Here is a 534,016-nt window from a genome sequence, read left to right on the forward strand (position 1 = left end):
GGGAGAAATTTCCCAAACTTGCTGAGGACCTGAATTACAAGTGGTGTCAGAAGCTAGGAGAGAATAATGCCAGTCCATCCTGGTGGCCTCCACCTGGCACGGACAGAAAACAGGGATACTGGGATTGTCCTGACAAGGTGGCTTTTAATTTTATTTTAATTTTTTCCCATTTATTTATTTATTTATTTATTTATTTATTTATTTTGAGAGAGAACGCACACGTGCCCGCGCGCGTGCGCGCGCGCGCGCACACACACGTGAATGGGGGAGGGGCAGAGAGAGAGAGGGAGAGAGAGAATTCCAAGCAGGGTCCTCGCTGTCTGCTCAGAGCCTCACGGTGGGAGCAGGGGTGCTCGATCTTTAGAAACCTTGAGATAATGACCTGAGCCAAAATCAAGAGTTTTGGTGCTTAACCAACTGAGCCACCCAGGCGCCCCCAGAGGTGGCTTTTTAAATCAGTTGCAGACCACTATCAGGCTGGGTTAGGGGCTTTATCTTTTTTAATGAACTGATATACTAAGGAAAACTGCACAAACCCTAAGGGCCAGCTCGATGACATTGTACCAGGTTAGCACCCAGATCAAGGAACAGAAGCCCGCTCATGTTTTCTGACCCCCAGTCACTCTCCTTCCCCTCCTCCTGGAACCCCATGGGGTAGTTTTGCTTATTTTTGAACTTGATGTAAACGCAATTCTCTAGAATGTGCAGGATGTATGCTTTCATGTCTGGCTCCTTTCACTCAACATTATGTTCAGGAGATTCACCTATGTTGGGAGTACCGACAGACAGTTCATCTTTATTATTCTATAGAATTCTATTGTGTGAACATGCCAGATTTTACGTACTCATAAATATTTGGTTTGGGTATTTGGTTTGTCTCCACTTGGGGCAACTATCTTCATGAGCCTTCTTGTACATGTCTTTTGTTACACATGTGTCTGCATTTCTGTTGCATGTACACCTAGAAATGAAATCGTCTCTGGACACAGTGTAGCAGGATTCTCACACAGAGTCATGACGCCGAGGCTTTTTTTTTCCCCCAGGAAGCAACTTTATTCTTGTCAGCATGGTTCAGTTGGGTTCGTACCCGAAGAACTGAGCCCCGAATGCCATGTGGCGTAGTTTTTTTTTTATACATTTTCTACTTCTTTGTCTTCTATATGTGGTAACCCACAAGCATGCAGTCTGATTAAGTGGTCTCAGGTTACAAGGTCATGAGGGATGTTGTCATGTACGTGTATAGCCAGGTTGCCTTGAGGTTTTGTGGGTTTTTTTCTTTCCTTAGGGAGGGGATCTTACCATAACAGGATATGTGTGCCTTTCAGCTTTAGTCGATGTTGCCCAGCCATTTTCCAAGGAAGTTACATCAATCACACTCCCGGTTCATGAGAGGGTCAGCTGCTCCAGGTTTTGGGCTGAATCCTATCCTCCTAAAATTCATACGTTGAAGTCCTAACTCCCCTGTTCTTCAGAATGTGACTGTATTTGGAGACAGGGTCTTTAAAGAGGTAATTAAATAGTCATCAGAGTGGCCTGTGATCCAGGACAACTGTCCTTATAAGAAAAGGCAATTAGGACACAGGTACACACTGAAGAAGACCATGTGAAGACACAGGGAGAAGATGGTTCCTAGAAGCCAAGGAGAGAGGTGCTCGTAAGCCAACCAGCTGACACCTTGATCTTGGACTTCTAGACTCCAAAATCGTGAGGAAATAGATTTCTGTTGCTTAAGCCACTCAGTCTGCAGTACTTGGTTACAGCAGCCCTACCCAATGAATACACCCCATTCCACATCTTCACGAACATGTGGTATGGTCATTTTTGTTTTAGTGGGGTATACAGTGATAATTCATTATCCTATTAATTTGCGTTTCCCCGACACCTAACAGAATACAGCAACCTTTTCCATGTTTATTGACCATTTGGAGAGCCTCTGATGAACTGCCAACCCAAATCTTTTTCTACTGGGATGTCTTTTTTTTTTTATTTGTGAGAGGTCTTTATGTGTCCTGCTTGTAAGTCCTTTGTCAGACATAAGTCAGCAAATATCTTCTCCCATTCTGTGGCTTGCCTTACTATTCTTTTACGAGTGTCTTTTGATAAGGGTAAGTTCCTAGTTTTAATATAATCCAATTTATCAACACAACCAACACGATTTTATGTTTTGTGTTCTGTTTGGGAAAGCTTTGCCTGCCTCATGGTAATGTAGATCTTCTCCTGTATTTTCTTCCAGAAGCATTGTTGGTTCTAACTTTCATATTTAGGTCACCAATATGACAAGAAATCATTTTTACATATGACCTGGGGTAATGGTCAAGATTCATTTTTTTTTTCCTATGAAGATATCCAATTGATCTAGCACCATTTATTGCAAAAGCCGTTCTTTCCTTACAGCTCTGCATTTGTCATGTTTATCATGAATTAAGTATCCATGTGTGTGTGGATTTACAGACTGTCTATCCTGTTCGTTGGTCTATCTTTGTGTCAATATCATGCCATCATATCATTGTATCATTATAGTAAGTCTTGTTACCTGGCAGTATAAATCCTCCAAATTCATTCTTTCTCAAGGCTGTCTCTGCTCTTTTTAGCGCTTTGTATCATGTAAATTTAGAATCAGCTTACCAACTTCCCTAAACAACTTTTTTTTTTTAATTTGGATTGCATTGAACTGGAGGAGAATTAACATTTACAAAATTGGGTTTTCCAATTCATGAACATGGTATATCCCTACATTTCTTTAGATCTTGGTCATTACACGTTATCCTTTTGCTATATTGCTGGATTTAGCTTAATAATATTTTGTTCAAGATTTTTACATCTAAACTTATGAAAGAGATTGGCTTATACTTTTCTTATAATATCCGTGTGAGTTTTGGAGTCAAGGTTACTGGTTTGTCTTCCTAACAGTGTGGCTCTTGCTTTGATCAGGTGAATGTGCTCTGGTGCTTACCCTTCTCAGGAGTGGGGAGAGTGAAGCAGGCTGCAATGCAGGCTGTGCTGGGTTTAACAGTGAGACCCTTCTGCAGGCAGCTCATTGAGAAGCTGACAGGAGCTTCTGTGGGAGGAGGGTCAGTGTCCATTGTTGTTACGGCCGTGGACCTCAGTCTGAGGGACGTCTCATAAAACAAGGTGGGAAGTGCTTTCTCCTTAAGTAGTCCCTGGAAAATAACATTTATTCTCCTTGAATGTTTAGTAGAATTCACTAGTAAAGCCATCTGGACCTGGAGTTTTCTTTGTGGGAAGGTTTTTAATCATGAATTTGATTTATTAAATAGATACAAGATTATTCCGATTTTTTCTATTTCCTTCTTTGTCACTCTTGGAAGGTTTTTTTTTTTTTCCCCCCCGAAACTTCATCTAACATTCCAAATTCATTGTCGTGATGGTAATTTGTGATTTTTCTCTCTTCTTGATTAGTCCTGCAAGGAGTTTATAGGTTTTAATATTCTTTTCAAAGAACTAATTTTTATCTTTCTTTAATATACATGTGTTTTTATGTCACTGTTTCTAGTCTAATCTTTATTATTTCTTTCCATGTACTTTCTTTGAGTTTATGTACAGTTCTTTTTCTAGCATTTGAAATGGATACTTCTATCATTAATTTTCAGCCTTCTTTTCTAACATAAACACTTAAGGCTATATATAGAAAGCACAGTTTTATCTTTGTCCAATCATTTTATTACATCATAATTTTATTATCATTCTGTTTAAAGTATTTTCCAATTTTTATTGCAATTTCTTCTTTGACTCATTGATTTTTAAAAATTTTTTAAACTGTTTTTAAAATTTATTTTTGAGAGACAGAGAGAGACAGAGCACGAGCATGGGAGGGGCAGAGAGAGGGAGACACAGAATCTGAAGCAGGCTCCAGGCTCCAAGTTGTCGGCACAGAACCCGATATGAGGTTGGAATTCACAAACCGCAAGGTCATGACCTGAGCCAAAGTCGACTGAGCCACCCTGGTGCCCCGAAGCACTCGATTTTTAAAAGTGTTTCTTCATTTCCAACATTTGGGGGTGGGGGGGTTGGCATTGTTTTACTTATTATTGATTTCTCTCTTAATTCCATTGTGGTAAGAAAACATCTCCTGTCGGGCTAATTTTGGTAAATGTTATAGTGTTCTTGAATAGAATATGTATTTTTCAGGGGCACCTGGGTGGCTCAGTCAGTTAGGTTAATGTCCAACTTCGGCTCAGGTCATGATCTCATGGCTCGTGAGTTCAAGCTCCATGTCAGGCTCTGTGCTGACAGTTCAGAGCCTGGAGTCTGCTTCAGATTCTGTGTCTCCCTCTCTCTCTGTCCCTCTCTTGTTTGCCTTCTGTCTTTCTTTGTCTCTTAAAAATAAATAAACGTTAAAAAAAAAAAAGAATGTGTATGCTTCAGATATCGGAAGCAATATTTTATATGTGCTAATTAGATTAAGTTTGTTTATCTTGTTGTTTACATATTACATGTCCTTGTTGGTTCTGTATTGCCTATCAGTTAATGATAGACATGTGCTAGGGGTGCCTGAGTGGCTCAGTCGGTTGAGCATCCGACTTCAGCTCAGGTCATGGTGTCACAGTTCGTGAGTTCAAGCCCCGCATCAGGCTCTGTGCTAACAAACAGCTCAGAGCCTGGAGCCTGCTTTGGATTCTGTATCTCTCTCTCTCCCCCTCCCCTGCTCATGCTCTGCCTCTCTCTGTCTCTCAAAAATAAATAAATGTTAAACATTTTTTTAAATAAAATAAGAAAATGATAGACATGTGCTAAAACTTGCTCACAATGAACGTGACTCACCTTTTTGTTCGTTCATTTGCTTTAGACATATTGAGGCTTGTGATTCGATGCACACAAATTTAAATTGTCCTATCTCTTTTCTCATTATCCCTCTTTTGCCCTAGTAATAAAAACATCCTGTCTTAGCATCTATTTTGTGGGTTATTAGTAAGATGCACCCAATTTGTTTTGGTTGAGGTTTACAGTGTCTGTATTTCCCATCTTTTTATTTTCAGTTTTTCTGGATTCTGTATTGAAAATGTGTCTCTTGTAAGCAGCATTTAGTTGTATTGTGCCTTATTTTTCAATCTGATCATCTTTGTCTTTTGATTGAAATACTTAATCCTTTCACGTTTTTGCAATTCGTGATGCATCAAGATTAAAATCTACCATTAAGTATGTGCCCTCCATTCATCATTCTTCATTTTTTTTTTTTAAAAGGAGAGAACACAAGTGGATGAGGGGCACAGGGAGAGAGAGAGAGAGAGAGAGAGAGAGAGAGAGAGGATCTTAAGCAGGCTCCACGCTCACTGCGGAGCCTGATTCAGGACTCGGTCCCATGACTCTGGGCTCATGACCTGAGCTGAAATCAAGAGTCCAACACTCAACCAACTGAGCCACCCAGACGCCCCATCATTCCATTCTTCTGTGTTCATCTTTTCAATTTTTAAAATCTTCTTTTTGATTAATCCATTTTATCAACCCATTTTCCCTTCTACTACATTGCAGAATTGTCTATTGCCAAATACATATAATTTTACTCTTTAAAATCTGAAGATTATAATATGCGTCTTCTATATTAGAGTCTAATGTAAATTAGTTTGCTTATGTTTTCCTGGATGGTTAAAAATAAATTTTGAATTTTCGAGCTCTCCTCTTTTCCTGTAGAACTTTCTCTGCCCACCTAAACGTCCATGGTGCTTACCATGCCTACTGGCTCCATGTACAGCCTCCAGCCTCTGTGACTTAACCTGGCTGGAGGGCTTGTTTTGGATGCTGGATGCAGGGCAGACGCCATGTGGCAGGAAAATTCAAAGTGCTTAGAGGTAGCCCTCAACCAATTACTGACCAGAGACAGTGGGCAAATATCATAGCGTCTTTGCCCCTCGGGTGGGATTAACCCTGAGGTGCCTGTTCCCTTCTGGTCCAAGCAGGATGCAGGTCCAATTACTCATAGTGACAAATGGCTGGATTCTGCACACTTCTTGTTCCCTTCCCTTCCCCACCTCCCTTCCCCGGGCCCACAGTGATATTATCTGGGTTAAGTTCCCTGCATGAATTACATAAATTCAGGTCTTTGTTTCCGGTCTGCTCTGATGAATTCCCCTCCCATCTTTCGTGGTATTGTCATATGTTTTTATTCTACATGTATATACAACTCATCAGTCATTGTTATTTTTGTTTTATGCAGCCAGCATTCACTCAGCTACACACACACGTTTTCTCTTTCTGTCACTCCTTAATCTTTCCTGAATTTCTACCTTTGACTCTGGAACTATTTTTCTCATGCCTGCGTGGGTTGTTTTTTTTTTTTTCTGACTTTTATTCTTACTATCAAAAACTGCGCTGTCAATTTTATTGTTCCTTTTGAAGAAAAGGTGTCTTTCTTTCTCCAGACGCTTTTCAGATTTCTCGTTATCGTAAATTTTAGAATCTTCACTATGATGTGCCTAGGTGTGGCTTTCTTTTTATCTAGCCAGCTTGAAATCCACTCTTTCCTCTTGTTCTGGGGCCCCCATTATATGATGTTACACGTTTTCAAAATGTCTTTCACGTTATTTTCTGCATCTTCTATGTTTTCCCTCTCTCCATACTTCTCCATGAAATTAACCACCACAGGTCCTACCCCTTGTCAACTTGGCACTTGACCTATGGCATATCTTATACCATAGTGAATCTCCGAATAAAGACAATAACAAGGTCATAAATCCACTTAACAGGATGCAACTACTCTGCATACAACTGAAAACACATTAACACCTTTCCCACAAGAGGAGGTAAAGTCCTTGAGTGGTGTTTACTCTTCTCTGTGATATCCTGTAACTTAAATACTATGATATAAAATGAACTGCACTTAAGTACTATAGTATAAAGTCAATATACTTTATGTTACATTAAAGAGAATGAGACAGGGAGGAAAACATTTTGGCATTTGAAAGACGTTTGCTACACACACATGCACACATGCATGCACACACACATTCATAACAAAATAAGGAGGAAATACTCAGGACAATGACAGTCCTCATTTCTGTAACCGGCCATATGGTTATAGCTGGTGTTTATAACTACCTTCTCCTACCTTTGCCTTCAGCTTAGCACCTCAGCTGGTCATGGGTCTTTACCTGCTGGGGTGACCCGAACCTTCATTTCTGAAGGGTCGGGGCCATTAATCATCCTGCCTGGATTGGGTTGTACTTTTCCATTGACCTTCATCACAGGGCAGGGTAACTAAGAGATGCCCTAAGGGATCTCCTGTATTCCAGACATATTCTTCCTTACCTCCTGGTGGAGTACAGTCCAACTTCCCCGTGGTGATCGAGATCAATCACCCCAGCCAACACAGTAACTCCTTTCTTTGCCTGTTGATTCAGAGAAACAAGGAGTCCAAAGTGGCCAGGTGGCAGTCTTAACGTCCAGCTCAATGGAATCATTGTGTCTCCTGGTGGAAGCATTCCTCCCTTTGGAACTAAGACCTCTGGGCCAACAGAACGTACATTTGCAAGAGCAGGAAACAAACATTTTGCTAGTGGGTCACCAGGGATAAAGGTAAGTGGTGCCCCTCCCATCACCTCCCCTTGATTCCTAGACCTGTGAATCCCGGCTGCAGAGGAAACAGCACCATGCATAGGATGTTGATTCACACTACGTAAACGCTTCTTGAGAACCTCGCCCCAGCCCTGCAAGATTTGCCACCTAGCTGGTGTTGTAACTGAGCCTTCAACAGGCCATTCCACCATCTACTAAACCAGCTACTTCGAGATGGTGGGAAGCGTGCTAAGACCAGCGACATCCATGAGCGCGGGCCCACCGCTGCCCTTCTGTTGCTGTGAAGTGAGTTCTTAGATCTGAAGAAATTCTGTGTGGGATACCGTGATGGTGAATTCTGTTGGTCCACAGATGGTAGCTTTGGTGGGAGCCTTGTGCACAGGGGAGGAAAAGCCATGTTCCCAGAGACAATGTCTACTACGGTAAGAACAAAATTCCACGTTGGAAGTTCTTCAATGAAAACAACCTATCAGGTATCCGGCTGACCTCCCTGGGGAACAATGCCATAGCAGGGACTCATGTTAGTTTCTGCTGCTGGCAGATTGGGCACTCCGTGGTGGCCATAGCCAGTTTGACCCCGGTGAGTGGGAACCCATGTCACTGAGCCCATGTATGATAAATTAACCCCAAATTTTGCCACTTAAAGCAACAAACATTTATGATTTCACAGTTTCTGTGGGTCAGGAAACCACACGTGGCTTGGCTGGGTAGCTCTGACCCAAGGTCTCTCCTGAATTCACAGTCAGATTGTCAGCCGTGACTGTGGCCTCATCTGGAGGCTCAACGTGGGGAAGATCAAAGTCCAGTGGCAGATTTTTAACAGGATTCAGATCCTTCAGCTGTTGGACTGAGACCCCCCCCCCCCCCGCCTTAGTTCCTTGCCACATGAGCCTCTCCACTGGACAACCCACAATACAGCAACAGCTTTCCTCGCAGTGAGAAAATAAAGAGAGCGCCCAGGATAGAAGCCAAAGTTTTTTGCAACCTCATGTCGAAAGTGACATTTTTATCACTTTTGTCACATTTTATTCAATAGAAGTGAATTACAAGCGCGGCGCCCGTGTGGCTCTGTATGTTAAGTGTCTGACTCTTGGCTTCAGCCCAGGTCATGATCTCACAGTTTCGTGAGTTCAAATCCTGCATTAGGATTCTGTCTCTCTCTCTCTGCCCGTCTCCCACTTGCACTGTCTTTGTCTCTCTTAAAAGAAATAAACTTTAAAAAAAAAAAAAAAAAGCAAGTCACAAGGTCCAGTCCATACTTGGGAAGGGGAGAAGTAGTTAACCAAGGGCATAAATACCAGAAAGAAAAATGACTGAGGGCCACTTTAGCCTCTACCCATCATACATTTCCTCTTTTGTGTCAGGCTTCCTTCTTTTGTGCAATATTATTTTTGTGAAATTTGTCCCTATTGTTTATCTAGATATGGATAATTCATTCTTATCACTATATAGTATTTCACGGATTTATCCATGCAGTGGTCGAGGGGCATTTGGTAGTTTCCAGCTTGGCATTATTACAGATAGTGCTGTTAGGAAATATTTTAGCACGTACCTTGAGGTGAACATTTGCATGCATTTCTGATGGGTGTATAGCTAGAAGGAGAATTGCTGGGCCATAGATATTCGTATGTTCAACCGTAGCAGATGCTGCCAAGCTATTTTCCCAAAGCAGTTGTCATCATTGATACTGGATGAAGTTGGGCATCTTTTCCTATGTTTACTGACCATGATAAAAGATGAGAGGGGAGTAGGAATATATATTTTTCTATATAGATACTTGATTGGTTCAATGTCATATGTTGAAAAGGTAATCCTTTCCTCACTGCACTCTTATACGGCCTTTGTCATAAATCGGTTAATGGTATGTGTGGCTGTTTCTGGATTCTACATAGTGTTCCACCGGCTCATTTGTCCTTGTGCCAATACCGTACTATCTTAATTATAGCTTACATAGCTTTAAATAGGTTTCGATGTTTAATAATGTAAGTTCTTAGCTTTGTTCTTTCTCAGAATTACCTTGACTACGATTTCCATGTAATTTTAGAATAAGTCTACCCATTTTAGTAAACACACACACGAACACATCTGGGATTTTAACTGACATGACATTGAATTTATTGATTACTACAGGATAGAATTAAGTGTTTATTATGTTGAGTCTTCTAATCCATAAACATCTCATCTATTTTCATATATTTAGACCTTTATAAATTTTTCTCAGTAATGTTTTGTAGTTGCTAGGGTAATATTATAGCACTTAGAATCTTTCATTAGATTTATTTCCAGGTAGTTTGATGTTTTGATACTCTTCCGTGTGACATTTTAAATGTGTTTGTTGCTAAGAGACACATACAAAAAAAATTTTATATTGAACTTGATTTAGTAACTTTCTTTAAATTCACATGCGAATTTTAGTAGTTTGTCTCTATACTCTTTTGGACTTCCTACATACACCATCATGTTGTCTATAAATAATGAGAGTCTTATTTTTTTTCTATAATCATACCTTTAATTTCCTTTTCTTCCCTTATTCTAGCTAGTACCTCAATCAGGTATTTTAAAGTCCATTTCTGATCACTGCAGTATATGGATCCCTTCAGGGTCTGCTTATGGTACTTCCCATCTACTATTTTCTTTTATTTTTAAGTTTTATTTATTATTGTCTATTTTTCCATCTGCTCTCTATTTTCTTTCAGTTTTGGCCATTTCGTACTGTCACCTGACATCCTGGCAATATTAGATTGGACACAAGTTATTACGTATGACAGAGTATGCAGATAATTTGGCCCTCTGGTGGATGTTACCATGCTTCGAGAGGACTTAATTTTACCTCCTGGCAGGCAAGTGGAGTGAGAGCTAATGACCTTACTCTAGTTTGGGATTGAAAGATGTCTACGTGTGTGTTCAGTTTTTTGAGAGGGGTGTCTGTCTCCAGTATAGACTTTGTCAAGCGTAGCCCCCTCCTAGACTTCAAGTGAAAGTTTAAATTCTGCCGAAAGTTCCGCTTGGTTTCCCAGATTCCTAGTCATTGACTAGGTGATTTCAGTACGCACTTCCATTTGATTTCGAATCAGGAAATGCTTCAAGGAGAAAAGAACTGCAGACTGTTGGGCTCATCTCAACTTCCTTCCTCTCTGGGAGTCTGACCCACATTACCAGAAATGGAAATGACTGACGTGGTTAATTTTTTAGGTGTATGCTCATACGCTTTACTACAAATAGGGAGAACCGCAAAGAATATAAAGTATTTGTGGCCATATGCCCTCAAATCAGAGTCACCTTTTAAAAATACTTTTATTACGGAAATAATGCATGCCTATTGAATTATTAATATAATACAGTCAGGTATAAAGCAAAGAGTGAAAGTTCGCTGTTCCTTCTGCCCCTTTATCCCAGCTCTCACTCCATGGGGGTAATCGCTGAACTAATTTGGGTTGTGGGGGTGCAAGTTTGCACATGTGTACTTCAATTTTTACGACGAGAATATGCTGTTCTGTAATTTTATTTTCGATTAGCAATATGTCCTGGACAAATCTCGTGTCCTTTTATGCAGATCAACTTCATTTCTTCTAACAACTGTAGAGTGTATTGTGGTAACGGAGACGTCATAACTTATTAGAACGTTTGTTGATGGACATTTACAATATTTCCAATATTTGCTTCTACAAACAATGCTGCAATGGATATCTTTGACCATATATAATTGCTACGTTGTGTGTGCCTGCTTGTGTGTGTGTGTGTGTGTGTGTGTGTATAATTGCATTTTTTTCTGTAGAAAAGATGTCTGAAAGTGGTATGTGTGGGTCAAAGGGTAACATATTTATGTTTGGATAGGAAATGGCAAATGTGCTCTATAAAATTCATGATATCCTTTTAATTACATTTGTTTATTATGATGAGAACATACCAGGTAACTGGGTCACCAGAAAAGACTCTTTTCTGATTCTTTTGTTCTTTTATCCATTTTGGTCTAGACAAGGATTAGCAAACTATGGCCTGTATTGGGTCAAATGTGGCCTACAGCTTGTTTTTGCCAGGTGTGGCTTATAGCCTGTTTTTATTTGGCCCATGAGCTAAGAATAATTTTTACATTTTAAGCGTTTGTAAAAATCAATCAATCAATCAATCAATCAATCAAAGAAGAAGCAAGAGAGATTATCTGTGGTACACAAAGCCCAAATGTATGGCCCATTATGGGAAAATTTTACTGCCCTGGGTCTAGAGTAACCTTTTTAAGCTTTAATGTGCCGTTGAATGCTAGGGAACTAGCTTCTGAGATAGAGTGGGGCTACAGCTCTAACAAGGTCCCAGGTGATGCCACTTCTGCGGGTCCCTGGACCATACTTTGACTAATAAGTATCCCCCAAACCAGCACTTAAGCATGGCTAATTGAGGGGTGCTCAGGACCCCCTCAACTAGGTGGCTCAGCTGGCTAAGCATCCGACTTCAGCTCAGGTCACCTCGCAGTTGGTGAGTTTGAGCCCTGCATGGGGCCTCTGCTGTCAGTGCAGAGCCTGCTTTGGATCCTCTGTCCCCCCCCCCACCCAGCCCCTCCCCTACTCTCAAAACTAAATAAATAAACTTTTTTTAAAAAAAGGGTAGCTCGTTGAAACTAAGGAGCCACATTTTCAATTTTATGTCACTTTCATTAATTTATGTTTAAAATTTAGAACCAATACGTGATTCAGTGATTGGAGGCATTTTAAACATGTCGGTTTGTGAACCTGTTTTCAACTGTCACTTTCACGACATTAAAATACAGATCAGTTATTTCCAATAAAAATTTAGTGTCTAAATTAAGATGCATTCTCGGTGTAAAATGCACACCAGATTTCGAATACTTTGTACAAAAAAACCTGAAATTTCATAACATATATATATCAAATCACCATGTTGTACAGTTTAAACTTATACAATGTTATATGTCAATTATATCTCAGTAAGACTGGTGGGGGGGCACTATAAACTATCTTAGCAATAATTGTTATATTGATTTCATGTTGAAATATTTTTATACAATTGAGTAAATTAAAATTACTTTCAATTGTTTCTTTTTACTTTTTAAACATAGCTATCAGAAAATTTTTAATTACATATGTGGCTCATATTCTGTTTCTATAGGACAGCACTGGTCTAGAGTGGCCCAGACCTGTGCTCCTGAAAGCATTCATCAGCTAAGGAACAGAACTCTATCAGCCAAGGTGTAGGCGGCACAGTGGGAGAAGCTGGCTCATGGAAAATGTGCAGGAAAAAATAATTTGTTGATGGAAATTATCCATTTGTCTAGAGATTCTCAGGTAAAAAAGACTCTCAGGTGAAAAAAAAGATTCTCAGGTAAAAAAGGAAAGAAACCATCTTTCTCTCTAATGGCATGGTATACTTAGCCCTCATGGAGCTCACACTTGAATGCTGTGCATTTCTGTGAACCCCGGGTAGACTCTAGACCATCCTGAAAATGGTGAGCATAGTGTGTTGAATAAAATAATGAAAGATCAGAGTGAGTTTAGGTGCCTTGCCCAAAGCCAGGAAAATATAGCAAGTGTTTTCTAAGAACGTCTATAACCAGAAGATTTGAAGGAAAAAAAAAAAAAAAAACCCTCTCAAAGTAAAAAAAAAAAGGGATAAAAAGGAAACGAAACAAGAGGAAGGGATTCTGAAGAACAGATTCTACCAGCAACCTGGAATCTTCTTTGGGACAATCCCAATTTTAATTGATGGGGTAAACACAGGCTTATCATAACCGAAGGTGTGTATTCAACCCAGTCCACAAGGTTTTGACTTAAAGACCAGCTGAAGGACCTAAGTACAGGATAGTAATGACATAGAAAAGGAAAATGGAAAATTTTTACAGTAATCCTACCGATTCGATTTCTTCTGCCCCCTTTCCTTAAAATTCCTATTCATGTATTCTTTAAAAAATGCATAAAATGTGAATCAATTCTTTTGAAACAAAGAATAAGAAGAATGCTTCACTTTACAGAACTTTTCTCATTAAGTATTCATATTAGGACCTTGCATGTAGTAGTCTTTGAACAGAGCATCACTGAATTCATAGGGGAGTCCCAGTGTCATGACCACCACTTACTAAAGAAGAGTCGAACATAAGGATGACACCTTTGAGATTAGAAAAAAATTAATAGGAAAGCATAATGTAGGGGCGCCTGGGTGGCTCAGTCGGTTGAGCGTCTGACTTCGGCTCAGGTCATGATCGTGAGTTCAAGCCCTGCGTCGGGCTCTGTGCTGACAGCTCAGAGCCTGGAGCCTGCTTCAGATTCTGTGTTCCCCTCTCTCTCCGCCCCACCCCTGCTTGTGCTCTGTCTCTCTCTGTCTTTCGAAAATGAATACACATTTAAAAAATTTTAAATAGGAAAGCATAATGCAATTTGTCAAAAGAAAGCTACTTGTGTGTCGAGTCCAAGCATTTATTGATTACATAAAGTGAAATTAATTGAAATTGAAATAAAAATGGCAGATTTGTACTCTTGTGAACACTAGCTATTCTGCAAAAGGTTGGAGAGGACTGGGAGACAATATCACAGAGGGTGATAGTATCTTAGGGATTAGTTAAAAACTACTTAACATTTTAAAAAGTAAAGCCCTATCTGGAGCCACATAAGACAAATCAAGTTCACAAGACATCAAGCTGGAAGGTTTGGTCAAGGAAAAGTGCTAGTGGGTCTTTGGGTGAACTTTGATCACCCTTGTTATCACTCATGGATTCTTTTGATAACAGTACAAGATTCTTCTTTGGGGAACCAGCCTGGCCTGGCCAAATGAGAATCATGGTGATTGACTGAACGTGTGCTTGGACACATGCCCAGGTTAGAGCAATCGACATTCTCTGCTGGAAATTCAAAAGGGGACGTTGTCTCTTGGGAATTCAAGCGGTGACAGGAGTGACAAGCCGTGAATGGCTTGTGCTAATTCATCTGGACAGTAGCAGCACCCAGGATAGACTGCCAATGGGTTCCTGCTCCCTGGAGCCCTGGAGTTGCCCTGCTGGCTGTCCTTTACAAGGTTATCTTGTTTTTCCCTTGGGTTCTATGAGCTTCTCCAAATGTTTTCAGTAGATTGTTTGGTTTAAGTTAACCAGACTCAGTTTCTGTTGCTTGTAAACAAAGAGCCTATGGCATTCTGGACTTAGAAATGGGAAAATACATTAAGAGGTAATTTAGCCCATCTCCAGATTATCATTAGACAGAATTAGGTATAAATGATCTTAGACAGGTAAAATCTGGCCTACCTATGTAGAAATAGTGTATTCCATAGTGTCACCTATCAAGAAGCTGAATGTACCTACCAAGAAGTTTTTCCAAGAAGCTCTTCCTTGTAATTCAAACTCTCAATTTTTGGACTATAACCATTCAATGCTATTATCTCATGATGTATGTTTATTAAATGTTTGTTAGGTATCGAGAATATAAAAATGTTGGCTCAGTGTGATGAGCACATGAGTATATTCTCTATTTTCTCTACTCTTGTCAAGTTTAAACATCTCTATGTTGTTCTCTTAAAGATGCCTGTTACGTGTGTAAACATGGTGGCAATATTGTGGGAGGTACGAGACAAGATCCTACCTTCAAAGAATGCGTAAGGTAAAAAGAATGAGCAGAATACTCTTGGCCCATGCAGAAAAGCTTTCACGAACACAGGGCTGGTAAGAGTCCCCGGGGCACAGATGATTATCTCGGAAGAAACTTACACAGGCACGAGGAAGCTAAATGAACACACTAATAATAAAGGTCGGTGAATTCTGGGAGGTGGGTCTTGGGGCTGTGTGTCGTCTACTCAATAGGCTTTAATATGTTAGAAGATGCACTGCTTGTGTTATACTGATTGAGGGTGGCCCAGCCGGCTGGCTGCTGGGGCTCTGATCCTGAGAAGGTAAATGGACATACAGAAATGGGTTTACCAGAACGTCTCTGGGCAGGGGTCGTGAAGAAAAAGGGGCTCTGGATGTACATGGGAGGCATCCATCAATAAGCTGCTTGGGTTGGGGAATGACTCCTCCAAGGGCATGCCTTGACAAGAGTGGGTGACAGGTAACCTGCCTCCCGAGGTACATGGGTCCGGTTACCCGTAGGGCTAGCATAGCCTAGTGTTAAGAATAGGCATTGTCATCGCGTGACCTGGATTTGGATCCTAGCTCCACTCTTTCTTTCCTTTTTTTTTTTTTTTTTTTTGTTAATTTTTCAAAAAGTTGTTGATTGTGGTAAAAGACACTTAACATAAAATTTACCATTTTTGCCATTTTGAAGTATGGAATTCAGTAGTATTAAGTTCATCCACATTGTTGTGCAGCCCATCTCCAGAACTCTTTTCATCTTGCAAAACGGAAACTCTATACCCATTAAACAACTCTCCACTCCAGCCTCCCTGTAGCCCCTGACAGCCACCGTTCTATTTTCTGTGTCTCTGATTTCGACGACTCTCTGTACCTCCTAGAGGTGGAATCCCACATCATTTATCTTTTTGTCACCGGCTTATGTCACTTAGCATTACGTCCTCAAGATTCATCCAGGTTACAGCATGTGTCTGAATTACCTTTCTTTTTTAAGGCTGAATAGTAATCCATTGTACGGCTATGCCACAGTCTGCATACGGTTACTTGGATTGCTTCCGCATTTTGGCTATTATGAATAATGTCGCTATGAACACGGGTGTAGAAGTAGCTCTTTGAGACCTGCTTTCAATTCTTTCAATGATATACCCGGAAGTAGAATCGTTGGATCATATGGTAATTCTATTTTTAACGTTTTGAGGAACCGTCACACTGCCTTTCACGCAGCTGCCCCAGTTGGCATTCCCAGCAGTGTGATGTGTGAGCATTCCAATTTCGCTACATCCTCGATGACCCTTGCTCTTTTCCTCTTTTAAATTCCTATAGCCACCCTAGCAGGCAATCTTGGATGCTCACAACTGACTTGGAAGGTGTGAACCTGTGACCCGTGGCAGAGGGTATGGAAAGTAGCCGCAGTTGGTGGGTGGAATTGAAGAGCGCCCTGCAGGAGAAGGTCACAGACCCGTTCATGCCAGAGAACCCGAAAGAGCCGCCAAGAACCATGGCGCCCAGATGAGGGAAGTGCAGAGGAACCACACCCAGAAAACAGTGCTTAGCTAGAGCCACTTTCTACCACAAGTATGTAGGGAATAGGCTGACAGACTGTAAAGAGGAACCAAAGTTATTAAAAGAATGGAGGAATTGGTCCATAGCAAAGACGAAAGCTCCAAGGGGTAGTTTGGGTCATTGGTGTCCACTGTTTACAGCTACTCAGTGGGCACCACCAGCAAGGGAATTCTTTTTTCGAAGAACTGTGTTAAGTAGGGATAATATGCTAGTCATATTACAAAGATCCAAAAAGAAGAATCTGGGTGCAATATTAGACCGAAAAACTAAGATAAAGCTGTACCAGAAAGTGAGGAAGTGCTATTTTTGGAAACCTCTCTGCTGAAAGTAGTTTGTCTCATTGGAGGGAAAGTCCAGTCTTTCTACAGGTCAATCAAATCATTGAACAATGTTCAGTCTCTGGCTCCCCAAATATATATATATATATATATATATATATATATATATATATATATATATATATATGTATATATATATATATATATATATGTATATATATATATGACAAAATATATATATGACAAAGTTTAATATATATATACACAAATATATATGTATGTATAATATGTATATATTTAAATATATATGTATATATTTATTTGTATATATTTATATATATGTATATATTTATTTATATATATTTATATATGTATATATATTTGTGTATATATATATTAAACTTTTATATAAAATATATATGTATATATATTTGTGTATATATATATATATTAAACTTTGTCATTCAAAGTTTATATTCAAAGTATATATATATTAAACTTTGTCATTCAAAGAAAACATTTCCCCGTTCCAAACGGAGTTCAGAAAACTCGTGAATTTCAAATTCAGCCTGTCTGAAATTGAAGTCTTACGTTCCTCCTCCCACCCTACCTCTTTAAAAACTTCCCCTGCCCACGTGAGGCTTCGCTCCTTCTCTCTTTCTCTTCACTTACCTGGTTGGCTGGTTTCTTCTGAATGGCTTTCTGAATCAGCCTCCTGCCTTCCTTCTCTGCTGCCCCAGATCTGATCCTCACCCAGCCAATACAGAGAGAGTGGCAGCGACCCCCCCCCAGCACCTGGACTCCCCTCTAACCTCCACCTTCTCCCCCTCCGCCTCCACACCCACCTCTAGCACTCCCAAGCCCCAACCCTGTCCACCACTCGCGGCTTCCCAAAGAATAACTCGAAAACCTTAAAACAGCCTTCGAGGCGAATTAACCTTTACCCCACGAACAACCATCACTTCCAGGACTCACCATACGTGTTTTGAAAAAGTTACATTATTGGCAAAACAATGGTATAATAGCAACAGACATTTAGGGCAAAGATCCCCCACAATCCCACCGGCTATCTAAATCAATATTTCTACATATTCTTGTCCATATGCTCGGTCCATGCTGGCAGATGTGTAGTAATGTCTACCGAATTTTATATCTTCCTATTTGACTTAACCTGATACCGTGAACAATTTTCCATTTTGTTGCAATCTTTTTTCTAACCTCCCTTTTAATTTTTTGATATTACAAACAGTTGCCAAAATGCCATCTTGGGCTAAATATACTTCCATGGTGGTAATGTTATACCTACACGATAGATTCTGAATAGTGTCATTTCTGGGTCAAGAGGGCCATGCATTTTAATTTTAATAGACATTGCCAGATTATTTCCCCCAGAGCATTGCTGCAGTTCATGTTTCTACCAACAATGTGCAAGAGTGTCTGATTTCACACACTCTCGCCAACCACTCTGTTATTTGTGCCAATCTCATGGGCTTAGAAAACAGACACATACATCAGTTTCTTTGCGTGTTTACTGACTCTTTGAATTCCTCTTCCGTGAGAAGCTTGTTAAGCCCCCTGCCCATTTTTCTATTGGGTTTTTTGTGGTTTTCCTCCCAAGTTGAGGATCCTTAACCTTCCACCTGCCATGTGTATTGCAAGGACTTTTCCGGCATAGATCTCTCAGGCCCCTTTTAGTCCTAAGTCAGAAAACTAAATACCCTTCATCATGTCACGGGAGAATGCATCCAATTTGCCGCATCCCTGGGCACCGTGACCCATCTCCTCCTCAACTGTCAAATTCCCTGCCAAATGGAGTGATGCTTCAGCACCTGCTGTGAAAGGCTGGAGGTAAAAAAAGCCACAGTGAGTGAATGAAGGTGTGGGGACAGGGCTGGGGGATGGCAGAACATGCCATTAGATGGAGCAGGAGCCAGATTACGGAAGAATTTGTAGGATTTATTTTAGGTGCAAAATAACTTTGGTGAGCTGGATTGTGTTTTTGGAAGGAGGTCTGTAGCTGCTGGATGGAAGATGCATTATAAGGAAGCAGGACCGGAAGCAAGGAGCCCAGCGAGGGGAATATTATGGTCCTGGTGAGAGCTGGAGGTTTGGACTAGGGTAATGGCTTCGGGCAGGAGAGCCTGATACATACATGTTGAGTCATAATGAAGGGTAATACCGTCAACAGATGATGCTAAGAGATCAGACACGGAGCAGTCAGAGAAAAGGAGATGTGGGAATTGACTCCTGGGATTTGGGCTTAAGTAAGTTGGAGAGAAGGAGAGAAAACAAGGTCCAGTCTTAGACCTGTCAACTCTGAGATCCTGAGAAACAACCGGAGGCACAGGTGAGATGCTGGAAGACGGAGCTCAGACTTGGCATGGGGCTGGAGATACAGACCTGCAACTCAACAGCACGCAGATGGCACTTAACGCCAGGGGAGAGGGTGACGTCCCCCAGGAAAAGAGTGCAGAGAGAGAAGACGGGGTGGCTGAGGCTGGCACCTCAGAAAGGAGGAGCCCATAAAGAGGACTGAGAAGCAGCAGATTGAAGCTGAAGGAAGAAAGTGTTCCAACAAGAGAAGGTGGAGGTGTTTCTAGGAAGGAAAAGCAGCGAGGACGGAGGGCTGACTGCCCCATGGGGCGGAAGGCACCTCCCCCAGACCAGCTTCAGGAACGCGCCTGGGCTGTGGGAGTGGACTTGACCACATGAGCAAACTGATGAAAGATGAAGAAGAAGAGGGGGCTCATGGAGACAATGCTGTCAAGAAACTTGGTTGAGAAATAGGGAGGTGGCCGGACGTGGAACTGGTGGAGAGGGAGAGAGAGAGAGAGAGAGAGAGAGAGAGAGGCTCTTGGTTTCCTTAGTGGGGGCATGCGCCTGGGCCTGGACGCTCACCGACTGGCCCCTGAGCGGGAGAGGGCAATGGGTCCAGAGCAGGAGGAAAGGCCTTGACCTGGGCGGGAGGAGGCCACCTGCGTCCTCACAAAGGACGGGGAAGACAGGTGCCAATCAGGTGGCAGGCAGGTGACAGGGTTGCATCCCGTGGGACTAGAGTGGGACACTGGCCGAGTGAAGATGCAGGAAGGGGAACAGGAGAGGAATGGAGAGAGAGAGACAGAGATTGGGAGAGAAGCAATCACAGAGCCGAAGAGAGGAAATGGTCCTTGGGTTGCTAAGAACAGTGAAGAAAGAGCTCATCTCGTGAAATTCAGAGTACCGAAAATAATGAGAAAATCCTCCGCGAGACAGGGGGAGAAGGGTTACCAGAGTCCCCACAAAGGAATGACCATGTCTCAGCCTTGTGTCTCCCTGGCAACACGGTGGCATCAGACAGTGAACCACCACATCGGCAGTTCTGGAAAGAGTTCAGCTTTCGAACCCAGAGCTCTCTACCAAGGCTGAGCAGCACTCAAATGGAGAGCACAAAATAAAGACGTATTCAAGTCATCCCAAGATTCGTAAAGTTTACGCTCCCAGACAACCCTGAAAATTTGCCAGAAGGCGAAATCCAGCAAGTGAGAAAATGAACCCATGAGAAAGATACTAAAACCAGTGACGAGCGAAGAATCGGGGGCAGAGGGTGTGCATATAATTAAATGCCAATCATTGCTGGCTGGTTTTTTACAAGACAGTTGAAACTCAGGCACAGATCATGTAAACATGAAAGATGGCGGGAAAGAGAGGGCGGAAGGAAGTGAAAGCCCAGTAAGTTCTTCATCTTGTTCAGGGGAGGATATAGACACTGAGAGAAAACGCGTGTTAAAAAATGTAATCATGGGGCTCCTGGGAGGCTCAGCCGGTTAAGCATCTGACTCTTGGTTTCAGCTCAGGTCATGATCTCACAGTTTTGTGGGTTCCGCTCAGGTCATGATCTCATGGTTTCCTGGGTTCCAGCCCCGCGTGGGGCTCGTCTGCACTGACGGTGCAGAGCCTGCTTGGGATTCCTTGTCTCCGTCTCTCTCTGCCCCTCCCCCACTCACACTGTCTCTGTCTCTCTCAAAATAAACAAACAAACAAACTTTAAAAATGTAATCATAATCCTAGAAGAAGAGATGACATATAAACTCTCCATATTTCTAATTCCCAGAGAGCAAAGAATGGGAGAAGAAAAGTAAAAGCAATATAAAAAGGCTTTTCATCAAAGCCAGTAAAAGGTTTTTAAAAATGAAAAAAAAAGGGGGGGTGTCGCCTGGGTAGCTCAGTCGGTTAAGGGTCCAACTCTTGATTTCGGCTCAGGTCACGATCTCACCATTTGTGAGTTCAAGCCCCACTTGCTTGGAATTCGCTCTCTCCCCTCTCTCTCTGCCCCTACCACGCTCTCTCTCTCTCTCTTTCTCTCTCAAAATAAATAAACTTAAAAAAATAAATAAATAAAAATAAAAATGAAAAAAAGATAAGAAAAAATGTCTTTTTAAAAAAAGGTTTTGTTTATTTAAGTCATCTTTGCACCCAACGTGGGTCTCAAACTCACTACCCTGAGATCAAGAATCACGTGCTCTTCTGACCGAGCCAGCCAGGCATCCCAGGAAAAAAAACAAAAACAAACTTCTATTCAGAAATAGAAAGGGAAAACCCAAAAGAAGATGGTAGAAACAGTTCTAAACGTATCTCATTGAGGAAAGTCGATGAGTGAGTTACTGGAAAAATATAGTAAAATTTCTCAGCAAAGTTGTCTTCTCTTTTCCATCCCAGTTGGAAGGTGTTGAGGAACACCTCTAAAGCTATCTTTGCTGATAAATATACCGGTTACTATGGCTGCATAATAAATGACCCCAAAACTTCGTGGCACAAAACTATTTATTTTGCTCAGAGGTTCTGAGGGGTGGGCACGGGGACAGGATCCAGTGGAAATGGCCTGTCTGCTCTTGATGTTTGGGCCTCGGTTTGAAGACTCGAAACCTGGGCTGGCAGTTGGTGCCAGCTGTTGCCAGGAAGCCCGCTTTCCCCTCGTGTGGGGCTCTCCACGTGGCCTGGGATTCCTCACAACCCGGTGTCTGGGTTCCCAGGGAGGCATCCCAACACACAAAGAGCCAAGGGGAAGCTGGAAGCCACACGGCATCTCTTCCGTCTGTTTGTTAGCCGTGAGTCACTAAGGCCAGCTCACATTCTAAGGGAGGAAAGTTAGATCCCACCTTTCGTGAGAGAAGGGTCAGAGAATTGGGGGAATGTGTTTTTGAAAGTGGAATACCCTATGATAACATTTTAAATGTTCTATATAAACCAACTCTAAAACTTTAACTTTACAGCAAACCTAAGATACCATACAACTGGCTACAAAGACAGACTTTGAAACTTTAGTCTTAGTGATTTGTCATTAACAGATTCTTCATTAAGTTTTGCATTTTCCTTTTCTCCAGCTCTCAGATCGGGCAAATCGATGAGAACTACAGTCAAGAAAAACCCATTTGCTATTTACAAAAGAAAATTCAGGATAAATAAGAAGGCTAAAAAATTTGTTTAAAGGGATGTGAAAAATATATACAAAATATCTTAGAAAAATAACTCAGGGTGAAAACATTAGGGAATTCAAATTCCTTACCCTAACAAGGAATCAGGAAAACAGAAGTGAAAACAACAATGAGATATCAAACAAATAAAATTTGAAAGTACTAACAATAGCCACGTTGTTGGCATAGGTGTAGAGAAGGGCATATATAATCACTATTGGTGGGTGGGTGGAAATTTCACAGGCTTTTTAGAGGACAATTTGCAGTAGCTGCCAAATTTTAAGCCCCATACCCTTCAGCCCAATACTTCCATTATTAAGTATTCAGCCTATATACATCTTTACGGACGCAATACTATGTAAAAACTATGCAGTATTTTTGTAAAAGGAAGATCTATTCATAATGACATGGAAGGATTCCCAAAACACAGCATTAAATGAAAATAGCAAGCAGCAGAACAATACATGAATACAATACAGCATGAAGTCTCTTGTTTGTTTGTTTTTTTTTTTAATTTTTATTTATTTATTTAAGTAGGCTTCATGCCCAGCGCAGAGCCCAGCATGGGGCTTGAACTCACAACCCTTGTATCAAGACCTGAGCTGAAATCAAGAGTCAGAGGCTTAACTGACTGAGCCACCCAGGTGCCCCGATCCTCTTATTTATTTTTTAATTCCAGAATGAAATTGTGGACGATATCTTGTTTATGTTCATACATATGCAAATACAAAGAGAAATGTGAAGAGGGATTTGCATTAAACTGATAACAGTGACTTCCTCTCAACACTGCAGTAGGATTAGAATTGGGGGATAGATGGCAATTTAGTTTTTTGTCCCTTTACATCCTGCTCTATTTTGGAAGTCTTAAGTGGGAAATATACATTTATTAGCTGTATAATTTTAAAAATTCCAGATAAAATGAACGTTTTTCTTGTTCTGTAATTTTACCAATTGCTGCTTTATTGAGACGTAATTCCCATACCGCACAATTCACCCATTCAAAATGTACAGCTTGACGATTCCTAGTATATTCACAGAGTTGTGCAACTACCATCACAATTACAGAACATTTTCTTCAGCCTCAAAAAAACCATGCACCCTTTGCCTACCACCCCTACCCCCATCCTATCTTCCCAGTCCTAGGTAACCATAGATTTGTGTCCCCATAGAGTTCCCCATTCTGCACACTTCATACAAATGGAATCATATAATATGCAGTCTTTTGTAACTGGCTTCTTTCAGTTAGCATAATATTTTCAAAGTTCATCTGTGTAGTAGATGTGTCAATACTTCATTCCTTTGCATGGCCAAATAATATTCCACTGTGTGGATATACCACACTTTGTCTATACCATTCAGCAGGTGGTGGGCATTTGGGTAGGTTACACCTTTGGGCGATTATAAATAATGCTACTGTGAATATTCATGTACAAGTTTTGTGTGGACATGTGTTTTTATTTTTCTTAGGTATGTATCAAAGTGTGGAGTTGCTGGGTCAAATGGGAGATCTGTGTTTATGAAGAACTACCAGACTGTCTTCTAATGTGGCTGCCCCACCAGCAGTGTATGAATTCCAAGTTCTACACATCCTCACCAGCCTTCGTTATCTGACTTTTGATCATAGCCATCCTAATGTTTTTTTGTGAGCTGGTTTCTTGTTGAGGTTTTTATTTGTATTTCTGTGGCCATCAGTAATATTTAACACATTTTCATGTACACATTGACCATTTGTATACCGTCTTTAGAGAAATATTTGTTCCAATCACTAGCCCATTTGTAATGGATTAATTTTGTTGTTGAGTTCTAAGAGTTTTTTCATTCTAGACATAAGTCCCTTATCAGAGATATGATTTGCACCTATTTTCTCCATTGTGTAGGCTGTCTTTGTGCTTTCTTAACAGTGCCATTTGAAGCACACAAGTTTTTAATTGTGATAAAGTGACATTTACCAATGTTTCTTTTGCTGCTTGTGCTTTTAGTGTCCTGAGAAATCACTGCCTAATCCAAGGTCATCAAGCTTTACCCCTGTGTTTTCTTGTTTCCCTTTTATAGTTTTTGCTCTTCCATTTAGGTATTTGATCTGTTTTGAGTTAATATTTGTATATAGTATGAAGTAGGGGTCCGGCTTCATTCTTTTGCATATAGATAGCCACCTGTCCTAGCACCATTTGTTGAAGAGACTATTCTCTCCCCCACTAATAGTCTTGCCACCCTTGTCAAAACATCGACTTACCATAGACACATGGGTTTATTTCTGGGCTCTTAATTTTATTCTATTGATCCGTCTATCCTTATGCCAGTACCCTCACTGTCTCAATTACTTTTGCTTTGTAGTAAATTTTGAAATTAGACAGCGTTAAGTCCTCCAAATATTATTTTTCTTTTCAAGATTGTTTGGGATACTCTGGGTTCCTTGAGTTGCATATAAGTTTTAGGATCAGTGTGTCGATTTCTACGAAGAAGCCAGCAGAGATTCTGATAGGGATTGTGTTGAATAAAATAAACTTTTTAAATGGTGTATTAACTACTATGTTATTATTATTTCATGGGAAAATGGGAATAAAGTAGCATTCACCAAGTGGCTTCATAACACAACTTCAGGAGTTCATAGATGTCAGTGTGTGTCATCATCTGGATCCAGAATTGCCAAATTCTCACTCTATTGCTTCCTACGGAACCTTTCAAAACAATACGTCCTTCTCCATCTATGTGGAACAATTTAGGCCTATAGCATTTCTAATCTGCATTACTGAAGCATCTTCCAGAAGCCACTCTGCCTTTACTCTGATCTCCTTTAACGTATCCTCTAACTTTAAGTCAGAATCAGCCGTCTAAAAATCAAACATGATTCTCTCGCCTCCTTTTGAAAAACACTTCAGTGACTATCCATGACCATGAAGATAAAGCTCAAATTCCTTAATATACTTATAAGGCTCTTCTAAGTCTCGCTTCTACTCATCTGCTGCTTATCTTTTATCCCTCCTCAGTAATACCAACCCAACTCTATATTTCAGGCATGCCAGAAATCTACAGTCCCCAGGTACACCAGCCACCCTGATGCCTGCACTGGCACACGTGTGGCCTTTACTAGAATGCCTTTCCCTTTCATCTATCTGGAAATCTATGATGATGGTGATGATGATGATAGAACAGACATGTATTTGGTATTAAAATTTAAGCCATAAGAAGTATATAAAATTGAAATTAAAAAATCTTCTCCTATTCTCAACCTCCAGTCACATCCTTTTGTTCTATCAATTTTTACTTTATGTATTTTGAGGCTCCATTATCAGGTGCATACACATTTATGATAATCATATCTTTATAATGTATTGACCTTTATATCATTATGAAGCATCCCCTTTTCTGGTAATACTCTTTGCCTTTAATACTATTTTACTGATGTTTTTATAATCACCCTAACCTTCTTATGTTTAAGGTTTACATGATATATCTTTTCCCATCCATTGATTTTTCAACCTGTTTGAGTCTTTATATTTAAAGCGCATTGCTCCTCGACAGCATATAATTGGGCCTTGCACTTTTATTCATTCTGACAACCTCTGCCTTTTAATTAGAATACTAGTCCTTTTTATTTAACATAATTATTTATATAGTTAGATTTAAGCCTATAATTTTACTATTTGCTTTCTGCTCACCCCTTCCATTTCTTTTTCTGTTTCTCTTCCTTCCTTTTGAGTAACTGAATGTTTTAGAATTTCATTTTAACTTGCCTATTGGGTTTTGTACCTATGTCTTTTTGCTTTACTTTTTAGTTATTGCTCTAGGATTACAATATACATCCTCAGTTTTTCATAGTCTGCTAAGAGTTTATATTGCACCACTTCACATAAAATGTAGAAAGCTTGCAATCATATAGGTCCATTTATAGCCCCTAAACTTTATGCTATAATTGTTGTAATTATTACATCTACATACATTATAAACCTCATAATACCATGTTATGGGTTTTTTTTTTTTTGCTTTAAACAATTATTTATATTTTAAAGAAATGAAGGACAAAAACCATCTTTTATATTTATCCACATATTTATCATTCCCAATGACATTCACTTCATCCTGCAGATCTGGGTTTCCATCTGGTTTCACTTTCCTTCAGTGTGACAAACTTTCTTTAGCATTTCTTGCAGTACAGGTTGGCTGCTGACAAATCCTCTTAGCTTTTCTTTAACCTAAAAATATTTTTATTTCGCCTTTATTCTTGAAGGATATATTCACTAGATCTAGATTTCTGGGTAGACCTTTTTTTCTTTCCCACCAGTACTTTAAAGATGTTGTTCCACTGCCTTCCAGTCTCCTTTGTTTCTGATAGAAGTCCAAGGTCATTTGAGTGTTTGTTTCCCTGAATGTAATGTGTCATCTTTTTTTCATTTTTTTTTCAATATATGAAATTTATTGTCAAATTGGTTTCCATACAACACCCAGTGCTCATCGCTAAAGGTGCCCTCCTCAATACCCATCACCCACCCTCCCCTCCCTCCCACCCCCCATCAACCCTCAGTTTGTTCTCAGTTTTTAAGAGTCTCTTATGGTTTGGCTTATCTGACTACTTTCAAGATTTTGTTTTCATCCAGTTTTCAGCAATTGGACTACAACGTCCCTAGGCATGTTGTTGTTTTCAAGATCCTGCTTTGGAGTTTCCTGAGCATTTTGAATCTATAAACGTTTGCCTTTGCCAAATTTAGCCATTTCTTTCAACTATTTCTTCAAGCATTTTCAGTCCCATTTTTTTCTCTCCTCTCCTTCTAGGGCTCCAATTACATGTGTGTTAAATCTTTTGATATTACCCCACAGGTCTTTTAGGAACTGCTCATTTATTTTCAGTCTTTTTAAAAAATATGTATGATCTTCAGGCTGGATAACTTCTATTGAATTATCTTTGATTTTACTGAATCTTTATTTTGTCCTCTTTTCTGCTTTTAGAGGCATCAAGTGAATTTTTAAATTTCTGATATTGCAATTTTCATTTCTAATATTGACTTTTTCATTTCCAGGATTTCTACTTGGTTCTTTTTTATGATTTATATTCTGCTGAGATGTTCTATTATTCTCTTAATGGACAACCATGTTTCCTATATATATCCTTGGGCATAGTGTTAATACTTTAGAATCCTTGTCTGCTGTTCCAGTATCTGAATCATGTTGGGGTCGGTTTCCATTGGTTGTGTTTTTTGTTTTTTGGGGTTTTTTTTTTTTTTTTTTGGAATGAGTGATGTTTTCTTGTTTTTCTGGAAGGTTAGAAAATTATATTTTATATCCCAGACATCGTGAATGATGCTTTGTAGAATCTCTGGGTTCTGTAATGTTCCTCTGGGAAAAAAGCTGATTCAGATTTCGCCATGCAGTAAATTTGACTGAATTCACACTGTAAATTTTGTCTCCTCTGTGGTGGGTGGCCTTGTCTGCTGCTTGGTGTCTGTGCCATGCATGTGCAGATTAGGAGTCAACCAGAGATTTGGGTAGAATTTATGCACAGAATTTGGGCACCACCTCCCCTTTCTTGATACTCTTTCCCTACTTTCCAGTAACTGCGGTTGTCCTAAACTGTGTCCTCTGGTTCTTCATCAAGCTAGTAATACTGATAGATTTCCTATCAGATTTTAGCTGCCCTGCCTGCAGAGACTGGGGCCTGCCTTGAGGATAAATGCTTTTTAAAAAAAATCTTTTTTTAAATGTTTATTTATTTTTGATGGAGAGAGAGAGAGAGAGAGAGGGAGAGAGAATATGAGCAGGGGAGGCGCAGAGAGAGAGGGAGACACAAAATCTGAAGCAGGCTCCAAGCTGTCAGTAAAAAACCCGACACTGGGCTCGAACCCACAAACCAGGAGATCACAACCTGATCCGAAGTTGGATACTTAACCAACTGAACCACCCAGGTGCCCTGAGGCTCAATAAATGCTTTTTAAAGAAATTCACACTGTGATGGTTTTTTCTTCTAAGTGTCGACTTTCCCCCAGCATCTGCCTGCTTTTTTCATTCTCTAGTATCTTCAGGTAGTTGAGTTTTAGATTTTGTCCAGAGCTTCTAGTTGGATATATCATTTTATTTTTGTTGATGCATTCTAAAGAAGTCTTTGGCCAGAAAAAAAAAAAAAATGCTAGGAATCCTGATCTCATTGTTAAGGGATTTTGATTTTTAAGATTTATAATAGGGAATTTTCTAACACCTTATGTTAGTCTTATTTTGTACCCTTATTGGTAAAGTTAATCCTCAACATTTAAGAGCTATTAATGGGTTATTGTATTTAATCCTCACAACTCCTCTGTGGGGCAAAGATGGCTTTATTACTCCCATTTTAGAGATGATAAAACTGAGCAAGAAAGGTGAAGCTGCTTGTCAAAGTCACTGTGCATGAGTGGCATTCAAACCAGCCCCTTACTCCACAGCATGTTTTCGTTCATCTGGCTATGAGACACCGCTTACAAAGAAGGCAAGTTACCAGGACCAAGCCATAGCTGGAGAGAGAAGGTGGAAGGAGTCATCTGTGACTTTGATCTTGGCCCAGGTCTCTTTAGTCATCCAAGTCAGAGACTTATCCCAGCTGGGCAAAACCAACAGAATCCACGCTAACTAGTTAAAGAGAATAAAGTTAAAGAAGAGTTCGAGAAAATGGTAGGAAGTTGGCAACGTCTCTAGGAAGACCAGAGGATCCAGAGTAGAGGCTGTGTGGCCAGCCTGCATACGTGTAGCACCCCAAACACTCTTGGTCATTCTCCCAAAGTGAAGTCCAGCAGCACCTGTTCCTACACACCTCTCAGTCGTGCCAACGGCTCTTGTCAGTGTGTACGTTGTCAGTTCTTCCTCACATGCCTCATCCCAGCTGGAAGAGGGCGTTTCTGGCTTCTGCGTGGGGAGGTGGGACATCCCCGGATGTTGGAAGGATGTTCAAATGGTGCTGGGCAACCAAAGAATTCAATCAATGTGCACATTCCATGTTAGTGAGCCATTGGGCAGATCCTGTGTGACCTGCTTTTCTTATAATAATTTCTCCCAGTAAGAGGCCAGAACAACCCCTTTCTATGCTGCCTGACTTTGAGTTTCCCTCGTTTAGAGAAAAGCCAAACTCTGCTAGCAGACAGTTTTATAGGAGCATGACTCACGCTGGCTTTTGTTTAACTGTTATTGCACCTTGACTATGATAAAATGACTGCATTTGGAATGTAAGCTGGCTTTTTCTAATCAATTATAATAAAAATCAGATTCTAAAGATACACTCGCTGAAACTCTCAATTTGTTCAGGGTCACCTCCAAGTTATTGACCAACAGCAAGGCTTTGTAATAGCGCTCCCCTGGTTCCCAAGACTGAGCTGGGATCTGGGCCGTGGGGGGTTATCTAGCCAAAAGGGAGTGTCTGGACAGCTTAGTGGGTTATGTGCTTTCCAAGTGACCTTTGGAATTTTGACTGAAAATGGCAGAGACGGAACCAATTGGAGGGATGGGAAGGGATAACCCTGCCCCACCCGCAGTCCCTGAACTGCTTAAATCAATATGCTCAGGAAGCTCAATCCCATATTTGGGGTAAATGAGTTCATGTCGCAGGAAAGAATTTTACTGTAACTGATCGGTTTACAGATTTTGTTGGGGACAGCAATGAAAAGTTTGGGCTTTTATGGTCATTTGGTCCTGTTCAGTTATAGAAAAACTAAATTACACTCCCTTCGTATTATCCCAAGACTAGTGTTCTCGGGGAATATTCAGCAATCGTGTTTTGTAATTTTTGGAGTAACCCCAATTCCTTATGAGGTAATTATTGTTTAGTTCATTTATATATCTTAATGTACAATAAAAATGTCTAACCTGCTTGCAAGTCCTTCTCCAGTTTTCCTGCTTAAGTGCCCTTCCTGAGATGTTCTAGGCAGAGATGAGCATACATATAGGCCCTTCCCCTTCTTTTTACACAAATGGAGATATATTATACACGTTTTCTGCACTGTATATATACATGTGTAGACATTTATATACGTGTGTATGTGTATTTTATATTGACATATTATGTATGTATATATATGTATGTATATATGTATTTTTATATGCATACATTATATATATATGTGTGTAAATGAACATATCAGAGCTTTTTCCATGTGTGTTCATATAGATTTTCATCCTTTTTCACAAAGACACAGAGGATAATTAATCAGCTATCCACGATTATTTATCCGGTCTTCTATTAACAGGCAGACATTCAGCCAGCCTTTTGCAATTATAAATAGTGCTTTGGTCAATACCCATGTATGTAACTCTTTTGTACACGTGAGAGTTTATGGGATTACATTTCTGTAAGGGGAATTGTTAAGAGAAGGGCTAACGACACTTTCAACTTAGATAGGTATTTTTAAATTGTTCTCCAGAGAGACTGGATCAATATATAATCCTGCCTGTTTGCTCTATCCATTTATCTGTATAGCAGATTATCAGATGCTTTTATCTTTACCCACCTGACCAGTGTAGTTTTAATTTGTATATCTTTTTTTACTCAGAGAATCGGCATTTTTAAACATGTTTAAAATTCATTTGCATTTGCTGGGTTTTTTTATTTATAAACTCTCTGTAAATGCCCGTTTTCTTTTGAATTGGTATTTTTTTTTCACACTGACTTGTAGAAGTTCTTTATATATACAAATACTTGAGCTTTTCTCATTTAAAATAAAGCTGACTTGTTAAACATAGAACTAAATGTGATTCAGTGGCTATGACTAGGTAAGATTCTCCCTATGAGCAAATTCACAAGTCAGACAACAGTTTATTCTCAGGGCACATTTTCGGATGTTTTAACATGGAAAATAGGGTCATTCAAAAGCATTTTGAAGGTATTTACGAAACTATGCAATCCATTGTGGCATTATATATTTGTAGAGTAAATGAAGGTGACTTTAAAACATTTTATAGTTTATAAAACTATAAAAATTATAAAACTGTAAAATTAAGGTGACTTAAAATATTTTTATAGTTTATAAAACTATAAACGTAATAGATACATACTCATCTGCTTAAAAAGTCCAATATACACAAGTGTATAAATTACAAAGAACAAGTTCTCTCTCGTCCTACAAAGGCAACACCACTGTTAACAGTTTGGTGTGTATTTCTCCCAACTTGTCTCTGTACACTGACTATATGTATATTTTAATAATTTTTTTTTTTTTTTTTTTTCCCAGAGAAGGGAAGCTACATGCCGTTCTCCAACCTGCTTCTTTTCAGGTAGGGGTGAATCCTGGGTGTCAAGAATGGTAACGTTTGCAAACTCTTTTTTTAACTATTTGTCTGTTTCTGTTTGAAGATGCACCCGAAGACATAAATCCTTGGAATCAGCCAGAAGGAATGGGGCCAATATGGTGGGTGCACGGAAGTGCGAGGGAAACGTACCCCATCTCCTGAGTAGTGGGGTTCCGGCAGGTCCACCTGCTGAAGTAACCCCTCCCTTCCATGGGAGCCTGACGGGAGGAAGGCCCGTTTTCTCCAGTGGATCTGATGTCCAGCCATGCCCAAGGACGAAGTCTTGCCCTCCTGCGGCACCTTCCCAACAGTGCCCCACAGGCAGAGGGGCTCTCTGCAGCCAAGGCAGAGGGGCGCTTCAAGGTTGTCTGGACTGAGGGTTTGCACTCCCCGAACGAGCCCAGTTCTGGAGGCCTCCCCGCACCAAGCCTTGTGTCCTAGCTGGGCTACATCTCTCCAGAGAAAGGGGCCATTTTTCCTCCCTGCAGAGGCACTCTCTGCTCAGCCAAGCCCCTGGGGGCCACATCTGCCTGAAGGGGCTTCTTATGAATTAGCCCAGAAGCACTGTGAGGACTCTCCAGGCCCTGGCAGTCCTGCCTGGCATGGCTTCAGGAGGCTCTGGATGGGTCTGCCCTTGGGGAGCCCCAACTTAGGGGGTCGGGTCTTCCCGAGCATCTTTCGGGGCCACCCTTGAGCTTCTCTGCCAGGCTCGGGGACGAACTGAGTTCTGGGAGGGTGGCCGGGTAGCAGTTTTCTTGAATAGAATCCATTCTGTGTTCATTCGACAAATATTTGAGGCTCTACCATATGCCAAGGCCTGTTGTAGCTCTGGAAATAGGCAGAACAGGACAGACAAGGTCCTGTCTTTGTGGAGCTGGCATTCTAGTTGGGGGAAGCCAGACAGGGAACAAGTAGAATAAGTAAACAAGACCATTTTCCAGAGAGAGCTAGGAGGAAAATAGAACGCACAATGGCGTCAGGAGTGATGGGGGAGGGGTGGCTACTGTGCAACTCAGGCCTCAGAGGAAGCTCTTGGAGAATGTGAGAGAATGTGAGAGACTCTGAGAGACTGTGAGACTGAGATGACAGGGAAGGAATTGCTCCAACATCAGGAAGGAGCTTCCAAGGAGCCGGCAGAGCAAAGCGCAATGCCCGGAGGCTGGGAGATGCTAAGCTTGGCACACAGCAGACTTGGGGAGCGGGGAGGAGTGAGGAGTCCGAGGCCCTAAGAGAGGTGAGGGCCGAATCATGTGGGGCCTCACGGCCACGTTGGGACATTCACTGCACATCTTCTCCTGGAAGGAGGGGTGGGGGGGGGGGGTGGTCACAGGGGTTGACAGAGGTGAGGGACATGGACTGAGTGCACGTCTAATGGGAAACTCGGCTGTTTTGTGAGGAGAGTTGGGGGTCAAGGAGGTAGGGAGGGTGGCAGGGAGACCGGTTAGAGGCTGCTGTGGTGGGGGAGGGTGGCCACTGGAACCAGGATGTCTGTGGTGAGGGGGAGAAAAGGGCTGAACTGGAGACACAAGGTTGGAATTATTGCTGACAGACGTGTCTTCCAACAGAAGTAGAGCCAGGGGCCTCCAGACAAGGCCGGGAGCACTGGCGTCACTGCCCTCCTGCTCATGTGGAATGAGTGTGGCCCCCTCCACGATGCCGAGACCCTGCCGGGCAGACCCCCAGGACCATTCTTAGACTCATGAACGAGGCTCCCACTCATGCCCTCCTCTTGCTGCTCCCTTCCCTCAGGGTGAGGAGCCTACTGGACAAGAAACGCCATGCCCAGACAGCCCCGAGCCAGCTGCCTTGGCCTACGTGGGCCCTTTCACCAGGCATTCAGCAGTGGGCACGCTCATCAAGGGGAGACAGGAAGGCAGCAATTTTCAGGGGGGGATGGCAGTGTTGGAGCCCTGTGCTGGGAACCTACTCCCACCTGACTAAGGACCCCACCAGGAAGGAAGAGAAGGAGGCGGTGGCCCTCCCGGCACCATGTTCCAGAGTCAACTTCTAAATTCAAACCTGGCCTTCCAGGACATGACAAAGATATATTTGTCAAGGCAGAAAGGTAGAACATATTTTATCTACCAGTCTGTCCGTTTGACTGATAACTTTTGGTATTTAAACAGATGGTATGTGGACTGCCATTTGTATTCTTGTCCCAGATCCCACAAGAATGTGCAATGGGCCTGCCCACATCCACTGCTTGCTTCCTGCAGTGTTCTCCAAATACTGGATGGGGAGTTCCGGGGTCCATCAGCTACCAACGGAGTTTTCTAACAAAACAGAATATAAGACTTTCCTTGGTTTGCTGAACAAAATTAAGATAATGGGTAGAATTCTCTGAATTTTCATTTTTGACTCAGTTTTCTTTTTCTAAATTTTTTTACTGCCTGCTACTGCTTATCTGCTAGTAAGTTGCAAGCAAATGAGATAAACAAACAAGGGGGAAAAATCCATACATACATGATAGTAAATGAAACTTCAGAGAAAACTGGAAACAGTTGATTCTGATGAATCTGACAGTAGGGGCCTTTTATGGATCTGAGTACTCATGGTTATGGTTTTATATGGTACACATATAATATAGTGACATTTCCTAACAGTTAAAGAATTTCTAGTTCATGGTATTGCGATTAATTATGCCCAGTAATGTTCTGTATGACTTCTAAGTGCCTTTGCCCTAGAACCAGCTGAGAATGCACTATAGTGAATTATTGCCCCCAGTTTACAGAAAAGAAGACAGAGGCTCAGAGAAATTCAACTTGCCCGAGATCACCCAGCTAGTAAATGGTGAGTGAGAGGTTTTAACTGGCCTCCTGGTGAGCTAGGATGTACAATCTACTGAGGAATAAAAATGGTTTCCCCAAGTGTCCAGAGGCTATTGGTAAGAAACACGAGACTCTTGATCGACTGTTCATTGGGTTCATCTGCTGTACCCACCAATATCTAAAACATAAAAATGAATTAGTATAAAACTCATTAGCCAGTGCATTTATCATAAAAAGTAACTTGCATTCTGTTTTGTGTGTCTAAGTTTTAGGAAGGTCTTTAAGAGCATTTTATTAAAACACTGTATTAGACATATTGTATGAGATTCTCATGCCCCCTAGTCAGAGCACAAACCACACCTGGAAAGTGTAGCATTCTTGTCTTTTGTCTTTTCTTAGTCCTTATTTATTATCTTAATGAGTCCTGCTTTGGAGTGACCAATCTCCTATCCGTTAAGCTTTCGATAAAGCTAGAAAACTTAAAGTTGGTTCCCATCTTGCTCTTCAGAATTTGATGAACTCTCAAACTTATATACGAATTCTTTTGTATGCATTGCATTAGGAAGGTTGAATCAAAGTACAACAAAAAAATTTCCCAGGCCTCCGTTTGTCTTCTCAGAATGGTTAACCCTGGGAATGACCCTGGAATCAGGCTCCATCCATCCCAGGGCACCCAACACTCAGCACCACAATGCATGGAGGTGGGGGCTCCCCTCTCCCCACCGGACCAGCCCTCCCCCAGCTCAGAAAAGCCTCCTCTTGTGAGCTGGCTGGAGCACAATTCACACCTATGAAATGCATTTTCACTTCTGTTGCTGATTTTCTTCTTTGTAAAAAGTAGAGCCAGAGCTTCCTCTCCTCTCCCCTGGCCCCTGCAGTGGCAGAAGCCAGGCCCTGGTGAGCCTGCAGCCTGTGGGACTTGGGGTGGGTCCCGGTCCCGAGGCCCCGCCTGCTGAGCACATTGAGGCCAAGGCACTTGGAGAGTTCTCCCTCAGGGCTCTCCTCGGGAACTGCCAAGTGTCATAAATTAAGACAAAAAAGAGGGATAGTAAAGGTGGTCAGAGAGAGGATTTATGCGCTTCTCTTATTACTGGCTCCATGTCAGTTGAGCGGGAGCCACACAGCCATCTCCCTCCCAAGTGAGTCCAGCCAAATGCTGACTGCCCACGCATCCTATCAGGCCACAACCCCCTGCCAGCCGTGGGCACCTCCCATGGAAAGTGGTTCCACAACCCTGGGGTCTCACCCAGGATCTAGAGCCAATTCTTGCATCAGGGCTTGGACAGCTCCGGGACACTCCTGCACCGCAGACCCACAGACCACTACCTGCCCCCGAATCGCTTCCTTCCATCCCCTAGATGTTCTCTTAGACCTCAAAGGGAAAACTAAAATATGGCAGGTAGGTCCTGGCGGCTGTTCCTGGCCGACTGTCCTCTTCTCCAGAGCCACAAAGCAGGCAGGCGGGTGTCCTGCAGCTGACCCCAAGGGGCTTGGAGGAGATCCTCTATTTTCTCTGCGCTACATATGTCGGCGGATGGTACCTCTGACAAAAGCCAGGCATTCAGCCCCCACCCAGACCCCAAGTCCTGACATTCAAATCCATCCCTGTCCTCCACCCCCACCTGGGGCCTCAGGTCTCCATCGCTGTTCATCTGGTCCACCCTCCCCTGCCCAGCCTCTACCACAGTGCCCTTTCAGGAACTCAAATTGGATCACAGTGCTTGCCTGCTAAAAGCCGGACAGCCAAAGCCTTTGAGATGGCTCTCTCCTTCACTGGGAGTGGCCTTGGCCATGAACCCAGCCCTGTCTGTGGATCCAGCCTTATCTAGGCCCCTCCCCAGCAATCCCTGCACTCCAGCCCGCCACACATCTTGTCCTTTGTTATCAGAACATGCCAGGCACTCACTCGCAGCCTCTCCACCTTTGCACCTGCCGTTCCGTCTGCCCATCCTTCCAGCAAATTCCTGCTCATCCTTCAAGGTGCAGCTCAAAGGTCTACTCCTGCATGAACCCCTCTCTCACCACCTGTCTTGGCTCGTAAGACAAGTGCCATAACAAAATACCATAGACTGTGTGGCTTAAACAACAGCCATTCATTTTCTCACAGTTCTGGAGACTGGAAGCTGCAGACAAGGATGCTAGCATGGTTGGACTCTGGTGGGAGCTCTCTTCCGGGCTTGCACACTCTGCCTTCTCCCTGTGTCCTCACATGGCAGAGGGAGGAAGGGAGGCAGGAAGGGACAGAGAGAGAGAGAGAGATTTCCTTCTTTTCTTATAAGGCCTATCAAATTAGAACCCCAACCTTACTTCATTTAATCTTATTACCTCCTAAAAACTGCATCTCAGAACACAGTCATACTGGGGATAGGACTTCGACATATGAATGGGGGGGGGGTCACAATTTAGCCCAGAATACCTCCCCAGACAAAGGTGGCTGCTGCTTCTCTTTGAGCCCCATATTCACCAGGGGAGGGTGTCCCTTTCCCATCCCCTGCTGTTTTGGAGTCACCTGTTCTGTGGGAAGGCCACTGTCTCTGAGCAGACCTTGTGAGCCGACCTATCTCCTGCCCAGAGCTCTGAGAGGGCAGGAGCCGCCTCTCACTCATCCGGGGGCCCTGAGCACCTGGCACAGAGCGGGCCTCCTGGGGAAAATTCTGGTTCCGCTGTGAGGACCCGTGGCACTGGACGTGGGCCCCGCTTGGTGCCCCCGTTACCCCTACACGCCCTTATTGATCAGGCCTTATTCCTCTGCTGTCCAGAAAGCCTCTGTGGTTTCCTCCCATCCTAAGAGGTCACATTCTTGCTGCCTGTGCGGGAAACAGCAACCCTGCGCAGTAGACCAGGTGTCCATGCTAGGAACAGGACACTCTCAGGAGCTTGTGCTTTGCTGCTACCCTGCCACCGGCTGTTATTTTTAGCACTCACTGCAGAAAAAAAAAAAAAAATTGAAAATCTCACTGCATGTGTTCAGGTTTCTTCTAGGTCTCCTCGGGGACCTGGTGCAGAAATGGGTCCTGCCTCTGGCCCAGAGAGCTGCTCCGGGCTCACAGAGGTTATTTATTTAATATATTTACTTTTACTCCCAGGCCAAAAGCTTAAAATATCTTGTGTATGAGCCCTGGACCAAAAAATGAAGCAGTTGGGCCATTAATCATTGGGAATATGTTGAATAGGAACTTGATTAAAGCACAGTATGTGTTCCCCAGACGAAGCTGCTTCTTTACAGTGACCACAGTGGAAGCTTGGCCTCCCGGGGCCGGCTGTGCTTTTGTGGGGCGCCTCCTTGAGGGCTCCGGGGAGGGCTCTGGCGCCTTGCCAGGCTCTGGAAGGCCGCCGTCTGCGAGGGGGTCTTGACCTGCGCAGCCCCGCTTTTCTCAAACAGGGACACCTCCGACCAACACCCAGACGGTGTCGGGCTCCAGCGCACAATCTTAAGGGGCGGTGGGGGGTAGAGGCAGGAGCGAACTGCCGGCCCAGGAGGCTCCCAGTGCAGTCCGGCTGCGCCCCTGGCCCGCCGGCGATCCCGGTATAGAACCAGCGAGGCGCCACGTGGCTGGAAGACGCGCTGCCTTAAACCCCTTCCTTCGGCTGCAGTGAATGCGGAGGAGGCGCCCAAGGGGCACCGGGGCCTGGCCGCCTTGTTCCCCAAGATCCCCGGAACACAGCGCCCTGCGTACCACTCGGCAGGGTTTTCCCGGTAGGTGATGGGACTCTCGGACGCCAAGATTCCCGAGGCCCCGGCTCCTTTGACACCCCCGCTCCGGCCCTGGAGCCCACCCGAATGGGGAGGGGTACGCTGCAGTGGATTCTGATCCCGATTTGGGATCCCGGTCCCGGAGTCAAATTCTCCGCCTCCCTCTATGAGCCCCACCTCGCCCCGGTACCCCAGCCCTGGAATCCAGCTCGGCCCGTCCCGCAGGAAAAAAAAAAAAAAAAAAAAAATTGGCGGCCGAGAGCCGGGTAGCAGCGCCAGCCCCGCGCCTAGCAACCCTAGCGCTCGGGTTAGGAGAAGTAATTAAAAAGAAAAAGTTTTCCAAGCCCAAGCGGATGGACCGGCCGGGTCCTCCGGGCTCCGCGGCCGCAGCCGCCTCCCATTCCCTCCGCTCCCCGCGGGGTCCTAGTGCCCGGCGCTGTAGAGCCCTTGGGACCCCAGAGGGCTTCGAGAGGCGGAGCGGGGGAGAGGTATTTCGGCGTGGAATCGGTGGGGTCATCAGGAGATCAGAGATAAGAGACACAAAATCACCACGCTCCAGGACGCTGCCCTCCGCCTCTCCATACCGCTGTATGCGCTGGGCCAGTACGTCCCAAGCTGTTCCCTACCCCCCACCCCCGGCCCCTTCTCCACGTCGCAGCCTAGCAGAGTTCCGGCCCCGAAAAGGACGATTTCTAGCTTTTGAAGCGAGTCCGCGCCACAGTAACTCAGAGACCAAGAGTGGCCCTCCACCAGCCCACCCCCCTCCTCCGCGCAGCGTCTCGGTGCTCCCGGGCTCCCCGACCGTTGGCTGGAAGTGGGTGCCTCGGGGAAGCTAGAGGAGGGGGCCCCGTCACCGACCACGTGCGTGCGGGGGCGACAACTCGGCCCAGGGTGGGGCATCATGCGCGCGTCCGGGTTCGGCTGGCGGGGCAGGGGGTTAGTGGGCGTTGAGCCGGGGCCTCTCCTGGCCGGCACTGCGCTCTGGCCCCACTCACCGCCCCCTCCGGAAGGCAGGCGCTAAGACCCAGGAGGCGCCGCTCCGCCGTCGGACACTAGAGGGCGAAGGCCGCCCTGGTATAAATGCGGGTCCCGAGCGCGCCTGGCCATTAGCGACCGGGAGCTGCGCGGGCGCGAGGGAGTCGGGGCTCCGGGTGGTCGGCAGCAGCATAGGCGCCCCGCGCAGGCTGGAGGCCGCCGAGGCTCGCCATGCCGGGAGGACTGTAGCTCCCCCATGGAGTCGGCCGACTTCTACGAGGCGGAGCCGCGGCCCCCGATGAGCAGCCACCTCCAGAGTCCCCCGCACGCGCCCAGCAGCGCCGCCTTCGGCTTTCCCCGGGGCGCGGGCTCCGCGCAGCCCCCCGCCCCACCTGCCGCCCCAGAGCCGCTGGGCGGCATCTGCGAACACGAGACGTCCATCGACATCAGCGCCTACATCGACCCGGCCGCCTTCAACGACGAGTTCCTGGCCGACCTGTTCCAGCACAGCCGGCAGCAGGAGAAGGCCAAGGCGGCTGCGGCCCCCGCAGGAGCCGGCGGCGGTGACTTTGACTACACGGGCGCCCCCGGGGGGCCCGGCGGCGCCGCGATGCCGGGAGGGACGCACGGCCCCCCTCCTGGCTACGGCTGCGCCGCGGCCGGCTACCTGGACGGCAGGCTGGAGCCCCTGTACGAGCGCGTCGGGGCGCCGGCGTTGCGGCCGCTGGTGATCAAGCAGGAGCCGCGCGAGGAGGACGAGGCGAAGCAGCTGGCGCTGGCCGGCCTCTTCCCCTACCAGCCGCCGCCACCGCCGCCGCCGCCGCACCCGCACCCACCGCCCGCGCACCTGGCCGCCCCTCACCTGCAGTTCCAGATCGCGCACTGCGGCCAGACCACCATGCACCTGCAGCCCGGCCACCCCACGCCGCCGCCCACGCCCGTGCCCAGCCCTCACCCAGCACCGGCTCTCGGTGCCGCTGGCTTGCCAGGCCCCGGCGGCGCGCTCAAGGGGCTGGCGGCCGCGCACCCCGACCTCCGCGCGGGCGGCGGCGGCGGCGGCGGCGCGGGCAAAGTCAAGAAGTCGGTGGACAAGAACAGCAACGAGTACCGGGTGCGGCGCGAGCGCAACAACATCGCGGTGCGCAAGAGCCGGGACAAGGCCAAGCAGCGCAACGTGGAGACACAGCAGAAGGTGCTGGAGCTGACCAGTGACAATGACCGCCTGCGCAAGCGGGTGGAACAACTGAGCCGCGAACTGGACACGCTGCGGGGCATCTTCCGCCAGCTGCCCGAGAGCTCCCTGGTCAAGGCCATGGGCAACTGCGCGTGAGACGCGGGGCGGCGGGACCGCCCTGGGCCGGCCGCTGGCTGGGACCCAGGGAGTGGTTTCGGGTCTCCGGATCTCAAGACTGCCCCAGCGGCGCAGGCCGGGACTAGGAGATACCGGTGCCGCCAGAAAGCCTGGCCTGCCGCGCGCGCCCCTTGCTTTCCTCTGCGCCAGATTCGGTGCGTCTAAGATGAGGGGTCAGGCAGTGGTTTCTCCCTGCCGGAGAGGAGAAGTGCCATGGGGCTCAGCCGGAAGCCCGGCAGCTCCAGTATTAAGGAATAACCTTGTGCCTTGGAAACGCAAACTCACCGCTCCAATTCCTACCGAGTAGGTGGAGCAAATACGTGCCTTGTCATTTTATTTGGAGGGTTCCTGCCTCATTCCTGAGGCTGCAGGCCTCCATGAGAGAAGGCAATGTGCGGCCTATGGCAGGAGAAAGGTTCAGGGAGCAGGGATCCCAACAAGCCAGCCCTAGCCGCTCGTCAATGCCTCTCCTCGGAGGGGAGGAGATACAGGGACTTGGAACGTTGTTCCCTTAGTCCTACATGAAGGTGGAGGGTCCCTAGTTCCTTGCCTCTAATCTCCCAGCCGGTGACAGGCTGGGCTTCCCTGGGCAGAACCCACTGAGATGGGGGGTCACCAGGTGACCAGTGGGAGCCCCCTGGCCCCAGTCAGATCAGAAAGCTAGGTCATGGGTGAGCTGTAAGGACATGTGTTCATGGGAGTGGTGGCCTGGTGGAAGAGGGAAACCCAGAGATCTGGTCGGGGGTGGGGGTGGGGTGAAGGGACACTGGGACCATCAGCCTTGTACTGTATGTTGCCAGCATTGCATACAAACATGAAGCACAATCTGTCCATCCCAGAGGGACCGAAGTTATGAGAAGCTTTCCAAATATTTTGCTTTATCAGCCGATATCAACACTTGTATCTGGCCTCTCTGTGTCCCAGCGGTGCCTTGAGCAATGTGAATGTGCACGTCTATGCTAAACCACCATTTTATTTGGTTTTTGTTTTGTTTTGGTTTTGCTCAGATACTTGCCAAAATGAGACTCTTTGTCAGCAGCTGCAGGGAGGGTCTGCGGCTCTCTTTCCTTTTGGTTTTTGGGATTGCTTTTGCTCCCAAGGGAACCAAAGAGGTGAGGTGGGCTTCCTCTTTCCCGGGGAGGGGGGGGGTGATGAAGGGGGTGTGGGGCTATGGGCCTCGCTCCCCTCTGGCCTGGGCTGCCCACAGGCTTACCCCCACCAGAGGCCCTGGCTCCTGGTCTGGAGGGAGGCGGCCTCCAGCCAGCACGCACAGATCGGCGGGGCTGGGAGCAGGGAAGGACAGCTTGGTTCTCTTCTTTGGGGAGAACGCAGAGTTTCATGCTAGATGTTTTATGTATTATATCTATAATATAAACATATCAAAGTAAATGTTGGTGTCTTTTTAAAACCAGAAAAGCTACTTCCAAGGTTTTCTGTGGGCCAGGTCACATTTGTAAATAATCACGGCATATTCTCTGGCTGAGATCCTGCCTTTCATTAGCTCTCCCATCCTGAGCCCTTCTTTACATTAAGGGGGTGACTTCTCCCAACCGAGGCAAATAAAGGGCAGAAGGAGGATAGACTCCAAGCCGAGAAAGCCCAAAGCCTGAAGAGAGAGTCCCCTGGGGGCTGGCGGGGAGAGGTTGAGGGGGAGGTCATAGGGCCTTGGTGTGGCCTCTGATCAGCCCCTGGGAGGAGCAGAGGGGCTCAGAGAAGGGTCCTTCTGCCTGAAGTTGCCACAGGCTCTATGGGACTTGAATAGGCCTGGCCCAGTAGCTCCAGGCTCCAGGGGTCCTTTGGCCACATTTGCTTCTCGATCACCTACTGCCCTAGCTCTATAGCAGCCTTGTTCATGCCTGGCCTGCCCTAGCCCACCAGCAGGACCCTGGGAAGGCAGGGAGAGGCCTCGAGGGGTAGGCCCCTCTACCCCTCCCCACTTGCTCTGGGTCACGCGGCTGCAGTCTACCCCGGCAGGGCCCTGAAGGGCAGCCTGAAGGCCGAGCACCCCTCCATCCCTTCTTCCATACCTGCCCTGCCCCAACCCACCCCAGGGAGGGGGCCCACGCCATCCCTGCAGTGGCTGTGTGGTCCTTCACCCACGCCACCTGGCAAAGAGCCAGCCCCAGTGTCCACCCTCCCCCCACCGTGCCCATCCTGGACCCAGTTCCCTACTCAGACGGCTGCCCTGTGAGGACAGGCACCCTGGCACCCCCTTAGCAGCAGTAACAGCCAACAGAAGGAGGGCCCACCCTCACGCCTGGTAGAACAGGGCCTGGCAGGAAGTAGCACAGGAGGCAGCCACAGCTTTCAGAGTTCACTCTCGCTGAGGGTAAAAGGCAAACCCTCTTTACCTTCTGTTTTCACCCCAAGAGGGTTCACTTGAGCAGCTCACCATATACGCCGATGCGGGCTGGGACAGTTTCAAGAAATTACACACTCTCTTTAAATTCTGAAAGCTCCAGCTTTACCTGCCTGCGTGGTTAACAGGGGTGATTTGCCCCCTTCCGGCCCCAGCCTCCGCCCTCTCTGTCCTGTGTCTTGCCGCCTCCTCGCCCATGGCCGCCCTTGGCAGAGAAAAGGCCACGAGCCCAGTGTGGAGGCGGCTGCCTGCCCCACCGCCCTGGGAACCAAGGAGGCAGAGCCCGGCCGCCCGCCTAGAGGCCTAGGGCAGGCCACAGCTTGCTAGGCCCCAGCAAACCCTCTCCGAGTTCAGTGCTAATTCCAGTTTTTCTTGTTTGAGGGGGCCAAACCTCAGCCTCCCCCTTTGCCCCCAGAACAGATCCCAGGATGAGCAGGGGAGGGACACCCCTCCTGCCCTCTCTCCTCCCTCTCCCCTCTCCCTGCCCCATATCCCGGGGTTTCCTCTTTCAAAGCTGTCAGTCTACTAAAAGGCACCCCTCCCACTGTAGATCCTGAGGTCCAGGGCAGACTTTGCTGGGACAGGACGGATCCAACCAAAGCTAACCCGAGGAAAGGAATGGGGCCAGTGGGGCCCCCAGTGGGGCCCCCGGGGAGACAGAGCAGCCAGCCAAGGGGAGGGGGTGGTGTGGGGTAAACTTGCCCAGCATGCACTCTGGGCCTGGCCAGAGAGGCGCCTGGGGAAGAGCTGCTCTTTGCCACCCACTGCTTCCTGCAGGGCCCCCATGGTTCCCCTCCTGACTGCAGCCTTCCTGAAGAGCCACTCCAAGAGCCTGGCACTGAACACACCCCAAGTATTACTGGATGCCCTCTGTGTGCCAGAGCCTGGGCCGAGGATGGGTCACCCAGCTGGGAACAGGAGGACTTGGCTCCTGCTCTCCAGAGCTCACAGTCTTGTGGCGCCAAGATGGGTTTTCAGGGTGACAAGTGCAATAAAGAGAAGCTCAGAGTGTGAACAGAGGCCACCAGGGAAGGCTTCCTGGAGGCAGCAGTTTGATCTAAGACCTGGCCATGGACCCGATCCAATACACCTAGATGCCCCTGCCTTGTACTTTTTCATGAGAGGTAGCAGGGGCCTCACCCCTCGGTGGGCCGTCTGAGCCTGGTGGCCCCTTGAGAGCACTGTTCAGGGGAACCAGCCTCCAGGGAGGAAGCAAAGGTAGAAGGGAGAGAGGGAGGCACACCTTCTTTGCTGCCAGATGCCTCCCAATGGTTTAGCTCTGGCTGTCGTGGATGTCACCCTTATCTCCTGGATCTCCTGGGAATTTGTGAACGTGGGGTTTGGCCCTGACACCTGTGATGAGCCACTGGGACTGGTGAGGAGTGTCTGCCCCTCCCAGGTCTTCCGCCCCCTCCTTCCCAGGCACAAACCTGCCAGGCCTCCTCTAGACGCTGCTGATTTCATGGGAGGAGAGGGGGGCCGGGGGGAGAGAAAGGGGGAGGCCGGTCAAGGGAGAGGAGAAACCCCGACGTCGCTCCTCAGCAGACTTTCTGCACACACGGGGTAGGGTCCCTTGCCTGGACGGTGGCGCTGGCGGTGGAGGTGGCGCTATTGCGTCCGTTCAGTTCCTATGCGGGTGGGTGGGGGAAGGGCTTTCTCTTCTTTTCCTTAAATAGAACTAAACCGCTAGCACCTTTGAAAGATCTTTCTGGTCTCTGTGAGAGATTATGCTATCTCCCTTCTCCTGACGCGCCCCCCCCTCCCCTCCCCCAACCCCTCTCTGTGGATGGAGCATTTGACGTAAGCAGAGACATAGGAAAGATACCAATTCACTATCAAAGCATCCTAGCCCCATCCCAGAGCAATTAAAAAGCCAGATGGAATCTCTGGGAAAACGGCATTAATAACGCGAACAATCTGTGCAGGCCGGCAGGGACCCAGGAGCTGCAGGCGGGGGTAGGAAGGAGGCCGGGGTTCAAGAGCGTGAGCTCGCAGCAATGCTTCAGCCACGTCGTGGCCAGCCCGGGATGGGGCCATCACAAGGGCATGCCTAGATCTGGCCACAGCTGGGCTATCCCCTCCAGCCCCCTGCAAGGCCCACTGTGCATCCTCAATCCTGGTCGCTGCAGACAGAGCCAGACAAATGTGGAACCCATTACTCAGGCAGCCACAGCCTCAGCCAGCCCCATTCTGGCACCCAAGCGCTTTGCTTCCCTTCACTTTTGTTTTTATTTATTATTTTTCTAGCCTTCTGGCCCCACCCACTAGGAGCAGGACTCCCTGCGTGACAGCTTCCAAAGATGCCCTTTCTCTTTACTCACCGCGCCCAAGCCCACTGCCCATGCCTGACAACAGCAGAAGGTTGTGTCGGGAACCCCGTGGGGCCTAAGCCCCGGGAGCTCCCCTTTGATTTCAGAGAGGGTGGGCACTTGGGGCAAGAAGAGTAGCTAAACTCTCAGAAGCAGGCATGACTGATAGGGGAGCAGGGCACAGGGGTTCACACTGCCCGGCTGCCATGAGAAGCCCAGAGGGGCTGGGCAAAGACCACAGGAAAAGAACCTGCTGTTCTGAAGACTTTTCTAGGCAGAACCAAGAAGTAGGACCTTTCCTTATCCCCATTTTCCAGACCATAGTTGGAGGCCCACCTGAGGTGGGCTTAAAGAGGTAGTTTTCTTACACCCATCAAGTTGGGATGGAAATTGGTTTGTTAAAAAAAAAAAAGTCCTTTGTGGTTTTTATATACCCAGAGAGCCATTCTCTGACCTTCATCTTCCCTGTCCCCACCCTCTACCTTCACCATCACCCTCACCCTCCGGGGAAACTGTTCTCTCCAAGGTACCATGAACTCCTGAAACCAAAATTACATGAACTTGCCTGGGATCCTGCCTCTTTTGGCTTCCTGCTGAATTTGGCCCGTGTTTGGCCTGCAGCCCGTCTTTAACACATGCGTCTGAATGCACGGATCTTTCTGCAACTCACCTCTCTCCTTCTTTAACAAACATCCTCACCCCCTCCTTTCCATTCAAGAGTCCACTGGGTGGCTTGAGGAACCAGGATTCACCATTATGAGAGGCAACGAGAGGCCTAAAAAAGGTAAACTATCCGATTCTAGGTAATCCTCAGCACTTCTGTGTGGTTAGTTTAGCCCCAGAAGCAGGGACTAGCCAGCCCCCAAGAGATGGTCAGCTTTCTGGAAGAGAGGAGAGGGTTGGGGAGAGGCAGGGCAATATGTCCCAGGGCTGCCGGAGCTGCTCAGATGCATGGGGAGCAAAGAGGGTTTCTCTGCATCTCCCCTTATGTCCCCACTCCAGGATGACTGGCAAAGTCAATATTGAGGGACTTCGGTCTGAGGATGGGAACACCAGTGGCCAAACATGGTGGTCTAGGGCCAGAGCATGTCACCCAGTGACCCAGACGGCCTGAAGGGAGCCATCACAGCCTGTCCCAAGCCTTCTAGATCTGAAGATATTTCTCCTCCTTGGCAAATAGCCGCCAACCTCTCACCAGAAAGAAAGGCTCTCCTCGAGCGGCCTTTGTCCCTTCCCGGCCCAGCCGTGGAGGCCTCAGGGAGCCCCCCCACCTCCCTCTGGAGCCAGCCCAAGCGCTCTCTGGGTGCCCCCCAGGAACCCATGCTGGTGAGGACATACAGCTGATTTATGGCGGCCCTTCTCTCCAGCACATTGGGCGATGGTCTCGGCTGGACCCAAGGCGCAGCCCCTGCCCGGAGAACAGGGACAAGGTGGTGTCAGAGAGATGTCTGCCTGCCCCAGAGGGAGGTGCTGTGACCTTCAACATCAGGTTAGGACCCGTCTGAAGTAGCCTCCCGGAGTGATTTACAATTTGCAAACACGTTTTATTTGATTCCTCAGTTTTGCTGCAGCAATTACAGTGACTAAGCATGACAAATCACTCCCATCACGGTGTCGACTCGCTGTTAGGAAATGTGTTTGCTTCACTCTTTTGCCTGGTGCGGCAACATTTTAAAAATAGACTCATTCACTGTACTTGAAGGCAATTTGTTCCAAATTTTCCCACTAATTTGATTTTAATCTGATATTTAAAATTCGTGTGACCACATTCCCACTGATTTATAGGGAATGAGACCTACCTGGCAGCTGTTTAATTTGGCCTTACCCCAGAAGTCCACGGGACAAAGGATTTATCGCGGGACAATTTGAAGACACTGGTGTCTGTGATGCTCAAATATACGTCTGACTGAGTATTGCAAGCGCCACCCGCCTGGGACCAAGGACGGCGAGCGCGGGCTGAAAGCCTCTGACGCTCTCCTGCAGAGCTCGGCACGTAGTAGGCTAGCAGTTTTCGCGAAAGCAGATGTATCAGACCCAGATGTCCTGGCCTGCTACATGCCTGAGGGATGCAGAGAGCTGGATTCTGGAAGAAAGCCATTGGTTCACGGGTGATAAATGTTTCCTCTTTCTCCCATCCCCTGATCAGGTTGGGCCCTGGCAGGTGGGCCGTGCGGGCCGGCCCAAACTGAGCCCTGGCTGTGCCTGGTACTGACTGTGTGGCGTCTGTTGCTCCGAGCTTCGGTTTCCTTTTATGCAAAATGTATGCAAAACTAGTACCACGTCAGTCATCCAGTTGTTGTGAAAGGTAAACAGGCAAAGCTTGTGAGACATTTGGCTCAAGGTAACGAGATTACTGTGTGTTAGGGCAGGAGGCAGAGGGGGTGGGGGAAGGCACACCCCGGTCCCTGAAAAGTCCCGCGGAAGGAGATAGTCGTCAGAATAATTAGGCCAGAAGCCTTGCACCCAGAGTAACCAAATTATTGAAACCATTTTAATGTTGCTTCGGTTCCCCTCCCCCACCCCCTTCCCCCCATGCGTTTTCTCTGCTTAGAAAACGCTTAATGAACTTCTCCACTGCGCACAGTCTTCCTGCCAGTGACCTTGAAGGCTGAGTCCAGTGGTCAAATTCTCCTTCACTGAGAGCTCTGGAGCCAACAAAGGTGCCCATGTGCTTGTCCTAGGAAAAGCTTCTTGATACAAGTGCAGAATCCTCGGTGAGGACTTCTGGTCAGTGAAAACATTCTCACTGGGGCATCAGCCTCCCCCAAATCCTGAGAGAACCCTCCCTGCAACCTCACAGGCCTCCCATTAACTCCCTTCTTTTTTTTTTTTTTAATGTTTATTTGTTTATTTTGAGAGAGAGAGAGAGAGAGCATGAGCAGGGAGGGGCAGAGGGAAGGAGAGAGAGAATCCCTAGCAGGCTCCGACCTCGAACTCACAAACCATGAGATCATGACCTGAGCCAAAATCAAGAGTCGACACTCAACCAACTGAGCCACCCAGGCGCCCCCCACCCCCCGCCCCCATTAACTCCCTTGTATTTGTAAATCTGGGACCTCGGCGAGTAAGGTGGCCCTGCCTCCCCCTTGCTGGTGGCAGGAGAGCAGGAGGATGTGTGGTGTGAGTTGGGGAGACACCTCCCGCCCCTCTTCCGCCCTCCCTTCCCCACTCGGTCATCTCAGCACTTGGGCCAAATAGCTGGTTCCCATTTGCCCTGACTAGCTCGAGCCCAGGAAGTGAGGAGAAGGGCTGCCCTCAGCCCTGTGGGGAGACCTGACTGGGATCCTGGAGGGGTGAGGAGGGGCCACAGAGGCAGGTGGGAGGTGGCCTTGACCAAGCTTCCTCAGAGCTGGGGCCACCAACAGGAAAGCTCTCTGGAAACCGGCCTTGCATTTCCCTTCTCTGCCAGGAACGCCAACATGAGAGTAACTCAAGTTAATGAGCAAACTCCTCAGGCAAGGAAGGCAGGCAGCTCTCAGGCACCCCACCTCCGTGCTCAAGCACAAGAAACAGTTGGATGCCACTTGCAGAACCAAGGGAGGGCAGTGGGTATTGAGGGAGGCCAGGAGGCCGTAAGTCGTCAGTCCGCTGGGCTTGGTGCGGCGCAGCAGAAAGGAGAGAGGGCAGTCACGGGCCGCGGGCGTCCCCCGGGGAGAGTGGTGCCGTGTGGGCGCGGGCATGGCTGCAGGAGTGTGCTGTGTGCGTCTGAACTTGGGGCTGATTCTGAACCTTGGGCTGGAGGAGCGTTCGTTGTGCCCAGAAGGGTCCTTCCAAGAGCAATTCCCAAGTTCACCAAAGCTGGACCTCTATTTGAGGAGCGGTCTCACCTGGAAGGGGTGGAGGCATGTGAGTCATGGGCCAGGCCCCTGAGCCGAGGGGAGGTGGGGATGATGGCTCCCAGCCCGAAATGTGTCAGAGGCGCGATGAGCATCTTGAGTGATGTGCAGTTTATGTAATTATGTGGGGCAGTGCTGCCTGGGGGGTGTGAGCCAAACTAGAAAGGGGAGCAGCGCGCTCGGGTCTCCTACCTCACCGGCTGCACCCCGGGCTTGCCAAGGAGCCCTGACTCTCAGGACCAGCGACAAGACCAGGGCAGGGCCGACATCAGCACCTGGGCTCCTACACATCCCGACCCGTGGCATAGTTTGACCCTCTCCACCCACAAATCCACCCAGGGGAGTGAAAGCCTCGTGTTTTCCTAAGACTCTCATCTTTGGCTTTATTCCACGACACCCTCCCCCCTCCCCCGCCTCCACCCAACATTCCTCAACTTAGTTTCCTTTAGTTTTTTAATTTTTAAAATTAAATCAGCTGCATATTGTTTGGAACATTTTGGAGATTTCCAGAAATTGGATTGGCGTGTCAGAGACGTCGCAGAGCCGGGTTTGGGGGCCCACATGACTCCCCTCATCTTCACTCGTCATGGGCTGAGAGATGCAGTTGATGGTCTCTTTCTACTTTCCCCATGAGACAAGGCTTTGCGGCCGGTACCCCCCCCCCCTCCCTGCCCAGCACAGAGGTTTGGAGGCACCTGCTGCTGGGGGTGGGGGAGTGTGGCACATGCCGGAGGGCCAGGGCGGGACGAGGGCGGGACCAGGGCGGGACCAGGGCCTCAGTGAGCCTTCACTGTGGAGCTGCTCACAGAACTCAGGTCCCGATGCTAGTTACACAAGGGCTTGGCCTGCATTCCCACCCACCGGGGGCGTGAGACCGTGTGTGTCCCAGCCTCGCCACACACCTGCTGTGTGACCCGGCGCAGGTTTGGCAGCCTCTCTGTTTGAGCATGTCTGAGAGGTGTGCCGGGATTCCCAGAGGCAAGATGATGAATGGCTGTCCGTCCAGAACAGAGCAACCACAAGAACCTGATCCCAGGACGAGTCACACTGAGGAGGACCTGGACCAGGCCTCCTGGAAGCCAAGAGGGGAGTGTGAGTCAGAAACAAACTACCCGCCTGCCAGCCAGGTCACTCTCCTGTCCAAGAGAGCTCAGGGGTAGAAGCCAGAGGGCTGTAGGACCCAGGCGTGGGTGATTCCTTTCCTGTCTCTGGAGCCCAGCTTCTAGAACCTTGCCATCCAGGTCATCGGTGGTGCTGGTGGGCTGGATAATCAGGAACATTAGTGTTCCTCAGCCCATGTTGGAGGACTAAGGTGGTGCTGGCATCATTGAACCTTCTTCAGCTGCTGCAAAGGGACATTCTAGCATCCCCTCCTCTTTCAGATCCTGGCACCCCAGCCAGGGCCAGACTATATCAGCCAGCTGGTCAATAAGTCTCTCCCAAGTCTCCCCGAGACCTCAGACTGGAGCCCATCCACAGAACGAGGAGACTAGGGACAGAGGAGAGAAGAATCACAGTATCTGGGAGGAGGGTGGCACCATCAGTACTGAATCAGCGTGGGACAGAGGCCTCCATCACCCCACCTAGCCATGCCACTGCACCCCCAATTGACTGTGAAGGGACCCTAGGGAATGGCATTCTGCTCTCTCCCAGTAACTGGGCAGTAAGGCCTGCAGGAGGAAGAAAGAACAGGAAGATGCCGCTGGGGGTGAGCTGCAGAGGCAGAGACAGGCAAGGGCTGAGCTTTCACCCTATTCTTGTGTCCTTTGCTACATTGATCTTGGTATTGTATGACAGACATCATGGCCCTTGGCCAAGAACAGACTGGGTCTAGAATCTCCTATCAGTATCTTTTGAGCTCTGGGTTGTCTGAAACATGGAGTTCTATCACCAAACCATAGCTGATCGTTAAGTGGTTCAATGCATCCCATTCATCGGTTCCAAAACATTCTTACCTGTTAACACTTAAACCACTGCCTCCGTTCCAATTCTTTTCTCTACTCTCTTGGGGATAACATTAAACGTATGTTAGACCTTCTCTTCCTCTTTATCTCATGCCGTCTCTTCCATATTCTCTTTTTGTCTCTATGCACTGTATTTGTGATCATTTCTTCTGACATTTCTCATTCCCCAATTCCCTTCGTAGCTGTGTTTACTCTGCTGTTAAATCCATTCATTGGGTTTTTGATGGTGGTTATTGTAGTTTTCATTTCTAGAGATTCATCTTGATTCTTTTTTCAGACCTGCAATGTCACTTTTTATAAATTCCCATTCTCTGAAGTTATTTTTGTAATGTTTATTTTATTTTTGAGAGGGAGAGGGTGAGCATGAACAGGGAAGGGGCAGAGAGAGGGAGACAGGATCTGAAGCAAGCTCTGCACCACCAGGAGAGAGCCCAATGCGGGGCTCAAACCCACAAACTGCAAGATCATGACCTGAGCTGAAATCAAGAGTCAGATGTTTAACCGACTGAGCCACCCAGATGGACCCCCAGCAATTATTTTTAAGCATGTCTTATTTCTTTAAACATTAGATGCACAGTTTTTTTATAGTCAATAATTTGAAGTCATAAGGGTCTATTTCAGTGTTCTGTTGATTCTTCTAATGTTTACTCTTAGTGTCTTATGTTTCTTGTGTGTCTGATCATCTTTGACTGTGTGCTGGTCATTGTTTTAGAAAAAAAATGATCTGAAAGAAAAATTTGAAATTTAGGACACAAGCACCTTCGTGGAGAGCATTTTTACTTGCTCCTGCCAAATGTTAAAGAATACTGGTTTTTTGATTGAGGACCACCTCAATCAACCTTACAGCTTGAGTTTCCTTAACCCATCCAGATGAGAATTTAGATTGCAAGATCTTGTGAGAGCTGGTCTACTTCTGGTTCACCCTTACCCCGAGGGTGTAACCCTTTAGAGTCCCACATCAATGTGGGATGGTATCTTATTATATGCCCCACCTGTATGTGCCCTGGGGTTTGATTTCTATCTCTCTCGTTCCATGAGGCTGTCAAAATAGAACTCAGTTTCACTGGGATCAGAAAATACCTCAAGAAAAAAAGTGGCTTTTCCTCTTGCTTACCTGTCTGGATTCCTTTTCCCTTCGGTTTTGGCCTGGAAATTCCTTTTATACTGCAACACTTTTGTGCTTTGACCGTATTTTTAAAAAATTTATGCAGCATTTTTAGTTGATTTCAGTGCAAGATAGGTGCAAGTAATCTAGCCTGCCATCACTGGGAGCTGGAAGTTCTCCCTTCAGTCACTCAGCGAGTATTTGTGGAGCACCTACTATGTGCCAGGCACGGTGCTGAAGCAGACAAGGAAACCAGACAGACAAAGTGGACTCTTGGGGCACTCTCGGGCTCTCTGAGGAGACAGACAACAAACAGACAATTACTCAATTGATTAGTTAATTACAGCTGGGACGCATATTGTGAAGCAAGGATGTTCAGGGGTGATGAGAAAGAGCCTTCGCCCACTTTGTGGACTCACAGAAGTTGTCCTTAGGAATATGACTTCTAAGCTGAGCTCTGAAGGACCTGAAGGGATTTGTAAGTAGGGAAGCCAGGCAGAGGGAGCAGCATACACAGACCTCAGAAGTGGGAAGGATCATGACATTCTAGGTGTTGCTAAGTGTCCAGTGTGGCCACAGTGCATGAAGCAAGGCCGGGGATGGAGGACAAGAGGTGATGCTGGAGGTCAGCTGGGCCAGACTGTCAGGCTCTCACGAGCAGGGTTTCAGACTTTGGTCAACATCCCAAGGGCAACAGTAGTCACAGAGAGCATTGCGGTTGGGTTTGCTCATTAGGATCACTATACTGAAGTGTGGCAGGTGGGTTACAGTGGGCAGTGGGGCACTTGTCAGGCCAGTGAGGGGGCTTAGTGGCACAGAGGTGGATGGACTCAAGAGATGTTTACAGGATAAGATTTTGCACCATAGAAGCGTTCCAGAATGCGTTACCCAACCATACTGATTATTTTTTGTTTGCCCCTGGATCCACACCATACCTCTTCTCTGCCCTGGGAGTCTGGCTCGTGTGGGCCACACCGAGGGCCTCCCAGGCCTCTGGCTCCCTGTTGGTTTTGGCCAATGGTAGACACCAGCAGATCAGAGGGAGGAGAAGAGAGAGGTTGGGCGTTTCTTCCCTGCTCTCTGCTTGCTTCAGCGCCCCATCTACATGCCCCCAAGGCTCTGGGCTCTGCTGGGTAGCCTACCCTCTGCCCTCCATGGGCCCAGTTCTCACGGGGTTCTGGTGGCACTAGCTCTCACTTTGCCCTTGAGCCCCTCAGTGGTGACAGCTGCTGCTGTGGCTAGTCTCTAGGGACCCCAACATCTCTTCTCGATTCCCTCAACCCTGCTCATACCCCCACAAACAGTTCCTTTGTTAACATCCCTTCACTGGAGCCATCAGGGGTAAGTTTGGTTTTCTGCCAGGACCCTGATCATCAAACTCAGGGCTTTTTTTTTTTTTTTTTTTTTTTTTTTGGCTTTAAAGAATCCGGAGAAGCAAATCTGTCTGGGAACTCTGGAGGGGGGCCAGTCCCTCGTGGCAGCCAAAGGGGTGGTGTCAGAGCCCACATGAAGGCCCGGCTGCCGTCTGTGTTCCGTAAACAAACACCCGCGTGTGTGCACAGCGAGCCAGAGCCAAATGACAAACACGGCTGTGACAATTTTATAGAACCCCAGTATCAGGGAGGACAGAGGTAATTAGGAACATTATAAACAGAGCTGGTGTCTTCTGTCTGGCCACGCAATCTGGGTATGTGTCTGCTGGGGTCCTGCCCCAGCATCCGCATTCAAACTCCGGTTCCAAACACATCTTAAAAGAAGTGTCTGAGTGACTAAGGTCAGAGAGCATCTGATTTCTGGGATGCCCCGTGCTGTGGGTGGTTCTGGGAAGGACCCCGGCCCGGCTGGTCTGCCAAGCTCCATTCCCTCCCTCTCTTCTGCCTTTTGCTTCCCCACCTCTTGAGAGGAAGTTTGCTTCCCTTCACTTTCGCTTTGGAGACGGGAGCTGCGAGGGAGGAAAATGAACCCAGATCCCCTGGCGAGGTTGCCTGGGTGGGTGGGTGGTCAGGCAAGGCCCCTAAGGAGACAGTGTCCGGTGGAGACCAAGGTGACGAGAAAGATCCAGGCACTCGAAGGGCTTCTCCAGGCAGAGAAACAGAGCAAAGTCCCAGGGGAAGGTCAGAGTGGCTGGATGAGGGGGAGGGGCAGAGACCAGCTCCTGGGGGCCTCGGAGTGGGGTAGCTTTGCTTCTCCGTTTGCTCGAGAAGCTCCGTTTACTCCCACTGTTCCAGAATAATCATTTATAGCATTCCTTTGACTCACAAAAAAGCATCCTTGATGGCTTAATAAATGACACAGTTACCCTACTCATAGGACACAGGAAGAAATCTAGATTTCATACACTCTAACTACAGTGGGAAGGCATTGGAGGATTTCAAGCAGGGGAGTGTGAGAATACCAGACTTTTCCTTCGTTCACCAAATATTTCCGGAGCAGGGGTCTCCTCAGCTCTAGGGCACAGCGCTGAGCCACACTCGGCAAAACTCCCCGCCTTGAGCTTCCATTCCAGCATTAGAAATGCTGACAAACATCTCACAAAATTAACCAATCGATTCTCTACAGCTCAGGGTGCCCATCATACAGATGGTGAGGTGAAGGCAAAAGAATGTGCTGCTGGTTCTTTCTCTTAATTTAGTCACTGGAAAATCATCAGCTCCTTCCCGTGAAGTCTGCTCCCAAATTCACCCTTGAGGGTGGTCTCCTCAGGGGGTTGCAGTCAGTGTGGGTCACCCCCAGACTCCCTTCTCACCCACATATCCAGGCTTCCGTGGTCAGTGAGCCCAGCTGTGTGTTAGGCCTCAGCCCTAGGTAACTGGCTTACCCACACTTGCAGAATCCCAGCCTGAGTGGCCTAAGTAGAAAGAAGCAAAGGTACTGGCGCATCTCACCAAAGCTCCCGCCTCTGTGCCCGGGACTCAGGCATAGATCTGAGTGCCATCAGCAAAACAAACCAAGAGGGGATGTGGCTTCAGGCATGGCTGGATCCATCCGCCAGACACCGTCATGGAGAATTCGCTGTCACTCCAACTCCTTGTTTAGCCATCCTTTGTGCCGGCTCAGTCTCTGAGTCTCCGGTGCCTAGAGGTTCCCAGTAACTCAAGGCCTCCAGACTGACACCCAGCAACCCAGAACAGAGCTTCTGTTTCTGAACGGTTCCGTCTAAAGTCCTGGAATTGGATTCTGTTGGACGATAGGCTCATCACTGAACCAGCCAGTGTGCCTGGGAGGGTGGAAGATGCCAACAGGCCGATCCTGCGTCCCATTTCTCACCACCCTCCTTCCCCAGCATGCAATTTAGAAGAGGGTCAGCTGTACGCACACCACATGGAATGAGAGTGGAGGGGAGGTTCTCCAAGGAAAATCTGGGTGTCGTGGCTGGAATTGGGGAAAACGAGACAGGCCAAACAACTGGTGTCTGATGTACTGGCCATTGGCCTGGGAAGAAATGGAATCTAGACAGAGTGAACCTTCTTTCCCATTGCTTCTGGAGAAAAAGCAGGCTCACACCATCCTGGTGGAGGAAGGTGGTAGGTTTCTGGAATCAGTCAATGTGATTCAGATCCCACATTGTTTTCCCTGACTTTTGCCCTGCCCCAGGCTGCCAGCCGTCTCTCCCCACGGACGACATCTGTCTCCTGGGCCCCAGGCTGTCCATGGGATCTGTGGCTCCAGCCGGTGGAGGCAGGGCTGCAAGGGACAGGTGAGAGACTTCAGAGGGGCTCCAGGGAGAGCCTCTCCTGACTAGTCCCAACCATCACCTGCCTGGGAGGAGATAAGGGGTTGAAAGCTATAACCTGAAGCCAGGGTCCTGTCCCCAGTGGGTCCCCAGAACTCTATGGTCCTAACCTTTCTGAATCCTCCAGCCCCTGGGATGGAGATTCTGCCTCCTGATCCCTGCATGGGACCAGAGCCGGGGTGGGAGGAGTGACTCTGGGTGGGGGGTGGGGCACGCTGGTGACAGGGAAGGACTCCTGTCCTTCTGGCCTTGGGAAAGTCCCCCAAAGGAACAGGTTGTCTCTGGTGCCCCTCATCGCCTGTGCTCAAGGATGCTGCTTGACGGTGGGGAAGGAAAGCCTTTTACTGAGCACCTATGGTATGCAGGTGCTCTCTTAAGTCTCTCTATGTATCCTGTCAGCTGCTCCGAGGGTGATCCCACACCAGCCAGCCACCAGATGAGGGGTGGGAGGCTCTCCGAGGACCTTTGGACTTAGCCAGATTCTCAGACTGTAAATGGTGAAGACAGGACCTACTGTGAGGCCACCACCCTTCACGGCCTCGCTCCTGCCTAAAAGAATGGGGGGTAGGTTAGGGAGGGAGAAGGGAGAGGCTTAGGAGGTGAGAAGCGAGGCCTTCGGAAGCAGCTACAGCATTCACCTCTTCTGGGAGGGTGACAGCCCCCAGCTCACGAGAGGAGGGAGCTGCGGAGGCCCAGGCTGGCAAGCAGGGAAGCCTGCCAGGGACCAGGACGAGGGCTTCCTTTCAGTGTGTTCATGCCACAAGATGTAAAATAATCCCCTCGGCTCAGAAAAACACAATTTTATGGCTGTCTGACTCATTTCCCACAAAGCTAGGTTCACCCCCCTCCCACCCCACGTGTACAGCTTTTGTTTTGAAAAATAAAAAATATGTTGAAAATTTCAAGATGACTTTTAGCCATAAATAGTTCCCTTCCTCACCCTAGTCCCAGGCCCCCCTCACCTAATTTCCCAAACACTGGGAGGGAGCCCTGGGGGAGGACCCAGTCCAAGTGGGTGTGAGGTGACTTTGGGCAACACAGCCCCCAGGGCCAGGCCAGCAGATGCCTGCTGGGCACTGAGATGGACCGAGGGGCCCTCTGGGGAGGGGGGCCTCCCTGGTATCTGCTGCAGTGCTCCTGGTCCTTCAGTTTTGGGGTCCCATGTGGACCCCAATAGCACCACCATCCACTCCAGGCCTTCTAGTCTTTCCAGGCCTGGGTCCCTTCCCACAGCTTCCAGAATGCAGGTAACGTCAGCTGGTTGCCCTCCATCCACCCTGACACTCGAGCCTAAGGGGACCTCCACCGGGTGACCTCGGACACCCAGCTGGGATGTACCCCCAGTCCTTGCTGCTACACTGCTCCTCCCCAGGTTGGTAAGAAGTGGCACCTAGTCTCACTACGCCTGGGACCCTCTGATCCCCCAAATACATCAGGATTGTCAACTGCCTGCCACCTACACCGGGGCTTGGCCTCCTGGCTACTGCCTACTACCATTCCTTTAATTTCCCAGAAACCCTGGGCCAGGGATATCTGTCCCCGCTTCTCAGGCAGGACACAGAGCACCAGACGGCCACCAGACGGCACATGACACGTCAGCTGAGGGAAGGCTGAGTGCAGACAAGTGGGCAGCCTCAAGGTTCCTGCTGACTCCCTGTCGGTCCAGGAAGAGCACCCAGATGGGAAGCCCAGGGCTCAGCTAGAGGGCCATCCCAGGAGGTCCCTGGTTTCTGGCACGAGGAGGACACATCATCCGCAGAGCCGGCCTCCCCTCCCTGCTGCACAACTACCGCAGTTTGGTGCATTCAAGGCCTTCCACGCTGCGCCAAGGTGCCCACCCCCCCCCCCCCACCCCGCCACATCAACCCTCCATCTTCCCAGAGAACAGCCTCTGGAACCTTCCTAGGAGTCTCCAAGGGAGGGGCAACAGCCTGCAGCCAGGCAGGGGCACCAACCAACACCAGCTTCCATTGAACTGGAAATCCTGACTGGGTACCTGTCAGCCCCTGGACTCAGGCTCCTCAGATCCGGGATGAGACCCCATCCCTGGCTGTAGGGAGCCCCACTGAAGCCCAAGACAGTGGGTCCGGGGGCACCCAGAGCGCGGCCCCCTGGGAGCCGCCCAGGCCATGGGTCTGCCCCCTTCTCCCCCACTGTGGCCCACAGTCCTCTCTGGGGTGCCCCCCTGGTTCCTGGTTCTCCAGGGCTCCGGACGCCCACCCAGAAGCAGGAAGTAGCTGCAGGAAGCAGCAGGAGGGCTGGGGTATCTTCCTGCCAGGGGCTCTGCTGGGAGGGCCCTGGGGTTAGCTAGGCACAGACATGGTAGGGGTGTGGATTGGGGTCTTTTAGGCTGGTTGGGCCATGGGCATCAGGGGAAGGGCCAGAGGTGATCTGGACTTCCTTAACCACGAGAAAATGACTCAGCTAAATTGAGGAAGATTTCCGTTTCGGCAGACTACTTTTTCCACTATGGTAAGAGCTTTTTACCCACAGGCTCCAGAGGAGCTGGGTACCCCAGAGAAGGGTTTGGGGAGTTTCAATTTGAATAGTCAATGCTGATTCTTAATCATTATTTTGAAAAGGCAGCTCTTGGTTTTCCAGCAGGTGGTTGGGTCCTGGGGAGGGAAGCCAGTTGTGTGTGTGTGCGCATGTGTGTGTGTATGCATATTTGTGCCTTGAGGATGCTGGGGCCCAGGAAGGCAGATTTAGCCAGGAGTGTTTCCCTTTGCCTGTTGGCAGGTCTTGTCCAAAACGACCTGGATTCCGCCGTCCTCCAGGGCTGTCGGCCTGAACCGCCTATGGGCTACGTTGATCGAGGGCTAAGCGTGTGCCACGCTGGGTGTTATCCACATTACCCCACAATCTGGGGAGGAGAGTTCCACTCCAGACTTTCAGCTGAGACTCAAGAGGGAAAAATACCCATCAGACACCCAGCCAGATGTGAACCCAGGCAGCCTGACACCACGTTAGAGTGATCGCTGCCCCCACCCACCCTTTCTCCAGCTCCTGGCATCTCCTGACACTGCCCAGGGTCGTCTGCTATAGCCACTGGCAGCCCTAGACCCAAGGACTTCTTTCTAGGGGACTTGCTCAAACGCCAGCCCATCAGTGATCACAAGCTGGGCCTTGCCCCAGGTTTTGAGATGTGCGGTCAGGGCATCTCCACCGCAACCCTGACCCCCACTGGGCAGCCCAGCCCGGGGACCCAGGTAGGCTGGGTGACAGAATGGATGGCCCAGTCCTGTCCCTGCAACTTTCAACCTAAGGAGGATGAAGATCGGCTGCTTTGGGCTCTTCTCACTTCTAGTCCAGACCAGGAGAGCTTCCTGGAGGCGGGCCCCAGCAAGCTCTGGCCAGGATGGCAGCAATGAGCACAGTGACTCCCAGGGTGGAAGGTGCTTTTCCCACTGCACCTGACAGAAGCCCCTGTGCCTGCTTTCACTCTGGCAAGGCCCACAGCCATGAAACGGTCCCTTGCTCCCCCTTACAGGGCCGGCTCTTCCTTGAGGCTTCACTGAAAGGATGACAGGGTGTGGGGCACATCTTCCCACTTCACGGCTGGCTGGACCTTGCTTCTCCTGGGGGTTCCTCCACATCCTGCTTCCTCCCGACTCCTGCTCTGAGCCAGGCTCAGTTTCCTAACCTGGAGGTAGGGTGGAGTCCATGGCTGCCTGAGTCTCCAGGGATTTCAGGGGACAGAACTGGGCCTGACCAGTGTGACTTTGTGGCCAGGGCAAGGGTGCCGCGTGGGGCCGGGACACGTGTCCTGGCTCTGCAGCCTCCCCACGGCCCAGCCCCCATGGCCAGCCTCCAGGGGGGCAGAGGGGCTGCAGCAGCTGGGGGAGGAGCCAGGCCTGCAGCCACTGCCCCCCCACCAGAGTGCTGGCAGTTCTAGGGCAAAGGACGAGAGGGCTGTGGCCAGAGTGGGGAAGCAGGGCAGGGAGCAGCTGAAGAGGAGGGCTGGGCAGATGACCGCGGGGCTGGAGCTCTGAGCCTGGCCGCTCTCTCTTGGGGGCCCCTTCCAGGAGACAAAATGAAAGCACTGGAGAGAGGAGGGGCCGGGAGGCAGAAATGGGGAAGGGGCTGAAACAGTCCACGGCCAAGGCAGGGAAAGGAAGAGGAACAGAGAAAGCGCCAGAAGAGCAGCTTGGCGAGAGCCCCGATCCAGCTGGTCCCACCGCTGGTGAAGAAGGCTTTCCCCAGGCCGGAGCCCCAGGGGCCAGGCAAGGCCTTGCAGGTGGGGGTTCCCTGCTTATTGCCCCTACTCCCCATCCACCCAGAGGGCCCCTACCTCCCCACCCCAGGGCTCACAGCCGTAGTGATCCGAGAGTGCATCATCTTTATGCCCTATGTGTTCATGTGTGTGTGTGTCCTCGGGTAAGCATGGTGTGCACGTGCGTCTGAAGCCCTCTGCCTCTGGGACTCACGACTGGCCAGTTGTAGAGACAGGCTGGTCACCAGGATGAGGTCTCTCGCTGAGCCCAGGCCCAGGAGGCCTAGGAGGCCAGCTCTCCTTGAGGGCCCCGAGGAGCTTCAGTGGGGCTGAGCCTCTGCTCCTCCAGAGGCCCAATGGCCCCCTACCCTATGGTGGAGCAAAGGAGACACCCCCTTCTCCGTGGCTTCCCGGAAACCACATCGTCCCAGGTAGATGGAGAGCCCGACTGACCAGAGGCCCCTGACCCACACATGTGCAGAACCAGATCCAGGCCCCTGCAGTAGCAGACCCTCAAAGGGCTCCCACGGTGGACCACAGAATGTTCCTTGCCTGTAAAAGCCAGTGTGTGTGTGTGTGTGTGTGTGTGCATGTGTGTGTGTGTGCACATAAGCACAAACACATCCGTTCCCTTGTTGGTGAGCCACAACCATTTACCCACCATCCCCTCATCCAAAATTCTCAATGGCTCCCCAGGGCCCAAGTCCTCTGCCTCACTACCTGGCCTGGCCCAGCCCTTCTCCGTGCTCACTCATTCTCCCCTCAAGCCCCTCACAGCAGCCAGGCTGTCTTCCCCACCGGCCCTGTTCTTCACTCACACTTTCTGTGCAGACGTGAGCAGTGTGTGTACCTGTGGCTATTGTGTGTTTGTGGCATCTTCCCTGCGTGGTCTGAGCAGGGTGTGAGAATATGTGAATGAAGAAGAAAACACGTATAGTGCTGGTTTGAGCAGAAAAAGACTTAACAGGTCTTGTAAAGGCAAAGCCCAGGGTGGTACCAGCTTCAAGCACAGCAAGAGTCCATCTGTGGAAATCCATGCTCGTGCATCAGCTCTGCCCCCCTTTCTGTCCCTTTGCCTTCCGGCAGGCTCCCAGCGACATAGCCACTGGCTCGCATTCCCCCGTTTTGCCACTTTGGACAAAGGAAACAATTTTTCCCAATGTTTCCAGCAAAAGTCTCAGGGCTGACACCCATTGGCCATGCGCAGGGCACATGACCCACTTCTGGAGCCCCGGGCTATAGCGGCCCTGCCTAAACAAACCATGTGACCTGACAAAGGGCGAGGGCTGGTTCCCCCAAGGAACACCGGGGCTTCCCTAGAGGCAGGAAGTGGATGCTGGGCAGCCAGGAATGCAGGAGCCCACCAGATGACTGTCCATGAGTCCCTGGGGTGGGATGGGACATGCACCGTTCCTGTCCTCAGTCACTCCAAGCCCAAATGGGGTCCAGAATCCTGGAGCTGGCAAGCCCTGGGATACCTGCCCATTTTTTTCTTATACAGATGGAGAAACCGAGGCCCAGAGAGTCAGGGCACTGGCCAAGGGTCACACAGCCAGTTCGGGCAAAACTGGAGCTAGAATGTGAGCCTTTGACAGATGATCCTGACTGTCACCAGGGCTGCTCCATGCAGCTGGAACCACTTACCTGGCCTGCCCACCCCCGCCCCCCCCAAGGTTCTGACACATCACACATAGCCCAGACATCAGAATCCATAAGAGTGACGTCAAGTCCCGCTCCGGCCACAGAGGTTCGGCATTGATGGGCTATGCCGAGACCTTGGCTGAGACACTCTGTTGGCAAATTTCCATCCAAGAAGAGACGCTGGCCTTCAAGGCTGGGGGTGGGAGGTGGGTACAGACAGAAAAGGTGCTGGGGTGGGCACAGGTGGGAGGTTGACCTGGGGCAGGGTCAGAGAGGCCCACGCGTGCAGACTGCTCCAGTTCGGCAACTGAGGAGGGGGAAGGAGGCCTAGACCACAAGGCCCGAAAAGGTCAAGGGGCAGAGAGGCCATGAGGGGCCCAGCAGGCTCCAGCAGGCTGCGGACGCTTGGCCAGAAAGTCCTGTTTACTCAGAGGCCCACGAGGTCAAGGCCCAGGCCCAGGGTTAATTATTAACGGCCTCCCAACTCGTGGCTGCTCAGTGTGGTGTGGGCCAGAGACCGGCACCACCCCCACCCCCATCCCCGCTGCTGCCCAGCGCAGGGAGAGCCCTGGAACCCTCCCCTGGCCTCAGCCTCACAAGGCACTGAGTCTCTGCAGCCCCCAGGGACTCTTGTGCCCTCCTTCCCAGCTCAGGGCAGGCCTGTGCCCGGATCCTGGGGGCACCAAGGCGGGCAAAGGTGGCGGGGGGGCAGGTTCCTGTTCACCTCCCACAGCCCGGCGTCTGGGTTATCACACACAGCTGCGGTGGGAGAGGGCAGAGGAAACCTCTTTCAGAAGGAGAGTGCGAGGGGTCAGGGGGAAGCCTGTTTTGCTGGCAGGGGAGAGATTTGGTGGCAGTGCTGTTGGGGACAGGCACCGCAGGCCTGAGCTCATGGGGGCCCGGACTGCGAGTTCTCTGGGGACCCCCCATGGGGACCATTGCTTGTGCTGACCCTGCTCAGGGACAGCTGAACTCCAAGCCATCGGCCGGTTCTCACCACCTCCCAGAGGAGCAGGGCAGGCGGCTCCCTGTGCCCTGGGGACAGTTTCTTCCCTCTCCAGAGAGCAGGTGCTGACAGAAGAGCTGTAGCTTATTAGCAGCCTTTGGGCTGCAAATCCCCACTTTGTCCTGAAGATTAGGCCTTCTCCCAGGGCTGGCTCACTGGCAGGCTGGCTGCCCACCTTCTCCAGTTCCCTTCCGGGTCTGGAGCCCCACCCCTAATGCTTCCCGGCCCCAGGGCAGCCTTGCCCTCAGCCTGACCCAAGATGGGGGGGAGGGAGGCTGGGGGGTGGGGGGACACTAGGAGTGTTGGGCTCCACAGCTCCTCAGGGGACCGTGTTGAAGCCCAGGTGCTGGCTCAGCCGGTCCACAGAGCCCAGGACTCTGCATTTCTCACAAGCGCCCGGTTGAGCCAAGGCTCCAGGTCCTCCTGGAGGAGCCAGTGTTTCAGACGGCCTCCGCATGACAGAGCCTTCCTTGGACTTTTCACTCTTAGAGTGACACCAGCAGCCTGGAAAGATTTTCATGTTATCTGCCGAGGCTTTGGGGGATGGGGCCCGTGCAGGGCAAGAGGGTCCGAATAACCTGGCCGAGGCTGGTGGGGGAACCAGAGCAGCCAGTGCCTGGGGAGGTAGGAGGTCCTCCTTTGCTTACGCCTTTCTGTCCGCAGGGAGCGCTGGCCTCCCCTTCACAGCTGTAACGGGGGCCTCCGGACCCAGACCCCCTCAAGCTACGAGGCCCGGGTCGGGGACCATTAGCGAAAGGCTTGAAGCGTGTCCCGTGGGCTTGCTCATGGGAAAGCCTTTCTGTAGCCACCTCTGGAAACCCGGCCTAGGTGGGCACACGGCCCGGTGGCCTTGGGCACCGCAGAGCACTGCACGACCCAGACCCTTCAACGTCCACTCAGGACACAATTGTTCCCTTTTCAAGGCACCACTTCTACCCAACCAGGAAATCCTGAAAGAAGGCTGCCTGTCCCTCCCTGAGTCAACACTCACAGAGAAGGAGGGTGAGGGAGCTGGAAAACAGGCCCCGGAACTCTCGGAGCTCTTGGAGCGGAGGGGCCACCCCAGCCCCAGGAGAGCAGGCCACACGCACACACGCTCACAAGCACAGATGTGCACACAGGTGTGCACGCTCATCGCACACCCGTTGTCACACGCGCACACACGGACGTATGCACGCACGCATACTCATTGGCCCCCCACACGCAGGCAGGCACAGAGGTGCGGGCACACACAAGCGCCCACATAGTCACATGTACCCACATGGACACATTCACAGTCACACGTATGCACACAGACACATGCACACACAGGCCTTCCTGCTCCCAGGAACCACTGGGAGGCCCAGAACTGCCTGAGCCATGCCCTCACGCATGCACGCAGACACGGACCCACCTACGCGCATACTTTGCTCTGCCAGGCTGTGGCCTTCACGTTGCTTGGTGCCCTCTGTTGTAGACACCATCCACACAGCACCCCGCAGCCTACTCCTGGCACCCCCAGAAGTCTGAGACCAAGACTGGGTCCTCAAACCTCAAACCCGGTTCTGTCTTTGGGGCCAGATGCTGCCCAGGTTGTCCTGGTGCCCCTAGAAGATAGGGACTGGGAAGAGGAGAGGCAGTCGCTGGCATCCTTCAGCCTGGCCAGGACTGGGCCAGGGTTGGAGGTCCCTGTGGCCCTGCTGTGGGGGTGAGGGGTGCCCATTTCAGACTGGCCCTGGGCCAGATGCGGATACCCACTTTCTGTAGGTCTGTGAGGCTAGATGGGCCCTGTGATGGGGGCGGGGGCTGGTGCATGGTGGGCCCTCAATACGGAGTGGTTGGATGGGAGAGCAAAGGCCTGGTGAGGGTGGAGGGGCTCTCTGTCCTCTGGACTGGCTTCTGGGCCCAGGGAGGCCCCCGCCACCCCGCACCCACCTCACCTCCTCGGTGCTGAGAGCCGGGCCCAAGTGAGCCAGTCCGCCTGTGGCTCCTATCTCTGAGCGGCGGGCAGGCAGCCCCGGGACGTGCCCACACACGGCTCCCCTGCGGCTGCACGCCAAGCCAACGCCAGAGTCAGGCCAAGAGCAGCAGTCTCGGGGCCTGCCCACCGCCCACGGCCTGCCCAGCCTTCTGCGCCTGCTTCAGCAGGAGACCTGGCCCTTGACTCCCCTTCAGGGACCCAGACTCCTGTCCACACACCAGCCTCCTGCTGCGTTTGGGGACAGGAGTCTTGCCCTGGCGTCCCCATCCTCAGCTCCTCATACAACAGTGGCAACATCCAGGAATCTTTGCAAACATCAATCTGATCACATTCCCAGGCTGGCCCAGCCCTTCAAAGGCTCTCTAGGCTTTTAGATCTGCTGCCCTTCCCGCAGCAACCCGGAAGGTCCTATGTGGCCTGACTACCCCCCCACCCCCACCCCCACCCCCGCCACCATGCTCATTGCTCTGCCCCTTTCTTGGGGGCTGTGGCTCAAGCAGCTTGCTCCTGTTCCAGAACTTTGCACCGTGGTTCCCTCTGGATCTTTGTTGGGCTGGCCCTTTGCCTCTTTTGGGTCCAGGCCCTATGGCTACCTCCCCAGGGAGGCTCTCCTGAAGCATCCCCTGTCACTGCCCAGGTACATTGCCCTATGCTACATTACCGGTTCCTTACGCTCTTCAAAATGGCCCTGCTCTTGGCCTTGCTTGCTTGTTCATCACCCATCTTCCCTGTTAGTTCCATGAGGTGAGAACCTTGCCTGTATCACCCACAACCTGAAGGGGCCTGACTGACAGGTTGGTGGTGGTTTTGACCAGTGTTTGTTGCGTGAGTGAATGGAGGGCAATCCTGAACTCAAATGCCTGAATCTGAGATAGGAATGGCCACGTGTCAGATGTGGGGGCAGGCCTGTTCCAGGCGTGCTGGGGCCTCCCGGAGCTTCCTGGTTCACTCACACCAGACAGGCAGGCTCAGCTGAGTGGGTTAGGGCTAAAGTTAGAATCTGGACCCACACTCTTTGCTCCTGGTGGGATTAGGCATGGCACTGACTGTCGTCAGCCTGTGCAGAGAGGACCCCTTGTATCTAGTCTCCTGGATTTACTGTGGTCCCATGCTCTGGCAGCTCCTATGTCTGCACCATTGTCCAGAACATTCTGATGCCTGGAATGTGTCCTGTCTGCCCTGACAATCTTTGCACTCCCCTAAGGTACAAGGCCCACCCTCCCAGCCTCAAAGCCCCCACAGCACACACGACCCCGAGACCACACCCTTAGCCCAGCAGTAATGAGTGCCCATTCCCAGCTTCTAGGCGCTCCCTGGGCTTCTCTTGAGGTTCTCACCACCTTGGACTACTTGAGGGTTGACGAGGGCCTGACCAGAGGTCGGAAAGGTGGGGTTGGGCAAGAGGTCAATGAGATAGGTCAGAGGACAGGGGTCAGTCAGGTCTACAGAAGCCCAGAGATGGGAAGGAGTAACTCTGAGCCCAAGAGATAAAGCCTTAGTTAACTGGTTAGTTGGTTAGATAGCAGGTTAGTTAGCTCACTCATTTGTTTGCTCATCCCATTTGTTGTGCACACACCATGTTTGAGCTGGGGGCCCCAAGTAGGACTGACCAGGCCCGTCTCAGACAGGCTGGGAAAAGCACCCTTGGTCCTCACCCGGGAAACGTGGATTATTAGCCGACCACGGGTCCCAGACCAAATCAGGCTTGCCACCGGGTTTTGCACAGCCTGAGATAAGGTTGACTTTGACATTTTTTAATGGTTAGAAAAAGTCAAAAGAAGAATCGTATCTCATGACACGTAAAAATGATATGAAATTCATAAATAAAGTTTTACTGGAACACAGCCACACCTGGCCACTTAAGTAGTGTCTCGCCGAACCTGCCCTGCAGTGGCAGGTGAACAGCCACAGCAGTGACTGAAAGGCCTGAAGTATTTACCATGTGACCTTTACGGAAAAGGCTCCCTGCTCACTGCCTGGACTCTCACCCACCATCCAACTGGCTGAGGGCAAAGTCGTCTCTGCTCCCAGCGCTTCACTTTGTGAAGTGGGGTGAACAGCGCTGCCCTCAGAGGATTCCAAGGGTGACAGTCCATCACTGGGTGAGGTGGCTGTCCCTTCTCGCCCGTCCTTCCTTTGCTCCAGTAAGTAGGAACTGAGCACTTACTCTGTGCCAGGCGTGGGGCTGCCCCAGGATCTGCCCTCAAAGGACACGAACCCAGGGGCATGAGACTGTTTGGGGGTGAGGGGCAGAGTACAGGGAGCCCAGAGGAGGGACAGGAAACTTGGCCTGGAGTGCATGGAAGCTTCCCTGGGAGGAGTGAAGCCCCAGCTAAGTTTTTTTTTTTTTAATTTTTTAAATGTGTATTTATTTTTGAAGGAGAGAGAGAGAGACAGAGTGTGAATGGGGGAGGGGCAGAGAGAGAGGGAGACACAGAATCCGAAGCAGGTTCCAGGCTCTGAGCTGTCAGCACAGAGCCCGATGCGGGGCTCAAACCCACAAACCGTGAGATCATGACCTGAGCTGAAGTCAGACGCTTAATTGACTGAGATACCCAGGCACGCCCCGCCGCCCACACCACCCCCCCCCCACCTCCCATCCCCAGCGAAGTCTTAAAATTTCCATAGAAATTTGCTAGGAAGCCAGGAGCAGGAAAAAGGATTATAGGTGGAGGAAACAGCTTTAACAAAGGTGAGAATGACAGGCCTAGACCCAGTGGGGGTAGTGGGGAGCCAGGAACTCAGGGGCTTTGGGCAATCAGAGGTCACCCCTCATCACCAGCCTGGCTGTGGCTCCAGGCTGGCAAGGGTGCCTGCCAAGGGAAGGATGTCAGGATCTGGCAGGGTGAGGTAGGGCACTGAGGGCAGAGGATGGGACAAACCCAGGACCCCACTCCTGGCGCCCTGCCCACAGCCAGCGTGGGGACCACTGCAATTGGAGGAGACCGCCGGTGGGTGAGGTCTGGGGGCTCAGCTCAGCAGGGTGGGGGCTGCTGAGGCTGGGGCCACCTGGTCCTGCCCCCAGCCCAGGGGATTCCAGGGACCAGGCAGGCTGCCACAGGAGGGGAGTTGGCAACAAAGGCCTATTCTTCAGGGTTTAAAAAAGTCTGAAAACCCATCCAACTTTCTTTTGTTAGATGCTCCGGGATGTTTCCCCTTTGGAGGCGCTCAAGATACCTGGCTGATAAAGGGCAGATTCGTGGAGACTTAATTATGGCCCCAAGCCCTCCGTGTAAACAATCGGCGAGTGTTTGTTCTACCGCTGCCCCTCAGTGCTAATGGGGAGCGTAAACCAGGTGCTGAGTAGTGGGACTCGGTGACCCCAGATTCTTGGGTTCCCCTCCCTGTGGGAGGAAGGCAGCCAGGCCCAGAGTTTGGTGTGTGGCTGCCCAGCTCTGGGTCCCCACACCGCAGACTCCTGGCAACATGCTGCTCGCCTGTGAGGGACGATGATGGCCATCCGGCATTAAAGGAGGTGTCCGGCGCTTAGAGAATGCTCGGGAAATGCTGGACAGCAGTGCTGGGGAGGCAGCACTGTCCTGACCTTGACCCTGGCCCCCGCCTCTGGGAGGAAGCATACGGATCCTCAGGTTCATCCCGGACCAGCTAGATGAGCAGGGAGGTTGGTGTGAGTGTAGGTTCTCAGCAGCCTTGTTCACATTTGCCCCCATCCGCAGACCCTGGGTGTTCACAAGTACCCAGGCCTGCCTGGGGCTGCTCCTCTGTCCCTGGGGGATCAAAATAGCAGCTTGAGGACTGCCCTGTGGCCCCTCCCTGGCACATCCCTAGCACATCCCACCCATGGCTCACCTCGTGGCTGCCTCCCAAGCCCTGGGCCCTGTGCAGAACTGGGCCCCACACCCACCTTAGACTCAGACTAAGGAGTCCCCAGGGTCAGGAAAGCTCACTCCCTCATCCTGTCCCCCCCCTCCCCAGGGTGGGCTCGGTGACTTGGCAGGACAAAGCTCAGCTTCATTTAGGGGACAAGCTCTGCTCAGGGCACCGGTTGGGAGGAAGGAGACGGTGCCCTCTAGACGTGCACAAAGGCGAACTCACCCAGGGAGACTTGCACACTCACACACACGTGCGTATTCCACAGGACCCCCCACACACTCACCAAGGTAGTCACACACAGGGGCACTCTCAGGCCACGCTCCCACCGCAGCTCGGCTCCTGGTGGGGCCACACGTGCACGTGGGTGTGCAGGTGCACTGTGGACCAGTGTGGTGCTGCCCGTGAGTGCCCAGGTCAAGTTCCGGTACACCCGGGAGGAAGCAGGGAGAAGGGAAGGGCATGAGATCCTCTGGGTCCTCTGTCTGAGGCAAGAAGGGGATACAGCAACTGTTCAAGGTCACTCCAGTGGGATCCAGCCCACCTTGGCCTTGAGCAGCACTCACACCAGAGGCTCCATCCATCCAAGGAGCTGAAGAGGCTTGGTCAGAGACCCAGTTCACACCTCCACGGCCCTGCCTCATACAGGGGTGCAAAGCCCCTCTCTCCCTCCCTCTGCAGCTGTCTGGGGCTGGGGTGACCAGCCCCCCTACTGGGCCTCCAACTGAGACCAGCAAGCCATTTTGAACCATGATGAGAAGAGGAAGTTCCTGTGGCCCCAAAACAGAAACAGGAAGCTGGGAGGGGCTATATGGATAGGGAACGGGAAGGGGACACAGGCACCCAGCAGATGTACCCAGAACACCCCAGCCTTCCTGGGCCCGACACGCGCAGCCGTGGCTACGTATCTCTGCCTGACCCCGGCACTGTGGTCCTTGTCTGTGCATAGCCACAACCCCCCAAGGACAGACTCGCTGAGGGTTTCTCAGATGCTGGCTAATTGTCCTCCTGGGTGTGTTCAATTGTCCCAGCTTATCTGGTTCTGTTGAGAGGGCTCCATGCGTCCGCTGGAAACTTCCCATTCATCCAGGCATTGTGTCTGCCCATGCACCTCTCCCTGGCCCCTGAGGGTTGTCATATAGGAAGGACTCCCTACCGGGCTGGCCTGACTCTTCTCCACCCACCATGTCCGCGTGACCACCCGACCACTCCCCTGATGGAGCACGCGACGGCCTGTCTCCCTGGCCGCAAGTCTGGTGACTCCTAGCCCCGGCTCTGTTTTCCCAGCTTCCCTATCGCCAGCCCCACCCTGACTTGGTCACTACACACAGGACGGTCCCAGCCCCCTCGACAGAGCCAGGATGTCGGGGCTCCGTCGCCTACACACCACTGCCTCCCACTGTGTCCTGGAACAGAAATGTCCCCACCTGGTGCCTTAGTCTCCCCTTCTGCTATGTGGCATGGGAAATGGGGTGTCTGAGAAACATGTAGGGGCCCCGGCCACCGTGCCCCTGAACAGGGGGATGGTGAGTACAGAATCTCACCCCAAATACCAGCAGTGGGGAGCGTCCTGCCCACGCAGGGCCCAGGCTGGGGCGGGGGGTGTGGAAGGCAAGAAAGCCGTGCTCACTCAGGGAGGGCCCAGCATGTTGTTCCTCCCGGGTCCAGAGGCTCCTGCAGGGAGACTCTGGGGTGAGTGGGCGGGGGCTGGAGCCAAGGGGCCAGAGAGGCAGATGTCACCAATTTCAGTTCTGCCCCAGCTGGCCTGAGGGAGCTGGGGACTTCCCAGAGTGGGGAAGGACAATCCGGGGGCCAAGCCGCTTGGAGCCAGGGCCGGGCTTTGAGGACCCCTTCCCTGGCCCAGCTGGGTGCTCTCTGCAGGGGAGGCATCGGAACCCGTGGCGGGTGGGCCTCTCTCCCTGCACCCCCGTGGTAGGTCCCTCCAGTACCACCGCTCGTCAGCTCCAGCCCAAGAGCATGGCAACAGAAGAATTTCTTGGCCTTGTTGTCCCCGCAAATGAAGGCTTTAAGGGTACAGCTGCCCCCGGGGCACCTGAGAAATATTTCCAGGATAAAAGTGGGGGTGCCGAGTGGATACCTCATCCGATGCCAAAGCACGAGGCAGAAACCACAAGAACCCCCCAAAATGGCTCCATCTTCTAGCTGCTTGAGCTCAACCTCCAAAGAAGGAGAGCGGGGAGTGGGTGGGCAGGCGGGCAAAGCCCCTTGCCTCTGCCCCGGCCCTCCCCTCTGGACCCAGCCAGCCGGGCGGTCAGCACCGGAGCCAGCGGGGAAATGGGCCCCCGGGCGGGGAGAGCATCTGACTGGACCGTGTTCTTGGGAGATCAGTTGTGAAACTTGCTTCAAACCCCCAAACCACAAAAACGGCCGATTTTCCCAGCCCTGTTCTCACGTTTCTCAGATCAGCCGAGGACTCTTCAGTATTTCCATCCAAGAGACGCCAGGCCAGCCACCAGCCCCCCGAGGGGGACACGAAAATGGTGCAAGGAGACTTGGGTGCCGTGGAAACCCCTCCCGCGTTCACCCAAAACACGCCGTGCTCACCAATGCGTCTGTAAATGTGGGGTCTGGGAGAAGGGCAAGGCGTGGGCCTGATAAAGAAAACTGGAAATCAGGATAGAGGGACCCAGAAGCTGCTAGGGCTGCCTTGGAAGGAACATTTGAGAGCACCCTTTGCAGGGGAAGACGGTATGTGGCTGGCAGGGGGTGAGAGTCAGTAACTGGGGAAATGCCTTCCAGTTTTAAAAAAAGGTCAAAGAGGGGTCCCCTCGTGCCTCCCCGACTCAGTGGACAGAGCACCTGTCTCTGGTTCGCCTCTTTCAGGGCCTGGTGACAACAGAAATGCAAGCTCTCGTCAAGCGAGGACTGATAAGGGGACCCTCAGAGATGAGCAGAACCCGGAGCAGGGACTCACCACTTTTCTCAGCTGGGTGGTGATGATGGCCAAAGCCATCTTTGAACAAGAGAAGCTGCTCGTAGGTGCTTTGGATGACAAGCTGCCTCGGAGCTTCAAAGCCCCGTTCCTGCTGTAGGAAATGCAGACCCCTTGGTCTGGCTTCTCCCGGCCAGAAGCCCACCCACCTCCGCCCCCAGCTGGAGACAGGTGAGGTCCCTCGGTGCGCCGCCTCTGGGCCGGGCTGCCTTCTATCCTCACCAGCCACTCTGTCTGCGGGCCTGCCCCCTCCATAGCCCGCTGTCCCTCTCCCAGGCCCGGTTCCTCACCCTCACCTGCCACCGTAGCTGCCTGTTTCCAGCTGGAACCTCCCTGAGGCTGGGAGAGACACCCTGACTCACACTAACTTCAGCACTGAATGCAAAAGCAAAACGTTGTGGGAAGAACACCGAGCTTCAACTTCGTGTGCGCTCATCCAATCCTTTTCCTGCGCCATAACTTTTCTTTAAAATGCCATCCAAGAGGTACTTAATGCTGTGCCACTGTATTAACCACAGTGCTAGCTAATGCTGGCCGGGACACCATGCACTGGGCCTGAAAGCCACTTGTCATGAGTAGTTACACTGCTAGACTTCTGCCAAGGCCCAGAGAATCCTGCCCCCAGGGAGCCTGGGACCCCGGGAAGAGTTCCCTGAAGCCAAGGCCAGGGGCAACAGAGTCCAGGAAGTCTGCACTGACAGGGGGTCCTACCCGAGGGGCAGGGGCAGGGGCACACAGGAGCCGTGTCACAGGGATGCCCACCAGCTGGTGAGATGCACTGAGCCCCTGGAGGAGAGCAGGCGTGTGTGTGTGTGCGTCTTTCTGTCTGTGAGTCTGCCTGAGTGTCTGTGTGGGAGTCTCTGTGCATCGTGTGTGGACGGGCTTGTGTGTTTCTGTGTGTAGGCCTGGGCATCATGTCTCTGGGTGGGTGTGTTTACACATCCGTCCACACTACTGCCTAGTGGGGCCAGGTCCAAGCCAGATACTGGACAGGTGACAGAGGACTTGGTCTCTGCCTCGTTGTCCACAGTCAGGAGGGAGGGGGACAGGAAACAAGGAATCCCAGCTGGAAGAGCTGGTCTCAGTGAGGACAGGGAGACCCATGCCATGAGGGCAGAGCATGAGGGGCCAGAGCCCCGGAGATAAGGGACCTGATGGGGACCTACGATGCTCTGAGGAAGCCACACGAAAGCTGAGTGGGCTCGGCTGTGTGCGTGTCAGCTGGTGGAAGGTGGCAGAAAGTTTTCCAGGCAGAGGGAACAGCATGCACTAAAGCCAGGGCGCTGAGGAGTGGTAAGGGGACTGCGGTGGCAGCACATTGGCAGCTGAAGCGCGGAGGGGTGGGGGCAGGGGGAGGACAGAGTGGGGGCAAGAGCTAGACACACACGTCTGGAGGCCACAGTGACAATGGCAGACTGATCCTGAGAACCACCAGAGGGCTGGCTTAGGAAACTGGCCGGTCCCGTGGCTGTTTAATAATAGGGCCATTCCACCTGCTAGGAGGAGAGTGGGTTGGGGTGCAAGGGACAAGGCCTGAGCAGCCACCCAGTGAGCAGTGACAGCGGCCGGGGCCCCGGGATGGGCTTGCAGAGGTGACGGGAGGGTGAGGTGTAAGGCTTGGTGACAGGTGAGGCGTGCGAAGGTCCAAGAGGCTCCCCTGTGCATGCCTGCCTGTGAGTGTGTGTGCACACGTGCACAGGTGTGAGTGTGCACACGCCTGCAGCGGGCTAGAGCCCCAGTCCTTTCCCTCTCCCCTCTCCAACCTCATGTCCCCACAGCCTTGCAGCGGACATGACAGTGACGGTAAGAAGGGCTCGGTGTTGCAACTGCATTTCCTCTCGAACCTGGGGCCGCCAGAGATTAGCTGAGAACCCCGTGTGTACAGGGCGATAACACCCCCACTCCCCCGTTTCCTAATCTCTGATTCATTTCCAACTGATAACAGGATAAGGGCCCATGGGCAGCTAAGAAATGCCCCGGCAGGTCCTGCCAAGCCTGGGGCCAAGCTGCCTGCGGTGGGGGGGGGGCGTCGGGGGCGGGGGGCCCTGGACAACAGAGACTGAGGAAGATCAGGGACAGGGTGAGTGTGGAGGGCAGGGGGAGAGGAGAGACAGGGAGACAGGGAGATAGAGACAGACACAGAAGAGCCAGGGTCAGGGTGGGGTGATGGGAAAGAGAGATAAGGAGGGAGAGAAACACAGAAAGCAACAGGCAGACAGACTGACAGATGTATAAATATATACAGAGTGGGGCTGAGGGTCCCGGGGGCAGGAGGAACTTACTAAAGAGAAAACAGAAGAGACAGTGTGAGAGACAGAGAAAGGGAGAAGAGGTGACCCGAGGTCAAGAGAGATGGGGAGGGTGAAAAGGGGCGGCAAAGGTAGAACAAGGACGTGGGGGCAGGGCTGACCTGGTCCTCCCAGAGCACAGCACATGAGGGAGACTGAGGCAGAGCACAGCAGGGTGGGGCAGGGTGCTGGTCTTGTGGACTCAACCCTGCCAGGACCTGGGAGGCAGGAGTGGCAGCTCCAGCCCCTACACCCCACCACACCCCCACTCTCACCTCCCAGGGAGCCCCGGCTCTCAGACCCTCAGGAGGAGAAGAGGGGCAGCTGGGTCTGTGGGCTGCACGGTGGGGGGGGCTGAGGGAGCCGTGCTCTCTGCCCACGGGGCTCAGTCAGGGCCAAAGGGGCCGGGTAGCTCCCACCCCCTGGGTTTATCTATATCCTGATGGGGTCTGGTGGGGCCAGAGTGAGGCTGGAAAGTCAAGGTGGGGCGGGGTGGGACTCAAGCCAGAGGAAGGTGTCAGGGACCAGTGAGCAGGGGGCCGGCAGCCCTCCCTGCTGGGCCTGGAGGGGAGCCAGTCTCCCCCTGTTCCCTTCCCAGGCCAGGCGCTGCTCCAGGCTCAGCACCTGGGCTCCTGCTCTGTGATGCTCAGGCGAGGGAAGATGGGCTCCGGGAACTCTGGAGGCCTGGCCACCTCCCTTGCAACTAGGCCCCTGCTCTAGCCCCCTCCCATCTGTACAAGGGACAGAAAGTACAGATAGCTGCCCATTTGCGGGGCACCGGAGGCACAGTGCAGGTTCCTGGGCCCGGGCGTCCCTTCTGGGAAGAAGGGGGTTCCCCAGAGCAACCAGGCCAGGCGCTGAGAGCTTCCCAGGAGGGAAGGGGGTCAGGGAACCTTCCCTCAAGTGTCTAGAGATGGGCAGAAAGAATAGGTGCGTGAACAGGACAGGCGGTGTCTAGAGATCAGGAGAGGCGGGGGGCAAATGACCAAGTCCTGGGGGAGCTCCGGGAGGCTCCCAAACAGGGGTCCCGCAGGGCCCATGGTGTTTCAGTAAGTCCCTCCCTCCCCAGGACGCCCAGTCCGGACCAGCGAAGGACAGCAGCAGACTGTGCCCAGCCCGGGGCCTCCTGGCCCAGGCCTGCTGACCAGGCAAGGCTCACCTCGCCTCCTCTTGGGGCAGGGCAGGCACCCCTCTGATTTGCCATGCCCGCCCCGATGCCCTGACTGCCGGCGACCACAGGAAGCGCTGCCCCAGCTCAGCACTTCCCTTTTCTGAAATCTGCCCCCAGCAGCCTGGTGGCCAGGGAAGGCAGACTTCCCGCTGCCCCCACCCCTACGTTCTTCCCACCAGTCACAAGTGGCTTGTTCCTGAGCTTCCCTGGGCAGAGGTGACCTTCTTGCCTCAACCACAGATCAGTTATTTATCAGAACAGGAAAGATGGCACCAGAGATATGTCCTCACCCGCCCCAGGAGGGCCTGGCCTGCTCCAACGACCGCATGCCTGCTCCCCACATCACACAGGGAAGTGTGGCCAGCGCGTGCAGGCTGCACTGGGGAGGGAGCCGAGCAGGAGGCCTCGTGGGCAGGTAGGGCAGACTGTGTGTGACGCACCCTAGCTCCTGGCCCAGAGGGGGCTCTGTGTGCCAGCCAGGAGCGGTCCGCACATCTGCTCCCATAAGACTCACCCTCCCATAGATGCACTCTCAGCCTGCGGCAGGTCCTGAGGCACCTCTGAACCCCGAGGTGGGAATACCCTGGGGCCAGGGTCTCGGGCTGCTCCCCTCCGCCTTCATCCCTTAGTGAACATAGGGCTCCTGCCCTGAGGATTCAGGACCCACTTGCAAGAAAGGGCAGAAGCAGCTTTCAAAGTTCCTCAGCAGCAGCACTATTGACATTCTAGGCTGAGTCTATGTGTTGGGGCTGTTCTGTGCCTTCTAGAATCTTTAGCGGCAACCCCGGCCTCTCTTCACTAGATGCCAGTAACATTTCCCCACCAGCCGCAACAGTCAAGACCGTCTTCAGATATTGCCAGATATTCCCTGGGAGGACAAAATTGTCTCATGTCAAGAACCACTGAGAAAGGGACAATGGAAGGCCCTGGCTGCCATGGCTAGAAAGTTCAAGGGCTCAACTGGCCTGTTTTACAGTTTTGTGCTAGAAGGTCATGGACTGAAGTGACGGTAGCTGGTCAGAGTCTGGGGTTCTTGGAAGTGAGAGGGTGTGTCTGAGGAATCTGTGCTGTAGGGCTCCCTCTGAGGTTCTGGGCATAACTGTGCCACAGAAACCGGGGCCAGAGAGAGGAGCCCCTGGTGAAGCTGGGAGGTTTCACTGAAGAGAAGGTCAAGATGTACTACCGTGGGGTATGAACTGAGTCACCTTAGGACCATGGAGGTACTGAGTTAGTTAGGGTCATAGGACAGAGAGACTGGGAGAGACGTCAGAATCGGGGCAGGAGACAAGGATAGGATATGTGCCTGGGACTCCCTGCGGTGGTGAGCTGGAACTGAGCCCTTCCATGAAGCTCCAGGCCTGGAAAGACTGTCCCATACAAAGGGGACTTGCAAAGCTGACCCAAGACAGTGCAATGAAGCTTTTCATCCTCTGGAGTGGGAAAAAGTAGCCACCTTGGAGAAAGCAAAACCCTAGCCAGAGCCATGAATAAATGTAGGATTCAAATTATGCAATCCAGGGGTTCTAGAACCCCAAACCTAGAAAATAACACAAAAGCAGATACAGGACCATGAAAGAAACTTACTTCCCACTCACCTGGTATGGGTACTTCCACAGCCCAGGATAATTACCAATAATTACCACAGGGGGAAGAAATGATTGCCAATGAAGATGAGCTCACAATAAAAAGAGGTTATGAATGACCCCCAAAAGCAAGCCACTATGTCAGCAGGAGATCTTAGATTTAGAGGCATTAGAACAACTTGAAAAAGACTACATAATATATATATTTTAAGTTATCAAGGAGATAGAAGAGAGAGTAGAAAACATAATCAAAATATTATCTAAACGTAAAAAACAGATTTCTAAGGAAATAAAATAGTCATTGCCACGTAAAATACTCAGTGGATGGATTCATAGCAAATTAGTTGTGGTGGATGAGAGGATTAAAAAACACATCTAAGAAAAGTTCATGAAATACAGCACAGAGATATAAAAATAAAAAAAATATGAGACTGAAAGTTTCTTGGAGGACAAAGTAAAATGGTCCAAGAAGATTTAACATACATATCATAAGAATTCCACAGGGTGAAAACAGGAAAAAATCAAGATGTAATGATTGAGAAATTTCCAGAACTAAAGAATGAGTCCTCACATTGGGTCCTAAGAATGATAAGTAAAAATTAATTCACACCATAGTAAAACTACAAAACGCAAAAGACAAAAGGACAATCTTAAAAGTACAGCATACCTCAGAGATATGGCAGTATACTGCAATAAAGCAAATATTGCAATAAGCCAGTCAAATGAATTTTTTGGTTTCCCAGTGTGTATATAATAGTATGTTTTTACTGTAGCATAGCCTCTTAAGTGTGCAATAGTATTGTGTCTTTAAAAAATGTGCATACCTGGGTGCCTGGTGATTCAGTTGGTTACGTGTCTGACTTTGTGGGAATGCAAGCTGGTGCAGCCACGCTGGAAAACAGTACGGAGGTTCCTCAAAAAACTAAAAATAGAACTACCCTACGATGCAGCAATTGCACTACTAGGCATTTATCCACAGGATACAGGTGTGCTGTTTCGAAGGGACATGTGCACCCCCATGTTTATAGCAGCACGATCAACAATAGCCAAAGTATGTAAGGGGCCACTCATCAATGGATGAATGGATAAAGAAGATGTGGTATATCTATACAATGGAGTATTACCCGGCAATCAAAAAGAATGAAATCTTGCCATTTGCAACTATGTGGATGGAACTAGAGGGTACTATGCCAGGTGAAATTAGGGAAAGACAAAAATCATATGACTTCACTCATATGAGGACTTTAAGAGACAAAACAGAGGAACATAAGGGAAGGGAAACAAAAATATAAAAACAGGGAGGGGGACAAAACAGAAGAGACTCATAAATATGGAGAACAAACAGGGTTGCGGGAGGGGCTGTGGGAGGGGGGATGGGCTAAATGGGTCAGGGGCACTAAGGAATCTCCTCCTGAAATCATTGTTGCACTATATGCTAACTAATTTGGATGTAAATTTTAAAAAATTAAAAATAAAATTTAAAAAAAAGTGCCTGACTTCGGCTTGTAGTCTTGCAGTTTTGTGGGTTCGAGCCCCTCATTGGGCTCTGCACTGGCAGTGCGGAGCCTTCTTGGGATTCTCTCTCTCTCCCCTCTCTCCCTGCCCCTCCTCCACTTGCTGTCTCTCAAAATAAATAAATAAACTTAAAGAAACTTTTAATAAAAAATAATGTACATACCTTAATTAAGAAAAATACCTTATTACTAAAAAAAATGTGTACTATCGTCTGAGCTTTCAGGAAGTCATAATCGTTGATCATCATAACAAATATAATAATAATGAAAACGTTTGAAACATTGCAAAAATTACCAACATGTGACACAAAGGCGCAGAGTAAGCAAGTGCTGTTGGAAAAATGGCGGTTAGACCCACTCAATGAAGGGTTGTCACAAACCTTCAGTTTATAAAAAAAAAACAAAAAACAAAAAACCAGTATCTCCAAAGGGCAATAAAGTGAGGGATAATAAAACGAGGTAAGTTTGTGGATGAGGAAGAAATGAGGGATTATGACAAAGGAGTGATATTTCGACTGACCACAGACTTCTCGTCCGCGGCAATGGATACCAGAGAACTAGAGAACTATGTCTTCCCGGTGCTCAGGGAAATAACTTCCCACCAAGAATCCTGTACTCTACTAAACTAGAGTGGCATAAAGAATTGGGCATGACTCAGGATCTGTGGTGAGAAAGTGGCTTTCCTTAGATCAGAAGTCTTCAAACCAAGTCATGGGTGGTGGTGCAGGCCGGGCCAGACTGGTCTTTTGCAGGGTAGCCTCACTTTGGATCCTTTAGACAGGAAAGTGGCGAAAGCCAAGGTCAGAGACTGAGATACAGTCCAGAGAAGAACTAGGTAAAGTGGCCAAGAGAAGCCCGAGAAGCCTCTCTGTGTCTGGGATCTGATAAGATCATGCTAGTAGGGTCAAAAGCTACAAAATGACCCTTTGATCCCTGGAGACATGCTGGCTTCTGGGGAGAGCCACCCTTTCCCTCAATTCCACCTGACCCATTCTTTAGGCTCCCCTCTCAGATGCTACCTCTTTGGTGTGTTTTCCCCAGCCCCTCACCAGATACAACTTCTCTCCCTGTGAACTCCCCTATAAACTATCTTAGGTCATTTCTGTCTGGACTTCTATGTTCTCTTCCCCTATGAGACACCCACCCTGGGTTAGTGGAAACTCACCCGTGCTTCCCACACCAGCTCTATGGCTCCCTTTCCCTGGTGGGCAGGCAGGAAGCGTGAACTGCTCAGTATCCGAGGCTGTCCATAGGATCAGCCACATTCCAGCTGCACTTGGTCAGAGAAAGGTTCCGATGGCTCCGGAGAACCAGAACACCTACCATTGCTCCAACCGCTCTGAGAAGCTCTCATCTCAGTGCCTGAGACGGGGGGGCCAGAGGGTCCCGTGGGTTGGCCTGGAGCACAGAGGATGACGGGTCAGCCATCTATTGTGGTCTAGTCCCTCTGTCGTCACTTCCTGTTGTCTCCAGCCTGTCCTCTGGGAAGACGTGGGGGGAATGTCCTCATCCTAAGACATACCAATCCTTGGATGCAGGAACTGTCCTCTCACTGTGAGGTCCAGCACATCTTTCCTGACTGCACCTGAAGTGGCAACACAGCCTTGAGGACAGACGCCCACATCACTTCGATCTAGGGACTCAGATGACTCAGGTCATCTGGCAGATGTGGCCTACATCTTAGAACCACTGTTACCTGGCTCCTGTCTATTCCTCAAACACTCCAAACCTGTCCCTGCCACAGGGCCTTTGTCCCAGCTATTCCCTCTGTCTGGTACACACTTCCCCCTTCTATTGACTTGGTGGGCTCCTTCCAGTCATTCAAGTCTTGGCTCAAGAATCACCCCTCAAGGCTGGGCCTCAACCTCCTTACAATTGGATCCTTGGCTGAGATGGTCTTACATTCGAGTCCTGGAACTGCCAGTTATTGGCTCTGGGACCCTGAACCGACCTCTGGGCCTTGGCTTCCTCCCCTGTAACACAGGCCTGCCTGGCAAGGATCCTGGGGAGATGAACTGGAACAGTAGCAGGTGCCTTTGGCACAGTCTGGTTCCTAATGGGTGCCCCAAAGAGGGAAGGTTCAAGAGGTGGCTGCAGACCAACTGGGACCCAAGGCCAGAGCGTGTGGACCTTTGAGTCGGCCTTGGGGGCGTCCGGCTGGAGAACCCGCAATGTTTCTCAGAGGCTGGACACAGGGTTCCCAGCAGCCGTTGGTGGGTGACTCAGGCCCTGTGGGAGCAGGCACCCCCATACCCGGGGAGAATGACAGGCGGCACCCACCTGGCACTGGAGACCACATCCTATTTTCATCCCATCCTGCCTGCGAACATAACTCCCATGCAGACAAGCTGGCCCGCCACCCTCTAGAAGGGCCAGAGTTTGGGGCAGCCGGCCAGGAGGAGGGCTGGGGGCCAATCTGACCCAGGCTTGGGGGCTTCTTAAGAGAAGGGCCCCCTCACCTTCAGCATCCCTTAGGGCTGGACCCTGGACCCGGCAGGGGTCTCCTCTCAGGAACCCTGAAGACCTTTGCTATCTTTGCGTGTCCAGCTCCCTGCTCCAAAGACCTAGTGGCTGTCCCCATTGCCATTGCTGACCCTCTGCTGGCAGTGACTGACACGGGCAGTGGTGACCCTCAATGGGCAGTAACTGCCCTACTCTGCCGGGGGGGTGGGGGCAGGGAGGCCACCCCAGGAAATATCGCATTAGCTGGAGCCCAGCTCCTGCTTCACCTTCTGCAAACCTGTCACTGCCATTCTGGGCCCCAGCCAAGGAGAGGACAGCGGGCTTGAGGCTTCAGAATCCCACTGCCCACCAGGCCTGACTTCTGGGAAGACCCCCAGAGGACTGATGAAAACCAGCGCCTCCTGGGAACCAGCCCACACCAGGCCCCACTGGCCTTCAGCGCCCCCACCCTCTTCAATCCCTTCCCGAATAGCCCTTGAGGCGTTCACATTTTAGTGGAGCCTTGGGTAACAAACAGCAGAAGAATCTGGCTCCAGGGATGGAATGTCAGACAGAGACAGTGGGTCAGAGGTCTCTGGGGCCCTGACTTCCAAGAGGGACCTCTATCTCCACCAATTTAGGGTCGGGACCCAAGGCTGGCCTGGCCACAGAGTCTGGGAAAGGCTTTCTTCATGCCCAGAAGCAGACGGTGGGTCTTTGCCCAGGCCCCTTGTTCCGGGCACGAGATACGGGCCCCTCCATCTGAGCCGGGTTGGTCAGCCAGGTCACCTCAGATCAGCCATGAAAGGGTACGTGTGGAATCAAAGACCGGCCTTTGTGGTGCGCACCCATCCCCCGCGGGGGAGGGAGAGGTATTTGGCCCTGGAGGGGGTGAGAGGCCCCTCAAGGCAGTCCCCAGGAGGTAGCTGTGCCCCTCCTGAAGGCTGTGGGGGGGATACAGACCCAGGCCTCCCCCCACAAAGGGCACCTTAAGCCCCTGACACCCCTCCTCCACACCCTGTGGGACATGGTCCTCCAGCAGCCCCCATTTTCCCTCTGAATTTCTCCCATCAGGCATTCAGCTCAGGACACCCGGTCCTTTCTGACCTCCACGTTCTGCCCAGTGGGGGCTGGGAACTTCTGGGACGGGAACCTGTGTGACCTCAGGGATCCCACAGGGTGACTTGGCTGCTGTGAGCCTGTGTGTGTGTGACAAAGTCAGAGCTTGGTCTGTGTGTGTCTGCGGGTCATGTCAGTGTGACATGTGTATCTATGTGTGGTGTGTGTGGGGGGGGAGGGGGTGTGGGTCTGTGTGGATATGTCAGAGTGTGGGTTTGACCATCTGGGCTGGATGTCATGTGCCAACACTGGGACTCCGCGGGGAGCGGCAAGGGCCCCAGGGGTGATCATTAGAATGAGGAAGAGCCTGGGCTCCCCTGTGCGGTCACCGAGTCCCCAGTCCTTATGTCCCCACGGAGGTGCAGGGCAGGCCGGGCATGCCTCAGAGACCAGGGCTCTGGAACTATCTGCACCCCACTCTTCTTCTGTCTACACATTGTCCAAAGCCGAAAAGGCCCAGCAAGCTGGGGCGCGTGCCCCTTCTCTGCAGGCCAGGCAGGTCCTGGGCCCCCAGCAGGGAGAAGAGTAGCCTGTGACCCTTGACCCTCATCGCTCAGTCTGCACTTCTGGCAGGATTTCTTATTCACAGGCCTGCGACTCCCAGCCTTGGGGTCAAGTCTAGCTCCATCTCCCAGGGGGGCTGTCACTCCTTTCTCTGAGACTTAGTTCCCTGGGCCTGGGTGGGGTCACTGGGCAGCAGGCTTAGCCCAAGGCGGGCAAAGAGGGACCGCTCGGCACAGGTGACCTCCACTGCTGTTTTTCCCGGCCACTAGTCCTGGACCCCATGGCTGTTCCCACCTGCCTGGCCCAGGTCCCAAGTAAAGAAGAAATGAGGCTCCCAGACAGCTCAGAAAACTGCCTGGATGGGGCAGCAGGGTGGCCAAGGGCCTCAGAATGCTGTGCTGGGGCCTTATGGATGCTTCCGTCCCGCCCGCTGACCTCAGGGCTTGCTGACCACACGCCCGCCCCTCGCAGCTCCTGAACATGGCCCAGGGAGGCAGATAGGCAGGGCCTGAGGGGGCCCTGCGGTGGGTCAGGATTCCTCCTCCGGGGAAGCTGCTGGAGATCTCGGGGGAGGCCGGTGGAGTCAGGGGAGAAACGAGGACTCCCTGACCCTGAGCCCGCTTCCTGGCTACTCCCCTTCTGGTCTCTCTGAGCCTCGGTTTCCTCATTGGCAGCATGTCTTCACACCTCCAAGTACTCCTCAGCTGCCTTCCCATCTTGGTGGGGAGCACCAAGTCCATCCTGCCTCACCCACCTTCTTCCTCACCTTGGCGTATGTGGGGGGGGAGGCATGGGGGAGGCGTCTCATCACTGGAGCTTCTGGGCCATTCCCCCTCCCCCTGCTGCAGACACAGATGGACCCAGGACAGAGGGGTGCTGGGCCCCGTGCTCTCAGAACACCTGTGTGGGGGAGAGGTCTCTTCTTAGAAGCAGGAGCCTGCATGGAGGCACCCACGGGTCCAAAGACAGGCACCCAGGTAAGGGTGACATGGTGCGCGACCTGGTGGTCCTGTTGTCCTGGCCAGACCTCCTGAGGCCAGAGTCTCAGGTACCGGTGTCCACGTAGGAGCCCAGGATTCCCCAAATTGCTTTGCAGGGTCGTTCAGGGGATTTCAATGGGGCAACGGGCTGGAGCAGGCTGGACGGGCAGGACAGGGAGGCCAGAGCAGTGACCCTCCTGGCCCAGCTGAAGGGGATGGGGCCAGGGAGCACTTTGGGGGCCTCTGATCAGCCTCTTCCTCATTCTCGGGTCAGGGCTGCTGGGACCCAGATTGGTCCAGGAGACTGGCTGCAGGAAGGGGGACCCCTGTATAGGAGGACAGGGGCCCTCCAATCCCCCAGAGGCTTATGACTGGTGCCCCGGCTGTGGGGGTTATGGGGACTACATGCTATCCCCAGCTGCATTCTCCCTATCCTGGGGGTTCTTCTCAGCCAGACCCATGCTATAAGGATGGGGGTTCCGAGGCTCAGGCCCCTGGCCTGATGCATTGCAATTTGGGGGAGGCGGTAGGGAGGGACACCTTTACCGGCCTCAGATAGGAGATAGGATGCCCGGAGTCCCTCCTCTGACCTCCCAGGGGCCCTGAGCCCCAGAAGGTACCCAGAAGGGACTCCAAATCCTTCATTCACAGCCCTTGGTTGTTTGGCATATTCAGCTCTGAGGCCCAGCCTATTAGCCGGCCAGGGAGGTCCTACCAGGGAGGGCCCCAGGGGCGGCCGCTGACTTGGGCCCTGAGTGTGGAGTGAAGAGAAGAGGCTGGACCTTGGAGGCTGACAGCCACGCACTCCCTTCCCCTCACAGCCGGGGCCGTAGCCGGGAGTCACCTCTCCTCAGCCACCCCAGAGACCAGAGCAAGGATTGGTGGAAAGACCGGTAGGTTCAGGGGTCACACTGTGTGGCCGGGTCAGAGGTCAAAGATTTGCTGACAGCAGGCTCGGAGGTATTGATCTGGTGGGGGAGGTGACAGAACTGTGTCCCCTGCCCAGGGCTGTGGGCATGGGCTGCTGGTCAGCGAGCTGGACTCAAGAGAGCCCACCCCAGAGGGGGCTCCTTGGGATGAGGGGCTGGGGGGCTACAGAGCGCCATCTCATGGCTCTAGGTCCCTCGACGGGCGGGGGAACCAGTTGTCATGCCACAGGTGATTTCAGTTATCACCCTTGGGCTGATGGCCCAGCATGCCTGGGCCTGTGTGGCCGGGAACAGCAAGGACTAGGAGGTCATGTGCTCCAGCCCCCAAAGCCCTCTCAGATTTGAGATGACAGTCAATAAGCCCAACCTCCCCTTGGAGAGGACGGCGGGCTGAGGGCTGGGCTGACTTCCCGAAGGAGGGGGTTGTAACCCAGTGAACCGCAAAGCCTCCCACATCTTACCTGCCCTAGGGAGTGGGTTTGGAATGCTCCAAAATGACAGTGAGCACAGCTCCTCCAGAGTCAGGCAGCGCCCCCCCCCCCACCCCCGCCTCAGGCCCTATGCCCAGCTCACTTCCCCGGGATGCAGGCACAATTCCTGCTCCCTCCCACCCCAGAGAGATGTCCCAGAGGCCGCCAGATACCCCAGCTGCCCCTTACTCCTCCCACACACATCCACCCACGGGTCCAGGCTGGGACAAGGCTGGCCTGGAGAGGAGGCGCTGCCGTGACTTGGAGGGAGAAAGGCCACCTCCCCCAGCTGAACTCACCCCGAACACACTGGACCCAAATGGGTTTCCTCCATCCATGCCCCGGGGGGGGGGGGGAGAGTGAGGGGGAGAGGGCACACCTGTGTCCACGTGCATGTGTATCCGCACGTACGTACATCCACATGCTTGTTAGTCCACGCTCGTGTGTATCCATGTTATGGGTGGGTGTGTTTACATGCACCAGGTACGTGTGTGAACGTGCACTTGCATCCATGTGTGAACCGTGCAACTGTGGGCACATGTGGGCACATTCTGTGTGTGTGTGAGTGTACTCACATGTGTCTGGCCCGAGCCCGAGGCTGGCCTGGCCCCCTTCCAGGTGCTGACTGGAGAGACACTCCAGCTGTCCCTTGGAATGGCTTCGTCCGGCCTTAGCCAGAAACCCTTACCAGTCCCTATGGCCCCAGCCCTGGCGGCTGTCCTACAGCTGAGGGCTCCTGATCAGCCCTGGCCAAGCTGGCTGCAGGGCCAGAGGGCAGCTCTGTCCGCTGGGAAGGCATGCGGTGGCCCCTGGCTCAGAGCATACCTAGGCTAGAGGTCACTGGCACCGAGGCTGAGGCCCGTGGCCCACTGGGGCCTGGAGCTGTCCTCGCTGCCACCAGGCCCGGCTGGGGCCACCTCCGAGCAGTGACCCCTACTGGGAACATCAGGCACGGCAGACTGGCTTTACAAGCCATTGTGGGGAGGAAGGACCCCCTTCACCGCAGTGAGCAGTAGGTGGGTGTATCTGATTTTCAAACCACGTTCCAGGGAACCCCTGGGGTTCCCGCAGGTCCCTGCAAGGGTTCGCAAAAGTTGGTGCTGCCTCCTCTTCCTCCCCAAAAGAGCATTGTTTTTCAGTATTGGGCTTGTGAAGACATTTCTCCAAAAATATATTTAAATCCCTAGGCCAGATGTTGACCCTTCAGCTCTAGGAGTCTGTTTATGAGGGTACCGGAGTCAGATCTTCTTTTAGAACAATTCATTGAGTTTCAACCCATCATTTCCTGCTAGGTGTTCAATATTACTTTGGCGGGGGGGGGGGGGGTGGTTCTGGTTTCAATACCTCTTGGAAACCAAAAGAGGCTCTACACAGGGACGGCATCCACCTCAGAGGTGAGCAGCCTTGGGGTGCCCTGAGGCCTGGCCCTTTGGTGGGGCCCTTTTACTCACAGCCTCCAGTAAGAGGGCATGTGTATGAGGGGCTCCCAGGGGCCTTGCCCCAGAGAGACCCTGATACCAGCGCTTCTCCCCCTGAGAGTCCACCGACTCCTCCCCCAGAGCACGCAGGACAGCTGTGGCCTGTCCCTCCCCGCTGTGAGGTTTCCGCCTCCTCCCACGTGCCCCCGGTGGCTCCATGCAACCTGTCGGGCACATCACGACGCCCACAGTCCACACCAGGCAGGGGGGCCTGAAGCCCTTGAATGGGGTTTGCGGTTCACAGGAGCATAAAGCAGAAACAGATGTGCCATGGTCAGTGGCTCTGCCACTGTGGCCCCCAGTCTGGCCCACCACTTCCAGCTTAGATTGGTCCTTGGAAGCCCCTCATGGGGGCCAGCTCCCTAAAATTCCCTCCAGGGCTGATGGCAGGACATGCCAGCATGACAAAGCCTGGGGACCTCGGGGCTCTGCTGGAGGTGGATGGGGGCTAAGACCCAAGGATGTCCAGTGGCGGCCAGGAGGGATGGGGGTAGGCTTGTCCCACTCATCTCATCCATTCATTCCTTCCTTCATTCACTCCCTCAATAAGTATTTATTGCCGTGTGCTGCCACTGTGCTAGGTGGGCTGGATCCAGTGAAAAAAACAGATCACCGAGCTTACTGTTTAGTGCAGGTAGTGGGGGAGGCGGCAATAAAAGGAAAGAAGTTAAACATACAGACTTTCCGATGGTGGTCAGGGAGAGAGAAGCAAGACATTGTGGGGAGAAAATACAGAGGGGGTTGGGGATGTGCTCTGCAAAGGCATGAACAGAGAAAACTTCCCGAGAAGGTGATATGTGAGCACATCTGAGGGAGGTGAGGAAATGAGCCCTAAGGATATTTGGGAAGAGCATTCCAAGCGGAGAGAACAATAGGGACAGGGGCCCTGAGGCAGGAGTGTGCCTGCTCAAGGAGCAGTGGGTCTGGAGCCAAGCAGGGGACAAGAACAGTTTATGAGGTAAGCCGGATTAGGGGCCCGCATATAAGGCTATTGCCATGGGAAAGTCTTTGGATTTATTCCGAAGGGTACAGAGATGCTACAGGGTGTTGAGCAGTGGAGAGACTCAGGACAGGAACTCTGCACCCATCCCTCTGACTGACCTACCCCCTCCTTTTGTTCTCAGCCAAGAAGAGTGTCCAGGAGCCTGGGAACTGAGACAGACCAGCCCTGCCCTGCCCTGCTCTGGAGAGCCCTCGACCAATGGGGAAAGGCCCTCTTGGGGTTTTACCTGCTTCCCAGCCCACGGAGATATGAGGGCCAGGTCCTCTCAGGTCCCGCACGAGGGCCCTCCTATTCTTCAGTGGCCATCATGAGCTCTGAATAGAACAGGCCCATCAGCCACATTCCAGCAGGAAGGCTCCACCACCCTGCAGAAGGGATAGCCCCTGAGACCTCTCCCCATTGAGTGTCCTTGGGGAGAAGAAGGCAATGTGGTCTGAAGCTCTTTCTGGTCTGTTTCCTCCCACCCTCCAATCTCTATCCTTGCACCCTCCCTACACAAGGCCTCAGTGTTTCACTGATAGGTTTGGCTTTTTCCTGCCTCAGGGCCTTTGCACATGCTGTTCCAGCTGCCTGTCCTGAATGTTCACATGACTGATTCTCCTCTTTACCTGTTCATAACCCCCCCCCCCAAATTAGCCCTCCCAGTTACTTCATGGTTTATTTCCTACGTGACAGCATCTCCATCACACATTCTCTGGTTAATTTATTTGGCGACTTTAATATTCTACAGCTCGCAAGCTCCATAGGGTGGAGTCCAGTTGTCCTGTTTGTGGCTGGATCCCCAGTGCCGGGCACACAGTAGGTCCTTGTTGAACGTTGCATGAATGCATGGGCAAGGGCATCGATGAGTGCATGGCAGGGGGTGGGGGCTGGGTCTGAAGGAGGCTGAATGGGGCCTTGGGAATCCAGTTGCCGAGCTGGGCCTGGGTGGGGACAGAGGTGGGCAGGTTCCAGTGGGACTCTACCCTCCTCCTTCCCCAGGCAGGCAGGCCCAGGGTGCAGGTCAAAGGGCTCCCCTGGAGGTGCCAGCAGAAAGCAGCAAGGCCAGGCGGGGGCCGGGTGGCCAGGAGCTGTTTCCCACCCCCTCAGCTGTGTCCTTAGCCAGGGTCTGTGTGGGCGGGAGGTAGGACGGGCCGCCTCCGTGGAAAATGTCTCCTTCCGGATGGGGCACCGCCTCCCCACCGGCTCAGTGCTGCTGGTGGATGCTCAGACAGACCAGGGAGTGCCCCTGCCGGTGGGAGTGGGCACACCTGGGAAGACAAGGGGCTCAGGCCACTCACCAGGAGCCTTCTTCTGTCCCATGGGCTCCTGGTGACACCTAGTGGCCAGTATTCCTGATGCACTGTGTCCCCAATCCCAAAACTCCTTCCCTGGGCCTGTCCCAAATAGCAAGGGCACCGCTGGCGTTGGTCTCCACCTACTCACATTCTCACGGACCCGTCCCCCCAGCGGGCTCTCTGGGGCTCCCGCCCACACAGTCACTCTCACACCCTCTCTCAAGGCTCATCCCTCCCACACATGGTGACAATGCTACGAGGGGCCCAAGGGGGTGTCCTTGAGACCCTCTGGGCAGAGGGCCTTCTCCAGTGCCCGCCAAGACCAGCTCCTGCCAGCCAGCCCCACCCCATCCCCAGGTGCGTCATGACCAGCTGGTCCACCCTGGGGAGGGAGGCGTGGAGGGCAGGGCTCAATGACACTTTGGATTCTCTGCCCATCTCCTCCCACTGGGCTTCACAAACCTGGACCAGAAGCACAAGACCAAGGTCGAGGACCAGCAAGGACCCAGGAGGTTGGCACCCAGGAGGTTGGCACCCTAGCTAGAAGCCTAGGAAGAGCCAGCTCACAGGCAAGACCCACATGAATGAGGTGGGGAGGGGGGCAGGGGGAGACTCTTGAGGACAGTGGGCAGGGGAAAGGGGTGTGGGAGCCAGGCCAGGCCCAGGAATGGGTACATCCACATCAGCCAAAAGCAACCTCAGCTGAGCCAGGGCCAAGCTGCCTGCGTCACCAAGAGGAGCCTGAGGAACTGGGGGAAAGGCCTGGTAGGCGGCCCAACCAACTGAGGCATGGGGCACTCATGACCCAGAGCACAGGGCATTGCCTGGGGCCTGGGACCCCAGAGCCCCCTGGGCCTGAAAAGACCAACTTCAGGTATGCCCTCCGCCTTCTCCAACAGCAACCAGGACAGGAGGACAAGCGTCACTTTCCCCATTTCGCAGCTGGGGGCACTGAGACCTGGCAAACGCTAACAGAGACAGGAGCTCACTTCCCAGTCTTCTGGGGATCAGGGTCTCTCCCTCCCTCCTCCCAGGACCCAGACGTCCCTCACCACTGTGCACGCAACCCTGACAGCTTGGACGGGGCCTTGTCCACCTGTGCACCCCTCCCTGATCCGCCCCCCCGCCCCAACCTGGCCTCCAGTCCCTGCACGGCACTGAGGAAGCGTGCCAACAGCCAGGACACCCACAGGACAGGATGGAGTCGCCACCCAGGGCTGAGGAGTGGTGCAAACCTGGGTCAGGGGCATGCAGAGTTGTGGGGGGGAGAGACAAATGAGGCAAAGTCCAGCCCAGGTCCCTGTGACCACTGCCCATGCCCATGCTCTGTGCCCCAAGAATACCTCCGGAGCTGGGAGTTCAGGCTCCACAAAGGGTAGGTGCCAGAGGCTGGCCTGGAGGCCAGCCTCTTAAAGGCTCCTCCCTGGTAGGAATCAGGGTGCCCCTCTGCCTCCCTAGTGCTTTCCCTCAGCCCCAGCTCCACTTGGATTGGAGCAGGTCTTTCCCTGGCACTTTTGGCCGGAGAAATTCCAATGTCCACCTACTGCCCCTCCCCCCATTTCTACAGGAGAAGGGGCAGAAGCTCTGGGCAGGGGGACGAGATTCCAGGTCGCTCCCAAGCTGCTCTGCTCCAATGGTGTAGCCCAGGAGAGGTTACCCCTTAGCATGACCCCCTTCAGATTTGTGGTGGTGGTGGGGTACAGGAGTCCTCCGTGAATGAAAATAGAATTGAACTGAACCACAGATTCAGTCGTGCCACCTTTTTGGAGCCGGACTCTGATGAAGGTGGTGGAGAGGGGGCGGGGGACGGAGGAGAAACGTGGCCTGGCCGGATACTCCCATGGGCACTGGGACACCTGGAAGGAAATGCTGGCCCAGCCCGTGCAGGGGAGGGGACAGCTCAGGAAGGGCTTCCCAGGAAGGACACCTCCTTCTGGAAGAGAAAGCTCCTCCAGACTTGAATGGAGCTCCAGGGTAACCCAGAGGGAAAGAGTGAGGAAAAGACGAGAAGGGGGAGGCTGGAATTAGGGAGCAGCAGCAGGGGTGAGGCGGGCGGAGCCTGGAGACAATGGGGGCTGTGGTGGGGATGGGCCAGATGGCCCTGCAGGGGCCAGAGAGGGGGCGGTGACAGGGCCCCAGGGAGAATTCAGAACAGTAGGTATTAAGAGTGTGCCAGGAAGGGGCTTCTGGGCATGGCTGCCCGCCCTGCCTTGGATTCGAGAACCAGGTAGGTGAGAAGCTCTCAGCAGTGGCTTGCTGCTCCCATAGGCATTTCAGAAACGGAGGGGAAATCGCTGGGTGCTGCGGTAATGGGGTGCTGTAGGCATCGGTGGTGGGGACCTGGGATGTGAGCAGTGTTCTGCCCCGTGGCAAGATGACCCGCATCCCACACAACGTGCAAATATTCCACTGGACACTCACATGAGTCAGGGGTTCCTAACGGGGGGTGATTTTGCCACTTGGGGGAACTTTGGCAACGTGTGGGGACGTTTCTGATGGTCACAACCTGGGTGGGGTTGCTACCAGCATGTAGCAGGTGGAGGCCAGGGACGCTGCCCAACATCTTACGGTGCAGCAGCCTGTCCCTAGCGTCGTGGCTGAGGAATCCTGCTGTAGGTGAAAACTCTGTTAGTATTGATCAGAGTCTGGAAGCTACTTCCACTTTCCAACACAGAAGTTCTTAGGGATGCAACACGCATGAAAACCTAGCAGAGATGGAATCTTGTTTCATTTGGAAATTTACCAAGCGTTGCTCCCCGGTTTGTAAAATCACATCCCTAAGACGCAGTGGCCTCCGCGGGCATCCGAGCCTGGGAGGCTGTGCCAATCCCTGTCTGTGTCTGCAGCAGCTCTGGCTGCGAAGCTCCTGCATCACCAGCAGCGTCTGAGTCCTCTGGAGATCATACCCAAGCATTTTTCATAATCGAATACACATTATGAAGTTATTCATTACTTTCCTTTTATTTCTCCCTGGTTTCGAAGTTAGAACACGGTATCGATTTTTTAACTTATGAAGGTAAGTTATATCGGCTGTGAATTTTATTTTCGCAAGAAGACATTATAAGATTGGGGCCACGGATCTGATTGGATTGACCAGATTTAGGTGCTCATGGGAGGCGGGGCATAGGGAGGAGTTGAGGTGAGACCCCCCAGGTTCTTGCCTCAGCGGAAGAGGGAGGGTGTCCTCTGGATAAGGGAAGGGAAGGAGGCCCAGGTGTGAAGGAAGATCCACTTGGAAGCTGCCCATGGGACCCTCAGCCCTGCCACATCTCCCCCAGACAACAGCCCGTTCCTTTCCCACAGCCTGGCCAGGCTTAGCTAGGCTAACTGTGCCTCCACCCAAGGGCAGGCTGGAGCCAACTGAGGCCCTGAGAGTCCTCACTTTATGCTCCTCTCTTCTGTAAGATGAACCCCAAGAAAACACAGCATCTTCATCTTCGGAAAGAGTTCCAACAGATGTAAGGGCCCTTGGCAATGGTGCTGGGTAGACTGGAGGCTCCCAGCACCCCCCCGTCCCCCCATCCCACCCCCCCCCCCCGTGACTCACATCAGGTGTCAGCTCGGGAGCAGCAGGGCAGCAGAGACAGATCTCAGCCCAGCCCACCCAGAGTGGCTGGTGCCTTGTGCCCAGAGGCGGTCTCAGGAGGGCGCCCAGGGGCTGAGGGTGGGCGGACCCCTCTGACATTGAGATTGCTTCTCTTCAGACCCTTTGGGGGGCACCCGGGACCCTGCAGGCCCTATCAGACAGGATCCCTGGAGAAGTGGGACCCCATTTCTCCAGAGCAGCTCACATCCACAACCCCAGGCAGTCAGATCCCCCTGTTCTCCCCACCGGCCCTGGCATCAGTCAGCGCAGGGGGCATCCCCACAGGAGGGGGATCTAGGTGTGTGTGTCCGGTGGGGGGGGGGGGCAGCCAAAGAGCCATCCTGTCCAGGGCGTCACATTCAGATCTGTATGGTCCCCCAGTGATGTTCCACACGTGGCCCCCAAGCCACCCACAGGACGAAAGATAGTCCACACCCATGGAATGACCTCCTGCCATGTCCCAGGAGCTGATGCATTCTCAAATGCAAGCAGTCCCAGGCGATGTGCAGTCACACTTTTACATCAAAAGTATGAGTTTGTTCGAAGGGCACGCCTAGATTGCCCCAATTTTTTGCAACTGGTATTGACATTTCTTGGTGTTTTGAGACACCGGGGCCTCGAGGGGCCTTCCTGGGCACCCGCTCCACTCCAGTGGCACCCACTCCACCGCCCGCGCCTTTCCCAGGCGCACTGCCTCCCTGCCTACTGGGCAGGTGGGGCGCCTGGGCCCGCGGGGCCTGCAGAGCCCCTGCCCACCGGGCCATGGTCGGCCTGTCAGGGCGGCTCCACTGAGCTGTGAGAAAGGCTGGGGCCCATCAGATAAGGCTCTGGGCCCTCCCCACGACACCGCCACCACAGGCGGCTCTCCTGCCTTGCAGTCCCTCCCCAGGCCCGCCCCAGGCAGGTGTGCTGCGCGGAATGAATTTCACTACAAGATCTCTCTGGTTTCACTATGAGTTTCCTGACCCAGGCCAGCACCCACAGGCCCGGGGGCCTCCCCTGTCTCTCTCAGGCCAGGAGGCAAGCTTCTCCACTCAGGCAGCAGCAGGAGGGAGCCTGGGCAGCCCTTGGGAAGGACTCTCTACCTCCCAGATGACTCCAGTAGTCCCAGGAGGTTGGTCCTGGTCTGAGAAAGCCTGTTCTGCCCTCTCCAACCCCGTAGGACGCAGTCCAGCAGAGGCGTAGATCGCTTGACATCAGAAAGAGGCAGGCCACCGGGGTTCAAACCAGGGATAGGGAAGCTGCCCTCTGGTGGCATCTTTTGGAATAGCAGGTGTCCTTGAGTGAAGGCCAGGGCCAGAGGGATGCCCAGCATCCTGGCTGGCCAGCAAGATAGGTCTGGGACCGTCAGGAGGGAGAGGAGAGCCCAGTTCCAGAGCAGAGGCCCAAACCCCAACTTTTCATGTTTCCAAACGTTCCTGGTTCCCACAGAGCCCCCACCACCACCAACAGGAGGTACACAAGGCCATGCTTGTAAAGGGGCCAGGGAAGGACACAGGGTAACTCAGGAAGGCACAAAAGTCCCAGACTCCCCCAAAAGTCACCCCTCGCCTCCATTTCTCTCTTCTGACCAGTGGGCCCAGGAACCCCAGGGTCGGGACAAGCCGCCCCCCAAGACAGCTGTGGGCACTGAGGGCTCATGAGCCACTCCCCTCCCTCAACCTCACGGATGTTAAATGACTCATGACTCATTAAATGGTCTCCCTGCCAGATATCACTGGGAAGGGTTGGCCCTCACCCACCCCCCCCCCACCCTCCCACCCCCCACCGTGGTTGCACTGAGCCGGGACAGTTGAGGATGGGGAAGGGGATTAGATTTGCACTCTAGAGCAATCCTGGGGTAGCAAAGAAGCTGTCGTCAGCCCTAAGGAAAGGGTGGGTGGTGGAAAGCATCAGGTGCTTGGGGTGGTGAAGACATTCCCCCCCCCCCCCTTGTGGGGGCAGTCTGAGCTCTGGGAGTGGAGACAGGAGGGAGTGGGTAAGGACCCTATAAGGCAACACATGCCCCACCAAGCAAATCCTATCCCACCCAGGGACCTGCCCAGGACATGTTTAATGTCCTATTCTTGTTAAAGTGAATGGAACCTACATACAGAAAAAAAAAATCACAGAAATCGTAAGTATTCTGCTTGACAAGTTTTCACTAACTGAACATACTTCTATGATCAGCATCCAAAACCGGGAGAACATGACCAGCACCCCAGGGTCCCCCTCCTACCCCCCTCCAGTCCTTACCTCCAAGGGTAACCTCTCTCTTAACTTTTAGCAGCGTACGTTAATTTTGCCTGTTTTAGAACTTCAGGTAAATGGAATCACCCCAGAACATAATACCACATTCAGCTTCTTTTGCTCAGTGTTATGTTGATGAGATTTCTGTACGTTGTGGCATGGTAGCAATTCGTTTATTTGTTCATTTGTTCAGTGCCCGCTTCCTTTGTTCATTGCCTCCAGGATCTGAATATACTCTGATGTATTCATTCTACAGACAATGGTTATACGGGTTTCCAGTTTGGGGCTACCATGGAGACCACAATATTATAGGCGTCTTTTAGTGCATTTATACATCATTTCTGTTGGGTATATACCCGGGAGTGCATCTCAGCCCAGGCCCTCCAGAAACAGAGTCTGAGGCCAAAGCTTAGGTGGTATTTCTTTTTTTTAAAACATCTTTTTTTTTTTTTAATTTTTTAATGTTTATTTTTGAGAGAGAGAGACAGAGCATGAGCGGGGGTGGGGAGGGCACAGAGAGGGGGGAGACACAGAATCCGAAGCAGGCTCCAGGCTCTGAGCTGTCAGCACCGAGCCCGACGCGGGGCTCGAACTCACGAACTGTGAGATCATGACCTGAGCTGAAGTTGGACGTTCAACCGACCGAGCCACCCAGGCACCCCAGGTGGTACTTCTTAATTAGGGGGTGCAGTCGCAGGGAGTCAAGGGAGAGGGGGGGAAAGGAGAGAGGAAGGCAAGAGGGCCAACATGAGGATGGGTTTCCGGGTTGGCCACCACTCGGCACTAGAAGCATCTGATTGCTGGGCCCGTGGGACCCTCTTACAAGAGGCTTTAGGATATAATTTGTCCATCTGGGATGAGGGATGGGAAGAATTTGTCCACTGGCTCGCATCTGTCATCATCAAAGAGGAAGCCCAAGTGTGTTAACTCCCCGACACTTTGGTTACAAGTCTGTGGGTGCCAGGTTGGTCCTTCATTACCTCACACTTCAGGGGTAGCAGAGAAGCCCCGGGGGGTAATGGGAAGAGCCAGAAGGTTGCACTTGAAGTGGGAAAAAATAGTAAGCAAGGTGAGGCTAGAGGATCTGAGGTGGTTCCCAACAGGCATCTGATACAAAATGAAGATGCTGGGCCATGGGCACTTGGAGATACAGCGGCGGGGGGGGGGGGGGGTCAGATGGAAATTACCAGTGCACATTCCCTCCAGCCCTGCACAGGAACGCCCTGACATTGCTCCCACCCTCGCCAACACTGGTGTTCAATTTTAAACGCTCCGGTGAACGTGCCGTGATACCTCGTTCCAGTTTTAGGTGGCATTTCCCTGATGACTAATAAGGTTGCACACCTGTTCAGGAGTTTACCAACCAATCGGATATCCTCTTGTGAAGCTCCTATTCAAAGTCTTCCTACTGATTTGTAGTAGCTTTCATATTTCTTTTAGATAAAACCTCTTTATCAGATGTGTGTATTGAAATGACTCCTCTCACATGTGGCTTACTTATCCTTTCTCTTAATCATGCCTTTTTGAGAGAGACAGTGCATTTGCACTTGTGTAAGTGGGGATAGTAGGGGGCAGGGGGAGGGGCAGATAGAGAGAGACAGAATCTTTTTTTTTTTTAATGTTTATTTTTGAAAGAGAGAGAAAGAGAGAGAGACAGAGCGTGAGCAGGGGAGGGGCAGAGAGAGGGGGAGACACAGAATTCGAAGCAGGCTCCAGGCTCCGAGCTGTCAGCCCAGAGCCTGACGTGGAGCTCGAACTCACGGGCCACGAGATCATGACCTGAGCTGAAGTCGGATGCTCAACCCACAGAACCACCCAGGAGCCCCGAGAGAGACAGAATCTTAAGCAGGCTCTGTGCCCAGCACAGAGCCCGCTGGATCTCACAACCCTGAGATCATGACCTGAGCCGAAATCGAGAGTCAGTCGCTTAACTGACCTAGGCCCCCCCCTTAATCATGCCTTTTGATTAACAGAAGTTTCTAATTCTAATGGAGTCCAATTTGTCTTTTTTTTTTTTTTTTTTTTTTTTTTTTTTTTATCAATAGTGCTTTCTGTGTCCTGTTTAGGAAAGTGAATCTATTCTCTCCCGAGTCTTCTTCTAGGTGCTTTGTTGTTTTATCTCTCACACATACATTTCACATGCACATCCATGGACTTGGTTTTAGGATATGGTATAACGTAGCGATGAAGAGTATTTTTTTCACTATGGATACTCAATTGACCCAGCACCATTTATTGAAAAGTCTGTGCTTTCTCCACTGCTCTGTGATGTCAACTTCGTGCTGATACACCAGGGGCCCCATAGATGGATGGCTTTATCTCAGCAGTTCCTGTTTTGTTCCACTGGTTGATTTGTTTATCCTTGTTTTCAGCTGTAGCAAATCCTTCCACGTTGTTCTTCTTCATATATATTTTATTTTATCTTATATTTTAGTTTATCTTATTATAAATGTTTATTCAGTTTTGAGAGAGAGAGAATGAATGGGGGAGAGGCAGAAAGAGGGGAACAGAGGATCCTAAGCAGGCTCTGAGCTGACACCAACGAGCCTGATGCGGGGCTCGAACTCACAAACTGTGAGATCATGACCCGAGCTGAAGTCGAACACTCAATTGACTGAGCCACCCAGGTGCCCCTCCTTAGTATATATTTTAGAATCAGCCTGTCAAATTTCACCTCCACCCACGCCCTCAAAAAATCCAAGCAAACAAAAACAAAACAAAAAAACAAACCATTGGGATTAATGTGTTTTGCATCTATATATCAACTCTATAGATCAACATGAAGAAAACCAACATCTTAAATTCTAATCCATGAACAGAGTATACTCCTCAATTAATTTATCTCTTTTACAATTTCTCTCAGGAATGTTTTATAGTTTCTGTATAGAAATTGTACACATGATGCACTAGATTTAGGTACTTGGTCTTTACGCTATTATGAGTTTATTTTCTAATTGTTGCTGGTACATAGAAATACAATTTGTTTTTATATATTGGACTAGTATCCAGTAACTTTACTAAATTAACTAGCTTTACATTTATATATATATATATATATATATATATATATATATATATATACACACACACACATATATATATACAGACACACATACATATATATATATTACCCAACATATCATATATTTTATGTATTCCTTTCCTATCTTCATACCTTTTTATTTCTTTCTGGATTAGCTTCTTTCACTTAGTAACATGCATTTATGTTTTTTTCTGTTTTTTCATAGTTTCATAGCTCATTTCTTCTTAGCTCTGAGTATTATTTTACTGGGTGGATGTACCACAATTTATTGATCCATTCACCTACTGAAGGACATCCTGGTTACTTCCAAGTTTTGCCACTTAGGAAAAAAGCTGTTATAAACATCTATGCACAGGTTTTTGCGGGGATATAAGTTTGTAATTCCTTTGGGTAAATACCAAGGCGTATGATTGCTGGATTCTATGCTAAGAATATGTTTTGTAAGAAACCGCCAAGGCACCTGGGTGTTTCGGTCAGTTGACAGTCCAACTTCGGCTCAGGTCATGATCTTCGGTCTGTGAGTTCGATCCCCATGACAGGCTCTGTGCTGACAGCTCAGAGCCTGGAGGCTGCTTCAGATTCTGTGTCTCCCCCTCTCTCTGCGCCTCCCCTGCTCACACTCTGTCTCTCTCACTCTCAAAAATGAATAAATGTTAATTTAAAAAATCTTTTTTTTTAAAAAAAAACTGCCAGACTGTCTTCCAAAGTGGCTATATCATTTTCCATCCTCACAAGCAGTGAATAAGTGAGTTTTCCTGTTGTTCCACATCCTCACAAGCATTTGGCGTTATCATTGTTCTAAATTGTGGTTAACTAAAAGGTGAGCCTTTTTACTTCTTTTTCTTGCCTTATTGCACTGGCTAGGACCTCTAGTGCAGTGTTCTACAGAACTGATGAGTGCTAACATTCTTCCACATTTCCAGTCTCAGTGGAAAAGCATTCAACATTTAACCATTTAATGTGATGTTAGCTGCCAGGTTGGGGGTTTTGTTTGTTTGTTTGTTCCTTTGAGGGCTTTGGGTTTGGGGTAGAAACATTTATCAGATGAAATACATTCTCTTCTCTTCTCTTTATAATCTGCTAAGAGTTTTTTGTTTGTTTAAATCATGGATGATTGTTTTCCGAATCTATTGAAAGGATCTCATGGTTTTCTTTCTTTTTCTCTGTTAATGTGGCAAAGTACTCACTGACCAATCTTGCCAACTTTTTATTTGCGCTGGGGCTTGCGATTCTAGTTCGATTCCACTAAAATGTCCTCTTGAACTGTGGGTCTGGACAGTAACATGCAAATTCCATCCTACCAGTACCCTAAAGTCACCCCTTCTCTTCAAACACATGCATTCCACGTTTCAGGAGCCTGCTCCAGGCTCCCGGGTGAGGCTCAGGCCAATCCCTAAGTGCACTAGCCCTGGCTGGACCCTCTCTCAGCAGACCCTAGTGTTGCAAAGGCAACTGGGTGGGGAGGGTCAGACCAGCAGGTCGACACCCCGGCTTCCCATCCTACTCCACTACATCCAGGAGTCCTCTGAACCCCTGTCCCGCCCCCTGCGCGAGGCTCCTTTAAGAAAGCCGGCGGCTGAACGCGTCTCTGGGGCGGGAGGCAGAGGGCGCCAAGAATGCGGGACTCCGACGACGGGAGCGCGAAGGCTGAAGCTTCGCCGGTGGCCTCCCCCTCCGCGTCCCCCCAGCACTCCACCCAGGGTCCTCCCGCTCCCTACTCCCAGATCCCCGCCCCCCCTCCCCCCCACTTCGAAGGTCCCTCCTCGGCGGCCAAACTCCCTGCACCGCCACGCTCGCACCTCGTTGCTCCGCCCGCAGCCCAGACCCCGGCCCCAGCCCCCGCCCCACCGCCGGGCCGCCGGGCGGCCGTCGGACTCGGGCGGGGCCCCCGCAAGCCGCGGGCGGGGGGAAGGACGGGGCGCCCGGCGCGACCTCATCCACATGCAGGGGACGGCGCGGCGCGGCGGCCGCCAGGAAAGGACAAAAGCTGTTCCGCCGCCGGCCGCGCAGTGCCAGGCTCGCCCCGCCCGCCGCCCCGGTGGCCCCCGACGCGGCCCCCCTTCCGTCTGCCCCGCGGTCCGGGGCTGCACAGCCCTGACGGCTTCCGGGAGGAGGCAGCCTCTTTGGGACCCTGCACGCCCGACCTCCTCCACGTCCTCAGGAGCCACAGCCCCCTTCTCCGTGTCTCCTGGCCAGTTGAGGTGGCCCCATCTCCTTGAGCGGGCCTGGACTGCGGGGGCCCTTCCTTCGCCAAAGCCCTCAGTTCTAGTCCGCCTAGCCTCCACTCTCACCTGTGACCAGCAATCCGCAGATGGAACTTGCCAGACACAGCCCAGAGCCCAGCCGGGCGGGGCGGGGGCGGGGAGGTGGGGAGGTTAGGGCAGAACCTCTTCCGGGATTCTCTCAAGGCTCTGGATGAGGGTTGGAGGCCAGACTTTTGATGGTGGGTGCTTAGGGTCTCCTGACCCTCCGAGGGCTTCCTGGACGCAGCCCCATCCCCCCTACAGCTGTATCTCATACCCCGCCATCACCACCCGGAGGCCAAGGAAGCATCAGAAAGGCTTTGCGTCTGGGCCCTGCCACTTGCTCTGTGATGCTTCTCACGCATCTCTGGGCCTCAACTTCCACCTGTAGAATGGACCCAACCTCCACCCTTCTCCCTGGAGGCGGGCACTCGGGGTCTGTGCCAGGATTCAAGGAGTATGGAAGCGCTGGCACACAGAGGGTCCCAGTAAACACACAGCTATTATTTTTGCCAACTTCCTCAGTCTCGTTGAGGGCAGGGACAGTCTTGCCTTTGAGCTCTGCTCCCCCACTCTCACCCCACGACTGGATGTAACTCCGGCAGTGGGAGGGCCTCTTCCTTCGTTCAACTGGAAAGTTCTTCCCAGGTCTGCTCCAAGTCCTCTCCTTCCTTCCCAGGCAGGGGGGTGGGGGCAGTTCCCTTTAAGGAAGGTGGGGGAGGGGGCTGCCGACCGGTCCTCCTTCCGCCCCTCCCTGGCCCCCGCAGCCGGGGGCCCAGGGCCCGGGCCCCGCGCCAGCGCATGCGCCCGCCTGTGGGCGCTGTCCGGGCTGCGAAGGCCGCGAGCGCACGGACAGACGGACGGACCGACGGACTGGCGGCGGGTCGGACACACTGGGCAGCGCGGGGAGCGGGGACGCGGCGGGACAGCGACATGGCCGGCCACACGCAGCAGCCGAGCGGGCGCGGGAACCCCGGCCCTGCACCCTCGCCCTCCCCCGGCCCGGGCCCGGGCCCCGGCGCCTCGGAGCGGGTGGCGCTCAAGAAGGAGATCGGGCTGGTGAGCGCCTGCACCATCATCATCGGTGAGCGGGGCCCGGGCGGGCGGGTGCCTGGCGTGGCAGGGCCAAAGGCTTGGGGCGCACTGCCGCCCGAAACAAGGAGCACCCCGCTCCCGGCGCCCCTATGATCTGCGACCGTGGGACGCGTGAGGAGATGCCCAGAGCACCTGTGGTGTCACCCCTCACACGGTGGCAGTAAGACTTCTTGTCCCCACCTCTCCTGGAGCCCCAAATGTTTGCACCTGAGGGAGGTTCAGGTCCCATCCACCCCTGGGAATCCCCCTCCTGCCTTTAATTTGCTGTGGTTTCAGCAAGAGGAATTGCCCTCAGTTTTCTCATCTATGAAATGGAGGTGACTGTAATCCTGCCTTGAGTGCAGGAGCCTTGTAAGTACGGGGACTGGATAGGTTGACCCAGGTTAAGGCCCCAAGTTCTGGGCTGTGGCTCAAGCTGAGCCCCTACTGTGTGTGGGACCCAGGTGCCATACAGTGTGGGTGATTTATTCAAAAGCAGGATGCCCTGTGCGTAGACTGGACAGGTAGAGCCAGCCCAGTGGGGAAATAGGTTCAGAGTATGTAATTATTGCAGAGTTTGGTGGCAGGACCCTGGGGAGAGTCAGTGACTGGGAAGGCCAGTGATGGGGTGGGCATACCAAGCCTGCAGAAAAGCCACCTGCTTCCTGGGCAGGGATCCCAACTGGCACTCACATCCTCTGGGCTCATCTTTCCCACCTGAGAATGTGTCCGTGTGTCTTGCCCCCACATGGGGACTTCTGGATCAGCAGAGGGCTCAGGGGACAAGGCCCAAGTCATGCACACTGACTCCTCAGGAACTAGGTAACCTAGACTGGTGCCCGTGTCCACACCAAGTGCCTCAGAGACCCTCCTGGGAGTAGTCTGTTCCATCCCCTGTGTTCCAGGAGACAGAGTGGGGGGATGAATGACGGGGGTCTTGACTGCCCTTATCCTGCCTGCCAGATCTCCCCCTCACCAGCCAGGGAGGCCTTGTGTACCCCCCTGCCCACCACCCATCCTCAGACCCCTGAAGATGAAGAAAGTTGGAGGCTCAGAAGGGCAGACTGGAGTCTTCACCTCTTCCTCTGCTGCCCCCACACTGGGAGCTCCTGAACTGGGGCTGGGATCTGGTTCGTGGCCATCCCCATGCTCACGCAGAAGGTTGCCCCAGAACGTAACCCCTGTCGAGGTAGCTCCCCCATCTCACCCCCTTTCCCCTGGAATGGAATCTTCCAGGAGCCGCTCCTGCGACCTCGTTGCCCTAGGACGTCCCTGCCTGACTGTCTACTGCTGGGAGGAAGTGTTGGTCCCAAGGATTTGGCTGGGATACTGGTTAGAGTCTTGCCTGGCCCACACATGATGGAGTCAAGAGGCTGGCCGTGTCTGGAGCCAGCTACAGTGCCAGGAAGGTGCAGGGCGCGACACGGCTCTTCCTGGGCTACCTCAGCTAAGCAGGCATCCTTGAGCTGTATTCCTACTCTGCCTCCTCCCGCACCCTATCTGCTTCAGGGCAGGTGGAGGCCGCTGGCTCCTCTCTCCTCGAAAGAGGACCCTGGCGGTGGCGGTGGGACCAGAGGAGGCCTCCTCCACCGTCACATGTCTTCTGCAGGACGGACCCCGTAAGAATAGCCCCATGCATCCCAGCTCTGCCCTTCCCCATGCCCTCCCCTCCGCCCCGTTTCCGTCCATTCCTGCTGTTCCAGGCCCACTGCCCCCTTGGTCTCCAGACCTTGAAGACTGAGCTGGGGTAAGAGGTGACTTGGCCAAGGGTGGCCGACTGGGGAGGAGAACCCAGAAGACCTGACCCCCACCCGCGACACTCATTGGTGGTCCGACGACCCTGCGTGGGGAGTTGTGAAGGGTCCCAGAAGGCAGGAGACGGACGAGGAGATAATGGATGTGAACCAGAAGGGGACGGGACATGAGGGAGGAGGCCTCTGTGGCTGAGTCAGGGTCTGCACTGCTTGGTGCCCTGGAGACCCCACCCTCTCCCCCTCCCCATGCTGTTCTGTGGAGTCTATCTCACACATCTGATCCCACCTTCCTGCCCTGGCCCACCTGGTCAAAGTGAAAAATGTCTCCAGAGTGTCATATTTTAGCTTTAAAAGTCTTGAGGCCTTTATATTCTACTCCACAGTCTTTCTTGTTACCAGATCCCGCACTTGTTATCTCGAAAACTTCAAATAGCCCCTTCCAGAAGGTCCTATAATTCTCGTTCCTTGTACCCTCTGCCCTGTCCTAGGCTGAGGAGTGGGAGCTTTCGGGAATGGAATGATATGGAAGGGCTCTGGGCTGGAGTCAGACTCCGCCCGAAGTGTGTTTAGGACAGCACCTCCTGGCCCCAGCAAGCACACCTGGAGGGGAACAGGCCAGCCTGGGGGAAAGTGAGCCAGTGGAGCCGGGGCTATGTAAGACACCACCATGTCTAATACCCATCCTGAAAAACACCCCTTACTACATCATGAAATCGTGTTCCCCCTTTATCTCACTTGATTCTCATGCCCACCTTGCAAGATGAAAGTGTTTATACCCATTCTACAGATGTAGGAAATGGGGTTGGAAGTTAAATGACACTTCTGCAGGCAGGAGACTTGGGACTTGGAACCAGATTTGGACCCAATCTTCTAATCCGGTGCCCTTCTTCATACTGTTCTGGTGCTGGGCAAAACTGGAGCCAGATTCAGAGCCCTTGATGGAAGAAGGTTGGGATTTACCGAGGATTTACCCGAGTCCCCCACTTTATGATGGATGGATGGATGGACGGATGGATGGATGGATGGGTGGATGGATGAACAAATGGACAAAGGAATCTCCTGGGACTCCCCACTCCCACCCAGGACTGTATGTATAAAATCTCTTGTCCTGACTCAAGAACCTTGGCCAGCTGCCTCTCCCGATCCACACCCAAGGAATGGGCATGCCCAGGTCCAGCAGAGTGGGAATCACTTTGGGTGTGCTCACCAGGCTTTTTTGTCCTCCACTCTGTCCCTTGGACTCAGGTATCCAGCCCATGCTCGTGTTTATGTGTCAGGCTCAGGAGTGTTCAGGGACTCAGAGGCCTGCTTCATGAACCCCATCTCCTGCTCATCCAACCATGACCAGGCCTCTTTCTGTTGTCCCCAGGGCTGGTGGTGGCTGGTATGCTCAGAGGATGGCCCTCTGCAAAGGCCCAGCACCTCCTCATAGGGACCCTGAAGAGACATAAAGCCACACAAGAGCTTGTCTGTGTCTCACACCCCTGATTTACAGATGAGGAAACAGACTGAGGCTGCAACCAGCCCAGATCAGATGCCCTTGGTGCTCGGGACACCACTGGGGGCCAAGGCAGCTCAAGCTACAACGGGGCGTGGGGGGCTGCCAGCACTGGACACACTCATTCATCTAGTCATCACACTCATTCATCTAGGTACAGAACAATGCCAGACACTGTTCTGGGCGCTGGAGATACAACAAGGAATAGGATAGACAAAAGCCCTGTCCTCTTGGAGCTGACATTCCAGCATGGGAGTAAAAGAGCAAATGATAAACAAGCTGAACATTCGGCCAATGGGATAATGATAAGTGCTAACGTGACAAAATTAAGATGGGGGTGGGGAAGATTGTAGGTAGGAGATGAGTCAGGAGTGGGAGGGGCCCAATTTGTGTGGGCCTTCCTGGCTGCAGTGAGAACTTTGCCTTTTTCTCTTTGTGAGACAGGAGAGGGCTTTGAGCAGACGAGGGATGGGATAAGACAGGATGGGGTGGGATGGGATAGGATGGATGGAGTAGGATATGGGATGGGAAAGGATGGGATGGGATGAGATGGATGGGACGGGATGGATGGGGTAAGATATGGGATGAGATGTGATAGGATATGGGATGGGATTGGATGGATGGGAGGGGATGGGGTGGATGGAATGGGATGGATTAGATGGGGTGGGATGGATGGGATGGGATGGGATGTATAGGGTAGGATGTGGGAGAGGATGGGAAGAGATGGGATGGATGGGATAGGATATAGAGTGGGATGGGATGGAATGGGATGGAATGAGATGGGGCTCACTATGGAGAAGCTGTGGGCAGCAGGGGTAGAAGCAGGAAACCTGGTCAGGAGGGTACTGAGTCACTTGGGTAAGAGATAGTGGTGGCTCAGAGCAGGGTGGTGGCAATGAGGTGCTGAGTGGAGGTTCAGTTCTGGATGTGTTTGGAAGGTGGAGCCAAAGGATTTGGGATGAACTAGATATGAGGTGTGGGAGAAAGAGAAGAGTCAAGGGTGACATCAGGTTCGGGCCTGAGCCTTTGGGAGCCAGGTTTGCAATGTACTGATCTGGAAAGACTGTGAGGGAAGTAGGTTCTTGAGGGAAAGGGGTTGGAAGTCCAGAATCTCATTTTGACCATGGGAAATTTGAGATGCCTATTTGTAGAGTAATTAGTTGGATATGCGGGTTTAGTTTAGGGAAGAGGTCCATGGTAGGCATATAAATGTGGGAGTTGCCAACAGAAGCTAGGGGACTGGATGAGGTCTCCAAGGGAGGGAGTGTGGAGGGAAAGGGGCCAAGGCCCCGGGGCTGAGCCACAGGCACTCAAAATCTGGAAGTCAGGAAAGAGAAGGACCAGCAGAGGAGTCCAGAAGGAGCAGCCAGCAAGGTGGGAGGAGGGCCGGGAGGCTGAGGCTGGAGGAAGGGGTTAACTTGCCAGATGCCACTGATGAGGCAGGTAAGATGCGGTTTGCGGGTGGATGACTGGATCCAGCGTTGTGGAGCTCATTGGTGACCTTGACTCAGCCTGGAGATGGGGCACAGGCGAGGCTTCTTAGGTGGGGTTGGGCTGGGCTGAGCCAGGCAGAGAGAGCTCCACACTTCTGCTCATCCCTCTCTGAAAAGGAAAGTGGGTTAGGCCGGAAGTACACGCCAGTCATTTGGCAATTCCAGACATGTCCTGGAGGCATCCCCACTCACCTCCCTGGAGTTCTGCCAAGAACCTCAATGGGCACTTCTGTCTCCTCAGAGGGATGCCTGACACATGCTCATTAAGGACATTCATGTGTTTGGAGTCACGGGCTTCACCCAGGGGGACGGCAGGGTCCCTAAAGCAGAGCTCTGGCTACAGACTCCAGCATACAGAGGTCCCATGGGGATCAGGTCTCCAAAAGCCAGATTGGGTGGCCTGGGGTATCTTCAAGGTTGATGACAGTAGTGAGATCCATAAGCACTTCCTGCGGCCTCTGATGTGCGAAGCAGCGTGGGGGCATGCCTGCATCACTGCCTTTTCTTCCCACTTTGTAGCCAAGAAGGGTTGGAGAGGTGATGTATCTTGTCCACAGCCTCCCACCAAGAGGGATCTGGGATTCGAACCCAGATCTGGGGATTCTCAATTAGTGCCTCTGCCTGTGGCCTCAGGGACCTACTGAAGGGAATTTGGAACTCTTTCCCAGAGGCCTCATGGGTCATATCCTAATGGGGAGGTGCTGAGACTCGTTGCCCAGAGCAAGGGAAGGAGGTCTGGCCTATGGCCAGCCCCTGATCAGGCCCAGGAGCCCCAGAGCTGTTCTCTGTCAGGCCAGCAGGCCAGTGTGACAGGAAGAACCCCCATTGTCAGCCTGCTCGCTAAAAGAGGCACAGATAGGCAAGGCGTATGTAAGATGACCTAGGCCCTGTGGGTTCTTTGTCCTTTTGAGGGGCTGAAGCTTCTCATCACAGACCCTACCCTCTGGGAACTCAGGACCCATGCAGGGTAGCCAATAATCACTTCCTGGCCATCCTCCATGTACCATGGGAGTAGAGCAGGATCCAAGTTATAGGGGCCAAAGTGGAAGGTCAGGGAGGGCTTCCTGCAGCTTCTGGGAAACTAGCGAGCTGAGGAGACACCTGACACAGTGAGGGACATGGGCCCCCGAGCAGACTGTGTTTCCTTAGGCCTTTGCAAATGTGCGGGATGTGTCCACCCTGCCCAGCAACGCCTCTGCCAAAGTCTGGGTTGAGCCAGCCCTCTGCTGCCCCCTAGCTCAGTGGCCTGACCTGGTGAAAGGGGAAACTGAGGCCCAGAAGGGCAGCACTGGCCTGAGGTCACACAGCTGACTGCTGAAAGTGTTTCTAAGGATGAGGGGTGGTGCCAGCAGCCTGGCCTGACGGGACCTCCCTGTCCCCCTCCCCAAATCAGACTCTGCACCTTCCACCCACACGCACCGAGGGCAGTTGGCTCTTTCCACCAACATGACCTCCACCGTCCACCCTTGCGACCTCCACGGTCGGCCACTGCCTCCCAAAAATAGGTCAGCGCGCACCGCAACAGCCAGAAGAACAATGGCCCTTTCTTCGTTCCTCCACGGAGCCGAGTAAGCCCCATCAGGCCAAACATCTTAATGTGATAAAAGCCACCCGGTGTGGGCTGAGGGAAGAGGGGCGGGAGGAGACTGAAGGGGGGCTTCCTGGTGGGGGACTCACATCCTCACCCACCTGTGCTGGCGCTGTGGCCCTGCGAGGACCCACTGGGTGGGTGGGAATGTGGAGACCCTGGAACCTGCATTTCTCCAGCCCACTGTCAGCAGACATCTGACCAGGCACATGGTAATCTCTCCCTGGCCAGCCCATGCTCCCCGCTTCCTGCCCCTCTGCCTCTTTCTCCAGAGCAGGCTTCCCCAAGGTCTGGGCTTGTCCACTACTGTGTCCTGAGGCCGGCAAAGCTGATCCTGCTGGGCCTGAACACAAGGGCTGAGAAGGGAGGCCTGAACCCACCACCACTGGGAGGGCTGGGCAGGCACCCCTGCCATATCCCTCACAGCTCTGTGGTCCCTTCGGCACGCCTCCTGGAGTCATTCAGATGCTGGAGGCCCCACCCCTGCCCCCAGCTTCCTCCTCCTTGCCCTCTACCGCCCACCCAAGCCCACAGCCGCTGTGGATCCTTGCAGAGCCCCACCCAGCCCATGTGGTGCCCAGAGCAGCCAGTGGACTTCAGTGGGTTTTCTGCCACCTTCCAGCACAAACCCGGGGGAAGGTGCTAGAGGTTGTCCAGGCCCACAGGGAGAAGCCCACAAAGACCTCAGAGGCACCAGCTGACACACATGTTCCGTTGAGCCATGTGGGGAGAAGTCCTGCACCGTAGGCTGAGGCCATGTGTCCAAACAAAATGATCCCCTGGCCCATCCCCCAGGGCCAGCATTGGAGTCTCCCACTACTGAGCATAGGCTAGTGATATGTCCCTTTTCAGACCCCAGCCTTGGAGGACAAGATGCCAGGTGTAGCTTCCCAAGGGCTATGCCCATGAGACCCTACTGTGCTGAACTGTATAGAGCGCTGGGGTCCCCATAGGCTGGGTTGCTCGGGTCCCTGGATGTCCCCAGCCTGAATGCACCCAGCTCCTTCCAAGGCCACCCAGCCCCCGCTGGCTTCCAACCTCACTGGCTTTTGGCAAATCCCACTCCACCAGGTCCTGAGAACAGAGGCCCTGCTGCCGGATACAGCGAACTCAAAGACCCTTTAGAAAGCTGACCCAGGCCCCAGGCCCCCCAGGTAGATAAGGGAGGCAGCTCCTCTCCCCCTGGAAGCTGGCTGAGGGCACAGCTTACCTCTGGGGGCTGGGGGACAGGAATTCTTTCGTCCTTATCTGGATGTATTTAGGGCTCCTGGGATGTGACTAGAAAACCAAGTGGGGCACCGTGGCCGTCCAGACTGGAAATCTGTGTCGGCCGGGGGCGGGGTGGGGGGTAGCACCGTGGACAAGGAATGCATGCAGATTGGTGGCCACAGCTGTGTCCTTGGCCAGACCCGCCTGTGGGCCTGGCAGGTGGAACAGGCAGGCTCTGCCCTGATGGGTGTGCACTGTCCCACAGGACCTGGCAGGTGGGGGTGATCCTGTTGAGGGGCTGAGCCCCAGCTCCTAGCAGGGTTGCTTTTTTATTCTTGTGGCCTGCGCATTCTGGGATTATTTCCTCTTGGGCAGGCCCTTGTGCAAATCACCAGTGATGTGACCTAATTTATTTGCACAGATGGTGAGACCCAGGTCACCCAGAACGTTGCCCTTTTTGCCCTAACTGCCAGGGAGCTCACAGCTCAGTGGGTATTCAGAGCCTTGTTCATCCTGAGAACCTGCTCTGCAGACCACAGCTTGGCCCTCTGAGCATTTTGATTGAGCGTTCCCAGACACCATGAATCAACAGAGCACCCCCTGACACCTACCACACTCCGCAAGACTCAGAGTCATCCCCAAGGGCAGGGCAGGCTTCTGTGACCAAGGCAGATTCCACTGGCCTCTGAGCCTCAGAGGCTGGCCACTCCCCTCCTCTTCCAGAAGAGTCGAGTAGAGAAAGCTGCCCCACTTCACAGATGAGAAAATCAGTCTTTCAGGCCAAGGTATTGGTGCCACTTTGGACATCAGGCCTTTCACTCATCCATTAGTTTACTCAACAGCTGTGTATTGAGCACTTACTACATACCGGGAGTTGGAGGTGAACCCAAGCAGGTACGGCTGCAGAGAGTACACAGAACCACGCCAAAAATGCTAGGTACATCTGGAGACAGCTGTAAGTGAGCAGAGGGCTTCCTAGATTCCTTGCCGAATCCTCACGATAGCCTCTTGTACAGACAGATCTTGAAAGGCGACCTGAGCGCCAGCTGGGCTTTCCCCTGGGATTAGAGCAGCGACTCCTCTTTGCAACCAGTAGGCTGTCTCAAGGGAGAGGCGGTCTGTGTCCAGACCCCAGGCTGGCCAGGTCTCTGCCAGCCTGCCCTTGCCCACCCGATTCCTTCAGCGATGGCTGCTGACCAACCCCCGGTCCTGAAAGTGCACCAGTTCTTCCCCCTCACCCCACCGGCCCTTGCCCAGGACCTGACACATTTTAACAGTGCCGGGAAACAAGGTCTCTTCAGAGTCTTTGTCCGCAGTCTGGGTCTTAGGTCAGGGACGAGCCCAGGAAGCAGGTTCCCCTTTAAGGAAAGGGGAGAGAGAAGATAAAGAAAGAAAGTACGGGACAAGGTCTGGGGAAGGACAGGACTGTGACATGGGAGGAGGACCCCAAACTGGCATGGTCAAGGAGGGCTTCGTGGAGGTGGTGCCACACTCCCTGAGCTACTCCATGAGTTTGGACTTTGGCCAATGGGAAAGTAGCAGGACAGTGTCATGGTCAAGGTCTTGCTTTAGGAGGCCAGCTCTAGCCAGCAGGTTGGAAGGAGAGCAGGTGGCTGGAGGCTGACAAGGCTGGAGGCTTCGGCCAGGGCCAAGGGGCTGAGCCTGGGCCCTGTGGGGATGCACAGGAAGGCTGCCAGTCTGCCACCGCTCGGGTGATGGAGCTTCCTCGCCTGTGCTTCCCCGCCTGGTGGGAGTAAATGGGGTGGGGGTGGGGGGTGCAGAGGAACTCAGAACAGGAGTCATCTCCTGAATTGCAAGGACAAGGCCAGGTCCTAGAGAAGGGGGGATAATGAGCCCAGAGTGGGGATTGCAAGGTCTGAGGTGCCCAGTGGCATCCATTTGCCTCCAGGCTCACCTTCCCCCTCCTCCTTCTCCAGGGAGCAGCCAAGGCTCCCTTCCTCACTGTAGCATCTGGAAGCCTGAGGAGAAGGCTGGGCTAAGGGGACCCCAGACCTGATGCCTCCCCATCTCTCCCGACCCCAGGGAACATCATCGGCTCGGGCATTTTCATCTCCCCCAAGGGGGTCCTGGAGCACTCGGGCTCTGTGGGTCTGGCCCTCTTCGTCTGGGTCCTGGGTGGAGGCGTCACTGCCCTGGGTTCCCTCTGTTACGCGGAGCTGGGAGTCGCCATCCCCAAGTCTGGCGGGGACTATGCCTATGTCACCGAGATCTTCGGGGGCCTGGCTGGGTGAGTCTGGGGCACCCGTGGGGTCAGTTGGGGAGGGCATGACAATCAGAATGGATGGCCAGTGGGGCCCTGGACTTTGGTTTCCTCTTTTTCTCACATCTCAGGGAGATCATGGGGTGGATGGAGGGAAGGAGGTGGGGGTGTTGGGGAGCCTTCCAAGGCCAGGGTGGGCAGGACACTCCGGCTGGCCCCCTGACCTCTCTGTGCTTCCTTTCAAATATTTCCTTAAGCCTAATCTGCACCTGGGTGAGGCTAGCAATAAGGCAAGGACAGCCTAGATTTTAGTAAACCCATATGTGTGTGGTGGGGGACAGGGGGCATGATAACTCCTATCAATGCCCTGCAAGAGCTCTCCTTTGAAGAGCTCCCCAGCATTCCTTTATGCACCAGTAAGCATTAGCTGAGCACCTACTATGTGCTGAGGACCAGGGAGAAAAAGATCCATTCCTGCCCTCAAGTTATTCACAGTGCAGAAGGGAAAGAGCCCCTCTACACTTGATGAGGACCTAGATCCTTGCTTTGAGGGTGTGCTTGGGGGGCCCAGCAGCTAAGGGAATGGGTGTCACCACCTCAGAAGGTTTCCAGGGAAAACACATTTGCACCAAAGCTTGGAGGGTGTGCTCGACTATCTGGTGTGGCCAGAGGCAGGTCAGATCCATGGTAGTTGTGGGGGCTTGGAGGCGCTGGGAGAGCCTGGGGGCGGGGTGGGGGGTCAAAGCTATTGTAGTTGTCCAGCTGAACCATGCCAAGGGCCTGAATAAAGGCATAGGAAGATCCCAGAACCTTGTAGGAGCCTAAATGTGGAAGACGCGGTGGCCAGTGTGGCATGAGGGAGAGGTGGGTACGGCAGAGGTGACACCCACTTTCCCACTGGTGGGCTCCATTGACGGCAGTTCCCGGGAGGGGGAGGTTGGGGGTAGGCTGCCATGCTGGTGGGGTCTGCGGCATATCCGGGGAGGTGATATAGTCAGGCCTTGTGGGGCAGTTGTCTGGATCCCAGAGGAAAAGTCTAGGCTAAAGTGTGCAAAATTTGGTCCTGAGGGATGTGGTCCAGAGCCTTTAATGGGGTAGTGGCAGACGGGGCCCTGGCAGGGCATGCACACCCCTGTGGGTGTGCCCATGAGTTCTCTGCTCTGGGGAGAGGGTTCTTGGAGGCAACTGGGACCTGAGAAAACAGAAGAAGGTGGGCGGAAGAGGAGGACCCAAGACCCTGCCCCAGGGGCACCTAGCTTCTAGGGTTGCAGACGCCACAGAGTAAAGGTGAGGACCAAGACGAATCTACAGAGCATGGTGGTCCAGAGGTCAGTGGTGTCCCTGGATGAGGCAGTCCCCACCCTCAAGGTCCAGGAGCATCCCCAGAGACAGGCCCTCCCCTGAGTGCAGGCAGGACCCCCCCTGGAATATGTTGGGCCTCATAGCCTGAGCAGAGTCCCTGCTCCCATGTGGGCACCCTGCGGTGCTGAGATTCAGGCAGAAGGGACATAAATCGTTCCCAACCCCCAGCCACAGCTCCTCGGAAGGTCTGGTCCCTCAGGGGTCACAGCTCAGAGCCAGCTACCTGCAGCCATAGGCTCTGCTGAGAGCTCCAGCTGGAGCCGTAACTAAAGGTTCCAGAACAGCTCCGGCTCAGGAAAACAGCCTGTGACCAGAGGCTAGATGGCCATTAGAAAGGTGGTTGGTTCCCAAGTCCTTTTGGACACCTGCCCAAGGGCAGCCCATAGCTGTTTAACTGTGCTGAATGCTGTCTCTGTTGAAGCGGTCCATTAATAGAGTGGAGACCCCAGCGGGGCCAGCCCTGCCTTCCTGGACCGAAGCCGGCATTGAGTGCCCGTGCCAGCCTTGGGTGCCACGGCCCAGGGTGCAGCCCTGCTCCCACACCTGCACCTGCTCAGCCAAGGTGGCGGGGAGGCGGGGTGGTGCGGGATGCCTGTGCCAGGCAGGCCTCACTCATTCCAGCTTCCTGCTGCTCTGGAGTGCGGTCCTCATCATGTACCCAACCAGCCTGGCTGTCATCTCCATGACCTTCTCTAACTACGTGCTGCAGCCCGTGTTCCCCAACTGCATCCCCCCAGCTGCTGCCTCCCGCGCACTCTCTATGGCCTGCCTGAGTGAGCGCCCACCTTGGGGCCACACCATGCCCCCTGCCCCTGTGTGGGAGGACTGCGGGGGCGTGGGGGGGGGGTGCCTCCAACCTCCAGCCCCCTGTGAGCTCAGCCTCAGGGGGTGGGCTTCTGGCACCCCAGCTGCTACAGGGGATGCCGCCCTCCTACAGCCCGGGCTGGACTCGGCTGAGGCCCACCCACCCACTCTCCTTTCCTCTCAGTGCTCCTGACATGGGTGAACAGCTCCAGCGTGCGCTGGGCCACACGCATCCAGGACATCTTCACCGGTGGGAAGCTGCTGGCCCTGTCCCTCATCATTGGCGTGGGCTTCGTCCAGATCTTCCAAGGTAGGGCCTGGGTGGGGCCGTGCACCAGGGTGGGGAGAGGACACTGACCCTTGACCTGTGGACCCCCCAGGACACTTTGAGGAGCTGACACCCAGCAATGCCTTTGACTTCTGGATGACACCCTCCGTGGGTCACCTGGCCCTGGCCTTCCTCCAGGGCTCCTTTGCCTTCAGTGGCTGGAACTTCCTCAACTACGTCACTGAGGAGCTGGTTGACCCTCGAAAGTGAGTAGGACACCCAGCCGGGCCCTGGGAAGGGGAGGGGTACGGCGATGGGAGAGGCAGCCTCTCTGCACGGACCTGCTGCCACCTGTGGCTCAGTCTGGTCACCTGCCTGACCATGCTGCTGCCCCACGGGGATAGCTCTGGAAAGACAGCCGGCACACTGTTCCAGCCTGGCCCTGCTCTGCATGGCTGTGGGTGAGTCACGGCCCCTTGCCAGGCCTCAGAAACACTGAGTATCACTGTCCCACTGAAAATGGATCCAGCTATTTGCATTTGGCCAAAACTTACACATGTGCACATAACACGGTCCCTACTGATAAAGCCCACGGCTCATCCGATACTCACCCAGGGTCGCAACAGAGAGGAGTTTGCGCTGGGGCGGGGGCTGGGGCTGATAGGGAGTCCCAGGAGACCCCAGGTCTAGGGACTGGGCCCCGGGGGTATTTGGGGATCTTCAAGGCTGATTTTGGCTGTATTCACTTTTCTCTTTATGTCCTGACATTAGACCTGCCCCTCAAGGTTTGATGTGGCCCTTCCCCCATCTGCCCTTCCTCCCACCAGCCCGTGGCCCAGCTGGGGCTGGGGGGTGGCAGGGAGACAGCAGTGCTGCCCCTTATCTGTCCCAAGTCCCCCAGCAGACCCAGGAGATGGAGACTCAAAGCTCCTCCCTCGCTGGGGGTCCCTGGGCCCCATCTTCCAGCCCCCACCCCAGGGCTGATGCTGACACACTTCTCCACTGCCCCCAGGAACCTACCTCGTGCCATTGTCATCTCCATCCCGCTGGTGACCTTTGTGTACACCTTCACCAATGTTGCCTACTTCACCGCCATGTCCCCCCAGGAGCTGCTGGCCTCGAACGCAGTGGCCGTGGTGAGTGGGGTCCCACTGGTACCCGGCTCCTGCCTGTCCCGCCATGCCTCACGCACCACCTCTTTTCTGTGTCCACTCAGACCTTCGGGGAGAAGCTGCTGGGCTACTTTTCTTGGGTCATGCCCGTCTCTGTGGCACTTTCTACTTTTGGAGGGATCAATGGCTACCTGTTCACCTCCTCCAGGTGACTGGACTGGGTGGGGAGGGGTCAAGGTGAGGCAAGGCAGGTCCCCCTGGTGTGTGTGATCAGTACTGGGGGCCAGAGGAAGTCAAATACTGCCAGGTGGGTCCCACCTGAAGCTGGGACAGTGAACCCCCCAGTAACAGATGTGATCCCAACTCAGCTACAGCAAGCAAAAGGGAGGTGGGCTAGACAGGGAAGAACTGGCCAGTGGGGCTGCTGGGACCCAGAGCAGGGGTCAGAGGTGACAGCTCAAGAGGGGCCTCAGGTGTGGAGCTGAGGTCTGGGATCTGGTTGGTAGGGGGCCCAAGGCTGGGCTCATGGCCCCCACCAATCTCTGTCCCAGACTGTGCTTCTCTGGGGCCCGAGAGGGGCACCTGCCCAGCCTGCTGGCCATGATCCATGTCAGACACTGCACACCCATCCCTGCCCTCCTTGTCTGTGTAAGTTGTGGGACCAAGGCTGGCAGGGAGGGGAGCCGGGGCCACCCAGCAGTGTGGTAATGGCAGGGATTCCCACTGGCCCTGGGGGGCAGCCCACGGAGGGAGTGGGGAGGGCCGGGGCTCACCAACCTCCTGGCCTGAGCCGGCAGGCCCAGGACAGCCCACAGGGCTGACGGAGGCAGGTGGGAGGCCACCCTCAGCCCGGTCCTCTCCCAGTGCGGGGCCACAGCGGTCATCATGCTTGTGGGAGACACGTACACGCTCATCAACTACGTGTCCTTCATCAACTACCTCTGCTACGGTGTCACCATCCTGGGCCTTCTCGTTTTGCGCTGGAGGCGGCCAGCGCTCCACAGGCCCATCAAGGTGAGGCCTGGGGGAGGATGGGCTGGCCGGCGCTGTCAGAGCCGCCCCTTCACCCATTGGGCATGGGGGTGAGGGGTGAGGGTCAGGGTGGGGGTGGGAGTGATGACAGCATTAGGTGTTCCGGCTTTGGCCACATGCTGCACCCTGCTCAGGGCTTTAAGTATGCTGATGTATTCAGCCTTCATCACAGCCCCACAAGGTGGGTGCTTTGAATACTCCCAGTTTACAGACAGGAAAATGAGGCTAAGACACAGAATTCCATGAGCACACACAAAGACAGAAGAGCCTTAATCAAGCTAAATGCAAATATTCTGTTTGCATATAAATCCTGGAGCTGGAGAAGTGCTCAGTGCCTAAAAAACATGAAACACTGAGAGAGAGAGAGAGAGAGAGAGAGAGAGAGACACCTTCAGCCAAATGCAAGCAGCCAGCAACGCCAGCAACACATAGTTACTGCATGGAACTCAGAGCCACCGAAACTTTGACAAACCTTCTACCGTTTGGCAAAACGGCCATCCCATGAGTTTGTTTCTAGCATGTTTGGCTGCTGCCAGAGCAGGGGACCCTCAAGCCTCAGCTCCCAGGAAAGGGCGGCACCTCGGGATCCCCCCTCCCCCCACCCCTGCCGGGGTGGTGGGGCAGGAGGGCCCAGGGAAGGTTCTGCGCCTCCGTTGGCAGTCCCGTCGCTCTCCCCCAGGTGAACCTCCTGGTCCCCATCGCATACTTGGTTTTCTGGGCATTCCTGCTGGTCTTCAGCTTCATCTCGGAGCCCATGGTGTGTGGAGTCGGCGTCATCATCATCCTCACGGGGGTGCCTGTTTTCTTCCTGGGAGTGTTCTGGAGAAGCAAACCAAAGTGTGTGCACAGACTCACAGGTGAGCCAGGCAGCCTCCCCAAGGTGGCGGGGCCGGGAAACGTGACCTGTTAGGGACTCGCCCTGGAGCAGGACCTCCCGGCAGTTGCGGTGACAACAGGGGGTCCAACCGCCACCCGACATCTCCCCAAGATGTGGCCCCAGGGTCCAGGATCCACCCAAAGGGAGCGGCTTCCTGAGGACCCCTGCCCCACAGCGTCGGATCCCAAGGTCTATCTGTTTGTTTGTCTCTCTGTCCTCAGAATCCATGACACGCTGGGGCCAGGAGCTGTGCTTTGTGGTCTACCCCCAGGGAGCCCCTGAGGAAGAGGAAAATGGCCCGTGCCAGCCCTCCCCACTGCCCACCAGGGACAAGCCCTTGAAAACGCAATGAGACATTTGTGGAGCCTGAAGCAGCTGTTTCTGTTTACATGTTGTTTATTGAGGAGGTGTTTTTGCAAAATAAGTTGGGTTTTTTTTTTGTTTTTTGTTTTTTTGTTTTGTCCTGAAAAAAGAGAGAGAGAGAGAGAGAGAGAGAGAGAGAGAGAGAGAGAGAGAGAGATCTGACTCCTTTGAGTCCTGTGCTGAGAGAGCCCTGGAGATATTGGCTGGGCTCCCTGTCAGTGCTGCCCTGCTCGCTTTCCTGGAAATGTCTATGAATAAAACAGGGTTGGTGGGCGGTGTGCTTGTCTTAGGCGAGTCCCTGGTGGGCATGACCCGGTGGGGCTTGTGTGGTGCTGGCTGAGGAAGGTGCCCCAGCAGGCTCTGGAGGGGGCCTATGGCTCTGGCACTTGAACCAGGCACTTCCTTTCTCCCTTGTGGGGTCCAGAGCCAGCCTTGACCCAAAGGGACACCGGGGTTGGGAAACACCTTGTGCGCCCCTCCCCGGGACCCGCAACACCAGCTCTAGGCTCAACCACCGAGGTCGGTCCGGGTGTTTCTGCTGGAAATGCCTTTCCCTCAGCCCCATAAATCTCTGTGGAGTGACTGCCAGGACTTCAGAGCCCATGGCCTCACCCTGATTTACAGGGGAAACTGAGAGCCTGCGGCAGGATGGGATGGATTTAGCCACTGTCAGTTGGTGCTCGGCCACTGTCACCTGAGAAAGCATCCAGCAGCATCTCCCGGGGGCCTCAAGGCCTGCAAGAGACCATGGGTTTCCTCTACCCTGTGCCCACATTCCTAGCCCTGCCCTCATGCCCAGGAGATTAACCCCTCAGCCAGAGGGCAAAGGGCATCTGCCTGGCGGGGCCTGTACTGACACCACAGGCATGAGGCTGGGGCCAGCAGCCTCCTAGCCTGCTCCTCTAGGGATGGCTGGGAGGATGGGTTGGGCTGAGCACTGACAGAGGGCCCCGCCATGGACTAGGTCTGTGGCACCCATAACCCTGCTCAGTCCAGCACAGCTCTGGCACCCTAGAGGGTGAATGAAGCAAGAAGCCACAGAGAACACTCCAGAGAGCCCTGCCCTAACTCTCCTGCTTCTTCAGAAATGGAGTCCCAGAATGGAGAAAGAGGTAGAGTGAGACCCCAGGGTGCCTGCAGAGGGGCTCCTCACTCCACCCCGCTCCTCGCTCAAACCCCCACAGCCCTGGCCCGCTGTGTCCACCAGGGCTGGGGGTGCCGATGCAGCAGGCTAGCTGGGCCTCTGGGTGGCTTCTCTGCAACAAAGAAGGACGCGGAGGCAGGCTAGAAACGACTGTGTATTCCCTGGTTACAAAGCGGGGCTGTGGCGGTCACCAGCATGTCCAGCAGGTCAGCAGACCAGCAGGGCCTCATCGTCACTGGCCTCCAACGTTGGGGAGCAGGGTGGTGGGGGACTCCTGCAGACACCCAATGGCTCTGGTGGGTGGGGACCCAGGGTGCTACTGGCAGTGGGAGCCAGGGGGTGAGGGTCCTGGGCCGAGCAGGGCTCCCGAGGCGCTTCGGCAGGGGCCAGGCTGTCCACCAAAGAGTCCCTGCAGGCCTTTCTGTCCTTGTCCCCCAGCCTGCACTCTGGGTCCCGCAGGCCGGAGGGGGGCGGCACAGCAGATCCCGCCTCTGATGCATGGCCTGGGACACTGGGGGGCCCATCCCCAGCCACTACAGGGCTGCCTGTGTCCGTGAGGGGTGCTGGGGGATCTGGGGTGGTCCCCGGTGCAGGCTGGAGGAGCCCGTCCCCCAGCACCGTCTGTGAGGTGCGCGCAGCGGTCAGCAGTGGGATCTGTCCCCGCGGTGCCCGCGGCCGGTGAAAGAGCCGGTTCCAGAGGCGGCCGAGGCGGCGGCGGGAGGGCCCTCGGCGGGAGGCGTGCCTGCGCATCTGTCTCCGCATGGCTGTGCGAAGGTTCTGTAGCACCGAGGCCTGGAGGGTGGGGCGGTGGCTGAGAGGGCAGAGGTCAGCACGACCCCAAGAGACCAACTCGTTCTCCCCAACGTGGCCGTGGTGGCCCCCCACATCACCCTGCCCCGGCCTCACCTTCCGCCTCCCTCGACCCCTGGGCCATGCACTGTCCGACCTGGCCCCTAAGTCTCCCGGTCTGGGCGTTCTCTGAGGTCCAAGCAGGAGCCCCGCCCGGGGCGGGATCTCACCCTCTGGCGCTCACCTGGGACGCACTGTAGACGGGAAAGTCCTCCACGGGCGGAATGAGGCCCTGCGCGATGAGCTGCCCATAGGACGGGGGTGCCTCCCGCCGCACAAACTCAGCCTCCAGGCGCGTCATCTGGGTCTCGAAGGCCCTGAAAGTCGCGGGCAGGAGGGCAGCATGGCGGGGCTGGCCAGGACCACACTCTCCCTCCGACATACACGGGGCCCCCAGCCCTCCACTCTGACCTCCCAGGACGCACAGGAGAAGTCCACCAGCCGGAGGCCCGAGACTGGGGATGCAGCCCTCGCGGCGGCGCGCGGCGCAGGGAGCCCCGCCCCTTCCCACTGCGGCGGCGCGGCCCCGCCCACCTGTACTCCTGCGTGCGCAGCGAGTAGAGCTTGAAGGCGCAGCCCAGGGCGATGACTAGCAGCAGGCCGCACACCAGGCTGCCGATGAGGGCGGCGGTGATGACCTTCCGCGGCACCGCCGCCAGACAGCCGTGCTCGTCGCTGCCGTCCTGGCAGTCCTCCTGGCCGTCGCAGCGCCACGTCTCGAAGATGCACAGGTTGGTGCCGCAGTGGAAGGTGCCGGGCTGGCAGGAGAAGCAGTTCTTCTCGTCGGCGCCGTCGGGGCAGCTCTTCTGGTTGTTGCAGCGGTCGGCGGGCGCGTAGCACAGGCCGCTGCCGCCCTCGCAGGGGTACTGGTCGGGCGGGCAGGCGGGGCAGCCCTGCTCGTCGCGGCCGCTGGCACAGTGCCACCAGCCGTCGCAGCGCTGCGGCTCCGAGAAGCAGCCCTGCTCGCCCGCGTCCCCCGCGGCCCCCTCGCTGCTGCTCCCACACGGCTGCTCCCACGGGAGGCAGTAGCCCTTCACCTGATAGGTGGCGTTGAAGCCGTGGCCGGCGCTGCGGGCGCGGGCGTGGTAGGCCACGGTGAGGCGGCCCTGGGCGGCCTCCAGGCTCACGGGCCGGTGGTTGCTGCGGTAGGACAGCGTCTGCAGCAGGCGGTCCCCGCGCTCGCCCAGGCCCTCGTACACCTGCACGTAGTCGTCGTAGCCCAGCCGCAGCTCCAGCTGCAGCAGCACGCGCCGCGGGTCCTGCGTGTCCACCAGCCACGTGCAGTGAAGGTCCGAGGGCCCACGGGCTGCGCCAAACAGGTCCGGGGAGGCGAAGGAGCCGTAGAAGCTGCCCAGCCGCCGGCCACACGCCAGGTCGGGGCAGCCGGCCTCGTCGGAGCCATCCCCGCAGTCCTGGGTGCCATCGCAGCGCCGCTCGGCGGGCAGGCAGCGCGTGGAGCGCGCCCCGCTGCAGGGGAAGGTGCCCCCCGGGCACAGGCTGCCGGGTGGCTCAGAGGCAGGCGCCGAGCAGTTGCCCTCGTCAGAGCCGTCGCCACACTCGTCCACAGTGTTGCATTGCCACGGCCCGGGCAGGCACTTGCCGTTATCACAGCGGAACTCGTCTGCCTGGCAGGACGCCTGGCCCAGCTTCCCTGTGGGGTGAAGAGCATGGGGGAAGGGGGCAGTCAGGGGAGAGCAGAGCCTCCCTCCAGCGTGGGACCGGGCGCCAGGAGCAGGTAGGGTGGTTCCCCTGTCCCGGGGTGGCAGGGCCTCTCCATGGCCACCCGAGGTGCAGAGACCCCTCAAATGCCAGAGTGGGCTCATCCCTGACTTGACCGAAGGGTGAGGGGTGAGCCACTCACTCTAGCCAAGTCTATGAAGTGGGGTCAGGGAGCTCGAGGGGCTGACCGGTCCCAGTTCCCCGACTGACTGGGCTGCTGGGGAAGACCCTGCAGGGAGTGGGCCAAGAGAGGGTACTGCCTGGGCCCTTGGAGCCCTCGGGCTCTGTGGTGCCCTGCCCCACCATGCCGCCAGCATCACCTCGGATGTACGAGAGACGGAAGCCCTGGGCTTGGCCGGAGCTGGAGGCGTCAGAGTGGAAGAAGATCCAGACGTGGTCCCGGGCAGAGATGAAGGCAGGCGGGATGGCAGAGCCACAGAGCCGGAAGGCCTCCTGGCGGGGCGGGGCTGCTGGGCCCAGCATGAGCCAGTCCAGGGAGCACTGATGGGACTCCTCCACGTCAAAGTTGCGGAAGCTGCCGGGGCAGAGAGGAAGGAGGACCGTGGGTGTGGGCGGGCAGGCAGGGAGCCCACAGACCTGAGCTTACGGCAAGGGTGGCCAGCCACACTGGTCCCTCTACTCCTTCACGCTGGGCCTCTTAGTGGGACCCCAGCCACCATCCAGGGGCCTGAGGGCAACTGCATGAAGAATCAGAACAACCGTGGACATCCCCATTGAGGCTCTGGGAGGGCCTCACCTTTCTGCCCTCCATCAGCACACACAGTGCCCACCCCAAAGCCAAAGTGGAGGGGGAGTCAGTTCCTTCCCCTGACACTGTCTCTTCAAGGGCAAGACCCAAGAGTCCAGATCCCTCCCCCACTGGGTCTGCTGGGACAGACCTAGCACAAACTCATAGGCTTCTCCAGTGAGGGGGCACACACACACACAGGGCTGGCCTAGCCTACATCTGGGTGACAGCTTGTCTCCTGGGGAGAAACACTGGAGCTGGCCTCCCACCCAGGCTGTAGGGCAAGCAGGCCACAGGGCCAGGGAGTACCCTAAAAGTGGCCAGTAAGGGTGGAGTCTTTGAAGAAAGAGTGCCTGAGAGCCACGGCCCTGCGGCCACAGGGAAACTGGCAGGACCACCAGGAGAGACCCCCATCGTGCGCATCACATCCCTGTGCTTTGGAGCTAGGGAGTACCTGGGCCTGCTGGGCTTTGGCGTGTAGGAGAGTGACACCCCAGCCAGACACCCCATGGCCACCCCAGGCCAGGGGTTCCAGCCTCAGTTCCACTGTCTAGCCACCTCATCCCAGCACCCTCTGCACATCCCTGCAGCTACAGCACCGGGCTCCTGCCTGGCTCCCTCTCCTGCCGAGACTGCCCCCAGACCCCGGGGGGAAAAACCCTGCTCTAGGCTCCATGCCATCCTGGCCTCAAGCCACCTGCAGGACACTTCTGCCACCTCAGGGACAGCTGGACCACGCCAACCAGTCCCCAGGGCTTCTCTCCCTGGCCGGGCTGAGGTGATTGACAGCCCCCACTCCTCATGAGAGAGGCTCTCGCAGAAGTCCAGCAGGAGAGGCAGCCAGCTGCAGGGACCCACAGAGCCCGGGGCACGCTCACATGCTCACACGTGCCCACACACATGAACTTACACACATATCTGCTCACAGCTGCCCTCTGTACCTGTTCATACATGTGCTCACTCACATGCACGCATTCACACGTGCTCTCATACATGCCCTCTACACCTGTTCATACACGCACTCACACTCTCACATACACACTCACTCAGCCTGTGTAAGGCCCACGGAGTCTCCCTCTGATGCCCTAGGTCCCCTTACCTGATGGTGATCATATCCCCACGGTCACCCTGGATGTACCAGCTGCAGTTGGTGCCCGGCGGGTAGTTGAGGGGCCAGGCTGGGCTGTAGATGACACCGCGCCGTTCCGTGTGCTGTTCCAGCTTTCCGCTGCAGGCAGCTGTCGGGAGAAGAGGCTGAGAAGTGCTGGCCTCCCGTCTGGGTGGGAAGTGAGTTGGGAGGCCCACTTGATTCCCCCCCACGGCTTGAGCACAGGTCTGCCCCAGGGTGGGATCAAGTCAGATGAGGGTAGCCATGGCCAGGGCAAGGCCAACCTCAAGACTTCATTGGAATTCCGTATGGAGGGCCAAGGACCCACAAGGACTCGGGGCAGCCTCAGCTCCCAACCCTGCCCCGTGCACCAGAGTGTAGGTCTCATTCCCCACTCCTGGCAGGGCTGCGAATGAACCCACCGGCAGCCCCCTTGGCACCTCCGGGATGCAGCCTGCGTGGACAGTCCTGCTGTGGTTCCCTGCCTGCCCTCCCTGGTGTAGGTATAAATACAGGCCTCAGCCCTGGGAAGGGAGGGGCTTTGCTCACCCAGCACATATTTACTGAGTAGCTACTAAGTGCCCGGCACAAGTACTAGGTGTGCTGAGTAAGACAGTCAAAAGCCCTGCCCCATGGAGGCTGCCGGGAGAGCAGACATGCTGATCTCTGGGTGGAGTAAAGATCATAACACAGGCCTGCAGGGAGGCCAGTGTCCAGATGTGGCTGGAAACACAGACTGAGTCTGCTCACACCTTGTGTGGCACTGGGGTTTCATCCTGAGCGTAAGTGGGGAGCCACTGGAGGTAGATGTCATAACCAGACAAGGAGACAGGCTCAGAGAGGATAAGTGACCTTCCCGTGGCCACACAGCAGTAGGTGGCGGAGTCAGACTCGACCCTGGTCCCCTGGTAGGATCGGCCTCTCACTGCCATCCACGAACCCACGCACCAGGGACAAGTGCGGGTTATCATTCCAGCCAGTATGATGAAGCAGTGTCACCACGCCCAGCCCTGCCAGCCTCACTTCACCCTCTTCATTATCCATGCCTCTGCTTCCAGCTGAGCCCGCCTAGCCTGAAGACTGCAGAGCTGACCCCGGTGTCAGGCAAGGTCCCTGCACTTGGCCACACCCACCCCTCCCAGCCCCTGCAGCCCTCCACCACACCACCTCATCTGATCCTCACAAAAACCTGTGGCAAAGGCAGGGCCCATTATACAGATGGAGAGACTGAGGTCAGTAACACCACCTCCTCACTCTCCCACTGCCTGGCACCTTCCACTGTCGCCCTAGAAACCAGGGTCTCTCTGCTGGCTCTTAACAAGACTCTTTGGGACCCCAAACTGCACGGCTGCAGAAAGGAGAGTGGAAGCCTCCAGCCGCCTCCCGTGCTCATAGGACTGTGACCTGGAGGTCCAGGTCATCTGATACTCTGACTAACAGGGAAGTGGAAACCCCCACAGACAGCTCACAAAAGCCTCAAAGGACTAGAAGAGAAACACCACACTTAACCCTAAAACACGGCTGGGCACCCTTGGGCTGCCATCAGAGCCCCAATAGTCCCTGGTCACCAAGGCACCAGCCAGGCCTCTCTGCTTGGCACTCACCTGTGGCCCAGAAGGCCAGCCTTCCTGACCCTCAGATTTCTTACCTATTAAGCAGGAGCATTATTGCACCTGCTTAATAGGTAGATTAATAGGTAGAGCACCCAGGAGGGGAAGGACAAGGGCCCCTTCCCTCTGACAGATGAGCCCCCCCCCCCCAAGACCCTGAGTGTTGACCAGGGGGCCTGGGAGGTGTGAGGCTATGAAACCAGAAGAAGCTTCTCCTCCTGGATGGTGCTGGACAAGAGATTCACAGGCAGGGAGAGCCTAGTATGGCTGGCTGAAATCTCTAAAGCACACGATTAACGAGAAGTCAGGAGACTCCGTCAGCCAGGGCGGGAACCACCCTTTGTTGCCTTGACCCTCAGCCCCTGGGACAGGGCCTGGAGCAAAGCAGGGCCTAGTCTGTACCTACCCTGGCCAGGAGGCCTTCCTCAGGGACAAAACACTCAGGCCAGGGTCCTCACCCACAGTAGTTGCAGAAAGCCAGGCCCGTGCATCTTCTCCAGGCATCACCTGCCTCGGCCAGAATCTTCCTCTAGACCTACGTCTATCCTCCTTTCCAGAGGCAGGCAGCCTGTCTCTGGAACCACCAGGCAAGTCAGGAGCAGATGACTAGACAGCAGCCAGCCCAGCCCTACCTCTCAACAAAGCCCCTGACAGCATGTCCCCCACACAGCCTTACCCCTGAGCACTCCCCAAGGCTGCCCAGAAATTCCCACCTAGGCGGCAGCGAAAGCACTCAGTTTGCTCTTCTCCAAAGTGGGGGCACAGAGCTCATGTCCTCTGCAGCCATCAGCCTGGCCCACTCACAGTGAACGTGGAGCAAGAGAGAGGGAGCTGCGAGCTCTGGTCAGGGCCTCCTGACTGGACGCTGCTTGGCCATGAGCCTGGAGGCTGCCACCAGCTCAGACAACCAACTCCAGGCCTCTGCATGACGGCAGCCTCACTCCCACCCCAACAAGCCACCCCGGGACCCGGGCACAGGTGGGGGAAAGGCCTCACAAATCCAGTTCCAGGGCCCACATTGCCAGGCACTCCATTCCACCCTAGGCCTCACCTTGTCCATCAGTAAAATGGAGCCCATGGGTGCTGCTTGTCTCAGAGGTAGTCGGGAAATTCTAGGAAAGTGGCAGCCTCTAGGCAGATAGTCATGTGACGGGGTGAGTGGGGGTACGCCCTGCGTGGGTGAGGATCCCACAGAGTGTGTGATGATGGGTAGGTAGTGACAGGTGCTAGGAGGACCGTACGTTTGCAGGATAGAGGGTGTGCAGTGTCGGGGCAGAGAAGCCTGTCTGAGCTTTAAATGGAGGTGACCCGTGTTCACTCCGGCAGAAGACCGCTCGGCCCTCAGGCCCGGGTGGCCCTGCTCAGGGGGGCAAGGGATGAATGAGCACTTTCAGACCAGCGAGCGTCCTTCTTTCCCGGTCTAAAGAGTCATGAAATGCTCTTGAGGAAGCATGAGCAAGGCCCGATAGAGCACAATTTGCAGATCTGGTTTCCAGAGGCAATCAATACTCCAGACAACCTGCCTGCTCTAACTGCACAGCAGAGAGCTGGGGGCCCCACCCCGGTGCTCGGGGAAGCTGCCAGGGGAGTGGAAGGCAGCCTGGACACGCTGTCCAGGTCAGGAAGCTGGCGCCACGGCAGCCACACGGCCTAGCCCAGAGTCCGGGGTGCGGGAGGTGACGACCTGCGGCAGGACAGGGTCTGAGAGGCCAACACCCGTGAGGTTTCCAGGCAGTCCAGCTGGGCCCTCAGGGGTGTCTGGGTGGTCACCTCAGGCAGCCAGAAGCCGCTCTCCAATGCTCTTAGCAATGCTAGCAGGACACAGCTAGACTCCAGGAGAGCTAGGGCCCCAGACTGCCACCTGCGGCCACCTAGGCCACCACGCAGTCAGGCTCCCAGGGCGCCACGCAGAGGCGCCCTGATGCGAACCGCGGCCCCTGAAACTGGGGAATGAGGGCCTGCTGAGAACAATGTGGACCCTGGCTAAAAACAACCAAATGTACAGACCTGGATGGCTGTCTTTGTCTCCCTGGCACTACAAGGGAACCTTGTCCCTATAGCAACACTGTTCTAAACCTGGGGCACGGGCATGTGGCAGATGTGTTTGAGGTCACATGCCCACCCACCATAGTAGCAGAAGGCCTCACCTGGGGCTCACAATCTGTAAGACCCAGCCCCCCTACCCCCCTCCCTCCCACTCTCTACCGTGGTCCTAGACCCCTGACCCCGGCAGGGCCAGTCAGCCTCCTCTAGAAAATTGGGATGAGGAGACTGGGCAGTTAGCGGTGAGGGCCAGGACACCAGGCAGCACTGGGGCTGGCTCGGTGCTGAGTAAGGCAGGGCCCCGGGCCAGCTGTGTCAGCAGAGGAGGCCAGACAGCAGGGAGCAGGAGATGATGTGCAGGGGGAACCAGGAGGGAGCCTGAGGAGCCACATCTGAGAGATGGGCCTCTGAAAGCAGCCTCTGTGGGCCCTGGGCCTCCCCATCCCAGTGACCCTGGCCAGCAGAGATCCCTCTCCCTGAGCCAGCCTCAGTGGCTTTCTGCTACGAGGCACTGAGCAGAATGAGAAGTCCCAGGTGCCTCCAAACCACTATGCAGCCCTGCAGACAGCAAATGAGTCACCGACCCCCCACGTTGGAGACCACACATTATCCCCAGCTCCCTAAGGCCCTCCTCAGATGCCCCCTGGTGGCCCCAGGGCCCTGAGGGCCTGGGCTTCCCCGCAGCAGCCCCCTCAGCAAAGAGCAAACACCCTGATGGCCTCAGTCTCCCCTCCTGCTCCTGAGTCTTTGCTGGCCCTGGCATTGGGCCAGAGCACAAAGATGGCCTGTGGATGGCTGGACCCACTCGGACAGGAGGAGGCAGAGAGGAGCAGTTCTGACCGTGTGTCTTAGGTTCGGTAGGTCTACTTGGCAACCACCGATCCCAGGGCCAAAACATCAGCCAAAGTGTTCATCTCTCTCCTGCACACCAGCTGGCCTGAAGCTGGTCTTGCCCAGACAGACCAGCTGAACCCAGGCTGAGCCACCTACTTTTCTAACTCACAACCAAGTCAGTATTTTCCCTGCTCTGGGTGATCCTGGCACCAGGTACCCGGCAACTGGACCCCACCCCTGTAGCCTCAAGCCTGCCAGAGTCATTCAAACTAGCCCATTCTGAGCTGTTTGCCCTTCCCTGCCTTGACTTCCCCCCTCTCAAGACACATAGGTAACAAATTTGTCAATGGCATTGGCCTCTCTGTGCCATCACCCATTCATACCTTTATAAATTCAATCCCAGGTATAATTTTAAAACAGGCAAGCATCTCATGGTGCCTTGTGGCCTCAGGGAACCCCACAGTCTACAGGAAGCACAATCTGTCGATTCTACTGGACCTGTGACAGTTTGCTAGTGGCATTAAGCCACCATGTGTCATTGCCATGCTGAGCACCTTGCCTCATTTGCCCATTGACCCTAATAAGCAGGCTCTGAGGTAGATCCTGTTATCGCATCCATTTTAAAAAGAGAAACTGAGACTCAAGGAGGTGTAAGCTTGCCCAGGGCCAAACAGCTCCTTTGTGATGCAGAAAAAATGCACAAGGACTGAAGCTGAAAGAGGCCAGCTGACCTCAGGGGTGGACAGGCCCTGAAGGCCTGTCCTCAGAGGTCACTAAACCAGAAGGACAGGGAGGAAGGGAAGAAAGAGAGAAGCATCTTACTCACCTAAGGCAGGGACTGCGCTGCTGAGCCGCCCAGTGAGGACGATGTTCACTGTGGGAAATACAGGGAGGAGTCAGTAGGGGGCAGTGGCTCTTGGGGACCCAGACACCTGCACTGAGCCAACAGCAGCCCTTGATGGGCACAGGACAACACGGCCAAACCCCTGGCTGGTTCTCTTCATCTCGCAGGGCAAGGCCCAGAGTGCTGCTGCCACAGAGACTTCCACTCCCACCCAGTCCTGCCAGATGGGCAGAGGGGAGGACCACAGAGGGTCTCAGGACCCACCCCCCACTCCCACAGCCAAAGAGAGTGGGGTGCAAGGTTGGCTGCACTCTGGCTGCTCCCCAGGCCTGGGAATTCTAACTCCTGTAGGATGGGGTGTATTTCTGTCTCCCCTGTCCAGCTTGGGAATTCATGCCTGGACCACCCTGGTTCAGCCTGGATAAGGGCTCTGCCTGCAAAGGGGCCCCTACCACTTGGAAGGGCTTTCTCCCTCTGAGGGGCCTTGCCAGCCACGGGGTCTACCAGCAGTCAGGGCAGGAAGAAGCAGTTCTGATTACCACATTTTATAGGGATGCACAGTTAGCAGGATTCACGGGCCACTCACTGTGCCATGCTGACCTTGAGAAGAGAGGCAAAGAAATCTGCCACCTACCCCCTCAAGTATCCACCTGCATGGCCTTTGTCCTTTGCTTTCACCTACTGCTTTCCTGCAAGGGGGTTATAGGACCAAGAGGGGAATATGGGCAAACTCAGCTTCCCGGGGTTCAGGATGCCCCCTTCCCCCAACATCAAGGATGCCAAGGGAGGCAGAGAGCATCTCTGCCCAGGTCAGCCCCCAACTGGTGAGGAAGCAGGGGCAGATAGATGCCCCCTCTGAAAACACCCAGGCTCTGCTAGGCAGAGCCCATGCCACATCTGGGCAGGGAGGGCCCCCTGGGGGAAGCCCAGCACCCAGCAGCTCAGAGTCCAGAGAGCACATGGTACTAACAGACTGGGGAGTGGGCGCTTTGGAGGGGTGGGGTCCCAGCCCTTAGCCATTCACACAGCTGAGGCAAGGGGCCTTCCAGAAGACTCAGAGCTCCCTGATTATTGAAGGGCAGAGGAGGGTGCAGCTGAACGCTGACAGGTTTCTTTTTTACTATGTCATTTCAGTAGCTTCAGCAAACCTACGGGGCTTACAGAATCTTCACTAGTGACACCATAGGGTGTCCCCTGATGACCCCAAGCTCAGATAATGGCCTCCCTCCTCCTCATGGTAAATAAAGGAGCCATGTGGGTTGAGGATTTAACTCCTTTCTTTCCCTCTCCCCCACACAGGGCGGTGGAAAGGTGGACAGAAAAACTCCCGGACAGGGCAGGAGGCCCTCCCCGCCCCCCTCAGGTGCCAGGCCTGGACAGGTCTCCGGGCCCTCCCCAGACACACCACTCGGGGCTGAACAGGCCTGCCCCGCTGGGTCTAAGAGACACAAAGGGAAGACAGGAGTCACTCTCCCAGCTGCCTCCCGCCGGCATCCTCAACGCGGCTCCCGCTAGCACCCGCCCCCGCCCCAAGTCCCGGCAGGAAACAGTTCCTTCTTCTGGGGACTACCGGCCGCAGACCCGCCCGCCTCGCCTTTGTCCGCAGCTCCGGAGGCCCCAGCCCCGGCAGGCCGGGCGGAAAGCCGCTGCCTGCCAACCCCGACCGCCCGCACCACCCCGGCGCCCCGCGCCCCGGGATCCGCGCGCTGTTCCGAGCCGGGCGGGAGCCGGGGTTCGGCTGCCAGAGTCGCCCCCCACCCAGGCCTGACACCCTAGCAGGCCGGGGATCCAGGGGGCCGTCTGCTCGCGCAGGGCGCGTCCGGGAAGCCCTGGCCGGAGCCCGGGGGAGCGGCGCGGGCCGGGGTCGCCCAGGGCGCGGCGCGGAGCTGCGAGGCGGGGGCGCGGACCCACCCGGCCTGCGCGGCCCACTCACCCAGGCAGACGACGGCGAGCTGTGCCCGGGCGCCCGGCGCCCCCTCCGGCCCCGCGGTCGCCCGCTTCTCCATGCCGGGGCCGGCCGCCCGCGGGCGCCGCCTCCTGCCCCCCCGGCTGCGGCTCCGGCTCCGGCTGCGGCTGCGGCTCCGGCTCCGGCTCGGGCTCCCGCGGCGGCTGCCGGCCGGGTGCGGGCGGCGGCTCCGGCTCCGGCAGCGTCTTTGTGAGGCGGCGGTGCAGGCCCGCAGCGCGCGCGGGGCCACATCGGCCGCGGCGTCACGGGCCCCGCGGGGGCTCAGCGGCGGCCGCCAGGGAGGACCCCCGCCCGCCGCTGCCCCCGCGCCCCCGGCGCCGCGCCGCCGCCGGCCTGTGCCCGGGGGCCCCCGGCGCGCCCATGCCCCGCGGCGCGCAGCCCACCCGGCCCCGGCGCCCCCGGCCCACGCGGCCGGGTGCCGTCGCTGGTGCGTCCGTGGGTCTGTGGGTCCTCGCGGCCGGCCCCTCGCCCGCTCCGAGCCCGGAGGCCGCGCCGCGCCAGCCACGTGACGCGCCCGCCGAGCCGCAGTGGCGCTGGCCGGGCGGGGGAGGCGGCGGGGCGGGCCGGGGGCGCGCGCCCCGCCTCGGTGCTGGACAGCTCCGCGCGGCCGCCCCGGCCAGGCGGCGCCCCCCGCCCTCGAGCCAGGGCCCCGTCGGCTCTGGCCTGGCCCGCTCTTGGGGCCCACGAACTGGTCCCTCCCGGGGCCCGCGGGGCCGCTTGCAGGGGAGGGGAGGGCACCTGAGGGCAGGACCGCGCGAGGTGGCGCAGGGCTAAGGCCCGTCTGCCGGGTGAGGTATCCCTGTTCCTGCCCCTCTGACCTGCCACCTCGTTTGCTATAGCCCACCTGGCCCTGGCATGTCCCTACAATGAATCCTTCCGTGCAGAGCAAGGCGTGGGAAGAGATACTGGGGAACATCTAGCAAGCAGGCCTCTGGAAAACCACCCCTTCCTTCCGGGGACCCTGAGACCACCTAATCAGCCGGTCAAGGCCCTGGGGAATGGAAAGGAGGCTTGCTTCTCAGGCTTGGGGCTGGGAGTGGTGTCAACCAACGGGCTGGTCCCGAAGAGGCAGAACCCCGGGAGAGAAAGGGAGAAGAGTGGAGGAGGCCATTTACGGTCAAGCAGGGTCAGCCACCCTTTCTTGAGACTAATGTGAAATCGGAGGTCCTGACATGGAGGTTTGGTATGGGGCTCCATGCCTGCCCTGAGCTGAGGTTCAGGACCCCTCTTCAATTACCACCACTCCTCCTGATATTCTCCTTTTTTTGAAGAGAAGGTAAAGAGAAACTGATACTGTATTAGTGAAAGTTGTAGACCCACTTTCACTGTGCAGGTCAACTCTGTGTGTGTGTGTGTGTGTGTGTGTGTGTGTGTGTGTGTGTGTGTTTTCTCTCTTCTAATTCCTTTGGTGATTTTTCCAAAGCAGACTTCTTGAGAGACAGAGTAAACGATTTAAGAATCAAGTAACAAGATAAATGACTCATTTATGGTAAAGAGCACTAGCCTACCATAATTTGGTTTCACGATTTCCCCAGACTGCTGACTTCTCATGTAATGGGCATTTATGCATGGCACAAATATTCAACAGAATTGGAGAACTGACAAGAAGGGTCCAAAGTTTTGTTTCCACTTGAGGATTGCTTTCTAGATGCATGTTTTCCAAGCTGTGAAAAGAATCCAGGGTTGAGACCAAGGCCATGGGGAGTCCTATTGGAGCCTGAGGCAAAAGGAAAAATGTGAGTCCTTGTATACATTTATCAAAATGTATACATGTATCAAAATATGCTCCCATATTTTAAACTGAGTGGAAAGGTTACTAAAAGCTCTACAATCACAAAACATGACCATATAGAAAGTCCCAAGTTACCCAAATCTGTCCACACCCCATTATCAACCCTCATAAAGCCACATAGCAGGGGACAGCACAGCTACCTGGGAACTTTGGGCTGGTTGGAAACGGCTTCCATTGCACAAGAGTGCAGGATCACAAAAAACCACCACCTTTCTGCATTTAAACTGTTGATGTTTTGTTCATCATAGATTTTTTTGCATTAAAAAAATTTTTTTTTATTTTAAAGAGAGAGTGGTGGTGGGCGGGGAGAAAGGGGCAGAGGGAGAGAGAGAATCCCAAGTAGGCTCCACCCTCAGCACAGAGCCCAACCGGGCGTTTGATCCCATGACCCTGGGGTCATGACCTGAGCCCGAATCAAGAGTCAGTTGTTCAGCCGACTGAGCCACCCAGGCGCCCCTGCGTTTATTTTTTTTGAAAAAAAAAAAAAACTTTTAAAGACATGGTTTATCTTGATTAATGAATTTTTTGGCACAAAGCTACTCCTTACCCATATTGAGATCTTAGCCACCTGACACCCCATTTCCAGTTTAGTGCCCTCCAGAGGCTGCCACCCAGGGCAGAGGCCTCGCTAGGGTTCCCCAATGTAGCCCTGGCCCAGTCCTCTCCGGGAACCCATCTAAGCACTTCTGAAATGGCTCCTGGCAGACCAGTCTCTGTTGCAGGACTCAACACCCTGGCTCAAAGATCCTGTAACTTGTTGACAGATATCCTGCATCAGCCCCAGCATCAGTTAGTTGTAACCAGGGGCTTTGTGTCTATCACAACCCCAAATCTTCCAACTAATTGAGAATTTAGTGTTGGAAAGATGGTGATGGCAGCAATAGACCCCCCCAAGAACTTGCACCCCGGCTGGGGCAGATGAGGGAGGCCCCGGATGGAGGGGCGCAGGCGGGGGCTCAGGGTCCTTCTGGCGGGAAGCTGGCCTTCCTAGTCAGGAGGAAGCAAAGCTGCTGTCACTCACATGTGTTTCATGAGATGTGGACTGTGGGCCACTGAGGCCTTCAGCCATCTGCTCCCGGAGTGAGGAGGGGGAAGGGGCACGGAGTTGTCTCACATAAACCCCTGCCCAGAACAAAGGGGTCACCGCCGATGCTCATTCGCCAGCCACATGCCCCAGGGCCTCTGCAGGACGAGGAGGCAGCCACCGCTGCCGGAGAGTCCCATGTCGTCCTCCATCACTTACCAGCAGATGCAAATTCAAGCCCGCTCTTATCCAACTGGTTGCCAAGTCGGATGGTCATTGTCTTTCTTGACTTCAGACAGTTAGAATTTACTTGGGGATCAAAGGCCAAATGTGACTTTGGCGAGTAAAACTAAAACAGTCTTATGACCACCTAGTCCAGTCTTCCTGCAGGTGCCTTCGAGAAGGGAAAACCCTTCTTTGTCCACACTGCACTCTCGACCAGACACTTCTCACTCTACAGTCAGCACCTTCCCCTTGGGCCCTGCTCAGCTCATGGTCACATCATTTACAGAGTCAATGATCCCTACCCCAGTCCCTCCACACCAATCCATCAATGAGTCTGGATAGCTAGTCCCTACCTCGTGTCTCACGTCTGCCACTTCTCTCCATCACCACGGCTCCTTCCTGGTCCCAGCCACCATCTCCTCTCTCTAAGATCTCTGCAGAAGCCTCCTACGTGGTCCCCTGACTCCCAATCAACAGCTCACATTTTTATCATGCAAAGTGGATCATGCCCCCTGCAGAAAACGCTCCAGCACAGGCCTCAGACTTTTTAACCTGAGGTTCATGATCCTGTGAATCAGCCTCTCCAAGCACCCCTACCTCCACCCGACTTGTCCTGGCCTCGGAGCATGTCCACTTTGCCCCAGAGCTAGTTTCTACTCTTCCTTCAACCTGCCAGGAGGACAGCCAAGACGCAGCGCCAGAGAGCATTTGGAGAGAGGTTCTTGCCCTGTGCGCAGCCCCTCCACCATGTGGACCTGCTGACTGGCCGCCAGGCTTCCGGTCTCCCCTGGAGAAAAGCACTCAAGCTCCCCAGGCCAGCTCCTCACTCAGGTGATAAGACGGTTGTGTCTACATTTGAGTCAGTCTCTTCTTGAACAGAAACTGTCCTTGGGCGATTTCTAAGACCCCTTCTGGGACCCCAGAGGCGCCTCACAGGACAGTGTCTCCTAAATGGGTATTTTGCTCCCATACACATTAAAATCCAAGTTGCTCAAATGACATTTGATTTTATTTTTTTAAGTTTATTTTGAGAGAGAGAGAGAGAATGGGGGAGGAGCAGAGAGAGAGAGAGAGAGAGAGAGTATCCCAAGGAGACTCCACGCTCAGAGCAGAGCCCAACACGGGACTCGATCCCACGACCGTGAGACCATGACCTGAGCCTAAATCAAGAGTCAGATGCTCAACCAAATGAGCCACCCAGGCACCTCTCAAATGACATGATAGCCATTTACAATCTACAGTGTCATGTAGAAAGTAGCATGAAACCTGTGTCTGAGGGACTTCCAAATGGCAGCTAATGTACAACTTTTGGAATAGGGTGACGGGAGGACAAGAAAGGAGGTAAGAGGGAAAAAATAGCTTTAGAGAAAGAGAGTTATGGTTTGTTTGATTTTAAAATACTAAAAATATCAAAAACCACAATGAGATACCACTTTGCATCCATTAGGATGGCTATTATGAGGAAGAAAGAAAGAAGGAAAGAAAAAGAGAGAGAGAAAGAAAGCCAGGAAGGAAGGGAGAGAGAGAGAGAAAAGGAAGGGAGGAACGAAGGAAGGAAGGAAGGAGGGAAGAAAGGAAGGAAGGAAAATAACTAGACATTAGAACCCATGCACGCTGCTCATGGGAATGTAAGGACCCAGCAATTCCGCGCTTGAGTCTACACCCGGAAGAACTGAAAGCAGGAGTTCCAGGAGATACTCGCACGCTCACGTTTACAGCAGCGTTATGCGCAGTGACCCAAGGGTGGAGGCAACGCAAGCGTCCGTTGACAGAGGACCGGAGACGCAAAACCCGGTGTATCCTCACAATGGAATATCAGTCAGCCTTAAAAAGGAAGGACAGGGGCGCCTGGGTGGCGCAGTCGGTTAAGCGTCCGACTTCAGCCAGGTCACGATCTCGCGGTCCGTGAGTTCGAGCCCCGCGTCGGGCTCTGGGCTGATGGCTCAGAGCCTGGAGCCTGTTTCCGATTCTGTGTCTCCCTCTCTCTCTGCCCCTCCCCCGTTCATGCTCTGTCTCTCTCTGTCCCAAAAATAAATAAAACGTTGAAAAAAAAAATTAAAAAAAAAAAAAAAAAAGGAAGGACATTCGCACACGTGCCACAGCAGGGATGAACCGTGAGGACATTGTGTTAAGCGAAGTAACCAGTCGTAAAAGGACAGACACAGCATGATCCCACTTACAGGAGGTGCCTAGAATAGTCAGATTCGTAGAGACAGGAGGTCGAATGGTGGCTGCCAGGGGCTGGGGGGGGGGGAGTGGGGGGGAATATGGGGGGTTACTGTTTAACGGGTACGAGAATTTCCTTTTCAGGCGATGGGTAGTCGTGAAGGCTGCACAACAGTGCGACTGTCCTGAATGCCACTGAAACCACACGCTGCAAGTGGTTCCAATGGTGAGTTTTGTGGGGCGCCTGGGTGGCTCGGTTGGTTAAGCGTCCAACTGTGGCTCAGGTTATGATCTCACGGTTCGTGAGTTCGAGCGCCTTATCGGGCTGTCAGCGCAGAGCCCGCTTCAGACCCTCTGTCCCCTTCCTCCCCCACTCATGCTCTTGCAAAAATAAAGGAACATTAAAAAAACTGTGTTTAATGGTAAGTGTTGTGTTATGCATATTCTACCAGAGTGAAAAAAAAATACTAAAGAGAAACTGGCAAAATTCAGGGTTGTGACATTTCCACCTAAACTCGGGGGAGGGGCAGGGGTGAGGCAGCCAGTCTGGGTTGCTGCTTTGGACCTGGAGTGGCTTCCTGGTGACGCTGCCCCTCCTGGAGCCATGGTCAGCCAGGGGCTGCTGGGGCAGGAGCTGAGTGCCTGCTCCTGAGATGCCCAGGCACCCCCAGCCCTCGCCCGCTGACCCGGCCCCACCACATCTACAGGCACACCCATGGTGACGGGCTTGGTGCGGCCACGCACATCCAGCCACAGACACTCTCCGAGTCCTTGCTGATTCTTACAACTTTAATAGACCAGCGGCAGTAAAATCATTTCGCCTTCAGTACTGAGCAGTAATTTTAAAATTAAAGGTCTGGAACAGTGATGGTAAGTATGTCATAAAAGCACCACTCAAAAAAAAAAAAAAAAAAAGACTTTTATTGCAATAAAAATGTTAGCACCAGGTCACCCCTTGGTTTACATGACCCTCTCCACAGTAATTTTGAATGATGAGCGCCGCTCCAATTTTCAATCAAAAAGCTCCCCTCGGCCTTGCTGAAGCACTCAGAATTGCCCTGAAACAATAATCATTTGTGTATTGATTTGGAGGAGAATCAATTCAATTCAGTCCACCTCACTAAATTATTAATGGCGCAAAGCACCGCAGAGCCCCGAGGTGGGTTAACAGATAAGGTTTGTTCTTTAACCTTGTTGCTGGCCCAGGGATAAGAGTGACAGGCTGGAAGAGTGTGAGACCAGAAGCACACGCGCAGACCCGGGAAAGCCAAGGCTGGACGGATGAGGAAAGCCATCGGGACAAGCCCTCCCACCCGCAGGAGTGGGTCAAAGTGGGTTAGAGGGGAAGGGAGTCCAAGCTCGCTTCCAACATACGTGGACAGCAGCCCACTGAGGGGCTCCAGGTGGCTCCTAGTGAGGCCACTTGTCTCTGTTAGAGCTCCTAGGACCCCCCCCCCACACACAGGGGACACTAGGACAGGGGACACTAGGACACCCCCCCCCAGGGGACACAGGACAACCAGTGCAGTGCTATGAGCAGCAAACGTTTATTATGGACTTAATGGCCACATTTAAATCAGTTCATTTTATTCTATTTCAATATTTCTACTTCAAAAAGAAATTTTGTAAATCCAGATTCTAGCTGTAAATGGATCATCATAAATACAAGCAACATTGTATATTTTGTTGCCTCTCTCTCTCTTTTCTTTTTTTTTTTTTAAGTTTTATTTACTTATTTTGAGAGAGAGAGAGAGACTCAAGGAGGGGAGGGGCAGAGAGAGAGGGGGAGAATCCCAAGCAGGCTCCTCGCTCACTGAGCCCAACACGAGGCTTGGTCCCACAACCGGTGAGATCACGACCTGAACTGAGATCAGGAGATAGATGCTTAATGGACTGCACCACCCAGGCACCCCTCTGTTTTTTCTGTCTGTCTTTCTGTCGGTCCATTTGTCTGTGTGTGTGTGCTAATCTCTACCAGGGAGATTTAGGAAGCAGCCCAGAGGATTCAAGGCACACTAGCATCAGAACTGAGACTTTCAGATGCCTGGGTGGCTCAGGTGGTTAATCATCCGACCTCGGCTCAGGTCACGATCTCATGCTTCGTGGGTTTGAGCCCCGCGTCAGGCTCCGTACTGACAACTCAGAGGCTGGAGCCTGCTTTCGATTCTACTGTCTCCCTCTCTCTCTCTCTGTCCCTCCCCGGCTCACGGTCTGTCTCTCTCTGAAAAACAATAAATACATGTTTTAAAAAAACTTGAGAATTTCTTTTTTGGGGATTCTCTCTCTCTCTCTCTCTCTCTCTGCCCCTCCCCCGCTCTCTCTGTCTCTCTCAAAATAAATAAGTAAACTTAAAAAAAAGAAAAAAACCCTGAGGCTTTCTCTTCAATCAAATGAGAAAAACTGGAGGAGAATAATGAGAAAGAAAAAATAATGCCCTTGTATTGTGGTTTAGTGGCGTTTACTGCAAAACGGAATAGTCCTGACCCAGATCATTCTGGTCCCAGCGAAAGTCACCCAAACCATCCCACGAGCAGGAAAAGTGGCATGGTTAGGCACAGAGACTCTGAAACTGACACGTAGAGGATTCAATCTGGCTTCCCAACTCACTCCCCATGTAAGAAGCTTCTTCATTTTTCTGAGCCTTGGCTTCCTTACCTATAAATAGGGGCACGACAGCACCTACGTCACGAGGTCACAGTAAGAACTAAAAGTGTTAAAACCTGCAAATCACTTACAACAGTGCCTGACACAAAGAGAAACACTAGCCGTTATCTGAATGACCCCGCTCTGGGAAAACTCCTATTCAATCCTCAGAACCCAAGCCAGCCTTAACTCTGCCCTCCCAGAGAGAGACAAGACCCCCCCCACCACCACCTAACAGCTTCTTCTGTACTTTTCTTTTTAAGTTTATTTCTTTATTTTGAGAGAGAGAGAGAGAGTGCCAGCAGGGGAGGAACAGAGAGAGAGAGGGAGAGAGAGAGACTCTCAAACAGGCTCTGCACTGTCAGGGTGGAGCCTCATGCGGGGCTCGAACTCACGAACCATGAGACCATGACCTCAGCATGAGTCAGACGCTTAACCGACTGAGCCACTGAGGCGCCTCTCCTTCTGTACTTTGAACAGGCTTCTGGGGCTGCACACGTCATCCTCTTGTAATTTACAGGCTAATTTTCATGGCTGTCCATGACCTTGAGCTGCCAGCTCCTTCCTAGAGGTGCCCTCTCCGTGCCCGCCATCCGAGGCAGCTCTGCTCACACCTAGTGGGAGATGGTCAGCAGGTGTTGACCTACTTGAGTTGAAGCAAACAAGAGCGTGGCATCCGGAAATCTTGTTCTTTCATCCCGTCTCCCGTGGGAAAGGAGTCTCCCCAACATCCCCTAGGATCAGGTATCACCACCAGGGAACCCCGCCCCATCCCATTCTCCCTCCCTGACCCAGCCTGAGTTCTGCGCACATTCTTCCTCTTCTTCCTTTTTATACTTTCGTGACGTACTATGTACCCGTGACCAATGCATCATATCGCTTTGTGTGTTTGAAACTTTTACATAAGTGGCGACATACAGCTTGTGTCCTCTGACAACTGGCTTTTTTTTTTTCCCCCGCCCAGCACTATGTCGTCAAGATTTATCCACACTGATATGTGCAGATCTAGTCTATTCATCCAGGGGCCACGAAAATGCATGGCTCGCAATCTCACTTCCCACACGCTGTTCCCAGCATGCAGCTGAGCACGGCAGGGCTACTGAAGCCAGTCCAGTGCTGTGAGATGTGGGACCCCTCCCCTGGCAGGGGGTCATGTCCACATCAGGCCTGAAGGCTCTTCCACCTTTCCTGGGCTCCCTCCTCTTTATTGTCCAGGAAATCTCTTATAGATCTAACCCCATTTTAGTGTCTGCTTCTCAACGAACCCAAACACCCAATTCCTTTTAACTTTTTCATTACTATTCTACTCTACACAGATTGCCACCACTTTTGTATGCTTTATTACATCCTGAGGACATTCACACTGTTTTAGTGTTTTGCTATTGCCAGTAATTCTGGCTCATGGGATGGCTTCTGAGTCATGGGGACACATAACTGGGCTTTTCCCCTTAGCGTGACATCAGGGGATTTGTGGTCTACAGTGGCCCCCGCTGATCTCAGACTCCTGGAAGTCGTGCTCTTGTGGACCCTCCTCGCCTTGAGCATGTGCTGTGCCTAGAGATTCTCTTCTATGAATAGCAAAAGTGATGGATGTCACTTTCAAGATTAGGTTACGAAAAATCATGGCCGCCATCTTGGGTTGCCCTCTCCTGTCATCTCTCACCCAGGCATTTGCTCACTCTGAGGGAAGCCATGCTGTGAGCTGTTCTGTGGACAGGTCCACATGGCAAGGACGAGGGAGGTCTCCAGCCAAAGTCATCAAGAACTGAATCCCACCGACAGCCAGTGCATGAGCTGAGAAGAAAATCCTCCCCCCGTGGAGCCTTCAGATGAAACTGCAGCCCCTTGACTGCAACCTTGTGAGAGATTTTGAGTCAGAGACACCTGGCCCAGCAGATTCTTGACCCACAGAAGCTATGAAACTTAAAAACATATCGGTTTTTAAGCCACTAAGCTTTGCAGTAATTTGTCTTGCAGCAGTATTGTAACTAATACCATATCTGAATGTATCCATAAACATCTGTCCAATCTCCCCACCCCAACTCCAGAGCTAGCGATCGGTCCTGAGCTCTTGCCAATGATGAGGCATGGACACCATCTCTTATAATTACAAGCTCATTTCATCCTCACTCAGCCTCAGAGATTTCTGGGGACAGCACCATCACCAGGCTGGACACACCCGTCAGACCTTGACTCCACAGTGCCCCTCCCTCCCCCACTTCCTCCCTTCCTCCCTCCTTTCCTCCCTCCCTCAATTCCTTCCTTCCTTCCTTCCTCTTTCCTTCTTTCCTCCCTTCCTTCTTCCCTTCTTTCCTTCCTTCCTTCCCTTTCTTTCTTGCTCTTATTCTCCTAATATATTTGAATCCTCATCATGCACCAGACAATATTTTAGGCAAGTCCTCTCTTCCACAGTAATGGATGAAGAAGACCAGAACCCTACTTGAGGACTGCTATGGGATGAATTGCATCCTCCCAAAATTTGTACATTGAAGCCCTAACTCCCAGTACCTCAGGATGTGACTATATTTGGAGATGGGGTCTTTAAAGAGGTAATTAGATTAGAGTGAGACCATTGGGATGGGCTCTAATCCAATCTGACTTGTGTCCTTATACAAAGAGGAAATTTGGACAAAGAAGTGTGAGCACATAGAGAAAGCGAAGACACGTGAAGACACAGTGAGAAGATGGCCATCCGCAGGCCAAAGAGAGAGGCCTCAGGAGAAGCCAAGCCTGCTGACATCTTGACCTTGGACTTGTAGCCTCCAGACCTGTAAGAGAATACATTTCCATGTTTCCAAACACGCAGGTGAGTAAGTGAGCACAACACCCTCAGGTGAAGGTAAGTGTACTAGAGAAAATAAAACTGAGGATCAGGATGGGGGGATCTCAAGTGGCCTGGCAGAGAGATGCACCATGGGGACCACAGCCTGCAGAGGTGGCCTTCAAGCTGAGAGGTGAATAACAAGGAGCTAGTCGGGCAAAGGTTTGGAGACAGAGTGCTGCAGGCAGAGGGAAGAGCTTATGGAGAAGTCCTGGGCTCTGGAACGTAATTGCTGAGTGGACAGGTTCACTGGCTAGGTGGTTCTCCCTTCCTGGTCCCATGCCTCAGTTTCCTTTTGAGGATGCTCTGCCCCTTGCCATTTTGAGAAGTCCAGAGGCCTACTGATCGACACAGTCTCTCCTGCCCCCCTGAAAGCATTGACATACATGTGACCAAGGTCAGCTAGGAGCTGTCTGTCTCTCAGGCACTGGTTCTGGAGCAGAGAGAGCAGAGGCGTGAGGTGGGGACAGAAAGTGGGGGCGGGGGAGGGTGACAAAGAGTTTGGCGCTGGTCCTTGGGACTGCCCCTTGGATCTGCCAGTGCCCAGCTGGCACCAGCTGCTGTGACTTATGTGAACTGACCCCAAATGTCCTCCTCTCCCTCCCCAACAAATTCCCCTGGTGGCTACAACAGGTGCTGGTGCCCATGTGGGTAAAAGCAGGCTGCAGGGGCTGAGACCGAATTTCCACTGGGCCATGTGTCTGGACCTATGGCCAAGTCTGTCCCCTCAGCCCCTCTTGTGTGGAAGTTTAGGGAGGGGGTCGAAGTGGTAAGGGGGGAGGCAAGAATGAGATATTTGCTTTTTAGGGAAATTGTGGCAAACAGAAAGAGGGAAGGTGTGAGAGCAGGTTCCAAGTCCACATGACCACATTTACAAAAAATATAAACAAAAATAGAGGTATTCAATGAATCCAGAGCTCACTAATCATCCAGGATGGGCTCACAGAATATCTGCTTATTGTAAAGAAAACAAAAACTAATCACACAGAAAATAACAATGGTATTCTGGCAGATATCCTTTCAGCTACTTAAAAAATCTGGAGGGGGGGGGGGTCGGTGCCTGGGTGGGGCCATCGGTTAAGACTCTTGATTTCGCCTTGGGTCATGATCTCACGGTTCATGAGATCCAGCCCTGCATTGGGCTCAAGCCTGATTAGGCTTCTCTCTCTCCCTCTGTCTCTACCCTTCCCCCACACCTGAATGCTCGAGCACACGCACACTCTCGCATGCTCTCTCTCTCTCTCAGGTAAATAAATAAACATTTTTTAAAAATGTTTTGGGGCACCTGGGTGGCTCAGTCAGTTAAGCGGCCGACTTCGGCTCAGGTCATGATTTCATGGTCCGTGAGTTCAAGCCCCGTGTCGGGCTCTGTGCTGACAGCTCAGAGCCTGGAGCCTGTTTCAGATTCTGTGTCTCCCTCTCTCCCTGCCCCTCCCCTGTTCATGCTCTGTGTCTCTCTCTATCTCAAAAATAAATAAACATTAAAAAATTAAAAAAAAATGTTTTGTTGTGGGAAAATATATGTAATGTAAAATTTACCCCTTTAACCATTTTCACGTGTACAGTTCAGTGGCGGGAAGTCCATTCACGCTGCGGTACAGCCATCCCCACCATCCCTCTCCGGTGCTTTTTTCATCTTCCCAAACTGAAACCCTGTACCCGTCAAACAAAAACGCTCATTCCCTCCTCCCCCAGCCCCCGGCAACCACCATTCTACATTCTGTCTCTATGAATTTGACTATAGCGATGCTAAGTGGAATTATGCAGTATTTGTCCTTCTGTGCCTGGCCAGACTACTTTCTGGTTTTGTTTTTTTTTTAATGTTTATTTACTTTTGAGAGAGAGAACACAAATGGGAGAGAGGCAGAGAGAGAGAGAGACACACACACACACACACACACACAGAATCCAAAGCAGGCTCCAGGCTCTGAGCGGTCAGCACAGAGCCCGACGCGGGGCTCGAACCCGCGAACTGTGAGATCATGACCCGAGCCGAAGTCGGGCGCTCAACCGACTGAGCCACCCAGGCGCCCCTACTTTTCCACGCAGACTTCATTACACAAGTGGAATCACAAGTGAGCACTGTTTCGTAATGGTTTCTGCTTGGCAATACATCAGTGACGTGTGTCCACATTCGCGCACAGAGCTCAGCACCTTGGTTGGTGTCTGCTGTACATTCTGCAGAGAGCTGTGCATGTCATTTGCCTAACGCGTCCCCGCTGGTGGACATTAGGTTGTTTCTAGTCTCTTTCCTAAGCCATCTTCAGTAAATGACTTCAGTCTTCATCCCCACAAAGGCGAGGGGGGTCTTTAAAACGAACGCCCACAGGTGCAGTTTCCAAGCCAAAGGGAGCAGTTTACAAAATGATGCACATTGTCAGATTGTACCTAGAAGGTAGGATATAAAAATGCTCATTTTCTCAGCAACTCTGGGAGTTATCATCAGCCTTTATGTAATATTTTCTAATGTGGCTGGAGGACAAAAAAACATCTCACTGCTTCGATTTGCTTCTATTCGATTGAACATCTTTTCATATGTTTTCTGGCCATTTGCCTTTCTTCCTTGGTGAATTGCCTGTTTCTACTTTTTACAACTTTCAAGGAAAAAAAAAATATTCAGAAATAAAGAGGTATGTGTGCTACCCTCAGGAACAAGACCAAATAAAATTGTGCCTCCTTAAGCCTCTCAGAAGGGCACCTTTGTCAACAGAATGAATGTGTTTTGAAATTCCTCCTTTAGCAGGTTTCCAGGGTATTTTATTTGTTCAATATGTGAATCATTAGCATCACAGCGGCTGAAATAATCAGCGCCAAGAAGCTTCAAGGTTTCCTTCCAGCTCCTAAATCTCAGATAACAAAGAAAAAAAGTAAGTTATCTGGCCCCAGAAATACAAATTTACATTTCCTCAGGTAGCTGAGGCCAAGTGCAACTTAACATCAAGCCTGGCACCTGGTGAGCTGTGTGCAGAGAGGAAGTCACTGAAATCTGAAATCCTTGAGGTGTGCTTTCTTCCACTGGAGTCCCTGTACCGTCAACAAAAGAAGTTGCACAAAAAACAGGGGAGTCCTTTTCTTCCGCCACAGAATGAGCATCAGAAATGTCCCTCCCAAAAGTTCATGCCAATATTCATTTAGATAACATTCTGCCACTTAGGAAACCAAGAGGTGATTTTCTTTACATTTTTCTTTGTTTTTTTTTTTATTTTTATAAATAAAGAGGAGAAAAATAAGCCCAGTTTTCCTAGTTTTGTGAGCAAGAGCCAAAGTCTCATGGGATTCAATCAAAAGTGTGGCCACAGGGAGCCAAGTGGGAAGGAGTGAGGTTTTGGAGGCAGGGAGAACGCGGGCACACCCAGAACCACGGTGAACCCAGAGTGCTCCCTCCAGTCTGGTTGCGACAACAGTGACAATGACAGCCAGCAATAATAATAACTGCTCAAGAGAACTGTAACACCTTCACGGCAACACGTGCATTTCCTGCTCCTAGGTAGACAAAAGTCCCAAATCATTATCCCCATTGTCACTGTCACTCTTTGATATATCTCAGCCCCAAATTCAGATGAACTCAAGGCACATCTTCGTGTCCTTCCTGACAGCATCCTTTTCCTGGACATCATTTGAGCACCCTCTCCAAGCAAGACCCCTATATAGTCGGCCAGAAAGGATTTTCTTCACTTTATGGAAAGGAAAAGTAAGGAGCGACATGGTGTTGCTTGGCCACAGGGCTCTACCACTTAGATCAAAGGGGGAAAGTGACAGGTGATATGTGACAGGTGAAAGTGACAGGAGAGAGAAAAACTCTCTCTCCAGAAGAAAACATGAAGGGTCTAAGGAAAGATATTTGAGCATTAGAATACTTTTAATTGCAAGTAACAGAAACCCAACTCAACTTGTCCTACGGGACTATGGCCTGGGGTGCGCCTCAAAGCTCAACACAGCAAGGCCAGAGCCATGTGGGAACAAACTGTGTGGTTTCGGTCTCTCATCCCAGCCCCTCTCCCCCAGCATGTTCGGTTCCCTGAAACCACGTGGCAGAAAACGTGGTACCCCAGGGCCACCAACACCATCACCCACAGCACCTGGGTCTGCGCATTACAGGACAGCCACTCGAGTTCTTAATTCTATGGGAGGGCTCTGACTGGCCCAGCCTGACCTGGCTAGCTGCTTTCCTATGTAGGCCATCCTGGATCAGGTGTTCATCTATGATCAAAGGCTAGGGTTGTCTGACCTTGAAGCCCTGGGAATTCGCAACAAGCAGAAGCCATTCCTAGATATTCCAGTAGTGGGTCTTACAAATTGCCATGAACTTTTTTTTTTTTTTTTTTTTTTTTGAGAGGGAAAGAGAGCATATGACAGAGAGAGGGGCAGAGGGAGAAAGAGAGAGAATCTTAAGCAGGTTCCACACTCCACACGGACCCCGAGGCGGGGCTCAATCCCACAACCCAGGATCATAACCTGAGCCCAAATCAAGAATTGGATGCTTAACCAACTGAGCCACCCAGGCAATCCTTGCCATGAACTTCTGAATTGAAAGTTTCTTTATTTTCTCTCCCTCTGCCCCCTCCTCCTCTCATGCTCTCTCTAAATAATAATAATAATAATAAAATTAAAAAGCAAAAAAAGGGAGAGGATGACTGGGTGGCTCAGTTGGTTGAGTGTCTGACTCTTGATTTTGGTTCAGGTCATGATCCCAGGGTCGTTGAATTGAACCCTGAGTCAGGCTTCTCACTGAGTGTAGAGCCTGCTTAAGATTCTCTCTCTCTCTCTCTCTCTCTCTCTCTCTCTCTCTGTCTCTCTCCTTTTGCCTCCTCTCCCCCACTCATGTGCACTCTCTCTCAAAAAAAAAAAAAAAAGAAAAGAAAACTAAAATTAAAAAAAAAGAACAAGAAAGTTCCTGGCATGCACACCAGATTTCAATTCACCTAGGTAAATACCAAAGAGTGGGATTGCTGGATTGCATGGTAAATATATGTCTAACCTTATAAGCTCACTGAAAGAAATAGATAAAGCTATTTCAGTGCTATATATATTAAAGAAACTGAATTTTTAATGAAAACTTTCCAACAAAGAAAGCTTTACACCCAGATGGTTTTGTTGGTGGACTCCACTAAACAATTAAAGAAGAAATCATATCAATCCTACACAACCCTTTCAGGAAAATAAAACAGGAGGCAAACTCCTCAGCTCACTATATGAGACCAGATTTACCCTGATACCGAAACCAGAGAAAGACTTTACAAGGCTACAGACCAATACGCCATACACAGATGCAAAATCCTCAACCAAACAGTAGCAAATTTAATCCAGCAATATATGAAAAGGATAGTATATCACAACTAAATGGAGTTTATCTCAGGAATGCAAGGCAGTTTCAACACAGGAAAATCAGTGTCATTTGTCAAAAAACCATAGATCCAGGAGCGCCTGGGTGGCTCAATTGGTTAAGCATCCGACTCGGGCTCAGTTCATGATCTCGCAGTTCGTGGGTTGGAGCCCCACGTCGGGCTCTGTGCCGACAGCTCAGAGCCTGGAGCCTGCTTCAGATTCTGTGTCTCCCTCTCTCTGCCCCTCCCTGGCTCATGCTCTTTCTCTGTCTCTCAGAAATAAATAAACATTTTTTAAAAATCCATAGATCTGTATACCACAAAGAGTCAATTTTACTGTGTGAAAATTTTTAGAAGTCATGCAGAACATCAGAGGCATCCAAGATGGAATGCACACAGTGACAAATGAATCTGTCTACAGACGGATGGCTTAAGCACACTCAACCTGGTGAGGAAGGAAGGAGCTAAGACACTGTTTTGATAGATTCTGTAAGAATAAAGAAAAAAAGAACTACATAGAAACTGTGCTCTGGTTGGTAAATTTGTTTCTCCATCAGATACCGGTTACGAATTCCAAAGGTATGTTACACGTACAGTAGAGTTGAGCAAATAAGTAGATATTTGGAGACAATATTGGAGATTATGAAAGTCTTTTTATTTACTCAGAAAGAAGTTACAAAAGAACCAAGGGGGGGTGTGTGCCAGAAGGGAACACCATGGTGCTGGATTGGAGTCAGAAATATCAGCATGGGGGCGCCTGGGTGGCTCAGTCGATTAAGCGATCAAATCTTGATTTTGGCTCAGGTCGTAATTTCATAGTCATGAGAACGAGCCCCGCATTGGGCTCCGCACTTGGCATGGAACCTATTTGCGATTATATCTCTCTCCCTCTCCCTCTGCCCCTCCCATGATTGCTCTCCTGCTCTCTCTCTCTCTCTAAAATAAAATTTAAAAAAAAAATCAGTATAAACTCGTTTGTTAAAGTAGAGATATGTGTATATGCATGTGTAGAAAACATACATAGGAATCCTTACCTCTGTCTGCTGAGACAGCCTAGAACCAGCAACACTCCAATATCAATAAGGACACCCAGCATCCAGATCTTGATTTCTTTCTTTCTTTCTTTCTTTCTTTCTTTCTTTCTTTCTTTATTATTAAAATGTTTTTTAACATATATCCAAATTGGTTAGCATATAGTGCAACAGTGATTTCAGGAGTAGATTCCTTAGTGCCCCTCACCCATTTAGCCCATCTCCCCTCCCCCAACCCCTCCAGTAACTCTCAGTTTGTTGTCCATATTTATGAGTCTCTTCTGTTTTGTCCCCCTCCCTGTTTTTATATTATTTTTGTTTCCCTTTCCTTCTGTTCATCTGTTTTGTCTCTTAGAGTCCTCATATGAGTGAAGTCATATGATGTTTGTCTTTCTCTGACTAATTTCACTTAGCATAATATCCTCCAGTTCCATCCATGTAGTTGCAAATGGCAAGATTTCCTTCTTTTTGATTGCCGACTAATACCCCATTGTATATATATATACCACATCTTCTTTATCCATTCATCCATCGATGGACATTTGGGCTCTTTCCATACTTGGGCTATTGTCGACAGTGCTCCTATAAACATGGGGTTGCACATGTCCCTTCGAAACAGCGCACCTGTATCCCATGGATAAATGCCTAGTAGTGCAATTGCTGGGTCGTAGGGTAGTTCTATTTTTAGTTTTTTAAGGAACCTCCATACTGTTTTCCAGAGTGGCTGCACGAGCTTGCATTCCCACCAACAATGCAAATGAGATCCTCTTTCTCCGCATCCTCGCCAACATCTGTTGTTGCCTGAGTTGTTAATGTTAGCCATTCTGACAGGTGTAAGGTGGTAGCCAGATCTTGATTTCTAAATGCTGTTCTTTCATATAAGGAACCAGGAATTTTGGAAGAAGAGGTTGATTCTAGGGGGACAGAGAATATACAAATGAGCTGGCAAACCCAGAAAATAATAGTGTTTTTAAAAAACCCAAATAAATACAGAGAACAAACTGAGGGTTGATGGGGGGTGGCTGGGGTGATGGGGACTGAAGAGGGCACTTGTTGGGATGAGCACTGGGTGTTGTATGTAAGCAATGAATCATGGGAATCTACTCCCAAAACCAAGAGCACACTGTATACACTGTATGTTAGCCAACTTGACAATAAATTATATTGAAAAATAAATAAATAAATAAACCTGTGTGACATACTTCCCCCAATCATAATATCAGCCTAATTATGAGAAAACATCAGACAAGTATAACTGAGGGACATTCCACAAAATACCTGACCAGTACTCTTGAAAAGTGTGAAAATCATGAAACACAAAGTCACGAAGACTGGGGAACAAGGAGACGCAAAGACTACATACAATATGGGCTCCTGGATTGGATGCCAGAACCAAAAGTGCACATTAGTGAAAAACTAAGGAAATCCGAATAAAGTCTGTAGGTTAGTTACTAGTATTGCACCAATATTAATGTCATTTTGATAAACATACTGTCAATTAGGTACTATGTTAGTAGCAGGGGCACTGAGTAAAGAGAACACGGGAGCTCTCTGCACTATTTTTGCAACTCTTCTGTAAGTCTAAGATTATTTCAAGATAAAAAGTTTCTTTGAAACCACAGATAGAAACTAGTACACAGTTATTAGAATGGCTAAAATAAAAACATTGGCAATACCAAATGCCGGTAAAGTTGCAGGGCCGCTCGAATTCTCAAAATTGCTGATGTGGTGTTATGGAAAACAGTGTGCAGTTTCTCATAAAGGTAAACCTACGCTTACCCTGTGATTCAGCCACCCCACTTGTAGGTATTTACCCTGGAGACATGAAAACCCATGTACACGCATACCTGTATTGGAATTTTTATAGCATTTCACTCATAATGGCTGAAAAATAACCCAAATCTCCTTCAACAAGATAAACTGTGGGGGCTCCTGGGTGGCTCAGTCGGTTAAGCATCCGACTTTGGCTCAGGTCATGATCTCGTGGATTGTGGGTTCAAGCCTTGCATCAGGCTCTGTGCTGACAGCTCAGAGCCGGGAGCCTGCTTCAGATTCTGTGTCTCCCTCTCTCTCTCAGCCCCTCCCCCACTCATGCTCTGTTTCATTCTCTCTCAAAAACAAATAAACATTTAAAATGAAATTTAAAATAAAAAATTTTAAATGAATAAATGTTAAAAAAAATCAAGATAAAAAAAAGATAAACTGTGGTATACCCAAAAAATGGAATACTACCCAGCAGAAAACAAGAAACAAACTACTGATACATGAGACAACATGGATGAATCTGAACATGGGTGAAAGAAACCAGACTCAAAAGGGTACATACCACATGAGTCCGTTTATATGACACTCTCTGACAGACAAAACCCCTGGAATGGAGAGTGGGCCAATGGTTTCCAGAGTCTGGGATTCGTGGAGGGGTTAACCACTAAGGGGTTAACTGCAAGGGATTTTGGGGGGTGATGAAACTGTTCTTTGTCATGATTGTGGAGGTGGCTGCCTGACTTTATGCATTTGTCAAAACTCATAACTATACACCCCCAAAAGTAAATGTTACTATATGTAAACTATTTCTAATTAAATTTTAAAATGTGTCCAGTAAATACAAAGCCAAAGCCCTCTTGACACCTCATCCCAGGCTCCTCCCTACCTTTCCAGAAGTAACTACTGAAATGAATTTAGTATCTACGCCTCTGACTCTAAAAAAAAAAAAAAAAGGTTTTTTTACATACTTATACGTGTGCCCATAGAAAATAACACCATTTGTGGGTTTTTAAGCATAATAAACACTCACATATCACATTGCATGTATCTTTCTTCCTCTAGCAGTCAAGGGAATTTCCAAGGGTCCCTTGAGATTTTCAAAGGTCCTTTTCAAAGGTCTCTCAAGTCATTCAGGAGTAGATGCTGATGTGTCACCAGGACCATGAGAGGACAATGAGGGCTCTGCCTAGCCTCTCCCCCTCCTAGAAAGGCATCTCTAGTTTATCTCTGGGCGCTCACTGCCCCGGGCTCAGCTCAGTGGGTAAAAATGAGCTGACCAGCTCCCCCCTGCCACATCTCAGCGAACTGCCCGTGACCCAGGCCTGACCCAATTACCGCACATCATATATGCTTTCCCCTGGTCTCAGAGATCACATCCAGAGAAGACCTGAGGCCCAACTCTGCTGACAAGACTCAGTCCAAGACTTGGGAGCAGCAGGAAACTCTCCCCTTTGAGCTGGTGGGGAAACAGGATGTCATTCTGGAGCCACCAGCAGCCAAGTGCCCCCTGACGTGGAGGCAACCCCAAAGGAAGCAGAGCCAAGGGCTGGAGAAGGAGCTAATAGCATTGCTGGGGACCCCAGAGCCACCCCAGCCAGAAGCCAGTGCGCGCCCTTGGACTTCCTAGTGTCAGGAGCAAGTGACAGTCTCTTTTCCTTCAGTTGAAGGAATCCCGAGGAGCGCACATCTCCATGCACAACCGCAGAGCCTGAAACCAGGCGTTTGCCACAGGTCACCTCCCGTCCCACAGGGCTTCGGTCCTGCAAGCTGCCACAGAGGCTGTCCCCATGCCCTTCACGTGCCTGACACTCTCCCCTTCGACTGGACCCGCCTCCAGAAGGCGCTGATAGAAATGCCAGGCAACACAACTCAGCAACACAACTCAGCCAGTAGCACACGCTTTGTTTACACCTACCTCTTCGCCAAGCACTGCTTCCTGCATTTGCATTTGCGTTTGCATGTTCTGTTCCCTCCTGTTGGATGTTCAGCATTTTGGTGGTGGAAGTCGTTTTTGGTTTTTTAATTTTTTTTTAACATGTATTTAGAGGGACAGAGAGAGACAGAGCATGAGCAGGGGAGGGGCAGAGGGAGAGAGGGAGACCCAGAATCCAAAGCGGGCTCCAGGCTCCAATCTGTCAGCACAGAGCCCGACGCCGCCGGGCTCGAACCCACAAACTGCAAGATCATGACCTGAGCTGAAGTTGGATGCTTTTTTTTTTTTTATTTTTTTTTTTAACGTTTATTTATTTTTGAGACAGAGAGAGACAGAGCATATACGGGGGAGGGTCAGAGAGAGAGGGAGACACAGAATCTGAAACAGGCTCCAGGCTCTGAGCTGTCAGCACAGAGCCCGACGCGGGGCTCGAACTCACGGACCGCGAGATCATGACCTGAGCCGAAGTAGGACGCCCAACCAACTGAGCCACCCAGGCGCCCCTGAAGTTGGATGCTTAACCGGCTGAGCCACCCAAGCGCCCCATGGTGGTGGAAGGTAGTTTTAAAGAATTATAGTGTTGTTTTAAAATTGTTATAAAAATTATAGATTGAAAGATACAACAATAAAAGTAGATGTGCCATATTGTTGGGGTTGGTTGCAAATGCAAAATCCAGCATTATCTCAAAATTACTGGGAGTCATCGTACATGTTTATGTAGCTAATAGGTTACCACTGGCTAGCTACAAATTTGTTGGTTTTAGAATATAAGGGAAAAGGACTATAATAAGCATAATGGCCGGTCTCTTTGTTAGCTTCCAAGCTCATTTTGAAATGCTGTTGATCTAGAATCAACTCTTAGCTCAGTAATGAGGTTTTATAAACACGGTCTCGAAACATTTGTTTGATGAAATGGGTTCCTACAACTCTATTTCTATATGTTATCCCGATTCAAACAAAATCCTTTCACTATGGTACATTGAAAAGAGTTTTGGGATTCACTGAAAGAGGGAAGTCGGGGGTATGTATGTACCCCACCAGCAATCTGGTCAAGCCTGGCCATCTCCAGGCATGATTCTCACGGGTGTGGATTCACAGCCATCCCACGTGCCCACTCCCACCCTCAAGGCCACCCTAGCTGTGTGTCCTTGGGGCTGACCCACGCAAGCTCTGCCTAGACTTTCTCTCCCTGGAGCAGAAACCAGCCTCCAGAAGCCTCCTTAAAGCCAGGTTCACAAGCTCCTTTATGCAACGCCATCCGCGATACACGTGGGTACACTAGGTAATAGGTCACACACAGAGTAAACTGAGCGCTGGTGGCCAACTTTATTGGCCACTTTATTTTTTTTTAATAACTGATTACAACAGCCTTCTAAGGAGCCACCCTGCATTCAAAGGGAAGTGAGACTATCTCAGGAGCACAGACCACTGAGGAACCAAAACATGGAAGGCTGGAAACCAGTCCACGCTAATCCCCACACCTGCCCTTTGCTCCCCATCTTAGAGCCCAGCCAGGCAGAATTTGCCCCCTCAGACCCTTCTAAGCTCATGTTTACAGCCTCAGAGCATGTGGTACATCGTCCTGTCCCTAATAGACACGCTCACTCCATGTTTGCTGAATTTAAATTAAATTTTGATGTGTTTTTTTATTAAAGTATAATCTAATTGATTGTAAGTAATAAAACGTGGTGTGAAATGTATCGTTTGTACAAATACATTCAATGTTAGGGTTTGATCTATAAAAATAACTACATGACTGAGGTGGGGTAAGGAAAATCAATGATTGATTTTGTCTCTGCCCGCCCCCCACCAACCCTTCTTCGCCAACACCTCCGCCCCACCCCACCTCCGCCAAGATCCCGCTTCCCACCCCTCCCCCGACCCTGCTCTGGAGACTCTACTGTGGACCCCTCCCTGGCCTCAGGGCGGCGCTCTTCTCCAAGGCTGAGGCCACTCTCCAGACGTTGTACGTGAAGCCCTTCCCAGGAAGCTGCTAACAGGGTGTGCACATCCATGCCCTCCTTGCCCAAATGCACCTGTGTCTGGAACCCCCTAGGCTGGAATGGCACCGAACGTAGAAATAGGAGGTAATGCGGCAGCCCTGTTGTGAAGGCACAGGCAACAGGCAAGAGGAGTTGAATCCGCATGGAGCTGGGCGGTGAGGATGGGGGGCTGGGCAGGAGAGGGGGACAGACCGGGATGAAGATCCTGATTGCTATCAGTGTGACTTTGATTGTTTTAATATTTTCATTGAGATTAATTTTCATACAGTGAACTGCATAAATCTCAAGTGTACAATTAAATGAGTTTCGATAAATACGTACCCACACCCCTACCAAGATGAAGATTGTTTCCATCACCCCAATAAAAAGGGTTAGTTTTATGTGTCAACTTGACTGGGCCACTGGGGTGCCCCAGCAGTTGATCAAATCTTATTCTGGGTGTGTCGGTGGGGGTGTTTCTGGAGGAAATTAACATTTGAATTGGCAGACCAAGGGGAGCATACTGCCCTCCCTAATGGTCAAAGACCTAAACAGAACAGTAAGCCCCCAAGTAGCACTCACTCTAGGTGATGTAAGGGTGAACATAACACACGTAGTCCTTAGGACGACCAAACTGAGACAGGGAAACCGGAGGGATCCCATGAAAGAAAAAGCTGGGTTTTTTCCTGTGCTTCTTTTCCTGCTTCTTTCAAGGACCCACATCCCCACCTTACACGTGCCTTTATGTATGTCCTCCTTGTAAAAGTCAAGGAGTTAATGATTTCTTTGGAGTCCCCCAGCACAACAGATATCAAAGGAGTGACCGGGCCAGGTCATCATGAATGTTCTCCAAGACCACTGATTTCAAACCCCTTGACGCTAAGATCCCTGGCTGTCACAGATTTTGAGTCTGGAGTTCTCTCTTGTCCAGCAAGAGAGTGGACACAGAATTGAATACGAGAGGGGCTAATGTCTGGAAGGAGACAAGAGCCCTGAGTGAGGGTCCTTTCTCCATATTTATTAGGATCAGAAGGCTTACATATGTGATGGACGTGCAGAAAGAGACAATAAAACAGTGATTTCCAAGGTATGCAGTGTTAGGGGGTTGGGTCAAGACAAATTAAAGTCCTGGCACCGAGCAGATGGCCGTTTACTGCAGGCACCAGGCACCATGTCTGGTTTTTTTTTTTTTTTTTTCCAACGTTTATTTATTTTTTTTGGGACAGAGAGAGACAGAGCATGAACGGGGGAGGGGCAGAGAGAGAGGGAGACACAGAATCGGAAACAGGCTCCAGGCTCTTGAGCCATCAGCCCAGAGCCCGACGCGGGGCTCGAACTCACGGACCGCGAGATCGTGACCTGGCTGAAGTCGGACGCTTAACCGACTGCGCCACCCAGACGCCCCTCACCGTGTCTGTTTATCTTAACTTTTATAGGGGCTAAGACAGATAGAGCATGCTACCTCAGGGTTAACCAGGTATTTTTCTCGCTGATTAGCTGTGGGCGCTTTCACCCTGTATCGGCTTTTTTGCTCTATGCTTTGTTTTACTTAATGATAAATTCTGGGTGCTTTCACCCTGCTGTGGTGGCTTTCCACCTCCACCTGTTCGCAGATGCTTTCATCCTGTGGAAGCGGCTTTCTGCTCTATGCTTTGTTCTACGCTGGGTGCTTTCACCCTGTGGTGGCTTTCCTCCCTAAGCCTTGTTCACCCATTGGTGTGAGCTCCGAGAATTCTTTAACTTATTCCCCACACCTGGCTGTAGGGCATATGTAACTCATGGAGGACACTTGAGCACTCACCCTTGTTCGACCAGTTTCTGGATGCCTGAGAGGACACATACACCAGACCACTGTCCTCGGTAAAAACTCCTGACCCCCAAGCAAAGACGTAGCTCATGTTCCCTTTCCTTTCTGAGTCTCCCAGATGCTCGGTCTGTATCTGCTGTCTCTATATCTTCAATAAACTCTGCTCTCACTGCTTGCTTGCCTTTGATTTTCATCCTGCACAAAGCCAAGGACCCTCTTGGCTGGTCCTGCGGGACCCCTCCTGGGCCTTAGGACCCAGCCAGCCTGCATCAAAATGAGGTATTTATGATTATTATCCTCATTTTACATGTGCAGAAACTGAGTCACAGAGGGGTTGAGAAACGTGCCCAGTGTTGATCGCTGACAACAAATAAACACAGCCAGTATGTGGCAAAGCAGCCTTGCTCCAGATTCTGTGTTCTTACCCGGTACACTGCCTTGCTTCTCATATATTTCAGTCTATATATTTCTTATTTGAATTTTCATCCTAGGGATTTACTGGTATGATTAAACTTTTCTTAAATCATAATTATGTGATCGAGTCAAGATGATGCACTCAACGTTATCAAAAGAGTCACCAATCAATGAAAATGGAGATGTCACCACAATTCAGAGAAACTGTCCCATTGAGGGGAATCCACGCAATTCCCACACCCCCCAATACTCTCATTTATCCTGCCTCTGTTAAAACCCTTCAAGGCCCCCAAAGCTTTTGCATTAAAACAGTGGTTCTAGGGGCGCCTGGGTGGCGCAGTCGGTTAAGCGTCCGACTTCAGCCAGGTCACGATCTCGCGGTCTGTGAGTTTGAGCCCTGCGTCAGGCTCTGGGCTGATGGCTCAGAGCCTGGAGCCTGTTTCCGATTCTGTGTCTCCCTCTCTCTCTGCCCCTCCCCCGTTCATGCTCTGTCTCTCTCTGTCCCAAAAATAAATAAATAAAACGTTGAAAAAAAAAAAAAGTGGTTCTAAATCTTTTTGATCTCGAGATCTCTTTGCACTCTTAAAAATATTGAGGATCCCCAAGAAGCTTTTGTTTATCTGGAATATATGTGTAAACACTTGAGATATTAGAATTAAAACTGGGACACCTGGGTGGCTTCGTCAGTTAAGCGTCTGACTCTTGATATCATCTCAGTTCATGATCTCATGGTTTGTGAAACTGAGCCCCGTGTCAGGCTCTGTGCTGACAGTGTGGAGCCTGCTTGGGATTCTCTCACCCCCTCTCTCTCTGCCCCTCCCCTGCTTGTGCTTGTGTTCTCTCTCTCTCTCAAAATAAATACGTAAACTTAGAAAAAACCCATAAGTTTAAAAAACTAAGATAATACACAAACATTTCATTTATTTAATTGATTTTAAAACAACAATAATAAATCTATTCCGTGTTAACATAAATAACATTTTTATGAAACCATTTACAAAAGAAAACTAAATTTAGCCAGAAGGATGGCCCTGTTTTACAGCTTTGCAAATCTCATTTATGTCAAGTTTAATAGAAGGCAGCCGGATTGTCATATCTACTCTTGCATTCAGTCTGTTGCGATGTTATTTTGATTGAAGTAGAACATGGGAATCTGTCCTCAAACAGATAAGTAGTTGGAAAAGGGAAGAGCATTTGAGTGGACTTTTCCAAAACTTGGTGGATATTCTTCTTTCCTAACACACCAAAACTGAATAAATGGTGGTGTGGAATCTGAAAGCACACTGATGAACATTTCCTAGTCTGTTACATTAAAATATCCTGGTAAACTCTGCTCTTTATAGATCATCCATTGGTCCTTTGGAAAATACCAGTTCACCAAATTATGCATATTTTCCAAAACATTGACACGGTTTGTTGCACAATGTCGAAAAAATATATTTGTTAATACAACCACCAATCTCATCAGAAAGTTCTTTTAAATATTGGAAAATTGCCAAGCTCGTGGTGGTAGATACTTTTTCCAGAGTTACAGTTTTCACTCAGGAATTCACGTTCATCCTTGGCAAGAAATACCGTCGAGTTGTTTTCCTTGAGGTGACAAGCTCATTTTGTTCGTTTTCAAGAAAATACCTGTTAGATACTCTGAACGAGCACAGTTTGCCTGTCAGTTATCTCCTCAAACAAAAAGTCTTTTGCGAAAAACACGGCCAAGTCCACTAACCCCTCAATCACAAGTACTGTTCTCCGAACGACCTCAAGACTTCCCGTTCCCCCACACAAAAGATTAAAAAGCTGCGTACTCAAGTGTCTAGATTTTATAAAATTCGTAATGTTTACTGCTTCATAAAGACATTCTTAAGTGAAACTGGCTTTGTCTGTTTCCTGCCAAAGTGGTTGGTAAGGAATAAATACAGTGACAACGAGAGGCCTTGATTCCTGCTAAGGCGCCAGCAATTTTCACTCACCACTTGCTTTCGCACATCAGTGCAAATGTCAACACGGTACGAAAACAACGTAACGTCTGAGTATCGTCGTGAAAACCCATTTGACCACCTGAAAGAGTCTTAGGGATGCTGAGGGGTCTGTGAACTAACATTTTGAGAGTACTGCTGCCTTACATTATTTGAAAAGATGGACTAGTTGTCCACAAACCTCAGATTTACATAATCCAATCAGCACGATCTGATCCATTTTAAAAAGTCACTGTCGGGGCACCTGGGTGGCACAGTCGGTTAAGCGTCCGACTTCAGCCAGGTCACGATCTCGCGGTCCGTGAGTTCCAGCCCCGCGTCGGGCTCTGGGCTGATGGCTCAGAGCCTGGAGCCTGTTTCTGATTCTGTGTCTCCCTCTCTCTCTGCCCCTCCCCCGTTCATGCTCTGTCTCTCTCTGTCCCAAAAACAAATAAACGTTGAAAAAAAAAATTAAAAAAAAAAAAAAAAGTCACTGTCACCAATGCCTATGTTCCAAGCTGGGGGCACAGAGGTAGGCATATGTGGCTCCCCATGCCTTGGGGCTTAATTTTATTTGAGGAGACAGACAATGGACAAATAAAACAACTTCAGACTATTTCAAGGCCCTGAAGGCTGGCCTGGGGAAGGCAAGGGTTCCTTCCTATACAGAGAATGGCTGAGGAGGGGCCTCCCAAAGAAGTGATACACTTAACGAAGGCCACAAAATAAGGAAGGGCCCAGGAAACAGCATTTCAAGCACAGGACAAAGAAACTGCAAAGATCCTGTGGCAGAAATAGCATGGCATTTTTAAGGAACAGGAGGGGTGGACTTAACGTGGGCCTGTTTCTCCTTTCTGGCTTTGCTTATTGCCTAAGGGTGCTCACCCAATCTAGTGGTTTCAATGTCATCTGCTGTGTGCATGGCCGATGGCCACAAATGCTTTTCTCCCGCTGACCCTCCCTAAAACCCAGACTTACACCCCCAACCAACATCTCCCCTTGGCCACGAATAAGCAAATGCTCAAAACTGACCCGCTATAGAGACGGGCAGTAAAGATGCGCAAGAGAAACAGCAAAGACTCAAGTCCTGTTACCAATAAAGTCGTCGCTGATTGGATTGGTGACAAGGCGCCTATGAGACCCACAAAGCTTCAACGCACCTGTATAGGTTTTCCTTTGCAGTGCCAACTGCAAAGGTTGCAAAGGACAAAAAATGATCCCCCCAAAACAAGAGAAGAAACAAGACAGTAATTACCCAAATGCATGGGAGAGGTAGAGAGAGATGCTGCTTCTGGAGTAGGTGAATTTGACTCTTAGGAACACAGGCTGATGCCCTACCTGCCATCTCTGCAGCTCTTTGGGACTGTCCTGTTGCGTCGGACATCAATTTTGTTGAGTTTGACAAGAGTGTTCCTGGGTGACTGTTCCAAATCCCCATGCTTCGCGGCACCCCCAGGGACTCCGGTGCAATTGCTTTGGGTCAGGCCCTCCAGCTGCGTATTTGTGCAGCAGCCAGAGCCGCGGGCCTCAGGGGTCAGCCTCCCACCTGGCGCCCGGAAGATACAGCCTCTGACTCATCCTTCCCGCAGCCCCGGGGGCACACTGACCGGGTTCAGCGTGGACCTCGCCAGACGCGCCTGTGAGATGTGTGGCACCGGTCGCAAGGCTGGAGGGGGTGACCCGTCAACAGCCGGGGTGGGGCGCTCGGAGGAGGAATGGGCAGAGGGGGCCCAGCTCCGCAAGGGGAAAGCTAGCTCGCGGCCGCAGCACCGAGCCCGCTAAACCGGCTTCTCAGGTTCACCTTCATACATCTAAAGCGAGGGGCGCTGGGTAGGGCAGCAGAGCAAAAATGCGCACAGGTAAAAAGAGAGCCGGGACGCTCGGTTGAGGCACCGCTGGGATTCGAACCCAGGATCTCCTGTTTACTAGACAGGCGCTTTAACCAACTAAGCCACGGCGCCGCCCGCACGAATACCGCGAGAATCTGGTCCCCATCACCATTTAGTCCCTCTGCGGTGCGCATGCGCACAAGTTTCGTCCGCAAAAGGCGCATGCGTGGTGTATAGTCCTGCCCACACCAGCGGCTGAGGCGAGGGGGTTGGACACGGAAGCCGGAAACTTGGGAAGCGAGTGTCGCCCCAGGCCCGGGAGCGCTGGTCTTCCTGGTTGCTGTGGTGTCTGCGCCACGGCGTGGAGCCAGATGGCCCTGTCTATGGGGGGGGGGGTGCCCGCGCAAGGTTGGGCTTTCTGCCCTCCGACCTGGCGCACGAAGCCCCCCGCCGCTGTCCGGCGAGGCCCAGGCCCCCGGCGTCCGGTCTGGGCGCACAGCTCGCCGTGGCCCCGCTCACCGCGCTGGAGCCCTGGGCCCGGGAGCCTGCGGCGCGCCCCGGACGCACTGGGGGTGGGCGGCCCTGCCCGCTCCGGGGGCGGCATCTGCCCGCCTGCCGCGACCAGACCTTCGGTGGGGCCGCCTCTCCCGCGGGAGGGCACCGCGGGCGCCTGAGCCACCGGCCCTGAGGGATCCGGAGCTTCGAGGAACCCAGGCCGCTGGCCTCGGAGCACCGACACCGCACGTGCTGCCAGAGCTGGCAGGGTGCTCGCCTGCACTTCTTGGGTCTCCTCGCCCGGACAGCGCAGCCACCTCTTCCCAACGCTTTTCAGAGGGCCTTCGAGCCAATCCATTCATTCACCTACCCGTGGGAGAGCCTCGGCCGCAGAAATGTTAGACTCCGCAAGTGCATATGCTCAGGAAGATTTACTCCAGTATTATCTGTAATAGCAAAAATCGAGAAACAAAGCTATGTGCCCATGGGTGCGACACTGTTGGTACCTGCAGCCGGGCCGTCCTCCAACGCAGAAGGGGAAGCACTCCTTTGTGCGTGCCGTGTGCGGCAGGAGGGAGACCACTTAGCAAAAGGAATTCTCTTTGAAAGAGAGCGTGAAGTGGAGCTTTGACATGTTCATACATCATTCACGTGGATAAGTGGATACATACTGAATAGCCAGCCCCAGGGTGACGAGAGTCACCAGGGTTATGACTGAGGAGGGCAGCGCCCAAGCACGGAACCTGCCCAAATAGTGACTACCAGCTTATGGTGCTCATGGGCAGAATCATTGGATGCCAGTCAAATACGCTAAATAAATCAGACCTACAATTAAGTTTTTTAAACAAAGCAAGGGCAGTGCTAACGACTGACAGGAATCATGCGAGCCATAGCAAATGGGAAAGGGAGCCCTTCCTGTTTGTCCATGAAACCTTCTGAAGGAATTGATTTATGTAGTACGGTATGCTGTGGGAGCAGGAGGAGGGCTCTACATCTGCCTGGGCATTCTGGAAAAGTCTGGGGCAGAGAGGATGACCCACCCTGTGATGGAAATGCCCTCCGCCCACCTGCCTAACCAGACCTTCCTCTGCTCTGGGTGGATGGCCGTCTAGGAGCATTAACCAGGGACGACCCAGAGTGCCTTGCCACACAACAGTCTCCTCCCCGGAGGGGTCCCCACACATCTTCCTGTCGTTTGACAGAGCCATCCACAGGAGCTGCAGTTGCTAGCCTGGCTGCCTTACAGGGCAACACCAGAGTCCAGAATGTGTTCCAAAAATGACACCAGGAACACCAGGTCATAAAGCTTAGAAGGAGCAAAAATGCCTCTAGAATTCACACACATGCTTGTTTTCTAAAGGAATCTAGATTTATTCGTCATGAAAACTAAAAAAGTGTATGATCTCCACTACCAAGAGTGCTGTGGAGCTGAGGCCATGCCCCTGCCCCTGTCTGATAACGCCTTCCCGGCCAGGAAGGGGCCATAGAGAAAGGTCCCTGCAGAACCCCAAAACCCATATGTCAGGTGACCTGCGCTCAAGTCAGTCAACAGGCCCAATGGCCATCAGTCATCTGTGGCCGGGCTGCACTCCCTTGCCAGTGAGTCTTCCCCTCCGGATGATGATGAGGCCTCTGCTGACAAGTCTTTTGCATCCATCCGGCAGAACACACATTTGGTGACGGTTTCAGAAAAGATGTCACTTTCGTAGATGGAGAAAGGCCTGTCACACACTTCACACTGGCATGGAGCATTTAAAAAGAACAAAAGGAAGAAGTGCTGGTCAGAGGGGACCAAGGCATCCAGTTAGAATTCTCCCACCAGACCCAGCCACCTGTGGCTGGGCCAAGGCAAGGGCTCCCTCTCCTCTCTGCAGTCTCTGCAAACCCCACAAGGGTGGAAATTGCAGGCCACTGAGAGAGAATGAACACAGGCTTCTCCCTCTCTCCCCCCCACCCGCCAAGGAAGCTGTGCAGGCACCGACAACCAGGCTCATCCCGGGCTAGGGGAATCCTGGGGACAGGAGCCACAAGCCACTCGACGGTGGAGAGGACAGGGGGTGCGTGTCTAACCCCGTCCTGCGCCCTTTGCAGAGCACAACTGTGGGGCGGAGGAGCTATTCTAACGCCCTGACACCCTGGGGACCTAACTTACGAAACCATGAGAAACAAGTAGGCAAGATTTCCAAACAAAGCAGCCATTTTTCCGGGTGAAGGTACTAAGCATCCTCCTCCATGTCTGAGCCAGTTTCCGGCCAAGGCACGGAGAGCAGTGGCACGGTGGCACAGCTCACCCGCCGTATCTCCTGCCCGCAAACAAGTGAGCACCACCATGGGGCGGGCTCTCAGACCACGGGCAGGGGTCTCTCAGAGGTCCCCACCGCAGCACCAGCCTCCTGCAGGATGGCACCCCACCCGGGGCAGGCCCTCTGGGAAATCCGACTCCTGAGGTTTCTTATATTGATTTAGAGCAAGGTAAATGCAGAAGGCTCATCTCTGGAACAGCTTCAAGTATGTCTCTTTCTTTTCTCTGTTTTGCAAGAAAGAAATTTGATCCTTTACCTACCTTAGTCTACAGCATACTTTCCCATGGCCCCACCCCAAAAACGACAGGGCTCAGAGGAGGCAGTTCCTGGAGCCCTGTCCCTGGTGGCAGGTGAAGGACATGGAAAAGTACTGCTCTTCAGTTAGCTTCTAGGGCCTAAGGGCCAACATGGCCACACGGGCCATGATGACCAGCTGGCCACAAAGACAAGGTCCATGTTGGTCCCCTCCCCCCACCTCCTTGCCCCGTAGTGCTGTTCCCAAATTAGCCATTTCCAGAAGCGGTGGCTCCCAGCTGGGCCTTCTAAGAGGAGACAAGCCTAGGTGGCTCCAGGATTCTGAGGGAAGGAGGACTCCGGGCACGCAGCATAGACTCCCCAAGCCTCTCATAGTGGCAACCAAGTGTCTATACTGCAAGGCCCCCACAGGGACTGGCCTCCAGTCCCCGGAGATAGACTCTGTGGCCAGTCCTGGCTGCACCTGGTGAAGCAGGTGTGTCCCCCCTACCATCACGATCCTGCCCCAGAGAAAAACAGGCACCTGGGCCTCTATCACACGAGGGCACTGGGGGGGGCCTGGCCAGCGGGTCTGCCACTGACGTGTAGGAGGCCAACGCCATGTCCTGCTGTGTGCCCAGCCATTTCTCCTCTGACTCATTCCTCTCCTCAAACACCCGGGGCTCATTCCTGCCTTGCAGTCTCCACACTGGCTCTTCCGCTGCTGGGACGTTCTTCCCCTAAACATCTGCACAGCTCACTCCCTCACCACCTTCAGGTCTTTGAACAAATGTCACCTCCTCAGTGACGTGTCTCCTGACCACCCCGTGAAGCGGCCAGCACCTCTCATTCCCTTTCCTGACACTACCCCTCTCCAACTTACTTACCGCCATGAGACCTACTGCAGTATTTTTCTTGCTTCTTTATTCATTGTCTCCTCTTTTAGAACATAACTTCCCTCAGGGCAAGAATCTCCATCTGTTTGCTCATGGTTTTATCCCCAGTTGCCCAATTAATGTTTATTCGAAGAACAAATTGATTTGTGGAGGAGACTAACGAACACCTTCATTATTGAGCTTAACATTACCCAATACCAACCTGTTTCACCTTTGAGCCCAGGGCCTTTTTGTACTTTATGACCAAAGGAATTTGGTCAATTTCTTCAATATTCCATAGTCTCATGGTCCTATCCTAAAACAAGTCAAACAGCAAAGCAGCAGTCACAAGATGGGCTCCTTCAGCTGGGAGGCCCCAGGAAGGCGCATCACATCCATATAAAAATCCCACCCTGCAGAGAAGCAGAAGTAGGGTGACCAACTTTCCTGGTTTCTCTGGGACCATCCCACCTCTATGACCACAAGTCCCCAATCCCAGCAAACCCATTCCAGGGGGCAAAAAGTCTCACTTTTCAGCAATGGATGTGGAAGTTTGAGGGAAAAGGACAAAACCCATACTGTTGTCCCCAAAATAGGAGCTGAAGGCAAAACTATTTTTAATGCCAAATGGATACACATCCATAGGTAATCCATCTTCCATAGTTGCTGTCAGTTTTCCATGACGTGCAATTCACGTTAAGTTCCCAGTAATGGGTCATCCATTACTGTGATTCACTCCATGCAACGTGATTTAAGTATCCAACTTAACTGCATGCATCGTAATTGTGTTAACAGTCTGGCTTTGGTTTTACCTACGCAACTGTCGTGCTCTGTTTCAAGATATCGCTAGTAAAAATTTTTCACATTGTGAGTATTACGATCAGGTTTTCTAAGAGTTCAGATCATGAGAATGAGAATAATTACAAGGCCAGTGCCAACGTGACTCAGACCTCGCCAGAAGAGGAGGCTAAACGACTCTGTTTAATGATGGCTGGACAGACACATAAAACTAGATTGGGGGCAGAGGCGAAATACCCAGAACAAAGCACACTGCAGGACGTGAGGGAAAGACTTTGCTATTGGGTATGGGGAAGCAAATGCAGAAGTACATGTGGACACAAAGTCTCACAAGCCTGGGATGAGGTGGGCAGGTTCTAAATCACCAGTTTTTTCATATCCCAAAAAAAGACACCAATGCAAAAGAAAATGAAATGTCAGGCAACCAGATTGGAAAAGAAGTAAAACTATCTCCATTTGAAGGTTACATAACCTTGTGCATAGAAAACCTTCAAGAATCAACCAAAAAACTATTAGAACTAATAAATAAGTTCAGTAGGGCTGCCGAATACAAAATCAATATGCAAAAACCTATTGTATTTTTATATACTTGCAATGAACACTCTGAAAATGCAACTAAATAAACAATTCCATTTAGAATCGGATCAAAAAGAAGGAAATGTTTACTAATAATTTTAACAAAGCGAGTGCAAAACTTATAGACCAGAAACTAAAAAATACTGTTGAAAGAAACTAAAGAAGGTGTAAATAAATAGAAAAATATCTCAGGTTCAATGGGTCAGAAAAAGGTAGTGTGGCAGGGGCATAAAGATAGACACACTAAGTATAAAACCTCACATTTATGATCAATGGCCTTTTGGCTAGGGTGCCAAGAGCTAAAACGATGAAACTCTTAGAAGAAAACATAGGGGTAAATATTAGTGACAGAAGATAAGACAATGGTTTCTTAGATCTGATACCAAAAGCAGAGGCAACAAAATAAAAAAAAAAAACTGGACTTGATCAAAATGAAAAATTTGTGCTTTGACAAACACACATCAAAAAAGTGAAGACCTATAAATGGCCAATAGGCACATGAAAAGACGCTCAACATCATTAGCTCTCAGGGAAATGCAAGTTGAAACTACAAGTTACCACTGCACAACCATTAGGATGACCACAATCTAAAAAAGATAACAAAAAAAACCCTGCCCACTGGGGAGGCTGTGGACAAATTGGAACCCTCCTGCACTGCTGGTGGGAAAATAAGAGGATTCAGCACTTTGGAAAGCGGTCTGGCAGTTCCTGAAGTGAAAGTGATCAAACATACAGAGTTACCATTGTGACCCAGCAGCTCCACTCTGGGGTATAGGCCCAAAAGAATCAAACACGAGTGTTCCAACAAAAACTTGATCACGGACACTCATAGCAGTATTATTTACAATAGCCAAAAGGCAAAAAGAACCATTCCCATCAACTGATGAAATAAAATGTGATATATCCATATAATGGAATATGATTCAACAGTAAAAAGAAATTAAGTACGTACTTCTATATGTTACAACATGGATAAATCTTGAAAACATTATGCTAAGTGAAACAAACCAGTTACAAAAGGCCATGTATTGTACGATTATATTTAAATGAAAGGTCCATAATAGCAACATTAGAAACAATAATAGAATAAATAAACAGTAAAAGAAAAGTAGTTTAGTGGTCCGAGCTAACACAATGAGACCATAAAAGGAAATAAAAGGTATACAGATTGGGAAAGAAGAAATAAAACTGTGTTTGTTGGGGCGCCTGGGTGGCTCAGTTGGTTAGGCATCTGACTTCGGCTCAGGTCATGATCTCACGGTCCGTGGGTTCGAGCCCCATGTCGGGCTCTGTGTTGACAGCTCGGAGCCTGGAGCTCGCTTTGGAGTCTGTGTTTCCCTCTCTCTCTGACCCTTCCCAGCTCTGTCTCTCTCAGAAAACAAAACAAAACAAAAAAACCTGTGTTTGTTCACAGATGACATAATGGTCTATATAGAAAATCCAAAAGAATCAACGAAAGAATTCTTGGAATTAATAAGTGATCAAAACAGAGTTGCAGGATACAATGTTAATATACAAAAGTCAACCACTTTCCTATATACCAGCAATGAACAGCTGGAACCTTGAATTAAAAGCACACTACCATTATTAGCCACGCCCCCCCCACCAAATGAAATACTTATGTATATTTCTAACAAAATATGTATAAGATCTATGTGAGAAAAACTATGAAACCCTTCATGAATATGAAAATTCAATATTGCCAAAATGTCAGTTCTTCCCAATTTGATGCATATATTCAACGCAATCCCAATAAAAATCCCAGCAAGTTATTTTGTGGATATTGACACACTGATTTCCAAAGTTTTTATGAAGAGGCAAAAGATCCTCTTGGATTGTATTGTAGCCAATACAATAACAAAGAGAGGGACAAAGTGGGAGGACAGACACTACCCAACTTCAAGTCTTACTGTAAAGCCACAGTTATCAAGACACCGCGGTATTGGTGAGAGAATAGACAGACCATTGGAACCGAATGGAGACTGCAGAAATAGACCCACGTAAATGTAACCAACTGCTTAACAAAAAAGGAGAGGCAATGCAATGGAAAAAATGATAGTCTTTTCAACAAATTTGCTAGAACAACTGAGTATCCACGTGCAAAACAACAACAACAACAACAAAAAAAAAACAAAAAACATCTAGGCACAGACCTAACATTCTACTCAAAATGGATCACAGGCCTAAATGCAAATTGCTAAAACTCCTAGAGAATAACATAGGAAAAAAATCTAGATGACCTTGGGTTTAGCAATGACTTTTAGATATAACACCAAAGACATATCCATGAAAGAAATAATTGATAAGTTAAACTTCATTAAAATTACATTCTTCTGCTCTGCAAAAGACACTGTCAAGAGAATATAAAGAGAAGCTATAGACTGAGAGATAATATTTGCAAAAGATATATCTGATAAAGGACTATTATTAAAAGTCTACAAAGAACTCTTAAAACTTAACAATAAGAAAACAAAGAACCCAATTAAAAATGGACCAGAAAGGGGAGCCTGGGGTGGCTGAGTCAGTTTTAAGCGTCCAACTTCGGCTCAGGTCATGAACTTGCAGTTTGTGAGTTCGACCTGTGCATCAGGCTCTGTGCTGACAGCTCAGAGCCCGGAGCCTGCTTCGGATTCTGTGTCTCCCTCTCTCTCTGCCCCTCCCCCGCTCACGCTCTATCTCTCAGAAATAAATAAACATTAAAATAGATAAATAATAAAAAAATTTTTTTAAAGACACCAGTATTCCTCGGAAAATAGTTGATGAATTAATTTGGGGACACTGTTCAAATGAACATCCATTATCATATCATTCCTTTGATTGTTTTTATGAAACTGAGTGTGGTCAGCAGACCAATGCCCTCCCCACATCCTAAGCCCCAGAACCTATGAATGTGTTAGGTTATATACCAAAGAGGAATTAAGGTTGCAGATGGAATTAAGTGTGCTAATCAGCTGATCTTACAATAAACAGGGAGATTGTTGTGGGTTTCTCCAGGCGGGGTGGACATAGTCACAAAGGTCCTTAAAAGTGTACAAAACAGTGAGAGGGATATGTGACTATGGAAGAAAGGAACAGAGAGATACAACCTTGTTGGCTTTCAAGATGGAAGAAGATGAACAAGCCAAGGAATGCTGGTGGCTTCTAGAAGGTGCAAAGGGTAAGGCAATGGATTGTTCCCTAGAGCCTCCAGAAAGGAAAACAGCCCTGTGAACACCTTGGTTTTCGTCCAGAGAGACCTTGTCATACTTCTGTCTCACAGAACTGTAAGGTATTAAATTTTTGTTGTGTAAGGGGTAAAGTGTATAGTGATTTATTATAGCAGCAATAAAAAACCAACACACTGAGTGATGTTACATGTCCTGATTCAGCGGTCGCAACTAAATGTCCTATAGGAGATCAAAAGGGGAAAGCGTGGTCACGTCTGTGTTGGCCCCCTGCTGTGCGGAACTGTCACATTCCAACAACTTCGTACTTTCTACAGTATATCAAGCGATTTGTCAAATTCTGGAAACCTAGCTCTTAAATACTTTGATTCAAAAGTTGGAGTTTCAAATCACCTTCTTGATTTCTGTGAAGATTTTAATGAAAATCCAAAAAACAGGGGCACCTGGGTGGCTCAGTCAGTTAAGTGTCCAACTTCAGCTCAGGTCATGATCTTGCAGTTTGTGAGTTTGAGCCCCACGTCGGGCTCTGTGCTGACAGCTCAGAGCCTGGAGCCTGCTTCGGATTCTGTGTCTCCCTCTCTCTCTACCCTACCCCACTCACACTCTGTCTCTCTCTCTCAACAATAAATAAACATTAAAAAAATTTTTTTAAGAAATAAACATTGAAAAAAGTTGTCTTACATTTATGTATTTTAAGCATACACAATATAGCCTATAAAATTGAGGGACACCCGGGTGGCTCAGTTCATTAAACATCCAACTTCAGCTCAGGTCATGATCTCACCACAGTTCATGAGTTCGAGCCCCGCGTCAGGCTCTGCGCTGACAGCTCAGAGCCGGGAGCCTGCTTCAGGTTCTGTGTCTCCCTCTTGTTCTGTCCCTCCCCCGCTTGTGCTCTGTCTGTCTCCCTCTCTCAAAAATAAACAAACATTAAACAGAAATTTAAATATGCATTGAAGACTTCTTTTAAAGTCTAAATAAACTGTTGCATGATAAGACAGAAAGAAACAGCATAAAATATTTTTATATTTTTCTTCAACAGATTTGTTTGATTAGTCCCACTATTAATTACTACTAATTGCTGCTGTTAAGTAGTCCAATGATTATTGTTTCAATAATAGCATTTACGTAACAGAGAAGGAAAAACACAGAATGAGACATAATTTCAAATAAGCATTCACTTTTCATACTTTGGTTTGCACTTTTACTTTTCTCCAGCTTTACTGAGATATAGTTGCCATAATCATTTCTCATATTTTCAGGTTAAAATAGGAACATGTAGGCACAGGTCTGGCAGCATGTGGGCTGGCTGGCTCTCTAACAAGGGAGCCTACTCACGGTTCGCAGAGTCTTGCCCACAGTCCCATAGACCTAGAAACCCCCAGACTAGAGAATGACATGGCTCTAATAAAGATCGGTGGGGGGCAAGTTGGGACGCCCACTTCTCCTGTACTCACACCTGAAGGACAGCCCTTGGGACACCCTGGGCTAGCTCTTGTGTGCCATTGGCATGGGAACTCCAGGACATAGTGATGCAGAAAGGGAAGACCCACCCGGGACCTCAGGGTGGTCTCTGGGGCTCACCAACACAATGAGCTGAGGCTTTCCCCTCCTAGGCCCCCTGCTGGCTCTGTCACTCACGGGTCTGGGCAGGCCCTTCCTCCAACAAAGCTCAGAGGTGAGTGGTTGCAGACACGGCAATACCTGGCGACTCCCCACAGGAGGACAAGAGGACCTGCTTTCCCTGTTCCCAGCAGCTCCCTGGATGAGGGTGGCCTGGCTAGGTGCGGCCCTCACAGAGAGCCGGCCCAGGAATTTTGCTGGGCAATAACACTTCTGTTAACACAAATTCTCACAAGTGTGAGAGAAATTTTAAGTTACTCAAAGGCTGCCCATTTTTACCTTTGAAGAAGACAGGACCCGTTTCTTGTCATTGCTAATGGCAACATCTGTCACCCAGTCACTATGGCCCTGAAGAAAAAAAAAAAAATAGAATCTTAACAAGGAACTGGAGGAAAAACCTTGGGAAACACAACAAAAACAGAAAACACAAAGTTGGGACCCCAGAGATGCATACATTTAAGAGCAACTAACTGTGTTTCCCTGATGTCACCAATGCCATTTAAGGTGGAACAGAAAGTGTAAAGGTTGACGATGCATGCGTACATTACAGCACTGTGTGCGTTGTTCAAATAGTACTCTGGAGTTTAGCAGGATGGAAAGAAAACGACTATATTCCCGGCTGGTCCCAGAGCACCTCTTGCAGGTTTTTGTTGGCATTCTTTGTTCCAGGAAATACCATTCCTATTGGAGGTCCTGTTGGTGAGGGGGCTTTTGCTTCAAGTGAGGTTTGCTTCAAACCTATCCACTGTGGCTCAGGCAATTAGGGGGTTATTTTCCTCAGGTAAAATGGAGCTCAGAGGAGATAAGTTCCATTGCCAGCTCAGACCCCGAATGATGTCAGGGCTCTGCATCAACATCTTTATCATTCTTTGGCCTTCCTCGTACAGAAAGAGTGGAAGGGGAGGCAATATGGTATATGATGTATATGGTATATGGTAGAAGGAAAGAAAGCAAGAGAGAAATTAAATTCCTGTGCAGAACAAAAGGACAGGAGCTTAAGGGTGGGAAACATAGAGAAGAAGAAGAGAGCAACCAGAAAGGGGACAAAGGGACTTTTGAACGCAGGATGTTCAACATTTGGTTCTAAGGTATTTATTTGCTGTGATGTAAACTCCCTTTGCCTCCCCCAAAACCCTTGGAGAAGAGGACTGAAGACAGACCAGCTCTGGGAGCCTGAATGTTGTGGTGATCCAGGGGACACATTTGAGCCACAGGGCACAGAGGGACCAAAAATCATGGATGCAAGCATTCACAGCCAAACCATGAGACCACAAGACCAGGGAGGATGTAGATATCTTGGGGTAGGAGGCACTGGGCACAGAGGCACTGCTGTAGCCAATCCTGGAACTACCTGACTCTGGATTCTTGCCATGTGGGACAATCCATCCCCTTACTATAGAGCCACTTTGAGTTGAGTCTCCTCTAACTTATAGGCAAAAGCACTCAGCCGATGCCACCATTTTGGAGTCCATTACTGTTTGTGTATGCTTCGTTATGGGACTCATCTTTCTGTAGAGTAATGTCCGTGGTCCTTAGACACTTTTCCACCTCTGAGTTTTTGCATTTGCTCTCACATTTGCCTGGAATGCCCTTCCCCAAGATCCTCATCCACCTAGTCTTTCTTTGTCATCAAGTTCTCAGCTCATATGCCACCTTCTCCAAGAAGCCCTCCCACCGTGGATTACTCCTTGGGGTCTATTTCTATCACATCACCCTGTTGTGGTTTCTGTCTTTCACTCATCACTGTCAGTGATTTGTTTGTTGGTTTCTGGTCTGTTCTCCACAGAGGTGTCACCTCCGGTTGGGACAGCTTGGTCTGTCTCACCCACGGCTGTATTCCCAGCACCCAGCACCCGGCATGATCCTCTATCTGATGCTGACATTGGTACCTTCAAGGAGAGCTTCCGGTAGCCTTCTCCTACATCCCAGATAGCCACAGTCCTGTCGAGCCCTCCAGACACGAGAAAAGAGGCTACAACAAAAAGTGACAAAGTTTCAGGGGGTGGGTGGGGTCATCTTCCCCTGCCATCTGCTTCTTCCTTCAGGAGGCCAAAATGGGAGGAAGCATTTGTGACGTGCCACCATGGTTCACTCCAAGGACGCTCAAACCCCTTATTGGTGTGGCTCAATGTCTCCCAACCAGTTAACAGTCAATTCTCATTATTCATGGCAATTATATTCTGTAGTCATCACAAACACTGAATTAGTTAACAGTGAACAATTTCTCCCAGGGAATATGCAGGGTTAGGTCCCTGTGAGCCTCTGGTCACAACATTTCATTAACTGATCAATATATAACCTTGTTTTATGTCTGTTTCTGTTTGAACACACTTTATTTGATACATATTGTTTATTCATTAAGGTTGAGTTCATGGCCATCGGTGCTACAGCTCATGCCTGAACCAAGCTTCCCTGATACATGTGTTTTCCCTGTAAGGCACATTACTGCCTTCTTGCATTAGGAACACCAGACAGCAAGCACATCAGTATTGTGCTTGGGGGCTTTTTAAACAGCAAAGTCACACCAGAAAAAAAAAAAAAAAAAAAGAAAAAAAAAAAACCGCCACAAAATGCAAAATACCTGGGCACTAAATGGATTACTTTACAATAAGAGAGCTGAACTAAGAAGGCAGAGGGTCACCTTGTTCAACCTCAGCTGGGAATGTGTGCATAGGCTAACTCACACTTGTCACTGTTCTGTGCATGTCCATAGTCCACGTGGCATAGTCCATAGTCACAGAAGTGCCACAAGTATTGATTTTAGAGTTACAAAGAAATTTTACCCAATATGCTAATTCACAAACACGGAATGTGTGAATAGCGATGATGTAAGTCTGAAACCCCGAAACAAGGACGGAAGCTAGTAGGACACCTCTTAATGGGGTCTGACTCACACAGACACTGCTTGTGAAGAGGAAGAGTTGTTCAAAGGCACTCTAGCATCTCTCAAGCCAGGCCCTGATTGCTTCTGTACTGGCAAGGTGCCCCTGAAACACAGAATGAGCGCCACTCCCAAGAATGGAGGGGTCAAACATTTGGCTCCTGTGTGTCAAGAGTGGTCATTTCCCTTGGGGCGCCTGGGTGGCGCAGTCGGTTAAGCGTCCGACTTCAGCCAGGTCACGATCTCGCGGTCCGTGAGTTCGAGCCCCGCGTCGGGCTCTGGGCTGATGGCTCGGAGCCTGGAGCCTGTTTCCGATTCTGTGTCTCCCTCTCTCTCTGCCCCTCCCCCATTCATGCTCTGTCTCTCTCTGTCCCAAAAATAAATAAACGTTAAAAAAAAAAAAAAAAAAAAAAAGAGTGGTCATTTCCCTCACTAAGGCTAGTGGCCTAAGGCTGCTTCCTGTCCTCACCCCTGTTTGCATCTATGCCCCTTCATTTGGCAACAACTCCCCAATTTCCCATGGGGAACACCCCTCACATACTCTTAGTCCCTCTGGTCAGGGGGTACTGACTTGAACCTGTAGCTGAAGGGGGTGGGGGTGGGCAAGTTACTCACACCTAGCCAATCAGAGCTTCTCAGCCCCTGCTGAAATGATTGGTTCAGAGATGAGTGTGTGTCCCAAGCTGAGCCAATGAGAGACTTTCCTGGGACTTGTGCTGGTACCATCTAAAAGAAGGATCTCTCTCTGGGGCACCTGGATGGCTCAGTCAGGTAAGCCTCCAGCTCTTGGTTTCAGCTTAGGTCTGGATCTCACGGGTTTGTGGGATCATGCCCTGCATCAGCCTCTGTGCTGACAGTGTGGAGCTTGCTTGAGATTTCAGTCTCTTCTCTCTCTCTGCCCCTCCCCAAACTCGTTCTCTCTCTCTCTCTCTCTCTCTCTCTCTCTCTCTTTCTCTCTCTCTCAATAAAGAAATAAACTTTAAAGAAGAAGAGGAGGAGAGGGAGAAGGAGAAGGAGGAAGAAGAAGAGGAGGAAGAATAAGGAGGAGAAGGGTCTCTCTTTCTCCAGGGTTGGCTCCCTGACAGCCTTGTCTGAGTGTCTGGACCCAGCCATGCCTACTCTTGGACTCTTGGGGGTTAATAAATATCTTTGGCAGCTAAGCCACATTAAGCTGAGTCTCTGTTACTTGCAAACTTGTATCTATGAATGTGCCTCTTGGTTTTTTTGTTCCCGGTGAAGATAAAACCACTTTCACCACTGGCATCGTGGGAAATTGCCTCTCTATACTAAGGAAAGTCCATGTGCACGGAACAGGAGGACATCTGCCCTAGCGCTCTGACAGGTGTGAAGTCCTTCTATGTGTTAATTACTCACTGTCTCTGGCAAAGTGGCAGGAGCTCACAGAACCTTCATGGCCCTGCATCAGAGTCACACAGGCTCCGCAGTTTCGAAACTCCCCTGTATGGACATTCCAGATTTTTAAGGTTTTATCCCAAGAGCTTGTACACAGGAAATGGCCACTGAAGGTGAAACAGCAGTTAGAGATCGCACTGGAATGTGCCCTGAAACACAGATGGAAGCGTGCACACATCAGCACTACACGCCTGGAGGATCTGAGGACGCACCTGAGGGGAGGGGCATTGGAGCTGCTCCCCGGTGACCTAACGGACCTCATTCCTTTGATCACTGCCTACCGTGGCCCAGATCTTAATTGCTCTAGGTCACGCTATTCCAGGACTTCTCAATCATGGCGATACTGACATTTTGTGCTGGGTAGTTCTCTGTGACAGGGGGTTGTCCTGCACATTGTAGGATACCTAGCACCATCCCTGGACTCTACCCACTAGATGCCCTACACCCAACCCGTGACAACTAAAAATGTCTCCAGACGTCGGCAAATTGTCCACCGGGGGAGAAAATTGCGCCTGGTTGAGAACCACTGCAACACTTAGAGCTATCTGAGACTTGAGGAGAAGAGCATCTGAAAATCTGTTAGTGGTGGTTAATAGAAGAACAGCCCTTCAGGTTTGGGTCACACTTATCAGGTGGGTTTCTCCAGCCCACCCTCCACTTCCTTTTCTCCAAGACACGGAGGCTTGGCTCCTCTCCCTGGTCCTCCTCCCCCACCCCTCTCCTACTACTTCCTCCTTCCCTTCCCAACTACTCTATCTTTTTTCTCTCCCTCTCTCCTCATTTGTCTTCAGTATCATTAGAGCATATTTTAACATTGTGCGTTTAATTAATAAAGTTTTGAGTTATCCATTCTCAATTTTTATATGTCCTTTTTTAAAAGGGGGGGGGATCTGTCAGACTTTTGCTGTTTTTGTTGTCTTTGTGATCTTTTGTGTTGTATTTTCCCCATGAATCTCACCTTCTGTTACAAACAGTTTTCAAGAGAACCTGTAAACATAAACAAGCATCTCTGAGCAGCCTGGATTATAAAATCCAGGAAAGCTTGGACAAAACTGTTTTCTAGAGCTCAGGTCAGAGTTTTGGACTGTATTTCAGTTCTTTGTAATGCACAGACTGAGTAAGATCAAAGGAGAAGAAATATCAACTCCTTAGAGGTGTCCAGGGTAAAACGTTCCAAATCCCTGTGGCTGTCAGGCTAAGAATCATCCCAGCATATACTGGAGATGGATTAAAAAAGCCTTCCCCACAATCCAGACACTGTTGTTGGGATTTAAACCAAGGCTACCTCTATTTTCCAGGATGGGGCTCTCATTTCCAATAAATTCCACTTCTCATAAAAGATCGTTGCACTTTGGGGCCCCTGGATGGCTCAGTCATTGAGCTCCCTCGTTGAGCGTCCGACTTCAGCTCAGGTCATGAACTTAGGGTTCGTGAGTTCGAGCCCCGCATCGGGCTCTGTACTGACAGCTCGGAGCCTGGAGCCTGCTTCGGATTCTGTGTCTCCCTCTCCCTCTGTTCCTCCCCTGCTCGCACTCTGTCTCTCTGTCTCTCAAAAATAAATAAAGATTAAAAAATTTAAAAAAAGAAAAGATCGTTGCACTTAGTACAAAAGTTTGGGGAAAGTGCTTGTATCGCACTTGTTTCTGGACAAGATGGAATCAATGCACTTCTTCCTATTCCTTCTGCTAAGTACACCTAACAATCTGGGCATTTGTAAAGCAAACGGAAGACTAGGAAAGATGGAGACAAGTAGGCAGACCAGCATGACATCTTGGGACCCAAGAATGACATATATATCCTATATATGAATGACATATTCATATATCCTGGACTGAATACTGGAAAAGCTTGTAACCCAAAAAACAATGGGGACCATTAAAAGGACCTCGAGAAAAGTCTGTTCTCCATAGCCAAAGGGATAGCCTAGCTAGACAGAAAACTTTTAGGCACTACCCACCTTCCTCTAGCCAAACATTCAGGATTTTATGAGCCAGACTACCCAGAGATGTGCATTTATGTTTATGCATCTCATCCCCACCCCTCTCAGCAAGGGCCCAAAAGGACCTTGACTGCAACACTTTCCAGACTGTACTGAGGTGGCCTGCTAGAACAAGATTCTAAGACTGAGAGTTTCCTAATATAATTAATACACAATAAAATGTGGTGTACACAAAATGTACACAACACAACAGAAATCACTCATCATACTAAGAGCCAGAAAAATCTCCCTGTGAATGAGAAGATTAATCAACGGATTCTCAACACTGAGATGACACAGATATTACAATTATCTGACAAGTATTTTTAAGCAGCCACCATAACAATGCTGTGATGGACAATTATGATCATGCTCAAAACAAATGAAAAGATGGAAAGCCTCAGCAAAGAAATAGAAGATGTGACAAAGAACCAAATGAAAATTTTAGAACTGAAAAATATGATAACCAAAATTAAATCAGTGAAAAAGACAGAGAAAAGAATAAGTGAATATGAAAACAGACAATATAAATTAACCAGTTCAAAAAATAATTGACAGAAAAAAAAAAAAAACAGCCTGAGGGACCTGTGGGACTATAACAAAAGATCTAAAATTTGTGTCCTTGGAGTCCCAGAGGGAAAGGAGAAAACAGTAGCGCTGAAAAAGTAATCAGAGACTATGTCTGGGGGTACTTGGGTGGCTCAGTCAGTTAAGTATCCAACTCTTGATTTTGGCTCAGGTCATCATTTCAAGGTTTGTAGGTTCAAACCCTGTATTGGGCTCTGTGCTGACAGTGTGGAGCCTGCTTAGGACTCTCTCTCTCTCTCTCTCTCTCTCTGTCTCTTCCCCTCCCTTGTGCTCTTTCTCTCAAACATACATACATACGTACATACATACATACATACATAAAAGTAAATAAATAAGTAAATAAATAAAAACATTTTAAAAAAGAGATTATGTCTGAAATTTTACCAATTTGGCAAAAGACATAAATCTTCAGATTCAAAAAGCTAAGTGAAACTCAAGTGGGATGAACCCCAAAAAATCTACACCCTGACACATCATAATTAAACTTCTAGTGCAAACCTTGATCTAGGGGTCCTGAGTTCGAGCCCCACACTGGGAGTAGGGATTACTTTAAAAATATTGAATTAAAAGGGCACCTGGGTGTCTCAGTCAGTTAAGTGTCCAACTCTTGATTTCAGTTCAAGTCATGATTTCACCTTGCAGAGCCTTCTTGAAATACTCTCTCTCTCTCTCTCTTCCCCTTCTCCGTTTCAAAATAATAAACTTTAAAAATTAAACTAAATAAACACATCATTAAACTTCTGAAAACTTAAGACAAAGAAAAAAATCTTGAAAGCAGCAAGAGAGAAATGGCATCTTATCTATAGGAGAAAAACAATTTGAATGGCAGTGGATTCTTCATCAGAAACCATGAAGATCAGAAGAAAGTGACATGACAGATTTCAAATAAATGGAAAAAAAAATGTCAGCCCTGATTTTTATATCCAGCAAAAATATCCTTTAAGAATGAAAGGGGAATGAAGACATTTTCGGATTAAGGAGAACTAAGATAATTTGTTGCCCTCAGAAGTATTCTAAAAGAATAGCTGAAAGGATTTTTTTTTTTAAACAGAAAGGAAATGGGGAAAGAAGGAAACTTGGACCATCAGAAAGGAGGACAGAACATGGTAGGCAAAAGTATGGGTAAATACAATAGACTGTTCTTCTCTCTGGAGTTTTCTTAATTATGTTTGACATTTGAAGCCAAAAAAATATCACTTATTTATACTTACGCCCTGTAAGTTTCCAAATAGGTTGAGACTGAATTTTTAAAATCCTTTAGCAAGACCAGCTAAGATAATTTGCAGGACCCAGTGCATGATTAAAATGCAAGGTCCCAGTTCCTCCAAAAGCTATAGATAGTATTACCATATGATCCAGAAAGTCCACTCCTAGGCATATAGCCAAAAGAACTGAAAGCAGGGACCTGAACAGATATCCATCTGCTAATGTTCATGACAGCACTATTCACAATAGCCAAAAGATAGAAGCAACTCAAGTGTCCCTGGACAGAGGAACAGATAAGCAAAATGTGGATAAACAAATAATGAAATATCGTTCTGTCGTGAAAAAGGAATGAAGTTCTAATACATGCTACATGGGTGAATTTTACAAACAGGATGCTACATGAAAGAAGCCAGACACAAAAGGTCAAGTAATGTATGATTGCATTTGTATGGAACATCCAGTACAGACAGATTCACAGAGCAGAAATACAGAATACAGGTTGCCAGGGGCTGGGGTTGGAGGGAGTGGGGAATTATGGTTTAACGGACACGGGGTTCTTGTTTGGGTAATGAAAGGTAATGCAAGACAGTGGGGATGATTGCACAATATTGTAAATGTAATGAATGCCAGTGATTAACTTTAAATGGTTAAAATGAAAATTTTACTTTATGTGTAGTTTACCACAACTTAAAAGATAACAATGTGATAGCCTCCAAACCACTGTTCACTTGAAATGGGTGAATTCTCTGCTGTGTGAATTCTATCTCAGTGAAGCTGTCAAGAGAGAAAGACAGGCAGGAAGGAAGGAAAGGGAAAAGTGATGGCTTCTGGGGAAACTGAATGGTTACAAGACAGGTAGGAGAGATTTTTCACTATATATCCTTTTGTTCCTTTTAAATTTTGTACTGTGTTGCATATTTTACATCTTCAAAAAGTAAATTACATATTTTTGAAATAAAAACATGCAAGGTCCCTTGTTCAAAAACTAAGAATTTAAGGACATTGACAGCAGAGCATTAAATCAAGTGTGGGGCCCTCTGTGGGGCCATGTGTAACTTCAGAGGCTGAAGCCCTGTCACCTGTCACCAAGAATCTTTGCCTTTATATTTTCTTGCTAAAAACTATTTCCAAAAAAAAAAAAAATCATACATTTGGGTTGATCAAAAATACCAATAGGGTGCCTGGGTGGCTCAGTCAGCTAAGCGTCCAACTTCAGCTCAGGTCATGATCTCACAGTACGTGTGTTTGAGCCCCACGTTGGGCTCTGTGCTGACAGCTCAGAGCCAGGAGCCTGCTTCGGATTCTGTCTCTGTCTCTGTCTCTGTCTCTCTCTCCCCCCCTCCCCCACTCACACTCTGTCTCTCACTCTCAAAATGAATAAATATTTTTTTTAATTAAAAAAAAATTTTTAATACCAATAGAGGGGTGCCTGGGTGGTTCATCAGGGTAAGCATCTGACTCTTGGTTTTAGTTCAAATCATGATCTCACAGTTCGCAGGTTCGAGCCCCGCATCAGGCTCTGGGGTAACAGCATGGAGCCTGCTTGGGACTCTCTCTCTCCCTCTCTCTCTACTCCTTCCCTGCTCTGTCTCTCTCTCGCTCGCTCGCTCTCTCTCTCCCTTTCTCTCGAAATAAATAAACCTAAAAAAATACCAATAAACATTTTGCTTGTTTCCCTTTCCACCTCCATGGGGAAAACAGAACGGCGTGGACTATGACACTTGCCCATAGCTGGAACTGCGGCCACCTCTGCTGTCTGCACCCCATCCCCCACTGGGCTAAGGAGGCGTTCCACAGCACCCCCACCCAGGTTTCCACGAGAGTCACTCTCAGTAACAGCACGTGTTGAGCACCCATCGTGTGGCCTGCGCTAAGGATCTCACTCAGATGTCACCTCTGCTCGGTTTGCAGGTGAGGAAACTAAGGTCCAAGGTCACACAGGATATGAACCTACACACTCTTTTTTTTTTTTTTAATTTTTAATGTTTTTATTCATTTTTGAGAGACAGAGACAGCACTAGCACGGGAGGGGCAGAGAGAGACAAGAATCTGAAGCAGGCTCCAGGCTCTGAGCTGTCAGCACAAAGCCCAACGTGGGGCTTGAACCCATGAACCATGAGATCATGACCTGAGCCAAAGCTGGACGCTTAACTGACTGAGCCATCCAGACATCCCCGAACCTGCACACTCTTGACCCCTGGCCAGACACCCATGGGACAGCCTGGCCCAGTCCAGCAAGGCTCCTGATTGAGCAGAGCAGGCAGGGTGACGGGGCACATACACATTCTGGGATCCTGACTCCAGGGCCTGGTGGAGAGGACTGGCCCCCGCCTGGTGGTGGCCACCTGACAGGTAACCCTTGCAGCCCTGGATTATCAGATCTTCCCATTTCACAGGAGACCCTGGAAATTCACATTTAGGAGGGAGGTGGGGAGGCTCTGCACAATGTTTTCCAGTGTTGGCTCACATGGAAACAAACGCACCTGAGGCCTGTCCCTGCCCAGAAGCCACAGCTAGTGGTGTCCCCCCGCCCACCTCCCTCCTTCACTTTCTCCATCTCCAGCCTCCTCCGAGCACCTGTGACCAAGCTGGGGATGCCCCATGTGGATGCCAGCTCACAGCTGAAAGTGTGCGGGCCAAATCCAGGAGGGTCTGAACGGGGACTCCAGCCCACCTCTCTGCTGCAGGATGGGGCCCCCCCTCACTTGGTGATGGTGAGCAGCGTGGCTTGGGATGTAATATCCCAGATCTTGATGCTTTTGTCCAATGAGACGGAAGCCACCTTCTGGCTGTCGGGGTCAAAGCAGCATGCCGTGAGAGACCGGCTGTGATGATCTGAGGCACAGGGAAAGGGACTCATCACCTGACATTCCACATTCCAGGCCACAAGCTCCACGTGGCCCAGAAGCTCACACTACTCCCCCAGACTGAGACAGTACTACAGAAACATGATTCCCAGTTTCACGAGGGACTCCTCACTTGCACAGACATTTCCCAGGTGCCTACTGTGTGCCAGGCTGAGAAGAAGAAGCATGAACAGAGCTCCCGGTCTGATGGAGAGACGCCTTGTGGAAGCTACAACCCACAGGTGTCAGGAGCCATGAGTGGTCATGGTTCCTGGCCAACAGATGGCTGGCCCAGCCCTGACAGGTCGAGGAGGGGCGCTAAAAGTTAGCAGGGGAAACAGAATAGGAAGAGGGCTCCCAGCAGAAGGAACACGTGCACAGGCCTGGAGGTTGGACAGAGCGTGGAAAAGTGTGGGGTGCAATTAGAACCTGGAGGGGGAGGATGGGTAGAGTATGAGGGGACACAGGAGAGGGGAGGGGCAAGCCGTGGGGCCGTGCACATGCCACAGATCTGTGCTGATAAACATGAACACAAGGTGCACATGGGAAGTAGGATTGGGATGTGCACACACACATGCCCACACACACTCACAGAGGTCGGGAAGGCCACCCAGTAACATGTTGTTCATAATAGACACCCCCACGGAGGAGACAGGACACACAGAGCAGCCTTGTGCTTTTTACTTTACATAGTTACCAAATGTTTTACAACGATTGCATATTTTTTAATGTTTTATTTTGAGATAACTGTCACCTTGCATGCCCTTGTGAGGAATAACACTGAGAGAGCCTATGTGCCTGTCACCCAGTTTCCCCCAATAGAAACACCTTGCATAACTATCATACAGTATCACAACCAGAAAATTGACATCTGATGATTATTATCTTTATTTATATATATGTATTTTTTTAAGTTTATTTTGAGAGAGAGAACACAGGGGAGAGGGGGGGAGAGAGAGAGAGAGAGAGAGAGAGAGAACCCCAAGCAGGCTCCGTGCTGTCAGCCCCATGCCAGTCTCAGGGCTTGATCCCACAAAGTGTGAGATCACGACCTGAGCCGAAATCAATCGACTGAGCCTTCCAGGTGCCCCTTTCATCTTTATATTTTAAAAATACCTATAAAAATACTATAAAGGCTGAGCCTCCGCTCAGTAAAAGATTGGGCTTTAAACGTCTGCATGACATTGAACAGAACACTTTTTCATTTATTACAAACGGGGTTAATCATAAAAGCCTTAACCGATGATGGTTTTAGCTGCTGGTGTTCTATCAATGAGTGTCTATCTGTAATGATGCCGCTCATTACAGCTTCACCAAATAAGGCAATCAAAAGTCACTGTCAGTTAAGTGACAAGCAGCTGTTACCATCGCAGACAGAACAGAGCAGGGAGCCCATGCAAACTCACTTTTGATGTGTGACACAGTGGTGGCGTTTTCCGCATCTGTTATACAGATTCCGCGATCCACGTCCAAGGCTGAGACCACGTATTTGCCATCAGGAGAAAGCTTACAGGAGGCTATGAAGGTTTCATGGTTGATCTTCCACTGAATAGGGCAACAATCAAAAGGCTGTTCTCTCTCTAGCCCAGCTGTCCAGTAGAACTTTCTGTGATGACAGAAATGTTCCATCTAGGCACTATCCAACATACTAGCCTCTGGCCACATGTGGCCGTTGAGTACTTGTAATGGGCTAGTGCCGGTAAGGAACTGAATTTTTAAGTTCGTGTAGTTTTACCTAATTAAATTAATAAATGCAATTCATTAAGCTGTCTCCAGGACAGATGGACAAGGACAGGTAGAGCGGCTAGTGGAACTGGCAGCAAGGTTCTAGTAATGACCAACTTCACTCCTGTTCAGTTTGGTAAACAAGTGTTTATTAAGTATCTGCCATGTGCCCAGCACTGTGGACAAGACACTGCAGCCCAGTCCCTTGGGCATCTCACAATCCCTTGGGACAGGCTGGCACCAAACCCCAAGAAGGGGACACTGAGCTGCTCCGCATTCTAGGAAAGCAGGATCTCTCTGTAGGTTATAAATTATGGTATTGCCATTGTGACAGCTTTAAAATATGCCCGCAAATCCTTTGACAGTCCTCCCTCCAAAAGGTGCAGCCTAATTCCCTACCCCTTGTGTATGGGCTGGACTTGGTGACTCACTTCTAATGAATAGAATATGGCAGAGTGACAGCATGTGACCAGGTCATAAAAGAAACCATAGCTTCCTCCTTGCTCTCTCTTGGATCACTTACTCTGAGGGAGTAAACTCAAGCAGCCCTAGGGAGACACCCAAGTGGAGAGCAACTGAGGGTTCCTGCCAAAAGCCATGTGGGTGCACCATCTTGGAAGATGAGCCCCAGTTGAGCCTTCAGATGACCTTAACCCCAGATGACATCTTAACTGTGACCTCATAAGAAACTTGAACCAGGGGTCCCTGGGTGGCTCAGTCAGTTAAGCTTCCAACTCTTGGTTTTGGCTCAGGTCATGATCTCATGGTTCATGAGTTGGAGCCCCACATTGGGCTCTGTGCTGACAGCATGGAGCCTGCCTGGGATTCTCTCTCTCCCTCCCTCTCTGCCCCTCCTCTGCCCCTCCTCTGTCTCTCAAAATAAATAAACTTAAAAGAATTTTTTTTTAAATAAGAAACTTGAACCAGAACCACCCAGCTAAGTGGCTCCTAGATTTCTGACTGTCAGAAACCACGAGATAATAAGTGTTTGTTGTTTCAAGCTGTTAAGTTTTGGCCTAATTTGTCAAGCGGTGGTGGATAACTAATTCAGCTCTGTAGTTGGCAAGTGGCATGGATCATTGTGCAACAAAAATAAATAAAAGTACTGTAAAGAAGTTTAAAGAAGAAAAAGAAAAGCATCTCAAATAGAAAAACTGGCTAGAGACAAGAGCAGGAAATTTACAAGAGAAGAAATAAACATTTGGAAAAATGCTCAAAGTCAGGAGTAATCAATGTTCGTCTCATTTTTCATCTACCCAAACTGGCTAAAAAAAATTTTTTTTAAATCATGATATCTGGCATGAAGAGGGTGAGCTCCCTTCCAGTGCCTTGGATATGAGTTGGCACAGATGTCTAGATGACAATTTTTAAAACGCCATGTTTCTATATCAAATTAGCAGTCAAATCCAGCTCTATTTCCTTAAAAATATTGGATCCTAGGGGCGCCTGGGTGGCGCAGTCGGTTAAGCGTCCGACTTCAGCCAGGTCACGATCTCGCGGTCCATGAGTTCGAGCCCCGCGTCGGGCTCTGGGCTGATGGCTCAGAGCCTGGAGCCTGTTTCCGATTCTGTGTCTCCCTCTCTCTCTGCCCCTCCCCCATTCATGCTCTGTCTCTCTCTGTCCCAAAAATAAAAATAAAACATTGAAAAAAATAAAAATAAAAATAAATATTGGATCCTAGGTATCAAAAGTTATATGCAAAGTTTCCTCATTGTAGCATTGTTCATGATAGGGAAACGTGAAAACAGCCCCAGTGTCCCATAACGGGATGGTGAAACACAGTCTGACTTATCCATACCACGGAATCCATGCATCCATTACGAAGGATGACATTGGTATATACTTACTTACCCGTTTGTTTTTAAGTGGTGAAAAAAAAAAAGTCAAGATCCAGAAGTATGCACAGGATCATGCCATGTTGTTAACAGAACATACTTGCCTGTGTTCATATGGAAATGTACGCAGACACAGGAAAAGAGACGCCAAGTTATTAACTATCACCTCTGGGGTTTTTACAGTGAAATAAACTGATCTTTGCACTAAGAAGAAAAGAGGAGCAAAGGGGAGCATTCAGGAGCTCCCTGGGGAGCCCCTTGGGCAGGGCCAGGGCTGCCTGGGCACCAGACAGAGAGAGAGGGAGTCTCAGGCTGGTTTGGATGGATGGATGGATGGTGGCCCCTCCAAGATGGGGAGAAGACCCTCCCCTGGACACTCGTGCTTTGACCACGTGGCCTTTGTCCCATGGCCTCAGCTCTGCTTCCCGCCCCATCAAATCCCAACACCCCACAGAGGAGGGTCTCTTTCCCTGTGCAGTTCCCTCAGCCTTGAATTCGATGGTCCTTCCTTCCTGACCGCGAGCGACCCTTGCTTCTTTTGGGTATCCAAACTCTTCCCATCCTTCCAGCAAAAGCACCAAGAAGCTTTCCTTCCCCAACACCCACCCGCCATCATCTGGTGTCCCTGAGACAACCCTCCTTTTCTGAAAGACTGCTTTCCCTTCCCACCCCAGGCCCAGCCCAAGGCCCCCAAAGCCCAGTCAAGACCCCGTGCTGCCGCGCTGGGCGGGGCACACTCACCAGCAGCTTGCCTGTCTCAAGGTCCCAAGCCCTCACTGCTTTGTCATAGGACGCTGCAATAATTCTGCCAAGAAAATGACCCAGACAGTTATGGCTACAGGTTCTATGGAAAAAAAAAAAAAAAAACCTGGAAATTTCTTCATAGAAAATTTCTATAACTTAGGACCAAGGTTGCAAGTAATACCTGAATCTTTCTCGAAACGCTCCCGGCCCCCTCCATGAGCCTCACTGAAAACAGACAGATCCTAACACCGAGGCATTACCGCATGCCCTTCCTGAATCCCTCAGCCACCCAGATGTGTTCTTTCATATTTAGGGCATTAAAGGGACCGTGTCTTCTCTTCTGGGAATGACTGTCTTCTTCTGAGGGGATACCTACGGCTCACACGGACCCACTGTTTCCTTCTCTGCTCACGTCTTGTTACAGGAAAACACTTTGACAGCTCACTTTGTTCTGAAATATTCTTTTTTACACCTAGTAAAAATAACATAGCTGTACCTTTGTACATAATAATATACATGTATCTTTCTTCCGTTGCGTGCTTCCGTGGTAATCCGTGTCCCCCATATCACGTAATGTTCCAATACTAGTTTTTACTAGTTTTGTAACTGCTGGATAAAAGTAAATCTAGGGGCGGCCTGGACGGCTCAGTTGGGTCAGTGTCTGACTTCAGCTCAGGTCATGATCTCACAGCTCGTGAGGTCGGGCCCTGTATCGGGCTCTCTGCTACCTGCATGGAGCCTGCTTTGGTTCCTGCCTCCCTCCCACTCTGCCCCTCCCGAGCTGTGATTTCTCTCTGTCTCAAAAATAAATAAAAATATCAAAAAAAAAATTTTAAGTAAATCTATTTTAAAGCAAACCCCTTGTTTTAAAGGCCCATTTCACCTGCTCATGAGGGGCTTAAGCAAATGTCTCCCAGAGGCTCTTGTGTGCACACGGCTGCCTCCGAGCTGGGGCGTGCCTGCCTCTGTTTCCCCTGTGAGATGCTGCCTGGGCCTCAATGGCCAGTGACCCCTCGCAGGGTCCACAGCCCACGGGTGTAACTACGGGAAGAGAATGCAGACTGGCTTTGTCTTAGCCACAATACTTGTTGTCTTTTTAGCGCTTTGAATTTGCAGAGTTGTCACATCCCCTTGACTCTTACAGCGAAACATGGAAACCGTGGGGATATATATGGGAGAACGGGAGTGTATTTGCCCATAAAACAGAAAGTCGTCCCTGGCCTGCCTCCTCACTCCTCCTGACCCGTGCAAGACGAAGGAAAGGTCACCTTTTGCTGTCAGCCGTCACGCTGCACTCTAAAACAGGAGCATTGGGCCTGTGCTCAAAATCCCGAATGACTGAGCCATCCACAGCATCCTCAAATCAACAGGAGAGAGGGAGAGAGAGGTCACTGAGCCGTTGGTGCAAGTCGTGAACTGAGCTCAAGGGCAGCCCCGAGCTCGTCTAAACGGCAAAGTATGAGAACCTGTGGTCTTATGTCCCTCACCTTGCTCAAGAGGGCAAAAGGACTTCCCAGCCTCTTCCCCAGAGCAGCAAGGACACCCTGCCACCCACAGTATCCCTGGGAAACTCCCCCTCAACTGCACAGGCACCAGACGGCAACGGGCCACTCTGGGGACAGAGCTGCAGACAATTTTCTCCAACGCTACTGGCCGAAGAGGCTTTGCAGAATCCGCAAGACCTTTCAAGAACTTTTTAGAAGTTCGCACCCTTTGACCCGGCAATTCTTCTAGTCAAAACTGTGGTCACAAAGACTTAAGCGTGGAAGGGTTCGCCACGTGGGTGAGAGGGGAGGCTAAACACACGGGGTACCGGTCACCGTCACCTCCGGGGAGTGGCTAAGACCAATCCCAGCATGCCAGCAGTGGGGCGTCAGCAACTGTTAGTATGTCGACGGTTAATAACTAGTGAATAGGGGCGCCGGGGTGGCTCAGTTGGCTGAACGTCCAACTTCAGTTCAGGTCATGATCTCGTGGCTCGTGAGTTCGAGCCCTGCATCGGGGCTCTCTAATGTCAGGGTAGAGCCTGTTTCAGATCCTCTGTCCCCCTCTCTTTGCCCTCCCCCACTGTGCTCTCTTTCTCTCCCTCAAAAAGAAATAAACATTAAAAAAAATAATAACTACAGGGGCACCTGGGTGGCTCAGTCAGTTAAGCATCCGACTTCAGCTCAGGTCATGATCTTGCTGCTCGTGGGTTCGAGCCCCGCATCCGACTCTGTGCTGACAGCTCAGAGCCTGGAGTCTACTTTGGATTCTGTGTCTCCGTCTCTCTCTGCCCCTCCCCCGCTCATGCTCTGTCTCTCTCTCTCTCTCTCTCAAAAATAAATAAACATTTAAAATTTTTTTAAAAAATAACTAGAGAATATGATGAGAACAAAGCCAGGTAAAAACTAGATAACACGAGGGGAATAAAACAGGGTGCCGAAGTGAAAAGTGCCCATTATGGCAGAGATGAAATATTTTCAGTAAGAAATGTGCCAACATGGGAATGCAAGCTGTTGCAGCCACTCTGGAAAACAGTATGGAGGTTCCTCAAAAAACTAAAAATAGAACTACCCTACGACCCAGCAATTGCACTACTAGGCACTTATCCAAGGGATACAGATGTGCCGTTTCGAAGGGACACATGCACCCCCATGTTTATAGCAGCACTATCAACAATAGCCAAAGTATGGAAAGAGCCCAAATGTCCATCGATGGATGAATGGACAAAGATGTGGTATATATATACGATGGAGTATTACTCGGCAATCAAAATGAATGTAATCTTGCCATTTGCAACTACGTGGATGGAACTAGAGGGTATTATGCTAAGTGAAGTTAGTCAGAGAAAGACAAAAAGCATATGACTTCACTCATATGAGGACTTTAAGAGACAAAACAGATGAACATAAGGGAAAGGAAACAAAAACAATATAAAAACAGAGAGGGGGACAAAACATAAGAGACTCTTAAATATGGAGAACAAACAGAGGGTTACTGGAGGGGTTGTGGGAGGGGGGATGGGCTAAATGGATAAGGGGCATTAAGGAATCTACTCCTGAAATCATTGTTGCACTATATGCTAACTAATTTGGACGTAAATTTTAAAAACTAAAAAATAAAATTAAAAAAAAAAAAAAAGAAAGATGCCAACAGCTTTTCGGGATAAGCAGGGGTGGAAAGTCCCCTTGAAAAACAGGTTACTGGTAAGATAATGAATTCCTAGAAAGGTCTTGAGTTGCTAGGTGAAAATATGATGCACAGTTCAGGAGCTTCAGGCCAACCAGGGCAGGCCTGTGACAATACTTCCTGATATGCAGAAACCACTTTGCATGAAGAGCCCAAGTCATGCTGGGGCAAGGCGGGGGGGGCAAAGGACCCTGTGTCAGGGGTCCCCAAGACCACCCCCAGGCTCAGTGATCCTCCAGGATTCACAGGGCTCCACAAATAGTCATATCCACAGCTAAGGTTACAGCAAAGGACACAAAGCAAAATCAGCAAAGGGACAGGGGCATGGGGTGAAGTCCAGAGAGAACCAGACACAAGCTTCCAAGAGTCTCTCCCAGTGGATCACACAGGACATGCTTAATTCCTCCAGCAACCAGTTGTAACAGCACGTGTGACGTGTTGTCTATCGGGGAGGTGTGCCTGAGTCTTGGGGCCCAGGGTTTTGGGGGGATTCTCTGGCATACACCAAATCCAGACTCCAGAAGCAAAGCAAGTGCTCAGCATAAGCCACATGGCTTGCACCAACAAGGGTTTATGGGTACAGTGAGCCCTCTTTGACACTTGGGGGAAGTTTCACGATTGTAGGATACCATTTACCAGTCTAGCTCCCAGATGCCGGCCAAGCCAGCCTCACCAGCAGTCTCAGACCTGCTATGTGAACTCTTTTCTGCACAGACCCAGACCCTCAACCCCCGTTCCAAACAGTGGGCTTGTGTTTGGGTAACCCAGCAGGCCCTAATCAGAGGCAGGAAGAGACACCAGGAATCCAAAGGGGAACACACCAGGACAGGACACACCCAGGCTGCAGCCCCCCTGGCAGGTGCATTGCTCTGGCACGAACACAGAACTAAGCAAATGATCACAGTGGGGCCTGGGACTGCAGTTTGCGCAGCGCCCCCGGTCAGCTAAGGGCAGCACCGGAACGAACCAGTGTCCATGGGGTCCATGTGCAACTTCAGCATTCAGTAGTGACACCTTACGGCCAAGAGGAGGAATGACTACAGGCCGATAACCCTCTTGGAAAATGTGCACCTCTTAGAAAATGTGAAGGGAATCCTTTGGCAAGAGATCTATAGCAAACAAGCCAGATTTTGTTAGTGAATTCCAAAGACGGTGGGAAAGTCTCTGTCTTGTACTGAATGTTTCTTGAAATGAATGGGCCATTGGTCAGGGCCATGGGAAGGAAATAATTGAAAGCTCCCTCTTCACCTAGCATTTGGAAGCAGGAACCCCTCTGTGGACTCAGATAATTCAAGGCAGGGATACTGGTCAGATTTCAAATGGATGGGAAAGAACGGGCACCAAGAAATAGTTGTAAAAATAAGGCAAATGTGATAATATCCGTAGCCCAAGTTTATTGTGGTTATGTAAATAGCATTTCTTTATGGTCTCAGTTTCATAAACATGCATATATGTGTGTGAACAAGAAAAAAAAATAGACATATACTCCTCCAACATTTTCACAGCAATTAACTCCAGAGTCGTGAAATGATGGCTCTCGCTTCTTCTTTGTACCGTGAAAAAAACCACCAAAGCTGTTATCTCTTAATGACTAGAAAGAGGTGTGCCCATACACTAGAGGGATGTCGCGTGCAGGATAGTGATTTCGTCCCCACTTACAGGTATGGACTTTCCTAATTATTCACAATGGTCCACAGTGAGGGTGAAGGGAGCTTTCAAAAGATTAAATCAGATGTTTGGGTTCCGGGCGGAGCCGAGAGGAGGGATGGGAGATGGGAGGTGACAGGAGTGGGAAGAGAAAGGAGAAGCAAGGGGACATTTTGGCCAAGATACTGCGACGGGAGAAGGCAGTGTGCGGGGCAATGGCTGAGTCATCTACCCCAGGGAGGGTTCGAGAACGTCAGCTGTGCAGGGGCAGGGACAGCCACAGGAGGAGGCAGCCAAAGGGCAAAGATGGGGAAAAGAGAACCAGGAGGAGGAAAGAGGGCTTCTTGGAGGAGGTGTCAATGGCGCAGCCAAGACAGACAACTGGCGACTGAGGGGGAAGAAAGGAGGGAGGGCAGCGACCTGGAGAAAGTGGCAGAAACCAGCAAGGCCGTGAGCGAGGCTGGTATCAGGACACTCGGACAGGCCGACGTGACCGCATCCTAGATACAGCAGCATGGATTAGGCAGCCAGGCCACTGTGGGGAACCAGAGACATCTCAGTGGGTGGTCTTTAATCTTGGGGCAAGAGAAACAGGCATATTTCCCCTTTCAGAGACAAGAGATTTTTGGCCCAAATAGACAGAAACTCCTGTGACTCCCTCCACTGGTGCCAAAGGCGAGAAGAAAGTGGCAAAGATGTGCAGCTGGCCAAGCAGGAGGCACACCTGGAAAGCTGCCCTCTTGCTCCCCTGGGTGATGACAACGAGCAGAGCTCCCTCGCCATCTCACCTCAGATGGTTGAGAAGCGGTTTGAGGCTCTCAGAGGAACCAGTTTTCCGAGAAAGAGATTTGGGGCTGGGAGAGTGGATTTTCTAAGGGCCAGAGTAGAGGTGAGGAGTGGATGTCTGCTGGGGCCAGGAATTGGCAGAGCAGGCCCCAGGGTAGCCCCCGCATGCAGCTGGACCTGGAAAGTTTCAAGGAGGCCCCGGAGGTCATGTAACCACCCAGGGTCACAGAGCTGAACCACTTGGACAATCCCCAAACCCTCCTGCCTAATCTGCCTGGCCTTGGTGCCCACTGATGACACAGAAGGTGACCTCTGTGGTCATCTGGAGGGTGAGGGGCTATCTTCCACCTGATTACCCAGGCCAGAACCCAGGAACCAGCCCAGACTTACTTCTGTCCCCTCCCACCCCTGAAGCCAGAGGAGACGGCAAAACTCAGAATGGACTGTCCTCCCCCATGGGCCAAGCCCCAGCCACACAGTCATCTGTGGCCTGGCTCCAATGGCCATTGTCATCTCCCATTCCTGCTCCCTCATCAACCCCCCGTGATGGGCCAGCAGTGCCCCCAGACAGCCCTCCCAGGGTCACTGGCTATGCACAGAGGCTTTGGAAGAGTTCTCAGTGCCACGTCTCCGCAACCTCACATGACCGTCACGCCCCTGCTTCCTGAACCTTGGGGCACTGATCCGTGCTCCAGCCTGCCCCTTCCAACCACCGCTCATGGACAGGTCCCAGGCCTGGCCACTTTTCTGTCTTCTGTGACCACCTAAGCCTGGCCATACCATCTCTATGGATGAAAGTGAATTTTCCAAATGAGAAGGAGACCCAAAGAGATGTCACAGCTCAGAGATCTCAGGCGAGCCCTAGGCACCGCTGGGACCATCCCACAATAGGTGGGGAGTTCCAGCGCAGTGGTCCCTGCCCCCTGCTCCTCCTGCTTCCAAATCAACAGGCTGACTACAATAAACTCATCTCTCTCCACTGGCTTGACACTAGGGCGGAACCCTCACTTTGCTTCTTTTTCTTGAATTTTGCGCAGAAAGTTCTTTCCAAATCTTTGGGATCCTTGAGTGTCTGGGAACTCAGTATTGGCGATCTCTCCACAAGATATGGGAAAGCTTATGGGATATTTTCATCCCACCTAATGCCGGGCCACCTACCCACAGCTTCACAGTGCAGTCATAGGAGCCACTGAGGAGCTTTGTGTCATCCACACAGAAGTTACAGGAACTCACAATGTGACTGTGTCCCTTCATAATTTTAAATGGGATCTGAAAAAAGGATAGATTGAATGAGTTCAGCAAGTTACAAAATACAAGATCAACATCAAAGAGTCAATTGTTTTTCTATACACTCACAGTGAACAATCTGGGGGGAAAAAACCCTAAGAAAAGAAATTCTTTTTTTAAAAAAATTTATGTTCAAGTTAGTTAACATACAGTGTAGTCTTGGCTTCAGAAGTAGAACCCCATGATTCGTCTCTTACATACCCAGTGTTCACCTCAAAAAGTGCCCTCCTTAATTCCCATCACCCATTTAACCCACCCCACTCCAGGAATCCTGTTTGTTCTCTGTATTAACGAGTCTCTTATGGTTTGCCTCCATCTCTGTTTTTTCTTCCCTTCCCCTATGTTCATCTGTTGAGTTTCTCAAATTCCACATGAGTGAAACCATAGCATAGCTGTCTTTCTCTGACCGACCTATTTCGCTTAGCATAACACCCTCCAGTTCCATCCACATTGTTGCAAATGACAAGATTTCATTCTTTCTCATCACCGAGTAGTATTCCATTGTATATATGTACCACATCTTCTTTATCCATTCATCATTCAGTGGACATTTGGGCTCTTTCCATAATTTGGCTATTGTTGATAGCACTGCTATAAACATTGGGGTACATGTGCCCCTTCAAATAAGCATTTTTATATTCTTTGGATAAGTTCCTAGTAGTGTAATTGCTAGGTCATAGGGTAGTTCTATTTTTAATTTTTTGAGGAACCGCCATACTGTAGAAAAAAATCCATTTATAAAGGCATCAAAACAGGAATAAATTTAACAAAAACGTATAAAACTTATACTTTGAAAATCACAAAGCATTATTGAAAGAAGTCCTAGCAGACCCAAATACATGGAAAAGCATCCCATATTCATGGATTAGCTATTAGCTTACTATTGTTATAAAACTTATACTTTGAAAATCACAAAGAATTGTTGAAAGAAATCAGAGCAGACCCAAATACATGAAAAATCATTCTACACTCATGGATTAGCTGTTAGCTGTCTATTGTTAAGATGAAAATACCTTCCAAAATGATCTACAGATTCAGCACTATGCTGTAAAAATTCCAGCTGAATTTTTTTTCCAAAATTCACAAGCTGATCCTCAAACTTATATGGAAACTCAAGCAAAGCAAAACAGCCTAAATAATCTTGAAAAAGAACAAAGCTTGAGTATTCACAATTCCCACTTTAAAAACTCAGTACCTACAAAAAGTGACCGTTATCAAGACACTGTAGAACTGACATAACAACAGACAAATAGGTCGATAGAACTGAACTGAGAACCCAGAAATAATCCCTCATATTTTAGGTCAATTGCTTCCTCAACAAGAGTGCTAAATAATTAAAAATGGAAAGATTAGTCTTTTCAACAGATCATGCAGACACAAATAAAATCCACCTGCAAAAGAACAAAGTTGGACCATTGCCTCACGCCATATATAAAAATGAACTCAAAATAGATCAGAGTTCTAAATGTGAGAACTAAAGCCACAGGCTCTTAGAAAAAAACATAGTTGCACATCTTCCGAACTTGCATTAGGCAGTGGTTCTTTAGCTACAATACCACAAACACAGGCAGCAGCAACAATGACAAGGTAAAGTGGACATTATCAAAATTAAAAATTCTTGCGCTTCAAAGGACACCATCAGGAAGGCGAAAAAACCAATCCACGCGATGGAAATCATACAAATCATATATCAGATAAGGGACTTATCTGATACATAATACATAAAGAACCCTTAAAACTCAACAATAAAAACACAAACAACCCAATTTAAAAATAGGCAGAAGATCTGAATAGGCATTTCTCCAAAGAAGATATGTCAATGAGCTCCAGTACATGGGAATGTGCTCAAAAATCAGGTAATAACAAGTGTTGGCAAGAAAGTGGAGAACTCTGAACTCTCACACATGGCTGGCGGGATGTATAATGGTGCGCTCCTTTGGAATATAGTTCAGTAACTCTTTAAAAAGTTAAAACATATGCGTTGGGGCACCCAACAGGCTCAGTCAGCTAGGCGTCTGACTCTTGATTTCGGCTCAGGTCATGATCTCATGGTCCATGAGTTCGAGCCCTGCCTCGGGTTCTGTGCTGACAGCTCAGAGGCTGGAGCTTGCTTCTGATTCTGTGTCTCCCTCTCTCTCTGCCCCTCCCCCACTTGCGCTCGGTCTCTCGTAAAAATAAACATTTAAAAAAAAGAAAGAAAACGTATGCCCACACAAATAGTTGAACACGAGTACTCACAGCAGTATCATTCATAATGATAAAAAAATGGACATAATTCGAATATCCATCCACTGATGAACAGATAAAATGAGGCATATTCACATAATGAAATATTACTAGGCAATACAAAAGGAATGAAGACTTCTCATTTCTGGTCTGCCATGTAATAAGCTGGGAAGCCACCATGTCATCCTCACAACAAATTAAAACCCAAGCAAACTGAAAAATCAACAACCCTTCCTACATTCCTCAGACAAGTGAGGTCACAGAGCAGACTGCTGCTCCCAAAACTGGAGAGACAGAGGCCAATACAAAGAATCCCAAGTTACAGAGCAGAAATCCAAGGGCAGCAACCTCCATGGAAACGAGTCCCAGGACAGGGAAACCTGACTTATAACTGACAAATTGCTGGAGACTCCGTGTGGACAACTTAGAGAGTTGAAAACTCCAGGGGGACCCAGTGGTGAGGGACCCTCACATCTATGTTAGTAAATGTCTCCCCTAGCACCTGGTCCTCGCAATGACTATAAAGAGAAAAATCCCCTCATGCTTCTGGCTGGGGGAGGAGGGGAGGAGGGGAAAGGAATCATATTGAAATATTCCACAGCATTTTGTTCTTCTCAACAAGCTCTGCTTGTCAGGAGAAACTACTTAACCAGAGCTTGACCTGCTGGGATTTTATCAGAGCCGCACAGACCTGGGGGAAGGGAAGTCCCCAACCCCGACCAGCTCTAGTCTTCCACATGGGAGAAGGCAAACACCCAGCGGGACCCTCTAGCCATCCAACCCCACCTCACTAAGGGTGGAGGGCGGGGAGGGGTGCAGACTGAAAAACACGTGTGAAGTTTACGTGTGAAGTTCAAAGTGGGCACAGGCCCACTACAAGACTGAGACCTAGTCATAGGACTGTAGACTTCTCCCCCTCTCCCGACACCTTAGCATCACACCACTATAGACTTCTTTTCATCTGTTCCTTTTACCCAGTACATCATGTCTGGTTATCAAGAAAAAAAAAAAGTATAATCCTACAAGGCAGCAAACAAAGCTTGAAGAGACAGCACAAGCATAACAACACAACCAGACCCAGATATGAGGAGGATGTTGGAATTATCAGACTGGGAATTTAAAACACCTGTGGCTAATATGCTGAGGGCTCTAATGAACGTAGTGGATGGTACACAGTGTAAGCAGAGAGACGGAAATTCAAAGAAAGAACCAAAAAGAAATGCTACAGATCAAAAACACTGTAACAGATGAAGAATATCTTTGATGTGTTCATTATCAGACTAGACATGGCTGAGGAAAGAATCTCTGAGCTTGAGGATATATCAATAGAAACCTCCAAATCTGAAAAGCAAACAGAAAACAAACAAACAAAAAAAGACTTAAAGAAACAGAACAGAATATCAAGGAACCATGGGACAACTACGAAGCTGTAATATACGCATAACGAAAATACCAGAAAGAGAAGAGAGAAAGCAAGAGAAATGTTTGAAAAAACAATGATTGTGGGGCGCCTGGGTGGCGCAGTCGGTTAAGCATCCGACTTCAGCCAGGTCACGATCTTGCGTTCCGTGAGTTCGAGCCCCGCGTCGGGCTCTGGGCTGATAGCTTGGAGCCTGGAGCCTGTTTCCGATTCTGTGTCTTCCTCTCTCTCTGCCCCTCCCCCGTTCATGCTCTGTCTCTCTCTGTCCCAAAAATAAATAAACGTTGAAAAAAAAATTTTTTTTTAAAAAAAGAAAAAACAATGATTGAGAATTTCCCCAAAATTAATTTCAAATGCCAGACCACAGATCCAGGAAACTCCAAGAACACCAAACAGGATAAATGCAAAATAATAATAATAATAATAATAATAATAATAATAAATCTATACCTAGGTGTATCATTTTAAAGCTATAGAAAATCAAAGATAAAAGGAAAATCCCAAAAGAAGCTAGAGAAAAACAATGCCTTGCCTGTAAAGGAGCAAAGATAAGAATTACATCCAACTTCTTAGAAACCATGTGAACAAGAAGAGACTAAAGTGAAATATTTAAGGTATTAGGAGGGGAAAAAAAAACACCAACCTAGAAATTTGTATCCTGCAAAATTATCCTTCCAAAGTGAAGGACAAATACTTTCTCAGACAAACAAAAATTGAGGAAACTTTTTACCAGTAGACCTGCCTTGAAAGATGTGTTAAAAGTTCTTTTTTTTTTTTAATTTTTTTAATGTTTATTTATATTTGAGAGAGAGAGAAAGACAGTGTGCGAGCAGGGGAGGAGCAAAGAGAAAGACGGAGACAGAATCTGAAGCAGACTCCAGGCTCCAAGCTGTCAGCACAGAGCCCAACACTGGGCTCAGACTCACGAGCCGTGAGATCATGACCTGAGCCGAAGTCAGACACTCAACCAGCTGAGCCACCCAGGCACCCCAAAATGTTAAAACTTCTTTAGAGAGAAGAAAATGATATAGGTCAGAAACTCGGATCTACATAAAGCAAGGAGAGCACCGAAGAAGGAATAAATGAAGGTAAAATAAAAACCTTGTTCTTATTCTTAATTGATCTAACAGATAACAGCTTGTTCAAAATAATAATAGTAAGAACGTATTATATAGAATACCTTATATATATTATATATTATAATAGCAACAATATATTATATATTATATAATTAACATATAACTATAATTATGCAATATTATATATTATATACAATGAATGACAGCAATGATACAATGGACATGAGGGAGGGATTAGAAATATTTTGTTATTTTAAATTACTGATGCTACCCATGAAGTGGTATAGTGTTATTTGAAATTGAACTTGGATTAACTGTAAATGTATATCACAAATTCTTGGGCAACCACTAAAAAAAGCAACAACAACAAAAAAGAGATACATCTGGCATGCTAAGGAGAGAAAATGGAATCACATAGAATGCTCAACTAAAACCACAAAAGGTGGGGTACCTGGCTGGCTCAGTCAGTAGAGCATGTGACTCTTGAGCTTGGGGTTGTGAGTTTGAGCTCCACATTGGGTGTAGAGATTAATTAAAAAATAAAATCTTTAAACAACACACACACACACACACACACACACACACACACACACACAAAGGTAGAAGAGTGGAAGACAAAAATAGGAACAAAAACCAGGGGCAGTAAATAGAAAACAATAACAAATAGTGTAGGTATTAATCCAAGTATATCAATAATCACTTGGATTATCACTATCAATACACCAATTAAAAGACAGAGATTATCAGAGTGAATGAAAAAACAGGACCCAACAATATGCTGTCTGCAAGAAACCTACTTCAGTGCTTGCTTCAGCAACACATATACTAAAATTGGAACAATACAGAGAAGATTAGCATGGCCCCTGCGCAAGGATGACATGCAAATTCGTGAAGCATTCCATATTTTTACACCATTCACAAAAATAAACTCAAAATGGATAGGACCTGAATGTGAGACAGGAAACCATCAAAACCCTAGAGGAGAAAGCAGGAAAAAAACTTCTCTGACCTCAGCCGCAGCAATTTTTTACTTGACACATCCCCAAAGGCAAGGGAATTAAAAGCAAAAATGAACTATTGGGACCTCATAGGTCCCAAAGCTTCTGCACTGCAAAGGAAACAATCAACAAAACTAAAAGGCAACCAATGGAATGGGAAAAGATATTTGCAAATGACACATCAGACAAAGGGCTAGTATCCAAAATCTATAAAGAACTCACCAAACTCCACACCCGAAAAACAAATAATCCAGTGAAGAAATGGGCAGAAAACATGAATGGACACTTCTCCAAAGAAGACATCCAGATGGCCAACAGGCACATGAAAAGATGCTCAACGTCACTCATCAGGGAAATACAAATCAAAACCACACTCAGATACCATCTCATGCCAGTTAGAGTGGCTAAAATGAACAAATCAGGAGACTATAGATGCTGGCGAGGATGTGGAGAAACGGGAACCCTCTTGCACTGTTGGTGGGAATGCAAACTCGTGCAGCCACTCTGGAAAACAGTGTGGAGGTTCCTCAAAAAATTAAAAATAGATCTACCCTATGACCCAGCAAGAGCACTGCTAGGAATTTACCCAAGGGATACAGGAGTGCTGATGCATAGAGGCACTTGTACCCCAATGTTTATAGCAGCAGTTTCAAGAACAGCCAAATAATGGAAAGAGCCTAAATGTCCATCAGCTGATGAATGGATAAAGAAGATGTGGTTTATATATACAATGGAATACTACTTGACAATGAGAAAGAATGAAATCTGGCCTTTTGTAGCAACGTGGATGGAACTGGAGAGTGTTATGCTAAGTGAAATAAGTCAGGCAGAGAAAGACAGATACCATATGTTTTCACTCCTATGTGGATCCTGAGAAACTTAACAGAAGACCATGGGGGAGGGGAAGGAAAAAAAATGGTTAGAGAGGGAGGGAGCCAAAACATAAGAGACTCTTAAAAACTGAGAACAAACTGAGGGTGGATGGGGGGTGGGAGGGAGGGAAGGGTGGGTGAGGGGTATTGAGGAGGGCACCAGTTGGGATGAGTACTGGGTGTTGCATGTAAACCAATTTGACAATAAATTTCATATTAAAAAAAAGAAAGAAACCTACTTCAGATATAAAGACAAATACAGATTAAAAGTAAATGGATGGAGGAAAATAGACCATACTAACACTAATCAAAAGAAAGCAAAAGTAACTACATTACTTTCAGACAGAGCAGACTTCATTCACAGTGAGGAAAAGTTATCAGGGATAAAAAGAGGCATTGCATAATAAAGGGGTCAATTCTCCAAGAAGATACAGTAATCCTTAGCATGTATGTGCCTAACACCAGAGCATCAAACTACGTGAGGCAAAAGCTATAAAATTGCAAAGAGAAACAGATGAGTCCACTATCATACTTGGAGACTTCAACACTGACTCAGAAAGGAACAGATCCAGCAGGCAGAAAATGAACAAGGACATAATGGAACTCAACGCAACCACCAGTCAACTGGATATAATGGAGATCTACAAATGACTTCATCCAACAACAGCAGGATAGACATTCCTCTCAGCTTCATAAGAAACATTTACCAAGGTAGACCACATTCTAGGCCATAAAACACACTTTAACAAATTAAAAAAAAAAAAAAACAGAAATCACACAATGTCTGCTCTCAGAACACAATAGAATTAAATTGGAAATAAATAACAGAAAGATGATTGAAAATACCAAAATACGTGGAGACTAAACAACACACTTCTAAATAACACATGGGCCAAAGAAGAAACCTCAAGAGAGGTTTTTAAATATTTTAAGCCAAACAAAATTAAAACATGACTTGTCAAAATTTGTGGGATGCAGTGAAAGAAGAACTTAGAGGGATATTTATAACGTTGAATGCATATATTAAAAAAGAAGAAAGATCTAAAATCAATCATCTAAACCTGCACCTTAGGAAAATAGAAAAAGAAGAGCAAATTAAATCCAAAGTAAGCAGAAGAAAAGAAACAATAAGAATTAGAGCATAAATCAATGAAATCAAAAGCAGCAAACTGATAAAAATCAATGAACCCAAAAACTGTTCTTTAAAAAAGATAAGCCTCTAGCCAGGCTGACCAAGAAAAAAAAAAAAAAAAAGAGATAACACAATACGAATATCAGAAATGAAAGCTAGATCCTATGCATGTTAAAAAGATAATCAAGGAATACTATGAAAAACTATTTCTACAAATTTAATCACCGGAAATGAAACGGACTAAATTCAAGTTTGAAATGAAATGGACTAATTCCTTAAAAGACACGATTTGCCAAAAGTCACACAAGAAAAAAATAGACAGTTTGAATAGCTTTTTATCTAATAAAGAAATTGAAATAGTGACTACCTTCCAAAACAGAAAGTTGCAGGCCCAGATGGGTTCACTGGTGAATTCTACCAAACCTTTAAGGAAAAATTATACCAATTCTCTATAATCTCTTTCAGAGGATAGAAGCAGAAGGAATACCTCCTAATTCATTCTGTGAGGCTAGTATTACCCTAATACCACAACCAGGTAATGACATAAGAAAATTAATGACCAATATCTTTCATGGACATAGATGCAAAAATCCTCAACAAATATTAGCAAATGAAATCCAACAGTGTATAGAAAGAATTATGCATCATAACCAAGTGGGATTCATCCCAGGTATGCAAGACTACTTCAATATTCAAAAATCAATTAATGTAACTCATCACATCAATAAGATAAAAAAGAAAAATCACATGATTATATCAATAGGTGCAGAAAAAGTATTTGCCAAAACCCAATAGCCATTTATGATTTTAAAAACTCTCAGCAAATTAGAAATAGAGGGGAACTTCTCAACTTGCCAAACACTATCTACAAAAACTTGTAGTTGGGGCACCTGAGTGGCTCAGTCAGCTGAGCTTCTGACTTTGACTCAGGTCATGATCTCACAGTTCATGAGTTCAATCCCCACATCAGGCTCACTGCTGTCAGCACAGAGCCCACTTCAGATCCTCTGTCTCCCCTCTCTCTCTACCCTCCCCTGCTTGTGCTTTCTCTCTCAAAAAATAAATAAAACAAAACAAAAAAACATACAGCTGACATCATACTTAATGGCAAGAAACTCAGCGTATCCACTAAGATCAGGTATGAGGCAAAGACTCCTCTCAACACTTCTTTTCAACATTGTACCGGAAGTTCTAGCTCATGCGATAAGTCAAGAAAAGGAAATAAGAGGTATAAGATTGGGAAGGAAGAAACAAAACTGTCTTAATGCACAAATGACATTATCGCTTATGTAGAAAATCCAAAGGAATCAACAAAAACTCCTAGAATTAATAGCAGTTTTAGCAGATCATTCAATCACTTTTTGCCGTAACAGAAATGAACAAGTGGAATTTTAAATTAAATACATGGTATTTATTTACATTAGCACCCCCAAAATTAAATAGTTAGGTATATATCTAACAAAATATGTACAAGAGCTCTACGAGGAAAACTACAAAACTCTGATGAGCAAAATCAAAGAACTAAATAAATGGAGATATATTCCATGTTCATGGATAGGAAGAATCAATCGTGTCAAGAGGTCAGTTCTTCCCAACTTGGTCTATGGATTCAATGCAGTCCCAATCAAAATCCCAGCAAGTTATTTTGTGGATACAGACAAAATGATTATATAGTTTATATGGAGAGGCAAAGATTTGGGAAAACAAAGGTTAGAGTACTGACACTACCCAGCTTCAAGACTTACATCTAAAGATACGATAATCAAGACAGTGTAGTATTGGTGAAAGAACAGAGAAATAGATCGAAGCCTAGAGAGCCCAGAAATAGATCCACATAAATAAAACCAACTGCTCTTTGATAAAGGAGCAAATTTAATACAATGGAGAAATGACAGGATTTCCACAAACGGTGTTGGAAAAACTGGATATCCACATGCAAAAAAAATAAAATAAAATAAATCTAAACATCCACCTTACATCCTTCACAAAAACTCAAAATGTATCACAGACCTAAATGTAAAATGCAAATTTATAAACCTCTTAGAGAATAACATAGGAGAAGATCTAGGTGGTCTTGAGTATGGCAATGACTCTTTAGGAACAATGCCAAAGGTACAATCCATGAAAGTAATAATGGACGAGCTGGACTTCATAAAAATTTGAAACTTCTGCTCTATGAAAGACAATGTCAAGAGAAGGAGAAGACAAAACGCAGAGTGGGAGAAAACGTTTGCAAAAGACACATCCAATAAAGGAATATCATCCAAAATTGTCAAAGCTTAATAAGAAAATAAAGAACCCAATTAAAAAATGAGCCAAAAACCTTAACAGACACCTCACTAAAAAAGATATACACACAGGTGGCAAATAAGCATGTGAAAAGATGTTCCACATCATATGTGATCAGGGGGTTGCAAATTAAAACAACAATAAGTTACCACTGCACACATAATGGCCAAAATCTGTAACACTGACAATACCAAATGTTGGCAAAGATGTGGAGAAACAGGATCTCTCATTCATTGCTGGTGGGAATGCAAAATGGTACAGCCACTTTTGAAGACAGTTTGACAGTGTCTTCTAAAACTAAACATACTCTTAACATACAATCCAGCAATCATACTCCTTGGTATTTATCCAAAGAAGTTTAAAAACTCATGTCCACACAAAAACCTGCACATAGATGTTTCAACAGCTTTATCCATGACTGCCAAGACTTGGAAGTAACCTTGAAAAACCTAAAGATGTCCTTGGTTGGTGAATGGACAAATAAACTATGGTACATCCAAATAATGGAGTATTATTCAGCGCTAAAAAAGAAACAAGCTACCAAGCCATGAAAAGACATGCAAGCCATGGAAAAAAAAAAAAAAAAAAGAAAGAAAAGAAAATCAGGAAAGTTAAGTTCACATTACTAAGTGAAAGAAGCCAGTCTGAAAAGACTGTCTGCATCCACATATATGACATTCTGGAAAAGTGCTTGCCAGGGTGGGGAGGTTTGGAGGGATAACAGGCAGAGCACAGAGGATTTGTAAGGCAGTGCGACTACTCTGTACGTACATAATGTACATAATGACTACATATGTCATTATACATTTGTCCAAACCCATACAGCGTACAACTCCCAGAGTGAACTGTAATGTAAACTGTGGACTTTGGGTATCATTGAGGATCATTAATGGTTTTAAATATTTCATTTAGTGGGGCATGTTGATAATGAGAAGGGATATACAAGAAATCTTTGTTATCTTCTCAGTTTTGCTTTGAACCTAAAACTGCTCTAAAGAATAAAGTGTGTGATATATATAACATGTATTTATTATATTCATATAGATTTACTTGTATTTATTTTTTATTTTAGAGAGAGATAGTGAGTGGGGGAGAGGGGCAGAGGAAGAGAGAGAGAGAGAGAGAGAGAGAGAGAGAGAGAGAATCCCAAGCAGGCTCCACACTCAGCTCGGAGTTAGATGCCTGGCTGGATCCCACAACCCTGGGATCATGACCTGAGCCTAAATCAAGAGTCAGACTCTCAGTGGACTGAGCCACCCAGACTCCCCTGTGTACGTGCTTTTAAATAAATGAGTACTGACACCTGCTGCACATGGATGAACCTCAAAAACATTATACTAAGGGGAAAAAGCCAGTCACAAAAGACCACATGTTGTTTGCTTCCCTTTCTATGAAAGGTCTAGAACAAGCAATTTTATAGTGACAGAGATTAAATTGGTAATTGCCTAGAGTTGAGAGGCTGGCTTCAGGTGAAATGGGGATTTACTGCTAATGAGTATGGGGCTTCAGTCAATGAGATGTTCTACAGTGATTGTGGCTCTGGTTACAGAACTCTGCGAATACCCTAAAACCCCACACTTTGTATAGGTTACTTGTAAGATATGTGAATTACACCTCAATAAAGCAATGCTTTTAAAAAGGAGGGGGGATAGAAGGAGCAAGCCTGAAAAGGTCCCCTGCCGCCACCACCACCCGCCTCCATGGCGCCGTATTACCCGGGGCCGGGGTGCATGTCCGGGATGTGGGGGTGTCGAACTGTGGTAGTGTGAAGGGACGCGAGGGAATGCGGGACACGGAAATCAGGGGTTTGGGGCTCTGCAGCCAGGCAGTGCGGAGATGCAGGGACTCTGTACGGGGTACCTCGCTAGCGAGGCGGGTTCAGCAGGAGGTGCAGGGGTGAGGGGAGGCGTGGCTACAGGGGTTGCAGAGAGCGCGGCGATGTGAGGATGCAGGGAAGGAGGCATTCTTCGCCTCCAGGAAGCGCAGAGAGGTGGGACAGGGACTCGGCAGCCAGGGGTCGAGGCGTGCGGGCGCGGACACTCGCTTGGCCACCAGGGGGCGTAGGCAAGCCGGGCGGGCGGCGGGTCCTGGCGTCCGGCAGCCGTTGGGAACCAGCCGTGTCCCGGGGACGCGACCCCTCCTGTCGTCGTTGCGCGGGTCCCTGGCCCCGGGGCGGCCACCCCCAGCTCCCTACTCTGCAGTTGCCTCCGTCTCCAAACTCCCCGTCTTCGTTCTCTCATGGCAAAAACAGAGTTTTCATTATGGGCAAACAGACCAGCAAGTGACAGCGGCTGGCATCCCTCTAACCCCAACGTCCTTTCCGGGGACCTTGGTTCCGCGTTTCTTCTGGGCATAGTACTTTCGGGGTTCATTAGGGATAGAGACCCCGAGGCGCTGCGGAGACGTTCCAAACACACAGGTACATATCCGGAGGCACGAACAAAACTGGCACATAGAGGACGGTCCAATTTTTGTAAAAACAACAACAAGAAGTCAGTTCTTTATGTGTGTAGCTTTCCTTCACTTGATCAACAAGTATGTTGTAGCCTCGTCGGGCCTTATCTAGGCGCTGTGGGGCCGGCGGGAACCGAGCGGGGAGAGCGAGCATCCGTGGGCACCGCAGGGACTGAACAGGCTCCTGCGCCCGCGCGCCACGGAAAAGGGGGCGGCCGTCCAACAGCCGGTACGCGGGGCAGCTCCCGGCCAGAGGCACTGCGCTTGCACCCTGGACGGCGGGGAGAGCCTCCCGGGAAGGAGGGACCCGAGGCCGTCCCTGCCTGGAGGTTCACAGGTCACAGGCGAGCAGGAGAATAGGGAGACGAGCCAGATGCAAAAAGGCCTGGAAGGTCATGGTCAGATCTCTGGACTTCATCTTAAATGCGCCAGGAAGCCATGGGTGGGGGTGTTGAGCTGATTCTTTTCTAAAATACCGAGAGCTGTTCGTGTGTTGAGTGTGCATTAAATAAAAACCAAGAATGAAGCACTATCTATTGAGAATGTGCTTTAGCAAATCATCTCAGAGATTTCGATGAAATCATCTGGAACGTTATTAACTTAACATTAAGTTTTGCATTGTGCACTTTCCTTTTAAGGGGTCATTTGGTAACATTTTCATTGAGCTACACCACCACGTTAATCTCACTGTATAATCACCTCCAGATTGTATTGTTTTGAGTCATTGCTCTCCACTGTTTATTCTAAACCGATCTTTCCCTTACCGGAGTTTTTCTTTTTCTTTTTTTCCCCCTGTTTGCTGGAGTGCTCCCCCGAGTAACTTTGTCCTCAAAAAGAAGCATCATTCTGAGTCTTTGCAGGTCTAAAGAAAATATCTTTCTGTTGCCTTTATTGGGAATCAGCAGTTTGGTCAGGTAGAGAATTCTTAGGTCAGAAACATCCTCTGGGAAAACTTGGAATTTCTCAACTTCTGTCATCTTAATGGGTCATAAAAACCTTAGGCCCAAAAAATCATAAGCCGTCTGAATGTGCATCCACAGGAGACTGGTCAAAGTCCTCAGGAAATGGCTAGCCAGTGGGATACTTCCATAAAAAAGAGCAAGGAAGATGTTTCTTTACTGATATGGAAAGATCTCTAAAATACCTTAGGTAAAAAAATTGAAATTAGGTGCATAAGGGGTCTAAGGTATGTTTCCATTTATGTTAAAAAAAAAAAAAAAAGAAGAAGAAGAAGATATACATATATGTGCTGGGAAATGCATAAAATAAAATATCTCTGTAAGGTTACAGAAGAAGCTAGAAACATTTCTTGCCTCAGTACAGAGATATGGGTTAATGGGGGCAAGACTCCTAGGGAGACTTGTTTAAAAACAAATGATATCTATTGAATTGGAGTCTTGGGGATGTTCTAGTGAGAAAAAATATAATGTCTGTGCTCTCCTTTAATTTCACTTAAAAAGCAGAACAAGTATCATGACTAAAAGCGTTGGCACTTTTAGTGCCATCAGCAATCCCCGTTGTGGGCTCTGCTCCCAGGTGTTCTGAGGGCGGGCCAGGAAGCCTGGCACCTCAACCTGATCCCAGGCTGTTCCGTCTGTGGTCTGTGGGCGCCACAGCCTCGCTCCTACCCTCCCCAGGCAGGCGATTTTTGCCTCCCATCTCGCATTGAACTGGACCATTTCTTTCCATGGGAACAATTCAGTCTTCCTCAACCCAGGGAGAGTCTCTTCACTGTTTTCCTTCGGTATTTCTCCTCCCCCTGCTCCCTCTCCCTCTCCAACACCTCCTGTGTGTATATTGGCTCTTCTGGATCTCTCCGGCATGCATGACCTTTTCTCTCACAGTTCTAGTTCCTTTATTTGTTCTTTGAGTCTCAGAGTATCCCAGGAGCTTGTTTTCTAATTTTGTTTCAGTGCTCTGCTCTGATTTTAAAGCCTCCGTGGGGGGTTTCGGTGTGGAAATCCTTTTCTCATCCCCAAGAATTCTGTTGACAGGCCACCAGCCTTTGTTGCAATGCGGTGGTGTCTCTCCAGCTATTGCCGAGAAGACAAAGTAGTGTTGGTAGGTTTTTATTTTTTTTATTCTTCTAAGTTTTCTGTTGCTGCTGGAGCTAACTCTGTTTCATGGGCGTGGAGGGCTCCTTCACCGACCCTGGGGTATGCACTTGTCACCATGGGGACATTTGGGAGGCTCAGCCAGAAACCACACTCTGGGTTGGGTCAGGATCCCCTGCTTTGGAACACTGTCCTTCTCCCCCAGGGCAGCCTTGTTTTCCCAAGGACAGCAGCCCAAGGGCTTCACTCAGGGGCCCCCGGCAATGCCAAGTTGGTCCCCACAGGTCCCTTACCCGGCTCACTGCGCCCTCCCCACGTGTGGGGGTCAAGCCTGTGCTCCTCGCCCCCGCCCCCGGTGGTCTGACCTTGGAGAGGGACTCCTGGTCGCCCCAGAACTTCTCCTCAGGCATCGGGTGCTTCTCGGATGGCAGTGAGCGCTTGCCCACCTCCAGGGGGTCCAAGTGGGACAGCAGCTGGCCCTGGCGTGCTTCCACAATCGACAGATGGAAGCGGCCATAGCCCCTGACCAGGGCCGCACGGGGCAGCTTCTGGGGCGGATGCTCAATGTCGCCGGAGTGGACCAAAGGCGGCTGTACTTCACACTGCTGTGACACTGTCTTCTTGCCCTTGTCCGGGGCTTCCGGGGAGCCGGGGGCGCAGGGTGGCTCCGAGGCCATCTCAGAGCCCCACCCGCTGGTTTGCCGACACCCAGCACCCCGGCCAGGCCACGAACGAACGGTGGCGCCACGCGCCTGCGCCCCGCGCCCGCTTCCTGGGAACGCCACGCCCTCCCCCTAGCGCTGCTATCTCGTTGCTTCACCTCCACGCGGAACACACTTATTCCCAGAAAAACGGGGTTCCGGCCCTGGGCACAAAAGGAATGAGGCCAAGCATGTGAAATGAGTAGCCCCGCCCCCAGAGCTTTCCTTTGGTTCTCCCTGGCTCCCTGTCCCAGGACGATTTCTGTGTGCCCTCGGCCTGCGCAGGGGCTCGTGGCGGACCCACCTCACGTGAACAAGAGAGAAATGATCACTAGATCTAGAATGGGCCATGCATGAATTAAGATGCAGCTGTTGGAGGCGGGGACGCATATGAGAGTACAAGGAGAGATGTGTCCCAATGTCAATGACAATAGGAGAGAACGAATGTCACCTCCAGTCGGGTAGCAGCCCCACAGATAGAAAAAGACTGGGTGGATATTCCACAACATTAAGGGTTGTCATCTCTGGGTGGCTGAAGTGGTCTTCTTTCTTGCTATTTTTAAACTTGTTCAATTGTTCTGATCTTTCTATGAGGTCACTTTGAATGCCAGCACTTTTCTCAAAAGTCTGGTTAGTGCAGATAAGGCAGCCTGGGAGCGGGGCCCCAGGGCTGCAGAGCAAGGACCTGATGCCTGTGTGACCCGGGCTGTGGGCGCACACTCCCCACTTCTTGGTATGGGAGACTATGTGGGACACTTGGGGGACATCCACCTGGAGAGGCTGAGGCCACCTGCCAGGACCCTGATGCTGGGCCCCCTGCTGGACTCCCAGCCACCACTCTCAACTAGGAGAGGCAAGAGCCACGTGCGGACCACCTCCCTCTCACACGAGTCCTTATGTAAGGCCAAATGTCTTTATCTGGCCTCGGCTTTCCCCATTAACAAAACTAGAGAAAACCCTTCACTTTTCATTTCTTTTTTAAAGTTTCAGGAAATAAAAAAAAAAATCAAAAAGAAAATAGAAAAATTCCATTTTAATTAAACTGTACAGTCTGAATTATTTCCTCTGACACCAACTGAGGTTAAAAATAGAAATCAATTGGGGCGCCTGGGTGGCGCAGTCGGTTAAGCGTCCGACTTCAGCCAGGTCACGATCTCGCGGTCTGTGAGTTCGAGCCCCGCGTCGGGCTCTGGGCTGATGGCTCAGAGCCTGGAGCCTGTTTCCGATTCTGTGTCTCCCTCTCTCTCTGCCCCTCCCCCGTTCATGCTCTGTCTCTCTCTGTCCCAAAAATAAATAAACGTTGAAAAAAAAAAAAATAAAAAAAAAATAAAAAAATAGAAATCAATTTCTGCAACCTTCCAAGGCAGCCTTTGAAATGTCAAGGTTTTAAAAATTATTTTACAGCATGAATTTACATATAAATACAATCTATACAATGTATTAACTTAGCAATCAACGAGCTTCCATCATGGAGGAGATCTGGTACTGGGACAGACCAAGGCAGAATTCAATTACTGCCGCCTTAGTGGAAGACTTTTCAGCCTAGAAAAGGAAATAAAAGAGAGAGGACAATTAGATAAGAACCGAAAGCCAGATAGCTCCTTGGGGGCCGAGCACACCAGACCTCCCCAACTCACAGTGGTACATCTGGACTCATAGAATACAGAGGACGACCACAGACCATGAAACCATCATTTGTTTTTATTTTTTTTAATTTGAGAAAGAGAGCACAAGCAGGAGAGAGGGAGGGAGAGAGAGAGCGAGCGAGAGAGGGAGAATCTTAAGCAGGTTCCACACTCAGCTCGGAACCTGATGCAGGGCTCGATCCCATGACCCTGGGATCATAACCTGAGCTGAAATCAAGAATCGGATGCTCAACCGACTGAACCACCCAGGCGCCCCTAGAAGCATCAGTTTAATCTGCATTCTTAAAAATGCTTCTCTGTCACCCCCAAATACACAGGGAGACTCAGTCTCCACATCTCATATTAGGACCTGTTTATAAAAGCAAGTTCTGGGGCGCCTGGGTGGCGCAGTCGGTTAAGCGTCCGACTTCAGCCAGGTCACGATCTCGCGGTCCGTGAGTTCGAGCCTGGCGTCAGGCTCTGGGCTGATGGCTCGGAGCCTGGAGCCTGTTTCCGATTCTGTGTCTCCCTCTTTCTCTGCCCCTCCCCCGTTCATGCTCTGTCTCTCTCTGTCCCAAAAATAAATAAAAACGTTGAAAAAAAAAATTTTAAAAAAAAAATAAAAAAATAAATAAAAAAAAAAAAAGCAAGTTCTAATCCTACTCACCTAGCTCCTGTAGGACCTTTGGGAAGGAGATGAAAAAAAAACCATGTTTGCTCTAGGGCCAAGGGCTCCTGAGCTGGCAGTCTTAAATCTCAGCTTCATGCACACAAGGGTGTTCATTGACTAGAGCTGGGTCACACTGGCTCTAGATCCTTGCTCAACAGCCCCAAAGTGAAAAACCACATGTCCGCAACAACAGAAGAGATGAACGCTCTGGTGTGGTCACATAAAGGGATACTCCCTGGCAATGAGGACGAACCAGCTGCTGCAGCTGATAACATGGGGGACTCTCACAAACCAATTCAAGAGTCATACATGGTTCCTTTAAGTAAAGTCCAAGCAGTAGAGTAACCAACGGTGACAGAAGAGGGGCTACCTCTGGGAATGCGGGTAGGCACGCCAAGTGGGAGGAGACACGAGCAGCTGTGGGGTGCTGGTGTATCCCTTGATCAGGTGGTGAGAATGCATGGAGCTGGAAGGTGATGGTCTGTGCACATATATGTATGTGGGTGCACTAAGGTGTTTGCTTAGCTGTATGATTCTACGTCTGTGAAATTCTAGAACGGGCAAGACAATCTGATAGAGACAGGAAGGAGAGGGGTGTCTCAGGGGAAAGGGGTAGAGACGGCAGACCACGGTTCCACCCAGAACCAAGTGGCACTGTCACAGCAGAAAAGCATCAGGGCCCTTACCAAGAGTGACACTCCATGCCAGGTGCTGGGGACGCAAATGAGACCCCTGTGGTCATAAGCCTCCCACTGTCCTTTGCAGAAGACAGGGGTGAGGCACAAAGGGTGGAGGGCCCTCAGGGCTCCAAGGGGAGAACCCAGGAGGCTCGGTGGGAAGGAGCGGGGGGACTAAACCTTTAACAACCACAAGAGTGAAGATTTAAGTGCACTCCACACCTCTGACCCTCCCTTCCTTGGAGAGAGATGCTCTCAGGTGTGGGAAGAACCCCTCCAGCCCTCTTCCTGTGCAAGGATGTACATAAATGTACACACAGGGAAATCCAAAGGCCAGAGGACATTTTAACATTAACAGCACTGCCTGGATACACCGTTCTGCAGCTTTTGATCTCCTGATGGTAAGTTTTAGATGCCAATCAGCACACAGCTCTCTGCCCACGTTTTCTGATTGCTGCACAGTGTCCCACAGCAAGCCCTGCTCCCGCCCTCCCACCACGCCCTCCAGATGGGCACTGAGGGGTGTCCCCGCAGGAATGACTCATCAGATGGCCCCAAATCCTCAAGAGTGAGGTTCTGTGGCCATGTGACCTAACCTCCCTGGGCCTGGCCGTCCCACCTGGGAGATGAGGGGACCCACGTGTCTGCCTCGCTGGAGTGCATGAGGACGAAATGAGCAATGCCCGTGGTGTGGGCACCTTACCATCACGCCGGCATGCAGGAGGAGAGGGAAATGTAAGTTGGCACAGCCACTTCAGGAGGCTCGGGATTAAACTGAAATGCTTATCTTTGTATTTTTGAATCATGAGAATGTGCTGTCCGTTCTGAAGAAGTAAATGGAAACGAACAAGGGGGTGGCACTTGTATTTCCAGACAGCAAGATATACCTACAAGGCCACAGTAATTAATGCAGGTGGGTAGAACAACATCAAATGGCTAAGAAACCAGAGTAGAGAATGGAGGAGGAGGCCCTCGGAGGCATGGGGACTAAGAACAGGACCAAGCTACTCTTCCTTTAACGAGCTGGTTCAGCAGGTAGGGCTGACATGGCCAGGGCTCACCTGTGCCTCCCCTTTCATCCTGGGCCCGCAGATGGACTTCCCCTTCCTGGCTCCCTGGGGGCCAGGCTGTGCAGCAGTGAAGACTGTGACATCCAGATAGGACTGCAACAACCCCCAGCGCCACCCTCCACCCGTCCCCTCCTAGGAGGGGCATGCACCAAAGTGGAACACACTGGGGTCCTGAGTACCTTTCTTGGTTTTCTTTCTTTCTTTTTTCTTTCTTTTTCGATATACATATCGATCATTTCTGACGTTTGCCTCTCAGCAAATACACGGAGATTCCAACAAGCCTTGGAAGGTTTCTGAAAACCAGTGCCCCTCACTGCCTACCTTCTCAGCAGTTCCTGGGGTGACAGGTCTACAGTCCCTTCTTCACCACTCGGGCTGTCGCTGCTGTCTGTGCTCTCAGAACTACTGCTCTTCTCTGGTTTTTTATTCTTTTGCTTGCCTTTGTGTTTGTGCTTCCGGTGTTTCTTTTTCTGAAAAAGAAAAGGGCGGTGGGGGAGGGGGGACAACTGGGTGTTTCCCTCCCTGACTGGGCACAATGACAGGCTAAGGAGGCATTTGGTTGCCGGCGTCATTCAAAAACAAAGACAAAACATCTCATTTGGAGCGAGCTTCAGTCTACGAGGGGACAGACCAGAACACACAGCTGCGCGTGCACACTCTGAACTGACCCTCTGGCAAGACACGACAGAACCGGGCAGATGTGGTCAGGATGCCATCTTGACACTTAGCCCCCATCTGTCTCCTCCAAGGTTGATGAGGGAGACAAAGGCAAGAGAAATGTAGCTTCAATGAAATCTCCTTACAGCTTGCAGCCCACTGATACACACCACCGATAGAAACGTGCAGAGTGTGACCTTCCTCGAGGAACTCGTGGCTGCCTTAGTGCCTTCACGTTGATGTTCGATTAAAGACTAAAAGTAACCTTATCTTAACAGCAGCTAGCCCCTCAAGGTCCTGAAAGCCTTGCTTCCAAATTCCTTAGAAACTTACTTAAAAGTATATAATCAGTCACTCTCACAACCCGGTGCAGCTCTTTCTGCCTTGGGTCCTGTCCCCGTGCTTTAATAAAATCACCTTTTTGCACCAAAAGCATTTCAAGAATTCTTTCTCAGCCGTTTGCACATGAACTGTGCTTCACCATGTCATCAAGGTGACCCCTGCCACCTCGCATGAACCTGACTGGGGCCATGTTGTTAGGCACATGTGATAAACTACGTATCAGGATGGCACAATGAGAAGCACAATGAAGAAAACAGTAGAAGGTCAGAGAACAGCACATAGGCTGGTAAGAAACGAATGAATTTGGTTTTCAAACCTGGCAGCACCAGTTTTTCCCTGTCACACAAGAGGATGTTCATCATTTTCCCTGCTCAGGAATCCTTTCTTTCTGGTAGCCAATCACGGAGCTGTTTGTTCTCAATTCCACCACTGTCCTGACCACTCTGGGGCCCAACACTAACATCAACTGAATTAAAAGCCTGTGCCATCGCTGAAAACACACGGATGGTGGGACAGGGGTGTCAAAGTGAAAGCACGCGCTACTCTTCCAAAGTTCCTTGACCTCCAACAGCAAGCTTTGAACCCAACTCTCTATCCATAATGATGACAGAGCAGTTAAGGAAAAAGGTTCAGAAGAATATCTTCATCTGATATTGAACGAGTAACCAATTAACACTACTTTATTAAGATTCAACCACTACTCCCAAGTATTTAAATGTCCTTTCCTCTTACTTTTTCATGTTCACAAATAAAATGTTTTTAAAGTAGAACAGAATAATTAAAATATTCTGCCTGAAAGAAAAGCAAAGTTCCTGCAAATTGAAGGCGTACATGAGTGTCCACATTCCTGCCAAGGTATGGAGAGGCCTGTGTGCCCCCACCTCGGCCACCAGATATTCCCCCTGCCTGGCTTCCCCTGTCACCCCTCGGGGCTTGTCTGCATGACAGAAGCAGGGACATCAGAGCCTGCACGCTGTCCAAGACACCCGGAAGTTACTTACCTTCTCTTTCCTCCGTCTGTGCTCTTTCTTGGTCTTATGTTTTTCTTTGTTTTTTTTATGTTTCTCTTTCTGAGGTGCCTCAAGTTTCTGACGAACATCTGAAACACAAACGTAACACATGAACTATTGGGGAAAATAAAGCCTAAATTGTTGAACAAGGAATGTGACGTAGGTGGAATGTTTAACATTAAGGTGGGACTCCTGCCCTGCCTCGCTGACAAACGGGTTACCTGTCACCTGGTAGCTCTATATTTAGAAACTGCCAGAAGCCTCAACGCAAGACTTGTGTGAGCCAAACCGTATCTTGCCACAGCCTTATCTGCCAGATGAGTCAGATGGAGATAGAGTCGGGAGAGAAAAAGCACAAGCCTGTTTTAATTTAATATCCTCAGGCAGCTCAGGAGACAGACCAGAGTCTGAACCTCAGCTTGGCTGCCAGCTTCTCCCTGACCTTCCGCACGTTGCTCAACCTCTCCAAGCCTCAGTTTCCCCATCCATGAATAGTGACAGGAAGAATCCTTGCTCTCTCTGGGACACAGAGGATTGGACAGAACCGTGCACATGAATCCCGTAGCCTAGAATCTGGCACATAAACGTCAGCTCCCCTCACATCATCCTCCCTTTACTAAAGCATATTACATATGCGTTTTATCTTCTAAGTTGAAAAAAACCCTAGAAAATTAGCATTAAAACAACATAATATACATAATCATTAAAAAGGACGAAGCAAGTAGCATACACTTAAATTCTCCACCTCCAAACTCTGACAACAATGTTTTCATAGGTCATCAACCTCCAGGTAACCAAACCAACAAAAATCAATTTTTTCCACCTAAAGAAAAGTTTCAAGGGAATTCAGAAGAATGGATATTTTCCAAATCTAGGTAACAGGTGCCTGTAACTCTCTGGTCCTATTGTTTGGTCAGATGTTTTAAAATCTGACTCGTCCAAACTTTTGTTTTTTAAGTGCTTGTTTTTGAAAAACCATTCCCCCTCAAAAACCCACAGACAAAACTAAGTAATTAACTATTACAAGGATATCAAGGACGGTCTGGGAAATGGGAATAAATAACTTTGCTCTTAAATTCCAATACACTTACTTTAAGCTGGAGATCTGAACTAAAGCAAATAAGAAATACATTCATTTCAATTTTTCAAAACATCACACTTTTTATCACCTCTTTGAAGGCTGGCTTAATTAATCAAACCAATATTTATACGTGGGTGCTATAGGAAACTATGAAGCAGATAACAGAATTATGTCATTTATATACCTGGGCCAGGTTATCAGATGTTTGTTAACCTGGCCTTCAAGGAGATGATAATCCAGTCTAAACATTTTAACAAAACTGTCCATTTAAGACACTGAATGGAAGTTGTTGACCGATACTGGGGACAGAGGATGGACTGTGTTTACTTCTGAAAGAATTACTTTTGCTTTATTTGCTACATCAGCCAACACAGAAAAAAGTCTCAGACTACCCTTCTCCCTACAATTCCTCACCCATCTCTGTGTCCTAGATTTTTACTTTTTTATTTCTGTAAGTGACACCATTTGAGATACTCGGAACTCTATTATATATAACGGAAAGTTGAAGGAAAAAAAAGTTTAAAGGTCTCAGGCTGTAAAGCAACAATTCTCATTTAGGCACTAGGTGGAAGTAATGAGATGCAAAATGTAGCTAAGAACAAAAAAGCCAGAAACAAACGTATGTACAGTTGATCTCAAACAACACAAGTTTGAGCCGTGCAGTTCCACCATGGTGGGTTTTTTTTTTTTTTTAAAGTAAATCCAGTACAGTAAGGTAAACATGTTTTCTCTTATGATTTTCTTTTTTTTTTTTTTTTTTAATTTTTTTTTCAATGTTTATTTATTTTTGGGACAGAGAGAGACAGAGCATGAATGGGGGAGGGGCAGAGAGAGAGGGAGACACAGAATCGGAAACAGGCTCCAGGCTCTGAGCCATCAGCCCAGAGCCCGACGCGGGTCTCGAACTCCCGGACCGCGAGATCGTGACCTGGCTGAAGTCGGACGCTTAACCGACTGCGCCACCCAGGCGCCCCTCTTATGATTTTCTTAATAACAGTTGCTTTTCTCTAGCTTACTTTACTGTAAGAACACAAGATATAATACATATAACATATATAATAAATGTTAATCAACTGTTCATGTCATCGGTAAGGCTTCCGGGCCACAGTTGGGTATTAACAGTTAAGTTTTGGGGGGAGTCCAAAGCTATATGCAGATTTTCAACTGTGCATGGTGTTGGTGCCCCTAAACCCCGCCTTGCTCACAGGTCAACTGTAGGTATTTGGTCAGCCTCGTGTTGGCCTAGATGGGCGGAGGTAATAACACAGTTAGAGCTGTCACAGCTCAGGGGAGACGCTGGTGCCGATGCAAACAGGTGAACCAAGGAGCTCTCAACTCACTGGGGCAGAAGACGGGAGGCAGCCGTGGGCCAAACGCTTCTCTTTCATCTATCTGCATCTTTTGTATCGGAAAGGAAGGTGCGGGCTCCTGGGCTACCGGCTCGCTAGCTGAAAAACACCAGGGTATTAATTTTGTCTATTTATGTTAGTATTAATTAATATTTTACTAATATTAACCTGTTTGAATCTTTAATTAATACCTGCTGCCACCAGATAATGTAAGCTTTTCTTTACCACTTTGCTGAGGATACAGCAGGCGAACCTGACCTCCAACCTCGGGGACATTTGAGCTGGGAATTCAGTCGCACGAGGCACCTGCAAGCAAGTGCGCCAGTGGCCACAACACAGGGGCATATACAGCACACGCTCCAGGTCACTTCACTGAGACCTCAAGGGTTGCAAGATGTCCTCGAGGAAAGATATCCTCAGAGAAGAAGAAGAACTTACAAACAGGGATCTAAGACAGTCCCAGCTCAGAAAGCTTAATTTCATTCAAAATAAACGATCAAAGAGGGGGAAAACTGGATATAAACACACTACCATGTTCACATTGGTAATGCCATTTTTTAAACAGATGACTATGTTTTCATACAGAGGAAAGAAAAATGCAAAAAACCTGGAAAAGCATGCATCAAAGTATTGACAACGTTTATCTCGGGGAAGCGGGATTCCAAGGATCCTGGGCTTTCTACAGTTCTATATTGGTAAACTTTTACAGTTCAAGTATACATCGCTTTGTAATAACAAACAAGCTCGTTACTTTTTTTCCACAGAAATAGGAAACAGGCATTTGCAAACTGCCTAAGAAGAAGCGATGTTTTAGATCTCTATGTAACTTCTTGGTTCAAGGCCCTCAAAACTTATACCCAAGTCTACCACACACTGTCGGGGCTAGAAACCCCTCTCCCCCACCCCAAAAAGGCTGAGATGGAAAATTCTGTCCACCCACCCAAGCATCTGAAAAACCTCCCACCCTGACAAGCGCCCAATGACTTCCTTTCCCGTCCAAACTCCTGGCTGGCGGAAGTGCCCTGTACACTTCAGGACCAAAAGTTGCCAATAATCCTAGCACCTCATCATCAACCAATTAAAAAAAAAAAAAAAAACACGCTATTTTTTAAACAAAAATTCTACTATTTTTTAATTCTTCTCAACTAAGATAAGTGGGAAAATCGGTATTATCAAACATAACTATCATAAAAATGCACCAGAAATTTACATCCAAATCCACAACTGAAAATATACAAGATTAAAACATCACTGCCCGCTAATTCTCTTGGTTTAAAACTGCACACTAAACAAAAAAGCAGCTTCTCTAGACACATCCTCATTTTCTTCTTTAGATCCTCAAATCTAAAGTAGCGACATACCACGTGCCACGGATGATGTTTCCGCCGAGTCAGTTTCTTGGGAGCTTTTGAAGTCAGCTTCCCCAGTAGCTGCCTGATCATCCTCACTGTCGCCTTGCTCATCCTCAGAGGATGAGGACTTCTCATCGGAGGAGCTGGCAAAGATGGCCTTAAATAAGTCCATGGATGGGCGGCTCCCTTCTCCTTCAGTCTGTGAATCCACACCTTTGCTTACACTCTGTATTAACAATGAAATGAGTCAGGAATGAAGAAGCAGAGGTGAGGGGAGTCAGACGTTCTAGAAACACACACACACACACACACACACACACACACACTTATGTTTATGCTCAGGTACATGGGTCTCCATACTACACACGGTCTAACTAAACAATGGCCACTCACATGGCATTTATTCTTGTGATGTTTCTGATTCAACAACTGCACAACGAGCTGACTGGTAGAAGTAGCTGAAGGTTCTCATGGAGACAGGTCATTAATCAGAATTGCAAAGGACTCACAAAAATGCAGTTGGAACCAGCACAGTGCTTCTGTCCTGTTTTCAAGAGTCTATCAGCCTTCAGAGGTCCAAAATTAGAGGTTAATGAAGGCAGGGGCCTGAACCTAATTAGGTCAATTGTCTGCTAAAACAAACCTTCACCATTCTCCCTCAAATTTAAACAAGACCTAAGGTGGGAATGCAAACTGGTGTAGCTACTCTGGAAAACAGTGTGGAGGTTCCTCAAAAAATTAAAAATAGACCTACCCTATGACCCAGCAAGAGCACTGCTACGAATTGACCCAAGGGATACAGGAGTGCTGATGCATAGGGGCACTTGTACGCCAATGTTTATAGCAGCACTCTCAACAACAGCCAAATAATGGAAAGAGCCTAAATGTCCATCAACTGATGAATGGATAAAGATGTGGTTTATTTATACAATGGAATACTACTTGGCAATGAGAAAGAATGAAATCTGGCCTTTTGTAGCAATGTGGATGGAACTGGAGAGTGCTATGCTAAGTGAAATAAGTCAGGCAGAGAAAGACAGATACCACATGTTTTCACTCCTATGTGGATCCTGAGAAACTTAACAGAAGACCATGGAGGAGGGGAAGAAAAAAAAAATGGTTAGGGAGGGAGCCAAAACATAAGAGACTCCTAAAAACTGAGAACTGAGGGTGGATGGGGGGGTGGGAGGGAGGGGTGGGTGGGTGATGGGTACTGAGGGCACCTGTTGGGATGAGCACTGGGTGTTGTATGGAAACCAATTTGACAATAAATTTCATAAAAAAAAAAAATACTGAGAACAAACTGAGGGTTGATGGGGGGTGGGGGAGAGAGAAAAGGGGGTGATGGGCACTGAGGAGGGCACCTCTTGGGATGAGTACTGGGTGTTGTATGGAAACCAATTTGACAATAAATTATATATATTTAAAAATAAATAAACAAACAAGACCTAAGGTCCTATAACATAATGTCCAAAATGTCAAAATGTCCAGGATGCAATCCAAAATTACTTGGTATACAACCAATCAGGAAAACCTCAACTGGCAAAAGACAATTGATAGACGCTAACCCCAAAATGATAAAAATGTTGGAATTATGTGGCAGACTTTAAAGCAGCTATTATAAGCATGCTCCAAGAATATGGCCAAACAGATGAAAAGATGAAAAGGTCTCAGCGAATAAAGAAAAGATATAAAGGAGAACCAAATGAGGATTTTAGAAATGAAAAATACAATAACCAAAGTAAGAAATTCACTAGATGGGCTCAAAATAACAGCAGAACAGACATGACAGAAGAAAGAGTCAATGAACTTGATGACAGATCAATAGAAATGATCTGATTTAAACAGAGCGAGAAAAAAAGACCAAAAAGAGGCCTGTGGGCCAATATCAAAAAGTCTAACATTTATGTCATCAGAGTCACAGGAGGGGAGTGAGAGTGTGGAGCAGAGAAAATAATGGCTGAAAACGTCCCAAATCTGGTAAAAAACAAGATTCAGGAAGCTCAGCAAAACCCCAAACAAAAGACTCTTGAGGAAACCCACACTCAGATACATCATAACCAAATAGCAAAAACCAAGGACAAAGTACAAATCTTGAGCAGCCAGAGGAAAAATCACATCATTCTAAGGAGGGGAACATGTTGAATAACTAAATTTCTCATCGGCAAGCAGGAAGGCCAGAGGGAAGTGGTACAACATTCGTAAAGGGTTAAAAGGCAAGTCCTGTTGACCCAGAATTCTGTATCTGGCAAAAACACCCTTTAGGAATGAAGATAAAACACACATTCTCAGATGAAGGAAAATTAAGAGAACTGTCCTCTCGAGTTGGAACTTCTCTAAAAGAACTGCTAAGTAAGGGGAGTCCCTCAGACAGAGGGAATGATAGGAGGGAGAGCTGGTACTTCAGGAAGGAAGACAGAGCAACAGCAATGGTAAATATCCAAGTAAATAAAATGGACTGTCATCTCACCAGTTCTTTAAACATGTCCAACAAGTGGAAGCAAAAATTAAAACACTGTCTCATGAGGTTTTCAGCATGTGTGCACATAATACATAAGGCAACATCATAAAGCTGGAGAGTGAAGGGACCTACAGAGTGGTAGAGATTCTATATTCCACTTGACGTGGTAAAATATCAATTCCAATTAAACTGTGAGAAAATAAGCATGTATATGATAGAGCAATCATTGACAAAATAGAGTTAATGGGGCGCCTGGGTGGCTCAGTCGGTTAAGCGTCCAATTTTGGCCAAGTCATGATCTCACAGTTTGTGAGTTCAAGTCCGGCATCGGGTTCCGGGCTGACGGTGAGGAGCCTACATGGACTTCTCTCTCTCTCTGTCCCTCCCCCACTCACACTCTCTAAATAAACAAACTTAAAAAAAAATGGGGGGCGCCTGGGTGGCTCAGTCGGTTGAGTCTCTGACTCTTTACTTTGGCTCAGGTCATGATCCCAGGGTCGTGGGGTCCCAGGGTCGTGGGGAGCCCTTGTTGGGCTCTGTGCTGAGTGTGGAACCTGCTTAAGATTCTCTCTCTCTCTCTCTCTCTCTCTCTCTCTGCCCTTCTTCCCACTCGCGCTCTCTCTCTAAAATAAAAAAATAGTAAAACACTAATAATAAAATTATGAAATAAAAAGATAATATGATACTGATGAATCTCAAAGGTATGAGCCTCAAAAGGTTATATACGTATATTGTCTGATTCCATTTACGTAATATTTTGAAAAGAACAAAACTATAGAGACAGAGAAGAGATCAATGGTTGATGGGGGTTTTGCAGGGAGGGGAGGGTATGACTAGAAAGGGACAGCATGAGGGAGTTTTTTGGGGTGACGGTACCATTTTGCATCCTGATTGTGGTGTGGTTCCACAAATCTGTATCTGTATAAAAACTCACCGAACTGCACATTTTAATGCATGTTCCTTTAAAAGATAATTTTAAATGAGGCTATCAGAAATAAAACCAACTTTTTGATAATTCCAGAGAAAGAAAAAAAAAGGCAACACAAAACACTCAAATTCTCTAAAGATCTGCAGTGCTATTTCCTAGCTTATAGATTAATGTTCTAAGAAAGTAAGTTCCTTTACAGTTTCTGTAAAGTAAGTTTTTATTAAGCGAGATGTCCATACTTGACCAATTTCTTTTTTTAAAAAAAAAGAAGTAAAACTAACTTTTTATTAAATTCAACTTTCAACTATTAGACCAGCAATTTTTTACAAAGCCAATGGATATTTTGTTTATACTCCCCACAAAAGAAAACACCGTGAATTTTATTTCAATGGCTGATGCTAAGTGAGAGCCATCCCTGGCAAAGAAGTTTATACCTTTCCTCATATGATCAAAGACATGATTTAAACTACTGCAATGTAGAGCAGGTGCTGGCAACTCTGGGCCAAATCCAACCCACTGTCTGCCTTGTAAATAAAGTTTTATTGGAACACAGATGAACCCAATTTTTTTCCATATTGCCTGTGATTTCTTTCCCATTTGACAGCAGAGTTGAGTGGCTGCAATAGAGACTATATGGCCCACAAAGACTAAAATATTTACTATCTGGCCCTTCTCAGAAAGCTGGCAGACCCCTCCTATCAAGTGATGACAAAGCACCATCACAGAGAAAGGCAAACGCCCCAGTCAGCCTGGCAAAGAGAACCTGGAAGCCACAGATACCTTATCTGAGAGTGACTCCGTCACATGTTCTTCCTCTTTGATGACTAAAGGGCTGGACTCTTGTGTAGGTGGGCCAACTTTTGATCTAGCCAAACTTAAAAATTCACTAATGGAATCTTCTTTCTTTTCTTGTTTAGATGTATCCCATCGTGATGGTTTTCGTGATTCTGAAAGGTGGGAGGACATAGACATAGTATCAGAATGTGGCAAGTAAAAGGCAAGCTCTCCATTCCAGCTCTTTCATTCATTCAAGAACACCAGCAGACCTACTGTGGGCCAGGCATGGTGCAACGTGTCGGGAACATGGCAGGTGCTGAGGCAGAGCCCCAACCCCAAACAGTATACGTCTGGACTCTTACAACACGAGCTAATGTGTTCATATGAGCGATTCCCTTAATGGAGGGAGAGCTCACACCATGTGTACCCAGAAGACTTTCCAACAGGATCGGGGTTGAAACCATGGTCAGCCATGGGCCTGAGGAAGCCCCACTCACTGTCAGGACCTTGGTGTTGCGGCCCTTTTTCACTCGCTGCTTGAGATGCAGGTGAGGAAGCAGTCTCTGGGAGTGTCAGAAAGTTGAAGACTGAGTATTTGTCACGTTTCACTCTTGGTAAGCCAACCAAAGTTGAACTGCGGGGTGAAAAGAAAACACATATATGTAATTTCAAATAACAACTGTGAGGATAACATCTAGTTCGTGTGAAGTTTTCTGTCTTGTGTTTTTCACCACTAGCTCTTCTCTTTGCTAAGAGGTCCCTGAAGGTGATTGCGCTTCTCCAAGCAGTTTAAGAATTTGGAATGGCTGATGTTAGGGCCCATGAGGTTTCCCTTATTATAGTAAGAGCTAGAATTTAACTTTGAAAATGTATTCCCATGAAGGAAAAGCTCCACCGCTAAAAATATACCTAAATTTTCTGACAAAACCTCAGATTCAATTTAAGTGTCGAACACTTATAAAGAATTAGTGTAAGTAATATTCTAAACGTAAACTATATGTGATTATTAAAAAGGTGGCAAATCAGACCAGCATTAAGTTTTTGTAACTTGACATATCTGAGTTTCACATCTTTGGTAGAGAATAAAGTCTGCTTTCTGGATGTTTGCTTATTATTATTATTTTTTTTTTAGTAACAAATTAATAGAAGTTAAATCTGCAAAATTTGCAACTCCAAGCATTTACAAGTAAATTCATCTAGAAAAGGGGAATTTATATGAATAGGTTAGGGGGAGAGTTAACTTTAATATGGGGGAAGGAGTACTGATGTGAGGACAGGTTTATCCAACTTACTCTGGATAAGGGTCAGGGACATTAAACCTCTTACACAGCAGCTTGTCAGGATGCCACTCAAACGTGTCTCGGGTAAGCTTCCCGAACATCTTCATCCTCACAGCCGACTGCTTGTCATTGACATCATTCTGGGAAAAGACATTTATTCTGTTTCATCAAGTGGTCACACCACCGCCCTGAGTGCTCTTTCACTGAAAAGCTTTCAAGCAACCTTCCAAAACTTCCAAACACTGCTTATGCTGCGCCACTGTGCTAAAGGCATAAATCATTCTTATTCTATAATGCCACGTATATTCTGATCATTCCACTGAGGGATCTAAAATATTTGTTTGAATTTTACACTTCATCAGGTAGGGATGTGATGGGGACAGACCTCTTGGTCTCGAGGGACTTCCACTTGTTCTGAATCGTCCTCCTCCTTGGCATGTGTGAACCTGGAGGACAAGGTCGAATGGGAAGACACATACAGCAGGGCTGCCCGAGCAAACTCATCCCGCTCGCGGCCTCGCTCCCATTCTGTCATACTGGGGTCCAGACAACGTTCCAGGGCATCTATGGTACAAGGAAGGAGAACCTGCTTCACTCTTAGGAAAAACATAGGGCTTAGAGAAGAACACCCGGTGGGTCCCACTGTGTCTCTGTAGATTTTACCAGAGAGGCCACAAATCTGTACCCTGGTTTGTAAGAACCTGGCGGGGAGTACCTGTCAGGTTATATCGCTCTCCCCCTCAACATGATGCTTTCATTGAATTCTGTCTACCACACAGAACAGAGAAAAACATTTGGGGACTCATGCTCAGTTAAATCTTCGAAGCCAGGGGCACCTTGGTGGCTCAGTCGGTCAAGCATCTGACTTTGATTCAGGTCACATTCTCAAGTTTCGTGAGTTTCAGTCCCGCATCAGGTGAGCTCAGGCTCCACTTCGGGTGAACATGAGCCCCGCTTCGGGTGAACCCAGCTATATCCTCTCTCTCTACCTCCCTGCCCTCTCTGCCCCTCGCTCACTTGTGCCCTCTCTCTTTCTCTCTCAAAACAAAACAAAACAAATCTTTGAAGCCAGGAACTTGCTACCACTCCGGACAGTGGTAAGTTCATCCTAACTATATTCCTAAGTCTTGGCAGAAAAACACTCCTTTTTCTAACTTTTGGGTTTTTTTAATTTAATAAATAAACACGGGGGGTGGGTTCTTAGGTCCGCTTTCGAAAACCGACCCCTCTGATTTGCTGACGACGCTCATGAGAACTGCTATGAATAACCGTAATCCCTCTCCTCAGTCTGGCTGTATTTACTCCGTAGATCACAGAGTGATTTTTCCCCCCTTGTAATGGTTCAACAGCCAACTACCTTTTTAAATCAAATTTTAGGCCATGAATTAGGGCTGGATGATTAGGATTTTAAGACAAAGTGGGATATGACCTTGTTCTCTTGGTGTGAAATGCAACACTTACAGAAGGCAGGCATCTGCACACAGTAAATGGTCTGTAGTTTAGCAGTAGCCACTGCCAAGCCATGTTCTCTACGTCAACAGCTATCTTTGGGACCTGAGATATGGAGAAACACAAGCTGCTTGCTCCTACTTTCTGAGGTCAAGAGCCAGGCACTAAAATCTTTGCACTGTTTGCAGCAGGACAAAGCAAAACACCGGCGGAGTGGGGTACTTCAACTTTCAATCTGGGACAAGGGCCAGAACGGCAAGACTGCTTCCGCTGGCTGAGAGGTGGGAGACCCAGGCCCAGCACCCACCTTTCTGACCCCGTTTCATATGTACTAAAAACTCTTCGTATCGTTTTTGTTTTTCTGGATCTTTCGCGAAAGGTTTGAAGTTGCTGGCTCTCGTGGCAGCTGTCCCACCACTCAATGCCATGTGCCACGAGCAGGTCCCCATGTCCGGAGAGGAAGGCTGGGGTCTGCTGCTTGAGGCCTTCTGGGCCAGACTCCTGGCCTTGAGTTGAGCTGCTTTAAGGTCAGTTGCCTGCTTCATTTCTTTGATTCTCTCTTTATCTTTTTGGGACAGAAACTCTAACACTGAAGTAGATGAACCTAAAAGAAAAAAAAAAAACAGTAATATGGAAGAAATGAAAAGTACCGTAAGACAACCATAGTGACATTTCTGTGGTACATACATGCACAATATCACAAATGTACGTAATTAGAGTGTCTTAGTTTTTCATCTGTACTCGTATTATCCCTGGGAACTAGACAGTGAAAATAACATGACTCCTATTTTACAGTTGGCAAAAATGGAGGTCAGTACTTGGATGTTTATCAGGTGAGTGAGTGGTCCTAGAACAAGGAAGCTGACATCCCAGGCTCCGGACCTCCAGCCTGAGGCGGCCGCCACCTCCACAGTCCCACTGGGCACAAGCACCGGTTCAGAGCCAGCTGCCCCTGCGGCATTCACTCCTGTCATAGCACCCACTGAGCACTGTCCTGGGCCGGGAGGACACCGGAGACAAAGTCCTGCTCCCCTACATGGGGGCATGGGAATTAGAGAAACCCAAAATCATCAACACCAGAGGAAGACCATGAAGGAAACAGGCTGACATGACTGAGGGGGCCTAGAGGTGAGGGCTGGGAGGGGGAGCAGGGAATCACTAGCATATGTGAGGGGGCAGGGGAAGCCCAGAAGGTGCCTCCAAAGAGATAATATTTGTGGTGAGTTAAGTAAAAGAAGCCGAAGTAGAAGGGAAGAGCAGAGGCAGAGGAGATGGCGAACATCAAGGCCCCGATGTGGTACATCGTGGTGGGCAGAGTCAGAGGGCGGGAGGCAGGATCACAAGGCTAGACCTCAGGGGGTTAAGGGAGAGTAGATATGGCTTGAAAAGAAGGCATGACTGGATCCCGTAGCCTGGTGGGGAGTCTGCATTTGTCTTCATTGTGAGAAGTGCTGGACTGTTTAAAGAAGGGCAGTGATATCATTCGGTTCGTCTGGCTGCTGTTGAGGGGAAGGGACTGCAGACGGGAAGGCGGGAAAAGGAGGCTGATAATGAGGCTCTGCAATAGTCCGGGCGAAAGAGGGTGGGCGCTCACTCCAGGCTGGAAGCAGCCGAAAGGCAGAGACATGATGGCGTCCCCAGCGTGTTGGGGACAGCGCTGAAAGGACCTGCTGATGGACGTGGGTGGGCAGGAATCAGGATTCCTACGTTCTGGTCTAAGCAGCGGATCACTGGTGGCATCATTCACTGACAAGGGGAAGACCGGAGGAAGAGCGGGCCTGGAAAAGGAAGTGGGGAACCGAGACTTCCGCTCTGGTCTATTGTATTTGAGGTATCTACTGGGCTCCCGAATGGCAAGTCCCAGTTCACCTCTCACAGTGGGTCTTTCTGTGCCAGCCTAGAGGGGATTCTCCACACTTGTCCACGCTTTCAGATGCACTTGTCCCTTTTAGGCTTTCGGGAAAGAGCTACAGTCCCCTTTCCCCTGAGGAAAAAAATCACACGTTCTCAGGCTGTGCAGGGACAGCGAGGGCACCGGCGTCCCTGATCTTCACCACATTCCTGGACAATTATTACAAGTCTGAAAACCACGGAGCTTAAGACAAGAGCTGCGATTTCAACGGCACAACCCAAACTTGTGTTAGAAAACAAGTCTTAAGAAATAAAGGATACGCACACTGCTATGTGTGCTGCTCACAAGGAACAATTTTGTTCTCACAGTGTGGGAATACTCAGTCATGTACCAAGTGTCACTGAGAAAACAACTTTCCGTTTTGATTTTGATAACCCCAATTACTATCAATGTAATGTTCTTAATCTCTGTGGCGCATACCTTGAATGGGTGTTTCTCCCAGCAACTCCGCCCGCTTGGAGGCATTCAGCTGGTGCCTACTGTGTGTCCCTGGGTCAGGCATTGGCTTCCCAGCTGACTCTGACAATACCTGGACTAAGTGGGTGTTCTCTGAGGTTGCAGCTACCACAGGTCTGAAATAATGTACCGGTCGATAGTCTCTCGGCAATTCAGGTGGTGGGTAAGTCTTAAAAAAAAACAAAAACAAAAAAAACCCCACAAAACTCAGAAAAGACAGGCTGTAAGATGACCATGTTTGACTTACCCAAGAGAACCCATAACCCATGAGTGTTGTGAACCCTGCCCTTGCCAGGCCAACATCCAGCAGGAGGGTCGCACTGGGAACAGCCTCTCCAGATGTCTAGCCAACATCCATTCTGGATCTGGAGGGTCACCGGGACTCTACTGTTCCAATAGCCACACATCCTGAATGTTACCCCTACCCACTTCTGCAGACAGATGCCAATATGCATGCGTTATGTGACAAGAAAGATGACAGTAGGTAACGCAACGTATCAGCCCACATGCAGAACTGGCCTACTATAAATTAAAAAACTTAGAAAAGTATGATTCAAGGCTTAGAAAAGACATAATTACTTAAAATAAGTTATTTTTCCATTCAGAATTATTTTTCTGGTTACATTTCAGTTCCAAATTAGAGTTTCAGGACTTACTTTTTTGATCTGAGGTATTTTTAATTCAAAAGCTGACTGAATTGAAATTGAAATATATCTGAGAAATTCAGGCACTGATGATGATAGAACAGATACATTAAAACAAAGTATACCACACTTTTAAATTACTGCACAGAAAGGTCTCCCTTGCTCTGAGTCTAACAAGCATGTATTTATGGACAGTCTCATTTAAGCCATTTTCTAGATTCTTCCGCTACTTGAAACCCTGAGCTCCGTAACCAGTGAAGCACCAAATGCTCTCCGGCTGTGGCTCCGGGGCTCACGGAGGGTTTGACAACAGTGACGTCTGCATCCCACCCCACAAAGCTGGCGCCAGGCGGGGTCTCCCAAGCAGCCCAGGTGGCTGAACCACGCAGCCTAGGGAAGCACCCAGCACAGTGACAGTCTGCAGCAGAATGCTAGTGTCACTGCCAGGACATCTCACTGTTTATCGCCTTAGCCCAACCACCTCCTCTGAACATACGGACTCCCAGATCAGTCGGCAAACACTCTTATGAGGCCGCGACACCCGAATCCAGAGGAGCGTGGCAGAAAGGGGAGGGGGTGCGTGGCCACAACTCTTATTAATATCCTCCACTGGATTCAAAGCATCCCACTCCCTCCGCTAAATCACGTTCTGTTTGGCCTCTGGATAAAGAGGCTGGGTTTTGAGCCCATATGTAGAATACTTGCCTGTGAAAGGCTAGGTGAACATAGCCCTTCTCTGAACTGTTCCCACGCGGAGCGCTATTCCAGCAAGCTGCACCTCAGGAACCCCCGATGTCTGTCTCCCCACATACAGCCCTCTGCCTCACTGCAGTGAATCTGTGCATCTGGCACCCCCACGGGAATAGGCTGTCCCTGGGGGCCAGGACTTAGTCCTGGAGGAAGTGAGTCCTCAAGCCCTGAGTCAAGCGAGTACTTCTCAGCCTTTTTTATGCTCTCATACATGTAAAAAACTAGCATCGTCCTTTGACATTACTTGACATTTCTGGTAAAAGCATCAGTTTACCATGCGCCCAAAGCTGTTCTGAATATATTCTGCTCGCTGTTACAACATTTTCACGACTAAACAAATCAAAGCTGCTGTAACACCAAATGTGGTGTTTCAGGCGGCACTGCCCCTGGCCTCCCCTCTTCTGAAGAACCACGGGCCAAGCCACAGAGGTACTTAACAGACGTTTGCTGAATACAAAAACAGAGCAAATTAAAGGATGGAACAATCTAAAAAAGGGATGCCAACAAGGCGAATGGCCAGGAGCCTCACCTGAGCTGCTAGCACCATCACCCAGTGATGCCTGCCTGTGGGCACGTGGCTCTGATGGGGGTCAGAGACAAATTACCACTTGGCCCAAGCTGCACAATGACCTCACGAAAAAACAGGACTATCTGGAAAGGCATGTGGAGTTCTCCATGGGACCTGACCTGCACGCACGCAGCCTCTCTTCCTTCTGCTTGCCCCGACAAGGAGTTCGAGGAACCCTGTCCACACCAGCCAACACTCTTCCCTGCACTCAGGAGGAGGCAGCAATGGGGGCTTTTCTGACTTCTCAAAATTTTCTACTTTTCCTTAAGTTACATTGCCCTTGGAATTATACCAATTCCGTTTTCCCACGAGTTTCTAATGTAATTCTTTTTTTAATGGAAATAACCATTTACTTAAAACTTGAATTTAAAAAGTTAGCAATTTAGGGGCACCTGGGTGGCTCAGTCGGTTGAACATCAGACTTCAGCTCAGGTCACGATCTTGCGGTTTGTGAGTTCGAGCTCCGCGTCAGGCTCTGTGCTGATAGCTCAGAGTCTGGAGCCTGCTTTGGATTCTGTGTCTCCCTCCCTCTCTGCCCCTCCCCCACTCACACTCTGTCTCTTTCCCTCAAAAATAAATAAACATTAAAAAATTTTTTTTAAAGATTAGCAATTTAGGGGTACCTGGATGGCTCAGACAGTTAAGCATCCGACCTTGACTCAGGTCATGATTTCACAGTTCACGGGTTCAAGCCCCACAGAGGGCTCTGTGCTGACAGCTCAGAACCTGGACCCTGGTTCAAATTCCTGTCTCCCTCTCTCTCTGCCCCTCCCTTGCTTGTGCTCTGTCTCTGTCTCTCTCTCTCTCTCTTTCTCTCTCTCTCTCAGAAATAAACATTAAAAAAAATTAAAAAGGGATGTCTGGGTGGCTCCGTTGGTTAAGTATCCAACAACTTCCACTCAGGTACATGATCTCGCGATTCGTGGGTTTAAGCCCGGCATTGGGCTCTGTACTGACAGCTCAGAGCCTTGAGCCTGCTTCAGATTCTGTGTCTCCCTCTCTTTGTGCCCCTCTCCCACTCAACACTCTATCTCTCTCTCAAAAAATAAATGTTAAAAAATATTTTAAAAAAAGATTAGCAGTTAGATATTTTGGATACAATGTGGTTACTGACATTTCTAATGCAGAACATACTTTCCTGGACAGTCACTAATAATTATGCTGTTGCTTTCTGAAAACAGAATTCACTTACTTTTCAGTTGTTAACATAATAACTCAGGTTACCTAGCAGCGAATATTTTAAGTACTAAAGCATAAAATAAATAAATAAACAAAATTTTTTTTCCTTACTTTTTTAGACGATAAGGGTTTAGAAGCCAAGGAAAATCCATCCAAAATTTTGCCAATGTATCGAAGATCTTTCTCTGATTCTGCAAAATGATGTCATCGATTAATTCCGGAAGCAGAGAAGATTAGAATGGGACAAAAGACGTCAGTTGTTTTTTTTTTTATCTCCAAGAACGTAAATACCACAAGTTATACATGGTATCTTGCAGAGATAGCAGTAAAGGGGAGGGAAGAATGGCACGTAAAGCCATCACACCTCTGTTGACTCAGCCACTGGCAGCCGGGCCCGCGGCACCCTCCGTTGATTAGGCTGCCCCAGATGTGAGGCCACGGCTCTCCAAGACAAGTACCTTAATATTGCTTTTAGACAAAAAGCCTAGCTTAGGAGGACCTAAGGTGAGGTGTACCAAAGAGTATACTCTATGGAGTAAAAGATCTCAAGCAAAAACATTAAGAGCATAAGTATGGATAAAAGCAAAATCCTGACGATAAGAGAGTCATTTCTAAAACCAGGTGAAGAACCAGGGGAAGACTACTCCCCAGTTTCCTTAGCAACTATCCAAATAAGGCACAGAAGACAATGCAAACAGGCCAGCCTGTAATCTAATCTCAGTCCAAATTAAAAGGTACTTCTGTCTTTTTCTCAAACGAAATTCTAAGAAGAGATAAAGATCACTAAAGATCATTCAGAAAACAGAATGACCGATGCCCTCGGACTGGGAGCCAGGGATTGGCCACTGGTTGTGGAGACAACCTCACAGACAGGGGCTCTGTGATTCTCAAGGATTTCCTGAGCATAGTAGTTATGGCAAAAATCCGTATACACAAAATGCATTTTCTGTAGCCGAAAGCTCCTTGTGCATGACCACCATGAGCACTTACACAAGGGCTGTGTGGTCCTGAAGTAGACATAGCCGCCCTGGGGCAGGTGGGACCTAAGTCTTCAGCCACTTACAAGGCAGCACAGCCCTATAACTATCCTCCCCACCAAAATCATTCCTTGCACTTCAACTCATGTTGAACTTTTGTACCAGCTTCTGAAGTTCCTAAAATTCTATGGCGTAATTTGAGATTAACTTTGACACTCTTGGCACCCCTATGTTTATAGCAGCATTATTCACAATAGCCAAATTATGGAAGCAGCCCAAGTGTCCACGGGTAGATGAGTGGATAAAGAAGATGTGCTACATACATACAATGGAATATTACTCAACCATAAAAAAGAATGAAATCTTGCCATTTGCAACAACACAGATGGAGCTAGTGAGTATTACGCTAAGTGAAATATGTCAGAGAAAGACAAATACCAGGATTTCACTCATATGTGGAATTTAAGAAACAAAACAAATGAGCAAAGGAGAAAGAGAGAGAGAGAGAGAGAGAGAGAGGGACAAATAAAGAAACAGATTCTTAATTACAGAGAAGAAACTGATTGTTACCAGAGGGGAGGTGGGTGAGGGATGGGTGAAATAGGTGATGAGGATTAAGGAGTGCACCTGTCATGATGAGCACTGGGTGATGAATGGAAGTGCTGAGTCACTGTATTGTACACCTGAAACTAATATTACACTGTCTGTTAACTACACTGGAATTAAAATTAAATTAAAATAAACAAAAAACATCTTTCACACTCTTGGCATTTTGTATTCATTTAAAGCCCACCAATTTTACTTCTGTGAATTTATTCTGAAGAAATAAAACGCAAATGTGCATCAAGACAGAGCTATAGAATATTTATTATAGCTGTATGGATCATGGAAACAAATAAGAATAATTAAAAAATCAACCATGAAGACTGGCTAAGTTTAGATTCACTCAGTGAAAAACCTTAAGGTCAAAAGTATAGAAAGTTGTGTCTAGGGGTGGGAGAGATGAGGAAGCCACAGCAGAGAGGGGATAAGGGGAGTCTGGGGGGATCGGGGAAAGTCAGCAGCTCAGGCTTGATGTGGAGAAGGGTAGGATTCAATTAGCACAAAGGTGTTGTATAAAGGAAAAGCCAAAGATCTGACCCAGGAGACAGATCTAAATATGTATTATAAATTAGCAATTATTCTCTATATTATATATATATATATATATATATATATATATATCAGAATTAATATATTCTGATAATGTTAGTCATATAGTATTGTGTCAATATATTGCCATAATCAATATGATCAATAATTAACATGTTAATGTAGTCTGTAATATTAATATAACACACTAACATACATCTTTTTAAGTTATAAAAATAATACATAGTCTTAGTAGAAGATTCTGAAAACCTAGGTAACCAAAAGGAAGAAGTGACATCAACAAACATTTGGGCATACCCTCTTCCAGCATTTGTGTAAAACCCTAGATTCTTTTTTTGGCGATAATGACAGAGGCCACTGACACTTAGAGTGCATGCTGTGTTCCAGGCAGGTCTCAAGCCCTTCATGTACGTTAAAATCTCCTTGGGTATGCCACAGTCATGCCCACTGTCCAGGCAAGGATGCCCGAGGCCACAGCTACTAAGTGGGGAGAGCCGGGGCTGGGATCCAGGCAGCCTGTCTCAGAATTTGTGTTCACAGTCGTTAAGCTAACCACCTCTAAAAACTGTTTTGCGCCTGCTTTTTTTCCTTCCACAAATGCAAAATAGGCATCCTTTAGGGCAGTTATACTCGGATTATTCAGATTTCAACATGTATGTTTCAGCTGTGTTGCACAGGAATTAGATCAAATTTCACCTAAAAATGTCTCTGTAGACTGTTTTATCTCAGCAATCACCTCCTTACTTCATTTAGGTGCTTGTTATTATTATAACCAGAGAAGAGTAGGTACCATTTATTCAGTCTTTGGGCAGGTACCATGCCAAACACCGAGTTATGCCACTTAATCCTCACAATGACCCTCAGGGCGGATCTGATCCTCACTTTACAAATGATGCCCAGAGGGTTACTAGTCTTGCCCCATGTCCCACTGCTGGGCAGTAGACAGCTGTGATCCAAATCCAGTCAGATGACTCCAAATCACATGCTACTAACATCTGCTCCAAACTGTCTCCTCCCTACACTACACCTTTTCTGGAAAGAAAAACTGAAGTATTACTTAGAACCACAGGATCTAAAGGTGCCTGGGTGGCTCAGTTGTTAAGCATCTGACTTCAGCTCAGGTCATGATCTCACAGATCTCACAGTTCATGAGTTCGAGTCCCACGTCAGGTGAGCTCAAACCCCACTTCAAGTAAAACATGAGCCCTGGGTGAGCCCCACTTTTCTCTCTCTCTCTCTCTCTCTCTCTTTCTCTCTCTCTGTGCCTCACTCACTTGCACCCTCTCTCAAAAAATAAAACAAAAAAGAACCACAGGATCTGAGTCACTACAGACCCTGACTTGAAATTTAAGTTCTGTTAAGACATGTCCATCTCCTAGCCCAACAAGAGCGCCCCAGGAACCAGGGACTCAAGTGAGGAGACTGGCTGGGTGCCAGTACCAAGCTCCCTCTTGCTGAAGGTCCCACACCGACGATCCCGCACCTGACTTCTGACCTGCTGGGCCTATGTTGGCCAGTTGCCCAGTTTCTTGGGCTTCCCTCTGACCCAGTGCCACCTCTGACCTGCAGCACGAGCACCTGTCCACATACTCGCTCCTTCCCTGATTCCAGACCTCTTCCTCCTCCCCACCTTGGCCTTGTCTCGACAGCTGGTTTTGGCTCCGACCCGGTCTACCTTCTGTCTTACCCCCCACACGGGGCCTCTCTTCTCTCCACTTTGTTTCTCACCCTCCATCTCTGGCCACCACCCCCCAACTCCACCGAGGCTGACACTGCAGTTATCAATTCTGCAATCCCTTCGTCCTGATACCCTGACATTTGGTCCTACCATTGGTTGAGGGTCTATGGAATTACCTTTCTGACTTTTATACTGCCTGGGTGCTGTCCAGCCGTAGAGTCCATCTCCAGGCTCCTCATCCTTCAAAATGGTGTCATATTTGGATAAAGTTTCTGTGGCATAGATGTCATCATCTTCCTCTTCCAGGGCACCAACACCAAAAGCCTTCAAAAACAAGGTTTCAAACAGCAATGACAGGTTTTAGAGCATGTCTCCACTGAAGAATAAAGCTACTTTAAGGATGTGGTTGAACAGACCACATTAGCATTGCAAGATCACCAAAAGAGAGGGGAAGCAGGAGACCAGATTAACACATACACTCAAGTCCTCTTGGAAACAGTGACCGGAAGTGAATGCCGTCCTCCAGTGCTGGGACTGTCCTCCAGGCCTAGCAGCAGCTACAGGTCTGGGGCCTAGCGAAGGAAGGCGTGGAGAACACACCCAGCATCAGTGCAGGAGGAGAACAGGGCCTCCAAAAGCAGAAAGGCAGAATATTCATCTTCCGGTCATTGTGGCCTGGGGCCAGCGCTGGTGACCAGGATCTCAAGGCACCACTATTGAAATAGCTATTGTAAGAACCTCTAACCTTTGTGGACATGGCCTCCAACAAGGATTACTTTTTGTTTGAAAAAAATTTGGAGGGATGCCTGGGTGGCTATTGGTTGAGTGTCAGACTCGTAATTTCAGCTCAGGTCATGATCTCGGGGTTTGTGGGATCGAGCCCAGCTTTGGGCTCGGTGCTGACAGCTCAGAGCCTGAAGCCTGCTTCAGATTCTGTGTGTGTGTCTCTCTCTGCCCCTCCCCTGCTCACGCTCTGTCTCTCTCTCTCTCTCTCTCTCAAAAATAAATAAACATAAAAAAAATGTTTTTTTAAAGAACATTAGGTCACAGGATCTCAGCAGTACCTATTAAAATCAGGAAGGTGTGCTTGAAGCGTGTTCAGAAAAGGCTGTAAGGAAAATATAACCACCTCAAAGTCTTCGCATAGTCAATGAATAATGACTGCTATAGATATAGTATAATATGGAAAGCGTTCTCATTTGTCAATGGTTCCATGTTCATGAAACAGAAACTTTTACCTGGCCTGAAATTCCCAATTTTCTTCCTTTATTCACCCCAATCTCTCCAAGGAGATTGCTGGCTCCCTCAGGTCCCCCACTGAAAAGATTAAAATGTTCTCCCGCAGTTCCAAACAATGCTCGGTGGGGATCCAGGCCCTTGTAAGCCAGTCCATGCACGTTATCTTTAGGTGTGAAATCCACAGGTGTGATGTCTTTGGGTGCAAAGGTCACATTTTCAGGCACATAGTCATCATCTTCATCCTATTTAACCACAAGGAAAAAGGAGAACGGAGGTGAGTCACTGACTGGTGCAAAGGAAGCCTATAAAATACTATTTTCAAATGACTACTTCCAAACAGAACAATGACCAAACTTTCATTTCTACTATTACAAATCGCTAAATTGAGTCCCTGATACTCAAGAATCTGAACAGACCTTGGACATGTATGGTGAGGGCATGTTGCTGAATACATTCTCTGACACGAAGACAGTTTCAGGGTAGGGGTATTTCACCGTAATGGGATCTGACTGATTTCTAAAATTCTTCTGACCCTAAAATTGCACGTTCATAAACTAACAGGTGTCACTATACCAAATTCAAGGTCAGCCTTTGCATATAGTACCTCGGATCCTTCAGAGGCTCCAGGGGGTAACGCACAGCCATAGATTTTTACTCCAGGATCTATAAAAGAGATGTCAAATACATTAGTCATGAGCAGCTAAAAATATGGAAATCTAACTTGCTGACATTCTTTAGAAGTCCATGACAGCACTTATGAAAGGTACTACGGCTTTAGGGTCAGAGACTGATCACTCAGGAATTGTTTTCCACCAGCCCCTGCCCCACCCACACTCTGTCAATAATGTGCTCAGTGACTAACCACTACTGTCCCAGGGCCACAGAGAACCCAAAGGAAATTATTACTGCCTCCAAGAGTTCGTACTCTGGCTGGGGAGACCAAGGGTAAGACATAAATAGAAAAGAATCCTATTGGGGCGCCTGGGTGGCGCAGTCGGTTAAGCGTCCGACTTCAGCCAGGTCACGATCTCGCGGTCCGTGAGTTTGAGCCCCACGTCAGGCTCTGGGCTGATGGCTCAGAGCCTGGAGCCTGTTTCCGATTCTGTGTCCCCCTCTCTCTCTGCCCCTCCCCCGTTCATGCTCTGTCTCTCTCTGTCCCAAAAATAAAATAAAATGTTGAAAAAAAAAAAAAAGAAAAGAATCCTATTAAACTGTGACACAGTTTTGATAAGAGTAGGAAACAGTTTCACATGGTGCTAGCAGAAATATAAACTAGTACAATTCTAGTACAATGCTATTATGCATGACACACAAAAAGCCTTAAAATACAGGTGACCTTTTGGGAATGGAAATTGGTAGAGCCACTGTGGAAAACAATACAGAGGTTTCTCAAAAAATTAAAAATAGGGGTGCCTGGATGGCTCAGTCGGTTAAACGTCCAACCTCTGCTCAGGTCATGATCTCCCAATCCGTGAATTCAAGCCCCGCATTGGACTCCGTGCTGGCGATGCAGAGCCTGCTTGGGATCCTCGCTCTCCCCTCTCTCTCTCTGCCCCTCCTTCACCAGCACTTTCTCTCTCTCTCAAAATAAATGAACTTAAAAAAATTTAAAAATAAAAATACCATATGATCTAAAAATTCTACTAGCCGGTATTTATCCAAAGGAAAAAACAAAAACACTAATTTGAAAAGATACACACACCCCTATGTTTGTTACAGCATTATTTATAATAGCCGAGATATAGAAGCAACCTCAGCATCCATCAATAGACGAGTGGATAAGAAAGATGGGGTATAGTTAAATATCCCATGGAATATTACACAGCCATAAGAAGGATGGGGTCATGTCATTTGTGACATGGATGAACCTAGAGGATGTTGTGCTAAGTATTGGCTGAGAAAGACAAATTTCACTCATATGTGGAATCTAGAAAAAATAAATAAATGAATAAACAAATAGCAGAATCAGACCTATAAATGCAGAGAACAAACTGATGGCTGCCAGATGGAAGGGGACTTAGAGATGGGCAAAATGGGTGAAGGGAAGTGGGCGATATAGGCTTCCAGTTCTGGAATGCATAAGTCACAGGGATAAAAGGCACAGCACAAGGAATACAGTCAATGGTACTGTAACAGCGCTGTATGGTGACAGATGGCCACTACTCTTGTGGTGAGCACAGCAGAACCTATGGACTTGTCCAATCACTGCGCTGCTCACCTGAAACTAATGCAACATTGTGTGTCAACTGTACTCAAATTAAAAAAAAAAATACAGTTGACTCTTAAACAGCACAGGTTTGAACTGCAAAGGTCCAATTACACACAGACTTTTTATAGTAGAGCTAATGTGAATATATTTACCTTAGGATTTCCTCAATAATAATTTCTCTTCTCTAGCTTACTTTATTGTAAGAATACAGTATTTAATACCTATAACATATAAAATATGTGTTAATGGACTGTTTATGTTATCAGTGAGGCTCTTGGTCAACAGTAGGCTATTAAGCAGGTAAGTTTTTAGGAAGTCAATAGTAACATGTGGAAATACAACACTGTATGTTATATAAGTATATATATATATATAATTTGTACTTGAAAATAAACAAGTAAATGTTATACATGGATTTTCAACTGCATGCAGGGTTAGCATTGTTCAAGAGTCAACTGTATCTGCATATTACTTTGCCCGGCAGCTTCATTTCCCGAAACGTGTAGCCATTAAAAAGTGTGCTACAGAACTGATGACAATCAATATACATACCAGGTTTTTGTCGGCGAGGTCTTCTCTTTACTCGAGGGCCAATTCCTTGCCCTTCCTTCCAGCCCATTTTTCTTAGCAATTCAAAACCAATAGATAATCTAGGATATCAAGGCATTGAACGTGAACTTCCTTTTATAATACTGGAGGATAGTAAGAAATCAGCAGTCTTTGAGTCCCTGTCCAGCTCACACACTTGTGCCTGAGCCCTGAAACACAGCCCACCCCCATGCACATCAGAACCACATGGCCCTGCCGTTCTGGCCACAGCTCACTGGACGTGGGTGCACACCGAACCTGGGGAAGTCCATCCGTGTCCTCTCTGCTGGGCCTTTGGAATGGACACCTGGGGGCTCTAAATGGTCCTTGTCAAGCCTGGGGCCTAAGAAACCATGAGTCTGAGGCTGCCACATCAGGCCACACACCCAGGAACAGAACAAGGAGATATGCAGAAAGAGAGGGAAGAATGAGGCAGACCGGAGAGAGCCCTTGAGGCTTCTGAGGGAGGGTGGGAGGGAAGGCACCCGAGTTCCTAACAGCTCACCAGCCTCCACCAGCCCCAGCAGCAGAGCTGGTCACTGGAGCTCTAGAATACACCATGCAATAAAAGCGCAAGATCCTTTTGGCAAAACCCCCTTTTGCACTCAAGCTAGGCTTCTCCTACTTGCAACCAAACTATCTGTAATTAAGATCATTATGTATATGCAAAGCAGATGCCAAGATCACAAAAGTTAGAACAAAATTCTTCTCACTTTGCTGGTGTTATGAGGTCATCAAGCAGAGTAGCTCCAGGAATGGGGGCAGTAGCAGCTGCTAACTGCCTGGCCTTTTCTCGTATTCTATCTTTGGTTTTGGAAGCAAAATCATCCGTGGTGACAATTGCTTTAGGTGCTATCCCAAATTCACTAAGATCCTTTAAAAGAAAATTCAAACAGAATTACTTACATTATTTGGTAAGTGATTAACCATAATACATCACATAGCTTTATTTCTTTAAAAAAAAAAAAAAAAAAAAGTTAAAACCACACAACTGATGGGATGCCTGCCTTGCTCAGTCAGAAAAGCATGCAACCCTGATCTCGGGGTTGTGAGTTTGAGCCCCATGTGGGGTACAGAGATTACTTAAATAAATGAATACGTAAAAACTTTAAAAAACAAACAAAAAAACTACACAACCAAATTAGGCATCAGTGGAGTAGCTGACTTATGTGTGTGCGTGTGTGTGTTTGCGTGTGTGTGTGGAGCAGCTGACTTTATATCTGCCTTTAGGATCCTCACAAAAGCTAAGGCCGGTAGCCGAGGACAGGGCATGACGACGGCCACTTAGTGAGGCCACAAGAGGCACAGCCAAGCTAGGAAGATAAGAAGTAATTAAAATCCAATAATTACTTCTACGGAAAGTAACTGTTGCCTCAGACAATATTTCAAAGGTCAGAGTGCAGGGGGCAAATCTCAGAGTCACAGTCAGCAAGCATTCCTGAGCATGTACGTGCTACCTTAAGTGTTTCTGCATTTCCTGTTGGCTGCCCTTCCGATAGCCTATGCCCTCCCTCTTTCCTCACAGAGCCCTGAAGCTGTGCAGACACCGGCCCCCCTCGGTGCCACCATGCACTCCTGCAGTGGTGTCCTGGTGCGTATGCTGGGGCCCGGGGAGAGTTAGGCAATAGGGGTTCGTATCTTATCTAAGCCAGTCCTTTGATCCCACTTCCACTGCCAAGGATGGCTTTAAGAATGAGCACGTAAAACAATCTGCCCCAGCAGACGTGAGGTAAAATCCCCGGTAGGACTTATGGGAATGGTTTCCTTGCTCTCAAGAAAAGATACCAAAGAAAAGCCCTCCTTCCACTAGGTGATGTGATCCTGGATGTGCCATCTGGAGCTACTGTAGCCACCTTGGGACCACAAGGAGAGTTGATGTAAGGACAAGCTGACATGCAGAAGATGGCTGAGAAGAGAGGACGCAGGGCCTCGCTGACATCTAGGCTTCTTGTTCCATGAGTCATGTTTCCATATAGATTATGCTAGTCAAATAGGAAGGGGACCTCCCCTTGCCTCTTACCTGCAACCTAAAGGATGTTAATATAGTGTTCTATTTCTTCTTTATCACAAATGAATCCATGACTAGGTTTTAAGGAAACAGAGGTTTAATTTTAAAGCAAAATGGAGCATGGGGTTCCTGGGTGACTCAGTTGGTTAAGCTTCCGACTCTTGCTGTTGGCTCAGGTCATGATCTCGCGGCCGCGGAGTTCGAGCCCCACATCAGGTTCTGCGCGGACAATGCAGAGCCTGTATGGGATTCTCTGCCTCCCCCTCTCTCTGTCCCTCCCTTGCTCATGCTGTATCTCTCTCTCAAAATAAATAAATAAACGTTTTTTTAAAAATATGAAGCACACCCTGTAGGCCCTAGGACAACCCCCCTCCCCCGCCCCCGCTCCCATTTACCCCTAAGAAGTGCACAGTCATCGTTGTGTTAATGAGGTACCCAGGTGCCTGCACAGGGCTCCCTTTGACTCCTAACTGGTCTAGTCGCTCACCGTTCCTTAAACGGTAGTGTGCACAAAGTTACTGTCGGAGGCTGTGGACTCAGCTCCGTGGATACTGCACTTTTGGGGCAACTGGGGCTTCTTCAAGGAAATTTGCCTATGAACGACTTTCCTCTCCACCCTTAACTTTAGAAACTGGCCCCAGCATAAGATGCTACTCCAGTGAACAAGAATGCATTGAGGTACAGAGCACTCTAGTCCAAACTCCTAAAAGATAAAGCCTCACAAACAAAGAAGCCTTCGTACACTGAACCCTCTGGGGAGACTAAGGCGCTGCACGCATCCCACTGGCTAACAGGCAATTCCGGTTCTGCACACCCACCTCTTCATCCATGAAGTCTTCGGGACCAAGAACAGATTTGTCTGCTCTGTTCTGTCGTGAAGACACGAAGGAAGAGGGTGTCCATCCTTGAAGGAAAAGCGTTTAGAATGTTATGATAATAGATGGTATGTTGGTTTATTACTAAATAATTAAATAATGCAATTATGTACTTGAAACCCCCAGTACCTACAAACCCTTAGCTACTTCCTATCTCACTGCTCATGTAGAGATAATTATGCAACATAACTTTATTAATGCTCACAACTCTTGGCAGAACTCAGTGGATAGGTTTCCTCCTAAGAATCTAGGACCAAGAGAAATCAAATTATACAGTAAAAGTGGAGACGGGGTGCGTAGGTGGCTCAGTTGGCTAAGCATCTGACTCTTGATTTCAGCTCAAATTATGATCTCATGATCGTGAAATCAAGCCCAGAGTTGGGCTCTGCGCTGGGCATGCAGCCTGCTTAAGATTCTCTCTCCCTCTCTCTCTGCCCCTCTCCCACTCCCTCATTCTCTCTCTAAAAAAAAAAAAGAGAGAGAGGGGCGCCTGGGTGACTCAGTCGGTTAGGCATCCGACTTCGGCTCCAGTCATGTTCTCACGGTTCGTGGTTCGAGCCCTGCATCGGGCTCTGTGCTGACAGCTCAGAGCCTGGAGCTCGCTTCCGATTCTGTGTCTCCCTCTCTCTCTCTGCTCCTCCCCCGCTCACTCGCTCTCTCTCAAAAATAAATAAACATTAAAAAAAAGTTTTTTTCAAATAAAAAAGAGAGAGAGAAGAAAGTGACATTCTTTTTCCAAGTAGATGTGAACCAAAAGATGCAAGGTCACCTTAAAAGGCAGGACCACTCTGAGACCAAGGGGACAGCAACAGACACCAACTTGTTAACATATGAAGACATAACATCAAGGGGCATGAGTCAGCTGTGAAAGGGTGGCTGGCACCGAGTCACAGAAGCAGTGCAGGCAAATTCAGGGCTCCCTGGCCCAAGGACTCAACCTGGCCAGTCTAAAGACAGGTAATGCCCATACCACCCCCAATTCCATCAAACCCCTGGGTCCTATAACTACCACGCCGGTTCCCTGTCCATAGTCACCAAGCATGTACCATGCCTATACGGTGAGAATGGCCTGGAGGTCAAAGGTATCTGTAACCCTCTGCGATACACTTTTGTAGTTTTCTCTGAGAGGGACACACCTCCTTTCTGATTTCCTACAAGAGTCCTGTGGACCTAAGGAGTATGGGGCAGATCTACTCTTGGTCAGTGGGTGGAGCAGGTTTCTGGGCAGGCCTGGGAGATACCCCCAGGTATCCGGGAGTGAGGGTCAGCTCTCCTAGGCCACTGCCTTCCTCCACTTTGGATTTCTATAGTCTTTGCCCGATTTCTGTATAGTCCTTCTAATGGTAAAGAGATACTCCAGGGTATGAACGTATCACAGTCTTCCTGACAATCGTTTGAGCTGGTCTTATTACAGTACACGGCACAGCTATAATCACAACAATCAGCAACGTATTAGTGTACTTCTTTCTTCACCAACCCTACTGCCACTTTTAACATTTTAATAAAGTGTGCTAATTTCATAGTGCCTTGGTTACCTTACTTTGCCTTTCTTAGTAATAAGGCTGAATATTAAATACAGCGTTTCTATCTCCTCTGGAGTAAACTGTTCAGATACTTTGGTCATTTGCTCATTGAACTGCTCTTTACACATTCTGGATATTGAACTTTAAACCATCTTATTTACCCCAACTATTTTTCTTACATGGCTTTTCTCACCTTTATTTTACTATTGTTCTATACAAGTTATTGTGTATATATAAAAACATGTCCCATTTTGTTCTCAACAATTGCTACATGAGTTACTCAGTTCTTCTTCCCTTCCTATCTGGCACATAAAAGTCATTCCAGTTTCTGTGTGAAAACATTTAAAAAACATACATGACTTTAAACAATGCAGAATCCATTATATTGCATAACATGAAATTTTTAACTGATTTTTCTTCAGGTTGAGAGCATAGACTGACAAGCAAGCTGTGGTCCCCAGTGCCAGGAGAGAGCGGCTCTGACCCTCAGTGGCCTCACCTACAAAGCAACTATGACACCTGCCTTCCTCAGTCACTGAGACGCGGGAGACAATGGTTACCTGAGGGAATGTGTATGACAGCATTTTGTGTGTGGCAAGATGCAATGGTATAAAACGGAAGTCATTATCATCACTTAATCATCTGGTGAGAATATATCTTTTTTTTTTTTTTTAAGTGAAAGAAAACTTTCACTCTCAGGTTGTAACCAATGAACAACATACTAGTGGACTCTGAAAACATGCCAAATCTTGAAAGAACACAAAAGTCTACAGTGTGTGTATTAAAGTGTTTAAAGAAGTTTTTTTAAAAAGGGAGAGGTGGAAGAGGAGGAGAATCTTAGGATAGTTCAGCGATATGATATGAAATGATAGCTACACGTAGGAAAATCATACCTTCTTTCGAGCCAACAGTGTTGAAGTACCCAGCAGAGAAACCTCCGCTAAAGGCCCCATGAAACCGTTTATACCTTCCTTTTTCGTCTCTGACAGTCTGATCCTGAAGAGGAATTGGTTTTTTTGGTCTTTCACCTGAAAAAAGTATTTTGATGAGAGAGAAGCGGGTGGCAGATTAGAAAAAAATTTAGGGAAAGTGTCATTTCTTAAACACGCTGAATTGTTTACTTCTTGTAATTTCAAGTGTAACAAGTTTAATTAAGTTTTTTTTTCTTCCTAGACTTTACTAGCTTATATAGTTTGTAAAGTAATACACTGTATCAAGCTTCTTTATAGTTCTAAGGCAATTATAGATATTTCTTATTTCTGTTAGACACATGTTTTGGCACCAATGGCCTGATTCCCACTAAAGTCCATCACATAAACTGAATTACATGGGGTGGGGGCGGTTCCAATAGTTGGAGATAAACTCTACTGGCAATGCCAGAGGCAGGTCGCGGGGCTGGCACAGGGCATGGGAAGGTTCGCGACACAAGGAACACTTCTGTATCTCTTCTAGAACTTCACAGCATCCCAAGCCCAGAGTTTGTCCTTTGGTGTTGCCCATTCTCCCCAAATCCTAAATGTGTCCTTATTTCCGGCAATCTCCTGATTCCATAGTTATTGTTCTTTCAAATCATTTTCCTGCTCTGCTGAAAAGGGCTGGCTTGCTACATCACATAGTGGAAAGGAGCTTAATAAAGTCTAAAAATTCCTTAGGTTTACACTTTCAGGTACTGTGTCACAAATTACTGGTTAATTTTATCCACTGTGATTCAGAATTCTGAATCTATTTAAAATAAAAGTAACCATCAAGTTACTTTCAAACATTCAACACAGAAAGCAAGTTATATGGTAGTTAAAGGCACAGAGTTGAGGGTCACAACGCTTTCACCCCATCTTTACCAGGACCAGGACCTCAGTCATCTTGACTTCTCTATGCCTTGATTTCCTCATCCGTAAAATGGCAGTGACACGTATAGTAATATCTATTTCATAGAGTTGTTATGCAAAGTGAATAAGATAATGCCTATAAAGTGCTTAGCAAGAAGAGAGGTACACAGTAAGCACTTAAAATACTGGCTGCCATTATTATTATTATTATTATTATTATTATTATTATTATGTACAGTAGATAAGCCCATGTGTCCCTGTTATTTCAATAATTAAGCCAGTGACTACTTCTGGAAGGTTGAACAAAAAGCAGAGGAACTTCTAGCCTCATAGTCCTACATTCTTACTAGTAGCTTGTGATGCCTTTACATCATTTCTGGAGTATAACCCATGGCAGGGCAGTCAAGAGTTGAGGTTTGGAAGATGAAGACATCCAGGTTCAAATCCCCCTACCCTTGCTACTTTGTGAACTTGGGCAAGTTACTTGATCTCTCCACACCTCAGCCTCCACGACTGTAAAGGTAGGGCAATAAACAGAACCTATCTGGTAGGCACCACCACAGGCAGAGAGGTGAGCACAGTGTTTGGTCACAGCGAAGCTTGGTTAGTTAATATCAGCTACAATTTCATTTCACTCTAAGGAACTGAATTACAACTCGGGTCCCATGATCCAAGATTTCCAGTGTTTGGAAATGCGTCACACACAACCCACTACTACATGGGCACCTGGCACGATTCTTGGCTAAGGTGGGGTTTCTCAACTTCGGCACTATTGGTAGTTTGTACAGGATAGATCTGTGCCGTGGGACGGTCCTGTGCACTGTAGGATTTAGCAGCATCCCTGGCCCGTAACAGCAGATGCCAGTAAGCATTGCTCTCCCACCCAGCACGGCCAACATCCGCTGAGGGGCAACATCATCCCCGATCGAGAACTACTGGGCTAAGGTGAGAGAGGGTACACCCTGCCAACTCGAGGTGCCATTCTTGCTCTGTTCCCAAGGTGCTCTTAATCTGGAAGGGGAGATAAGATCAGCAGACAGCTAAGTGGAACCTGTGGCGGCAGATAATGAGGGCCGACCAGCATGGCCAGCTGGGTCCCACAGGGCTCCTGAGGGGGAGGCGCCACCTCTAATCACATCAGGAGAAAACTCCGGGGAGGAGGTGGCGTTGTGGCCAGGCCCTCTTGTAATTAGTGCTACTAATAACAACGCAGCCCTTCTTTTCACACATATTATCTCATTCTTCATAACTGATAAGCATGCTCTGATTAAGTAACAACCCTAAAGTCCACGGCTCATAAACACAAAGCTGAAATCAGATTTCAACTCTGCCTCCAAGCCAGGGATACCAGCCATACTATCCCTCACCATGGAAGCAACCCTGTACTAGACCCTGGGTGTGGAAAACTAGACACAACTCTGTCCCTGTTTCCAGGGCACTCAGGGCCACGCAGAGGAGAGCTGAATATATAAGAACTCTTCTGACAATGTCCAAGGACCACAACATCACAGTCACCCTCAGCATGAGCACAATCTGATAGCTGCTGACAGAGACATAATTCCCAACAGAGGCATTACCTCAATCAATAAATCGTAAGTCTGAAAAAGCAGTCTAGACTGACTAGAGGTAAGAAGATGGAACTAGAAGGGCAGATAGTGCAAAGGGCCTTGCACTCAGTGCTTCAGGGTCTGTGGTATGCCCTATGGGTGATGGGAGCCACAGAGAGTCTTAAGTGGGAAAGTCATAGCATCAAGGAGGAAAATCGCCCTAAACTTAATCTGGGTACAGGATGAGCCAGAGATGATCCAGAACCAAGTAGAAGTATCTAATGAGGGTAAGTAAGTTCTGGTGCCCCCTTCCTTCCAGGCCAGAGGGCCTATGTGCCTGTGGGTCTGTGTGTGACAGTTTGGCCACTATCTCTTAACCAGAAAACCTTTCCATCAGGGCCAGCAACTTTAATTAAGTACTGGAGTCCTTCCTCTACCAATGTTTGTCTAACCTGTCACTAAAACTTCAAAGCAGGAAGTAAAAGTGATTATTGGTCTAGTATGCTATACTGTAAAATGTACTGAGTGCATTTAAACTTCAAAGTGCTTGGGAAACAATGACTCAATCTTCAAAAACTTCTCATAGTGAGAAGTTAAAGAGTGACTTTTAGACCCGGGTGGGGGCGGGGGGAGATCTACAAATCAAATGTCCCTTCCTCTCATTTCAAAAGCATGTTAGGCCATTGGGCTTCATTTCAGATTCTGTGCATCATCAAAGAGGAAGAACTGGAAAAATGTAGGTCAAATAGTTGATGCTTACAATATGTCACTCACAAGGAAACAAGTGTGAGATGAGAAATACAGAAATGCATAAACAGCTGCCCAACATGGCTGTAATAACCTCCACCCATGCAGGTTGAACCCCTGTCCTCTTTCTGCATAGCTAACCCGAACCAGTTTTAAAAGGAATCCTATCTGGCCCTCTCAGGTTCCCTGCTAGCTTGTGGAGGTTGCTTCCTGTCTATATCATATAATTTAGCACTTGCAAACCTTGTACTTTTGTGTTCAACTAGATCTGAACTCCTCCAATACAGGATCTCTGTCAACAAATTCTTTGAGATCATGGGGTGATACGTCTGCCAATAAAGCTACCGTGACCTTAGGTTGTATTAAAAAACTACAGTCTAGAATGAAGGACACACTAATGGTAGCCCTGTGCTACCCACACTCTGGTCCCATACTTCGAGAAAGGCTCTGACAAATTGGGGTTTCAGGGACTTTAAACTGAACATATCAGAGAACTGAGGATGTTGAGTGAAGTATGGAGATGACTTAGAGGAAATGCAAGGGCTGTCTTAAGCACATAAGAAGCTTTCAGGAGACTAGTGTTCCTCTGTCTTTTGTAAGCAGAGGGTAAAAGTAGGGCCAGTGTCTGGCAAAAGTTTCTGATGATTAGAACTGCTGGTAGGGAGGGGCGCCTGGGTGGCTCAGTCAGTTGGGCATCCAACTTCACCTCAGGTCATGATCTCGAGGTCCTTGAGTTCGAGCCCTGTGTCAGGCTCTATGCTGACAGCTCAGAGCCTGGAGTCTGCTTTGGATTCTGTGTCCCCCCACCCCTCTGGGCCCCTCCCCCACTTGTGCTCTGTATCACTCTGTCTCTCAAAAATAAATGTTAAAAAAAATTTTTTTTAAATAACTGCTGGTAGGGAAGGGTCTTCAGTAGAAATGCCCCAGAAGTACAACCAACCTGGCAGGATGCGGTCAGGGTGGCAAATAAGATCCCACCAACAGGGGCACCTGGGTGGCTCAGGTCATGATCTCCGGATGGCTGAGTTTGAGCCCCACATTGGGCTTGCTGCTGTCAGTCTGTCAGTGCAGAGCCTGCTTCAGATCCCCTGTCTCCCCTCTCTCTACCCCTCCCCCGCTTGAACTCTCTCAAAAATACATATATTAAGAAAAAAAAAAAAAGATCCCACCAACAGGAGGTCTGCAAGTAACTCCTACCCACCATGCTCCCCATACTCCCCTTGTCCTTCCCACAGGGCTAGCACTGCCATCAGTCCTTCCTGGGTACTCAATACATTGCTGAACAAATCAAGTCATTAAGGAATCAGACCAGAAACAGGGGTAAGAACCTTGCCTCATCTTGCCCTCACCCCCACATCTCAGCAGCAAGTCCAGTCTGCTCTGCTTTCAATGTGTACCTCTACCCAGACCATTTCTTACCACCACCACTGCTAACACCCCAGTCCAAGCCATCATCATCATCTCCAGACCTCTTTTTGCTAATATTTCTCCTTCGCTCTTGCCCACACCACCCCCGCCAACCCGTCTATTCTCAAAATCGAGAGAATAATCTTAAAAATATACATCTCTCCCTTGTGTAAAACCCCACAATGACTGTCCTACACTCAGTATAAAATCCAAACACCCTTACATACCAAGTAAGGTGCAGCCCCTGCCTCCCCCTCTGACATCCTCTTCTGCCAGTCTCCCATTGCTGCCGTCGTCGGCTCCACCCACAGCAGTCCTGCCTGACCCTCAATTTGCCAAACTGGCTCTGACTTCAGAGCTTTTGAGCTTGCTGTTCTCTCTGCCTGAAATGCTCTCCTACCCAGATCTTCGTATGGTTGGTTCCTCCCTCTGTTTCAAGTCTGAGCTCAAACGTCCTCTCCTAGGGAAGACATTGCCTGACCATCACCACCACCACCACCCAGTTCTCCAACGAGCCTGTTTCGTCATCTGTTTCCCACCCCTCAGGGTCTCTCATCCGTCGCTCCAGAGCGTGGGCACTCCAAAAGCACCGAGCACGCTTCTTCCACCGCTGTTCCTGACACCAGTAGCGAGCGACCCTTAACCCCGGGACCACAGGAGGCCCGGCACGGGGTTGGGCGTTTTTGCCCCGGATCCTGGACCTGTTTGCCACAGACCCCGGCGACCAATCTGGCCCGCACCTTCGTCCAGCGGCTCCAGGCCCGTCCCATAGCTGACCAAGTCCTCTTCGCTGTCACTGTCCAGCGCCGCCATCCTGCTCCCTTCCGGACCCCGCCCCCTCGCTACGGAAGCGTCAGAGGGCCAAAAGGCTTCCACCCTTTCTCCTCCGCGAACCAAGGCGTTGCTACAAGTGCAGGTGCCCGAAGGTGTTGCCTGGCTAGCGTCTCGCCACTGGTCTGTGACTGGGAGATCTCAAATCTGTCTAGTGAGAGCCAGACCCGGTAGGAGTTACCTCGGAGGCTCTGGCAGCCACGACATCCTAGCTCCGCGACTAGCGGGTCAGGCGGAGGCGCCTGGGAGAAGCTGAGAGGCATCCACCTGTCCCGCCGCGGGGCTGGTGCTCCGTGACGTCTGCCCACCCCCACCTGTTGGTCCCTGTCCCCCTCTCCCTTTCAGCTCCCTCCCATCCCACCTTCACTCCCACCCCCACCCCGCCACCTGTTGGGAAAGTGCCTGTGCTTCCAGCTACACACACTCACAAGCGTTTTGTATATATCACCCTTAGGTTTGCATAGGTGGAGTCCCCTTCCAAACCTCTGGAAGGATTCACAGACACAGGAACTCCGATGTCCATGGTTAAGGCAGCTCGGGACAAGAAAGAAGAGAAGAGAAATAAGAAAAAAGAAAAGGAGGGCAGGGGAGAGGAGAGGAGAGGAGAGGAAAGAAGGGAAAGGAAAGGAAGGGAAAGGGGGAGGGGAAGGGGGGGGAGGGAAGGGGAAGAAAACTGAAAAGAGAAAGAACAGGAGAAAGGGGAAACAAAAAGCCAGCAGACCAGCAAAAGGCTCCTGTGAGGTAGGGTGGGGACTCTCAGGACATTCTCACTGAATCTAAAGAAAGAGCCATCTCTCAAGTGGGGTGCTGTTATCTCACCCCCAAACTCCTTTTTTGCGAAAGGAAAAGATGAAGCTCAGCTAGGAAGGGGTGAGGTTGAGATGAAAACCAGATCTGGAAGTCCAGGTTTTCCAAATGAGGATCAGAAGTTGGCATGAGTCAGAATCACTAGGATGTTGCTAAAATTCCCTTTACCCATCCCCCAGGGCTTCCAAATCAGAATCTCTGGGAGTGGGGCCATGGCTTAAGCATTCTAAGCATCCTCTGATCTCAAGGACTTGCATTCACTATTCCCTTGGCTTGGAATGTCCTTCTTCCAGATACCACATGACTTGTTCCCTCACCTTCTTCAGTTACCTGCTCAAAGGTTACTTTCTCCATGAAGACTTCTCTGCTTAAAAACACGTTCTAGTTTGCTATACTCTCTATCCCCCCTTACCCTACTTTACATTTTTCCACAATAATTATCACCTTTAACATATCACATAATTTTATATGCTTACTTATTTTATCTATTATGTTTTTCTACACATTGAAACTATACGCTCCACAAGGACATAGATTTGAGCCAGATCTTCTTATTCTCTTTACTGTATCCTCAGAGCTTACAACAGTACTTGGCATATAGTAAACACTGAATGAATCATTTGGGGGAATAAAAGGGATGAATAACTAGTTAAGTAAATCATGGTACGTGACTTTAAAAACAAGATTTTTTAAGCAAGTTTTAAAAATAGCCACAGAATTGTTTGACACTTCCCATTGACAATAAGAGTCTACGTCCCCCCCCCCCCCGCCCCTTGAATCTAGACTCTCTGACTGCTTGACCGAAAGATTACAGTGATAATATTACATTCCCCACACCCAAGCTTTAAAAAAACTTGCAGATTCCGGGGATACTGACCCCATAAATCCAACCTCCCTGCTGTGAGGAATCCCAGGCCACAGGGAGAGGCTTTTCTGTAGATATATGACCTCACCTGGCCCCAGTTAACAATCAGCATCAGTGGCCAGATATTTGAGTGGGGAAGATCCAAAATGACTCCAGTTCCAGCAACCATCTGAGCGGCTACATGTGAGACCCAGAGCAAGACCTCTTGGCTGAGGTTAGTCACCTCCAGGACCCATGAGAGATAGCAATAAAATGATTGTTCTTATTTTAAACCATTATATTTGTGGTAGTTTGTTAGCAGCAATAGGTGACTGGAACAATCTATATAATGGAATAGTATAAAGCATTAAAAAATGTTGGTGAGGAATGATCTCCAACATATGTTGTTAAATGAGCAAAACAAGGGGTGAGACAAAGCACATAGAGTGCTGCCAGTAATATTAAAAGAAAACATAAATATCTGGATTTATTATGGCTCTTATATGCACAGCCTGGACATATTCACATATAACATGTTTCTAGTAAACTCCCCTAAGAAACGAGTAACAATGGTGGCCACTGATCAAAGGAAATCAGGATAGAAAGGGTAGAGGTAAACAATATTGTGCCATTTGAATTTTTGTTTTTAGCAGCATCCCTGGGTTGTTTTTTTTTTCCAAAACATTTTTATGTCAGTGGCTTGGTTTTGATTTTAAAGGTTTTTGTATGTATTAGTATGTACTAATGTACTAAAGGAAAGGCATCTTTTTGTATCCTGAAGCCCTGAAGGGCCCCAGGGTCATCATTTGCCCATCAACTGTCCTTGTGCATATAAATGTAGACACTGACAGCAAAGAAGATTGGGGGCTAATCCATACACCCAGACAAATCACGAAGGTCCATGATTTTATTTCTAAACTACCAACTTATTTTCTTACTGTTTATAATTTCCAACAAGACAAGGAAAACCCAATAAACTTATTATTGAGAGTTGTACTTAATTGGATTCCTGACAATCATTAGCATTTGGTAACAACCACTTTCTGATTCCTGATCACTGAGGTTCAGGGGAACAAGGGCCCTTCAAACTTCCTGCAGCTTCCCCAAAGAGTGGTTCTCAGCTGTCTCCTGGGTATTTTCAGGATGACTGGGTACTCCATCTGTGACCCTGGTCACTTACAACCTCATACTCCTGATTCTTTGCAGCAGGAACCTGGAGACCGCATGTGTTTTACGTAAGCTGTAGCAGCCTAATCACCACAGACTCTTCCTTTCTTACTTAGACATGCAAAAGGGCACAAATCTCAGCATCTTATCGGGAAACTGCAGATAGGAAGATGAGCTGAATCACCTGGGTATGGAGTAATTTCTTCCTCGTGGTGGTCACTCATGGCAGTAGGATGGTCACTCATGATATACAAAGAAACCTGCTCTATGTGCTTTGGAATCAATGTCATTCATCTTCTCTCATTGTGTTTTCTTTTTGAAATATCACATTGGGGTGCTAAGTTGGTTAAGCCTCTGATTCTTGATTTCAGCTCAGGTCATGATCTTGAGGTTTGTGAGTTCAAGCCCAGCATTGGGCTCTGCACTGACAGCATGGAGCCTGCTTGGGATTCTGTATCCCCCTGTCTCTGCTCCTCCTCTGCTCCCTTTCTCTCTGCCTCTCTCTCTCTCGAAATAAATAAACTTAAAAAAAAAAAGAAATATCACATATATATGAAAAGTGCACAAATCGTAAGCACACAGTTCTATTTATTTTCACAAAGTAAACACATCCATATAACAATAAGCCGATCAAGAAATAGAAATTTTCCAGAATCCCAGAAGCAATAGTCCCAGAATGGACTGATTTTGTTTTATACTTTGCATAAAATGGAATTACAGTATTTTATGGCTTCTTTTGCTCAGTGATATTTTGGGGGGCAAAATATGTTGCTCACAATGTATTTGTTGCTTGTAATAGTACTATGTTCATTTTCATTGTGTAAAGTTTTTCATTGTGTGAGTATGCCACAATTATTCATTCTACTGTTGATGGGCATGTGGGTGGTTTCTAGTTAAGGACTATATTGAAAAGTGCAGCTGTGAACATTCCTGTACATGATTTATGGTGAACACAACATATGCATGCATTTCTTTGAGTTATCTACCTAGTGTTGGAATTGCTGGACCGTAAGCTAGACCTATATCTGCTTTAGATAGATATATTTAGAAAATGCCAGTTTTCCAAAGCTATACTCCCACATTGTATGAGATGCTGGTCGCTCCCCGTTATCATGAATATTTGCTTGTTTGTTGTGCCATTCTGTCACTTATTTGTTTTCATCTATAATCACATCTTCTCAGTATGCCAAAATATCTTTCCTTTTAAATCACAGGAACAGGACAGTGTAGCATTGGATGTGATATAACACCAGACAGTCTAATTTACCGGGCTGGGGACCTCTGAACCTCAGTCTCTTCCTCTGTAAAACGGGAATGGTAAAGTACTCACTTGATAGGCTCGTCGGAGGACCAACTGAGATCATGCACATGGAGTGCATTGCACAGTGCCTGGCCTAGAGTGAGTGTGCAATAAACAACTGCTATGTGTAAGATCCTAATTTATAGCTGGGGAAACTGAAGTCATGAGGGGTTAAAGGATCTGGCCGAGATGACTCAGTAGGAGAGCCTGCCAAGACTGATGTGGCCTTTATAGTTGGTGCACCTCTACGGCACCATATGGCTTCTAAGAATTTTTCTTTATTTTTATTTTTTTAATGTTTATTTATGTTTGAGAGTGAGAGAGGGGGAGGGGAAAGGAGGGGCAGAGAGAGGAGGTTCAGAGGATCCAAGCCGGGCTCCATGCTGACAGCAGAGAGCCCAATGTAGGGCTCGAACCCACAGACCATGGGATCATGACCTGAGCCGAAGTCAGATGCTTAATGGCTTGAGTCACCCAGATGCACCTCTAAGATTTTTTAAATAAAAATTGCAAAATCTGGTCTATAAGTTACAATGAACTTTCATCATTTAAGGATGACCTTGTATTTTCTGCTTTTAATTGGGCAAATATCCTAGGATTCTCCTGGGGAAGATGCATGTCAGAGAGGCCAATGCACCTTTTGTCAACAAGCAGGTAGGTGTTAGGAATTAGGATTTGCATTTTACTTGGAGGAACTGGGTCCCTGGACAGTCAACCACTGGCCTCAGCCAGATGGTAAGATGAGGACTTGACAAAATGGCTGTCTGCAGTTCAGATTTTAATCTTTTGCCTACCTGGGAAATTCCCACCCCAGCTTTTTTGTTAGGAGCACAGGGGCTCCTCCGTGGTTCTTGTGACACACACCACCAGTAGGGTTGACAAATAGAAGAAGGTTAGATGTTACTCTCCTGCTGGGTCAGCAACAGCAGTTCTCCTTTCCTGATCAGAGTGGGATCAAAGATATGGCATCAGGCTGGTGGGCCTCCTGCAATAAGCCACAAGAGTGCTAGAGATGTCTGGTCGTGCACAGCCCCAAGCAGTGACACTCAGATGGCTCATGTGGTCTGCTGGGACTCACAGGAAAGTGCTCCTTTTCCTCTGAGGATCCCCAGGAGACAGCCTGAGGGTGGGCTGGTGTGTTTTTAACATGTTTCTTACTCTTGTTCTCCCTTTTTAATGAAAGAAGCAGTTGGGGTATCTGGGTGGCTCAGTCGGTTAAGCATCTGACTTCAGCTCAGGTCATGATCTCACGGTTCGCGGGTTCAAGCTCCGTGTCAGCCCCTGTGCAGACAGCTCGGAGCCTGTTCTGATTCTGTCTCTTTCTCTCTCTGCCCCTGCCCTGTGCATGCTCTGTCTCTCTCTCTAAAAAGTAAATAAACATTATAAATTAAAAAAAAAAAAAGCAGGGGCGCCTGGGTGGCGCAGTCGGTTAAGCGTCCGACTTCAGCCAGGTCACGATCTCGCGGTCCGTGAGTTCGAGCCCCGCATAAGGCTTTGGGCTGATGGCTCAGAGCCTGGAGCCTGTTTCCGATTCTGTGTCTCCCTCTCTCTCTGCCCCTCCCCCGTTCATGCTCTGTCTCTCTCTGTCCCAAAAATAAATAAACGTTGAAAAAAAAAAATTAAAAAAAAAAAAAGCAGTTCAAGAAGGCAATGGTGGCGGGCTATGTTAAATAACAGATTTGGTTTTCACTGTGTTCGCTTTTGTCTCTCTCCATAGGGTGAGGTACTGTTGGTTTCCCACTTATGGTTATGACATAATTCTCTTTTAAAATAAAGTTTGTTTAAACGAAGTGAGGAATTTTAAGGAAGACTATGAGGTCAGTAATAGTGCAGGTGACCCACATATGCGACAAATTGTAAAGTTGATTGGAGCTTCAAGGTGGTGGAAAATGACAAAAATCTGAAGGTGTTAGGGAAGGACGGAAGTCAATAGGCCTGAAGTAAAACCGATCTCAGCCACTAACAGGGGTGTGCCCTTGCCCACTTCACTCCTCTGAACCTTGGTCTTCTCCTGGGGCAAATGGAGATTATTTAATCCCTTTATTTGCAGAAGGGTCATGAGAATGAAACACAGTATCTATAAACTTTCTGGCTGGAGCAGAGGTTCTCTTATTGATAACTTCATTACTGGTAGTAGTAACCTGCCACCCTAGGATCCTTGAAACAGGAGGGACTGTTTTCAACTCCCAGAGTGGGCGTGGCAGGTTTCCAGGGCGATGGATTTATTGCAGGATGACCGACATATGCTGATGTTAGCTTCATAACTCGTTTCTGACCTTAAGAGAGCCAGGAAGTTTTTGCATCACCCACAGATTTTCCCAAACACCTGTCCCAGCACTGAGCTGGTTAGGACTCTTCGGGTTCTTTCTTACAATTAAAACAATCCTCTGGAAACGCTTTTTCTTGTGCCTCGTCTCAGAATCTGCAGGCAGCACTGATGAGGAAGGTTTTTTTTGTTTTTTTGTTGGTGGGTCTTTTGGGGGGCTTGTTTTTTGTTTGTTTGTTTTTACATTTACTTGGTTGTTAGTCCTTCATTGTTGTCACTATTTATTTTAAAACTCTTGAACAACCCCTTATATGCACACATTTTGCCCGCCCCCCCCCCCACCCCCTACGTTTTTTTGAAGAGAAGGAAATGTGTAGCTTGTTTTGAATGCAGACGGTGTTCGGTTCTACCGGAGGCATTTACGGCGACAGCCAAACGCAGCAGCAACAGCGCAAAATTGTCCCTCGGTTGGGGGGAGGGGGTTAGGGACTGCAGGACTGCAGCCGGGAGGGGCGTGGCCCCGCGGGCCGGGGGAGGGGGACTTCCGGCTCGGGCCTCAGGATCCGCCCCCGCTGTCTATTGGTCAAAGGGGGTTTGTGGTGAGAGGGTGGTGTGAACCCCGTCCCAATAGTCCCCCCATTTGCTCCTAAGCTAGGCGCGTCCCTACACCCCGGCTAAGGGCTTTAACATGCATTTTCGTCGTAGTTCTGGCAGCTTGAGAGAGCATGATGTGGCCCCATTTTGCAGCTGAGAAAACTGAGGTTTTAACTGGTAGAGGTGCTCAAGGACATCCACCTCTATGGCACAAACCTCTTTCTGGGGATCCCCCAGCACCATCCGCGACCCTCAGCGGATCCGCCTAGTCTCTGCAGCGAGGGTGGGGGGAATAATGAGGTTGGCCGCCACGCCACCAGGTCTGAGTCACCCACCTAAGGCTCGCAGGGGCGCAGCCAGCTCTCTCTCAGGGTCCCCGACTCGGGCCTGGGTCTCCCCGGGCCGGAAGCTGTTCCCGACCGCTCGGCTTAGGGTCCAGGACTCTCGCCGAGCCCTCTACGTGGCGTCGGGTTTGGTCACTGTCCCGCGGCACCCGTGCTCCTTCAGGGAGGGGCCACGACTTCCCCCGCGCTCGCTGCGTTTACCCCCAGGGCTCCAGCAAAGGGGCCGGGTCCCCAGCCCCGGCCTTGCTGCGGCCTCGGAGACCCCCGGCCCGCCTCTGAGCCACAGGACTGAGACAGCAAACAGCGAAGTCCAGATTAGGACCGAGAGGCTCGGAGAAAGCGAGCGACGCGCCCCGGGGCCCCGGAGGCTAGCCTCGGGGGCCTGGGGCGCGGCTCCCCAGGCCAATCTTGAGCCGGGGCGGGGCCTGGGGGCGTGGTGTCGGCGGGCGGGGCCCGGTCTCCAGGGCTCCGGGCCTGGCCTGGGGCGGGGCTGGAGGGGCCGCAGCGCAGGCGGGCGGGGCGGGGGCGTGTCCGGGCGCTCCCCCAGACCGACGAGCTGCAGAGCCTCACTCAGTCTTAGCTCCGCGCCCGCGTCGCCAGCATGACCGACGCGCTGCTGCCCGCGGCCCCCCAGCCGCTGGAAAAGGAGGGCGACTGCTACTTTCGGAAGGTGGGCGGCTTCGGGTGGGCGGGGAGCCTACGGACTCCAGACCTTCTGCCCCCAGGCTGCGGAAGGGGCTTCGGGAGCTCGGGGCCGGGGTCGACCAGGCCAGGAGGGGGAGGGGGCGCACCGGCCTGGGGTGGGCGGGGCAGAGGCTCTGGGCGAGGGCTCCGGGCGGTGGTGTACAGGGCGGCCAAGTGCAGGTGGCTTCCGGGGCTGGGGGCGGGGAGGGGCTCCTGGGGGTGCCCCGCACAGGTGGAGGAGGAGGCTGGGGGCCAGGAGGGGTGCCCCGGGTCATCTCGGCCGACTATCCCGCGCCCCTGGGGAAGGGATCAATTCCTAGTTGTGGAGGTGTCCGCGGCCTTGCTGCACGTTGGGACCCGAGCCCACCTTAGACCCGAGCGCTTGGCGGGGTGGAGATAGATCACCCCAGGTGGCTTGGCGTTCTCCTTTTGCCTCCAGAACGCTTCCAGTGTCCGCTTCTCCGACTTTTAGAAGGAAGGGGAGAGCTGCCGGTTGGGAGGTGACCTCTGCGTTGCCCCCTTTCTGCCCGAAGTCGCCTGGGAGGGAGTGCGCGCGGCAGACATGAGGGCGCGGCCTCGCCCCTGCTCACTTTATGCTAAAGAGTATTTATCTGATTGTTGGAAAGACCCGCTACGAGTGCTGGCTTGGAGGGAGATTGTTATTTCCGTGCGACCCTCCGTACGCCCCGCTGGCCCTGGGATAACAGCCCTGCAGCCCAGTCCATCAAAAGCGACCCCAGCTCGCAGAGCTAGGGCGCTGAGATGCCCGCAGGTTGGCATGAAAATGCTTTCGAACCCGGAGACACGGTGAGACTTTCCACCCTGCCTCCTTGTAGGTTCCAAAGAATCTAAAAATAGCCTTTGGAGGTTGGCCAGGTTTGACCCGGTGGGTTGAGAGATTGTTGTTTCTTTATAACCCATAAGACCGAAGGCAAAGTGTGTAATTATAAATAGGGAAGTGAAACTTTCTCAGTCAATTCTTAATTGTTCAAAGCCTAACGATCCAGTCGGTAAATGATCTTGGCATCTTCCTTCTTCCACATGACACAGACTTTGGGCTTTTCTCTTCGGTGAGGAGCAGTGGCCCCAGGGGGTGGGCAGGGGAGGGGAATTGGAAACAGGTGACAATAGAGTGGGAAAAATTCTTTTTGGTTAAATTGCTTTTAACATTAAAAAAAAAAAAAAAGAGTAGTTTTAAGGTATATTTAAGTTCAAAGATGTCATCATGGAATTACAGGATTATAACTTCTAATTATGTGTGGCATTTGGGGCAGAGGATCACAGGCCATGGAATTGCAGAAGGAGGTGGAGCCTGGGAATCCCTAGATCTTGGTCCTCAGGCCCCAGAACCTGGCTGCCACCCTGGCAAAATTCCTGTGTAGCCTTCAGCAAGTTGCTGCCTCTTCCTGGGATTTCATTTCTTTCCTGAATTGTTTGTTCTCTGAACAGGTGGGAGTCTGGACCCACAGCAGCATTTGGGGGAGATGACAGAGGGAGGGGTAGAAGAGATGTGGAACGCCTGTGAGGGTTCCATTCCCAAGTCTTCCAGAACAGGTGTTCCAGGGAAGGATGTGCACAAGAAAGAGAGGGGATGGCTGGTGGGGGAACTAGGAAAGGATGCAATGTTGGGTGTATTTTATTTTATTTTTTAAAGATTCTATTTTTAAGTAATCTCTACACCCAATACGGGGCTCGAACTTACAACCCCTGAGATCAAGCGTGGCATGCTCTACTGACTGAGCCAGCCAGGTGTCCTGGTTGGGTGTTTTTTTAGATGCAGTGTCTCTGGTGGTAAATGGGAGAATCATGGGTATAAAATAAGGTGAATGACTGGTTTACAATTAGAACCATCTCTACAAGAAAAGGAGATCTTGTAATGATCGTAGTGCTACATCATACCAGCCCGAAGAATGTTCTTTGTACCAGAATAATAAAAGGTGTTGATGGTGAACCTTTCTCAATTTGTGATCTGAGCCAGTTTGACCTAAAACGAATGCTCCCTGAATGAAAGAGGTAGATGTTCCACAGGTGAGAAAGGGAGGAAGAGCACTTTAGGTAGCCAGAAAAGCAAGGGCAAAGGCATGGAATTGTGAGCACTTGTGAGGGAGCCCTCTAGGGTGTGGAGGTATAAGTGGGAACCAGGCTGTTCAGGGTCACGCATCCTGCTAAGGAACCTGGGAACCTCAGGGACCCGTCAGAGTGTTTCAAGAAGGACCAGACATGAGAGATTCGTGCCCCAGAAAGCTGAGCGATCTCTGAGTGGGGGATGGGGGAGAGGCAATGGTGGGGAGGTAGGGAGGAGTTGGGGGTTTAGTCTCCTGCAGTTTTCAACATCTCTGCCCTTTCTGCTCTGATACCATTGATGGACCACTGCTGGCTTTTCAGTTATAAAGTGCTGTGTAAACACAGCCTCACCACCCATCCTAATGACCAGCTTGCACCACTAACTTAAACCAGGGGTCCAGGCTGGAGGCAGGGATCCCAGTGAGGAGGTGAGAATGATAGGCAGCAGCAGTGTCCGTGGGATGGGGAGAGCTAACGGATAGGATATGGCGAGGAAGGTGCTGCTGACGAGTGCAGGCTCTCTGCCCTAGGTGTCTGGGTGGATGGCCAGGCACCTCACTGAGGTGGGGGGAACTTGGAGGCTGGTGTAGGGGCAGGTGGATTTGAGGCCTCCATGACATATCCAAGTGGTGGTCCCAGTGAGGAGGGACCCGGAAGCCATGAAAACACCCTGTCTGGAGATGGGGCTCTGGGGGCACCAGTATAGGAGGCAGTTGGGGTGTTGTGAGAAGGGCCCAAGACAGAAAGGAGTAATACTTCCACTTAGGGGCAGGCAGAGGGATGGGAGGCAAGCCAGAAGGGCTGCAGTATTAAGGAAGCCGAGAGAAGTGATTCTTTTTCATGGAGAGGTGGGGTTGACAAATCAGAAGAGCACTGGAAAATACTGGATTTAGATATTCAGGGGCTTGTTAGTCAATGGGTGGGTAGAGAGTCAGGGGCAAAAGCCAATGAGGTGGGGTGCAGAGGGGAGAAGGGCAGAGAAGGTGATGGGTACAGTGAGATGGGGGTGGAGGAGACACAAGAAAGCAGGTTCATTTCAGAATGAGGAAGTCTTTCAGCTTTTTAAAGCTGAAGGTAAGGAAGTTCGGGGTGGAAGGCAGGTTGACGATTCAGGGGAGAAAGAACAAGCTATGGAGGGGTCCCAGGAGGTGAGGGGCAGGGCAGGGCTGGGACGCAGCTGTCGGACAAACTGGGTGGATGAGCCAACCAGGGGTAGTAAGCGAGGACCCCTGAGACTGGAGATGCTACCAGAGTGGGCTCCCCCAGCCCGTTCTTGGACTTTGGAGATTTTGTGCACACTTAGAGGATCAAATTAATTTCTGCTAAAATCAGCCTTTTCTTTCATCCTGTTCCTTATCCTATCGTCTTTCCCCTCCCTTTTTTCTCGAAAATGCCATTCTGCTCCATTCATTCAAAAAGCATTTATTGAGTGACAGCTCTAAGCCTGACCTCTGTCAGATTCTGGGGCAGACTCAACTCCGTGGCCCTTCACAGGGGGCCTCATGTCCTGGGGTGCGGGCAGTGCTGGGAGTCGGTGCTTTGTCCGGATAGCTCAGGCCATGCTTGAATAGGAATCCGCTTCTTTGCTTTAGAACAGAGTGCAAAAAGTTGGGGGGGAGTCTGCGTCCATATTCAGAGCTTCAACTCTGTTTTGTGTGACTCACACACAAAATGGAAATGAATTGTCCAAAAAGCTCACTCTGCCGGCAAGACCTGGCACAAGACCTGCACAAGACCATCATTGGCAGAGAGGGAGGTTCCCCAGTAAATCACCATCTTCTTGGGGTCGTGTAGGACTTGGCTCTACAGAAAGCCCGAGGACACGGACACAGCTTGGCCTCAGGTCAGGCCTCCTGGGCTGGCAGCTCCCGGGGGGGCTCCCAGTTAAAAACAAACAAACACAGAATACTTTCTGGCCCGTTGCATTGTGTTTCTCTCATCTCTGGCTTCTCACTGATTTTTTTTTTAATGTCTTTAATGTTTATTTTTGAGAGAGAGTGAGCGGGGGGAGGGGCAGAGAGAGAGGGAGATACAGAATCCAAAGCAGGCTCCAGGCTCTGAGCTGTCAGCACAGGGCCCGACACGGGGCTCAAACTCACGAACTGTGAGATCATGACCTGAGCCGAAGTCCGACGCCCAGCCGACTGAGCCACCCAGGTGGCCCATCACTGGTTTTTCCTTTTGTTTTTCCTTTACGTTAATATGTTTAAATAGAGGCACAAGCTCAGTGGCTATAAATTGCTTTCGTAAAAGAATGACCAGTGGAAATGGAGCTTCTTTTTCCCAGATTTTCATGCTCATCTTAATGAACGTGTGCGGGAGAATGGAACAGTGTGTGTTCCGACCTATAGTTAATGCAGAGGAGTGTACGTTTGTTTCCAGGACACTTGTCCCTGGAGCTCTCTGGATGCCTTCGTCCTAAAACCCACAGGAAATCCTCATCGTGGCCAGGAGAGAAAACCAGCTGGAGACAAACTAGAGAAAGCTGTTCTCTAGGGCTGTTGAAAGGGCCCCGCATAAAAGGTCTTAGCACCTTGTGGAAGGAGAAAATCAGGACAAAATGCTGTATTGTCTGTCCTTATCTCTGCCTCTTCATCCTTTGGGAACACCAATGACCCGAAATGAATTTAGCTCCATTGTTTCTACCCCAGAGCTGGAGGAGAAGTTGTTTCTTGTCCACAGAGGCCTCCAGGCTGGACAGGTTCCCAAGGTTCACTGTGTCCTGATTTATGGTCCCTGTTTACTCTGGGCTTCCTTGAGGCTCCAGCAGAGAAGGAAGAATTCTTTTCCTTTCTTTTCTTTTCTTTTTTTTTAACCTAGACACTCCTCCTGGTTCCTCCTCTGCACCATTCATCTTCGTGAAGTGTAATTCTGCGTTAGACACATGTGTGCAGGGGAGCTTTCTGTGAGGCCCGGTCCGCCATGCACATGTCGGTCATGGAGGCTCATCAGCGCCAGCTTTCTGGGGTGTCTGGACCCCCTCCCCTTGGATGGGAAGAGGGGTGTGAAGGTTGCTGATGCTGCCCTCTGCCCCACCCCATGCACCACCATGGTCTGAGGCAGGTCCTAAAGGCCAGACTGGCTCCAAGTTGATCATGGCCTTGGTGAGCGTCTGCCTGGCTACACTGATACACGCTAGCAGCCCAGAGGCTGTGTATGACAAGCACCTCTTCACGTTGCTGGATCCTGGCCAGGAGGGGTCCCCTGGCAGAAACAGAATTTTCAGGGTGACTCAGAGGAGAGTCAGCATGATGAGCTAGCTGTAACAATATAAACGTCTCCTGCTTCCTGGGGCTATTTGGATGGTTCCCAAGACACCACCTGTTGATACCGAGCATTGGTTTTAGCCCAGTCACCACTTCCTTCTTTGGCTCAGGTACTAGAGTCTCGTGACAGGCTGCATTGGAGGTGGCCACAGAGGACGGTGGGATTGCAGGTGCAGCCCAGCCCCAGGACGGGGTGTCTGGCCGAGTGGGCGGCGAGGGGTGCCGGCTGGGAGCGAGGTCTCCCACCTGCAGCACCAGGGACGGGGAGAGATGTGAGTCTTTCCAGCCAGACCCACGCAATTCGGTGTGGCCATATGCCGTTAGAAAGTCCCAGGTTTTGATTGGGTTGTAAGAAGAGGAAAGGGCAGGTGATGGAGAACTTGAGGAGTAGTTCCTTTTTTGGGGCACCTGGGTGGCTCCGTCAGTTAAGCGTCTGACTCTTGATCTCAGCTCAGGTCTCGATCTCAGGATCATGAGTTCAAGCCCTGAGTTGAGCTCCATGCCAGCCATGGAGCCTACTTTAAAAAAAAAAAAAGTTCTTTTTCTTGTTTATGTGTCTTGTAAAAGTAACATGAATTATTGTAATTGCAGAAAAATGGAATTACAAAAATGTACAAATTCACACACACACATACCAGCCCCTCTCCCACACAGACACGCTTTGCAGACAGGAACTGTTAGCTGTGGGCGAGTGCATCCGACCGGGTGAAATAAGCAGGTCATCAGGTGGGACTGGGAATATATTTGATCCATGGAGATTTGGGTGATGGTAAAAGCTTTGTTACTCATTCAACAGGTTGCACAGTAACTGTGAGTGGTGCACAGGAGGTGTTGATAAAGACTAGTAGAAGTGACCGCAGGGAACCTTTAGTGAAGGATCATGGCTAAGTGCTGATTTCATATTGTGGCCTCCCCACCCCCCATGTGAATGGTTGGGGATGCTGGAGAAAAGCAGGTGCTCTGTGATTTGCCGCCCCGGCTCCTGGCAGGGATCCTGGAAGGGCAGGAGGGCTCTTGAAAAACGCTAGACTTTCGTTTTAATTTTAATGGATGTGGAAAAGCTAGATTCTGTTTCATCCAACGTGCCCTGAATCTCCAGCATGGCGAGAAGTTAAATTAGATGTATGTGTGTATTGCAGGGTACTGCATGCTATTTTGGTGCTTTCTGGTTGACAGCTTCTGGCTAACTCATAAACAAACAATTCTGTTTTCCAAAGTTTGGTGGTTGAGTGGGGGATTGCGTCATCAGGAAGGAGTGAGAAAGGCTGAGAAAATAGAAAACATCTTTGCGCTATAGGAGCAACAAAAAGTACCCTCTTTCCCACGCCCTTTTGTACAGAGGATCCAAAGTTGGCTCTGTGCCGACAGCAGCAAGCCCCATACGGGTCTTGAACTCACGAACTGTGTGAGGGGCTCTAGCTAGGAGACCCTGCCCTGTCACCCTCTGCTCAGTCTTATACCTGACCTGGAGACCCCAGGTTCACACTGTGCCTTCATTTTGCTGGAAAACCATCTACATGCATAAGCTTTACCTTTGACTGTGGAAGAAGAGCCCATACAGGTTTTCTGGGTAGAGGGGAGTCAGGTGCCAGGCACTGACCTGAGTGGGACCCTGGCCGGGGGAGGAAAGACTGCTCCAGTCCCTCTCTCTGCATCTGCCTTCCCGGTGACCTGGCCTTTCTCCCTTTCCTAGTGTCCGTCTCTGTAGGTAAAGGTTGAGTACTCTTGTCCTTTCTTCCAAATGAAGTGCCTCCAAATTGTGCCTGGGTATCGCTTTTAAACACGTATTTCCCAGCTGAGCGATGTGACTGTTCACAAAGGGCATGCCAGGGGGATGTTGGCAAATGGAGTTCTCGCTCTAGGTGAACTGATTCTAATTAGGACTAATTGAAAAATGAGTTGCAGGTGCCAGAAAAATCCAATCCAAAATGGCACATAAACACACTGTGGCACATCCCTACAATGGAATTCTCAGCAATAAAAAGGAGCAAACCACCCAGAAGTGCAACAGTGTGGATGGATCTCAAAGCATAATATTGAACACAACGTGCCAGACACGGAAGAGTATGTACTGTACGATTCCATTTCTATGAAGTTCTAGAACAAGCAAAAGTCTATGGTGATGGAAACCAGAGTATTGGTGGCCTGGGGATGATGAAGATATTCTAATTTTTTTTTAATGTTTATTTATTTTTGAGAGAGTGAGTGTGAGAGGGGGAGGGGCAGAGAGAGAGGGGGACAGAGGATCCAAAGTGGGGTCTGGGCTGACATCAGCGAGCCCGATGTGGGGCTTGAACTCACGAACTGCAGGATCATGACCCGAGCCGAAGTCGGGCGCTCAACCGACTGAGCCACTCAGGTGCCCTGAAAAAGTTTGATTGAGGTAATGATTCCAGAGGCTTATCCATTCGTCCAAACTCATTGAACGGTGTATTTAGAATCTATGTGTTCTATTATACATAAATTATACCTCAATTTAAAAAATGGTTTAGGCAAGAAAGGGAATGCATTGGCTTCTCTAACTGAGCAGTCCAGAAGAATGGCTTCAGGCCTGGCTTGATCTAGGGCTCAGATGCTGCTACTAGCAGTTTCTCAGTCCCCCTGGACTGGTATTCATTTTGGGGGAGACATTCCCCTGCTGGTGGCAAAGGCCAGTGGGGGAAAAATGAAGGTGTCTTCCTCATGAGTTCTGATTATCCTCTGTCAGGTGCCCGCTCTGAGTCCCTCTGAGGGCCAGGGGCCTTCAGTTTCCAACTGACCAGGCATGAGGTCAGTGTTCTTCTTCTTGGAAAGGAGGTAGGGGAGCACTGAGTGTCCAGGACTATGAGGTGGGAGAGGGGGACCCGGTCACTGTGCCCAAAGTATGCACAGTGATGTTGGGCAGCCCTCAGCCGGGAAGCACATGAGAGGTGTCTGGGGGGTTGCAGACAAGCTGTCCCAGCCAACATCGCCCCGCATTCCTGCTGCTGACTGCCTCACAGCTCATCTTAGAGTGGCAGCAGGGACGTGGGCTCGAGTCCGGCTCCCACCCTCCCTGCCTTGAGTAGCTCACTTAACCTGCAAACCTTAGGACTGTGGGATCTCAAATGCTGTAGCACGGTCCACAACTGGCCATCTGACTCATGACACGTGCCCTGTGATGAAGTTGAGGCCTCACTCAGTATTTGCTTTTCTGGGTGTTGGCTGTTGGACCGTCTTCCGGCGTTTTAACATTGATGCAAATGTCCACACACAGACTCTGTGTGGCAGAAAGACTCACTTCACTGTAGGACTTGTAGACTATGACCTTCGAGGCCAGGACAGTTCAGCTCTCTGCCCCCACCGCCTCCCTATTCCCGGTTTCCAGGATAAGCAGGTGTGACAGGTGCTGCCTTGGGCCCTGGCACAAACCTTCGTTTCAGTTGGCAGAAGCTCTCCATCCCGTTAGGAACCCACCAAGAACTGAGGCATGGTCGAGGACTGTGGGTCCCCAGAGAACCGCTGAAGGGGCCAGTGGACAGCTGGCAGCTTCTGGAGATGCCAGGGGGTCTTTATGGCAGTCTTGCCCAGATTTGCTTCTTGGGGCTCCGAGAAGCTTCCACAGTCCTGTGGGTGTTCCTAGTGTTTCCAGCTGGCCCAGCATTCCTACCTGTCAGTAAGAAGTAATGTCATTTTGGTTCTAATTACTCAGTCATATCTAATCCTAAGCATTCCTCTCTCTTATCTAGGAACTTGACTCCGCATCTGTGGGCTAGCCAGAAGTTGGATAGAGTATAGGAGTAGGAAAAAGTTCTTATCCATGAACTGGAATGGCAGCTTATCTTAGCTCTGGGAGTGTCCATAAAGGAATTCGTTATTAAAGCTTCTCTGTAAAATGGAACACAGCTTGGGTGAACCATGTGATTTTTGAGTCAGATCAAGCCATCCAGATAAAGCTACCCCTTCATAGTAATTTTAGAAAGTATAAAGGAAAGAGGAGGGCCATTAGTTTAGGCCTTGAATATTCCATTAGCTTAACAGTAAAGACCTTTTAATCTTATATCTGGAAAAAGATAGTTTTCTGACTTTTATTTTGAATCAGAGATCGTTGGGTGGTTTTAAAGATGTTAACTTTTAAGACCAGTCCAAATCAGATTCTGAATATCTGTGTAATTTGAATCCTGGTGAATAAGAATGAGAAATCTTTTTTTTTTTTTTTTTTTTTTTAATTTTTTTTTTTTTTCAACGTTTATTTATTTTTGGGACAGAGAGAGACAGAGCATGAACGGGGGAGGGGCAGAGAGAGAGGGAGACACAGAATCGGAAACAGGCTCCAGGCTCTGAGCCATCAGCCCAGAGCCTGACGCGGGGCTCGAACTCACGGATCGCGAGATCGTGACCTGGCTGAAGTCGGACGCTTAACCGACTGCGCCACCCAGGCGCCCTAAGAATGAGAAATCTTGTGGAAGGAGAAGCATTGTAAATTAACCCGGGTCTGATCCACTAGTCCAAAGGCCACTGATATGGGGAATCCTTGAGATTAGGGCTCTGAATAACTCCTCCCTCCTTGGGGTGGAGGCCACAGACCTGGCTGGGGCAGAGGTGGGGCCAAGCGGAAAGGCAGTGACACAACTGGAGAGAAAGGGCCTCTTTTCACGGAGTGCTGCCCACCAGCCATTCCTGGGCTGCAACCACGGCACCCTCTGTGGGCAGGACCTAAAGATAAGCCTCTAAAAGGAACAGAGCCCTCACTCAGATTGCAGGGAATTAACCAGCTGGGGTGGGAAGAACACTGTTAGGTTAAAATTCTTAAACTTTTCAGAATGAAACATTGCAATCCTTGGGGCACCGGGGTGGCTCAGTCGGTTTGAGCTTCCGACTCTTGATTTTGGCTCAGGTCATGATCTTAAGGTCATGGAATCAAGCCCCGCATCAGGCTCCAGGCTCAGCATGGAGCCTGCTTGGAATTCTCCCTCTCTCCCTCTCTTTGCCCCTCCCACACACACACACACACACTCTCTCTCTCTCTCTCTCTGTCTCTCTCAAAATAAATTTTAAAAAATTTCAGGTGATCAATAATATATAAAAAAATAAGTTTGCCTTTACCAATAATGAATGCAAATTGTTAGAATAGGATACCTGTTTCAAGTTGCATAGCAACTTGGCAAAGATTAATGCTTTTCAGGGCACCTGGGTGACTTAGTCGGTTAAGCGTCCAACTTCAGCTCAGGTCATGATCTTGCGGTTTGTGGGTTCGAGCCCCGCGTCAGACTCTGTGCTGACAGCTCAGAGCCTGGAGCCTGCTTCAGATTCCGTATCTCTCTCTCTCTCTACCCCTCCCCTGCTCATGCTCTGTTTCTCTCTGGCTCTCAAAAATAAATAAATGTTAAAACAAATTTTTTTTAAATAATACTTTTCAGCTCAACAACAGAAAGACAGCTCCATTTAAAATGGGCCAGTATCTGAATTGATATTTCTCCAAGGAAGATTCACAAATGGTCAATAAGCACACGAAAAGACATTAAACATTATGAACGATCAGGGAAATGCAAATCCAAACCATAAGGAGATATCACACAGATTGTCTGTTAGAAGAAAAATAGTATTATTGATGGTATGGAGAAATTGGAACCCTCATACACTGTTGGTGGGAATGTACAATGGTGTAGCCACTTTGGAAAATAGTTTGACTGTTCCTCAAATGGGTAGGCCCCAAATTAACCACTGACACAACAGTTCCCCTCCTAGGTCTATAGCCAAGAGAAAGAAAAACATAAAAACAGCCACGTAAAAATGTATACACAAATAAGCAGCCCTATTCATAACAACCAAAAAGTGAAAACATCCCCAAATGTCCATCAAGTGATGAATGGATAAATTAATGTGGTATATTCATATAATGGGGGATTAGTTAGGGGCAAAAAGGAATACGGTACTGATACAAGCTCCAACATGGATGAACCTTGAAAAATCATGCTAAGTGAAGGACGCCCATTCCAAAAGACCATATTTTTGTAAAATTTCATTTGTAGGAAATGTCCAGAATAAGCAAATGTGTACAGACAGAAAATAGATTTGTGGTTGCCTAAGGCTGGTGGGGAGAAGGGGCAGGGAACAGAGAGTGGCTTTCTTTCTTGGAGGATAATTGGGCTGGGATGCACTGGAGGTCTTTAAGAGGTTTCTAGGGCCATACCTGCCCTAGAAATATACCTTAAAAAGAAAAGTAGAGGTTCATCAAGATTCATGTTTACAAATATGCACCACATAATAGCAGATACTTGGATGCAATGTAAATGTCTAACTATAAGGAAATGGTAAATTCTTAAAAAAAGATGGTATTATGCAATTGTTAAATCATGGTTTCGGGGCGCCTGGGTGGCTCAGTCGGTTAAGCCTCCGACTTCAGCTCAGGTCACGATCTCACGATCCGTGAGTTCGAGCCCTGCGTCGGGCTCTGGGCTGATGGCTCAGAGCCTGGAGCCTGCTTCCAATTCTGTGTCTCCCTCTCTCTGCCCCTCCCCCGTTCATGCTCTGTCTCTCTCTGTCTCAAAAATAAATAAACGTTAAAAAAAAATTTTTTTTTTTAAATCATGGTTTCAAGAAACATTCCATGGCAAAGGGAAGTTTCATAATAGAGTGTTAAGTGAGGAATTAGGATAAGCTGTTATGTGCCAGTCTGCAGAAGAGAGTTAATGTAGCAGGTCTGAGGCTGCTATCAGGGAGGTTTGCTTGCAAGGCTGTCCCCTGCCTGGTATCTGAGAACCTGGCTCTTGGGAGCGTTCCCTCCATCCCCTAACTGACAAGGTTGGCTCACTTCCCCTAGACTGATGGCACCAACCATGTGGTTTATGATGAACACCTGCTGGGAGTGTTCCTGCCCGGAGTCTGGAATTTTGGCACGTGCCAGCACGGGGTGCCTTTGTGATCAGTTCCCGGTAAAATCCCTGGGCATCGATTTTCTAACCTGGACAGTGACATCTCATTCATGTTGCTGAATTTTTGTTGCTGGGGGAAGAAGGTGCTCTGCATGACCCCCCCCAGGGGAGGGAGAAGCATAAGGAAGCCTGCACATGGGTTGTTCCACACTCTACCCATGTCTTTTCCTCTGTGATCCAGCTCTGGGTCCTTACTAAGCTGCTGTCGTATAGCTGCGAGTGCAACTATGTGCTGAGTCCTGTGAGCCTTAGTGAATCTCTGAACGTGGGGCTGGTCTTGGGAACTCCCAGCATTGCACTAATATGAAAAATAATGACATGCACATAACATACATGAGCAGGAAAGAAACCAATTCGCAGTGGCTGTTTTGGAGTTGCATCATTATGAGTGACTTTTATTTTCTTTTATACTTTTCAATATTTTATGTATTTTCCATTTTGATGTTACTTTTATTTTCAGAAAAGGCTCGTTTTTATTAAACATTTTTTTTTCAACGTTTATTTATTTTTTTGGGACAGAGAGAGAGACAGTGCATGAATGGGAGGAGGGGCAGAGAGAGAGGGAGACACAGAATCGGAAACAGGCTCCAGGCTCTGAGCCATCAGCCCAGAGCCTGACGCGGGGCTCGAACTCACGGACCGCGAGATCGTGACCTGGCTGAAGTCGGACGCTTAACCGACTGCACCACCCAGGCGCCCCAAAGGCTCGTTTTTAAAACATTTCTGTTACATTAAATGTTGTCATTTTTATTTTTAAAGTTTATTTATTTTGAGAGAGAACATGTGCATGCAAGAGAGAGTGCATGAGAGCAGGGGAGGGGCAGAGAGAGAGGGAGAGAGAGAATCCCAAGTAGGCTCCGAGCTGTCAGTGCAGAACCCAGGGTAGGGCTCCATCCCATGAACCACTAGATCATGACCTGAGCTGAAATCAAGAGTTGGACACTCAACCGACTGAGACACCCAGGTGCCTCTAAATGTTGTCATTTTTTTTTTATTTTTATTTTTTTTAATGTTCTATTTATTTTTGAGAGAGGAAGAGACAGAGTGTGAGTGGGGCAGGGGCAGAGAGAGAGAGGGAAACACAGAATCTGAAGCTGTCAGCACAGAGCCTGATGCGGGGCTCAAACTCACGAACCACGAAATCGTGACCCGAGCCGAAGTCGGACGCTTAACCAACTGAGCCACCCAGGTGCCCCATAAACACTGTCATTTTTAGAGTGGCTGACCTCTGAAGTGTCATCTCTCATTTTCCTTTAGGGTTGCAATCCCCTTGCACAAACTGGCCGAAGCAAACTGCAGAATCAAAGGGCTGCCTTGAACCAGCAGATCCTGAAAGCCGTGAGGATGAGAACAGGAGCAGAAAACCTTCTGAAGTAAGTGTCTGCTGCCTCAGCGGGGAGCCGGCCTCTCCCGGAGCCTATCCATCCCTAAACTCCTCGGCCTGCTTGGCTTCCTCTCTAGCTCTCGGTTTTAACTTTGGGTTCCCTCCTTGTTTCTGGCACCTCCAGCAGGCCTGGAGCTTGATTATGTTACAGACAAGTATTTTACCCTGCCTGTTTGTGTGTTTGGGGATGGGGGAAGCCAATGATCACATTCCTGTTTGTTTTCTCTGCTTTCTCTGGGGCTTGTCCGTCTGTTTTCTCTGTTGTCTAGTGGAGAAACCATACCTGGTCTAGAATCACTGCTTGGTAAGTGTTGGATGTAGAAAGGAAGGCAGGAGGGAGGGAAAGGGACATTTCTGTTGCCAGTGTCCAGCCCTCCAATGAGAGGCCCCAGTACAATCCCATGGCCTTGGGGCCCTTATTATTATGCTCTGGTGGTGAAATAGTTACTTACGAAGCGTAGAACTCAGTGAAGCTTTACCTGTGTCATAGGCAGCTGGAAGCCCTCCCTACACCCCTCAGTGCAACACAAGGCAGTGTGTCAGCCTCCCCTTGTGTATAAAGGGTGCAGACTTTCTTCTTCCTTCAGAGTTCTGGGGGTCACTCTTGTCAGCCCCATGCCACCTTCTGCACGGGGAGCCAGGGTAGGCGCCGTGCCTGCTGCCTGGCCAAGTGAGACAGGTGCCCCCTGGAGACTCAGAGAGAGATGCAGGGCGCTTGTAGGGACCTGGAGCTTGGAAACCTGGCAGGGAACCCGGAAACCTGGCAGGATGTGGATAATGGGTGTTCCCAATGGGTCACCTGCACCGTTGGAGGCCTTTGGGAGCCCAGAGGCTAGTGGGAAAGACAAATACACCAAACCAGGTGTTCACAACAGAGCTGCAGTAGTCTGATGGTCACAGATATGTACAAGCGGCATGATCATCTCCTCCACATGGGCTGCTCACCTGAGCACCCAGGAAAGACAGGAGGAGGGTTTCTCATCATGAACTTAGGGTAAACTTTCAGAATCCATCTGTATTTGCTCCCTAGGAAAGCTGTCTGAGCTACTAGGTGAGGGAAAAGGAAGGTGCCCTATATGTGCCCTATATGTGTATTGTATGTTCGCTTTTGTGCACGCATAGGCTTTTTCCAGAAAGTATGAAGAAAGAAGCCGTTAGAGTTGCCTCTTGGGATCAAGCCCAGGGATGGGGTGGAGGTGACTCTTACCCGTAATGTTACCGCCTCCAGTGTTTGGGTGTTCTTTTATGAAGGACATGAATTACTTTTATTCATTTTTCATGTGAAATCCTGCAAAGGCCCATAAGATAGTATCACCAACCACCTGAACCTGCCACTGACTCGGGAGCAATAGTGTTGTGCCTCGTGTAGGCATTGATACTCGTGGACTAGCAGAGAACGCAAGTCCTGGGGTGGCCAGGCTTCCGGGAACCTCTCCTCCAGCTACTTCTGTAGCAGGGTGGAAGCTAAATTGTTATCGGAGGAGACTAGGAAACTTACAACATTTCACCTTTTTTTCTTTTTTTAAGTTTATTTACTTATTTTTTTCTCTCTTTTTTTTTAAATTTTTATTTATTTTTGAGAGAGAGAGAGAGACAGAGAGACAGAGCATAAGCAGGGAAGGGGCACAGAGCAAGAGAGAGAGAGAGAGAGAGACACAGAATCCGAAGCAGGCTCCAGCCTCTGAGCTGTCAGCACAGAGCCCAACGCGGGGCTCGAACTCACCAACTGTGAGCTCATGACCTGAGCCAAGGTCAGACGCCTAACCGACTGAGCCACCCAAGTGCCCCAGTTTATTTACTTATTTTTAAGTACTCTTTACACCCAGCGTGGGACTCGAATTCATGACCCTGAGATCAAGAGTCGCATGCTCTGCTGACTGAGCCAGCCAGGCGCCCCACAACATTTCACCTTGTATTTTATTTTATTATTTTTAAACTTTTTAAAATTTATTACCTATTTTTGAGAAAGAGTGCAAGTGGGGGAGGGGCAGAGAGAGAAAGACAGAGAGAGAGAATCTCAAGCAGACTCTGTGCTCAAACTCATGAAACTATGAGATCGTGACCTGAGCCAAAATCAAGAGCCAGACATTTAACCAACTGAGCCACCCAGGTGCCCCAACATTTCATCTTTTTTTTTTTTTTTTTTTAATTTTTTTTTTTTTTCAACGTTTTATTTTATTTTTGGGACAGAGAGAGACAGAGCATGAATGGGGGAGGGGCAGAGAGAGAGGGAGACACAGAATCGGAAACAGGCTCCAGGCTCTGAGCCATCAGCCCAGAGCCCGACGCGGGGCTCGAACTCCCGGACCGCGAGATCGTGACCTGGCTGAAGTCGGACGCTTAACCGACTGCGCCACCCAGGCGCCCCAACATTTCATCTTTTAAAATGTCTGGCAATGTCCCTGTCCCCAGAGAAATCTGGACCTGGGGACCATCAGGTCTGCAGTGTAGTGGCCGGCACAGCTTAGGAGGGGCTCTGATTCAGGAGTGTAGGCCATGGGCTGGGCTTGCTGTGCCGGGAAGGGTGTAGGCGCCTTCCCCCTGGTGTGATTTGTGGCTACGGGTTTTGGTTGACACTTCTGAGAGGCCAGCCCTGTGGCTCTGGGGGGCAGGCAGGCAGCCTTGAGTCTGTGGCTCCCCAGGAGCAGACTACAGTTGATTGGCCTGTCATTCACCCAGGAAGTGAATTTCTTGAGTGCCTAGGTAGTAGCAGGCACTGTTTGAGGTGCAAGAGGAGAAGGCTGCTGGCAGTGCAAAGGAATCCCTGCTTTCAAGATGCTTAATCTCTTGTAGGGGGGACCTTCCTAACAGCAAACAAGTCCAGTCATGTCAGAGGTGATGCTTCCTAGGGTGTCGATGAAAAGGAAATGGGCTAGAGGTTGACAGTGTGGTGCAGCCTTAGAAACAGGCCAGTCAGGGAGGCCCTCTCTGAACAGGGGCCTTGGCGTTTCTAAGGCACAAACCAGGGTAGTTTTTGTTGTTGTTGTTGTTGTTGTTTTTGGTCTGTCTTGCTCTTTTAATGACACCAGCAAACAGCCTCTGAGACCCAGTGGTTCAAGCTCATTGTCAAGTTAGCATTTGTTGAGCTGGCAGGGTGGGGTTGTTAATGATTTTCAAAGTGACCTGACCTAAAAGTTCAGAGTGGCCCTTTCTGGAGACTGTTGGGAGAGGGAACCCTAAAGGTATTTATTAATCTGACTTCGTTGGCACCAACGGTTTCCCAAAAACAAATAAGGCGTTCAGCCAAGTCCAGCTCTGGCCCCGTGGCTGTCCCTGGGTGTCTGATTAGGTGGCCTGGGTGTCTGATTAGGTGGCTGTCCCTGCCAACAAGGGGTAGTTTAAGTCATAAATTGAGCCCCACTATCCTGTGCACCTGTTTTCAGGTTCCCGGATGTCCCTCCGTAGACCTCAGATAAAGATCGAGCAGTTGGAACTGGGTGGGGTGGCCTTTGGGAAAGCGTCCCCCAAAATGCAGGAAGGCAAGGGTCCCAGTGGTTTACCCGCATTGGTAGGGGGCTGCGACGCTGGGCAGGCCCTGCAGGAGCCAGGCTTTCTACCCCTTCAAGGTCTCCCTCCTCCTCCTCTGAGCCGTATCGGCCTAGAGTCCATGAACTTCCTGAGGTTTGATTAGGAAGATAGCAGATATTTTAAATGTACTTTTCCAGGCTAAGCAAGGACAATATTCTCTCTCTTTTCTTAGAACCCTGCCCTCCCTGGAGAAAAGCTGGGGTAGAAATGTGATGTTGTTTCTCTGAAACAGAGATGGTCTTTGTAACATTAAAAGCAACTTGCCACATGGTTTAGCTTTAACTAACTGGGCCTTTGAACGAGGGCGGGTCATTTAACATCTCTGGGGTTTAGATTCCCCTCTTGTACTGGGAGCTTTGGACTGGAGCAGGATTGGCCCACTGTGAGGCTTACAGAGGCCAGGCCGGCTCAGGAAAGAGTGGAGGGGGCCAGACCTGGTGCTGGGGGACAGTAGGGAGTGGTGGGGACAGTGGGGAAGTACAGAGTGCATACTCTCTCCAGAGGGACCACATGCAGTTTGCCTCATCGTGGGGGCGCAGCCAGGATTGCCGGACCTTCGTGTTTTTTGGGTTTTTTTTCCAGAAGATAGAGATCTGATCTTTTTCTCTCCTTTTTATTTTTCTTTTTTTTTAATCTTCTGATATTTGAGTTTTTAAATATTGGCACATAGTTCAAAAGGGGAAAAAATCACACCCTGAGAACCAAATGAACTAGTCCCTGGACCTCCAGTTTGCAACCCCTGGACCGGAGGGTCATGACGTGCTGGGCAGAGGTGACCAGGGGCAGCCTCAGCGGTAATGAGCATAACTTGAGGTTAGTGACTTCTCACACGGTTGGTTCTGATAGAGGCTGGTGTATGTGCAGTGGGGTGTGTGAACCCCCCATGACCTTTGGGGCTCGCAGCAATCCTGAGGCCTGCCTTCCTATGCTGGGAGCAGATGTCCTGCCAGACCGGCTGATCTGCCGCCTTAGCTGGGTGGCCACATGGGGCCGCCAGGTGGTACTTGCAGGATTTGGGGACAGATGGATTAAGGTCAGACCGTTTCAATAAGGTCTCCAAAGCTGGTGCAAGTCTTGGTGCTTGTCAACATGCCTGTTCCTGAGGGGACCATTTTACTGAAAGATAGGACAGAAAAAAGTTCCACTAAAGTAAATGGAGTTCCATGGGGTCAACATTCAAAATTCACACGCAGCTTTAAGACAAAACACGGGACGTTGAAGAAATTTTGGATTTGGAGCAGAGACACAAGCCATCATCATGTGGGGGCTTCTTAGGGTGGAAAAGGTCTCGGCAGCTCCAAATTCAGACAGAGGAGAATGTATGGATGTAGTCAGTAGCCTCAGGAAATAATTTGAATATGGCCTTCCTTCCCTGTTCACACTTGTTGGGTTCATCACTCAGAGAGAGGCAGTGAGACACCTTCTCGTTCTTGACTTTTGGAACATGTGCATGCTCTTGATGAAACATCCAAGGGAAGGGGCCTTTCCCTGGTGGTCCGGGCCTGAGGGAGGCCGTGGGGGACCTGGGCCAAAGCACACTTTTGCTTCATCCTGGTTGGCCTCAAGTGCTCTTTTGGTTTGTTTGTTTGTTTGTTTGTTTGTTTATGAGAGAGAGAGAGTGGGTGAAAGGGGCAGGGAGAGAGAGAGAGAGAGAGACAGAATCTTTTTTTTTTTTTTTTTTTTTTTTTTCAACGTTTATTTTATTTTTGGGACAGAGAGAGACAGAGCATGAACGGGGGAGGGGCAGAGAGAGAGGGAGACACAGAATCGGAAACAGGCTCCAGGCTCTGAGCCATCAGCCCAGAGCCTGACGCGGGGCTCGAACTCACGGACCGCGAGATCGTGACCTGGCTGAAGTCGGACGCTTAACCGACTGCGCCACCCAGGCGCCCCAAAGAGAGAGACAGAATCTTAAGCAGGCTCCACACTCCGTGCAGAGCCTGACGCAGGGCATGATCCCATGACCCTGGGGTCATGACCTGAGCCAAAATCAAGAGTCGCTCAACTGATTGAGCCACCAAGGCCCCCCCAAGGCCTCTTTCAGTTGTAACATCAGTTACCAGACCACAAGGTTCTCGGAGGAAGTTTGCACCCAAGGGAAAGGTGCGAAAAAAGCCATGTTCTTCCATAGAAGTGGAAGGTAGCCCAGGTGCAGAGCATCAGTGTTGAGGAGATGGTTTTAATTCCTAATTTGAGCCAGCTGGTTCCATTTTTGTATGTTAACCCAGACTATTCCCCCAGCCTGGGCACAGGGGACCTGGGCACATACATCATGTTCAGTGGATTTACCTTATTTGAGAAACCCCCTTCCACCAGTGAAAAATCATTATCTGCACTAGAAGCCCCTCACACTCTAGGGTTGGTTTCCTATTCATCGTTGTACCCAAAGGTAGCATTGTGGAAACTGACTCTGAGGCCCTACTTGGCCAACAACTTTTTTCAGAGTGACCCACACAGAGGTCCACATCTAAAGAGCAGCTTGCCGATTTGTTGCATCCTACATCTCAAATTGCCAAATCAAGAGGGAAGAGAAGGGGCAAATCAATATATAGAGGAGGAAAAATCCAGAGTTGGCCTGTTTGGGGGTCCTGCAGGTATGTGGGCAAGGACCTTAGGGTGAAAATTGTTATATTTAAGTTGGATCCACTCTGTTGCAGAGGACCAGCCCCACCCCCCATTTCTTCTCGAGAGTGGTCTTTATTCTGCCATTTTTTTTCAGAAGAGACAATGCCAGTTTCCAGGTGAAACGGAAAGAACTAGAAGGCCGGGGTCTTGTTTTCCGTTATAACTCCTATATCCTTTGGTAGACATGGGCCACAGTTTGTCTGTGAGCTTCCTGCAGGCAGCATGGAGAGGGGAATGTGACTTGGAAGGCTTCTCATACCCGTTGGTTCAGCCAGAGGCAAACCAGTTGCTACAAAGAAGCCGTTCCCAATACCAAGGGTTGGGAGGATTTCTTTCCTCGTGTCCTTGTGGACATTATCAGCTCGTGAATCAGTCACATTCTCAGAAACATCTTTGTAGTACAGGTTTTACAAGCGGCAGATTGTGACCCATGGTGTGTAATGAAATCCAGTCATTGGGTTGCTGTAGTGTTATAAAAAATAGGTATTTGTTGGGGGAGGTGTCTAGCTGGCTCAGTTTGTAGAGCATGACTGATTCTTGATCTCAGGGTTATGAGTTCAAGCCCCATATTGGGCATACAGCCTACTTAAAAAAAAAATACGTATACATATACATATATATATATGTATACATATGTATATATATTTGGTCTCTGTGCCTCATTCCTGGCACAGAGCTCCTAAAACTCTTGTAATCTCCTGTCTTCTGTATGTTAATGAGGTGACTCCTGATGGGGGAAGGGAGCCCTCAAGATACAGTCTGTTTACCAGAAAGACCAAATCCGATTAGAGCGTTAGTCCCTATCCCTGAACTTCTGGGGAGGGGAAAGGTGTTGAAAATTGGGTTCAGTTACCGATGGCCAATGATTTAATCAACTGTGCCCACATAATGAAGTGATGAAACCCCGCACAGTGAGGTTTGTGAGCCTCCAGATTGGCGAACACATCAAGGTGCCAGGAGGGTGGCGTGCCTGGAGAGGGTGTGGAAGCTGCTCGTGCCTCCTTGGCCTATGGGTCTGTTCCATCTGACTGCTCTTACGCTGTGTCTTTTAAAATAAACCACAGTAAATGTAAGTAAAGTGTTTTCCTGAGTTTTCTGAGTCATTCTGGTGAATTATCATAGAAGGGTGTTGTGGGAACCCTTGATTTGTAGCTGGTTGGTCACAAGTACGGGTGCCCCTCCCCCTACAAACCTTGTGGCTGGCACCTGACATGGTGGCAGTCTTGTGGCATTGAGCCTTTAACCTGGAGGAACTGAATTGAAGTGTTGGGTACCCAGTTGCAGTCAGAGATTCAGAATTGGAGAGTTGCAAATATTACTGTTTTTTTAAAAAAGTAAGCTATTAGAATAGAATAATTGGTGTGCATCACACGAATGGTTTGGTTTGTGCGACTTTTGTTTTAGAGAGTATGTTTGTGTATGGATCTACTGTGTTGTGTACAAAATGTGTTTCTTACTGGTAATCATGCTTCACCCCCGCCAACCCCCTCAGAATTCCCACACCAATGCTCTTCACCAAACTGAGCTTCCAATATCTCATTGCCCAGCTAGGGAGCTCAGACGTGTACGTGTGAAGGCTTACCAAGCAGGAGCAGTAAAAGCACCAGTGTCATCATATCTACTGCCAGGGTCAAGCATGGCTTTTTCCGAGGAGGTGTGACATAAGCGGGTGGGTTCAAGAAGCAGGAGTTTGGTGGGGCGCCTGGGTGGCTCAGTCGGTTAAGCGTCTGACTTTGGCTCAGGTCATGATCTCACAGTTCGTGAGTTCGAGCCCACATCGGGCTCTGTGCTGACAGCTTAGAGCCTGGAGCCTGCTTCAAATTCTATGTCTTCCCCTCTCTCTGCTTCTCCCCTGCTCGTGCTCTGTCTCTCTCTCCTGCAAAAATAAATAAAAACATTAAAAAAAAAAAAAAGCAGGAGTTTGGTGAAGGAAGGGAGAGAAAACATATAAATACATCATGGAGAGAAACTGATGGGCTCAAATATGTGACAAGGCAGGAAGAACCCCAGTGGAGAGGGCAGACTGTAGGGGAAATGGTTTAGCATTTTATTTTCTGGAGGAAAGACAGCAGGTGAGCAAAGCAAGCACAAGACAGGTGGCTGGATTTTCATCAGCTGGGGAGGGGAAGGTGACCCGGTACTGTCTCGCTGGCTGGCTGGAGCGCTTGGCTGATGGACCTCGGGTGTCCCCATGTGTGAAATGAGGAAGTTCTAGTAGCTGGTCTGAGGAATGACCAAGGACTTGCCAGGATGGCTCGTGGGAACGTACTCAGCAAGGCCTGGCTCAGTACTTGGTTGTTAACTGTTAGTTTTGCAGTGATTCCTCATCTGTAAAATGCACTTGTAAAGTCTTCCAGAAAGTGTCCAAACTTCTGCTTTGAAGACTTGGGTAAAGTTCATTCCTTCGTATCACTTAAACCATTCCATTCTATGGATGTGTCACATTTTGCTTATCCGCTTGCCAGTTAATGGATGGATACCTGGATTTTTCTCTCTTTTTGGCTATCTGGCTTTTTGTTGGGACATAAATTCTCATTTCTCTCATAGACTCCTAGCAGTGGAATATGCAGTTGTATGGTAAGTTTATGTTCGTCGTTGTTAGAAACTCCCCAGCTGTTTGTTCCAAGGTGGCTGTGTCATTTACATTCAGCAGTGTATGAGGGTTCCTGTTTCTCTGCATCCTCACCAATGCTTCTTATTGTTTCTTTTTCATCAGAGCCAGTCAAGTCGTGTATTGGTATCTCATCCTGGTTTTAATGTGTATTTCCCTATGTTGTCTGATGACGTTCAGCATCTTTTTGTGTGTTTGTTAGCCATCGTATATATTCTTTAATAAAATGTGTATTCAGATCTTCTGTACATTTTATGAATTCAGAAAGTTGCAGGCTACAAAATCAATATACAGAAATCTGTTGTATTTCTATACATTAATAACAAATTACCAGAAAGAGAAAATAAAACAATTCCACTCACAATTGCATCCAAATAACACAATACCTAGGAATAAGTTTAACAAAAGAAGTGAACCTGTTCACTAGAAACTATGGCCCCGGTGACAGAAATTGAAGGTACAAATAAATGGAAAGACATTCCAGGCTCATGGATTGGAATAATTAGTATTGTTAAAATGTCCATACAGCCAAAGCAATCTACAAATTTGCTACCGTCCCTATGAAAATTCCAATGGCACTCTTCAGAAATAGATGAAACAATTCTAAAACTTTGGAACCACAAAAGAGCCAGAATAGGTAAAGCAGTCTTGAGAAAGAAGAACAAAGCTCGAGGCATCACGCTTCCTGATTTCAAACTATATCACAAAGCTGTAGTAATCAAAACAGTATGGTACCGGTGTAAAAACAGACACATAGATGAATGAAACAGAATAGAGTGAAGAAATAAACCCACGCATATATGGTCAATTAACTTATGACAAAGGAGGCAAGAATATACAATAGGGAAAGGATAGTCTCTTAGCGATGGGGAAACTGGACAGCCACATGCAAAAGATAAAACTGGACCGCTGTCTTACACCGTGCACAAGGACTAACTCAGAATGGAAACACTTGCATATAAGACCTGAAACCATAACATTCCTAGGAGAAAACATAGGAAGTAAGCCTTGACATTGATCATGGCGGTGATTTTTTGCGTTTGACACCAGGAGCAGAGGCGGCAAAAGCAAAAAACAAGTGGGGCTACATCAAACTACAGAGCTTTTGCACAGCAAGGAAGCCATCAACAGAATGAAAAGGCAACCTACGAAATAGGAGAAAGTATTTGTAATTCGTACATCTGATAAGGGGTTAATGTCCAAAATATAGAAAGAACTCGTAAATTCAACAGCACAAAAACAAACAGTCTGGTTATAAAATGGGCAGAGGACCTGAATAGACATTTTTGTAAAGAAGATATACAAGTGGCCAACAGACACATGAAAAGATGCTCCACATCACTAATTATCAGGGAAAGGCAAATCAACACCACGATGAGATCTCACACCTGTTAGAACGGCTATTATCAAAAAGAGAAGATATAACAAGTGTTGGTGAGGACATGGAGAAAAGGGAACCCTCATTCACTGTTGGTGGGAATATAAATTGGTGCGGCCATTATGGAAAAGAGTATGGAGTTCCCTTAAAGAAATTAAAAATAGAACTACCATGCGATCCGGCCATTCTACTTCTGAGTATTTATGTGAGGAGAGCAAAATCACTAACTCAAAAAGATATCTGCACCCCCATGTTCATTGCGGTCTTATTTGTAATAGCCAAGATCCGGAAACAACCTCAGTGTCCACCAATGGATGAATGGATGAAGAAGACGTGGTATATATACACACACCGTGTAATACTATTTGACCATCAAGAAGCACAAAATCTTAACCTTTGTGACAATATGGACGGACCTCGAGGGCATTGTGCTAAGTGAAATAAGTCATACAGGGAGATACCGTATGAGCTCACGTACATGTGGAATCTCTATCGAAAAAAAAAGAAGGCTCATGGAGACAGAGAACAGATGGAATGTTGCTAGAGTTGGGGATTGGGAGATAGGTGAAATTGGGAAAGGGTGTCAAGAGGCACAAACTTTCAGTGATAAAATAAATAAGTCATGGGGATGTAATGTACAGCATGGCGACTATAGTTAATAATACTGTATTGCAGGGGCACCTGGGTGGCTCAGTTGGTTGAGCACCTGACTCTTGATTTCAGCTTGGGTCACGATCTCAGGGTTTATGGGTTCGAGCTCCCTGTTGGGCTCTGCACTGATGGTGCAGAGCCTGCTTGGGATCCTCTCTCTCCACCCCTCCCCCCACTTCTGCCTCTCCCCCACTCATGCTCTGTCTGCCTCTCAAAAAAGAATAACGCATTGCATATTTTAAAGTTGCTAAGAGAGTAAATATTAAAAGGTCTTATCACACAGAAAAAAAACCTGTAACTATGCTGACAAATATTGTTTGTGGTGATCATTTTGCAATATATATAAATATTGAATTATTATGTTTTATACCTGAAATTAAGATAATGTTTGTCAATTGTTCCTTCATTAAAAAAAATCTTTGCCCATTAAAAAAATTGTATTGTCTTTTTATTACTTGAGAAACTCTTAATGTATCTGATACGAATTTTTATTAGATATATAATTTGCAAATATTTTCTTCTAGGCTACGGCTTGCGTTTTTTTTGTGGTTTTTTTTTTTTTTTTTTTTTTGGTTTCTGAAGCACAGAAGTTTTTAAATTTGAGAGAGTCCAATTCGATTTCTTTCTTTTATGGTTTATGCTTTTGGTGTATAGCTAAGTACACATTGCCCGGCCCAAGGTCATAAAGATTTCCTTCTATATGTATATATATTTTTAAATTTTTTTAATGTGTATTTATTTTTGAGACAGAGAGACAGAGCGCGAGCGGGGAAGGGGCAGAGAGAGAGGGAGACACAGAATCTGAAGCAGGCTCCAGCCTCCGAGCTGTCAGCATAGAACCTGGTGCCTGGCTCAAACTCACGAACTGTGAGATCATGACCTGAGCCAAGGTCGGATGCCCAACCGACTGAGCCACCCAGGTGCCCCTATATTTTCTTCTAGAGGTAGTAGAATTTTGGCTCTTATATTGAAATCTCTGATCCATTTTGACTTAATATTTATGTACGGTATAAGATTTAGATTGAGGTTTATTTTTTGCTGATTGTGCCGAAAAGAGTTATCAGAGCAGGCCTGAGACAACTATCCTTAGAAAGCCTGTTTGCAAGGTTGTCCCTTGGCCGATGTCTGCAAACTTAATTTCAGGATAGTTCCCACCGTTTCCAGAACTGATAAGAATGGTTCACTGTGCCTGAGCTGTTTGCACCAACAGTGTTGTTTCTGCTGGATACCTGCTTTCCTTCTGGGAGTCTGGAATTTTGGAACATGCTAGACAGAAGTGCCTACCTGACCAGTCCCTAGTAAAAACCTGGGGCACTATGTCTCAAATGAGCTTCCTTAGTAGACAGCATTTCACACGTGTTGTCAAAACTCTGCCGGAGGAATTAAGTGTGTCCTTTGTGAGAATCCTGGGAGAGAGGACTCTTAGCAGCCTGTGCCTCCAGACCTTACCCCATGCACCTTTCCCTTTTGCTGTAATAAATCACAGCCTTGAGTACAACTCTATTGAGTCCTGTGAGTCCTTCTAGTGAATCCCTGAATGTGGGGGTGGTCTCGGGGACACGGACATACCTAAGGATGTCCAAATGCTTCAGCACTATTTTGTTGAAAAGACTGTCTTTTCTCCTCTGAAATGTCTTGTCATCTTTGTCAAAATCAAATGACCATAAATGTAAGGATTTATTTCTGGATTCTATTCTGTTCCATTGCCTAGCTTTATGCCACTGCTACATTATCTTGATTGCTGTGGATTTATAGTAAGTTTTAAAATCCTATAGCATAAATCCTCCAACTTTGTTCTTCTTTGGCTCTTAGGTCCTTTGCATTTCCATATACATTTTAGGATCAGCTTGTCAATGTCTACTATAAAGCTTATGGGTTTTGTTTTTGTTTTTGTTTTTTAAGAGAGAGAGAGAGAGAGAGAGAGAGAGAGCGCACTTGCAGGGGAGGGGCAGAGGGAGAGGGAGAGAGAATTCTACACGCACTCCAGGTTCAGCACAGAGCCTGATACGGAACTGAGTCTCATGAACTGTGAGATCATGATGTGAGCTGAAATCAAGAGTCGGATGCTTAACCAGCTGAGCCAGCCAGGCGCCTCAGCTCTTGGGGTTTTGATTGGAACTGCATTGAATTGATAGATCAATTAGGGAGAGTTGACATCTTGACGATAGTGAATCTTCCAATCCATAAACACGGCGTCTCTCCAATTAATATGCACTGCTTTGTGGTTTTCAGGGCACAGATCTTACGCTTCTTTTGTGAAATTTATTCCAAAGTATTTTTACTTTTTGATGCTAATGTGAATGAAATTGTTTTCTGAACTTCGTTGTAAGAGTGCTCACTGCTGGTATGTAGCGATAGAATTGATTTTTGCATATTGAATTGTATGCTGTGACCTTGCCGAATGTATTAGTTCTAGTATTTTGTGAATGCCTTGGGATTTTCTATATACAAGATTATGTCATCTGTGAGTAAAGACACTTTTCCTTCTTCCCTTCCAATCCAGAGGCCTTTAATTTCTTTATTTACCTATTGCCGCTGGCTTGTGATTAGAAGTGGCAAAAGCGAACACTGTTGCCTTGTTCCTGATCTAATTGAGAAAGCATATCTTTCACCACTATTGGTGAGAATTTTTATCATAAATCTGTGTTAGACTTTATCACATGCTTTTTTTTTTTTTTTTTTTTTTTTTTTTTTTTTTTTTGCATCTGTTGAGATGACCATGTGTTTTTTATCCTATAGCCTATTATTATAGTATGTTACATTAATTGATTTTCAGATAGTAAACCAACCTTGCAGGGGCGCCTGGGTGGCTCAGTCGGTTAAGCGTCCGACTTCGGCTCAGGTCATGATCTCACGGTTTGTGAGTTTGAGCCCCACGTCAGGCTCTGTGCTGACAGCTCTGAGCCTGGAGCCTGCTTTGGATTCTGTGTCTCCTTTTCTCTCTGCCCCTCCCCAACTTGTGCTCTCTCTATGTCTCTCAAAAAATAAATAAATGTAAAAAAAAATTTTTTTTTAAACCAACCTTGCAATCCTGGGATAAATCCCACTTGGTTATGGTATATAATTGTTGTTATATGTTGCTAGGTTCGGTTTGCTAATATTTTGTTGAGGATTTTTGCATATATATTCATGTAGGATATCAGTCTGTTGTTTTGTTTTCTTGTGTTGTCTTTCTCTGGTTTTGGGTCAGGGTAAAACAAGACCTCATAGAATGAGCTGGGAAATGTTATCTTAGCCATTTCCTTTCAAGGGGGTAGTTTATGGTCTTTCATGAGTGGCTGGGAGCAGTTCTCTTTTCTCTTCTCAAAGCTTATTCTTTGCAGGGATGTCTTAAGATTCATGTCTGGCAGCTCAGTTTATCATCGATGTCCCAGATCCATTTACTGGCAGGTGTGGCTCAGGATGGGCCAGGTGCTGAGCATCTCTGAGACCTCTTATCTGATCACATCTGGTGCTCACATCTGCAAGTGAACCCTCAGGACGTCCCTATGGGGTTTGGGAGGTCTGCTCATTCGGCAGCGGGGCACTTGGGCTGAAGGCACTTTCCTCCCTCTTCTCTTCTAACAGAGCAGCTACGAACCACAAGGTGCGGGAGCAGGTGCGCCTGGAACTGAGCTTCGTGAACTCAGATCTACAGATGCTCAAGGAAGAGCTGGAGGGGCTCAACATCTCAGTGGGAGTCTATCAGAGCACAGAGTAAGTGGGGACACTGATTCTTCCAGATACTTTCTGAGCCTTAGAACGTGCTGCAACAGGGATGGTGCCCAGATAGACCCAAGGGTGTGGCAGACCCCACTTTGGGAAGAGAGGGATTGATCAGTTCGAGGTTTGAGTGTGATGCAGGAGTCAAAGGGACGAGCCTATGGAGTTTGTTGGAAATACCTGGAGAGTGGGACAGAAAGGCATTCAATTGTCCTAGGACCCTTGGGACATAGTTTTATGGGAGAGCTGTGACTGGGTCCAGATGAAGAGACAGCATCTCTCACATGGCTCTGCCATAAAGATGGCCTGGAGGCACTTCTGTGGTTGGCCTGGAGAGCCAGCCCACCAGGTGGGGCCACCCTGCCCTCTTCCCTCTCAGCCTCTTCACCCCACACAGGGCCTGCCTGGGTCGTTCCATTGGTAGGATGCAAAAACAGACAAACTGCTTGACAGGGATCACTTACATCAAAGATTAGGGGACCCAGGTGAGTTGGCATGGCAACTGAGAGACTTCAGAAATGTACCCCGTTAAATACTTGAGAGATGAACAGCCTAATTCAGGAGCCTCCCCCTAGGGAGTGTTTGTGGGAGGTGCAGTATTGAGGGGCAGACCTCAGAAAAAGCTCAGAACGTCTCCCCAAGGTGAGCTGCCTTTGAAAGACATGTCCATCTTGGAGGAAAAATAACCTTGAGGAGCTGTGCGGGGACATGAGGCTTCTCAAAAGGCAGGCAAGCGCCAGGGGAATCTCAGTCAGAAAATAGTATGTGGATTAACAAAAGGATGGCATTTGGGAACCTTGAGTCACCTTTGGAATGTGCTTTTCCCGACTGTCCCCAGTCCTCTGTGTGGTATGTGGGTGTTTTTCAGAGCCAGAGGGAAGGCATTAGTGTGTGAACCCTCTGTTCTTCCTTCTGTGACGTCCGGAGCCCTGGCTCGGTCACCTGTGGGCCCCCGTGTGGGTTTGAGCACCTAACCACAGCAGCAGATGAGAGGCTTCTCCCAGCCTATGCTGTGGTATTAAATTCCAGTGTTTTGCCCAAAGGTCGACGTTCCCTGAGTAAGGAGGGCAGGGCCAAACTGGGCTGATAAACGTAGGGATGTTTCATATTCCTGCCTGCGGTACCAGACCGCAGGGATGTATCCCACAGAGACAGGCACTTAAGGCCCCTGTGTGATTACAGTGTGGCTCTACAGCGGCCAGTTGTTTCCCTGTGCCATCAGGGAGTGGGGAGAGAGATGTGCAGGTGTCATAACGACGCCTTGCATTTGCACCCGCCCCCTTCCTGTTTTCAAAGCAGATTGTTTCTTTCTTAGCGCCATTGATCTCTAAACATTTCTGCCAGGCAGAACAGGAAGAAACAGTTTCACTGGGCAGAGGAGAAAACACAAGGAGGCTGGAGGTCATGGAGAAAGTTACGTTAGCACAAGGTTGGGACTGGGGTGCCCTGGCTGCTCCGGGGAGGTCATGGGGAGCACAGCCCTCGCCTCCAGGCCTAGTGGGGTGAGGGTAGGAGGGCGTTGGGGCCCAGAGGACAGAGGCATGGCCCATCCACAACCCCCGTCCAGCAGGGTCTGGCTTTCCCAGTGGGCTTTGAGGAAGCCAGGCACCCCCACGGTGGGATCCCACCTGCTTTTAGCACAGCCGGTGGTTTCCCCTCAGCCACAGAGGCAGTTTCAGCTTACAGCTGCATTGTCCACTTACCCTACCGTGCATTCCTGGCCTTTTCCCCAGCTGGGCTGAGCGGCCCCAGGAGGTCTCTGGTTACAGGTCAGGGAGCTAAATCTCTGTTTGCAAAACACAGCCCGAGCCCCCTACACTCCCTTTTGGCTCTGTCCCTATCCCTCAGAATGTAGGTTCAGGGCACACTCCCAGGGCGACCTATGGGGAAACTGAGTGGTCAGTTGTGGGGGAGTTCTGTGGGGGGCAGGCAGCCGACCAGGATGTGACCCTGGGCCTGGAGCTGGGTGTACTTCGGTGTCAGAAAGGGCCCTTGCCCTCAAGACTTTCCCCATGCAGGTGATGGGACCCTAGAGGGATTCTCCCCATCAGAGGAGGCTCCTAAGAGTCCAGGTGGGACCTGCCCTGGTGAGGAAAGGAGGAGGAGAAGGGAGGGGTTGGGAGCTGATGGAGGAGGTGCATTGATTGGCAGGGTGGTGCGCCCAGGTCGGGAGCAGTGCCCGCATCAGGCACAGACCTGCCACACAGGAGGTCCCCAGCATAGTCACTGAAGGAACAGGTCAAAATGGTAGGCCCCCGTGTGTTAGGCTGGGTAGTGCAGAAGTCACAGGCCATTGGGATTGGGTTTAGACCAGAGACAGGTATGTGATCAGAGTCATCTTTATGGAGTATGAACCAGCATGGGGACGTGGTGGGGCCCTGAGCTGGACCAGCATGGGGACCCACGTGGTGGGCCCTGAGCTGGGCTGCTGGGTGCATAGCACCCGGGACCGGGATGTTCATATACCTTGCTGTGTTCCTTCTAGGGAGGCATTTACCATCCCCCTGATTCCGCTTGGTCTGAAGGAAACCAAGGATGTTGACTTCTCAGTCGTTCTCAAGGTAAATCTCAAAGCCATGGGCACTTGACTCAATGTTTACAAAGAAAAACTAGAAGTTGTGTATCCCTTGCAAGTGGCCGTAGGCTCAGTGGGCCAAGTGTTAGTTGATTTCTGCAGGATGCCTCCAGACCCCTTCAGCAAGCCAGAGAATGCTGTGCTGTTCTCCTGTTTCCTCCGGCTGTCTCTGGTTCCCTCCGAGGCTCGGGGCCCCGGGAAGGCAAGTCAGAAACCTGGACCTACCCTCCCCAGGAGGCCAAGCCACAGAGGGTCCGTGGAGGATGTGCTTTGGAATTTAAAAATTGTATCCTGTATTTTTTCTTAAACATGGCCTAAATTGGTTATGAAATTTATGGAGAACAGCCAAATTTCCCCCCAACATTTTATTCCGAAAATTTCTAAACTTCTAGAAAAACTGAAAGAATTTGGCAGTGAATCCGTGTATACTCACTACCTAGATGAACATTTTGCTTTTATGACATGTTTGTCCATCTATGCATCCCTGTATCTACATACCAATCCACCTTGAATAGCTAGAATTTATGGGGTTTTTTCCCTCTATCGAATTACTGGGGATCCAGCTGCATCTTCTCTTTCTTTCTTCCTTCCAATCTCTCTCCCTTTAAAAAAATTTCTTCCCCTTCTTTTTAAAAAGTAACAGCTTAACCCCCCCCCCCCCACACACACACACAGTATCTGGCCTCCTCTTAATTGTGGGGGTCCCTGGTAAGCAGCTGTTACCTGTAGGCCCATCTGCGCCTATCACTGTGCTGGATGCTGGTGATGTCACAGGTCTTGAGTTCCAGGTCTGTGGCTCAGTGGAGATTTCAGGTGGGAAGCGGAACAGGTGCTTTGACAGAGGCCCCCAGAGCTGCCTTACCCCTGTCCAGGGCCAAGAGAGGCCTCCCCATGTCTGGAACGCCCTCCTCTTCCTCCCCTCCCTGGCTCCATCACTCTGAGTTTTAATGAATCACCCCCAACGTCCATTTAGGAGGAGAAAGGGGAAATGGGGTGGAAGGTAGGGCCTGTCTCTGAGCTCTCCAACACAGGCATGGTGGAGGGCAGTTAACCCCAGCATTGTGAAAAATACTGCTGAGTGTTGCATTTCTTTTCATAATAACTCTGTTAGTTAATTCATCTTGGACTACTTTCAGTTTAGGAAAGAAAAAATGATCATATGCATTTTGGGCACTATGAAATGTGTCCTTTTAAAAGCAATTGGTTAATGCTTCAAGAGCTTCTGCACTTGACCTCCATTCTGGAGCAGAGACTGTAAGTCTCTTGACGTAAGCTCTTTCACTTAGGGCCTTGTTGACTGCTCCCTTGTTTATACCCAGGTCCTGGTCCCTGTCAATTTGGGGTTTATTTTCGCGTTTGAGAAGGGACATTGGTAGCCGTACAAGACTCAGGATCACCCAAGGTTTGATTTTCTGGCTAGAAAACAACCCAGGAGCTGCAGCTTTATGTCAGCTATGTAGAGGCCACCTGAACTTCTAGATGGGACACTTGTCACACGTCTGTGAGACTCAAGACAATCTTTACGTCTGTGGAAATGTGTTTGGGTGCCTTTGTGGAATAGTTTCTTTAAGATTTAGTTTGTTGCTTGGATCCAGGGTGGCAAGGGCACAGGCATTTTAGAAGGAGACTCTTGGAGACACTTGGGGATTTTATGGAATCTGTCAGGACCCAACCATGTCACGTGCTGAATCCCACATTAAACTCAGTGGGGGAAAAAAAAATCACATGTGGCCATGGCCAACTGCTATTCAGCTGAGGCTTCCAACCATGTCATTTTAGCCTCAAAGGGACTCTTCAAATGTCAGGCATACAAGAATGAGAACATCTGGGGACGTCCTGTTTTCTCCTTTCCACATTTGTCCCTGAGACTCACACAGACAGGTGCTGCAGAAGCACTTGGGCCGACTTAATGAGGGCAGTTCAAAGTGCGGGCCGCCTTGCACCTCCCTGTGTATCCGTGGGGCGTTTAATGGCCAGTAAAACTTCACGGTGTGATTTCGTTCTATTTTTAAATACATGGGCTTTCAAACGGCCTCATTTGAAGACACCATCAAAATAAATTCCCTTTCCAGAGAATTCAAGTTGTTTGTTTTGGGTGGTTTTTTTTTGGCCTCTAAATACAGCTTTATTTATTTATTTATTTATGTTTATTAAAAACAGTACTGCAGAACATTCAGAAAAATACCAAGGCATGGAAAGATCCCTCCCAGCCCTACCCCGCCGTGTCCCCACTGAGCTTGGTAACCTGCTCAGCACTTAATCTTTGGACACTGGGGCTGTTCCTCCGGGTCAGGGGCCTGACTCATGAAGGTGTGTGACTCCCCTCTGTCATGACTTCACGTGGTGTCTGCTTATAGAAGGCAAGGTGGCTATTAATCTCATTCTTCAGGCAGCTTCCAAATGCTCGCTGTTGTCAGCGGCTCTCCACTGAGCATTTGCACACTTCACCGGATGTTCTCTTTAGACAGATTTTTAGACACGGGTTTGGTCGGTGGGAGATCCGTATTACCCACTTACCCACCAGAAGCGGTCCTGCCTTACACTCCTACCGACTGTGCGTGACTTCCTGCACTTTAGGTCACCCTGGGCAGCGTTCACCATTTTGATTTTTTTATGCTATCTTTGTGATCTTTGTGAAATCGGGCAAAATAAGAACTTATTACAGTTTACATTTCTCAGGTCGGTACTTGAGTTGAATGCGTGTATGGTTTGGGGTTGGGTTTTTTGTTTTTTGGTTTGTTTTGTTTTGAGTTTATTTATTTTGAGAGAGAGAGAGCACGCACAGGCGGGGGAGGGGCAGAGAGAAGAAGAGACAGAGTCCCAAGCAGTTCTGCACTTATTAGCACAGAGCCCAATGCCGGGCTCAAACTCATGAACTGCGAGATCATGACTGGAGCTGACATCAAGGGTTGGACGTTTAACCGTTTGAACCACCCAGGCGCCTCTCCTGTATGTTTATTTTCCCTTTACACTTTCCCTTTCAAATCAACTGTTGCTGCCCTTTGTCTGCTTTTCCAGTGTGCTTTTATTTCTTACAAGAGATCTTTTACATATGAAAGATATTAACCCTTGGTTTTATATATATTGCAAATGTTTCTCTCAGTACATTCTCTCCTTAATTTAACTTTTGTTACCCAAGCAATAACCAGCTTAAAAAATATAACATATATATTTCTGCCTGTAGGATTTTATGTCGATGAACTTACCAGCCCCTCCCTTTACAGTTCCGCCTTGATAGCGTGTTCGGAAAGCACCCTCCACGCCAAGATGGCCTAAATATTTTGCCTTTGTTTCCTCCAGTGTCTTGTTTAAATGTTTTCACATCACATCTTTAATCTATTTGGAATTACTTTGGGAGTAAAAAATGAGGTATAGGGCTGTAGCTTTTTATTTTAACCAAATGGGTAGTCAGTTTCCCCTGAACTCTGTGAAGAAGCCATCTGTGGTGCTGGATGGTGTCTGTTTCTCCCCATGTCACCCCCCCACCCCCCCACCCCCCCATCCACCCTTCTCAGTCCTGCTCTGTGCCTGGGAGGCCACAACAGGCTCCTGCTCGGTGGCTTCCTGTTGCCTGTGGCTGGGGGGGAGGAGCACCGGAGAGGATAGGAGGAGCACCGAGAAGTTCGGGCATTTATTCTCCAGGCTCCTTCAGCCGGCCTCCTTTTTTTCATTCCCAGAGGGAAGGTCCTGGTGGCTTTGGGTGCCTACCTCAGGTAGCCAGCCACCTCTCTGGGTTTCCAGAGCTCCTTCCCTACCCTCACCCTTGAGCTCTGCGGTTCCAATGGCCCTGGAGGTTCCACACCATCCCTGCGGTTTCCCTTAACCCTGCCCACACCCCTGTATTAGCCCTTTGCTTCAATTCACATCGGCCTGCAGTCTGTGTGTGCCATGCCACTTCCTTCCCGTCTGGACCTGCTGGCTGCTCCAGCCTTTCCCACTCCTGTGGAACGCTGGCTTCTGTTATACACCTGATTCTCGAATCTCCTTCCCTCTGTTTCTGATCCATGCCTGGTTTCATTGTCTGTCCATTGCTCACAGTTTAATCCCTGTGTGTTTTAACAGCACTTAGAACAAGCCTCTTTTATTAACGATGCTCTTCCAAATGTTCTTGGCTTTTCTTCCACATTTTTACTCCCATGTTTTGTCAAGTTTCCTCAAAATAGCACTTTTGGGTTTTGATGGAAACTTCATTTAGATTCATAGCTTAATTAGGACAAAATTGTATCTTTACAATATTGCACATTTTCATCTATGAACCAAATATTTCTAATTGTTGATGTCAACAAATAGCGAGTTTTACAGGGGCAGAGACCATGTCTGTCTGATTTTAAAAAATGATTTAATGCTTACCATTTGCAACAACATGGGTGCATTTGGAGAATAGAATGCTATGTGAAATAAGTCAGAGAAACACAAATACCATATGATTTCATTCATATGTGGAATTTAAGAAACAAATGAAAAAAGACAAACAAAAAACCCAGACTCTTAATAGAGAACAAACACGTGGTTCCCAGAGGGGAGGTGGGTAAGGGGGTGGGCAAAATTTTATCCCTGGGAATATTGTACTTTTCTTGATCTGGTACAGTTGGGAAGGTATGGTTTCCCTGTTACATTTTTTCTAACAGGTTATGGCTTGTATTAGAAAGGATTTATACATAGTATCTTTTTGTCCCTTTCACTGGATGCCTGCTAGTTTAGTAGTTTTTCAGTTGAAGCTCTAGGTTTTGTAAATAAGGCATTATTTTGGAAAAAAAAATTTGTTTTTTCCTTTCTAATATTTGTCTTTATTTGTTAACTTTCAGAATTATGTTATATAAATAGAATGATGTTATATAATGCTGTCTTATCCCTGATGTTTACAGTGGGTTCCAGCCAGATTTTTAAAACATTTTTTGTTAAAATGTTTATTTATTTATTTTTTTTTTTAAATTTTTTTTTCAACGTTTATTTATTTTTGGGACAGAGAGAGACAGAGCATGAACGGGGGAGGGGCAGAGAGAGAGGGAGACACAGAATCAGAAACAGGCTCCAGGCTCCGAGCCATCAGCCCAGAGCCCGACGCGGGGCTCGAACTCACGGACCGCGAGATGGTGACCTGGCTGAAGTCGGACGCTTAACCGACTGCGCCACCCAGGCGCCCCAAAATGTTTATTTATTTTTAAGAGAGAGACGGAGTGCGAGTGGAGAAGGGGCAGAGGGAACGGGAGACAGAATGTGAAGCAGGGTCCAGCTGTGCTGACAGCTCAGAGCCTGATGTGGGGCTCGAACCCACCAGGCATGAGATCATGACCTGAGCCCAAGTCAGAGGCTTAACCGACTGAGCCACCCAGGCACCCCCCCCCACCTTTTTTTAGAGAGCGTGTGGGGGAGAGGGACAGAAGGGGGAAGGGGAAGAGACAGAGAGAGGGAGAGAGAACCTTAAGCAGGCTCTACACTTAGTGCAGAGCCTGACACGGGGCTCCATCCCATGACTCTGGGATCATGACCTGAGCCGAAATCAACTGAATGAGACCCACAGGTGCCCCTAGATATTTTTTCTTCTACTTAGTAAATTTAATCTCACCTAGGAATGCATTTAGAATTTACCAAAATTCTCTTTGACTTCTGTGAGGCTAACATAAAGTTTGTAATTTCTCTCCTAATTTAAGAACATTTTTGCCATGGGACACCTGGGTGGCTCTGTCAGTTGAACTTCTGGCTCTTAGTTTCAGCTCAGGTCGTGATCTCACAGTTTGTGGGATCGAGCCCTGCTTGGGATTCTCTCTCTCTCTCCCTCTCTCTCTCTCTCTCTCAAAAATAAATAAACATTTAAAAAAGAAAAAGGAAAATTTTTGCCAGCATCCATAGCAGAAGTTGGGGCACCTGGGTGGCTCAGTTGGTTAAGCGTCTGATTCTTGGTTTCGGCTCAGGTCATGATCTCACGGTTTGTGAATTTGAGCCCCACATTGGGCTCTGTGCTAACAGCGCAGAGCCTGTCTGGGATTCTCTCTCTCCCTGTCTCTCTGCCCCTCCCCTGCTTGCTCGTTCTCTCTTTCTTTCAAAATAAATAAATTAATTAAAAAAGAAGAAGTTGACAGAACAGTGTGCTGTCCTGAAAAGGATGCAGTTTTTCTCAGCCCTGAGCATCTCGAGTGGTGACCCGAACAGTGTTTTCAGAGATGTCATCAGAGACATCCAGATCATTTTCGCCATACTGAACATCACTAATAACATAATTATGGTGGAGAATCCTTTCAGATTTTACAAACAGTCATTACATTAGGAGAGGAGCCGATTCCAAATATCAGCACTTTAAGTTGTAAAAAAAAAAATCTGTGACAGCATCATACATTGAAAGGAAAACTTAGGTAAGAAAGACCAAATTGAAAAACAGAAGGAGCAGGTGCCTGGGTGGCTCAGTCGGTTGTGCATCCAACTTCGGCTCAGGTCATGACCTTACAGTCATGAGTTCGAGCCCCGCGTCGGGCTCTGTGCTGACGGCTCAGAGCCTGGAGCCCGTTTCACATTCTGTGTCTCCCTCTCTCTCTGCCCCTCTCCTGTTCATGCTCTGTCTCTCTCTGTCTCAAAAATAAATAAACGTTAAAAAAAAAAAAAAGAAGTCATGTTGCAGAGTATCTTGTGGTATATGAAGACGTTTGGCACATTGCCAATTCAAAGAGAAAAGCACAGCAAATTTGTATATTCACTCAACAGAATCCCACGTTTGTAAGACGGTGTGTGGGTGTGTGTGCGTGTGGATATGCACTGAGCGTACAAAAAGGGGGTGCTTTAATGTAGAAATTGTGTAAATTGACTGTACTCACAGACACTTGAGAAGACATAACTGACCAGTGTCTCTCAACTTTTTTTTATAGCTAGGGAGAGCCAACGCTTATGGCAGATGTTATGCAAGAAGCCACTCTCCTTGCCCCTTACCCCGTTTTTATCTTTTCCCTGTAATGCTTGCCATCTTCTAATATATGATGTCATTTACTTGTTTGTGGTGCCTGTTACTTATTGCCTGTGCCCCCTTGTGAGAACATAAGCTCCACGGGGAAAGGTCTTTGTTTTGTTTGCTGATGTGGCCCAGACACTATGGATGGTGCCTGGCACGTAGCGGGTACGCATCAGTGTGAGTTGTATGACTGAATGAACCCACGGGGCGGTCATCAAACGCTGGACTGTGGACCGGGTTAGGGGGTCTCCTTCGGGTGCTTCATTTGTGGAAGTGCCCAAAACTGCTCTCCCAAAGGCTCCCATCGTAGACCCCAAGGGTAGCATCCTCATAACAGTGCCTCGCCAGGAGTTTCCTTCGCCAGGAAGCCCCTGTGCTCCGAACATCTGAGCCCTGCAGTATCTGTGACGTTTGCCAGAATTGTTCAACGTGTAGTCCTCATGTGGTCACTTAACTGTCCTGCGAAGACATTTTAGTTGTTTGTTTGTTTGTGTTCAGTAGGCACCATGCCCGACGTGGGGCTCGAACTCACGACCCCAGGATCAAGAGTCGGATGCCCTACCGACTGAGTCAACCAGGCACGCCTGCAAAGACATTTTAAAATAAAAATAATTTCAACTTTCTTTTTTACTGAAGCGACAAAAGGAACTTTAATTATACACGTTGTTGTGAATTCTACATGGATTTTTAAAGGGGGGGAGAGCACATTAGACATTCCTGTATACCTATTTATGGTTTCGAATGTCACCTTACAGTGGTTCATCTCCTTTCTCTTGCAGGATTTTATCCTGGAGCATTACAGTGAGGACAGCTACCTCTATGAAGACGAAATAGCAGATCTGATGGACCTGAGACAGGTACAGTTTTGCGTGCAGCAGGGAGGGGAGGATGGCCGCTGGAGTCTTCAGAATGTCCTTAAAGTCTTAGAGAATCGCTCCTGGTTGGAGGTGATAGGGAGGTGCTCCGGGAGCCATCTGTTCAACCCGGCACATGAGAAGACCACCGGAGGGGACAGACACACCCACTGGCACGTCTGGGTCTGGATTCCGGGACTCCTGAGTTCATGCCAGCCCTTTGCCACCACTCCTAGCGCTCATGATAGCAGCAGCGGGTCCCGGGCTCCATAGATGTGGTTATGTGCGACATCTTCCAGAAAGTGGGGGGGCGAGGGGAGGCAGGCATCGGCTGTGTCCTCACCTGCCCCCCCGCCATCCATGGCTCCTCTCCTTTCAGGCCTGTCGGACGCCCAGCCGGGATGAGGCCGGTGTGGAACTGCTGATGAGTTACTTCATCCAGCTGGGATTTGTGGAGAGCCGATTCTTCCCGCCCACCCGACAGATGGGGCTCTTGTTTACGTGGTAGGTGCCCGGGGTCCCTGCTGCTGTCTTCCCCATCAGCACCCCAGGGGCTCCTCTGCAACCACAGCCCCCTCTTTCAAGCGGTCCCATTTATACAGGAGAGCCTGGAGACGTGTAGATAAACCGGTGTTTATTTATGAAGGGGACCCAAGGGGAGGAGGCTCCAACAGACCGTGGCTTCTTGCTTCTCAGAACAAGTGAGCCGAGCAGAAGAGGCATTTTTTCGTGCTCATTTTATTGTTGGGGGAACACCGGGGCTCTGAGGTGGAACTAACAAGAAGCAAGATTCTTGTTCCAGATGGGGCAGGGGGGTGGGGATCAGGTTTTGTCCCAACGACAAAGGCAGCAAACAGAAATAGATCGGCTCTTAAAACCCTGAGCAGAACATTTGATTCTTCTTGAGAGTTGGTATTTTCGAAGGGTAGTGTCGTTTAACTACTTTGGAGATGCTGTGTACCTCTTCTCTGAGCGTACTTAGCATGGGCGAAAGGGGAGGAAATGCCAAGAGCTACGGGGCCTGTTCAGAGCCGCATTTCACCACAGCTGGTGATTAGTGATTCTGTCCTTTTGAACGATCAGGCGGATGACTTTTGCTAAAGATGCCTTAGCTGCCTACTCACAGCGAAAAGGCTGAAAGTGTTTCTCCTCCGTGTTGAATTAGGAGGAAGCTCCACATCTATCTCCTGGTTGACATGTGAACTTTAAAACAAATCCCCAGTCTTTTAGACTTGAGGAAGAATTATGAGGGGTTAGTAATGGCTGTGTTACATTTAGGAGAAGACCTGTATTTTTTTAATACACCTTATTTTTTAGAACAGTTTTAGGTTCACAGCAAAAGTGAGAGATTTCGGGGCGCCTGGGTGGCTCAGTCCGTTAAGCGTCCGACTTCGGCTCAGGTCATGATCTCGCAGTTTGTGAGTTCGAGCCCCGTGCCGGGCTCTGTGCTGACAGCTCAGAGCCTGGAGCCTGCTTCAGATTCTGTGTCTCCTCTCTCTGCCCCTCCCCTGCTCATGCTCTGTCTCCCTCTGTCTCTCAAAAATAAATAAATGTTAAATTTTTTTTTTAAAAAGAGAATTTCCCATATACCCTCTGCCCCCCAACACATGCCCGGGCTCTCCCATTACCACCCAAAGTCCATAGTTTACATTGGGGCTCACTCTTGGTGGGAGGCATTTCATGGGTTTTGATACATGTATAAGGACACGTATCCACGTTGTACTATGGTGCAGAGTAGTTTCACCCCCTTACAATTCTCTGTTCCATCTTTTATCCCTCCCCTTCCCCCACAACCCTGCTGATTCTGTCTCCATTGTTTGCCTTTTCCAGATTGTCAGATAGTTGGACTCGTACAGTATGTAGCCCTTTTTCAGATTGGCTTCCTTTCACTTAGAAATACGCATTCAAGTTTCCTGCATGCCTTCTCACGGCTCGATAACTCATTTCTTTTTATGGCTAAGTGATATCCCACTGTATTGTTGTGCCACAGTTTATCCATTCACTTATGGAAGGACATCTTGGTGGAGAAGCCTTTTTCTTGTGTGAGATTGTGGGCACCTGATCTTGTGTGAGATCAGACCCGTTGTCTTGCTTGGAAACGAATGCTTCATTGCATGTGTGTTTTTGAGTTTCATTCAAGAAATACACTTTGTCCGTTTTCATCCAGAACGGCATTCACTAGCCAAATGATCCGTATTCTCAAAACCGTTTCTTTTAAATAGGTATGACTCCCTCACCGGGGTGCCAGTTAGCCAGCAGAACCTGCTACTGGAGAAAGCCAGCATTCTGTTTAACATCGGAGCCCTCTACACACAGATCGGGACCCGGTGCGATCGACAGACGCAGGCTGGGCTGGAGAGTGCGGTGGACGCCTTTCAGAGAGCAGCAGGTGTGTCTCCGCAAGGGCTGCTGGGATACAGTCCTGGCCCCACCAGCTGGCACTGGGCACTGCAGCGGAAGAGGGTCAGTGAGTGGGTCTAAGCCGGGCCCACGAGGAGCCTCACAGGCCTGCAAGGGCCAGGCGGGTTTCTCGCGCTGGTGTTATCTTCCCACTGAGAGAACTGCTTAATGGCTCAAACCCTGTCGCCTCAGTCTGGGTTTGGCTCATGCACACAGCGAACGAGTCCCGTGGTTAACAGTTAATCTTTTCCAAACAGCTGGCCCCGAGGATGGCAGTGAATGAGTTGCTCTTTTGAACACTGTATTTATTGAAGAAGGGAATACGTTCTCTCAAAATAGTGCAAGTGTAGGCTCTTTTCGGTTTTCTTTTATCAGGCGTGGTTCATCACGGCATTTTACTGTCCGTGCCTTTATCGTGTGCCCATTCTGCAAAGCTTGCCTCCCTGAGATTGCTCCTCTCAGCCCTCTGTCAAGTGACACTTAGCGCCAGCCTTTAGCGGGGTGGGGGTCACCAGGCTGGGCGCAGCGGGTGGGCCTGGCTCCTGGGTGTCTGAGGGCCCCTCATTGCTCTCCTTCAGCACGGCCTGTGTCTGGCAGACTCGCCCTGAGAAATGGTGGGTGGGACGGCGACACGGCACAGACCACAGCACGACCCCCTCCACTGGCTTCATGTCAGGGTTCATTCCAAGCTGGCCCTTATCACTGCTTTGGGGCATTACTCCCAGCGGAGAACTTTCCGGGTATCTCACTCTGCAAGCCTTTGCCATTTTGGCTGATTGTGAAACTGCTTCTGTTAAAATGACAGATCCCTTGGGATAAAACGACGCGCTAAGATCCCGTGTGGGAGCGGATTTCTTTCACTGTCAGTCCTTTTCTGGGCTCATTTTCTTTCTGAGGAACCTAAAGCAGGTGTGCTTGGTGACCCATCTCTAAGATTACAGCAGTATAGGCGACTTTAAGCACAAGAACAGAGTGGGAGCAGACCCAGAAAGGAGCAAATAGCCTGCAGCCATTGCCATCGTCCACAGGGCAGCTTATGCTTTGCAACAAAACCAGAGGAACCAGTCAGATGGGATTCATGTCAGGGGTTTTATTTCAGCCTGGGGTTGATTGTCAGTGAAGGCTGTGACAGTTAATTTTCCAACCTATAAAAACGTCAGCTAAGGGCTACAGCGGGAACATTCCCATTGGAGTGGGGGAGTCGATCTTTCCTGAGGTCCTGGGGAAAAGCCCTGAGTTTTGTAATGACCCAGGTGTTCCGTGTGAGCGTGTCCGTCCGAGAGCCCTCCCGTCATCCTGCCTGCTTTCTGCTTTCACCTCCATTAAATGCCTGGTCATGTATGGAATTTCTCACAATTGTCCCAGGTGAGACAGGAACAAACAGGGAGTAGGCTGGTTTCCTTGCTTGATGCAGAGGTAAATGTTTTGGAAAAGGATCCGATTTTTTAAATTGTGGTCAAACATACAAGAGAAAAATGACCGTTGGCAGCCAATTTTAAGTGTTCAGTTCACTGGCATTAAGTACATTCACACTGTTGTGCAACGGTCTGTCGCCAGGACTTTGTCATCTGCCCAAACTGAAACTCTGTCCTCATTAAATACTAACTGTCTATTCCCTTCTGCCCCCAGCCCCTGGCGACCAGCATGCTACTGTCTGTCTCTCTGAATTTGACTCTTCCAGATTCCTCATCTCACGGAATCATACAGTGTTTGTCCTTGTGACGGGTTTATTTCACGTAGCGTAACGTCTTCGTCCATGTTTTAGCATGTGTCAGAATTTCCTTCCTTTTTAAGGCTGAAAACTATTCCATCGTATGTATACAGCACATTTGGTTTGACCATATGTCGATGGACATTTGGGTTAGTTTCTACCTTTTGGCTGTTATGACTAATGCTTCCATGAATGTGGGTGTCTAAGTATCGGTTTCCATTCCTGCTTTTCACTTCTTCAGGGTATGTACCTAGGAATACAATTGCTGGATCTTACCATGATTGAGACTCAGATTTTTTTTTTTTAATGTTTTGTTTTCATTTTTGAGAGAGACAGAGACAGAGTGTGAATAGGGGAGGGGCAGAGAGAGGGAGACACAGAATCCGACACAGGCTCCAGGCTCTGAGCTGTCAGCCCAGAGCCCGACGCGGGGCTCGAACTCACAAGCCATGAGATCATGACCTGGGCCGAAGTCCGACACTTAACTGACTGAGCCACCCAGGCGCCCTGAGAATCAGATTTTTTAAGATGCTCCCAGATACCAGGGAGAGTAGTATCCCCAACTAATGTGAAAAAAAATTTCCAATTCGCAGGGGTTTTAAATCATCTGAAAGAGACGTTCACTCATACGCCGAGTTATGACATGAGTCCTGCCATGCTCAGTGTGCTGGTCAAAATGATGCTTGCACAAGCCCAGGAAAACGTGTTTGAGAAAATCTGCCTTCCTGGGATCCGGAACGAGTTCTTCATGCTGGTGAAGGTGGCTCAGGAGGCTGCCAAGGTAAGGCGTCCTGGTTCCCGTGACTTCTGGGGGTGGGCAGGATGTGCTGGTGTGGGCCCCCTGGAAGCAGCGGGGGAACAAGCCCGAGGCAGCTTGCCCGTGACCTGGGCAGCGTGCCCGCCCTGGCCAGAGCGCTAGCTTGCATTTTCTTGGCAAGTGTGGCGTTTTAGATACGGATCACTGATTCCATCTGCAGCTTAGCCTAAAAACCAGCCTAATGACAGTTGCCTGATCTCCCTGTTAACTATGACACCGAAAGAACGAGGCACCCTTGGAGCTGCTCCCAGATTCTGGAGCGGCCTCCAGCAGGGCCGCTCCGCAGAAGAAAGGGCTCTTTTTCTGCGCCCTGGGTGCGTGAGCACCCCTGTGCCAGGCTCCCCGTTCCCAGCGTTCCTTCTGTTTCAGGTCGGGGAAGTCTATCGGCAGCTGCATGCGGCCATGAGCCAGGCACCGGTGAAGGAGAACATCCCCTACTCCTGGGCCAGCCTGGCCTGTGTGAAGGCCCACCACTACGGAGCCCTGGCCCACTACTTTGTAGCCACGCTTCTCATTGATCACCAGTGTAAGGCTTGTGGGCTTGGAGGCTCTGGGCTTTGGTCTGGGTTGTGCTTCTGGGACATTGTGAGCTGAGCGAGAGCTGCCTGCCTCTCTGGAGATGCTCACAGCCTGGGGGCCCCGTGTGGGATTAGGGGCTGTATGTTCCCGTTGTGGAGGAAGAGGGGTCGTGCGGTTCTGCCTGGGATGGAGCAGACAGCTCCTAGGAGAGGACTTTTCCCCTGGAGGTGAGCCCAGGGTTAACATCAGCGAAACACTCCCGTGGGCACCGCATCCAACGGGATGTCCCCAAGCTCAGTATTCAAGATGACCTTTGGATGGGATATTTTATTTTATTTTATTTTTCAGTGCATATCAGAAATGCATTTTTATTTTTACTTGAAAACAACTTAAATTTTTAGACAAATGATTTTAGTCTATAAATTGGATTTTGTTTTTGTACAGAATATAAAGATTTCCCTCACTGATCTTCCATGTGAAGGGTATTACAAGCCTGAAGGGAGATACTTTCCGCACACAAGTGTGGATCTCACACGTAGGGGACTGGAAACCAATGGGGTAGTGCTTCTAACCATAAATTAGGACAAGTGACACCACATATTAAAAAGGGGTAAGAGAAATATTCTAGTTAATCAGATTCAAGAAGCAAACAGGACACAAAAACTGCGCAGATAAGACGAAGTCAGCAACTTTAGTTAGGATTCTGCAGATTATGCTGGAGTAACAGGTTTGTGGGGTTATAGTGTATACCACATGAAAACAGCAAGAAAGAGCCAGAAAGGCTGGAACAAGGGATTTTCACTAAAGCAAATTAACTTCTTGTCAACTGCCAAAACGAAACAAAACAAAACTGAGCATATGCATGTTAGTATACTTAAGGCATGTTATACCCGTTTCCGTGCAGCGTGCTAAAAGTTAGATAGAACCTCTTCACTGGTGCACACGAATCATGAATAGTCACGGAAAGTTGTTTTGTTTGTGTTTTTTTGCCCCTTCTCCCCAAATTTCAGGCATGTCTTGTTTTAGATGGAGTATAGCCTTTATCTATAATTTCGTCCTGTAAAAACATGTGAAGACAACGTTCATTCTGTGCCAGAGGATGACCAGCGAGCTTGTTTATAAACTGCCCAGCCCTCGCTTCCTTTCTTCAATAAAATTATCATCAAATATTCCATCATCTCCTCTGAAAGGAAGCTGACGCAAAAATGCTTTTCCAGGCAGCAGGGGAACTACAACCTTGCTCTCTCTTTCTAATTCACTTTGCAGCCACTCAAAGTCACTGTATCTTCTAATATTAGATTCCTTCAGCTTGAAAATAGGCAGATTTGTCTTGACCCTGATTTCGTCGGTGGTGAAGCGGCCCTGGCCGACCCCCACCGTCTGCAGGTTGCTCACATCGATCTCGAGAAGTTGCTGGGCGGCCCATAGGCATCATTCGGGTTCTGGGGCTTGGTGATCAGCCGCCCAGTGTCCACCACGGTCTCCGCCATTTCGCTGCTGCAGCTGCCGCCCTGGATGTGATATTTTGAATGAATCAAAACCAGAGCACCTGAGTGGCTCAGTTGGTTAAGTGTCCGACTCTTGATTTTGGCTCAGATCGTGATCTCACGGTTTGTGAGATCGAGCCCCATGTCGGGCTCTGCGCTGACAGCAGGGAGCCTGCTTGGGATCCTCTCCCTCTCTCTCTGCCCCTCCCTTGCTCACAAGGGGGATTCTCTCTCTCTCTCCCGCAAAATAAATAAACATTTAAATGAATCAAAACTAATGCAAAAAACATATAATCCGTGGCGATCCAAATTTTCTTTATTTTTTTTAATGTTTATTTTTGAGAGAGAGAGAGAGAGAGACACAGAGTTTGAGTGGGGGAGGGACAGAGAGAGAGAGGGAGACACAGAATCTGAAGCAGGGCTCCAGGCTCTGAGCCGTCAGCACTGAGCCCGATGTGGGGCTCGAACTCACAGACCGTGAGATCATGACCTGAGCTGAAGTCAGACACTTAACTGACTGAGCCACCCAAGTGCCCCAATGGTGATCCATATTTTAAATAGAGACTACGGATCAATAACAATGCTGTGCTGAGCTACACTGGAAACTGAGGCAAAGAGGAATTTTGATGTTTCTTCATCATGCATTTTTTAGCATTAATTTTGATATTTAAAAAATTGCATTAAACTATCATGTCTTCTGATTGGTGAGTTTTGGATGCCCTCTTACATTTTTAGCCCAAGCAAGGTGTCTTGCTCTCCTCACCCTAGTCTTGGCTCTGATCTGAGGTCAGATGGGACTTCTGTTGTCATTACTTCCAATCAAAGTAGCCCTCCAAAGTAATGAAAAGGACCACCTCTGGAGCCACATTGCCTGGGTTCCTATCACAACCTGCCATTTACTAGCTGTGTGGTCTTAATTAATTTCCTTAATTTTCTGTGCCTCAGTTTTCTCACCTATAAAATGGGGATATGAAGAAAACCTATCTCATAGGGCACTTGTGAAAATCAGGTGCCTGTGTGCAAAGCTAAATAGTCCCTCATATCTAGTGGACGCTCAGGAAATGGTAGCTGCTACTGCCAGTGTTAATATAAAGTCTATTAGACGGGATAAGTCACGTAAACCAATAGAAAGAACGACACTTTGGTAATTGCGATAGAAACACAAATGAGGCAGCAGTTGGACTCCTTGGTGAGGTCACGGAAGGCTTCTCAGAGGTGGTGACGTTTGAGTTGCCCTTTGAACTCTGAGGAAGACTTTTGCGGCTGAGCCAGGAGGAAAAGGACAGCCAGAGCAAGAACACTAGCTGAGCTGTGGAAGGGAGGCTGGAAGTGTTGAGGTGGTGAGGCTAGAGAGGGGACATGTGCCAGGGAGGGTGCAGGCGTGGAGGCCACCAGAGGTCTGAGGTGGGGCTACGTTAGAAGTTTCCGTGAGGTGGGGGAGTTGGAGGAGTTGGGGGCCCAGAGCCAAACCATGAGCCCCAAGAGTGTGCCTGGCCCCGGGTACTCAAAGTAGCCAAGGGTGTGTCCAGGGGCAGAAAGACCTATCGTCCCAAGGGCCTTGTAAAACTGGAGAAGGAAGACTGGAGATGTGGTTGAGAGAGATCTCCCTAAGGGGTCTTCGGCACCGTCTCCAGAGTCTGTGGCCGCGTCTGTGTCAAGAAGGGATTTACCAGGGGTGCCTGGGTGGCGCAGTCGGTTAAGCGTCCGACTTCAGCCAGGTCACGATCTCGCGGTCCGGGAGTTCGAGCCCCGCGTCGGGCTCTGGGCTGATGGCTCAGAGCCTGGAGCCTGTTTCTGATTCTGTGTCTCCCTCTCTCTCTGCCCCTCCCCCGTTCATGCTCTGTCTCTCTCTGTCCCAAAAATAAATAAACGTTGAAAAAAAAAAAAAAAGAACTGTAACAAAACGTAACATTTAAAAAAAAAAAAAACAAAAAAAAAGAAGGGATTTACCCTGTGGCTTTCATTGCAGTGAAGCCTGGCGCAGACGAGGACCATCAGGAGAAGTGCCTGTCCCAGCTCTATGACCACATGCCGGAGGGACTGACGCCCTTGGCCACGCTGAAGAACGGTCACCAGCGCCGACTGCTGGGTACGTGTCGCCTGTCCTGCTCACAGGGCCCCGGACAGGTCCCCGGGGCAGGGCTCAGAGAGCAGGGCATCCTGAGTCGTCATGGCCACTGTGGATCAGTTATCATGAGGCACATTCTGAAGACTCAACAGGCTTCTGGAACCGTGTTCTCGCAGGTTCTATGAGGGCCCAGGCCAGAGCTTTGACCATCTTCCAGAGCCCTAGAGGTCCAGGGCTGGCCCTGGGTCATCCAAATGTAGAGGGACATGTCTGTTAACTTTCTTCTGTCACACCTAAGAACTGGTGATGAATCGTCCTAGTTTGGTCCCTGCCGAGTCTCAGAGTGAAGATCTCTTTTCACGTGTGAAGCTGAATTCCTCTCCTACCCCAGACCTGCCCTCGTCTCATCTCCTCGATGGCAACTCCAGCCTTCTAAGTGCACAGGCCAGAAACCTGGGGCTCACCTTCTGCCTCCAGTTTTCTTTCTCATCCCACATTTGATTGGCAGATCCTGTTGACTCTCCCTAGAAAACACGTCCCAGATCTGACCACTTCTTAGCTACCACCCTGGTCCAAGCCACACGTATGATGTGCTTACTTAACAGACATCGACTCCCTTCAGCCTCACACAACCCTGTGACGTAGGTATGGTCCACTTTACAGTTGAGGAAATAGAGACCCAAAGGGCTCATAACTGGTCCCCCTGCTTTCCCTTTGCTCCTTCATAGTCAGTTCACATGAGGCCTCTGTTTATACCCTAATCGGCTCCCATCTCACCCAGAGTAGGGGCAGAAGCCTTCACCCTGCACTGGTAAGGCTGGACGTGGTCTGACCCCTGCTGTCTCTGGCCTCATAGTTGCTCCCTTTTGCTCTGGCCCTCTGCCTCCAGCCATACCCTCAAGCTCCTTGTTACCCTTGAACACATAATAGGCTTAGTCTTCCCCAGGGCCTTTGCACTTGCTGTTCCTGCTTTCAGGAGTGCTTTCCTGTGATATCCTATGGCTGCTCCCTTGCCTCCAGGGTTCTACTCAGAAGTCACCTTCGGGGCGCCTGGGTGGCTCAGTCGGTTAAGCGACTGACTTCAGCTCAGGTCATGATCTCACGGTTCGTGGGTTCGAGCCCCACGTCGGGCTCTGTGCTGACAGCTCAGAGCCTGGAGCCTGCTTCAGATTCTGTGTCTCCCTCTCTCTCTGCCTCTCCCCCACTCGCACTCTGTTTCTGTCTCTCAAAAATAAATAAACATCAAAAGTAAAACTAAAACAGCTACCTTCAAAAAGGCCTTCCCAGATCACCCATCAGAGAAGAGCAACTCTTTGTTCCCGGTCTTCTTTTGCTGTATCTGCTACCTGCCCTGCTTCATTTTTCTCCATAACCTCATTGCCACACGGTCCCCTGCCTGTTTCTTTGCTCCTTAGTGATCTCTCTTCAACCACTAGCACATAAACTCCATGACGACAGAGGCTAGTTTTTGTCTGCTGCTTTATCTCTACCGCCTAGAACACGTGGTAACTATTTGCTCAATGGATGTTTTATAGACCTGAGTGAGCCGTCCAGGCAGATCCTTCAGAAAAGAGAAGGCCCACCTTTCTGGGCTGGTCCTGGGGCACTTTGGCTCTCCCTGACACATTCACACTGCACTTTGGGACGCTGATGTCACGGGGGGTGCTTTTCTGTCGGCAGGCAAGTCCCACCTGCGCAGAGCCATTGCCCACCACGAAGAGTCTGTGAGGGAGGCCAGCTTGTGCAAGAAACTACGCCACATTGACGTGCTCCAGGAGGTGCTGTCCGCAGCGCACCAGCGCTCCCGGCTCAAGTACGCTCAGCACCAAGAGGACGATGAGCTGCTGAACTTGATGGATGCCCCTGACATTATCTGTGAGTGGCCCGGGAGCCCGTTTCTCCGGGGGCATGGCCTGTGTCTGCTCATCCTGGAAGGCTGGGGCAGACCCTGCTGTGTGCTGGGTACTGCTCTCACCCTGGAGTTATCTGCTGCTCACGCAGCACGGGGCCTTCTCTATGGTCGTTGTAGCCTGTGACTCCTTTCTGCCCCTCAGCGTGCCCCCTTGGTGTCCGGGCGCCCTGCTGCCTGGCTTGTCTTCATCTCCTTCACGACCCCCTTGGCTGACCGTTCTTGCCCAATCCCACCCACCCCTCAGGCATTCTTGAGAGTCTGCTCTCCCTGCTTTGCCTCATCCAGATGCCTTTCCTTAAAGTCGCACAAGCTCCCCGGGGTTCCAGCCGTCCCCTGTGGTCAGGAGACCTCGGAAACTACCTTCGCCTTGGTGTTTTTGCTACACCCCACGCCCCACAGGCCCTCTGCCTTCTGGGAGTGCCCTTTGCTGTGTCTTCTGCCTCCGGCTCCATGGTTTTAAAGCCAAAAGCTTCCGTATTCCCTTTCCTAGGCTTGCTCTTTCCTGGTCTGTACATCCTTTAGCCACGCCAACATTTTCTCTCATTCTTTTTGTAGGACAACAAATCATTCTCATTATGAAATGAGAAGTAAATATAGTGGAATCAGGGGATGTGGGGAAAATTTTTACCTTGACAGTGAAAATGCTTCAAAACCTAGTTTATCGTGTGCGTGGGTGTGTGTGGTAAGAACACTGAAGATCTGTCCTCCCAGAAAATTTCGAGTATACAATATAGTGTTAGCTCTAGTCCCCGCGCTGTGTGTTAGATCTCTCAAACCTCCTCATCTCGTGGGACGGGACGTTTGTACACTCGGACCAACGTTACCTCACTCCCCACCTCGCCCCCACTGTCACCCACCGTTCTCTCTCTGCTTCTGTGAGTTCGAGTGAGATCACACACCGCCAACACTTTCTGAGCATTTCCAAGGGATTCATTACCATCCTGGGCTCAGGAGGATGGAGGTGTTTTGGACAGTCGTTGCTGCCCTTGGGCGGGGGAGGAGAGGGGGTGGTTGTCGGTTCTGCCCTAGGAGGCAGGGGTTGGGAGGCCCCTCTGAGAGGTGACTTGACGGCGAAGGGATGACAGGGTCTTTCGAGGAGCTGGGGGGAGGTGGCCCAATCGAGAGAACCTCCTTTGTCCATACTTCCTTCCACCCCACTTCCTACACCTCTGTTCCTAGTCTGTTAAAGTTCCACCCCAATTTCCGGGGACCAGTTCCTGAGAGACGGAGCCCTGCGCAAGCTGGAGCCCGGGCTTGTCTGTGGTAACGCTGGCTGGTACCTACTGAGCACTTGAGGTCTGCCAGGCACAACAGTGAGCACCCTATATATACGGAATCTCATTCAACTCTTCCTCCAACTCTTTAGGGAGGCACTGGTATTGCCCTCATCTTAAAGATGAGGCAGTAAAGGCTTAGGGAAATCAGAGTCTTTGCCCCGGGTGACCAGGCTGGCAGGTGGAAGCAGGCATGGTGCCCTGTGATTTTCCTTCTTGGACACTGGCTCCCTCCTTGGCCCCCGTGTCCACACGGTGTACTGCGTGGCCAGGAAGTAGAGACGTCACCTCCACGGAGGGAGTGGGGGAGCGCGGCTCCTGGGGAGGCCGCCCAAGGCTGGTGGTGCCACTCTGGGAGTAGATGAGCACCCCGTCCGAGCCCGACACTGAGTCAGGCACTTTGTTTTTTTATTATTTTTTTTTTTTTTAATTTTTTTTTTCAACGTTTATTTATTTTTGGGACAGAGAGAGACAGAGCATGAACGGGGGAGAGGCAGAGAGAGAGGGAGACACAGAATCGGAAACAGGCTCCAGGCTCTGAGCCATCAGCCCAGAGCCTGACGCGGGGCTCGAACTCCCGGACCGCGAGATCGTGACCTGGCTGAAGTCGGACGCTTAACCGACTGCGCCACCCAGGCGCCCCTGAGTCAGGCACTTTGTAAGAAGCCACAGGGCGATCTTGTGAATAGAGGGGTGTGTTCTGTCTCGGCAGGGCCAGGCTTCTTCCCCAGGTTTCCTTTGTATACTGCTTTTCACGTATTCTTGGCCTGCTCTGGGATCCTTTGTCAGGAACTGCCTAGCCTCATGGTAAGAGTTGGCGTGAGCGTCCCATGAATGTGACGGTGGAGATTTAAGCTATCAGTGGATGCAACCGGGCAAACCGACGTCCCCCTGACATCCTCATATCCCACATTAATGATGAAAGGAGGAAGCTCATCTCACCCGGGACTCTGTGCTGGGTCCTTCCTTCTGTAACAGCCACCCCTGAAATGTAGACTACTTCTCGGTCGGGTTTCCCGAGTGCCAAAGGAAGTCCGCTAGAATATAAACACACTCCTCGAAGGCAGGGGATGTGTCTTGATTGTCACTGGTCTGTCCCAGCCCCAGAGTGAGGTATGGCTCACAGTAGGTGCCCGGATGGAAGGTGCAGCTGACACTGGGCCAGGGGGTTGACAGACAGTCAGTCCCTCTTCTGTACCACTTGTCTAGACCAAGAGAAAGGCCAGGTGACTAGGAGAAAGGTTTGCTTCCACTTCCCTTCAGAGAGAAGGCTTAGACCTGAGTTTTCAAGGATAACTTTCAATTATAGAAACATTTACGCTTTCACTTCTAATGTTCTTTTCCAGCTAAGACTGAGCAAGAGGTTGAAATTATATTGCCACAGTTCTCCAAGGTGACAGCAACAGACTTCTTCCAAAAGCTGGTATGTTGAATGCTTATTCCGTGATGACTCAAGGGGACAGCTCATATAGGCTGCAAGTATATAAAAGGCTATTTTTAGGTAACCATACTTTTTTTAATTGGAGACTTTATATAGTTTTTGTTAAGATGACTTTAAAAAAAAATTTTTTTTTAAATGTTTATTTTTGAGAGAGAGAGAGAGACAGAGACAGAGTGCCAGCAGGGGAGGGACAGAGAGAGAGGGAGACACAGAATCCAAAGCAGGCACAGAGCCTGATGCAGGGCTCAAACTCATAAGCCTCAAGATCATGACCTGAGCCTAAGTCAAACAGTTAACCAACCAAACCACCCAGGTGCCCATAAGATGACTTTTTTTTTTCAACGTTTATTTTTTTATTTTTGGGACAGAGAGAGACAGAGCATGAACGGGGGAGGGGCAGAGAGAGAGGGAGACACAGAATTGGAAACAGGCTCCAGGCTCTGAGCCATCAGCCCAGAGCCTGACGCGGGGCTCGAACTCCCGGACCGCGAGATCGTGACCTGGCTGAAGTCGGACGCTTAACTGACTGCGCCACCCAGGCGCCCCATATAAGATGACTTTTTAAAGAACATTTTCTTTAGGGGTGCCTGGGTGGCTCAGTTGGTTAAGCATCCGACTTCGGCTCAGGTCATGATCTCGTGGTCCATGAGTTCAAGCCCTGAGTCAGGCTCTGTGCTGACAGCTCAGAGCCTGGAACCTGTTTCAGATTCTGTGTCTCCCTCTCTCTCTGACCCTCCCCCGTTCATGCTGTGTCTCTCTCTGTCTCAAAAATAAATAAATTTTAAAAAAAATTTTAAAGAACATTTTCTTTAAAATATATTGGATATTTTAGAGAAAATGGCAGTTGGATGTTCCTGTGTGACTGCTGTAGCATGTATTATCCCAGACGCTGTCATTAGTCTCTGAGCAAGGCCAGGTGACATCTGCAAGGACAACAAGGTGACATTTCCTGTAGCTTTCATTTTTTTAAATGAAAGAGAGAGAGAGAGTGTGAGCAAACGGGGAGGGACAGAGAGAGGGAGAGAGAGAATCCCAAGCAGGCTCCGTGCGCTCAGCCCAGAGCCTGACATGGGGCTCGAACTCACAAACCGCGAGATCACGACCTGAGCGGAAATCGAGAGTCGGACGCTTAACCAACTGAGCCAGCCAGGAGCCCCTCAGCTTTCAAGTGCTTGATTCAGCCTTCGGATCCTGCACCTAACGATGCTGTTCCGCAGGGCCCCCTGTCGGTGTTTTCAGCGAACAAGAAATGGACACCTCCTCGCAGCATTCACTTCACTGCAGAAGAAGGGGATTTGGGGTTCACCTTGAGAGGAAACTCCCCGGTTCAAGTCCACTTCTTGGACCCTTACTGCTCTGCTGCGGTAAGTGTGTGCCACCGTAGATGGGGAGCAAAACTTACTGGTATCTTTGCAAGCAGCCAAACAGGTCAAACAGAAAGAAAGCTGCCCAAACAAATATATCTGGGTGTATGAATGAATTTAGGGTTCCTCTCTGTAAAAAGACGGACCGTGTGAAAGGCCTCTGATGGGTCTTACTTGCCCAGAGAGCAACGGATTCATGCATGCTGTCTTGAAGCAGACTTATGCAAATACCTGTTTTGTTAATGCACTTGGGAACCGATCCAGGGGTTGGAATGAACAGAACACTGACCTTCATTTAAATCCTGCTGTGTGTAGCTGGCAGGAGCCAAGGAAGGGGATTATATTGTGTCCATTCGCGACGTGGATTGCAAGTGGCTGACGGTGAGCGAGGTCATGAAACTGTTGAAGGGCAAGGGCAAGGACGTCGTGGAGATGAAGGTCGTGAGCCTCCTGGACTTCACCTCGTCCATGGTGAGTGCTCACACCCCGACAGGAAACAGCAGCGCAGAGTGGGGTTGGTGTGAGTCCAGCCCCAGCTGTGTCAGCAGACCCTCCACCGCATGCCTGCATCGGTGACCTGCCCCAGACACCCTGGGCCAGAGATCGCTGGAAAACTAAAAAATGCTGTACATAAAAGAACCACTTATTTTTCTGATTAAGTTATTTGTTACAAAAGTCATGTGTACTTATGGTAAAAAAAAAAAAATACTCAAATGCTACAGAAGAGCACGAGACGACGTGTGGAAGTCCCTCCCCACACGTCAGAGGCAGTGCTGGCTGTTCCCCGTGAGATCTTGGGAAGTGTTTCATGCCTGTGCAGCCTTCATGCTCCCTCAGCAGGAGGAACCGTGTACATTCTCTTCCACACTTGGTCACATTTAATTATGGGCCTTTGACTCTTCCCTCTATGACAGGGTTCGTTCTTCAGGTGTTGGCAGGGCATCCTGTGTGTAGGCCCTTCCTAGGTGTTGGAGCTCCAGCTAAACCAGGCTGATGAGGTCCCCGCCCCCAGAATGCTGGCCCTAAATAAGCAAATAAGTGGTTGTGATTTGACAAGTGTGGTACAGAAAATAAACTGTGTATCGCGACAGAACGATTGGAGGCGGGGAGAGGCTCCTCTAGGCAGGGCTTGCACAGAGACGTGAGTGACAGGGATGAGCCAGCCATGTGAGGAGGCGCGAGAGGAGCATTCTGGGCAGGGGGATCGACAGGTGCAGAGTCCCTGTAGCAGGAAGAGGCTTCTGCTAGAGGAACAGAAAGAAGGCCTCTCAGCTGGAACGTGGTAACAAGGGAGGGAGTGGCAGGAAATGAGATGGGAGGGAGGCAGGGCCCCACTGGCAGTGGTGGGAGTTTGGAAGCCAGTGAGCCTCTCAAGAAAGGGAGTGATGTGTATTTGAGAAGGACATCTGGTTGCCTGGAGGGTGGCCGCAGCAGAAGCTGGCTGTAGCACGTGTGCGGGCCAGCGACGTGAGCACCTTACACTAGGGTGGGTGACGACAGAGGTGGAGGGAGGTGCGTGCCCCTGAGATGTATCTTTGCAGGTAGAGCTGACAGGGATTTGTAGATGATCTGTGTAGAAAGCGTCGTGGAAAGGAAAATGACCGCTCAGTTTGGGGCTTGAACAAAGGCACCCATTTTTTCGTAGTGATGGGGAACGGGGGCCAGGGGCGAGGGAGGTAGAGAAGAGAGAAAACAAAGAGATGTACCTTGAATGTTTCACATGTCAAATGTAGATGCGAAGTAGGCGGCTGGATGTTCAAATCTTCAGTGCAAGGGAGAAAAGTCAGACCTAGAAATATCTGAGAATCACCAACATAGAGATGATATTTAAAGCCGTTCAGAGACTAAATGGAATTGCCCACGAGGGTCTGAGGGTCAAGGACTAATCCACGAGACACCGCAGGCATCTGGAGGTCAGTTAGAAGAGAAGCGGGAGCAAAGGAAGTTGCGAGGGAGCATTCGGAGAGATAGGATAAAGAAGTTTCTGGAATCAAGGAGAGAACGGTTGGTTGTGTAGGATACAGTTAAGAGGTGGAGAGGGAGGGAGGCGGAGCCGTGTCTATTATTATTTGGCAGCCGGACAAAAGGACACTTTTCATGGAGAGATGGCAACAGAACTCTGATTATCGAGGGCTGGAGAGTGAATGGATCCTGTGATTCCTTTGATAAGAAACGTCCAGAACAGGCTAATCCACAGAAACACAATGTAGACTAGCGGTTGCCAGGGGTTGGGTGTCAGGGAATGGGGAATAACTACTGATGGGTACAGGGTTGCTTTCTGGAGGGCAAGGACACGTTCTGAAATCCCACGGTGGTTCTACAACCTTGAATATGCTCAAAACCACAGAATGGTGTTAAAGTGGTGAATTTTATGGTACGTGAATTATGTCTCCATTTAAAAATGATGGGGCGCCTGGGTGGCTCAGTCGGTTAAGCGTCCGACTTCGGCTCAGGTCACGATCTCGCGATACGTGAGTTCGAGCCCCGCGTGGGGCTCTGTGCTGACTGCTCAGAGCCTGGAGCGTGTTTCGGATTCTGTGTCTCCCTCTCTCTCTCTGACCCTCCCCCGTTCATGCTCTGTCTCTCTCTGTCTCAAAAATAAATAAACGTTAAAAAAAAAATTAAAAAAAAATAAAATAAAAATGAAAGAAGATGAAGTCGAGGGACTCAGTGAGCATCTTGGAGAAGGGATCATGAGAAATGGAGTTTTTAGGGGCAGATCCATAGAATTGCAGGACAAGGGATCAGGGTCCCAACAAACTTCTTTTGTTTTGTCCAAAAGAAGGATAAATAGAAGAGCTGGGCTCAGGACCAGAGATGTCATGATGGTGGTGGGGAGTTGCACAGCCCAAGACGTAACAGTACAAGGAGAAGGGCTTATCTTTCCATCCTATAACTTTGAACCAGGCCCATGAAAGTGCTGAGGTCGGAGTAGAAAAGCAAGGATTCGAGACTCAGACGTGCTGGAATGGACTTCTGGCTTTACTGCCAGTGGAATGACTGACCTTAGGCCTCAGGGAATGGTTCTGAGCTGCAGGAAAATGGGGTAGGGGTGGGGGGCAGTGCCAGCATGGGATGCATTTCCATTCACAATAGGTGTTTAATAACCGTGATAGAGTTATTCTTTTCACCCGCAAGGCCTTAGACAATAGCAACTGAGCCCTGTTTTTATTTGCTTTTGCTTCAAACACAACCAGATAATGAGAACAATAAAGCCCATGCCCTGGTTGGACTGGTGACCTGCTTCCCCACTCTCTGAATTGTGGGGACCCCCAGCACTCCTCCGTGGAGCGTTATTTGGAATACTACTGATGTAGCAGACCCCAGCCCTGGAATCAGGCTCTGTCTGCTACTAACCAGCTGTGTGGCCTTCGGCAGGTTACTACCCTCCTTAGGACTGTTTCCTCATTGGTATAAAGTGGGACGGGTGCAGTGGTTTCAGACTGGGCTCCGTTAATGCTGTGAGTCAGGGGGGTTCCCCAGGAATATTTGGGATGGGCAGTGGGGAGCATGCTGCTGGAGGCCAAGACAAAAAGGGAATGGCAGAAAGGGGGCAGACATTGGGGTGCAATCTGGGAGGGGGACATAGGAAAAAGGGAAGCTTTTCAAAGGCGGTGGTGGTGTAGGTGTATATAGATAACACAGCAAGCCTGTGTGCCAGGAGGCAGGAGTGCAGGAAGGAAGGCACACCCAGAGGGCAGGGGAGATCCAGGCGCACAGAACTGGTCTTCAGGGGCAGATGCTATTAAGGTAACGCAGTATCAGGAGGACGTGTGTGGGGCGTCAGGAGACCTCCAGAAGGAATGAAATTGCTAGGATAATGTAGGAGTGCCAGGGATTGAGGTGCCCAGTAGGGGTTTGGGGACAGGGTTAGAACGCCAAGGGAAGCCAGCTGGCTTGGTGCCTGTTCCCCAGTAACGTGCAGCCATTTGAGTGCAGGCCTGGGGGGAGGCAGAGGGTAGAGTTTCACTAGACTTGGCATTTGTTGGTTGAACTATGGCAGAGGATAGAGGGAAATCTGTAAGGCCGTGGTTGTAAAGATGGAAAATGGACTCTAAGCAGGTTAAAGTTGAAAAATGTTTGCAGGCATCACATCTACATCCAGGATGGTTTGTTATTGGTTTTCATTAAAAACAGTGTATAGTGTGTATGTCTTGTAGACTATGGAGGGATTAAATGGCAGTTTTATAGATAAGAGGCATCTTCACCCAAAGGAGCCAGACTCCAGAGTGAATACCCTTCTTTATCGTCCCATCTCTCAAATCCCGATTTCTATTATGAACAGCGTACCCCACCACTTGAGATACGTTGTATGTATATTTAAAGGCCTGATCCCAGTGCCTGGAACACAGTAGATGTTCAGTAAACACTTGAACTTAGCAACCTCAATGTCAGGCAGACCTTCGAAGCGGGTGATAACCCGCACGGAAGGTTACAGAAAGCAAGGATCTTCAGATGTCTTAAGTGAGCCCTGCGCAATCTTTTAAAAGTTAATAGTAGTGCTTCTGGGTACAGAGTTTCAACTGGGGAAGATGAAAGGGTTCTGGAGACGGTTGGTGGGGATGGCTGAACAACCGTGTGAATGTGCTCCGTGCCACCAAACTGTACCCTTTAATGTGGTTAAAATGGTCAGTTTTCTGTTATGTATATTTATTTCATCAGTTTAAAAGATAGGGGGAAAAGCTAATTAGCATCTTCACCATGGATTCTAGATGGTCAAGAGAACGGAGTTGATTTACACTGACTAGCATGGACTGACGTCCAGTGTTCATTAGGTGAAGAAAGCAAGAGGCAGACCGGTGGGTCATGTATTCCTTTTAAGGAAGGACAATGGTCACTAGTATGTGCACACAATACCTGTATATGAACATTATCTCTAAAAGAATAACAGAAATAGTGGTTACTTCAGGGGAAAGGCCTGGAAGCCAAGGTAGGAGGGATACCTTCTGTTCGGTATATACATTTTCATATTGTTGGCCATGAGCATGTATTACTTTTACAAGTAGAGTAAGAACCTTAAAAAGTGAGTAGTGGTCCCTTGCCTAAATTACTACTAGTGAGTCTATTCCTTAAAAATTGTCCTTGTTTTGGGGTACCTGGGTGGCTCAGTCGGTTGAGCGTCCGACTTCAGCTCAGGTCATGATCGCACAGTTTGTGTATTCAAGCCCCGCGTCAGGCTCGGTGCTGACAGCTCAGAACCTGGAGCCTGCTTCGGATTCTGTGCCTCCTCTCTCTTTGCCCCTGCCCCACTCATGCTCTGTCTCTCTCCATCTCTCAAAAATGAATAAATGTTAAAAAACTAAAAAGAGAAAAAAAATTGTTCTTGTTTTTAAGAACCTAATCCTATGTAAGTGTTAGTCACCTGGGTTTCAGAATTACATCAGCTTAATTGTTGAGAAGATGCCATAAGAGCAGAATTTTGCCATCAATTGTTTAGCAGCTATCTGGAGGATTTCTAACACCATTTTTCTTCTTTCCTATGCGCAGCATAATAAGTGTGCGACATACTCTGTGGGCATGCAGAAAACCTACTCTATGATCTGCTTAGCCATAGACGATGATGACAAAACTGATAAAACCAAGAAAATCTCGAAGAAGCTTTCTTTTTTGAGTTGGGGCACCAACAAGAACAGACAGAAGTCAGCCAGCACCTTGTGCCTCCCGTCGGTTGGGGTTGCGAGGCCTCAGGTCAAGAAGAAGCTCCCCTCGCCCTTCAGCCTTCTCAACTCGGATAGTTCTCTGTACTAACGTGAGCAAACAGAAACGTTCAGGCTCCAAACGCCAACGTCTCTGGTGCTGACCACGCCTTCCTATTTGTGCCACAATAGAAAGTGTCTCAATATTCGCAAATCTCCTTTTCTCACTGGGTAAACTTACAACTGTTAGGTCTTCGTGAATGCAAGTCACAAGAAACCTAGAAATTTCGGGGGGGGGGTGGTGTCACCGTATTGCTGCAAGTTATTTATTATATAAAGTATTGTAAATAGAACAGCGCTGAAAATACGGCTATTTTTAATGGCTACAGTTACAGCTTGTTGTTACTATCTGAATTAAAGGGGGTTACCTCTATTGCTGTCCTACTTGTCATCGTGTCCAGGCTTAGGTAATAGATCATTCCTTAACTCAGAATTCAGATGACCCCCCCAATTAAGGCAGGTCAAGGGATTATAATGATTGACTAAGGTAATATAACTCAGAAGTGTTCCAAACAACTGCTTCCTAAGGGGAATTTGTGAATCTGAAACGACAAGATTTTATGATTATTTCTACGTAATATGAATGCTATTTCCAGATAAAGTCTAGTGCCAAATTTGTCACAACTTACTAGACAAAAACAAACCACACAATCTGGGAGCATTGTTGCTTCTAGTTTGATGTCATTAACCAGCTGCTAACACGGTAGCAGTGTTAGACGGGGATGCTATCTACAAGGTAGACGATATACTGTTTGATACTCAAAACATTTTTCTGTTTGTTTAAAGTAGGAAGTACATAACTGTATATTTTAAGAGTCTAAGATGGGTTGGAAACATTTTATCAGGTAAAGGTGTAAATGATTCTAGTTTAAATCTCTGTTTGACTTGTTTTTACCCGTCTATCTCTCTTGCTCACAAGTTGGATGACACCGTGATTCTAGTAAGATTCATGGTTGACATAGTTAAATTCTATAGCTAAAAAAAAAAAAAAAAAAAAAAGCATTGAAATCTATTTTTGAGAATTAATAAGAACTTAAATATTTTCTAGTGTGCAATATCAAAAGGGAAGGAACCACATTTGGGAAAGTGTATCTGTCCACTGCTGTTAGGGCCATTTTTGTATAAATATTTAAATAAACATATTCATTTGCCTGAATTAATGTTTTTTAAATTTTTTCCCACGTATATTTCACTCCTCTTTCAAACGGTTTCTACCCTAATGCACAAAACTTTCCTGTTGTTTGTCTTTTTTTTTTTTAAATAATGACTGACACCACAAAACAGGATTTAGGGAGCTTTCAGGTTATCTCAGCATCTTTGAAAACATATGTGCATCTTTAATTGCATTTATTTTTTGAGTGGCTGACTGTACCTTTTGATCCCCACCACTAGCTCTCCTCTCTGGATGCATCTGCCCCTGCCATTTTCCTTTATATCTTCCCACTGTTGGGCTATACATTTGCAAACACATTCTTTACCTCTCTCATACACACTGGCTTTTTATCTTTAAAAGGGACTTCCAAACTCCAGGCTGTGTTCAGAAGGCATGCTCCGTGGCTTTAATAAACAAACTGTAGCTACCAGGAAGGGGGAAAGAGGGTGGGAGGGAGGGGAAAGGAAGGAAAAAAAAAGGCAGTACAACTGTTTATTTACACTGGCAGCACCCTCAAAACATAGTGATATTAAGACTAGACTGGAAGAACACTGGGCCTGTCACCAGGAACAAGAGGCTTATGGTACACAGCATAGTGCTTCATTGTAGGTTTGTTTCCTTTAGAAGGTCACTTCTACCTTCTGAAACTTGATTAGACTTTTCCATGCTAGACAAGATCAAGGTCATATGTTAAAATCTGCCCAGGTTGGCTTTTTGCTGAATTTGAGAGTCCCAATTTAAACTCTTTTAGGAAGATCCCCATGGGCTCTCTCACTCTCTCTCTCTTTTTTAAAGACTTTATTTTTAAGTTCTCTCTACATCCAACGTGGGACTCGAACTCACAACCCTGAAATCAGGATTGGCATGCTCTACCCGTAAGCCAGCCAGGTGCCCCCCAATGGGCCCTCTTTCACTAGCAGGATGAGAGCCGTGCTACCTAGAGCCCACTAACTCCACTATCTTAAACGCCTGAACCCAGAGAACAGGGCAGGGCAACTGGCAGCTTCCATTCAGGCCTCACCTCATCTTTCATTAGTTGCAGTGAAAGGAGATTTCTTTGTTCTCAATTTTTAAATATGCAAAGAAAACAAGATGCTGTAGCTCCTGGCTGCCGGGAAGAGCCGTCACCTGGGCTGTGTGAAGAAGGCATGAATGTGCTGTGCCACTGCCTGTCCAACCACTGGCTCTAGTTCTCTGATGGAAGCATTACTGAGTTGCTGGATACTTGGGAACTTCTGAAGCAGAAGAGGGGCTTTAACTTTTCCAACTCCTGGGATCTGCTGCACAGTTCGAAGGAGGGATAGCTCAGGCATCAGAGTCCGTTTCTTACTGAGGAAAGGGTTCTTACTGGGCTCTTTAGTTTGTTCTTGAACCTAATCAGAAAGTAAAGGAAAAGCATGTGAGCACCCTCTAGAGGACTGGCAGTTCTCTTAAAGGTTGACAGAAATTTAGTTTTACTTTTTTTCCATTTGGTTCAGTTTGACTTACCACTACAAATGTTTTCATATACCACAAATCTAATTTTTCAGACATAAAAAATTATTATTTTTGCAAATTTTTTTTTTGAGAGAGAAAGAACACAAGCAGGGGAGGGGACAACAAGAGAAGGAGAGAGAGAACCCCAAGCAGGGTCTACACTGCCAGCACAAAGCTTGACACGGGGCTTGAACTCATGAACCATGAGATCATGACCTGAGCTGAAATTGAGTCTGATACTTAACCGACTGAGCGACCCAGGCGCCCCAGAAAAATTACTGAAAAATAAACCATATTGAGTACACAAAGGAGTAAGAGATAAAAATTTATTAAAATTTAAACTTTCAGGGGGAGGAGCCAAGATGGCAGAACAGCATGGGGAGTTTTTTGTATGTCTCGCGTCCATGAAATACAGCCAGACCAACACTAAACCATCCTGCACACCTAGAAAACTGGTCTGAGGATTAACAGAACAATCTGCACAACCTGAACCACAGAATTCAGCAGTACTCACTCTAAACATCAATGGACTCAATGCTCCAATCAAAAGACACAGGGTAACAGAATGCATAAGAAAACAAGATCCATCTCTGCTGTTTACAAGAGACCCACTTTAGACCTAAAGACACCTTCAGATTAAAAGTAAGGGGATGGAGAACTATCTATCATGCTAATGGTCAACAAAAGAAAGCCAGAGTAGCCATACTTCTATCAAGACAATCTAGACTTTCAAATAAAGACTGTATCAAGTGATGAAGAAGGGCATTATATCATAATTAAGGGGTCTATCCACCAAGAAAACCTAACAATTGTAAACACTTATGCACCAAATGTGGAAGCACCCAAATATATAAATCAATTAATCACAAACATAACGAAACTCATCGATAGTAATATCATAATGGTAGGAGACTTCAACACCCGACTCACAGCAATGGATAGATCATCTAATCAAAAAAATCAACAAGGAACCAATGGCTTTGAGTGACACACTGGACCAGATGGACTTAACAGATATATTCAGAACATTTCATCCTAAAGCAGCAGAATATATATTCTTCTCCAGTGCACATGGAACGTTCTCCAGAATAGACCACATATACTGGGACACAAATCAGCCCTCAGCAAGTACAAAAAGATCGAGATTATACCGTGTATATTTTCAGACCACAACGCTATGAAACTTGAAATCAACCACAAGAAAAAATTTGGAAAGGTAACAAATACTGGAGACTAAAGAACATCCTACTAAAGAATGAATGGGCCAACCAAGAAGTTAAAGAGGAAATTAAAAAGTTCATGGAAGCCAGTGAAAATGATAACACCACAACCCAAAACCTCTGGGACGCAGGAAAGGCGGTCATATGAGAAATAGCAATCCAGGCCTTTCTAAAGAAGGAAGAAAGATCTCAGATATACAACCTAACCTTATGCCTTAAAGAACTGGAAAAGGAACAGCAAATAAAACCCAAAACCAGCAGAAAACAGGAAATAATAAAGGTTAGAGCAGAAATTAATGCTATCAAAACCAAAAAAACAGTAAAACAGATCAATGAAACCAGAAGCTGGTTCTCTGAAAGAATTAACAAAATTGATAAACCACTAGCCAGTTTGATCAAAAAGAAAAAGGAAAGGACCCAAATAAAATCAAGAATGAAAGAGGAGAGATCACAACCAACACAGCAGAAATAAAAACAATAATAAGAGAATATTATGAGCAATTATATGCCAATAAAATGGGCAATCTGGAAGAAATGGACAAATTCCTAGAGACATATACACTACCAAAACTGAAACAGGAAGAAATAGAAAATTTGAACAGACCCATAACCAGGAAAGAAATTGAATTAGTAATCAAAAATCTCCCAAAAAACAAGAGTCTAGGGCCAGATGGCTTCCCAGGGGAATTCTACCAAACATTTAAGAAAGAGTTAACACTTATTCTCTTGAAGCTGTTCCAAAAAATAGAAATGGAAGGAAAACTTCCAAACTCTTTCTATGAGGCCAGCATTACCTTGATTTCAAAACCAGACTGGGACCCCACTAAAAAGGAGAACTACAGACCAATTTCCCTGATGAACATGGATGCAAAAATCCTCAACAAGATATTAGCCAACTGGATTCAACAATACATTAAAAAAATTATTCACCACGACCAACTGGGATTTATACCTGGGATGCAGGGCTGGTTCAGTATCTGCAAAACGATTCACATGATTCATCACATCAGTAAAAGAAAGGACAAAAACCATATGATCCTCTCAATAGATGCAGAGAAAGCATTTGACAAAATACAGCTTCCTTTGTTGATAAAAACCCTCAAGAAAGCAGGGATAGAAAGATCATACCTTGAGTTCGTATATGAATGACCCAATGCTAATATCATCCTCAATGGGGAAAAACTGAGAACTTTCCCCCTGAGGTCAGGAACAAGACAGGGATGTCCACTCTAGCCACTGTTATTCAACATAGTATTGGAAGTGTTAGCCTCTGCAGACAACACAAAGAAATAAAAGGCATCCAAATCAGCCAGGACAAGGTCAAACTTTCACTCTTTGCAGATGACATGATACTCTATATGGAAAACCCAAAATTTTCCACCAAAAAACTGCTAGAACTGATTCATGAATTCAGCAAAGTTGCAGGATATATAAAATCAATGCACAGAAATCAATTGCATTCCTATTCACCAACAATGAAGCAACAGAAAGAGAGATCAAGGAATCGATCCCATTTACCATTGCACCAAAAGCATAAAATACCTAGGAATAAATGTAACCAAAGAGGTGAAAAATCTATACACTGAAAACTATAGAAAGCTTATGAAAGAAACTGAACAAGACACAAAAAAATGGAAAAAGATTCCATGCTCCTGGATAGGAAGAATAAATATTGTTAAAATGTCAATACTACCCAAAGCAATCTACATATTCGATGCAATCCCTATCAAAATAACACCAGCATTCTTCACAGAGCTAGAACAAATAATCCTAAAATTTGTATGGAACCAGAAAAGGCCCCGAATAGCCAAAGCAATCTTGAAAAAGAAAACCAAAGTAGGAGGCATCACAATCCTGGACTTCAAGCTATACTACAAAGCTGTAATCATCAAGACAGTATGGTACTGGCACAAGAACAGACATTTGGATCAATGGAACAGAATAGTGAACCCTGATATGGACCCACAAACATATGGCCACCTAATCTTTGACAAAGCAGAATATCCAATGGAATATCCAATGGAATAAAGCTGTCTTTATTCCATTTTGTCTCTTCAGCAAGTGGTGCTGGGAAAACTGGACAGCGACATGCAGAAGAATGAACCTGGACCACTTTCTTACACCATACACAAAAATAAACTCAAAATGGATGAAAGACCTCAATGTAAGACAGGAAGCCATCAAAATCCTTGAGGAGAAAGCAGGCAAAAACCTCTTTGATCTTGGCCGCAGCAACTTCTTACTCAACACGTCTCCAGAGGCAAGGGAAACAAAAGCAAAAATGAACTACTGGGACCTCATCAAAATAAAAAGTTTCCACACAGCAAAGGAAACAATCAGCAAAACTAAAAGGCAACCGAAAGAATGGGAGAAGATACTTGCAAATGACATATCAGATAAAGGGTTAGTATCCAAAATCTATAAAGAACTTATCAAACTCAACACCCAAAAAACAAATAACCCAGTGAAGAAATGGGCAAAAGACATGAATAGACACTTCTCCAAAGAAGACATCCAGATGGCCAACCGACACATGAAAAAATGTTCCACATCACACATTATCAGGGAAAAACAAATCAGAACCACAATGAGATACCACCTCACAGCAGTCAGAATGGCTAACATTAACAACTGGGCAACAAGAGATGTTGTTGGTGCAGCCACTCTGGAAAACAGTATGGAGGTTCCTCAAAAAACTAAAAATAGAACTACCCTATGACCCAGCAATTGCACTACTAGGCATTTATCCACAGGATACAGGTGTGCTGTTTCGAAGGGACACGTGCACCCCCATGTTTATAGCAGCACTATCAACAATAGCCAAAGTGTGGAAAGAGCCCAAATGTCCATCAATGGATGAACACACACACTGGAGTATTACTTGGCAATCAAAAAGAATGAAATCTTGCCATTTGCAACTACGTGGATGGAACTGGAGGGTATTATGCTAAGTGAAATTAGTCAGAGAAAGACAAATATGTGACTTCACTCATATGAGGACTTCACTCATATGAGGACTTTAAGAGACCAAACAGATGAACATAAGGGAAGGGAAACAAAAGTAATATAAAAACAGGGAGGGGGACAAAACAGAAGAGACTGAAACATGGAGAACAAACAGAGGGTTCCTGGAGGGGTTGTGGGAGGGGGGATGAACTAAATGGGTAAGGCGCATTAAGGAATCTACTCCTGAAATCATTGTTGCACTATATGCTAATTTGGATGTAAATTTAAAAAAAAAAAAATTAAATTAAAAAAACTTAAACTTTCAGAATGCTTAGGATAAAGCAAAGAAAACATACTCTTGAGGAGCTCAAACATCTTCCTATCGTTCACTAATAAATGATTCAGTTGTATGGGATTAAATTAAACCTAAACTGGACCTGCTTGATACAGGACCGGGAGAAATCTTGTCTGTCAAAGAAGAAACCCAGTCTTCAGTTAGCAATGGATACAGGAAGGCAGACAATAGCATCCCATCAAGGGAAGAACAATGAAGGAGGGCATGTGACACAGATGGAAGAGGGCTCTGTGAACTACACGGGGCTGCCTACATTATTTCAATTCGGTTCTCAACCCTGGCTACACATCAAAAGGGAAATTTAAAATCAATGACACAACAAAAATTGATGCTCAGGACCCGCCCTGACATTCTGATTTTTAATTGGTCTGAAGTAAGGCTCATGTATCACTGTTTTTAAAAACTTTCCCAGGAGGAGTGCCTGGGTGGCTCAGTTGGTTAAATGTCTGACTTTGACTCAGGTCATGATCTCACGTTCATGGGTTGAGCACACCCATCATGCTGTCTGCCAAAAGCTGGGAGCCTGCAGTGTCTCCCTCTCTCTCTGCGTGCACTATCAAAAATAAATAAATGTTAAAAAAAATTTTTTTTTTAAGTTTCCCAGGAAATTCTTGGGCGCCTGGGTGGCTCGGTTACGCGTGGGACTTCGGCTCAGGTCATGATCTCACAGTTTATGAGTTCAAGCCCTGCATAGGGCTCTCTGCAGTCAGCACAGAGTCTGCTTTGGATTCTGTCTCTCAAAAAATAAATAAACATTAAAAGCTTCCCAGGAAATTCTAAAGTACAGCCAAGTCGAAATAGTACAGCCAAACTGAATAATCAGGGAGGACAATGGAGAACCAGGCTTAAAAAAAAAAAAAAAAAAAAAGGATCATGTGCTTCTGGCTGCAGTTGACCAAGGGTGAATAAGGATTCCTTTAGACTGGATTGATGGATGGCAACCATAACAAGTGCAGCACCTAGAGTAAAAGATCCAGGAAGGTCAGGTGATAGTCTGTAAGGCAGCGTTCCTGCAGAGGAGTGGGAATCAGTACTTACTAACTGGATAATAAGGCAGGACGCTTCCATCTGGCTGGTCACTGGAAGCAACACCATCCCAAGGTCCAGCACAGTAAACTTCTGTATGGCCGAGAAGTACTGTTCACTCATCTGCGTTTTCTCAACTATCACGATCCCTTGAAGATTACTGGACTTCAGAGGAAGAAAAAAACAGTAAACCACTGTGTAACAAAACTACCTTGGGAGTTTAAGAAAACTACCAGTCCAAGAGTGCTTGGAATGGCCAATGGTTTTATATAAATTATTCCAAAGGAGGGGGGTGGGGGAGGCAGGTGGAAGTCAATTTTCAATTTCAGCTTCTTCCATTCAGTACTTACATTTCTAACCTGAACAAGCCTCTTTCTGTAGCCATTTCCTGCCACCAAATCAGCTTCGGTGACATAAAGAATGCAAGATCTGCTTGACACGTAAAAATCTACCGGTGTCAGGCCATCCTCAAAAACGATTTTAATTTTCCCTTAGAACATAGACAAGAAAAATGACTTCCGTGAGCGCTGGGCGAAAGGCGACAGTAGGTAGGACGTTTTTAAAAAGTTTAGAAGAGGGCTTTTGCACAGGGCAGCCCACCGACCTTGCATCCCCTGCAGGAGCTTCGATCCGCGCCATTTCGTGTTGGCCACAATATGCCCAAAAGGCACGTGCATGGGACCTGTGCCCTCAGGCGCGTTCCTAGCCATCGGCTGTCTCGATCTGATAAAAAAACAAACAAACAAACAAAAAAACAAAAAAAAAACAGAAGACGGAATTTGAGCTGGCTTTCCTGCACACGGCCCCACGTTCCACTGAAAGCCGGGACCTCTTTGGCAGGAGCCCATCTGCACTGTTCTTTAAAAGACTGGATTATTTCCCAAAATCTAAAACCCAGGAGATTCCTGTCTTGGTAGCCGCCTCCCTCAATCCCGTCACCTGCTGGGTCCTGATACCCCCGCTCCGTCTGGGTGGTGGCTCCTCAGTCCGGTCCTGGGCGGGGGCCGAGCCCAGCTAGACCCCACCTCAACCACAGCCAGAGGATCCGGCACCTTTACTTGCTGCGCCCCACTTCCGGGTTCCCTTCGGTGAGCGGACCAGTTTTTCATCTTGCCCGCCCTCCGCCTCCCACGGCGTCGGATAAGCTATGGCGTCAAAGATCGACATCTGATCCGACCAATAAGAGAACGGACTACGCACTGTTCCCACCCCGGAGAGCATTTGAACGGGGACGACTGGTTGCCAAGAGCGACTGGTGCGGAGTAACCTTGGCTATGATTGGTCGAAGAGAAAGCAAAGCCAATGGAGGATGACGTTGTTGCAAAGTGCATTGCGTAGAAATAGCGTCGGAGGCTAGGTCCACGGGAGGGGCACAAGCTCTAGGGAGCGGCCCTCGCTTGTGAGGATATCGGCACGTCCATCCAGCCCCTCGCCGCAGCAAGGATGCTCCTGGGGTTTCGCAGAGGCCGCAAGAGCCAGTTTGTAAGTAGACCCCGGGAGCTTGGAGTTAAGAGGGAACGGCTTGGGATTGGCCTGAGGTTGAAGCCAGGTAGCAGCACTAAAGGAAATGGTTTTCCTTTCGAGAAGCCCTGATTTTTTTGTGTTCGAAAGCATCCTCTATCCCAGGGTCGGCCTCAGTCAGACCGGAGTCGCCTTGTCTCCCATGCAACTTTTGCTCCGGTGTCTGGGAGCACTCCTGCCGGCACAGACCTACTCTACTACTGAAAATCCCCCAATGGGAAGTCGTTCTTAAGATTCCTCCCTCCACTCCCCACCGCGCACACCCATCAGCCAAGTTCCATAGATTCCACCCACCAAACATATCTTCTGGCCGCTGTTTCCGCCTCCACCCCGGTTTCCAGCATTTGTCTGGACCGCTGCAGCAGCTCCTCGCTATTTCTCTGTTTCCAGTCTTGCTCTTCATCTAGGTCTGTTCTCCACCAGGCAGCCAGAGGCGTTCTTTTAAAACGGACATCTGATCGTGCTAACTGCCCTCCTTAAAACCCATTGCTCCTCATCCTCCCCGCCGCTCTCCCCCCCCCGCCCCCTCGTCCTCCCGTCCCCCCTCGTTCCCCCCCCCCCCCCCCCCCGCACGCTCCAACCATTTCTTCTGTTCCTTCAGGCCTTTGCCTTTGCTGTTCCTTCTGCCTGGAATGCTTCCCTCCAAAACTTATCACTCTGTCAGTGTAGGCTCATACTCCCAATTTCATGCCTACCAATGCCTGATTAGTCTTTCAAGGGACCAATTTCAGTGGGTGCTCCTCGCTAGGGCGCAGGTTCTCCTTAGTCACATATAAAAACTCTTAAGTGGGAACAATCCCCACTCTTACTACCAGCCCATTCTTCTAGCCTCCCCTTCTCAGAGGCTTCTGCATTTGCTGTATTCCAGCAAACTGGATTATTTGTTATTTCTAGAACACAGCCACTAATGTCTTGCTTCTTTCCATTGTTCATGCTGTTCCCTATTCCTAGAATACTTTTCCATCTCATTTCCCACATGTGAGAGCAATGGCCATCTTTGATGACCCAATCTAAATGCCTCTGTGATTTTCTCCAATGGGAAGAGGTCTCCTTGCTGACCTCCAGACCTGAAGGAGCCCTTCCCTCCCTGTGCCGCCGCAGCACCAAATTTGTCTTTACCTTTCCCTTGGCACTTCGCATAATTCTCTGTTACATAATAAGTACTTGGGTGCCTTCCCTCTATACTCTATTACCTTGAGGATGAAGACAAGTTTTCTTCATTGCAGTCCTGGTGTTTCACCTCTAGTAGGTGTGAATGAATGACTAGTGCCTAGAAAGTGAAGACTGGGTTATACTCAGAAACTTCTGGGGGTGCCTTGGTGGCTCAGTTGGTTAAGTGTCCCAACTCTGATTTCGGCTCAGGTCATGATCTCATGGTTCCTGAGTTCAAGCCCCACATCGGGCTCTGCAATGCCAGTGCTTGGGATTGTCTCTCTCTCCTGTCTCTCTGCCCCTACCCCACTGACACTGTCTCTCTCTCTCAAAATAAATAAATAGGGGCGCCTGGGTGGCGCAGTCGGTTAAGCGTCCGACTTCAGCCAGGTCACGATCTCGCGGTCCGGGAGTTCGAGCCCCGCGTCAGGCTCTGGGCTGATGGCTCGGGGCCTGGAGCCTGTTTCCGATTCTGTCTCCCTCTCTCTCTGCCCCTCCCCCGTTCATGCTCTGTCTCTCTCTGTCCCAAAAAAATAAATAAACGTTGAAAAAAAAAAATTAAAAAAAAAAAAAAATAAAATAAATAAATAAATAAATAAACCTAAAAAAAAAAAAACCTTCTGAATAATTGCCAGTTGTCTAAAGCCAGATTCTCTGATTTTCATTGTGCATAGGAACTAGTTTTCATTATTCTGCATCTTTAAAAATTTTTTTTTTATTTGATGTTTATTTTTGAGAGAGAGAGAGAGAGACAGAGCATGAGCAGGGGAGGGGCAGAGAGAGAGGGAGACACAGAATCTGAAGCAGGCTCCAGGCTCTGAGCTGTCAGCACAGAGCCTGACGTGGGGCTCGAACCCATGAATGGTGAGATTGTGACCTGAGTCAAAGTCGGATGCTTAACCGACTGAGCCACCCAGGTGCCCCCAATTATTCTGCATCTTTGAGATAAACTAAAATCTTTCTTAAGCTTCTACCCGATGTTGAGTAAGGAGGGAAGTGCTTGAGTTCCAGGGTTGATAAAGACAAGAAGATTGCCTGCTCTCAAGAAGCTTCCATTCTGCGGGGGGCAGTAAGTGAGGGACTAGAGTCATCGGGGGTCATGCTGTGAGACAAGTGGAGTTCTAGAGAGTGATTCTGAGGGATTGTCAGGGAGGCCCCTCTGAGAAAGGAAAGACAAGAGGACCCCCACAATGGGCAGCTGCAGTATTTTCTCTGGGTAGGCATGCTTACCTGGCCAGGTGGGTTCCTGGTGGGATTTGATCCCTGGGTGGCCAGTGCAGGTGTCTTCTCTTAGGCCCAACGAGGGGTGGTGACGGGACCCGGGAGATCCCATACACCAGTGACCCAGCCAGGTTTCATTTGTGCAGAAACACATCATTCATGGCCTCCTACCTGCAGCCAGCATCGCACCGAAGCCAGCTGTGCCCCGCACACCTCCTCCCCGCAGTCCCAACCCTTCTCCAGAGAGACCAAGGTGAGTCTCAGGTGAGCAGGCATTGAGGTCACTCTTGTGCTCAGCTGCCAAGTGGTAGGTCCTGGAACTGTTGAAACTGGTAAGAAAATCACAAGTAGGGCCATTAGATTCATGTCCTTCAAAGTGTTTATCATGGTTCCATAATGAAGCACTTAATATGGTTTCTGTGGGATGTTGGTCTATCCTTTTCAAGTGCGTGGAGTTCGGACATTTCATAATTGAATGCAATTAGTATTTTTCCAAATATAAAGCTTTAAAGCCCAAGCTCATAGGATGCTGAAAGGAATTTGAATTATGCACGTAATTATTCTTTTGAAACACAAGTTTGCCTTTTAAAAGAACTGATTTTGGGGGCGCCTGGGTGGCTCAGTCTGTTAAGCATCCGGCTCTTGGTTTTGGCTCAGGTTGTGATCTCACAGTTCATGAGTTCGAGCCCTCATTGGGCTCTGCACTGATAACATGGAGCCTGCTTGGGATATTCTCTTTCTCTCTCTGTCCCTCCTCCGCTTGTGTACTCTCTCTGTCTCAAAATAAATAAATAAACACTAAAAAAAATAAATAAAAGAGCTGATTTGGGGGAAAGAAGGAGAAATGTGTTCACTCTCCAGGGCCTAGGATTCCCCCATTTCCAGTGCTTCTAACACCAGAGAACTGATTTTCTTTTATACCTAAGACCCCTGCCTGTGCCTTCTAAGGGTTTAGAGACAGGAGAATTTTAGACTGTTTTTTGTCCCTAAAAAACGTGAATACGTGGCTTGGCTTTCCAGTGAATCGGCAGTGAGAACCTTTGTTTGAGTGTTCCTTGAAACTAGAATATTGTATGCCTGGTGAGAAAAAACACTTTGAAATATTTTTAGTGTTTGTTTCTTCCTTAAGTACCATGTTGTTAACACGAGCAGCCATTTATTAGTGTTTACTCTTGCCGAGGACTGTTGCAAGTGCTCCAAAAGCATTATTTCATTCCATCCTCAACGAGGCTTTGGCACATTTGGCATATGTCTACGTTTTTTAAAAATTAAAGAATGGCGTTCAGATTAAACTTAGGTGTTACTGTGCTTCACGTGTAGTGTTACAGTGAAGTAAGCAGTTGTTACTGTTGTCATACATTTTAATTTTTTTTTAAGTTTATTTATTTTGGGGGGGGTTGCAGGAGAGGGAGAGAGAGAATCCCAAGCGCCGTCAGCACGGAGCCCAGTGCGGGGCTCAGACTCACCAAACTGCAAGATCATGACCTGAGCCGAAATCAAGCGTTGGACACTTAACCTACTGAGCCACCACCCAGGCACCCCAGTGATGCATTTTAAATCTATGTGTTATAAGCCCCGCAATATATTATTACTATTTTTGCCTTAAACAGTCTTTTATCGTTATTAAATCGGTTTTATTGAGGTGTAATGAACATTTAATAAACAGAACACATATGACATGTTTACACGCACAAAACCATCATTGCGGGAGGCAGCCATCTTGCTCTTGCCGCGTGCTGTTGTTGGAGGACCCTCCCAGCTTCAGATTTACCAACAGCCTGAATCAAGAAAAGTTAGCCAGACTTCAGGCTCGGGTCCGGATAGGGGGCAAGGGTACAGCTCGCAGAAAGAAGAAGGTGGTACATAGAACAGCTACAGCTGATGACAAAAAACTTCAGAGTTCTCTAAAAAAACTGGCTGTGAATAATATAGCTGGTATTGAAGAGGTGAACATGATTAAAGACGATGGGACAGTTATTCATTTCAACAATCCCAAAGTCCAAGCTTCCCTTTCTGCTAACACCTTTGCCATTACTGGTCATGCAGAAGCCAAACCAATCACAGAAATGCTTCCTGGAATATTAAGTCAGCTTGGTGCTGACAGCTTAAAAAGTCTTAGGAAGTTAGCTGAACAGTTCCCTCGGCAAGTGTTGGATAGCAAAGCACCAAAACCAGAAGACATTGATGAGGAGGAGGATGATGTTCCAGATCTCGTAGAAAATTTTGATGAGGCATCAAAGAATGAAGCTAACTAAAAAAATTTTCCTGGTGTTTGGAAGCTGGCATGGACTAGATTTAACAAATCAGCTATGTGGTTCCAAAGTTTTACAGACGTGGAGAACATCAATTGTTACTAGTTCAGTAATATAAATATTTTGTATATTAATAATGCTGTTTGTTCAGCATTTTTCGGTCATTTGATTTTGCATTTTGCACTTCCAGGATCTATTCTTTTGGTCAAAATACGAAGTATTGGTGCAGTTTGAGGGTGTTTTGGTGTTTGATTCTCAGTTTTTTGTTTTGTTTTTTGTTGGAGTATTTTTGGTGTGTGTATGTGTATGTATGCGTGTGGGTATGTGTGTATACAGTGGAGAGCAAATTGGAAAACAGTTCTATTTGTCCTCCTTCTTCCCCCAGTAGAAATAAAACAAACCTTTACATTTGAAAAAGAAAAAAACCATCATTGCAATCAAGATAATAAATATATCCATGGTCCCCTAAGGTTCCCTCATGCCCCTTTGTGATTCCTCCCTCCTTGTCCTCCTCTCTCACATCCCCTGCCTCTGCCCAATCTACCCTCACCCCGAGCCCAGGCAGCCACTGCTCTGCTTTCTGTCACATGAGGTTAGTCTGCATTTTCTAGAATTCTATGTACATAGAATTACACAAGATAATCATGCCAGCTTCTTTGATTCAGCATGATTATTTTGAGATTCACCCATATTGTCGTGAAAATCAGTAATCCGTGCTTTTCATTGCTGAGTAGTGTTCCATGACATGAATGATAAATGTGTCACAGTTTGTTTCTCCATTCACCTGTGGATGGATATTTGAGTTGTTTTAGGATTTTATTATTGTAGAAATAAAGGTGCTGTGAACATTGGTGCGCAATTCTTTGGTTTCCCACATATGCTTTCATTTTTCTCAGATAAATACCCAGGAGGAGAAGAGGTGGGTCATGTACTAGGTATATATTTATTAAGTAACTGTCACTGTATCTTCCAAAGTTTTTATATTTGTGTTCTGACCAGTATTATATGAGTTCCAGTTTCACATCCTCACCAGCACTTACTTTGGTCAGTCGTGTGTGTGTGTGTGTGTGTGTGTGTGTGTGTGTGTGTGTGTGGTTTTATACATTCACTTGACATTGGTTCTAACTCGTATTGCCTGTTTACAGGATTTTGAAAGTGGCGAAAAGTGCATAGATAACAATGTATAGAGCTTGTTTGTTTGGTGAATCTGCATCCTCCTTATGCTTTCCGGATGGCCATATACTGATCTGGAATGGGCCATTTCTTCTTATTCCTTGGCCCGGGCAGCTCTGTTGTGCCTGGAGTCCATGCGCACATCTGAAGTTCCCAACGCCCTCTTGGCAATTGTCTGGATCTTTCTGTCCAAGGGGGCATATCTCTTGAAGCTCACTCCACAGATGCACTGGTGAATGTTGGTGGGGTGATCTCCAGTCGCTGCCTCCTGGATGCAGAGTGGCCCTTCTCACCAGCCCCCTTTGTGGGACCCATTCTGCCAGGCGTGGTTGGAAAGGAAGAACATGAGGGATTGTCTTGGCCAATCTTTTAAATTTTGGACATTCTAATGGGTGTGTAGTAGTATCCAATTGTGGTGGGGTTTTTTGTTTTTTTGTTTTTTGGGTTTTTTTTTTTTGTATTTCTTTGATAATCAAGGCTGTTGAGCATCTTTTCATGTGCATTTGTCATTTGTATATCTTCTTTGGTGGAGCTTCTGTTCACCTCTTGTGCCCACTATTAAAAACTGGGTTGTTTGTGTTCCTCTTACTGTGTTTCAAGAGTTCTTTAAAACTTTTTTTATTAGTTTTCTTCATTTTTGAGAGGCAGAGAGAGACAGAGCACGTGTAGGGGAGGGGCAGAGAGAGAGGGAGACACAGAATCGGAAGTAGGCTCCAGGCTCTGAGCTGTCAGCAGAGCCTGACGCGGGGCTCGAACTCCCAAGCTGTGAGATCATGACCTGAGCCGAAGTCAGACGCTCAACCAACTGAGCCACCCAGGCGCCCCTCAAGAGTTCTTTATGTCTTTCGGATGCAAGTTCTTTACCAAATAAGAGGTTTGCAGGTATTTTCTTCCCATACATGGCTTGTCTTTTCATTCTCTTAACAATGTCTTTCAAAGAGCACAGGCTGGGGTGCCAGTTGGTTAAGTGTCTGACTCTTGATTTTGGCTCAGGTCAGGATCTCATGGTTTGTGAGATCGAGTCCCACGTCGGGCTCTGCACCGACATCGGGGAGCCTGCTTGGGATTCTCTCTCTCCCTCTGCCTCTTCCCTGCTCTCTCACACTCCCTCTCCCTCTCTCTTTCTCTCTCTCAAAATAAATAAATAAACATTAAAAAAATAAAGAAAAGTTTCTAAGTTTCTATGAAGTTTGTCATATCAATTTTTTTCTGTTACAAATCATAATTTCAGTGTCATATCTAAGAAATCTTTGCCTACCTGAAGGCCACAAAGATTTTCTGCTATATTTTGTTCTAGAAGTTTTATAGTTTGGGCCTTTACCTTTAAGCCTATAATTCAATTTGAGTTTAGTTTTGAATATGGTGTAGAAGATACAGATTCAAGTTCATTTTTTTGCATGTGGATATCCAGTCGTTCCAGCATCATTTGATGAAAAGGCATTATTGTATTCGTTATCTACTATTGTGTAACAAATTACGCCAAAACTCAGTGGCTTAAAGCATAAAACAATAGCGTTTTTAATTCCACGTCTCATGATGCTCTTTTCTTTTTTAAATTAATTTCTCTTTTCTGTGTTTCATTTTGGATATTTTCTCTTGTTTTGCTTTCAACTTTACTAATCTTCTCTTCTGCAGTGGGTAATCTGCTGTCCATCTCACCCAGTGTAATTTTCAGCTTATGAAATTCAAGTCTTTTTTAATAATCTCCCGTGTTTCAGGGCACCTGGGTGGCTCAGTCGGTTAAGCGTCCCAACTTCAGCTGAGGTCATGATCTCACAGTTCGTGAGTTTGAGCCCTGCATCTGGCTCTCTGCTGTCAGCACAGAGCCCACTTCAGGTTCCTCTGTTCCCCTCTCTCTGCCTCTCCCCTACTGGTTCTCTCTCTCTCAACGAAAATAAGCTTAATACAAGTAATCTCCCATGTTTCTACTTAGGTTTTTGAACACATGGAATCTAGTTCTAACAACTGTCTTTGTGTCCTTCTCTGCTAATTCTAACATATGTGTTCAGTTCTGAATGGGTTCTATTCTTCTCATCATTTAGGGTCATGTTTTTCTGTCTCTTTGCATGCCTCGTTATCCTGGATTAGACACTGTTCTGAGTTTCGCTTTGTTGTGTGCTGGACATTTTTGTATTCTGACAAGTCTTCTGGAATTTTGTTCTGGGATACAGTAAAGTTACTTGGAGACTGATTTGATCTTCTAGGTCTTGTTTTTATGATTCATTAGGTACAGCCTGAAGCAGTGCTCAATCTAGGGCTAATTATTCCCTGAAGCAAGACCTTTCCAGGTACTGTACCCAGCGTCCTGTAGATTAATAATTCTTTCCCATCTGTCTGGTGGGAACAGGCACTGTCCCCAGCCATGTGTAAGCACCTGGCACTGATCCTCTAATCGTTGTGGATGGTTCTTCCCCCAGGCTTGGATAGTTTCCTCATATTCCCACACTGAGGAATATTTTGTGAACACTCGGGGGGCTGTCTGCAGATTTCCGGAGCTCTCTGTTTAGCTCTCTCCTTTCCAATACTCTGTCCTGAGAATTCTGTCTGCTGTGCTGTTCCCGGATGCTCACCTCCGTCTCCACAACTCAAGAGGTCTGCCTGGCTCCAATTCAGTTCTACCTCCCTGTGCCGTGACCTGGAAATTCTCTCAGGAATTAAGCTGACATAACTGTAAATCTGGTGTTTTGTTTTGCTTTCTCAAGTGGGAGGGTAAATCCATTACTCTGTCTTTCCAGCATTGCAGTTTTGAATAATTTGCAAGTATTTTTAAAATGCCTTTTGAAATATTTTTTATCTTATTCTATCTCCCTGTTTTGTTTTTTTTTTTCCATTCTGATCTTCCATTTTAATAGGAAACTGCCTGAGTATAGATTCTCTGGATTAGAGACCTGGACCCATCTCCTGTGAGCTAGGAAATCTTGGACAAGTCATTTATATTTTATGAGAAAATGGAGATGACAGTAATATCTGTTGGCGTGATAATGGAATGAGGTTGTCTGATGGCACATAACAGACGACAGGCGCATGGTCCGTAAATATGCACTAAACGTAGAATAGGTCAACCTTCTTTCATTCTTACGTCCTGTCGTCAGCCTTCAGCTTGCAGGTTTGGGTGTCACCTTCTCACTGGGATGTTTTTGTCCCTAGGTCTGCCCTGGCTGCAGTCATCCTCACAACAAGCCTGACAGGCCGGACCGTTGCCATTCCTCAGCCTCGTCAGAGATCCCTGTCTGAGAGTGACGCGACCTCTGTGGACAAGGACAGTTTCATCGAGCCCTATGCCACCACCTCAGAGCTGAGGCTTCAGTAAGGACTATATTGCTGGCTCTCACTTTTCTCTGGGCGGAGGAGAAATAGCTCGCGTGTGCGTGTGGTTATGACTGGAGCTTAGTACTCGGGTTTTCGTCACCAGTGTCAGAGGGACACTGTCCTGGGACATTGATTGCTTTCGAATCATATCAGAATTTTCTCTAGAGTGGCTCTTGTTCAGTTATGGCTTGTGAAAGCCCTGGTTGTTTTCATGGACGCACAGAGCCAGTGAATTCAGTGCTGCCTTTCGCCCTTCACGGGACTCTCTCTGTGCCACAACCTAGATGGCGAGAGTTGTCACCCACCGCTTCTCATGTGTCTTCTCTCTGAGCGTTCACACTGATTTTACCTTCATTGGCACCTATGGACCTTCAAGCATCATTTTCTCTGGTGCTTGTACTGGATGAGAGCCAGCATAGGGCTGGGGGGTTTCCTCCTGAGGCAGAGAGCATTGAGGACAGAGCTGAGGAAGGTACAAGGAGCGCCTGGGGATGGCTCAAGGGTTTGCGGGGGATGGTCAGTGTGGGGCTGGAATGAGCTTTCAAGACAGAGAAGAGGGAGCATAACACCTGTGAACAGCTGAAGGAAGATGTTTGTGGCTGAGGGCACTTGGGTAAAGTGGGGAGTCATTCAAGATGGCCTGGAGGGGTGGGCAGGGGCCAACCTGGTGACACATTAGGGGTCCTGTTCTGAGGTTTGGTGTCCCCCTCCCGCCACCGACCCAGGAGCCACAGGAAGAAAGACACTGAGGGCTTTAAGGGCTTATGAGGTGGGGTTGGGGATACATGACCAGATTTGCCTTTTATCTGTCGTGTTTCTTCAATTTTGTTTTTGGAAGTTTTTCTGCGTACCAAATATCGTATATTTTTGATGTAGTAAGATCTATCAGTCTTTGTAGTTTCTGGCGGTATTGTGAAATCTAGAAAGATCTTTCCTATTATATAAATGCTCCCTTCCTTCCTTCCTTCCTTCCTTCTAGGACATGTTCATGTTTTTGGTTTTTACATTTTAATCTTGACTTCATTTTGAGATGTTTGAATGTAGCCTGTATTTCTCCTGGTAAGATTTAGCCAAATAAGAACTAAAGATGAGGAAATGATCCTAAGCTTCACTAGAAAGAATAAGCAGATAAGACCATCAGAGGGAATCCAGAAAGGAAGAATATGACTGTGGGGAAGGGCTAGATTAGCCACATCATGCTTGATTTTTTTCTAAGTTTATTTTTATTTATTTTGAGAGGGAGATAGAGAGTGAGTGGGGGAGGGGCAGAGAGCGAGGGAGATCGAATCCCAAGCAGGCTCTGCCCTGTCAGCACAGAGGCCTGCTTGGGGCTCAAATGCGCAAACCATGAGATCATGACCTGAGCCGAAGTCCAGAGTCGGATGCTTAACCGACCGAGCCACCCAGGTGCCCAACCACATCACATGCGTACTTGAATTAGTGAAAACAGGACTGGTTCCACGATGGAGAAGTGCACGTGGATGCCCTAGGGGGCCCTGGTGTTTGCCTGTGACTGTGTCATAAAGGCAGCCCCACAGAGCAAGGGGAAGGAAAGGATTCGACGGTATAGTGATTAGCAATGGTAGAAAAAAAAAAAATCAGCCTCGAGCCTTGCCTAGTTCACAGCCCAAACAAATTCCTGTTAAATGAAAGGATTAATCTGCGCACACACATAAATAAGACCACGAAATCCTATGCCAATCTTGCCAAACCTTTCAGAAGGAGATGCCTGCCTACTATGCACTTCTAAACTAATAATTTCGAAGGTAAAAAAAAATGTTGTTTAATCATCTGTACGTTAAAAAAATTTACATAGCCACAATGGAATTAATAGAAAAAATATTTGCAGTAAATAAAAAGGATTTTATATTTATAGATAAAAAAATAATTTCAAATCGTAATGGACATACTAGAAGCAAAGTATATGAATATATATATAATATATGTATAATTAAATAATTAATATAATTAAATGTATATTGATTAAATATACATTTAATTATATATTTAATCAATATACAATATACAAATTATATATTTAATCAATATACATTTAATTATGTATAATATAATTAAATATATTAATATACATTTAATTATGTATAATATAATTAATATAACTTATATATAATATAATTTAATTATATTGATTATATATATATTTAAACTAGAAGCAAAGTATATAAAACCATTATATGGAAATGTTTTGTTTCAGTTAGAAATGCAGATTTATACAGTGAGGTTTAACTTCTTTTGGCCAGTTTTGGAAAATTGTTACTAATGTAGTCCCAGGTTGGGGAGTTGATTGGTGAAATTATTTTGTGCAGTAAGCTTGTAGACCCACCAAATAATCCTACCATTTGACTCAACAGTCTACCGTATGGTTATTTGATTCATAAGACTAATGCTAAATACGAAAGAGATTATCTGCACATAGATGATCATTCCAGAATTATTTATAACAGTGAAAATTGGTGGGTGGAGGGGTGGTGGTGGTGGTGCCTGACTGGATCAGTCAGTAGAGCATGCTGACTCTAGATCTTGGGGTCGTGAGTTCGAGCCCCACATTGGGTGTAGAGCTCACTAAAAAAACCAACCAACCAACCAACCAACAGTGAAAATTGGGGGAAAAAAACCCTAAGTACAGGGAGTGGCTGACTAACCTGGTGTACCTACGTGAGTCTTACCTTTTAACATTTTGACTTTAAAAACATGTTGCCAGTGAGGCAAATCATATATGTATGCAGTGATAGGAACTATAAAAACCTAGGTAGGAAACTAGAAATGCTAAGAGTGTACAAAGAGATGGACTAGTGGATGACTTCCTCCTTTAGCTTCTGTATATTTTGTAATGTAGTTGTAATAATTTTTTTTTAATTTTTTTTTTTTAACGTTTATTTATTTTTGAGACAGAGAGAGACAGAGCATGAACAGGGTAGGGTCAGAGAGAGAGGGAGATACAGAATTGAAACAGGCTCCACCCAGGCTCTGAGCTGTCAGCTCAGAGCCCGACGCGGGGCTCGAACTCGCGGACCGCGAGATCGTGACCTGAGCTGAAGTCGGACGCTTAACCGACTGAGCCACCCAGGCACCCCCGTAGTTGTAATAATTTTATGGCAGGGACTTGGAGGTAGGGCATCTAACACGTGTCTATATACCAGTGTGAAACGTTAAGTGGCTTGCTTGCTTGTTTGTTTATTTCGCTCTCAACATTGTAATACAGACCAAATTGGCAGAATGAGACAAGAAGAACTTCTTTGCCGTCCTTTGAAATGCTGGGCTACGGGGAGGAGGATTCCGACACACACCTGTCGTCCAGCTGCATGGACTCGGCTGATGTCGGCACCCGCAGGGAAGAGGGAGGTCTCGGGGAGGCTGTGTATGCCGTGCCCCACAGAAATCAGGTATTTGTCACATTTCAGAATTTCTTCTGCACCTTGACGTTAACTTACCGTAAATTGTGTAGATTAGGAAGGATTTGCTTTTCTTTCTTTTGTATTGGCTTTTGTTTGGGGGCTATTTCTCTTAACGTGGGCAGTCTCATTTTTGATCTGGTTAGGCTACAATCTCCAACTCTTTCCTTTATCGTCCAAAGACAGGTCCTCCAGAGGCAAAAATAATCATCTTCACATTCTTAATGTAGATTTCCATCCAGTGCTAGAAAGCAAAGCCTGCTCTTTTCCTTGCCCGCCCCCCTGCCCAAGCTACTTTTCCGATCACTTCTCCAGTGTCGCCACGCATGTTGCAGCCTTTCTTTAAATTCATGCGTGACAAGAGGAACATCGCCATTTGTCTCTGTAGTAGCTGGCATTCTCTGAGCGCTTACCATGTCTGAGTCTCTGTTCCAAGCTCTTGTGTGCACATATCCCCACTGCCTCAGTGAAGTAGATTGCATTTATGGCACCATCACACAGTGGGAGCTGAGGCACAGAGGTTGAAGGGCCCCGTTCCTCCACCACTGCCCGAGCTGCTCTGGTTTCAACTCCAGAGTTTGGGGAACTGGATGGTGCCATTTCCTTCGTGGCAAAAGATAGCACTGTAATTTCTTTTTCTTTTCTGTTTTTCACTGTCACTATGACATGTGTTCAGAGTGACTGTATATACAGATTTGTAGCATCAGATTATATTCATATTGATTATATTTCTATGGATTGTGCCCCACTGTACTGAATCACATGTTCAGTGGCCCTAGGGAGCTCATTTGGAGGAATCCTTATGTGGGCATTTCATGAACTATCACTTGCTAACATAGGCAGACTGTAACATGCGGAGGGAGGTTTCTCTACAGCAAGGAGTCCCGGAGCAGGCAGCTGGCTGAGCCCAGAGGAGATTCTGCTGCGGGGTTCCACAAGGCCCGGGGGAGGTCCCACTGCCCCTCAGTCTGCATGCTCTCAGGCCAGCATTTTGCACTGAGGTTACAGCTAGAGTTGTATCACTCAACTATTTGGGGAAGTGAAGCTTGCTACCCCATTTCCCATAGAAAAGAGATTATAGTGACCCAGGCAACCTTCTGTGTCCTTAGCAAGACAGATGTTTTATTTTGTAGGCACATCTGTCATGGCTGCTTCAGGACCCATGGGCGATAGGGAAATAATTGTTTTAATTTAAAATTTGAAGACTAGAGCAAGTCAGCTAGCAATAATCAAGAGTTGGTGAGGATGTAGAGGAACCATCTAGTTCTGGCAGGTGTGTGAATTGGTACCATGACTTCAGAAAGCTGTTTGACATTTCAGTTTATATTAAAGCTGAACAATGTGCATTTTCTATAGCTACCAGCAAGGAAAAAAATTGAAAAGTAGAAAGTAATATAACACATTAGTGTTCTCATTCTCCAGAATGATCAAGTAATGCCATCTTATCTTTTCTTGTTTCAAATTTTTTAAAAAGAAATGAAATTACAGTTAGGGTTGAAATCTTCTTTGTCTCCCTCCCTGGAAGGCCATCTGCTCTTGGATTTGGAATACATTCTCAAAGTCTGTGCTTTTATTCTTTATTTTATTTTCCAAATAAGCGTCAGCACACAAATACAGTACAATTCTTTTCTTATAGCTAATAGGTCACCATACTAAACCAGTCATTCCGTCTCCAACTTTTTTCACTCAGCGTTACAGTTTTTGAGATAAATCCACCTTAATTTTTTTTATCTACATACCTACTGATGAACACTTGGGTTATTTCCTCGCACATTTGGTACATGCACCTATGTGTGCTGGGTCACACTAGATATTGTCAGATTGTTCTCCAAAGCAGTTTTTTTTTTTTTGCTTTTGCCTTCCCACCAGCAGCATATGCATGCCAGTCACCATGTTTCTGTACGTCCCAGCCAACAGGAAAGCCTTTCCTATACAGCCCAGGAACCAGAGATAGAGTGTTAGGAACTGATCGCAATTGGAAAGGGTCATCATAGTCTGTACATTGTCCTGTTCGGTTGCAGATGGCAGCAATGAAAGGGCCCTTTAAGCTGGAAAGGGATCTCAGTTTCCCACAGACTTACAATTAGGTAGGTGGGGGAGGGTTGCAGGGGCTAGACAATAGGTGGAGACAGACACGTTGACATTTTCTGAGCATTTAATGTATGCTAGGCAGCTTATATGTACCATCTCATTTACTTCACACCCTTGGTGTTAATTAAGTATGTGAAGAAACAGGGTAAGTGACTTGCCCAGAGTTACCCAACCAACCATCCAGTAACAGAGGCAGGATTCAGACCAGGGCAGCCAATTTTCTCTTTTAGAATTAAACTTTGTGTTTATTGTCCTGTGCCTGTTGAGAATATTTCTTAGACATAAAGCTTTCTTTGAAACTGGCCAACTATTCTTAATTTTATATGATTGAAGTTAGGATTGGGGAAAAAAATGGGTGCGTGGAGCATGTAAGACTGCTATGTAACCACTAGATGGCACCAGCTATGAAGGAGATACTGCCTGTGGGGTACATTTAATATTTTAAAAAAAAGTAAAATTGCCTTCTCTGTATTTACATTCTGTAATCTGATGTAAAAATTTAGGATTTTATCCTTTTTTATGAATCATTCTTACTTCCTTTAAAGTAAACAGTTTTCAAAACTAGAAAGATAAGGAAACAGCAACCCAAATCAGGCAATTTGGATTTAAATCTGTACCTCACGCCTCTCTCTGTGTTCCAGGGTAGTTTGGGCAAACATCTTCATGGGAAGTGTGCACCTGCCCAGAAATGGCCTAACATGGAAAGCAAGTCTTGTTTTCAGCAGTTTTCTTACTGGTGCCACCCAAAAGTAAGGCTGCAGGGGAAGTGGGGTGCGTGAATTTGTGGTCAGTTCATGCGATGCTAGCATCCAGTGGACAGAACAGTGCCATGGGCATTCAGAGACCTGAGTTCAAGTCCCCGCTTCTCTACTTCCCAGTTGTATGGCTTGGGTAAGTCAGATAACCTCTCTGCACCTCCATTTCTTCATCCTATAAAGGACTGTGTTAGGGAGGACGCTGTCTTCGGGCAGGCCAGTAATTCAACATACAGTTACCAGGTGTGCAGTGAGTACCGGGCATTGTGCTAGGTGCTGGAGAAGCAGTGTAAGGCAGAGTCCACGGTCACACCATCACTAGTAATCAATCAGAGTTACGATAAGTGTTACAAAGGAAGGGTACAGGGGTATAAGACCGTGTCGGGGGACCGCCAAGGGAAACAGCCAAGGGACAGGAAGGAGCTCCCCCCTGCTTGCTTCTCCCTTTGAGGTCACTTGATTCTTCTGCCTGACACCTTGGTAGGGTCGTTCTTTGTCTCCGCAGTTCAGTAACTTCACCAGAATTAATTGTGGTGTGTATTATTTTCTGTCCTTCTCTCGTAAACTTTAGTTTGTTATTTAATTCTTCAGACAGAGATTTTCCTCCCCCTTTTTTGTTTTCAGGGAACATTTCCTTCCCTATGTTAATGTTATCATCTATCATCTATTTGTTTCATTCTCCTTTGGGAACACCAGTTATACATTTGCCGGCCATCTTTTGTTTGTCTTCCACGTCTGTTATGTTTTCTGTAGTCACTTGTCACTTTCTGTGATTTCCTCTGCATACTCTCCTCATCTCTCTGTCAGCTCTTTGTTGTTGTGTGTTATTGCTTGTAGAAGTACAGCTTTTACCTCCTCTGTTTTGAATTTATTTTTCCTTTTGGTTTTTAGTTCTCCAAATTTACTTTTCACATCTTTTGTTACCTTATCACTTTTCTTGATCTCATATATCTCTTTGGGTTCTTGATATCAATGCGTGCTGTCCTTCATCTCTTGGAGAGAATAGAGGCTGGATTCTGGACAGTGAAGGCAGGCTCTCCACTGGTGTCTCCCCTCACCTCTGCCCAATGGGAATGACTACTTCTCGTGGGCCCATCTGCACCCTTGCTCTCTTTGTAGCCATCAGAGCATCACTGTGGACCTTTGTGACTGTGATGCTTTGTGGTTTTACAAGGGTCTTCATACCTGAAGCCTGAGGAGGTTCAGCAGCTTTTGGCATTTTCCTTCTGTTTCAGATTTCCTAGATTTGGTAGCTGTTTTCTGCCATTGACTAAGCTTTTTTTTTCTTTTCTTTTTTGTCCCCCCACCCCCCCCCCCATTCTTCTGATTGCTTTCAGTAGGTTTTAAGGGAGGAGAGTGTAGTCTAAATGCCTTGTTACCATTTCTGAGTAGAAATCATGGATAGGATGTTATTGAAGCTCTTCTGTCAGCATTCTTGCTATAGTTGTGTTTGTGGATTTGCAGAGCATCTTGTCATAAAGTGCCATATATTCACTCACTTGTTCATTTATTCATCCAACCACCCACCAACAAACTGATATTTGAGTGTCTGCCATGTGCTTGGATGGAAGCCCAGAGAGGAACCATTCATGCAGGGGTAAACCAGTTCTCTCTAGAAACTTGTGGAGGCCAGGGACTAGTGGACATTTTACTGCTGCTGCTGCTGTCAATGATGAGGAATGTCCCCCTTCTCTCTCCATAGTTTTCAATTTCTTCACATTTTTCTTTTTGTTACATAGGTAATGCATGAATACATGTTTCTTACAAAAGCTGTGGATAGTGCACTAAAGTGGCAGCCTGCCCTGAGACCCTCCTCTCCTCTCCAGCAGCAGCCCCTGTGGCCACTTTGAAATCTGTGTCATTCTTTCAGCTGCAAAAATGGAATAGACAAACATAAGGTTTAAATAATAGACATTTAACTCTCTGACCTAACAAAGGCAAAGGACAGGAGATTCTAATATTGCTTTACACACCTATAGAAAGCTGGTGCCTGAGATACCCTTGGCCTCCTTTTTGTGGTCACCAGTGGGTGTAGTGGGTCCTGGTCCCAAACCAGAAAGGAAGAAGTGGGGTAAGGGCCTTCTCATTATGTTGCTCTGTATTTTTCAGGGAAGACATTTTTTTTCCAGAAATTTCCCAGCAGGAGTCTCATTGGTCACATGCCCATCCCTTGACCAGTTACTGGCTCAGGGGAAGAGGAACCCATGCATCGTACCCTAGAGCTGAGTCCATTTTTGCCAAACCAAATCAGGAATCTCTTAGCAAGGGAGAAAGGAGGGCGCTGATTACTGAGAGACCAGTGCAGCAGTGCCTGCCTGCTGTGGCGAGACTCCTGCGGCCTCTGCATTTACCCACACATGCCCACGTGCAGACGGGGATAGATACCCCCATTAGTTTATGTGCATGTGGATTAATGACTCTGCTCTACCAGTACAAGCTCCTCTGCACGAGCCTCATCCCCATCGGTAGCAGGAGAAGGCCGGATAGCAAGTAAGGCACAAGTCTTCACTCCAGCCAACGTGCAGAAGCCAGCAAGAGAGTGAGCCCTGCTGTCTTCCATTGTAGGGTCTCCTCCATGCAGCAGGTGAGGAGGCATGGATTCCCAAGCCCTTCGTCCAGCATGTTGTTGGATCTCCAGAGGTCCTTCCACCTTGCAAAGCAGAATTGCCCCTTCCAGAGTTAGTTCTTGGTTCCCCGCATGTTCTTAGCACACCCTTGCCTTGACTTTCCTCCGAGGCGGGGCTTGCTGGACCCTCATGTTGCTCTACTTCTGATGAGCATATAATGCATCTCGGGTGGGCTTCTTCCCTTAGCATCACTGATGTGAGGAGAGGCATCTGGGAAGGGGGCCATGCCCCATGGGCTGGGCCCTGTGTCATCCAGGTTATCTCTGCTGGAGGCCAAGGAATGGTGGGGACCCCAACCCACTAGTAAGGTGTCACAGCCATCTCACTCTCGAAGCCACGGGAATCCACACTGCAGTTTCCTTGCTGTGTTGGCAGGTTTCCTCCTTTGAGTAACAGAAGGCTTCTGACATCACAATCGGTTGTGCATGTTTTTGAACCTTATCTGCATGAAATTCCGGAACATGTATTCTTTTGCATCCAACCACGTTGTTACTTTTGTATAAGTTTAAAGCTGTATCGTCCTGATAAATTGAAAATTTGGTGACTATAAAGCGAACATTTTTATCTCTCAAAATGTGTTTTGCTTTAACATCTATTCTGACATTCTCCACGGTTTTTTTGATGTTTGCACGGTCCATTTTTTTCCATCCTTTCATTTCAACCTTTCCCTATCCTGAGATTTATCTGTGTCTTGTAAACAGCATATAGTTTTGTTTTTTTAATGTTTATTTATTTTTGAGAGAGGGAGAGAGACAGAGAGTAAGTGGGGGAGGGGCAAGAGAGAGAGGGAGACACAGAATCTAAAGCAGGCTTCAGACTCTGAGCTGTCAGCACAGAGCCCGATGTGGGGCTCAAACTCATGAACCATGAGATTATGACCTGAACCAAAGTCGGACACTTAACCAACCAAACCACCCAGGCGCCCCTTAAACAGCATATAGTTTTTAAAAAAATTTTTTTTTTCAACGTTTATTTATTTTTGGGACAGAGAGAGACAGAGCATGAACGGGGGAGGGGCAGAGAGAGAGGGAGACACAGAATCGGAAACAGGCTCCAGGCTCTGAGCCATCAGCCCAGAGCCTGATGCGGGGCTTGAACTCACGGATCGCGAGATCGTGACCTGGCTGAAGTCGGACGTTTAACCGACTGCGCCACCCAGGCGCCCCAGCATATAGTTTTTTAAAACAAGTTTACTGAGATATAATTCACATACCACCCTATTCCTCCATTTATACACTGCAGCATATACAGTTTTTGTTAAGCAGGTTTGCCCGATTTTTTCTTTGCCTTTTTACCGAAGCATTTAGTCCTTTTATATTTAAGGTATATATAGATATATTTGAATTTAACTTTGCCATCTTTATTTTTTCCATTTGTCCCTTTCTTTTTTTTTTTTTTGTCTTCTCTTCTTTGAATTGATGATTTTTTTCAGTTCAGTTTCCTTCCCTCTACTAGCTTGCAAATTATACTTTCCCCCCCTAATGATTACCCCAGTAATTATAGCTTTTGTACACTTTCCTCTCTAAAATCTGGGGTGCCGGGCCACCCAGGAAGAGAACGAAGGAGGCTGGTATGTGTGCTGCAGGCAAATGAGGAAAGGCTGTTCCAGTATCACTGAGGTCTGTGCTCCCACTGGGCTGGCCTGCCTCTTCCTTCCCTTTCTTCAATACCCAAACAAGTTTTGTTTTAATTACCAAGAAATTTAAGAAATTATTCAGGGGCACCTTAGTGGCTCAGGTGGTTAAGTGTCCGACTTCGGCTCAGGTCACAATCTCACGGTTCGTGGGTTCGAGCCCCGCATCAGGCTCTGTGCTGACAGCTCAGAGCCTGGAGCCTGTGTCAGATTCTGTGTCTCCCTCTCTCTCTCTGCCCCTCCCCACTCACACTCTGTCTCCCTCTGTCTCAAAAATAACCAAACATTAAAAAAAACTAAAAAGAAATTATTTAAATTCATACTTTTAAATTAGAGTGGCTTTTAGGATATGGTCACAAATTCTTTAGGCCTATTTATCAATGTATGAAATACTCACAGAGGTACATAGGCCATAAACGTATAGCCCGGTGAATTTTTACACAGCAGCTACCGCCCAGATTAAAAAGAAAAGAACGACATTGCTAGGACCCCAGGAGTTGCCCTTCGTGACCGAGAAGAGGCCGCCACTGCTTCACCACTGCCTTGACTCCAAGAGCTGATCAGCTCCTAGAAAATCACCTTCGATTATTTTTGCCTACTCTGAAAATGATGGATTTCGTCATTGCCCTATGTATCGTTTAGAACATTTGAGAGTCTTCTGTTGTGCATGGCGGTAGCTGGTTCACTCTCATCGCTTTGTGATGCCCCGTCGTGCACCGCTAACATTCAGTGACTCGCTTGTTTTGCTGTGGCTCTTAGGAGCAGCACTGCGGTAAACAGTCATACATATACGTACGTATTTCCAGTGGGCCTGTGCTGCTCACAGATGCTCATGTTCTGCATGGGTATAATCTAGGGCACACGTGGGGCAGCCTTAGCACTCGGAGACTAGTAGAGAGGCCGACATATGAGGCCCCTTAGCACTTTCCCATCTCCCTGATAATAGCTAATAAATCTTTTTTTTTAATTGTTTTAAAATGTTTTATTTATTTTTGAAAGAGAGAGAGAGAGACAGAACATGAATGGGCGAGGGACAGAGAGAGAGGGAGACACAGAATCCAAAGTAGGCTCCAGGCTCTGGGCTGTCAGCACAGAGCCCGACCTGGGGCCCGAACTCACGGACCGTGAGATCATGACCTGAGCCGAAGCCGGACGCTCAACCGACTGAGCCACCCAGGCGCCCCACCTAACAAATCTTTGACAGGGTAAACAACGCCGTAGGTTCCCAAGAGATAAAACCCAAGAAGTCATTTCTCTTTTCTTTCTTCGAAAGCTAAGTAGAGTGGGATACCTGTCTGCATCCTGAGCTGGGTCACCTTAGAGCCCTGCTCCCAGAGCCTGGTGGGCCGAACGGCCTTAGCTCCTGGCTCTGAAATGCCCCTTCTCGTGGACATCTCGCCCGTCAATGCTACTACTTCTCTGTCAGCCTTGGGGACGGCCCTCCTGTGGTCTGCAGCACAGCAAAGCCCAGCTGACCACATGAGCACGATTCCACCGAAGAATCAGGATAGCAGAAGGGACCCCAGCCCAGAGGGCGCCCATCGTAGTTTGCTGTAGAAGACCTGGTCACCGCCCTTCCCCCTGAGCAGCCTCTGCTGCCAGTGGACTGTCTCATGCTCATCACGAGGTGATCCCGGTGGGACTGTCTCACACTCATCACGAGGTGGTCCCCCTCCTGTCCCACGCGTCTGTGAGGGTCAGCTCCGCAGCCCTGCCACCACTTATGACACCTACATAGGACGCCCTCACGGACAGTGGGGGGGAGGCTTCCATTCTCTCAGGAAGCAGCATTTACAGTGGACTCAGAGCCAGCAGGTGTAGCGGACCTCTATCCGAAACGGTGGCCTGGATGAGGATTCTCCTCATCAGGGTTGGCAGCGCTCGGCCCACGTAGAGATGAATAACACACCATCAGCACCCGGGTAGGGTGGTACTGGGTGCTGTGCCGGGCAAGCCGGGTGCAACCCCCCTTCCTGGGTTGGCCCCTGGCAGGAGTGAGGAAGATGGGCACCCGGGCAGCGTGAGTGGGATATGATGCTCCGGCCCTGGAGAGCTTCGCATGCTCTCCGTGGCCGGAGCATCATTTGGGTGGCATTGCCTTCGCTACCAGGCTGTTCCCGGGGGACCTGACATTCCATCCAGTCCTGCCCGGTGTCGTCCTTTTGTCTCAGAGTGGGAAGTAGCAGCGGACGAGGTGTGGAATAAGACGCTTGCGTTTGTTCGGAGGAAGTTTGGTACAGATGGCACTCACCACACGTTCTTTTTGTCTTTTGTACCAAAAAGGTTCCGTTGTCACATACGGTGGACAGTGAAGATGAGGAAAATATTTCTGAGCAAGATGAGTTTCCAGGCTCACCTCTTACACCACGGCGTACACAAGAAATAGGTAAAAAAAAAAAAAAAGAAAAAAGCATTTTGTGGCAATAAATATTGGTTAATGTTTCGAACCTAGAGCCATTGCACCCCTATACCATGCTTCTGTGATTCTAAGTAGGAACGTTCAGAGTTTTGTTTTCCCTGGAGATGCGTTATTCCGTGGCCGGTGGCCTGGGTGTTAGGTTGTCTTGAACGTACAAGGTGCTCGCTTTGGAGTCCGTTCTGTCCCGTCAGTTCTGTTCGCCGTGAGCGGACAGACGCGGGGGAGGATTAAGGCTCAGGCTGTAAGCTCTATGCCCTCCTTCCTCCCGTGCCCCCCGGTGCCTGCTGTTGCACGGGGTGGGCACCCGGTGGTCTCCAGGGGATGAACGAGCGAGGGTGTCTTGTTCACCCAGCCGTCTCGGGTCCCGGAGCAGGGCCCGGCCCACAGCGGGCCGTCACTAAGGGTTTGTTGGATGAATAAGTGTGCAGGCACGTTTGTGATACAACTCTGTGTGTCACCAGCCGTCTGTGTCTGGCTCATTTCGCACACCGCGGGAACGCAGTGCACGGTGGCCACAGCAGGGAGCGGCCGTCAGCTTCCTAAGACGTGGTTTACATGCGAGTGAGAATTGTGCCTGGCGCACAGCGGGCTCCAGTAGGTGCTTTGTCAAGACCTCCAGAGTCGATTGGGCTCAAGGTGACTGATTGGAAAACAGAATGCCAGCCTCGTCATACCTGGACCAGAAAACACCAGTTGGTCAGGTGGCGTGTTTTATCCCTGTGGGAAAATCTATATGAATATTAAATTTACATAGAAATTGTATCTTTTTTAATTATATAAATAGTACTTTCTCACTGTAAAAAAAAAAAAAGACTTGAAATGCAGACATACATAAAGTTAAACACACGTGATTGTACTGCCATAGATAATTTTAACCATTTAGAATGTATATGTACGTTAACATGCACATTATTTTGTTACCTGCCTCTTATCGTACACACCTCCTGAATAGCTTGCTGTGTTTATACGTGTCCATCCGTTTTCTAAGGTCTGTGTTGCCTGTGGGCTGACATGTTATTGTGGTTCAGAATCCAACCAGGAGACAGAAAGCACGTGGTGATTTGAACAGGGAAAGTTAAATATGAAGAATTATTAAGTATAACAGGATTGCTTACAAAGCCGTAGAGAGAAGTCTAGAGAATACAGCAGGAGCAGAGGGAAGAGCCGCTCCCTCTACAGTTAACGTAGAGCACGCACGGGAAGAAGCACATTTGGAGAGTCTCCCAAGGCCCAGGTGCCACACTGGGGGTGGGGCAGCTGCTGCCCACCGGCTGGTGGAGAAGTTAGCTGTGTTGTGGTAACAGAACTCACTGGAAGGAAAGCTGCCCTCTCCAGGGAAGTGCCAGATGCCACCCGTGGGGAAGTTGCTGGCTGGCCACTCAGAAAAAAGGGAAGGAGGGAGGAGAAGAGGAAGAGCAGAAAGGACACAGAGAAGGAGGGAGACAGCCCTGCAATGAGGCACCCAAGCCCCTTCCTCCCCCGGGACTCTCCAGCGCCCTCTGCTGATGAGGCTTATCGTTGCGCCACCCGGCAAGGTCTGGGTACTGCAGTTACATAAGGCGGGCAGTGGGGGTGGATTTGGAGCGGAAGGGGCAGTGATAAGCGGCACACTTGGTAACGTGAACTTGGAGCACAGGTGATGGCCGGGAAGGAGTGCAGCTCCTGCAGTAGGTTTTGGTTTGTGGCGGACACTTACGAAAAAGGCTCCACATTTGCCCCAAATTCTAATTCGGTGGCTCTAGTCTGGGGCCCAACATCTGTTGTTGTTTTTTTAATGTTTGTAAATTTTTTGACAGAGAGAGGGTGCGAGCAGCGGAGGGGCAGAGAAAGAGGGAGAGAGAGAGAATGTGTCAGAGCCTGCTGTCGGGCTCGAGCTCATGAAGCGTGAGATCACGACCTGAGCCGAAACCAAGAGTCGGATGCTTAACCGACTGAACCACCCAGGTGGCCCAGTGTCTGTATTTTTAAAAGCACTTTGGAAAGTGTGATGTGGCCGATGCTTGGCAACACGTGAGAATCTCTGGCTTTTAGTGGTTTGGGTGTTGATTCTGTCGTTTCCTGGTAATGAGAGGTAACGAGAGGCTTGACTAAGTTACTTAACCCCGCTTCTGCTCAGTCTGAGTGCACCTCTAATCAGATGCTTACAAGGATTAAATTCAGTCACAGCGGGAAGCACAGCCCCCTCCAGAAACGCCAGCTGATAATTATTGTCTACAGGCTGAAGCCATCAAGCTCACCGAGCCATGCGTGCCATTCCGCACCCTAGACCCACCAAGACCGGGCACTGAGGTCATGTGGTTGAGACACCAGTCCCTTGGCCAGAGCTGCCAGGTTCATGGGCATCATCCCCTGCCTTTCTCTGATCCCCGTTGTGCCTTCCACCCCACTGTGCTTTCTCTTTCTGCTCCAGAGCCAGATGTGGCAAAAGACAGCTCTCTCCTTTCCCTCACTTGACTGTGTCTCTTCGGTGCTGGTTGTGTCTCCATTACTCCCCCAGATCACTGACCTTCATCCTGACGGACACAGTGGATGGTGTTGTGGCTTCATCTTACGTGACTTCTCGGGAGCGTTCCACACAGGCGATCGCTCCCGCCGCCTTAAACTACGTCTCTCCCCTGGCTTCCTGACCTCTCCCTCTCCTTGTCTCCTCTTGCCTCTTCTGGGTGCCCCTTCTTCATCTCCTGTGTAGGCTCATCTTCCTCTGCCTGCCCAGGAAAGTTGGGGTCTCCAAGGCCAGTCCGGGCCCTTTGCTCTGCTAAGCAACCACCCTGCCCCCTGCTCCCAGTACATACCATTTGTTGTGTTACACCCGGCAGATCCATGTGTACATGCGGAGTGCCTGCTATGTTTTGGGACCATGGTAATAGCAGCCAGGGCAATCTTTTCCAACACGACTCTAATAGTGTCCCTGTTGCCCCCCGTGAGCCCCCACACCCTTTTTATTCAGATCTCTTCATTGGTTTCCCTGCCCCTGCTGGCCATTCTCCAGCCACTCCAGGGTTCTTTTATTTCTTTTGATGTCCCCCTTCCTACCACCTAATGTCTGTCATATATAAAGGAAGTGGAAGGAGGGGTTGTGTGTTTGACTTTTTATGTTTTACATGTTCAAATATATCCGAAAGGAAGAATACCCGGCTGATAGCCACTGGGAGGGGAAAGGTTCAGGGGATTACGATCATGGGGGAGTTTTGGGTTTTCTGCATTATTAGAATTGTTGACAGCAAGGCCATGTTCATGTGGCATGACTATGAAGATGGGATAGTACCTAGCATGGCATCTTGTATACAGCAGGATGCCCGGTATTGGAGGCTTTTGCTATGATTTGAATAGTTGATACCACTTGCCTGGCAGATTGTAGAAATGAGAAGGGCAAGGAGTCTGGTCGTGGTTTTGAGAAATGATCAATGAGGAAACAGGAAACAAACTATATACACAGGGCCCAATGTGCTGTATATACATTACCGAAGTGAACTTGGGTGATGCCAATTCTGGTTCTTTTTCTGAAAAATTGGTGACTAAGATACAACAGAGATGATTAGTTTCCTTAGGAAAATAGATGAATTGTCCTTTAAAACTTTTTATCGTGAGAACTTTCTTTTTTTTTTTTTAATTTTTCTTAACGTTTATTTATTATTGAGGGACAGAGAGACACAGAGCGTGAGCAGGGGAGGGGTAGAGAGAGGGGGAGACACAGAATCCGAAGCAGGCTCCAGGTTCTGAGCTGTCAGCACAGAGCCCGATGTGGGACTCGAATCCACAGACCTCGAGATTGTGACCTGAGCCGAAGTCGGTCGCTCAACCAGCTGAGCCACCCAGGCGCCCCTGTCATGAGAATTTTCAAATGTACAGAAGTAGAGAAAATAGTAAGCTGAATTCTCATGTACCCACCATCTACCCTCTACAGCTGCCATTCTTCATGAATCCCCTGCCCTTCCCCAACTTTGCTTCCTGAAGAATTTAAGAGGGGCGGGGAGCATCCAAGATTCCATTAAATATGAGGGCAGTAGGTCTGATGCAGTATCGTGTGATACCAAATGAAAACCATCACAAAGGTTATTTAGAATGCAAACTTTTTTTGTATCAGTTTACACATTTGCTCATCAGATGCTCACTTACTATGTGCCAGAGATGACAGAGCAACAGGCCCCTCCTCTCATATTGCAGCTTTGGGGGAAGGACGCGCAGATGGGGAGCCATAGTCTGGGGCGCTGAGGGGGACTGTAGAGGCAGCACAGTGCTGGAGAGCAGTTACCGCTGCAGCTCCAGAGGGTGGCAGGCACAATAGGGTTCGTTAGGCCGGACTCCAAAGGACAAGGCGGGATTTTGTCCCATGCCCCAGTCTAGGCTGCCCCAGGACATCTGATGGAAAGTTTAGTTACAAATAGTGGGTCAGTATTGTTCAAGTGCTGGTAATTGTAATGAACCAGGAAATAGATTTACAGTCCTTTGTGTATCTTTAAGCACTTTTGTCTGTCTTTCTGAATTCTATTAGTTCTAATTTATTTTCATCCAGTTATTTCTGCTCTGTAAATTGACTGTAGAAAGCTAAGAACAACCGACTTTGCACTACACAACAAAGGGTGCGGGCACCCTAGGGCATAAGATTACCTTCCTCAGGAAGTACCTTAATCACAAATGTGTATTTGTAAATTAAAAGCGATCACTGGGCAAGATTTGCTTTCCTCTGTATCACCGAGGCAGTTTGCTTCAAAGAACAACTATTTGACCGGTCAGATGCTACTTGAAGGCAGAAAGGAGTCAAGCCTCAGCACCTTTGGGTGGCACATGTAGAGAGAAGAGGGGATGGGGTGGTGTTGGAAAGGTAGGGGCGGCTCAGAGTCACTCCGAGGAGTTTAGCCTCGGTTCTGCAACCATGTGAGCCAAGGGGGTGCTCCAGAATTAACAGGCTAAGGAGAGAAGCAGGTGGGTCAGGCCCCCTGCCTTGCCGGGGGGGGGGGGGGGGGGCCCTTGTTCATCTCGTCGGTAGAAGCCAGGCTCCTGTGATCATGCTCTGGTGAGTTGTCAGATGTCTTCATCTGCTTTTAAAACGTTTTCCTCTCCCTCTCTCTTCTTTTAATCAGATGGCAAACCTTCGGTTCTGAATTTAACGGTAAGATTCATTTCTTTTTTTTTTTTTTTTTTTTTTTTAATTCTTAATGTTTGTTTGTTATTGAGAGACAGAGAGAGAGACAGAGCATGAGCATGGGAGGGGCAGAGAGACAGGAGAAGACACAGAAGGATTCATTTTTTAAAAACCAATTTTCTCAATAAATAGAATTTCCATCATAATTTTAAACAACTTTTGTGATTTGTAGGGGGGATAACTTCCCTTACAAGTCCTTTCCCATTAAATGTTTTTTTTAAATACTTTTGAAACCTGAAGAAACTCCTATTTTCCATAGTTTAAAAATGAATGTAACATTTTGAGAGGTTAGGAATGAATAGATGATAACAAATTTGCAAGCATGGAAATAGGGTTTTGTTTTTTCTTTTTTACAAACATGGAAATAGTTTTAACTTAGGTTTAAATCCTCCGATGCCATAGGAATGTAAAAACTAAAGATTTCTCAGTAGAGTTCATTTCATAACCTTATCTACTTTATCGGCAGAAATTAGAAACTTAATATCAGATCAATGTGTATTGGAAAAATGAGCAAAAGGTCAAAGCCTTCCCTTTCCTCTAAATTTTGGTCAAAAAGGAAGATCCTACACTTTTCTCAGCACTTTGGAAATGCACTTCTCTGCAGCCAGTGGGGTCTTTTTGCTTTTCCCAAGGAAGAAGAACCCAGTTAGAGTTCCCTCTAACTGGTCGGCACCCGCAGCCCCATCTCATGTTTCCAAACTTGAACTGACGGCCTGTCCCTTGTGAGACCTACATGTGAAAACATGGTGGCTGAACTCACGGGGGAGAGTCAGGAAGAAAGCCCAAACAGGACCTCCTTTACTGCCTCCTAGGAGGCACCAGGAGGGGAAGACCCTTAAGGTTTAAGATTCGGCTAAAAGAAACAATGGATATTAGAGTTTCTAAAGCTGCAGCAGGCTACAAACTCCAGGAGCCAAAGTGCAGGGAAAGAAGCGTATTTAATTATGTGATAGACAAAAACCCAGCTGCTCGTGCCAGTCTGTTTTTAGGAGATGCTAAGTACTCTTAATTCAGTACTGTGTTTCCTTCCCTAGGATGAAAAACCACCATTATGTGAAAAGCCTCCACCGTCCCCAGGTATTTGCCTTTTAAATTTAATTATGGTGAACACCTTATTATTGTAGAGGTTACCCAGAATTATCTTGTCTAAAATAAAAGTCACTTCTTTCCCCCATACAAGCTGTTGCTTCTGTCCCATTACTGTGTTTGGGAAGAGGAGGCACCTGTTGACCTTCCACCTGTGCCCTAAAAGAGAGGGTCCAAGTGTTCAGACGTTGAATGGTGGGTGGATGTCGCCTGGGGATGTGCTCAGGCACTGGGAGGCCAGTGTTTGCAAATCGGGGCCACTTTGTGTCCCCGCCGCCTGCCAGGGCAAGGCACAGGCCGGGAAGCCGCCACCTTTTCTAGCTGACCTCTCCTGGCATGTTTTCAGCTGTAGTCTCCATCTGCCATCCAGTCTCCAATGTTTTATTTCTGAGATGCCTCCGAGTTGCCCTCTTGTTTTCAGTGCACCTGCAGAGTTACTCATTTCTTAGACTTCCCTTTCATGTTCTAGCGACTGGATATGCATGTATCAGGGGTCAGGGAGGCTATCTGGAGCCACCAGTCCTTCCGCTAGCCCTTGCCTGCCCCCTGAGGTGTGTGCCAAGCCACAGTCTGGAGCCACCGGCCCTCCCACTCTTGTCGCCCCACCTCCAACTCCGCTTCTGCCTCTAGCCTCTCTCCATTCAGAGGCATGCCCTGGGCCAGGGAGCACATTGCAGTCCTTAACCTCCTGTGACCTCGGTGAGCATCTCTCTGCACGGAACGTCGCTCTGTGTTCTCCCCCAATCTCTCTTTCTACTCCTTCTTAAAATCCTTCGTGACCTCTGGCTTCTCCTCTCCCTGGTGCCCACAGGCTGGTGGCTCCTCCGTCTCTCCAGCTGAGTCCGCCTTCAGAGTGGGGCTGTGTCCTAAACTGAGCTTGACTTACCCGATGCATCTGTGTCCCTTGTCGGGCTGAATGTCTTTCAAGCCACAGGTCTTGGTAGCCCTCCTTGATTTGCCCTCACTGCCCACACCTGGTCAGCTCTGGGCCTGTCCCTCTCTCGTATGCCCCTTCCTCTCTGCCCTCACTCTGGGGCCCTCTGGCCTCCCTGCCTCTGGACTGGACCTCATTCCTGTTCACTTTCTTCACTGCTGGCCCCAGAGGCTCATGTGAGAATAGAGCCTCTTCCTTTTCACACCTCTGCCTAAAAACCTTTTCTGGTTCCTGGCAGCCTGCAGGACAGAACCCCTACTTTACACATTATGATATGCAAGGGCCCCCCTCGGCTCCTGCCTCTCTCCCAGTGGCTTACTGTGGCCTCAACAGACCACCCACTCTTTCATGTGTAGGCCGTTCTCTTTGCAGGGACTGAAGAACACAGCGTGAGGCTGGACGTGAAGAAGTGACTCACATGGTTTTGGAGATAAAGTCTCCTATAATTTTGATGTAAAATTGTAAAAATCAATATTTAAAAAAACTTTCTCCCTGTACCTTTCCAGATATAACCGGTAGAGCACGGCAGAGATGTTTAGAAATAACCAAAGAGAAGTTCCAGGAAATAAAAGAAGAAAACTTGCATCTAAGCAATGCAAATCAAACTCTTACTCTTGAACTTAACATAGTAAAACAAGCATTGAAAGAACTACAGTTAAAACTGAAAAGAACAGAAAAAGAAAATCGAAAGTTGAAAGAGGCTAAGAAAGCATCCTCTCAGGAAGGTGGGGGTAACTACACTGTTCTTTTATTAAAGGAACAAACAAGAATTCACTTATTTTCTCATTTATTTGAAAGTTACTATTTTCTGTTGTAATATTTGCTGATGTTAATGTTTTTATTGTATTATAATATTTAAGGTTCTGTTTTTTTAGGTTTATTTATTTTGAAAGAGAGAAGAGAGAAACAGCACGTGAGCTGGGGAGGGGCAGACAGAGAGAATCCCAAGCAGGCTCTGCAACTGTCATCACAGAGCCCAATGCAGGGCTCGAACTCACAACTGTGAGATCATGATCTGAGCCAAGATCAAGAGTTGGACTGAGCCAGGGGCACCTGGGTGGCTCAGTTGGTTAAGCATCCAATTTTGGCTCAAGTCATGATCTCACACTTCAAGAGTTCGAGCCCCGCATCAGGCTCTGTGCTGACAGCTCAGATTCTGTCACAGATCCTGTGTCTCCCTCTCTCTTTGCCCCTCCCCTGCTTGTGCTCTGTCTCTCTCTCTTTCTCTCAAAAATAAATAAATGTTAAAAAAAAACAGATTTGGGGGGCGCCTGGGTGGCGCAGTCGGTTGGGCGCCCGACTTCAGCCAGGTCACGATCTCGCGGTCCGTGAGTTCGAGCCCCGCGTCGGGCTCTGGGCTGATGGCTCGGAGCCTGGAGCCTGTTTCCGATTCTGTGTCTCCCTCTCTCTCTGCCCCTCCCCCGTTCATGCTCTGTCTCTCTCTGTCCCAAAAATAAATAAACGTTGAAAAAAAAAATTTAAAAAAAAAAAAAAAAAAAAACAGATTTGGACTGAGCCACCCAGGCATTCCCTGAGGCATATATTTATTTCTACAGTTTTATATTATCTGTGCTGTTACTTTGTGGAATCTATTTTCTTTTCTTTTCTTTTCTTTTTTTCTTTTTGTTTTGTTTTTTGAGAGAGAGAGAGAGCAAGAGAGCGTGAGCAGGAGAGAGGGGCAAAGAGAGGGAGAGAATCTTCAGGGCTTGATCTCATGACTGTTATATCATGTCCCGAGTGAAAATTAAAAGTTGAATGCTCAACCAGCTAAGCCACCCAAGCACCCCTGGAATCTCTTTTCTGTTATGCTTTCTAAAAGGATATTGCTATTCTATGGGAAGGTTATTAGTTCTAATAAATTTTACATTTATTTTATGTATATCATTTGAAACAATGACTTTTGCTTTCTACAGTTTTCATTTTACTTTAATTGTATATGCATAAACTTCCAAAACACCGTTGACTCTTCAGTGTTAAAAAAACTTTGTAACTTTTATTCATTAATACCTATATATCTGTCCTCCACTGCCTCTTGTGAGCCTAAAGAGAAAAAAGAGCAGATGATTGTAATTTATATAAAATCTTGATCAATTTGATGTAAGTTCTTCTAATATTAAATTCTTTTTTTTTTTCCCTATAGTCGCTGCACCTGAACTACTTTGTCTAAGGAAACAGGCTCAAGAATTAGTGGATGAAAATGATGGGTTGAAAATGACTGTCCATCGTTTGAATGTGGAACTGAGTAGATATCAGACAAAATTCAGGCATTTATCCAAGGAAGAGGTAATGTTTTCAATTTTAAAATATCAGTTTTCTGATTTTTTATTTTTTAGCCTTTGCTGTTGAATTGCTTTCCATTCTTGAAGGGTTCATTTTTTTTTTTTTTTTAATGTTTATTCTTGAGACAGAGACAGAGCGTGAACAGGGGAGGGGCAGAGAAAGAGAGAGACACACAGAATCTGAAACAGGCTTCAGGCTCTGAGCTGTCAGCACAGAGCCTGATGCAGGGCTCGAACCCATGAACTATAAGATCACGACCTGAGCCAAAGTCGGACGCTTAACCGACTAAGCCACCCAGGTGCCCCGAAGGGTTCATATTTATTATTATTTGGTATAAAATGGCACATCCAAAGCACAGTCTTTCGGGGGACCTTTCTATGTCCTCCCTTCTGCCCTTCCTTCCCCTCCCCCTTTCTCAAAACAAAAAGCCATAAAGGTTCTTTGTAAAGAAAATTTGGGGACAATACAAAAGTAAATAAAGGAGTAAAAGTCCTTGTCTTCGGCTCCATTCTCAGTCCTGTTCCTCCAGGGTATAGCTGTTGTCTCTTGGTGTACAAACTTTGGAAAGAAAGCAGACTAGTTTTCACAAGTCCCCCAAATCACCTGGCTCTCATAGCCAATGGGACTTGGGCTCATGATTCCCACAGGACTAGCAAGCAAAGCAGCAGTTCTGAAATAGGGATGGTACACACAGGTGTGGCTACTCACTGGGCTCAGCACAGGGGAAGCAGGCAAAACACCCACCTCCCACTTTTCCCTGGAAGGGGTTTGATCTCATACTTTCCCAGCTGCTGCCTGAGGTCTGGCTTCCAATCAGCCTGCATCTGGGTGCTAAATACAGCCTTCCCTTTTGGGAAATTAATGAGTCTTGGTATGCCCTCAACTACTGGGAGCCACTAAGAACAAAGACAGTGGCTTGGACAATCACAGAGTTTTGAGAGGCAACCAGGAGCTCAGGCCAGGCTGATTGATGAGGCTCGTCTCTTATACCGGACCGGTCTGTCAAAACTGGGAGAGGTAGGCTGTTTTTCCTAATGTACAGAAACCAACACAGAGAGTCCAGGAAGATGCAGGAAAAAGGGAGTATGTTCCAAACAAAAAGATCAGATACTGATTTTAATGAAGTACAGGTAAGTGATTTACTCAATAGAGAGTTCAAAATAACAGTGATAAAGATGCTCACTGAGGTCCAGAGAGCATGAACAAAGTGAGCATTTCAACGAAGAAATAGAAAAAAACGTAAAAGTACCAGACAGAAAGCATAGAGCTTAAGACTACAATAACTGAACCAAAAAATTCAATAGAGGGGTTCAGCAACAAACTAGAGCAAGTGGAAGAAAGAATCAGTGAAGCTGAAGACATGGCAGTATAATTCATCCTATCAGAGAAGCAAAAAGAAAATGAAAAAGAATGATGGGATGCTATCAAGTGGATTACAGGCGTCCCAGAAGGAGGAGAGAGAGAAAGGGACAGAAAGCTTATTTAAATAATGGCTGAAAACTTCCCTAACCTGGGGAGAGAAACAGACCTCCAGATCTAGGAAGTTCAAAGAGTTCCAAATAAGAAGAACCCAAAGACACCCACTCAAAACACATTATAATTAATCTGTCAAAAGTTAAAGACAAGGAAAGAATATTAAAAACAGCAGAGAGAAAAATAACTTAGGACACACAAGGGAACTCCCATAAGAATATCAGCAGATTTTTCAGCAGAAACTTTGCAGGCCGGGAGGGTGTAGCACAGTGTATTCAAAAACAAAACAAAACAAAAACTGCCAACCAAGAATACTCTACCTGACAAAGCTGGACAAAGAGTTTTCCAGACAAGCATAAGCTTAAGGAGTTCGTCACCACTAAACTGGCCTTAAACATAGTTTTCTAAGCTGAAGTAAAGAGGCAACTTAGTAATAAGAAAACACATAAAAGAACTAATAATTGAATTCAGTAAATTTGCAAAATCAATACAAAAATATACAAAAATCAGTTGTGTTTCTAGACACTAACCACAAAGTATTGGGAAGAGGAATTAAGGGGAAAAAATCCCATTTATAATAGCATCAAAAAGAACAAAATGCTTTGGAATAAATTTACAAAGGAGGTGAAAGATAAAACCCAAAGCCATAAAACATACAGATGAAAGAAATTAAAGGCACAAATAAATGGAAAGATTTTCTGTGCTTATAGATTGGAAGAATTAATAGTTAAAATGTCCATACTAGCCAAAGTGATCTACAGATTCAGTGCAGTACCTTTCAAAATTCTGATGGCATTTTTCACAGAAATAGATGGCATTATTTCACAGAAATAAAATTTGTGTGGAATCACAAAAGACCCTCAATAGCCAAAGCAGCCTTGAGAAACAAGAACAAAATCTGGAGGCATCACACCTCCTGATTTTAAGCTACTACAAAGCCATAGTAATCAAAACAGTATGGTATTGGCATAGAAACAAACACACAGACTAATGGAACAGAACTGAGGGCCTAGAAATAAACCCATGTATATATGCTCAGTTTATTTTTGACAAAGGAGCCAAGAATATACTATGAGGAAAGGACATTCTCTTCGATAAATGATTGGAAAAACCAGATGTCCACATCCAAAAGAATGAAACCGGGCCCCTAGCTTACACCACACCCCAAAATCAACTCAAAATAAATTAAGGACTTGAGCATAAGACCTGAAATCATAAAACTCCTTCTTGACATCAGTCTTGGTGATGGTTTTCTGGATTTGACGCCCAAAACAAAAATAAACCAGTGAGGCTACATCAAACTTGTCAGCAAAGGAAACCATCAACAAAATGAAAAGGCAACCTATGGAACGAGAAAATATTTGCAAACCACATATCCAATAAAGGATTAATGCCCCCCAAATACAAGGAATTCCTACAGCTCAACAGCACAAAAGTAAATAATTTAAAAACGAGCAAAGGACCTCAATAGCCATTTTTCCAAAGAAGAGCTGCAAGTGACCCACAGTGCTCAGCATCACTCACCAGCAGTGAAATGCAAAGTAAAGTCCTAATGAGCTGTCATCTCACCTGTTAGCAGGTCTATTATTAAAAAGACGAGACAGGGGCGCCTGGGTGGCGCAGTCGGTTAAGCGTCCGACTTCAGCCAGGTCACGATCTCGCGGTCCGGGAGTTCGAGCCCCGCGTCAGGCTCTGGGCTGATGGCTCAGAGCCTGGAGCCTGTTTTGGATTCTGTGTCTCCCTCTCTCTCTGCCCCTCCCCCGTTCATGCTCTGTCTCTCTCTGTCCCCAAAATAAATAAACGTTGAAAAAAAAAAAAATTAAAAAAAAAAAAAAAAAAAAAAAAGACGAGACAGCAAGTGTGAGGTGTGGAGAAAAGGGAACCCTCATGCACTGTCACAAGTTAATTTGTGCAGCCACTATGGAGGGCAGTATGGAAGTTCCTCAAGAAACTAAAAATAGAGTCCCTATATGATTCAGCAATTCCACTTCTGGGTATATGTCCAAAGGCAACAAGGTCACTGTCTTGAAGAGATGTCTGTGCTTTGATGTTCGTTGAAGCATTGTTCACAACAGCCAAGATATGGACACAGCCTACGGATGAATGGATAAAGAAAATGTAATGTATATGCAAAAATGTGTGTGTATGTGAGAGAGAGAGAAAGAGAGAGATCTATATATCTCACTCTTGATTTGGGCTCAGGTCATGATTCCTGGGTCATGGGATGGAACCCTGTGTTAGCTCCACCCTGTGCATGAGGCCTGCTTGGGATTCTCTCTCCCCCCCTCTCTCTCCCTCTGCCCCCTCCCTCACTCATGCTCGCTCGCTCTCTCTCTCTCTCAAAATACAATACAATATCATGGTGGAATATTAGTCAGCGTTACAAGAGAAAGTAGTGCTGCTCTTTGCAACAACATAGATGAACATGGAGAGCATTCTGCTAAGTGAATTAAGACAGACAAATACCGCATAGTATGGCTTCTGTGTGGAATCTTAAAAAAAAAAAAAAAAAAAGCAGGTCAAACTTACAGAAACAGTAGAGTGGTGGTTGCCATGGGCTGGGGGCTGGAGGAAATGGGAGAGGCTGGGGTATAATCTTTCAGTTATAAGACGAGTAAGATCTAAGGATTAATGGATAACATGATGACTATAGTTGATAACGCTGTGTTGTATAATTGAAATTTGTTAAGAGAATAGAACTAGTGTTTTCCTTTAAAAAAAAAAAAGTAAATACGTGAGGTGATGGGTGTGTAATTAGCTTGGTGATGGGAATGCTTTCACAATGGAGGCATACGGAAAGAAGAAAGCAGACTCGGTTTTTCTTTAAAAGAGGGATTACAGAATTCGATAAACTCACTGAGCAGAGCACTGTGTCAGGTGCCGTGAGGAGCAAAAAGGAGCCAGAAGGTCAGGTCCTTGCCCTTAGAGAATAGTGCACGTGAGGGGTGTGCGGGGGCGGGTTGGGGGTTCTGACATGTCAGGATGTGCAGCTGACTGTCCCCTGCTGGGATCAGGATAGGAAGCCAGAGAGGACACCTGTTCTCATGTGGTTCCTGAGAATTCAGGGCAGCTTCACAAGCTTCTGATTTTGTTTGTTAATTTTTTTTTAATGTTTATGTATTTTTGAGAGAGAGAGAGAGAGAGCACAGGGGAAGGGCAGGGAGGGAAGAGATGGAGAATCCCAAGCAGGCTCTGCACTGACAGCCCAGAGCCCGATGCAGGGCTTGAACCCACAAACTGTGAGATCATGACCTGAGCCGAGGTCGGACACTTAACCCAGGTGCCCTGGTTTTCTTTTTAAAGTAAGACTTAAGTTTACGTTTTGCAATAACAGCTTTGAGATTCACATACTCACCAGTTCACCCATATAAAGTGTGCAATTCAGGGGTACCTGGCTGGCTCAGTCTTGAGCGTGCAGCTCTTGATCTTAGGATTGTGAGTTCAAGCCCCATGTGGGGTATAGAGATTACTTAAACATGAAATCTTTTTTAAAAATGAAGTGTACAAGTCAGTGATTATTGTAGTGTCTTTGCAGGATCATGCAACAATCACTACAGTCAATTTTAGGGCACGTTCGTCACAACAAGAAATTTCATACCTGGTAGCAGTCACTCCCCATTTCCCCCACCACCTGCACTGGCCCCTGCAACTACTAACGTACTTTCTGTGTCTATGGATTTGCCTGTTGTGAGCATTTCATATAAACGAAATCATACAACATGTGATCTTTCTTGACTGACTTCTTTCACATAGCATAATGTTAACTCACGCATGCACTCGAACGTGAGTGGGGGAGGGGCAGAGAGAAAGGGAGAGAGAGAGAGAGAGAGAGAGAGAGAGAGAGGATCCCAAGCAGGCTCCACCCTGTCAGCTCAGAGCCCAAGACAGGGCTTGAACTCACGAACTGTGAGACCATGACCTGAGCCGAAATCAAGAGTTGGATGCTTAATTGACTGAGCCACCCAGGCACTCCCCCCGCTGATTTCCTGACTTTTATGATGTTACTGCGGTTGATTAAACGAATGTTTGCTGGCAGGAAATATACACTGAAGTATTTAGAGGAAAAGGGGCATTGTATCTGCAAATGTCTCTCAAACATTTCAGAAAAAAAGTGCTCATATATACATACATGCACATATGTATGCATGTGCATGCATAGATGCTGATGCCCGGTCTAGAATAAGAATATCTAAGGCTTATTTGCAATAACATGGATGAAGCTAAGGAGTATAATGCTAAGCGAAATAAGTCAGTCAGAGAAAGACAAATACTATATGATCTCATGTGGAATTTAAGAGACAAAACAAATGAGCAAAGGAAAAAAAAGAGAGAGAGAGAGAGAGAGAGAGAGGCAAACCAAGAAACAGATACTTAACTACAGAGAAGAAACTGATGGTTACCAGAGGGAAGGGGGTGGGGTGGGGGCAGGGGGAGATGGGTGATGGGGACTAAGGAGGGCACTTGTGATGAGCACCGGGTGTTGGTATGGAAGTGCTGAATCACTATGTTGTACACCTGAAACTACTGTAAAATTGTATGTTATCTATACTAGAATTGAAATTCAAAACATAATTTAAAAAAAAAAAAGCATATCTAAGGCTTGAAATATCAGAGGAAGTGTAGTTTAATTTGCCTTCACCATGTGCTTTGCTCTTAGACTTTAAATATCGACGGCCTCCCATCAAAGGGTCCAACACCACCCTGGTTGGTAAGTGAGAGTTATTTCATTTCAGGCCCACGCCTTCTGGGTTATAATTGAATAGATGTTAAAAACCATTCCAAATTAAGTAGATTTTCTTACCTTTTTAAAAACGTGCTGATTGTGTTCAGATGTAAGACCTATGATAACCTTCTTTTTTCCATTGTGTTCAGTTGGATACAAAGTACCTGTCACCCTTGTTACTGGCATATGAAGACAGGATGAAGGAGAAGGATGAGCTCAATGCCACCCTTCAGGTAGGCTGGCCTCAGGACAAGGTTTATAAAAAATAAGACCACTTCAAACTTTGAAGAAACATTTTGAAGATAGGTATGCCCAACATCTCCTGGGTACTCAGATGTTGGAAGGAGGAAGAAAAGGGAGGAAGGAGTGTAGTGGTGCAGGTGGGGGGGAGGGGAGGAAGGAAGAGAAAGAAAGAGGGAGGGAGGGATCAGTGGGGCCGGAGGGGTGCGCGGGGATAGGTGAGCGGGGTGTGGAGGGATGGGACGGTGCCGCATCCATCGGAAGCCCGGATTCCCAGGCCGGCAGCCCCGGGTGGGCCGGGCTCTGGGTGTGCAGAGAAGACAGCAGCAGGGGCCGCTCCTTTCCTGGCGCTCTGCGGCTACACGCTCCACTGCGGAGGGACATTGGGCAGACATGGGAAGAGTAGGCCAGAGATATTTTAGGCCGACTCAGATGCTTCTTAGCTCTCTGAAGAGCTGACCCCAGAGAAATCCAGTGGCGGCGGTGGTGGTGGTGGTGAGGAAGCCAGGTGTTTGCTCATTTCTGCCTTGTTCAACTCTGTGTGGTGGGAAGGGCCTCCGACAGCAGACCCCGTTCTCATTACACAGGCGGCCAAGGCTACGTGGCTGTTATAGGTATAGGTCCCATTCTCTCTGTGTGCTCATTTAAGTGACCAAAGACATCTCTGGAATTGGAAGGATCCAGAGAGAAAAGTTTGGGTTTTCTGGACTCTCTGGCTGGGAGGGTCTGTTAAGTCACCCAGCCTTCCTTGTTATACTGTCCCATGTACAATGGTCCACATAATACGGTTTTGAACCTTTTCTTCTAGACTTCCTGTTGGACACTTAATTTTGTAAGAGGATGAATTAATCTTTTTTTTTTTTTTTTTTTTTTTTTGAGAGAGAGAGAGAGAGCATGCACACACACTCACGAGCGGGGTGGGCAGAGAAAGAGGGAGAAAGAGAATCCCCAGCAGGCTCTGTCCTCCCAGAGCAGAGCCCTGTGTGGGGGCTCAGTCTCACAAACCCTGAGACCTTGACCTGAGCCAAAATGAAGAGAAGCTTAACCAACAGAGCCACTCAGTGCCCCAGGGGTGAATTAATCTTATACTAATTAACTATCAAGCCAAACAATTAACAAAATTAATTTGGTGCTCCTTCTAAAACAGGGGTATGGAAATAGTCTTTGTAAATAGACATTTAGTAAATACTCTAGGCTTTGCAGGCCCTGTGGCCTCTGTCAGCAACTCTTCAGCTCTGCTGTGGAAGGATGAAAACAGCTATAGACGAAGTGCAAATGAATGAGTGTGGCTGTGTTCCAGTAAAACTTTATTTTCAAAACAAGCACCTGGCTTGGGGGCTTTAGTTTGCCTGAGCCCTGTTCTACAAAAGAGCTGTCAGCCATTGGGGAGTGTGTTTGGGCAGAAAGGTAAAAAAAAGAAGCTACATGGCATGGTTAAGTTAAATGGGTATAAGCATAAATGTCTAATAGCTGAGAGAAGAATACACACTGGCATCTGAGGTTGTCTCGTGCTGAAGGACGCCACAAGACACTGAAGCTGACTGAGGGCTGGCTGAGAAAAGCAGCGACGGAGGAGGCCCAGCAAGAGTGCCAAGAACACAGGAGGCAAAAGCGGGCCCCACAGCAGTCCTTAGTTGGGCTAATGACGGTTGGAGCTGTCCTCACTGATGGCTTCCTGTAGGAGAGGCTTTCTTGTGATCATGAAGGGCCAAAATTAGGAGAATCCAGGGGCACCTGGGTGGCTCAGTCGGTTGAGCATCCGACTTGGTCTCAGGTCATGATCTCACGGCTTGTGAGTTCGAGCCCCGCATCAGACTCTGTGCTGACAGCTCAGAACCTGCTTCGGATCCTCTGTCTCCCTCTCCCTCTACCCCTTCTCTACTTGCACGTGCGCTCTCTCTCTCTCTCTCTAAAAAAAATAAACATTAAAAAAAAATTAGACTCCAACCCCTACCCTTTAATTCAGATGAAAAGTTCTTTTATCTAAAAATTTCCAGTTTATCCTCCAAAGTCTTTAAACAAAAGAAAAATTACAGTGTTCTTAGGTCTCTGCTTTTTTTCTTTCTTTTTTCTTTTTTATTTTTTTGACCTGCCTTTATCATTTCAGCTTGTGGCACTCATAGGAAAATGTTATCAAATCAGGAACTGAGTGTTTAAAACCTGATGTTCTCTGTCCCTTGTACTCAGCATCGCGGTTGTGTCCTGCTTCCCACCAGACTGGGGAGCTCCCTGAGGGCAGGCACCTGGTGCTGCTACGAAGCTTAAGGCAGCTGTTGATGTGAGACTTTGCTAGAAAGCCGCTGACCTTTGACTTGAGCCACAGCGACAGCACTAAGGCTGAGAAATAGCGCCATGTGTCTGTGTGTGTGTGTGTTACAGTGTATATACATTTGTATTTCAGGAGGAAATGAGGATGTTTAGGATGAGGGTCCAGGAAGTGGTGAAAGAAAACGAAGAATTGCATCAGGAGCTAAATAGAAGCAGTCCTGTTACCAGCAAGGAATGGCAAGTGTGTTTCTGGTATATTCTGCTAGCTCAAAAGAAAACAAGATGATAGGAATAAACTTTATTAAACCATCAGATACCTTTTCCTTTTTTTCACTAAAACATTTTCAGGGAGAGTTTCTAAGAAATTAATAAGGCACAGTGAAAATGTGATCTATTCTAAACTTGAATTTTAAAGATTACGTTTAAAATTCTAAATAGGCTTTTATGGGGCGCCTAGGTGGCTCGATCGGTTGAGGCCGGGCTCTTGATTTCGGTTCGGGTCATGATCTCACGGTTCCGTGAGATCGAGCCGTGAGTCAGGTTCTGTGCAGAGAGCACAGAGACTGCTTGGGGTTCTCTCCCTCTGTGTCTGCCACTCCCCTCTTCACATGCGTGCACGTGCGTGCACACGCTCTCTCGCTCTCTCAAAATAAATAAACTTTAAAAACTAAAATAAAATTGAAAAAGGTTTTTAAACCTGAAATCCATCTACTCTCCCTCCCTTTTTATGTTCCGATGTTATATTTCTCTAGGACAGTTTTCCCATTCCAAACCTGTTGAGCCACATCCTTTTTGCCCTGGTGACTGTTCCAGAGCTTTAGCACAGAAAGCTCAGGATGGGGCTCCGCACCACTAGCTCCCGTCTGGCCTGCCCTTTCCGTGGCCTTCCATTCCCTGACAACTGAGCGTTGCCTCACTCCATCCTGCTACAGATGCTGCTGCCTCTCCCCAGAATGCCCCTCCTGCCTCTTACTTCATCCGTTAGGGCCCTGCTCAAATGGCCCTGATCAAATGATGCTGGTCAGCGCCTCTCCCTGGAGGCAGAATTCCTCAGTTGCTCCCTTGTCTCAGTTTCTGACATGGCCCTAAACATACACCCTGTCCTGGTACCTGCCATGCTGTGCCTACCTGTGTGTCTCCGTGTCGGGCTTACTGTGCTCGGTGAGCTCTTCAAGGGCAAGGCGATGTCCTGTTCATTAGCACAGTGGCAACAGAGGCCTAGTCAATGAATACATGAAAGTAGAGGTCTTAAAAAGTCTAAGGGCAACATCCAGGCAAGACTAAGAAAGCAAAAGCTATTCACGTTGATCTTTTTCTATGTTATACTTAGTAATTTTTAAATGTTTTAACATCACTGAAAAAAATTAAAGTACTTTCCATATGTGATGTCCCGGAATTCGGAATAAGAGGCAACAGCATTGCTACCATCAGGTGGGTTCTCCCTGATGTGATGGTCACCGATGTGTCAGTCGGGTTTGGCCTGGGCAGCTACTGGATCTTGGTGCACTGTGGTTTCCACTGTTGAACTTGGATTTTCTTCTGTCAGGGCTCCTAATGTGCCTCCCCTCAACCCTCCTTGAATAGCACCCTAGAAAGCAGGTCAGTTAGACTGCTTGCAAGAGCCCTCGAGAGAACTGGGATGTCAGGTTCTTCCTCTGACCTCGTACATAAATGCAAGTCAAACCTGGTTACTTCTCCTTAAAATCAAATAAATAAACAGAAGAAAGACCCCACTTTCAAATCCACACGTGCACTTGGCCCTTGGCACCCTGCTCTGGAGTGGTGGTCTATGCCATGGTTGGGGAGATGTTAGGTCTGTGCGGTGCCTGTTGAGACCCCCGCCCCCCCCCCCCCGCCATCTGGCCTCTCCCTTATTCTGAATTCATTGCCATCCACCCTGGGGAGGGGTCCTGTGGGCAGATCTCCTGGCACTCCTGGGCACCCCTGGCACTCGTGCCCCCCCCCCCCACCTCCCTGGCCGGGAGGATCCCTGTCCCTACACAGGTGCCAGGTACGGGACGTCCCCACCAGAGACTCGGACACACCAACTTCACACGTCAGTAGAAACTGTCTCCTTATTTTCACGTAATTTCTCCATGAACTTCTGGGCCATAACTAAATTCTGCATTTCTTTTCCTGATGTCCTCTGACCAACTGGGATAGCTCATGTTTCACGGGCCTCAGTTTGCCTCTAAAATAAGAGGGGGTACTAAACTAAATCTGAGGTCTTAAATTTTTTTTTTTTTTTTTTAAGAAATAGGAGAATCCCTAATATTTAAAAAAGAAAGAAAAGAAGGAATGGTGGAAGGGAAAGAAAGGAAGGAGGGAAGCAGGTAGGGAAAGAAGAAGAACGAAGGGAAGGAGGGAGGGAGGAAGAAAGAAGTCCCGAGAAAGTCCACAGTGGGGCTGGTCTGTCAGAGGCAGGACAGTTGTGGGGCCACAGCTGGGAGCTGGCGGGGAGGGGGGCTGGGACTCTGTCCCTCCCAGACAGCAGGGCAGCTCCCTCCCATCATGGGTGCCAAGGAGCCAATGTGCAGCCACTACTGGAGTTAGATCATTGCTATAGCTTGACTCTTTTCATCTTTTTTCTCTCCTTCCTCTTTTTGAGCTTAAAGTGAAAACTTGAGATAATTTACTGGTTTACCATTTGCTTTGAATGGTAAGCATTTAACCAGATTTCCGAGGCCCCCTTAGCTCATTCCGATTGAAATTTTCAATCATGAAGGTTGAGCTGGGCTGGGATTTACTTGGCACCCTCTGTAAGGGAAGGGTTTGCTCATGTGAGATTAAGGTTGGGGACTTTTAGTACTTAGTATGGTTTAAGAAACTAGCCAGAGGATTTTAACAAAGTCATCGTTTTGGGACAAATATGCTATTGATTACAAGTGTGTACTTCTCAATTAAAATGAGAACTTCTAGGGAGCCTGAGTGGCTCAGTCAGTTAAACGTCCTACTCTTGATTTCTGCTCAGGTCATGATCCCAGCATTGTGACATCGAGCCCCATGTTGGGCTCTATGCTGAGAGTGGATTCTGCTTGGGATTCTTTCTCTCTCTCCCTCTGCCCCTCTCCCCTGCTTGTGGGCTCTCTCTCGCTCTCTCTCTCTGTCTCAAATTAAAAAAAAAAAAAAAATGGAAACTTCCTAAATTCTTCCTCAGTTCTAATTACCTACTGGTTTCAAAATAATCCAGTGGGTTTTGGGATTGGAGGTTTATATAGATGAAACAAGATTGGCCATTTGATAATTGTTCATAGTGGGTGTTGTGTACATGAGAGTTTATTATCTGTTTCTTTTCTACTTCTGTATATGTTTGAAATGTTACATTTTTTTTTTTCAACGTTTATTTATTTTTGGGACAGAGAGAGACAGAGCATGAACGGGGGAGGGGCAGAGAGAGAGGGAGACACAGAATCGGAAACAGGCTCCAGGCTCTGAGCCATCAGCCCAGAGCCTGACGTGGGGCTCGAACTCAAGGACCGCGAGATCGTGACCTGGCTGAAGTCGGACGCTTAACCGACTGCGCCACCCAGGCGCCCCTGAAATGTTACATTTTAAAAAGTTACTGAAGCAGTTCATAATCGAGACTTTATTACTGTACTTTCCCAGTTTAATGTGAGTGGGAGGATTAACTATGTTTGAAAGATGTTTAGTATTGAAACTTGTCCAGATAGTCATTACCTACAACACATTAGTGGCTTTCTTTTATTTATTTTTTTTTTTAATTTTTTTTTATGTTTTTATTTTTGAGAGAGAGAGTGTGAGCCGGGGAGGGGCCAAGAAGGACACAAAAAATCTGAAGCAGTCTCCAGGCTCTGAACTGTCAGCACAGAGCCCAACGTGGGGCTCAAACTCATGAACCACGAGATCATGACCTGAGCCAAAGTCGAATGCTTAACTGACTGAGCCACCCAGATACCCCTTACTTTCTTTCTTTTAGACTCTGGAGTGTCTCTGTAATCATTCAGTACCTGAATAGCAGTATTTAATTTTGTAAATCAATTGTAGGCGTCAGCTTCAGACTCACGCAGAACTGGTTTTAGAGGAAAACAAGTTGTTGATAGAGCAGTTGGAGATTCAGCAAAGAAAAGTCAAGGACACCCACCAGGAGCGTCTCCAGGAAGGTGAGCCATCTTTCCATCAAGTAATGATGATGCTGTGATATCACTGTTGTCTCATACTTGCACCGCCTCCCCTTCTGGTAGAGATCCCCTTCAAATTAAAAATGGGGGAAATCATGTTTTCTAGAATGTGTTGTTCTTTACTGAAATGCAGCTGTTTATGTTACAACATATCCAACCATCACCGCAGTGATTGCTTTCTCTTAGGCTCCGCAGTGTCCTTCCAGTTATACTGTAAATCTTGTAAAGCAAATGTACGTGACCCATTTAGAATCTGCAGAACTGGGTTTGGGGGTGCTAATGCCATTTGTAAGAGGGGAAAATCATGGGAGGTGAATATTTGAAACAATGCAAGGGTCTGTTCCTGAATATTTGTGACATGAGTAATAAGAACTCACTCACTCTCTGAATAGTTTCTGTGTGACCTTGCCCTTCGTCAGAGCTGTGGGTGCTGTGATAGACTGTATTTCCCTTCGATACCTTCTGTGAGCACCCCCTCTCTCCATGTGTCCCTCCCTGCTCCTAGGAGCCCCAGAGCATATGGCCTTGGACTTTGAAGTGGACCAGATTGAGTAATTTCTTCTACTTTGGTTAAACCTCAAATTTATGAGCACAAAAGGTAGTGGCGTTTTTCCCCCTGTGCTTTACTGATTTTTCTTTTCCAGGGAAGAATAACACAGGACAGGAGGGCAAAATACAAGCTGTCTTGCATGAGCCAATGTAACCCCTCCCTTCTGTTTTCCCTAATGTTCCTGATTATTTTTAAAAAAAAATTTTTAAGTTTATTTATTTATTTATTTATTTAGAGAGAGAGAGAGAGTGGGGGGGGGAGGGGCAGAGAGAGAGGGAGAGAGAATCCCAAGCAGGCTCCACACTGCCAGTGTAGAGCCCAATGTGGGGCTCGAACTCACAAACTGAGATCATACCCAAACTGAAATCAAGAGCCGGATGCTTAACCGACTGAAAATGCTCCTGATTATTTAATGACTGCCCTTTCCACCCTGGGCACTAAGGCCCCCACTGCTTCGGAAGCCGCTAGGTTGGCACACCATTTGTTTCCACGAGCCGGGTCATGTTTAAAAGCGACAGTGTCTGTCAGCACGTCCGATAGGCATTTCTTCCACAGGACTTCCCCTTCAACGCCACGTGGCACGGACATATGTGCCTCTCCTCTGGCATGATTTGGGGCGGAGGAAAGAGAAAGTCGTTGAGCCTCCTGTCTTTGTTTTCAAGACCAGAGATGGCAAGGAAAATTAATTTTGTGTGCCCTGAGCTTAACTTCTTTAAATGTAGTGGATCTGAGCAGGTGTGGTGATTATTCTGGTCACGGAGAATAGGGCCAACCTTTAGGCCTGTCTGGTTTAGTCAGCTGCCTATCTTATCTTCCCATTTCCCAGAGGGAGCTATTCATTTTGACCAACTAAACTAACTTTTCACAGAGTACAAGGATTTAAAGTTTTATACTCTAAGACTTCTAAGTGCCGGTTCCAACAGCTGTCTGGGAAGTATCTTATCATTATGTACTGCGGTGTTGCTCAGGCTGAAAATATTTACGATTTCCTTTAGATACAGGACAGAAAACATAACTTAATGAGGAAAGGGAAGAAAAGCAATACATTCAGTCTGTACTTGGGCCATATTTGATGTCTCTAAATACTTGAAAACCTTGCACTTTCAGGGACAATATCGATGTTGTGTGTCTGTGCTTGCGTATCTGTGTGTGACTTAAGGCTTCTGTCTTTGGAAAGTCAGTTCCTTGAAGGCTAAAATCATGTTTTGTTTAACATCATATATTATCAACTATGATATCAACAAATTGAACCTGCTAAAAAATAATAATAAATAAATTGAGCCCCAGTAGGAAAATGTATGTTTAGGGAACATTTAATATAGGGACAGTAATTTCTAAGTACAAGGCCTTTGGTATTAATTTCTAAATCCCCAAAAGATTTTTTCAAGATCATTTTTTATGAGCTGGCTCTCCTTGGTATTACCTAGTAATCAAGAATCCTGTTTTCCTAAGTCTTCTGTACCAAGTCTTTATCCATCTCATTTTTCAGTTTCTAAGCTGACAAAACAACTCATGCTTCTGGAGACTAAAACCCAGAGCCAAGAAAAGGAGCTAACTCAAAACAAGGAGCAAATGGAAATTTTACGTACTGAATGCCAGGAACTAAAAACACGCGTGGATGGCAAAATTGCAATGAACGTCCATGCTTCGATTGTAAACGAATTAAAAAGGTAAGGACACAGGGTCTTTTCATTTTCACAAGTGTGAGCGTGTCACCGTGCGTGTGGTTTTAGGCAGAGTGGAGAGGGGTCACGCTGTCTTCTTCTGAGTCTATGAGCTGCACCAACACAGGTGTCCGGGACTGAGAATGGTAAATCTTTGATTATTAAAGTATGCTATGCCTGTCCTTGAGGGCTGCCATCTGCAGTGTGTGTGTGTGTGTGTGTGTGTGTGCGCGCGCGTGTGTGCGTGTGCGCACGTCCGTGATTTCTTTTCCCCCTACTGTTCCAGCCTTTATTGGTTCTGGACCCAAAGATAATTTAAAGTAGTAGAACAGAAAACCTGGATATCCAGTAATAGGGAACTGGTTCAATTAGAGGATACAAGCATAAAATGCTATTTGTTTGTTTGTTTGTTTGTTTGTTTGTTTGTTTTGAGAGGGAGAGAAAGAGCACGAGCAAGGGAGGGGCAGAGAGGGAGAGAAAGAATCCCAAGCGGGCTCTGCACTGGCAGTGCAGAGCCCGACGTGGGGCTCAAACTCATGAATCACGAGGTCATGACCTGAGCCAAAACCAAGAGACGCTCAACCGACTGAGCCACCCAAGCACTTCAAGGAAAAAAATATATTTTTAGATGAAGAGATTAGATTATAAAACAGTATGTATAGAATGATCACAATTTTATTTAAAAGGAAAATTTTATTTAAAAAGAAAGCACATATATGTATGTGTATTAAGGTGACCAACCATCCCGGTTTACCTGGGACTGAGAGGTTTTCCCAGAATGTGAGAATTAACAATGCTAAAACTGGAAAAGTCTGAGGCAAACTGGAATGAGTTGACTGTTCTAATATGTGGGTCTTTATATGTATTTCTTATGTGTATAAATACATACACACACATATTTGTATATGGTCACACTCACATATGCCATAAGTACATAGAAAAAAAGACTGGAAGAATGGAAAAATATTAACAGAAATTCTCTTTGGCAGGTGAAATGGGTGTATTAGTAGCTGAGGTGTTCCAGAAAAACGATGGATATATGTAGGATGTGTATATAGATATTTCTAGAGAGAGGTTTATTTTAAGGAACTGGCTCACACGATTATAGAGGCTGGCAAATCCAGAATCCACAGGGCAGCCAGCTGGCTGGAAACTCAGGCAGGATTTCTGTGGTACACTCTTGAGGCAGAATTCCTTCTGTAGGAACTCTCAGTTTGGGCTCATAAAGCCTTCAACTGATTGGATGGGACCCACCCACTTATCAAGGGTAATCTGTTTTACGTCAAGTCAGTTGCCGATAGATGTTTATCACATCTGCAGAATTCCTCCACAGCGGCATCCGTCTAACATGTGACCGAACAACCGGGCACCATAGCCTAGCCGAGTTGACACATAAAATTAACCATCAAAACGGGTAATTTAAATTTTCTTTGTGTTTTGTTTTAAAATATTTTACCTGTGTTCTATTATGAATATACATTATTTTCATAATGGAGGAAATAATTTTTTAAATGGTTAGGCATTCAGCTAAGACGGTTGACGTGGGGGAATAAATGAGTTAGGGCATGTAAAGTGCTTAGTTTGGTGCGTCAGTAAATGCTGGAACCCAGTGTTTTCTCTGTACTATTACATGTTGTCTGGGCCATACCTGTACTTTACTTTTCTATTCCAGTAGAGGAAGGAAAGTTTTTTGAGATTATGTCCCTCTTTGTGATTTTATTTCCCTCAAACACCCACTCCTGTGGCTGATGTTTTTTTGTGGATGTGTCATAGGCACATATCCTAGATGTGAGTGTAGAAGATATGAAAACCTTCAGAAGGAAGCCACTAATGGCAAAGGCAATGGAAGACAAGGCAAACATGTTGAAAAGGCAAACATGTCACCACATCTCTTGTAAGTGGAAATCAGGAGAGGAGCATTGTGGTAGAGAGTAAACTAGTCCCTACTAGAAGGTGACAGAAGGCCTTTGTGCCAGCCTTTTTCCAGGAGGCTTTGTGCTCAGAGTTGACTGGTGGGGTAGAGGGTGGAGCAGTGAGGGTGAACACGGAGAGTGTTGACTCCGATGGTTCCCTATTGGAGGGCACAGTGTTTGATTGGAGAGAGCATTTGTAACATGGGAAGAGGGGCATGGCTTCATCAGGGATGGAATGTGTGAATTCGGGGAAGTCCGTAGAGGCTGTACCAAGATTGGGTAGAAAAACAGACAAAGCAAGGTGAATACTACAGACATGAGGTAAGCCAAGGACACCTTGGAGTTGGGCTGAAGGGAGACAAAGTGCGCCCACCCTCTGGTTGCCTCAGGTAGGGGGCTCCCTTCCCACACTGATCCGGTAGTAAGAGATCCGCCACATGTACCAGAGCAGTTAGTTACTAGTCATCAGCAAAGCAGCTGTTGACCCAGCTCCTACAATGAGGGGAGTCTCAGGAGGAATTTGGGAAAGGGCTGTGTCTCGGGCAAAGATGAGGTCCTGAGAGAAAGGTGTTTATAGAATAAAAGGGTTAAACTGAATGCTCGGTGAGTGTCCAGGGACGGTGCCTGTGTGTCATTTGTCCTCTCCTGGTTCAGGGAAGTGCGGATCATAAATACGGAGTGGCTTCTCCATTTTGTCTTGTTTGTTCTATCTGTTGGCAGCTTGCCTGGGAGGAACTGTGGCCCAAGAGAGGGCAGGAGGTTATTCTCATGGGGAGCTGTCCCGCTGACTTAGAGCTGTGCGGTGGCCACGCCTGGAGGCTTACATTGTTCTTGGCTTTTATCGTCACTTACAACTGTTGAGTCTACCCACGATGTGAGCCAGGGTGTCACCCCACCTCTAAAGAAAGTTAGCAAACTTGTTTAGAGAGAGCTAAAGGTTTGGGGTGACTAGTGGTGTCTACACAAGGAAAGCCTTCCTTATTCTGGCTTTTGGGGCAGGGGGGTTCTAGCCTAAAGGGTAGCTGACTAGTCACAGAATTCATCTGTGTAGGCAGAGTCCTGCTCAGCAGTCAGTGATACGCCTGCTCAGGGAGATGCCAGGGCGGAAAAGCCATCTCCTTATATAATACCTACCAAATACCCAGTTCTTCATCCTAAAATAAGAGCAGACTCCTAGATGTGAACAAATGACAAGCATCATTGGATATAAAGGAGGTAAAAATACAGTGAAAGAGGGAGACCTACGTAAGCAGAGAAACTCACTTCAAAGGAAAGTCAGATGGGGCGCCTGGGTGGCTCAGGCAGGTGAGCATCTGACTCGTGATCTCAGCTCAGGTCTTAATCTCAGCGTTGTGAGTTTAAGTCCCACATTTGGCTCCGTGCTAAGCGTGAGGCCTACTTAAAAAAACAAATAAAAGGAAACAGATAATATAGAGAATGCAGGAGATCTAAAACAATAAAATGCCATAAAAGAAGTGCAATTATTAAGAGCAAGATTAGAAATGATTACCAGAGGGGCGTCTGGGTGCCTCAGTTGGTTAAGCGTCCAACTTCAGCTCAGGTCATGATCTCACAGTTTGTGAGTTCGAGTCCCGCGTCAGACTCTGTGCTGACAGCTCAGAGCCTGGGGCCTACTTCAGATTCTGTGTCTCCCTCTCTCTGCCCCTCCTCTGCTCATGCTCTGACTCTCTTCTGTGTTTCAATAGTAAATAAACGTTAAAAAAAAATTTTTTTTTAATAAACGATTACCAGAATCTAAAGAAAATTAGAAAGGCCAAAAGACAAATTGGTCAATTCTGCCAGAGCATAAGGAGACAGACAATTGGGAATGGAGAGGAAGGTAATAGATGGAGGACCCATCCAGGAAGTCCAACCTTAGATCGTCAGGAACCTCAGAAAGAAAGATTGAAGAAAATGGGCAGACCGACATTAATAGTTGAAGGGCATAGTTGAAGTCTCTGAAGACTAACGCTAGGACCCGCAGAGTACCCGGTACGATGAATGAAAAAGACCCACACCCAGATATACCTGAATGAAATATCAGTGGATCCAGAAGGACAGGACAGTCCCAGTACCCACAAATGAATAGTGAGCTGGGACTCCAAAGGGTTTCATCCTCAGGGTAAGGTGAACCGGAAACAAACCAGCCCTCAGTCCTCTCTGGAGGAAGGTTCCTTACTCCTAAAAATTTTCCAAGGAAAGTGTCCAGGACACAAAGACAGACAGACAGACAGTGACTGGGAACCAATAGAAGTAGCACATAATAATAAAGAGTCCAGATATAGAATTATCAGACAAAGACTATAAAGCAACTGGTGGCTGTTAGGCTTAAAGAAATAAAAGCCTCCAAAATATCTTCTGAGAACTAAAAAGCCTCACAATACTGGGTTTGAAAAAGAAACAGAATTTTTAGAACTGGAAAATATAATAACCTAAATTGAGAATTCACTGGATGGGCTTAACTCTAGATGAGACATATCAGGATGGTGAAATTAGTGAACTGAAAAATAGATCAGAAGCAGGTAACCATAGGATGACATGGAGTGCTCCAAGGTTGTGGTATCAGTAGATCACAGGCAGGAAGCGACATAGGGATATATTTAATCCAGAGAGTTAGAGTTATGACAGCTGGGCGTCTTCCGCAACTGAAGACAATATGACAACACGTGGATTATACTTGCCCAAGGAGCACAAGCACAGTCGGGTAAATGAAGAGCTGTCTTAGCCAAAGAGCAGAGGACAGGTTTCCTTCAGAGCAGTTCGGCCACAGCAGGGTGTTTAACAGGTAACAGGGGACATGTCAATTGGGAAACAAACAGAACCCCTAAGGAGCTAGAATTTTATCACTGGAGAAAATGCCTTTCAGGAATGAAGCCAAAATAAGGATATTTTCAAATCCAAACTGAGTGTTGCCACCCGGAACCCTACATTAAAGGCAATTCTAAAAGAGAGTATGCATCAGGAGGGGGAAAATAATTCGGACGTGGATGTATCAGAAACAAGGTAGAAATAAGAGTAAAAAAAAGACATAGTGAATATGTTAGTAAATGTAAGTGAACATCAATTCCATAGAACAATATCTTTTGGGATTTAAAAATACATAGAATTCTGGGGCGCCTGGGTGGCTCATTCGGCTAAGTGTCTGACTTTGGTTCAAGTCATATCTCGCAGTTCATGGGTTCGAGCCCCGCGTCAGGCTCTGTGCTGACGGCTCAGAACCTGGAGCCTGCTTTGGATTCTGTGTCTCCCTCTTTCTCTGTCTCTCCCCCATTTGTGTTCTGTCTCTCTCTCTCTCTCCCAAAAATAAACCTAAAAAAAAATTTTTTTTTAATTTTAAATACATAGAATTCATATGCACAACAGTAACAGCATATAATCAGGAAGGGAGTCAATGGAGTTTGTCTTCTAAAGTGTTTATGTCATTCTGGAGAGGGGAAAGGTGTTGATTCATTCTATAGCGTGAAAATATGCATGATGAAATTTCTGCAAACAGTGTGTATAACTTCCAAACTAGTATGGGGAAAGAATGATTTTTTTTTTTTAATCAGTCTAAATGAAGGCAAGAAAAAATAGGACAAGTGATAAAATAGAAAACACAAAATACAAAGTTAGATTTAAAGGCAAATGTATCAGGAGTGAGTAGGTACACACTAAATAGACTAAATATTAAATTAACATTTGTTAAGTAGAGCCCTGGGAGGTTGGATGGTGAGCCATAGTGAGACCACAAAGAAAAGTGAAATAGAGAAGTTTATAACTCACAGGTACCTAGAGGGGCCACACGGAAGGTCAAGGCAAGGTGCCTGGGTACATGAGCGTCTGTGAGTGGCATGCTAAGGTTCTTGGATGGAGACCAGATTGGTCAGTTCAAACTAAAAAGAGCAGGGTTTTGGTAAGCTTCGGGCCGTCTTACCTATGAGGCAGTGAGGGGAAGGCCCTAGGAGGTGGAGAGAATGCTTATCACGTGGAGGAATACCACCAGGAATTTACATTTACCCATGACTCTGCAGGATGTGACCAAAGTCCTGTGCATGGGGGAGGCTAGCGTCCACTCAAGGCCTCACACAGGCCGTACACAATGGGTTGCGAGGAAGAAATACTATGGAGTGGTATAGCTAAATTCTCAGTGGCAACCCTGTGTTGCCATTAAGCTATACATCTCAGTCAGAAAGGTGCAGAAAGGTCAAAAATGAAAGGGCAGAAAAACCCATACTACTCAAATATAAACCAAAAGAGAAATCATTAGAAGTAATAAGAGATTTTAGCAAAGTTAATAGAAACAACATCAGTTTATAACAATGAATTGTATTTCATTGGAGGAACAAATATCTAAAAAGTAGAGTACTTCTGTTGGGGAAATGATAAAACTATACTGATAATTTCAGTGGGTAAAAAACTTACAAGTTGATAGGTTTTTGATTTGGAGAATTTTGTTCCCCATTCAGTGTGAAGATGCTCTCCATAGCCTTCCGGCTTGCATTGTGCCCGATGAAAATCTGCTGTTGTTATCATCTTTGTTCCTCTGAACATGATGTGTCTTTTTTCTCAGGCTTCTTTTAATAATTTTTCTTTGTTACTGGTTTTTAGCAATTTAATTAGGATGTCCCTTAGTGTAGTTTCTTTATGTTTATTCTGCTTGAGGTTGACTGAGCTTGGAAATAATTTAGCTGTTGTTTCTTCAATATTCTTTTCTATTCTTCTTTCTCTCACCTCACCTGGGACCACTTGATATTGTCCCATGGGTCTCTGATGGCTCTGTTCATTTATTCCCTCAGTCTTCTTTCTCTCTGCTTCAGTTGGATAGTTTCTATTGCTGTCTTCCAGTTCTCTAATCTTTTTTTCTGCAGTGTCTAATCTGTATTTTTATAACCATACAGTGTATGGTTTCCCTCATATATTGCATTTTTCCATCTCTAGAAGGTCCATTTGAGTCATTTATATTTTCCATTTCTCTTCTCATCTCTCCTCATCCATTTCTCTACTGTCTTGAACATACAGAGCATATTTATAATAGCTGTTTAAGAATCTCTGTTGGTCAATGCCATCATCTCTCTCACTTCTGGAATTGTTCTATTGATTTTTTTTCCCTCTGATCACAGACCATATTTTATTACTTACTATTCCCATGCTTGATTGGATGCTGGATATTGTAGATTTTGTGTTGTTGGATGCTAGATGTAGTGCATTGCTTTTAAATAGCATTAGATTTTGTTCTGGTGCACACTTACGTTACTTGACCGTAGTTGGGTTCTTTCAAAGTTTGCTTTTCTTGGGGTAGGCCCAAGGCACCTTTTAGTCGAGGGCTACCTTAGCTTCATTACAAAGGCAGTGATACCCTTCTGAGGGTTATCTCCAGTGCCCCTTCTATTATAAGGTCTTTCCACTCTGGTTACTGGGCGTGTGTACTACTCCTAGTTTTGGTGAATGTCAAGAATGGTTCTGCCTCCTCATTTCTAATGGTTCTTTCTCAGCCTCAGGTAGTTTCCTCTCACACATGTGCAGATCAGTAGTCCTCAGCCAGAGATTTGTAGTGACTACCCACCCCCCTAAAGATCTCCGGAGCCCTTTCTCTGCCTGCCCCACAGTCTTTAGCTACTTTGGCCTCTTTGATCTCTGACTCCTCAACCCGGCAGGTCCACTAGGTTCTATTTGGAGTTTTCCTGTCCTGTCCTGCAGCCTGCCAGTAAGCAATCGTAGTACTCACTTTGTTATTTCCTTCCTCAGGGATCACAGCCCTGCATTGTGTATCGTCTAAAGGCAGAAAACTTGTTTCTTACGTTTTGCCTCGTTTTCCAGCTGAAGGGGTAAATCTATCTCTACAACTCTGTCTTGGCTGGAAGCAGAAGTCTTTGCATTTTCAACATTCTTCTTTAACCATTTATCATTAACCCAGTTGAATGTGTCCAATAAAATAATAGTTAAGTTAGTTTTCAGTGAAAGAAATGAGTTCTGGATCTTGTATGTTTTTGAGTTACAGTTGACAAGCTAACCTTAAAATGTCTACATGTCTACAATGTCATCTACATTGTCGTGTATTCCTGCTGCACATAACAAGCACGCAGCTACTGCCACATGCCACTCTCTCCGCACATTTGACGACACCCAAACTGCTGTTCAACAAATCAGGTTCACTCACATCACACTACACAGATGTCACAGCAGCGTTAGATTGCTGTAAAAGTTTTGAAGCCGTCCTCTTTAGTTTCTGTATTGATCTTGTGGACAAGTAACAAATAGCTGGAGACCGACACCCATCCGAGGGTCACACTTGGAGTAGCATTCCTGCAGAGAATCCCGCAAGTCTGTATACAGAATACAGGCCGAATGACTATCGGCAAGAAAATGGGTACGTAGAATTTGGTATAATGATACAGTTAAGTATTCTACAGCCACACAAAACAGATGGGTGAGTCTTGGAGACATAAGACACTAAAATACATACAGCCCTTTGTGCACCTATTGTGCATCTTGATTCTCTTCATGTGTGGTTCCAACACTGGCACACCAGACTGAGTCGTAGCAACGCGTGGATAGGTGGTAACACTATAAAGGTACTCAAGGCAGCTCTATGATTGGGGCGGGACACGTGGGAATATCTGGGGTACTTGAAACGTTCTGTGTTTTTTATCTTACTATTGAATTATAGTTGACGTACAATGTTAATATCAGTTTCAGGTGTACAGCTAGTGATTGTACAACTCTATACATTAGGCAGTGTTCACCACCATAACACAGTTACCACCTGTCACCATACATTAATACAGTATTATCGACTATATTCCCTACGCTGTACTTTTCATGTCCATGATTTTTATTTTATTTCATTTATTTTATACCTGGAAGTGTTAACCTCTTAACACTTTAAATAGTGTAAAATAGTTAAACCTATTTTGCCCATCCCCCTACCGTCTCCCTTCTGGCAACCACCATTTTGTTCTGTTTGTTCGTTTTGTCCCTTAGATCACACATATAAGTGAAATCATATGGTATTTGTCTTTCTCTGTCTGACTTATTTCATTTAACTTAATATGCTCTAGGTCCATCCATGTCATAAAATGGCAAGATCTCATTCGTTTTTATGGCTGAGGAATATTCCATTGTATATCTATCTATACCACATCTTCTATATCCATTCACCTACTGATGGACATTTCGATTGCTTCCATATCTTGACTATTGTATATGCTGCAGTAAACATAGCAGTATGTATATCTTTTTTTTTTTAAGTTTGTTTATTTATTTTGAGAGAGAGCACGCATGAGGCAGAGAGGGAGAGAATCTCAAGCAGACTCTACACGGTCAGCCCCAGAGACCAGGGCTTGAACTCACGAACCGTGAGATCGTGACCTGAGCTGAAATCAAAGGTAGGATGCTTAACTGACTGAGCCACCCAGGTACCTCAGAGGTATGTATATCTTTTTCAATTGGTGTTTTGTTTTCTTTGAGTAAATACCCAGAGGTGAAATTACTGGATCATTATGGTATTTCTATTTTTAATTTTTTGAGGACTCTCCATGCTGTTTTCCACAGAGGTTGTCCCAGTTTACCTTCCCACCAACAGTACACAAGGGTTCCCTTTTCTCCCCCAACACTTGTTAATTTCTTGTCTTTTCAATACTAGCTATTCTGACTGGTGTGAGGTGATATCTCATCATGGTTTTGATTTGCATTTCCCTAATGATTAGTCACGTTAAGCATCTTTTCTTGTGCCTGTTGGCCGTCTGTAGGTCTTTGGAAAAAATGTCTATTCAGGCCCTCTACGCATTTTCTAATCAGATGGTTTTTTGGTGTGGAGTTGTAGAAGTTCTTTATATATCTTGGATGTTAATCCCTTATCAGATATTTTATTTGCAGGTATCTTCTCCCTATCAGTTTCCTTTGCTGTGCAGAAGCTTTTCATTTTGGTGTAGTCCCAATAGTTTATTTCTGCTTTTGTTTCCCTCTCCTGAAACAGATCCATAAATGTGTTGCCAAGGCCAGTATCGAAGAGATTACTGTCTATGCTCTCTTTTAGGAGTTCTCTGGTTTCAGGTCTCACATTTAGGTCTTTAGTTCATTTTGAGTTTATTTTTGTGGATGGTGTAATAAAGTGATCCGGTTTCATTCTCTTGCATGTTGCTGTCCAGTTCTCCCAGCACCATTTATTGAAGAGACTGTCTTTTCCCCTCTGTGTATTCTCGCCTCCTTTGTCATAGGTTAATTGGCCATATAAGCATGTACAGTTTGTAGTATATCTTGAAATCTGGGATTATGATACCTCCAGCTTTGTCCTTTCTCAAGATTGCTTTGCCTATCCAGGGTCTTTTGTGTTTCCATACAGATTTTAGGATTATTTGTTCTAGTTCTGTGAAAAATGCTAGTGGTATTTTGCTAGGGATTGCATTAAGTCTGTGGATTGCTTTGGGCAGTACGGACATCTTAGGAGTATTCTTCCAATCCATGAGCATGGAATGTTTTCCCATTTTTTTGTGTCGTCTTCAGTTTCTTTCATCAGTGTCTTATAGTTTTCAGAATATAGAGTTGCATTCCTTGATTAAATTTATTCTTAGGTATTTTATTCTTGTGGTGCAATTATAAATGGGATTTCTTTTTAATGTCCTGTTTCTTCACCTATATGGTAATTATATGATGGTTCATTATAATTATTTGTTAAAATATGCATTTATCTTTTTTTTTTTAACTTTTTTTTTTAATTTTTTTTTTTAACGTTTATTTTTGAGACAGAGAGAGACCGAGCACGAGCAGGGGAGCGGCAGAGAGAGAAGGAGACACAGAATCTGAAACAGGCTCCAGGCTCTGAGCTGTCAGCACAGAGCCCAACATGGGGCTCGAACTCACGGACCGTGAGATCATGACCTGAGCCGAAGTCGGACGCTTAACTGACCAAGCCACCCAGGCGCCCCTGCATTTATCTTTTATATGTTTTTCTATATGTATATTTTACAATTTAAAAAACTTTAAATCATAGCATTTCACCAGAAGAAGTAAAATCAGAAATGATCAGTACAAGTTTCCTCTGGGATGCCCAGGGGGTGGAAAAGGAAACATTTGTTTTATTAAAAAACATTTTTTTAGGGGCACCTGGGTGGCTCAGTCGGTTAAGCGTCCGACCTCGGCTCAGGTCATGATCTCACGGTTCGTGGGTTCAAGCCCCACATCAGGCTCTGTGCTGTCAGCTCAGAGCCTGGAGCCTGCTTCAGATTCTATGTCTCCCTCTCTCTCTGCCCCTCCTCTGCTTGCTGTCTGTCTCTCAAAAATAAATAATAAACATTAAAAAAATATTTTTAATTTTTTTTTTTTAAATCAACTATTTCAGGGCACTTGGCTGGCTCAGTCAGTGGAGCTTGTGACTCTTGATCTCAGGGTTGTAAGCTCAAGCCCCATGTTGGGTGTAGAGATTACTTAAAAATAAAAATCTTCAATAAAAGTAATAAAGTATTTCTCCCACTATTAACTGTTTGTGGTTTTTGTTTTTTTACAAATTATTTCTACCTTTTTTATTTGTTTGTTTTGTTTTAAATTTAAATTTGCCAGCCTGCAAGGCTGGGAGTAAGGCCCACATGGTACCGAGAGAGACCTACCCCATCCCAGAATTGGGCAGCCTCTGTGTGTGGCTCTACCTGTTTAGGGCTGGTCATGGCATGAAAACTGACCAAGAGAACCATTGAAGAAATAACTCTTTTCTCAAGCGTCATTTTGCCAGAATTTTATATTGAAATTGTATGCCCTCTTTAGTCTTTTATTTCTCTTATCATTAAACCATTGAATTTAGTATGACATAAAATTTGTTTTAGCATTAGGATTTGGGAAGGCAATTATAACTATGTAAAAAATTAAACTATCTTAATTTTTCTTCTGGAAGGAATATAGGGTATAAATATCTATACAGGGGCACCTGAGTGGCTCAGTTGGTTAAACATCCAACTCTAGATTTTGCCTCAGGTCATGCTCACACAGTTCGTGAGTTCGAGTCCCACATGGGGCTGTCAGTGCAGAGCCTGTTTAGGATTCTCACTGTCTGCTCTCTGCCCCCCACCCTCTGTCTCAAAATAAATAAATAAACTTTAAAAGAAAAGTATATCCATGTAGAGGCATATGCAACAGTTACGGGCAGGGGTTAGATCATTACCATCAAAGAAGTGTGTGCCCAGTCATGCCCAGCCTCTAGAAGCTCCATCCCAGGCCCTCCGGGAGGGTACAAACAGTATTTCCGGGGTGGGGAGGGGGGTGCCTCCCAAGGAGCCCCATGGGCCCTGGGGGCTGGGCTGCCCATCACTTGCCTGGCAGTGGCCACCTCAAGTTAACTTCAGAGTGCAGATACAAGCCTGTGATGTTTTTGTCTGCCAGCCAGTTGCAGAAGGAAGAGGAGAAAGGAGGTGCTGAGCTAGAAGAACTGATGGAAAAGCTGGCCGTCCTGCAAATGCAGAAAAAGAGCCTGCTGTTAGAGAAGAACCGCCTGACAGCTGAAAACAAAGCACTGGGAGCTGAACTCGAAAGGGCACAGAAAATAAATAGGTTTTTATCTATCTTTTCTTCAGCCGGGTTTTTTATTTTTATTTTTTTTTTTGTATTAAGAAGACACAAATATTCCATTTTATTTTCTTTGTCTAATACTGGCTAGAAAATGGAAAAGGATCATTGAGATTACTGGATATCAAAACAAAAGCCCAGTAAAGGCTTTGCTGTTGACCAACATTAGCCAACATTTCTCAAGTCTATGGTTCAATTATAGTTGATAGTCATAATGATGACCCTAAGACTGAAAGTTCTGGAAGTTATTTCCTATGCATTTTGGGGTAACTGGATTCCTTTTTCAAAAGCATCTTTTAGAACATGGGCCAAAAAATTAAGAGAATAATACATAAGTAACCTATTAATTGTGCGAAGCATTTTTTGATTCTTGCTGACTTGGCCGGGAATCAGTAATTATGCTTCATTCAAAATTAAACTCGGTTACCTATTCTCACCCTGAAACTCAAAGGAAGATTTGGGTTGCCGAAGAATACATTTAAATGCTAACATACTTGCTGTTTTTACAATTCAGATAGTCTCTATGCCCTAGCCATTCAGGCTAATGAGTTTTTTATTCCACCATTTGGGGGGACTCTGTAGGAGGTCTCAAAAGAAAATTGACGTCCTCAAAAAGCAGGTGGAAAAAGCCATGGAGAACGAAATGTCTGCTCACCAGTACCTGGCAAATCTTGTTGGCCTGGCAGAGAATATGACCCAGGAACGCGACAGTCTTATGTATTTGGTAAGCTCCCCCAGTTAACTTTGAGTCCACTGCAAGTTAATATGCAAACATAGTTTTAAGTGTGTTGTCTTTATAAAATTACCTGTAAAAACCTTCATCTTTTTACATTTTAACTGCACATTTTCAGATTCTCCAAAATTTTTGCTTTCAACCATGGGGGAAACACATTTTTGAAAGGCGGATAACCCACCCTTTTAAATAATGGTAAATGATACTCTAGAAGATAAACTCATAGAATTAGTTGATCCAGCCAAATAGAACAGGGTCGCCAGGCATTTATCACACATGCAGACGCGTCTTCATATTCTCCCTATAAAGCTGACTTAATGTGTTCCCTGTTTGAAGATGAAATATGAGCACCATGGACAGGGTAAATAGAGTCCATCCCTCGCTGCTCCTGGCGACCCTAGTCCCAAGGAAAGGACCGCGTGGGTTATCGGTGGTCCTAGATGGTGGAGCACTGCCCCGCCAGCCCGCGTGATGCCAAGGGCATGGTTCTTGGCATTTCCACATTAGTGTTAAAAGGTGTCAGCGGCAGACTGTGCAGTGAAAGGAGGCACGCTCTTTGCCAAGCTCCACGCAGTGAAAAAACCCCAATAGAATTTACCACAAAATGGGACTTACGTAGTGGTGTCTCCAAGTGGTGAAATTACAGGCAATTAAGAAAAAAATCTAGGCCTGTTTGCATTTTATGATTTTTCAACTTTGAACACATGTTGCTTACATTCATTTAAACATGTTTGGGGCGCCTGGGTGGCTTGGTCAGTTAAGCGGCCGACTTCGGCTCAGGTCATGATCTCACGGTCTGTGAGTTCTAGCCCTGTGTCGGGCTCTGTGCTGACAGCTGGGAGCCTGGAGCCTGTTTCAGATTCTGTGTCTCCCTCTCTCTCTGAACCTCCCCCGTTCATGCTCTGTCTCTCTCTGTCTCAAAAATAAATAAACGTTAAGAAAAAAAATTTTTTTTAAATAAACATGTTTGTTTAAGCAGCGTTGCAAATCTCTGGTAGCATATGATTAGAAATAATTTAGTGCATGTCATGACAGAGGAAACTAGCAGATTTTCTGAGACATTTGGAAATTGGCAAACTTGGAATCACTCAACCCCTCTCCCAAGTGAATGGGGTGTGGAGAGTCTGTCAGGATGTGCCACAGGCTTATTCCCATTTGTTAGGAAGGTATCAAGTTCCTCCTTTGAGGGGGCGCCTGGGTGGCTCAGTCAGTTGAGCGTCCCTGGGATTGAGCCCCGCATCAGGCTCTGGACAGAGCATGGAGCCTGCTTAAGATTCTCACTCTCTCCCTCTGCCCCTTTCCCCTCGTTCAGGATCTCTCTCTCTCTCTCTCTGTCTCTCTCTCTGTGTGTGTCTCTCTCTGTCTCTCCACAACAACAACAACAACAACAAAAGTTCTGGGTGCCTGGGTGGCTCAATCAATTAAGCTTCCAACTTCGGCTTAGGTCATGATCTCCCAGTTTGTGAGTTCAAGCCCCATGTCAGGCTCTGTGTTGACAGCTCAGAGCCTGGAGCCTGCTTCGGATTCTGTGTCTTCTCTCTCTGCCCCTCCCCCACTCACTCTGTCTGTCTGTCTCTCTCTGTGTCTCAAAAATAAATAAACATTAAAAAAATTTTAAAGAAAAAAGTCTCCATAGGATAATGAACATTAGGCTTTTAGCCATTGTTTATATAAGAGGAAATAGAAATATAAATAGCACACAGCTCTTGGGGGAAATGTGATCCTTATTTGTAATAAAAGAGATGCTAATTAAGCCAGTCTTGAGATCTCATTCTGCACTTATATTAAGGTTACCAAAAAAGTTGCTTTCTTAATTACAATAGTTGCTGCTAGGAGTGGTAAGATTGATTACACATTAATGGTGATTTCTAAGCCCTTCCCAGGTCTTTTGGAAGCAATGTGACTCAGACACAGCATGGTAGGCCCCTAAGCCTGTATGCCCCCGTCCCATCCGCCTCCTGAGAGGTCACCATCCTAACCCAAGTGCTGGGCTCGGGCATTTTCTGTAGTGGTGCTGAGCGCCCATTTCCCCCTTTGCCTTGCCTCCTGTGCTTCCCCACTGGAATAGCCAGAGCGCAAAGCAGAAGCTTGCTGAAAAACGGGGACCCCGCTGCCACGTGTCAGTACCACCCTAAAGGCGAAGTCATCTTGTTTGCAGCTCAGGGCACGCAAGGCTTCCCCGGAAGGCAGGCCCTGCACCTCCCGTGTGGGCCAGCGATCACCCCAGGTTTCTGTGATGAAGTTTAGATCCTCCCCGATCCTCACACGGTCCCTCTTAGGTCCTCCCTTCGTATTTGTGGGCCCAGGATGGGAATCGAAACGGAAGCCATACGCTATTTGTCCAAATACTTGGAAGTTACAAGTTAAGCCAACAATCTGTAAATGAAATGTGTTCTCTCCCCCTGCCTTGAACTTTGTTATTATGGCCTGAACGCCAGGCTCAGGTTTAGAATCCTTAGACCCCTCGGACGTGGGGGAGCTGCTTTCAGCCCTCCCCAGCTGTGCCCACCGCAAGAGACATCTGTGCCCACCGCAAGAGACATCTGTGTACCTACAGACACTGTTGTCCCCCTGGCCCTGTGAGCGCCTTGCGCCTGGGAGCCCCGAGACCAGCTGGGGTTCGGGGTGCTGCTTGCTGCCTCTGCCCTGTCCTGGGACTGTTGCCGAGTATCCCAACCTTACCCTGTCCTGGTCTCCTAGGCCTTAATTTATTGAGAATGGCACCTTAATTTCTTCTTTTAGTTTTTATTTTTATTTTTTATTTTTGAGAGAGACACAGAGTATGTGCGTGCAGGTCCGCTCATGCGGGGGGCAGGGGGGTGGGGGCAGAGGGAGAGAGGGAATCTTAAGCAGGCTCCATGCCCAGCTTGGGGCTCAACTCCACGACTGTGAGATCGCGACCTGAGCCAAAATCGAGAGTCAGATGCTTAACCGACTGAACCACCAAGGGGCCCCAAAAGGGGCACCTTAATTTGCAATCCCACATTTAGGATGAGTTTTCCACGTAACTTATGGCAAAGTTATTTAATGTTCTGTGTCTTATTTTTCATTTCTGAAGGAAATCAAATGAAATCAAATTGTGCTCATCTTTGCTTTTTTATTTTAGCATTTGAAATAATTTATAGTGTGTAGCAATGCATGTCCCATATGGATATTAATCTAAAGCACTCTGCTGCAAATGACATCCCTCTAAGATATAAAGCTGTCACATTTGGTTTGGTGAGTGGCATTGTGCATTCATGTTTATCCTTAATTTTGTAATTATTCAAATAGTCAAGGTAAAAGTATATTTGCATCTCGGCACTTATTCCTTGGGTCTGATTGAAGGAGTGATAAATATCCCGCAAGAATAGAGATGTGTGCTGAAAACCCTTCCAACCTCTCACGTTCCCCTGGTTTGAGGGGCTCGATCTTCCGTTGGTGTCCAGGAGGGGCGCCCAGCCTGCTGTTCTGGGTTCTTGCCCCTCCTCAGCTGTTGGCCCACGTTCTGCCCACGGCCTTCAAACGGGGTGGAGGTTGGGGGCCAGACAGGTGCTGGGCCAGGACAAGTGGCAGAACGGAGATTACTTGTAAGTAGCAAGATTCTTCGCAGAAGAATTATTAATTTATTTATTATTTTTTTTAATTTTTTTTTTTCAACGTTTATTTTTTTTGGGACAGAGAGAGACAGAGCATGAACGGGGGAGGGGCAGAGAGAGAGGGAGACACAGAATCGGAAACAGGCTCCAGGCTCTGAGCCATCAGCCCAGAGCCCGACGCGGGGCTCGAACTCGCGGACCGCGAGATCGTGACCTGGCTGAAGTCGGACGCTTAACTGACTGCGCCACCCAGGCGCCCCGAAGAATTATTAATTTAATTTTTCTGTTCAACTAAGAGCCCATTATTTTTCTTTTTACTTCGCTCTTTAGGCTAAATGTTTAGAAAGTGAAAAGGATGGAGTTCTCAACAAAATCATAGAAGGCAACATTCGCTTGGGAAAGTTAGAGGAAAAAATCAAGGTAAGTGGCCATTTAACCTCAGAAGTTCCATTTGAAATGGAAACAGTGGCTTACTGGGGTCAGATTTCTGTGTTTAAAAAAATGGTTCATTTTGCATATATGTATCTCCATCTACAGAATAAAGCAGTACTGGGTTTCAGGAGCAGAAACCACTCATTAATCCACTCATCAATCCACTCATTAAATAAACCGGTTTATCTGCACAATAAGAGGCCATGCAGCTATTGTTTTGTTTTTTGTTTTGTTTTGTTTTGTTTTGTTTTGTTTTGTTTTGTTTTGAAGATATGGAAAAATCTCCAGGCGCTATCCTGAGCTTAATGTGCAGGCTTTATTCTCAAGGCCAGCATTTATTGGTTCAGTTAGAGATCAGGGTTGACCTATTCCTCTCTTGCTTAATCCTAATTGTACCCTCTGGTTTGTCTGCCCAAGAAAGTCATTGTCATCGCACCAACTCTCCCCTGCCAGGCCACCTCCCTCACCTGACCTCTGTTCTCCCTGCCATCTGTGTTCTTACTGCCGGCCTCTGCACCTGCATCCACAGCGTTACCAGCCAAACCGTTTTCTCTGGAGTGGGAGCAGGGGTGTGGGCAAGGGCAGGGAGAGGATAGGCAGGCTAGAGGCCTTGGTGCAAGGCAGGGAACCTGTGGGTTTTGAAGGAGAGTGTAGCTCCACGTGTGGGTAATTAGATCTAGGACTTCTGTAGGATGACGATTTAAGGGCCTGATACGAGGGGAAATAGACTGATAACATTTACTATGTGGGGAAATTCACAAACTAAGACAAATGAAACATTGGCTAGCTCTGTGTAAATAAGTGTAGTGCTGGGTGAACAGCATGTGTACCTATATGTATGTGTATACACATATATATGTATATATACACAAAATTTATAGATAAATAAATAAAATTTAACTTATAATTACTCAGGCCCAAATATATGTCCTAATGCAAAAAATAGACTATTTTTCCCTATATTTCATGAATATTGCTTAAATAACAAATATTAAGTTTTTGGAAGCCGCATGGCCTGGCCATCTTGATTTTCAAGTGGTACAGACAGAGATGCTGCCTGAGGGCCTTTCTGGCTTCCAATAGGGTCTGCCACATGAAGTGTCTCTGAGCTACCCTGATCTGGGTTCTGGGCCTTCCCCAGGCGAGATCACCTCCATGTAACTAAGTTCAGAGAAGACTAGCCTACCCGCCAGCACGTCGCTGTTCTCTTTTATAACAGGCAGTGGCCTTTGTGGTGAGGGACGCTCCCGCTGCGGGTCGGGGGCTCATCCCCTCTGTGGGCCACAGCAGCTCTGCTCCTGTTCCCAAATGTGCACTTTCGGGCATGGTGCTACTTGAAGAAAGGGTTCCTTCGCTGAAAGCAAAATTGAAAATGCCTGTCATGAGTCCTCTACCCAGAACTCAGGGGAGCTTATCCTGTGGCGTCCAGTGATTGGAGTGATTTAATTTAACCAGATAGCTTTTGGAGTTGTGTGGACTTCTAAAATGTCATCAGAGATTCTGAACAGATAACTTAGTTTTCTAGGAATTTTATTCCTGACACGGTTTTAAAGTAAATGAGGATATGGTAAGTTTAATCTTCAAGTACACATATTTGTCATAACCTAACTACGAGGCAGGATAAAGAAAAAGAAACGCATATCTAGATACACTATAGTGAGACTGCAGAACACCAAAGACAAAGATAAAATCTTAAAAGTGGGGCACCTGGGTGGCTCAGTCAGTAAGTGTCCGACGCTTGATTTCAGCTGAGGTCATGATCCCAGGGTCATAAGATCAAGCCCCAGATCGGGCTCCCCATGGACAGCATGGAGCCTATTTTGGATTCTCTCTCTCCCTCTCTCTGTGCCCCTTTCCCACTCATGCACATGTGCTCTCTCTCTCTCTCTCTCTCTCTCTCTCTCTCTCTCTCAAAATAAATAAATAAACATTGTTTTTAGTTATTAAAAAAAATCTTAAAAGTGGCCAACGAGAATGTGTTTTTACCGATTTGGTACCTACAAGGTCAAAAATTAAGAAATTTGACGATACAGTGGTGCCTGGGTGGCTCAGTCAATTAAGTGTCCGACTTGGGCTCAGGTCATGATCTCACGGTTCATGAGTTCAAGCCCCACATTGGGCTGTGTGCTGACAGCTAGGAGCCTGGAGCTGCTACAGATTCTGTGTCTCCCTCTCTCTGCCCCTCCCCCGCTCATGCTCTCTGTCTCTCTCTCCTTCAAAAATAAATAAGCAGTAAAAAAATTTAAAAAAAAAAAAAAAGATATTTTTCAATACAGAACATTTGGCAATGACATGAAGCAGTGGGAACTTTTCTACATTGTTGCTGGGGCTGGAAATTGGTTCAGACCATGAGTAAAGCTCACCACCCAGTCGTCCCTCCCTTCTCCTTTCCAGATAGGGGGACTCTCACATGTGTGCACCAGAAATCACGTAAGGCGACGGTCTCAACAGCATTATTCATATTGTCCCAAACAAAACAACCTCATACTCATCAGCAGAACAGATAAATAAATTGTGATGTATTCACAAAGGAATACCTAATACCAATGAGAATGAATAAATTATATTTACGGTATTGTGGGTGAATCTCGCAAGCACAATATTGAGTGAAAGGAACACAACAGAAATGAGAACCTGCAATATGTTTGCATTTATATAAAGTTTAAAGTAGGCAAAATTAAAGGGTTTGGGGCATACTTAGATTATAAAACTAAAAATGAAAGGTAAGAAAAAGATTTTAGCAAAAATGAAATTAATGATTACAGTCGACCCTTGAATAATGCAAGAGGGTTGGGGCACCAACTCCCACGCAGTCAAAAATCCATGTGTAATTTCTGATTCCCCCAAAATGTGACTACTAATGGCCTACTCTTGACCACAGGCCTTACAAAGAGCATAAACAGTCAACTAACACATATTTTCTATGTTGTATGTGTTATATACTGCATTTTTACAATAAAGTAAGCTACAGAAAAAAAAATGTTATTAGGAAAAATGTAAGAGAAAATACGCTTATAGTACCGTACCGTATTTATCCAAAAAATCTGCATATAAATGGACCCATGCAGTCCACGCTCCTGTTGCTCAGGGGTCAACTGTATGCCTGAAGGGTTGGGATTCTTGGGGACTTGCAGGCTACTGCTAATATTCTATCTATTAACTTAGATGATAGTTCCATGGTGTTTGCTTTGTTATTAAATTACTCATATATGCTTCCTAAGCTTCCCTGCAAATGTATACGTGTCACCATGTCAATGAGGCACACCTTGACCATTACAGTTGCTGTCCAACCATTCTTCCACACCCTTCATTCTCACTACCTTGCTTTAATGTTTCTTCCATAGACAGCATCACCTTCCGACAGGTACATAACCTATTTATTATGTTTACTGGCAATTATCTGTCCCTCTGACCAGACTATAAATTCCACAGGGGCAGGGATTTTTTTCTGTTTTTGTTCACTGGTATATCCCAGGCCCCTGAAATAGCACCTGACACGCAGTATTCAATAAATTCAATAACCTTTTGGAGAATTAATTAAATAATATATTTTACAATTTTAAAAATTCAACAAAGTCAAACGCAATATACACAACAGTATTTCAACTCCCAGAAAGGCTAGAAGGACTACACCATACCATTAATGATAGGAATCTAAATAGAAATATTTTGAATAATAATGAGCAATCGTGGGTTTTTGTGGGGTTTTCTGGCTTTCCTGTTGGCTTTTGTTTCCAAAAGAGAAGGTCTGATTGTCAGTGTGGTTGGCCTTGCGTTGGAATGTATCTCAGTACTGTTCATCTAAATAAGATAGTAAAAAGGGTCTACTCAGCCACCCAGAGAGGCACCTGAGAGCTGGATCCAGGTTAGACAGGGCAGATCTCTGGGGAAGTGGAGAGAAGAAACCTAGAAAAGGTCGAGAAAATTCGAGGATGACATCTCAGGAAACCCCAGCAAAATAGGACTCCCAGAAGTGAGGACGGCACCCTGGAGGTCAGGGCTGTGTTGAGATCTGGGAAGCCAGAGCCACGGGCAGAAGCCCTTCCGAGCCAAGCTAGATTCAGAGGACCCGAGAGGGGGGCCACAAGAGAGACAGCATGAAAAGCCTGGAAGTTGACCCAACCAGTCATGCTCCTAGGAACCTCAGCTCAGAGGAATTCAGGGACCTCCAGAGGCAAAATAAGAAAAAGGAAGAAAAACAGAAGTATAATTGTCCTGCACATGATGAAAATGCATCAGAAATAATGTTGCCACACTCAGGTCATGATCTCACTGTTCATGGGTTCGAGCCCCACATCTGGCTCTGTGCCGACAGCTCAGAGCCTGGAGCCTGCTTTGGATTCTGTGTCTCCCTCTCTCTCTGTCCCTCACTTGCTCGCACTCTGTCTCTCTCTCTCTCTCTCTCTCTCTCTCTCAAAAATAAATAAACATTAAAAAAATTTTTTTTTCAAGAAATAATGTTGCCACAAAGATCAAAATTATCAACTATATTCGACAGGGAATTGATACGCAGGTAGGTAGATAAGTAAGGAGGTAGCTAGGTGGCTAGAAAGCTAAAACTTAATAAAGCCATCAGAGCTAGGAGGAAATCCTACAAAGCAGAAACAGACAACCAGATGGAGGAGGATGGGAACTGAAACTGACACAACTCTGAGAAGACATCGAAGGAAGGCAGCATCCGTTTCAGAAACGTAGACTGAATTACAGGGAGCATGAGGAGAAACCTGCCCTAAAAGCACAACAGGGACATAAAGAATAGAAATGAGAAAGGTAAAGACAGAAAGGCAGAAATAAAGATGTGAAAAGAATCCAGTAGAGGAAAAAAAAAAAAAAAAAACCAGTAGAGAGGGATAAGAGAGCCAATGTGCCTATTGTTAACAGCCCCCAAAGAAGAAATCAAAACAACTCAGAACCATAATTCATAAAAGCTTTTCTGAAATAAATGAAGACATGAATCTATATATTGAAAGGACTTTACGATAGAGAAAGAATACCTTGGACATGCAGGCAAAAAAACCGAGAAATAAGAAAAAGAAAACCATGTTGGCATCACACTTCTCAGCAGCAGCACTGAATGCCAGAGAGCGGTGCAATGCCTTCTATAAATATTCGAGGAAACAGTATGAGCCAAGGATGTTTCCATCCAATCACGCTACTCATCAGACAGTTTTGACAGTGTGAGAACTCTGGGCACATCTTCCCATAAATCTTCCTCAAAGATCAATCAGCTTGAGTTCAGCCAGTCAAGAAACGGTTGGTCAGGGGCACCTGGGTGGCTCATTCAGTTAAGCGTCCGACTCTCGATTCAGTTCAGGTTACAGTCTCATGCTTCATGAGATCGAGCCCCTCATCGGGCTCTGCGCTGACATCTTGGAGCCTGCTTGGGATTCTCTCTCTTCCTCTCTCTCTGCCCCTCCCCTGCTCACACTTTCTATCTCTAGCCCCTGCCCTGCTTGTGCTCTCTCTCTCAAAAATAAATAAAACATTTAAAAAAAAAAGAAAAGAAAAGAAACAATTGGGCAAATTTCAGAAAAGTACTGGCAATGAGCAAAAGATACAATTAACTGTGGACTAAGACTTCGGCAAAGCGGGGATAAGGCTGATGGAATAAAATGTAAACGTTTTTTGACAATATGGAAATAATACAATCAAGGGAAAACTGATAGGTTCAGGAGGTAGGAAAGTAGAAAGTAGGACAAGCTAGCTGATTGTTCATATTTCATAACTAAGAGTTCAAAGGATATCATTTCAAGCTGAAAAATCAAGTGGGAAGAGCTTGAGCATATGTAAGTAGGGGAAGAAAAGGTTGTGAGCTAACTTTTGCTAAATGAGAGAAGTAAGGACATATAATATAAAGGCATGAGAATAAAAGTCACCACAAGAATCCCAAGAGATTCATTCCTAAATAGTAGTATTACAACAGTAAAAAGAACAGAGAAAACAGGACTACATTAAAGTCTTTAAAGATGTATGTAGATAAAACAAGCAAAATAACAAGAGTGGGACCAAACAAATGCCAATAAGTGTAAGTGAGTTTATTTCACCCATTAAAAGAAAACAGTTGTGTAGATTGGATTATGAAGCAAACAGTATCCCACGATAGAGCCAAGAGACCGTCTGAAACAAAGTGTATCAGAAGGGTTATGAATAAAAGGATGAGTAAAGATAATCCAGATTTCTGCAAACAAAAAGAAAGAGAAGGTACAATCTTTAAATGTGCCAAGATAGAGTTCAGGCTAAAAGCACTAAGTGAGACAAAAAAAAGGGGGGTGTTTATAATGTTAAAAGACTACAGTTAATAATACATCGTAGCCACAAATATCTATGTGCTAAGTAACACAGCAGCAAATCTATAAAGGATAAACCACAGGACATACAAAGGGAAATGGAAACTTAGAAATAATAGGAGCTTTAATCTTCTCTTGGTCCAAGACAGATCAAGATATTAAACAAAAGTAACTAAGGGTATAGAAGATTTAACAACATAATCTATAAAGTTTATTTATATACTGATACACACAGAATAATTGATTGATTGTAGATTGGCTACAAAACGAATCAACCCCTAGAGTAGAAATAGGCACGCTTGTTGAACAAAAAGATGAAAACCAGAGATTAATAAACAATCAGAAAGCAGAAAATCTTTCACCTGGAAATTTGAAAACTTGTGAGGTAAACCAATTCTTAGGTCAGAGGGCATATATAAACTGTCCATGTCTAAACAGCACTGAATCTGTGTGAACTACAAATTGGAATCTATGCGACAACAGTCTTAGAAATGCTCAGAGGGAAGTCGTAACCTTAAATACTATACAATAAAAAGGTAAAAGGAAAACAAATGAGTCAGGCTTTTTTCTCTGTCATCTGTTTACCGATAGAGTGCACAGACCTTGCCAGGTTGGTCTGTTTTTATTTGTAGCATATAAAAACTAGGCATGATGCAAACTAGAAATTTGGTATTATTATACTTGACATTCTTTTTTTTTTTTCCCCTATATGACTTTTATGATCCTTGCCCTCCCAGATCGGGCTTACAGAAGGTTTACTCATTATCTCAGTGGAATCTGATGGCCCAAATGGGTAGGGTATACATCTGGGAAGCCACCCCGTGGGCCACAGGCAGCGTCCCTTCGCTCACAGAGTGCTTCCTCCTCCCTCAGGGGTACAAAAAGCAGGCAGCACTGAAAGTGGGTGACATCAGTCACCGTCTGACAGAGCAACAGGAAGACTTTGCTAGCAAAACCGCTCAGTACCAGCAAGAGATGAGACACCTCCATCAGATGCTGCGGGACAAGCAGGGTATCCTGGACCAGGCACTGCAGCAGAAAAGGTAGGGCCGCTCCAGCCCCGTCTACTATGGTTGGTTTTGAATGTTTGCTAGGATTTTCTAGTAAAACCCTCTGGACGTGTTCTGTTTATTTTTTACAGTTTAGTTTTTTCCGAATGTAATATTGGTCTTGATTTTTGTTTGCTGGTTAGCTAACACATCCCTCGCCTCACCTAGTTCCCATTTTGCTGTGGTGCTGGTGGCGGTGGTGGTTATGGTGGGAACACTGAAGATCCAGTCCCGCGGCAGCCTCTCAAGTCTGCGACACGGTGTCGTTAACTTCAGTCACCGTGCTGTGTGCCACATCCCAGCTCTTCATTTTCTCTAATCCCCCCCACCCCGCTTCAGAACTCCCCATTGTTTGAATATTGGACTTCTTAAATCAACCCAGGCCTCTAATTGTCCTCCCCTCTTGTCCCCCTCTTTGATACTTTTGTTATATTTCATTTTCTTGGGAGATTTTACTTTTGATTAAATGTCTTATTTCTGCTTTTTCTTTCTTTCATCTCTGAGGATTTTTTTTTAAGTTATTTTTTTAAGTAATCTCAACGTAGGACTGGAACGCATGACCCTGAGATGAAGAGTCTCATGCTCCTCCAACTGAGCCCACCAGGTGCCTGCCCCTCATTTCTGAGAATTTTAAAATCTCTAATCATTCCCGTTTTGTAAGAGCATAATCATAAGAATATGGGTATATTATGTTCTCTGCGTTCTCTGTTACACTTCCTCCTTTAAACATATGATAGAGGAAGTGTTGCCAGTATATTAAAAACACTGGGGAACGTTGCATACTCTGTGAAGTTCATGTGCTTAGAATTGCATTAATAGAGGCACCTGGGTGGCTCAGTTGGTTGAACACCCACTTCGGCTTAGGTCATGATCTCACGGTTCGTGAGTTCAAACCCGGCACCGGGCTTTGTGCTGACAGCTCAGAGCCTGGAGCCTGCTTCTGATCCTGTGTCTTCCTCTTTCTCTGCCCCTCCCCCATTCATGCTCTGTCTCTCTCAAAAATCAAATAATTTTAAAAAAAGAATCACATTAATAAAATGGAATTTTGTTTTTTGCTCTCTCCCTTATTCCATTATCTGCCCTTAAATGGTTTGAAAGGTATGCATTCTGTACTTTCAGTGGTTACCCTTAAAATTGGACCATGGTTATTTAACATTAAAAAAATCTAAATTTAACTGGGGCACCTGGGTGGCTCAGTCAGTGGAGCGTCCAGTCCAGCTCTTGGTTTCGGCTCAGGTCTTGGTCTCACAGTTCATGAGTTTCAGCCCTGCATCAGGCTCCACACTGACAGGGCAGAGAATCCCTGCTTGGGATTCTCTCTCTCTCTTCACCTTCCTGTGCTTTCTCTCTCTCTCTGCCTCTCTCTTAAAATAAATAAACTTTAAGAAAAGAAATCGAAATTTAATCAATATCCCTGTATTTCCTCCCCCAGAGCAAGACCTAATGCTCTTATCTAATTATTTTCCCCCCTCAGTTTATATGCTGATGTTGTCCAGTGTCATTTGGGAGAGGAAAGTGAAAAACAAAGATCTGTCTTCTATGGTTATCTTTAGGTCCCCAGTTAAATGTTGCTAGTTTCTTTATAGTTCTTTATTTTGATTTACCCAGAAGTACCATTGCTTTACTTACTGATTATTATAAATAAGGTGACAGGCCCAAAATGGGCCTCACTTATGCTAGTCCCACATCACCAGACCAAGACTTGACCTAATCAGTTTTGGCTCTACCAGAAAGGGAATCTTAAACGAATCAATACGGAATTGCCTGGTCAGCACTAGTTAGGTCATATGCCTGGGAGACCCTGCCATCCCCTAAAGAAAAGTTAGTTTGCAATAACCAACTCACTTTTGCCTAGTAGAACTTCCTTGTTCCTGCTCCCTTCTGCCTGTAAAAAGTCTTTCATTTTGTATAGCTCTGCAGAGCTCCTTTCTCTCTGCCAGGTGTGATGCTGCCCAATTTAATTTTTGCTCAGATAAACTCAAAATTTTCATACTTCCTCAGTTTATCTTTTAACATATTGTCTCTTGCATCACCGACCTTATTTCTCAGATTAGTTTCCTTCTTTGTAAAATGCATCATTTGGAAGTTTCTTTAGGGGCGCCTGGGTGGCTCAGTCAGTTGAGCGTCTGACTTCGGCTCAGGTCATGATCTCACAGTTTGTGAGTTCGAGCCCCGCGTCCGGCTCTGTGCTGACAGCTTGGAGCCTGGAACCTGCTTCGGATTCTGTGTCTCCCTCTCTCTCTGCTCCTCCCCCGCTCATGCTCTCTCTCTCTCTCTCTCTCTCTCTCCTTCAAAAATAAATTTAAATAAATAAATAAGAAGTTTCTTTAGTAAGAGTCTGTTGGGAGTAAGTTTTCTTAGTTTCTGTTTCCCTGCAAATGTCTGCATTTTTGTAAGGTAATTTTTGCTAACTACAGGATTTTACTTTGACAGTCTTTTTATCTCAGCATATTCCATTATCTTCTCTGTTTGAGAAGTCTGTTTTGACGAGTCAAAAGACAAGTCTCTGGTAAGCCTCTGTCATTTTTAAAAATAATTGATCACCTTTTCTCTTAATTCTTAAGATCTCCTCTGTCTCTTGTATTCTGCAGTTTCATTGTTATGTGTTTAACTGTAAGGTTCTTTTTTACTTATCTGCTTGATAAAAATTATTCTCCATATCTGTGATTTTGTGTCTTTCTTTAGTCTAGAAAATTATCATCTCTTAAAATAAGCCATTATCTTAAAATAAATCGTTTCCTCTTATTCTTTCTAAGTGTCGTTCTGGAACTCAGATTAAATAAATGTATGTTAGATCTTCTTATTCAGTCCTCCACTTGCCTTATGTTTTAAATTTTCCATCTCCTTGTTTTCCTGGTCTACATTCTGGGTAATTTCTTCTGCTCAATATTTCTGGTTACTAATTCTCTCTACAGCTGTGTACTGTCTCACACGACCAATGAGGTTTGGTTTTTTTGTTTTGTTTGTTTTTTTATCTCAACAACAGTATATTTTGTCTTCAATTCTATTTGGTTTTTTTTGAAAATCTGCCTAGTCATTTTTAAAATAAATTCTTAGTCTTTGCTTATTTCAAATACATCTCTTATTTCTTTTTTAGCATTTCATTCATAGTTATTTTTTCAGTATCTGAAATTTGGTGGAATTTAAATTTGTGTTTGGGGTACTTGGGTGGCTCAGTTGAGCAATCGACTTCAGCTCAGGTCATGATCTCACGGTTTGTGGGTTCGAGCCCCACATTGGGCTTGCTGCTGTCAGCACGGAGTCCACTTCGGATCCTCTCTCTTGCTCTCTCTGCCCCTCCCCCACTCACGCACGTTCTCTCTCTCAATAAATAAAAACATTAAAAAAAATTGTTTTAATCTTGCCCTATGTGGCTTCTTTCTTTTTAGAATAACTTTTTAACTATGAACTCATATATAGTTGAATTTAATCTGTAGAATCCTGAGGTTCAGGATTAAGGATGTTTCTCGTCAGAGAAGACTTGTATTTGCTTCTCTTTGGTGCTAGAAAATATTTCCAAACCTGGAGCCACTTTAATTTTATGATTAATTTTTAAAATAGGCTATAGTATAGTAATGCTTTTAAAAACATACAAAAAGACTTTTTAAAGTATCCACAATGCTATTATTACATTTATAAGGTATAACTTCTTAATATCATATTTTTCTGAACTGCATTTGGGGTGATTTCCTCTGCTTAATATTACAGTTTACTAATTCTCTCTTCAGCTATGTCCAGTGTACTGTTTAACCCATCCACTGAGCTTTTTTTCTAATTGTCCCAAAAATGGCTTTTCATTCTTGGTTCCCTCCACACAGGTCCCGGGGATGCCCAATCACGGGGAACAATGTAGATTCAAGCTCCCGATCCACCTGAGAACAAGCCAGCGGCTCCAGCCCTGTAGGAGACAGTTAGTCTCTCAGAGCAGGTTTCTCTGGAAGATGGGCAGATTTTCTGCCCAGCCATGCTTGCTTTGAGGGTCCTTCATGTGCCTCCACTTACCTGCCCAATTGTGGAACACTTAGTTCAGAGTGTTTCTAGGAAGAAGAAGAGAACTGTGGATATGAGCACGCCCTGGGGTTTTCTGTCATACCTGGTTTGCATGGGCCCAGCACCTAGTCTCTATTCTACAAAAATATGGGTTTCTGGCGTGGGCTTTTGTCCTCAGAGCAATACCAACATTCTATTGCCTGCCCCTGTGCCTTCAGTTTAGTCTTTATTTTTTCCTGCCCTTAGAGAGTTCCTATTTATTCATTCATTCATTCATTCATTCATTTATCCATTTATTTATTCATTCATTCATTTATTCATTTATTCATTCATTATTCATTCATTATTCATTATTTCTTTCTTTTTTTTCTTTTTCTTTTTTTTTTTTTTTTTTTAGCGAGCCAGGCCTTGATCCCAAGCCCTCACCTTCCCGTGAGATCATGACCTGAACTGAAGTTGGTTGCTCAACTGACTGAGCCACCCAGGAGCCCCCAGAAAACAGAAATAATTAAATAGTGTTCAACATTCAGTGAGCATTAGGGGCCTTGGAAGGAAGCAACAGTTAACAAGAGAAGTGACACTGGACAAGTGGGCATGTCACTGGCCTCCCTCAATCTCACTGGCCTCCTTCTTAAACAGCAGTGCTCAGCCCACTTGGTAGTCCAGTTTCTAGCATCTTCCATAACCACCTGGCTATGTCTGTGAAGGAGCTGGCTTCCACACCCTGCCCTCCTGCATGAGGCCTGCTCCTTCTTCCAGGCTGAGGCCAGTCTTTCTATCTCCCTGAATTCCCCATGGCGTCCACCATCCTGTGAGGCAGTAACTGGTACCCTGTCCTCCAGTGGACGTTGGCCCTGTGAGGACATATATACCTTGCAGGCCCTGTTTCCTCAGCACTCCACATGGTTCCTGTCACAGAGTCCCTTGTACCCTTTCCTTTCCTCACACGTCTTGGTTCCCTCTGGGTGCTCACTCCCAGCACGTGGTCTATTGAGGCCATTCTTCTCTGTATCCTCGGTTATAAGCCCCACTCCCTGCGGTCCCCTCCTCACCCCCAGACTAACTTTTTATGTCCGGGCCCATCGTTGGCTCTGCGGACGGTGCTATGAGAGGTTCCTGAGTGTTGGCCAGGTCACAGTGGGGACAGGTAGAGGGTGCACAGGAGAGGCGTGCAGGGTTCATGTTGTGTGGGTGCCCACAGCCAGGCCACTGTGCCATAGGTCAGCCACTGCAGTCACTGTATTTTATTCTTATACCTGTTAATTCTATAGAGAACAAAGGTCCAAAATAAAGGAAAAGGCAGAACGTAGAGAGGAAAGGTAAGAAGTCACGTTTAGCCTGTGGCTTGTATTTTTTCTATTTCCAGGGGGTCTCAGTGCTTCGTTCAACTCCGGGAGTCTTTGCCTGGGAACCCAAGCACAATGGGACCTGTTCTCTGACATTAAGCATTGTTCCCTTTGAGTTCTTACTACTTTAGGAGTCATAGGGCTCTGTAGATAATTTTCTCCTTGTGCTATTCTGTGTGTATTTCTCACAGAGAAATGGAAGGCAAGCTTGAGGTTGTCTGGGAGTCTACCTCTAAGGAGAACCGAAGAATCCGAGAGCTTCTGCAGGCCACGCTGGAGAGGACCGGCACGTGGGATGGCACTGGGGAGGCATGGTGGACGGCTGAGGCTCCAGCTACCGTGACATGAAGCCACCTCCCACCACCTGCCACAGCCTGGGCCGTGACCAGGACCGCTCGGCCCTGGAGCGCTGCCTTTCCCCGGACCAGAGACACAGGACAAGGGCAGGCACCTGCCTTCAACCACAGCGTTTCTCCTCCTCGGGGCGAGGTAGACACAAACTGTCTCAGACATTTACTCCATTTTGTACACGTTGCTTTATGTAAACAATACAATGCTAAACTTGATTTTTGCCAGTACGTGTCCCCTGGCTGCGTCTGTGAGACCCGCCGCTCAGGATGACAGCTGACCTGATGCTCTGGCCTGGCCCTGGGCTCCTAGGCCTGCAGTCGGGGGGAGTACTCGGGCTGCGTGCTCCACGGGAGGTGAGTGGCATGAGCCCAGTGATGGTCCCGTGCCCTGTGTTAGCATTTTGTAAATGAGCGCTCGCACTCCAGCTGCAGGAAGTTCCACAGAGTCTGTTCTGCCCCTTCCCCTACCTTTCCTTATCCTCTTGGGAAGGCAGTTTGCTGAGGCCGCCTGGCACCAGGGTAGGGCCCCTGCCCCACGCCACCACCGAGAAGGATGCTGGGGGCCCGGGTTCACTTCTCTGTGCCACCCCCAGTCATCCCAGCCCCTCAGGACCATCCCCTGGCACTTCCTGGTGGCAGTGCCAGCCACCTCGGGCTGCTTGTCCCTGGCACGCCAGGAAAATGAGGGACAGTGGGCTGCACAGGACCCTGAAGAGCAGTATGGAGGGTAGAATCCTAGAACCCTCGCGGCTCTGGCATGCACACCGGCCAGCGCCGGCCCTCTGTCAGGTGGAAAGTTGATTGCTGCTTGGGAAGCTGAGACAGAAGGTCACAGTTGCCTTACATTCTGTTCAGTTTGTTCAACAGTTAAACAGTGCCAGTTTATTTTCATTTTACCAGGGGTAGGGAGACTCCCCAGGGTTTAAAACTATGCATCATTGCCCTCCTCGATGTTATTTCAAAAGAATCCACCAGCTCTCTGGAGATCCATAGACAGGCTGAGAGGCGGCAGTCTCTTGCCTTTCGGACCTGGGCTTGCAGGGTGGCTCGTCGTGGGAACACTGCAGTTTGTCACACACATAGAGAACCACTTTTGTCATTCCTGTCCTTTTCCCGCCTTCTGTGAGAGCATTTTGTTCCCTGGGGAAGTAGACGTTTGTACATCTCAGCTTTAAGTTTGTTACACTTAACATACTTTGTTTGTTACAGAACATACTTTGCAACTTTGGTGGCCCCTGGACCTCGTCGTGGCCAGGCAGGGGTGGGGTCGTGCAGCTCTTGGGCCTCCCGCCAGGGGCTGTCCAGGGTGCAAAGGAGGGCAGGACAGGCGGAGCAGTGACAGAGAAGCCCAGAGACTGAACCCAGGCCTGTGTGGAGGAGCTGGAATGCCCTGGGCCTTGCCGGATGGCCAGGGCTCCAGAAGCTGGAGAAGTCCCGGGAGGGGTGTTTGGGCAGAGGCGAAGACCCGGGGACAGCAGGAGGTCAGGGTGGGCAGGGAGGCCAGACTGCTGGGAGGGATGACTGCTTCATCCTGCGGTTTCCTGTCAGAGCAGGAGCCAGTGCTGTTCTTCCTGGTCCTGGGGAGTCCGCATATGGCTCTAGAATGATCCTGAGCAGGCAAACAGTTATAAAACATGCCCCAGGAGCTCAGTGAGCCCTGCTGCCTTTGGTTTTGGCAAAAAGCAGGGGAATTCAGCGTCGGATGGAGAGGGCCCAGGGCACAGCCGGGACGTGGGTGTGAGTTTGGGGTGAGAACAGGTGACGAGCTGCCCTCAGCTTTCCGGTCGATCTGCGCAGAGGGCACGGGGGTCGGAAGTGGCTCCAAGAAGAGTGGGAGAGCCCGTCCTTTCCCGGCAGCTTCTCTGTGGAGATCAGTGTGTCCTCCAACTCTGGGGAGGGCAGAAAATCCTGAATTGTCTTTCTTTCAATGCACTTTATTTATTCAGCAAATACACATGGAGTGCTTATCTCTGTGCCCCGTGTCGAGAACAAAGGCAAACCATTCCAGACCATGCTAGGTGCTTGGGCGAAAACAGGACAGAAACGATGAGCCCATAACCTTAATGGCTGCTGTGGGAGCTGCTGGCTGAACGCTGTGCAGGACATTCCGAAACCTCATCGTACAGAGGCATGGTCATGATCCTACCCTCCAAAACAAAAAATAACACTTTCAAGGAACAGCCCAGAAGGTTCTCTTCTCCTCCCATCTCCCAACGCCCTGCCCCCTATCTCGCAGGAAAGCTCACCTGGTTTGTCTCTATGTGCCCTGATAGCTCCTTTGTCCCTGAATTCCCAAGTGACGGTTTGTGCTGGCCTGTGAGACCCTAAGCCACCACACGAGGGGGTGGCCCTGGACTCGGTGCGGGGTACACGGAGCAGGTGGCCAACCTTGGCTGGCAGGAAGGCCAGCCAGGGAGAATGAGCTACATGAGAAATGTAATTTCTTGGGGGAGCATGAGGCAGGGGGGGCAGGCAGGAAGTTCCAGAAAGGCTTTGGGCAGGACGGGATGTAGCATTTCAGTGGGTGTCAGATGCTGAGTTGGATTTCCCCAGAAGAAAATTCTGTAAAGAAAGACAAAGACTCAGTAGGTATAGGAGTGGAATTGTGTCCCCTTTAAAAAAGATGCGTTAGGGATGCCTGGGTGGCTAAGTTGGTTAAGCATCCGACTTCAACTCAGGGCTTGTGGGTTCGAGCCCCACGTCGGACTCTGTGCTGACCTCTCAGAGCCTGGAGCTGCTTCAGATTCTGTGTCTCCCTCTCTCTCTGCCCCTCCCCTGCTCATCCTCTCTCTCTCTCTCTCTCAAAAAAAATAAATAAATAAACACTTAAAAATTTTTTTAAATAAATAAGATATGTTGAAGCCCTAACCCCCGGAACCTTAGAATGGGACTGTATTTGGAAATAGGGTTGTTGCAGATGCAATTAGATGAGGCCAGACTGGAGCAGGGATGGTCCTTATGCCAGATGACTGGTATCCTTAAATGAAGATCATGTGAGGACAGAGACACCCAGGGAGGACACCAGGTGACAGCCGTCAGGTTTGGAGAGATGTAGCTCCAGGCCATGGAACACCAGCGACAGCCCCCTAAGCTAGGAAGAGGCCGCGAAGGACACCCCGTCTTGGGTGTCAAAGGGAGCATGGCCTGCCCACACGTTGACTTTGGACTTCTAGACTCCAGACCAGAGACAGTAAAACTGCTTGTTTTAGAGCCAAAAGAGAAGGAAACAGAACAGGACCCCAGAGCCGTGAGTTTCCGGAGCGAGCAGGGTCTCCGAGCAATTACAGGAAAACTTCCGTGTGTGTTGGAGCACATGGCCATTCCAACCATAAATTTCCTGAAGTAGTCTAAACGTGACTCAAGTATTTCTGATGAAAATCTAGCCCCCAGAGTGAGGTGTGCTGTGAATGTCAAACATGCACCAGACTCCAAAGACTTACTATGAAAAGAATATAAACTATCTCACCAATAATTTCTCTACCGGTTACATGTTGAGGTGACATTTTGTATGTATTGAGTGAAACAAAACCTATCGTGAAAGTCGATGCTCTCACCTATTTTGTCATTTCTACTTTTTAAGAAATGTGGCCACTTAGAAAAACTTCCAAGCGCGTATGTGGCTCACGGTGTGTTTCTCTTGGGCAGTTCTGTAGGGAGCTAAATGTGAAAGGCAAAACTAAGCTTCTAGAAGACAATTCATGACTGCAGGTCAGGCAAGGATCTCTTGAACAAAACCCAGAAGGCACTAACCACAGAGGATGACATGACAATTTGACGACAATACAATTAATGAAGAGCTCTTCGCCCGCGTGGCGGGACAAGCCACGTAGTGGGGAGCGTGTGCCACGGCTGACAGACGCCCTTCGTCCAGAGAGAGTGAAGGAGGCCGGGAAGCAGAAGACAGCCCAAGAGAAAACAGCGGGAGAGGCAGGGACAGGCGTTTCGAGGGAGTAACCTAAATGAGTACGTGCGGAGGAGACAGGGAAGCCAAGTGGCACACGTCTAGCCCATCTTTTGATGGGTTTTTACGCCAAGTGTGTGACAAAGCCAACCTAACACGTTTGAGAGGCAGTAGGAACGGGGCCAGAGTCTCCCGTCCATTCAGCCCCCGGATGGAAACCCCTGCTCTGTCCCCAAGGCCGGGGGCCGGCGAGCACGTGGAGGAACGAAACCCACACATCCACGAGCGCCTTCCCCGTGTTGTCGTACCAACACCGCGAGTCCGCGCAGAACGCGGTGTGGATCCAGCCGTGCGGTGTTCTGAACCGCACAAAACGGAGTGTTCTCCGGGGACGCGGGTGTGTGGCAAAGCTCCAGAGAAAAGCTCGCCTGTCACAAACTGAAAATGCTGTTCCCGCGGACTCTGGAGTCATGGGAACGGCCGCTCCTCAGCTCAGGGGTCTGTGCACGGGCCGTTGGTTGTTTTGAAAACATATGGGAGGCATCAGATGACCATTTTTGTATGGGCACTTAGAGAGTGAGTCGAAGTTTGCTTAATCACAGAATTCCAGTAAAGTTTTGAGAAAGTCAATGGGACATAAGACTATAGACGGAAGGTACGTTTTGGACCAGTGTGGCCGTGCGGCACTGGGAGAAGCGGGTGGCACTGAGGACTCTCAGGACTCGGGGGCGGGGAGCCTTGGAGGCTGGGGGCTGTCTTTGGGGAAACGGAAGAGCAAAGTGGACGCTGGGACGGCTGTGGTCCCAGGAGGGAGGCTGGAGGGGTCCAGACTCTGGAAGTAGAAGCAGAACACGTGCAGAAGAGGGAGGCTTCGAGAGGCTTGGGGACCCACAGGGCCGCCCGCCCCACTCAGCCTGCTGTGGGCTTCTCTCCCGTGACCGTGCCCAGAAGGCGACTGACCACTCAGGTGGGGCAAGGAGGGCGGAGGGCAGGGGCGTAACAGAGGCCACGGAGGGAAGCAGACAGCCAGTGCGATGCCTGCCCCCAGGACTCCCCTGCTCAGAGGCACCCGCCGCCTCCTAACTATTCTGTCATTCTTAACAAAAAGCGTGTCCATTTGGTCCCCTCATCAAGCCCTGGACTGCACCATAGCCCCAGCTGCCCAAATTCTGGGGGCAAGGCCAGGAAGGGGGCTCCGCGTCTAGTCTGGCCTCCAGGGTTTGCATGGAGCCTTGCAGCCCCGGGAAGAAGGAGGCCAGGCTGGGTGCCCGCCCCGTGCTGTGGGGCAGACTGTGACCCAGCCCCGTTTCCACCTGCCCCTCTCTGGCCTAGGGGTGGAGCGCCCACAGAGCGGGGCCCTCCGGAGGTTCTGCAGGGGCCCTGCTTGCTCCTGGAGGGGGATGTTTCTCACTGCGCGTGGGACCATTACCTGGTGCGGCTCCCAGGGGCACAAGTCTCTTGTGGAAGTTGAGGACAGGGTACACTTAGGTCAAGCACTGAGGGGGGGAGGGGGGGATGAGCTGTAGTGAGGAGTGAGCGAATTCCTGTGAGGGAAGGGCAAAAAACCACAGAAAGTGGTTCTGTGAAGAAGGGCCATCTTATTGGAGCAAGAATGTTCCAGGTGAAGGCACTTGTGCCCCAGTGGAAGGGGAGGAGGAGTCAGAGGAAATAGGAGGGAAGGGAGGTTAGGGCCTGCCTTGCAGGGCCTGCCTTGGAGCCACGCTCTGGCTTGTCCCTCGCCTCGGTCGGCCACCTGTGACTGCTCGGCACTGGTGTCCGGGGTGGGGGTGCGTGCAGGGTTTGCAAAGTGGAACCAGCAGAATCGGCAGAAGAGGGCAGAAGCTGGAGCAGGGAGAGAAATGCGTGGATTCCAGAGACGTAAGACTGGACCTTGATGAGCCAGAGCTGGGGCCCAGCGGCCAAGCCTACAAGCCTCCACCCAGTGCACGTGAGTGAATTGTGGGGGGCAGGAGGAGGGGGAGCAGAGGAGAGCCTTGGGTAGCTCTCCGGGCCTCACAGACCCCCAACACTGTTTCCAGAAGCCAGAGCTTGTGAACTCTCTGGCTTGGACCCACTTCCTCTCAGAACTGAGCTGACTGGGTAACGGTCACCCCTCAGTTCCTCAAGCAGCTGGGTTCAATGGGTGGGGTTACCTCCCTCCAGGAGGACACTCACACGCCTAGATATTCCTAGAGCTGAAGTGTGGGTCACTCTGGGCAACCTCTCTGTCTCTACACAGGCTTCCCATCAGCAGTAAAGACACTCAGGTGTCTCTCCTCTAAACGAGAACCTTCTCCTAGACCCCACATTCTCCCCACCTCCGTGGGGAACCTGAGCCCTGGCCCTCTGCTCACTACACAGCCTGGCTGCTGTGAATATTTGTATACAAATTTTTGTGTAGATGAGATTTTATTCTTTTTTTTTTTTAGAATTTAAATTTTGATTTTGATTTTAATTTTAATTTTTTATTTCTTTTAAATGTGCAATTTATTATCAAACTGGTTTCCATACAGGACCCAGTGCTCATCCCAACAGTTGCCCTCCTCAATGCCCATCACCCACTTTCCCTCCCTCCCACCCCCCCATCAATCCTCAGTTTATTCTCAGGGTTTTTTTTTTTTTTTTTTATTTTTTATTTTTTAAAATTTACATCCAAATTTGTTAGCATATAGTGCAACAATGATTTCAGGAGGAGATTCGTTAGTGCCCCTTATCCACTTAGCATATCCCCCCCCCACAACCCCTCCAGTAACCCTCAGTTTGTTCTCCGTATTTATGAGTCTCTTCTGTTTTGTCCCCCTCCCTGTTTTTATATTATTTTTGTTTCCCTTCCCTTATGTTCATCTGTTTTGGCTCTTAAAGTCCTGATATGAGTGAAGTCATATGATTTTTGTCTTTCTCTGACTAATTTCACTTAGCATAATACCCTACAGTTCCATCCACGTAGTTGCAAATGGCAAGATTTCATTCTTTTTGATTGCCAAGTAATACTCCGTTGTATATATATATACCACATCTTCTTTATCCATTCATCCATCGATGGACATTTGGGCTCTTTCCATAATTTGGCTATTGTTGATCGTGCTGCTATAAACATGGTGGTGCATGTGTCCCTTTGAAACAGCACACCTGTATCCCTTGGATAAATGCCTAGTAGTGCAATTGCTGGGCCTGTTAGCATAGTTCTATTTTTAGTTTTTTGAGGAACCTCCATACTGTTTTCCAGAGTGGCTACACCAGCTTGCATCCCCATGGACGCGGCTTTATTCTTTTTGAGTAAACAGCTAAGGCTGGATTTGCTGCATCGTGGGAATGCATATATGTTCAACTGTTTAAGACCTCTCCAGCACATAAGGACAGCTATGGCATGGCTCCACTTGATCTGTACTTGGTCAAAGTCAGAGGGACAGAAAGTAGAATGGTAGCTACCAGGATCTGAGGCAAAGGAGCAAATGGGGAGTTAGTGTTTAAAGGGTACACAGTTTAGGGGCACCTGGGTGGCTCAGTTGGTTAAGCATCCGACTCTTGATTTCGGCTCAGGTCATGATCTCACAGTTTGTAAGTCTGAGCCCCACATTGGGCTCTGTGCTAACAGCACAGAGTCTGCTTGGGATTCTCTCTCTCTCTCTCTCTCTCTCTCTCTCTCTCTCTGCCCCTCCCCCACTCATGCTCCTTCTCTCTCAAAATGAATAAAATTTTAAAAACTTTAAAGGGTACACAGTTTCAGTTTGGGAAGATGACGACAAAGTTCAGGAGATGGATGGTTGCACAACACTGTGAACACACTTAATGTCACTGAACTGAGCACTTAAAAATGGTGACAAGGGGGCGCCTGGGTGGCGCAGTCGGTTAAGCGTCCGACTTCGGCTCAGGTCACGATCTCGCGGTCTGTGAGTTCGAGCCCCGCGTCGGGCTCTGGGCTGATGGCTCGGAGCCTGGAGCCTGTTTCCGATTCTGTGTCTCCCTCTCTCTCTGACCCTCCCCCGTTCATGCTCTGTCTCTCTCTGTCCCCCCAAAAATAAATAAACGTTAAAAAAAAAATTAAAAATGGTGACAAGGAGAAATTTATTGTTCTGTATATTTTGCCTCAATTACGAAAGAAATCTCCAGATTTGCTTCTTTGAGAGCTGCTAAGAGAGTAGGCCTTAAAAGTTCTCATCACAAGAGGTGTGCCCGGGTGGCTCAGTCAGTTAAGTGTCTGAATTCTGCTCAGATCATGATCTTGTGGTTTGTGGGTTCAACCCCCACATCAGGCTCAATGCTGTCAGCCTGTCAGGGCAGAGCCTGGAGCCTGCTTCAGATTCTGTGTCTCCCTCTCTCTCTGCCCCTCCCCAACTTGCACTCTGTCTCTCAAAAATAAATAAAAATGATTAAAAATTTAAATGTTAGAAAAATGTTTAATTAAAAAATAAAATACTATTAAAAAATTTTTAATAAAAAATGGACAAAGTCCTAAGGTAGAATTATACTATCCCAATGGCTCTTGGATATACATCGTTTCCCAGATAAGAATTTATAAATTGTGCTTCCCTTGCTAATTGTTTTATGGTTAGACTGTAAGTCCTTGGCATTTAAAGACGTTGCACATTCCACTGACTCTTTACAAGTTCCTCTGCTTAGAATCCAGGTAGTAGGTGAACACCTGCCATGAGGTCTTGGCGGTTGCCCAGAGGCTCTGAACCATCAGCAGCAGCGGTGGGAAGGGACAGAAGACCGTGTGAACTCAGGAACAGAAGAAAGTTTAAAAACTCGAAGGCACGCCTGGAACCAGCTGAGGCGGTAAAGGCAGATCCAGCGTCTGTGTGAGGGTTTGACCCTCTGAGGAGGAAGGTGAATCAGAGCACAAGACACCAGGAGGCTGTGGAGAAAGGGAGTCCCACGGCCGGGCCAAGCATGTCCGTAAAAACCGTTACAGGACAAGGGAAACCAAATATGAGACCATATGTACCAAATATGAGACCGTAACATAACATAAAATGCAGACGGTGATAATATCATCATCTTTGCAATGGAAAAAGCACCGTTTGAAAGTGAGGGTCAAGAGCCTCAGCAGAAACTTAAGAAATAACAGAGTTGTATGAAGGAAACCTGAAACTTCCCAGGACGCGCGCCGTAAGAGGGAACCGCTGCAGGGAGCAAAGCCCCAGCCGTGGGGTGGGAGGGCTGGACACACAAGAAGCCAAAGGTCACGACGAATGACAGGAGTGGGGCCGGGGGGGGGGGGTGGGTGAAAACAAATCCAGATGATTTTCCCTGAGGGGGAAAAAAACTTCTGCTAATTGGTTGAACGCGGACACTGCCAAGAAAAAAGCGAAAAAGAAGAAATAACAGCTTTACACAAGGAAATGCTCACCACGGACCCCAATTTAACCCAGGTAGATTTCTGACCCTTGAAGGAGCCGCATGCCCAGATGTTCCAAACTCAGCACTTGGCAGAGGCCCCAGAAGACCAAGGGATCCACCGCAGTTGAATGCTAACTTTCTGCAGTCCCTATGGTTCCAAGAGAGGGCGGGGTGCCTGGGGAGAGGCTGAGTTACTGTGGTCACATGGCCGGCTCCGGGCGGGGCCCTCCTACCCCCTACCCCACCCTGCCCTCCTCAGGTGATTTCTGTTAGAACATCAGCCCTTTGGAGGCAACCTTGACCCAGGGAGTATTCTGCAGTGTTTTGCAGATCTAGACGCCCCAGCAACTACACTCTGAGTGCTGCTGTGTTAGCAGAGACTTCAGGAATGACACAAAGAAACCTGTGGGAAGGTCCTGTGTGGGGCAGCACATCCTGCCCCGGCCTGTGGCGTCCGTGCTCAAGGTGGATGGGCCCACAGGTGAGCCCTGTGCTCAGAGGTCAGGGGAGCGGTTGCTCTGATGAGTTGCCTGGGACCCTGACTCTGAGACAGCGAGGGTCCCCACATTCTCCAGATGCCTTCAAGTGACAACTCTGAGAAATCTGCCTGCCCGGAAGTGTGGCCACCCGTGGCTTGCCCTGCTGTTTCTTGTTGACCCTTGGTCTCTTCTGGATATCGGGGATGCTGTCGTGTTTACTCCAAGGCAAAACAACCGGAAGGATGTGGTCATGATAACAGCACAATGCTCCAGGCTGGGCTCCTCCATCCAAAGAAAAAACTTATCTGAGACAAGGGATTAGAGCTACCACCTGAGTCAGCCTTCGTGGGGAGGGTGGGTCTGTCCCCAGCCCCCTGAGCACATCTGAGACACCTCTGTTCCTTCTCTGAGTGAGCCAGACCTCTGTGGCCTTCACGCACTCCATTATCTCTGGGGCCTCAGTTTCCCCATCGGGTAAGGGCCACACAGTGGATTCCCTTACTGCTCCACGGGCAGGGGCACACAGACTGGGCCACCTGAGCAGCAGTACCACCAAGTGGAACAGTCCCGGTGTTGGAGCTGCACATGCAGACCGCAGGTGCCTGCGGGAGGCCTCAGGGCTGGGTCCACATTCTGGCAAACTCTTCTGCAGCTGGAGGGGTGCCGGAACCCGGTCACTGCCAAAGGTGAGTGGGAAAGACTTGCCCCCTCCTCCTCCTCCGGGCTTGGCCAGAAGCAGGTGGGAGGAAAGCACCCGCCCTGCCCAGCCCAGCAAGTGACACGCACGGCGGTTCCTCTTTGTGCCGCCTGACCTGGGTTGTAAATACAGCCCACTAAGGCAATAAAAGAGCTAGTTCCAAAGTTTATCCCCTCGGATGCCAGTCTTCGCAGGGAGTTGTCCTTACAGGATGTTGCTGATTTGGGGGAATCTGGTTAAGGACAAAAACAATGTTCTAGACATAAATGAACAACACAAAAACATTTGTGCACAGAAACTGGCTTGCGTGACCCTCCCCTTTTTGTGTGCTGTGTCCAAGCTTCATTGCTTTAAAAAAAAAAAAAAAAAGTGTTTAATAATTACCTTCGTTGACCTCTGTACCTTCTGGCTTCCTCCACTCCTGGGCACAAGACATGGCCATTCCTAGGGCGCGACAGTGCAGACGCAGCCGCCAGCCTCGCTGGGCGGCTCCTGGACTCCGCGAGGTCAGGAAGGTAAGGCCCGAAGGGCGATGGGAAGGTTCCCTACTCTCCTGGCCAGAGGCTGAGAGGGACTTTATTTGGAGAAAGGGGACAGGAAATGACTGCCAGCTAGTGAGCCTCGAGCCGAATCTCCTCAGCATTCCATGCCCGGTCTCACTCAATGAAAAGCATCCCCTTGGCCTGCCCCAGGCGCCTCTACTCTTGGGCAACAACTATGAGGAAAGCGGTCATTCCTCACCATTGATGCCACTGAGTATATATTCCAGTATGTTCTAAAATACTTCTTTTTACTTTTGGAAAAAAGAAGGTGGAGGTAGAATGACTTTCGAGTGCATCGTTGCTGACGAGCAGGAGCTGACTGGTGGGGGCGGGGGGCCTTGGAAAAGAGCCCGGGACCCCCCTCCCCCGCAGTGTCAACAGCGGTCTGGATGGGGTGTTAACCCTGGGACTGTGCAAGTCTACCCTAAAACAGTAGCTACTCATCTGCTTTTGGAGTCAGGCCCCACGGGCCTGGAGGGCTGCGAAGGAGAGCCCTCGCTGAGCCCGTGTCTGCATCCTGTCCACTACAGCATCTGCTGAGTCGAGGCCCATGCCCTCCTTGCAGCTGTCCTAGAACTGGCAGGAGGGGAACATGGAGGAGACAAGCCTGAGGAATCGGAGAGAAGATGAGAAGTCCATCCGGAGTATCCAGAGTAAGGAACCCAAGACCACGAGTCTCCAGAAGGAGGTAAGGTTGGTCCCTGGGCACCGGCCCTTCCCAGGTCAAGGGCAGCAAGGAGGGGCCCCGGTGAAGTCCCCGCTGATCTGCGTTATAAAGCACATCTCTAAAGTGAGCAGTTCTTTGGACGTACCTCTTTCCCTCTGGCCAGTGAACTTAGCATTTTTTTGCGAGGTTAACGCATGGGCTTCTGTGTGCCTGGCGAGTACCTGGAGGGGCTGGTGTTTGCCCAGACCGATGGCCTCGGGGCGGGGGGGTGGTCAGACAGGACCTTCTGATGTTGGGATCCCCTCTATAGTGTCTTTACCAAGAATCTGCCCCTTGTGTGTCCCTCGTATTCCTTCAGTGATGGGAAACTCATTCCGCTTTAGTGAGTCTAGCAGGGATGGTGTGACGTGGGTCTGACATGGATGAGCCCTCTGAGACGGAATGTATGTAGTAATGGCTGGAATTGGAGGTGCCTGTGCCCTAGAGGGGGTCAGTGTCACATGGGGCTGGCAATTGAGCTGCAGGGAAAGGGAGTTTTGTGGGGAGGGGGGGAGTGGAGACAGAACGGAGCTCGATGCAGGTGGATGGGTGTGGAAGGACAGCTTCAAACTCACAGGATGAGGAAGGAGAGTTCCAGAACAAGATCAGAATGGCTTTGAGGGCCCAACTAGTGGCCTGAGCTCTGGGCGGAGCCTCCGAGAGCTCCCATGCCTGATGGCAGAGGGGATGGAGGAGGGATTTGGGGGACAGCACCACTTGACTGTGGGTTGGCCTGGGAGCTGGGGTCCCTAGGAGTGGCTAATGCATGTTCCTGCCCACCGAACAGCACAGAACTAACTCCAGGTGGTCCTCAAGTCATTCCTAAACTCAGGCGGCTTCGGGGTGAACACGGAGGGCCTCTGGGCTGGTCAACCACAAGGGCCATTAGTGGAGAAAAGCCGAGACCAACCCGCTAGTGCACCCCGGCCCCGAGGCCAGCACAGGAGCTGACCCTGCTCCCGGGCCCCTCCCCGATTGCGTGTGACCCTTGCTGGCAAACCGCGGCTGGGGGCTTCCTTGTTCACTGGACTCAACCCGTGTAACTCCGTACGTGACGTGCAGATCTTCAGTGTTCAGTCTGATGGGTATTGACAAACTCCTCACCCTAGAAAGTTCCCTCTTGCCCCTTTCCAGGTGGACTCCCCACCCCAGCGTTTCTATTCCCATAGGTTAGTTTTGTCTGTTCTTAAATTTCATAGGAATGGGATTCCACGGGACGTGTCCGAGGCGGGGCTTGTCGCTAGGAAGCTCATACCCTGCAAAACGGCATCAGAGAAAGTTCACAGCCCCCAGATGTTTCTGTGCCTAGAGGCCTGGGTTTCTCCCGCCTGTCCCCACCTCTGCTCCCGAGAGGCCAGGGCCCCTGGTCAGGACCCCCAGCCCTGATTTCACTGTTTGCTAAATCAGCCTTCACCGTCTGGACCCCTTTGTCAATAAGAGTAGAGGTTGGGAGACTGGAACCTGAGCCGGGTCTACCCACTCTGGCTGTATATCCCTGGACAGTCATGTGACCTTTCTGTGCCTCTATTTTCTCCTCTGTCAAATGGGGTCATGAGGCCGTGGTGAGGATGCATGGACCTGATGTAAGTGAAGCCTGGTGTTTTGCTGCAACAGCACAGGCCAGAAGCGCCTTCACCTGGGCTGCGCCGGCTGCACTGAGGGAGGGGAGGGGGGAGAGGGCTGAGGGCTGCTGTCTCGGGCCGCGTGGCGTCCTGGGTGGTGGCACTAATGCCCCCCCTCCCCCACATCCAAGGTGGGCCTGCTCAGCGGCATCTGCATCATCGTGGGCACCATCATCGGCTCTGGGATCTTCATCTCCCCCAAGTCTGTGCTCAGCAACACGGAAACCGTGGGGCCCTGTCTCATCATATGGGCGGCCTGTGGGGTCCTCGCAACACTGGGTAACAAAGACGCCCCTCCCTGGCGAGCTCTCCCTGTGGAAGGTGGGCGCGGGCTGTGTGAGCACAATCTGTGTCCTGGCCTTGCTGTTGCCGGGGGTTCCTTTCGACGCCCGCGGGCAACCAGGTGTAAATTGGGCTGCTCTGGAATGAGCAATGGCCAGAACTCAGGGCGGTCTGCGGACAGAGCCATGGTGGTCCGCGTGGGCGTGGCCCAGAGGAAGGGGGTGACCAGGGCCACTCCTCACCAGGGGCCTGAAGGGACCCCCTCTCTGTATTCCAGGTGCCCTGTGCTTTGCAGAGCTTGGCACGATGATCACCAAGTCGGGGGGCGAGTACCCTTACCTGATGGAGGCCTTCGGGCCCATCCCTGCCTACCTCTTCTCCTGGACCAGCCTGTTCGTCATAAAGCCCACATCCTTTGCCATCATCTGCCTCAGCTTTTCGGAGTATGTCTGTGCGCCCTTCTATTCGGGCTGCAATCCCCCTCCGGTTGTCGTGAAATGCCTGGCTGCCGCTGCCATTTGTGAGTACCCGAGTGTGACGCTCTGGGCTGGGGTCAGGAAAGACCCGGCACAGGGGACGTGGGGAGGCAGGCCTTGGCTCCACCATGCCCAGAAGAAGGCCGGTGGGCCTGGAGGCACTGGCGAGAAGCAGGACAGGGTCTGGTGGGGGCCCAAAGCCCTGGCGGTGGGCGATCGTCCCTCAAGGCAGCACTCACCTGGGGACTGGCTGCTTCTCCATGTCGTGGGACTCAGGGGTCCTCGCCGGGCACACCTGATGAATGAGGCAGTGGAGAGGACAGGATCGGGGACAGGAGACCCTCTCAGGCCCCCGGGAAAGGAGGGAGGTGTTGAGCCCAGGGACACACGACATCGCCCCCACTCTGGCCCCTTCCAGTGCTCATCACCACGGTGAACTCGCTGAGCGTGCGGCTGGGGAGCTACGTCCAGAACGTGTTCACGGGGGCCAAGCTGGTGATCGTGGCCATCATCATCATCAGCGGGCTGGTCCTCCTGGCCCAAGGTGACCGGCGGCTGGAGGGGAGGGTGGGTGCCACTCGGAGGTTGTGCTCTGAGGCCTGTGTCTCAGAAAGCCTGGCAGGAGTTCAGCAGGAAACATCTGTGGTTTCTCTGCTTTTCAGAGTCTGTCTGATAGCCTGAGGCCACAATTCCTGTCCTTCTGTCCCACGGAGATGATGCAGGATCCCAGTGTGGTCCTCTGACACCCACAATCCACTGTCTGACTTAATTACAGGGAACACAAGGAATTTTGAGAATTCTTTTGAGGGCACAAAACTGTCTGTGGGAGCCATCAGTCTGGCATTTTATAATGGACTCTGGGCGTACGATGGATGGTAAGGTGCCCCCCATCTGGTTGGGATTTCTCAGGTATGATGCTGAAACCAAGGAAGGCAAGGACCTCCCCTTCCTCGGGCTTGCGGGGGGGGACCCTAAAGTTCACCTCCACATCTCCATTTGGTTCAGCACCCACCCCACCCCCGCTTCTGTTCTCCTCGGACCCCACAGACGCTGAAACCCCGAACCCTTTCCCAGCCCCGCAGCAGGCCTGAGCTAGAAGCTTCACTGGACACAGACAGGCTCAGCCAAATTGGAGGCCGTCAGAGCTGCCCAGGCACTCGATGAGGCACCAGTTCTCAGAGGCACTTCCATTGCACCCTGGGAAATACTAGGTGTAGTCGACGAGATTCCGTTTATGTTCTGTGAGGAAGAAAGCGTGGCCCCCCAGGACGCTGCTCCTTCCCTCGTGCAAAGCAGATTTCATTCTCCTTCCAGACAGTGACACTAACAGTTTTTCAAAGCAGCCTGGGGACTCGTGCCTCCCCAATAATTCTTGAAAACTTCCATGATTCCCACAGAGGGCAAAGACTTATCACTGACAGACGTGCAGACGTTGGGAGCCCCCACCATCGTGGGGCTTTCTCCAAATGACATTACCCTGGATTCCTGCAGGAGAATTTTCTCTGTGGTGGAGGGTCTTCAATGAGGCCAACCTTTACTTTGTGTTTCACAACCTTAACAAAGAAAGTTGAAGTTATGTTACTTGTGTGCCTTTTCTTTCTCTAGGAATCAACTCAATTACATCACGGAAGAACTTAGAAACCCTTTCAGGTAGGAGAACTGAGTCAGGCGGGAGACGGTGGGCCAGCAAGCACATTTCCCTTCCCCAAGCACCAAGTGGACCCCCTTCCATACTGCGAGTTGTTCCTCATAAGCTCATGTATATCCGCTCGTCAGAGCTCGGTTTTGCTGTGGGAAAGTGGAATTGTAGCAGAGAGGATGAATGAACCCCAACTTTATCCTGGGCTTATTTTGCTTTATGAACAGTTCGACCTCCCCACCCTGGAGTCTGAGAGTGGGAGGGTTCTTTCTCATTTGAAAATGTCACATCCCACAGCCCCTGCTTGTGGGTGGGCCTCCGGAGGCAGCAGTGACCCCCGCCCACCGCAGGGAGAAGTGGACGGCCAGCTGGGTGGGTGGGAAGAAAGGACTGGACAGAGACAACAGTCTTGTGAGGCTGTCACGGGATGCTCCGTCTGACCCTGGGTCCGTGCCCCTCGCCCCGCCCCCCCAGAAACCTGCCCTTGGCCATCATCATCGGGATCCCACTGGTGACAGGCTGCTACATCCTCATGAACGTTTCCTACTTCACCGTGATGACGCCTACCGAGCTCCTGCAGTCCCAGGCGGTGGCCGTGGTGAGGACCCGGAATCTGTGGGGAGGGTGCTGGGGTCTGTGGGAAGCTGAGATACCCGCTCAAGATGAGGGAAATAATCGTCTAGGACATGGGCGGAGGGAGGGATAGCTGTTAGGGACAGCAGCAAAGACCCAGTGCCATGGAAGGCCGCCGGCAGGTGGAAGCTTCTGTCTGTGACCTGGGCACACGCACTGCGGGCGGGTGGAGCAGGGCCGGATTTCCCCGGGGTTGGGGTTTTGACAGACACACATGTGCGTGAGAAAGCGCAAGGGAGGGACGGAAGGAGGGAATCAGAACAACAGACTGCAAGTTAAGCTGGTCAAGGAGGGTCTCGATGACCAGGGGGATGGGTGTGAAGGTCCGCAGAAAAGGTGGGGAGGGCCCCACATGCTTGAGGCCTTGTGGAGCTGGGGTGGGACAGGAAATGAACTGGAAACAGGAGACAGGGAGCAGACGCCATCTTGGTTATGATGAGGTCACTGACCACCAGGACAGGTGGCTGAGGTGCAGGGAGAACAGGCTCGTGCTGAGCAAGGCGGTCAATTCCTTGACCCCTTGACTTCGGTGAGGGGCCACGGTGTTGGAAGGAAACTGGGACGAAGAATTAGGACAGGGAGGAGTGGAGAGGAGACTTCTGTTACTCAGTGTTAGACGGTGGGGGACAGTAAAGCATCCCAGAACAAAGAGCTGACTCCATACAGTTTACACAGCATTCTATTCAGCATAACTTCCTGACAGGGGAATCCGGCAGAGGTTGACCAAGGCTCTGCGCAGTTATTCTCTGCAAAGTCTGGGCCTTGGTCCACAGATTTGATAGAGCGAGGGGATGCGCAGAAGGGCGCTGGAGTGAGATCAAAGGGCTAGCATGCACCCAGTTGCCAGCCAACCTTTCATGACAACCTTGTGGCACCACCTGTGCACCAGGAAGGGGAAAGACCAGAGTCCTGGGAGGGCAAAACAAGTCTCCTCCCATCCCAACCTTGGCAGGCATTTCTTTTTTTCTTTTTTCTTTTTTTTAATTTTTTTTAACGTTTATTTATTTTTGAGACAGAGAGAGATAGAGCATGAACGGGGGAGGGGCAGAGAGAGAGAGGGAGACACAGAATCGGAAACAGGCTCCAGGCTCTGAGCCATCAGCCCAGAGCCCGACACGGGGCTCGAACTCACGGACCGCGAGATCGTGAGCTGAGCTGAAGTCGGACGCTTAACCGACTGAGCCACCCAGGCGCCCCCTTGGCAGGCATTTCTAAGGGATGTAGGTTACCGGGAACGCGTAGCCCCGGAGATCACCCAGAAAACATGAACACGACGGACGGAGGGCCAAGGATGGAGTATCATCAGCTCCGCTACAGTTCAGGAGGTGGGGGTGGGGAAGAATAAGTCGTTTTCTTCTGGAGAGGTTCTCTACTTTCTCCTCTCCCGGAGGGATTCAGAGCCAGTGCCCACCCAGGGGTGGGGGCCTGCCCCCCCCTGCCCCCCCCCCCCCGGGGAGAGCCCAGCAGCTTCCTTGGGACCCATGGCTCCTGGGGGCTGTGCGAGACCTCAGGACTCCTCTGCTTCTCTCTGCAGACGTTCGGCGACCGCGTTCTCTACCCGGCCTCTTGGGTGGTTCCGCTGTTCGTGGCCTTTTCCACCATCGGTGCCGCCAACGGGACTTGCTTTACGGCAGGCAGGTAGGGGACCTCAGCACTCACCCTGGGGCGGTGTGTGTGTGGGGGGGGGGGTGGCGGTGGAAGCAGGGCCCATTCCACACTTGAGGAAAACAAGACCCAGGGTGAAAGTCCTTAGGGCTCTGCCAGGCTAACACATCATGGCATAACAGAAAACACAAAGTCTAACTGGAATTTGAGTAGAAGCTTAAAAAAAAAAAAAAAAGAGAGAGAGAAAAGAAAACCCAAAGTCCTAGAAAGGGAGCAAAAAGCTTGGCCGAGCTTGCACACTGGCGCTGGACCCGGTGGCCCCACTGAAGCGAGGCCCTGGCTTCCTTGTCAGCGGGGAGCAATGTTGCCAACTTCACCAGGCAGTTTGGGGACACAGGGTGACAGGCACGCTGGGGCTACTTTTCACCTCGCCCCGTCTTTCACCTAAAACTATTTCTTGAACATCTTCCCATGTGAACATACACATAACCTAGATCAGGTAGTCCCAGCTTAGGCTTTCAGGCCACCTTTGTCACTACTCAACTCTGCCAGTGTAGCTCGAAGGCTAAGAGCTGGGGTTCCGTTCTGCCCAAACTGTATCCACACAAGCAGGCATAGCTCACCAGCCCCTGCCAATCCCCTGGACCCTCCTGGTCTAGAGAGAGTTAACAGCGGTGTTGTATTCCATTTTGCGATGTGGCACAACTTAACCTCGGCTCACGGGCTGAGCGGGGGTGGTGGTCACAAACACTGATGCAGGGAACATTCTGGAACACGTCTCTGCCCCAGTGTCCAGTGTTCTGAATGGATAGATTTCCTGAGAGTGGAATCGCCAAAGTTTCTGTGCTTACACACTCTATGCCACAAAACCTTTCTTCTGAAGCCGCTGTCAAAGCACGGGTTGTGCTGGTCCAGCAACATTCGTTCTTCAAAAGCGTTCGGCTCTTCTGGATTCTTTGCATTTCTATAGGAATTTTAGAATCTACTTGTCAATTTCTACAAAAAGGCCCTCAAGGACTTTGATCAGGGCTGCGTGGAACCTGCAGATCAGTTTGGAGAGGGCTGCCATTTTAATGGTATTGATTTTTCTTAATCTAGGGGCAAGGACCCACTCCCTTTATTTAGGTCTCAATTTTTTTCAAATACAGTTGTTTGAGTAGTTTTTGAGTAGTTTTGAGAGTCTACGGCTTTTGCATATAATCTTTCAGATTCACCTGAAAGTATTTCATTTTTTTTGTGCTCTTGTAAATGGTATTTAAAATTTTTTTTCAGTTTCTGAGAGTTTGCTGCTAATATTGAGAAACATAATTTCAGTAGCTCTACTGAGGTTTAAATACCATAAACTAGTTTGCTGCTAATATTTAGAAACATAATTTCAGTAGCTCCACTGAGGTTTAAATCCCATAAACTCACTTTGTAATTACACAATTGAATGATTTTAGTACATTTATTAAGCTGTGCAAATGTCCTCACAGTTCAATTCTAGAACATTTCCATCACACCAAAAGTTCACTCCAGCCTAATTACCGTTAATCCCTGCTCCCACCTCCAGCCCTAGGCTACCACTGACCCGCCCCTGTGTCTATAACTTTGCATTTTCTAGACAGTTCACTTAAATGGAGTGATACAATATGCCATTTGCATCTGGCTTTCTTTCACTCAGCATATTAGTTTTGAGGTTCATCCATGGCATAGCATGCACCTGCTCGTTCCTTTCACCTGCTGAATCCTATGCCACTGTCTGGATATACCACGTTTTGTTTATCCATTCACGGGTAGATGGAGGTTTGCATTGCTTCGAGTCTGGGCTATCATGAACAGTGATGCTATGAATTCACACATGGGTTTGTGCGGACATATGTTTTCATTTCTCTTAGATTCCCAGGACTAGAACTGCGGGCTCATATAGTAGATCTGCGATCAACTTTTACAGAAATGGCTTGTTTTCCAAGTTGGTTGTTTCATTTTAATTTCTATTAGCAATACGTGAGCATTCCAGTTTCTCTACATCCTCACTAACACTTGGTGTTGTCTTTTTAATTACAGTCTTTTTAGTGGATATTATGTCATTGTGGTTTTAACTGCATTTCCTTAATTACTAATGATACTGAGCATCTTTTTATGTGATTAGCCATTCATGTATCTTCTGATGAAATATCTATTCAAATCTTTTGTCCAATTTTTATTTTTTATAATGTTTTCAATGTTTGTTTATTTTTGAGAGAGACAGTGACAGATTGTGAGTGGGGAAGGGGCAGAGAGAGAGGGAGACACAGAATCTGAAGCAGGCTCCAGGCTCTGAGCTATCAGCACAGAGCCCGACATGGGGCTCAAACCCACAAACCGTGAGATCATGACCTGAGCTGATGTCGGACGCTTAACTAACCGAGCCACTCAGGTGCCCCTTTTGTACACTTTTCAAATTGGGCCATTTGTCATCTTATTGAGTTGTAAGAATTCTTTATATATTATGGATACAAGTCCTTTATCAGGTATCTGACTTACACATATTTTCTCCCAGTCTGTGGCTTGTCATTTTTTTTTTTAATGTTTATTTTGAGAGAGAGAGAGAGAGAGCACACCCATGCACATGAGCTGGGGAGAGGCAGGGGCAGAGGGAGAGAGAGGGAGAACCCCAAGCAGGCTCCGCACTGTCAGCACAGAGCCCTATGGAAGGTTTGATCTCACAAACTGTGGGATCATAACCTGAGCTGAAATCAAAAGTCCAACGTTTAACCCACTGAGCCACCCAGGCTCCCCAACTTCTCTTTCTTAATGGTGTTTTTGAAATGCACGTTTTTAACTTTGACAAAGCCCAGTTTGTCACTGTTCATGTGTCACGCTTTTGTTGCCATATCTAAGAGCCTTTGCGCAAGCCAAAGTCACAAAGTTTTTTTTCTTTTGTTTTACCCTAGAAGTTCTATATTCTATAGGCGTAGCCCTCACATTTAGGTTTATGATACATTTTGAGTTAATTCTGTATCATTCATGTGCCTGTGCAGCTTGGGAGTGGCCTGGGACTTGTGCTGTATTGAATTCTGTTGGAGAGAATTTATTGTGGGGTCAAATCTAAGATTTTTGCTTCCTGGTTTCTGAGTTTCCTATCTCACATAGACAAACTTTCGCCTTTCAACACCTACCCGTGTTTTCTTCCAGCATTTTACTTTAGCTCTTTGATCAATCTGGAATGTATTTTGATATGAGGCATAAATCTCACTCCTCCCCCTGCCCCCAACCTCTACCTGTTGTCCCAGATCCTGTTGATAGTCCGTCCTTTCCCCTACTGATTTGAATGATACCGCTATGCCCAGCATGCCGGGTTCACTCCATATCGCCCATGGGCCCTGTCCTGGGCTATCACCGCGTGCAGACGCTTCCCAGCTCTGGCCACACAACACTGGGGAGAACCAGTGCTCCCATGTCAGTGTTCCACTCCTCCTTGCCTGCTCAGCCTTCCAGCCACACTTGCAATGATGGTCTCCAGTTCCAAAAGTCCTGCTTGCTTTCTGAGCACTTGGAATTTACGGAGGGCTGTAAGCACTGAGGGGTTTACAGCGTGAGGTCACAGCGCCACCTGTCTGTCTCCTTCCATCTGGCGACTCCTTTAATCCCAGTTTCACTGGCTTGTTCTGGGAACTAATCCGACGCCCTGTTTGTGTCGTTTTCAAAGTTCAAATACGTACTTTTAATAGACAGGGCCCTTTGGCCTTTGTATTCCTGACTTGCGATGTTATCGTATTGTAGTCAGAGTGTGGGATCTTTATGACCTCACTTCTTCGGAAGCTTTAAGCGGCTTACTGCAGTTTTTATAAATGCTTCCCAGGGTCTGCAAAATAAGGTGTATTGTGTTCCCACCGTCTCGATTTTTATATCATCATCAAGCTTGTGCCTTGACTGTTCGAATCTTCTGCTCTCGGGGGATTTGTCAAGTTTGGCCTTCTCTCTCAAGGGCTCCTGTTTTTTGTAGTTTCTGGGTAGACGGCTTCCGTTTTCAGAGAAAACTCTTTTTACCTTACGTTCTGTATTGTCCGATACTGATACTGCGGTCGCTGCAAGCTTTAGGATGCTGCTTTTGGTAACACATCCCCCAACCCTTGTATCTTCCACACTCACGGGGGCGACGGCGGGCTCTGGCTTGTCTCTTTCAACAAGCCCCCCCGGGGCATCTCGGGCCAGGCCAGTGGCCTCTGGTTACAGTTGATGTGATTACTATTGCAGTGGGACTAATCTCCAAATATTGTGGGGTTTTCTGGCTTAAAAAAAAATCATATCCTGATTATCAAATGTCGTTTTTTTCTTCTGCTGAGGTGGAAGTTGTATTTCTATTCTTTTAGCAATTACCCAGCAAATTGAACTCGAATACCTAAGAGTCTACTAGCCTCTCTGTTCTCTCCCCTCTCCCCCAAGGGGTCTCCCTTTCACATCGTCCAGTAGGTGAGCTACACCTCGTCAACCTGCCATGTGCAGGACAAAAATTAAAAATCCAATACTTATGATGGGGTTCGTGAGCAAATGGCTGAGAAAGAATTCTTGAAACGCGTTTGGTGCAAAAAGGTGATTTTATTAAAGCACAGGGACAGGACCCAAGGCAGAAAGAGCTGCACCGGGGTTGTGAGAGTGACTGATTATATACTTTTAAGTAAGTTTCTAAGGAATTTGGAAGCAAGGCTTTCAGGACCTTGAGGGGCTAGCTGCTGTTAAGATAAGGTTACTTTTAGTCTTTAATCGAACATCAACGTGAAGGCACTAAGGCAGCCACAAGTTCCTCGAGGAAGGTCACACTCTGCACATTTCCATCGGTGGTGTGTATCAGTGGGTTGCAAGCTGTAAGGAGATTTCACTGAAGCTACGTTTCTCTTGCCTTTGTCTCCCTCGTCACTCACATACATACCAACGTGTTTTACTGCTGTTTCCTTAACGTTGCTTCTTCAATCAACTCCTTCTGAGTTCAGTCCCTGTTTGTTGGAGTAGACTCCTTAACAGTTTCCAATGAGGAACGGAGATCAGAAAATGTGCCGTAGTTATTGTTTACCTACACATGTACTTACTAAGTCAGTCGTCTTGAATGGTAGTTTAGCTGCACAGCACAGGAATCTGAAAACCAATTTCCCTCATCGCCGAAAAGATTCTCATTCCACGTCTGTTATGATTTTGCGTGTCCTAATTTTGTAGCTAATCTTTTAAATTCGGAAGCTTAAAAAAATTGTTTTTCCCTTCCACTATAATATTTGTATCTGGGTATGTTTTTTTTTTTTTTTTGTCTACAGCTGGATTTAATTTGAAAGTTGTTTTTCAATTCCATGAAAGCTCTCTGCCCTTCTTTGAGTTTGCCTTACCCCGTTTAATATATATGGGCTTCTTCCTGTTTCTTAATTTCCTGTCTGCATTTTCCATTTCTCTACACTTCGTAACTCAGTTCTAGTTTCTAATTTATTTTTTTCACTGGCACCTCGTATATCAGTTGTTGATTCTTAAATTATGGTAATTTTGTATTTTTTAGAAATTTTTGGCATTTCCCCTTTTTTCAACATTTTAAACCTCGTCTTTCAGATTACTGAATCACCAGGAGTTCTTGGGGGCGGGGAGTCTAAGCTACTTGTTTGCAGTCTGCTGACCCACCCTTAACGTGTTTTGGTTCAGGTTTTGAAATATGGAAATTCTGTACAGCTTGGATTTAGGGAGAGCCAGGCTCCCCTGTGTTTGCTTCTGTCGGGTGCTCTGAGCACCGGGGTCCACTGTCCCTAGACTGGCTTTTCCATTTGCTTCTTGCCTAACTTTTGAGGACACAGAGCAGGTCGAGTCTCCCCCCAGGGCAGCCCCCTGCTCTTCCCCATTCATGTGACCCGTGCATTGCTCTCAGGAGCATTTAACCGCTTCACCTACTTCCCCCAAACTCACTCACCCCCAGAGACCAACTCCCACTGACAGCACCAGGTTCCGATTCAGTCCCTTTCTCCGTGGCCTTGGTAGTGAAGCCCAGTGATGGCACGACAGTCTGCACGCCCATCCACGGGTGCCGTATTATCACTTTTCCAGACTTGTGTACGTGGCGGGCCGGGAAGGCCACATGCTTAAAGTGCTCTCCTACATCAGCGTCAGGCGCCTGACTCCAGCCCCTGCCATCATCTTTTATGTAAGTATGAATTCCGCCATGAAAACACCCCCTTAAAGACAGAGGGGCCCTGAAGTAAATCCGTATTGCTAAGCCCAGTGGTTTTCCGAAGGCCCAGGTTCTGTTAGTTCTCAGCATGAAACAGGTACATGAAACGAGTTACCCAATGCCTGCTCCTCCTTCTGAATTGATCCAGGAGACACTGTTGGACTCTTCCAACCTTGTACCCTCTGTGCGTCTTACAGGTACATTTGTATGTCTGGATCCCTGCCGGCAAACTATACCAAAGCCCACTAGCTTACAGGGAAGGAGAATAAGGCATTTAATGAGGTGCCTGGTAACTGCTTCTTGTTATGACCCAGGAATTTAGACGGCATGGCATCGTTGAGCAGTAGAGGAAGCCCTCTGACATCTTCTGATTGGAGTTTCTCAGTAGGGGACAGTCCCTGGTCCTGTGCAACTGTCTCTAGTACCTATGGTCTCTATGGACCATCCAAGCCCAGCCTCGGGGCCAGACTCCTTCCACCTCTTATGGAGAACATTGCTCTCCATAAGCCTACACGCTTTGAAGATGAGGAGAGGCCCCAAATCACAAAGCCTAGGCCACACAGCCGAAGGCAGGGCAGGGTCAGACTAAGGCTGTGTTGCAGCCCCCGGCCCTTTCCCCTGGCAAAGACTTTCCAGTGGGAAAACGTATCAGGACACTGGAGAGGTGCCTGGCTGGCTCAGCTGGTAGAGCCTGTGGCTCTTGATCTGGGAATTGTGAGTTCAAGCTCCACAGTGGGAATAGAGATCACTCAGAAAAGTAAAATCTTATCAAGAAAAAAAATTTTTAAAGAAATCTGGTGTAATAAACATGTGTGTTTTGTTCTCCCCCTGCTTGAAACTGCAACTTCACCGAGTTCTTTCCATCAGGCCTCGGGGAGAACACCCATCACAGCCAAAGACTAGTTTAACCCCACCTATATGGGATATGTAGGTTTCTGTCATGCAGACCTTTCCATCCACAGGAAGCACGGCTTCCTTAGCCTCCTCTGAAGTGACAGGGACCATGTTTTTATGTACAAGTGACCGAAGAATTCACTCTTCTTTCCACTAGGGCATCATAGCAACTATTTATATCATCCCTGGTGACATAAACTCATTGGTCAATTACTTCAGTTTTGCTGCATGGCTGTTTTATGGCCTGACGATTCTGGGATTGGTTGTCATGAGGTTTACAAAGAAAGACCTGGAAAGGCCTATCAAGGTAAGTTTCGTTGCCTCAAATGTCACAAGTGGCTTTGATTTCTTGAAACGGATTAGAGGTAACTACACTTTAAAATCTAGGGGCATGCTTTCTATTTCCAACTGGAGTGGAGTTTGCTCCTGATTTCTGGCCCCAGACCCATTCCTGTGCAGGCAGCCACTAATAGTCCACATCTGCAAACTGTCTGGGGTTCCCTCCCTGCACAGCTCCCCGAGGTGGGTCTAAGAAGAATTTATTTTGTTTTGCTTATGTTAGGGGCTTTTTGTTTTGCTTTGGAAACAACAATACGATTGAATTCTTATAATAGCAAATGCAGATATAAGAAAAAGGTGGGGGGGGGGGCGCGGCGCCTGGGTGGCTCGGTCGGTGAAGTGTCCAACTTCGGCTCAGGTCATGATCTCACAGTTCGTGGGTTCGAGCCCCACATCGGGCCCTGTGCTGACAGCTCAGAGCCTGGAGCCTGCTTCAGATTCTCTGTCTGCACCCCCCCTCCCCCCAACTTGTGCTCTCTTTCAAAAAAAAAAAAGTTAAAAAAAAAGTAAACTTCTTAAAAAAAAAAAAAACAAGGTAGGAAAGCTGAGGACTTAAGTAACTAGGACAAGAACAGGATCATGTCTTTAGCTTTAGGATGTTGTTTCAGAAATGTGCCTGGTGGTCTTTCTGGCACTAAAGCTTGCCTGTGGCCAAGTCTCTGAAGTCAGCGGAGACATGGAATTTGGCACTTCCATCAGGTCATCTGGCAAGCAAAATCATGATGGTAGAACAGATTTTTTTTTTTTTTTTTTAAAGGAGGTTGAAGTTTATTGACTATAGCACAAGAGAGCAATGGGCAGGTCAGCAAAGCAGAGGCTATCTGCTGGTGGAACAGATTTTTCATCTGTACAAAATCCCTCAAACAAAAGGTATTTGGCAGAAAATAACAAAGGAGGTAGGGGAAAAAGGATCTAACACACGTACAGTTGGAGTCCCTGATGAATGAAATAAAAGCAACAGAATTCTTTTTTACAATTTGTTTTAGATTTTTGAGAGAGGGCACGCAATAGAGTGGGGGAGGGGCAGAGAGAGGGGGAGACAGAGAATCTGAAGCGGACTCTGTGCTGACAGCAGGGAGCCTGATGGGGGCTCAGACTCACAAACTGTGGGATCATGACCTGAGCCAAAGGCGGATGCTTAACCGACTGAGCCACCCAGGTGCCCCAAGCAACAGGATTCTTAAGAACTGTAATTCAAGGAACGTGTATTAGGGTCGGAAAAACAGAAGGGGGACCGAGAGAGGAAGGGATTAGAATCAGCATACCAGAAGTCGTATGACATCACTTACCGACTCAGAACTAGAAGGGGCAACCGGGAAATGTATTCTGATCGAACTCTGCAGCTCTAGAAGATCATGCTGTGGGTGTCCACTCCCCCTCCTCTTTCCTCCCCCCACCCCAGTCCACTTACAAAGGAAAGAAATTAATACGGGCACCAAAATTCTCATCAGCAACACTTCATATCCCGAGACAGTGGAGCAACCAATTTATGGCGTTCAAAGAGAGAAAATATTAGCCAAAGATTTTATATCCAAACTGACCTTGAAGAATAAAGTTACCAAAATGAAACACCTCAAGGCATGGACTGTTGCATGAGACCTTTGGGAGGAACCACCTAGAGAACGAGCTTCAGAAACCAAAAAGTTTGTGGCCCAGAACTGGACTCAGTGATGGCAGACAGGGAGACAAAAGAGGGATGCTAATATCAAGCCCTGACAATTTGATGTAAGATGGAAGAGAAAGCCTATGAAAGTGTGCCAGGTAAGGAAATCATGCCAACAAGACTGCCCCGGGGTGCCATCTGGAATTAGACATGGGGAGGAAAGAGAAGAATCCCTAGCTAATTCCATTACTGCTTATTATAGACAATATGGAACAAAGAGATTGTAAGGAGGGTACGGTGTGATATCTTCTATTTATAATGGTAACTCTCGGAACAAAAACAGCATTTATAGATCCCAAAAGTTATATCCAAAATAAACACACACACACACACAGACCATATTGTAAAAGACCCTCTCTAGAAAGACTTGAAACAAATCAGAATATCTTCCTGGTTAACATTTTCTTGGTAGGAGGCGTATTAGGGTTGTTTGCTGTTACTCGTTTTTTTTTGCTTATTACAAGTTTTTAACACCCCAAAACTTTCTAGAATCTATAAATCTCTTAATAGTCCCATTTCCAGCTGCTAGTTATGTGGGAAAATTAATATTTAAGTCCCAAAATGTAATACGATGTTTTCAAGACGTGTGAGCAAAGTTTCAAATTGCGCTCCAAATCCAACACAAGTCAGAATCGTGTGTTCGCACAGTGAAAAGTGAGAGTCACGTGCCCTCAGGTGCTGGGAGACCGTGTTACTGGGTGAACGGTAACCACTTGTTAACAACCAGATTCACTGGTTGGTCACCAGGAAATCACTTTTAAAGCAGTTTACTTCCTGGTGTTAATGCATGTGTTTATATGCATTTGCTGTGTTTTAGTTACATTTGAGGACACTGGTTGGGAATCTGGCGTTTCCTGTGATACGTGGTATTTTTTCCCCTGTTTAAAATAAGAGAAACGGGCCTCAGGTGAGAGTTTTCCCACCGAATGTCACTCTTCAAGGGCGGAAAACTGACAGTAAGTAGCAGTCTACATAAAGGAATATAAAACAATGTGGAGCCCAAACCTGTCGGTTATATGAATAAGCTAATCTATTCAGTTTACATGAGTTTAAATCAACCATTAAAAGAAAAAGACTTTTCAGAGAGCGCCTGTGTGGCTTAGTCAGGGGCCGGCTCTTGATTCTGGCTCAGGACCTGATCTCACGGTTCCCGAGATCAAGATCCGAGTCGGGCTCTGTGCTGACAGTGTGGAGCCTGCTTGGGATGTTCTCTCCCCCCCCCCCCGCCCCGCCCTCTCTCCCCCTCCCCTGCTCGCCTTTTCTCTCTAAAAATACATAAACATTAAAAAAAAAAGATTTCTCAGGCAGGTTTACAAAGCTGTGAAAAAATTAAAAGGATATCAGCAAAGGCATACCAAGCAAATGAAAACACACAGACAACAGGATTTGTGATCTCAGCAAACAGGCACCAAGGCCCAAAGCACACTTCAGTGTCCTTCGTAATGCTAAGTGCTTCAGTGATGCTGAAGGCTAAAATCCACAATGAAGAGATCACAGGTATGAAAACCTAGTCACCAGATCACACGGTAGTCATTTTCATGAAGCAGCAACCTCAGAAAGTACAGCTAGACACAGACACACACCCTAACAGGGGACTTTAAAGTGGCTCCCTTCAGGGACGCCTGGGTGGCTCAGTCAGTTAAGCGTCTGACTTCAGCCAAGTGTGATCTCACAGCTTGGGGGTTTGAGCTCTGGGCTGACCTCTCGGAGCCTGGAGCCTGCTTCAGAGTCTCTGTCTCCCTATCTCTCCGCCCCTCCCCTGCTCATGCTCTCTCCTAAAAATAAACAAACATTAAAACACATTTTTCACGTGTCTCCCTTAAGTCCCAGACAGACCCAGACATCGCACCTGTACATGTGACAAGCCCTAAACAGCAGAACAAGGCAGATGTCAGAGACCGTATCAGACTGTGAGGCCCCAAAATAGCAAACACACCTTTTCAAGTGCATATGGGACAGGGCTGAAAACTGACAGTCTTTGATGCCACAAAGAAAACCTTGAAAAAATTAGAAGTAAGGGCAAACCACATTCTCTATAATGCAATGACACTGGAAAGTAATCTTTAAAAATTAAACTTTTCAACCCAACAGGAAATAGGAAATGAAAGTACACAATTTCCTAAAAATGAAAATAAAAATAAGACATAATCTTAGGATCAGTGCTCTGAGAAAGTTTCGTTGCATTAAATACAACAATAAACACGAAAACAGGCAACTCAAAAAGCAAGAGAAGGAACAACAAAGAAAACCGAGAATGTAGAAGGAATGAATAAACATGAAAGGCTTTAAGATTTTTAACTGGATTATCTGGTTTTTGGAATTTCCCTGAGAATTCTGATTCTGATGGGGGTAGTTTTAGTAACTTTACGTTTTCCTAGAAAATTATCCATTTCGTTGAATTTATTTACACTGAGTTGTACAAATTAGTTTTATGATTTAAAAAAAATCCCATGTTCTGGAGATTATTTCCCCATTTTTGTTTCTTATTTGTGTGTTTGTGCCCTCATTTTTTAAAAGGTTACCCACAGGGGCACCTGGCTGGCTCTGTCAGTACAGCCTGAACTCTTGATCTTGGGATTGTAAGTTCAAGCCCCATGTTGGGTATAGAGATTACTTAAAATCTTAAAAAAAATTTTTTTTAACATCAATTCATTTCTGAGAGACAGAGACAGAGTGTGAGCGGCAGAAGGGCAGAGAGAGAGGGAGACACAGAATCCAAAGCAGGCTCCGGGCTCTGAGCTGTCAGCGCAGAGCCCGATGCGGGGCTCGAACCCACGAACCACGAGGGTCAGATCGTGACCTGAGCTGAAGGCGGGCCCTTAACCAACTGAGCCACCCAGGTGCCCTGAGATTACTTAAAATCTTTAAAAATAAAAATAAAAGGTTAGCTACAGATTGTTTTATTGATTTTTCAAATTATTTCTATCAACTATAATACTCATACCAAAGCTAGCACAAAAAAAGGGAAAAAGAAAATCATAGACTAATCTCACTTTTCAATAACAGCTATAAAATTTTTAATTTTTTTTAACGTTTATTTATTATTGAGAGACAGAGAGAGACAGAGTGTGAGCAGGGGAGGGGCAGGGAGAGAGGGAGACACAGAATCTGAAGCAGGTTCCAGGCTCCGAGCCGGCAGCACAGAGCCAATGCAGGGCTCGGACTTACAAACTGCCAGATCATGACCTGAGCCAAAGTCAGACACTTAACTGACTGAGCCACACAGGTGTCCCTAAAATTCTTAAATAAAACTGTTCAACAAATAGAACATAATTACGTTAAAAAGGTAATATATCATGAGGCGCCTGGGTGGCTTAGTCGGTTAAGCATCTGACTTCGGCTCAGGCCATCATCTCGCGGTTTGAGTTCGAGCCCCGCGTCGGGCACTGTGCTGACAGCTCAGAACCTGGAGCCCACTTCAGATTCTGTGTCTCCTCCTCTCTGCCCCTCCCCTGCTCATGCTCTGTCTCTCAATAATAAACGTTAAAAAAAATTTTTTTTTAAAGATAACATGTCATGACTAAGTCATGTCTGTGCAAGAACAGCTAAAGATCAGAAAATCTACTCTCTCCCAAAATACATAAACATCAAAAGGGGGGAGGGTGGCTCAGTCGGTTGAGTGTCCAACTCTTGATTTCATCTCAGGTCATGGTCTCACGGCTCGTGAGACTGAGCCCCGTGTCTGGCTTTGCACTGGCAGCACAGAGCCTGCTTGGGAGTCTCTCTCTCTCTTCCTCTGCCCCTCCACTGCTGGTGCTCACGCTCTCTCTCGCTCTCTCAAAATAAACAAATCTTAGATTAAAAAAAAAATCAAATATGGATTTAGTTCATGGGTAGATAGAATTCATCATATTAACATACCTACGGAGGAAAACCCTACAATCACCTCTCACAGATTTCACCAGATATGATTCAATATGCATTACTGATAAAAAACAGGAATTTATTACTGTTTCCTTAGCATGAACACACACACACACACACACCCCTTCGGCAAAATGCTAACAGCTGTTTTAATTGAGAAGGTGACAGACACTACAGAGGTCCCTGCTGAAGCGAGGCACAGGCGCCTTCCATGTCTGCTGTCATTTAGCTCGGTTTGAAGACAGTAACAAGGCAATGAGACGAGAAGGCAACTCGGAGTGGCAGAGCTAGGAAAGCCTTTCTAAAGTCTCGGACTTCCTCCTTCCCAAGACACCACATCGTGCCTCTGGAAAATCCAAAAGGATTAAAGAAAAAACTACACGGAAATATGGTCAAGTAGTGAGACGTAAAATAAACACACTGAAATCAATAGGCTTTTTATAAAAATGGCATCCACTTAAAAGATCATGAGTGCACTTCATTCCCCCAAACACATTAATTCGCGAGTGCCTAGTCGTAACCTCAGAGGGGAGGCCTCTTCTGAAAGATGGAAAAGGTCACCTTAACAAAGGAAAATTCACACGTGTTCTGAGTTAGGAAAAATCAGTATCCTAAAGATGTCACTGTTTTTTAATGTAGACATTAAAAAAAAAATTTTTTTTTTAACATTTTGAGAGAGAGACAGAGTGCTAGCAGGGGAGGGGCAGAGAGAGAGGGAGACACAGAATCTGAAGCAGGCTCCAGGCTCCGAGCTGTCAGCGCAAGAGCCCCATGTGGGGCTCGAGCCCGTGGACGCAAGCAAGATCATGACCTGAGCCAAAGTCAGACACTCAACCGAATGAGCCACCCAGGCGCCCCTAACTTAGACATTTAATGAGGTCATGATCCATCAGATCTTTTTTCTAGAGTTAGAGGAGTTGATTACAAAGGTCACACTGAAGAAGCAAGATGAACAGCCAGCAAAACAGAGAAGAGGATATTGAAATATAAAGATTCTAAAATTTAAACATGATGGTGCCTATGAAGAAAATCTAAATTATGTAAATTGCTTTGTCATCCAAGAATGGGCGAAATCTTTCCTAGGACTCGAAATCCAGAAATGAAAAGGAAAAAATGGAAAAACAAAACCCGAACAAAATCAAAATGTATGCATTGAAAAAAAGAGAGGGAATTTTAAAACACGTATACATAGCAGATGGGGAAAATAACTGCACTGATATCACAAAAAGAAAGGGGGCTAATACCCTTAATTTAAAGAGTTCCTACGATTGGGACGGGAATCACCCACATCTGAAATGGACAAAACATATCAACAAACAACAGATACGAAAAGACAGTTCAGAGAGCACTTACAATGATACTTAAAGATGAAGCAAACGAACCCCAACCAGCTCCACCTCCCGCCAGTAAGAGAACGCAGACCACAGCTCTGGTTGCCCATCAGTCGGGCAGACACCCCACGCTCTGGCCACACTCCTCGGGGAGCAGCCCGCTCGCACATGGCTGCCGGCATACAAGTGGTGTAGCACATTTGCACTTACCTTTTCACCCGGACACCCCATTTTGAAGTAATCTACCCCAAGGTGAAATGGGCAAAAATATGAAATATACACAAGATTACTTACTGCGGCAAAAGGTTCAGCACAACCCAGGAGTCAATCAATGGGAGACCGGTTGAATAGATTGTGACACCTCCACGAACCAGAGTGGTATGCAGCAGTTAAAAATGGGTATTTTTTACTAGGTATTACTATGGTATTACTATGGCCCTATCTCTGCAACATATTAATAGAAAAAAAGCCAAGTGCTGGGGCGCCTGGGTGGCTCAGTCGTTTATTTTTATTTATTTTTGAGAGAGAGACACACACACCCAGCACAAGCAGGGGAGGGGCAGAGAGAAAGGGAGATACACAACCTGAAGCAGGCTCCAGGCTCTGAGCTGTCAGTGCAGGGCCCCACGTGGGGCTCGTACTCAACGAACCTCGAGATCGCGACTTGAGCTGAAGTTGGATGCTCAACCGACTGAGCCACCCAGGCGCCCCGTGGGTGAGTCTCAGGTCACGATCTCACAGTTCGTGATTTCGAGCTACGTGTCAGGCTCTGTGTTGGCATCGGGGAGGCTGCTTGGGATTCTCGCTCTCCCCCTCTTTGCCCCTCCTCCACTCACACTCTCTCAAAATAAATAAGTAAACTTCAAAAAAAAAGAAAAGAAAAAAGCAAAGTGCAAAACTATCGTTTATATGTTTGGTATCTTTTATCTGGGGGCAGTGGAAGATGAACATGTGCATGTATGGTTGCACTTCTATGTGTGTGTATTTCAAAAAGAAATAGGTCAGGGGCACCTGGCTGACTCAGTCAGTGGAGCACGCCACTCCCGATCTTGGGGTCATGAGTTCAAGCCTCACATTGGGTGTAGAGCTTACTTAAAATCTTAAAAAAAAAAAAGAAAGAAAGAAAGAAAGAAAGAATAAAGCAAAACTGATAAGAAATTTTAAGTTATATTTTTTTTATGAAATTGTCAAAGTGGTTCCATACAACACCCAGTGCTCATCCCAAAAAATGCCCTCTTCAATACCCATCACCAACCCTCCCACCCCCCATCAACCCTCAGTTTGTTCTCAGTTTGTTTTTGTTTTTTTTTTTTTCAACGTTTATTTATTTTTGGGACAGAGAGAGACAGAGCATGAACGGGGGAGGGGCAGAGAGAGAGAGGGAGACACAGAATCGGAAACAGGCTCCAGGTTCTGAGCCATCAGCCCAGAGCCTGATGCGGGGCTCGAACTCACGGACCGCGAGATCGTGACCTGGCTGAAGTCGGACGCTTAACCGACTGCGCCACCCAGGCGCCCCTGTTCTCAGTTTTTAAGAGTCTCTTATGCTTTGGCTCTCTCCCACTCTAACCTCTTTTTTTTTTTTTTTCCTTCCCCTGCCCCATGGGTTTCTGTTAAGTTTCTCAGGATCCACATAAAAGTGAAAACATATGGTGTCTGTCTTTCTCTGTATGGCTTATTTCATTAAGTTATAATATTTTAAAATTTAGAAGGGAAAAAAAAATCCCTCAAAACTGAAAACAAATCAAGAAACCTTACTCTGTGACAAGTAAACGACAAAAGCACCCGGAGAAAAACTAAGTGCGGTATTTTGAATGAATCTCCCTGTGGGTTATACTCTGAGGTTAAAAAGAACTACAGGACATCTTACACTTCATAGCACCACTTACAGTAGTGGTCTGAATATAGGACTGGTACAGTTACTTCGCATATTTGTTACAGGCACGTTGTAGGACAAAGCAAGCAACTATGCTAAAGCCATTGAAGGAACAAGATTTTCAGAAGCGTTAAGAAAAGCAAGTCTAAAGGAAAAAATGAAATCTTACCTTTGAATTGGAAATAGCAGTGTGAACTTGTGAATTTTTCCGTCTTGAAAAAAAAAAATGTTCTGTTCTCTGTAAAAGAACAAGGAGTACTCCAACCCTCAGATTATGGTTTCTAAACGCCATTTCCTACTAAAAGAAAACCGTTCCCTGGAGAAATGGAGGAATCCAGACCCAGTGGCACTGGCTTCCTCTCCTGCCCCTGAAGCCACTGACTGACCCTGGCAATTCAGAAGTGGGACAATGAGACATTAAGGGCCTCATGATGGGTTTAGGAAAGGAAGCGCTGCCGTTCCAACGACCAAGGATTCTTGCCTCCAGACCCAACTACCAGCGTGCAGAGAACTTTCAGGGAGAGGCGGAGCGGGGGGAGGGGGCGGGGGAGGGGGGAATTAAAATTACTGAAATTGGAGGAGGGGCACACAGAGTTCATTACATTCTTTCCCACTAAGTGTTTTGTTTTGAATGAAAACTTTCGGGAAGGACAGGAGTGCACGTGGTCAAGTCATGACTCCATGTTGTCTCGCCTGCAGGTGCCCATTTTCATCCCCATCTTGGTGACTCTCGTCTCCGTGTTTTTGGTTTTGGCCCCAATCATCAGCGAACCCGCGTGGGAATATCTCTACTGTGTGTTATTTATACTGAGCGGCCTTATATTTTACTTCCTTTTTGTCCACTATAAGTTTGGATGGGCTCAGAAAATCTTAAGTAAGTACCAACACGGGGACTGTCGTGCTGTTGGCGAGGCGCAGACAGGCACAGCGTCCCACACCTCACCTGTCCTGGTCCTACCGACTTTCTTATCGCAGGATCTCAGGCAGCTAGCAAATTTCATCCTCTCAGTGTGACACCTCTGGGGTCCACCCGTGGCCTCGTCCCTTGTCCCCATCAATTACTGTAACAAGTAGGAAGGGACATCACCATCTGCTTTTCTTATTCTCCACCGTAAAGTACACATAACACTGACCATCCTAATGGTTTTTAAGTGTAGGCTTCAGTACGGATAAGTGTATTCACATCGTTGTGCATCCAACCTCCAGAGCCCCACTTTCTTTCGCCTGAAACACAGACACCATCTGAGGCTCAGCAGCACCCCCGAGACACCCAGAACGTGACAGAGTCGGGACGAGGGCCTGAGCCTTCCAATGCCGGAGCCACAGCTCTCACTCACCACTCAGCCATCCTGGCCCCTCAGCTGCTTTAGGGCAATTGTTAGGAAGCATAGCTACGTTAACCACTTTCACTTTGGAAAAACAAAGTCGTGGTACCAAGTACATCAAGGGGCCTCTGCGTGCAGTGCACCTGGGGGGGCGGGGGGACACTCACAGCGTCACATCCTGTGCTGCAGATTCAACCACAGGGAGCCAGCCCCCAGCACCCTCGCCTGTCAAGGGTCCTCTACCTCTGACAGCCCTTTCTCGGTCCCCCGCTCCCTGTACTGTTTCTAGAAGGCGGGAATTGGGCTGTGCAGTTTCACTCCAGGTCTATGCAACAGCCACCTAGTATCCATAGAGTAGATGTGACGAAAACAGGCCCCTTCTCCCTCAGCTTGTCCGAGCAGGAAAGCAGGGAAGGACAGCCGTCCCTGCAGGCACTCCTATCTGGTTTTACTTCCTTTCGTGCGACTCAGGGAGACGTACGAGGTAAGAAAGCAAAACCCAACTGCGAGGCGGTGAGGTTGACCCTGGACTTTCCAGGGGCCGCTCCCCAGCCCGGGCACTGCCTCACCTGGGAAACCTGACATAGGTGTTACAGCAAGAGCGAATCTGTTTCATGTTGATTAGCAAAGTGAAACCAAACCCAAAATTCGGCTTTATTGTTTCTACCGGGGACATTTTCCTTTCCGGAGGCAGCTCTCCCCACCGCACAACCTCTTTCCTCTGATCGAAGCCCGAAGCTGAAAGGGCTGCAGGCACGCGACTAGAGACAGGAAAGTCCGGTGGTTACTGTGAGGACAGCCGTTTTCCCCAGGCCTCCGAGCATGAATTCAGATCTGATCGTCCCGACAGAGAATCTAGCCAGGACGACTTACAACCTACAGGGACAGAGCAGGGCTTACCTCTCAGCTTTAGAAAACTTACTCCACCCGCTCCCTGCAAAAACTGGTAGGAAGCTGGGCTTGAGGAGGTGGAAAGAAGAAACTATCTGGATTTTAGGCAAGATGCAGGCCCGGTGCCTTCCAGCCACATATTCAACTCTCGGTCAGTGGTAGTTAAATATGTACACACGAGTCCTGCAGATCTTCCCTGTAGAGGACGGTGTTTGGTGGCAATAAAATAGCAGGTTCCCAATGCTTTTCCGGGAAGTAACTTACCTCCAAAGAGCCACTGTGGCTCCCAGGATGGTTCTGAGCCCCTCGGGCCCCTGAACCCTGAGCGCAGCTCGAACGGAGGACACGGCCCCAGGGGGCGGGAGCCAGATTTCTGCGCCCCTCTGACCGCACTTGTTGACTGGCTTTTGCTCCAGAGCCCGTCACCATGCACCTTCAGATGCTGATGGAGGTCGTGCCGCCAGAGGAAGCTCCAGAGTAGCAAGCCCGGCCTCCCGGAGCCAAGTCCAAGCTGCGACGGATTTGTGTAAGCGGTATTTGTGGTTATTTCTACCAGGTGTCTTCCTCAAGGAAAAAAAAAAAAAAACAAAAACAAAAAACACGTATTCAGGTGTTCATAACGCTGTTATGTTTCCATAGCCTCAGTTCTCTGGGTGGGGGTTCTAGAGAGAACGGACAGGGATTTGCCGAAGTTAGCAGTGAAGATGCAACCTAACTGAAGGCTGGCGGCCAGCCGAGGGCTCAGTGAAAACTACCACCTTACGACTGTGACGCTTCAGCGGGGGGAGGCACGTCACATCTACTTAAATAAAGGGCACTCTTTAAACCAGGGACCACTAAGGTGTGTAAAAATACACACACGTTTTGCTCTGATCGAAACAGATTTTTAACACACTGAAGTACAGATGTTTTACTGCCCACCCTCGCCGCTCCCAGAAGTACCGCACCCCCGTGTCCGAGGCAGGTCTATCCCAGGCTGAATGTCGAGGCCCCCACTGCAAGACGGACCATCCAGAACCATCCGCAGCCTGGTGCCCAGGACAGGCCCCACCTCAGCCCTCACAGACACTCTGGTCAAACCAGAAAGGGTGATGAATACAATTCTAGTTTGCATTCGGCACTCAGGGAAAACACTGTCTAAAAAAACGTAAAATGGCATTTCTGTGAAAACGCTGAAATTTTATTGATATACTACAAAAAATATTCACACCACGACTAAGTATGAGAGCAATTTTAGAAGCATAGAGACAAAAGCACTTTCACTTTGCATTTCGGAAATCTTCCCCAAACGTGAAATCCATATGTATTAATAGAACAAAAAAAAACGGTCATTGTTTACATTTCACAAGTCGGTGCCTACATCCTACAGAATGTTATCCAGGACTTCAGGTAGTACATTTCAATGTCTGAAAAAAGAAGGCAAGATTGAAACCTACAGCCCTGCTCCCCCGCCATTTCCCTTTGGCTGTTTGTGAACGACTCGAGAGAACCAGAACCCACCCCCCTCCATTTATGCAGTTCTATTACTTGCTCTTATTATGGGCTACGTTTTACAAAAGAGAGTGATTACAAGCGAGCATCAACGGCGGGTGGCCAACAATCACAAGAAAAGCCAGTGCAGCTCAGGAGGCCCGGCCACCAGTCCAAAGGCTCCCCCAGTGGGAGCAAAATTTCTATTTACAGAAACCGACACCTGCTGAGGACATTACAAAACCTTTGCCAGCAAAGACCAGGACTTCCTACTTCCTGAAGAGCCTGCACAATTTAGTGAAGAAAAAGGACAATCACCACTGTACCGCATGTGTCCACGTGACACCTGCCGGTCAACCCACGGGAGTCACGGCAGCAGCAAGGGTGCGCTCCCCGCAGCGGGCAGGGGTCTGACCTCCATCACCGAGGTGCTGCGCGGAACAGAGGCCCCTGCCCGGCAGCGTGCTGGGGCAATGCCCGAAGCAAGGGCAGGCCACACCATGAGCAGAATGTCTTATTCTACAGATGAGGAAACTGAGAGCCAGAGCGTGATCCAAACCTACTCACGGGACAGCCTGATGACAGAGTTTACCTATCGTTCCAGAGGTGGCTTATGTACCTGGGACAAACACAAACGTGGACACCTGTGCTTTCTGACGTACACTAAGAATAAAAATCTTGGGGACAGTCACGACAGTCATGTTCTATCCCTGTTCTTTCCTGCTTCGAGGCACAGCAAAGCCGTGCGTGGGGCTCACATTCTGTTCCTTTCTAACTCTCCCAGTTGGCGCGGGCATCAGGCTCAGGGCGCCCCCACAGTCAGGTGGTGACAGGACACCTTCCTCCGGGAACCTCGCGACCCTGCAGGCTGCAACCCCACCCCAGGATGGCATCGTGAATGTCCTGGCTCCTCACACCCAGCTGTCCTGAGGGTCACCTCTAAGGCCCCACAGGTCCTTTCCAGATTCCACTAAAGACAAACCTCTGGCCCATTCGCCCAGGACTCTGCAGCCCAGGTGGTTCTTCAGAAGCCGTAGCTTTTCCTCTAGAAAGCCCTAGGTCCGGCTGGGAGTTGCCGAGGCCACCCCGCTTTTACCCTTGGTCTATCCTAGAGTTTCACTCCGAGTTTTGCTGAATCCCAACTAGCTCATGGCTGAAAGCTCTGTTAGGCAGTGCTGAGCATGACTTTGTAAGCTGGAAACCTCAATTTCTATGCAGGACACCAGGTTTTTAGCAATGTACAAAACAGGTCTACACGAAAACGCAAACAGACTAGCTCCAGAAAGTACAATTCATCCCTCAAATGCACACCATGCTCCCCATCATTCAAGGCGAGTGTTAGGACGGGCTGCGTGTGACCAGTGTGGGTTGGATGGCTCAGGAGGAGGCTGGGCCCGAGTGACAGCAGTGCCCGCCCCCCCTCCCCCAGAGCCCATGCAGCCCATCTCTCACCAACACCCAATCCCAATGCACAGGATGACACTAGGTCCTAATTTATCCTTGAGTCAAGGACAGGTTGGCCGTGACGGCTTGTTTTCTGAAATCCCAGCCACACGGTGTGTCCATCTCTGTGCGGTTCCGGCCACCCTTCTGGGTCTGACTCTGCTCATTCACTCTCACTTCCGTCATCCTCCGATGTCCCGTCACTGCTCTCAGCCACCTCTGCCACCTTCGAGGGCAGGTTTTTACAATTCACAACTATAAGAGATATTATTGAAAACCTTTTAACTACAGGCTGATTAGCAAATCTCCCTTCCCCAGCCCCACCATTATTTTGGCCAATGTAGAAAAAAAAAAGTCCCTTAGGTTCTAGAGCGCTATTTTGCAACTTATTTTAATTTTTAAATTTTATTGAAATCCAAGTGTAATAATGGTTTAGAAGTAGAATCTAGTGGGGCTCCTGGGTGGCTCAGTGGGTTCAGAGTCTGACTGTGGCTCAGGTCATGATCTCGCAGCTTGTGAGTTCAAGCCCCGCATTGCTGTCAGCCCCGTGCTGACAGCTCAGAGCCTGGAGCCTGCTTCACATTCTGTGTCTCCCTCTCTCTCTGCCCCTCCCCTGCTCACACTCTCTCTCTCTCTCCCTCTCTCAAAAATAAACATAAAAAAAAAAAAGTAGAATCTAGTGATTCATCACGTACATATAACACCCAGTGCTCATCCCAACAAGTGCCCTCCTTAATGCCCATCCCCCATTTAACCCATCCCCCCGCCCACCTCCTTCCATCAACCCTCAGTTTGTTCTCTGTATTTGTTTTATGGTTTGCCTCCCTCTCTCTTTTTATCTTATTTTCCCTTCCCTTCCCCTATGTTCATCTGTTTTGTTTCTTAAATTCCATGAGTGAAATCATATATTTGTCTTTCTCTAATTATTTTGCTTAGCATAATACACTCTAGTCCCATCTATGTTATTGCAAATGGCAACATTTCATTCTTCTTGATTGCCAAATAATACTCCATTGTATATATATATATATATATATATATATACCACTCATCGGTCAGTGGACATTTGAGCTCTTTCCATAATTTGGCTGTTGTTAATAATGCCGCCATAAATGCTGGGGTGCCTGTGAGCCTTTGAATCGGTATTTTTGTATCCTTTGGGTAAATACCTAGTAGTGCAATTGCTGGGTTGTAGGGTAGTTCTATTTTTAATAACTTATTTCAGATTTTCACTAAACAGTGAAGAAATAGGCAAGAAATGAACAGGTAAAACTGGCCTGCTTATAAATAAATTACTCTCCTGGGAAGATGTGCACAAGTGTTATAAGAAGGTATGCTTATAATTAAGAGCTGATGCTTCCTCAAACCAGAACATTTAGCACCAAGATCGACCACAAGGGGGAAACGAATTCCTAAGGGCTTCCTGTTAACGACTGATTCCCACCAAGGCCTCAGTCCTCAAGCCAGCGGCGTGATCAGGTGCGCCCCGTGGCGTTCAGCACCTGCCCCTCCCCAGGAAGGGGTGCACCCCATCTTACCCTTGGGGAAGGGGCTCTCCTCTTCTTCACGTTCGTCCCAGTGATCGAAATCGAAAGCCACATTAGGATTCTGTTCAACAGAAGAGGTGACGGTAAGTGAGAGGACAGGTGACGCTCGGGGTGCTGAGAGCAGCCGGGGCCAATGTGCACTCACCCTCTGTTTGAGTAAGCTGCCCCAAGGCTCCTTTCTCTCCTTCGCGAGAGTGATGACAGGTTCCTCGTCTGTAATCGTGCATTTGCAGCCGTCTCTTACTATGTTGGCCTGCAGCTCCATATCGGCCACGTAAAATTTCTCTCCCGCCCAGGCACTAGGTTTGCAGAAGGAGAGGTCGGTCTTCTCACGTGTTAGAAGTGATTTCTAGTGTCCTTTATAAGACACACATGAACCTACCTGAACACGACTCTATCTCTGAAATATTTACAGTTGTAATCCTTTACGTTCCTTATTCTTATCTTCAGTATGACCACGTCGTCTTTTTGGAACCATCTGATTTGTGGGTGGAAGCTAAGAGAGAAGAAAAAGACTTACACACGCATCACTATTTACTCACAAGGCAGGGAGGGAAGACAACTCCAACGGTGGATGGACATACCTTTGCAGAGGTTCTGTGGTTTTGTTAAGAGAAGAGTCTCTCGTGTTTTCAGGTAGAGTTTCTGGGCAGAAGGTCAAATGTTCCAATAAGTTATTTATACGCAACTGTATAATCTACATACCCATATGTACTTTTCCCACTTCCTGCAACTTTTAGCTGAGAACTGAAGAGCACAAATTCCACAGTAACTCAAGTATCCGCTTGCAAAGAATAATTAGAAAAAATTAAAATGCACAACACTTAGTAGAACTAATAAAAATGGGCTCTGACAAATACTATACAAAAAACAATCAGGGGGGGCCTGGATGGCTCAGTCGGTTAAGGGTCCGACTTCAGCTCAGATCATGATCTCACAGTTTGTGGGTTCGAGCCCCACACTGGGCTCTGCGGTGACAGAGCTCCAGAGCCTGTAGCCTGCTTCAGATTCTGTGTCACCCTATCTCTCTGCCCCTCCCCACTTGTGCTCTCAAAAATAAGTAAATGTTAAAAAAAATTAAAAAAAAAAAACCAATCAGGAAAGGAAAGTTACTCTGAAAAGGAGTGGCATTATTGCTGCAGCCATAGGCTTCTCTGGGGCTACCGTGCCCTGCTGGGACCAAAGATGCCCGCCACATGGGAAGTCATCTGTAGCCAGTATACACGAGGAACCAGTGCTAAACACAACACCTTCTGAAACAATGCCATTTGAACTTCTAAGTCTAAAACACTTGAATCTTCCATCCGAAGACTTGAGCAAGAATGTTCACAGCAGCTTTAATAACAGCCAAAAACTGAAAACAGCCTCAGTGTCTATCAATAGGTAAACAATTAAGTTGTGGTATATTCATATCATAGAATACAACTCAGCAGCAAGAAAGTATCACCACTCCTCGTGATAATCTAGATGAATCCCACAGATAGGATGCTGAGTGAGAAAGCCACAGGAGTATACACTCTGTGCTTCTAACTCAGCGAAACTGGTGGTGACAGAAGTCAGGACAATGGTTTCCGGGAAGGGTTTCAGGTGGGGAAGAGGCATGAGGGAGATTCCTGGGCTTCTGGAAATGTTCGACAGCTTCATCTGGGTGCGGTCAATGGACGTATACACACGTTAAGTAATTCTGATGAGCTGTGTACTTTACTGGATGAACGTTATTATACCTCAATTAACAAAAAGGAAAAAGTTATTAAAAAAACGTTGGGGGGGGGCTCCTGGGTGGCTCTTTTGGTTGAGTGTCAGACTGTTGATTTCAGCTTAGGTCATGACGCCAGGCTCATGGGATGGAGCCCGGCACTGGGCTTTGCGCTGAGCGTGAAGCCTGCTTAAGATTCTCTCTCTCCCCCTGCCCCTGTCCTCAGCTCACGCTCTCTCTTTAAAAAAAAAAAAAAAAAAAAAAAAAGTCCCATTTGAAAAATAAAACCATTGGAGGTTGAACTGTCAAAAATAGGAATTTAGATAACAGCAGTTTATGTCACCTTCTATATAATTCATCTAAAAGTGGATAGCCTCAACGTTGTGAAATTTCCAAGCTTTCATGATTTTAAGTCAGCCATGTTTTAAATCACCAACCGTGCTTTTGGCTTTCTGGCTTTGTCTCGGAGTCAGCACCTCCTCCCGAGCCCCTGTCCTCTTGCCGCGCGCTCTGCAGACAAGCAGCATCTTCTGCTGAAGAAGGCGCCCTGGACGGAGGAGGTGAAGGTCAGCTCCGGGATGGAAAGAGAGCAGACTCTAGCCCTCTCCAGGATCCCCCCAGCAAGAGGAGGAAGGCAGGCGGCAAATGACTGTGAGGTGCCTACTGCCACAAGTCAGACCTGCACACAGCTTAGGGCCCCTTTCCGGATGGAGGGCGGAGCTGCCAGGTCTGCTCCCTGCCGCCCACCTTGCAGCGAGCACAGAGCAGGCGATCCACAGAGACTGTCAGATAAATGCAGTAACTCATTCAGCAAAGGAGTTAAAAGGGCAGGAAGTAAAAGCCATCTCTGCTCCCTGCCCTAGTCCCTCAGCCCCTTCTCCTCCCTGAGACATCCCCTTACCAGTGTTGGTCTCTGTCTAGAAACATTCTTTGCATAAATAAGCAAATATTGCCATCTGTATCTAAAACACACACACACACACACACACACACACACACACCATTTAATGATATGGGATCCTATTAAATTCACTCTTCTGCCCGTTATCCAATTAACTAGAGATAGATTACTCCATATCGGTACAATTTAAAATTAAAACGTTTTTAAGTTGTTTACATTTTTTGAGCAGGTAACCACATTCATGCAGTTCAATATTTTGAAATAAATAAAAAGGTCTACAGTGAAAAATCTCTTTCATCCCTGTTCCCCAGCCATCCCGCTGCCTTCCTCATGGGTGACAACGTAATTCATTTTTTATGCATTGTTTTAGAGAGAATCCCAGCCTAAAGGAGCAAACCATACTAAACTATACAAACACGTGTGCACACACACACATCCATGGTGTGGGGAGTGTGCATGTGTCTCTCCAAGGGGACTTCTTGTTGACGCACATGAAGCCTGTGAACGGCACCCCCCAAATGGTGAACGCACATCTGTGTTCCAACCAGCCAGGCAGGGACCCCTCCTCAGGCCTCGTCCCCCGCACCGTGCAGCACCGGGCCCTCCATCACCCACCCTAATGCCACCGGGGCTCTCCTCTCCTTCACCAGACCCTCACCTGCTGGGGCTCCGTCCCTCCTCATCACACACTTTCCCAGTTGTGACTCTCCTCTAATACCAGCAGACTAGTCTTCCCAGCTGCTTTCCTGAGCTCCAGGCTTTTGCTGTTGATAACCCTTAAACTTAACATGTCCCAAACCAACTCAGTATCTCCCCCTCCAGAGCTAGATGCTCTCTGGGAAGCACCCTGGAACTGTCCGCCATGCCAATACCCTCCCACCCCCAGGGCTCAGAACTACAGAACCACACTCCCTATGTCTGTCAAGCCCTATGGCTTGCAGATCTTTTACATCCCCAAGATCTGTCCTCTTTCCCAACCTGCTGTAAGAATGGCACCATTCGGCTCCTGAAATGGAGTCTCTCCTGGGCAGGTCCATCTGTAGAACCTAGTTCGCGGTCCTCTGCACTTCCGCCTTATGTGTGTGGTCACAGGTGGGCAAGACTCCTGCACAACCACACAATCAGAGTACAGAGGGCCAAGCGGAGAACAGAGCTGGGGCTCAGGAGTTGCTGTGTTTCACAGAAGTGATCAAGCCTTGTTTTCATTAAATCTGCTAAACTCTAATGCAGTGTCTGTTTTTAGAAGAATATCTTATAAGCAAGCATGGAGCATTTTTTGCTTCCTGAAAGTGTATAGAAACTGACATGTATCCTGATCTCAGGGCACCCAATTCGTTAAGATAAAAACTACCAACCTCAGACGGTGAAGTATTTTAACCTTTGCCATGTTCTTTCAAATTCTCCTGCATTCATCAGTCAGCAGGAGTCCTCCCAGGTCACCGGCAGCCGCACGGCCACCCCCATGGCCAGCTTCCTGTGCTCACTCCTCGGGCCTCCTGGCAGCATCTGGCAGGCTCACGGCTCCTGCTCTGAGACACCTCCCTCACATGCCGTCTGGGTGTTCGCTCTCCCAGGCCTCCTCCTACCCTGCTGCTGCTCCTTCTCAGGCTCCATTCTGGTGTCCCCATAGGCCCCCACCTCTCAACACTGGGCCCCAGGGCTCAGCGCTCGCTCCTTCGGGCTCTCAGTACCCAGGACCTGTCAACAAGGCTCCGTGAGGCCACACACTCACTACAAATATACCCAGAAAGCAGCCACTTCTCACCACCTCCACACAGCCACCCTCGCCCAAGCCAGTGTCACCCTGTCCTGAACTCCCAGCACAGCCTTCGTCCCTCACCCCAGCCTATCCTCAACACCGGTGCCAGGGATCTTTTGATTAAATCATCCCTCTGCTCAAAACCTTCTCATGGCTCTGCCTCCTTAGAGCGGGAGCCCAGTCCTTGACACTGGCCACAAGATCACGTCCCAGGGCCGCTCAGCACCTACGGTCCCCCACCCTGCCGCATTTCTGCTCTAGTCGCTGCACCTTCCTCCCTGTTCCCAGAATCACGAGATGATGGAGCCCTCTCTATGCCCTCAGGAGGACTGTCCTGGCCAGTGGCTGGGCCACTGCTCACCCTCCTCAGCCCACAGCCACCCTAACTTCCTTTCAGTGCTCATTTGCTGCCTCTCACCTGTCACCATCGATGTATCTCTGGAACCTGCTTATGGTCTGTTTTGCTCTATTAAAACACAAGATGGCCCTTCATCTGTTCGCTGTATCCCCAGTAGACAATAAAAATTTACGGAATGAATTTTAAAGCTTCAAGTGGCCCAATGGTAATTCAGTTAAGAGTAATTATCTGTTAATTAGGCGAACTGGAAACAAAATCAGATTGAAGAAATATTCCCGCGCCTTGCCACCAGAAGACATGCAGAACAAAATGGTGGGCAAGGAAGCGCCAGCCTCCCATCTCCCCACAGAAGCCCTGAAAGCACCACCAGGTGCTGTTGGAACCAACTTTCCAGGAGCTAACACCCAAAGGTTGACAGCAACAAAGCAAATGCCCGATGAAGAAAAAGCCAGCTTCAAAACCGGAGGAAGGGCCTTTGGCATTTCAACCAGCCCTTGGCCCACCCGCCACAGTGTGGTGGTCTTGCTTTGGGCAAGCAGCAGCCCGATTCCCATCCCCACCTTAAACCAGAGGTAACAGGGCAGACTTGACTCACAGATTACTGTGTGGTCCACTCTGACCTGTCCGGTGGGGGACCTGAAGGACCAAACTTGGAACACAGACGGAACATGGCCGGCACTGCTCAGAAAAGGAGACCACAAGCCCACAGACGCTGAGGGGAAGGGATCAGGGACCCAGCAGACCACAGACCACCTAAGGCCCAGAGGAGAAGCTGGGTGACACTAGGAAATCAGGACATTCACAACCAGTGCACTCAGGGGCAGAAAGCCACACGCATACCGAAGCAAGATGCGTGTTCAGAAACGTCCTGAGGAGACCTCAAGCCTTCACCTTGGGCTAATTTCTAGGCAAGGATTTGGAGAAAACGGGAACCTTCGTGCATCGCTGCTGGGAACGTCAAGTGGAGCAGCTGTGTGGGAAACAGTTCGGCAGTTGAAGAAAATGAACCACGGAATTACAGTATGATCCAGCAATGCCACTTCTGGGTGTATCCCAGGAAGAAGTGAAAGCAGGGACTTCAACAGAGGTTTGTACGGCCATGTTCACAGCAGCACTACTCACAACAGCCAAACGTCCACTGACAGATGAAAGGACAAACAAAATGGGGTCTATCCACACAGTGGAATATTCGTCAGCCTTAGAAAGGACAGAAATCCGGATACGTGCTGCAATGTGGGTGAGCCCTGGAAACTTCACACGGGGTGAGCTGAACCAGACACGAAAGGCCCCACGTTGCATCGTCCCATTGATACGGGGTGCCCAGAATAGGCCGAGTAACAGAAAGCAGAATGAAGGTCTCCAGGGGCCGTGGGGGCAGGGATGGGAGTTAGAGTTGCGTGGGGACAGGGTTTCCGTTCGGGGAGATGAAAACGTTCTGGAGGCGGACGGTGGTGGTGGTTATGAGCAGGGAACATTAACATCAGGCAGGGGTTGATCAGCGACCCTCGACCCTCGACCCTCGGAGGCAGGCTGCAGCTGCAAGCGAGAGGTTGAAGAGGCGGTGGGATTTGGGGGGCGGGGGGAAGGGAAAAAGGTATTCCAGACCTGCCTGGACTAGGTGCCAGGAGAGGAGTCTCACAGACTTTCTGATAAGGTCCCAATAAAAAGTCAGGGACAAAAATCCTCGGTGGCTCCCCAGTCGGGACCCCTCACTTTTGACAGCTTTGTACTTTCCCTCAATAAACTCTATCCCTCTGCTGTCTGTTGTTTGCGAGATCCTTTCTTCCACTGGGAAGCCAGGACCGGAGTCTCTCCCGCCCTCCTGTAACATTCCTGTGAATGTACTTCTGGACGCTTAGAAGAGCACGACAGGTTTTATGTGTATTTCACAACTTAAAAAAAAAAAAACCGAGAAATTCTGTTATGCATATTTTAACACAATAAGAAACACATGCAATTTTGGAAATGACTGTTAATTTTTTAGATGTAATAACAACATTCTAGTCAAGTTTCTAAAAGCCTTTGGTTACTTCACAGCCTAACCAACACCTGGTACTTTCTTTCCCTCACTTGGGGGGGTGGGGTATGAAGTGCTATTATCACACCGTGGTTTTAATCTGCATTTCTGTGAAGACTAGGGAGTTTGGGCACCCTTTCACATATTCATTACTGAGCAATTCATTAGTTAGACGTTGTGAAGTGTCTGCTCAGGTGCTCAGTCTTCTGCCCACTTTTCCACCAGGTGGCTGCAACGTTCTTCCTGATGAGTCCATCCTTCCCCATGGGGGTGCCAGGTACTTCCCCAGTGACTTCCACAGTCTCTCATCCTCTGCCTGTGGAAGTGTAAACTGGGCCTCCCAGTCTGGAACACTACTGGGCAGCAGCTTTAACTCTGCCTCAACAATTCCAGTTTTTCCTTTCTTTGTGTGTGTGTATGTGTGTGTGTGTGTGTGTGTGTGTGTGTGAGAGAGAGAGAGAGAGAGAGAGAGAGAGAGAGAGACAGAGAGAGAGATTGAGCCCTATGATAGGCCCTGTGCTGACAATGTGGCAGAGCCTGCTTGGGATTCTTTTTCCCTCCCTCCCTGTCCCTCCCCCACTCATGCACCTGTTCTCCCTCTCAAACATTAAAAAAAAAAAAAAAAAGCCCTGGGGCAACCTGGGTGGCTCAGTCAGTTAAGCATCCGACTTCAGCTCAGGTCACGATCTCCTGGTTCGTGGGTTTGAGCCCCACGTTGAGCTCTGTGCTGATAATGCAGAGCCTGGATCCTGCTTCAGATTCTGTGTCTCCCTCCCTCTCTCTCTTTCTCTGCCCCTCCCCCAATCACACTCTGTTTCTCTCTCTCAAAAAGTAAATAAACATTAAAAAAAAATTTTTTTAAAGCCCATCTGAAAAAAAAAATCAGATTATGTCTCTAATCTTGGTTATAATAAAGACTACACCCTACAATGTCAAGCTTATCTATTTCTTCTGAAAAAAACAGGGAAAGAAAGCCCTACACTAGGAAAAGATGGAAAGAAATTACTGGTCCTTTTATTCATGAAGGAGAGGATGAATAGAAATGAAGGTGGCAACTGCCCTTAAAAAAATGGATTTTTAAAAGGCGTACAGGCACAAAAATTAAACTGAAAGAGTACAAAGTAACTCTGTCCTAACGTTAAGAAAGCCAAACAAATGTGAGGGTGAAGTTGTGGGACGTTGATGTTTACCAGACACACAGACTGTCCCGTTTACGTGGCGGGGTGTGTGGGCTGTGATGGAGTCTCAGAGGCAGGAAGTCAAGGAATTTTGGGTAGAGGAAAGCAACAGTCCCACAAAGTGTCGAAGAATCCAAGTTTGTTTTTTTTTTTTCAGGTATATTTGCATAAAAGGAAGAGAAGTGAAAACGATGCAACCCGGGCTCATTCACACAACACACACAGATTGCAAAATACCAGCCTCAAGGAGTAACACCTATACATGCACCAAAACACACGCAGGAGAATGTGTCTTAACCACCACCAGAAGCGGCTCAGAGCGGGGAGATTCCTCCCACCAACAGCAGGCGGGGTGAACAAACTACAGTACATTCACACGATGGAATGTCATGTGGCAGTAAGCTTTTACGACCTACAGCCACATGCACAACACGGATGGATTTCACAAGCTGTGCCCAGCCCAAGAAGCCAGACCAGAGACATACTGCTTGACTCCCTTCGAACAAAGTACAAATCAGGGTAGAGCGATCCATGCTCTTCCAGGTCAGGGTGGCAGCTGCCCTCGGGGAGGGGGCAGGGGGTGGCACAGACTCACGCCCTCTTTCTGATTCAGGCTTGGCTTCTGGGTTCAGAAAGCCCACCAAACTACACTTACGGTGTATATACTGTTCTGTGTGTGTGCAGTCAGGAGAAAAGATAACAAAAGCTGATTTGGCAAGAGATACAGGTAAAACAATATGTCTGGCATCTGTTTTATAATATTCCACCAAAAGCAAAAAAATGGGCATTGGGGTGTGGATAAAATAAGATTCCCAAGTCTGAGAAATTATCGAAGCTGAGCGATGGAAACATGGAGACTCAGTAACCTAGTCAACTTTCAAAAAAAAAAGAGAGAAAGAAAGAAAGAAAAAATCTCGAACACTTGTGAGTTATAGTCCCCAAAAACAGCTCTTCCAAAAGGGAGACAAAAATCCACTTACAAGGGTGCCTGGTGCCTCAATCAACTGAGCATCTGACTCTTGATTTTGGCTCATTGTGATCCCAGGGTTGTGAGATTTGAGCCCTGCGTCGGGCTCCACGCTGAGCTCAGAGCCTGCTTGGGATTGATTCTCTCTCTCTCTCTCTCTCTCTCTCTCTCTCTCCCTCTCCCTCTCCCTCTCCCTCTCCCTCCCTCCCTGTCCCCTGCTCACACACACTCTGTCTCTCAAGTTAAAAAAAAAAAAAAAAAAAGTCCACTTACGGGGCTTGGCTTAAGCTTTCTTCACCGGGTGGTGTTTTAGCTCCTTCCTGTAACGTCTTCAGGCATTCCGTATGCTCTGAGTTGTCAATGCCCATTCCCATTGACAGAATTTCAGCACGAACGTTATAATCAATGACAGAAGTTTTCAGATTTGACAGTTTTGTAACGTGCACCTTGAATCAAAGAAAAAGCACATTTGCAGGAATCACACCGTGAACTTTTAAATTTTTTTTTTTTCCAACGTTTATTTATTTTTGGGACAGAGAGAGACAGAGCATGAACGGGGGAGGGGCAGAGAGAGAGGGAGACACAGAATCGGAAGCAGGCTCCAGGCTCTGAGCCATCAGCCCAGAGCCCGACGCGGGGCTCGAACTCACGGACCGCGAGATCGTGACCTGGCTGAAGTCGGACGCTTAACCGACTGCGCCACCCAGGCGCCCCGACCGTGAACTTTTAAATCAAACATGCTCTCGGTGACCCCGCGATTCACCGTGCAATGTTTGGTGCACATGGGCCTCCCTCTGCCGCATCAGAAGTCACACGTGAGATGCTTCCAGAACCTGCCCCCACACTGCAGAAGTATGGTGAGGTCTGGGGTTGGGAGGCCCAAAACTGAATCCTGGAGTAAAACCCCCAGATGAGACCAATCTATAATGCAAGGACCACACATACAACTCTTACTTTCTAACTTTCTAACTTAATTACTTGAGTATTTTCACCTCTCCTAACAAGGAGGACCCCAAGGCTCGGAGACTTTGGCGCCCAGAGAGGGACTACGCCAAGGCCCTAAGTCCCATGTTCTGGACCGTTTCCTCCACTGGGTTTTTTCCTGCGACCAAAATACTCTCATCCATTTTAATGTGGATAGAATATGAAGTTCTGCAACATCCTGATTCCTGCTGACGGGAGGTGCAGACCCAGGACCGTGCAGTCCTTTCACGGCAGGGGAAGCAGCGGGAGCACTTTCCGAAGTGAACACCGAGAACACATTCCCACCTGGGAATGGCACAGGCGCCTCTTTCCACTCGACTGGGGGCCGAGCTGGGCCGGGTGGAGAAGGAAGCAGGTGTGGGGGTCTGTCTCCCCTCCACCGAGCCACGGACAGCGCTACACTTCGGAGCTGCGGGAGCAGACGCCAGGTGGGTTTTCTGTTTTAGCTTCTTCATTTTCTCGGCTATAGTTTTCAAAATCAGTTAATCAAGTTTCCATATTTTTTCTTCTCCATTAAACAACCAGAATATTGACTATTACGGAAACTGAAGACCCCAAATCTTCATTTACCTAAACTGGCAACCTCTACCTTCTCTAGTGAAAATCATTTTCTCTTCTGAACCCCTAAATCTTACACCCAAGCTTCTTGTTGTAAGTGTTAAGGCTTTTCCAGTCTCATAAAAATAACTTCCAGTGGAACAGTTCTTAAGAACTGGATTCCTTTAAATCTTATCATCATACTAATTTAAGTCCAATGGAGCAAAACTTCAAATTGAAAAGCAGGGTTCTCAGGGTAGGAGTTCTTGTACGTGGACAGAAGCCAAGTGCTCCCACACAGGACCTAACATGTAAATATTAGTGCTCAATAAATATTTGCTGAAGGAATGAGGCAGAAACTGTAACCATAATTCAACCTACCTTTCAAAAAAACATTTTTTTTTACATGTTTATTTATTTTTGAGAGAGACAGTGAATGGGGAAAGGGGTGGGGGGGACACAGAACCTGAAGCAGGCTCCAGGCTCTGAACGGTCAGCACAGAGCCCGACGCGGGGCTCAAACTCACGAACTGTGAGATCATGACCTGAGCCCAAGTCGGACACTCAACCGAATGAGCCACCCGGGCGCCCCGAAACCTACTTTTGAAAGCCCAAGAATCCTCGACATGACCGATCCCACGTGGGGGCCACCACCACCAGTGGAGACAGAGGACTGTGAAACTGACTTAATAGTGTACAACCAAACCTCGAAAAAGTGGAATAGAATTATAAATATCAGAGACTGTCACATGGAGCAAGCATAGTTTCAAAACGCCTGTCTCCATCGTGAGTGCTGGGTTATAGTGTAAAGGATTCTCTTACACAAGAAATCTACAACCAAATTCATGACCCAAATAATATGTAAAAAACCAACTCTCCCTAACACAGAGATCCCCCAAAACCTCCATTTATTCGAGGCAAACAATTATTCAAGCCACAAATTAGAATAATATGAATAATTTCAGGGGCCCATTCAAACACAGATTTCTTTAAAGAAAAACACACACTCACCATTGGGTCGACCCACACTGTGTTTCCTAAAGCCAGTATCACTTTCGCATCATGCAATTTCCCAATGATTTTATGATGAATGTACCTAGTGATCTGAAAAAGTAAAAGAGGTAACTTATCTGAAGCTTTAAGAAAATCTCTTATCCCGTTTATGCTGCGTACTTTTGCAAAAACCTGTTCCGTGTATTTCCTTGTGCCTTCCCACCCCCCGGTGAGGGGGGGTCACAGAGGCCATGGTGCCCCTCTGTGGACAAGGGTACTGAGCCGTGGGGCTCGGTAAGGACAGTGCACACGGCACTTCTGGACTCCCAAGCTGCATGTTTCCCACTGTGGCCAAGTATCCTCTCTCCTCTGTGAACAAGTCTTCAAAGTATGGATGCCCATTTCTTTGGAAGCTCAATGAGAACGAAGCACCCTGGAATTGAGGGGCCCGGGCTTCCGTGTACCCTTTCCCAGGCACGTGGCTGTTTTTCCCTCACGCGAGCCCACGGCAGACCAGACGTGCCTGAGTACTCTCTCAGGCACATTTTACCTCCGAGAAAGCCCACCCGCCTTGGACAGCCAGGTGAGCCCACGTGGGATCAGTCTTCCGTGCACCTTCACCTTCAGTGCCTCATCCGGTCTGCGAGGTGACATGCTAGCTATTCCTCCTGAGGAGCCCAGAGGAAATGTCCCTTCCAGACTCTCTCTCCTTGACCGTCGTCCCAACCGCAGGGGAGCTACCCCGCCTGGCCAGAGAGTATCCATCACCCGGGCCCCCGGGGGCCCCACCCCCATCTGCCAGGGGGATTCCCCTGGTGCTTACACTGTTTCTTCTCGAGCTGACAGCCAATTTATTGCATAGCAATGCATATTTTATACCAATTCCAAGACCGTGAGCGCTAATGATGACGACGGTGCCAGGCAGTTCTCTGGGGCTTGGGAGCTGGCTCTGGGACAGCGGCTGTCAGCACATTCCCGCACCAGCAGGGACCCAAGCAACTGCTGCGTTAACTGGCCAGGACCAGGACGCATTCTGCCTACACTCAAATAAACCTCCATTCTGTGTATATTCTCAAAGTCAACAGGACATAAAGAGCCAAAATAGCTTACCTTTGGGTTCCATTCAACTTCGTTGTCAGCGGGTTTCACTCTGCAAACAATGAACTCCACCGCCTGCGGGGGCAGAGCGTGGAAATTTTCTGGGAGAGGCAGCAATTGGTGTCTCGTGACGAGTCCAGTCCGGCCTTCGTCTATAAACTTGACGAGGACGCTGTCCGGGCCCCAGCTGTCTGCTTTTTGGCTCATCTCCAACACCTCAACCCTGGAGAACAACAGTGGCTTCAGTTTGACACAGAGATCCCAAAGGAACACAATCTTTGCCTCAACCTAGTCATTACATCCAAAATGTATAAGAAGACCCTAACTGCACAGTTTTATTCCAAACTAGAAATAAAAATTAACTGGAGCTGTCACGAGCACTCAGAATGGCTTAATTCAAGTACGTAGAAGAATAAAAACTGGGTAGTACCGTTGAATAGAGTAAATCCCCTTATCTGACAACACCACGAAAATCAACACAGTAAGGTGAACTTTCAAAGGTTCTCATTCTAGGCTCCACCGAGCCAGCGGAGTCTGGACTGCCAACCACGGGCGTGAGCAGGTCCCTGAGGCAGACTGCCGGTGTCGGAACACCGACTGTGCCATTTACTGAGCTGAGGTCACATAATCTAGGTGACCTCGCCGGGGCTCAACTTGCTCATCTGTAACATGGGACCCACTTTACAGCTTTACAGGAATGATGTGAGTGTGCCTGTAGGGGGCACAGAGCGACGGCTCAGGAACCGGTGTGTGAGCGATACGCTGTCCTCCACGCTCTGTGCTCAGGAGCCCAGGGCTGGATAAGTCACAGGCACGGCGCCGTGCCAGGCAGCTGCGGGGGGACGCGATGCTGCCACCACCCTCCCGGCCGGCAGCCAGGCTGCGTACGTGCACACTGGGTCACATGGACACGGGTCAAAACAGGGATTCGAAACCACTGGGACAAATGCTTCCCAACTTTTAGAGACAAAATAAATAGACCTTTACCTGTGAAAAAGTGTTTTTTCTGCTAATCCATATAATCCAAATTTTTCCACCTTTTCAACAGCTGTGTTATTGCTGTTACCCTTAAAATACTCGTTCATTTCAGCATTAAGGGTTGCATAAAGATCCACGTGCTTATCAACTATACGGCCAAAGTAATGCGTTGCATTCAAAATATAAAAGGGTATTATCTGGGGGAACAAAAAGAAACAGCAAACATATCTAGAAAAAAACTCAATCTAAGCCCAAAAGGCACCTGCCGAAATCAGCACGTGACTGAAGGGCCCAAAGCAGGCCAGCAGGGAGGGAAATGCAAACGAGGAAACAGGCCAACAAACAACAGGAAACCTTAGCGGACTCACAAATAAGTGTGGTTTCACTTTAAACCCTATGGGAAGACTTTGTTAGCCTCATTACTTTAAAGCTTCATTATAAATTGTAAGTGTTCCTTTGTTTACTTAACTGCACTTTGTAAAAGTTGTTCTTAAATAGCATCCCTGGGTCTGGAGCTCTTTCTGATCTGTGTTCCGGTAACAGGCAGTATCGAGGGCCTACGGTGTATGAGGCGCTAGGGATACGAGACGAGCCATGTCCTAGAGGGACCCTCAGCAACCCACGGGCTGACAGATGTGCTGCAGCCGGCACATGAGCGGAAAGACAGCTCTGCACAGGCAAGTGTATGCAGGGTGGGCAGTGCACGAGGAGCAACGCCGGGGAGCACGTATGTTAGCAAAAGTATGGAGAAGGCGGTCTAGACACGGAGCAAAACGTCCACGTGAAGATGGGGAGTCACGAGCTACCGGCAGCAGGCACCAGGACAGAACAGTTACCGGCGGAGAAGGTGCTGCTCACTGGGAGGCAGGGGCAGGCAAGGAGGGGCAGGGTTGCCCCTCACGATCAATGTCATGGGGTTGGCAGCCCACGGCCCTCCTCTGTGGCGCCCCCGGGCTCCACTGCTGGCCATTCTCCCCCTCTCGTTGCCAACAAGCCCTGTCCTGTGCCACAAACACTTCCATGTTAACTCTGCTGCGGGGATTCGCTGGTTCCTCTCCCCGGAACAATCCTCCCCAGATCTTCTCGTGGCCGGATCCTTCTTTTCATTCGGCTCTCAGTGTAGCTGACCCCTCGGAGTCCCTCCCTGCCCACAGTTTCCACAGGCCCCTTGTCCTCCAGCATGTGTACCCAGCATACCCCCTGGGACTCTGCTGCATTTCACCTTCTCCACAGCACGTGTCACCATCTTTCTGACTCACCTGTCCACTGCAGACCCTCCCAACAGGAGGACAGGTAGCATGTCTGTCACGGGTCCCGAGCCAGCCATTCTGCAGCACCGTGGAGGAAGCTGCCTGAATAAACGCTCAGTGCTTACTCAGGCCTGCCGCCATCCCAGGCAGGGAGCCCGGCATCCCTTCCTGCATGACAGATGGCCTCTGCCAGGGAAGCCTTCTCCCCCACCATTCAGAGGCCCACTGCATGATGGCAGACAGTGACCACACGGTGGTACAGACAATATGCCCGCTATGACGTTCCGAGAGCTAAGCAGGACATAATATATACACCAACGACAGATCTTTTAAAATATGCACAACGAGGGGCACAAAGAGCGGCTCATTTGGTTAAGTGTCCAACTTCGGCTCAGGCCATGATCTCACGGTTCACGAGTTTGAGCCCCGTATTCAGGCTCTGTGCTGACAGCTCGGAGCCTGGAGCCTGCTTCAGATTCTGTGTCTCCCTCTCTCTCTGCTCCTCCCCTGCTCGTACTCTCTCTCCAAAATAAATATTTTAAAAAATTAAGAAGAAATAAAGGATGCACAAAGAAAAATGACAAACTAAATGTACTAAGATGCTAATGATGATTATTTTAAGGTGACAGGAGTAAAGAGGAGAGTTTCTTTTCCCCCATATTTCCCAATTTAGGAGCCTCTGTGTTAAGCCTCACAGATCTCAGCACACACAGTGAACAAAATCCAGGCCCCAGATGTGGCAGTCTGTGGTTATCACCTTTGCATGGCATTAGCACATCCGAAGACACATAAAGTTGGCAGAATAGAGGGGGCAAAAAGAAGCTTGTGGACCAAAGGAGGCCTCCAGAAAGGGTGACCAGCTCATCCTGGTTTGTCTGGGGCTTTCCTGCTTTCAGCACTAAACATCCCATGTGCCCAGAAAATCCCTGGTCCTGGGCACACCAGAAGGGTCCCTTCTAGTAACACCCCTGCCTGTTTTGACTCCACTCTCACCAACAGTCCTGCACAGAACTAATTCACTTTGCTACAGTCGCAGGATACAAGGTAAGGACACACAAATCAACTGCATTTCTAAATAATCAGAAAATGAAGTTTAAAGAAAAATAACATTAATGTCCAAAAACATGACCTATGAGGGATAAAGTTAACAGAGTAAGTACAAGATCAGCCTACTGAAAATTATAACACGTTGCTTAGAGAAATTAAAGATGACCTAGATAAATGGAGTGATAGCTATACCATGTAAATGGACAAGATGACTCAGTATTGTTAAGATACTTATTGTCAATTCTTCCCATATTAATCTATAGACTCAATGCAATGCCCTTTGAAATCCCATCAGGCTTCTAAGTAGAAACTAGCAAGCTGCTTTAAAAATTTTCAATGTCAGAAGGATATTAAAGATGACAGGCAAGTTGGGAAGACCTCCCTACCAGTCTCCAGGATTATTTATAAAGCTACAGTAGTCAAACCAATGTGGCACCTTACAAGGGTACACAAACAGACCAAAGAATAGAAGAAAAAATTCATAATTCACAAATATGGTCTCCTAATTTATGTCAAAGGTACTAGTGTAATTTAAGGGGAAACGAAGGTCTTTATGATAAATGATGCTAGTGCAACCATTTATCTATAAGGGAAAAATTTGCCCCTTATCCATACACCCCCCCACACACACACATTAATTTGAGATGGATCACAGACCTAAATGTAATACCATAAAACTTCTAGAATAAAAAAATAGGGAAAAATCTTTGCAATCGTAGGATAGGCAAAGATTTCTTATGGCATGAAAACCACAAAATGTAAAATAAAAAAGTGAGAAAGAAGACTTCATCAAAATTAAAAACTGCTTTTCAAGCTAGGGAAAATATTAGCAATTTATCTGACAAAGGATACCCGTAATACATGAAGAACTCTTAAACTCAACAACTCAAATTTAAAAATAGGCAAAAACATGGGCAAAAAGTGTGAAAAGAGAGTTCATAAAAGAGATACAAAGGGCCAAATGAGCAGTGAAAAGAGGTCCAAGATTATCACCAGAGAAACGCAAATAAGATTATCTGTGCAAATGCAATGGTGTGGCAAAAATTAAAGACTGAGAACACCATGTATTGAGAATATGCACCTACTGGAACTCTTGTATGCAATGCTGGTGAGAATGTAAAATGGTACCACCACTATAGAAAACTGTTTGGCGAGTTCTTACACACACACACACACACACACACACACACACACACACACAATCATATGAGCCAGCAATCCCACTGTCTCACTCAAAAAACATGAAGATACAGATCTAAAAAGATTTGTAACACAGAAATTCACAGCAGCCAGAAACTGCAAACAACTCAAATGGCATAAACCTGTGAACAGACAGGCAATCCACGGGAATCCTACTCGATAAGGAAAAAGGTGAATCTCAAAAGCATTACGCTGAATAACAGAGATAAGACTCAAAAGACTACGTATTGTATGATTCCATTACAAGAAATTCTAGTAAACACAAAGGTCTAGTGACAGAAAGCAAGTCCAGTGGCTGCCAGGAGTTGGGGTTGGGGATGAGGGGCCAGGAGAGACCTTTCTGAGGCAATAATAATGTTCATATCTTGACTGTGGCAGTGGTTACATGATTGTACATATTTCTCAAAACTCAACAAACTATACATTTAAAATAATGATTTTTACTGTATGCACACTGAACCTCAAGAGAGCAGATTAAAAGGGAGGATCTGGTTAGAGGGGTTCTGGGAAGGTGACAGTGGTGAAGTGTCATGTGTTTTGACTCTGAATCCCCATGTAAAGACAGAGCAATGAGATGGCAAAACCAAATACCGGGGGCATACTTTACAACAAAGCTAATCGACAAAATATCCCCACAGACCCCAAAATAAAAGCAGATGAGGAAGATAACAAAGGAGAAAATCTAAGTGACCTTGGGTTTCATGATGACTCTGTGGATATGCCAAAAGCATGATTCCATGAGAAAAACAAGTGGAAAGTTGGGACTTCATTACAATTAAAAACCTCTGCTCTGCAAAAGGCACTCTAAGGAGAACGAAAAGACAAGCCACAAGACTAGGAGAAAATTTTTGCAAACCACGTATCTGATAAAGGACTGGTATCCGAAATCTACAAAGAACTCTTAAAACTCAACAATTAGAAAACAGACAACCCAATTAAAAAATGGGCGAAACACCCTGAACAGAGAGCTCACCAAAGAAGACATACGGGTGACAAGTAAGCACATGAAAAGATGCCCAACATCAAACATCATCAGGGAACTGCAAATTGAAACAATTAGGTACCACTACACACCTACTGGCATGGCCAGAATCCGAAACACTGACAACATCAGCTACTGGAGAGGAGTGAAGCAACAGGACCTCTCATTCTTTGCTGGTAGGAATACAAATGGTGCACTTCAGATAACAGTGGGGCAGTTTCTTACAGAGAAAAACAGCCTTACTATACAAGCCAACAATCACATTCCTTGTCATTATCCAAATGAGTTGAAGGCTTACGTCTGCACAAAAACCTGCCCACAAATATTTACCATAGCTTTATTCATAATTGCCAAAACATGGAAGTGAGATGTCCTTCAAAAGGTGAATGGATACACTATGGTATACTGAGCAATAAAAAGAAATGACCTATTAAGGGATAAAAAGAAGCCAGTTTGAAAAGTCAAAAAAGCCAGAAAAGCCTACATAAGGTACAGTTCCAACTGTATGACATTCTAGAAAAGGCAAAAATATGAGACAGTAAAGTATCAGCGACTGCTGAGAGTTTCAAGGAAGAGAGGAAGGGTGGAGCAGGGGGGTCCTGAGCCGTTGAAGAGTTCTGTGGCACCAATGTAGAGTCATGTGTCACTCTCTGCATTTGATAACATCCACCAAATGTTCGCTACAGGGAATGAATCCTAATGTAAACTACAGACTTCAGTTAACAACTAAATGTATCAACGCTGACTCATCTATTGTCACACATGTGCCACACTAATGCAAGATGTTACTAATAGGGGAAGCTGTTGGGGTGGTATCGGGAACTCTGTATTTTCTGTTCAGTGTTTCTGTAAACTTAAACTGCTCTAAAAAATAAATATCTAGAGGTGCCTGGATGGCTCAGTCGGCTAAGCGTCCAACTTTGGCTCAGGTCACGATGTCACTGTGAGTTCAAGCCCCACATCGGCCTCTCAGCTGTCAGCACAGAGCCTGCTTCAGATCCTCTGTCTCCCTCTCTATTCCTCCCTGATTCGTGAGCGTGCACATACACGTGCTTTCTCTCTTAAAAATAATCATTTAAAAATACATAAGTAAAGTATCTATTAATTTAAACAACAACAACAAAAGAAGCAGATGAGCCAAACCCAGCCGCATCACGAAGCCTGCGTGTATCACTGTCTGTGCAGGAAGAAGCACATGCAAGAGCCTAAACACAGATGGGCCTAAACACAGGAGTCCGCAAGCGGCTACAGGTACTCAGTGAAAACACCGTGGGTGGGGGCGGGGTGGGGGGAGGGCCAGTGAGACGGGAGCAACTGAGCCTGGCAGGTTTTCTTCCATTCCAACAGTGGGTGAAGGCTGGAGCTCCAGGAAGTCTCCAAACTATCCATCCAAAGACAACAGAGATGAAGGGCCAGATGCATGTGGGAGACAGAAATGGAGCCAGGAAATCTGCACAATCTCAGAAACTATGTCCCCACCTATTTTAATTACAAGAAACAGCAGAAAAGGAAACTTGAAAATTATCAATGTTACCCTGACTCAGACATTCTAAAATTCAAGGGAAATATATTTTACCTGAAAAGGAGCTGTAGCAAAGAATTAAGACCAAATTCCATATTAAGTTATAACAAAAAAGAGAATAAGGAGAGTAACAGTCCCTACAGATAATGGGTGAGTCACTGGGAAAGATGTATCCACAACCTAGATCAAAACTGTACCCTTCAACTTGAAAACAAGCTACCTTTCCTCTTGTTAATTAAGAAAATAATGGGGAGCCGGGCTGGCTCAGTCAGTGGAGCATGCAACTCTTGATCTTGAGATTGTGAGTTCAAGCCCCACACGTGTGTGTGTATATATGTGTGTGTGTATATATGTGTGTGTGTGTGTATATATACGTATATATATATAATCCTCTCGAGAGGGAGAGAGAATATATATATATATATATATATACATACGCACATATACATACACACACACACACATACACACACGCATATATATATATATATATATATATATATATATATATATATATGTAGAGAGAGAGACATACATGATAAACAACATGTATAAAGGAACATAGACCAGAAAAACTTGGAAATGAGGTAACAGGACTAGGGAGACAGAACGGCACAAATGAGCAGAACATAGTTGCTTTAGGGAAAAGGGAAGGTAAAAAGAAGTCCTGAACTCAAGAAGAAAGGAAGAGGGGCGCCTGGGTGGCTTAGTCGGTTAAGTGTCCGACTTCGGCTCAGGTCATGATCTCGCGGTTTGTGGGTTCAAGCCCCACATTGGACTCTGTGCTGACAGCTCGGAGCCTGGAGCCTGCTTTGGATTCTGTGTCTCCCTCTCTCTCTGCCCCTCCCCTGCTTGTGCTCTCAAAAATGAATAAACATCAAAAAAAATTTAAAAACAAAAAGAAGAAAAGAAGAAGTATTAAAAAGGATTCAAAAGAAAGTGACAAACTCTTAAGTCAGCAACTTTATCTACATTTCAGAATTTCCTCAAAGGACCATGGATATCGTGAAGAGACATGTGTTATCACTGCACTATTTTTAATAGTCCCCAATGGAAACAACTTTCTTTCTGAAAGTACAACTAAAAAAAAATCCTTTGATTGTTGAGGTTGGTTTATCTATTTTCTCCATTTGACGTTGGTTTTCTAAATAAACTGGGGTCTCGAAATAAGGCATCTCATAAGGACACATGGCTACTGTCACATTAATGGTGGTACATTAATAGCGTCATAATGATTCTGCTCCTATGAATGGAATATGTTCATTAAAATGGTCATTAATTACTGGACAAAAGGATCTTCAGCAAAACTTACTTTGATGTATCCAAATGTTGGTAGAGTTTGGTTGGATAATTTCCTTGGCATGTCTATTTCTGGATTAATATGGTGTCGATCAGGACAGATCCTTTTGTCTCTGAAAAAAAAAGTAACTGGGTTACAAACAAAAAAACAGTAATTTTAATGTATTTTAAAGTATTCTGCAGGAAAATTAATCTATAATTGAAATCAGAGAACTTTTATCCCAAATACTTTAAAGTTAAGTAACCATTTTAAATACTTTAGACACTAACAACATGCACATTACTGAAAAAGGGTCCTAAAATTTAATTAACACTAAATAAACTTCAAGAGTTACTTCATTATTTCTCTAGACAGTCTGTAAATGAACAAAATGTACTTCCAAAACAAAGACCCTGAAATCAGAAATTCATCCCCACAACCCACAACAAAGGCTACTAATAACCTCTAAACCAGAAGTCACTCTGTAACCCAAACTGAGAAAACAGAGCTTCTGTTTCAAAAGTCAATATTCTGTTTAAAGGCATAATAGAAACTGCCACTAATAGCCTGTTTAATGTACCATAATTCAAAAAAGTTAATGTCAATAGCTATCTGATAGATACTAGACTCCTCCTACCCAGTCCCAGTGATCACAGATCAAGCACTGGTATCATGTCCGGATCAGGGAGAAGGCTCCCGTGACTGTTAAGATAACCATCCTCTCCGAGTTGATTTATAGTATCAACACACATGCTATCAAAATTCAGACAATGTTTCTGAAGAAACTGACAAGCGTATTCCAAAATGTATGTGGAGATGGAGCGGACTTAAAAGTCAAAACAACCTTGACGAAGAGCAAAGTTGGAGAATTTGCATACCAGGTTCCAAGGCTTGCTAAAGTATAAGCTACAGTACTTAAGAAAGTGTGGTACCGGTGTAAGAACAAAGAGACCAATGTAACACAGTCCACAAACGGACCACGTATGCTATCATCTGGTTTACGTCAAAGGCACCAACTGAGTGACAACACATTGATGTTTTAAATAAAGGCCACTGGAGCAAATGATTACCCACGTGGAAAAAAGTAACCCTTGCCCCGTACCTCACACTTTTAAACAAAAATTCTCACTCTAGATTATATACCTAAGTGTGAAACCATCCATAAAGCTTCTAGAAGAAAATATAGAAGAATGTCTTCATGACCTAGAGATAGGCAAATATTTCTTACATAAGGACACTAAACAATAGTAACCATGAAATAGTTCATCAAAATTAAAAAGGTCTGCTCACTAAAAGACTTACAATGAAAAGGCGGGCACCTGAGTGGCTCAGTCGGTTAAATATCTGACTCTTGATTTTGGCTGAGGTCATCATCTCATGGTTAGGGAGTTCAAGCCCCACCTCTGGCTCTTGGGATTCTCTCTGTCCCTTGTTCTCTCTGCCCGTCCCTTGCTCTCATAATTAATTAATTAGTTAATTAATTAAAAGTAGTAAATAAAAATTTAAAAGCACAGTGAAAAGGCAAGCCATGAACCGGGGGAAGATCTCAAGGCATATATCTGACAAAGTAGTTATATGTCGAATAAATAAACTACTCCTACAAAGCAATAAGAAAAAGAACAACACCCAATTTAAAAAATTGGCAAAAGAGGGGCGCTTGGGTGGCTCTAGCTGGCTAAGCCTCGGACTCTTGATTTCGGCTCAGGTCATGATCTCGTGATTTGAGGGATCAAGCCATGGGCTGGGCTCTGCACTGAGTGTGGAGCCTGCTTGGGATTCTCTCTTTCTCCCTCACTCTCTCTGCCCATCTCACCCACCAAATAAATAAACATTTCTTTTAATGGGCAAAAGAACTGAACAGACACTTCACAAGAAAAGGACGGTCAAATGTCCCAGAAGCATATGAAAAGACACTCCACATCATAAATTACTAGGGAAATACAAATGGAAACCACCACCCCCGCCAACACCGTGTTGTCGGTGAGGGTATGGAGAAACTCTGCTCTCCCACACACTGCTGACGGGGTCATGAACCCGTCACACACCTTGGGAAGGTTAGACAGGCGCTCACCCCATGACCCAGCAATCCCAAAGTCTACACCCAAGAGAAATGGGTGCGTGTTTCCACAAAGGGACATGTGCAAGAGTGTTCAGGGGAGTTTCATACATAATGGCCAAAAGCTGGAAACAACTGCTCTCCCATCAACAGGAAAATGGATGTATACATTGTGATATATTCATCCAATAGAGTATCGAGCCATTAAATCCACAGATAAATAAATCCACCCAATACACACAGGAACAGAGATGAATGTTGCAGATAGTAAGCTGAACGTACAATTCCATTTACATAAAGTTGGGAAACGAGCAAAATTAATCAATGTTGACATATATTTAGGGGCAGTTGCCTCCAGGGGATGGCAGATTGGGAAGGAGCATGGGGAGAACCTCTAGGACTGGGTGGTGGTGTATACTGTGCATACATATGTAAAGGTCTTCCAGCAGTAAAAGTATATCACTGTGCACTTTACTGTACATTTCAAGGTTTGAAACAAATGAGTGGCTTACTTGCAAAAACCAAAAGACTTAAGATACGGACAAAGAGGCCTTCGGGCTTTCTTATCTTCTTTGGCTTCCAGAACCCCCGCAGTAAACTCATACAGCTCCACGGGAATCTTGGCATCGGCTCGCTCCAGGTAGCGCAGGACCCCGACCGCGTGGCACGCATTTCTCTCCGTCAGCAGCAAGACAGATTTGGTTTTCTTATCTCTCTGTTCTGCAGGAGAACCCTTAAAATCGGGGGCGAATAAAGGAAGCAGGTCGTCCATCCCAGTCTAACTGATAAAACCCCGCGGACTCTGCATTTCTCATTGCACAGAAAATGCCAGGGGAATATTTAGAGATAACGAAAATTAATCAAACCTGCTCGGTTGGACTCTGAAAATGGTCAGACATGCAATACAGACGCCCACCAAAAATCTTTGGTGAGGAAGGGAAGCTGAAGTGAATCACACACGTGGCATCAGTGATGGTCAAGAGCGGTATGCAGTCGTCAGTTAAGGCTGGAGACAAGGATCCGACAACCACAGATGAGGCACAGCTCCCTGCACTGATGCTACACAGCAATTCCGTAATCGTACCTCAACACATGTCTCTACCGCACTTCACTGTGTAGGTGCCAACAAACTCCTTCCCCGACTCCCCCCCCCCAAAATGTCACAGCCCTGCGATCACATTCCAGAGAAAAGTCGTCTCCCTAAGTTTAGCTTGGCAAACGCCCCTATTACAAATCTAGGCTGCCCATCTATTTTTCACTTATCTTACAGTTTGACTTTCAGATCTCTAACATCATTGTTCACAACCATCTGTGATAGATTTCATCAGAGGCGTGCATACACACACACAAATGAGATGGTGGCCCTCAACCTGCAGCCCCAGGGACAAGGTCTGCGCTAAGGGCTGCTGCCTTCTGCCACGCGTGCTCCGGGGGCCCCCGCATTCACCTCAACACCAAAATCTTAATGGAGTTTAACTTTCATTTTGGGATTGACGTTACTAATAAATTCTCAGGAGATCTGCGAAGTGATGAGAAATTTGGAGACGAGATATTCAAATAAGCTGAAGACATGATTCCCATTGGCTCAGCAGCCTTCCCTAAACATAAGTAGAAATTAAAACACTTACCTAATACAACGTGAGAGCCAGAACTTAACTTCTTCTTCCACTGTTCTAAAACACTTTTTAAATTAAAAACCGTTTCTTTATGCATTTTCAAGCAAAATATTGAACTGCTTTCTACTACCTAAAGATGAAACCAAATAAGCCAGTTCACAGTCAAGAACATAAGCTTAAAGTTAACTGTTCCATCAATAATTACCAGTATAAAACAATTAAAATTATCTGTGAGGGTATTATCTCATCGATCCACTAATTGTAAGAACAAGATGATTGTAAGTTTAAATAAATGTATTTCTAAAATTCTACAGTTTGTATCTAAAAGCTTGCTCAACTGAAACAAACGTTATTTTACTAAAACCATTTTCCTTCCTCTTAAGTAATGCGCGCATATATAGATGTGTGTATTTATACACGTGGATATACACACACACACAGACACCAAATTTATGTGCCAACACACATCACATCTTTTCACAAGACCTCCAGTTCATCATTGCTGAAAGGTGGATATACTGATTCTTGTATTTTAATTTGTATTTGGCTTCATTTACACATTTTAGTATTAACTTATGTAGAATTAGATTAATTAAATAAATCTGTAGACAATTTATTTGCTTTTTCTAGCCATATGATGCTATCTCTTGGTGTTATTGTCTCTGGTTTTTTAAACAGAGGCTACAGAAGACGCTGGCATTTCTTCGTGAAGGGGATCCTTTTAAGGACAAAGCACAAAGCACCCTCCTTGGGGAATGTCTGCTTCCATGGAAAGGATGGTCCCACCTACTTAGCTCCTCCCTCCAGGCCCCCCCAGCACCCCCCCCCGCCGCTGTCCTTTCTCACTGCTGTCTATTCTCTGCAGCACCAGCCACCTCCTCCTCTGATAAACTTGTTCAGTTTTATTCCCCTGGCAAATATTTAGCTACCTGGTAATTCTCTGATGATTTTGAGATTCAATCATGGTTTAAACAAAAAATGCAGACATTTTATGTGTGGAAGGCTCACCTTACACACGATTTCTGTTTCAGCTACAGAACCGGTGAAGATCAAGGTCTTTTGTGCTTGACTTGGAATGAAATCTAGAGTCTGGAGTAAAGTAGAGGTTTTTTCACATTCCAGGCAAAGGTGCACTACCTGGTAACAAAAGACAGAAACAGTGTGGTTTTAAACACATTCCAGGTGCCCCAGCTTCACTTTTCATCGCTAAGTTAGGATTTTAACAGAAAACAACGTATAGAACGACAATATAAACCTAAATACACGATTATAGACTTGTGTAGATGAAAGCTGCAAAATTTTACTTTATTAAGCCATGAAATGGAGGCTACCTGCTTGTGTTCCTCGGCCCTTGACCGCCCCCACCCCACGCCCACGAGCCCGCACCTGCTGGACGCTGCCATAGAGAGCAGCCTCTTCCATGGCCGTGACCACAACGTAGGGGTCATTCATGAACTCTTTCATCAACTGTTCTATATGTCTGCTCCAATGAACTCCAACGGCAACAATCTGATGTGGTGCAGATTCCCTTTCTTCAACGTCAATGTTTTTTTTAAAGTTATCTAATATAGCGAACATCTAAAAAAGTGAGTATAATTAATTTCATTTTTATTTCAAAAGGGAATAATAGTTGGTTGACAGGAACATAAGTGGTAAAGAATTGCACACTTTCTGTTCTCAGAGTAGAGAAGGCCTTTCCAAAGAAAAGAAGCAAACTACAAAGGAGAGAATGTTAAGTATGAACAAAATCAAAACACAAACGGTATCTGGGCAAAATGCGTGTGACATATGCAACCAAGAATTAATATCCTTACATAAAAAGTTCTACGAATGGACTAGAAAAAGGTGATCCTGCCGACAGAAAATAAGCAGAGAAAACGAACAAGCAGTTCACAGAAGAACAGTAGGAGTGGCCGGTATACAAGTCAGCCAGGAAGTACAGATTACGCTCACGAGACACCATATGTAACGAGGAGACTGGAAATGAAAGCCGTACCAGGCCAGACCACTGCCGGGGGCCCCAGGGCATGTGGTGTGGTGGCGCATTGTCCATGGGAGCGTAAATCGGTCTCTGCTTTCAGAAAGGCAACTATATGACGCAGTATTCTGGATACTAGTTTTGCAAATAAGAACTGAGGCTTTAGAGGCATTCAGAAACCCTGCACAGGCCATACAGTCAGCAAGTAACAAAGCCCAGACTTGAACCTGGGGGTGTCCTTGCTCCCAAATGAAATGCCTGTGGTCATCGTGTTATGCTGTGCCCAAGAAATGCCTTCTTATAAGAATTCAGAGTCTTTGATCCATTAATCCCCTTCCTAGGAATTTATCCTAAGGGAAACACGCAAGAAAGATGTATGTTCTTTAGACACACACACACACACACACACACACACTGCTAAATGTCCAAAAATAAGACCATGTAAAAAATTATGTTACACCCACAGGACTCCCTATGTCCAGTGAACAATCGTGCGGTAGAATAATTACTAATAATACTCATGATGCTGCTTACTGGAAAATGCAAGTTATAAACTAGCCATAAAATAAGGCCTGATGTTGTTAGTTGTAGGTACTGACACAGGAATTACTCCAAAACAGTAAGAGTGATTGCTCTGAGTGTCTGACTACGGACGCTGGGGTTTTTCAAGTACTCTTCTCTGTATCCCAAATTTTCTAAAATAAAACGTATTGCTTCCATAATCGCAAAAATATCGGTATTTTAGAAAACCCCTCTGGAAAATAATTTTTGCTCTTCAAAGAGAACTTTAAAATTTCGGAAGACCATTTCAGACAAATTTTCTTTCTTCACAATGATCAAAGCTCTAAAGGGAAAACTTTTTTAGATGAACTGGCTTCCTCCCCAACTAGACGCTTTTCCAGATTCCTAAAAGCAGGTGAGACTTTCATCATATATATATCTATTTCCAAGTGATAATGGCGTCTCGATGGACACCATACTTACTTCTTCATTAGCTTCAAAGAATAATACTTCCACCTCATCCAAAATGAGGTGACAGAGTCTGAGAAATAACAAGCTCTGATACTGGAGAAGTCTCAGGAGGCTGTGCGGTGTCGTCACAATTATATCACCTACGTTTAAGAAAAATTAACACTTCAGATTTTTCACAGGTTTTTCCAACATTTCCTTTGCTAAGATGCCACACGCTTTGTAGAACTGCCGTCTAAGGACACAAAACCTTGGGTTTTCTTGCTCACGTGGGTGCGGCCCGCCCGTCCAGGCTAACACCTGTCTGTATCTGGTTAAATACCTGGGCACCCACCAGGTTTCGTGCTCCTCGAGGGCAGGGGGTGGGAGTTTAGTCAACATCTAACAGGAGATAGTCGATAAACAGTTGATAAGTGAATGAAATCATGTCGTTTTTCAGTGAAACGGCTGTAAGCCAAGAGCGCCTTCGCCCACCAGGCCCACCCGTAACCCACAGTGCGGTCTGGACCGGTGATGACTGTGGCTGCATCATCACACACGCCTGCCTGGCAGGGCTCCGCTGTGCTCTGCAGGGAAAACCAAACAGCTTGAAGAGGATGCTTACAAGCCCTTGGAAGCTTCATGTTTTTGGCTTCATCTTTGTGGAGTCCGATTGTTAACAGCACTGGGTGAAGAGGCCTGGGGGACATGCCATAGTCCCCCAGTAATTCAAAAATAAACTGGGCCTTTTTCCACCCAGGGCACACGATGACTGCCAGAGGCTGCGAAGACAAACAAATTCACATTATCTTGGACAAAAGTTAGGAATTGAACAGAGTATATGCACAGCATGCAGAACATCTCTTTCTACAGAGTAAGCAATACGTAAATTTTCTTGCTCTCTCCATTGTCATGTAGGCCAGAAAAGATATGATTAAAACAGATTTAGACACACTGACTCAGATTTTCCTAGGGCTTACACTAAGCATGTCACAAGTATTTCGTTTTTTCTTTAAAACACTCTTACAGGGTAGGACCTACTATTACCTCACTTCTCAGATGAGGAGTCTGAGGCACAGAGAGGTAAAGTTAGTTGTCCAAGGCTGCACAGCTAATACGTGGTAGCAATAGGATCTGAACCCAGGCGGTCTGGCCCCAGAGCTCCTGCTCCTAAGTACCAGGGGAACTAACTGCCCCCTGAAGGGGGCCTTGAAAAGGTTAACATCTCTTCCTTAGGGGATTAAGTTTGCTACAGCAGCGTGTGACCCCTGACCTCCACCATCCCATAGTTCTCTCCTGAAGGTGCACCACCTGCCCAACACCCTCCTGGACATACGGCGTCAATTTGCCAAAGACAAGAACAATTCTCCCCTTTCCTTTATGTAGATCCAGTGGGGGCCAGCTTCCGGGCGGCAGGTGTGAAAGGAGGCTGGCCATGGAGACATGGAGAAAGCAGAAGGAATGAGAGGCAAGACCCGGACATAATTTCTGACCAGCCAGGGTTCTATTCGAGAACAATCAACATCTCGTCCATAGGGGTCAACCACTAGCTGAGGGATGTAGATGTTTAAACCAACACATAATAACTTAGTACAGAAAAGGAAATCATTAAAACGACACGACGTGGCAGAATCAGAAAAATGAGCATCTCTTCTAAGCACGACTGGTCCTTTCTTACTGCCAGTTTTCACCATTCTGCTGAGTAACGGAACCATCCATAGCACAGCCTCTGAGACAGGTCTGAGACAGAGGTGCTCCGTGCCAGAGTCCCCTGACCGCCCAGACCCCGAGAGCAGGTGTCACTACCCCATCATCCCCTATGCCCACACCCCATTTCTCTCCTTTCCACCACCTGCAGATTCCTGCATACAGGAAAACAAAAGATTACACAACAGTGGGGGGTGTTCGGAAATAATTAAAAGAATATGGGATGAGATGACAGGAAAACCTAAACTCTAATCCCATTTCTTGTCAACTTCTCAGCTGTTCAGCATCTGTACCAGTAACTTTTCATGAGGCTAATTTTCTCATCCATGAAGTGGTGAAAACCATACATGGCCCATCTCACACAGTTACCATGACAGTTAGAGGAATTTAATCAGTGAAGTAAGTTTATAAGCTATACATCCATCCCTAAAAGCCAGAAATCTCTTGGCAGCCAATGGCCATCATGGGACTTCAAGGTGAGACTTACTGTCAGAGTCAATGACTGGTAAGTTCCTGTCCTCTCATGGAAATCAAATGAGTAATGTAATGCGCACTTCACCAAAGGTTAGGTTAAACTTAAAACCTTAAAAATAAATTTTTAAGCCATTTTACCATGAAACAAAATCGTCTCCAACTTACTCCGTTTCTGCTCGGCAAAGACTTGTAGCAGCCCCCCGTTTGCAGAATCGTAAGGAGTGGCGGGAGGTACAGCAGAGGGTCATTTCCGCAGTGAGAAATGACCACCACGTCACAGCCCCTCGCTATGGGAGGCCAAGAGTAGGATTCAGTGTGGCTAGGTCCCGGAAACTTGTTTCTTTGGAGAGCCTACAAAACACCAACAACCAAAACCCCACAAATAAAGCACAGACCACAAAAACTCCCATCTCTTTGCTCACTTCACCCCCAACAGCCACTATACGTTTGCTCAATCTGGTATTTTCTAACGCCTAACTTGACAAGTCCCCCTGAATCTTTTCTCAGCACCAAACTCCTGCCATGAGGCACTTGCTTTCCTGGGCTCCAAATCAAAAGGTTCGAACAGGCATTCCATGGACTGATCAGGTGCTTGGAGCTTGTCAGAGCAAGGACATGGCTTCTCCTCCTCCTCCTAATAATCTTGAGTATACCACCTTCACTTAGAAAGTTTGTTTTAAATTTTTTAATGTTTCTGTATTTTTTAGAGAGAGACAGAGCGCAAGCGAGGGAGGGGCAGAGAGAGATAGGGAGACACAGAATCGGAAACAGGCTCCAAGCTCTGAGCTGTCAGCACAGAGCCCGACATGGGGCTCGAACTCACAGACGACGAGATCATGACCTGAGCCGAAGTCGGACACTTAACAGACTAAACCACCCAGGCACCCCGTAACATTTTCTTGACTGCCTACAGTTTGTTTCCTTCAGAGTTCCTTTTGGTGTTTTCAAAAAAAGCATTTTGTTTTTAGGCGGGAGCTTTCTTCAAATGCCCACGGATCCCGGATGTGTGTTTGCACGGAGTAGGAGCACTAAAAGCTGACTGAAGACACATGGGCCGGGCAGAGCTCGCTCCCAGGAGTATCACAGCCCTGCAGGAAGCCAGGGCAGTAAGAAGGCAGTTTTACTGGAAGAATTCCAAACAGCATCATCTGAAGGGCGCTTCTAGATCATCCAAGCTCCCTGCTGAGTGGCTGCCTGGGGATTCTCAGGAAGCGGAAGAGGGAAGTTCAGTACCCCCCACTTTGCTCCTTCCTCTGCTAGTCAGCCACACTCCGCTTCCCGTTCTCCATCTTCTGGAAGCCTGTGGAAATCCCTAGGCCACTAAAGGCTTCACTCCTATTTAATTCCTCCTCCTGGTTTTAGCTTTCTTTTTTTCCTTCTTTTTTTTTGAATCCAGAAGAAAATAGATAAACACATACGATCGATGGCAGGTCTCTACAATAATTCTGAAAAGAACACTTGGAAGTAATCTTGTAACTGCCCTGGCAACTTGCCCTTCTAAGCACCTTTGCAGAGACACATTTGAAAACTTATTTCAGAAAAGCAGTAAGACTTATACAGTGGTTTCTCCACAAAAGAATTCTTCACTTATAAGAAGATAACCTGAACTTCAGAATAACTGAGGGGTGCCTGGGTGGCTCAGTCGGTTGAGCGTCCGACTTCGGCTCAGGTCATGATCTCACAGTTCGTGAGTTTGAGCCCCGTGTCGGGCTCTGTGCTGACAGCTCAGAGCCTGAAGGCTGCTTCAGATTCTGTGTCTCCTTCTCTCTCTGCCCCACCCCTGCTCGTGCTCTGGCTCTGGCTCTCAAAAATAAATAAATGTAAAAAAAAAAAAAAAAAAAAAAGAATAAATGAGACATCAGTAATAAAAAAGAAAAGCTGAAGAGAGAATTTCAAAAGCAAAGAAATTATACAAGTGCAGCCTTGGAACTGTTTATTAAAAATCCTCCTGGGGGCGCCTGGGTGGCGCAGTCAGTTGAGCGTCCGACTTCAGCCAGGTCACGATCACGCGGTCCGTGAGTTCGAGCCCCGCGTCGGGCTCTGGGCTGATGGCTCAGAGCCTGGAGCCTGTTTCCGATTCTGTGTCTCCCTCTCTCTCTGCCCCTCCCCCGTTCATGCTCTGTCTCTCTCTGTCCCAAAAATAAATAAACATTGAAAAAAAAAAAAGTTATCATTTAAAAAAAATAATAAAAATAAAAAAAAATAAAAATCCTCCTGTGTTAGAACAGGTCAGTATTCCTTTGTGAGTGCAGATTCAGGAGCATTTTTACCTTTTTCAGGTCAGCCGAAAGTGGCGACGTGTCAACCGACAAGCAAGGCTCGATCTTGTTCCGGAGCACAGCAAACGGCTGCGGGGACCCCGACCGAAGCTTCTGCAGCTAAGACAGCGGCCCGTTAGATGCCCCACCCCCGGCACACGAGGTCAACCACTTTACGGGAAGGAGGGAGATGCCAGGGTCTGACTGCAATGTCAAAGCCTAGGTACATGTGCTTATCAAAACCCAAGATTAAAATTAAATTAAAATGAAAAAAGGAACAATTTGTCTAAAACAGTAACTCACTGGAGAATTTCTAAAGGGATGTTCTCAGGTAGAGTCCCCCACCTAAAGGGGTTTCTCTTCTAGTCTCAAATCCAGATGAGGAAGGAGAGGGATTTAAAGAGTAAACAGTTGGTTTTGATTTTTAATTTGGTTTAATTAATTGTTAACAGTTAAACAATTAAGTAAACAGTTAAGTAAACAGTTGGTTTAATTTTTTTTTAGGGTTGTAATACCTTCTGAAGATCAGAGATTCCATCAGTTCTCAAAGGATCAGGATTTAAAAACTGCAGTAATCTATAAAATAGTTAAAAGGACAATTTGAAGAAAAAAAGTTTTATTTATATTTATATTTCCTCAACTGACTTATTTATATTTGTTTATATTTATTATTTCCTCGACTGACTTATAATTTTAAATCTTCCTTGACGGAAGTAAAATGAAATATATAGTTGGCCCCAAGCAACCTGGGTTTGAACTGTGCACATCGTCTTCTACATGGACTATTTACAGTACATTAATGAGAATACATTTTCTCTGATGATTTTAACATTTTCTTTTCTCTAGCTTTACATTACTGTAAGAATACAGTATACCTACAAATAAATACGTGTTAACTGGCTATGTTATCAGTAAGGCTTCTGGTCAACAGTAGGCTATGTGCAGTTGAGTTCGGGGGAGTCAAAAGTTATACACAGACTTTGAACCGTGTGGCTGGTTGACACTCCTAACCCCGTGTCTGTTCAAGGGTCACTTGTATATCCCAAGGCGTAGCTGTGAAATTACTGCTTTATCCTGTTTTTCCCTGTTATTGTGATACGACGGCCAGAGAGGTCATGCCGGGACCGTGCTTGCCCCCGAACTCCGACCCCCAGACTACAGACAGTGTCGCCAATCCCAGGGGCACTTGTTCTGAACAAGGAGAAAGACTGCATGATCACTAGGTCACCTCCTGTTGCTGCTGCCTCCTCCCTTCTTTGCTGTGATCTTAAACCACTTTAAGTTTCCCTGGAACACGGAGGAACTGTGGGAATAACTGACAGGTCTAATCAATGAGTTCTAAGTAAAGGGCATTTAGCCCAAGAGAAGATACAACCCTCCAATACAAAAATAAAAGGCAACAGAGTATCTCAGGGTTAATTTATTAACTATAATTTAATGTAATCAAAGGAATGAGCAGCACGGATAATTCAAGGTCTCCTGTTCCAGGGAAAACCACCACGTGCGACCCACGGCTTGCAGGTATCAGGGTGGAGGGATGCCCATGGCTTTCGGGACATCAACACAGGGGCACCAACAGCCACCCCCACATCTGTGGGCCCCAGGGCAGCCTTTGGAGCCCCCGGGCCCGGAGCTGTGTGGGGCGCTCCTGCTGGGTGAGAGGGTGTTACGGGGCCCAAGGGTGGGCTCTGGGAGGCGGGCACAGTCAACACCCTCTCCCCAGGCATCCCAGGCCAATCAGTGGATACAGTGCGCCTGACCCACTTCTGAACGGTCATAAATTCCTTGTCACTCTGGTGGCTTCAGAGCAGCCAGTTACTTGGAGTATAAGGGTGTTTTCAGGCTGGGGTGGTGAGAAATCGTAAAAATGGGTAGGAAAACGTTTTGTGGAGTAAGTAAGTATAAAATGAAGTCACAACTCTATTATTAACTTGTTGGTGAATACTCTGTGAATCTGGCAAGACAAAAAACCCCACAAAAACTCAGTTCCATGCTGCAAAAGAGGGCAGGTGGAAGCCCTCTTTACCGCAGAGAAGTGGGAAGAAAGCAAACATTAATCCCTATAAAATCGACGGCCCCAAAGATCAACCGTATCTGATTTGTTTCTTAAAACAGTTTACTTCATCAAGAGGGCGAGGAAGGGGAGGCAAAAAAAAAAAAAAAAAAAAAAACCCTTCAAAGTTAGTTACACATGCAGACAGTGCATGTATATTTTCTAAGTGGGATCATAGGTTTGAATAATAAAATTATACGTAAATTCCTCCTGCTTATAATTGCATTACAATTACTTCGAAAAAAGTGCAGACCAAGGAAAAAACTCATACTTCACACAGCCATTCTTCTCATTGTGTTCTTTCTTCTCGGCCAACCTGAGTGGCTTCTTACTTGGCTTCTGACATAAAGTGCTAGAAACCAAAAAACATTCATTAGAATCTCTGAGCCCATTAACCCCAATCCTGAAAATGCCTTTCTTTTCGGGGAGAAAACTCACCAAGGAGCACTGAGGAGTGAGTTGCTCCACATACATAGATTTATTTCTGTGCGAACTGCTGCTTAGCCCTAAGCATCGTCTAAGGATGAAGGCCCCACTGGTGCACAGCCTGTGTCTCCACAGGCCAGGAACTCCACAGGAAGTACAGAATCACAGGGGAGAGAAGTCAAAACGTGCAAACCACCAAAATCATGGAGAGCTCTCTAGGCTTTTACCTTCCCATCTCCTGGCGCTGGCCCAAGGCTGGCCTGAGATGCGGGATTGCACAGTGGATGTCAACACCAAACACTGAGAGAAACCTTCTATTTCAAGCCAGAGAAGGAGCCATTCGCTAGACAGGGTAATCACGACTGATTTTTCTCTTGTCCCTTTTTCTCTCCCAGCCCTGTCCCAAGGCCGGTTCCAATCAGGCAGCTGCAGTGGCAGAGGCAGCACCCATACCCCAAACCCCGGGGGGGGGAAACCCCCTCCCACTTCCTCTAGAGGACCTGGGAAACAGGACCTGTAGTCCAAAGATGCAGGGGAAAACTTCATCTTTTTCCTCTCCTGTTTCTGCTGCTGTTTTGCCCCATAAGTGGCCTTAAACACACAGAACTGCATGGCCATTTCTCCACGAAAAGCAATCTACCTGGACAGAGGCCCGGGGACAGGGCCTCTAGAGCATCTAGAAAATGGTGAATGTGAGGAAAATCCCGGAAAAAAGAGAGAGTGTACCAGAGGGAGGGCATTCCCCATTTCTATTTATGACCCAAGACGAGCTGGGCTTGCCCCAAGTTGAGCATATTCAGAACAGATGGAAAACAGAGTAGCAGTCACCACCCACAGAAACTGAGACAGAATCTGTGGCCTGAACAAAGGGAGTTGCTGACTTCCTGCTAAAATAAACAACAAAAACAACAAGGTCAACATTCTCCAGAGAATTTAAAAAGAAATCAGTCTCACACTATAATATTCAAAATATCCAGAACAGAGTACACAATACACAAAGAATCAGGAAAACCAGATCAATTGTCAAGGGAAAAGATTATCAGTAGGTATGACCCCCAAGATGGCTCAGAAATGGGAATTGTCATATACTATTATAACCATGGTCCATGAGAAGGAGGGGTGACACTCCTAAGTGGAACGATAAAAGTTATCAGCAAAGACTTTAAAAAATATATTTAAAAAAGGCAGCGGGGGGGGGGTGCCTGGGTGGCTCAGTCAGTTAACCATCTGACTTTGGCTCAGGTCATGATCTCACTGTCTATGAGTTCGAGCCCCGTGTCGGACTCTGTGCTGACAGCTCCGAGCCTGGAGCCTGCTTCGGATTCTGTGTCTCCCTCTCTCTCTGCCCCTCCCCTGCTCGCATTCTGTCTCTGTCTCTCTCAAAAATAAATAAGCATTATTAAAATCTTTTTAAGTTCTCAGCAAAGAAATATAAACTATAAAAAAAATTTCAAATGAAAATTTTAGAACTGAAAAATATATCAAATTTAAAAGTTCACCAGATGGTGAAATTCAGCAGGATGGAGATAAAACAAGACTGAATTAAGTTAAAGATAGATCAGAAGAATTATTAATCTGAAGAACAGCAAGAAAAAAAGGTTGAAAAAAAATGAGCAGAGTCTCAGGGACCTTTTGGACAGTATCAAAAAGTGTGACATTTGTCTCATCAGGGTCTCAAAAGGAGAGGAGAAAGAGACGGGTGGATGCAGAAAAACTATCTGTGGAATAGCAGCCGCACACGCTCCAAATCTGATGAAAGACAGAAACTTACAAATGAAAAACCGTAATGAGCCCCGAACATGAGAAACAGGAGGGAAACTACACCCATGCACATCATAATTAAATTGCTCAAACCAGAAACAGAGAAAATCTCAAAAGCAGTCAAAGGAAAAAGACGTGTTGCAAACAGAGGAACAACGAAAAAGGTGACAGGAGGATTTGCAACGGGAACGATGCGGCAGAGAGTACAGCAGTATCTTTAAAATACGGGGGGGGGGGGGGGGGGGGGATTTGTCAGCCTAGAATCTATACCTAGCAAAAATATTTTTTCAAAACCAAAGCTGAAATAATTTTTCCAGACATACAAATGCTGAGAACAATTCATTATCAGCAGACTCACAATACAAGATAATAGTGAAGGAAGTCCTTCAGGGAAAAGGCAAATGATGCCAGATGGAAATCTGGATCCACACAAAGAGTGAAAAGCACTGATAGTAACTACAAAGGTAAATCAAAACTTCCAGGGCCAGTCTTTATTGAAATTGGCTCCTTTCCTATCATCAATCTTACAGAACACTGTGTAAGACAGTATTACACTTATGTATCTACCCAATTACACTGAATTTTCAAATCATACCTTGCTGCCGGTGTATCTGGCTCAGCGTATATGGTTATTCCCCTCTTCGTTGGCCAGTACGCTGAAGATTCAGCACACTGTAAAAAAAAGAATATGTATGCAAGCAAGATATATATTCTTTTTTTTTAAAACAATTTTTTAATTTTTTTTTTAACGTTTATTTATTTTTGAGACAGAGAGAGACAGAGCATGAACGGGGGAGGGTCAGAGAGAGAGGGACACACAGCATCCGAAACAGGCTCCAGGCTCTGAGCTGTCAGCACGGAGCCCGATGCAGGGCTCGAACTCACAGACTGTGAGATCATGACCTGAGCCGAAGTCGGACGCTCAACCGACTGAGCCACCCAGGCGCCCCAAGATATATATTCTTAAGGAACCAAAATTCCATGGGAACTACTCTCATAACAACCATCCCAGATAATTTTCAGGCAACACAGACAGAGAGACAAAGAACTGGAAAACTGGGGGGATTATGCCATTGCTATAACCACTAGATTAAAGTGTCCAAGTAGCAAGCAGCTGGCACTTCAGATACTCAGTATTTCAAATGTCCTGTAATTATTTCATTTGTCTTCTCAAAGGAACTGGAAGGACGGGTTAGACTTACTTAACTATTAGAATGTCCTGTAATCTCAGGTTTTCACACCCTTGCTAAATGAGCATAAACACCCAATTCTGTACAGAAGCCACGAGGCCAGGAACAAGAAGGAAGCTGAAGTTATCTTGTTCTTTAGAAACAGAGCAAATTCACAAACCGTATTTTTTCCTGAAAAAAATCACTATCATAGCCAAGGATTTCTTACTAGAAAATATATTTTTGGTTCCTAGATTTCAAAGGAGACTATTCTAAAATTAACATTATATGAACTTTGTATCTAATGAATATTTAAAAACACAACCTTATTTATATCTTTCAAAGAGATGCGCTGTTGTTTCATTTCAGATTTTTTTTTAGGTGAACCTCTCAATGAATCCATATTACATTTTACACTTTTATCTGCAAAATAAAAAGTGATAAAAGAGCTTAGAAAATACTATTAATAGAAAATAGGACACAAAGGAGAATTTTTACCATACTATTACAAAATCTTAATACATGAAATTATTATAGAATAGGGTTTTACACTGAACCTTGAGGATATTAAATTTTTAAAATCTTGTTTCAACCCTTATCACATAAAAAAAAAGTTTAAATAATTCTTCTACTGGCTTACTAACAATTGAACATAATTTACTTTCCCCACTTGGTGGACTATATTTTTCGAAGAGGGCCACAACATGTCCCCCAACACATGTGCTCTTCTTAAGAGTGTGACACTAATACCTGTCCCACTGACAGATGGGCTCTGTATTCCCTTCTCATGAGCCTGGGGGGTGGGGAGCTGTAAACGACACAGAAGTGGTGTTATGAGACTTCTAAAGCTAGACGGCGAAAATGCCACATACTAATGACCAGTTCTCCTAGATGCTCACTTTTTTTTTTTAATATGAAATTTATTGTCAAGTTGGTTTCCATATAACACCCAGTGCTCATCCTAACAGGTGCCCTCCTCAAAACCCATCACCCACCCTCCCCTCCCTCCCACCCCCATCAACCCTCAGTTTGTTCTCAGTTTTTAAGAGTCTCTTATATTTCGGCTCCCTCCCTCTCTAGCCTTTTTTTTTCCTTCCCCTCCCCCACGGTCTTCTGTTAAGTTTCTCAGGATCCACATAATAATGAAAACATATACTATCTGTCTTTCTCTGTATGACTTATTTCACTTAGCGTAACACTCTCCAGTTCTATCCACGTTGCTACAAAAGGGCATATTTCATTCTTTCTCATTGCCACGTAGTACTCCATTGTGTAATATAAACCACAATTTCTTTATCCATTCATCACTTGATGGACCTTTAGGCTCTTTCCATAATTTGGCTACTGTTGAAAGTGCTGCTATAAACATTGGGGTACAAGTGCCCCTATGCATCAGCACTCCTGTATCCCTTGGGTAAATTCCGAACAGTGCTATTGCTGGGTTATAGGGTAGGTCTATTTTTAATTTTTTGAGGAAGCTCCACACTGTTTTCCAGAGCAGCTGCACCAGTTTGCATTCCCACCAACAGTGCAAGAGGGTTCCCGTTTCTCCACATCCTCGCCAGCATCTATAGTCTCCTGATTTGTTCATTTTAGCCACTCTGACTGGCGTGAGGCGGTATGTGAGTGTGGTTTTGATTTGTATTTCCCTGATGAGGAGCGACATTGAGCATCTTTTCACGTGCTTGTTGGCCATCTGGATGTCTTCTTTAGAGAAGTGTCTATTCACGTTTCCTGCCCATTTCTTCACTGGATTGTTTTTTGGGTGTGGAGTTTGGTGAGCTCTTTATAGATTTTGGATACTAGCCTTTTGTCTGATATGTCATTTGCAAATATCTTTTCCCATTCCATTGGTTGCCTTTTAGTTTTGTTGATTGTTTCCTTTGCAGTGCAGAAGCTTTTTATCTTCATGAGGTCCCAATAGTTCATTTTTGCTTTTAATTCCCTTGCCTTTGGGGATGTGTCAAGTAAAAAATTGCTGCAGCTGAAGTCAGAGAAGTTTTTTCCTGCTTTCTCCCCTAGGGCTTTGATGGTTTCCTGTCTCACATTCAAGTCCTTTATCCATTTTGAGTTTGTTTTTGTGAATGGTGTAAGAAAGTGGTCTAGTTTCATCCTTCTACATGTTGCTGTCCAGTTCTCCCAGCACCATTTGTTAAAGAGACTGTCTTTTTTCCGTTGGATATTCTTTCCTGCTTTGTCAAAGATTAGTTGGCCATACTTTTGTGGTCTAGTTCTGGGGTTTCTATTCTATTCCATTGGTCTATGTGTCTGTTTTTGTGCCAATACCATGCTGTCTTGATGATTACAGCTTTGTAGTAGAGGCTAAAGTCTGGGATTGTGATGCCTCCCGCTTTGGTCTTCTTCTTCAAAATTACTTTGGCTATTCAGGGTCTTTTGTGGTTCCATACAAATTTTAGGATTGCTTGTTCTAGCTTCGAGAAGAATGCTGGTTCAATTTTTATTGGGATTGCACTGAATGTGTAGATAGCTTTGGGTAGTATTGACATTTTAACATTTATTCTTCCAATCCATGAGCACGGCATGTTTTTCCATTTCTTTATATCTTCTTCAATTTCCTTCATAAGCTTTCTATAGTTTTCAGCATACAGATCTTTTACATCTTTGGTGAGGCTTACTCCTAGGTATCTTATGCTTCTTGGTGCAACTGTGAATGGGATCAGTTTCTTGATTTGTCTCTCACTTCATTATTAGTGTATAAGAATGCAACTGATTTCTGTACATTGATTTTGTATGCTGAGATTTTGCTGAATTCATGTATGAGTTCTAGCAGACTTTTGGTGGAGTCTATCGGATTTTCCATGTATATCATGTCATCTGCAAAAAGTGAAAGCTTAACTTCATCTTTGCCAATTTTGATGCCTTTGATTTCCTTTTGTTGTCTGATCGCTGATGCTAGAACTTCCAACACTATGTTAAACAACAGTGGTGAGAGTGGGCATCCCTGTCGTGTTCCTGATCTCAGGGAAAAAGCTCTCAGTTTTTCCCCATTGAGGATGATGTTAGCTGTGGGCTTTTCATAAATGGCTTTTATGATGTTTAAGTACGTTCCTTCTATCCCGACTTTCTCGAGGGTTTTTATTAAGAAAGGATGTGAATTTTGTCAAATGCTTTTTCTGCACCGACTGACAGGATCATATGGTTCTTATCTTTTCTTTTATTAATGTGATGTATCACGTTGATTGATTTGCAAATGTTGAACCAGCCCTGCAGCCCAGGAATGAATCCCACTTGATCATGGTGAATAATTCTTTTTATATGCTGTTGAATTCGATTTGCTAGTATCTTACTGAGAATTTTTGCATCCATATTCATCAGGGATATATATTGGCCTGTAGTTCTCTTTTTTTGCTGGGTCTCTGTCTGGTTTAGGAATCAAAGTAATGCTGGTTTCACAGAATGAATCTGGAAGTTTTCCTTCCCTTTCTATTTTTTGGAACAGCTTGAGAAGGATAGGTATTATCTCTGCTTTAAATGTCTGGTAGAATTCCCCTTGGAAGCCTTCTGGTCCTGGACTCTTATTTGTGGGAGATTTTTGGTAACTGATTCAATTTCTTCGCTGGTTATGGGTCTGTTCAAGTTTTCTATTTCTTCCTGTTTGAGTTTTGGAAGTGTGTGGGTGCTCAGGAATTTGTCCATTTCTTCCAGGTCGTCCAGTTTGTTGGCATATAGTTTTTCATAGTATTCCCTGATAATTGCTGGTTATTTCTGAGGGATTGATTGTAATAATTCCATTTTCATTCATGATTTTATCTATTTGGGTCATCTCCCTTTTCGTTTTGAGAAACCTGGCTAGAGGTTTAACCACTTTGTTTATTTTTTCAAAAAACCAACTCTTGGTTTCGTTGATCTGCTCTACAGTTTTTTTAGATTCTATATTGTTTATTTCTGCTCTGATCTTTATTATTTCTCTTCTTCTGCTGGGTTTGGGGTGTCTTTGGTATTCTGCTTCTATTTCTTTTAGGTGTGCTGTTAGATTTTGTATTTGGGATTTTTCTTGTTTCTTGAGATAGGCCTGGATTGCAAGGTAATTTCCTCTCAGGACTGCCTTCGCTGCATCCCAAAGTGTTTGGATTCTTGTATTTTCATTTTCATTTGTTTCCACATATTTTTTCATTTCTTCTCTAATTGCCTGGTTGCCCTGTTCATTCTTTAGTAGGGTGTTCTTTAACCTCCATGCTTTTGGAGGTTTTCCAGACTTTTTCCTGTGGTTCATTTCAAGCTTCATAGCATTGTGGTTTAAAAGTGTGCACGGTATGATCTCAATTCTTTTATACTTACGAAGGGCTGTTTTGTGACCCAGTATGTGATCTATCTGGGAGAATGTTCCACGTGCACTCGAGAAAAAAGTATATTCTGTTGCTTAAATATATCTGTCAAGTCCATCTGATCCAATGTATCATTCAGGGCCCGTCTAGATGATCTATCCATTACTCTAAGTGGAGTATTAAAATTCCCTGCAATTACCACATTCTTATCAGTAAGATTGCTTATGTTTGTGATTGTTTTATATATTTGGGGGCTCCTGTATTCGGCACATAGACATTTATAATTGTTAGCTCTTCCTGATGGATAGACCCTGTGATTATTATATAATGCCCTTCTTCCTCTCTTGTTACAGCCTTTAATTTAAAATCTAGTTTGTCTGATATAAGTATGGCTACTCCAGCTTTCTTCTGACTTCCAGTAGCATGATGATAGTTCTCCATCCCCTCACTTTCAATCTGAAGGTGTCCTCAGGTCTAAAATGAGTCTCTTGTAGACAGCAAATAAATAGGTCTTGTTTTTTTATCCATTCTGATACCCTATGTCTTTTGGTTGGAGCATTTAGTCCATTTACATTCAGTGTTATTACAGAAAGATACGGGTTTAGAGTCATTGTGATGTCTGTAGGTTTCATGCTTGTAGTGATGTCTCTGGTACTTTGTGGTCTTTGCAACATCTCACTCACAGAATCCCCCTTAGGATCTCTTGTAGGGCTAGTTTAGTGGTGATGTATTTGTTTGTTTGGGAAGACCTTTATCTCTCCTTCTATTCTGAATGACAGACTTGCTGGATAAAGGATTCTCGGTTGCATATTTTTTCTGCTCATCACATTGAAGATTTCCTGCCATTCCTTTCTGGCCTGCCAAGTTTCAGTAGATAGGTCTGTCACTAGTCTTATCGGTCTCCCTTTATATGTTTATCCTTAGCTGCTTTCAGAATTTTCTCTTTATCCTTGTATTTTGCCAGTTTCACTACGGTATGTCATGCAGAAGATCGATTCAAATTATGTCTGAAGGGAGTTCTCTGTGCCTCTTGGATTTCAATGCCTTTTTCCTTCCCCAGATCAGGGAAGTTCTCAGCTATGATTTGTTCAAGTACACCTTCAGCCCCATTCTCTCTCTCTTCCTCTTCTGGAATTCCTATTATACGGATATTGTTGAGTTTGATTGCATCACTTAGTTCTCTAATTTTCCCCTCATACTCCTGGATTTTTTTATCTCTCTTTTTCTCAGTTTCCTCTTTTTCCATAATTTTATCTTCTAATTCACCTAGTCTCTCCTCTGCCTCTTCAATCCCAGCTGTGGTCACCTCCATTTTACCTTGCACCTCATTTATAGCATTTTTTAGCTCCTCATGACTATTTCTTAGTCCCTTGATCTCTGTAGCAATAGATTCTCTGCTGTCCTGTATACTTTTTTCAAGCCCAGCGATTAATTTTATGACTGTTATTCTAAATTCTGGTTCTGTTATATTGCTTAAATCGTTTTTGATCAATTCGTTAGCTGTCGCTACTTCCTGGAGTTCCTTTTGAGGAGAATTCTTCCGTTTCATCACTTTCGATAGTCCCTGGGGTGGCGCGGAACTGCAGGGCACATATATAAAATACACATATAAAATACAGACGTAAACATACGTAGGCACATGTACACATATTCCTCAGCTCTGTCCATGGAAGGGCCTGGGCACAGTAGTACCCCAACAGAAAAGAACACCCCTAGCTCCCAGATCTTGGTTTCAAAATGCCACTCTCCATGAAAAAAAGCCAGGGCAACTTGGAGAAATGGTGGATTCCACGGTTTCGAATAGGAATCGACACTACTATGAATTAATGAATAAAAAGGAATGATATACTTATGCTTCATGATAGCTGCCTACAAAGTATTTACAACGTGAAGAGTAGCTTTCAGTGGAGGAGCCTGGCAGACGCTACCTTAATTAAGCAATCAAAGGATACAATTCATCAGTCATGGGACAAATCAAAGTTTTGTGTCACCTGGTAAGATGGGATAAGCTGAACACAGCATCCTCTTTTGAGGTATCCCTGCCACAGGTGCATCAGCTGAATCTTATGACAAAAACACCCACTACAATTGAGAGACAGTCTACAAAACGACTGGTCTATAGTCTTCAAAGGTGTCAAGGTCATGAAAGTCAAGCGAAGACTTGAGAAACTATTCCAGGCTAAACGAGAAGGAGACGTAATCGACCAAGCACAATAAGGAATGGCGAGCCACACCCTCTGCCATAAAGAAATGGCGGGACGAGGGGCGCCTGGGTGGCGCAGTCGGTTAAGCGTCCGACTTCAGCCAGGTCACGATCTCGCGGTCCGTGAGTTCGAGCCCCGCGTCGGGCTCTGGGCTGATGGCTCAGAGCCTGGAGCCTGTTTCCGATTCTGTGTCTCCCTCTCTCTCTGCCCCTTCCCCGTTCATGCTCTGTCTCTCTCTGTCCCAAAAATAAATAAATGTTGAAAAAAAAAAATTAAAAAAAAAAAAAAAAAAGAAATGGCGGGACGAGTGGCCAAACCTGAATGGTGCCTGAGGCTTACATGATCACGATGTGTCAATGTTAATTTTCTGATTTTTCTGGCTGTATTGTGAATATCTTTGAGAATACCTTTGTTTCTAGGAAAAACACACTCAAGTACTGGGGAGCGATCCAGTCAGCAACTTAATTCTCATGTGCTTTTGAAAGAGACTTCTCTGTCAAGCTCTCTAACTTTTCTGTAAGTCTGTGATTATCCTAAAATAAAAATCTCACTGAGAAAATGGATGTAAGCCCCATGAAAACAGAGACCTGTTTCCTTCCCTGAGTCCCTAGAATAGTCCTGACACCTAAGTGGTAATGACCATCTGATGAATAAATACACATGGATCAGGGGTGTGAGCTAGTCTGTCACCGAAGTCAAGACAGTCTGTCTAGAACTGATAAGCCTAGAAATAGTAAATTAATCATAACTGTTTCAAAATTTGGAGATAACTGCCAAAATAAATAGCTAAGGGGTAAGATAAAGGCTTGCCTCTAATGAATGGCCTAGGGTGAGGAGAGGTTGGAAAGAGAAAATTACTTTCCACTACTCCTGTACTATTTGACTGTTTAAGCAAGTATTAACAAAGTATTGTACTTTCATTTAAAAAATGTAAGGCAACTTCAAGGAGAAGTACCAAAAATTAATTAAAATACAATTGAGGGACGTCTGGGTGGTTCAGTTGGTTAAACTTCTGACTTTGGCTCAGGTCATGATCTCATGGTTCATGAGTTCGAGCCCTGTGTTATGCTCTGCGCTGAGAGCTCAGAGCCTCAAGCCTGCTTCAGATTCTGTCTCCCTCTCTCTCTGCCTCTCCCCTGCTCATACTCTCTCTCAAATAAACAAACAAACAAACAAACTTAAAAAAAAATACAGTTGAAATACCACCTCACTATGATCACAGGGAAAAGGAAATCTTTGCTTGGACAAGTAATATCTAATAATTTTATTTTTCACAGGACAACCAGTGACATCTCACATTAGCATTTCTTTAGTTTACCATCAATCTTTTCCTTTTCAAAGACATGCATAGTCCATTACAACACTGACTACAATAAGGAAAAAATGGGAAACTGTTATTGTCCGGCAATCCGGGGCTACTTAAAACAACAATGATCTATCCATATGACGGAAAGCTGTGCAGTGATTAAGCATAATGTCAAATGCCTGGTATTTTCCTACTCTGGTAGAAATGGGCACATATTTTTACTTCCATTTGTATTTCTTCCATCAGTAAAAGGGGCTCCTTTCAGCAGGAATTCTCATCTGGGACCCCAGCAGGAAGCACATCACAACACGAGGTTGGGGGCCACGTGTGCCCGAGTCTGCCACAGGCCAGGCCCTGGGCCACATACGCTCTGTATGGGAGTAATGGATGGGAACCGTGCCTCTCCATGACACATAGTGGGGAGGGACACTGATAACCCTCTCACGTCACAGCTCATACCTTTAACCCACATGATCCTGGACACATCTGACCTAGAAAGAAGTTCACCCATATGTTAACCAAAACAGTACACAGAAGTTATGTGTAGTAGAATCCCATTTCTGTAAGATAAAAATGGTATACACAATCTCACAACTGGACACTCTGGAAAGAAAGACTCTGGAAACTCCTTAGTAAGTGGCTATTAAAGATGGCATGTTTTTAAAACTCTGCATATCTGTATTTCTCTATGATAAGCAGCATTACTGAAGTAATTAAAAATAACGCTAAATGTAGGGAATCACTTCATTGGCCACAGCTTTAACTTAGTTGAGGTTTACAATGTACGTGCATGAAACAACACTCCCATAGGTATACATGTGCCTGACGTAAGAGGGAGTAAGTGGTGGAGGCGTTGCCACAGGGGGTGAGCCAAGAACCAAAGAAGCTGGCAGATTCCGCTCTTGTCCAACATTTCCAACCCATTATGTACCTTGGAGACAGGGAATTAAAGACCGGGTATTTTCACCCTCACAAATGCCACTCATTTTTAGGTGAGCTGCTGCTTAAAAATTGCTCATAAACCCATATGTATACTCAGAGAACAAATAATAATCACTGGTGTGGGGCTGGGCTTGAAAAAATCAGTTTCACGCATAATGCCTCTTATACATGCTCTTTACATTACAATAAAATCCTCTAAGTAGGGACTGCACGGCAAATGATCTCTGCCAGCTTCTACATCACACACGGGTTCCAAGAAATTAAGAGAAAGAGAGAAAATTACCATAGCCCTTCTACACAACCCTTAATACTCTTTAGATAGCTGAGTGTTCTTTTACGCTGCCTATGAAATGCCACAAGCAAGTAAACTTACCCAGGATCACAGCAGTTGGCCCAAGGTCACCAACAACACCCTTGGGCCATGGATGCTGAAGAGACTGAGCCAGAAAAGTTAAACCATGTGAATCTGATGGAAAGAACACAATTCAGGATTAAAGCATGAAATAAACCCAAACTACAAATGCAAATTCACTGGCCTACTATTTCAGCTCTCGCTACTGCTGGAAGGTCAGGGGGGACCTAACTAGGGGCAGGAAAGCAGAGTGAAGGAGCTAAGGAAAACGGAATTGAGAGAGAAACATTTAAAATTATTTCCACTGTCCATCACAGACTCTTCTCAGATTTCCCTGCTAATAAATAGCTCTTTTAAAATGTGTCTAAAATGGGGCGCCTGGGTGGCTCAGTACGTTAAGCATCCGACTTCGGCTCAGGTCATGATCTCACAGCTCGTGGGTTTGAGCCCTGCATCAGGCTCTGTGCTGACAGCTCAGAGCCTGGAACCTGTTTCAGATTCTGTGTCTCCTTCTCTCTCTGCCCCTCCCCTGCTCGCGCTTTGTCTAAGATAAACATAAAAAAAAAATTAAAAGTGTCTAAAATGGCAGGCATATGACCTTGTTTTAATAATATCTTTAAATTATCAATTTATGGACTTCTGAAAATGTACTTCCATGTTAATAAGAAATGGAGAACAGTTTTCTCCTGGTCTCATAAAAACAAACATCCTGTTGATAGGACCTCAAAACGTGCCACAAAATCACTAGGATTAAAGTTAAAATATTAAATTCAGAGTCCGAGTCTCTGCCTCCGTATAGGGAAAGTATGCACAGCTTACATCAGTTCAGTAAGATTCATACAAATAAGACAATTAAAAAAAAAAAAAAAAACCCGTATCGATGAGGATGCACTCACTTTCCATTCCCTGAGAATCTTTTCCTTGCAAAAACATTGGCCAAAGAGTAAGTGCTGGATTGAGTTTACTGGAAAAGGATGCAGACTTTCTATTCAATCGTGGTTTCTCTACAGAATGAAGGTTTTTATTCTCCTTGGGTGATATGTAACGAGCAAAGTTCTTCGCAACCAGATCATCATTAACACAGACCTGCACAATTTTGGATGTTTCATGAATGAGACAAATAGAGTCAAGTAAGTGACTGTTCAGAAAATATCCCCAACTTGACCCCAAATTTCAACCTCCAGAAAAAATTATTTTATAGGACATAATTTGATAGAAACCAATTTCTTGACTTTTGCCCTGGTGATGATGAACTAGGTATTTCTGACCAGCCCACCTGATAAGGAAAACAGTAAGAATCTGCACAAAATATAAGAAGTATCTTCTTGAAAGCACTGGAGAGCTAACATGACTTTGCCAAGCAGAGATCTGGGGGGCTGGCAAGACAAAGCACAAATCATCAAAGGAAAAACTGACAGGGGCGCCTGGGTGGCTCAGTTAGTCATGATCTCACGGTCCGTGGGAGCCCGGCTCTGTGCTGACAGTGTGGAGCCTGCTCGGGATTCTGTCTCTGCCCATCCCATGCTTGTGCACACAGATACGCACACGTTCTCTCTGTCTAAAAATAAAGAAACTTTAAAATAAACTTTAAGAAGGAGAAACTGATAAGTAAGACTTTATCAAAATTTAAATTTTCTGCTTCTCAAAAGATACTGTTAACAGCTAAAGAGCAGGGGCGCCTGGGCGGCTCAGTCGGTTAAGTGTCCGACTCTTAATTGCGGCTCAGGTCATGATCTCATGGTTCCTGGGATCAGGCCCCCTGCATCGGGCTCTGTGCTGACAGCCTGGAGCCTGCTTGAGATTCTCTCTCTCCCTCTTTCTCTGCCCCTTCCCCACTCATGCTCTCGTAAATAAATAAACAAACAAACAAACAAAATTTTTAAAAAAGAGAGATGAGCAATCTACAGATAGGGAGAAAATTTTTTTTTTAACGTTTACTTACTATTGAGAGAAAAAGAGCACAAGCAAGGGAGGGACAGAGAGAGGGAGACACCGAGTCTGAAGCAGGTTCCAGGCTCTAAGCTGTCAGCCCAGAGCCCAACGTGGGGCTTGAACTCATGAACTGTGAGATCATGACCTGAACCGAAGTTGGAAGCTCAACTGACTGAGCCACCCAGGCACCCCAAGGAAATATTTTTAAAATTTTCTATCTGGATGGACATGTATCCAGAATATATAAAGAACTCTCAAAACTTAGTAAAAAGATGACAAATAACCCATTTTAAAAATGGGTAAAACACAATGGAATATTACTCAGCCATAAAAAAAGGATGAGATTTTTTGCTATTCGCAACACCACAGATGGACCTAGAGGGTATTATGCTAAGTGAAATAAGCCAGAAGACGAACACTGTATGATTTCACTTATGTGTCGAATGTAAAAAGCAACAATAAACAAACAGCAGAAACAGAACCATAAATACAGAGACCTGACGGTTGCCAGAGGAGATGGGGGAAGGGGAAGGTACAACATGGGTGAAGGGGAGTAGGAGATACAGGCTTCCCGTTATGGAATGAAACAGTCACAAGGAAAAAGGTTCACAGGGAATATAGTCAATGGTATTGTAATAGTGTTGCATGTGACAAATGGGAGCCACACTTGCGGTGAGCATAGCATGGTACAGGCTCATTAAATCACTATGTTGTACATCTCAGACTGACGTAATGTTATGTATCAAATATATTTCCATTTAAAAAGTCGTCAAAAATGGGCAAAATACCCAAATACTTCATCAAAGAAGATACACATGGATTGCAACAGCATATGAAAAGATATGTAACATCATGAGTCGTTAGGGAAAATGCACAGTTAAACCACAATGAGATACCACCACACGCCCATCAAAGTGGCCAGACAAGTGTTGGAGAGGAAGTGGAGGAACCAGCGTCACATGTTGTTCACGGAATTGTAAAATAGTTGATCCCTTTGGAAAACAACAGGCCATCTCTTAATACCTACACTACCACCCAGAAATTTGACTCCCACGTATTTATTTTCCCAAGAGAAATGAATGCATGGGTTCACAGGAAGAACTGTACGTGAATAGTCATAGCAGTTTTTTTTTTTTTTAACAGTCCCCAACGGTTCCCAAATTCAAATGTCCACCAAGAAGTGAACAGATAAACACACTGTAATATATCCAGACAACGGCAGAGTATTTGACAATAAAAGGGATAAGGTGGACATACGCTAAAATCATTCTGCTGAGTAAAAGAAGCCAGGTAAAAAAGAAAACACCCTGTGCTTCCTTAGAGAGCCGGAAAAGGGATGGTGGGTCCTGTTTTTCTTTTCCTGACAATTACGACCTCATGTACCCACTGTGAGCTCTCTCTGCTAGTAAGCGTGCCTTCTGCACTCCCCGCCCTTGAAGTAAGAACAACTTATCGTCTGCACACAACCACACAGAAGAAAAGAGACCTACTGGAAAAGCAAAAAGAAAGAAGTCGGTAAAGAACTTGTTCAAAGATGTTTTACAAGACTCGTCCAAGAGCCAACATTTTGTTACTTTTACCAAAGTGAAAAATAAGCAGTGAAATGTAAAAATAAGCAATGTGAAATTGACAAGGATGTGGGGGAAACTCAAAATGCACCACCAAGAGTAATAAGGGAACCTTACTGCAATGAATAACATCATCACCAGGAAGAGGGCTGGGCAAGAAAACAGCCCACCTAAGTAACTTTGGAATAGCCGAAACAGTGTTTCGGCTGCACCTGTAAGGCTAAAAACAAACTTCTTTTTCATAGGAATGTGGGTGAGCAATTCCAGAATTACTCCATGCGAATACTAGCATTAATCAAACAAGTATGTGGTAGCTAACAAGAGGCTTCCCCGCTGTTGGGAACAGGTGTCACGATAAGGAATGGGGAGGGCCAGAAAGAAACCTGCGATGCCGGACTGGAATGAGAGACGCGGAGTTGTGTGTGCATGGACGAGCGAGCGCACGTGCACATACTTCCTAACTGTCTGCAGAGACGGCCTACAATCACCGGCCCCCGGGAGCCACAGAGCACACCTTGTGCCCTGGTCTTGCTATCTGAATACCATTCTTGTGCAAGAAGCAGCTGATTCCAGAGCTGGGCTGGAAGGTGACAAAATTGGCCTAGAGCACCTCATGGTACCAAAATGTAGAAAGTTTTCAACAATGACGGGGTACACTGAAAGGACATGTAAGCCACTTTGAAGAAGCTAATGGCCAAATCGGTGACAATCTGAGCAAGAAAATAAGGACAGCAATAGATTATATCCACTAGAGTAAAACAAACAGCCAAGAGTCCATACTAAGATAAATTACTGAATCAATTTAATAGGTGGGGGGAGAAGGGCCAGTTCTTCTTTACGCAATTCCAATTAAAGAATGTAGAAGGCCTGGGGTGCCCGTGTGGCTCAGTCGGTTAAGTGTCCCGCTTCAGCTCAGGCCACGATCTTGAGGTCCGGGAGTTTGAGCCCCGCATTGGGCTCCGTGCTGAAAGCTCAGAGCCTGGAGCCTGCTTCGGATTCTGTGCTGCCCTCTCTCTCTCTGCCCCTGCCCCAATCGTGCTCTGTCTCTGTCTCTCAAAAATGAATAAATGTTAAATTTTTTTCAAAATGTAGAAGGCCTGACGCAAAAGGGGCAAGCGCCACGGGAATAAGCACTGCAGGGAAGAATCATTGAGGCGTATCTGCACAGCCCCAGGATATCTCCCCGTAAGATACTTCACAATCTGAAAAGGAAAAAGCAGTAACTGCACAGGGCACACCCGGCGGACACCACCTTAACCAGGTGATGGAGGTGAGCCCGACCGTCAACATCAGAAACCCCCTGCGAGGATGCAGACAAGGGCACGAAGGTCACTTCTGTAACATTCTTGCCCCAAATGTACCACCTCAGTCTAATCACATCAGGCAAACCCAACTTGAGCAACATTCTACAAAATAACTGGACAACACTCCAGAAGTGTCAAGGTCTTAGAAGATGAGGAAAGACCGAGGAACTACCACCGACAGGAGGAGACTAAGGAGACAGCATGAGATCCCGGATCAGGTCCTAGAGCACAGAAAGCAATTTCGTGGGAAAATGGGAAAAACTCAAACTAGGTCCATGGACTTGCCGAAACAGCATTTTAGGGGCAGCTGGGTGGCTCCAGTCAGTTAAGCATTTGACCCTCGATTTGAGCTTACGTCACGATCTCACGGTTCGTGGGTTTCAAGCCCTGTGTCAGCCTCTGGGCTTCTAGTGCCAAGTATCCTTACAATTCTCTCTCCTCTCTCTCTGCCCCTCGCCCCCACTCGGCACGTGCATTTGCACTCTGTCTCAAAATAAAAATGTTTTAAATGTTTATTTATTTTTGAGAAAGACCGAACACGAGCGGGAGAGGGGCAGAGAGAAAGGAAGACACAGAATCGGAAGCAGGCTCCAGCCTCTGAGCTGTCAGCACAGAGCCCAACACGGGGCTTGAACTCACCAACTGTGAGATCATGACCTGAGCTGAAGTTGGACACCTAACCGACTGAGACACCCAGGCGCCCCGAAAATAAAATAAATCCACAGTTAAGATGCCTCCTGTTGCTCCATCTTTTTGCCCTGTGCCACCCTCCATAAGGGGGGCAGCCACCCTAATGGTAATGGCTGATAACGGGGGTAGGGAGTTCACGTTATGCCCACCTCCTCCCTACTTAGATTATCTCAATTTTCTAGGATGAGCACATATTACACATAGTGAGAAAATTATGGGTAGAAAAAAAGCAACGAACTCAAAGCCATACAAATTTGTGTATTTATAAAAACTACGTCCTGGGGGGCACATGGGTGGCTCAGTCAGTTAAGCATCCGATTCTTGATTTTGGCTCAGATCTCACGGTTCGTGAAATGGAGCCCCAAGCTGGTCTCTGTGCTGAGAGCGGGGAGCCTGATGCAGGGCTTGCGCTCATGAGCCACGTGATCATAACCTGAGCCGAAGTCAGACGCTCAACAGACTGAGCCACCCAGGCACCCCAACTTTTTTATTTTCTTGAAGTTTATTTATTTATTTTGAGAGAGAGCAAGAGCGTGCATGCGTGTGGGGGGAGGGGCAGAGGCAGAAGAAGAGAGAGACTTCCAAGCAGGCTCCACGCTGGGCACGGTGCCTGATGTGGGGCCCCATCCCATGACCTGAGATCATGACCTGAGCCGAGATCAAGTTGGACACTTAACCAACTGGACCACCCCGGGGCCCCTAGGTGTGAATGACATTCTTTTCCTTAGTGTTTACTCTTTATTAAAATAAAACGTTTAGGTAACGACAAAACATTCTTCAAATGCAATTCTTTCACTTACTTTCTCATTTTTTATGGTTACGTAAAGGTAGACCTCAAAAGTATCTTCTTCCACGGCGCACAATTTGGCTTCCACCTGGGTAGTTGCTAAACAGCATGAATGAACAAACGTAAAAGAGCTGATATTAAAAGTGTACTTGGAACAATCGCATTCCACCTATCAATCTGTGCTCACCACTTAGCATCACCCAGAGCCACCAGGGCTGCCGGCTTCCCCCCCAGGGGCGGTGGGTGGGCGGAGACCAAGGCTCTCCCCGCGTGGAATCAGCCATGCTTCCCCTGCCTGCGAACACCCTGAGCAGCTCTCGGCCCTCTTCCCTTCCGGTGCCTCCCAAATCCACTTCCCGCTCAGTCTCCCGCCTGAGTCACTCCCCACTGCCGACGCCCCGGCAAACAGAGCTCCCGGCGCCTCTCTGAGACCCAAGAAGCCACGCTGCAGTTCCAGGCTTGGGCACCTTCAGGCCCCACGCGAAGTCCGTCACAAACGCGTTTCATTTCACAACTGTCACCGTCATTTCCGGGTGAGGAGACCGGGCTCAGAGAAGGCTGCAGGGCAGGATGCAATCCCAGGAGCTCTGCTCCCTCCACACCTGTATCTCCTAGTGTCCACCCCCCCCCCCATGGGCTCGCAAGGGCCCAAACTCCACAGCCGGAGACCTTCCCAACCTCTCCTGTCTCCCAGGCCCCAGCACCTGGCTCTCCCTTTGCCCAGACAGTGGGGCGGCACAGGGGAGGGGCCGGGACCCCAGCAGGCACCAGGCAGCAGCCCAGGCATTTCACCCCCACTTTTCCTCAGAAGAGCTCTGGGAGGCAGGCATAGGCATTTGGCTCTTGACTGCCAGGAGTCAGGACAGACGTCACACGAGACTGTACTTTACGGTCAACAATATAAAGAGAGCACGCTGTATAGCTTCTCTGAGACTGCCTATGCATCTTAAATAGGCAACAATGATCATTACACATCACTGAACAAAGAGAGGCTTTCCATCAACTGCAGGTTTAGTGAAATGCACGGACATTTATTTTGTAGTGCACAGCTTCCACGCAAACCAAGGGGCAGGACTATTGTTGGGGAAGGGTCCCTCACCCGAACAGCCCTTTTCTCATTCTCCATGACTGACATCCACACCCACTCCCAAAATTTCAGGGGTGCAGAGTCACTGTGACACAGGGTGGACGGAGTTCCAGGTAACAGATGAACACACACATCTCAAACCCCCTCACCAACGGAAAGATAAACCCCCTGAGTGTCAGTTCAAAGCAGGCTGCGGTGATGATGCACCTGCCTTACCTTTCAGGATGTTCTGAAAGTACTGAATAGCTGCACTGTCCCACTTCTTGGCAGGTCTGGAACAGGAAACAGATGCCACCTTATCAAACACAAATCTGAGGCTAGGACACCAACATCATTTTGTAAGCCACAAGCTGGACGTTTCTGACACTGCGTGGTGAACATATGACACGGATGCTGGGGAGCTCGGCCCGGGCTCTGGCTTTGGGGGTGACCATCCCAGCCACGCCTTGCAGGGGGCCCTCCTGCCACTGCCACCTGCACCCAGTGCAGAACCTCACAGAGAACAGACCCATCTTGGGCTTCCAGAGTGGCCGGTGCATCGCCTTCCCAACACCAGTGTCCCCAGTGACCTGGGACATATCTGTCTCCCCAGCCAGAACGCGAGCTCCCTGGGGCAGGGACGCCGCGTGTGCAGCACTCCACATGTGACTGGTTAGACCAATATGGTAAGAGCGGCTGGGGGAAAGCTGGCCATCGGTGCCTCACAGCCTCTGTCTCCCGCTTTCTACCTATCACCTTGCCCTTTCCTGTGCTTGCTTTGGAAAGAAAACCTAAGAAGAGCTGTAGGTGGTGGAAGACAAGGAGAAACCAGTATTTGGAAGCAAGGAACAAAAATAATGGAAGTAAAGGTAGAGTGACCAGTTTTCTGTCTCCGCTGGTTTGATTCCCCAGAGATGCCACCACCACGCTCCAGGGGCTGTTTTAAGGATCAAATGAGGTAACACACAAAGCACCCAGCCCCATGCCCGGGCTAAGATGTTGTTTTTACTAAAATAGATATTAAGCACATTACTTCAAGAAAATCACAAAGGGTTTCTAAAAGGAGGCAAAAAAAAAAATTTAAGACAGTGGTTCTAAAACCTTGCTACACACAAAAAATTACCTAGTAAGTTTTTAAGAATGAAAGAAAATGGCCCAAAAGAAAAATCGATCTAGGCTTTCACAGGTAAGCCAATCATACAGTCTGTCTCTTTCTCTCACGCAAAAAATAACCACATGAAGAAATACCCAACTTTATAAGTTGGAAAAATACAAATTAAAAACAAAATACCATTTTCACCCAGGAAACAAGCAAAAATTTAAAAAGCCTGGTGATAATTAACGTTGTACAGGAAAAGAGCACTCTATACCCCAGTGACGCGAGTATAAATTGCTAGGCCTCCTGGAGGTCCATGTGACAAAATCTACAGAAACCGTAAAACACATATCGTCACAGACGTTCTAGGTGAAGTGCAAACACAAAAGTACCACGTGTGCCTGCATGGAGGGTGTGTCCAAGGCTGGGAAAGCTCCCTGAGCACCGCAGTGCTGGGAAGGTGGTGACCAGACGGGGAAGAACGAGATACAGTCTGCCTCTGAGGGACAGCTGGGAGTGGACAGACCCGCACCAAAGTCAGCCCTGGAGGGGAAGGAGCTCGCTGCTCTGGAAGTGGGACCGGGAGGAGGCAGGGGCTGCTGCTGCCTGTGGGACCCACTCTCCCACAGTCTCTGAGGCCAGAGCAGTGTGGGCTGGCCGCAGGGAGTCTGGCGGGGCATCGGCAGGGACAAGATGGCTCAGCATCTATAGTGCAGCTTCTGAGGCCAGCCACAGGGCGATGCACTCACCCTCTCAAGGAAACTGTAGGTGCTGGGGATGCAGGGAGTGGGAATGGAGGGTCTCCACAGATCCCATGAAAGCATCCACAAGAAGAGTGGCTTCCAAGTTCAGAGAACATGATGCAACATCACCAGGACGTGTAAGTTAAGCTGGAACTGTGCTGTGCTGGGCCTTACACTTTTTCTTCCCACAATGCCACAGTCCAGGGTGGGGGGGTACCAGGTGGAAGGGCAGGGCTGCCTCAGGACCTCAGGTAGCACTTGGTCCAGACAGCAGAGACCGCAGCCATATCCCTGCCACAGAACTGCCCAGTGCAGGGACCCATCCTGCACAAATATTGGCAATGCGGCCCAACACTAGGAAAACGAGGCAGAGGCGGGGGGTGGGGTGGGGTGGGGTGGGTGATATGTGCACACGTACTGCCTGCGTGTACACATCTCCATACCCCTATGTTGCATACGCACGTATCCGCATTCTCACAGCAATGTTCAGCGCACAGTGCTCCAGGAACACTCTAGCTGGCTCTCAAGACGGGAGTGGATACGTACAGCAAACAGCCAGTTATGTTCACCACAGAAAGGCCAACAGTAGAAGGTAGTATGTTGTATTAGCAAAGAGCTTCAGCACACATTCTTAGGTTAAATTTGCAAATAAGGCAGTATGTTCTATTTTCATGAAAGGCTCCGCGCAAATGAACACATAGGAAGTGCTGAATGAGCTCTGCAAATTCAGAGCCTAGACAGGTTGCAGCGGCCTGGGTGGAGAGAGGGGCTGGAGAAAAATACAATGGGCAGTTTTTTTTTTTTAAATACTCCATGAGCCTATACTTGGCAGTGTTTCTCTTCACACTTAATTTCCTACTTTTTGTAACTTAAAAAAAAAATCACAGAGCCCAGAGCTCAGGCTCGCCTATAAGCCCCTCAACTGCAGCCTCTGGAGACGCCCAGGGAATTTGGCCGCACGGCCAGGTGCCAGGTTCCACACATACCAACTCAGAAGATGCCTCCTGAGGAACAAGAAGCCTCTAGAATCACTGAGCGCTACTCAAGGGGAAGAGACGCATTGTAACATCATCCACTTGATTTCGTGACTTTTACCCACGATTCAGCATCTGTTACAGGAGGTACTTACACAATTTCAGCGCTATCTTCGCAGAAGTCAATGTGTAACGTAACAGGTTTCGTGCAGTACAGTCTGAATTTTTTCGCTCGGTAGGGAAGCTGCATAAAAGTTTCTACTGCAACTCGGATGCTTAAGAGCAAAACAGAAACAGTTCCATTACAAAGAAAACTTACATATAAAGGATTTCTTTAAAGTACACCAATGCAATTAACATACCTAAAATACACAAAAACCAATTCTTTGTTTCTAATAGAGCCCCCAACAGCAGGAAGTGACTGGCAGACATCTGCTCAAGTCAGGGGGAGGGAACTGGTTCTCAAGGTGGGGGTAAAGCACAGATACGTGACTAGCGTGTAGGTGGATATTCAGTGTATCTGTCGTTAAAACTTCATGGTGTGGGGGCGGGAGGTACCAGAAAAATTATGTCTAACATGCCTCCTCACACTAGGAAATAATGCACAACCTGTGAAATCAATTCAACTTAAGATTTTTAAACATTAATTTCAACAGACAACCAGGATTATCTTAAAGTTTCTGTAAATGAGCAGAAACTCATTGGGTTTTCTGAGGTGTTTTTATAATTAATGTTCATCAATGCTGCACAAAAGAGGGACTCAGATTTGATGAACACGTTGTTCAGCAGTTTCATTTCCATTCTTCAGGCAAACGACAGGCCACGTGCATCACCATTTCGACAGAAGCAGGTTCTCAATGCCCTGTATGGGCAGCCTCACCACGTCTTGTCTCAACTGTTCACAAAAAGGTGGCTGTCCTAACTGCCCCTCCAGGTCTCCCTGTGCTCTGTTTAATCACAGGGCTCTCTTGCCCGAAAAAAGCAAAACTGAAAACTCCAAACACTAAAAATATTTCCAAAGAATTCAACACAACACTTAATTTTGATTACTTATAAAGGTGCGGAATCACAAGCTAGAAAGGCATCTTTTTCTTAAATGTCTGCCAATTCCCAATGTCCGGCAAGTCCTTTAGCCATGAAACTCTTCTGCTCAAGATAAACGTCTCACTGCAACTAAAGTCTTTTGGAAGAAGGGTCCTCAAGTTAATTATCAAACCAATATCCTCTTACTCGGAGGCAGGAAACTATAAAAAAAAAAAATTGCCACAAAGCCTCCTTGTTGATAGTGTTTTCTAACGAACTTAGTGGGTGGTCCTAGAGTCAATAAGGGCTCCTTCTCAACTGTTTCCCCACCTAATGTGACCGATGGTCACGCCCCCGCTCTGCTAAGTAAAATGACCAGGAATACTCAGACAGGTGCTCTAATCCCCTGCAACCAGAGGCCGCACCACCACAGGCCCCCTCTGTGGGGACAAGATGACTCTCCGCCTCCCTGAGGACCCACCCCATCACCTGACCACACTGAGAGGGGAGGCCAGGAAGGAAGGTGGAACAAGGGCCCAGCTACCTGATGAATCCTCACTCTGCCCACTTGCTCTTACAGTGACTGCATGTAGGACTGGAACCTGCAAGCCTTCCCTAGGGAAGCTAAAAAAAAATCCCAGTTTTGTGACCGGTATCCCCTTACTTTGACACTCTCCTTTAAAACTAATAGTGGTCTCCTTAAAAAGCGTTAAGGCAAAATAAATACGTAGGTACTTTTTTGAGAGAGAGAGGGCGCAAGTGAGCAAGGAGCAGAGAGAGACAGAGAGAAGCGGGACTCGAACACATGAACCACAAGATCATGACCCGAGCTGAAGCCAGATGCTTAAAGACTGAACCACCCAGGGGCCCATACGTACTTTTTAGATTTCACTGGGATGTACTTGGCAAAGTCCACCAGGAAGCACTCCGCCAGGTGATGGTCCGCCAAAGACACCAGTGACTTAATGACAGCCCTGCACCAGCACTTCAGTTCCTGGCAGTAAACCACACACACCTGCGAAGTAACCACTGCAGTGTGAAGACCTCGAGCGACGGAAGGGTACTCCCGCACTATCGCCACCTACACCTTCCCTCACAGGAGGAAGGCATGTGCGGAGGCGGGGGATGCCCACGCTAACGGCTGCTGGGCGGGGAACAAGAACACAGGACACCCGAGTCCTTTTTCCTTGCTTCTCTTAACTACGTTTTGATGCCTTCACCGAGGACAATTTTTTGAAAGGAAAGTGCATCGCTTTGCCTCCTCAAATCGGAAACAAAGCTTACAAATAATTGTCAATGACACGGCTACGCCCCTGTGACACAGCGCCCCAGGCTCATCTTCCCCATCCTGCTTCCTGGGGCTTTTCCTGCTCTCCAACTTTGGTTCACTCTGTCACAACTGAACGTTGGCTCCAGGACGATGCGGACGTCTGTTTTCTGTACTGTCAGGTTTCCAGCACCCAGAACGGTGCCTGCCATGCGTTAAGTCTTCAAAAACCACTTAAACGCCTGCAGCCTGTTTTTAGGGAAACCGCCCTGCAGGAGTGATAGCCCCCTGGCACCCCGAACGTCCCACAGGACTGCCGGGCCAGAGCAGACTTGACTGCAACCCAGACAGGCAAACCAGATGCTGAGCACAGGCTCACAAAGGGCGCAACAGGGAAGACGTGATTGCTGCCCTCGGGACCTGAAGCTGGACACTAGGTGCAGCCATGTTGCAAGGGCTGGGTTCCCGGGAGCCTCACAGAATTCCAAAGTCAAAAGACTCCAGAGAAATCTTGCAAAAGGACGGAGAATATTTCTGTTTAACGCTGAGTTCAAAGCAACTTGTAGGAATGGTGGGAACACTTAACAGTTCACACAGCCGGTCGGCTTTGAACTGGTGACTTACAGGGCTTCCGCTAGCCCAAAGTGGGGTAACTTAAGCATCAAGAACAGAGATTACTACTGATGAATACGTTAAAAGCCAAGAGTTCAATACAGTACTTAAAAAATGAAAAGAAGGAGGGAAAAACAACATAAACCTCCGGACACCGCTGTAGACAACTGGGCACATCACGAGGTGGAACACTGGTAAGGGAAAGAATCAAGCAACTTTTCTACCTATCCAGTGCGATTGGTACTATTTCCGGGTAGCCAAACCATCTTAATAGGGGAGGGAAAGTTCTCTGCAGATGAATTCGGACTCATGAATACAGAAGGAATGTGAAAATGACCTTTTTGCAAGCTTAACTAGAAGGATGGATTCGGGCCGTGCTGGTCACTGCACGGTGCTGCCACTCAAGGAAGAGCTGAGGGCAGCCCCCCACCCCGAGGTGGGGGCTCAGGCTGTCACCATCTGAATCTGCTGGTCTTCACCCAAAGTGATATTCGTTCCAAATTTAACACAGGATGAAGCTCTCAGCCCCAATCATTCTGAGGGGGGTCATAGGGAGTGACCCTAAATCCAATCAAAGCTTTATCTTTAACTAACAGTCCACATGAAACAGAGGGGATAGAGGGAAAGTTCACCACCACCACAAACAAGGAGGCACTTGGGCAATCCAAAATGTGGAATATTTTAAAAGGGCAATTGACTGGGTTTTGTTCCTTCAACAAGTCGATGGTATGGAGAAAAATAATAAATGTTATTACTGATTTCTTTGGAAGTGGGAAGGAATTCACATTATTTCTAATAATCTTCTCTTGTCATACTATTAGAAAAATTCAAACTCTCCTGAAACATGACTGACGTGTAGAGAGAATCAGACAATGGGCCTGGGAGCCAAAGTGGCAAGAAAGGAAGGAGGGGCCATGACATCAAGTAAGGAAAATAAACAGGCGTGAGTTGGTCAAAGTCATGAGCAACAAAAGGGAGTCATAGGCCCTAGACTGGAAACCCCATGCCCTCTTGCCTGAGGCCCCCACACCTGTGATGGAACTGGAATAACCCTCCAGTTCCCCGCCCCAGGAGGACCACCCAAAGCCTCAATTTTCGATGACATTTCATCTCCTGATGCCTCACATGAACCTTCTACAGCGTCTGCTTTCCAGGACCAGCCTGAATCCTGTGCAGCCAGAAGAACCTAACACAAGGCAACCATAATAAGCAATTAAAGTACTCTGAAAGCTTTTTATCGCCAAAACAGCAGACATTTCAAGTAGTATTTCAAGACTCAGTGCTTAAAGCAAATTGAGATACATACCTGCCCCTCTTCCAACATTAACGGCTTTATTTCTATATCTTGACACATGCTATTATAGAAGTCATTCATGGCACTATTTAGTTTTTGATAATCAACTTCATGATCTAAAAAGGGACTACATCCTTTTATAATAACCCAGAAGCATCCCGGATCTTCAATCTGTAAAAATTTTAAAAAACAAAACAATGCATGATTTAAAAGTAGAACCATAAAATAATAAACCTTAGAGGCATGATAACTGTTATGAACTTAACTGATCTACCAAATTCTTGATGAGTACCTCTGTCTTAAATAGTCACAGCAAAGGTAAAAGATAAAAGACAAAAAAGATATAGATCAACTCATCACACTGTATACCTCAAACTTACACAATGTTATACGTCAATTATATTTCAATAAAGCTGGAAAAAAAGGTAGAAGATGCAAAGATATAATTCTAAAACACATAAAAAAGAAAAATAAAAAAACACATAACCAATAATATGTAATTTTTAATTATGTGCGTCAAAAAGTAAACTGAGATCAAAGCCCTCGAACTCCTATATTTAAGTATTTGTAATAAAATACAAAAGCAAGGTCCCAAATAATGTTCTCAATATTGCCTTTTGTAAGAAAGAGAAGGAAATATGAATACACGTATATTCTGCTCATATTAAAAGGAAGACAACAGATAAACCAGAACGAACACAAGTTATTACCTACAGGAAGCCAGCTTGTTATGTATCAGTGTTCTTGAAAACTAGGATTTTCATTGTTAGAGAGAAGACACAAATGTAAATGAAAAGTTAACTTTGAATTGAAAGTATCAATAGGAACCCATGACTTTTTAAATGCACTTATTTCCTAAGTCTGCCTACTGAAAGGGCCTAAAAGCAATGCCATCCCAAGACTTTGGATCCTAGGTAGCAGGTGGCAGAAGTACCGGTGTTCACTTTAAGTATTCTCTTTTTCTAAATGTTTGACTATTTTAATAGGAAATAGTTGGGAAAAAGAACAGCGGGCCATTCTGGCTCCCGTTCACGGCAGACTAATTTCCATGGACTTACCCCCATGTAAGCAACAATGATAAGCCCTGGGAAAAGAAACACAAAATAACAATTTGAAGGCCCTGAACAGACTAGAAACAGAGGGACCGGATGCTTGCAAAGCGGGGAGCCTTGGGTGGGTCTGGGTACAGCTTTCCAGCCCAGACTGAGGGGCTGCCAACACGGGCAGAAAGACACAGTGTGTGGCTTGAGGAACCAGAGAAGGGAGTTTGCCGCTACGGGAGTAGCTGTTAAGTTTAGGGAGAAATTCTGAAAGAGCCACGCTGGGCAGAGCCAAGTCCTTGGCAAGCCTGCATCGCCCAGCTAAGACCCCTGCAGTCCAGAGAAAAGCTATCATTACAGGGTGGACAGAAGCACTACACAGTTTTAGCTGCCGCCCGTGAGAACTGCAAACTCTCGCATGCGCATGCGACAGCCCCGGACCTCTGCACCTGGAGGCCGCGTCCCGAAGATGACCCCAGCCCCTCTACTACGCCTGGCCTGGGGAAGGAAGCTCAAGGCTGCCAGGAGAACTCACTGTCTGTTCCGGCCAGCTTCTCAGAGCCCCTCGGCCTCCCTTTCTGTGAGCATTCCCTAAAAGAGGGCTTTCAGGTGCCAGCGCTTCCTGTCCCCTTGAGATGTGCGTGCGTCTCCCACTACTCAGGAGTCTCTCTCGAGGACCCGAAAGCCATTCCTGCGACATGGTATCACCCGGGAGGCAGGGACAGAAGCCTCCTTTCTTGGCTAGCAGCCACGCTGGCCTACTCACAGGACGCTGACCAGCCCTGTTGGTTTTCACCAGAGCCCCTCCCCTCCTCTTCCTCTGCCTTCCTTTACCATGCTCGGCCACCTCTGCCCTTCCGAACTCCTTCGCTGCCAGCAGCCAAGGCTTTAACTACTGTCGGCCTTTGTTTGTCCCTGGCACCCATCACAGGAAAACAGTCTGCGGCACCAGTCCTGCCAAATTAAAGAGGCTTAGGATGCACCGCAGGCCCTCCACAGAAACCCCAGGTGCCAGGCCTGAGAATACAAGACCACGCTACCGGGCAAAGGAAATGGGCCCTACCAGCTTGCCCCGGGCCAACAGGTGCTTGAAAAGCGTAAACCAAGCCTCCCAGAGGCCAGATGTAGCAAGTGACTAAGGCACAGGTCAGCACTCTTTGCCATAACCACAATATCCAGGGTAGCAATTACTAGACATGTAAAGACATGAACAGGTGGTTATGTGGCCAAGGAAAATAACAGTAAGAAGAAAGTGAACCCAAGGTTGCCCAGGTGTTGACATGAACTGGCAAGGACTTAAAAGCAGCTGTTATAAATATGCAGAACAACTTAAGGATAAGCGGTTATACTGAGTTTGTTTTCCCAAGAGGAGAATCTCGTGTAAAAAAATGGAAACTTTAAAGTTTTACCCTTTGGAAAAGGTGAATTCCAGAACTAAAAAGTAAAACCTACAAAAAAAAAAAAAAAGTACTAGTGGTATATGGTCTCAACAACTATTCAACATCGTATAAGATAAAAAGGTTTCAGGAAGATTGGAAATGAAAAAAGAAAACGGTCTCTATTCACAAACGAGAACATCTACATAGAAAATCCTAAGGAATCTACCAAAAATAATGTCAGAACTAGTTAAGTGGCTATACCAAGGTTCCAGGGTACAAGGTCAAACATTGAATTCAACTGTATGTACATCATACTCCAGCAATGAAAACTGGAAATTTAACTTAAAGAAAAATAGTGCTATTTTCAACAGCACCAAGAGACAGGAATTACTTAGAAATGAATCTAACAAAATAACTACAAAACGTGTGTGGTGAAAGTTATACAAACTAATGAACTAGATCAAGGAAGACCTCTAATGCAGATATGCGGTGTTCACGGATTGTTAAAATGTCGATTTTCCCCTCGATGATCTATAAATACAACTCCATTCCATCAGGAATTGAGAAATTGATGAACTTACTATGAAATTCTTATTGGAAAGGCAAAGGAACTAGAATGGCCCAAATAATTCTGGAAAATACCAACAGTGTTGGAAAACTCGTAACATCCGATTTCCAGACTTACCATAAAGCTACAGTCATCAGAAAAGTGTGACACTGGAGAAAGCACAGACACAGCAACAGAACAAATACACTCACACATATATGATCAAATAATTTTCAATAATGGCACGAAAGCAATTTGCTGGAGAAAGGATAGTTTTCTAACAAATGATACTGGAACAATTAGTTATCCATATGCACAAAAACGAACTTTGATCCATTCTTCATATCAGATACAAAAATGAGCTCAGATGGATCATATATCTACATGTAAAATATAAAACTATAAAGTTTCTCAAAGAACACATGGGGGAGGGGCACCTGGGTGGTTCAATCGGTTAAGCGTCCAACTCTTGGTTTCAGCTCAGGTCATGATCTCGAGTTTCGTAGGCTTCAGCCCTGCACCAGGCTCCGCGCTGACAATATGGAGCCTGCTTGGGATTCTCTGTCTCCCTCTCTCTCTGCCCCTCCCGTGCCCTCTGTCTCTCTCAAAATGAATAAACTTAAAAAAAACTTGGGGGGGGGGGTGGTGCCTGGGTGGCTCAGTCGGTTAAGTGTCCAACTTCAGCTCAGGTCATGATCTCATGGTCTTGAGTTTGAGCCCCACACTGGGCTCTGGGCTGACAGCTCAGAGCCTGGAGCCTGCTTCAGATTCTGTGTCTCCCTCTCTCTGCTCCTCCCCGGCTCACGTTCTGCCTCTCTCTCTTCCAAAAATAAACATTAAAAAAAATTTTTTTTTTATTTAAAAGAATACATGGGGGAAATTTTGTGAATCTTTGTTAGACAAAGATTTCTTAGATGTAACACCAAAAGTATAATTTGTATGAACCAAAATTGATAAATTGGACTTAATCCAAATTAAAAACTAATGTTTTAGAATTTTTTTTTAACATTTATTCATTTTTTGAGAGACAGAGAAAGACTGAGCATAAGCAGGGAGGGGCAGAGAGACACACAGAATCTGAAGCAGGCTAGCTCTGAGCTGTCAGCACAAAGCCCGACGTGGGGCTCAAACTCATGAGCAGTGAGATCGCGATCTGAGCTGAAGTCGGACACTCAACCGACTAAGCCACCCAGGCGCCCCACTAATGCTTTTTTTAAGCTTTTTATTTATTTATTTTGAGAGAAAGAGAGGGTACACAAGCAAGGAAGGGGCAGAGAGAGACAGACAGACAGACAGAGACCCAAGCCAGCTCCTCCCTGTCAGCACAGAGCCCAACACAAGGCTCAATCTCACGAACTGTGAGATCACGTCCTGAGCCAAAATCAAGAGTTGGAAACTGAACCAAGCCCCCCAGGGGCCCCCATAACTTCTGTTCTTTGAAAGATATTGTTTAAGACAAAGAAAAGCCATAAAATGGGAGAAAATATTTGCAAATCACATCCAAAAAAGAACTTCATCCACCATATATAAACTCTAAAACTCAGTAAGAAAACAACGTTAGAAAAATGGACAGATATGAACAGACACTTGACCCAAATAGATGGAAGGATGGCAAACAAGCACCTGAAAAGACGATTAACATACCATTTGTCATTAGAAAATGCACGTTAAAACCACAAAAAGATATCACTACACACTAAACATTACCAGAATGGCTGAAATTTATAAATAAAACTGACCATCTCACATGCTAGTGAGGATGCAGAGCAACTAGAACTCTTTTTTTTTTTTTTCCAAGATTTTATTAAGTAATTTCTACATCCAACGTGGGGCTCGAACTCACAAACCCAAGATCAAGAGTCCCATGATCCACCAACTGAGCCAGCCAGATGCCACACAACTAGAAATCTTGTATGTTGCTCATGGGAATGTAAGATGGTCCAGTTACTGTAGAAAATTTTCTCATGAAGTTAAACAGACAAGTAATCCCAGCCTATTTGCCCATGAAATGAAACCTGTGTTCACACAAAAAGTTACATGTAAAGGTTACACCAGCTTTATTTATAATCTCCCCAAACTGGAAACAACTCAAGCAGCACCTTCAACTGGTGATGATACAAATTGTTGCATATCCATACAATGGACAACTAACTCAGCAGTAAAAAGGTTAGACATTATGATTCATGCAACAACCCAGGGCAGGTCTCAAAGGCATTAGACTAAGTCAGAGAAGCCAGTCTCAGAGGCTACATCCTACTGCATGATTCCATGTGCACGTTTCCATTTTTACAACATTCTGGAAAAGGTGAAACAGGGAAGAAAAAGATCAGTGGCTGCAAAGGATTAGGAGTTCGGCAAAGAAATGACTACAAAGGAACATAAGGTAATGGGGGGTCGGGGGACTGCTGTCCATTGTGATTGTAGCAATTACAGGACTGTCTGCATTTTTCAAAATGCCACCGAATTCTAACTAGACTTCAAAATAAAACTTGAAAAAAAAATGTCACGACTTCTACAGGAAAAATAATGTATTTTACTACATCTAAAATCATACCTCAATTTCAAATAGTTTATGGGTGGGGCGCCTGGGTGGCTCAGTCGGTTGAGTGTCCGACTTCAGCTCAGGACATGATCTCGAGGTCTGTGGGTTCAAGCCCTGCGTCGGGCTCGTGTGGGGCTCTGTGCTGACAGCTCAAAGCTTGGAGCCTGCTTTCCATTCTGTCTCCCTCTCTCTCTGCCCCTCCCCCGCTCATGCTCTGTCTCTGTGTCAAAAATGAATAAACGTTTAAAAAAAATTTTTTTAAATAGTTTATGGGTTTAAAAAAGATGTGAAGCAAGTATGGCAAAATGTTAAAAGATTTGAGAAAGCTCAGTGGTGGATGTCCAGGTGTTTGTGACTTTTTTTTAATACTTCTTTGTATGTCCGGAATATTCCCTAATAAAAAGTTAGACTTTTATTTATTTTTTTTTAATTTTTTTTTTCCAACGTTTATTTATTTTTGGGACAGAGAGAGACAGAGCATGAACGGGGGAGGGGCAGAGAGAGAGGGAGACACAGAATCGGAAACAGGCTCCAGGCTCTGAGCCATCAGCCCAGAGCCTGACGCAGGGCTCGAACTCACAGACCGTGAGATCGTGACCTGGCTGAAGTCGGACGCCTAACCGACTGCGCCACCCAGGCACCCCAAAAGTTAGACTTTTAAACTACTTTTCACCACAAGTAATGATTTTAAGTTTCTTGTCCTCTGATGTAAGATCAGCTCTACAGTATTTTTTACTAAAAATGCCCAAACAGAATCCTGAGGAAACAGACAAATCCGAATTGAAAGATATTTTACAAAGAAACTGCCCTTATTCTTCCTAAGTTTCAAGGACATCAAAGACACGAAAAAGCCAGGGAACTGACCTCAATGAGGCTAAGTTAAGACCATGACAATTAAACGCAATGAAGAATTTTTGATTGGATCCTAAAACAGAGAAAACAAATTCTAGAAGACATTATTGGGACAACTGGAGAAATCTGAACATTGACTGTATTTTATAGTATCATATCAATATTACACTTCTCCAGTGAAATAATAAAATCATGATTACGTAAGAGAAGCTCTTTGTTCATAGAAAACATACGTGTAAGTATTCAGAGTTCTCAACTAATTCTCAAATGGTTCAGCAAAAAAGAAAAGTTTTATATATACATATTTATTTTTTTAGTATTTATTTTTGAGAAAGAGAGAGAGTGGGAGAGGGGCAGAGTGAGGAGGAGACACAGAATCCAAAGCAGGCTCCAGACTCTGAACTGTCAGCACAGAGCCCAACTCGGGGCTTGAACCCACGAACTGCGAGATCATGACCTGAGCCAAAGCCAGACACTTAACCGACTGAGCCACCCAGGCGCCCCTATACAAACATATTTACAAAGAAATATACAAATGCAATAAAATGTTATTAGTTATTGAGTCCAGGTGTAGGGCATATGGTTATTCTCAACATAGTTTTTGTAACTTATTTTTATACTTGAAAATCTTCAAAAGATCACCTTCAGGAAATGTGCTTGGAAAAAAATTAAGGCAGGGCACCTAGATGGCTCAATCTGTTAAGCGTCCAACTTCGGCTCAGGTCATCATCTCACGGTTCATGGGTTCGAGCCCATGTCCGGCTCTGGGCTGACAGCTCAGAGCCTGGAGCCCGTTTCAGATTCTGTGTCTCCCTCTGTCTGCCCCTCCGCTGCTTGCACTCTGTCTCTCGCATTGTCTCAAAAATAAATAAACATTAAAAAAAAAAAAATTATAAACTCCTCCCTCCAAGTAACCTTGTGAACACGCCATGACTTCACAGTCTCCTGTATCTCCAGCCAGCAGTCACCTGAAATAGGAAATTGCAGCTGTCTGCAGGCCCGACCTCCCTTCAGCCCCTGCTCGGAAAACTGAGGATCGGAGCCCCGGGACGCACGCGTGGGGAAGGGGCCGCCAGAGTCCCGCGGCGCGAGCGGAACGGGTTTCCGCGTGGAGGGGTGGTTGCCACGAGGGGGCCCCAAGGTGGGGATCCGGCGGAAAGGACCCGTGTGGGTCGAGGGAACCGGCTGAGGGTCCACGTGGGAGAAGGGGTTACGGTCCGTCCCTCCCCCTAAGGTTCCAGATTTGGCAAATACAGGACGCCCAGTAAAATCCGAATTCCGGACAAACAACTTTTTGCTCGGTGTCCCTAACAACGCAAGGGCACACTTGAACCGAAATCCCGTGCTGTGTATCTGCAATCAGGGGTCCGGGATGCCATCCGGCAAGCCCACCCGAGGGTCCAAAGCCCCTGGCGGCCAGCCGAGCGGCCCCTCCGCGTGGAGAGAAAGGAAGGCCGGCCGGCAGGGGCTGGGCGCTCGCTCACCTTCAGCACCAGCACCTCGAGCATCTTCCCCGCGCCGCTGGCCGCCGGGGGACCGGCCCTGGGGAGACAAGCACCGTCGCGGCCGCGCCCTTTCCCGGATCTTCCCGTCACCACTCACAAGGAGGGCACGTTGGGGGCAAAACCCGAGGTAGGGCCAGCCTCCGCCCTCCGTGGGGAACACGGCCCGGCAGGCCCGTGCGCAGCGCACCACCTGAGACGCTCCGCGCCCTCCCAGCCCACGCCGCCACGGGCGCGCTCCGTCCTCCGACACCGCGCCCCGGATCCCCGGCCGCGCAAGCCTCGAGGCTTCCAGAAAGCCGCGCTGCGCCAACGGCCGGGACAACGGACGGCCGCCAGGCGCACGGCCCACAGAGCGGCGGGGCGGGGCGGGGCTGGGCCGCAGGGAAGAGTCGCGCAGGGGGCGCTCCGCGGGCCGGGCCCCTGGTCACGTGGTTCACCCCTCCCCACCCCGGCGTCCCACCCATCCCGAATCAGTTCGTGATTGTCTACCTGGAGGTGCCCCTGGACCCGCCTCCACCTCTAGGCCTTGAGGGTGAGGAAGAGGCTCGGCCCGTCACTGATGGAGAGGGGAGAGGGGGGGAGGACGTAGGGGGAGGGGGAGGGCACTCCTGGCAACATCCCCTCCCCAGATCCCCTTCCCCCACTCCACCTCCTGCTTCGGGTTCCAGCTTTTCTCCCACCTGGCCCTTAGCTGGCAGGGCTCCCCCAGACAGTCTCGCTGGCCATTCTAGTCACCACCAAAGGCTGCAAACTGCAGCCTCCTCTGGCCGGGTTCTCTTCCCCGCCCCCCACGTGTATTTGTTGTTAAGGCACCAAAGGGTTCTGTAAATTTTAAACACCTGGAGGCCTTGGTTTTCTCACCTGAAAATTGAGACTCAAAAGTAGATGAGGTCACACTATGTGAAATAAAGGGACACCCAAGAAGTACTCAGGGAGGATTGTTTATTACTATCTCAGGAATCCCTCTCTAACACTTCAATAAGCCAATAAACAAGAAGCAAAAAGAAGACCTTGAAAATCAAAGGAGCCACAGCTAAAATACGTAAACAAAAATTTAAAATGCCAGGCCTATGTGGTTTTACAGGTAAATTCTTTAATATCTTGATTGTGAAGAAACAAATTTTAAGCGGTATCAAAAAGCATTAATTTCCTAGTAAGGGGAACCAACAAGATGGCAAAAAAATTGCACCAGTTTAGAGAGAGCGTGGCAATTGTGGGGCTGTGTTTTGGGGAAACAGAATGCTCACAAAAGCGTCCGGTTTTAAAAGTTTGTTAAATTTCACAAGGTCAAACAAGTTCATCTGCTGAAAGTGGCAGGCAGGAGAGGTGGAGAGTCAGGAGAAAGACACAGCTGCAAAGTGCATGAAGTTCAGCTGTTGCTGAACTGGGCTAACCAGGCCTCACCCGGAGTGGAGATAACGGGCAAGACCAGTTCCCTTGAAAGCTCCAGGCTTTGTCGAAAAGAGGTGTGAAGGCACAGTTCCCAACCCCCAAAGATACAGAGTACAGCTTTTTCCCAGTTCTTAGTGGGGAGTCAACTTTTTTTTTTTTTTTTTTTTTTTCGGACTAGAAGCCATGCTACCACACAGTATTTCCCAAACTTTTTCACAACACAGCTTACAGAAAATGGAAGTATTTGTCCATCACACTGGGACCAAGAGTCAAGATTGGTCTCATTGCCAATGAGAGCTCACTGCCCTGGGGCTGAGCCACCTGGTTCCCTTGAGGCTGAAGGGAATCAGTATCTGTACCTGTAACCTATCTCCCCCCTCATCCCCACCAGCTAGTGAGAAGTACTGTTTCAGAAATTACTCCAAAATAGGGGCGCCTGGGTGGCTCAGTCGGTTGAGCGGCTGACTTTGGCTCAGGTCATGATCTCGCGGTCCGTGAGTTCGAGCCCCGCGTTGGGCTCTGTGCTGACAGCTCGGAGCCTGGAGCCTGTTGCGGATTCTGTGTCTCCCTCTCTCTGACCCTCCCCTGTCCATGCTCTGTCTCTCCCTGTCTCAAAAATAAATAAAACGTTTAAAAAAATTAAAAAAAGAAGAACCTACTCCAAAATAAATAAGTCATGGGTATGTAATGTACTATATGGTGATTAGAGTTAATAATACTGTATTTCATATTTGAAAGTTGAGAGGCGCCTGGGTGGCTCAGTCGATAAAACATCTGTTAAACTCAGGTCATGTTCTCACCGTTTGAGTTCAAGCCTCATCACGTTGGGCTCTCTGCTGTTAGCACAGAGCCTGCTTCAGATCTTTTGTACTTCTCTCTCTCTGACCCTCTCTCTCTGTCTCTCAAAAATAAATATTAAAAAAAAAATTGTTTTTTTAACCTGACAAAGATAACACAAAGAACTACAGACTAATTTCACTTATCAACATAGATACTGAAATCCCAAATAAAATGCTGCTAAGTCTGCACTTCCTTAGTTTTAAAATATTCTTGGGGCACCTGGGTGGCTCAGTCGGTCAAGCATCTGACTCTTGATCTTGGCACCGGTCATGATCTCACAGTTTGTGTGTTCAAGTCCCACGTTGGGGTCTGCCCTGACAGAGCAGAGCCTGCTTGGGATTCTCTCTCTTTCCTTCTCTCTGTCCCTCTCCACCCTCGAAATAAATAAATAAACTCTAAAAATAAAACATTCCCATCTTTTTTACAAAAAGCAATGAAAAACAAGTTCAGCCCAGAAGCTGCCTTAATCATTTGTCAGTTGGTTTGTTTTTTTTTTAGAAAAGTACTTTTTTGGTTTTATTTCTTACACATCTTGAATCAACTGAGAAAGTGGACATTATGATTATGGCATTCAACCCAGAGGTAGAAGCCTGATGCTTGCCCAGCATTTTCCCCAGACACCTGTTGCCTTTCATGGACTTGGTCAGAGAATGTCTTGTTTGTGGTTCCCACTAGTATTATGTATCTATAAGATTATCCTTATTTCTTATGTATTTTTTTAATTAAAAAAAAATTTTTAATGTTTATTTTTGACAGAGAGAGAGAGAGAGAGAGAGAGAGCCAGAGCATGAGCAGGGGAGGGGCAGAGAGAGAGGGAGACACAGAATCCAAAGCAGGCTCCAAGCTCTGAGCTGTCAGCACAGAGCCTGACGCGGGGCTCGAACCCACGAACTGCGAGATCATGAGCTGAGCCGAAGTCGGACACTTAACCAACTGAGCCACCCAGGAGCCCCTCTTAGGTATTTTTTAATAGCTCAGTGTTGTTGTTCACCGCAAGGACATTCTCATATCTCCACTTTGAACTGTACACTATCTAAATTAACCTTTGTCCCACTTAGCTTTGTATGTTGAATTCTACTTCATCTGATTAATACGCTGTAAGCTTTTCTTGTTTTCTCTTTTCACCTTTAGCCCTCCTGCAGAATTGTTTTAAACAACTCATAATCAGGTTTCGTTTTTTAGTTTTGTTGAGATCCAGTTGACGTATAATATTGTATAAGTCTAAAGTGTGTAACATAATGATTTGACATATGTATATATTACAAAATAATCACCACAGTAAGTTTAGTTAACATACATCATCTCACATAGTTACAATTTTTTTTCCTGGTGATGAGAACTTTTAAGATCTACTCTTTTAGCAACTTTCAAATACACAATATAGTTCACTGTACTCATCACATTGTATATTACATCCCTAGAACTTATTTATCTTATAACTGGAAGTTTGTACCACTTTCACTAATTCTTCCATCACCCACCACTCACCTTTGGCAACCAAAAATGGGATCTCTGTTTCTACGAGGGTGTTGTTGTTGTTGTTGTTGTTGTTTATATTCTACATAAAAGTGAGATCATACAATATTTGTCTTTCTCTGTCTGATTTATTTCATTTAGCATAATGTCCTCAAGGTCCATCCATGTTTCACAAATGGTAGGATTTCCTTCTTTTTTATGGCTGAATAATATTCCACTATATATTTAACACTTAATGTAATTAAATATTTAACATGACGTGTGAATATATAATATATATTAGAACATAGACATTTACATATGAATGTATGTGACTATAATCCTGCTCCACATTTTCTTTGTTCTTTTTTTTTCACATTTTCTTTGTTCTACGGACACTTAGGTTGTTTCTGTCTTAGCTGTTGTAAGTAATGCTGCAATAAACATGCTGGTACAGATATCTTTTCGGGATAGTGATTTCATTTCCTTTTTTTAAGTTAATTCCTTAATGACCTGAGCTGACATGGAGAGTCAGACGCTTAACCAACTGAGCCACCCTGGCAACCCACATTTCCCTTGGATATACACCCGGAAGTGGGATTTCTGTACCATACAGTTCTATTTTTAAGTTTTCAGGGATCTCCATACTGTTTTCCTTAATGACTGTGCCAATTTACATTCCCACCAGTAGTGAACAGGGATTCCCTTTTCCCTACATCTTCACTGACACTTGTTATCTCTTGGGTTTTTTTATTTTTGTTTTTGCTTTTATAATAACCATTTCAACAGGTGTGAGGTGGTATCTCATTGTGATTTTGATTTGTGCTTTCCTAATAATTACTGACGTGGAGCATTTTTTCATATGTGTGTTGGCCATCTGAATACAGTGTATCTTATTTGGAAAAATGTCTATCCAGATCCTTTGTCCATGTTTCAACTGTATTTTTTATTGGCTGAGTTATAAGAGTTCCTTATGTATTTGGGATATTAACATTATCAGATATGTGGTTTGCCTTTTCATTCTGTTTCTTTTGCTGTGCAGAAGATTTTTAGTTTGATATAGTCCCTCTCGTCATTTATGTTGTTGCTTGTGCTCTGGGTGTCATACCCAAAAAATCATTGCCAAGACCCACGTCCGTAAGCTTTTTCTTCATGTTTTCTTTTAGGAATTTTATGGTTTCAGGTCTCACGCTAAAGTTTTTAATCCATTTTTAGTTCATTTTTGTGAGTGATGTAAGACAGAGGTCCAGTTTCATGCATTTCATGCATTTGAGTATCCAATTTTCCCAACACCATTTATTGAAGCAATTATGTTTTCTCCATTGACCATTCTTGACTCTCTTGTCAAATATTAGTTGACTATATATTCATGGGTTTGTTTCTGAGCTCTTGATTTTATTCCGTTGGTCTGATACATCTGTTTACATGCCAGTAAAGTACCGTTTTGATAGATTTGCAACATAGTTTGAAGTCGGGAAGTGTAATGCCTCCCCTTTTTTCTTTCTCAGGACTGCTTTTGCTATTTTGAGGTCTTTTGTATTTCCACATGAATTTTAAGATTGTTTTTTCTATTTCTCTAAAAAAATGTTATTGAAATTTTTATAAGGAGTGATTGAAGCTACAGATGGTTTGGAGTTATATGGACATTTTAACAATATTAATCCTTCCAATCCATGAACACAGGCTCTCTTTCCATTTGCGTCTTCTTCAGTTTTCTTCATCAATGTCCAATAGTTTCCAGCGTAGAGATCTGTCTCCTCAGTGGTTAAATTTTTTCCTAAGTACTTCATTGTTTTTGATGCTATTGTAAATGAAACTGTTGTATTTCTTTTTCAAATAATTTGCTTTAGTGTACAGAAATGCTACTGATTTTTGTATGTTCACTTTTAAATACTACAACTTTAGTGAATTCATCTATTATATCCAAGTTTTTCAGTGGAATATTTAGGATTTTTTACATATACCTATATTTTCTATGTATATAAAATTATGTCACCTGCAAATAGAGATAATTTTACTTTGTCCTTTCCAATTCTAATGCCTTTTACTTCTTTTTCTTGCCTGATTGCTCTGGTTAGGACTTCAAGTACTATGTTGAATGGAAGTGGTGAAAGTGGGCACCCTTGTTTTGTCCTGATCTTAGAGGAAGACGTTTCAACCTTTCACCACTGAGTATGATGTTGGCTGTGGGCTTGTCATCTGTGGCTTTTATTATGTTGAGGTACATTCATTCTGTACCTAATTTATTGAGTTTTTATCATGAATGGATACTGAATTTTGTCAAATGCTTTTCTCCATCTATTACAATAATCATGTGGTTTTTTACTTTTTATTCTATTAGTATGATGCATTATATTTATTGATTTGCATATATGTTGAACCATTCTTGCTTCCCAGGGTTGAATCCCACTTGATCATGGTGTATGATCCTTTTAATGTGCTGCTGAAGTCCATTTGCTAGAATTTTGTTTAGAATTTTTGTATCTACTGTATATCAGGGATATTATCCTGTAGTCTTTTCTTGTGGTGTCCTTATATGGCTTTGATATCAGGGCAATGCTAGCCTTATGACCTTGGGAGTATCCCCCCTTCTTCAATTTTTGTAAGTATTTGAGAATTAGTGTTAATTCTTTAAATGTTTTGTAAAACTCACTAGTGAGGCCATCTGGTCCTGGGCTTTTCTTTTTGGGGAGGTTTTTGATTACTGATTCAACTTATCCCTTATTGGTCTGTTCAGATTGTCTATTTCTTCCTGATTCAGTTTTTGTAGAGTGTATGTTTCGAGAAATGTTATCCAGTTCGTTATTTCCCTTGTTCTGCTAACTTTGGGCTTAGTTGGTTCTTTTCCTAATTAGGTTTTAATACACTTAATCTCAGTTTTTCCCTCTGAATAAAATTAACCCATTTTTGTGTATTGCCATGGTTGACCTTCATTCCTATTTGAATTGTTTTACTCTAAGCCTCTGGGTTTTGTTTCATTGCCACTCACACTGATTTCTGTCTTTTGCATTAGGGGTTATGCTTTGTTTTTGACTGATCTGAAAAGTGACTCTTCTATTTTTAACTCTACTAGCTACTTTTGCATTTAAAAACACACAAGTATTTTTTTCAGTTTTTATTATTATTATTTTTTTCCGAGAGAGAGCATGAGTGCACAAGCAGGGAAGGGGGCAGAGGGAGAGAGAGAAAGAGAAAGAATCCCAAGCAAGCTCCACGCTCAGTGCAGAGCCCCATGTGGGGCTTGATCCCACGACACTGGAATCACCACCTGAGCCAAAATCAAGAGTCGGACACTCAACTGAGAGCAACCCAGCCACCCCTGTAAGTTTTTATTTTAATCACCTGGTGCTCATCACAAGCGCACTCCTTAATCCACAAAAATATGGAACCCTTCATGAATTTGTGTGACATTTGGCACAGGGGCCACTTGTCTGTATCGTTCCCATGCTGCTGAAGCGAGCACCTACACAGCTATTTGTCACAGAGCTGCGGCTGTTGATTTCATCCTCTCCTGTTTTTTTCTCATTCCTCCCATAGCCACTTCCTGTTTCAGATAACATAATCTGGGATTATTTAACCAAGTTATTTTTATGAAAAAGACGTGTTTTTTGTTTCTAAAATAGGTTAAAATATGAATTATTTTTAACGCAGTATTTTATATATTATTCACACTTATCTCCTATATTTAATTGATTTTCACACTCACCATTTAGACTTCTACCACATCCTTCTACTTTAAAAGTTTTTATTTTGATTAATCTCTCACTCAGCCATAGTGTTTCTATCAAGTGAGTTTTTTCAGAACAGATGGAATTTTCAGAGCCCAGATGTAAATGAAAATTTATCGGTGGCTATCATGCAATAGAATTACTGAGTACATACATCCTTGTCCCCCACTCAGTATATCCTGTTATTCTGTGACACACACTCAGAAGCCTGATTCTCTGCCTTTGTGAGCAACCTTCTGTTTTTCTTCCTGAAAATCTGTGCATTATCTTTGAAATTCAATACTCATCCAGGCACTGGACAATTTCTGTTAATTTTCCTTTGGCTGCAGCAGGACCTTTTTATCTGAAGGTCAACATTTTTCTTCAGCTCGAGGAAACTTTATTCTCTTCTCTAAATAAGGCTCTCCTAGGGGCACCTGGGTGGCTCAGTCGGTTGAGTGTCTGACTTCGGCTCAGGTCATGATCTCATGGTTTGAGTTCCGGCCCCGCATTGGGCTCTGTGCTGACAGCTCAGAGCCTGGACCCTGCTTCGGTCCTGTGTCTCCCTCTCTCTCTGCTCCTCCCCCACTCATGCTCTCTCTCTCTCTCAAATATAAATAAAAACATTAAATAAATAAATAAGGCTTTGCTTCCCTTTGTCCTGGAATTTTCTTTTATTCATGCCAGTAATCCACATGTTGGGCGCCCATCTTCATCTGTTTTCCTGAGGTGGTAGTAACAGAGAGACCCAAGAACAAACATAGTTCAGAGATCCAGGTTTGCTTCAAGGCAACAACATGTGCAAAGATCCTGAGGTGGGAAAGAACTTTGAGTAAGTAAAGAAGACCTTCTGACGGGAGTGTAGAAGGAGACGGGTGTATGAGATCAGAGAGAAAGGTGGGATCTTGCAGGCCACAGTGAATTTAGGTTTTAAGTGCGAAGAAAAGCCACTGAAGGGTTTTAATGAAGGCGGTGACAGGACATGACTTACATTTCTATGCAAGAGCACTTTTCCAGTTCAATAGGAGAGAATGCATCATGAGGTTAAGAATGAAAATGGAGGGGCGCCTGGGTGGCGCAGTCGGTTAAGCGTCCGTCTTCAGCCAGGTCACGATCTCGCGGTCCGTGAGTTCCAGCCCCGCGTCAGGCTCTGGGCTGATGGCTCAGAGCCTGGAGCCTGTTTCCGATTCTGTGTCTCCCTCTCTCTCTGCCCCTCCCCCGTTCATGCTCTGTCTCTCTCTGTCCCCCAAAAAATAAGTAAACGTTGAAAAAAAAATTAAAAAAAAAAAAAAAAAAAGAATGAAAATGGAGGGGGGGCATCCGAGTGGCTCGGTCGGTTAAGTGTCTGACTCTCGATTTTGGCTCAGGTCGTGGTCTCACAGTTTATAAGTTTGAGCCCCGCATCAGACTCCATGCTGAGTGTGGAGCCTGCTTAGGATTCTCTCTCTTTTCCTCTCTCTCTGCCCTTTCCCTGCTTGCACACATTCTCTCTGAAAATAAATAAACTTTAAAAAGAACACAATAAATCTCTAAAAAAAGAAAAAAAAAATGAAAATGGAGAGACTGGCTCTTACATTCGTTGCAGGGCTACCGTGGCTCAACTAAGGTGATGACAGTGCAGAGCACAGACGATGGGAATTCCAAGACAATTGGGGGCAATCGAATCCACAGGACTTGCTACTCACCTGGATATAGGAATAAAGGAGAAGGAGGACTTGTAGGAATATAGGATATAAGAGTAAAGGAAAAGAACGACTAATATTTGTGGCCTAAATAACTGGTAGGTTTCTGGAATAGGGAAGACTGCTGAGGGAACCTCCTTAAAAGGGAAAATTATAGGGGCGCCTGGGTGGCTCAGTCGGTTAAGCGTCCGACTTCGGCTCAGGTCATGATCTCGTGGTCCGTGAGTTCACGCCCCGCGTCGGGCTCTGTGCTGACCACTCAGAGCCTGGAGCCTATTTCAGATTCTGTGTCTCCCTCTCTCTCTGACCCTCCCCCGTTCATGTTCTGTCTCTCTCTGTCTCAAAAATAAATAAACGTTAAAAACAAAATTTAAATTAAAAAAAAAAAAAAAGAAAATTATATAGGTTAGGAAACAAGCTTAATGGTTTTCACAGAGGGACCCCCAGATTAATGACTTATATTTTCTTTCATGTAACAAGCAAGAGGTGAGCAGTCTAAGCCTGGCAGGCTGTTATGCCCTACCGTCTGGCTTCTGTTTCTGGGTCCCAGGGAACTGCTTCAGTGGCCACGATGTCCAGCCAGTGAGAAGGAAAGAGAGAAAGCACAGGGCAAGCAATTTCCTTTTCAAAGGACAGCACCTGGAGGTTGTGACCTTGGGTGCTTACCTCACCCAAGGACAGTAGAGAGTTTGAGAACAAGTCCTGAGAGGCTCTAACAGCTAAAGGTCAGAGGAGAAGAAGTTAAAGAGAAAAGACGAATGGCTAAAGAGCGAGGAGGAAGTGGAAAACGCCAAAGTTGCAGACAAGTTAAAAACAAAATAGGGGTTTGAGAAGAAACAATAAAATAGCTACGTATGCCCAAATATGAGGGCCCTTCCCCCACAATTATCCCTCAGAAGCCCCCTTATATCTGAGCCCTTTGTGTCTCCCACAGTACAGCACACTCTTACAAAGAACCATGAGGACAAGCCATGTTAACCTGAAATACTGACGCCAGCCCAGTTTGGGATTCTCGTGGAAGTTGTTCAAAGGAATCAGAAAAAAGATGTAGGTAGTGAAAATGAATACTGACTTAGTATTAATTCCTGAGTTTGTCCCTTCAGTTTCAAGAAACTGTATAGTATCGTAGAAAATGGGTTTTCCTGGCTATGTCCCAAACAAGATGGCAGGCAGTAGGGATACGAGCACGGGCAGGAAGGGGACTTGAAGGAGGAGCCGTGGGGACAAGTGGCCAGCTTTCTGTTTCTGCATCTGAGGCCCAGGTAGCTTGAATACAGGAAGTAAGAGAGAGCATATGGTAAATGCCACAAGCACTCACGAGCTAGGCTCCAAAACAACACTCTTTTTCAGTTCAGGAGGGTGGCCCTATTTTGTGCCGGGGCACTAGGGTATTGTGACAGCTGGAAGTCATGTGACAGTCTCCCAAAAGGCATCCTTGGAAAGGAGACAAAGGTTTCATTCAGATGAAAACGACAACAAAAATACATCTTTATGCGGAAAAGTTAACTCACGTTACTTGTCACATCTCCCCAAATCACCCACTGAACCATGTAACTCCAGCAAAAAGGGTGCAGGACTAGAAAGGTTGGGAAAGGCAGTGTCATGCGGTCTTTTGACCCTCCCCCCGCTGCCTAAGTATGGGCCTTGAGCCTGGAAGGCTTCCCTACGAGCCTGGAGCCTGCTTCCGATTCTGTGTCTCCCTCTTTCTCTCTCTCTGCCCCTCCCCGGCATCATGCTCTGTTTCTCTCTCTCTCAAAAATAAATAAAATGTTAAAAAAAAAAAAAGATTAAGTAATACACATATACCTTATTGATCAATACCATTATTTTATAGGTAGGAAAAATAAGACATTTCATGAAAAATAAAGTCCATCATATGATACATAATATAGTCAAAGCTCTGAAACAGAATTAGTGTCTTAACTATTTCACATCTTTAATCAATAAACATTATTCTTCTTAAGAGGAGGTGAAAAAATGACCCATATTAAAAACCATTGAAAATAAGCATCATTAATAAGACACCATTAAATGATGAATAGTTCTACATCTCTTTAATCTCTTTGTATTTATTAGCTACTGCTCCCCAGAGTAAAAATAAATATGGTTTTTGTTGTGGCTTCATACTTCTTTAAAATGGGAACTAAAAGGTTTCCAATTTGGTAGGCCTAATCACGAATGCCTTTTGTATCAAACAGATTTGTGTGTTAATCATCAAGCTAAAGACATAACAAGAAAATAACATCACCTGAGTGTCATCTCAGTGTGCTATTCACATGTAATCAGACACCCTTCAACTAATCTCACGGGCAAGTCTAAGGAATTCATGGCTGCACCTCCTCAGCACGTCAAGGAAAGCGCTAATGCAGTGGACAGTTAAAAGACAAGGGCAGTAGAACATCTTATTTAAACTTTTTGATAATAAAATAATACAGAAGTGGATGGGTGCCTGGGTGGTTCAGTTGGTTAAGTAGCTTGATTTCGGTTTGTGAGTTCAAGCCCCATGTCAGGCTCTGCGATGACAGCACGGAGCCTGCTTGGGATTCTCTCTCTCCACTCCTCCCCTGTTGGCTCTCTCTCAAAAGTAAGTAAATAAAATAATAATTCAGAAGTGGAAACCCTTGTGAGGTTTTCTTCCCCCCTCATTCCGGGAACAGGATCATTAATAATTAATTACATTTGTGTGATACCATGAGGTTTAAAGGATGAAATAAGCAAGAGAGCACTATATTACACTTGAAATGTGTATTATACTATATCAGATTAGACTATTGGTACTAGATTGTACAAAGGTCCTTATGCTCCAAGCAAGTCCAGTCGACCTCCGGTATTCAGCAGGACAACTTCAAGCAAGCCAGCTTACAAACAAGCAGTCCTCTATAGATGGCTCTGACTTACTACGTAGGTCTTAGGATAAACATGTTTATGCTTTGACTGGACAGTCACGTGGACACTGTACACATGGCGGCTGTGTAACACCATTCGGTGAAATGTCTTGCCTTCCTTCATGATTTCTTCAGTCTTTTTTTCCGTGGACATAACATTCTCTACAAAGTCTGAATCTTCTAAGTACAGTTCATCTCCTGAAAAATAACATTTTGAGTCCACGAAGTGTTATTTTATAAAACATTCCAATATATTAGTGACATGCACATCTGTATTGATCTATGTCATGTGTTTGGAACGGACATAGGCATTAAGTAACTCCAATTTTATGAGCCTACCTCAATGTCTTTCTTGTGTTTTTAATACCCACACCCCCCAATTCCCCATTCCCCAGCCAAAAAGTTTCTTTGGGCACATAAGTATTTATGACTTGGCATTTTTCATCACGAATTATAACTTTTAGGCTAACCCATGACTCTTTATCCTAGTTGGTATTAATATTGGCCTTGATACCCATACATTTTTGGGTTTCAGTGTGGGCTGTTCTAATAATTTTAAAGTTAAATTACATAAATTATCATTTACACATCAAAACTGCTAAACTGTACTACTGTAGGATGAGTAACAACTATTGTCGCTATTGTAAACTGAGACAAGTAACCATGAGCAGGTCACAAAGCCCCACCCATAAAACCATGGCACCTGGGTGGCTCAGTCGATTAAGTGTCCGACTTCAGCTCAGGTCATGATCTCACCGTTCATGGGTTCAAGTCCTGTGTTGGGGTCTGTGCTGACAGTGCAGGGCCTGGAGCCTGCTTCGGATTCTGTGTCTCCCTCTCTCTCTACCCTCCCCTGCTCATGCTCTGCCTCTCTCTCTCTCTCTCTCTCAAAAATAAATAAACATTAAAAAAAATTTAAAAGGTAAACTGCCACAAAACCCCCACCTAGCACTTACCCCACAACAATCAACTGCCAACAGACTCCCTAATTCAAATAAGTCGACAATTTCTCCTAATTCAAGTTCTTAACAGAGTGTAGTTAAAAACACAAGTTTTCAACTTCATAACTCATTCTCAAAATTCAAAATTAAAGTGTAAAAAAGTGAGATAACATATGAGAAAGAGTTTTTTTTTTTTTAATTTTTTTTTTAACGTTTATTTATTTTTGAGACAGAGAGAGAGACACAGCATGAACGGGGGAGGGGCAGAGAGAGAGGGAGACACAGAATCGGAAGCAGGCTCCAGACTCTGAGCCATCAGCCCAGAGCCCGACGTGGGGCTCGAACTCGCGGACCGGAAGATCGTGACCTGAGCTGAAGTTGGACGCTCAACCGACTGAGCCACTCAGGCGCCCCGAGAAAGAGTTTTGTAAACATTTAGGAAACATATTTAAATAAACGTATGTGTGTATACAAAGTGACTTACTTAGAACTTTGGGTTATAATAAACACCTTGGATATTTTATGGACTTGGACCTTACTTAATAAACTGCTGTATTGTGTAAAACAGATGGTAATTCATGTCTCTGTGTTGCACAATACTGCCATACAGCCCAGTGCATTAAATGTGAATACTACGGTGCTGGGCACCTGGGTGGCTTTGGTTAAGTATCCAACTCTTGATTTTGGCTCAGGTTATGATCTCACAGTTCATTGGTTTGAGCCCCACATTGGGCTCTGCATGGACAGTGTGGAGCCTACTTGGAATTCTGTCTCCTCTCTCTCTGCTCTTCCCCAGTTTGTATGCTCTCTCTCTCTCTCTCTCTCTCTCTCAAAAATAAACTTAAAAAAAAAAAGAAGAAGAAGAACACTGTGCTTCACTGACTTACCTGGTAAAAGCTGGAGCATTGCATCAGCAGTTAAAAATGTGATCGGCAGCCATCTTTCCATCTCTTCCAATGCACCATCCAAACAAAATTTGTGCAAGTCAGAGAGAGAGGCAAAGTTTCCAAGCCTTCTTATTTCGTAGAACTGTGGGGGTGCTAACCAAATTTTTTTCGATATGAAACTCTCAGTTGTTTCTGATGGAGATGACCACTGTGGAAGACAATGGCCAGGGTTTTAAGGTTTATTCCAGAGGCAATGGAAGATTTGAAATCATTCGATCAGTACCCAAATCTAACTGACGTCGTACAATTAATGTATTAATGTGCCTTGCTAGAATCCTCTAAGACAACATGAAAAGATTAGGTTAATGAAATGTAGGCTGACCCTCCACCCTCACAAGAGGTTGGTTAATGGGACGCTGATCCTAAGGACCAATAAATCAACTAGGATAGATCACCAAGCGTTGACCTGGGGGGGTTGTTCAGCAGAGAAGGCAGAAGATGCAAGAAGGCAAGCTGGTTCTGGTCACTCCCAGGGGAAAAAGAAGCCTGTCCGGTGTTAACTCATGAAAGCAGATTGAGAATTCAGTGCCCATTCATTCCACCCACAAACGGGTGCCTTGGGTAGGCCCTGGGGAGGTGGTGAACAAGACAAAGCACTCTCAGGCCCTATGGGGCCTTCAGCAATCAGAAAGTAGCATGACTGGGGTGCCTGGGTGGCGCAGTCGGTTAAGCGTCCGACTTCAGCCAGGTCACGATCTCGCGGTCCATGCGTTCGAGCCCCGCGTCGGGCTCTGGGCTGATGGCTCAGAGCCTGGAGCCTGTTTCCGATTCTGTGTCTCCCTCTCTCTCTGCCCCTCCCCCGTTCATGGTCTGTCTCTCTCTGTCCCAAAAATAAATAAACGTTGAAAAAAAAAAAAATTTAGAAAGTAGCATGACAAGTTCACATGTTACGATGGGGTAAAGAGAAGCAAAAGGAGCTTTCAGGAAGGTCAGGAGGCATGACTCAGCCTATCGTTTCAGGAATGTAATAACAGCAGAGTATCAGGGCGCCTGGGTGGCTCAGTCAGTTGAGCATCTGACTCTTGATTTCTGCTCAGGTCTTGATCTCATAGTCAGTGGGACTGAGCCCCATGTTGGGCTCTGTGCTGAGAGCACAGAGCCTGCTTGAGATTCTCGCTCTCCCTCTCAAAATAAATAAACTTAAAAACTAATAATAACAGCACAGTACCAAACAGACAGCATTTGCCCATTTAACTTAAATGACCTGACTGCTGTGACCTTTCCTCCTTCCCAAGCCTTACTTCCATACACATTTTGATAAAAGGAGTTGATTCAGCGAATATGAAATAACCCCAAAGGGGTCTTTCTTTAACTGACTGACTAAATATCCATTTACACTAATGGAAACTGATTCTCATGCCTAATCTAGGAAGTTGAAATCGATTTCTGCCACGGATAACTACAGGCCAAAGGTGTAAAAGCTTGTACGTGCCTAAACTTCCCCCTGAGGAATGCTTATGGTTAATCTATGGGACCAAACAATCTATTTATAAGAAGCACCTCGGGTTATTCTCAACTTGCCAAGGCTGCATTTTGGAAAACAATGCTCGGGCCTCAAAGGACCACCCACTCTGTAAGTTATTTACATAGAACTCTCTTTGATCAATTCCACATGAGTTCAGTGGTTAACAATCAAGATGAAGAGCTAAACAATAGGTACAACCCACTTAATTCAACCTGTTCAGGTTAGTCCAGACCATAGGTTAAGAGAGCTTATCATTTATTGGTTACTTGTTACTTGTAATGCACTGCTCACAAAACCTTTGACACTTTAGGCCAGATAATTATTTGTTGTGGGTGACTGTCTTGTACCCTAAAGGAGGGTCAGAAGCATCCTTGAGCTCTACCCAGTAGAACTACCCAAATTAGGAAAATCAAACACATCTCCAGACATTGCCAAATGTATCTAGGGGTGGGTGGGTGAATCATCCCCTGTTGAGAATCACCAGCCTTGACTAGGTTAAGAACTGCTGCCTATTGAAATCTTTCCAGGGGCGCCTGGGTGGTTCAGTCGATTGAGCATCTGACTCTTGACTTTAGTTCAGGTCATGATCGCAGCAGGGTCAGGCGATCGAGCTCTGCATCAGGTTCTGCACTGAGCATAGAGCCAGCTTAAGATTCTCTCTTTCCCTATGCCCTTCTCCCCAACTCATGTGCTCGCTCTTTCTTTCTGTCCCTCTAAAATTAAAAAAAAAATAAAAAATCTCCTCTTCTAGCCATGAGTGCTAGAATTACCTTTCTCCAACATGATATAAACAATAGAGAAGTGGACAAAATCTATGAATCGATCATTTTCAGACATTGAAAAATGCAGAATTGTAATTTGTGAGAAAAGAAAAACAAATGAGGTGAACTCTACCATTGCCAAGATTCTCTGCCTAAAAGTAATTGTCAGACCACAGCAAAAGGAAAGAGAACCTAACCTATACCATTCTCACTGACTTACTGAGGAGACAGAGAACAGAGTTTGGAAAGGCCCATACAGGCTAGGATATTGAAGACATGGTACCTGAGAGGAGGGATCTATATAGAGTAGAGCTCCTAAAATCTGTATAGGATGCCCTTAGTCTTTGCGAAACACTAATCTATGCCAGCATAAGATGAAACCACATGACATTGGAAAACATGCTTTCTAAGAAAAGAAGAGTTACTTGGGGGCTTTAAGACTAATAATTTCTAGGACTCACCTAGGGCCAGGAAAAACTTCCTCCAACCACAGTGGAGAGAACTTGTTGAATATAAGGGGCATTCAGCAGAAGGGTCTCATTAGAAGTGCAGCTAATAGAATGAAGGCTATCATGGAACTACTCTAAAACCACTTTTAAAAAATAAGAGGTGCTTGGGTGGCTTAGTTGGTTAACCGTCCAACTCTTGATTTCGGCTCAGGTCATGATCTCACGGTTCATGAGTTCGAGCCCCACATCGAGCTCTGCCCACCGACAGCTCACAGCCTGTCTGGGATTCTCTCTCTCTCCTCCTCTCTCTCCAAACAGAAACTTAAAAAAAAAAAAAAAATCTCAAGAAGATCAAGTTAATTTGCAATAACTTAACTTCCTGCCAGGAAAAGTTCAACAATCTTTAAAGGAACATAACAAAATCCAGTACTCATAAAAATCACAATATCCAACATCCAATAAAAAACTGCAAGACCCATGACAGGATAGCAGGAAAATGTGACCCCTAACTAGAAGACAAATTGGTCCATGGACACTACAGAGATGATGGAATTAGTAGAAAGGGGCATTAAAACCACTGTTGTAAGTATGTTCCATTGACTCAAAGACATAAAGGAAAATATAAACAGGATAAGAGAAATAGAAAATATTTTTAAACTAAATGGAACTTCTAAAAATGAAAAGTATCTGAAATGAAAAACACACAGGATGCTATTTACAGCAAGTTAGATGCTACATAAGAAAAGAGAAAAAGAACTTGAAAACATAGCAGTAGAATCTATTCAAGATAAAACACAGAGATAAAATACTTGAAACAAAATGAACAAGTTATCAGTTACATTCTCAAGTAGTCCAACATAAATGTAATTGGAGTCCCAGAAAAGAGGGGGAGATGAAAAATATCTGAAGAAACAAATAAGAAAAAGAAAACCATGCACATTGGAATCAAATTGATGAACACCAGTGACTAAGAGGAAATATTTAAAGTAGCCACAAACACAAAACAAACACATTAGGCACAGAGGACCAAAGAGTTAAAAGCAGATTTCTCATCATAAATTATACAAACCAGAAAATATCAAAGCAACATCTTTAAGCACTGACAGAAACAAACATACAAACAAATATGTTAACTTGGAATTCTATACCCAGCCAAAATATCTTTCAAACAAATGGAGGCAAAATAAAGTATTTTTTAGGTAAACAAAATTTTCAAGATTCATTGTCAGAAGACCTGAAATACAACACATATTAGAGGATGTTCTTTGGGCCAAAAGAAACCAGTTGTAGATTTTAATCTGCACAAAGGTATGAAGAGCAGTAATAATGGTAAATATGCAGGTAAACATAAAAGACATTTTCTACTCATTGTTGCAGTCTTTCAAAGATTGACTGTTTAGGGCAAATTAATCAATGCATTAGAGAGTTCATAATAACAATAAAAGTCAAATGTATGACAACAATAGCTATTGGACATGAGGGGAGAAATACCGGTATACTGTTGTCAGGTTCCAACATGATACATGATGAAAGCTATGTATTGCAAACCCTGGAGTAACCACAAAGAAGAATAATTAATAAGTCAATAATGGAGGTAAAACAGAGTCCTTAAAATACTCAAATAATACAAAACGAGTCAGGAAAAGAAAAACACGCAAAGAATAGATAGGACAGATAACAAACTAAAAGATGGTAGATTTGAATTAAATATAATATTTAAATATATAAACATATATAAATATAAATGATCTAAACACTCCAGCTAAAAGGCAGAAATTATACTACTGATAAGAAAAGGAAGACTATGTGCTGCCTACAAGAAACATACTTTATTTTTATTCAAAAAAATTTTTTAATGTTTATTTATTTTTGAGAGAGAGAGATAGAGTGTGTGAGCAGGGGAGGGGCAGACACACACACACACACACACACACACACACACACACATACACACACAGAATCTGAAGCAGGCTCCAGGCTCTGAGCTGTCAGCACAGAGCCCAATGCAGGGCTCGAACTCACGAACCATGAGGTCAAGACCTGAGCCTAAGTCAGATGCCTAACTGCCAGATGCCCCAAAGGGTATTTCATAATAACCAAAGGGTCAATCCATCAAGCTTTAACAGTCCTATATGTTTCGGCAGCACCTTACAAGGAAGCTTCAAAATACCTGAAGCAAAACCTGATAGAGAAAAAGACAAATTCACAATTACTCATTAAAAATGTCAGCATTCCTGGGATGCGCCTGGCTGGCTCAGTCTGTAGGGCATGTGACTCTTGGTCTCAAGGTTGTGAGTACAAGCACCCTGTTGGGTATGAAGATTACTTAAAAGAAAACAAATCTGAAAAAAAAAATGTCAGCATTCCTGTCAGTATCTGATGGAACAAGAAAACACTATGGAAGAGCTGAAAGACACTACCAACAAATTTAACCTAATTGCCATTTTTCCAAACTCTCAGCAAGCACAGAACATATTATTCTTTTTAGGTGCAAAAGGAACAATCACCAAGATAGACCATATTTGTGGCCATAGAAAAAGTCTCAATAAATTTGAGACTGAAATCATATAAAGTATGTTCTCTGAGGACATAATTATACTGCATGAAATGGAGTGGGCATGAAATGAGTTAATGCAGGGAACATGCTCAGGAAGGAGCCTGGCACCTGAACAGCACTGCACAACTCCTGGGATCTCCCCAAGGGCTCTCTTGGGGGGAAGCACCTGAGAGGCAGAGTCAAGGCCTCTTGAAGAAGCAGAGGAGCACTTCACCAAGGTCCTGGCTTTGGCCTGCAGGGTTGAGAGTGGGGTTACCTGGTTGCCTTGCTCGCTCAGTCACTTATCGGCTGTATGGCTCTGAGGAAGCTACGGACAGTCCCGACTTTGGTTCTACTTAAAATTTTGCAATTCTAGGATGCTGCAAAAACCATACACATTCAAGCAGCAAAGTTACTTTTGAATTTTGATGTCTTCCCGCAGCTAGGTACTCACCACCGGTAGTGCCCGGCAGCAGCAATGAGCAAGCTCCCAAGTGAGTCGTGTGATGCTGAAGGTAAACAATTGATGATACCCTTGCGCTCATTCTGTACCATTACCACCTTTGTTGCCCACTTTCAGCATTCAATAAATTACATGAGATATTCAACACTTTGTTATAAAATAGGCTTTATGTTAGTTGATTCTGCCCAATTGTAGGCTAATGTTAGTGTTCTGAGCACGTTTAAGGTAGGTCAGGCTAAGAGGTTAGGTAGGTTAGGTCCCCGGGCTGTAACCCCATCACAGATGAGGGGGTGGGAAGACCTGTAATTAGCCTCCGTGCTGGGCTTATAGGGAGGTTCCAGATAGGCCTGGGCTGCTGGCGGGGGGCCCTGATTCTCAAGTTCCGGTGGGTCCCCACGCCGGCGCCGCAGGCCCTACCTGGCAGCTCACCACCTCGGTCAAGTCCGGGTAGACGGGCGGCGGCTCCTGCAGGCAGCACAGGAAAAAGGCGGTGTTGAAGCGGCGGCCGCCCGAGCGCGTGAACGGCGTGAGCCAGCCGCCCCAGTCGTGCAGCGCCCAGATGTCGGGCGTGCAGTCGAGGTGCGCACACAGGCTCAGGAAGTGGCGCGGGTCGCGGCGGACGCGGTCGCGCCAGGCGTCCAGGCCCGGCGGCGGCGCGAGGGCGCGTGCGGCCTCGGCCGCCGTGGGCAGGGCGTCCCGCGGCCGCAACAGCAGCACGCCCGCCTCCTCGAAGGCCTCGCGGATGGCACAGATGCGGGAGGCTACGTCATTCGGCAGCGCCGCGCCGTCCTCGTCGGCGGGGTCCGGCAGCCCCGGGAAGGAGGCTGGCCGCGACAGTGGGGGGCCCAGGCCGAAACGCGGCGGCCCGTGGTGCGGCGCGAAGAGGCGCAGCCAGTCGGCCGAGTGGTCGGCCTTGTCCAGCACGCCCCCCGGGAAGACGTGCGCCCCGGGCAAGAAGCCTTGGCTCTCGGAGCGCTGCAGCAGCAGCAGCCGAAAGCCCTCGGCGGGCGGCGGGGGCGGCGACGAGGCGGCGGGGCCCGGGCGCGCCCAGCCAGCGGCCAGCACCATGGTGGCTGCCTGTCGCCAGCTGCTGGCGCCCGGCCGCAGGGAGCCGTTCATGGCGGGCGGCGGCGTGAGGCTCCCGGGGCTCCGGGTTCTGGCGCGGCGGCAGCTCCTGGGCGCCGGTCCTACCGCCCCCAGCGGTCTTCCTGGGCTTGGGGACCCAGGCCCGTGTCATATAGGACGAGCTCGAGGCGGGGCGCGCGCAGGGGGCGCCGGGTGAATTCTGGCTGTTAGGCCTACACCCGCGCCGGCCTGTGGGAGGAGCGTTGGCGCCGGGGAGGGCTTGCACACGCCTGGAGTGCCTTAGTTCCCAGCCGGGTCACTGGCAGGACTAGGACTGTCACTGTCCCCGGCGAGGGATTGTTCACAGCCGCCTGACAGGAGCGCCTGCCTGCCTCATCGTCCCCACCCAGGACACTCGGACCGAGAGCAGAAATGCCTAGGGGCATACATGACCTGCCACGTTAAAATGTGATGCAGTATTTTCACCAGGCCAGGTGACACCTAGCCCACCAAACCCGGAGAACTAGGACTTATCCTTAAACCACCGGTCGACACGGAAGTATGTTGTCTTTGACAGCGAAGGAGACCTGAAGGGTAGATCTCTGAGCTTTTCAGGCTCACATGACTCCACCAATGAGAAACTGATGGATGAGCCAGATGCCAAATTGTGGGTTCCCCACCGCACATCCTGGACGTGAAAGGCACTCTTGCCTCCGGGTACTTTGTCTTGTGTTCTGGACGCCTTTTATTGTCAGGGCACCTGGGACCACCTTAAGCCCTTTAGGTCATTGGATGATTTCCACTTTCATGAGAGATGCTTAATCCAGGCCTAGGGATAGGAATTTCTCTCCACTTCATTTTCTTAGTGACTGTAATACTCCCATGTCCAAGAGAAACATTCCTGTTTCTTAGAGCCTGTTTAAATCTGAATCTTCTCCTTTACGATTCCTTGTCACGTGCCAACAGCTTCTCCGATTGCTATTACACCTGATCACACATTTGTTACATTTGGGGATGAGATAGAGACTGTTCTTTTGGTGCGCCTCATTTAAGAACTGTCATTTTAATGTGGGTTATTTTGTGGGGGAGGATCCGGACATGGCACTGTCGGTTTTTAGGTTTTTTTTTTTTTTTTAATTAAAAAATACACGGTTTTTGTGTTTTTTTGTTTTTGTTTTTTATTGGAAGTATGCTCCACGCCCAACATGGGGCTTGAACTCACGACCCTGAGATCAAGAGTAGCATGCTCTACTGATGGAGCCAGCCAGACACTCCTAGGATGGTTTTTCTTAGCATCGTTTTCTAAAGGTACGACTCCCTGTGTACTGACTGCATCCTAGAAACAACAACAACAACAAAAAATGGGACCACACACGGAGAAAAGTACAGGTGGAAGCCAAAGAAGGACACATGTCCTACTTGGAGGGCCAACCAACTTTCATCTACCTTGAGTCTGCAGAATCCACAATTGGGGAACCCTTTCCTGAACTGCTTCGAAAATGCATGTGGCTCTCTGCACTGGGACAATCGTTTCAGAACCTGTTGTAGAGTCTGGAGTGGTACCCGGGAGCCTGTATTTTAAAGCTTATTTTTTTTTTCAACGTTTATTTATTTTTGGGACAGAGAGAGACAGAGCATGAATGGGGGAGGGGCAGAGAGAGAGGGAGACACAGATTCGGAAGCAGGCTCCAGGCTCTGAGCCATCAGCCCAGAGCCCGACGCGGGGCTCGAACTCACGGACCGCGAGATCGTGACCTGGCTAAAGTCGGACGCTTAACTGACTGCGCCACCCAGGCGCCCCTGTATTTTAACAGTCCCTGACGCTGCAGGTGGTTCTAGTGCTGTGAGCCATAGGAAGCTCTGAAAGGTGGTGACATGATCAAGTTCATATCTTCAAGTTTGTGACACCAGCATGGTGACTCAATTGGATGGAGCTGGACTGGAGACCCATGGGGTGTGCTAGGCAAGAAATTATGAAGGCCTAAACTAGGAGAGTGGCTGTGGAGAGAGGGTAAGGAGGGAGAAGGGAATGATTTACAGAGTGTTGAGGGGGTAGACTTGATGTAATATGGTAATTGGTTGAATGCAGAGCAGGGGACAGGAAGGAGTTAAGGTCTAGCTTGGGAGATTGAAGTAATAGTTATTCAACCCTAGAGGCAATAATTAATAGTGATATTATTAAGCACCTACTATGTGTGAGGCTCTGGGAATTTTGTAAGTATTTGCTGCATAATCCTCACAAAACCTTCTAAGGTGGAAATAGCCATTGCCATTTCACAGAAGAGAAACTATTCATGGAGGGATTAAGTCTCTTAAGAAAGGACATGCTATTCTCTTCGCGGTGAAATAACACCATCGTTTTGTAGATAAAAATGTTAATTTGGAGGGCAGTACATAGCAAAGTGGCATCCTTGGGTTGGATCTTAACCAATGCAGAACAGTCTCCAGAACTGCACGCTGCCATTTTGGTCTTATTCAGGAGGCTCTGTGACAATGCAATACCAGTTTATGTGTGTATCCACAGGTCACATCCTATAACCTATTATCTGCACTGTTCTAATTTTCTCTGCTCAGAGGAAAAATTACAGATCTATTAATCTACTGCTATCAACAAACTCCTCTGAAACTTTGTGGCTTAAAATGATAAACATTACCTCACAGTTTCTGTGGATCAGGAGTTTGAGAACATTTTAGCTGGGTGGTTCTAACTCAGTATCTCCCATGAGATTGTGGTCAGCCTATCAGCCAGGGCTTGACTGGGCCTGAGCGATCCATTTCCACAATGGCCCACTCATATCGCTATTGGGAGGAAGCTTCAGTTCCTCACCACACTGGTTTCTCCATTGAGCCACTTGAATGTCTTTGAAACTGGGCAGTTAACTTTCCCCAGAGAGAGTGACCCAAGAGAGAAGAAGGAGGAAGCCATGAATGCCTTTTATGATTTAGCCTCAGAAGTCACAACCCATTTCCAAGGTATCCTATTTTTACACTGGTCTGCTCTATTCAATGTGGGAGGGGACTACACAAAAATACCAGGAGGTTGGAGATCATTGTGGGTCATCCTGGAGGCTGTAGTAACAGTGGACAAAAAATGAAACCATCTAAGCGTTGGAAGAAAACAGGCAAATTCCTCTATAATCTTTGGGTCAAAATCTAGAAGCAGTAAGGGAAAAGATTGGTAACTTGATATATGCTTCTCTCCATATTTATAACTTTATTATGACCAAAAACACTGTAAGAAAGTCTAAGATGGGGTGCCTGGGTAGCACAGTTGGTTAAGCATCTGAGTTCGGCTCAGGTCATGATCTCACAGTTAGTAAGTTCGAGCCCCACGTCAGGCTCTGTGCTGACAGCTCAGAGCCTGGTGCCTGCTTCGGATTCTGTGTCTCCCTCTCTCTCTGCCCCTCCCCTGCTCACACTCTATTTCTCTCTCTCTCTCTGTCTCTCAAAAATAAATAAACATTAAAAAAATTAAAAATGTCATTAAGAAAAGAAAGTCTAAGACATAATAAAATGGAAAAATTACCTGTAATGCCTGTCACAAAGGATTAAGAGTTGGGAAAAAATGGAGAAGAAAAAACCTCTAATTATATAGAAAAATGGACAAGAAAAAACAGTATGGAGTAATTTAAGGTCACACATCCAGCAAGTGTTGGAAACTGTCTCCAAACCTATTGGCATGTTCTCAGAGTGTCCTGCCCAGCCCTGTCCTGCCAGGGGCATAATGCCAGCTGCTCCAGGCCTAACAGTAAGTGCACACGGTCATTCCCTAGTAGCACCAGCAGTTACAATGGGCCACTTGGTCACGAGAGAACGAGTCACTTTGTTTATGAGTCAGTTGCTTACTTCACAGTTCAGGACAGTTGACTCTTCATTCTGATGTTCTTCCGGTCCTCCCCAGCTTTACTTACAATGAAAAAATCCCTCATTGGATTTATTAGAACATGTGAAACCTTGAAAATAAAATCTTTCCAAACATGTCCTGCCTCTTACCTATAGCTCCGTGTAGTCTTTTAGTTCACTATCAAGTTCAGCAAGCCCCAATTCGCTTGAGTCATCCACTATTTGTCAGGTTTTTCCGTTAAAAAGGGAAGCAAGGAAGAGAACTTTGGGGCTAGCCACGGAGAGATAATTTCAACTCGGATGGTCAACGGTAGCAGGAAAGCACATTCAGCCTTCCTAGAAGTCAAGGCACGTCACCAGGGTTAAACAAAACCCGCCTGTGATTGACCAGTAACATCCTGTGCGCCACGAATCGCCAGATAAAAATTATTTCTCAAACTTTTTTTTTTTTTTTTTTTTTTTTTTTGAGAAGGATTTTAAAAAGGTTCACAGCGTTGTTTTCTCAAACATGAATGGATTCCGGGGCACCTGGGTGGCTCAGTCGGTTACGCGTCTGACTTCATCTCAGGTCATGATCTCACGGTCTGTGAGTTTGAGCCCTGCGTCGGGCTCTATGCTGTCAGTTCAGAGCCTGGAGCCTGCTTCGGATTCCATCTCTCTCTCTCTCTCTCTCTCTCTCTGCCCCTCCCCCACTCACACTCTGTCTCTCAAAATATGAACAAACGTTAAAAAAATGAATGGATTCCATTTATGTGACATTCTGGAAAAGGCAAAACTGAAGGGACAGAAGTGAGATCAGTGGTTGCCAGAGCCTGGGGCTGAAGGAAAGAACTGACTAGTAAGGCACGGCGGGGGGGGCCATGAAGGCTGCCATCTTGCTGCTTGCGGTGGTGGTTACATGATTGCACAGCTTTGTCAAAACCCAAAACTCATCTGTGAAGGGTGAATGTGACCATATTTAACTTGTACCTCAAAAAGTTTGGCTTTAAAAATTCGTAGATTCCAACTTCCAGAGAAACCATCTGTACTTGACCTTTTTGTTACATACCTTTTCTCATTTTGACAAGTATATCTAAATTTGATCTTCAGAT

The 534,016-nt window shown here is 47.5% G+C and overlaps 12 protein-coding genes, 2 long non-coding RNA genes, 3 other non-coding genes and 1 pseudogene across 38 annotated transcripts; 9 read left to right on the forward strand and 9 right to left on the reverse strand.

The window, feature by feature from the left end:
- Positions 1-39,174: 39,174 nt before the first annotated feature.
- CEBPA (CCAAT enhancer binding protein alpha) lies at positions 39,175-41,799 on the forward strand. Its single transcript, XM_045442527.1, has one exon. It carries the CDS (start codon positions 39,316-39,318, stop codon positions 40,387-40,389), a length of 1,074 nt encoding a protein of 357 aa, XP_045298483.1. The 5' UTR covers positions 39,175-39,315; the 3' UTR covers positions 40,390-41,799.
- A 25,988-nt stretch (positions 41,800-67,787) lies between these two features.
- On the forward strand, positions 67,788-71,807 carry LOC123579044. Its single transcript, XR_006702602.1, has 2 exons — positions 67,788-71,491; positions 71,597-71,807. It is a non-coding gene; the product is annotated as an uncharacterized LOC123579044 (long non-coding RNA).
- An 11,740-nt stretch (positions 71,808-83,547) lies between these two features.
- On the forward strand, positions 83,548-93,758 carry LOC123579045. Its single transcript, XR_006702603.1, has 2 exons — positions 83,548-83,814; positions 86,923-93,758. It is a non-coding gene; the product is annotated as an uncharacterized LOC123579045 (long non-coding RNA).
- Positions 93,759-99,972: 6,214 nt separating this feature from the next.
- SLC7A10 (solute carrier family 7 member 10) lies at positions 99,973-115,908 on the forward strand. Of its 2 annotated transcripts, XM_045442530.1 has the most exons (11): positions 99,973-100,263; positions 109,839-110,043; positions 112,000-112,151; positions 112,367-112,492; positions 112,563-112,716; positions 113,463-113,586; positions 113,667-113,770; positions 114,114-114,210; positions 114,427-114,576; positions 115,274-115,451; positions 115,693-115,908. In XM_045442530.1, the coding sequence occupies exons 1-11, from the start codon at positions 99,981-99,983 to the stop codon at positions 115,821-115,823; spliced, it is 1,704 nt and encodes a 567-aa protein (XP_045298486.1). In that variant the 5' UTR covers positions 99,973-99,980; the 3' UTR covers positions 115,824-115,908. The 2 variants fall into 2 exon arrangements, with proteins under 2 accessions (XP_045298486.1, XP_045298487.1); XM_045442531.1 differs by lacking the exon at positions 114,427-114,576 and having other exon boundaries at positions 99,974-100,263; positions 115,333-115,451.
- Positions 115,909-117,119: 1,211 nt separating this feature from the next.
- On the reverse strand, positions 117,120-129,233 carry LRP3 (LDL receptor related protein 3). 2 transcript variants are annotated; one of them, XM_045442529.1, is made up of 7 exons: positions 128,667-129,233; positions 126,716-126,763; positions 121,394-121,532; positions 119,867-120,081; positions 118,362-119,478; positions 118,012-118,144; positions 117,120-117,789 (listed from the first exon to the last, which is right to left on the reverse strand). In XM_045442529.1, the coding sequence occupies exons 1-7, from the start codon at positions 128,737-128,739 to the stop codon at positions 117,295-117,297; spliced, it is 2,220 nt and encodes a 739-aa protein (XP_045298485.1). In that variant the 5' UTR covers positions 128,740-129,233; the 3' UTR covers positions 117,120-117,294. The 2 variants fall into 2 exon arrangements, with proteins under 2 accessions (XP_045298485.1, XP_045298484.1); XM_045442528.1 differs by having other exon boundaries at positions 117,120-117,770; positions 128,667-129,229.
- A 12,081-nt stretch (positions 129,234-141,314) lies between these two features.
- Positions 141,315-141,399, reverse strand: TRNAR-UCG. Its single transcript has one exon. It is a non-coding gene; the product is annotated as a tRNA-Arg (tRNA).
- A 16,065-nt stretch (positions 141,400-157,464) lies between these two features.
- TRNAT-AGU lies at positions 157,465-157,538 on the reverse strand. The gene has a single exon. It is a non-coding gene; the product is annotated as a tRNA-Thr (tRNA).
- Positions 157,539-159,465: 1,927 nt separating this feature from the next.
- On the reverse strand, positions 159,466-205,104 carry WDR88 (WD repeat domain 88). Its single transcript, XM_045440111.1, has 11 exons — positions 204,471-205,104; positions 189,453-189,563; positions 183,959-184,047; positions 182,688-182,751; positions 179,793-179,931; positions 178,246-178,375; positions 171,730-171,917; positions 169,364-169,446; positions 167,754-167,822; positions 161,537-161,629; positions 159,466-159,639 (listed from the first exon to the last, which is right to left on the reverse strand). The coding sequence occupies exons 1-11, from the start codon at positions 204,780-204,782 to the stop codon at positions 159,466-159,468; spliced, it is 1,452 nt and encodes a 483-aa protein (XP_045296067.1). The 5' UTR covers positions 204,783-205,104.
- LOC123579507 lies at positions 195,108-195,214 on the forward strand. The gene has a single exon (XR_006702809.1). It is a non-coding gene; the product is annotated as a U6 spliceosomal RNA (small nuclear RNA).
- A 1,068-nt stretch (positions 205,105-206,172) lies between the features above and the next one.
- Positions 206,173-245,681, reverse strand: GPATCH1 (G-patch domain containing 1). Of its 3 annotated transcripts, none has more exons than XM_045442534.1 (20): positions 245,560-245,681; positions 240,186-240,320; positions 237,713-237,798; positions 235,600-235,760; positions 234,851-234,948; positions 232,694-232,752; positions 232,089-232,331; positions 231,027-231,174; positions 227,155-227,234; positions 223,867-224,071; positions 221,842-222,138; positions 220,471-220,649; positions 220,098-220,225; positions 219,312-219,439; positions 218,809-218,975; positions 214,649-214,865; positions 213,279-213,386; positions 210,849-210,946; positions 209,170-209,318; positions 206,173-206,348 (listed from the first exon to the last, which is right to left on the reverse strand). In XM_045442534.1, exons 1-20 carry the CDS (start codon positions 245,630-245,632, stop codon positions 206,318-206,320), a joined length of 2,790 nt encoding a protein of 929 aa, XP_045298490.1. In that variant the 5' UTR covers positions 245,633-245,681; the 3' UTR covers positions 206,173-206,317. The 3 variants fall into 3 exon arrangements, with proteins under 3 accessions (XP_045298490.1, XP_045298489.1, XP_045298491.1); XM_045442533.1 differs by having other exon boundaries at positions 219,303-219,439; XM_045442535.1 differs by lacking the exon at positions 245,560-245,681 and adding an exon at positions 244,353-244,426 and having other exon boundaries at positions 219,303-219,439.
- Positions 245,682-253,510: 7,829 nt separating this feature from the next.
- RHPN2 (rhophilin Rho GTPase binding protein 2) lies at positions 253,511-313,969 on the forward strand. Its single transcript, XM_045442541.1, has 15 exons — positions 253,511-253,642; positions 267,137-267,252; positions 281,624-281,752; positions 284,244-284,319; positions 292,050-292,127; positions 292,504-292,628; positions 294,347-294,513; positions 296,829-297,016; positions 297,422-297,578; positions 301,028-301,147; positions 302,807-303,001; positions 305,659-305,735; positions 306,971-307,117; positions 307,433-307,588; positions 312,605-313,969. Exons 1-15 carry the CDS (start codon positions 253,574-253,576, stop codon positions 312,863-312,865), a joined length of 2,061 nt encoding a protein of 686 aa, XP_045298497.1. The 5' UTR covers positions 253,511-253,573; the 3' UTR covers positions 312,866-313,969.
- LOC123579053 lies at positions 297,920-301,115 on the reverse strand (annotated as a pseudogene).
- Positions 313,970-314,444: 475 nt separating the features above from the next.
- Positions 314,445-322,139, reverse strand: FAAP24 (FA core complex associated protein 24). Of its 5 annotated transcripts, none has more exons than XM_045442546.1 (5): positions 322,042-322,139; positions 321,594-321,712; positions 321,340-321,479; positions 321,002-321,154; positions 314,445-315,339 (listed from the first exon to the last, which is right to left on the reverse strand). In XM_045442546.1, the coding sequence occupies exons 2-5, from the start codon at positions 321,697-321,699 to the stop codon at positions 315,091-315,093; spliced, it is 648 nt and encodes a 215-aa protein (XP_045298502.1). In that variant the 5' UTR covers positions 321,700-321,712; positions 322,042-322,139; the 3' UTR covers positions 314,445-315,090. The 5 variants fall into 5 exon arrangements, with proteins under 5 accessions (XP_045298502.1, XP_045298501.1, XP_045298499.1 ...); XM_045442545.1 differs by having other exon boundaries at positions 321,946-322,101; XM_045442543.1 differs by having other exon boundaries at positions 321,929-322,099.
- Positions 322,140-322,326: 187 nt separating this feature from the next.
- On the forward strand, positions 322,327-399,488 carry CEP89 (centrosomal protein 89). 6 transcript variants are annotated; one of them, XR_006702604.1, is made up of 22 exons: positions 322,333-322,471; positions 325,030-325,136; positions 331,456-331,614; positions 334,841-335,021; positions 337,763-337,870; positions 344,420-344,522; positions 349,637-349,665; positions 350,733-350,775; positions 352,225-352,449; positions 353,859-354,001; positions 360,129-360,179; positions 360,344-360,427; positions 362,836-362,939; positions 366,708-366,823; positions 368,881-369,061; positions 381,316-381,483; positions 382,081-382,222; positions 386,140-386,229; positions 393,402-393,571; positions 396,011-396,086; positions 397,396-397,477; positions 399,105-399,218. XR_006702604.1 is itself a non-coding variant. In XM_045442540.1 (21 exons), the coding sequence occupies exons 1-20, from the start codon at positions 322,433-322,435 to the stop codon at positions 396,048-396,050; spliced, it is 2,283 nt and encodes a 760-aa protein (XP_045298496.1). In that variant the 5' UTR covers positions 322,333-322,432; the 3' UTR covers positions 396,051-396,086; positions 399,105-399,217. The 6 variants fall into 6 exon arrangements, 5 of the variants coding, with proteins under 5 accessions (XP_045298495.1, XP_045298496.1, XP_045298492.1 ...); XM_045442540.1 differs by lacking the exon at positions 397,396-397,477 and having other exon boundaries at positions 399,105-399,217; XM_045442536.1 differs by lacking the exons at positions 396,011-396,086; positions 397,396-397,477 and having other exon boundaries at positions 322,334-322,471; positions 399,105-399,488.
- Positions 326,521-350,630, forward strand: LOC123579052 (transcription factor BTF3 homolog 4-like). The gene is made up of 4 exons (XM_045442548.1): positions 326,521-327,216; positions 344,323-344,330; positions 349,413-349,417; positions 350,618-350,630. The coding sequence occupies exon 1, from the start codon at positions 326,557-326,559 to the stop codon at positions 327,136-327,138; it is 582 nt and encodes a 193-aa protein (XP_045298504.1). The 5' UTR covers positions 326,521-326,556; the 3' UTR covers positions 327,139-327,216; positions 344,323-344,330; positions 349,413-349,417; positions 350,618-350,630.
- Positions 399,489-410,082: 10,594 nt separating the features above from the next.
- Positions 410,083-437,697, forward strand: SLC7A9 (solute carrier family 7 member 9). Of its 4 annotated transcripts, none has more exons than XM_045442555.1 (14): positions 410,083-410,198; positions 410,756-410,913; positions 412,685-412,832; positions 413,113-413,355; positions 413,730-413,855; positions 414,087-414,186; positions 414,917-414,961; positions 415,425-415,548; positions 417,118-417,221; positions 423,225-423,321; positions 424,400-424,549; positions 434,015-434,189; positions 435,948-436,057; positions 436,171-437,697. In XM_045442555.1, exons 2-13 carry the CDS (start codon positions 410,818-410,820, stop codon positions 436,010-436,012), a joined length of 1,473 nt encoding a protein of 490 aa, XP_045298511.1. In that variant the 5' UTR covers positions 410,083-410,198; positions 410,756-410,817; the 3' UTR covers positions 436,013-436,057; positions 436,171-437,697. The 4 variants fall into 4 exon arrangements, with proteins under 4 accessions (XP_045298511.1, XP_045298513.1, XP_045298512.1 ...); XM_045442557.1 differs by having other exon boundaries at positions 436,414-437,697; XM_045442556.1 differs by having other exon boundaries at positions 437,527-437,697.
- TDRD12 (tudor domain containing 12) lies at positions 436,690-508,804 on the reverse strand. Of its 4 annotated transcripts, XM_045442549.1 has the most exons (32): positions 508,474-508,803; positions 500,642-500,800; positions 498,335-498,471; positions 496,589-496,708; positions 493,858-493,913; positions 492,568-492,653; positions 487,170-487,359; positions 486,295-486,387; positions 477,509-477,606; positions 476,610-476,686; positions 474,099-474,179; positions 472,290-472,350; positions 471,787-471,894; positions 469,682-469,867; positions 467,961-468,117; positions 467,372-467,499; positions 465,796-465,987; positions 465,418-465,546; positions 464,422-464,539; positions 463,660-463,799; positions 463,306-463,526; positions 460,771-460,870; positions 453,467-453,654; positions 452,492-452,702; positions 451,400-451,492; positions 449,141-449,313; positions 442,125-442,234; positions 440,576-440,636; positions 440,374-440,487; positions 440,137-440,290; positions 439,983-440,052; positions 436,690-438,699 (listed from the first exon to the last, which is right to left on the reverse strand). In XM_045442549.1, exons 1-32 carry the CDS (start codon positions 508,495-508,497, stop codon positions 438,608-438,610), a joined length of 3,927 nt encoding a protein of 1,308 aa, XP_045298505.1. In that variant the 5' UTR covers positions 508,498-508,803; the 3' UTR covers positions 436,690-438,607. The 4 variants fall into 4 exon arrangements, with proteins under 4 accessions (XP_045298505.1, XP_045298507.1, XP_045298508.1 ...); XM_045442551.1 differs by lacking the exons at positions 436,690-438,699; positions 439,983-440,052; positions 440,137-440,290; positions 442,125-442,234 and having other exon boundaries at positions 508,474-508,804; XM_045442552.1 differs by lacking the exons at positions 436,690-438,699; positions 439,983-440,052; positions 440,137-440,290; ... (5 more) ...; positions 452,492-452,702; positions 453,467-453,654 and adding an exon at positions 458,890-459,415 and having other exon boundaries at positions 508,474-508,804.
- A 10,553-nt stretch (positions 508,805-519,357) lies between these two features.
- On the reverse strand, positions 519,358-530,397 carry NUDT19 (nudix hydrolase 19). Of its 3 annotated transcripts, none has more exons than XM_045442558.1 (3): positions 528,435-530,239; positions 522,284-522,491; positions 519,358-520,653 (listed from the first exon to the last, which is right to left on the reverse strand). In XM_045442558.1, the coding sequence occupies exons 1-3, from the start codon at positions 529,134-529,136 to the stop codon at positions 520,448-520,450; spliced, it is 1,116 nt and encodes a 371-aa protein (XP_045298514.1). In that variant the 5' UTR covers positions 529,137-530,239; the 3' UTR covers positions 519,358-520,447. The 3 variants fall into 3 exon arrangements, with proteins under 3 accessions (XP_045298514.1, XP_045298515.1, XP_045298516.1); XM_045442559.1 differs by lacking the exon at positions 522,284-522,491 and adding an exon at positions 528,009-528,063; XM_045442560.1 differs by lacking the exon at positions 519,358-520,653 and adding an exon at positions 528,009-528,063 and having other exon boundaries at positions 522,454-522,491; positions 528,435-530,397.
- Between the last annotated feature and the right edge of the window lie 3,619 nt (positions 530,398-534,016).

Source organism: Leopardus geoffroyi, chromosome E2 (assembly GCF_018350155.1).
Source record: "Leopardus geoffroyi isolate Oge1 chromosome E2, O.geoffroyi_Oge1_pat1.0, whole genome shotgun sequence".
NCBI classification, from domain to species: Eukaryota; Metazoa; Chordata; class Mammalia; order Carnivora; family Felidae; genus Leopardus; species Leopardus geoffroyi.

Excerpts from the sequence above, each read along its gene's own strand:
- CEBPA (XM_045442527.1), top strand. The coding sequence starts at position 39,316 with ATGGAGTCGGCCGACTTCTACGAGGCGGAGCCGCGGCCCCCGATGAGC.
- SLC7A10 (XM_045442530.1), top strand. The coding sequence starts at position 99,981 with ATGCGCCCGCCTGTGGGCGCTGTCCGGGCTGCGAAGGCCGCGAGCGCA. Across the intron at positions 100,264-109,838 it reads CGCCTGCACCATCATCATCG|GGAACATCATCGGCTCGGGC; the intron begins GTGAGCGGGGCC and ends TCCCGACCCCAG. Across the intron at positions 114,211-114,426 it reads TCCCTGCCCTCCTTGTCTGT|TGCGGGGCCACAGCGGTCAT; the intron begins GTAAGTTGTGGG and ends GTCCTCTCCCAG.
- LRP3 (XM_045442528.1), bottom strand. The coding sequence starts at position 128,739 with ATGGAGAAGCGGGCGACCGCGGGGCCGGAGGGGGCGCCGGGCGCCCGG. Across the intron at positions 120,082-121,393 it reads GGGGATATGATCACCATCAG|CTTCCGCAACTTTGACGTGG; the intron begins GTAAGGGGACCT and ends CTGCCCCGGCAG. Across the intron at positions 119,479-119,866 it reads CCGTCTCTCGTACATCCGAG|GGAAGCTGGGCCAGGCGTCC; the intron begins GTGATGCTGGCG and ends TTCACCCCACAG.
- WDR88 (XM_045440111.1), bottom strand. The coding sequence starts at position 204,782 with ATGGCCTCGGAGCCACCCTGCGCCCCCGGCTCCCCGGAAGCCCCGGAC. Across the intron at positions 179,932-182,687 it reads TTGAGACAGGCAAGCTGCTG|TGGAAGATCAACCATGAAAC; the intron begins GTGAGTGTGCCC and ends TGCCCTATTCAG. Across the intron at positions 178,376-179,792 it reads CACTGTGTCACACATCAAAA|ATCATCACAGCCGGTCTCTC; the intron begins GTGAGTTTGCAT and ends CCTGTGCCTCAG.
- GPATCH1 (XM_045442533.1), bottom strand. The coding sequence starts at position 245,632 with ATGGCGGCGCTGGACAGTGACAGCGAAGAGGACTTGGTCAGCTATGGG. Across the intron at positions 232,753-234,850 it reads ACCTCGCCGACAAAAACCTG|ATCCTGGAGTAAAAATCTAT; the intron begins GTATGTATATTG and ends TCTCTTTTATAG. Across the intron at positions 213,387-214,648 it reads AACATCATCCGTGGCACGTG|CTAGCGAGCCGGTAGCCCAG; the intron begins GTATGTCGCTAC and ends GGTGTTTTTCAG.
- RHPN2 (XM_045442541.1), top strand. The coding sequence starts at position 253,574 with ATGACCGACGCGCTGCTGCCCGCGGCCCCCCAGCCGCTGGAAAAGGAG. Across the intron at positions 267,253-281,623 it reads GGAGCAGAAAACCTTCTGAA|AGCAGCTACGAACCACAAGG; the intron begins GTAAGTGTCTGC and ends CTCTTCTAACAG. Across the intron at positions 292,629-294,346 it reads ATGGGGCTCTTGTTTACGTG|GTATGACTCCCTCACCGGGG; the intron begins GTAGGTGCCCGG and ends TCTTTTAAATAG.
- FAAP24 (XM_045442543.1), bottom strand. The coding sequence starts at position 322,098 with ATGAAAAACTGGTCCGCTCACCGAAGGGAACCCGGAAGTGGGGCGCAG. Across the intron at positions 321,713-321,928 it reads GGGGTATCAGGACCCAGCAG|ATCGAGACAGCCGATGGCTA; the intron begins GTGACGGGATTG and ends TTTTTTTATCAG. Across the intron at positions 321,155-321,339 it reads GGCTTGTTCAGGTTAGAAAT|TCCAGTAATCTTCAAGGGAT; the intron begins GTAAGTACTGAA and ends CTTCCTCTGAAG.
- CEP89 (XM_045442536.1), top strand. The coding sequence starts at position 322,433 with ATGCTCCTGGGGTTTCGCAGAGGCCGCAAGAGCCAGTTT. Across the intron at positions 352,450-353,858 it reads ATCCTCTCAGGAAGGTGGGG|TCGCTGCACCTGAACTACTT; the intron begins GTAACTACACTG and ends TTTTCCCTATAG. Across the intron at positions 366,824-368,880 it reads CCAGGAGCGTCTCCAGGAAG|TTTCTAAGCTGACAAAACAA; the intron begins GTGAGCCATCTT and ends CTCATTTTTCAG.
- LOC123579052 (XM_045442548.1), top strand. The coding sequence starts at position 326,557 with ATGACATGTTTACACGCACAAAACCATCATTGCGGGAGGCAGCCATCT.
- SLC7A9 (XM_045442554.1), top strand. The coding sequence starts at position 410,818 with ATGGAGGAGACAAGCCTGAGGAATCGGAGAGAAGATGAGAAGTCCATC. Across the intron at positions 412,833-413,112 it reads TGGGGTCCTCGCAACACTGG|GTGCCCTGTGCTTTGCAGAG; the intron begins GTAACAAAGACG and ends TCTGTATTCCAG. Across the intron at positions 424,550-434,014 it reads ACCTGGAAAGGCCTATCAAG|GTGCCCATTTTCATCCCCAT; the intron begins GTAAGTTTCGTT and ends TCTCGCCTGCAG.
- TDRD12 (XM_045442549.1), bottom strand. The coding sequence starts at position 508,497 with ATGCTCGAGGTGCTGGTGCTGAAG. Across the intron at positions 492,654-493,857 it reads CTTTCAGAACATCCTGAAAG|CAACTACCCAGGTGGAAGCC; the intron begins GTAAGGCAGGTG and ends CATGCTGTTTAG. Across the intron at positions 476,687-477,508 it reads CTTTGAAAGATATAAATAAG|TGTGCTGAATCTTCAGCGTA; the intron begins GTTGTGTTTTTA and ends TTTTTTTTACAG.
- NUDT19 (XM_045442558.1), bottom strand. The coding sequence starts at position 529,136 with ATGAACGGCTCCCTGCGGCCGGGCGCCAGCAGCTGGCGACAGGCAGCC. Across the intron at positions 522,492-528,434 it reads CCGAGGTGGTGAGCTGCCAG|TGGTCATCTCCATCAGAAAC; the intron begins GTAGGGCCTGCG and ends TGTCTTCCACAG. Across the intron at positions 520,654-522,283 it reads AATGCTCCAGCTTTTACCAG|GAGATGAACTGTACTTAGAA; the intron begins GTAAGTCAGTGA and ends GTTATTTTTCAG.